The sequence below is a fragment of the Bacillus rossius genome, chromosome 8 (assembly GCF_032445375.1).
Source record: "Bacillus rossius redtenbacheri isolate Brsri chromosome 8, Brsri_v3, whole genome shotgun sequence".
NCBI classification, from domain to species: domain Eukaryota; kingdom Metazoa; phylum Arthropoda; class Insecta; order Phasmatodea; family Bacillidae; genus Bacillus; species Bacillus rossius.
In genome coordinates, this window is record NC_086336.1 from 38,773,909 (window position 1) to 39,275,235 (window position 501,327).

At 37.8% G+C, this 501,327-nt stretch overlaps 6 protein-coding genes across 15 annotated transcripts; 2 read left to right on the plus strand and 4 right to left on the minus strand.

Annotated features, from left to right (window-relative positions):
- Nucleotides 1–28,611: 28,611 nt before the first annotated feature.
- Nucleotides 28,612–85,888, plus strand: LOC134534764 (uncharacterized). 2 transcript variants are annotated; one of them, XM_063373303.1, is made up of 14 exons: nt 28,612–28,905; nt 38,213–38,445; nt 39,178–40,450; nt 45,338–45,516; nt 47,556–47,783; nt 48,740–48,981; nt 51,489–51,916; nt 56,394–56,653; nt 66,333–66,542; nt 72,469–72,699; nt 77,295–77,504; nt 80,620–80,900; nt 82,496–82,607; nt 85,216–85,888. In XM_063373303.1, exons 1-14 carry the CDS (start codon nt 28,890–28,892, stop codon nt 85,369–85,371), a joined length of 4,059 nt encoding a protein of 1,352 aa, XP_063229373.1. In that variant the 5' UTR covers nt 28,612–28,889; the 3' UTR covers nt 85,372–85,888. The 2 variants fall into 2 exon arrangements, with proteins under 2 accessions (XP_063229373.1, XP_063229374.1); XM_063373304.1 differs by having other exon boundaries at nt 28,630–28,905; nt 51,489–51,912; nt 56,423–56,653.
- Nucleotides 85,889–90,121: 4,233 nt separating this feature from the next.
- LOC134534765 (nonsense-mediated mRNA decay factor SMG7-like) lies at nt 90,122–153,538 on the minus strand. The gene is made up of 17 exons (XM_063373305.1): nt 153,329–153,538; nt 146,963–147,027; nt 140,847–140,934; nt 139,252–139,380; nt 136,284–136,405; nt 135,448–135,609; nt 131,694–131,876; nt 123,452–123,635; nt 121,893–122,109; nt 120,329–120,472; nt 117,859–117,934; nt 114,128–114,247; nt 110,616–110,839; nt 103,765–103,958; nt 99,564–100,073; nt 91,689–91,892; nt 90,122–91,593 (listed from the first exon to the last, which is right to left on the minus strand). Exons 2-17 carry the CDS (start codon nt 146,998–147,000, stop codon nt 91,498–91,500), a joined length of 2,691 nt encoding a protein of 896 aa, XP_063229375.1. The 5' UTR covers nt 147,001–147,027; nt 153,329–153,538; the 3' UTR covers nt 90,122–91,497.
- A 26,491-nt stretch (nt 153,539–180,029) lies between these two features.
- LOC134534766 (uncharacterized) lies at nt 180,030–193,431 on the minus strand. The gene has a single exon (XM_063373306.1). It carries the CDS (start codon nt 193,313–193,315, stop codon nt 188,705–188,707), a length of 4,611 nt encoding a protein of 1,536 aa, XP_063229376.1. The 5' UTR covers nt 193,316–193,431; the 3' UTR covers nt 180,030–188,704.
- A 2,943-nt stretch (nt 193,432–196,374) lies between these two features.
- Nucleotides 196,375–212,944, plus strand: LOC134534768 (iron-sulfur cluster transfer protein NUBPL). Of its 6 annotated transcripts, none has more exons than XM_063373311.1 (8): nt 196,375–196,465; nt 197,624–197,789; nt 200,172–200,297; nt 200,420–200,459; nt 204,771–204,955; nt 208,126–208,314; nt 211,035–211,132; nt 212,666–212,944. In XM_063373311.1, the coding sequence occupies exons 1-8, from the start codon at nt 196,421–196,423 to the stop codon at nt 212,738–212,740; spliced, it is 924 nt and encodes a 307-aa protein (XP_063229381.1). In that variant the 5' UTR covers nt 196,375–196,420; the 3' UTR covers nt 212,741–212,944. The 6 variants fall into 6 exon arrangements, with proteins under 6 accessions (XP_063229381.1, XP_063229382.1, XP_063229379.1 ...); XM_063373312.1 differs by having other exon boundaries at nt 196,380–196,465; nt 211,044–211,132; XM_063373309.1 differs by having other exon boundaries at nt 196,388–196,465; nt 204,747–204,955.
- A 2,431-nt stretch (nt 212,945–215,375) lies between these two features.
- Nucleotides 215,376–452,541, minus strand: LOC134534767 (pleckstrin homology-like domain family B member 1). The gene is made up of 20 exons (XM_063373308.1): nt 452,397–452,541; nt 352,380–352,524; nt 338,613–338,786; nt 336,504–336,626; nt 334,514–335,178; nt 332,262–332,395; nt 328,713–328,829; nt 326,571–326,789; nt 323,666–324,092; nt 323,033–323,152; nt 322,517–322,716; nt 319,108–319,207; nt 317,090–317,314; nt 313,582–313,680; nt 312,263–312,437; nt 308,921–309,086; nt 305,942–306,047; nt 224,008–224,127; nt 221,145–221,402; nt 215,376–216,327 (listed from the first exon to the last, which is right to left on the minus strand). Exons 2-20 carry the CDS (start codon nt 352,522–352,524, stop codon nt 216,139–216,141), a joined length of 3,762 nt encoding a protein of 1,253 aa, XP_063229378.1. The 5' UTR covers nt 452,397–452,541; the 3' UTR covers nt 215,376–216,138.
- A 21,880-nt stretch (nt 452,542–474,421) lies between these two features.
- LOC134534769 (MYG1 exonuclease) lies at nt 474,422–482,779 on the minus strand. 4 transcript variants are annotated; one of them, XM_063373315.1, is made up of 2 exons: nt 482,678–482,779; nt 474,422–475,515 (listed from the first exon to the last, which is right to left on the minus strand). In XM_063373315.1, exon 2 carries the CDS (start codon nt 475,497–475,499, stop codon nt 474,459–474,461), a length of 1,041 nt encoding a protein of 346 aa, XP_063229385.1. In that variant the 5' UTR covers nt 475,500–475,515; nt 482,678–482,779; the 3' UTR covers nt 474,422–474,458. The 4 variants fall into 4 exon arrangements, with proteins under 4 accessions (XP_063229385.1, XP_063229386.1, XP_063229389.1 ...); XM_063373316.1 differs by having other exon boundaries at nt 474,422–475,512; nt 482,678–482,757; XM_063373319.1 differs by lacking the exon at nt 482,678–482,779 and adding an exon at nt 482,280–482,615 and having other exon boundaries at nt 474,422–475,512.
- Between the last annotated feature and the right edge of the window lie 18,548 nt (nt 482,780–501,327).

The window sequence follows — 501,327 nt, forward strand, 5'->3', positions numbered from 1 at the left end:
ACCCCCCCCCCCTCCGCGCCTTAGCTACACTGCATCACACACGCATAACTGGCAGGAGGGCCATTGCCCCGTCTAAACGGCCTGTAGGGAGCTAGGTAGGCACTTGGTTCGACGTCAAATGCCCCCCTCCCACGAGGCTGTTATGCGCGGCAACGTCTCTCAGTTAGGCACCACTCGACGCACTTGGGGACAAGTCGAACACTGTGTGGTCAAGTCTGGGGGGCCAACCTCGTGCTGCGCCCAGGAGGGTAACAGGCTCATCATGCTGCACCTGGGTCTGGGCACGTCGCGGCGCACTGGCATGGTCAGGGTGGGGCACACGTAGTCGTTCAAATACTCAGGAGCTCTGTAGGTCCTGGAGGGGCGAATTGGGGTAGCGGGTCCGCTCACCACCAGTGCCGCATGGTCTGCCTGAGGGGGGGGCAGCTGTGGGTGGACTCGCCTTAGGTGTGGATGCCGCCTGTGGGAATATGTCAAACAGTGTGGGGGTTGGGTCGTCCGAACAGTACTCACTCCCGGTCAACCACCTCTGTTGGTGCGGGCAGCGCTCCTCCTCGTCCCCTGTGTCCGCCTCGACATCTGACCCATGACACTCAGAGATGTTGCAACCGACTCCAGAGATCTGGCAGGGAATGCCCTGCTCCTCACTGACCTCCCCTTTATCCTCCGAATCCGGTTCCGTGACGATTTCCCGTGACCCGTCCGCCCCCGGCCTGGGGCTCCCAGGTCGAAGAGGCGCTTGAGCTACCCGCTCTTCTGACCCTCCCACTTCCGGTCGTTGGGCACCGCCACTGACTGCTCCCGGTACACCTGCCGCCCCGTGTACAGGGCGGGCCACCCCTTCCATCCCCTCTCCAGATAGTCCAACGTTGTCTCCAAATACTGCCACAGCTCCCGGCTATAAGGCCACTGCTCTGCCTCCTCCCATTCGGCCCTGCCTGGTGTTCTGTCTCCCACAACCGCGGGAGTCATGTCTCGTGCCGCGTCACCTGGGGTCACGTCCTCTGTCACGTATGTCAGCCTCGTGTCTGTTATGTCCATGGACGTTGGTGCTGGAGTAACATCTGTGGGTGTAGCGTCTGACACATTGTCCCTTGCCTCCCCTAGGGCCTGTGGGCGTACTGGACCACGTGGCTCTGACATCCGGGATGCTCCTGGGGGCGTAATCGCCGGCAATGCTGGCGGCCCATCCCGACTCCTGTGCTGCCCTGTGTCCGTTTCAACGTCCGTTGCACATCTGAGGTCATCCCTGTGAATTTTGGCTCGTCCTCCATTGGGCGTCCGTACTATGTAATACGTTGGTCCAGCCTGATGCAGAATTAGCTGGGGCCCTGCCCATTTCGGTGCTAACCCCGCGCAGAACTTCTTGGCTGCGGATGACAGGTGATGTTGGCACACAAACACCTGCTCTCCGGGTGCCAGCGGCGGCGGCGGTCTGTCCGTCTGTGGCGTGTGCTTGCGGAGGTAGGTTTCTTGATGTTGCCTGGCCTGCTCCCGCTTCTCTGATAACTCTGCCCGCAGCGACTCGCCCCACTCACCCGCCGTAGCGGCCGCCACCACGCGACTCTCGCCCGGCAGCGCCAAGTTCTGCCCCTGGACTAGTTCTGCTGGTGTGTACCCCGTGACCGCGCTCGTCCTTCGTCTCAGACTGTACAGGAGGGCCGGAATATGCATGTCCCACTTGCTATGGTCCTCGCCCAACCGGAGACGGAGCTGCGCCTTGATTTCCTGGTTCCGTCTCTCGGTTGGGTTGGCCCTTTGGTGGTATGTGGGGGTACAATGATGGTCCTCATCCCACCTCCGACACGCCTGCTTCCACCTGGCCCCCGTGAACTGGCATCCATTATCACTTAAGACCACTGCCGGGTATCCAAATCAGGGAAAAACCTCCCCGTCCAACAGGGCAACTAGTGTACCCGAACGGACTTTGGAGACAGGGTAGGCCTCCACCCACCTGGTGAACAGGTCCGTAACTACCACGAGGAACCTTTTCCCCATGCTGCTCCGGGGATAATGGCCCATGATGTCCAGCACTATAATGTGGAAGGGGTACTGGGGCCGCCTGGGTCGCTGCTGCTCTTCGCCATCTGCCCTCCTCGCCTTGCAGTGTTGACAGTGGAGACAATTCCTCACATATTCCCGGACATCCCTGGTCACCCCTGGCCAGTGAAATGTGGTGCGCAGCGCCTCTGCCATCTGCTCTGCACTGGGGTGGCCTGCGAGCTGGTGGTCATGGAAGTAGGCGAGGATGGCGGCTCAAGCTCCCTCCAGGGCGTAGATTCGCCATGACGCCATATCCCCAGGTGCCCTACCCTGCAGGACTCAATCTACCACCCTCTGGTATGGTGTTACCTGAGTGCCAGAGGCCTCAACAACAGCCCTGGTGGCAGCACCTCCCAGCTGTACCTGCTTAACAGCACTGATGAGGTCGGCTAGAGTGTCTACGGACTCGGGACTGGGGCTCTGGGGCTGGTGGGTCACCATGTACAGGGCGGCACGCCTGGATGACTCCCCTATGGCAGAGGAGTGGCCTTGTGGAGGAACCAGGTCCTCCCAGGATCCTCCTTCCTCGTAGACGTTTGTCGGGTCAGGGTGCCGGGAAAGCTCGTCCGCGAGCTGGTTCACCTTCCCCGGCACATGCTCGACTTGGAAGGCATAGTTCTGGAGCGTCATGGCCCACCTGGTAAACTTAGACTTGCGGCCCTGCATCGTGTTTAGCCATTTGAGGCATTGACTATCTGTCCTCAGGGTGAACTCTTTGCCCTCAAGGTAGTGCCAGTAGCGACTAACCACCCACACTACCGGCAAGCACTCCTTTTCATTTACATTATAGTTCCTCGCGGCCGGCCCGAATTTGGAGCTAGCATACTCCAACACTCTCCGCTCGCCGTCAAGGCCGGCCTGGTATAGCACCGCCCCCATACCCACCTTGCTGGCATCTGTCTGGAGGTACATAGGCTCCCCTGGTGCCATGCAGGCGAGAACATGACTTCTCTGGAACAGATGCTTGACGGCAGCCAGGGCGCTGTCTGCCTCGGCTGTCCACCTATACTTCGTCTTGGGCGAGAGCAAGTCTGTGATAGGAGCAGTCACCGTCGCGAAATCCGGAATGAAGGAGCGTAACCAATTCAAGAGGCCCATTAGGCGCTGCAACTCCTTCCTCGTGCGTGGTGCTGGCTTTGTTTCAATCAGGTCTAAGTGCTTTGGCAGCGGTCGGCAGCCCTCGGCATCAACAATATGCCCCAGGTATTCGAGCTCCGCTGCCCCGATGTGACACGTGGCGCACATGTGAGGCAGAGTCTGGCCACCCGTTCGAGGACCAAGGCAAGGTGTTGTGCATGGTCCTCCCACGACCTGGACCAGACGATCACGTCGTCCAGATAGGCCATGACGAATTCGCACATGAACCCATCCAGGACGCGGACCATCATGGTTCGAAACGTCGTGGGGGCGTCCATCAGCCCGAACGGCATGGCGCAGAACTGGAATCGGCGGCCATCCGGGGCGGTGAAGGCTGTCTTGGGGCGATCCTCAGGTTTAACAGGGACCTGCCAGTACCTGCTCTTTAGGTCTAGATATTTGAATATAGTGGCGTCCCCCAGCCCCGCGAGGGAATATGCAATGTTTATGAGGGGTGGGGGTGCAGGGATTGTTACTGAGTTCACCGGCTTAAAGTTCACACAAAAACGAAGAGACCCATCCTTCTTGGTTGCCATAACCACTTGGCTGTTGTATGGGGACTCGCTTGGCTCGATCACCCCGTCCCTGAGCATCTCTGTGATCTGCTCCTGTATCGGCCCACCACTAGACTGGTCCAAAACCATGGGGCTTTACAAAAATGGGTATGTGGGGCCGGGTAGGTATAGAATGCTCCGCCATAGTCGTGCATCTTAGCATGTCTGTGGCTGCGAAGACTTGAGGGTGCTGTGACAACACATCCTCGAACAGGGTGACATACTCAGGGGGCACGTCATTGGTAATGTCCACCAGTCGGACTGGGTTGGCTGGAGGGGCGGGAACTGCTCGACCCACGCCGTACACCGTGCGATGGCCCCGTTGACCCACGTAAAGCTTACCTTGTCTGATGTCGATGGTGGCGTCCTCCTGGACCAACCAGGGTAGGCCCAGGATCAGGTCATCTCGGAGTCCTTGGACGACCAGGGCGCTCGTCTGATTAGACTGGTCACGTATGCCAATGGTTACCTGGGCACGCCCAGAGGTGGGCGCGCTGGTCCCCTCGGTGGCCAGTAGGACGGTCCCCTCGTACTGCTCCAGGTCCCCCTCCGGCACCAGGTGGGCAGCGATGTACGAGTGGCTCGCCGCTGTGTCCACTAGGGCATGTATGGGATGCCCGTTCAGGAGCACCGGGACTCGGAGAAGAGTAGCCTCTTCCTAGGCAGGCAGGTGCGGCCTAGCTCGCTGCAGGGCCTTGCGGGGCACCTGGCGGCCGGGTGGGTTCGGCTGCGCCGGCCGGTGACGCGATGCCGGCGGCTGCTGATACCGGCACGCCGCTGTCTTCCTCTGGTGGTGCCAGCTGTGCTGGTACACCCTGATGTGCTGCGGATGACGTCGCGACCTCTGATGACGTTTGCCCGTTCGTCCTGTTCCTCATGAAGCTGGCTGAAGATTCCTGTCGGCGACCCCTCTCTCTGTCCGCCGGCAGTGACTGATTCGTGATCGTCGGGCGGGTGCGTTGGGGACAGTGGCCGACTAGATCGCTGCCCCCTACTGGAAGTTTCCCGGCCGGCGTCCTTCGGCCTCCATCTTCCGCCACACTTGTTCCCGTGTCGGACAGTCCATGTGCCAGTGGTATTGCTCAGAGGTGTGATATTGACACCGCGGTGGCCTGCTGTCAATCGCCCTTCTGTCTGCGCACCGCCCGTCCCTCCTGCTGCTTGTTCCGGTCTGGCCTCGAGTTGCAGTCTTGAGTGACATGGGGGAGGCTAGGCCCTGTAGGTCACCAAGGCCATAGCGTCCCCTGGCGCCACCTATCCCTGAACACGAGTCTTGCACTTCGGGCGCAACGGTGTTCTCTCCTCCCGGTTGGCACGCAAGTCGGCTTCCACCTCCCTTGCCCGCTCGACAAACTCGGACAGATCCAAATCGGTCGCGCCCCACATGAATGGTCTCAAGTCCGGTGGCAGCTGCTCGCAGATGAGTGGGATGATCTCGCTCTTCGGCCTCCCAGCGTTCAAACGGCGATAGAGTCGCATTTTCATGTGCACAAATGCCTCGACGCTTTCACTGTCCGCCTGCGTCGTGCAGTAGAGCTGCCGATGACAGCTGGCCCGCGCCTGTGGCCTGTTGAAGCGCCTCTCGAATGTCCGCACAAACTCCTCCCATCCTGTGAGGTAATCGCCGGTGTCCGTCCACCAGGGTCGTGCACGGCCCCGTAGCTGCCCGCTGACCTTAGGCACCCAACTGTCCCTCGGCACACTCGCCAATCTGTCCCGGCATGCGGCTAGGAAGGCCCGTGGACATTCGTGTAATTCTCCCGAAAACTCCGGCAACACGACGGCGACCTCTGTCACTCGCATCACTATAGGTGAATGTCAATGATTCTGTCCGTCACTCTCCCGCGTCACTCCCGGATTCCCTTTCTTGTTCCACGGACAGGTGCACACTTCACTGTCCTCCGTTTTTACGCCGCCCAGTTTCGCGGTAAAAACTAGTCCGCACCACGCGCACCTATCTCCCGCTTCCATCTTTGTTGCGTCGGTGTCCATGCCGCCACTGCGTCCCTCCGACCCAGCTGAACCGGCAGGCCCGTCCATTATCGCTCGCGCGATAAACTTTGTACGCGTATACGCGCCAACACTCAACACTGCCATGCGACACTTCACTCACAGCTCGCTATCTCGCCGCGCGATCTGATCCCTGCGTGAGACGGGACGTGCTATCACCCGCAGCTCGCTATCTCGCCGCGCGATCTGATCATGGCGTGATACGCGACGTACTTTCGCCCGCTGTCGCGCCGCACTGGCGCGTCTGCTTCCGCTCCCTGTGTCTCTTGCTTACCTTCATACTTTCACGGCCCGTCCTACGTCTCTGCACGTCACTGAAATTACGCACTACTGTTCGTTGACCTGTGTTAAGTTTGTAGCCACACAAGTTGAGTGCCACTTGTCGTCGTCCAGGCTATTCCCCGGGAAAGGTGCAGCTGCCCTACTGCTCGAGGAAGAGGGGGGTTCCGGCCTCGTGGCCTCCGGGGGAAGCTAACCTGGTGTTCGTAATCACAACGTCCAAGTTCAATGGGCGACTGCTAGTTTATTGACACACCGACCCTGATACATGGGGCTGACCCCGTCCCCGCCTGTGCACATCTTAGGGGGAAGCCCGGCTCCGTGAGCTGTGCCACGCCGATTTGTGCCGCACTGTAAATCAATGCGCTACTGGCTCTGAAACGAAGTCTACTGGCTACACGATGTTAAGGATATGCTCCAAATCTCTGTGGGTTGCGAGGCGTGTCTCTCGCGTCTGACTTGTCACTGTCTGTTAGGACGCCCGCGACACGAGGGCCAATCGTGGTTCTCACAACCTATATTTGTATACAAAATGAATTATGACAGCCGAGATTTTACTGGTGATGCCACGTAGTTCCGCGCGTCTAGCAAAAGGCCTATCCTCGTCCTGACCAGCGACGCTGAATGACTATGCTTACCCGCGCTGGGAAATAAACCGCGACCTCTCCACTCCCGTGACCGACCGGGCCCGTGACTCGCTCGCGACTGCCGCGTGCCGCAGTCCGCGCGCGGCACTACCCCTCCTGATGTGTCTCCCCCTCCCCTCATCATCTCCCTCGGAGCTCGTGACGTGTCGCAGGCATAGCGGGACCTAAGTCGCCCAGTGCACAATCAGAACAAGACCCTTCAAATAAAAGTAAAATAATATATATAAATTCAGTCTCTCTTCTGAGATAAATAAATTGTCTGCTGAAAAAGAAAACACATCACCCTCGTCGCCGGGAAGTACTGTCGTACTTGTTGGTAACACTGCGCCTAACTGGCCCCTACATCCCCCCCCCCTCATACCTTAGCTACACTGCACCACACACGCATAACTGGCAGGAGGGCCATTGCCCCGTCATAACGGCCTGTAGGGAGCTAGGTAGGCACTTGGTTTGACATCAACGTTTGCGATAGAAAGGGCATATTGTCAACTCTAATTACTCTTGGAATGCCATGTGTGCAAAACATATCCCTCAGTTTATCACAAACATTTTCTGCTGTCTTATGATTTATTGGTATTATTTCGAGCCACTTTGAATATGTCAACAACAATCAAGTAGTTCTTGCCTGTACTATCCAGAATGTCCACCGAAACCTTCTCAAAAGGGAGTAGTGGAATCTCTTGTGCAATCATTGATGATTTCTTCTTCATTGATTGATATTTCTCACATATATGGCATCCACTCACCCATCTTGTAATGTCTGAATACATGTTTTTCCAGTAGTACACAGTTTTGGCTTTTGCAATAGTCTTGTCCCTTCCATTGTGACCTTCATGCAACAGGTTCAAAATAAGATTCTTCAGTGCTTGAGGTACAATGAGTTTGTTATTGTAAAAGAGCAACTGATTGTCCACATATATGTCATTTCTCATAGGCCATGCCCACCTAATGCACTCTGGCACTTGTTTTTTATGTTCAGGCCAACCCTTGTCATACATGTCCTTGAGAGCTGAAAGTTCATTATCTGTATATGTGGTCTTGATAAAGAGTTATTTCTTGGACTCAGACATGGGTAAGTGCCTAACTAGTTCATGAACTAGTTCTTTCATTTCTGGGTCCTCTTCAGTAGGACCTAAGAGATATGACCGGGACAGTAGATCTGCAATGTACATTTGAGGTCCAGGTAAGTATTTTACCTCTATGTTGTATTTTAGTATTTTTAGCCTCAATCTGCATAGAATTGATGAACATATTTTGTGTACAGGTACAGGCTTGTTCATTGTGGCGACAAGTGGTTGTGGTCCGTCATGATTGTGACCTTATACCCATACACATAATAGTGGAATTTTTTCAGGATAAACTCAATGGCTTTCATCTCTTTCTCTGACTGTGAATAGTTTTGTTCGGCTTGTGTCATGCTTGCCGATGCAAAGGCTACAGGTTGTTGGTCCTGCAGTAACACACACCCTAATCCATCCTTGCTGGCTTCACATTGAATCACTTTTTTTGCATGGTGTAAAGTTTGCCAATACTGGTGCATTTGATATCAAAGTTTTAATTTCATTAAAAGCATTATCATGTGTAGGTAGCCACTGATAGCATACATTGTCTGATAAAAGTTGCCGCAAGGGTGCTGTTATGGTAGACATGTGGAATGAATTGCCGAACATAGTTAAACATTCCCATACATTGTTGGAGCTCTTTCTTCGAAGCTGGAGCTTTGAGGTCGACTAATGCTCTTACTCGATCTTGGTCCATACTCATTCCTTTGCCGTCGTCCGGGGTCTCGGGCTCGAGTCCCAGTGCGGCTCCTAGCGGGAATGGCTGTTGTCGATGTAGTGTTTCCGGGTGGGCGCCAGACTAGCTCTGTTTCTAGCCGATAGGTTGGTCGTGGGGTCGGTTGCCTCTGCGTGGCTCACTAGGACCGTCGGTGGTGTTGCGTGGGATATGAGGGATTCCCTACTTGGTGGTGGTTGGGAGTTGTATGGTTAATTGATTAGGCGCTGAATTAATGCGGAAAATGACGTGCGTCGTTTATTCATGCGACTGTGGGCTTGGTGTAATACCGTGGATTACACACCACGTCGTACAGAGTGTGACGTCACACAATACATAAGTTACACAATTACTCAAAGTTATTCTGAAAAGTTACGTAATGAAGGCGTAGCACAAGTTTACAAAAATGTTACGTGATGGCGCGTTGCACAAGTTTACTCAAGAATGTTCCAGGTTCAAGGCATCGCAAAAAATTACTAAAATGTTACGTATTAGTGTGGCTCTAGGCGGTTCTGAGCATGGTTACACAAAAGGGGGGGTGAGGACGATTGGAGGCGGCCAATCCCATATATCTATGTCTCGAGGCTGTGTTCGCATCCACTGCAGTGGAGCGCGGACCGCAGCTAAATTCGTCCAAGTTCCCTTACGGGGTGTTGTCAGCGCCGGGGCGACTGGCTTTAATCCAAGTTCTGTGATTCGGGAGCGGCCTGTGCCGTATACTGAAAACTACCCCGCGGACCAAGTGTGGTGCAGGGGGTTTTAAAATTTACGCGGCCGGATTAAGTCCTGGACCGAAAATTTGGACCGGGTGCGCACGGAAAGATTAATAAAAAGAGGTTTCGAGGAAGTGACCATAATTACCAGAAGTGAGTTCAATGCAGACAATGGATGATGTCTCTCCGTGGGACGTGCATCCGCCCCAGTCCGCGAGTCGCGCTGTACTGCCGTTGTGTCATGGCATCCGGTCGAGGCTCGGTGTCCCTCGCGCCAGGGTTGACCTTATTACGTTATTTTCCAATTTAACAAGTTAACAAGAGATTTTAAGGGCGCTACATTCCTACATTAATTATTAAGGCTAAATTAACATTACTCATCCCTTCTACAATTTAGAGTTAGTATGTTTACGAATTATGTTTTTTAAAGTATATGTCACACCAGAGACTGTTCGTCTCTTGCCGGACTGCTCCGGTGGGGGTTAATAACGAAACACAGTGGGGTAATAATTATGTCACATGAAATACTTAACTAATCTAGGCAGAAGGCCGCCAGGGGAACACTCACACACGTATCGACACATTTTCACACGTGAGTGCCCGGGCACTCCTACGTCGCACTTTCATTAAGCGAACATTTAACTTATACGTAATCTTGTTTATATTCTGTGTGTGTTTTATCAAAGTGATCGACTGTAATGTCGGTCTGTTTATTATGGGGCCGGGTTCTACCTTGTCTGCTGGTGGCTCGCCTGACTCGGGTGGGCCTTGGCTAGGGGTGCGTTTCGTTAGCGGAAACGTATACTGGCGGTTGCAGGTCGGGCTTTGGGTTGGCCTTCGGTCGGCCGACGTCACCTTGCTTGCTAAATTTGAAGCCTATATATGTAACTTCATTTTTTCTATACTGCACTTTTCTTGCGTTAAACTTGATATTTCTCTCTTCAGCCCTAAGAAGTACTTGTTGCAAGGCTTTATCATACTCTTCTGCTGATTTGGCATACACAATGAGATCATCCTGATATGCCATCACATTGGGAATATCATTGAAGTTGTCTTCCATTTGTTTTTGAAAAGTTTCGCTAGCACAGATAAGGCCGAAAGGAAGTCTTTTGAACTTGTATACTCCATACGGAGTTGAGAAGCTACACAAATTACTAGATTTTTCATCCAACTTAATTTGATGATACCCATCTTTTAAGTCCAACATTGTAAAATACTCATTAAATGCCAATGTTTCAGCAACTTTTGACACTGTTGGAATTAGATGATGTTCTGTGGCAATGATTTTGTTTAGCTCTGGTGGATCTAGGCGGAACCTTAGTTCCCCATTTGGTTTCCCTACAGTTACTAACTGATTAATGCAATGTTCCAGTCTTGGATTTTCTACTCTTTCAATCACTTTTCTCTTTTCCATTGATTCAAGAGTTCTTTTGAAAGTTGGCTTCATTGAACTCGGAATCGTGTGGGGGTGCTCATTAATTAGTTTAGCCTCTTTTCTTATCTTAATTGTGTATGTGTCAGGAAACTTACCTTAGCCTTGAAATATTTTATAATTGTTTTTCACAAACTCTCTCGTATTGCTGTCTGTAGACTCTGCCACAATTGACTGTACCTTCTTCACTAGTTCAAGTTGTTCACATCCTTCTAAACCTAGTAGTGGTGTTTTCTGTAAATTTACCACAACAAATTTCAAATCTACCTTTCTTCCCTTCACTTCACATTTGAGTGTGACGGTTCCTTCTGGTTTAATTGTAGATCCACCAAATACTTCCAGCGTTATGTTTGTCTGCTTAATTTTCTCTTCTGGTCTTATTTGATCTAATATCTCGCTTGGTATAGAGTTAACAGCTGCTCCTGTGTCCAGTTTAAAATTGATTTTTTTGTTTTCTACCCATACATCCTGTCTCCATTCTTTTGTTGGTTTCGCTCTCAATGAGTCAATTTCTTTTTCTTGTTTAGCCACAATTCCATACATAAATGCAACATCTTCTTCACTGTCATTATTTGTCTCACTATAATGTTCATTTGTACTAATTTCATGGATTTGTTGTTCCTTTCGGCACATAGCCGCAAAATGGTTATATTTCTGGCATGCAGAGCATTTTTTGCCATACGCTGGACATTGTCTTGGAGGATGTTTTCTGCCACAATATGAGCAATTTGAGATGCTTTGAAGATGTTTTGGTTCATAGTATCTCTCACGTTCATGTACGTGTTGTTTTTGACTGTCTTGTTGCGTAGTTGTCCTAATTGTTCTTTTAGGGTTATATTTTCCTCGAGCAACAGTATCAACTGGAATTGAGGTTGCTTCTTCTCCACCAGTTTGTTTTGTCCTACCTTGGCCCTGTTGCATCTGTGTTGCTTGTTCCCGACTTCTCTCTGATGCCTGACAATGGTTGACTACTTGCTGAAGTGTTGAATCTTCTATTCTCAGGAGACTCTCCCTCAGCGTGGTACTACTTATTCCCACAATGATTCTGTCACGAATCAGGGATTCTTCGAGGTCCCAAAATGAACATGATTTAGCCAGTCTTTTCAGATCTTTGACAAAATGGTCAATAGTTTCGCCTTCAGCTTGGCACTGCTGATTAAAATTGTATCGTTCAAATGCTTCATTTTTTTTGGGTGGTTGTGTGTTGTTCAAATGCTTGTATCACCTTATCATACTTTTTCTCTTCATTGTTAAGACTGAATGTGTTGTACAGATCAACACCTTCTTGACCTATAATGTTTAGCAACAGAGCTATTTTGATACTATCGGGTTTGTTATCGTTTCCACTGGCAATAATATAAATCTCAAAGTTTTGTTTGAAGGTTTTCCAGTGTGCTGCCACGTTTCCTGAAAGTATCAATGCAGCTGGCAAATTAACTGTTCCCGCCATGTTGAGGTTATGTGATGTTTGCAGTAGCCTGGTGTTCACTTTTTATGGATTGTTTTTTTCTTGTTCTTGTCTTATCGACATATTAATCCGTGCTGTTACTTTAGCTTCACTAGTTCATTTATTTTGTTTCCTCCCGCACCTTCCGTTAATTCGGCACGTTGTTATTTATTCTTCTTGATATAATGGTCTTTTACTATTGATCCTACCGACTGCGCCATGTTTTAGTGCCCATTCAGGGTAAGGTCAGACACATAATAATATCAGATACACTGCTTCTATTCTATTTATTATCAGTTACCACTCCGTGTTTATCCCAGCTCCATGACACCATCACAACAACTGTCTTACAGTGGCACCAACTTCATGACTACACTACAACAATATAGGTGGGCTCCGTGTGCGTGAATGTATCCAGACCTGATGCTGGTGGATAGGCAGGCGACTGCCCGACTTCCAAATGGCGCTCAACTGTAGTCTCTCATTTCCACCCAAAAACAGAATATACAGTACATCTTGATTGAACCGTTTCTAAGATGTTCGTTTCACATTATTACATGAGTTTAAAAAAAATAATAGTGAATTCGGTAGTTATTTCCCTTTCAATTTCCGTTTTCAATACAAAATTGTTTTAAACACTGAAACTCTGATCGAATGCCGCACATGCGGTAATCAGAAATCAATATTACGAGTGCATTCTGTTGCACTTCTGTCACACGGCCTGTTTAGTGCGATGGACCATAATGGCAGGTGTGACCAGAGGGACCACTGGTGGTCGGCAGTGACTCGTCACCTCTTTGTTTATAAATGTTTCAGGTAATGAGTTTTGGTTCTGTCTGATGCCAGTCGATCAAATTAGCAACTCGACTGCGCATCGGCACACAGTCGGAGAGCACGAGACTTCTAAGAGTGAAGATTTCCGGCCTGATGTCTGAAAAGTGTACCTTACTATGCTCTGCAACAAATTAAACCCCGGCTGAGACGCCACTTACTAAATAACTCACAAATGTATTTAACACACAATTTATTAACGACTAAGCGAGATCTCCCCTGCACCTTGTACCTGCCTGTCACGATATTATGAACTCTAATAATTTGACGCCGCCCATCGGTGCTCCCTCTGAGAGCACAGGCCGTTATGTGTCATCAACACCTGATTAGGATGAATGTAACGAACATGCTCGCGTGGGCCAGGAAGAGTGAGTTAGAGCAGTGCACCGAACGGTGTGAAACTAGTCACGGCCGGCTGTGTTGTGCGATGCGTCCGGCCGGGAGTGGCAATGCGCCATCGAAACATAGTGAACATGTAATTGTAATTCAGAGCAAAAATTAAACTCTTTATGTATTTAAAATTCCTTAATAATTAATTCATGTTGATCCAGGTGCTTTAGTGTTACAACGCTGGACGTCACTATCTTCCCGCGCTCTGTAACTTTCCGCAGGAAATCGAGCCCTTCCTGGCCGGGTTGCCAGGGAGCAAAGTCAGTCGCCATCAAGCACTCATCAGGGCCGGCAGCCCCGCGCATGTGGAGCCTTCACTTTCGCGCCAAAACCAGCATGTAGTTTTCAATAGTTCAATCTTCTTTATCCGTTTTCATCCGCTCCATGGCCAGCTCTAAACCGACCGTGCGAAGTTTCGCGCAGTCCTTTACTTATTGTATGTGGCTCAGGAATTAGCAGTTTTTATTATAATATGTAAGTACTTTTGTTAAGAGTATAACGCCGATGTGCCCGCGCTTCACACTGTAATAACTCCGCCAGGAGTTTGGATTTTGCCCACGCGGGGCTGCTTAATAGCTAAATGCTTTCAGTGACATTTACTAACGACTCAGTTTCTGGGATGTGCCGCGGTCGCGTGTGAGTTCGCCGTACCCCGGTACTGCCCCGCCTGCACCCAGTTCGTGTCCACTACGCCACAGCGAGGACGGAACTCTGGTAACTATGTCAATCTAACCTGAACTGTACTTCTGTAACCAATTCACTTCGATCTGCAGAACAGTTCCCAGTCAGATTTTAGCCTACCGTAATAATCTTAGTATTAGTTTCAGCTGTCAGCCACATGTGTTATCTACCTATGCCAAGGGCGTGCCAAGTGTGGAGGTAGCCGCCCCGTGTAATTTCGCAACTACATAATCCTCGAGATAATGAAAAGTTATTTTAATTAGTTAGTCATGGACATTCACTTGCTTCGCCATCCAGCACATCCTTAATCGCAGCTTCCCGATGCGTCACGCAACACCATCTGTCCTATCGCTAGTCTCAGGATAGCCTGCAACCCCCGGTTGGTTATTTCCACGACGTTCCGCAAGCCGTGAATCAGTGCCGCCATTTGAGGGCAGCGTGTGCGGAGATTAAAAGGTAGACGATGATACGGCCAGTTACATGACGGCGCCATGTACCATGTGACGTATTGTACCATGTGATGTGTGAATAAAGTCAGTTATATTCACATGTACTCCCTTATTCATCACGGTGTCCTGGGTGGCCTAAGCAGCCCGGGGAGTTCTTTGTCGACGCGTCCCTACCTGCAGCCACGAGGCAAACTAACCCCGCCCTCGAGTTAAAGTTCTAGATTTCCACAGCGTAAATTCCTTCATTCATAATCAGGTAGCAGGATAGGCGTCAAATTATACAGGTAAGCCCGCACTTGAGAACATGGCGATAATATGGCTTATGCACTAAGTTACTGAGAGACAGTCTGCGATTTAATTTAAGTCATCACGGTGTCCCTTACGGCCTGGAGATCCACCCCGAAGAAGCTATCACGCAGCATCACCAACTCCTACCAACCTCGTGCGCACTAATCTCGCTTGGGCGCGTGTAACCTAAGATGCACATAAAGTTCTGCCATTCCCGATTACACCCGAACAATTCACCTTCGGCCAACCTCAGGTTTATTTTTATATATTTATATTTCTCTGTTTATTTTAATGTAGCTATACTAACCTAACTAACTGTCCATAGTTTTTTTAAAAGTGTTTTAATGTAACTAACCTAACCGACCACTTTTAATATTTGAATTCATTTTTCCTGCGCAAAAATAAAACAAATCCCGAATTTGGCCGAAGGTGAATTGTTCGGATGTAATCCGGAATGGCAGAACTTTATGAGCATCTTAGGTCTCCCCGTGGGCACAAACACAACATGAATACAAACATTTAAACAAAAAATAGGTGCTGAAGTGATGACATCCTTCGCCCTGCGGTCCTTAAGTCTCTGTTGCGAATTGTCCTGATACTCGCCCTGATTTGCCCGCGTAGCTCCAGTCGGAGAGAAAGTGGAGTTCAGGCCAACGTGGCCCGAACCGTGAAATATGGGACCGGGAGGGAAATTTGTATAGGTAAGAGGAAATGTAAAAGGTTGCAAGCAGGGGCGCAACAACTAAATTTCCAAAGGGGGGGGGCAATATATCTTTTTATAAAGAATCATCGATCCCCCTATTGAAGCGGGGGGTCCGGGGGTCCTCCCCCGGGAAAAATTAGTATTTCAAGGTGGAAAATGGTGCTATTTAAGCAGTTTTGTTATCTAAAAATTGATTACACAGCACTTTCTTTGCCCCCGTTTGCCCCCCCCCCCCCTCCCTGTTGCTGCGCCCCTGTTTGCAAGGAGAAGACGTTGCTGTCCGTTTTCACGAGCTCCTTTATTCCGTGTAAGTCCTATCGGAGCCTGGCCGACAAGTTGCGTGACGAGCGTCCTCCCTCGCCAAGACCCGGACTCTCGTAACAACTTGAACGCGACTCGATGTGACTGCGGAGGCCGTCCCGTGACGAAACGTACTCGTTACGAAAGTTCAGACGTGCACAGCGTGCGTCTCGAGCGGAGCGAATTGCGAAGTGAGGAAAACGCGATCTTGTTAACGAGATTTGCCACTGGAAATCCTGTCACACAGGAAAACCGACTGGAAAGATACTGCACTTTATTAAGACTGATACACTTGCTTGTCCAATGCCTGGCCGAGTCTGTTGTCAGACTGTCGCTTCACGATTGGTTCAACACATTGGCGTTGCTCGCGAACAGAATAGGTTGCAAACTCGTGTGTAATTCTGATGTATCCTGTGACCGTTACTAACATGAAGGCTGCGGCAGATTATCGCGGAGCTGATATACTGCAACTGTTTATATGGTGAATTATGTTAAACATATAATGACAGCAATATATAATCAAATGTTCTTAAAGGTGGTTGCAATCTAACCCACTACAATGCGAATGTTTCGAATTGTGCGTAAGCCCGGTTAGATGAAAATATACGAGAGTCACAGTCACTTCACTTCTTACAGGTTAACAAATTTATTACTTGGTTAGATAACACACACACACATATATATATGACACAGTTAAAATCAGCTAAATTGAATACACACATATTAAAGAGTTAGTACATGACACTCCAGGCTTGCTAAAAGCCCTTAACAAATAACGATTCACTGGCGTCGAAGCCTGGAAACTGCATATGAATCAAGTCCGCTGTCCGAATGCTTAGGACGTGAAAAATTACGTAGAATGTTGAAATATCCCTGTTGGGATTAAAATGAATTATGCGAAGAACCGCACCTAAGAACGTACAGCTGACTGGGGTCGGCACAGATCTAAATGAAAAGATTTGGTAAACTTACAACTATTGCGATGAACTGGACGTGGTGCGAAACTGTAGGCTCTGCGTTCGCGGAGCGACCGACCCCTGTGAGCTCCCGACGGCAACTGGCGCGAGAGCGCCGCGCGACCTCGCGCCAAGACGCGTGTAGCGCGGGAAAAGAGCTCCGACCAGTTTTGGACTTAAATGATATATTTGATATGACATGATTATTACCAATTGCACATAATTTTCATATTATTTCAGTATATTTTTATTGTTATTAATTTGGTAGTTTTAAAAAGAAGAATTACTGATTTAATTATACATTAGCGAATTGCCACACCCGGCCGGGCACTGTAGTCGAATTGGTGTTCGTCACGGCGCACTTTCGCTCACACGGCGGACATCACGCTCGGGCGTGTTCGTTGCACTTACGAGTAAGTGTTGTTGGGACGTAACGGCCTGTGCGATCCAGAGGGAGCACCGGCGATTTGCGTCAGCGTCAATGTCACAGTGTGCACTCGTACAATGGTGAACGATACTGGGACCCTCACTTTGAATACTGCTTATGGCAATACTATAGCTATGAAAAATGGTTATTTTCTTAAATAAATTATTTTTATAATATTATATTTTTAATCTATGTATTTCGTGCAGCTTCTAAATAAAAGGAAGGTTTTATCTCGTTATTGCCATATTTTTCTGCTCAATATATTGCAAATATGGTGCTTATCTTCTTCTAAGGGAAATTAGTATGAATGAATTAGAATAACAATCATTAAACAGATACATGTTAATTATATTTTACTATTTTCACAAGGCAAACACTACATTTCAGTTAATGTTTTAGCAATCTAACTAACACAGCATTTTCCAATATCTTAAAAAAATATAATAGACCTGTTCGAAATGTAATTTTTCTGACATTTTCTTAGTTGTCTAGTGATGTTTTCACTTGCTTTGAGAGCAATAATCCATTCAGAGTGTCTGTCATGAGTCTGTTGCGACTTTTAGTTTTAATAAGGTTCACCTTAGAAAAAACTTGTTCACATACAGCACTCGAATGTGGCATGGCTAATACATTTAATGCAAATTCCGATAGCTCTCGGTATTCGTTTTTCCCGCCTAAGTCTGTAAATGCACCAATTTGGGTCCAGAACTTATCAGATTCCATAGATATGAGTTCTGGCGAAAAATTGGAGAGTACCATCCCTCGCCATTGGTCATCTATAATTTGCAGTTTACAGGTGTCTTGCGGTGACAACACTCGAGGAACACATCCTGCTAGGGATTGCAGTGAAGATGGTCGAGAATAATCATGCGATAGGGCTACTGCTGGTTGTAAACATGACATTTTTGCAAAAGGTGACTGTGGTGAAAAATTAAACCTTTTCTTCATTTCTTGGCAAGCAACAACGAGAAAGTTCCTGCAGTGCAATAAAAATATGCGTATTTCATCTCTGGATAATACATTTTGACGCCGTCCCCGCTGCCTGTTCTGATATTATGCTAACTGAAATGATTTAGAGGAAATTTGGTCTCAAGGGCGGGGTTCCTGGCCTCGTGGCTGCAGGCAGAGACGCGTCGACAAAGGACCCCCCGGGCTGTATGGTCTCCCAGGACGCCGTATTAGTGAAATACACACGTAACTTTGACTGTTTTATTCCGGTAGCACACGTTACAGAACGTCACACAAAACACTGGCACGTGACTGGCCATATCGTCGTCAACCTTCACTCCGCCTACACGGCCCTCGAATGGCGGTACTGGTTACGTCTAACGGTGTTCCGTGGACTACCCCAACGAGAGGTGCAGGCTAACCTGAGTTGCGGTGACGGCGGTTCGGGACGCGGCAAGTTTGGTATCCCACACGTGGTGATTCGTGGTACGAATACTACATGAATCGGCTATGGTCTGTTACGGTTTCACAATTTAACACCGACTGGTACCTGGACACGATGATGATGACACACACTAATACTAACACGGCAATTAACACTAAACAATTATGAGAACGTCCCAGACTCGAGGTGGGTTCGACTCCTGGAGTTCTAAGGATCACGTGATGCGAGACTGATTGCCGCAGTGGCGTGGGCCACATTTAAACTGGGAACGGGCGCGACGGGACCCAGCATGGTCTCTCGTTCACGTTCATTGCACGTCCCAGGGGTTGATGCATTCGTACAATGGTGGTGCGCGTTTGGCGCAATGCCACCCTGCGCGGGCAAAGTTCAAACTCCTCTTGGGGAGGTCTTCAGGCGTGAAGCGCAGGCACCTCGGCGGGCTTCCTTGAAACACAAATTACGTATAACGCTAAAGACCCGTAGTCGGGTCACACACTTTATTTAAGGACCGCACGATAATTCGAACGGCCGGTTAGGGCCGACCGGGGAGCTGTAGAAAGATGATTCGGAGATAATTACCTATTGATGCTAAACGTGGTTATTGGCGCGAAAGATGGATGCTCCCCGTGCGCGGGGCTGCCGGCCCTGGCGAGTGTTGGATGGCTACTGACGACTCTCCTTGGCGACCGGGCCAGGGAGGGGAGGAAAACCCGCGGGAAAACGACGGAGCGCGCGGAGTCGATGCCGGCCAGTTTTGTGAGCGGAAATATTTGACATAATCATTAATTAGTTAAAAACAATTTTTATATTTATCAAAAGTTTAAGTTTTTTTTGGTAATTGATTTGCATGTGCCCCATATTATGTTTGATGCGCAACGCCACACCCGGCCGGGCGCTTTGAGCGTTTAGCTGGCCGTGACTGACGTCACGCCGTTCGAGGCGCTGCACTGAGCTACCCGCGCGGGCGTGTTTGGCGCACTGACATTGGCTCAGGTGTTGAGGTCACATAACAGCCTGTGCTCTCAGAGGGAGCACCGACGGCGGCGTCAATTTTCCTGGATTTTCTGGTGTATTTTAACCCCAAGATAAATTTGCTCAATGTGTTTATATTGTGTCTCGTTAGCAGGATCAACTGCACTCATGCATCGTTTAGTAATGTAATCTCTGTTCATGAATGTATCCAGCAACTCCTTAAATGTGCTGCTCATCTTACTATGTGCAGCTGCTACCAACGTTCGGTCACTTTGAAATAGTTCATTGAGTCGTACAAATTTAGGAAGTACCCATTCCAAAAAGTAAAAATACAACTCTATGGAAGGTTCATTCATTGTATCCAAAATAGCTTTGATAGTCCCTAACATGTCTTCAAATAACTGTGAACAGAAAAACAATTTAAGTGGCCGCCATTGTTCTACTATTCTCTGGACAACACTTAAAAGTGAAAGCCATCTTGTCTGTGATGGCCGCAAAATTTTGTGTGGTTCAACATTACAAAATTCTTGAAATTCTTTAAATTGTGCCTGTCGCTTACTGCTATGTTTGAAATAACCATAAATATTCCTAGCGAGATGTTCACATCTGTTTGGCAATTTTGTACAAGCTTGACTTGTACAAAGATGGAGTGAATGACAGATGCACTTCTGAATAATAATTCCCGGCAGCAGTTCTGACAGTCGCTGGGCTACTGAGTTTTCTGTCCCCATCATAGTATTACAAACATCACTTGCGAAACCCATGATATTGTTTACAGGAACCCCAGCATCACTGAAAGATTGAATCAAAATCCTTCGGCTGTTGCACCCTCATTCGCTGTATCTGCATCTTGGCCCGTAAAAATTTGTACCATTTTCCAAAATCTAGTAACTACCTACGCCTTCTTTCAGAGTAGCATAGCGCACACAAATAGCGAGAGTTTTGATTGTACCTATGTCAGTTGATTCGTCAATAATCACACTAAATTTGTTCTGGATAAGGTGTTCGTTCAGTTCTGTAAAATGACACTTCCCGATAACGTGTTTAGCTATAGCTGTTGCCTTCGTTCGCCCTAAAGAAACTTGTTGAGCTATTTTGGAATCTGGATAGCACTTCCTGTTCGCAGAAGCAAGATGCGATGCGATTTGCAGCGAAATGTTATGCTCAGCAATGAAACCTGTCAAGCGAATTTCTGCTTCTTTCACTTGTGTTTCGGAACTGTTCAACGCATCAAGTTTACAAAAGCTATTTTCGATAGTTTTTTGAGACGATCCAGAACCAACATTTCTGCTAATTTCAAGGTGTTTCTTGCTAATGCTATGATTTTTTATAACTGTTATTTCTGCTTTAAATACTGCTTTACAAAGTAAACAAGAAGCTTTTTGTGAATCGTCTTTAACTTTCTGTAACCATCCCCTGAATTCCGATTTTTCTTCCCATTCTCTTCTGTAATGTTGTACTCGTTTTGTTAGTGCACCAACAGTTTTTGAGGCCCTCTTACATTTTTTCCGAACAACTGATGAACCACAAGCACTTATTTTAACTGTTTCTGAATCCTCCATTGTAAAGCAGCAATGCAGGAAAAAAAGTAAGTAAAAGAAATTATAGTCACTCACCAAAAATATCCATAAAGTATATTCACCCCTCAACGAATTGTGTAGTAAAGCCGACAACAATTGCACTTGGGGTTTAATATAAACCGTGCCATTAACACAGAACAATCCCGTTGCGCAAGCCCGACTCTACTGCGTAGTGCGTACTCAGCTCACATCATCGCGGTACTAACTGCCGATGCCGAATCAAAGCTTACTGTGGTGTGATCGATGAACTCCTATCTAAGAGTGGCTTTTGTATTGGAACACGAACAGTAAACAAATGTATTAATTTCACCTTTATCTGCAGAGGACAGCAATACGTCCTTACTTGTAAAAAAATAACTTTGTAATCTTCAAATACTCTTAATAACTCAAAGATCTCCTCGTAATACTATATCCTTGTGACGATCAATGAGGAGTAACTTATACATAGTTATCGCTGTCAGTCACTCGGCAAATGATTACGTTGCGTAATTGAGCCAGGAAAAAAAATTAAAAAGGAGAGAAAAAAAAAGGACTTTCATGCTGTGAAAAATTATGATACAATTAGCCATTATCGGCAGGTATGTATCGTATATGGTACAAAGCATGCAAATAAGGTACAAAACGATAATTGTGGTACGATCTGACAACACTGCCGCCGCCCGCCCGCGCGGGGAGACACTTGGGTCGACGTCAAATCGATGAACGCATTCGTATGACATTCCCATTTAATCAACACGTAATTCGAAAAGTGCGACGCAGCACACGGGTGCAAACCCCCTCAGGGCACAGAAATTAACGAACGCCCTTAAGTTTCATCACGGCCCAAGGGCTTAAATTAAGTGTAAGGTAAAGTGCTGAAGCAACATCCAGAACAAACCACAAACATAAACAGAATCAGTGGTTTTTAACATTTAATTGCGAGTCTTGCCTTTGACTCATTTTTTCAAATATAATAAAGTTTCAATTTTAGCAATTAAAACTTTAGTCAATGTTTAGAAATGAAATTATCACCTGAATAATTAATCACACGAGGGTTATGTACATTTAGTGAGTAAGTTATCAAATATTAAACCGAATAACAGTAATCTCTCTCTTGACACGTGGCTTTGTGCGCGGCGGAACTGTTCCTCCCCCCCCCCCCCCAACAAACCCAACACCAGCCCCCTCGGGCACGGGGCCACAGGGCCGCCTTAAGGACAGCCATTATCTGGACCTGGCTGGCTCCAGGTGACAGAGCTTTAGTTAACGCAGCCGAGCAAACATCTGCCGGCCTCAACACATACCCTCGGGAATAATATAATGTGAATAATTCGCACAAGCTAATTAGGCTTACCCCCTGTTATCTTTAATATACAGACGTGGCCGAATCCAAGTGCCACTAAACTTCCCCTACGACGAACTGCCTTAGGGAGAGATATTAGTAACCCGATCAAGAGTATAGTGTCGTGTAATTCTCGTGTATTCATTACTGTCCAAAGAACTAATCAAGTCTAGTGCCGTGTACAATTCACGTTCGTCAATAAATTTGTGTAACCTACATTCAGGAGTGAAAATGAGTGTTTCTGTTGCGTAGTTAGGCACCAGCCAACTATGCTGAATAGGGAGTGCCATCATGTTTCATTAGCAGCTAGGTTACACCATTAAATCCAAGCCACCGAGTCTAGGGAAGCACACTGGGGCCGATCGACCCATTCAAATGGTTAGACGCACGAGCTAGCCTGGCGCCCTCCTGGAAAATCAAACCTTAATCCACAACCAACCCCTTAGACTCGCCGCGGGAATGGAGCGCGAGACCCCGGCTGACGGCGGGGTGGAGACCGGGCTTTACTATCATAGGGTATGACATAAATAATAATTAGATATGTATTGAAATGTTTGTGGTCAATACAGTTGTTCCACAACTTCAGGCTAACGTCGTCCCGACCATGGCCTCTAAGCCCGTGCTCCGCACCGCTATTACCAGATCCCGTTTTCGGAGCACACCCCTAGCCCAGCGGGAATGATTCAGGCGAGCGCCTCGGGCGTGACCCAATTAGACTCAAATAAACTTAAGGGCACGAAACCCCGGGGGCTCGACCCCATAAAACAATTAAGGAATAAGACACTAGGACACAATTATTAATTCACAGGCATTAAACATATGTCGTAGCTACTCCGGGCGAGCACCAGATGCACGGAGCAGACAACGAACCTCATTAACAGTCACCACAGCCACTGGCTTTAATTAAATTGCTCGTGACAATGTTTAAGTCAGAATAGGATAAACTCACTAATAAAGTTCACAGGGAAACAATATATTAATAAATTTACAGTCGCCAACTTGATGCCACAATTCAAATAATTAAATACTATAAAACAGTTGTTAAGCCTTAAGCACCCAATTACTTGGTGCTACCTTTTAATTGGGCAGTTGGAATGTGTTTTTAGCTTATAATAGAGCAAATTAAGTTAATGTAAGTTTTCGGCGTCGACTCACAAAGGAGGTGAATGTTTCCCTCCCTTGCGAGGCGGCCAAGTTCGGCAGTCTCCAACCACTCCGCGCCGGGTCAAGATGTGTGTCCGTGAGCAGCCTTCAATTTTGTTCCACCGATTGTTCACTCTGTACTTGATTTAATATCCAAACCCTTTTACTCGATTGCTGCTCACGTAGACTCGGCATGTATTTCGCGGACCCAGGCTTTTCTCGACTGTTTCCTTAGTGATTCCGCACCGCGTCGCGGACCATGCAATTTATGGCACTCTCCGACTCTAGCCAACTCGCTTTCGCTAAGATCGCCGTGCATACGCCTGCTGGCTGCAGCCTCATGTAAGTGTAAAGTGTAATTTAGGATCATGCTCACTGGGCCCCCTTAAGAAAGTTAATTTTCGGTGCTGGCCGTCTCCAGAGCACTATTAACCGCGCCCCCTTGAGATTGCAGTTGCAAATTCACAGTGTTATGTTAGTGTCATGTTTTGTTCCATAATCAGTGTGTATTAATGTAACTGTACAAAACGACTCAGATGCCACATAGTGCATTCGCATTGTTTTTGTTTTGGTTCTGCCACCGCATAGTGTATGTATAGGGTGTACAGCGTACCCATGCATACCAACGGAGAAGTCCATGGATTAAACGCCAATTTAACATAAACTGTGTCGCTTACGATTATTCCGCACCACTCTGTCCTCCACACGGCCGAGCACCCTCACAACCAAGTAGCGAAGTTCAGGATAGATTTCAAACCGCGTACCTGGCGGGGCACGTGGGGGCAGAGAACCCACGACCCATCACCAACGGCCTAGTGTCCCACTAGCCTGGCAAACAGCCCCGGACAACAGCAGCACAGCGACGCCCGTAGCACCCGTCAGGTACTTCCCGGGTTTTCTACAGAAGCCGGGCGATGGCAAGACAATACATTATTATAAACAAAATATATTTCTCTTTGGCAATTTATTTATATATCTCCACAGCATATGTTTTATTTAATCTTTTTTTGGGATCGGTAAGTACTACTTAAACACGTGGGGCCCAATTTCAGCTGTCTAAATTTAGAAATGGTTGTCGTCGCTCCGCTCGCCCTCCCTCGTTATTTGACACCTGGTTGCACAGTTGTACTAGGTAGAGTGGGGTTCGGACAGTGTGGCCAAGGAGGGACAAGCTAAGACGTATAATTATTCACCACCAGTCTGTGACGAACACCCGATTTATTGGTACAGGACCCTGTACATGGGGCCCCGCCTGTGACAGTCTAGTTTCGCGCGTGGCGACACGAGGGTTCTTCTCCTGACCTGATACTCGGCGTTACGTTCAGGCTAATTTGCACTGTACTATGTCCGATAGTTCAGAGACACCCGGAAATGTGGCGCGATACGGACACACTATGCTACAAGCTATTGTACTCAGACCTAAATGCCCCGCAAGATATTATGTACACCGTAAATGCTACTAATCCTCGCTACATAAATATGAACAAGTTGTAATTCGAATACTGACTCCTAGAGGCCGGTATGCTTCCGTCGCGACGCCGATGTCCACTTACTCCTGGTTGGCTCAAGGCTCAGCGACCATCTCGAGGCACGACTCCTCTTGCGATGCGACCACTCCTCGTGCCTGCCTGGCAACGACTAACAGTGACCGTCTCGAGGTATGACTCCTCAGTGAGTCTCACTGCACTACTCCTCAGTGACCATCTTGAGGCACGACTCCTCTCGTCACACGACCGCTTCCCGTGCCTGCCTGTTCTCAACTAACTCCCCTCCGTGCTGCGGCGCGGCGCGCGGCGATATCCCTTCCCCTTCCCCGCATCCCGCGCCGCCCCTGATTTGTCGCAGATGGGTGTGATGTAGTCGCCCAGTGAACAATGATAAAAAAAAACAAACACTTCAAACGATGAAATTAAATAATTACAATAAAATTATGATAATAAAATATTTACAAGATTTGTCCTGCTGTAAATACAGCGTCTATTCTTTCAAGGATGTTCGTCTTTTACCGTTGATTCTCCTTGCACGCGAATCTCTCGAATCCCCCCCCCCCCCCCCCTCATTCACCGGTACATCACTAGCCACCTTTATCTATGCACTGCACTATTCGGCGCAAACACGACACTGAGCAGGAGAAGGTGTTGGCGTCGCATAACGGATAGCGATGGGCAGAACGGTTCTTTTGACCGAACCGGTACTTTTGGATCAGTTCCGTGAAAGATTCGTTCAGAACGATTCGTTCATCTCGGTCATTTCGTTCTTTTCTGTGTATAGGATCTGGCTCTTTTATCAGGTGTCGTAACTCGTTCATCCTTTAGAGTATTGGCTACGTATTTGCTTCCAGCCTCCCCTCGTTACCGCGTGACCCGATAACGAGAGGAGGCTGGATCGCGTGGGTGGTTATCTTTATCTACTCAGCATGGGTAAATGAAATTTCAAACGTCTAGTTGTATACTGACTGTTATAAAATTATTGACTGTTGATCGCTGCAAATGCTCACATGCAGTGATTCTATATAATACGGGAGCATTAAATCTAAGAATGTTACGAAAGTGATCTTTCTTAACTTTAATTTGTAATCGCACTATTATAGCTAGTACTTGAACATTGCTTTTCGTAGCCAGTGAATCACAGTTGCGTATATGAAACAAGATTATTTATATTGTATTACTTTGTCGACGTTAGGGCCGTTCCCGTGGTTCGGAGTCGCTGCCCAGCTGCTCCGGTAAAGAGGGTACGTGCCACGTGGCAAGGGAACTACCCTAACTTGGGTGAAATGATAAGAGTTTATGACGTTAAGCTGGGTTTAATGCACACGTCACACACTGTACATGGGCTGTCACGGCTCCCCTCTGTGACAGTCCATCAGGGCGAGGCCCGGCTCCACGCACTTTGAGCGCGACACGACACTACCAGTGACCTGACTGGCGGTGACACGACAGTGACGCGACTGACGATGACACGAAAGACTGACGTAACTACCGACGCGAACGACGGTGACGTGACTGATGGTGACGTGAAAGACAGTAACGTTACTGACAGTGACGCGAATGACGATGACACGAACAACTGTGACGTGACTGACGGTGACGTGACTGACAGTGACGCGAATGACGATGACACGAAAGACTATGACGTAACTGCCGACGCGAACGACGGTGACGTGACTGATGGTGACGTTCGACTCTCACTCGCAACTTCGCGACCGCACTCTCTCATGCCACTCAGGCGACTGACTCTACCCATGCTCCTCGACGTCTCAGCGGCCTCCCCCCTTGCCGCGTGCACATGAATCTCCCCTCTTCCCTTCGTGTGCGAGTGCGTGGAGCCACATGGTCACAGGCGGGGAGACGCGACTCAGTCGCCCGGGAAACACATCTACAGGCACACAACAAGACAAATATATATTTACACCCTCACATAATTCCATAAACAGAACCTTTGTTACACTTTTGCGCACGGGCGCCGGCGCACACGCAAGCCTGAAGCAGCAACGGGCAATAATGGCCTCAATGAGCCGGAGGAGCACTTGGGAAGACGTCAACTTTTTAAGTTACAAATATTAACATACAGGCTATTTACACTCTAGAGAGAGTAAAGTGTTTACATGTAGACCAACACATTTAGAGAAAAAAAGACAAAAATTGAATACCACTACTGCGATTCATTATGAAGAGAGAGAAATGAAGTACAGTAAGTCCTCTATTTACGTCGTACCGATTTACGTCGTTTCGGATTAACGTCGCTAATGTTTGAGTACTCATGTTTCAATTTAAGTGTTCGCCGATTCACAATAACGTCGTTTACAATGACCGTGAATCTTTATTTTAACCAAAACACCGTATATAATTCGTTTATAATTCTTTGTTTCCTTCAGTAGTTAATTTATGCTATGTAGCGTAAGCTACACGTTCACCGCCTTATCTTATCATACATCATAAGGGACGCTTCCTGCTCTTACGTACAGTATGTACTATATATCTGTTTTTATATTTCAATCAATAAAGGTAATAAAGCAGCTGGTTAAATAACCATTCTATAAAGCTGAGAAATACTAGTTGGACTTGTTTCCCACCCTGTCGGTTGTCATTTGCTGATAAAATTGCCCGTTGTCACGTCTGTATGCCAGCGCTTCCGGCCGACCTTAGGCCGTGGCCGGCCGGTGGCATGAAACATGGCTCATTTTGCGTCGTTTCTATTTACGTCGCGGTTTTCAGGAACGTAACCCCGACGTAAACCGAGGATTTACTGTACATTAATTAACACCTAAATGGTAAGTGTGAACATTTGTAGTTACTTTCCCTGTTATTTTTAATTCATGTTTTTTTTTCATTTTTTTTTCTTCCAAATTTGTGTATGTAATGTGAAAACGCAATTTTAAACCACTACTTAACAGTTGACATTTTCAGGTATATATACTTTTCATGTTACCCTATTTTATTTGATCAGTTATCGTTCGCTCTTATGAACATGCGCACGCTGTGATTACTAATTCTTCAGACTCCTGACGTCATGAATCATTTCACGAACGAAACAGACCGGGCGCGTGGCCGGTTCTCTCATCTCGTTCTCTCGTTCTCTCGTTCTCTCCGCGTTTTCGTTCTTCCGAATCTTTCAAGGTACCGGCTCTCAAAGAGCCGGTTCTTTACATCGCGAACGAATCTCAAGATTTCGTTCTCTCAAAGATTCGTTCTTTTTGAACGAATCGTTCACGAACGACCCATCACTAATAACGGACTGTGAGAGGTGGGTTGACGTTATGGTTAAGTTTGCTAGGATTTCCTTAACTTTTGTTGAAACTATTGGAATTGCTGGTCAGCCCTTACACGAACTTTAAGTTGTTCGTAAAAGTTAGGCAAAGTTGGTGAAAATGACCATTAGATTTCCTTTTATAATTTTTGTATATTGTGAAAATGTTTATAAGAAGTTAGTATTAAATGCGTTTTTAAATAAACGGTTTCTATTTTTGTTTTTAAATATGTTGTAAAAAATTACAATTCACATTGTACTATAGTAAACGGATGATTTCATTTTTTTAAAACTAAATTGTATTTGAGTTATGTATTTCTTTTGATAGTATTTATAATAATAAATATATGCTTAAAGTGAACAGTACTATCCAATATTATCTATGATGTGTAGAAATTTTGAGCACGTGGTGTTGTTTATAAAATGTTTCCGTATGGAGTTGCGTTTCCTAAAGTTATATTTTCAAGTTCTTAATAATTTTTGTGTAGTTAGGGTAGGAATTAATAATTAGTTAACATGTTTATAAATAAAGGATAGTGTGTATAAAGTCTTGAAAAATATTTAGTTAACATTTTCTGTCCCAGGTTTAATCAATGCCGTAAAGTCGTCTAAATTTATAAATCGAAAGATGGTTAGTTTTTAATGTGGAGTTCAAAAGAAAATAATGGACTATGGAGTTTCTGTCAGGTAAATTTACTGTTAAATTGTTAATAGTTTTCTTTAAATCCAATATTTACTGTAAATAAGATTAGATTGCTGTTAAATGTATGAAATAAAACGTAGTATGTATAACCGAGCAGAAGTTAGCTCTATCCGCCGGCTCTATCTGGCCGCCCGGGACAGAGAGCTTGGGACAACAACAGTCTAAGGGCCGATATTATGACCTCCGGGTAAATCCTCAGGTTCGCTAGCCTTCAAGTTAGGCTAGCCTCCGGTTAACGAACGAGGGGTGTATTATGAATTATGACCCATACTTAGCCTGCGGTTGGCTAACCGGAACCTGCGTGTGGTGTAATAATGGGTGTGTTGATAATGAAATAAACCAGAATTTGGTAACATTTGTTGCAGGAAAGTTTTTTTTTCTGGTAGAATGTTAGTCAACTGTTTGTTTGTATTGTGATTCGTAATGTTTACAGCTGCAGTAAAGAAATATGCCGCGAACTTTATCTTGCAACAGATATAATTAAATTAACCAAAAAGTAAAAACTACTTAGACGTCAAACCTGCTTTGTATTAAACCATAAAATTACAATTTACGATTCAAAACAGTGTGTTTTAAACTTTACTCTTGTATTGAAACTCATGATTTTGTTAGGTTATATATTAAGCCAAAACTAACGAAGTAATTCTATGGATACAAACAAATAAATGGGGATGACATTTTTGCTAGAGAACCCTTATTTCTTTCATAAATTTATTTCATAATCAAATAATATAGACCCTGTTTCGGGAAAATACTTGTCGATTTTCATTTCACTGGTGTAGGTTTCATTTTTGTACTAATAGTTTCGTATCACGTATCCAAATTAATCCGATCCTGATGGAATTAGTTTGTGGTATAGGATGCTTGCTGTTTTAATTTAGTAGTAGGTCGAGAGATCCTAGACATATTCACTGGGGAAATAATTATGATTGTAAAATGTATACGAAAGAAAACATTTTTACAAGACCTGACATAATTTGTTTGCATCGTGATATGTTAGGTATTTTGTGTTATGTACAGGATTTTTCAACATTCTAAATTAAAACAGCAAGTATAATGTAAAATAAGACCAACATATAAAGGGTCATGCCGATAGGATCAAGGGATAAACTTGGATACGGGAAACAGAATAATTCCAGTGCTGTTTTCGTTTTGCACTTGCGTGCCAGGTAGATAATAAGTACCTAAAGGTTTGTAAGATAGGGAAGGGATAATTGGGTAACATTTATTTTCACATTCAATTGTATTCATTGAATTATAACCACGTCTGAAGTCGTATGAAGTGCATTTCATTCCCGGCATATGTCCACTGTATTATGAATAAAAATTCACAGATACAACTTCCACGTAAACACACATTTTATAGGTAATAATAACCCTTGTTTTGCAATTTTAAAATTCACTTATTTACACATATTTTTAAGCAGGAACATTTAAGTTTATAGGCCTATACATTGCATACGTTTATGTACTTCGTGATCAATTAAAGTCAAATAATAATACACGACTCGACGAAAATAGAAAAGCGTGACTACACTTTCATTTCATGTAATTTTTAATAAAACTTTGACGAATACGGCGAAGCATTTTATATTTAGTAATAAATTATTCCATCGCATCCTGCAAATATTCAATAGAATTCCTCAAATAGTCATCATCACTATCAACAACTAACCTCGCCTGATACATCGCCATTTTATTTTCTGTTGCTTAGCCTCCGGTTAAGCAGCTAGCGGCCGGTTCATCCACCCGCTAGGTTAGCCGGAACTTTAACTGGAAGGTAGACAGGGAGTCATAAAACCGAAATAAGAGCTAGCCTGCGGTTAAATTTTAGCCGGAACTTTAGCCGGAGGTCATTAAACCAGCCCTAAGTCATTCGGTAAATATGTAGTTTAGCGGTATTTGCGAAAATAAATGTTAAAAATCCGAAAATACTTTTATTATATGCTCTTTCTTTTTCTTTTAATTAAACATGGCGGAGATAAGACATTCCAAATACTTTAGGAGATATCGCCGTTCTTATTTTGCAATACAAGATCTGTGTTTATCATTCGACCGTCGCAATTTTTTTTATTTTGCCGTGTGTTCGTGAATGCCTAATTAATTAAAATGGTCGATTAGGTCAGGTCAGCTACATTATAAATACTTTCAAACTAAGTGGACATTAAAAATAATCTGAATTAATTTTAATGGTTGTTAAAGTATTTATAATGTAACTGACCTGACCAAACAAACCGGGACAAAGGATGAACAGTAGGAACTCAGTAATTTTTTTTATTATTACTTGTGCAACAATATCCAAATAACAAATAAAACATTAAAATTTGAAACGTTAAAAACTCACATAAGTTAGAGGCTGGTACAATTCCTTTGCCATTAGTAGAAAATGATGTAGTCGTTCACCTACGTCGCGAAAAAAAATTTCATACTCTTAAACAAGAAACAATTTTGAAAGCTGCATGAATGCACAGGTATTGTGATGAGAATTAAAAAATTTGATATCTCCTGAAGTATTTGGAATTTCTTATCTCCGCCGGGTTTAATGAAAAGAAGAAGTTAAGTAGCATAGAATAAAAGTATTTTCGGAATTTTTTAATTTTTTCTAACAAATATTGCCCAACTATGAAAATTAAAAAAATTTTATATCTCCTAAAGTATTTGGAATTTCTAATCTCCGCCAGGTTTAATGAAAAGAGGAGGATGTGAAAGAGCATTATAATAAAAGTATTTTCGGATTTTTAACATTTATTTTCGCCAATAGAGCAGTTGCATTGCGACCTTCATAAATATGTGTTCTATCAATAAAAATGAAATTTAGAGTGTGAACCACTGTACAGGTTGTCCCAGGAGCCCTGAAGGCCTCTAATGTGTTGTTTTCATGGAGTATTCCACAAAAAATTTTTTTCGCCCACTTTGGCCATTAGTACCGATAGAGAAGGCACGTAGGTACCAGATATAGACTGAAAATAAGATGTAACTTGGCTCCAAATGACTGGGGCACCATTATATTGCTCATCAATTTGAATGAGGAGCTGGAATCTCATCCACGATTTTTCCCACATGAGTGATATCTCAGCATCTCAGCCAATATAACTAATGTGAATGGTCAACTGTTTTCATATTCTGTTCCAAAATATTGGATCTTTTAAATCAAAATGGAAAAAAAATACTGGTTTGTTATAACCACTGAAAGTTAGTGTTAATGAAAATGTTTTAATATTCATATCTCTGCTATATATGGCAGGATACAAATACTTGTATGACTGTTTCAGAACTTCTGGGCCACCCATAATTTAAATACATAAATATACTCGCGATAAGAATTGTACTTAAGGCGATTGGTGCACGGTAAAAAACGGTCACAGGCCCGAAAACAATGAATTTTTTATCATATGATCATTAAAGAGTCTAGATGCCTATGTGGGTGACTTTTACTATGTAGGGAGGTCAGGAGCTTAGTTCCAGCTCGTCAGTGGCGAGATGGCCTTCAAACGGGAAGGGTGTCGCTGGCGGTCGCTCTGCGGCCTGCCATCTAGGAGGAATTAACAGAACCTCGAAGGTTTTATCTCCCTCTCCCTCTAACACACAGCCGATAAGGTTCTATCGTGCCCGGAGGAGGGGAAGGTTTAGCAGGTTTCTCTTTCACTCATCCTTCGCCATGGGGAGGCGGAATGGATTATTTATTTGTTCGCAACTGCGCACGTCATGTGGCTGAGAGCGCACATCTTCTCACTCAACTCGCTCGTTCTCTCACACTATTTCAATAAATCTTTTCAAATCTTCAACATCAATACTTTAAACCATTGCGCTTCCTACAGATTAATTATATTTCATGCACGTGCCCGAATTCAGCTGCAAAAAAATAAAACGGGTAGTCAATTTTTTTCTTCAAAACCCTTCCGAAACACTGTGTGTTAAAAAATATTCTGAAAGCCCATTTTTCTAGATAAATGGAAATTCTAAATCACCTATGCCACAAGGAAACATTGTGCTTTAATATTATGTAAAGAAAACACCTCTTAGTTTTATAGTTATGTAAAGGTGGTGTGATATGTTTTAGATGTCGCACCATCTTATCATCCATGTAGAAGAGTTACCCGAAAAGCTAACAAGACTATTGCCAAGGAAATGGAAATATGGTTAAGGAAATATTTTTTAAATGTTTGTAAACAGTAGACAACATATAAAAAATCTTATAACTGTAAAATTAAAATACAAACAACCCTATAGCAAATTTAATTTCAATATGAAAAAGTCTACAATAATGTTTACAAGAAACGAAATTGCAATAGCAATACAAAAATATCGCAATTTTGTTACATTGTTAACATATATATTATTTTTAATAAAGGCAATAAAAATGACATACTCAATATTTGGAATACAATAAATACCTTAAGCCCTACATAATTGCTGCGATATTCACAATAAATGCTTTTCTTAAATATAGTAATTAAAAAACATCGTAAATAAATTATGAACATACATATTATGGTGAAGGAAAGTGGAAACTATCACACTGAAAAATCTTAGAGGGTAGTTTTCCTCATCTTATTTCTTTCTTTGCGTTTTTGGTCTTGTTCGTTAAAATATTTCATGTTCAAATACTTGATACGCATATACGTTCTTGTCCTGACAAAACAGTATATAACTTCTTCTGGATATTTATTTTCAGTATTTCCGCAAATAATTTTAGTCAGTGATTCAAAAATCCTCTCTTTTTTGCACAAATTGTTGCCATGAATATTATCAAAACACATTTCAGCGATCTTTATTAATTCAAAAAATTCATTAGTGGGACATTTTAAGTTGCCCTTTGATTGTACATGAATCCAGCTATCGTCCTCCGAATTGAAATCCGTAGTGCCAAGGTCAGGATATTTATTTCTGAAACGGTGAGCTATATAGCCAGAAACATATTTCAGCCCTTCAAGAGAAATTTTGTCACTTGAAAGGGGCCTGGCCTCTAAATCTAAGTCTATTTCTTCCATGTCAGCAAGGTCTATTTCATTTAAAGGTGATTTCTCTTGAAATGTCTTTGTAAAATACATTTCCTTGCACAAAAGTAGTTCTGTAATTTCATTCTGATAAGCACTGTCCTGTTCCATTTCATTTGACGAAAAATCACTTACCAAACACATTTCGTCTGTCTTCTCATCCGTGTTTTTCCGTTCAGCAAAAACTGCTGCAGAATGTTTTCACAATATGTAGTTTATAATTCTGTATTTAAAGTAAATGGGTGACAGATGCGTATTTTGATGTCCCATACCTCTAATATACGGAGAGAGAAAAAACCACTCTAACACAGTTCAGTTTAACTGTTAACAAATATTTAGGTTAACAGGTCCTATACATATTTCCGAATTTTTTACTGACTGATAAATTGATCGCTGATATTTATACTTTTAAACGAAATTTTGGATTTATCATTTTATGTAAACTCTAATGCGTTAAAAAGTGTAACGCAACACTACACACAGGTAGTGATGTCTAGTGCACTGCCCTATGCACATTAGTTAACAAAAAAATAAAATGAAATAGTAATTACTGATAAATAATACCTTGATGTCGTGATACAAGTAACACATGTTTATCTGATATTTATCTCAATTAGAATACAAAATAGGAAGACAAAATAATTAACTGATTTTAAGACTGATTTATTATTTACACAGTACAGTGCATTTTGAAGACAAATGGGTCTTAAGAAGCGAAAATCGTACTCGATTAAAGGATGGTATGGTGTTCGGTATATTAAGGTTTCCCCCTCAAAGTAACGGTTTCACAATGCTTTTAAGATATTAGTTACATCCCAACATAAGTTTAAAACATTTCTCTTAAGAGTGTGCTTCGTAGCATTAAAAGATGTGCCTTAATTATTTTGCAAATTTATCATTGTTATGGTGACGATGACAGGGGTTTTCGTAATTTTTTTAGAAATATAGTACAGTATTAGCAACTACGTTAAGAACTGTTATCTTATTCACACAGAGAAAAGAAATTCAAAATGCTAAAATTTAGCGTTTGTCTTTTTATATACTATATATGTTTGTTATTATATTATATGTGTGTTGTAACATTTATAAACATGTTAAATATATTCAACAATATTTGGTAATTATATATATTAAAAAACTTTTATGTAATCGACTTGAAACTATGTGAAAGGTTTTCAGTCTATAAAGGCCTATTCTATGATTTTTTAAAAATTATTAATTCTTATGCAAACAATTAATAAAATTGAAAGTTTCTTACATTGTCAGTATATACATAGCATTACAGTTATTCCAAACAATTCTCTACCAGTGTTTACCTAAGGTTTGCATGTTACGTTGGTTCTTCTACTAATACACGTATATTACAAGAGGTTTGTAATAGATTAAATGAGGCAAGTAAGAATTCGTTTTTATAAACGTTGTGTATGAAATTATAAATTTTGAGACGTATAATAACAAAAAGAAGTGCGTTCCGAAGACATATGTCGGTAGTGTTACCCACTGAAAAATTATTCCCACTTCAACTCTCTGTAAAAATAAAAGTATGGGGTTGAATGCGTCAAAAGGGGTATATAAATAAACTTTGAGGCTTCTTCCTTATTTCATACACTTATAATTGCAAACAAAAATTTTTCCTCGATGTTGAAATTTACTCTGCGTGTTCACAAAATTTTTTGGCAGTAAATATGTATTTAATTTTAAAAAATGAAAGCATTCATGTTTCGAAAAAAATATTAAAGCGATGTGGGGAAAAATGTTTACAGATACTCCAGTAAAATTTTCAGTTTGATTGTTTTGATAGTTTCGGAGCTGTTGCGAGTTTAGTTTGGAGGATTTTTCGGCTGCGCGAGGCATGTTTGGCTCTTTTTCGTTTTCTTCCAGCGTAGGAAGCAGGGAACAAAACGCCGATACCCGGCTTCACCTCGCATCTTCTGCTGGCCTTCCCTTGTCCTCTCCAGATGTATTACTGTATATTAGCTCCATGAGCGTGACCTTGACAGACCCTTCGTTTCTTCGGCCTCCTCTCTCGTCATCCCTCTACACCCCATTCTTCCCCCTCCCCACCCGCAGGCTGCGGCCAGCCGGCCGGAGCTCCGCCGGACTACCTGGTTCCGACAAGCGTCACCCTCAGCGCCACGTCGCGGGGACATTCTTCCCGGCGGCGAGAGTTTTACACGCAGCACTAGAACTGTCACTCCAGAGGGCGTGTTTTGAGTCGGATTGTATCAAAAACAAAAGGATATGAAAATATATACATAACTCAAAAGTGTTCTGCCAATTATGTTTTCATTTTTCATTTAAATTTATTCTTTAAATCGCTCCTGAAGTAGTCCAGCAGTGATCAATGGAAATTGTCAATATTAAACTGTAATTTTGACGATGAAAATTTTTTTTTCTTACTTTTATAGGTGCAGTAACCTATTCGTACACTCGTTTCTTGAACTATACTTAAGTTTAACATAATTATGTGTTTTCTAAATAATTCTGGCTTGGAATAAAAATAAATGCATTTAAAATGACATAACTCAGTAAAAAAAAGTTTATTAAAAATATCCTACGTTTATTATGTCTGAAAAAGAAGCATCAAAAATAAATATATACAGTTAAATTAGTTTTGTCGTAATATTTTCCATGCACCAATCGCCTTAAGTGTATAAAGTTGGATGCAGAATGCTTTATATTTTAAGACAAATTGAAGGATCTTACCTACTCACTGCCTGTTATGTGTGGCATTGAATGACATATCAAGTAGTACTTATATTTAACTGCCATGGCTAAACCTGCCTAAATCTGCCGCTTGCAGTGAGCAACATCTCTGTAGGCAGCTTCTTGGTGTGCATATTAAATAACCGAGGTGAGTTTTAAATAAATTGTATTAAAGAAATTCCATTTTCTTGTGATCTGTACACAGGGTTGGTTGATTTAAACCACAATGGTTGAAATTGTGGTTTAAATCAAGTGGTTTTTATAAAAAAAAAAATTGTTTAAAATATGTATTTTTAAATTGAATATCTAAATAAATTTTAATGAAAGGTCTAATTCCACTCTAGGATCAACAATAGTTTGCTTATTAATGTTTCTTATGATGTACGGGAACAAATAATTATATAGTACTAATCAAGATCTTATCATTTAAACTATCTGAATAAGTTTTAAATTATACTGAGCTAAATACTCTAAAATTAAATTAATTATTGTGGACAAAAGTGTAAAAAAAAAGAGGAAATAAATTTATTTTATATATACTACTTTAAATCCCTTGTCTGTGGAAAACACCCATTCTATGGAGAATACTCTTCCTGTGGGGGAATACCCTTTCTGTGGTTAAGTCCCAGTCAGATGTGCAGTTTTGCTGGACTTTAGTTCTTTGATGTTATAACTTTTCTGGTTCAACATAAGTGGCAGAAAGTGGGATGTCGTATGGCTTTCATTTGGTCATGCTGAAAACCCAAATAACTAATGTAATAAAAAAAAAACCTGTTTTAAACAAAAAAAAAGGTTGTTTGGATTTTTCCCAACCCTGTTAGTACAGTGACCACAAGTTCAGCACCACAGCCGTGCCGGATTAAAGCTCCATCTGTCTTATATGCCATGTTGATTTTTAGTTTTTTACTCATTACTTTTTTTAATGGCTATTTGTAACATTTTAACTCAATACCTCCCTGCATTTGTTGTACTGCCACTAATATTTGCAACATATATTTACTTAAGTGTAATATCATGGGTGCAAAAATTCATGCAAGTGATGATAATTATGAAGACTTGCACACCTTTTCACATCCATGATTTGACACTAAGTGAACATCTGTTGAAAAAAATTTGCGGCAGAACCACAAATGCAATTGAGGTATTGAGTTATAATTTTAGAAATACCTTTTAAAAATGTGTAAAAAAAAAAGTCAGCATGAGGTGTGGGACAAAGCCTTAACATTGTAGTTTTAACAGATATACCAAGTTTGAAATTGTGAAATGTGGAATGTAACCTGCCTAGAAAACAGGAAACACTGTACGAAAATGAAAAGAGACAGTACGTAACGATAAACTGTGAGCGGAATCCCCCCCCAAAAAAAAAAATCAGAACGCGAGCGCTGGTTTGGTGCCCCATATTACAGTACGTGTCAAGCCATAGTAGCTAACAAGGCAAGGTTAAAATATATTTATTTTTTATTAATAATATTGTGTCAGTAATAGTTGTGTGGCAGAATTGTCTGTTGAAAATGGAATCCAATAGCTTGAATATTTTGCAGTAATTAATGTGCTTTGTAACGTTGGTCTCGGTCGGCTGGGCTTGCAGAGTTTTCGAAGCGGCTGGACAGTGATGGGGAGCCGCTCGCGAAGCGGCTGTGCCTGGCGCAGCGAGCCTTCCACTCTGCGGCGCTGGCCGTGCCCCTGAAGGAGGAGCTGATCCTCGGCTGGCTCAGCGGGGCCGACCGGTCCTCGGAGGACGTGTGGCTCGCGCTGCAGTCGTGCCTCTCCGCCGACCACCTGACCTGCCTGAGTCCCGCGGTCGCATCCTCCGTGGTGAAGGTGACGTTTCCAGTTCATTCAGCTAGCTCTGATACCTGGTCATTTACTTAGCCATAGTGTTTTTAGTTAAATTTTATTTTGAAGAAATGATTTGAAATAGAGTGATGTTGTTTCCAAATTTGTATTGTAAAATAATGTATGGAGGTACATTTAAAACTTCCAAATGTTTTACAGATTTTAAGCGTGCATGTATACAGTTAAATGTTTTTAATGCGGCATTCTATGTTTTGGCACTTTCTGTAATCCAACGCCCATCAAGCAGCTCACGTTCAGATTTTTCCCGGATGGATCCAGCTGTGGACCGTGGCTGTCAGGTTGCATTACTGTGCTGCCTGCGTTTTTAGTTCGCTCAGAGTTTATCTTACTGTCCTTTTTTTCATTTCAGTACAGTGTTTCCTGTTTTATAGCATGTTACAATTTGTATTCTTGTTTAAACTATATGGACATTCAATAATCAGGCAAAATTGCTAATCTGGCATGGCCGTACTGCCGATTGTACCGTATTAAAAACCTTTCATTGTAATATATTATGTGCAGTTCATCAGATGATTTACTGTATAACATAAATGTTATAGAGTAAACATTTAATTAAATATTTTTTAAATTTTATCCAGGATTATTTTGTGTGAAGATGCAATAATTTTTATGAACTACTAATATGACTCGTCAAAATTCTTAGTTGTGAAGTAACTACCATACATAGTAATGTTTGTTAATTTCCATGTTTTGCAGATGGTTTGTGAAGGACTGAACAGTGACATGGTCAAGAGTACTCGTCAAGTAGTTTACTCATGCGCACACAAAGTTCTGGACAGCAGTGTATTTCAGTGGAGTTTGAAGAAATGTGTCCAAGAATACTTGGACATAATAGTGGCCATTTTTGAGGAGGTTGAAGATCATAAGTCATTTCTAAAAATTGTAGCTTGTGTGAAGGGATACCACAACAGTTTGGTAGATAACAAGGATGAATTTGTGAAAGGGTTTGTAAAGCGCGCCCTGTTTCCTTTGCTGAAGTTGTTCGACGACATTTCCTCTACACTGCTCGTGACGGAGAAGGCCACAGATCTCAGGACCACATTGGTGACTCTTTTGCAGCAGATCTTGTTTCCAGAACAGGAGAGCAGTAGCCAAGTACAATTCATCAGCCACTTGTTTGGTAATGAAGGAGAAAACGTGCCTTGTGATAAAAACTCAGTACTGCCTCTGGTATTTTCAGAGTTGCATGCTGCACTGAACCAATATCCAAAGTCTTTAAGTGTTACCGGTTACTGCATTGTATTCCAGTCGTTCATCTGTATGCATAACACGAACCATGCAGTCATTGTAAAGTTTCTTAGAGTTCTTTTCTACCTTGTTGGTTTCAAGTCGAAATTCCTGAACAAAGTTGAAGAAAACACTCTTGAGCTGAACGAGCCTGTCATGAAAGAGATATCAAAGCCAGCTAAACGCAAGGCTGTGTCGTACGCTGTTGTCAGCGGCTTGGTGAAAACACTCACAGACGTCAGTTTTGTGCTGGAAGGCGAATGCGAGATGTCGTTGATGAACGTGCTGGTAGGTTTGTGCGTGTCGTCGACACAGAAGTCAAAGGAGCAAAGTGTGTGTGCAGAGTTTCTGAAAATGTGCTCATCCGTGATCTACTACAGCCCTGTGACCATGGCTCCGAAACTATTTGACTTCTTGGTGCCAGTAATGCTGATTAAAAAATGTGATGATGTTGAGGTTAGTTATGCATATCTTGAGTTCTTGCACTGTGTCTTGGAGGTGTTCTTCAAACTTTCGCGTGTGTACAAGCTGTTTACGAAGTTGCTTCCTTTACTCAGAGATGCTTTATCAGTTGAAAACAACGCTGATTTGGTCTTGGATGATGTCGTTCCGAGAGATTTCTGTAAACAGCTGTGCCTGAAAGTAATGGTACTTCCTAGTGCACAGATCTTCAGTACCATAAAATGTTTTTGTTACCATTTAAAAGAAGACTTCGACAACCCATTGGTTCAGAAAAAATCAGGTTAGTAAAAATTAAAGTTTACAGAATAGTGTGATAGTTCCATGCTTGCTGTTTGAAATTACCTGATTGTGTTCCTCGTATTTTGTGTAGAATAGCATGCAAGTCACTGAATAATTTTAATATATATTTGTACTATCAGTGAGCAACTCATTTTTGATTTATAATTTTTCAGTACATGTACAGTAGTGACCAAATATTTTCTAATATAAATAACTAGCAGAGAGGCTAGTGCCTGAATGCCAAAAATAATGAATTTATTTTTAGTTTTGATAAATTGGACAGCAGTTTCAAGCATATGTTCGGTTTACCTTTCTGTTCAGTCAGTCTGCTAGGTCAGGGTATGTTGAAATTATTGCAAATGTGTGCTATCCCATTCATAGTTCATTTAACTGGCGTACAAATAAATTACATTTACGGACTAGACTAATCATACATGTTACTGTGGATTCGTTGCTTCCAAGCCATACTTAACACACAAAGGAAAGTCCTCAGCATGCAATTTTTGTTGTGTGTTCTTCCCTTACTTAGGATGAGGTAGTGCTTAGTAAAACATTAAATTTTAAATTTTAACTCTGTTATCTAATATGTAATATCCTTAAGTTTTTTTTTTTTTCAAAACTTTCATGGGCCTAGTGATTGGTTGCGTGCAGCTACCGAGAAGAAGTAATTACAAGTTTTATTGTATTGTAAGTACGAGTCATGGGGCAGCCTGTTTTGTCCAGCGTGTGCCGATAGTTGGTTTCCCCCTGCCAAATGCTGGGGTGCATGTCGAGGAATGACGGGCAGCTTCAGACAGGATTAGGCACCACACGGCTTCCCCCACGGATGAGATTGTTATTGAAAGGATTAAGTCATTCTCGAGGTGTAATCAGTGTGAAGAAGAACGGCATGTGGCCCTTGAAAAGAGTGAGGTTAGACACCACTGGTTTAGAGCCTAAACATATAAAAGTGGCTTTTTTTTTTTATTAAAAAAATTAATAGGTTGGTTTTTTTTTCTTTCAAAATTTGATTTTCAGTGTTTTCCATGGGAGTCTTGGAGTATTAAAAGAAATTGTAATAATTTATGAATAATTTGATATTCATTTTGGCATTTCAAATCAAATTTTTTTTTTGACTATACGATACTAACAGATGCAGCTATTGGGATTCATTCACAAAACTTTTAAATGAAAAATGATAAATTGTACGAAGCTAAGAATATGTAGGGATAAATTTGGATTTATTGGTTTTCTGCAACATATTACATTTAATATTTATATATACATGGTTGCTACAGGACTAGAAAACAGGGAAAACCAGGAAATGTCAGGGAAATTAAAATGGTCAGGGAATTCCGGGAAATGTCAGGGAAAATTCTACGAAATCTGGAAATTTTAAAGTTGTGTATAATTCAAACAAAGCTTTGTTTTGATGCAATCGTACCGCTACCGAACGACTCCGCTAAAAGGGTGCTGCTTAAGGCACACGGCAACTGCAACTTTTTTTTACTTGGTCTACGATTGTCCGTTGAAATAGGCTGTTACAACCGCCCACCATAACTTCTGGCCAATCCAAGCACTCGTTTGTTCACTAACGAATCCAGGCCTTAATTTGTTCGTGTTTTGCTCCTTTTTAATTTTCCGTTGAGACTTTGTATTATGTTCCGTTCCATGCAGTGAACTACAGAATGGGCATGGCGTCGTTTATAGGGATGTGCGGGTACTCAATAATTTCAACTTCGATTCGATTCCTCAACTATTTGAACCCGGAACCGAAACTAAAATTTGGAATCGAAAAATTCTGGCAAATTTTTCAAAAGTGAAAAAACCAGAAGAAAGAAATTGACGGTTACCGTTTAACTCATTGCTAGAAATAAATTTATTCGTCAATTATCATTAATGTAACTCGTAAAATTGCCGCGCACTTTCACTCAAGCAAATTTCATAACGTTATGAAATATAGGTTAGGCCGAATATTAAATTTTTTTCAAAGATCGTGTATGATATAATTTACACGTTCAGAACCACTTACTGTTTAGGCTTGCAAAGATAAATACCTTACGGAAACTGCTTGTTTATGAAATAGTTTAACAATCTGCTCAAACATTTTTATTTCTGCCTACTTATGGCATATTACTCATGACCATTTCTCACGTTGCACGGGAAAAAAATATTGTTGGTTTATTTGTTTTGAAAATAAATAACACATATTAAAAATGAATATTACAACCATAAACGCACAATAGTCTGTTAACAGTTAAAATAGTTCCTTGTTCAACCATACATTTACAAAGATCGCCATTCTGTGACAGTCTTCTGTTAACAGAATAACCAACATTAAAATATTCATGACATAAAAATATTTTAGCGGTGCCGGACGTGTAGACCAGTTGACATGCCGGGAAGCCTACAACTCACGTAGTTTTGGTTCCCTGCAAGAATTTCCGATGTTTTGCGTTTTGGTATTAACGCCACTTCAGCCGCTAAATCAGAAGTTTCCAATGAAAACAAGCATGTTGTGACTAACCTAACCTAACCCTTCGATTTTTTTTAATTTCAATTTTTGAGAGATATCCGAAGTTGCACGAACATGGTAGGGAACCGAAACTATGTGAGTTGTAGGCTACCGAGACAGGCCACCATTTATCATAGATCGCGCGTGCCGACACAAAGGAATCGAATCACTGAATCGTAACATTCTGTCAGTATCGAAGTAGTGTTTACTGTTTATGCTTTTGCCTTTTACAAAACTTAATTAAAGATGATCATTGTTGTGTGGTTTAACTTTGTGAAGTTAATAATAATCATCATATTTACGTATTTTTTCCGTTTTTAGGGGAACAGATCTTGTTGAAAAAAAAACAAAGAAATATATGTTACTTATTGGTTTTAATTTAAATAAACCTACTGGCTAGGCCATGCTGCATACGTCATATGTGCAAATGTAGGTTAATTAATAAATTATACTACTTAGCGCAGCACGCATCGCACTATCTCGGTGACTCCAGTGAGGCAGCTGACTTTACCGTTGGTAACATTTGACATCTTTAAACAGTGGTGAAGTGATTAAATAAGTAATGAATGAAAATTGTGGCAAGTTTAAGGGCCGCAGTTATCTTCTAGAATTGTATTTCTTATTCATTTAAGTTAAATACATATGGTTCAAAATAAATGCAATTTTTTTTTAGTTAGTCCTACCAGACCAATGACTATGAATGTAGATAAAGTTACCCAAAGAATCGAAATCGGAATCGAATTTCAACTCTTTTGGTGAGAATCGAATCGGAATCGAATCGAACTGAAAATCATGGAATCGCACAACCCTAGTTGTTTATCTTTTGAAGGCTATTTTCACGTAGAATAAGATGAGTACAAAGCTTATTACGTGAATTTAAAGGCGTTGTTTCAGGTGAAGTTAGTTTTTGATGCGATCATAAGAAAATAAAGTTCATTTTGATTAAGAGGCAATACCAATTCTCATTTTGTAAACTACCAATCTGATACGAAAACACGTTGCTTTTGTGTGCGATTATGTTTTTGAATTTTTTTCTACCTATTTTTTAAATTACTTTTTTTTTTCAACCGTAATAATCCGTGAGTTCTGTTGCGTGGCACTTACATTGTGTATAAAAAAATATGCATAACTGAACATGTTTTTCCCCAGAATCGTTAGTTAACATTGTAAGATTGAAAGAGTATTGCATGTTGTAATGCTGCTATTGTAATTCACGAAGTAGGCCCGCTATATTGCTAGGTGTGAATTTGTAATAGTTTTTGTATTTGTTTAGTTATATTTTTTTAAGAATTCATAAACAATAATGTTTTTACCTAACCTGAAAATATTATGCACTTTTTTTTAGCTTAGAGATGTCAAAAAAACTACTTTTAAGGAGAATTGGCTCAAGGAGCCACAGTTTCAGCACATCAAACCCTCTGCTAAAAACATAAATTCTGCGTACTGCACTTTGTGCTACAAAAGTATTCAACTCAGCAATATGGGTTGAAGAGCTCTCACCAGCCATGTCGAAGGAAAAAAACACATTCGCAATTCTGCCGTCAAAATAACACAAAAAAAACTTATTTTACCTCATGTTGAAATTTTTATATTACATTTAATCATATGCACGTTAATATTTATAGTATGTACTTCAAAAGAAAGTCAGGGAATTATTCTCTTAAATTTCTGGGAAACAGGGAAAAGTCAGGGAATTCTAAGATTCTATTTTTGTAGCAACCATGATATAGCAGTCTGTGATTACAACTAAAATTGTTTCAAACATACTCTATTTTTATGTATATAATCAGTTGGAAAAAAAAAAAACATTTTTAAATTTTACTGGTTTAGGAAAATGCATTGCCAAATTTTTTTATTTTATTGCATTTTACACCATTCTATTATGGTTCTATTTTACTGTTTTTTTACTTCAAATTTTCTTAGGCTCCTGTGAATTGTGAAAAAAAGTTTCCTGTATGTTTAAATTTGATTTGAAAACTATTTAATATTCAAGGATAATTTGATGTTCAATTAAAAATTCCATTCAAGTAAAAAAGAACAGGATTTGCAGAAGCCTATGTTTGTGGTGATGAGTAGGGACCAGAAAAATTCGCGGGTTCAATGACCTGCAGGATGAACTCCATAGTTCTAAGTACACTGGGTCAAATGTCACCCACTCATTGGCTGCTGTCCTGTGAGACGTCCCAACGTAGCAGCCTGTGATTCGATAAAGCTTCGGTCGGGCGTTTCTCATTGGCCCAGAGTCACCCAGGTGAGTTGCGAGCCAATGGCAGAGGCAGCACCGAGGTATAACTATTTGCGTTTTAGCCTATCGCGAAATGAACTCGCATATTTTCCCGGTCTCTATCGAGATGCGAACGGGTGTTAACGCTGGGAGTGGGCGTGTCGCCGCAGGCAGCGCGTCCCGGCTGTACCTGCAGGTGCTGGAGAGCCTGGTCTGCACGTTCCTGCGGGGCGTGAAGGTGGCCTGCCACAGCGTGCCGGCCCTGGTCGCGTCCACCTTCGCCCGCCATCTCGCCGAGCTGGAGGGGACGCTCTCCGGCTACGCTGCAGCTCTGCTCGCCCGTCCGTGCGTGAGTCCTCTCGCTCCTGTCGAGTCCGGACCTCTCATCTGTGTCCTGATTCCGTCCAGACCCCGCACCGTAGACCGGAACAGACCTGCCAACTCTCACGATTTCACGCCATCATGCCAAAATAGTGTTTCCTCACGATTTTTTCGGGGCCCCGAGATTTTGTTTGAAAAAGTTACAAAACAAGTTTTACGAAAGCTTACAGTAACGAGTTTCCATCAATACTCGAGTCACGTAAAGGACGCAACTTTGCGTTTTGTAGCGTGTGCCGTGCTGATTTTTCTATCTCGCATAGTGGAAGAGGAGACATTGTGAAACATGTCGCTACAAAAAAACACAACTAACACGTGAAGTGTATTGCTTCAAATAAAAAAATTAATTTTGCTGTGAACAGTGATAATAGTGTTACACGAGCAGAATGTTATTTTACATCTTTTTTAGTTGCGGCCCTGCATGATCACTACACGACAGCGCTAAATTATGTTCAACTAAATTAAATCTGCAACCTATAATTTGTTGAAATAAGCAGAAACCATGTAACATATGTACAGGTATGTCACTTAAATTTAAAGATTCTCATTTGTTGTTTTTTATATCTAACCTGTATTTATGGGCCTGAAAATTTTTATAGAGGGACCTCATGATTTTTTAAATTTGAATGTTGGCAGGTCTGCTAGAAGATTTGTGACAACTGCGAGAGTAGCTACATTTTCTACCAAGTTTTATAAAAGGACGTTTGATACGTAGTGCGAGACAAACTCATCGGAGCTGAGCAGATATATTTGGTGAGCTGTTTCCAAGTACCGGAGTTTGCAGCGCCCGGAGGATCGTTGATATCCAGCTTCGGTTTTCTGAACTGTGGTCCTAGTAGTAGCATTTTCTCATCCAGCTATAGCCCTGTTGTGAGATTCTTCCAGGGGTCCGGAAGACCCATTTACAGAGTTACGTACATTACGTTTCAAAGTGTGTGTAAGCTGTGAGGCTAGGACAACATGATTTCACATACCAAAGCCATGCTATAGTTGCTATTTTAAATACAACTGGGATTTGCTCATTACGCTCATAAGTGATGTAGGTATTTTACCAGAATTTGCAAGTGTTATATTAATGCATATTTATTCAGCAATTACACAAAGTTATTAAAAAAATCATTAACATATTGAATATCAATATATTTATTATTTCAGTAATTTTATTTATACATATTTTTTAGTTGCAATTGCTCAGAAATTTTAGGCAATTGAAGTTATTTGAATGTGTTAATTTTGGTATTGTAATCATTATCATACTAACCTGCCAACACAACAATTAAAGGACATATCATTTTCATACATACTATGTGCTAACACTAAATATCTATTTAAGTTGTTGAAGAGTATACTATTTTATTTCTGTTGTCATCTTATTGAACGGGCAAAGCAATGATAACTACATATTGTTTGATCCACGAGACACTATTGTCTTGGCATCCCCTTGGTTGAATGCAAGTGGTTTGATTGTGCTGGTCAGAGCCTTAGACTAACGATGAGCTAGACTGCGTGTGCATGCTGTGTTCTTGGTCGGTAGAGTTAATGTTTAGCTTTTCAGAGCGACTTTCAGGCGTGTATGGGTGTTCAGTAGTGAGGTAACCCGATTTCCACCGTTCCGGTGAAAGGCGGGAAAAAACACCCCTCACTGAACGGTGGCCGATAAGAAAAAAAAAATGGCAAACTACACACCAGTTAAATTTTCCAGCCAAGTACAGGTGTGTTTGTTTTGTCATTAGGGTCCAGGTCTGCGAGTATTTGTTAATTTTGAATTCAAAATGAATTTTGATTCTGTGTTTCAAATCAAATAATTTTTTTGAAATATTCATCGTAGATACATCAAGTGAAGACTCATACATTGCAGTTTAAATGAAAATGTATTAAGCCATAGCTACGTATTTTGATTTTTAAACATTAACAACCTATCTGTTATTATGCTTTGTTATTTATTGAAGAGTTTTTGGCAGTATGTTGGTGTTACATGTGATTGAGAGGAAGTGCGGCCGGGGGTTGCAGGAGGACTGGGAGCTGGCGGCTCTGCTGGGGATGTGCCACAGCGTGGGAGAGGTGCACCTGCTCTTGGCCAACTACCGGCCCGGAGCCCGGAGCGCGGGCCTGGGGTGGGCGGACTCCGGCACCTACGACATGGCGGGGCTCCACCCCTACATCGCCGGCGACCTGTGGCAGGCCATCCACGGGAGAGTGAGCAGCTGCAAGGGGCAGAGTGCCGCCAAGGATAAACTGGTGAGCACGTGCCTGGTTCGTCATGTATCCATGGCTCAATGTCCAAAATATGGAATCTTCTCGTTTTTGCCGAGTTTCTGGGACATCAGTTTTTGCGCAAGTGTGTCGAAATGGAAAGTATGAGAATCTGGGTGTTATATTTTACAGGGTTGTCACTTGTCCGGAAAACTGGGAGATGTCAGGGAATTTTGTGAGAATCAGGAAAATTAAGGATATGTTAGGGAAATTTCATTTTGTATCTGGGATTTTTTTTAAAAATATGACAGGGTGGCTACAAACAGGGAAAATCGAGAAAACTTGAATTAGCCATGAATTGTTTTGGTTCCGTGAAAGACGTCAGAATTATCTGTTTGTCTAGCAAGTTGAAAACAGCTTAGTTGGTAAAATGCATGCTGTTCCTACAATCTGCATCTCATATCTTTTTTGAGCATTTTTTACAGCTTAGTTATATGTGACAGTTAATGCTAGTATCTCTTCTTTTTTTCTTTACCTTTTTTTATTTTCCTCCAGTTCTCACTGGCGGTAACAACACAATTCTAAAAATATGGCCTATGGTGTGAGGAATATTTTTCCTTAAGTCATGTGAATAATGTACGAGAATAAATGCATATTTAATTTTCAGTATTTATTCAAAATTTCTTCCTTGTATTTTTAGGTTTTATCTCTATGAACTTAAGTGAATTTTTTTATTCTTATCTATTTTTTGGATATTTGATTTTCAAGTTTTTAATATCAACCGATAATTAGTTAGGTTTGTAGTCATCAAAATATCAGTATTAAGTTTTTTTTTCCTTTTACTCCAAACCAGTTTAATAATCTTCATATAGACTGTACAAATGTTTCCTAGGAACTCGAATTATTATTATTATTTAACTTGAAAGTTTACATTGCATTTGAAAATCGTGAAACTGATCAAAATTGCTAAAGGATGTTCTGCGTGTTTGTCGTCGTTGCAGGATGAGCTGCTGCTTCAGAAGCTGGCGGCCCTGCAGCTGCTGGGCGGAGCCGAGGACACCCGCCCTCGGCAGGCTGGGATCACGGCCCACCTGGCGTCCCTGGCGTCGCCGCACTCCGCGTGGCTGGCGCCCGGCCTGCCGCTGCTGTCGCCGCTGCTGGACGGACGCCAGCTGCTGTCCCTGGCCCGGACGCTCCTGCTGGACCCACCCGCGCCCCTGCACAGGTTCCTGCGAGACGACGCGTGAGTGACTCGGGCATTTGGTGTTTTACCTCGGTTCCTAGTGTTATTGTTATCCACCATATACAGATATACATAGAGATGGTGATTTATAGCATTTAAAATAATTACATTTAGCATTTTGAATTTGAAATTTAGCATTTTGCAGCATTTTTAAAAACACAATTTAGCCAATTCTCTCATTTTACATTACTGAAGAAAAGTATATTTTAAAAAAAAAAACGTTGCTTGCCGTTTTACCGACTTTTTTTCTTCAACAGACTTCTCGGTGAAACTTTTTTTTTTGCAGTCTGATGTCCCTCAGATTTAATGTGCTTTTCAAGTGCATCTTTTTTTTTTCCCACTCCAGACGGCGATTACATAAATTGCGCATTAAAATATTCTTATCACTTTCGTAGAACTGTTCACTTTTGTATTCATTTATGCGATCGTGAATGGAAATGACGTTTCGTCCTATTTTTACCACGAGAAATAACAGTATACAACACATTCACGAGTATGCACGTATTTGTGAACACACCACCTTCCACAGACTACACAAGAACGCGGCTTTCACGTGAAACACAGCCAGAAAATGGAACAATTGTTAGCGCGACGAAGCAGAGATGTTGCAATATGGTGGCCCAATATCTTGTACTCTGCAAGATGACGGACAATCTTCCAGCTAGTTGTTCTTTGCTTTGTTTACAATCACGAGGCATGGATGGCCATTCTTCATTCAATATTTACGAACAATAGTTGTTGTGAATGATGTGACAATTAGATACTTGTGCTGAATACGCCATAAAATGATGGTTTCTTTTGTTACTGAACTGAAACGAAATACAATAGGTAAATAAATTGTGTAGAGTGAAGATGAATCTACGTTTTTTTTTACCTTTATTTAGCATTTATCTCGGAATAGTCTAGATTTCGCATTTTATAGCGGAAAAAATATAATTTAGCATATTTTCACATCTATTTCGCAAAAATGAAAAATCACCATCCCTAGATATACATAATCTTGCCTCTAGTTCCTAGTGGCCTTCAGAAGTGAAAACAATTCTGCTAAGTGTTCCCCAGGTGAATTTATCAACCCTAAGTTTCGGAGCTGAATATTTGTATCATTTCTGGAGACAAAACAAAAAATCTGGTAAATGCAGCAAAACCTTCTTAAGAAAATATCCCGCATAATAAGTTTCAAATATTTAGCACTGGACCTACAAATACGTAAGAAGTGGGACAAGATTTTATGGTTTTATTTTAAGATCAATTTGGTTTTTTTTAAAACGGGAGGTTTTTGGTGTTATTGATTTATTTTCAACATTGTCTTTATTCATTAAAATAATGTTCTATTTATTAACTATGAATCTAAAATATTTCTTAGTAGTTATTTATTTTTTACCATATAGTCTCGTTTTAATTAACAAGTCATGATGCTTTTTAACAAAAAAATCATTAGTAATAACAATAAGCATGCCTTGAACAGAACTGCTCAGATAAATAGGTACAACAGCAGATTTTTGTGTCCTTGAAAAATGTTCCAACGTCATTAATGTAAGATCATATTATTAATAAAAGAAATGCAAGATCAAACATCGTAATAGGCATATTAATTTTTCTGTACTGTTTAGTTCATACATTTTGGTGCAAAATTATAGCTGAATAGATAACATCCAATGAATTTTTTTTCAAACATAACTTGGCAGTTGCAGTATTTACACACTAGTGTAACTGCATTGGATGCATAAACACTGTTAAGTTTTAAACTCATCAGCCTTTTGCCTTGCACTTACCACATTTTTTGGCATTTTTTATGTGGAGCAATTAACATCAGAGACAGGAAATACTGATAACGGTGTTATTTACATGGCCTGTGTTAAAACTGCAAGCAGGCAGTTATAAAAAAAATTGTCCCTGCAGCATAAAAGATGTCATTCAGAAAACAAACATATGAGCATAAGTAAAGAGTGTGGTTGCCCTCACAGCAGTAAGAAAGCTGGCGATGAAGGGAGAAGGATCATGTGAAGCTCCATTAGCACCCCCTCCTTTCTCTTCCAGACATTCAGAAGTGTTAAAGTGTTACCCAATGTCATCTGTCACCCGAGACAATATTTCAAGGCAGTAAAAAAAACAGCATTCAAAACAGGCATAAGTAATGCAGTTTATGTGCAGAGCATGTAGTTTTTCAACTAAGCTATTTCAACCTTTGGCCTGGTATGTGATGATACTGTGATGGTGTTTTGGGGAAAAGAGAGGTACAAAACACTAGCACAATTGGGTACTTAACATTTGTTTATTTGTTTAGAAATTCGTCAAAAAAGCGGAAAACAAATTAGAAAAACATCATTATAATTTGCATTATTTTTTGAGTTTGTTGCGATCATGATTTTTTCAGATCCCTAGTTATTACATGATTTGCATAGCCGGTAAAGTGAAATTAAAATCTGAAATATTAACATTGAAGTAAAGTGCATTCAAGTTGTCCTCTGTGCATAATTTACCTAGAATGTTTTAATGCTTTGTTCCAGAAAAGTGATTGAAACATTGGTTTGGGTGTGCGTGGAACAAATAGGAAGCAAATTGGCTCAGTGTCTTTCTGACGAAACAGGATCATTTCCTTTCCGGTCTCAAGAAGAGCTCACCATGTATTTTCTGAAAAGATTTTCATGCGGCGAGAGAAGTGAAGATTCTCTCTCGCCGCTGCTGACAAGCCTAGGCAGAGTGGTCACTGCGGCCTGCGAAGGAGGCAGTGTTTTCCAGTCGGACAGCCTGAAGCTCGTCGAAGTGCAGATGCTGGAGCAGCACGTGGGTGTTCTGAAGGCCCTCCCAGTGAGGTTCCTGTCTGTGGACGTCCAGAGATTGGTGGCTCTCACTGCTGTTTTGTTGGCAGAGTGCCTGCGCAAGATTGACCCCGATAGTCCGCTCATAGGTGTTCTCTGCGGAGATGTACTTCTAGGTAAAAACCATTCCATCACTTATGTTTTGGGACTGTTCTGACATAAATTTAGTTTTTAGATCATTAATAACTTACAGTGTGAAATGAAAATTCAATGCCACTTTGCACACAAGCTGCAAATTTATTTTGCATTTTAATTACTGAAATTTTAACTTCTACTTAAATGCCAGAAAGTACGGTAATACATGTACCCTCTTTTATCGCATAATGGTCGCACACGCGTAATCATCGCACCCATATTTTAGGGCGTCAAAATTTGGTTTAAAAATAAACCTCTCGCGTAAACGTCGCATTATGTTTTTGGTCCCGCTATTATATTCCGAGCGCTTTGTGCGGGTATGTTTTCCATATAAAACGATGTATTTTAAAATAGAAATCTATTATATATTCGGACATTACCACTTACTTATTTAATTAACGGAAATACAAAGTTGTCTGACGTGTAAATTATCTTTTAAAGACATTTTAAACGTTATAACCTTCATCTGTTTGTCGCGTCGCCGTAGTGTACCGCTTATAAAAATGTAGCCAGCGCTAGTTGGCATCATCATGTTTGGTTATGTTGCTTTCCGTATAGAGCGCGTGCACGTAGCCGAATATCGATATCTCGCCGAGTGCATACAACGCGCGCTCTCTATCAGGTACTGAGTTAACTACATTTGATAGCCCGCATTCTTTCGTGTTGTGTACTACGGTAGTAGAGGTGTAAAAGTAACGAAAAAAAGTGTACCCGTATGTATTCGTTACTATAACAATTAGTACTCGTTACTCTCGTATCGTTACGTTACTCGTTATTTCTGATACCTCATAACATGCTATATTATGTTAGAGCAACGAATCGAGTTGCATTGCGTACGCGTACAGTATGACGTCACGGCGTCGCAACATTCATAATTTGGAGAAAACATACTTATACATTACATACCAAACTGTGTAAGGTGCAATTTTTTTTCAGTTTTCCGTATTTGAACCAGACTTGTGTTTAAGTCATTCTAAATTTAATTTGATTTAAATAGGTTAAGTGTAGAACTACAAGTGAACTGTTGACGGAATCTACTAAATTTGCAATGGATTTTACTATTTTGAAAATTTTAACCGTGAGCTTATGTTATATCACAATAACAATGCAATCCATTATGCGTCGATTATAATGCAAAAGCAACAAATAGGTGTTGAAAATTATTTATTGACAATAAAATCTAAACTACATTCTAACTATAAATCCCATACTATGAAAAATGCGAGTAACGAAATGCATCCGTGTGTAACGTTTCGTTACTAGAAGGCGCACCCGTTACTCAGTACGGAATACATACGGTTTGCTACAGCTCTATACGTTAGTTACGCGTTCGTTCGATTTGCATTTGGATCACAGATGTTTTTCTATTTAAAGTTGAATAAAGGTTTTTGTTGTATGACTTATTAATTTAAATTGTTTGGCGTGCTCTTTTATACTTCCCTTTTAAATAAATGTACTTTCCATGAATGGGTTTTGTTTTTATGAATATCTTTATCTAACAAAAAAATATAATTTTTTTTCAGCATAATCGTCGCACCCCTACTTTTCAAACTTGATTTTAAAATAAAATGTGCGACGATTATGCGAGAAAACACACTCATAATAATAAAAACAAAACGTAGTTAATAATTTATTTTGTGTAGGAGGATAGTATGGGAAGTCCAGATTATTATTGTTAGTTTAGATAATAAGAGTAATGATTAGTCCTGTCCTTTATGAATATTCACATTTTCGAATACAAATAGTTTTTTGGTCGTATTTGATTTGACTTTGAATATAATACTTTATTAAATGAATACCTATTCAATTGATTACAAATATTTGACATAGAATACCTTTGATTTGTATATACCAAAAAGTTACTGTTGAGGCTAAGTAATTTGTACCCAGGTTATATGGTTAAATGGGACAGCATAATCAGAGAACATTAAAAATACTCAGCATTTTAAACATACAAGTATTCAAAGATATTTAATTACTGTTTTGCAAAGCAGTAGTGCAAAAATTGTGTAGACTATTCAAACCACAGACTATTTGTGACATTTCAAACTTGAAAACAAACTCTAATTTGTACTCATTTTGACACATGTCAGCAATGGGGAAAAAATAAATAACCACCAAAAACAATGAACTACGACACAAAACACAGATTCTCTTTTGTGATGACCATTAAAATAAGTTAGCATGATACATAGTTGCAACAGCGTATAAATCAAATTTACGATCATTCTACCACCATGCAACACAGTAGCAGCTTACTTGCTGTGTGTAACTATGACAATGCAGACGTGATTAAAAAAAAAAAAAAAACATAAATTGTTCAGTATTCTATGTGAAATTTGCAGAAAGGTTTGTGATATTACTGAAATAAAATGCAGTTTTCCTGGCTGCTGTTAACAATGGGAACACGTTCGAATAACTAGGACTTCAAAATTTTATAAAGAGCTCATTTAATCACTCTTTTGTGAATACAGCATTTTTATAACAATAGCGTTTTTTGAGAAATGGATTGGATTTCACAGTATTTAGCAGTAATGAAAATTTTCTGGGTCAATATGTAGAGTAACTTAATGTGAAAGTAAAAACTTAAATGTAAAATGAAAGGATTGTTAGGTTAGATACATAAATACAATTTTTCTTCTTCTTTAAAACTTAAATGTTGTTTTAATGCAGTTTTTTTGGACATATGCTATTGCAGTTATGCATTGCTTGTCCGGGAAAAATTCCAAAAATACACACACACACACATATATATATGAAAATAAAAACTTCACAAAAAAAAAAGACTGAATCAGCTGATGTCGGACAAATGGAACCAACGCTGAAACTAATCAAGTATTATGGACAACACAACAACAGCACGGACAAAAAATCAAGCTCTAAATATCAGACAGCACAAGAATTCCATTGAAGGAACTTAGTCATGAAAAATAATACCGTATGATAACACAAACACATGCTTGTTTATTTTCATTGTTGGTTCCGTTTTTCCGACATCAGCTGATTGTCTTGTTTTCTGTGAATTTTTTTATCTTCATATTTTTTTTTAAATTTTTTCATAAACAGTGCAAAAACTGCATTAAAACAAAATTCCCCATTAATTATTGTATCAAAACATTTTATGTATAATAATTGTAGCCGACTTATCTTTCCTTTCACTTAAGTATTATTTATATAATTTCTTATAGGGCACTACATACACTTCATATTTTTATTTACTTTTTTATTTCTGTACATATTTATATTGCGATATAATTTTTTTTTTGCATTTTATTTGTTAAATACTACTCAGATTAGATATTCGTATGAGAGAATAATTTTCTATTTGTGTTCAAACTAAAAAAAAAACATATATGAACAGCCTTACAATGATCAATTAATATGGTAGAATACATTAGTAATTGAGAAGTTGTAGTATAAAACCTCCATTTAAGGAAGTTTCTTTATAACAAATATACATACCTGATTTTATATTCTCATACATATATTTTAAATGGAGAATTTGTAATTTACTTGAATCATTGTTTTTAAATGTTAGAGATCTGAATAATACAGGATTTCCACATCCTGGAAAGTTACGGAAAATCATGGAAATACCAGTGATGGTAATTTGAATGGAAAATGTAATGCTTCTATCTGCATTTACCAGAAACTGAAGAAAGAAGGAAAAAAAAAAAACATTTTTTCAGATGGTATTTTAATGCATGATCAAATGATCATGCACTCTATAAAATGGCATATGCAAGGTTCCCTTTTCTTTATTTCTTTCAGAAATTTGCAAAATTATTAAATTATTTTTTAAAAATTAGTCAGGGAAATTTTTAATTTGGGACATGAAAGGTCAGCACGAAAACATTAGAGAATTTTATTACTGATTTGTTTGAACATTCTGTAACCATGTGCATTATTTTGTGTTGAGAACTTTTGGCCTGAACATGAATTATCAGTGACTGTTCATATGTTCTATAGAAATGTTGTATGGAGTATGAGATGGGCCAATAAAATCCTCAAATACCATCAGATGCTTCGTATTCAACGGATTCTATATTCAAGCGAAAAGATTTTAAGAGAAATATCACAGGAAATAAAGTAAATTACAAAATTCTGCACTTGTAACCTCTGAAGTTTACTAGGTTATTTTCTTTCTTCATACCTTTTCTGTTACCATTACCCAAGATATTGTGTTTTTCACATGTAATTATATAAATAAAATTACAATTTGTATTGGTTCTGGAAACTCAGTTCATGAATAAACCATTTAAAAGGTTAAATTTTTCAAAATAATAGGATATATTTTTAATTTCTTGTGCTCGATTTTATTTTGGACCCTTGATACCTAGATTCGGATTCGAGAAGATGGGATTCGACCCATCAGTAATAGAGTATGAAGTTTGAATGTTGTCATATGAATAGGTGAGGAAACTGCATTCCTATTTATCAGCTGTTAATATGTGCCAGGTTTGGTGGAGGGTAGCAAGGCCTTGAACCTAGGTGCCAGCGTGGGGATTGGCTCGTTGGCTTGCCGGCTGCTCGACGCGGGTGCTCTTCTCAACAAGCTTAGGCAGAGGCTGTTGTTCCACCGGCTGTTTGCCATCCACTTCCTGCACGACGGAGCATTAGAGGACTTGCAGCCCTTCCTCCGCCGTCTGACTGCAGCCGACAGCCCTCTCGATGCTTCGCTCGGAGCTCTGTCCGCACTCCTCTTCTCGCTGCACAAGGTACGTGGGCGACCTGGATCAACACTCATGCCGATACAATCGCTGATACGTTTCTTGAACAGTTCCGACAACCAATACAAAACTGATTCAATACCTTTTTTTTTTGTAAATGATCACAGTACAAGTCTCCAGAAATTCAGTACATATTTGTAAGAATATGCCAGTACTTAATTCTTTATTGAAATGAATTTGTAGATGACAAAGTATTTTACAGCTAAAAATTTATGCTTTCCACAATACATACACATTATGCCTTTGACTAATTATTGAACACAAAATTCAAACATAGCTTTTAATTACAGAAAAATTTGAATAAAAGATGCCTACAGAACTATCAGCAGGTAAATAGCTAAGATGGGTGACATGAATGAATGAAATTGCACTGTTTTCGTTGGTATCAGTTTTTTTTTAAGTTTCTGTTGAAAATGATTTCAGTCGAAAATCCAGAAAATTGGGAATATCGGCCAATACCGCTACTAAAACATTTACATCGGTTCATCACTAGTTCAGTGGAATCTTCTTACAACGTTTCTACCTACTATAATGTTTTCCTGCTTATAATGTCATAGTTTTAAAATCTCAATATTTTCCCAAAAGGTCAATATATTATCATTGTGTGTATAATATTTCTTAAATTATGCATTTCCTGTTTATAACATTTGTTTTCTAAAATTCAAGAAATACAAAAAAAAAAATTATGGTTAGCGGGGGCGCAAATCTGTTGGATTCACAAGGGGGGTGCGGCCCAAGTGTTTTTTTGCACGTGGGGTTAACCGATATGTCATATCTGGATGCGGTGCCCGTGTGCTGTACACTGCCCATATTTTGGCCTACATGTATGCAATAAACAGAAAACTTTAAAATATAGAGAAAGTTTTCCATAAGACATAGATTTGACATCAAACTCTTTTTACAGTTAAGCTTTTTCAAGTGTTGGCAGACCCCCCCTCCCCCCCCCCCCCCCCACAGTGATGGGGTTCTTAATTCTTGGGGGGGGGGGAGTCCGACCCCTCACTATCTCCAGTTGTGTTCTCTTTTTAGAGTTCCAGAAAGCTCTGAACTTTCCTTAAAGTAATTTAAATGTCTAAGCTTGCTCATGAATCGAGAAAGTAGCTATTTGCTTTACCACTGCTTGAGTACTACTTACGCTCAAATTATTAGGGCTGTGCGAATGTGACTTTTTCAATGCGAATAAAATGTGAATCAAATAATTGCAAATATTTGTGAATAGCGAATAATTTGCGAATATTTTCTAATTAAGTTATAGGTATCAATCTGAATAATTACAGTCAAAATTTGGCATATTATAAATTGTTGTTTAAAAAAGTAATGTTCTTTAGCTTTATATACATTTTTATTACTCAAGTAACATGTAAATTTTTATGTCTCTTCTAATTTAGTAATAAAACACAATCAGTGATATAGAAATGTCTTCATAAAAAGCCAAGCCTACACCTCGCCATCAACATTACGTAAATTGCAGTGCAAAAAGACCAATTCCTTTACACATTCTGGATCCAGGCATTGCCTCTTGGAAGTGACAATGTTCCCAGAAGCAGAAAAACAACGTTCTGAACTTCACTTCTTCTTCTGAAAATTAAAAAAAAAAAGTTTATGAAAGTAAATATATCTTCGATGTATCAGTTTTATTCTCGGCAGTAAATAGTCAAGCGATTACCAATGGATATACAGTAGAACCCTGATTTAACGAAGTGCTATGGTTACCGAAAATGTTTACTCTAAATCGATGTTTCGTTAAATCCGATTTACCGATTTTCAATGACCCCCGCACTCATAATCGCGTCCCTACGTTTCCATATCGTAAACAGGGTCGACGCCGATATCTTGTGCTGCCGTGCTATCTCAGACTTTGTCAACTTTTCACCTTAAACGTTCTTTGATCTCGCTCGTACGGCCCCCGGTTCGTACGTACACCTCAGTCGTACGTACATATTTTCAGAAACCGTGGAAAATTAGGCAAAAAAAATATATGAAAAGTGTAAGAAATACGTTAAAGTTTATTAAAATACAGTCGCAACCTGCAGCGTTCATAACAAATACGAACTACATACACATTGCGTCACAATAAAAAATTTAAAAAAAAATGGCCGCAAATTTATGGAAATTTACCGTCCATAGCGCGCCGTACGCGGAGAAAGGTAATTAATTCTACTCAGTCAGCTGTTGTTACGGCGCGGCGTAGCCGCCGAATGGCTCTCTCTGTTCGCTGAGCTGCGCATGCTCAGTATAACTCGCTCAACGCTCCGCCCAGACTCGTGACCTTCCATCAGCAGCCAGCCAATAGACGCGAGCTTAGCGGAAAAAAAATAAAAGTTCCACCGCCTGTGTCCCATTTTTGTCCAGTTATAATACCAGTAACATAAACGAATCATCAAAAAAACTTAACAAAGCCGATATCCAAAAACAGTAAATAAAGCCATGTACAGTAGAATCCCGCCGATGCACGCGGCAGTGTCTAGCTGAGCTCGGCGCGTCCACTATCGCACGAAAAGCCGTCTCGGCTGTCAAGTTATCTTACCCACCCGCACGCACGAAAAGCCGCTGTGGTAGCTTCTGCGAGTGCGTAAGAAACTCGTCCGGCCAGGCTGGCGGTAGCGGTGGCTTGACGTCATGTGACGTGACGCTTACCTCTCCCATCCCCTGCTAATTCTTCAAGGCTCATCCCTCCCAAAGCTACAAACCATGTAAAAACACCCCTCCCCCCCATCCTTTTATCAACTAACATTTCAACACATTCCCTCCCTTATTACAACCTTCTGCGTGAGAAACTGTCACCATCCTCCTCCCCTCCCACACCGCGTGCGACAAAAGCCAGGTTGTATAGTCCATTCTCGGTAAAATAAATATTTTTATGGGCTTATACGACTGTCCTTCGCCGTTAATAAATACTTTATAAGTTTAAGTTATTATGATACAATTTGTTTATTAGTCACACAGCAGTTTCTGCTGAAAAATCACTAATACCACAAATTTTATTGAATAGAAAAATTTAGCAGGGCCGTAAATATATTTATTTTAATGCATAGTTACTTTTCCATCTGCATTCCAACGTTTTTTTTTTTTTTCCTTTTTTTTTACGCTGCGAAAGGACGTGGGAAAGATAATTGCTTGAGCTGTGAAAATAAAAATCGCTGACGGCAAGGGCGGGAGCGCATTCTGTCGGTCTGTAGCTGTGATTATCTACTCCAAAAACATCGGAGTCCGAACAGCACTTATAAAAAATGTATTCCTAATACTAAACACCGCGCACAAAGCTCTTACTGAAAATAATGATAGTGGTGTATTGGTGTGACGTGGTCACATGTTGAAAAAACCTGGAGGATGGGAAAAAGAATATTTGGAAACGTGTGATTATTGCCTAGCACTGTTACTATGCGGGCGTGAGTGGAAGATAACGTGGTGAGTCAAGCCAGGGATTAGAAAGGGGGAGGGGGATGCGGACAAAGAAACCCTTCATGACGTCATGTGTCGCGGACAGTCTATTTGTCCAGGCGCGCTCAATGGCACGCACCTACGCAATTCAGTTACAGCGCCCGGAGTTTATAAGCAATTTGAACAATTTTTTTTTATTTTTTCGTAATTGGACAGATGATGCAAAGGCACATATTAATATATAGTACCTCCATTCTATAACTGACACCACAGAGTGTATTTTTTAATAAGTTTCCGTTACAATTTACTTTCATTTTTTGGAAATCTATATTATTATTTTAATAAATTGGTGTTTTTTGATGGTTCCTGAAAACCTTTACGTTAAATCGCTGTTTTCGTTAAATCCGTGTTCGCAAAATCGGGGTTCTACTGTATCGAAGAATTGTTTATTACAACTGCTCGTAAGCATGGTCAATATTCTGTACTCAGAGTCTTTTGGAATCAAACGTGTCAAGGCAAAATAATTTTGAATGAATTTATTTATCTTGTCTTTTTAATTTTATCTAATTATTTACGTAACATTCTCAGTAGTTTAAAAAGTGATTGCGCTGGAGCAATTCTAGCAACACAATTCTCTGGCCATGGGCCGCTCTGCTGGCTATCGACACAAACGGACACGTTTTCTTTTTTGCTGTAGCCATGATGGCCGTTGTATTTACTTTTCTATCGTTAAAAAAAATTCTCTTGATTTGTATTAGTAAAATTAATAGAATGGTGATCAAAGAGTATGTGTGCATTAGTTTTTAAAGGTGAAAGCTGATGCGCTGGCATTGTTTTAAATAGTTTTACATTTTATATGGCACAAACATGGCTCGCCCGAAAAATGTGCTAAGGACAACTGGATATAATAAATTAATTATGCTACACATCACGTAAAGATTGCAGTAAAATCGTAAGCATTTATGATAATTTTCATGCTACATTGGCTTTAATTGTTCTCAGTATGCCCATTTACCTAACCTAAAATTTGATGTAAGTAAAGGTCCGCTTACAGTTTTTTTTCTTCCATTAACTCTCGGAAAATGATTTCTCAAGGTTCAACATATTATTGTATCACACGTTTTGTCAAAAAAAAAATGTAATATAGTAGAATCCCGCTGATGCGACCCCTCACTGTTTCCGGAAAAACTGACTTATAAACGGAATGGTCGCAATAGAGAATTGGGGCCAATTTCCCCCCTCTCCCCCCCCCACTCAAATATATCACAATACATAAAAAATCGCCTTTGTTCGCATAGATTTCATATTCAAATAGTCTATGGTGTAAAAAAGACAACTTTTTAAATTCATATTACACCTCGGACTCGCATACCCCGAACAATGGGTTCCGATAAATACTCGCGCTAAGTGAATTCGCGTCACGCGAGTTCAGCTATGCTAGCCGGCTGGTGGTTATTTTCGTTCAAAACGTGGCGAAGGAACTTGTGTGGATCAGGTAGAAAACATTCGGTTATAAACGAAAGATATAAGAACAATGCTATCCTGAAATGCTGTGACATCACATGTTTTTGGAGTAGATAATCACAGCGACAGACGGACAGGATGCGCTCCCGCCCTTGCCATCAGCGATGTTTATTTTGACAGCTCAAGCAATTATCTTTTCCACGTCCCTTCACACCGTAAAAAAAAGAAGAAGAAAAACACGGAATGCGGATGGAAAAGTAACTATGCAATAAAATAAATATATTTACGGCCCAGCTAAAATTTTCTATTCAATAAAATTTGAGGTATTAGTGATTTTTCAGCAGTGTGACTAATAAACAAATTGTATCATAATAACTTAAACTTATAAAGTATGTATTAACGGCGAAGGACAGTCGTATAAGCCCATAAAAATATTTATTTTACCGAGAATGGACTATACAACCTGGCCTTTATCGCACGCGGTGTGGGAGGGGAGGAGGCTGCTGACAGTTTCTCACGCAGAATGTTGATATAAGGGAGGGAATGTGTTGAAATGTTAGTTGGAAAGGGGGGGGGGAGGGGTGTTTTTACATGGTTTGTGGCTCTGGGAGGGATGAGCCTTGAAGAATTAGCAGGGGATGGGAGAGGTAAGCATCACGTCATGTATGATGTCAAGCCGCCGCTACCGCCAGCCTGGCCGGACGAGTTTCTTATGCTCTCGCAGAAGCTACCACAGCGGCTTTTCGTTCGGGCGGGTAAGATAACATGACAGCTGAGACGGCTTTTCGTGCGATAGTGGACGCGCCGAGCTCGGCTAGACACTGCCGTGTGGACAGTCTAGAGGGGTGGTATCTATTTTTAGCCATCTTTTGTATGCCTGCCTGCTTACAGTACAGCTCTGGCCAAGATAAACGTGAACACATAGCGCCCAACAAAGTGTAACAGACTTGTTTTTCAGCCGATTTTACTCAAATTTTCGACTTTCTCTGCTCAAATTGTTCACGGTTTCTCAAAAAACGGTCGTATAAATGGAATGGACGCATCAGAGGGGGGGTCGCATCGGCGAGATTCTACTGTATTAATACATTCAAAAAGTTTTGAATATTTGAAAATTTCAAATACCTAATTTGGTTTTGAATGTGAATTGAATCAAATATTTGATTCGCACAAATATTTGCAATTTCGAGTATTCGCACACCCCTACAAATTATGCGTACTAATCTACTAATATTAATACACTAATAGTTTTTGCGTAATGTGAATGATGAACCGTCAACATTTTTACTGTCTGGGTGTCCAGTTCAAGTGTAAAATAATATTTTCATTTACATTGAATAGAAAATGATAAAAATGTGCATAACAAGAGAAATTAGATGTTTGCTCTGTGAAATTTTGATAACTTATGTAATTACAGAAGTATAATATCTTGGACACAGTAGATGTATGTATAAATATTGCTTAATTGTTTTGGCCCAGTGGGGGGTTGATAAGCCCATTTTATGGTAAGCTTCACCCTAATCAACTTGCCAACAATGATGCTACCTTAGCTATTCAGGAAGGGCAAGTCTTAATCCCTTACCTGTCTTGAGCTCAGCGTCTAATCCAATCCAGATGTCAGGAGGAACACTGTAAAACTCTTTAGTGCAAACAAACTCAAAGGAAAGGGATTTATTTTATCAAAATGTTAAAGTTCTTCAATCCAAATCTATTGAATTTTTTGAAAATATTAGGGATGGGATTTTCGAATCTTGGATTCGTCGAATATACCGAATCATATGGATTCGAGGATTCGTAGGATCCGAGGTGGGATTCGAAGTGGGTTTTTAAGAGTTTTAGGTAGTAATTGAAAATTGTAGTGCTGGCCGAAGTTCGAAAATTTCGAACCGAACCGAACCGAACCCTTACGTTCGGTTCGGTTCGAAACCTCTTAAAATATTTTCGAAAAACCGAACGATCGTTTAAAAAAAAAAAAAAAAAAAGTTTTTATAATTTTCTAACCCCCATTTGAGACCATTCACAAAACAACACAACAAAATTCCATTACTTGTAATATTCCGACTTTTATCGCATAATCGTCGCCTCAACAGTTTCAAGCGCAGACAAAATTTAAAAAAATTTTTATTAATCGTCGCATAACTCGCATAGCATTTTTTCATATAGGCGCACTTTGTTTTTTGTTCACTTTAGAGAATTTTGTATGCATTTCTCGTACTACGTAATATAAACTATCGTACAAATGCCAAAGGTATTGTATATTATACCTTTAACTATAGTGCGTGTACGAGAAGTGTTGTAAAATCACCAAAGATTACGTACCCCATACGTTAAACTAAAGCGCATGTACGAGAACACTCGTATTTCGGCAAAACTAACGTGATCAAGTTAACACAAGACAAATGCGGTAGAAAATGATTACGTAAATTAGGTACGTATTTTAAATTACTGGGATGTATTTATTTTCTTTGGCCTTTTTGGTTATAACAGTCAGGTACTGAAAATATTAATTTAATCTTGTTTATTAAAAGTACTGGTCCAGTAAATTTTACAGTACGGTACTAAGTTGACTAGCATAGTCGCGGCAGCCATCATTATTTCTCGTGTTTTCTTTTTTCCGACGCAAATTTCTATAACCACACTTCTTACGTTACGTTTACAATATAATTGTTCTTGAGGTGATTTGCAATGAGCAGGCTTACGTCGTTTAAGTTTTCCAAATGGAGAAAAGATAATGACGACCCAGATGACCCAGAACCACCCCAAAAAATGTCTAAATTTCTTCTGACGAGCAGCATTCTTCCAAGAAAACAGCAACTGCAGTCAGCGGGTTTTGTAATGTAAGTAGATAGGTAACTTAATTCACATTCGACTTTTTTTTATGTCCTATTAAAAAGTTTTACTTATTAAAAATGTTAGGTTATGTCTACCACAAAAATATGTTATGTGGCCTTATGCTGAATGTTCGTCATCTTTATAATATTATATTTTTTTAAATGAAGGTTGGTGTACACTGAAAAAGGAAGATAGTCTTTTGTAAATTTAGATGGAACTTCTTCATGAATTAAAAGTATATGATTTTCTCTAAACTGTTTTCTTTCCTTCATTATTTATTGTATAAACTGTACTTATAAAATGTTTTGCAATGTTTTAATAAAGCTAAGCTATATAATGTTTTAATTTTACATATGGCTGGAGAACCTTTCTTTCTCACCATTCAGTTAAAGACCAAAATGCTGGTGGTCGGTTCATTTTAATTCAAAACAATTATTTCTGTATGAGGTTCGGTTCGGCACGGTTCAAAATTTTTTTGCTATGCTTTGGTTCGAAACCAGAGAACTGAGGTTCATCCAGCTCTAGAAAATTGTATACCTAAACTATATTGTAAAGGTAACGGAAATAGCACAAACATAGATAAACTACGCTGTATTTTGTCAATTAGCATAACTACTCGATCATTTCCAACCTTCAATGATATAACATTGCAGAAAAAAACGTAACTTTTTTTAAATAGTGTGTTATACAAACATATTTTATTGAAAACATAGGAAGGATTAATTTAACAGAGAATTAGACAGATGAAAACTTACATGTGTGGTTTTTGAGGTTATTTGTCTCTATTTTATATCAGGCGTATACACTATGCACTTATTTTATAATTTTTATAAATACACATGTGCTTTTTTTTAATACATAGGCCTATGTATTTTTTTAAAATAAATGTGTGATTTTTTTAATAACATGTGAAGTTTAGTGTGGGACTGGGATTCGAGATTCAATGACATACACTGAGGATTCGAACAAGGATTCGGATTCGACCAAAATGTGGATTCGTCCCATCCCTAGAAAATATTCTTATTTCCAACCATGACGTCATCTGTTTAACGGAAACCTGGTTCAATAATGACAGCATAAATTTACATTACTTCACTGACGAATATATTATTTTTTAAATCATAGAGATGCTACTCTTACAATGAAAGAATGAGGTGGCGGTGTTCTTATTTCAATCAACAAAAATTAAATTTTCTTCAGTTAAACAGTGAATACTTTTGAATACCCTGGAATTGAAGCCACATGGGTAAAAATGTAAATAAATCTTATCAGATCTGTTATTATGAATACTATTTATGTACCCCCACAAACAAATACATCATATTCCTCTTACTTTGAAAGCCTTGAAGAGACACTTTCCTGCTGTCAGGAAGTTATAATGATATTTGGTGACTTTAATTTACCCGATATGGATTGGTCCAGTAATATCCAGCACATGAATGTCAATAACAAGACACAGTGTCTAGTCAGTTTTTCATAAAGTCGTGGTTTATGCCAGTGCAGTAACACTCAAGCTCCTAAAATTTGTTAGACTTATCAATGATTTACTACTCTAGTTCAGTGATCTGTGGCTAAATGAGAAGAATCACTTGTCAAAGAAAATTTATACCATCCTGCTCTTTCTGTAAAAATGATTCTGAACATTTTTACCTGTAAGATCACTTCATCCACTATCTTGAGGAACTACAAAATCTGTTACTATCTCGGCCTTTATAACTCCATTAAAAATTGGATTGGTCGAACTTTTACTAATCATCTGATGTTATCTTATTTATCAATGAATCAACTGCATATGTAAGAATATTATGACTACATCCTCTCAGTAAGTTAAAATGTGTAAAGTTTGTGATTATATTTAAATATTATGTACAGTCAAACTCACAAAACATGTGGAGTAAACTTGATAATGTTACATGACTAATGGCCAGTTTTTTATATATTTGTTTATTACAAATGATAGACTTCCTCCTAATGAATGATTGTTATATTTCAGCTCAATAGAGAGCAGATTGTCAAGAATGAGACATTTCTGCAGGAGGCCGTACTTATGCCAGCTTGTGAGATCGTAGCAACAGTGAAAGCAGAGCATTGTGAGCAGGATAGTGCCAACCTGGAAGTCTTTGCCAACATCCTCAGCTTGGAACTGAAGATGACTAAGTTTGTTGTGATTAAACAACACCTCTCAAAATTCATCACTATTGCGGTATGTATCGAATATATTTTATTTTAATAAGTCTGCAAAAGCTGCAGGAATTTCGGAGTGTGAAACTATTCTAAGAAGTTTCTACTTAAAATTAATTCTGCTTGATGAATTTAAGCAAGTGTATCATTAAAACCTTTTAAGAAGTTTTCCCTGTAATATGTCAAGATTTTCTTTTTTTCTTTTATTTTTTCCTTCAGAAACTTCTAAATATTGTTGTTCTCAGTTTGAATTAAACACTTATGAAACTGAACTCTCTCCATTCTTTGATCATGTTTTTCCGCCTAGCTCAAGCAAAGTTTCAAATAGAAAATTGACTAATATCTCATTCTTCCTTCTACTCTCTCTCAATTTTATGATTTAAGTTTTTAGTGGTGTGAAGATATTTATGGTGCATTGGCAGCTAAAAGGATAACTATGTAGAGTTTTTATATGTGTGTGTGTATATATATTAGGGATGGGTCGGTACCGGTTCTCGGTTCCTACGGTTCTCAGCATTTTAACCGGCACAGAGAACCGCAGCTAAAATGTCGGTGCCGGTACCGGTACCGGCAGTATAGCAAAAACATTTACGAAAATAGTCCTTCACTACAACTTAACTGCAGCATGAAATGGCTCAAATCACGTTCAATTCACATATGAATTATTTTTTTGGACTTCTGTGGAATAATATTTATCTCTAACTATAAAATAAATTACACGTGAAAATATTTAATGTTCTCGTCACATCTGTAAATAAAGTACGTTATACAATCAAAATATAACAGTGGAAGGTGCCATAGATGTATGTAGTTCATAGATGTGTGAAACTCTATAACGTGCCTCAGCAGAGATGTGAGAACAGAAAGACGCCATGTATGTTTCAATTTGTTTTTAAAAATAGGTATTTAATTGAGTCGTTTGACACGTAAGTAAGGGTGACTGGTGTATAAAGAACAATTAAAAGAATATTTGTTTTAATAGAATTAATGATTACTTTAAAATTTTCCGTAATAATTTTTGGCATTCTAAAATTTTATGCATTTGGTGCAGTGCTTTGGACTGTAAGTTCACTGCATCTGCAGCCATCTAGCGTATTGGCTAGTAACTTTCTCTTTTAGGTAAACGGGATTGTTTTGAAGGGGGAAGTTTTTTTTTTAGTAAAGTGGTGTATGGATGTGTAGATGTATTTTACTATTGGCTGGTCAAACGAAATGCTTGTTGACACTTGTAAAGTATAATTATTCTGGCCAAATAGAACAAATTGTGTAACAAATGGCATCAGAAGTGTGGCAGTAATTTACTGTTGACTGTGCAAACAAACTGAATACAATGTAGGCAATAAGTAGAGACACGGAAATTTCGCGAATCGCGATATCGCGAAATAACACCGCAATTTACCTTAATTCGCGACAAAACACCGAAATCGCACAGCATCGAGAAATAAAACTGATAATAATGAATTAGACCACCCATGCAAGACATCGCGAAAAACAAGTAAACACGACGTTGACGGCACATCGCCATTTTTCTAAGTTTCAACATGGCCGCTTTGTAGTAATGAAAGTAAATAATGATTTACAGTATTCCCGTCACGTAATCATTACAATTTGAAACGAAAGCAGTAATTGCAATCATAAACTAATTAAAAAGAGAAAAAAGTACCTGAGCATCAACACAAAGTTAATAAAAAATACCGGCGATGTTTTCAACACAATATAGCTGCCATGATTTTCAACCCGCTGTATTTACACATTAATCTTGTAGAGAAATATAAAATTTTAATTCTTCCTTTCATGTTGAACAGTTAACAACCTCATGCTTTCAACTACGTTTGACTGGCTTGGCAACCTACTCGTTAGAGCTGTAGGTGTAGCAAACCGTATGTATTCGGTACTGACTGAGTAACGGGTGCGCCATCTAGTATCGAGTAACGAAACGTTACACACGGCTGGATTTCGTTACTCGCATTTTTCGTATGTTTTACGCATGCGCGCGCATATTCGATGAATTTACGTTACAAAGAACGATGTTTGTTTATTAAGTATAATATGGAAATTTGTCGTCCAAGTTTTTTACTGTTTATAAGAAAGTATTTTTTACAAATTAGAAATATGTATGTTTTTGTTATTTATTATCGCGTATTTTCACGTTTTTTGTTGTTTTTATCTTAAAAGAGATATTTATTTATTTATTTATTATGGCCTTCTATACAACCCAAGCAGATGGGAAGAAGTTGTCAATTTGCAGAACCACATTTCACATACATATATCATTAGAGAACCGCAATAAAATACTACATAAGTATTACATATGAAAACAAATACATATTTAAACAAATTCAAATAGATAGAAGTTGTCAGTTTAAAAGCACAATATATATAACAAACATCATTAAAAACAACAATGAAACATATATATATATATATATATATATATATATATATATATATATATATATATATATATATATATATATATGTTACACATATGATCATAGACAATAAAACAAAATAAACAAATAGACAAATAAACAATTTATAAAAACACATTACATATAGCAAACATCACTAAAATACAACAATACAGAAATACATATTTACATGATACAAAAATAAAATAAAATACTATTTATCAAAGAATTCTTCTAATGAGTAGTAAGCTTTTTGTAGTAAAAAGGTTTTAAGTTGAGATGCAAATGTATGGTTATTACTATTTTCCATAATACTTTTTGGGAGTTTGTTAATTAATTTCATGCCCATATAAAATGGATTTAGTGTATATTTTTTGGTTCTATGCTGTACATTATGTATTTTATCAGCGTTTCTTGTTAAATATTTATGTATATCACTATTTTTTACTAATTGTATATTATTGTTATAAAACAATATTGTTTTATATATATATATGCTTACCACAGTCATTATTTTATTTGTTTTAAAAATTTGTCTACAGTGACTTCTGTGTTCCTTACCACATATAATTCTCACAATTCTTTTTTGTAAAATAAATATTTTTTTCCAATTTGAGGAATTCCCCCAAAATATAATACCATAGCTAATAACAGATTGTATATTTGAATAATAATAAGATAAGACAGCACTACTGGAGCACAATTTTGTTAATGTATATATACCAAAGCATGTTGAACTTAATTTTTTGCAGATGTTATCAACATGTGCAGTCCAGGAGAGAGTGTTATCTATAGTAAGACCAAGGAATTTATTACTTTTTACATAGTAAAAAATATCATCACCTATCCTAATGTTATTTTGTATTAATGAATTGCTTCTCCGCAATGCGAATTGCATAATAACAGTTTTATTAGAGTTTAAGGTAAGATTATTTGTAGAGAACCATCGCAATGTATCAGTAAGTGTTTGCCTGGTTTTTGTTTCTAATGTATGTCTATTTGGGTCCATAATTAATATACTTGTATCGTCGGCAAACAATATTGGATAACCTAATTTTAAACTTGTTGGGAAATCATTTACATAAATGTTAAATAAAATGGGACCCAAAATAGAGCCTTGCGGCACACCTTGTGTAACATTTTTTGGCTCAGAAAAACATGCTGTCGTATAATTATTTTCAGTAAATATGATTGACGTAACTTGTTTTCTATTATTAAGATATGATTTAAATAAGTCATGAACCACACCTCTTATATCACAGTTTTCTAGCTTTATCAAAAGTAGATCATGGTTAACACAGTCAAATGCTTTTGAAAGATCGGCAAAGATGCAATTAGTAAAACATTTTTTGTCACAAGATGTTAGAGTATTATTAATAAAACAAAAAATTGCTTGCTCTGTTGATTTTCCTACCATGAAACCAAACTGATGGTTAGTTATTAGTCTTTGGTTATTTAGAAATTTAGTCAAAGAATTTGCTATAACCTTTTCTAGAATTTTTGAAAAGGAGGAAAGAAGAGCAATAGGCCTGTAATTATCCATCTGTTTTTTGTCACCTTTTTTATAGATTGGTACAATTTTTGCAAACTTAAGTCTATCAGGAAATATACCTTGTGATAGACATTCATTAAATATGTATGTTAATGGGGATTTAATCAAATTGGAGCATTTTTTTAAGATTGTGACTGGAATACCATCTAATCCAAAGGAATTTTTATTTTTTAGGCTATTTATAACATTGACAATATCATCTGTAGTAATAGGTTTTATGAATAACGACTTATGATGCATATGCATAGGTTTATGATGGTCAATATCTTGATTATAGTCCTTGTATTTAAGGTTTGTTTCCATTTGTATCTTTTGTGGGATTTCAATAAAAAAAATTATTAAATTTATTCACTATTATTGTACTGTCAGTCACTTCTACACCGGAGATATTATAATAAAACCGCTCTAATGAGATTTAATTGTTTCTTGGTTAACAAAAACTGTTAATTATCAAATATTGTTAATTGTTTATATTCTATTTATTATTATTTACGTGACGTCATACTGTACGCGTACGCAATACGACTCGATTCGTTGCTGCAACATAACATTGCATGTTATGCGGTATCAGAAGTAACGAGTAACGTAGCGACACGATAGTAACGAGTACTAATTGTTATAGTAACGAATACATACGGGTACACTTTTTTTCGTTACTTTTACACCTCTACTACTCGTAAACATGAACACATGGCACTACGCCGATTGATAAGCAAAATCAGTGACCTTTAACTGCCGTAACTACACTTCTCAGCAAATGCAATACGACCGCAGAGCAAGTGAATACGGCGTCAACGGGACAAAGAACAGCAGCAAGAAATATTAAAAGAATACTAAGTTGAGACATGCCGTGCCGAGGCAGCGCGCTAGGCGACACCGGGCCGTGCCGAGGCAGCGCGCTAGGCGACACCGGGCCGTGCCGAGGCAGCGCGCTAGGCGGCACAGGGCCGTGTCGAGCTGTTTCAAGCCTACAATTTTTATTTGCCAATAGTGTTGACTTTAGAGTGCAGTATACGAGTATACGCCGTGCCACTATTATTTAGCCAAGCAAAACTTGTAGGTCATAAAACCATTCTCAAAAGTTAAAGTAAACATGAAAAACCAAAACAGCGAAATAAAACCGAAATTTGATTTTTTCAAAACGAAATTTAAGGAAAAATAAAACCATTTTTACGGGACTCTAGCAATAAGTTTGATGGACAATTTAATATTTTAATTCTTTGAAAGTTCACCATCATTGTATTTATTTCCATTATTGTAACATTTTATTTTTATTCCTATGTTTTAAAGGAGGGTGTATGTAGATTTCTTGAGGTAATTACTAGATTGATATAGTAAATTTTAGTTTTAATAAGTGTTCTCTATATTATTTCGAATTAATTTTTTTATTAATACATATTACATTTTTAATAGGTTGGTGTGTTTACTGTAGCTTGAAACAGTGCTTTTTTTGTAGCCAAAACAATAAATAGTTTATTACTTAAAACACCTCGTAAATAATGTGTGAATAATATTTATTTTATTGTTTAAGTCAGAACCGAGAACCGAGAACCGAGAACCAATTTTTAAGAACAAGTACCAAACCGAGAACCGGGAAAAAACAGGAATTGACCCATCACTAATATATATATATATATATATATATATATATATATATATGTGTGTGTGTGTGTGTGTGTGTGTATGTGTGTGTGTATGTGTGTGTATATGTGTGTGTGTGTGTGTATATATATATATATATATATATATATATATATAGAGAGAGAGAGAGATATGTGTACACACACACATACATACATATATATATGAATCTGTGAATGCATACATGATACACATAATGCACCTGAAAGAATGAATAAATGAATCTACATATAAATCAATGAGGGTGTACATATATTATATTACACTTATACTTTGATTATTTATTTTTTGTGTTCCATGTCATTATTTGCATATATTGAAAGGATTATGTATACTTTTTTCAGTTAGCAGGACTTCACATTCGAAATGATGGGCAGGTGCATAATTGCACAGTATTCATAAAGTTGCTGTTGCAACACCGTGAGAAGCTTACTGAGTTTCTTCCTAAGGACTTTGTTGTCTCTGTTTGGACTGCATCAAGCACACACGTTAGTGAACAGTTGGGAAGATTGGTACTAGAGGCTGCGTCCGATGAAGAGTTTGACACGATCCTCACTAGTCTGCTTCAGAAGACTGTGAGTATATACCCATTTATGTTGCATTTCAAGCCTTTGTTATTTAAATAGTCTACTGCTTGCATTATGTTATGTATGATATACTAAATATCTTTTCACCAGGTAAAAGTACAGTGCTCAAGTGCTTTAAATTTCTGACACAAAATAGTTTTTTTTAGCCATGCAGTACAAACATGTTGGATGATATATATAAATAATAATTCTGTAATAAATTTTGTTTGTTGTTTAACAATGTTTATTTTCTAGGTCAATCAGGTTTTCTAACATTTGAATTGAATCTAGTATATTATTGTTATAAGTTCAGATTATGGGTTTGAAGGATAGTTCAATTGTTTTAGTCCATGTTTTTTTAATCCCCAATATATATAACATGTTATTTTATTACCTAGCTATAATTTACTATAAAAAACAGTTCAATGTCTGTTCATAAGAAAATACTATTCTAATTTCCTTATGAGTCACATTCGTCTTCTGTTGGTGTCCGAGTACCATTGTTCCCAAATTTTTTTCTCGCAACTAGGTACTCACTTGCACGCTGTGTCTTAACCACCCCCTTGGGTCTTGCTCTCTTCTGAGCTAAGACTCTCTTCCAGCCAAACAGTCCTTCGTCACCTCCAAGTCGTTACCCGCACTTGATCGCTGGTATTACTGAACCAAATGACTGAATACTGGTCAACCCATGTACTCGGGTACCTGACGGGAGATAGTAAGGAATGATCTCGCGTCTCGAAAGACAGAGGCAAGACACTGTGCACAACAGGTGGCACCTGCATAATAGCGGCGCCATGTAAGAAGTTATCGCTGAGGCTACAAAATATCAAATACTGATGGCACGAGGTGATGTGCACATGCAAGCGAGACAAAGAAACCCGATCGCTCTGCAAACACGTGAGGCCTCCCGTGCAAGCAGACCCGCTGCCTGTGGAAACAACAGTATTTTTACAAGTGGGAAACCAGGTCTGGAAACAATGGCCCAATTAACTAAATACAGTTTTATTTATTAGCTATTATTTACACTATTAATTTAATTACAATTATTTAAATGTCTACAAATTAATCACTCTTTCATTAAGTCCACCATTCACTCCCTCCACTGGAGTTCATTGGCTCTCGCAACTGTTCGTCTATTATCGCACCCAACACTATCCCGGATGTTTGGAACCCCCATGCACCAGTCTTCGCACACGGAGCCTTTCGCTCATTGTCCGTTATCGCTCGCCAAAGGGTCACTCACCCTCTTCACTTCACTGCTCTCACAGGTCACTCTCTCCATTTATGCACCTGCCAAGTCCTGCCCTCAGCGTATTCCCTACTTGGATATCTATGTAGAGCAGTTTTCAAATTTTGCAGTTCATGATTAGTGGTAGTTCATATTTATAGAAGTTTTAAAAGAGAATAAGTACACCCTGTGTTAGTTGTGCACATATCTCAAGGGATCATTCCTGTGGCCTAGTAGAAAATGTAAGAAATAAGGTTGGTGAGGGTGGCACAAATAATTTTTCTTTTTTTTTACTTTACTTGGAGCTTCCTACTGGATACATTGCAAACTTAAACACTTCCATCAAAGTTTGAATAAAGTTTTGACTTGATGGGTTAACTCCCCAACACACTCGGATAATCACAAACGTGGGGTTATGTCTCCCGAAAGTCAGGTTTTATCACGAGTATATTTATTTGGAAGGTGTTTATGTTTGTACTTGTATGTGTTTCTGTGCCACCAAATCAATAACCATTAAAATCTATACTAATAATAAAACTTGTTTGAATAAAAAGTCTGTACTTTGGATGAAATGAAGGGGAAAAAATTATTGGAAAAAGCTGTGTACATAGTTAAGGATTTAAAAATATAGTTTTTAAAATTTTTGTCTGTTTGTTCAAGCATCGATCGAGAACTACTTGATGGATTTTGATGAACTGTTTTCATGAGAAAGGTCTTTGACTAACTTAAAAACTAGGCTATGTATAATTACAGAATTTCACCCCTAAAGGGGTGAAAAATGGGTATGTTTTAAATATGAATAATATCTCCAAATTTAATTCAGCATAATAAATGATATTGGATACCATGATAAATATACAATTACAAACAACCACAATTTTTACATTTTGCGTAATTCAATTTATAAGGGGTAAAAAAGGGATAGTTTGTTTTTAAGATTAATAATTATATCTGCGAATTTAATTAAGCAAAATAAATGATACTGGTTACCAATAATAAACATATACATAAATACAAACAACCAAATTTTTTTATATTTTGCGAAATTTGGTGAAAAAACTGTATTTTTAAGAATAATAATAATCTCGTAATTTCATTAAACGTAATAAATGATTCTAGGTACCAATAATAAACATGTAAATTAGGTATCAATCCCAATTTTAATAGTTCACGAATTTCAACCCTTAAGGTGTGAAAAAAGTAAGAATATTTTTTAGATTGATAATTATTTCTCCAAATTTAATTAAGCATAATAAATGGTATTTGTTAACATTACTAAACATACTAAAACTAACTACCAAAATTTTTATATTTTGTGAAATAAAAACCCTTAAAGAAGTGAAAAAAAGGTTATTATATTTTTAAGAATAATAATTATATCTCAGAATTCAATTAAGCATATTAAAATAAATTGGATAACAATAATAAACTTATGATAACTGCCAACCATAATTTTTATATTTTTTGGAATTCTAACCCTGATTTGAAAAAGGGTAATGTATGATTTTAAGATAAATAATTTTATCTTTGAATTTAATAAAGGTAATAAATTATATAAGGTACTAATAACAAAGATACAAAAATTATCAGCCAAAATATTTATATATTTGAGGAATACAACACCTTAGAATGAATAAGATAAATATGGTTTTAAAGTGAATAGTTATATCTTTGAATAAAATTAGGCTTACAAAATAATTTTTGGTACCAATATTAAACATGAGAAAACTACCAACCATAATTTTACCATTTTGTGAAAACCAATCCCTAAGGTGTGAAAAACAGGTAAATATGAATTGAAGATAATTAATGATATCTCCTAAGCAAACCAAGCATAACAAAAGATACAAGGGACCAACAATAATAATACAAAATCTACCAACCACAATTTACTGTTTTAAGATTAATAATTCTATTTCTGAAATAAATATTATTTTGTCTTTAAATGATTTGTACAATGGGAGTGCATGACTTGATGTAGGCTTTCGGACATACGCCATTGCTAAGCACATGTATGTCTAGAAGAAAACTACAAAAAACACAAATGAAAAATGTTGTGTTTGTTTCGTCTTTTCGTTTTGTCGTGCTTTGTCTCGTTTTGACTGTTGTGCGGAATTTTTTTTTTGGGTTCAATATTTTTGTGCTGTCATCATTTGTGTTTTTTTTTTTTTCCTCGTTCTCTTCTGTTTTTTGGAAAACTATTGTTTGTTTTCGTCTTTTTGTTTAGCTGTGTTTTTGTCTCGTTTCAACTGTTGTGCTGAATTTTTTTGTGTTCGGTATTTTTGTGCTGTCATCATTTGTGGAGGTTTTTTCGTTCTGTTAGTCCAATTTTCTTTGTTTTTTCTTTGTTTGTTGACCATATTCCTGTTGTGGAGTATTGTGTGGAGTTTATATTCTGACAACAGCAATTTTTTGCTTAATTTGTGTTTTTGTCATTTGTGTTTCTTGTAGTTTTCTTCTATAGACATACCTGTGCTTAGCAATGGCATGTGTCCAAAAGCCTACATCAAGTCAAATATTATTTTGGTTATGAATAATAAACTTAAAAATTTTACCAATCACAATTTTACCAGTTTTAAAAATTCAAACCCTAAGGTTTGTAAAAGGGGTAGGTGCATTTTTAAAACACAAAACTTGGTCTTCATATTCAATTAGAATAAAAAGTTATAAACTAAAAAATAGTTACATCTGTAGTTACATATTTCTTATTTTTTTCATTTATAATTTTTTCTTTTAATGGGGCTGAAAATGGAGTAAGTTATTTATTTTAAAAACATCTTATCCGAAACTAATTAAGACGTAAATTAATGGTAAAAATAATAAATTCAAATTATTTAATGTATGTGCAAGATTCCACATCTAAGGGATGTAAAAAAGTTAAGTTTGGATTAAAGGAAAAAAAAAAATGGATATTTGAAAATCTACTAGATCTAAGGGTTAGAAATTAAGAATACGTATATGGAGTTACAAGTTGTTTTTTCTAAGTTTTCCTGATTTCTTTTTTTTAAGGGTGTGGCAAGGGATAAAGTTATGTTTTATCAAAAAAAAAATCATCTCCAAAGCATACAAAGCTGGATGTAAGAATCTTAGCATAAATAATGTAAATAATTAATTCTCTGTAGAACTTTGTGTCTATTTATTTAGAAAAAAAGTTTGGAATTATTCACATGCTTTTCTTAAAATGGTAAGATTTTAGCAATACCCTGAAATACGCGAACGCGAAGATGCGGGTTTTAAGCTAGTCAAATATAAATGCAGTAAACTTATAAATGATGTAGCTTGTTGAACATTAATTCATCTGCACCCTCAAAATTGATTGTATAATGTGCAGAACAAAAAAAAAAATCTCAGATCACTTTGTTTGTTTGTGTTTCAGCGTGATAGGCTGAATAGCCAGTCGGCCAACAGCATTCTCATGATGTGGTGGCAGAGTGTGGTCATCTCATCCCTAGCATCTGGCAAGTCTGCCATCAGACAGACAGCGGTAGAGAGGCTGTGTGAGTCGTTGTTGGCCAGTCTGGACCACTGTTATGAAGGCATAGTTGAGATCCTAAAAATGGAAGAAGCATTGATTTCTAACCCACAGGTAAGTTTGTGAGATGTTTAATATTACTATTCTTCCATCTGTATATTAAATCCTGTGACACTTGCAAATAAATTATTTATTTTGCTACTTACACATTACTGTATACATTGTTTTTATTAGAGGTGGGACGATACCACAATTTCGATACTCGATTCTGTATTGTTTTTTCAGTTCGATACTTTCGATACTCCAGGGGAAAATATTTTCCCATTAAGTAACAATTATTACAAATAACATAAATTAGTTTTAAACGATATAAATTCAATCTATCATACCAGCACAATGTCAGATCAAACTTAAATACATAAATTTTTTTTCCGAACCTAACTAATTTCTAAGTGTATTTAAGAGGGAAAAGTCACCAAGCCTAAATTAGAAATAAAAAAATTAGGCTATTGTAAAAAGAAAATCAGAAATTTTTGCTTGTTTGTTTCATTTTACAAACAACTTTATGCAACAGAACAATTTTCAATAAAATTTTAACTTGAGAAACGTAAAATACAAAACAATCCGATCGTAAGAAAACAATAACAAACTAGTGATGGGTCGTTCGTGAACGAATCGTTCAAAAAGAACGAATCTTTGAGAGAACGAAATCTTGCGATTCGTTCGCGATGCAAAGTTCCGGCTCTTTGAGAGCCGGTACCTTGAAAGATTCGGAAGAACGAAAACGCGGAGAGAACGAGATGAGAGAACCGGCCATGCGCCCGGTCTGATTCGTTCGTGAAATGATTCATGACGTCAGGAGTCTGAACAATTAGTAATCATAGCATGCGCATGTTCACAAGAACAAACAATAACTGATAAAATAAAATAGGGTAACATGAAAAGTATCTATACCTGAAAATGCCAACTGTTAAGTAGTGGTTTAAAATTGCAAATAAAAAACTTAAAAAAACCGTATGAATTAAACGTAACAGGGAAAGTAACTACAAATGTTCACACTTACCATTTTTGGGTTAATTAATGTACTTCATTTGTCTCTCTTCATACTGAAACGCAATAAGTTAGTAGTATTAAATTTTTGTATTTTTTTCTTTAAATGTGTTGGTCTACATGTAAACACTTTACTGTCACTAGAGTGTAAATAGCCTGTAACTTAAAAAGTAATAAAATATAAATAATCTTGTTTCATATACGCAACTGTGATTCACTGGCTACGAAAAGCAATGTTCAAATACTAGCTATAGTGTGATTACAAATAAAAGTTAAGAAAAATCACTTTCATAACATTCTTAGATTTAATGCTCCCGTATTATTGAGAATCACTGCAGGAAGCATTTGCAGCGATCAACAGTCAATAGTTTTTAACAGTCAGAATACAACTAGACGTTTGAAATTTCATTTACCCATGCAGAGTAGATAAAGATAACCACCCACGCGATCCAGCCTCCTCTCGTTATCGGGTCACGCGATAACGAGGGGAGGCTGGAAGCAAACACGTAGCTAATACTCTAAAGGATGAACGAGTTACGACACCTGATAAAGGAGCCAGATCCCATACACAGAAAAGAACGAAATGAACGAGATGAACGAATCGTTCTGAACGAATCTTTCACGGAACTGATCCAAAAGAACCGAATCGGTCAAAAGACCCGTTCTGCCCATCACTATAACAAACGGGTATATTCAGTTCAAAGATTAATGAATGCACAAAATATGAGATCCATGCCTTGGTAAAGCGCGTGCACCATTTTCATAATCATTGCTAGTTTGCGCCACTAGTCTCGCTTGGTGCTGGCCATAGATGCTACTAGCGAAGTGCACAGTCTTCCTGATACTATCCATATCTATGGTGCGATAAAGTTATTTTCTTACGTTTGCAAAGGTAAACAATGACCGTTTTTCAAAATAAAAGCATTAATTAAAACGTAATTTATCAGGAGGAATATATCCAACAAAAAAATTTGTGAATTTTAGGACTTTTCCGCTTCGTAAAAACGTATGAAACGGGAAATTAATGATTTTATGTGTATGTTCCGGGAAAGTAAACCATTGTAAATATAGTACTTTCGGCGGGACCAAAATTAATCTGCGTATGACACGGGAAAATGTATGAAATGGGAACGTACATATCATCGATGTTCTACTGTAGTTGTATTTTGTACGATGGCGACTCAAAACTTAATTCAATACAAATGAACAAGCATTCCGGTATCGAAAAAATGTATCGAACTTACAGTTTCGATACTCAATACTTTGAGATACCGTCAAGTATCGAAGGTATCGAGGTATCGAAGTATTGAAAATCCCATCACTAGTTTTATACATTTATAATATATATATATATATATATATATATATATATATATATATATATATATATATATATATATATACATATATACATATATACATATATACATATATACAAATATACACACACACACACACACACATACACATACACACACATTTTGGTTTCCTGTATGAGAATAAGAAATTGTTTAAATCTTTATGTCCCCAGGTTCTCAGAAAAATAAAAGATAATGCCAAAATGTATTATTGTTTGAGAGTCACATCAAATACACTAGTTAATTATATACTTAACAATGCAACAGGAGGCAACATGAATGCTACATGTAGCAGTGTCACAGTAATGTATGCTGAATTTTTCTGATGTTACATCTTCTTCATGTAGCTTGCTACATTTTCTCACCTCCTTTCCAGCCTTCATTAGAAATGATTGCAACAAAAAGAGTGTTTACAAATGTGTTTTTTTAAATATAAGTGTTGACCATCTAGAAAATGGCAAAAAAAATAATAATAATACTTCCTAATTCCTTGCTTTTTCTTGTGAAAAATAAATGCAGTAATTTTTCAGTGACATTGTGTACTATATCCAAGTTTATCCGTTGATAGCATGATCGTATATATGTACATTGATGTTGTGGTATGTGATTCTTGCTGTTTTAATGTAGTACATTGAAAGATCCTGGTCAGTCAAAAATTTGAATACCACAATAATAACAAATTATAACAGGTTTTGTGTACATTTTTTGTTTCATATTATATTATAAGTTTTTGAAATTACCAGGATCTTTTGAGGTACTAAATGAAAACAGCGAGCAGTGTGTACAGGATCAAGGTACAGCGCGCGGGTGTGTCCACGCAGGTTCGCATGGTGCCTCACGTGGCGGACCTGTGCCTGCTGAGCGTTTCGTCCGTCCCCTCGCCCGTCGTGGAGGAGCGCTTCCCCGAGGTGTGGCCCGCCATGCTGTCCGTGCTCCACCAGCTGCACACCCACCGCCCCGCCTGGCTGTGGGACCGGCTGCCCGGCACGCTGCAGTGCTACCGGCGGCTGTTCTCCGCCCTCGCGCAGCTGGCAGACGTCGGCCGGAGCCCCTCGCCCCTGGCGGCGGGGCAGGTGGCCACCGGCGCCCTGGGGCTCACCAAGTACGTCGTTCGCGCCTCCGCTCCTCCCACGTCCCCTCTGTGGTTACCATTTGGCTGTGTGCTGGAAACTCGTCGCCTGAGAATTGGAGTAGGAACTGAGCTATAAGCATTTGAAAGTTCAAATAACTATGAATAGCATGACATAGAACAAAATAATATTGGTCTTAAATAAAGAACAAACATTTTTATGTGCGTAGACGTGTGTGGATATAGTACAAATGAATACTAATATTAATTTCGTGTCCATATCATAAAAAACCTAAAATGTGGACATAGAACACTCCGATACTCAGGCGGCGAATTGCTACCATTTTTAATACCAATTCAGAGGTTGAGAGGGCATTAATAACCTTAAATTATTCAGATTCCAAGAAATAACAAAACAGACTTTGGGACTGTTTCTTTTACCGATGAAACATTGAAGACATACGTAAAAACAGTATAAACTATATAGAATAATTTAAAATCAATAAACTGGGTCCTTTGAATTTTGATTTAATTTTCATTGATATAATATTTTTTTAATGTGGTTTATTTTAAATATATTATTCAGATCATAGATGATTTCAGTGCTGAAGGCTAAAAGTAACATTTTATTTCCTTTGCTGTCATTGAATGCATAATGCCTGAGGAAACTGCGTATAAGGCATGGCGGCTTATCTCGGGGACCGGGTGAGGCGCCATCCGGAAAGTGAATGAACTGGGCCAGAGGACCCACGGCATCAAAAAAAATGCAGTGTTACTCGCAAATAAATAATTACAAAATAACGACAGTCATTACGTTATAGGGGAGAAGAATTTAAATTAAAAATATATTCCACTTAATTAATTATGTGGGCTGAGATTATGTTCTCAAAAAGACACAGAGATCAAGCAAAGGAAAAACCAAAGTTGCCATGTTGAATGCATAGCATCACATGTGAGGTGACGAAAATTTAGCTAGCCGACCAGCAAGTCACAGGTAGATTTAGATGAAGGATGTTTTTGGGAATGAAATCCCTTATTATTCAACTACATACCTAGTGTATGACTAAGGACCCCGAAAAATGTTGAAGTGCATAATTCACGAAAAACTATGAAATTCCGAGGTTTTTAAGTTTTTTTAGAAATTCAAACATTTTTGTAGAAATGTAAAGTTTGGAGCGATATACAGTTGTTTCCACAAGTTGATCAATGCCATTTCTGAAAAAGTAATGTGGTAGGTCATAGATGTGTAACACAGGAAACAAATTTCAGTAACAAGTATTTCAATACATCTACTACATTACCAATTAATATTACATATTTATGAACTTCTCAAACATGATACTTCATTATTTTTCTAGGTTTTTTGTGCTGTGGGTTGTATCTTCATTATATCTTTTGTTATTTAGTTTTCAAGTGGAATCACTTTTTTTAGGCCTAGAAAAAATTGTTAATGGTATGAGAGAACGTGTAACAATGTTATTTATGTATGTTTAGCCCCGTTTCATTGTTTATGTTTACTTAAGTTGTTACTACGACACATAGAAAAGTACACATTGTGGACCTACCTACTTATCAGTAAGACGTTAAACTCCAATATTTATTCATAGCATTTAATTTTTTTCCCCTAGGTTCACGGACTCTCTTGTTGGTTCAAAACAACATTTGAAGAGGGTATGTCCATATATCATAGCAGACATGCTACATGAAATGGACATTCATAACATCCATCCATCTGTTAAGGTAAGTGCGGTTAGTAATGCAGAGGAATTGAATATTCTCTATTTGGATCCCAAATATGTGTGTGAATGTTAAGGATATAGATCATGTCAAAGGTTGGTTGTAACAATGGTGGAAAATTGTCAAACTGTGTTTTGTAAACAAGTTTCTGCATGATACAGCTTATATAAATTAATGATTTGTGTAAAAATGTGGTGAATATTTTTAGCTTATGAAGATATTGACTTACTTGGACTCAAACTACTGTTATACATCATTATACATAATTAGTTATGTAAGTTTGGAATTTGCTTGTACATGATACATCATTAAGAAGAACCTAAAAAAAATTCATAAAAGAAGATAACATTGAAAGATGAATAGTATCAATGTATGCGGCTGAGTGTGTTAGAGGTTATGTATTCGAAGATTCAATTATATGTCTAAAATTATACATTATACATACCTAAAATTTATGGAATTCCAATTTTGATCCTGATATTTGAGATTTGAATCTTCAGTGCCCATGATCATATTCCATACATTTTAGATAATGCTTATCTAACTTGTCTTGATGGATATATTTAGATACATAACCTTCAGATTATTTTATAAATGATCTTACAAATTTTCATTTACTACTTCAAAGAATAACAAACAATTTAAAAAATAGGGTATTCTAATTTCAGGTACACCAAGAGCCTCAAAATAAATTACTAACTTATGAGTGTCAGCATTATTTTTTTTTTACAGAAAAACTAAAATTAATGTATTTAATTTTTAAATATATTTAACACAATAAATAAAAGTAACTTACATATTTCAGAATAAATCAATACCTATATCAAGAAGTTTACAATAAAATTTATGCTTCGCAAGAATCTACCTACATTGGCAACGGGTGCATTTCATCAATTTTAATTGAATATTTTCAACAATAGCTACCTGATTTCTTCAATATTATGGCTAAAGGATCTATCAATTATAATCAAGAAGTCAATCAATGTTTATCCAGCGTGAGAACTGTAGAAGAATACCTACTCATACAAAGATACAAAGAAGAGTGTCGTTAATATTTTGAAATAACTATTAATAATCACAAAGGGAATATCAGAAAGGCCAGCCGAAGAAGGTAAATCTACTGCAGTCTATAAGTCATCGTTCCGGTGTTCAAATCCAGGAAAGAAGGAAAGCAGCAACGATCGTGCCGACCAGTTCGTCCAAAGTAAACGACGTCAGTTTGCTGAGTTATTCCGACTTGATAGTAGACGTTGGAAGGGCATTTTCAGTGTTCCACAGCCGATACTACAAGGACATTGTATTGAACACGACATAGAAAACAAGTTGTATTCATTCTTTGAACAAATAAGACGTATTTTAACAGTGTAACTTTTAGTCATAAACAATTTAAAATCATTTTTTCAATTTAAAGATGAAATATCGGTTTGGTGTTCAGTACACTAGGTTGTTAAGACAAATTTGTCTATTTTGAGAATTACAGTTAAAGATAGTTATTTTTGTTGGTTTCGGTTTGGTTGAGTAATTGTTATTTGAATTATCAGAAACTCGGATTTTTTTATTTATTTTATAGTTTATTAACATATGATAGTTAACTTTGTCAAGTTGTTATATAATAAATTACAGTATTCAAATGCTTTCAAAGTTTGATGTTAACACAAGATATTGTATGTACTTGTTTGCAGATTGCTTAATTTTGAGAAAAGATTACATTTTGTCTTGAATTTAACTTGTGTGCTAAACCAGTTATCCAGCCTGCTGCTGACTACAGTTGAGTTTAAATATAAGAGTCACACACGGTAGAGTAATTTTTTTAAGTAAAGTAATTATTTCATTAATTTGTAACGTTAATTAATATTTGACTAAAGAACTGAAAACTGTTCAAATGGTGTAATTCAATTGTTTTATTGTCAATTACTGTTTTGGTCTTAAATTTGAATGAAGATGATAAATTTAACATTCTGTAACAATATCATGTTCATGATTTAAAATTTGTTCCAAATTATTTATTCAGTTAGTTATTCAGACATAACAATGGCGCCCGGGTATACTTGAATGTGTGAAGACTCTGATTATCTGTAAGAATAAAAGTTGTTAAAAAGTAAAGACATAAGTTTCTTTGTTATAGACACAGCCACTGGTATAGTTTAAATTTTGTTTACAACTTACAGTTTAATACTGAATATATTTCAGAATCTTAAAACGATAGAAAAACGTTAAAATTTGCATTAACTCAAAACTTTATTTAATTAACAATGGTGTGCAAAACAAAATTTGTAGTGTAAATAAGCCCTATGATTGATTTATTACTTGAATAGAACTAATCTATCACTTTGGCAACAGTGTGGGCCATTTATCCTGTACTGAAAACTAAGAGTGAGATGCTCTATGCACACACTTTCAGTTGTTTGCAGTGCTGAACTGTTACTGTGTTGATGCTAGAACAGTGTAGCTGTCAATGCCATACTGCGGTAAGGCACTTTGGAGTTTGAGTAGAGTAAATGCCAACAATTGTAACCATATAAATTTTTGGAAAGAAGGATAAAATATTTTTTTTGGCAGTGTGCTTGTTGAAAGTAATGGTAAAAAGTCGTCACTTGAATCATTTTTGCAGGTACATTTCCAAAACTGTATCAACTGCCTGCTGTCCATGAGTGATGAGAATGAAGTCATGTTCTTGCTGCGAACCCTGAAACCAGCCGACCGCGAGCTCTTCAAGTCCTTGTACCAGAAATACAAGAAGCATTTCCAGTTTACTGGCAAGATTTAACTCGGCATTTCTTTGTGTAACGGTCATATATCTTCCAGGCATCCTCTGTTGCCTAAAAAACAAAACCCTGATGCAAAATGGCATTTGCAAACAGCATAAAAACTGCAAATGTGTAGGTGGTAAGCACATTCTGTAAAGTTTTGATAATTTAAGAGTCACTACCAAAAACACCTGCCAGTCAACGCATACTCTTCTTAGAATTTAGCCTCAAACCTTGGTGTGTGTGATATCCATTGTTGGCACCCATGTTCTGCACTGTGTTTGTTAAAAGTTTAAATTCGTATTCACATTCACGTGACTAAACAAATTTCTTATAATATGTTACATGCAGAGAAATTATCTCTGATAAATATTACCTATTCTTTAAAAACTTATTTAGCAAGTTAGTTTTGAAAATCTGGAAATATAAAGTGTTTTATCAGGCACCATTTTTTTATAGTTTAGAATTAATTCGGATACACAAGAACATGTTTCGATTATAGTAGGCATTGAAATAAAATAATAAGAATTCAAAAAATAATTGTGTAATCTGTTGTGTTGCCAAGTTCCCATATATGCAAAGGAAAGTGGTACAATATACTAACCAATCTTCACGATCCACTTATTCCTTCAAACTGAACTTTAGATCATAGGATGATGAGTTCAATGTAATGTAGTATCCAAAATTCTAAGATGTACTTACAAAAGTTACAAAATGTCAAACAATTACATGTTAACCAAAACAAAATCAGTACACATAACTCATGCAATGAACCAGCTAATCTGAATCACAAAATTAATGAGACAATCTGTGCAATAACCTCCGGGTAAACCTAACCAGCAAATTATAGTGCATGAAATTGTGAAAAACAAAATGTGACAACAAAATGTAATATTAAATCATCATTAATGTGTGTTTGTGAGTATAGAGAGAAATTAATTTTTTTTTGGATTCTACAGAAACAGACTGTAATATGCTTTACCCTTAAAATTAGAATACAATAGGTACTGGTGGTTCTACACAATAAATAATACCTGTGCTATTCTCCCCCTGACGTGGGCAGCCGAGTACCAGGTGTGTTCACGGCAAGGGGAAGGCACGCCCTCGCTGCCCATGTTATACGATGCACATTCAAACACATTTATACACTTACCCAGAACGACTTCATTATTATAGTTGAAAAAAAATATTGTGGTCGAAATGACCATAGCTCAAGAAGTATTTTAACACCCCACTTAACAAAATGACTTCATGAAAAGGCTAGTTGAGTTGTTATCTATGGCTTTAATGCTCAGTTATGGCTAGCTATGGCAAAAACAAATAATTAAGGCCTGAAACAGCATCTTTTAATCAATCAATATACCTAAAAGAAAATTGGTTGTCTGTAAAGTCGGTTTACGGACGATAGTTTGTGACGTCATAACAAAACATTGATGAAATGATTGCATACTTTTATGAATAAAATTGAATCATTTTTATTGAATTATCACTATTTTGTATGGATACAAAGAAGGAGTGAAATTAAATCTACAATTTAATTGATAAATTTACTTTTATTTGCACTCATCAATTCAAATATGTTTTTTTATTACTTTAACGAAGAGATTATTTTAAGCTTTTTCGCAATTACACATTTAAAGGCAAAGTTCGTTCATTGTGAAATTAAACGTAGAATTTAATAAAAATGCCCTTGCAGTTAATAAAATAAGTATTAGTAAGTTTAAGAAAGAATTTCGGCTTTAATCTCCAACCCAGACGCTCATGGTGCGCTGGGGCCGAGATTAAAATTTGTCGAGAATATTTTACGTTTTTATGTCTTCCAGTGCTCAAAATGATTTGCAATTGTGGCCCCGGGCACAAAATTTTATTTATAATTAATTAATAATAACGCCCCTCGTGATAAACGGAAAATATGTGTTAACGAGAGCCTGGTTCCCGCGGCAGCTGATAGAGAGCACGATTCGTTAGGTTCGCGTCTGTCACGGTAGATAATAGCACCGTAGGGGAATAATATTATTTCGTTGTTATAATACGGTTTTTTAACAAATACGTATCCCAAATACACCAAACTTATTTATAATGTTTACATTATTTTTTAAAACATTGTGCAAAAGATCCCGGTGTAATTTGAATTATTATGTGTAACTGTAAAACACCATTGTTCGTACAAAAACGTATTTGAAAATTCAACATTACTTTTAAATAACTGTACAGATTGTGCTGAAAATCAGTGGACGATCGTTAAATAATATAATATTAATACTATTGGCAAGTTGCAGTAACAACTTATATAATTATAATTTATTCTGATATAAGCCTATTGGTTATCATAATTAAGGCTAATAAGCTGTTCTAGTACAGTAGAACCCCTGCCATATACTTTTCAACAGAGGGCACAAAAATGGTGTATGATGCGGGAAAGTGTATGAAAAGGGAATGGCGATAATAAATTTTTTTTCAGTCGAGCATATCAGCACAATATCAGATTAAACTTAAATACATAATGTGTAAATAATTGCATTATATTAATGAAAGATATGAATTCATCATTATATATACATATAATAAAACCACCAGAAATGTAAAATACAGTCCATAATCAAGTAAAGCTGACATAAGAAACAGTGGCCTTACAAAATGTTGTGAAGTCCTTTCTTGGAAGGGGGGAATAGTCACCAAACCTAAATTAGAAATTTTAAAAAAATAGGCTATTTGTAAAAAGAAAATCAGAAATTTTTGCTTGTTTGTTTCATTGTACAAACAACTTTATGCAACAGAACAATTTTCAATAAAATTTTAACTTGAGAAACGTAAAATACAAACCAATTCGATCGTAAGAAAACAATAATAAACGGGTATATTCAGTTCAAAGATTAATGAATGCACAAAATATGAGATCCGTGCCTTGGTAAAGCGCGTGCACCATTTTCATAATCATTGCTAGTTTGCGCCACTAGTCTCGCTTGGTGCTGGCCATAGATGCTACTAGCGAAGTGCAGTCTTCCTGATACACACTATATCTATGGTGCCATAAAGTTATTTTCTTACGTTTGAAAAGGTAAACAATGAACGTTTTTCAAAACAAAAGCATTAAAACGTAGTTTATCAGGAGGAATATAACAAAAAAAAAAATTTAAAATTTTAGGACTTTTCCGCTTCGTAAAAACGTATGAAACGGGAAATTAATGATTTTATAAGTGTATGTTCCGGGAAAGTAAACCATTGTAAACATAGTACTTTCGGCGGGACCAAAATTAATCTGCGTATGACACGGGAAAATGTATGAAACGGGAACATATCATCGAGGTTCTACTGTAGTTGTATTTTGTACGATGGCGACTCAAAAATTAATTCAATACAAATGAACAAGCATTCCGGTATCGAAAAAATGTATTGAACTTACATTTTCGATACTCGATACTTTGCGATACCGTCAAGTATCGAAGGTATCGAGGTATCGAAAATCCCATCACTACTTCCTTGCCATTACAGTGGTAGAGATTGACACTTTTTTTTTTGATGTATGCCTAATATGAATCACTACTTTCAAATTTGTTTTGTTTAGTGACTTTTCTTTCTTATAAGATTTTGAAATCGAAACATTTTTTTTTTCTTGTAAGTGTGAAGAATCCACAAGGCCTATTTTTTCCCCTATTTTTCTTTTAAAAAGGTTTTTAAATCAGGATTTATTTGTTGCTAATATCAGGATCAAAACTTCTTGGCTTTTTTTTTTTTTAATAATAGTCCTTTCAAGTTAACATTGTCTGTTTCATATTTGCAAACAGAAACAGTTTCATTTTCAGGAGTGCAGGATTGTACATGTCATCATCAGTTAGATCCTGAATTTCCTAATATTTTCATAAGTTTCTCTGCAACAATTTTAGTACAAGACATAACATTTCAGTCCTACTTTATGATATGAACACGTTTTTTTAATTGCAATTTGTTTTACATTTGTAGGAAATCATCTTGAGCAACTATTGCGGCATTGGTGGTTACCGGTTCTAACTTATCACGGTACCTTGAATATTGATCCTAAGAAGAAAATCTATTGTGTTAATACCAAAACTGTCAAGGATTTAATTCCCTACAAGTTTGTTTATGGCCATTTATGCCCTAAAGTTAACAATAAACGAGTTCAGGTAATAATTATACTTGGCTACTTATTTCAAGTTTCATTAGAAAAATATCAATTGTACAGCAAAAACTGTTGTGACAAAGTTGATAATGGTTGAGATATTCAACAACAATCCCTCTTGAATTCAACATTGTGGCCAGTGCAACAGTATACCTTCCTCAAGGTTTTTTGAAATTAAAAAAAAAAATTACCATTTTTGTGTTTACATAAAAAAAATCCCAATGGAGCTATATAGGTATTTGTTCAGACTACAAAGCATTCAACAATGCTAATCCAGTATAAAAATAAAAACTTCCTTTGAACTGTGTCAAATATGTGAATTTGTACCTATAAATGCTTTGCAATGCATTTGCCCATACTCTAATGCTAAGCCAGCAATATTAATTTAAACCAACATGCTTATTCACAATGGTATACACACCATTACAGGGTAAACCATCAAACTAAAAAATTGCTGGGTGGTTACCTGAGAAATTTAGAGCATACTGTTATATCTTGATTTGTCCTGTACATTGCACGAGGCAATGACCCTACTGTACATAGGTAAGATATGGAGAAGTACGTAACACAATTTTGAAAATTACTATAAGAAAACTTCAGGCCACACAAAAGTACAATAACTGTAAACTGAGTTACCAACAAATGACTTTTATTCTTATTGTATAAATACAAATTTCTGCAGTGGACAATGTAAAACTTAAAGGTGGAATTTTCAATTATTCATATTAGGTACACATCTTGAAATTTTGTAAAGTGGGAGTTAATTAAGCCTAACCTACAACCAGCATTATTGGTAACAGCCACCAATCATCAAGTGAACAGATTTTTTTGTAAGGAATGTAAATCCCACCAACTTTAATGTATAAAATTATAAACTTAATCTGTTATGAACTTATTGTTTTCATAGTTTATATTTCATTTTCAGATGTGTACCAACTTACACTGGAAGTTCCAGTGACTACACGTATTACAATAACTATTCCCCATGTAAATTATAACACCACAATACAAGCATTCTTATAGCCTGATTTTGTGCTCTCTGAAATAAACAATCAAATGCATATTAATTAATGTTATCAATGAAAAATACTCTATGGTGACAAGTATCATGTAGTTGTCGCCATACAGTAAGAATATACATAGTTGCAGCTAAATACACCGAGTGCACCGAAACACGTAACATAATTTTTTTCCATTCAACACAAACTGACAGGCTAGTCAGGCGACACACAATAAAACATAATCACAGAAATAAAATTTACATTCTTCATATGGCTTCAGCAACTCCATGCGATAAATTCTATCCATAGCAAGCCATTCTGCTTGCCCAATCTCTAACAGTCTAAAGGTAGATGTTTACCACTTACACGACACTCTACTTGCACTATAAGTAATAAACTATGCTCATATCCATTACAATGATCTGATCAGTACACAAAGGACCAATATCTGAAAATTCCCTTACCACAGGACAGTAAGACAGATGTAAATAGAACACATTCTCGCTACACATTATACAAGGAAAGTCTCAGTGGAGCGCTATCAAGGTTTATATCTTCCATCCCCTTTCATCACATCTCGCAACTAGTACTATTAGCATTGGTAAAATAAATGCTTCCTGGTGTCAGGTGGGTGATGGCCACTACCAAAGTTACTTTGGGCCACGTGTTAACCCCTAGCAGAAAATTTTAATAAAGTACAACAGTACAGATAAGACACCACACAAATGTCTCGAGATAAACATTATAATGGAGTACAGCAGAGCCCCATTCAGCACAAGCTTACAGTAATGAGTCGTAAACGTTAACTGCTGCAGTTACAGGCAGTGATCTCAAGAGCTGTTACACAAGTATGATTATGTTATTTTAGTTACCAAGACAAGAACATGGTAAATCTACATTGTAGCCCTCATGATTTGGATAGTGTTATTATTAGCCACAGGTTGTTCCCCTGAGGAGAGTGCTCTCTGCAGCAACTGAAGATCGCCTGACGCTGCGCGACGGTCACTTCAAGTCCCGCCTTTGGGGGCAGGCCCCTCCCTCAGCTGCTTCTGCTGCTCCAGGAGCCTCTCGAGGGGCGACGGGCCCGGCCCGGACCACAGCGACTGCAACACGGCAAGCGTCGTTCGTACCTCCCGCACCAGCTCTCCATTCTCTGGCCTGTTGGACAGCGGCACTAACAGGGAACTCAAGTGCGTACCTGCTGGCCGATGGCGAGTGCATTCTTGCTGGCGACTCCGATCATGCCTGTGGTCACGTCCGAGCCACCGTAGCTGTGGATGGTCCACGAAGGCGAACTGAACAGGGAGTAAGTGCTCGTGGTGTCTCCCGCAAGAGAAGAAAATGTGCCTTCTTGCGGCAACAATTTGCTGCTTCCCTGAAGAGATGGTTTACTGCTCTGGTGCTGCAACACAAGACACATCATTCATCCCATAAAATTAAAATATTTTTAGAAATTTTTGATTCTGACCAGAAGATACTGTAGTCTCATATCAACAACATAGTTCACACATTTCTAATAATTTTAACAGAAATACAAGCTTAAATATACTACTACGAATGTTAAAAAGGAGTGGAGACAATGTACCTCCTTGAGGAACACCAGAACAAGTCTTATAATAAAATGAACTACAGTTGTTGATCGAACCCAAAAAACTTAAATTTTTGAGGTAACTTGAAAACCAATTTACATAGTTAAGGCATAGACCAAAACTGGATACTATAACAAGTAATAATGAGTGATTCACAGTATCAAAAGGTTTGGCTAGATCGAAAAAACAGGCATTGGCCTGTCCCATGTTTATTACTTTATTCAAGATAGGATTAATAAAAGTAATTAGGTTAGTGGATGTTGACATACGTGATCTGAAGCCATGTTGATTACATGAAAGACTTATTGCTAATTTCCAATTTGAAATTTTTTTTTTGAGAACCCATTAAGTAAAGAAACTGGACGATAATAAGAGATGTTAAGTTTCGTTCCGCTTTTGTGAATAGGAATCACCTTGGCTATTTTCCATTTGCTGGGTTAAATTTGGGATTTCAAACTCGAGTTAAGGATATGTTGCAATAAAGGTGCTAATATATGGGAAGAAACTTCAAAATAAAATTTGGTATACCATCTGGTCCGGTTGATATTAAGGTTTTTAAGGCCTTGATGCCCCAGAGTACAAGGCTTTCAGAGATAGAGGTCATAGGAATAGAATCAAGTTATAAATCAGACTTAGAAAGTTGAGAATTAAAACATTTAGATATGTAGACATTAGAAATATACCATGCAAATTCATTAGGAAACACAGTTGGATCACTTGATATTGTACCATTAATTTTAAGATAATGATGTTCAAAATAGCCTTCTTTCATGATTTTTACATATCTCCAAATATATTTGGGATTATGTATTCGTTGTCTAGGTCCAATTAATTTGATCACATTTAATTAACATTATCACTTATTTGTGATGGTGGAGAATTGCATGTAGTAAAACATATTACTGGTTATTCTGTATAGTTTATGAAAGTGCTTCTTAGATTTCAGTGTGTGGATCAGCTACTTAGAAAACCAGCCTGGGTATTTTCTGGCCTTTCTTGATATAGTTGGAATAAAAATATTAACTTTTTCACATATACGATTATTTAATTGTTCAGCAAGGTCATTAACACCAGAAGATTATAAAAATCTGACTAATAGTCATAATTTTTATAATTTTTAAACTGTCTAAATTAATAACAATGTTTAATGCTGGATGATGTAAGTCTCCTTTAATGAGTACAACAAAGTGATTTACTAGACACTGAAAATTATACCAAGGTTAAAAGTAAAATTAAGAAGATATTGAGCCCAGGTTTTAATGTGTTTATGCAAGATGATATTCGAATGACGGATGTCCGTAAAGTAGGTACCGTTTCGTCATTAAAAAAAATAAACTCATGAGAAAAAGTGTATACTGTCAGTTTTAGTTTACTATCTATATATCTACTTCACATTTTCTCATAATCACCATTCAGTTTCAAGCACTTTACGTAATGCTGCACCAGTTTCGTGTGTTACAAATTAAAAATATAGTTTTTTTTTGTATTTAAAGTAAAGACATAAATGTTGTCACTAAGAACACCCTTTGTGCTTTAAATTAAAATTATCATTCAATTTGTAATTTATTATTTGTAATCATCATTCAATTTGAAATATGTAACTCAGTGGTCTGAGATTTCTTTTAGATCTCAAGCTTAAAGATTGAACTCACTATCGGACATTTATAATTTTTGTTAAAATCAATCGAGACAAAGCAATATATTTGAATAGTGTTGAAAGCTTGAAACGCTTGTTTTTCAACATAATGACGTATTCTTCACACACACACACACACACAAAATATTATTCAGTTACTTTGCTTAAGTATTTTGGAGTTCTAATGAATATTTGCTATTTTGAATTACAACTAATTGTCAGTTTATGTGTAAAGATAGTAGACACCACTTAAAACTGTGCCATTACATATGTTCAGATACAAGAAAGTAAATATTTATCCTTCAGTAAAATAAATTTAGATTTCAATATTTAAACCATCATGTCTATTTATTTTAAACCATTTGTTTTGTCTTTTACATGACACGTCTGAATAAGTTATATCAAGTACGTCGTATAGGTAGTTTCACAAGACACAAGATGTCCATATGATGACTACCCTATTTTATCACATATTCGTCGCATGTGCATAATCGTCACACCCATATTTTAGGACGTCAAAATTTGGATAAAAAATAACTTGTGTAAAAGTCGCATGATGTGTTTGGTCCCGCTATTAGTTTCCGAGCGCTTTGTGTGGGTATTTTTTCTGTATAAAACAATGTATTTTAAAGTAGAAATCTAATATTTATTCGGACTCACCACTTATTTAATTAACGGAAATACGAAGTTGTCTAATGTGTAAATTTTCTTTTAAAGATGTTTTTTAAAAATATAACCTTTATCTTTTTGTTTGCGTCGCCGCGGTGTACCACTTACAAAAATGTAGCCAGTGCTAGTTGGCATCATTCATGTTTTGTTATGTTGCTTCCTGTATAGAGCGCACAAACGTAGTCGAATATCGATATCTTCCGATTCATGCAATGTGAGCTCTGTCAAGTGCCGAGTTAACTACATTTGATAGCCTGCACACTTTCGTGGCAAGTGTGTACTACGACGATAGTTACGCGTTAGTTCACGTCACAGATTCATAGGCATGTGCGAATGATAAATTTTCGTTGTGAATCAAAGTGCGAAGCGAATAGTAACTATTTATGCGAAGTCGAATCGAATGTGAATAGTTGCATTTGACAGGCAAAAAAATTCTCTTAATTCTTTTTAACTCAACTTCCAAAATCCATTATTAAAGTGTCTCACCTTAAAAAACTGCAGTTTTAATCTGTTTTATTTAAAAACATGGTAAAAACACCAATTGCTCTACATGCTGAGGAAGCAAGTTTTCTCTTCGTGCTGAAACAACATTCCCAGCTGCTGAAAAGAGACGCTCTGAATTTACTTGTGTGGCAGGAACCTCCAGATACTTTAGCGCTACTTAGGATGAATATTGGTACTTTGTGCCTTCATTTTTCCACCAATACAATGGATTCTCATGTCTGCTGATGCGGGGTTCTTTTAAGTACAGTCGTACATCTTCTTCTCCATCATAATCTTTATTGTCTTCCGTTGGAATACTGTCCAAGACAGCCTATAAAAAAGACGTTGGTGCAGAGCTGGAAATGCTAGATTTAACTTCCTGTAACTGCATGTATGGAATCAGTTTTCATACTTTTAATTTCCGTCAAAAGAATGGCTTGTGATTCCATTGTTGATAGAAGAACACCTTTAAATCTAGGATCTACCAACATTGCAGCACGTTGTAGGGGCTCTTGCATATAGTTTGGAAACCTCGACTTACGGTTTTTATGCAATGCTCTGGCAGCGATGTGCGATTCGAGGTTACAAAGAAGACAGTGAAGTACTGGAATGATCATAGACAATGTTGGGTTAAGTGTTACCACTCATTTCTTCTGTGGCCTCTGCAAGTGGTTGTAAAACTTGAACAAAGTTCTCAGCAAGTTTCCATTCCACTGCGATCAGCATGTCTGTATTACCAGAGTTCACGGGTTCGGCAACAAGAGCAGGTTTCATTTCCAGCATTCTCTTGAGCATTTGGTACTCTATGAGCACCAACATGTATCAACATGCTGAATTACCTCTAGTTTAGGCATGTTCAACTGCTCCTGGAGTGTGTGTAGTCTTTTCCTAGCACGAGTGCTTCTTCGGTAATGACCAACTGTACTCCTGGCCTTACTAAGAAGTGTATTTGAACCTGGGCAATCATTCTTGCTGTTTTCAATTGAAATTTGAAGGGTATGAGCAAAACATGATCTTGAACCATCTCTAAATAATTATGCAGAAGCCTGTCTGGAATTATGACCATCGTCAGTGATACAAAATAATGGTATAGGTGACACTGCTGGGTCGATTCCCCAGTCAATGAGAACATTTTATAGGGTAGCAGCCACATGAACACTTGTATGGGATTCATTTACAACAGTGTTGCTCATTTTAAATGACACAGAAGTAAAGTTGGGTCGGCAGGGGTGCAATAACTAAATTTCCAAAAGGGGGGGGGGGGCAATATAACTTTTTATAAAGAATCATCGATCCCCCCTATTGAATTTGTATTTCAAGGTGGAAAATGGTGCTATTTAAGCAGTTTTATTATCTAAAAATTGATTACACAGCACTTTCTTTGCCCTGTTGGCCCCCACTTCAAGGTTTCAGAGGAGGGGGGGGGGGGGGGCAAAATACCCTTGCCCCCCCCCCCCCTCCCCCTTGTTGCGCCCCTGCGGGTCGGAGATAATTGCAGGTAAGTCTGATGTAACTGTCCGTTGAACATGAAGTCCAGCTATCAGATGTAAATCTTGTACAAGCATTTCCTTGAGGGTTTCCCCCCCCCCCCCCCCCCCTCATAAAGTGCTGATATGTAATGTTCAGAGAAAGTAGTTTTGCATGGTACTGTATATGTAGGTGCAACATGTTTGTGTCCCATTAACTCTTGAAACCCACGCCCTTCTACAAACTCATTAGGCAAAAGTTCTGTTGCCAACATTTTGGCAATTTGTTTTGTAATACTTTGTGCTTTAGGATCTGTTGGTGACATCTTCTGTGTACTTCTGAACATATTCAATAAAATAGACTGCAGAAGTTTCTTCAAGTTTGTGAATTTTTTCTTTATCTTTCAATAGCTCCTTGTACAACAGTATGTTTTGCCCCCAAATGGTTCTGGAGTGTCATTGTAGTGCCTGCAAGAAATATATTTTTTTTTATATGTCTTACTCATTTTCTTGAGAAAATGATTTCTTTTGCACAATCAATATAACATATAAAATGTACTAGATATGTTTTTAAATAAGAAAAATTGATATTTTAAATATTTTAACACAGGGCATTCAACTGTTCCCATGTTTTAAATGGAAATCATCTGTAATAACGAAACTGCCCTCAGATGGCAATTAAAAATAGTGCAATACTCTAGAATAGATATTCTTCTGAAAAACAACATTATAGAAATTTTATTTTTGAGACTCTCTCATTTTAGTTGATGACTCTGGTAAACTGCATTGCAGTATTTCAAATTGTTAATCGGTCGTTTGCAGTTTTAACGTTTTAATATTTGATTAGGTTAGGTTAGGCTAGCTTAGCTACATTTAAGTTATTCTAAATTATTTTAATGGGTGGTTAGGGTGTTAACATATAAAATAGGCCCCATTGTTTAAATGCTTGAACCATTGGTTAGGTAAGCTTAGCTACAAATTAAAATACTGTCAGTTGGCATTCATTGATTTAGATTAGGTTAGCAACATTAAAAATTCTTATTTGTGTTTTTAGGACAAATAGTAGCCTACTCAAAAATACCATTTTCTGTATTTTTTAATTTTTTGGATTAGCTCTAACCATATTAGAAAAACACCAAAATTAGAATAATTATTTATTCCACAGATCACTAAAGTCTAATAATATGTATTTGCTACTTTTTCATCCATATAAAAATACTACACAAAAAAACTAAAAACTAGCGATAATTGCTATATATGTGTCGGTATTGTAGAAAGATAGTAAAATTTCCAAATTCGCTATCTAAACAATATCAATCTACCACACACACATTAACACTGTTTTATAGCAAATTACTTCATCTACTTTATTATGAACGTTACGACGAAAATCTTGTCTAAAAGTAGTCAACATGAAACATTATTAGTTTGAAGGCATAAGAAAACCAATGAAAAAAATTCATTTCAAGAGTGGTCGCAACGTGACATAATTGCGTTTTTAATTTGTCTGTTTTACCGCTGGATATTGCATTACAATCGAAGAACAGTTATTACCACGCATATAATAAATTACATCGCTGTGTACGACCTACAAATTATCAAAACAATACAATTATCATTGTAACATAACCTACCACGCGGGCATTTGAACAATTGTACAATTGTTTGCATTTATCGCATTGTGCGGAACAATCACCAACATATGTGAAAAAAATTCCATATTGCATTACGTTTTTTCCTTTTGAAGGTATTTCTCTAGATAATGATGAACCCTCTGCGCCTTTATCCATTTATAATTTCGTTAGATGAAATTAATAAGCCCGGTAGGCGACACATGCTGCAATAGGTTAGGTAACTCTTTAGAGTAATCGATTGTGAAGTCACATTCGTGCGAGAGGTCAATCTTCCAAAGTTAACAGAGAATAAATTGTACGTGCGACGTAAAGACTTGAATGATATGTTTAATGCGAATAGTTCATATCGTTTCGAAGTGTTATCGAATATTAAAAAAACTTCAAATTTGTTTGTACTATCGAAGCTTCGCTCATGCCTACAGATTCAAGTGGCTTGCGTTCAGGTCACAGATTTTGTTTTTCTATTTAAAGTTGAAGAAAGGTTTTTGTGGCATGACTTATTAATATAAATTGTTTGGCGTGCTCTTGTATACTCCACTTTTTTTTAAATAAACGTACTTTCCATGAACAGGTTTTGTTTTTATGAATAACTTTACCCAACAAAAAAAAAGTTTTTTTCAGCATAAACGTTGCACCCCTACTTTTCAAACTTGATTTTAGTATAAAATGTGCGACAATTATGCGAGAAAACACTGTTAACTATAAAACCATTAGCTGATATTAAATTGTAATTAATTAATTAATTCTCGAAGTAAGGGACCAAGTTCAGTAAAGTCATGTTTACGAGGCGTTGTGATGCTGTTGACATGTGCCGATGAGTCACACGGTTATGTGTATGACTTGAGTTATTGTCGACTGACGTACTATTCCAATTGATGTCCTATGGTCAGGTGAAGTGAAATGCCACCCCGTAAGAATTTATATTATTATCGCAGTTCTACGAGTCTATGGACTTAAGGCATGAGAACATGCATCTGTAACATAAGAAATAGCAATATTGATACGTAGTTGTAACACAACATGCAATCCTGTGAATATATGCAACTACAAGGCAACATACAACAAAGGTTGACCTGATTGAGAAAAGGCAAAACACTGCATAGATGATTTTGTTGCCCTAATTATAAACACTCATTTCTTTATATGAATTATTCTTTACACTGCTTCTTTTATCTCAGTAGATAACCTATCGTTAGATTAGTACCCTCCTCTGGATACACACAATTAAGCATGGATTTACTTCGCAAGTATTAACCTGACTAGATTCCAAATATTTATAATTTATCCAAACAAAGGTCCTAACAGCATTTTGGATTTGGTATTTCACACAAGTGTACGATGTACATGACAAACACTGGAATAACAAATTTATGTAGATATAGCATAAACAAATAGCGCAAATTGCAGGGAGCAAATTAAACGCGAGTTGTGATCAACAGGAATATATTGAATTGCGTCAAATGAGGTTAAAACAGGAGTGAATAAAATGGTGCACATGACTGAAAATCAAAATTGTGGTTCTACTGTAACAGTGTGTGAAACTGTGAAACTTCCCGTCAGGAAATGGGACCTGACCATACAGCACACGACATGTACCTCAGATTCCTGACCGCTGAACACGGACAGGTGCGCGGTGTCGATGTGCGAGTGCGGTTGCTGGTAGAGCCTGGCGCTGTGCGGGGAGAACACCACCGCCTGGCCGCCGTACGGGTCCAGGCCCCCCAGCTGCCTGGCCGCCCAGCCGCTCGCGTCGCGCCCGAACGCGCTCTGGTCCTCGCACGGCATCCTCTGCTGCCCGGCCCACCACTGCTCGTCCCGCCAGGGCGTCGCGGGGGCGAAGGAGGGCTGGCGGACCGGCGGGAACAAAGAGCTGACGGGGGCGGGCGGCGGAGGCTGTCGGAACTGTATGGGCGGAGGAGGGACGGAGAAGTTTGAAGGGAATGACGGCAAGGGAACGTCGTGTCGCTGGCGGAGGTAACCGGCCGTGGTCGGCGCGAGGGACTGCCTCGAGGGATTCTGCTGAGACCACGCTATCGACACTTTGGTCTCGTCAGCCGGTGGACATGCTTGGGGGGAAATGCTGGGAGATGGAGTCTTGAAAGTAACCTGCAATAGAATAAAAAATGTTTTAAAGTTTCTGCTACTATTTATAACAAAATAATCTAGTATCAAAATTAAATCTATTTCACAAAATCATCATTTATTGTAAATGAGTCTAAATAATATCTGAACTTGAGCGATCCTTAAAAAACCATTCTTCCTAACCTATGGTACAGGAGATTGAGGTATGTTAAAACATTTTGCTCCAACTTGAGGTTTCATAAACTTCTCTCATTAACTGAATTCACTTACAGGGAGCTGAAATGGGTGAAGATTATTAAATAATTACCCTCTATTTCAGAGTAAAAATTATATAAAAAATTTAAATTGTGTTCAAGTTATATTATATAAAATTACGTGTGTAAGAAAATGGTAGATAAAGGAGTAAAAGTTGGTAGATTAAGAGTCAATAATAACTATTAGATAAATTAAAAATAAAAATTCTACATAAATTTTTGTAAAATGCAGTAGTTACAAGCCTATTATTGGTTACCTAACAAACAAGCACACACATGCACACACAAAGCATCCATTACCAACATTATTATAAAACTGACTTTTGGGTAATCATAACAGCATATTTTCTTAACTTTTTAAAATCATATGCATTTTTTATAATATCAAGAGTTGTTAATAACTGAAATATAATTGGTGTTCGAATAATTAAGAACATAAAATTTTGTGAAAACCAAACTCTTTGCAAAGGCCCCATATAACATTAAATAGGTTATAGATTTGACGAATGCTCATTGTCAAGGCAACACACTAGCAAAGGAAACATTTTATCTTTGCTATTATTCTCTATTCTTTTTTATCATTGTGACGTCACAAGACCAATGTCGTAGACACAGAAAAAATTTAAGCAGGTGAATAAATTTATATTTGACTCTAAATTAAAGGGAAAAAAAATAAATACAAAAGCAACTACTCACTATATAAAATTGGACAAAATGATGTTAAAAAATTGATTTCACCTTTCAAAGTACAGGAAAGCTTCACTATAAAGAACATGAAGGGACCAAAAAATAGTTGAGTTTGTTATACTGAAGTTCTTTATACTGAAACATAAGCATTGTTATAAATATGTATACCGATAAACACATGAAACACCTTAAGTGTTTTAAGGTTCAGTATCTCAGTCATTAGTCTATGGCCGCTTGAAGAACCTGTTCACATACTCTCTGCTGATGCTTTGTCTATGGTCAGGAGACACATTGTAGGCAGAGCTGCCAACCTCAAATCACACCCATCAGTAATGACAATTATATGAAAAAAGTACGCGTAAATCATGCACAATAAATTTTTCCTGAGGAATTATGACACACACAAGAGAAAACAAAGGACAATAATATGCAAAAAAAAATGAAAAATGTAGGCCTATGTATATGAATACAATGAAAATTAATGAATCGAAGAAAAAAAACTATTTGAACAATACAATCATCTGAATATGTAAGAAATGTCATTAATTTTACAGGAAATTTTCAACCTTCAATTCAAAGTATTCAAAGTTATACTTTTGAACAACAATTGTCTTTTTATTTGCTTCTTTTATCCTGGTTGGATAAGAACTGTCTTATAAACAAACAACAGAAGACAAACAAAAGAACTTGTAAACAATAACTCTGTGTTCGTTACTTTCGTTTTTTCAGATGTAGCGAAAAAACTACGATATTGATTTATTGCTCGTCATGACTATAAAATGTTCTGCCTGTTTCTTTAATTCAATGTGCCTTCTACAGTCATCCCTTCCACCATGTGTAATCGAAAAGTCAAACGTGCATACATTACAAAACGCGTGGTGTTCCAAAACATTTGAAGACGACAAGCATGGCCATTCTTTTGAATAGTTAGGTCTTAGGTCGAAAGTTTTGAAGAATTGCGTTCTTTTTTTTATCCCCCAGATACACGCTTCATTTCTACAACCGGCCGGTAGCCTACAACTCACGTAGTTTCGGTTTCCTACCACGTTCGTGCAACTTTGGATTTCTCTCAAAAATTGAAATTAAAAAAATCGAAGGGTTGGGTTAGGTTAGTCACAACATGCTTGTTTTCGTTGATTTAGCGGCTGAAGTGGCGTTAATACCGAAACGCAAAACTTCGGAAATCTTCGGAAATTCTTGCAGGGAACCGAAACTACGTGAGTTGTAGGCTTCCCACAACCGGCACTGAAGAACACAACACTATTGAAAAAAGGAAAAAAATTTCACGTCTGTAGACACGACAAAAACAATATGGTGAAAAAAATGAATTTCAAGAAATAAATTAAAACAACACAGGTTAGCCAAAGTACCGTACAAAAATTATCGTGATGTAAGTAGCCAACAAACGAAAAGTCCGAGAATATGTACTATTTGTATCGTACAACGGACGTAATACCATTCCATTACTATTTCAAAACACGAGAATTAATCTACTCATGTCAACAGTACATGCGCACACATACTAGTTCCGTTATTGTTTTTGTTTACGTACACGCTGTTACGTTTGAATAAGAAAATTTCAAATAAAGTACAAGTTTTTGGATGGTAATTTTTTTCAAAATTTGCCTCAAGGTTGTTCGTTCAAGTGAATATTTTTGTTTCAGGAAGAAACGGACAGTCGTAAAATTCGTTAAGATGAAATAAAATTCAAGGTTATTATATACGTTTTTGGCGGGACCAAACAATGAGTTCGGTTAAGTGAAGTGTTCGTTTAACTGAAGTTCGTTGTACTGGTGCTTTCCTGTAGTTCAAATTCACAATTCAAAATTTTTCATTGTTATAACTATTTTATACACCATTTAAAAAAGAATGTCACTGCAAGAAAGTTTATATTTTTCTGAGTAAATTAAAATAAATAATTTTATTAAATTTTCAGCCTGCTACGATTTTTTTAAGTTGCACACATCATTCCTCAACTTATAACCACCCTAACTCTTTTAATTTTAATAATATCAAAAAAAGTAAAAATATTTTTTATGTAAAATTTTATGTTTTGTAATTTTTTTTCTGAACTTTTTATTCTATCTTTTATCATTTTGGAATAATCTTAAAAAAGTACTTTAATTTTTTTTCCATTCCTTCTCAGGGGTTGAATTTTTTTTTTAATTTATCATTTTCTAATACTTAGTCACTTATATCAAAAATTCCTGTATTTCCTCCAAAAGTTTGATTTAAAGACCTATTTAATTGGACTAATAACTTGCCTGTGGGAAAAGCAGAAGTTGAACATACTTCTCTTGTACCACTGTATGTAGGACATGATGTAGACTTACAATGATAACGATAACACATTATACTCGATCACTGATCAACAATAAATCTTATTAAATGTAAATTGCCTCTTCATGCTTAGGACAATCTGAACTATGCAGTACACTAAAGGGATTTAGAATACAAAACCAGCCAGCTTCTGGAAAGAAGTCTGCGTGGAGTTATGCACTCTTCAATCCAGCACCACGGCCGTGCCGGATTAGCGATTTCGCCGGACTATAACAGGTCAACGTAGTTCTAGTACATAGTGATAAACAACGTTAGTACACTTGAAAATTATATTTAAAACAAGTATTAAATAAGGGTCTTATTGCAAGAAAACATACCCAATGTGTCCATGATTCACAAAAAATAATTACACATCATAAACAAACATTTGAGTGCCACAGAATAGGTTTTGAACGTGTCAAAGTGAAGCATGCCAGACCGTACAACCAACTCACCTTGTTGGGCTTGTCTGGCAGGGGGACATGCTCGGGTTCACCCTGCTGCAGAGACTTCCTCATGATGGCCTGCATGGCCACGTTCTGACGGCCCTTCCTCTGTCCGTTGCTCTGGCCCCACACCCCTTCCCCCTGCTCCTTCTCGCGAGCTTTCTCCAGCGACCCCTGGGGCTTCAATATCCCAGCACGCTTCTCTGCACAGTACAGTCACTCGTTTCGTTAGATCTAGTGGGACTGAAGCCCATCTGCTAACCAAAACACTAGTTAATATTACAATTTTTAAAAAATCAATATTAAAGAAAATAATTTTAAGAATTTACTATGCTAAATGTACCATAATTGTACAAATATAGATCAACTTGAAATATGAGTTGATCCCAAAGTTTTGGTACCATAAAAACGCAAAAACTATAACTCACCACCAAAATATTTTGTTATAAAAAACAAAGAAGTACTGTACCTAAATATAAAATTTGGTACAAATATTTTTTATTTTGATTGTGCATACATGACTAGCTATGAGAAATAAATAAATAGGATGCAAAACATGAGCAACTACAAATAATTCCAATGTTGTAATTTTATTCATTTTTCACATTACCACAAAACCACAATATTGCAATTGTATATAACAGGTCTGATAGGTAGGATGAGTTCTTATTGAAATTATAAGCAGATTGTATATTTGTTTGAAATGAATTAGAATGAAAGACCGAAAGATGGCAGATGCATTGTAAGTATGGTTCATAAATTTTATAAGATAATATGTAATGTCAAACTACGTCTTCAAAGATGACTCTAAGTAACACTAACAGAATTTCTACGAAGCATAGTATTAAATTGGTAAATTTATAGCCATTATTTAGTGTTCATCATGTTGAAGTTTAAAGATTGTACTAATACTTCAATTAATCGTCAACGAAATGGAGTACGAACTAATACATTCTTCTAAAAGCAATGAGTTGAATGTAATATAATATTTTATTAGTTAATAGTTTATCAGGAGGAATATAACAAAAAATTTTGTGCATTTTAGGACTTTTCCGCTTCGTAAAAACGGATGAAATGGGAAATTAATGATTTTATAAGTGTATGTTCCGGGAAAGTAAACCATTGTAAATATAGTACTTTCGGCGGGACCAAAATTAATCTGCGTATGACACGGGAAAATGTATGAAACAGGAACGTATCTTCGAGGTTCTACTGTAGTTGTATTTTGTACGATGGCGACTCAAAACTTAATTCAATACAAATGAACAAGCATTCCGGTATCGAAAAATGTATCGAACTTACAGTTTCGATACTCGATACTTTGCGATACCGTCAAGTATCGAAGGTATCGAGGTATCGAAGTATCGAAAATCCCATCACTAATTTTCAGGGATCATCTTATTTTCGGGTCCCTAAATAAGGCAACTTTATTAGTTTCATGAAATAGATTTTCCAAATCAGCACATGATAATGTAATGTATTTTTATTTCCTTTATACACATATATAAACTACAAAATTTTGAGAAATAATAATAGTATAAGTACAAAGATAAACATAAATAAGCCTAGTAAAATATTGTTGCGTGTTGAATTTTTGTATTTACTACATTCACGACAATATTTTTGTTCAAATTTTTTCCCTCGAATCTATAATCTTGCAATATTAAAGATTCAGTGAGATTCTAGGATTTGAGGATTTGATCAGTCTATCCTTAAAACCAAATTCAGAAGTAGTAATGTAAGTAAATCATGTAATAAAACAGTACAAAAATTATTACAAAAAGAAATTTATTAACTTATTTTGCCAATTTTAAGTGTTATTCTTAGGTTTACCTTCTGCTTGAAATCCAAAAATTTCATTCAGAAAGAAAGTAAAATTTGGAATCACAACAAAATAGAAATCTAACCTGGAATCGAAGGACACTGTGGGATCAGAATTGGATGGAAGAAATATGGAATCAACCCACCCCTATTTTAATCAATGATTAAATTAGTACTAACTAGTACTATGCGAATATAAGTTTTTTTACTTTAAATTAAATATGTACAATTACGAATATCAAATTTGTATAGTAAGAATGATAGAATCCCACTAACACTTTTTTTTTTCACATCACGTAACAACACGTGGAAAATTATACAAATAATATAAAGTGAAAGATTGGTTAAGTTTAGTCAGCTAATATAATTATATGGAAAATGTTTGTAATAAAATTTAAATTATGAAATAAAACATTGTGTTTTCAATGATACAGCTAACCAAAGCAACCAACCTTTTATTTCAGTTCCTATTTCCCTTTTATTCCAAAAACTGCTACTCTACATGTTGATTCAGAATATATTTTCGCAAACTGCAAAATACCGTGAATTCCAATGCAATAAATTACACAAAAAAAAATCACAAAAATTAATTTTCACATACGTATTTAAACCCTAGTTATTCACGAATTTTTGTTGTTTACACAATCAAGTTAGTTGTTTTTTGGTTCAGCAATATTATAAATACAATTTATGTATCTTAAACATATACGTGTGTGTGCATGCGTGAGTGCGTGTGCACGTGCGTGTATATACATATTTTGAGTCGCAATGACTGTTTCATCATAGATGCATACTGCAAGGAAGCTGCTATTGTGTCACATGGTGTTAGAGAGATTGTAACTATTGATTTATACGCTGTTGAAACTATGAAGTTTAATTCTTTTAATGATCAATGAGGTGTTTTAGTCCATGGTTGTTGATTTCCCCCCCCCCCCCCCCCCACTTCTGGTTAGTGTGACCATGGTATTTGGTGTGACAAAATGAAAAAAAAATAATAGTTTGTTTTCAAGTTTGAAATGACAAATATGTCTTTTTTCAATAGTTCACACGATTTTACCTTTTACTGTTTTGCAAGACAGAAGTGAAAAAAACTTTGAATACTTGTTGCATGTTTAAAATGTCCCTTATTGTTCATGTTTTTGATTATGAAGTCTCATTAAAACGTCAAAAAAGGGGTATTTATATTGCTCAAATGACAACCTCAACAGTGAACGTTGGTATGCAACCACCTCATGAGGTATGCTATGTGTAATATTCGTGAGGAAATGAATATTCGTTATTTTGAAGTGTTAGTATTTAAGGTCAAATCGAATACAAATAGTTTATTATTTGTACCTATATTTGAAAATTTGAATATTCGCTAAGGCCTATAACTATATGTGGTCTCCATCCTTAAAAAACCTACTAATGTGCTCGGAATCACCATTGTCTATATATTCTACTGCATGACTAATAGTTATGAAAATTTAGTGTATATAAGTAATTTCCCAAAGCAGCAATCATTTCAGGAAAATTTTTTTAAATGGTTATGTTTTACAATATTTAATTGACCAACTATTTAAATTATATTTGAGTATTTTCAATGTAGCAATGCTGCCCGTACTGAAATAGCACAGTAATATATTAGAGAGAAAAAAATTAAAAAATTAATTTTTCCTATTAAGTCTTGACTCAGACAATTACCAGTGTGAGTTTACAAAGTTTGCATTCTGCTTTGATTCGAGAGCACTAATTCAACTTCTTTTACAATCAAAACCTAAATCATTAAGTTGGGTATAGTTTTGACTAGTGGTGCACCGATATGACTTTACCGATTACCGATTCGATTACCGATTATGAGAGCAATAATCGGCAGATACCGATTCAGTTATCGATTATATAAACAAATTTTTTTAAGTGAAATAATGCACACAAAAATTTTTATCCCCATGTGAATTTAATAACAAGATTAGGTAAAATTGAGAATACAGTTATAACAACAGTATAAAAATATATAAAATACACTATTAAGTAGGGGTGTGCGGGATCCCGACGCTTCGGGAAAAAAGTCGGGAAAATAGGCTTCCCGAAATGCCGAGCGGGAATTTTATTACTCCCGAATTTTTCGGGAAATTGTTTAAAAATTTACAAATGTTTACTAATCATGTGAAAATGTTTTCTATCAATTCAAACTGTTTTTACAACAATATTTATTATGGATTCGTACATTTTTGAAGGGTTTCCGTACTATTTAAACGCAAAACATCTTTTAAACGTATGCCGATCGTAGCGACAGCTGTGGTGTGCAGTGAATTATGATAATCGTTTACACATATCTAATTGGAATATAAAAAACGTACATGGAGTACCTTAAATATTGTATGCGTTCATTAATATATTTCTTCAAGGGCACAAATTTTCAAGATACGTGAATAGTCAGTTATATAACGTTATTGCCGTCACCATCGAATACTTAACCTAAAACCACTGTGTGTCCATAGACACAAACAAAACACACGCGCAATCCAACCTTTTCGCCAAAGATATAAGAAATACTAGACTTTCGTTACATAACGAAGCGTAACCGTTCTCATTACTTGATATCAGTGGCGATGTAGAGAACTGTATTGGCACTTTGAAAAATATGAAATCACGTAGTTTTACACGACTGCTCACGAGTATTTAACATCTATGATTTTGCTTTGGGAGAAAAAAATTGTTGTTTACTGTTTAGTTTGGCGGGCATTTTCGGCTGACGTTACGTTATTAAGGCTTGTGCAAAGTATCTGTTCCTATTTTCGATGCCGTTGTATATTAAAACAAACTAGCAGCCTAAAAATAATGGATGTCGCAACCGATCAGCTTGTTACTTGTAAACCTAAAAGTGTTTGGAAGTATTTTGAACGTCTGACAGACAGTAAATCCCTGGCAAAGTGTGTCGTGTGAAAATATTTTTGAGATGTGAGCATGGTAGCACGTCTGGCTATAAAAAAATAATTTGAGGATGCTAAAAAATATGAAGTCGCCGCTGAAAAAAGGGCAAGTGAAGCAGACAAAAGAAATAGCAGCAAAAAAAAAACAACTAACTTTGCAAGAAATGTTTAAATGGCCATCTTCTCATATTATAATTAAAAATTTGCCTTTTTATTTTATTTTCCCGATCCCGTCCCGTTTCCCGCGGGAATAATTTATTTTTCCCGAAAATTTCCCGCAGTACAAAAACCCATTCCGGCACACCCCTACTATTAAGTCATTGCAAAGTGTAAATTAAATTAACTTCTATTTATATTTGTTATTGTAAACAACTTGAACTACAGTCTAATAATTGTTATTTACAGTGGGTAAGTTTTTGTTGCGGAAAACTAGCATTATTATCGACTATCACATAAGGTTGCATCGAGAAATTACCGGTTAACAATGTAAACATGTTGCTATATTTTGTTCACTTGAGTTTATAGAAAAATGTTTCCACTCTTCACTTTTTTTCTCCCTAGTCACCATCTCACTATAATTATATAAACATGACTCAAAACCAATTCTAGCACATGTGATTTTATTAATTTTGACTGAATATATAAAATTATAAATACTTTTTCACTTTTCACGTTACATACAAATAACACAACGGACAATGTTACCAAAGACGCCCATAACGAGTTTGTAAAACGCAGTGATAAACTCTGAAAGGTATCGGGACCACGATTTTGAACGCTACTACGACTCGAAAAGATCGATTCTCATAGAATCTACTGCAACTGCTTGTGGTATTTTGATTGCGTGCCATTTATTTTACGTCTCTGGCTATAGGTAATGTACAAGGCCACTAAACAAAAGACAGAACAAAAGACGAAACGTAAATAAACGTGTAGGAAAAATGTATTTTTTGTTAGGGGCAATGAAATTTATTAAACTTAACGAAATATCTGTAATCTTGATATGACGGAGTTAGATGAATTTTGTAATATATACAAATATTACCGTATTTCGTCCTAAAATGTGTAACAAGTAACAACATATTACACGGTAAAAACCTACTTAATTACGCCGGGACGTAGATAATCGGCAAAGTAATCGTTAAGATAATCGCCGATTACGATTAATCGGTAAGTACCCATAATCGCCGATTACGATTCATCGGTATCCGCATCGGTGCACCACTAGTTTTGACCTTTGCTTTAAACATCATGTAAAAGCACAAATTTACATAAAAAATTCAGCTGGATGTGAACTGATGAACATTTTAGTATGCCAAAGTTAAAAAATTAATATTAAATATTAAAACCTTGAAGAAGAAGTAATCTTAACCTGAATCTACATACACTATTGTAGCAATGTAAATATCATAGACAAACACATGTTAGATATGTAAAACGTGGAATATGCTACACAAAATGTATAGCTGAAACCAATGATGACACTATGTTTTTCAAACTCATCTTTCTGCAGTAATCAACATATCAATCACAAAATAGTGCATCATTTTTACTGTGCTCATGTGTTATTGACTTATTAAAGTCTATGGCCGCAGCTTTCAAATAAACAAACACTGGACGGATAGTGAAAAACAAGTGACAATAATGGTGCTGCAGAAACAAACAACAAATAAACATATTTATCGCAATTATTTGCAGCTATATCGTTTAAACTATTTTTCATCATCTCTAACAATTGTGTTTCTGAAAATTGCTATCCTGATTTAACCTTCCTTAAAGTTACATTCTTTAGAATCTGTAACTTAGAAGTAGTTTGAGTGGTGAAAATAAATTTTATAAACACAAACAATGATGCAGAAAACAATTTTAAAACATTTTCATCAAATCCCTTTGAAAACACATGATTTTAAATTTTTTTTCTCAGTTAAATATTTTGTACACAAATGTTAAGGTTCAATAGTGAGTCATGAGCAAAAACAACTTAAAATTAAATTTTAAATGGAATTTTAAAAAATGTGATAGCTTTTTTCCCCTCATAATTTATGTCGTGACTTTCACTGTCCACCACAAGCATGCTAATGTTCAAACACAGCAACACACAGCGCAGAGACCAGAACTCTAGCGTACCTGCAGGTGTTTCCACGAGAGGTGGGCTGTGGGGCCCAAACAAGGCAGGCCCCAAGTTGTCCGGGGTGGACGCCCCAGTGGCTGCACTACCCCAACTACCGGCGTCCGACGGTGCAGGAGAGGGAAGCTTGATGAGACTGAGTTCTTCCAGCTCACGAATCAGGTCGGTGGGTGGCACCTGGTGGCCTCCAAGCGGTTCAAACACATCCCTCCCATCAATTATCCTGCAACACAACGAACGTCATTCTCGCACTACGGACTGGCATTGGGAACAACATATCAACAAACTCATAATTATTTTTTTTTTTTCGAATGAGCTTTCAAAATTGTGTATGATGTAGTTACAGACTGAAAACCAAACCAAAATCATGACACTTCATTGTGGTGACCATTAAAAGATGTAAACTTCGTAATTTCAACAGAATATAAACTGATAGTTACAATCAATCTTACACCATGTGACACAGTAGTAGCCTCCTTGATGTATATATCTATGACAAAACAGACGTTTTGACTCAAATGTAAATAATGGTTTACAATACCAGATGAAATTTAGCAGAAATTGTGTTTATAATATTGCTGAGCAAAAAAACATTTACTCGACTGTGTTAACATAAAACTCATAAATACCTAAATAGGGTTTAAATATGTAAATACGAGCTCATTTTATTTGGAAATACAGAATTTAAAAAAAATATTCACTTTTTTGAGAAATGGATTGCATTTGATTTCACAGTATTTTGCCATTCATGAAAACATGTGGAGTATCAGGTTCTGGAAAATAAGGCAAATAGGAATTGATATGAAAGGTTGGTTAGGTTAGGTTATGTTAAGATAAGTTAACTACACAATTTAAAAAAAAAAACTATGTTTTATTTCATAATTCAAATATTTTAACCAACTTTTAACTTTATATTAGTCTAATTTTCCATGTAATTTTCCATAAGTTATATGTACATAAAAAAAAAAGTGGGATTCTAAGAAACTAACTATCATTCTTACTATTTGAATTTGATATTTGTATTGAGAAATAATTTTGTATTCGTATTCAATTTGAACTAAAAAATCTGATATTCACACAGGCCTAGTTATGCCTATTTCCCAGAACCTGCTACTCTTTAAGTGTTGATCTAGAAAATTTTTGCAAACCACAATTACCACAAAATCCAATAAATTTGACGAAAAACGTGAATGTAAAATATAAAAAAAAGAGCTGGTTTCGTAAAATAGTAATGAAATGAGCTTACATTTTAATATTTAAATCCTAGTTAGTCCTCTTTTTCGTCGTTGACAGCAGCCAGATAAACTGTATTTCAGTTCAGCAATAATTCAAACATATTTTCTTTCAGCTAATTTCCTCTTAAATTGAGAACCTTCATTTACATATTATTTACGTTTATTTTGTTTTTGAAGTACAATGTCCATTTTTCATAGATATATACAATTATTAAGCTGCTACTGTGTCACATGGTGATAGATTGCAACTATCGCATTCTCTTTTTTCAATGGTTATCGCAAATAAGTGTCAGTGTTTTGAGTAGTATTAAATATTTGTTATTTTAAAAGTATAAGTATTTAAAGTAAAATAAATGAATAATAAACTACTTGTATTTGTATCTAAAAATTTGAATATTCACATAGGCCTAATTTTAGACAAAGTAAATTTTTTCACTAGTTTTACAAACCAATTGTTTTTATAAAAAAATAATTAACTTATATATAAGCAAATGTGGTATTATTCCAAAAAATAAAGTTAACTTGGTAAATCAAAACTTAAATAAATTTCTTTATTATACTAATTTTGTCCCTCTGCTTGTAACACGTCAAAATCATGCCCAGCTAAGATGAAGACTGCTCCTTGAACATACATAAACACTTGAAAAATTATTTCTTCTGACATTACAGATAGTAGAGTGTACAGTTTTGTTTATGATTATGATATGGTTTGAAAAACTGGGGAAAAAAAAAAACTTTTATTTTCCTCACAAACAAAAATACAATTGCGAGCCGCTAACACCTTTCGTTCGGCCTAGCGCATGAAAGTCAGACGAAATAAAGCATAGTACAAAAAACATACAAAACAGTAAAAACTGGGGACTATCCTAGAAAAGCTGCCTTCCTATGGCCTACAATTATTATTCTTACAACAGCTATTCTGTGATTCTCGGGCCAGAGAGTTCTCCCACGGTCCTGACGGTTTTTCTCTCTCTCTCTCTAACACAGAATACAATAAAGTATGTACCCTGTTTTATCTCAAAATCGTCGAACACGCTTAATCGTCGCATCTATATTTTAGGGCGTCAAAATTTGGATAAAAAAAACCTCTCACGTAAACGTAGCATGATGTTTTTGGTCCCGCTATTAGATTCCGAGCGCTTTGTGTATGTATCTTTTCCGTATAAAACTATGTATTTTGAAGTAGAAATCTAATATTTATTCAGACATTACCACTTACTTATTTAATTAACGGAAATACGAAGTTGTCTGATGTGTAAATTTTCTTTTCAAGACTTTTTAAACGTTATAAACTTTATCTTTTCGCCTGTGTCGCCGCAGTGTACCGCTTATAAAAATGTAGCCAGCGCTAGTTGGCATCATTCATGTTTGGTTATGTTGCTTCCCATATAGAGCACACGCACGTAGTCGAATATCGATAGTGATATCTCGCCGATTACAAGCAATGCGCGCTCTCTGTCGAGAGCTGTGTTAACTACATTTGTTGGCCCGCACTCTTTTGTAGTGTGTACTACAACGATAGATATGCGTTTCATCAGGCTCGCATTCACATTTTGATCTTGTTTTTAAAGTTGAAGAAAGGTTTTCGCTGCATGACTTATTAATTTAAATTGTTAGGCGTGCTTTTACATACTCCACTTTTTAAATAAACGTACTTTCCATAAACGGGTTTTGTTTTTATGAATAACTTTACCTAACAAAATTTTTTTTTTCCGCATATTCGTCCACACCCATACTTGTCAAACTTGATTTTAGTATAAAATGTGCAACAATTATGCGATAAAACACGGTATCATCTATAATTTCGGCCCTCGCCGTCGAGCCTCCATCTTTCTTTCACTTAAACCACTAACCTACGTTACAGAAACGTTCTAAATGTACCACAAAACACATACGTAAAAACTATAGTCATAAAATTTTTTTAAATTAAATCAAATCCTGAAAATCACACATCAATAGTAACCTAGTCAAAATTGTGATATTCAATAACATAGTTAAAAAGATTTTCTAAATAAAATACATAAATAATATTAGTACATAACCTTAAAAAAATATTACCAATGATAGAAGATAAATACAAAACTACATCACTGTGACCTTGAACTTACATAACCAGCCTATCCCTCTGAATGAAAAAAAACCATAATATTATGTCTTAAAAATACAATGCACAGTTGGGGATGGCAGAGTCCTGCCAAGCTAAATGCTTTATTACTGCCTTACATTAAATGTGATTGCCACATGACAACCACTGAGTAACAGATGAATGAACCCACCTCTTGCTGAGTAGGCGGTAGTTCTCCTGTGCAACCAGCCACGAACCAAACTCCAACAACCTGCTGGCACGGATATTATTCAGCGTCACCTGGCTTATCTCCCAGTCGCGGCTGTTGAACCTAGGACAAGCATGACCAAAATGTTTGCGATCACAACGTATACTTTAATACAGTGTGTCCGTAAAGTTATGGTGCACTTTCCAACAGCTTTGTGATGTTCGTGGTGTTGCGTCATCACCTGCATGTGGACACCGTTGCACATCATACAATAGAAACTCTTTGCTATACTGTCTAATGTAGCGCAAGTTTCAAGCTTTCATTTTGTTCCTGTTAGCCACAAGTGTTCGTAACTGCACCTTGACTTCACAGACATACTGTATTTCTCTTGCTTCTTCAACTGCAAACCTTTTGAGTCACTAATATTCTAAATATAGTGTTTTATATGAAAAATTTTGTTTTTATACAGTAGACATTTAAAAACCAAGACTTTAGATTTAATTATTTATAAGTGATGTGTTTCTTACAACATACGTATAAGATTTTTTTTTTAATTTTAATTAAATATGGATTACATGAACATTTTCAGTAAATCATAAATTTTTAACAATCAAAATAAAATCACACCAACAATAAAATAGAACATTATCCACTTAACTCGTGCCTAGTGAAGTGAGCAACCAAAGCCGTGAAATTATAAATCCTTAATTACACAAGTAATTAGGCCTGTGCGAATATTCAAATTTTCGAATACAAAAAATAAACTATTCGTATTCGAGTCGACCTAGAACACAAACACTTGGAAATAATGAATATTCGTTTCCTTACGAATATTGAACATATTATACCTCATGAGTTTGTCTTATACCAACGTTCATTGTTGAGGTTAAGTCACTTCTGCAATATAAATACATACCCATTTCTTTATGTTTTAATGGGAATTCATAATCAAAAACATGAACAATAAACAACATATTAAACATACAACAAGTATTCAAAGTTTTTGTTATTACTGACTCACTAAAAAGTAACGGAAAAATCGCATGAACAATTAAAACATGGCACATTTGTAATTTCAAACTTGAAAACAAAATATTATTTGTATTCATTTTGTCACACGTACCAGAAGTGGGAAAAAGAGGGGGGGGGGGGGGGGGGGGGGGGGGGGGGGGGAGAACGTCAACAACCATGGACTACACCACTACAAAACACGGACACTCCATTGAGACGAGCATTAAAAGAAGCAACCATCATAGTTTCAACGGCGTATCGATAGTCACAATCAAACACCATGTGATACAGTAGCAGCTTACTTGCTGTATACATCTATCATCATAGATGAAGTTGCAACTAAAAATATTTAAATAAACTTAAATAATGGTTTAAGATTCCAGATGAAAATATCAAAAATTGTTTTTATAATATTGCTGAACTAATAACAAGTTACCTGCCTGGTGTCCGTTAACAAAAACTCTTGAATAACTAGGATTTAAATATGTAAATATGAGCTCATTCAATCATTAATTTGGAAATACAGAATTTAAAAAATTAAATTGTTTTTCGTAAAATAGATTGCAATGGATTTCATGGAATGAAAGGTTGGTATTTTGGTTAAGTTAAGTTAGGTTAAGCTAGTTAAGCTGCATGATTAAAAAAAATTATTTCAAATTTAAATATTTCAACAAACATTTTCCTTATAACCAAGTTTTCAATTTAGTATTATTTGTCTAATTTTCCAAAAGTTGTTTTTAATGGGATTCTAATTCTCATTTTACTATTTGTATTCAATATTCGTATTCGTACTCGATTGTCCTAGTGATGTGTCGGTTCTACCTTTTACCCGGTTCTCGGTTCGGTTCCAGTTCTTAAAAATCGGTTCCCGGTTCTCAGTATCAGGTTAACCTCCACACAATGTCAAGTCACACCAAAGCTACAGTATACCCTAATAAAAGGTGTATTTGTTTAACAGGACTCATCAGCAACCTACTGTACCATAATCAGACCACAAACAAGTCACCTAGCCCAAAGTAGCATAGTTGTTTCTCGTGTCACTAGATGCTGGAGGATGCACATACATACTGTGGCGCAGTAATACCAAGTAATACACTAACTTTCGCCGGGTCAGTTTTTAATTTAAGCACCCAATTTAAAAATTGCTTGAGAAACATGTAAGTATTTGTTCACAAGAGATTAAGTAATTTATAAAAAATAAATAATAAAAACTAATACTGGAGTAGTAAATAATGTATATACAGTAGAAACCCTGTCATACACTTTTCAACGGAGGGCACAAAAATGGTGTATGATGCAGGAAAGTGTAGGAAAAGGGAATGGCAATAATAAAAAAATTTTCCAATCTAGCATACCAGCACAATGTCAGATTAAACATAAATACATATGTGTAAATAATTGCATTATATTAATGAAAGATATGAATTCATCATTATATATACATATAATAAAACCACCAGAAATGTAAAATACAGTCCATAATCAAGTAAAGCTGACATGAGAAACAGAGGCCTTACAAAATGTAATGAAGTCCTTTCTTGGAAAGGGGGGGGGGGGGGGGGGGGGGGGAAGTCACAAAGCCTAAATTAGAAATTAAAAAAATTAGGCTATTGTAAAAAAAATCACAAATTTTTTCTAGTTTGTTTCATTTTACAAACAACTTTATGCAACAGAACAATTTTGAATAAAATTTTAACTTGAGAAACGTAAAATACAAAACAATCCGATCGTAAGAAAACAATAACAAACGTGTATATTCAGTTCAAAGATAAATGAATGCACAAAATATGAGATCCGTTCCTTGGTCAAGCACTTGCACACTTTTCATCATTGCTAGTTTGCGCCACTAGTCTCGCTTAATGCTGGCCATAGATGCTACTAGCGAAGTGCACAGTATTCCTGATACTATCCATTTCTATGGTGCGATAAAGTTATTTTCTTACGTTTGCAAGGGTAAACAATGAACGTTTTTTTTTTTAAAAGAAAGCATTAAAACGGAGTTTATAAGGCGGAATATAAAAAAAAAATTGTGAATTTTAGGACTTTTCCGCTTCGTAAAAACGTATGAAACGGGAAATTAATGATTTTATAAGTTTATGTTCCGGGAAAGTAAACCATTGTAAATATAGTACTTTCGGCGGGACCAAAATTAATCGGCGTATGACACGGGAAAATGTATGAAACGGGAACGTATCATCGAGGTTTATAATGGGTAAGAGATGGGGCACCCAAGTTAACAGAGGTCTGTTTAAAGAGTATATTAATACATAAATGTTGGTTATATTTTAATATAAGAAGAGACCCAGAAATTTCTAGAGTAGCAAGTTTTAAAATTTTTGGGTGACAAGACATTAAATCTTGAGTGAAATTGGAGGAATTCTTGAGTAAAAAATACATTTTAGTTGAAGGACACACACAACAAACCAAATGACATGTTAATTTATATAAATATAACATTAAAAATTATACAAAAAATAATTCCACTTACAAAAAAATATTTTCAGGGAAGCTATTTTTAATACTTATTGAATAAAAATTAATAGATAAGTTATATACATGAAATAATGAAAGGACCCTTTGTCTTGCAAAACCCAACTCTTCAGAATAATGGATTTATTATTGTCATTGAGAACCGGGAGAACTGGGACCAAACCATCCCTAATTCACACTTAAAAAAAGCTGATATTCGCAGAGGCCTACAACTAATGAAGCAAGGGTGTTACCTAAGGTGAGAGAATGCCTTCTCCAGTGGTATGAAGGCCTGCAGATCCCTATCTTCTGGCAGGGGAACAGATGTATCTGGAAATAACACAACAAATCAAGTACTACGTACTTCAAATGCAAACAATTCAAAAAATGAATCAATAAAATTTTTACCTCACACAAAATGTAACTAGAAGACAGTCATTTTAAAGTGCCAGCAAAATTTGATTTCTTTTTAAAGATCACATTTCATTTTTTCAAAAATTACAACAAAAAATTTCTGAATACACACACAGATACACAAACTAATAAACTTTTACTCTTACACCAACAGGAAACAAAATTCATCTACAAAGAATGATATTCAATTGCTTTGATAAATTCCCACAAACACAATGACTATGGTGTGTATACACAATTGTTTATTTTATTTTACATAACTGATTAAGTGCACAAGTGCATGATAAAAAAAAAACAGATAAAAAAATTAATAACAGCAATAGGAACACTGAGCCACATCAATATTGAGCCTACCCCATCATAGCTCGAGAGATTCGCATGCACTAAAATCACAAAGTTATGAATCAATATGAAAGATCCCTCTAGTTCAAATCAAAACATTATCAGCATGACACTTCTGAAAAGGTTGTAGCAGTTTATGTAATTTTAATGTAAACTATTTCCTATCAATAGTAGGCCTGTGCGATTGTTCAAATTTACTAATATCAAAACTAGTAGGTAGTTTACTATTCGTATTCAATTTTATTCCAAATACTAACACTTCGAAAAAATGAATATTTAGTCGTTTACGAATAGGGCTGTGCAGGATCCCGAAAATCGAGAAAAATTTCTCCATCACTGAGGTTTTTCCTGTCAGGCGGGTACAACATTTCCACAGGATTTTCTGATTTTACTAATATTTTAGTGTCATTTATGTGGAGATTTTCACACTACATCCAGCCACGTAAAGTTTAAGAAGACTAACACAGTAATTTGGAACCATTACTAACACTCACGTTATCAGGTAACATATTTTAGGGAGAAGAGAATTCTTCAGGTTGTTAAAAATAGATAAAAACTAGCAACATACTGACAAGGATAAATATGTGTCCCTAAAAATCAGACGTGGGTAAAGTTAATAGTTTTCAGGAGATCAGACAGCAGAAACACAGCATGCTGGCTCTGTGATTAGTTTTGTTCAGAACATGGTGGGGATGAGAAAGAAACTTGTATAGATCTCGTGGAAAACATCTGATCACATACTCTCAGCAAAAACTCCTAAAACCTAACAACCTATGATGTTTTTCTGGTGGCTAATACAAAGTGAACAAGACCACACTCACAATCCTAGAATAGTGACAGCTCAGGCAATTATCTTGTCCACCCTTCCCCCATCACACAAAAAAAAAGTTATGGGTGGCATTAAAATACTTTTCTATACCTGTCAGCTGCCACACAAGTGTGCAATGAGATACCTACTTCTCTCACCAGCTGGCAACATTGTGACAAAGAGTCTCTACTTCCCAAAAATGTAGAGGGGCTTGTGTTCCTCCACAAAAATTTTAATTAGCTTATATGTAGTGATATGACAGACATTTTTAATTTAAATATAAATAATCAAAAAATTGAGACAACATTTTAATTTTGAATGTTAAAAATTTTATGATTCTACATAGATTGTATCACTAAGTAAATATGTGTATGTTACGTTGTAATGTAGTGTGATGAAAAAATATTTTTATGCAATCCCAATTATATATCATTCTTATTATTCAAATTCAATACATATTCGTATTAGAGAATAATTTGGTATTCATATTTGAATTCGATTCAAACTAAAAAACTTATATTCACACAGGCCTAATCAATAGTAAAGGTCTACAGTAACCCCACCATTCCTCTCTCAGTATACTTTGCTAGCTAGATTCTAAAAAAAAAAAAACAGAATAATTCCAATGCTTAAGTGCGAAGCAATGTCACATCTGTCACTGATTGATAGCTTCATTACTGCATCGACCAAAGAAGCATCAAAAACTGTCATTGCATATTCAGGGTATCTACAAATACCTGGTGAACCAATTTCAGGACTTTACAGAACCTTAACAAATCATTTTCTTACAATAAATTCTTTTGTATGACAAGGTCATTTTTGTGTATAATATGCTAAATTAAACATACTCTCAGATATATTTGCAGGAATGTGTTGATTTTTATGTTAAAAAGATAAAAACTTTTCAGGGATAATTTTGACATGAGATTAAGTGGACAAGTCTCACACTGATTACATTTAATGTGCAACATTAAACTGAAGTGAGGTGTCCAAAAACAAATTGCAAGTAAGCAAAATATTTTGTGACTTTCAGCACCATTACCGTTTACTTCGTAACTTTTACCTGACTTTCATTACCAGTACTTCAGTTTCATGACAGTTTTGTGACTGAGAACGTAGCCATTCCTTCACACACGCACCACAACGAAGGCACAACTCACACTTGTCCGGGTCGAAGTCGGTGACCACAGCCTGCAGGCCGTTGAGCAGCTTGCAGAGGCTGGGCCAGATCTGCAGGCGGGAGGTGAATGCTGCCTCGCCCAACACCTGGGGCTCTTGCATGATCCAGTCCAGGGTCAGCTTGACTGAGCAACCAACACCCGTCACTACACACGCTGCTCCTCTCCTACACTCACAGCTCAAGCCAAAATATAACACTCTTATTATATCAAAGTCTGTAGAACATTCCCCTGTTGACTTATCCCAAAAATTATTTGAACATACTACCTATTCCATTTCTCAACATTATGTTTAACTGCAATCTTCAAGTATACAATTACAGGCATTCACATCCCCCCACCCCACCCCAAAACCAATGGCTAAACTTATAATTAATCACCATGTCTGTAAATTACGGTAGAAGCTGCAGCATTCTGGCTTACTGGCTCTATTACATTGGCAAATAATTAGGCCCGTCCGAACATCAGCTTTTACTTCAAATCTGAATACTTAATTATTCGCAACTACAAATATGGAATTTTAATAGTAAAAGAAATAAATCACAAAAAAAAATTTTTTCACACATGGAAGATACGTAGAGAAAGAATTAAGTAAATCTGAAGTGTAGTGCCTTCTGAGAAATTAGACAATAAATACTGAAGTTAAAGGTTTAAATTAAGTCAGTTACAAAAATTATATGTAATATTATTGTTAAAATATTTAACTTTTTGAAAAAAAAAAATGTGTTTTTATACAAGAAACATAACCTAACCACCTTTAACATCAGTTTATATTTTCCTTATTTCCCACAACCAGCTATGCTAAATATTGATATAAAAAGTTTTTGCAAACTGAAAAATCCAATTAACTTCTCGAAAAAGGAAATTTTTTTTAAATTTTCTATTTGCAAAATAGTGATTAAATGAGCTCATGATTATTTATTTAAACGCTATGTGTTAACGTGTTTTCATGTTATCGGCAGTCGGATAAACTGTATATTATTTCAGCAATATAACAACATATATTCTGCTATTTTTCTTTGAAATTTAGAAACATTATTTACGTTTGCTTTTTTAGTTCTTGTTTAGTCATAGATATATACAGAAAGTAAGCTGCCAGTGTGGTGCATGGTGGTTGACTGATAGTGACTATTGATCACTGTCTTATAGATAGATTTGGACACTTCCCATCCTTTGCCTTGGCGTGTCTCATCGCCATCGGCTTAGTGAAGGTTGCGGCGGCCTGCGAACTAAAGGCGCTAGTAGTAGTTGTCCCCTTCATTAACATTGTGTTAAATGGGAGATTCAGATAAAATATATTATTCCTAATTCCGTCACTTCACTCACTCACTCATCACCAGACACCGTCACCACAGTCTTGACTTTCTAAATAGCTTTAAATGAAACGAATAGCCAATTAACTGTCAAAGTCAAATTATTAATTTTATTTCATAAAATATTAGTTTTTAATGTGTATAAAATCAACTAAAGTCATTTGCACGCAACTAACTAACAACAAATGGCGAAGAACCAAAAAAATAGATCGTGAAGAATGACCGCTACGCACCCGCTGGCAAGGCGAAGTACTCTACGAGAGCGTCGTCATCTTTCAGGGTGTACACGGGAAGCAGGTAGGTGCTGAGAGAGCCAGCCAAGAGGTCCAGCACCAAAGACCTGGCCTGTCGCTCGTCGGCAGAGAGCTGCTCCGCGCTGAACACCGTTACCCTGTCCGACGGCACACTCCCACTTGCGTTCTGCAGAGCGTACAGGTTGATTGCCAGCATCTGCAACGGAGCACGTTTCATTACACAAACACATACCTAGTACCGCTTTATAAAGTAATAATTCAAAAATGTTACTGTGAAATAAAACTCAACAACAGCACATGGCACACCGTTAAAAAAAATTTCATTCTACAGAACTTCTTGAATAGCTTAAATTTGTTGTACATGCAGCAAATCCAGTCTAAGAAAATCCAGCATTATAAACTTTCCAGCAAAATAAATTTATATTTCGGACTACTTTGTCCTGCTTCTGACAGTGTTCCAGTGTTAATCTGGCGGACTGTGGGCCAATAGAAACCCTCAGTATTGAATCACAAGTACGTGTACATTCACTTTGCTTATAAGGTTTACAATCACCAACATTTTCGTGTAAAAAATTTGAAATGCAGCACCATTATTTACAAAACTATGATAAGTTAAAACCATTTAGCACAAGTTTACTGTCAAAATGTCCGAGTCATAGATATGGCGATGCGTGATGATCAGGGACCCTGAAAAATTGTGTATCTGGAAATTTTAGAAAAACTAAGAAATTATGCTATTCAAAGAAAATTCCCCCCCCCCCCCCCCCCAGCCCTCCTTTTTTCAGGGTTATTAAGGATTATATAAAAAAATTGTAATAATATAGAAATTTATTGCTTTTTACATTCCTCTGTAGAATGTGAGTCAACCTTATTTTTGTTCAATAAGCAAAAAAATTAGGTATTGTCTGAGCTGTCAAAAGGTACATCACACATGTTGAATCCAGCTTTTAACTTATTCTGCTTTAAGAAAAAAATCTTTAGAATAACCAGGTATTTTAATTTTCTCAAAGACTAAGAATTTTAGTCACCAATTCGACTTTCCGAAGCTTCACACACTATTATCTACCAAGATCTTTCAACATTTTTGTATTGATAGCATTGCTTGTAAATCATGTTTAACTTCCATGATGTACCACACAGTCCGGGCATTCTTCATTGAAACATTCTGAAATCCAAAACCTGATCAAGCTGCTCACAGTTTGATTTTTTTCAGATGGATTTGGGCATTTGTTCACCTTGACTGCTAACTGACTCTGCAAACTCGTAAACTTACGGTTAATCCACAATGATTAATTGAAAAAGTGATTCAAATCATGATATCAGAGACATATTTAAACATTTTTTTTTCTGCCAAGGAAAAATCATTGTATGTAGTGTATATATCTTTCTTTGGTAATACCAGTAAAAACTATATTGACGTTTGATTATCCGACAAAATCTCTAATCTGGAAAGGCATTGGTCCCCAATGTGTCAAATAAAAAAAGTTTTACTCTTAATTACTATTAGTTAGGTAAAATTGTAAAAAAATAAAAATCACCTGTACAAGTTTCCAAGACGACAAGCTCTCAGTAGCTACGTGAGCTGTCAACATTGTGGTCAAAATCCTGACGTACTTTTCCACCTGCTGCAGTTCCGTGCCTGTGTGCAGCAGTCCGTGAAGTTTCAGAAACAAGGAAATATACTCGGAGACAGATAGCTTGGAGCGCGAGTCCACATTCAGCCTGTAACACATGTCACACAAACAATGCATTCTGACAGTACAGAAACACTTTATTATTACAAATTATACTTCCCAAAAATAAACAAACAGTAATGAATAGAAACAACAGTTTAATGTTTTAATTTTGACGCTAATATGGTTAAAAAGGGTTATTTATTTATGTTTTTTTTTTAAAAAGACAGTATAATTTTGTCTGTGAGACATGACACTTTCTTTTCAGTAAAATCATTTGTAATGTCTAGAACAGAATGACTAATTACCTTGTTTTTGTGTGTCGGGACAATGTAACTGTACCATGTCCATATAAATCAAATGAGTTAATAAGAGATGCAAGATCAAACTAAATAAATTTTTTTCTAGAGCTACATGGGATACAGAATTTTGGTTTGGAAAAACTTCAATCTGAAAAAAGTTACCACACGAAAAGGTTAAAAATTCCAAAAATTTCTACATATTTATGCAGGATAAATTGTGTAGTTTTTAGTAAGTACAACCAAATAATCTTATAAAGGGATAGATGCTTGTAATTTTCATGAAACCGCAAAACACCATGAACTAATGAAATTTCATTTAATTCTATGATGAAAAAAATAATAAAAAAAAAGATCACACAGAACATAATGAAAAATTAGCTCATAATTACACTTTTAACTAGGAATGGGCATGTCGATTATTCGGTGCTTCAATTCCAGAATTCTACCTGGAATCGGAACAGTCACTCGATTCTCATATCATATAAGATATAAGGAATCACACCTAATTAAGAATGGAAGGTCGTATGAACCGTTGATAATTTGGATGTAAAATAGATTCACATAAATTGACTCTTGCCACAATTGCATATTTTCCTGCCAGTAAGCTGACAATGTTTCCGCAAATCGCCTGGCACTAATATGCTAACAACATGGTAAATTATTTTAAGATTATATTACAACCACAATCATGTATAATCTGTAACACTGTAATAACCAAAGTTAGATTTCTGTACTTGTGACAAAAACATTGTGAACTTAATTCAATATAACAGCTTTATTCCAGTGGCGGTCACTATTTCAGTAGCAGCCGCGATTTTGTGGAAGACAGATGTGCCTGTGCACGCTCCTCGTAACTAATGTGTTGTGACCGCATTTATTTTTGTTCTTTCCTGATAACTGTAAGTACTGAACATCAATGATTGACGTGTCACTAATTGACCAACCTGAATTCCTGGGATTTTGTAAGCCCTTCAAACATAAGTGTGAAATCATCTTAGAACTTGCTCAAGACCCTCAAAAGAATGTGTTTCAGCCTCCAAAAAAAAAAACTGGTTCATTGGAGTCTGAAAATACAAAGGAACTTAACATGGAAACATGCAAACTGGATAATTTAATTAATCTGGTGAAATATTTAGAAATGAAAATTGATGAAGTTAAGTCTGAAAATTTTTTCTTAAAGACTCTGCTATTAGACTCTAGATCTGAAATTTCTGAGCTAAAAGAGGAAATCATGCAACTATAACAAGAACTACATGAGAATAACGGCTCAAAAATCATTCAGTCAAGACATCAAACAAGTTTCTGGTACATCAAGATCTGACCGTGCATCAACATCAAGCAACAGTGGTCCGCGGGAACATGTAGCAACATCTGGTGACAGTGGTTCGCCCGCTGACCAACTTACTACTCAGCGGTGTTCACGCGATGTCAACAATTCTCAAAGTAAACACAGTGTAGACAATCAAGACTTTATTACTGTTCAATACAGATGCAAACCCAAATCCAACAGCAATCAAGAGACAAACACGCAACCAAATGAACGTTAAAAAAAAACACCAATGAATGCAGGAATCAGGAACTCTATGTCACTCAAAAATGTATTTGAACCAAAATAAAAAAAAGGCTCTTTTTGTAACTTGCTTTGAACCTTCTGTGTAATAAAACGAGATTTGATTACATTTACATTGCAAATGAACTAAATCTTTCACAAGTGAAAGTGTTTAAACTTCGTACCAAGTATGACACTTATGCTTCCTTCCATATCTCTGTTTTGGAAGAGGATATTTCTAGAATAAAATCTCAGTATTTTGGCCTAATGAATGTCTCATACGCCAGTTTTACAGGAAATTGCATCTTGAACAACTTGCTAATGACAGTGCCACGGTTTGTGATCCTGTAAACATTAAGGGTGCTTCATATGTCATCTCTAACACAGCGCACGGACGTAATCCATGCCTTGTCCCCGAGAGTGGGTAATAATTTATCAAAACGTCAGAGGCCCAAGAACTAAATCTACTGAATTTTTTGATAATGTTGCATGTACTAAACATGATATAATCTGCATTACCAAAACATGGTTTAATGATTCAAGTATCTATTCTCATTACTTTACTGATAAATATTTCATTTTCCGAACCGACAGAAATGCAGATATAACAATGATAGAAAGAGATGGTGATTGAATAGGAGTCAACAAACACATTTTTCTTTCTGTTCATCAATCTTATTATAATTATTAGCCTGGAATCGAAGAAGTATGGATAAAAATTCAAACCTCTCCTAATAAATATCTTACACTTGGCAAATCTATATATGTACCACCTCAAACAACCCAAAAATATATGCTACATATTTTTAAGCACTATCAAGACACATTTACTAATTATCAAGATGATATTTTAATAGTAGTTGGTGACTTTAATATGCCGGGTGTGGATTGACTCAATAACCATACTCTGAACATATATCATAGCTAAATCAAGTCCAAGGTTCAATCCCTACTTAATTTTGCCATCAGTATGAACCTAAATCAGTGTAATGAAACACAAACTCTCTACTTGACTTATGTTTCACTAATCTATGTGAATGTGTGGTCTCAAAAGCAGATGATGCATTAGCTAAAGATGATCTGCCACATCCTACTCTTGATATTAAAATAACAGAAATTAATTCAACCACAAATAAGGACCCTTCCATGTACACAAATTATAAAAAATGTGTATACTATTTAAGTTTATATAATGCCATAAAAAATCATGAATGGTCTAATAATGATATAAGTCAACAGATGTAAACCTCTTGTCTGATAATTAACAAATTTTTTATGTGACAATTTAAATATTTTTATCCGAATGTCAACTACCCATGCTTCCAAATTCCCCCACTGGTTCTCCAATGACCTTATTCAAGCTTTGAAATAAAATAAAGACTTTCATAAATTATTTAAAAGAAATAATGATATGCTGTATCCTACTAATATTATAAACGCGAAAGTTTGTAAGTATGGATGGTTTTTTGTTACTCTTTCACATAAAAACTACTGAATGGATTTGAATGAAATTTGGCCTACAGTTAGCTTATAACCTGGATTAACACATATACCCCATTTTAATATGAAATTTCATCCCTAAGGTAATGAAAAAGTGATAATTTCATTTTATAACAGAAAAAATCATGGTCATATACATACAAATAGTGAGTGAGTGTCATTTCTCTATGTCTGACACACAATCATACACATAGTAAGGTCTGGCAAATTAATATTTTTCTCCTTGGTGAGACCAGTCCGCTTAGTGGAGCTCGCAGCGGCTAGCAAAATAAAGGCGCTAAAAACAGTTTTGTTCTTAACTTCGTCAATAGATAGAGTTGCCTTGAATTTTAAATGCACCATCGTTTGATGAGTTTGTCATGTCTTTAATTTCCGTTTGTTTGTGCCGTATGCGTTACTATACCATTCATATCATTGCGATGAAATTTTGGTGATTTGTTATGCGCATGCCCATGAAGGTTACTGAGACGGTATAACTATTTTTCAATAGTTGGAGCACGAATAGTGTCAAAAAATGTGTTTATTTCATTTTATATAGCGGCACTTCGTCTGTTTTTGTTGTGCAAGTGCGCACGCATGACACAATTTATTTGAATATAAAAGAGAGACAGAGATAGAGACGGAGAGATAAGTTGAGATAGAGTGAGGTATAGAGAATGAAATGGGTTAGATAGAGATATACCTATAGATGTATAGCGCTATATAGAGACTTATATATATAGAAGATATAGAGATAGTGGGAAGTATATATGTAGATATAAAGAGATAAATAGAGATAGAGAGATACATAGATGTATATAGATGTAGATAGAGATAAATGTGTATTGAGATGGATAGATGATTTGTATATGTGGAACTACTTCAAACATATTACAAAACAAAACTGAATGAGGCATTGCAATGCAGGCCGAGCATTAGCTAGATAATGGAATCTTTTCAATATTAGTAATCTCTTTTTTTTTTCTATATTGATTTATAAAATCTTAATTACATACAGACCAGGTAAATAACTATAATCTGGCAGAACAACATCTGTCTGAATCTGAAAGTGATATAAATTAATTTTCACACTTGACATTCAAATTAAGAAGACAATTACTAACTACACCCTGTGTTCAGCCCGGGCAACGCCGGGTATTGCAGCTAGTTACACATATTTTTCTTATTACTGCCAAAAAGTTTAAAAACTTATCAAAAGAGAGAAAATAAATTGGACACTTAAGGTGAACCATAATATCAAGAAAACTCAAAAAAAAATGTTTGGCAATATGTCAAAATAATGAATATCATTATCAACAAAATTCATCTTTAAGTGTCAATGGGGTGGTCTAGAAGATCCCATTTTAATTTCAAACTGTTTTGCTAAGTATTTTTCAAGTGTATATGTAATGCGGAATGTCATGCCTCCAAGTGTTACTATGAATACCACCCCAGTTTCAACTCCAATGCCTTTCATTTGAACGCCTAGTACTATGGGGCAATAAATCCCTGAAACCTACCAAATCTACAGGATCTGATGGTATAACCAATTTTATACTAAAAGCATGTGCTCTGCTATTCATGCCTCGGTTACAGCATATATTTTAATACTATCTTGAATACAGAAGTCTTCCCCCATAAATATAAAATAACTAAAGTTATAGGTTTTTGAAAAAATCATGTTTAGACATCTGTAGTTCAACAATGAAAATAGATTATCTGAACATCAACATGGTTTTAGATTTGGGATGTCAACTACCACAAATTTACTTACTTTTATAAACCCTATACAGTGAAACCCTGATTATCCGTTTTCCAATGGACCATGAGTAAAAAACGGATAATCCAGGAAATCCTACAATGTGGGAACACACTCTAAAGTTACCAAATGCACAATGTATGTACTATTGCAAAAACTTTCAGTGAATCAGTTAGGTATTTCCATAAACTGACACCAGCAGCACACTGTATATACACTTTTCATGGGGACAAAGTAAAAAGTGTAAAAAGCGGGAAAGTGTAAATAAAGGGAAAAGTAAGAAATACGTTAAAGTTAATTAAAATACAGTCGCATCCTGCAGCGTTCATAACAAATGCGGGCTACATTACACATATGCATTGCACCACAGTAAAAAATTTTAAATAAAAGGGCCGCAAATTGGACATTTACCGTCAATAGCGCGCCGTGCGCGGAGAAAGGTCATCGTACTCAATCAGCTGTTATGGCGCGACGTACCCGCCGGCTGGCTCTCTCTGTTGTCTGAGCTGCGCATGCGCAGTATAACTCACTCAACGCTCCACCCAGAATCGTGACGTTCCATCAGCAGCCAGCCAATAGTTGCGAGCTTAGCGGAAAAAAATATAAGCTCCACATCCCGTGTACCAGTTTTCTCCAGTTTATTGGTATACGCACCAGTTTTCTCGCTGCCGTGACACGTTCATGTTTACGTCCATCTTGATGTCTTGATACCAATAATTAATTAATTATGATCCCCAGATATAAATGGTTAGTTTAAAAAATATGCGTCAACTGTACAATACTTCCGAAATTATAAAATACGTTTAAAACAGTTACCAAGACTCCGCTCATTTTATCTAGTGAGGTTTATGTCTCGTACCAGTATTTCGGCTAAGTTGTGACATAAATATAGTAACAGAACGTTTATACATTCTTGAGTTTACGTTTTTCCCGAGTACATTTTAGATTGCCTCCTGCTATAATTACTCGGACTTTTACACGCCTAGGCTTAAATTATTATATGTTTAGAAATAAAAGCAACTTTTCATGTTATAAAATATGTTTATTTTGCGATTTAAAATGTTCACTGCCGACTATAAAAGTTACGTTTTTCACAATGTTTTTAGGCCTACTATCGTTGTTACGTGATGTAAATAGCGGGATGGATTAGATTTTTGAGACGTAATTCGCGTGAAAGTATTGTATTGGATTAAATGGGAACCAAACGGGACCTGAAGAATATAGTGCAAATAACGGGAAAGCGTAAATAACTGTAAGGGGTTTCACTACTTCCTTAATTTTTTTAAATGAACAAAATGTGCCATCCACTGGGATGTTTGATGCCCGAACTTGCTGGAACCAAGAAAACAAAACTTTCTCAAGCTCACTGTATTTCAACTGTCTTGCCATTTTCGGTTTTTTTGAAGACTGGCCGAACTGACTTGCTTGTTTCCGAATCTCATTTCTTCTAGCGAAGATAGAATTAAGAGTCGATGGAGGAATACCATAGCGCTTTGCCAAATCAACCCGTTTTTCGCCTGGATTTTTTTCAACGGCATTTATAATTTCTAAACGCTCTTTAATGGTTTTAACCTCTTTTGTAGGCCGATACATTACAATGAACCTTTACAAATTTCACACGTGCATTAGAGTTAAATGCGTAAAGCTAATTTACCATAAACAAAGAAAATCTCGCGCATATACGGCCGGCCACGGAAACGCTAGGATGAACAATTTCGTCTATGTTTCTCGCAGGATTTCACTGCCGCTAAATAGAAACGTGTTTACGTTGGGCTAGTATGTACAGTATATCGACCACGGTTATATTGTTGTGTCGATTATCGCACAAAGCAAGAACTATCGTGCGAGCGTTAGCTTTCGTCTGTTGTTTTATCGAAGTTGGTGAACCTTTTAGCAACAGCGTCATGCTCACTTTATTCGTTTTCTTTTAGTAATGGCCGCCATATGTAAATATCGGTATTGCGTGTCGTGTAGACACGCGTAAACTGGAATATTTCTCGGGAATTTGAATGTGAAATCGGTAAAAAGCCTGTAAAGTTCAACCCGTTAAACCGGGTTAAAAAATATTCGTAAACGATGGAAACGGGATTTTTTTAACATTGTTCTTGTGGGATTTTTTCGGGACCACGGACATTGAACAATAAAACCGGGAAATTCTACAATGCGGGAACGAATAAACGAGGTTTCACTGTATATGCTGAAGTAAATAGGGGTCAAATTGATACTTGCTACTTCGATCTTGCCAAGGCATTTGAACCACTCAAAATTACTTCAAAAGCTTACAAGATTTGGTGTGTGTAATAAATAATTAGGGTGGCTCTCTAATTATCTTAAAGACCAACTTTTTGTTTCAATTAATAACTCTTCATAACACCAAACTCACTCTGGTATCCCTCAAGGAGGTACTCTATCACCTTTATTGTTTAACATCTTTATTGATGACATTACTCAGGTTAAAACTTACTCCTCTGGTCTGTTATTTGTTGATGATCTTAAAATCTTTAGAAAGAAAATTACTGAAAATGATTGTTAGCTACTTCAGCATGACATTTCTGAAATCTCTAATTAATGTGTATCACTAATTTGGTTACTCTTAATAAAGATAAAATGTTAGTTATATCCCATACAAGAAAATTTATTCCTATAAGGTATGACTATAAGCTTGATAATAGAATTATAGAAAAAAAACTTGACTCTAAATTATATTTCCATTAACATATTAACACTTTGGTATCTAGCTCACACAGAACACTAGCTTTGATCAAATACATTACTTACCTTGCATCAGAAAATGACTCATTACTTACACTTTGCTTTTCATTAATCAGAATCAAACTATATCATGGTTCCGTGATTTGGATCGGGCCACGCTCTAATTTTTCATATCCATTTCGTTCATACATTTATGAAGTAACCCCATGCTAAATAAATTACATTCATTGAACTGAGCATGTATACTAAAAGATTACAAAACTGCGTTTCCAGTAAAAAATGTAACTGAGGAGAGAGACGACTCACTGCTCCTCGGCACTCTTGTTGAAGGTGCGAGACAGGTTGGTGGCTGCCGCAGGGAACAAGTGTCTGACAGTCACACTGCGCACGTAGTGGAACACAGTGCTCAGGCGATCCCCCCGGCTGGCCTCCAGCAGCGCCAGCTGGTTGTAGGGTTGGCCACTCTGGGGCGACAACTGAACTGCGTGCCTGCCGTGACACACATTCACTCTTACTCCTGTCCTCACCACACTAAACTCACACTATATGATTATGCAATATTTACCCCATACACTTATACTAAGTAAACTACTACAGTATTATTACTAAAAAAAATTACATCTATTAAGGATTAGCAGTTAAAAAACCAATGATAATTACACATTTAGTACATAACTGCTTCATTAACACACGCACACACACAATCACACAGTAAAACAGTTTCAGACCGCACTGTTCCAAGATGTTTTCCTGCCTAAAACAGTTAAATAATACAGCACCGAAAGTTTCCTAAACCATCGATCTTAAAAATCCTTCTTTAATACATTTCGAGGTACTGGCAAGTTTAATAAACTCCAAATAAGCACCAAAATACACAAATAAATTCATTTTCTATCATAAATCCTTGTTTAATAGGTACTTTCCAGAAATATCATACAACTTGTGTGTTAGTCAAATAACCGTAACATAAAAGCGCTATATTTTATTTCCTGAACAGCCTTCTTTTAAGGTAACATTATTTTCAGTAGCAGCTATCTGAAAATTTATGCACACAACAAAAAAGGCACAATTTACAGCACTTTAAACTTAACACACATAATGATAGTGTAAAAACATTCCAAAACACTATGAAAAACATGAACTATACTCAGCATTTGAACACATGAGTAACCAAAGCTATCTCTCAAAGCAGTGGCTGAAAGATGTTTTTTTTAAAACTTGAAGAGAAATGATCATTCAGCGTGTTTGTATTTTTTTAAAGCATTCTTAACAGAAAAAAAAAAATCAACAATCTGGGTCTGAGAGTAAATTTGCAGTGAAAATTACTAATATTGATGAACTAAAATACTGTTTTGTTTAGGAAGCTCCTGTTAACAAACAAAACAAAAAAGAAAAAATTGTTTTAAACGTTAACGTGAACTTAATTTTTAATATCCCACACACAAAAAGTTATTAAAAAATATCAAAATTTTCCACAGATTAAATTGGATTTCATATGAACTATTTTGCTTTTTGCTAAAATTTTAGACACCTGCGAATACTCAAAATTGGATTTTCGGGAGATTTTTTTATAATACTTGTCTCAAGCTATTTGCTGTTCAAAAACACAAAATTAAAGCGAGCTTTTTTTCTTGTTTAGTACCTTAAGTTTCATTATTTCGGAATATAAGTCTTACTACCCTAGTATCCTTTACCTTATAACGTAACATCAGTAGAACCTCATTTTACGTACCCGGGATTTACAGTCATTTCCCTTATAGAACTAATGCATTACTTTCCCGCTTTTAAGCATTTCCTGCAGTTTATGTTGCAACAACACAGCATTTAATAGCAAACTATCAGAAAAATTAGACTAAAAAAATAAAAGTTGAAAGCGAATAGTGTGAAGTTTATTTATTATACGTTACAATATGGGGTCACTGCAGCATCAATTGCCATTTTATAAAACCTACTTTTTTGTTCCACGTGCCATCAAAACTTTGGTGATATGAATGCCAAAATTAAGTTCAGTTTTATATCCCTCCCTTTAAACATTAAATATATGCATTATATAAAATGTAAAAGTGTTTTTTTTTACATAATTAAAAAGAAGATTACTGGACTCTAATAAAAATTAGTTTTAAAGCAACGTATCCATGTGCATGTTCCGCGACACTCATTTTACTACATTAGAAATATTTTGGAAAAGCAGTTGATAGCACTTAATTTCCAAACATTGCAACTTGCACCGGTTTGCTACTTTTTTCAATTCTTTATCATAAAAAAATCTTACTGAAGGAAATTGAATAAATTTTTTAAAGAATTTTGGGAAATTTTGACAGAATATCTCTACAATTGACATATTGTATTTTTTTTAACCAACAGTTGGATACTTATCTTTACCGGGATTTGTGCATTCTATGGTGCATTTAATCATTAATTTTTTTGTGTTTAGAATTTGGTAGGTCGTAACGAAGTTTGCAGAATTCGGTTTTACGTTGTGAAAGAAATACATTTTCAATGTTGAGATGAATGCCACATCATCTCAGTCTTTGTAGTTTTCAGGAAATTTCGTAATTTGGAACTTTTACAACAATGATGGCAGTTATGATGCATTGAGTTTTTTTGGTATACTAAATATTAATGAATACCGTGTTTTATCGTATAATGGTCACACGCGCATAATCGTCGCAACCATATTTTAGGCTGTCAAAATTGGGATAAAAAAACTTCTCGCATAAACGTCTCATGATGTTTTTGGTCCTGCTAGTAGATGCCGAGCGCTTTGTGTAGGTATCTTTTCCATATAAAACAATGTATTTTAAAGTAGAAATCTAATATTTATTAGGTCATTACCACTTGCTTAGTAAATTAATGGAAAAATACGAAGTTGTTTGACGTGTAAATTTTCTTATAAAGACGTTTTTAAACGTTATTTCCTTTATCTGATCGTCTGCGTCGCCGCAGTGTAGGTATAATCTAAAATTTAATTTCGGTCATTACCACTTATTTATTTAATTGACGAAAATACAAAGTTGTCTAACGTGTAAATTTTCTTTTAAAGACGTTTTTAAAAGGTATTTCCTTTATCTGATTGTCTGAGTTACCGCGGCGTACCGCTTATAAAAATGTAGCCAGCGCATCATTCATGTTTGGTTATGTTGCTTCCCGTATAGAGCACGCGCACGTAGTCGAATATCAATATCTCGCCGAGTGCATACAATGCGCGCTCTCTGTCAGGTGCCGAGTTAACTACATTTGATAGTCCGCATTCTTTCGTGGCAAGTGTGTTCTACGACACGTTAGTTCACGTCAGATTCAAGTGGCTTGTGTTCGCGTTAGAGTTTTGGTTATTTTATTTAAAGTTGAAGAAAGGTTTTTGTTTAAGGAATTATAGATGTTTGGCGTGCTATTGTATACTCCACCTTTTTTTTTAAACAAACGTACTTTCCATGAACGGGTTTTGTTTTTATGAATAACTTTACCTAACAAATTTTTTTTTCCCCTCATAATCGTCGCACCCCTACTTTTCAAACTTGATTTTAGAATAAAATGTGCAACGATTATACGAGAAAACACAGTATATGAAAAATGCAACTCGCTCGACTCAATTCGAACTGGCGAGTTTTTGCATAAAACTTGACTCGACTTGAAAAACCTCTGTTCACAGATGTCTATAAAATTTTCTGTCCCAATTAATTTTCTGAGTAAAATGTAATTCCTTGTAGAATTTACTGTTGTAATATTTTACGAACATAACAATTTAACCCACAAAATTCATACTTTTTATACTTTATTTAACCTAGATAAGCACTAATTACGTATCGATAAACAAAACTGCATTATTTCGGTGCAATTGAAGGTAATAAATGAAAAAAATTACTTTGGATCACTATAATATTGTAGTATGCTGAGACCAATATTTTTAATATGTGTTTCATGTCTCCCCCTGCTTTCTTAACACTCTTGAATCCCAGCATTCAAAACACAGAAAATTGTTATTTTCTCATTTACTTATATGTAAAAAACTTTGCTTCAGAACTTGGCATCAGTCTTGTGACTGTGGGTTAGGTATGCTTGCCTGTAGAAAGCCTCCGCTTCCCTGCTCTGGTTGCGGTAGCGGGCTATGTCCCCCAGGTGAACAAGGCAGTGTTGACAGATGTAGTAGCAGGAACTCTTATTGGGCTGGCTGAAGTGGTCCGAGCCCCGCCAAACCTTCCCGTTCCCATACACAGAGCCCTTCCTGCAAACAATACAATCACATAAACACCACTCACGTAAAGTTAACAAAACAAATTACACAGTGGACGGTAAGAGTTCAAAAATGACAATCTATTTAATACATATAACATAAATTATGGCACACCCCCAATGAATCATGTTGATTGGGAGCATAAACTGTCCAAGTACAATAAACCCTGTTTAACAAGTTTCTCAAGGTACTTGGAAATGTAGACTTATTAACAGGAAAACTTACTACAAGTTTAAATTATATTTAGTATTTATAGGTCAAGTGAAACTTATGCAGGAAATTTTCTTAGGTGTGATTTTATTAACCATGTTTTACTGCAAAATTTCATTAACACTTTTAGGACGATTCTCGTACTGTCAGTCGGCACTCATATACTAAAAAGGCAGTACATAACTTTCCTTTATCTTATTTGCTTTTGCTCCCATTGCATATAATTTCTGACAATTCCAAGATAAATAAATGAAAATCTTATTATTTTTTTTTTTAAATTTTAGTCAGATACATTAAAAAGTGTATATCATTTGATAGTCTTGAAAGTTTTTTACACCAAGTAAGACATTTAAAAACACTTGCCGGGATGATTATAGCGCAATGCGAATGGTGTAAATTATCTATCGTACGCGGGTGAAAACGTAACACACCCGTGTCGGATGAAGTTGGCCTACCTGCGAAATGGCAGGTCGAGATCAAATGCAGTGCATATCTCCTGCAGGAGAGTTAAGTAGAAACCACTGGCTGCCTCCAGGCACAAAGACAACATTGCCTGGGATTCTGCTCGTTTCTGGTTCTGAAAGGAAGAGCCCACTCCTATACACACATACATACATACATACATACATACAATGCTACTAAGCACATGTAGAGCTTAACAAACATAACATTAACTGCAAACTTACATTCTACTCTTTATGGGACAGGTATACTGTAAAGTGACTGCCATCTGTTTTGAAGACTTCGAGCCCGCGTGCCGTTCTTGCTCCCTTCCTCTTTCCTTTCCCCTCTGTTTTATTGTCAATGCCGCCAACCCCCCCACCCCCTCTATGGGGTTTTTTCTTGCTTAATTTTGTCTTTCGTGCCATTGCACAGGTACACAGACGCACTCGCGCCTCCGCAAGGCATTTATGCTTATATGCTTGCGTAAGCTTGGTCGAGGCCGCCTTCTTTCTCGGGATATATCGTCCGTCACTAACTCTCATCGGTCATTGGATGTAGTCTTCCTAGACTACTGTTTGTGCTGTGCGATTGGCATTCTGTGGCAATTCCGGTAATATTAACTTCTCTTTACATAGTTGTATTCTAGATTCTGTTTTGGCTTGCCACTTCAAAATTCAAGTTCAGCATTTTTTTTTTGTGTACTTAGTTTCATATGCCCTTGCGTTTTGTCATTGCATGTGACACGTTGTGCGCCCGTGTAAATTATTCATTTCTTTTTCACTGTAATGTTCGGTGTTTTTGAGCATATACAATGCTTATTGTAAACGTAACTTCGGAATGTTGGCTGAAAGCTAATCGTTGATATTTTGTCCATTTTCCCAAAATCAGGTGAATTAAGAAGCCTGGTATCACCACTTGTTTGTCTTGGCTGATTTGATTGCTTTGATATGCTGGTGCCAATATGTATCTTAACGTAAATTTAAAACAACATCTGGACTGCAGTTGTGGTAATTGTATTTATTCATTGAAATGTATGTTAATATTCAGTGTAAATTTATTATTTATTACCCTTGTGTATGCTTAATTGATCTTTTCACCCTGAATTAGCATTTTGAAATGCCAAAAATGGCTTTGTGTTTTCTTAATAAAATATTTCTAAAGTAACCTTTTGTGAGAATTGTATTCAATTTTTCTTGTAGCAAAATTATTTAATCTTGTTAAGAGTTTAACAATCAAATTAGTTTAGTATGGCTGGAGCATTAAAGGGAAATCCTCCTTGAAGCATTACTGTATGCAAAGTTAACCTTTTGCAAATTTAATGATTTGACCGTATTAACACATTCAATTTTGCTTATTCAATCAAACTGTATTATTGTCCTGAAAATATAATTGTAAATAGTCTTGTCCATCCAAGCAATCAGGTTAGTGTATGATGTTCAGATTATTTGACTAATAAAAAATTTGATTGCAATATTTTGATGACGTCTCTGTTGCAAGTTATATAAATAAATGTTAAAGAGTATGATAATTTTTTGAAATCTTGACTATGATAAACTTATAAAGAACATTTAATGTTTTTTTAGTTTTGTTTCACATTTGTCTTTCCACCTCTGCTGCTAATATCAGGACTGTCATAAACTGTCGTATGTTAATCCTGCATGAATTGGAGGCTGCTGGGAGTACTAGTTGTTACTCCTAAGAGACTACAACTGTTTGACTACTTTAAAAACTAACACCAAAAAATCAGCAGCAATGTGTAAAATTTAATTACTTTGCAAAGAATCGAAAGTAATAAAAAAAAGTGGCACGCATTCACTATCCCCTAACTAAATTTTTTTCTCAGACTTATAATCTAATATGCATTACGTATACTACAGTATAATACCGGTACAATGTACCTCACCATAACGTATTTTTCACTTTAATTTTTTTTTTAATCCTGCCGAAAATAATATATTTTCAATGCAAAATTGTTTCAGATTAAAGTATCACAATTTTCACTATAACATATAAATTCCACTACTAGCGTGGCATTGCTACTCCAAAATTTACTTAAACTGGTAAATAAATTTTCAACTAAATGATTAATTGTATAGAAAAAACAAACAGAAATCAAACATACCACCGAAATGTAATTTCTAACCTCTAAAACCTCAAAACAAACAAACGTTTGCGTGCACTACCATAAATTAACATACTTAATGTGCGATGTGAACAACACAACACAATTTGATACATCGAAACACTGAAGTTCGAGAGAAAAGTTTATTAATTCAGAGGAATGTGTCATGCTAATTTATTGTTTGAAGTCCGTTCCGTGATTGTTATGGTTTTGAATTTATTTTTAAGTTACATTTTTTTAGACACTTGGAATTTTTAATAGTTGCAACATTTGAAGTAGTTTGCTTCAGTTTTAAATAAGAGTACAAAACAAATGATATTTTACATTATCTCTATTACTTTAGCTACTTTGTACACATGCACACTGGATAAAAGTAAACTTGTAATGTTGTAATATTTGTTTCCCACAATCAAATAAAATAGCACATACTGAAAGAAAGTTTTTTTAATGATATTTTTGAGTGGAATTTTTCCTTAAATATTTAATTTTACAAGAGTCTAAATATATATTTAGATTAATGCAGATCCACAAATCTTTAACTCATATTATTTTATATTGTATTAATTTAAGGTTTTTTTAGTATGCCAGCTATAATTCTGCAGTTTTTAACATATATTACTAATAGTGTTACATTAAATGGCCCAGCTACAACATAATGAATCTTAAAGTGTCACACAATCCACGAAAATCTCCCACCTCCTGATTGCCAACTAACTAACTCTTCTGCACCATAAACCTAAAGAAATGCAGAAAACTATAGCTACGAAAATCAATATAATTAATTATATGTACAATATATGGGGGAAATTTTTAGCTTCTTAAAAACAGTAAGAACATACACAAATATTATAAATTACCTTCTTATCTTTGCTCAAATTTTGTAGTGCTCCAATATAGTTCTTAAAACCATAGTTCCATAGTTCTTGCTCTACTTTCCTGTCTAATGCGTACTCCAAATCAAGGATTAGCACTTGCTGATAAATACCCTGCACATAACAAAAAAACAAATACAATCATTAAAATAATTATAATAATAATTTAAAATAATCGAGAGCTCAATACTCTGCAAACATTTCTGCCTAAAAATAATCACTTGACAAGTATTAGATTTTGTGTACATTTTGACAAAGTGACTTATTGCTATCTTTAATATATCCACAAAGTCTATGATTTTATAAGATCTTTTTTTAATTGAATACAAATATATAAATAGCAGAAGAGACTCAAGCCATATGTGTACATTAACTATGTAAAAAAACTGCCCAAGATTAATTATAACTGTGTGAGAGAGACAACAAAGAATGATTGATGGCTTACCAAATTTTGAAAATAAAATGCATTCAAGTCATAAACCCAATTTGGAAAAATTAAAATACTATCAAATCATTGTATTTTGAAAACCACTGAGCAAATTTTTTATCTCACAACTTACTGATCTCAAAAATAGAAGTAATTAGACCCTGAACTATGCTAGAAAGAAATGGTAAATCAGGGTGTCTACAAATACCTGGTTAAATGATTATTAGGACTCTGAACCTCTATCAAATATATTTTATTTTCTAGATATTTTTTAATGCTGTGTTTTTTTAATACTATCAGATACAACTCAAAATTAAACATAACACAACTACTATTTGCAAAAAAATGCTGATTTTTAATTACCACAGTACTGTAAAATCTTTTCAGAGATAATTTACACATGATTTAAGTGGATACTCCACTAATATTTATCTTTAATGTACAACTATAAGCCAAAGTAAGGTTTAAAAAAAAATACAAGTTTCACAAGAAGCTGCTGTAAATTAAAGTTGCATGACCTTCATCACCTTACTTTTTTTTTTGAGACTTTTCGTGACTTAAGTGACCCGACCAAATTAGTTACTTTTCTGTGACTCTTGTAACCTCTAGACACCCTGTTCACATTTAAGACTTATCAATTATCTACTGCAAAGAACTGAGCAAGTGGTATAGAAACAATTTTTTTTTAAATAACCGTTCGAAATAAAAATAAACTTTCTGTTAAGGATTACAACCAACATCTGCAACAACTATTCCAATGATATAATATAAAAGTAATACCAAATACAAAAGATTTACATTACAAAACCTCCATCAAAGCCATTCCAAAACTATTTGGACATAAATAACAAAAAAAATATGCATAACGCAACAGATCTTTAAAAAAAATTTAGCACCATCATTATATGTGTAGTGCGACCCAACATTTAACTAATAACACTAAAGTTGGCTAGTTTTTAACGAATTACCATTGCAAAATTATTCACTTATTAAAATCACTAAAAAAACCACTGAAAGTAAAAATGTACAAATTTAATTCATAATTTATAGAAAATGAATTGCCTTGATGAAGTTCTCTGAATGTTGAATCCTGTACCACAAAAAATCATTAAACTAATCCCTCACAACACAGCAGTAAATAACGATACAGTACCTGAAGTTGTTTCTGGCACAGCCATGCCTCAGCATCATTCAGGAGGTCCTTCGAACCCTGCACTCTCTCTTTCAGTCTTTCAGCTTTCCTGCACACAACATAAATAAATAAATAAGTAAATATTGAAGATCGAAAATGTCAGTACCTAATAATTGTAATGTACAATTACGTTCACTGAGAAACACATATATGATTACAAAATACTTATTTGATGGTTGATAACACACTTTTTTATGTTCAAAAAATGTAAAAATTATAATCAAGCATTATGACCAATGAAACTTAACAATTTATTTCCTTTATATCAATATATGTATGTACCTAATAGATTATTCAAATACAAATTTGCAAAAAAATTTAACAAGTCATGGCATTGTCACACTGTGTCAGCTAAATTATTTTAAACACTTATGAAATATCAAAAAAATGCTATAAATAATTTTAGCATCAGCATGGTCCTTCAAAAACATTTGGCATACTACACATAGATAAACGAATAACCACCATATGAATTACAAAATTCTGGGAGTTATATCTATTAAGTATCTATCAAAATAAATTCTGTTATCAAATATTTAATGTAATGAGATGTCCTTGACAGCAGTAGCTGTTTCGTGCCGGAATTCTTGGTGCTATAAGCAGTGCCAAATTTTGCCTTTAGGTGGCAGAAGGTGTCTGCCAAGTGCTGGCCTCTTTCAAAGCCCACTGTCGAAACAGTGCCTGAATTATTGGTTGCAGATTCGACATTAACATCTAGTGGGAGCTGTAAGTCAAGTGAGTGAGTGTACTAGTGTGAGTGAGGGAGCAAGTGAGCAAGTGAATGAATTAACTAATGAATTACAGCTTGATGTCTTGTCAACATCTGGGCTAGACCACGTGAGGTGATGAAATTATAAAGGAGCATTGAGGAAATCAATGTTGGGGAAAACAGGGGTATCCAGAGAAAATACCATCAGCTTACAACAGTGTCCGCTGTAAGGCAACTTCTTTATATTTCTTGTTTACAAATATGTGGCCCCATTTTGGTTGCCACAAATCTCTGTGCGGGTATTTGTTTTGGTGTACACTTAATTGTTTTGGTGTATGTCTAGGCCCCACTTCTATGGAGACTAATTAATTCACGTTGGGCTGTATTACTCTGTGTAAATTAATCTTGCTTGTGTGACTCTCAGTTGGCAAGTGCTTGTGGTATCTAAACCACAGTTAGGTATTGACTTAAAAAATATATATATACATAAATATACACTAGGACAAATGATAGAATAAATAACATAAAACAACACTCACAATTAAAATATATACTTATTTATTATAAACGAAAATAATTCAAAATTTATCCTTATTATTATTATTTAATTACTTATTATATTCAAATTCCCTAACTGTTCTTTGTCATTGCATCCCACATATTATTTCCAACCATCAGGAGTGACGATGCGCACATTTAATTTACAAGCAATAGTCTTTGATTTGGGTTTGACGATATTACACAGTTTGTTTTCGTAGATTTAGGGATCTTAATTGTTTTTACCTTGGCTAGTTAGGTTCAAAATATGTCGGAAGAGCTCAGAGTCTCTCGCTCATCAGACCTCTGAGTTACGTTAGAAGTGTGTAAAATAAAATAAATTTGTATCAAAATAGTCAGTTTTCTCGTAGACAATGTAGATTAACTTCAAAATTCAATGTTTATTATTATTTTAGGCCGAGATGTGACGATCTGTATATAATTGAGACAGATTTTTGCACTTTTTGTTACTCACGTATTTTCACTCCTAGGACCTTTATCTTTGTAGATAAAGCCTACTTAAGTATCTGTACACCCTAAAGATACATAATTTTCATCCTTAATTCAGGATGCCTACTGCTATACAGCTATTTTGTAGGATTTAAAATTGCAGACGTCACGAAGCTCTGCTATCTTAAGCTGGCCATTAGATTCTCTCTAACCTTCTCAAATTAAGCCAGTTAACACTCAACTTAATTTCAAATGGCGGGCCGTGATTGGCCGAAAACCAAAAACTGTTACATTAATTACTTAATAACTTGCGAAATCCGCGTGCAACAATAGCGCGGAACACAAATTTCACTTAAAATTTAAATACATAAATATTGAAATAATAATTTATATTACAAAATAACGGCGTTAACTTTACCGTTTACCGTCTTAATGTCAATTCCTCCTTAGAGGGGTCTCAATAATGTTCAATTTCAAATGTCTTATTCAGTCCATAGAGTAACATACTCATAGATATACATTTAAAAATAATTACTGTTTTGAAAATAAATTACATATCAGACATAGAACAAATATTAAATAAATCATAAATAATAACACTTAATCTGTCAAACATAAAATGTTGCAATACACCGCCATGTTTACAACTTGTAAAAAATCCACAACTACCCTGCTGAGAATCAATCCAATATAGTTTCTGTGGGAGGGGAGTGAAATGACCACTCAACCTTGAGTCATGTAAGTACTACTGAATAGTATGCGACACAGTGCTGATTATTTTATTTGGAATTTACATCTTGTCGACAGCGAGGTCATTAGAGATCGTAAACACACAAACCACAACCCAGGCATACTGAGAAAGTAATCAGCCAAAGCCAATAGTAAGAAACCACCCCAGCACTTGTTTGGAGTGATGCAGAGAAACCAGTGATAGCTGAAATCAAAATTACCAGGCCAGGATCCAAACCCAGATCCTCTAGAACACAAGTCCAGTACCTTACCATTACACCACCTCTCTCTATGCTAATTAATAAAGTTGGCAATGTTAACTTAACCTAGCCTAGTCTAATAATGAGCATTAAAATGTTCCCTTGTACCAAGGGTAAACAAGATGCAATTAAGAAGACAGTAGTATAGTTAATTTAATGTCAGGTTACTATAACAGTTACTGCATTAAGCAGCACATCAGCAATGCATTTCTACATAAAAAATAAAAATAAAGGTTTAAGGCAATGGGAGCCCCTAATTGAATTGGTCCATGCAAAAAGGGCTTCAGTCCATTTTTTCCGCAATTCCAGTTTGAATATGCAACATTACCTAAGAAGGTAGATACACATTTCTACGCCAAAAAGACTTCAGTCCAATGCACTGTTACCGTAGTAACAGACTGTTAATTTCACTGTTCCATGCAGCAAGGGCTTCAGTCCTGGACTGAAGCCCCTTTTGCATGGAATAAAGTTTGGGAATTTTTGTTGTAGCGGCGCACTATTGAAATATTCTGTGACATTATGTTTCCTAACCTGTTATTCAAAATGTTTATAACAAAAGAATGTTGAATATGCAGTTTGTTTGTTAAATGATGGTAAATTAGTAAGTTTTATACAAAGATATTGTTAAATAATGTCATCAGAAAGTGAAGGCACAGACAATGTAGAAGAAAGAGGTATAAAGAGGAAAAGTACACCATCTTCTTGGAAAAGAAATATAAGAAAAACTGCAAGATGTAAAGGGGAGGAATACCTAACCTCCAAAGGCAATTTGATTCCAGCCAGAACAACAGGACCTCCATGCAGGTAGGTCTATAACTACCAATGTTATCTAAAGCTTGTATTTGTTATATACATTACAATATTAGGCACTTACTTATGTATTTCTGATATCAAGAGAATTAGTTTTAGTAGGCCTAAATCTCTCAATGCACTATATATATCACAAAAATATTTATCGTTTTGTTTTCAGATGTCAGAGAATGAAGTGTTTTGAGATCTCAGATGATGAAGCTATTGATGTGCTAAGACGTTTGCATGATTTGCCTACAAAAAATCAAAAAGACACATTTATTCAATCTCTGATTGATATACATGATGTTGATCGCCGTCGACCTCGGAAGAAAGAGGGGGCAAGAATTGTTGACAAAGTTTACAAATACTATGTTATTATAGGCCATGTAAAGAGAGAGGTATGTTACAAAGCTTTCTTATCATTGTTTGCTATTACTGATAAACGAGTGAAGAGGATTAGAAAACTTGCTTTATTGGGCAAAAGTCCCGTTGATGAAAGAGGGAAAACATCAAGTGCTAACACACTTCCACCTGAAGTTCGGGAAAAAATCAGAAACCACATTCTTAGCTTTCCAGTTAAATGCACAAAATACACTGGTAAAACAAAATCATATCTCGATGCCAGACTGTCTGTAAAGTCCATGTATAATCTATTCAAAGATAAAAATCCTGACATTAACTGCAGTTATCAGTTTTTCATTAAGTTTTTCAATGAAAACTTTTCTCTATCATTTGGCAGACCCCAGGTTGATAGCTGCTGTACTTGTGAGGAGTTAAAACTTAAAATTAAAAGCCCTCACATAAATGAAGCAGCCAAGAGGTGTGCGGCAGCGGAACTAATGATTCACAGAAGGAGGGCAAAGAAGTTTTATAATGAACTTAAAAAAGAACGAGACTGCAAAACTGAACCACACGTTCTGTCCATCTGTATGGATTATATGCAAAATATTAAATTGCCACGAATCCCAGTTCAAGAGACTTTCTATGTGAGGCAGTTAACAGTCAATGTTTGCTGCATACATAACATAAAGGAACATAGTGCTATGTTATACCTTTATCATGAGGGTACTGCCAACAAAGGCCCAAATGAAGTGTGCTCACTTTTAACGGATTATTTGAACACGGTTCCTCCAGAAATTAAGGAGATAAGGATTTTCTCTGACAACTGTTCTGGCCAAAACAAAAACCACTCACTGGCACGTTTGTTATTGGCTTTAACACAAACTGGTCGATTTAATAAAATAGAACAGTTCTTCCCCATCAGGGGTCATTCGTTTCTCCCCTGTGACCGAGATTTTTCAATGATTAAAAGACAGCTGAGGAAACATGACCGTTTATATTCCTTAAGAGAAATCACTGAATTAGTAATCAAGAGCAGTAATAATAATAAGTTTATGGTGACACATGTGAAATCGGAACACATATTCGATTACAAAAATTGGTGGCCTCAATATTACAAAAAGTCTGTCGTTTCAGAAGAAACGCGCCCGAGATCAGTTCCGAAAGATGATAAGCAACAGTTTGGCATAAGTTCCTTCATGCATTTTTCTTTTAGTCAAGAAATGCCTGGAACAATTGTTGCACGAAAATTTATCAATGGTATGGTACTACATACTTTTTGTTTGCGGCAAGCAATGACGAACCCCGAATTTCCACCATGCATTGCTTATCCAGAAGGGAAGGTCCCCATTAAAAAAAAGAAACTAGATGACATACGAAAACTTCTGCCCTATATTCCCGAGGAGCATAAACAATTTTACATTGATATTTCTAACTGGCCAACAGCTGAAAACATTGATTTGGAAGTACAAGATGATTAACTGGAGAACATTGATTTGTAGGTACAAGATGATTAACTGGAGAACATTGATTTGTAGGTACAAGATGATTAACTAACTGTATATAATTTAATTTTTGACACACTGTACATGAGTAAATAAACTAATATGTAGTAAAATATAACATATTGTATCTTCTTTTCTACCATTGTTGGATAAGAAACAATTAAAATAATATATATACTAAAATAACAATAAAATATAAAAGAGTGTTTAATAAAATACTTTTCCATGCAAAAATGGCTTCAGTCCAACATATTTTATAATTTTTTTTCGACAAACTATATACAAGAACAGTAATATAGATAATTCATATGAGTGGTGAAATTGTTAGGTACCATATTAAAAAAAGGTGTTATTATATTATTAAAATATTCTGGCGCAGACAGTTTTTTGTGTTTTTCTCAAAAACACTTATTTAGGACTAAAGACCTTTTTGCATGGATCGATTCAATTACTCTAGAGCTCTTATCTGCAACAACTAGTATGTCTTCAAAACTAGATTGGAAAAATGGCTCGTTCTGGCCACCGTTATTTACTTTTCCTTTCCATACACAATAACATGAACAGACATATTTAGTTTTATCTTACGAGTATGAGACACTATTACTCCAAATAAATTTGAATCACTTTCCCTGGCAGATATAAAAAAAATTTCTAACTAGCCAGGAAAATATTTTATTGAGAAAGAATAATTTTCTCAATTCCTGATGTTTATTCAAACTCTGCATAAATCCTAGTAAAATACTAGTAAGGAATTACTTCAGAGCTTGTACAGCAGCTTTCAATCCCATTATCATCCGATGCAATCACTTATCACACCACACCTAGAGAACACACACAAAAAAATATATATTACATGATGAATAGTACAGGTATATGACACAATCCAAATACAGTATTTAATGCATCACACTGGTACTAAGAAACTTAAGGGGCTTTACAATGAGTATTTGCAAACATTAAAGGGTGTTGAATTAATAAAAAAATTTCTCCCCAAATCACAGAATAAAACCATATTTCACTTTCTTATCAAAAACCACTCAAATTTTGAACTACAAAATTTCAACAACAATGACTGGAATACCATCAGGAAGTATGTTTCTATTGAATTGACTCACGTTAAAAATTTAATTTTGTCTACATTCTTAAAAAAACTAATTCCAAATTACCTTATCAGACATTTTTAATTGATTGGATATTGTTCTTGGTGCCTGTGTATTCTGGAATAATTCTTTAAATGAGTGAACAGTATGGTCAACATTTTTCAATATTCATTACATGGGCTTATCACTTAAACAGTGGCAAATATTCAAAAGACAAACACTACCTTGAATTGAAAATATAGCCTTTTTTTTTTTAAGATGATGCAATTAATTACTTTAAATATTTCACAGAGAAACATATTTTGTGCATTTTCTTAGCTTCAGAATGTAGTTACAGCATAACTCATTTATAGAAAAAATATTTTATGGTTTTATTTTTAGACAAAATTTGTTACTAAAACAAGAGATTTTTGTATTATTGTTTTTATTTTCTACTTACTCACTTGTTCATAAAGAAAGCATAAGTTTAAACAAATATGACACTTATTTGTTCAATGATACTTGATTTTCCAAAACAGTGTCATTTGACTGATACATGATGCACTTTTACAATATAAAGATTTGTACTACGCATGTCTAATTACTGGAAACAATAAAACTCAGCAAGTATATGTGCATTTGTAAAATGTTCTAATGCCGTACTGTAAAAATGATTTACTAATAACAGTTGCAGTATAAATAAAAAGCAATTTTTTTTCCATTCTATTTATACATACATTTTTGTACTAACTCCATGTTTAATAATTTACATTCACCAAATTTAATTATAACAAAAGATTATGTTTTCATAACCTGATTTGAGTTTTGATTAAATGTGCTAATTAAATTCATGATATTTTGATGCATTTCAGTGCTTTATAGTGTATTAATGTTCATTTTGATTTCTTTTCATGCTTTTCTGTGTTATTTAGGCTTTATCGTAATTCACCATATAATCTTTTACCTACTCATTTAGCACCACATACAAGATACTTTATACCATGTACCATAATGTCACAGAAAACAAAAACTCATAAAGAAAATATTGAAACAAAACAAGCAGAAACTAACTATGCTAAAAAAAAAAACTTTTCCTGTGAATGCATCACGCTAGCTCTCGTGCATTTTTTGTTAAATTTTGAATGTTATCAACAGATGCTCACTAAATATTATCTAATAGCGGTAAAAATTTACAATAGGCCTAAGTGTTCATAATATCAACACTTGCGTGACCTTTATGAACTCAAAGAAAGCTATTAATAAATATCTGATGACAAATTTTTACCCCAACATTAATGAGAAGTATCTCAATTACAAGTAATGACATTGAGCTTGACCCAGCCTTAACCTCCTTTCACAAACCTATGCATACTGCATGTAAGCATACTTAAAAGTAAAATCCGCTGGTAGTCCGTAACAGGGGCATAGGTACACAAAATTTAATTTAGAAAGGAGGAAGGATGGGAGGGGGGGGGAGAACAACTTTTCCCAATGTTTGATTTCAAATTCTTTCCAGTTGTTGGTGGTAATAATAGATTTTTTTTTTTGGATTTCAAGAGAAGGGAGGGTTATATATCTCTCCATCCCCCCACATATGCTGCTGTCCCATAATGCAATACATATCCTCTTGGTCAGTAGTTTCCCTACGCACTAAAATCTCAAAGGAAATATTCATAAAAATGTTTGACATTTTTGCCCTTTTGAGTACAAAAACTTCAAGAGTAACCAAATGAAATCAAACTTTCAACTTCAAAATATTATTTTCATTTCATTATTTATGAAAAGTTTATTATTTATTGTTTCTAAATAGGCTTAGGTACATACATTTATAATTGTGACAGTTACTATTTGAATTAAATGAGTTTTTTATATCTAGCAGAAAAGTAACAAAATAAAGCAGTTTTCATTTATTAAATATGCAAGTTGCAAGTCACCAATCCTTTACTTGATGTAAAACTATATAAATATTTTTTATCCTAGAGCATATTTTAAGAGGAATACTTTACATTCATCATACGGAAATTTTTAATTTTTTTATTGGATTTAAAAATATTTCTAAGCCTACAGGTAAACCTGTAAAAGTAAACCTAACAAATGCTCTAATGTTATTACCTAAATTATTTAATACCAGATATATTAAACTAAGGATACTAACTGCATTTATCTACATAATATTATATGTTCTGTACTTATAGCCTACATTTATTACTCTCATGAAACATTTTTATTTTAAGTAATTTTTAGAAGCTAAGCACTCATATGGATATTTGTATGTTATGTTGTCTTGTCTTTGTTTTTGTCCTACTATTTGTTGTTCTTATAATTTATTGTTTTGTTCTTATTTTTGTTCTGTTACTGTATTTGTTTTTTTACTTGTCTTACATGTTGTGCCCACCGTTGGAACCTTGTGCTGTTGGTGTGGCATGTAACAAATCAAATAAATAAATAAAATAAATAAATAAAAGAAAACTGTAGCCTTCCATAAACCTATTAATAAAAATTAAGCATTTTAAATGTTTAAGGAATGCTCCCATTCATATAATTTTTTTGTATGTATTTTTACCTTCACTAGACTTGCCCCGACTTCACACGGATGTGATCTACTAATGTGGCTTCAGATTTAATAAATTCTTAGATGTATTAAGTTCTCTTTAAGTGTCTGGTGTTTTCAAAAATTATATATAATTACATGTACTGCTAATAACTAAAGAATATCTTTGTAAACTTTGTTGATAGCTTTTTTTTCTCATTTTTTTTAATAAATTTTTAAAGATAAAAATGGTTAAGTTACTATGAATTATCTTTAGAAGATAAGACATATGGTATTGCAAACCTTTCAGTACACCTTTTTAATTCTTAAGTACATTAATTTTATATACTTAAGTCATGTGTAAGTTGGCATAAGCCATGTAAGTGCCCTATAAGCATCCTTTTTCTACAACCTGATTATAAAACATCAAGATTTCTCTACTATCTTTAAATTTGATATGAATGTTTTATGCACATAAACCTTCAGGACTAAATATTCTAAATCTGCATCAAAAACCATTCTGTAGTTTAGAAGAACTAAACGAACGAACAAACAAACACTGATAACGACTTTGTTTTATACTATTTAAAGAGTACACAAAACTTTTCACTTCCACAAATTTACTATACACTACATAAATATAAAGTTATAATTGATTCAGTACAAAAAAAAACACACACAGACACATGCTAATTGTGCATATCCACAACTACAATCAAAATGGCACTGTAAAAGAATGACAGATTTTTAAACCCTAAACATTTTTGAGAATGAAAGTGAATGAAGTTTGGTAAATGCCTTAGTTTTGCAACAAAAAAAAATTCTAATTTTAGTTTTTGCTTTGTCATTGTTACTCTATCAACAAAGAAGACTTTTTTTTTACATTTAACTACCATTATTAATTATTTGCATTATATATTGTGACTGATACTTTTTTCCCCATAATTAATGCTTACTCAAATATGCTAATATAATATATTCACAAAATTCTACTACATAAAGCTGTTATTTCCAAAAAGGAATTAATAATTATATTCAACTTGGGTCAAATCATTTCCTCAGTTTATATTAACATTTTGATTCTCATGTGTATGAGTATATGGCTATGTGTATGAGTATATGGCTGCAGCATGAGACCCATACCTGGTGAAAGAGGTATACGTGAAGGAAGTGCAAAGGGGGGCAGCAAGATGGATGAAGGTATGGGAGGAAGGAGAGGAAGATAATGCAGATGTTTGATGACCTTGAGTGGGGCATACTGTAGGGTAGGAGTTTGGACTTGTTCTAGAAAATGCAGGGAAGTTTAGAGAACACAAACAGTGTAACAATCTTTCTTGTTGGGGTCTTTAAGGGAATGGATCGAGATATAGGATAAGATGACACAGGCAAAAAAGATGTGGGAGTTTAGGATGAGATTAGAATAAGTTTATCCAAGATGAAACCTCCTTCCCACCTGGCTAATACCCAAATACAACAAAAATCCATTTCATTTTCATTGGTTATGCATGGTGAACTGTGCACACTACACAGAAATTAAATCATATTGCCAAACTTTCTATGGCCCAATTTTGTGCTATTTATTTTTTGTGAGCGATTAAATCAATTGCCGATGAAAATCATGTATTTCCATCTTCTGTGTGTGTATGCTATTTAATGTTATTAATCAATTTTGGGTAAATCTGTATTGTACGGATTAGCGCCAAAAAAAATCGTAAAAATATGAAATAACTTTCATTATATGCTATCTTACGTCCTCTTTTCAGAACCGCCTGCGGAGATTAAAAATTCCAATTACTTTTGGAGATATCGAATTTTTTAATATTCATTTTTTGGCGATTTTTTTAAAAATTTTTTTAAAAAATCCGAAAATACCTTTATTCTGTGCTCTTTAACTTCCTCTTTTCATTAAACCCGGCGGAGATCAGAAATTCCAAATACTTTAGGAGATATGGAATTTTTTAATTTTCGTGATGTGCACTGATGCGGAGTTCAGCGGGAAGCCTACGATTCACACATCCTTCTGGACATACCCGAATACTCACGTTGGCAAGACTTCTTTTCTTAAAATTAGCAAGAAGTAATTAAAAATACTTTAAAACACTGTGGATGGTTGGTTATATTAGGTAAGTATAGCTACATTAAAAAAACTGTAAAATCATTTTATGGTTGCTTAGCAAATAACTTTTTAATATGTAGCTATCCAGTGCTAGGAAACCGTTAACATGATTTCACAGTATTTTGAATGTAGCTATCCTAACCAAATCAACCATCCACAATGTTTTCAAGTATTTATAATATAGCTAACAATACCTAATTGACCATTAGTTTTCATGAGTTGCATATTTATTTACAATAAACAAAAAAAAAAAAAACCGAAGATGCACGATCGGGCGTTCGCCTCTCGTCTGTTGAAAGAAGGCTTGCCAACGTGAGTATTCGGGTATGTCCAGAAGGATGAGTGAATCGTAGGCTTCCCGCGTTCCCATTGTTGCTTGTTTACAAGTATGATTTTTTTTTTTTCGCGACGTAGTTGAACGACTACATCACGTAAAAAGAAAATTACGTGAGTTCCTACTGTTCATCCTTTTTCCCGGTTTGTTAGGTCAGGTCAGCTACATTATAAATACTTTAAAACTAAACAACCATTAAAATTAATTTTTATTATTTTTAATGTCCGTTCAGTTTCAAAGTATTTATACTGTAGCTGACCTGACCTAATCTACCTTTGTCCCGTTTAGTTAGGTCAGGTCAGTTACATTATAAATACTTAAAACTATACAAGTAAAATTAATTGATATTATTTTTAATTTCCGTTTTTTTTGAAGTATTTATCATGTAACTAACCTTACCTAATGGAAAATTTCTGTTATTTATGCATTCACGCACACACGGCAAAATATAAAATGGCGCCTGTTGAATGATTACATAGGGCTTGTATTGCAAAATAAGAACGGCGATATCTCCAAAAGTAATTGGAATTTTTAATCTCCGCAGGCGGTTTTGAAAAGAGGACATAAAAGAGCATATAATGAAATTTATTTCATATTTGTACGATTTTTTTTGGCGCTAATCCGTACAATACAGATTTACCCAATTTTGACATGGACTAAGATTTTCACATATATTTTAAAGAAACAGACCCATGATTGTTTATAACCACTCATAAATGAAAGTGGATAAAAGTTTTTTGGCCATTTTAGAACACACAGGTGCTGTTACTTAAAACTAGTTTCAGGGTTACCCACCTAGTTTAAAAAAAAAAAAGTATATAAAGACACTACCCGAAAACTATAAAGGTTCACACTCAATTAAAAATAAAGTTACAAAGCGATTTTTAAATCGCATCCTAAACAAATGGGTTCCTTCAAATGTTACGGCAAAATTTAGTCAGAACATACGGTGTTGGTATCATTTTATACTTAACGAAGACACTTATCGAAACAGAAATTATAGAACGTAAGCATTTCGTAAATTTACGCATAAACAAGTACTAATTAATAATGCTTTACCCACCATTCATTTAAGACGTTTTCAACATTGTCACAAAATTCTAGTTACTGCATCAATTCCCATATTTTAAATCCTCCACCTAGCATAACAAACAAGGTAACTTTCTGTCACATTTTAAAAACAAAATACAATATTAACTATTTTTAATACTATTTCTTTCTAATAAACTTGGTTAAACCAAATACAAAAACATTTGCAGGTGAACAAACAACTAGAATAAAATAGAAGTCAAAACTAATATTTTAGCTTGAGTTATAAATGTCTTAAAGGGTATAACCACTGATTTCGGATACTAATGACAGTACCCTCTAATTTAGTTCAAATAAACCAATGAAAAAATTTCGCTAGTTAAATAAAAATATATATTCTTATTTATATACTAACTAATCAAATTCCACCTAAAAACACAAAAATAAATTTAAGGATGATAAAATAAAAACACTCAAATTTTTCTGCTCTTAGACTTCATACTAAAACATGATTTTGGTTCAAACTGTACACATCATGAGAATAAACTTGAGATCAGACGTGTTTGACAACCTGAGCATTCAACAAATATAGATTGTGATACCGCGCGCAGTACCATGAGCAAAAAAAAAGGAGAGAGAGAAAGTAATTTAAGACATAAAACCACATACTTACTCTCCTAAAATTTTACTGCTCTCTGACTTCATACTCTTATGTACAGTGTGATGTTTTTCACAAGCTTGTTTGTTCAAGTTATGCACATCATGAGAATAAACTTGGCACCTGACTCGTGTGACACAAAATCCAGACTGTGATGCCCCACATAGTACCGTGAATAACAAAAAAAAAATGCTTTCCCATGCCACATGACAGCACCAGCACTGCATGTCATGGGCAAAATACATGCATTTTTTGACAAGGAAATAACACTAGTGAATCGTAATGTGAGTGGCTACTTTGACGCATTGTAATGTAAACAAAAAGTAAGATGACCAACATGTGTAGGAGTAAAAATTTGACGAGCCACAAAAAGACAAAAAGTGGCATTCGCAGGAGTGTTGAAGTGCTACAGGCGATGAATGTCGGACAAAATTACTAGGCAAGAGCAGCCACCTCATATAGACACTGCTCAGGCAAACACATTAAGATGCCTTCACTAGAACAGCAACTGACTTCATGAACTAACTTCAATGTCATGTACTGCCACAGCCTGCCGCACTATACTTGAAGCTTTCGATTTGGGTCACTGTGGTAGCTAGCCAACTAGCACACCTACAATATAATGCCCTATCGCAAAGAAGATGCAGACGAGTTTTTGTAGTTGTACAAGAGGCAATTGGAGAGTTATCGCATAGGTACATCCACATAAGAAAAGAATAACTGCAACAAAGAGCATCTGCACAGAAAAGCGAAGGACTGTCAAAACATATAGGGAGCTTCGACATTCAATGGCAAAAGTTAACCAAAAACCCGAACAAGTACCTATATCGTCAAAAGCCAGTTCATCATTAGAAATGCAAAATATGCTTATATGATGCGACAATGTAAGATGTGGAAGTAGTGGATAAAATTTAGGTTTATCTTGATAGAACTACAGCTGAACAACTGTATTAGGCCAACGGAGGTGCCCGAGATAACATTAATGGATGTAATGGTGCTGGTGCAGGAAAAGTTTTAGCCCTTCCTCTATCTATACTATACCAGGCTCTTGTAAAAATATATAAAGGAAGTTTAATGCACTTACTCACGCTAGCATTCACAAACGTTTACACTCAGTGTGAATATTTTGTCTTTGAACTGCCTCAAATTGGGTACAGCATTGGAACCATGCCAATAAGCACTTAGTAACATTTGCTACCTAACAGACAACATCACTAGCTAAATAACAAAGAAACAATAGTGATAGAGAAAAACCTGCAGTATCTCTTAGAATTACAAGCCCTGGCTCTACTCACAGGTACCAGCTCATAAACCAAGGTCGACACACAGTAACACCAGATGTGAGCACTGCTCGATTGAAGGACTGCTTATCAGAAGACATCAGGATGTAGTTTTAGTGTGTAGAAAGACTGTCAACCAGCACTACCACTTTCATGTGGACTGAGTTGGACAATAGCAACCAATCGTAAATGGCAAGTCGAATGTACACACACACACTGACATACTTTATTACCCTCTTTTCCTGCGACACCATTATGGAACATCGCAAATCACCATGGGTGTAATATAGTGTAGATCTGGGTGCAGCAAATGTTTCCTGCTGAGAGTGTTTGTGTTGTATTTTAATATTAGGTATTAGTTAAGTAATGTTTTATTACATTCATCCTAGTTTTAGCATTGGTTATAATTATCACATTAGTTTTTGTTTAAATGTACACTCTGTCCAGGAACAGTGGTTATGATAATGCATGCTTCGAGTGTATGGGGATAGGCAGGAAGCTGGTGCATCTGGAGCCAGTGGCCTCATGGCAAGCATGCAAGGAGAATGGGATGATTTTGTTGCAGGGGCGAATATTCTACGTAAGCATTGTAAGCAGTGCTTACAGTTTTAAAATGTCCTACATATGTGGTAATGCATTCTGAAGTGGCATCTATCAATGATAAACGCTTGAATAGCTAACACACAGTCTTTTATCATACCGCCGCATTGACGACTCGCTATTTGCAATTGTTAGACAGTGGACAACCCTCCCTAACAACACATTATCCCTACAGGTTGGCTGAAGCCGGCCGAGTTGCCTACTCGCCCTCTCCCCTCTGCGGCAGCGCGAACAATGGCTAGTTTCCCCGTCGTGGACACTCCTCTGTAAGCACTTCTCCTCTTGAATACAGGCAGCTGTGAGCTCTTATTGGCCAGACCATCACCCCCTCCCACGAATGTGCGTGCCAGAGGGAGGGCGGAGGTCCGCTCAGCTGGGCATCCCGTTACCATCCGCCTGTAAGTTGACAACCCAGCCGTGCACGCTGTAAGCAGAGAGCTTCCTGCTTGCAGCCACTATCAGCCGACTGGAAATTCAGACACCGCTTATCGAAGCGGGGAAAGGGGAAACTCTCCTCTATGACGATCTTAGCACCATGATTGGCCTGTCAACAGTTTTCTTGTTTTAATTGTGTAACGTACAGCGATTATCAATAATTGAAACGTGGTTAAAATGCGAGATATTATAAACGCATCAGGAACAAGGTTTAGAAAATTCTTTATTTTATGTGGTGTTAAAAATGCATTGAAAGGGTAGAACAATTTCAGCAATATCTTGAGAAACTACGTGACAGTTTCGATGATTTCTGGTGCAAAATTGAGGATAATTTGGTAGCTTGACAGAAGATAGTCAGCCCAAAAAAAGAAGGGATAGATAAAATTTCGGATGACCAAGAATACTTGTTACAGACGATTATATTTTGAAATCATAGACACAATTAAAGAAAAAATAAGTCAAAGATTTGGTGATATTGGCAGTCTCTTCTTTATTGGTTTGCTCAATTTCATTGAGTTTTCTGTTTATTCACGATCATTTCCCGAAAAACTATTCCAGTCCTTAAAATTTTCTTATGGACAATTCTTCAATTTTGCCAGACTGAGAAGCGAACTTTCCGTGGTTTATTCTTCAAACGAATTTCACAAGAACAGCGTGGCCGAGTAACATAAATATTTTTACTTGAATGATTTGCACGAAACTCATCCCGAAGCATAGACTCTTATTTGTTTGGTGTTGACGATTCCGAACACTAGTTCATCTGCAGAAAGATCCTTCTGTTCTGAATAGAATAAAATATACAGGTATTTCCGTAACTCTCAAGGGCAATCGCGGGTCTCAGCATTGTCTTTGTTATCAATTGGGAAAAAAAGGCATTGCAAGACCTAACAAAAAATAATACGTTTTACGACGATGTGATCAACATGTTTGCGAAGCAGGGCCGTCGAAATCAGCTTATGTATAAGTAGTGACTGAACACTTGGGTTACGTTTGGTATTTTTAGAACTAAAAACATTAGTGCATAGCTTTCCTTTCATGACACAGAGAATTAAGTTCATGAGCGTCGTCCATCTTGGCGGAGCGAGTCACCACCAGTACCAGGCTCATCGAATCTGAGGGTGAGTTTACATCTACTAAGGCAGGTATTTACATCCACTCGTGATAAATTAGTAAATAAACATTATAAACATTTTACTAAAACAAAATTCTCTATTCCTTAGACATGTTAGTTTTCTGAACTGTCTCCTAGTAGTAAGTTCGTAATGATTTAGTAATTTAAGTTAAAATGGTTTAATGCATTGCTTACACATGCAATCAACCCACGCCTCGCCACTGTTTTGTTGTACAGTCACTCCACAATATATGTCTTTCCAGGCATCGTGTGCTGCATGGTGTCTGCTGTGAAGTTTCTCTGTGATTAGTTATGGACGAGTATCGGACTACCATACTAGAGGTGGGTTGTTACAGCAATTTTTGGTATCTGTTCTAACCTGATACTGATACAGTAATGTACCTAGTTACAAGTATCTGATAATTTTGTATCAGGAAGCGACAAGGTATCAGCATTCTCATTACAGGGTACACATCCTCCGTGCCGTCATCACCAGCGTAAAAAGGTATCGGTGTTTCTGATACATTATTCATCACGCCCGGTAATTCTCTACCTTTGTTACTCTCATGCCCGCCTGATACAGCCAGTATCAATCAGTTCAACATTCACTGCAGTTCGTCCTGGCCGTGTATTAATTACCACCATGTACATTGTTGCGGGCTGTCATGCTTTGTAGTTAGTATCTTTATAGTGAAATAAGGAATGGATAAGTGCAGGAAAAAGACTTCATTTGTGTGGAATTTTTTTACGGAAAATAATGAGTTTGCTAATTGTAATTTGTGTAAACAAAAACTGAGTTATAAATCATCATCGACTAATCTGAAGAAACATTTGAAACGTAAACATTGATATAGTATGCTCACTAATGTACGTATCTGTTTTTTTTTATTTTTAATTTTTGATAAGATCGTAATCTTTTAATGTATGAAAACACTAGTTACTAATTGTTTTCGAAAAAAAAAGTCCATATGTTGATTACATCTGTTATTAGTGTCAACTGAGAATTTATTTGCATTTTCATAGCTGTTAGGTGCACAAATATAAATATTATATCTTGTATTAATGTACTTTTTAATATTAAAATTTCATTAGTTTTATTATTAAACGAGACTGTGCACGCACTGCGCTCTGAGTGTACTTTGATGTGGGACAATAACCAAACGACTCGTAACAATTTCGCTTTGCGCCTCTCCTTCAATGCCTTCCCCTGCACTTCCTCCCCTACATTATTTCCCTTCTTTATCCCTTATTCGTCGTTCCTGCTCCCTCCCCTTTCACAAGCTCCGCCCAAGTGACCGTCATCTGCGATCGGGTTCTGTGCACATTGGCCGTGGTGTTGTTCCAGGCGAATTCTGAACTGATACTAAAGTACTTGATACTTTTCAAGTGTACTCGTTTGCCGTTCCTGATTCAGGCGCGTATCAGTAACAAAGTAACAGGTTGATACTTTCCGACCCACCTCTATACCATACACATACCGTTGCTACTATGACCATAGGCCTAGAAAAACTTGCATCAACACTCCATGTTTTTATATAGAACTGTGTAAATATTCCGTGTATACTTTGTAAACCTGCCACCTTATGTCAGTCGATGAGATAGTTGATGAGGGTGCCAACTAGATTTTAATTGCATATCTTGAAAGCTAGTCCACAGGTAGAGTTGAGAATCTGCTTGAGGCATGATGTTGTCATATGGCCAGCAGACAACATTCGCTAACTTGGCAGAGACTTTCCTAGTCAATGAGCCAGGGTTCGTCATGGCACATATAGATTTCATGTGTCTGTGACGATAGTGGCGGATTGTTTGTGTCTAAATCATAGAAAAGAGAGGTCTAAATGGTTCCAGACCCTCTGGTCTTAGGTGCATTGATGATGGGGCAGCCATCGGCGACACGCTCTATTTAACATAAAGTTGCACTGGATACACATACACTGACATAAAGGCGACCACTAAGTAGCACTACACAGTTATATATACATGGAAAAAAAACCTAAAATCTGGAAGCCATCACAATAGCACCACTACATTGAGATTGATAAATATTTAAATGCATGTTAGCAAAACACTAAAACCACTGGAGATGTGGATAAAATAATTATGTAGAATGCATATATGAATTTATGATGGTTAAGATATTTAAATAAAGTGTCATATGGCTAAAAAGAAGGGCCCTGAAAGTCCTCGGGCCCTATTAAATATTGAAGTCATTGGCACACTGTTCCCTTAACACGTTGCTCTGTACGAGCCAAGAAGAAAATGTCTCTAGATTAATATTCATTATGTGAGGCCTAGACCGAACCTTCGAAGAGGCAAATATTATAATAAATTATATATTACAAAGAAAAGATCCTTATGTGGGCACAAATGATTAGGCTAAGCAAATGGTGAGTTCAAGCCAGCAGTGAGAGGTTACACTAAAGTAGTTATTGAGGCTATACAAACATTCACGACTGCTGAAAATGTGGTGATGAACAAAAGTTGAAACGAACCAAGCCCCAATGATGGTTTATGACCAACTGACCAAACTCAAATTCACAGCGCAACACTAGGAGTCATCTTCCCACGAAAACATGTAGTGAACTGCAGATTATGCCAAGCCATGTTACAAACTTAATCGTGTTAATTCAGGAAGTAGTAATTTAATCTATGTCCCATGCTGGAAAAACAATATATTGTTACGGATGCAGACATGACCGCAACACATTTCAGGTTCCGAGCTGCCTGGCAACCCTGAACGGCCAATGGCATCACGCGCCGTATCACATGCCATCCACTAATGAAAGGCAAGCCATGCGCGCAGGGCCGGATTAAAAGGGTCGTCGCTACCCCCCTCCTACTATCCACAACCCAAGCATTGTCCTTACACGGTGCTGTAATAAATCACTGTGCGGTCTTGGGAATTCCGCGGGCCGTCGCGTGGAGTGTCATGAATAAACACCACCTTTCTGGACTTTTTGGGCGTCGGGTCGGCCCAGGGTGACACGACTCGATACAGCTGCTCTCGTCAGTTCGAGAAGGTCTGTGACATCGGCGAAAAGGGTGGGAAAAAAAACCTAGAGAGTGGCGCGACACGGAGCGAAGGGATCGAGAGAGTGCGACTGAGTGGTGCAAGACTGTATGCGTGGACAGGCGTGAAGTAAGAGGCGAATCACTGTTGAGTTTAACTCCAGAGAGGTGTGCGAACTGTGGAACTTGACATTGAGTTACGTGCGAATTAACATTTTTAAGTGTCAGTGATTGGTGATCAGGCACTTTTAAGTACAATTATTTGCTAGTAATGTAAATATTAGTAATTAATAAAACTGTAATAAACTTAACTGTACTATCCCATATATGATCAAACATTTTAAGGGGAAGGCCAGATAAAATAAAAACTTATCTAGGCAGACTGGGAAAAAAATTGAACCAAATATATTTTTATAAGTGATAAAATTTGTGTTTGATGTTTACATCACACACAACTTGTATGCTACAATGTTAAAAAAAAAACTTCGAAAAAAATTACAAAACTTGATTATTTTTTAAAAAGAGTATGAAGGCTTATGTGACTGATGAAACTGTGATTGAGCTTCTAAAAGTTGTTCATAATCTGGTAGAAACTTGGATGAGCTGATTCGTAGTAGTGAAGATAAATGGTGGTCAGTCAATCGATTTATAATGCAGTTTTTGCGAAGCTTCATAGTAGAAAATACCTGTTCAGATATGTAGGAAGATGCAAATATCGCAATTATCTTCTGAGCAAGAGTATTCAGGTTTGGGAAACTTGAATTTGACAGGACCTTGTAGAACTCGATTTTATAAATGTTGAGAAATTGTTGCTTCAATTCAGTGTTACATTGCAACTCAATCAGTTCGAGCTGAAATTTTGGTTTGACTAATTCACAATCCATATTAAATGGCATGCTACAAATGTCCAGGTCCTGCTAGATAACTTTGAAGTCTTGGAATCTTCATTCATATTCTCCATGAAGACATTTCTCGCTTTTCTCATAGCTCTTAAGTTTGTCTTCCCTAATTGCAATAGTTTTTAGTCTTGGAAAATGAGTAAAATCTTTCTTGACTAGTTGCTTGGAAAATAGATTCAATTGGAATGTGAACTTACTGATATGACCCCAAATATCATGGATTAATTGATGCCTTCCCTGGTATTTAAGGTTCAATTTATTGATGTGACAGAAGATCTGTAAAAAAATGCAAAGTCTAAAAGCCATACAATATCTTTCAAATGTTCACTATCGTCCATTCTTTTTTCTTCCATGAAACAGATTATTTCGTCTTTTAGATCCTAAACTCGTTCGAAAACCCATCCTGCGCTGAGCCACCTCACTTTAACCTGGGCTGGCGACTTCTATACAGTATATATATATTCAAAGGTGTAGTCAAGTAGCTAGGTAGGTACATCAGAATATTCAGACTGCAATGAGTCAAGAAACTCTCGAAATTCTCTATGATTGAGTACTCGTGAACGAATGCTATTAACAAGCATAACAACATCAAGCACATGTTTAATGTCTCTAGCAGATTTACCTAGAGCTTTTGGATGTATGACACAATGAAGAAACACAACTTCGTTCCCAGAAAATAATTAGTTAAATATGCTTTCAAAACCAGATTCCGTCCCTGTCATATTCGGTACTCCATCATTAGTAATGTTACAAATATTCGTCAAAGGTAGGTACTTTCAAAAACGTGATCGTTTCTTGTAATTCTTGAAAAATGTCTGATCCTTTTGTCGTTAACTTTAATGAACGCAAACAAGTTAATTCTTCAGTACGCAACACAAAAGTTGTCATCAATACCTCTTATAAAAATCAGTAACTGAGCTGTGTCAATTATGTCCGTTCTTATATATAACACAAATAAAAGAACATAATTTAAACTCGCTTATCTCTAGTTTTGAGACAAACTACTTATCAATTACTTCAATTCTAGTAGTAATTGTTTTTCGAGAAAAATTTACTGTATCAAAATCCTTTGTTTTATCAGGAAACAAAATGACACTTAATTGGAGCATACAAATTTTCACAAATTCGCCTTCAGAAAAAGCTTTTTATTTTTTTTTATTTTTTTTAACAATATATTGAATAATACAACGTAACTGGCATGAGCAGCTAGTTTTTTAGAAAAGATATATATATATATATATATATATATATATATATATATATATATATATATATATTGACGACAGTCGTCGTGCCTCCCGGGTTCAGAGGCCGTACCTGGCCACCGACGTGGGCCTGAGGTAGCGTGTTTTCCCCTGTGAAGTGCGACGGCCAGGGACGCACCCGCGTGCGCCCTAGCATGCCAGTGAGGGTTTTTTCTATGTGACTTTATCATTTGGACGGCTTTTATATAAATGGAACCAAGCGCCATTCAGTCACAACTGAGAAAAGACTGTTCAAAGTATTGATATGTCAAAAAAATAATGAAACATCTACATAAAAAAATCACTGTAAAATATTTTAACATGTATAATAAGCTGCTTTATTATTATGCATAACATTGTGAATTATCTTCCTATCATAGTTTAATCAGTAAAAATGTCTGTTGGTTCTCTTTGAATAAAATAAAGTAGAGTTTCTTTAAAAAGAACCAAGTATAATGGAACATGAATGCCATGGTCACGTTGTCAAACAAACAAATAATACACCATTTTAATTACCTCAATATCCATTGTTCAGTAATTGTCCATTGTAAATCTACATAATCGGTTTTAAAACAATCTGGCAAGTGTTCTTCATCTGTCGGATATAAGCTTTGTGTTAAAAATGCCAGATACATTGAAAGCATAACTTATACCATATGAGATGACAAATAAATTACAAAAATGTTCTTAAAAGTCAGTTGGTTACGAGAAACTATTACTTACACATTTCAGCATAAAACACATAAGCAATTTATTATTCATCTTCCATTGTGAATTCTGCGTTATTCCCAAAGCCATCTATGTCATCTTCAACCTCTGTACTCGACTGAAATTTCTGATAAAAATGCCAGACTCCTTAAGGTATAAGATGACGAATAGATTTAATATCCTTAAGCTTTTCCTTACTTATAGGCTTTCCTTCAGGCCACAGCGAAATTAATTTAGATGATTGAAATCCATATGAGTCTCCCTCGTCGCTTGTTTTTGTTAATGTTAACATCAATGAAAGTTTCTTGAGAATGGCTGGTCTTCATCTGAAGAACTTGTGGTTTACATCTCTCCAATTTAATTTGACGAACTGTGAGCCAGTTAATTTTATTTCCTTCTGTGTAAATCTTCCTGTTGGTGATCTCTTTCTCTATTTCACTGGTCCCTTTAAAGTCATAATTCTGCATTTATGTCACAACAAATTTTCTCTTTTTACGGCATCCTTCCATTACATTTATGTAGTCCTCCAAAGTATATAGTCGCTGTTGTTTTAGGGCAGATTCCACATCGCCAAAATCAGAATCATTCGGGAGGTAAGTGTGACAGAATTCAGTGGGTTTAGATCACCAAACAATGTGTTCATCATTAGTTCCATTTTGATATTCCTATCCTGGCCCCCACACGAGTCAGACCACAAAATGATGTCTGTGAAATTTTTTTCCGACATGAGTAACAACATGCTTTCGCAAGCTGGAACCCACTTCTTGGGCACCTCTTCCGGCAGTGCCTTCTACCCAAACATAAAATTAACTATTGGATTCTTTCCCAGAGTCTATCCCAGTATTATAAACCCATATTTGCCTCTTGTAATAAATTATATTTTTTGGGATTCTAGGCAGAGGCAATGTTTTCTCCATGCCATAACTTAACGTTTCCACATTTTCACATTCCTTTGCAGTCTTAAGTTCACGATTCATTGCATCTCTTGCTTCTTCAGCTACTGACTGATGCACATTTAACTCATTCATAATTGTTTCCTTTTCAATGATGTTGCAGTTTTGCATTGCTGCATAAAATCTGTCACATGCATTGCATGTATCTTTTTTGAGCTTTTTTTCGTTTGATATTAAAATATCTGTGAAGTATAATTCTGTAGCAACTAAAACTTACTGCTCCATTTCCTTCATTTTCCTCTTTGTATAATTCATACATTTTTAAATCTGTAAGTTCTGTAGATAGGTATTCTGTATCACCACTCACCCGCCGACAGTAGTGTGATTTATACCTAGGAAACTTGTTGATGTGGTCCTTAATTTTTTTAATTTCAACTGGAGAAATTCGAGGTACACCTTTTCTTGAGTTCCTCTCTAGTCAGTTACACAATCGGAGCGAATTTTGTTCAGTGATGTGTTGACTCGTTTTGTTGATACTCCAAAGGTATGAGTACCTACTAAACATTTCTCTGCAGACATTCACTTTATCCAGTTCGTATTTTCTAGTGTATTGTCGTTTGTTAGATGATGACCTCTTTCTTTTAACATATACCTCTTGAATATGTGCAGCAATGAAAGCAGTCTGGCAATCATAAGATCCTAAATCCCAAAATTTCTCAAACATTTTTTTCCTGAAATCAATATTAACATTGTCTTTGCATCGTTTGGAGCAGTTGCAATTAAAATCATTGAATTCCTTGGGACTACAGTAAGTACCTTTAACTACGAAATGAGGTTTGTTGCTGTCTTAGTTTTTTCCATGACTGACATGTTTGACTGACATGCTTTCGTTTTCTCCCCTTTTTAGGTCTACCTCCTTTCTTATTTTGAGTCGTTTGTCCATCTTACTTTTCAGGTACATTACTATTATATTCATTCTCTTCCTTTATGTCTTTGGTCTCTCTATATTCACCTTGATTGCCTGAATCTAAATGTGGAGTGTAGTCTGGATCTTGAACACTATCATCCCAGTCTTCATCATAATTTGTATGATCCTTTTGTCAATAGGCCTATACATCATGATCATGTTAAAAAAAACACAATAACAAATCTAATATTAACTTATAGAATTTTGTACCCTCAGTATTTCAAAATCTACATTGAATTAAAAACAAATTGAATCCAACAGTGTTTGATTTAACAATATTATTACTGTACAATCAACATAATATCACTTGGTTCTTTTTAAATCAAGAAAGAAAATACACATTAAATTTTATTTAAACAGAACCAACCGCCAAATGTCACTTGGTTCGGTTTAAATAAAAGTAGAAAACCTCTATGTAAAATGGTTGTTGGTTCAAGTGCTCACAGATAGGAGCACAGCCTATATATCACTTAGGTCTATTTTTTTAAAGAATTTAGTGTGTTTCATGCATTCAGTTATGGGTATATCTCAAAAATATAAAAAATGGCGCTTGGTTCTTTTTATATAAAAGCCGTCCATTTTATCTCTGTGTATATATTTGTAAACGATCAAGGGTCTTAAAAGTATGTAAATAACTTATTTTATTTATTAATTCTTGTGTAAATTCGCTGTTTAATTAATGTCTCGTTTAAGTCTTTATAAATAATTCTGTAACTTTTCTGAAGGGTTTCGCTGTGTAGTATGTAATTGCAGCCTGGCGCGCCGCGGGACGGAGCTATCTCCCACGCCGGCCGATTTCCCCTCCCCTCCCCGCAACCCGCGGGCGCCGGCCCGCGGGCTAGCGGGGAGAGTCAGTCGTGTCCTGGTCTCGAGCGGAGACAGACGTGTTCGTCGCTCCGCGAGCCGCGTACTTTGCGCTCGTGGCTAGTCGTTCGTTCAGTTCACAGGTTGTCGCGGCAGCTGAGCTGCCACCGCGAACCAGCAACGTGCTTAATTTACGAGTTTTCGGGAGACGTGTCCAGCTGAGAGTTTCTACAACGCGAACGTGTTGTTACGGGTTTCTGAACTTTCGCCGCCTTAAGGGACATTACGTAACGGGCCGCGTACGCACAGCGCTTCGTCGCCGAGTCCTCTCTAACGGGGTCAGCTTTGCATTGAGAACTTTACGATTCGTGTTGAAACGTATTCGCGAACAGTACGGTCATCAGGGAGTCCGGGTCGCCGCGGTAGGGCACTTGTTCCGCGACGGTTCCGCCAGGCTGCGGCAGGTCTTTGTACGTTAATAAAAATAGGCTCGTGAATTCGTTAATGCCGTGTTCTACTTGGGACAGTCTACCAACATTCCTCACCACCTCACTCTCCCTCCAGGTCCCGCATTCCCCGGTCCCGGCCACGTTGGCCTGGACCCACACCTCTCCGACGAGAGCAGTACGGGCATAACAGGACATTTACTTCAACGGGAAAACGGGGACTTGAAGCCGAGGGACGTCAATATATATTGCTGACCTGGCAGCTTTTTTTACATAGAGATCCTGCTTTTTTTTTTTTTTTTTGCTTTTGTTCTTCTTTGGTCATAGTTTCATAAGTGGCGTTATGTTTTTCATGAAGTGTCGTCAGAGGTTGAATTCCTTGAATATGGCTACAGTTTCATTGCAAATGAGGCACACAGGTTTATCCTTAATAGGCATTAAAAAGTAATTCCAAGTCCACTTGTCTTTAAAAACACGACATTCTGAATCAACTTTACATTTTTTACTGGCCACTGTAACAATAAAAAATGTAAAGAAACACCACTAACAAATCAAAACTTGCCGTCGTCCGGGGTCTCGGGCTCGAGTCCCGGTGCGGTTCCTAGCGGGAGTGGCTGTTGCAAATGTAATGAGTCCGGGTGGGCGCCAGACTAGCTCTGGTGCTAGTCGGTAGTTCGGTCGTGGGGTCGATTGCCCTGCGTGGCCCACTAGGACCGTCGACGATGTTGCGTGGGTTTAAGGAATTCCCTACTCGGCGGTGGTTGGGGATAGCAGGTTTAAAGAAGCATACGCTGAAATGAGGTAATAAATGACGGGCGTCATTTATTCAGGCGACGGTGGCTCTGGTGTTATGTTGTTGGTTACACGCCACGTCGTACAACAGGTGACGTCACAAGATACAAAAAACTACACAATTACACGCAACTAAGTCTGAAAGTTACTTAATTAACGTGGCACAAGTTTACAAAAGGAATGTTACACGAGGTTGCGTTACACAAGTTTACGAATGTTACGTGGAGAGATGTGTCGCACAAGTTTACAAAAGAAATGTTACACGAGGTTGCGTTACACAAGTTTATGAATATTACGTAGAGAGGTGCGTTGCACAAGTTTACAAAAGAAATGTTACACGAGGTTGCGTTGCACAAGTTTACAAAAGAAATGTTACAAAGTCACTAATTATTCCGTATTCTCGTGTCCCTAGGCGTTTCTGAGCCTGGCTGCTCAAACGAGGGGTGAGGGTGATTGGAGGCGGCCAATCCCGTAAATCTGCGTATCGAGGCGGTGCTCGCGTCCACGGCAGTGGAGCGCGGACTGCAGCTAAATTCGCTCAAAAGTTCCCTTACGGGGAGTGTCAGTGCCGGAGCGACCGAGTTTAACCAAAGTTCTGTCCTCGGGAGACGGCCCGTACCGGATACTGAACCTACCCCGCGGACCAAGTGTGGTGCAGGGTTTTTTTTTAGATTTATACGGCCGGATTAGGTCCTGGACCGAAAAACTGGACCGGGTACACACGGAGAGATTATTAAAAGGGGTTTTAAGAATGACTATATTTACCAGAAATGAACTCGGTGTGGACAAAGGATGATGTCTCTCCGTGGGACGTGCGTCCGCCCCGGTCCACGAGTCGCGTTGTACTGGCGTCATGTCATGGCGTCCGGCCGAGGCTCGGTGGCCCTCGCGCCAGGGTTGACCTCATTACGTTAGTTTCTGATATGATATGTTAATAATAGAATTTAAGGGCGTTAAATTCTTACGTTAATTATTAAAGCTGAAATAAGGTCATTCGTCCCTTCTACAAATGAAAGTTATTATATTTAAGAATTATTATGTTTGAATTTTTACGTCACACCAGCGACTGTTCGTCTCTTGTCGGATTGCTCTGGTGGGGTTAATGACGCAACACAAGGTTTGAATAATTATGTCATAAGGTCTGATTGACTGATTCAGGCAGAAGGCTGCCAGGGGAACACTCACACGCGTATTGCTGTAGTTACACACGTGAGTGCCTGGGCACTCCTACGTCGCACTTTCGTTGACCAACTTCAAATAATTACGTAACACTGTTTAATAATCTATGTTTGTTTTTTAACGTGGTTGGTTTTAATGGCGGTCTGTTTATTTTGGGGGGGCCGGGTTCTACCTTGGTTGCTGGTGGCTCGCCTGACTCGGGTGGGCCATGGCTAGGGGCGCGTTCCGTTAGCGGGGTTTAATACTGGCGGTTGCAGGTCGGGCTTTAGGGTGGCCTTCGGTCGGACGACGTCAAACTATAGAAACACAAGTCAGACACACAGCCGTAGAGGTGACTTGACACTGACTATGTGACTGTACGAACCACACTGAGCCCTTGAGAGCAAATTAAAAGGAAAAAAATATGCAGCCAACCCGTTAAAAAATTCAAATAATAAAAAAAAATTGATTTCACCTAAAAATAAAAATAATAAATATAAATATTTTAAGACCCAAGTAACTTCTTGAAACAGTGCGAGATGCATTTAGCCAGGGCAGGCGTACCAACAGACAAGTGGACGGAGCACAAGAGTGAGCAGATGCAGGACATGGCCCGACGTTGGTGGGGTCTGTGGGTACAGTTTGGTATGCCATGGCCTGAGTTCGTGGACACTTTTGGACAACATTTTGACACCGGACAATCCTTGGTGCAGTGTATGTCAAAAATTTAAGGGGAGACAGTGAGATGGCGAGCTCGTGGGACAGTTTATTGCACAAAAGTTCCGGCTGTTCCGCGCATCTCACATGACATCGGACCGACAGCTGGTATCCGAGCGGTGACCCTGCTGCTTCTTGATGAGCTACAGGCATTTATACCATAGGCGTGCGCAGGTCTTCAGTATTGGTGGTGCCAGATTACACAACAGCCCTGTCAATCACGTAACCTGAGCCTAAAGCGGGGAGTCCGGGGGTCCTCCCCCGGAAAAATTTGGATTTGAAAGCGCAAAATGGCGCTATTTAAGGTGTTTCCGAACAAAAACATTAAATACACAGATGTAAAAATTTTAACATTTTTTATGACAAATTATGGCTTTGAACGTTATAATCACCAAGAAAACTACTAAACTATTTACAGTTTTAAGCTTTGTTGAGCCATAAAGTAAATTGCAGAAATTGTTTGCATGGAATTCATGCTGGTGGCTTTGAAAAACCGTACTTATATGTTTTCTGAAGACGCCAAATAAATGCTAGAAAAAACATTCTCAAATGTTAAGTTTTAAAATCAACAAATGAAGGGAGTTTTTGTAACATACCTAAAATATGTAAAATATCAAAAATAATAAAAATACACAAATAAGAGTGGGCAAAAGTTTTAACTTTTGGAATAGGTACAACAAAAATGTTTTTTCGGCGACTGCATATAAGTCATCGAGGAAGCCTATCCTTTTAACTAACTAAACTTTCTCTTTTTTTTTATAATTAAACCCTGGTGGACGGCGGCTATTATTCCATGCGCCTGCCGAGTGGAGTGAACCAACGACGTATATATATATACGTCGTTGGAGTGAACAGTGGACACCGAGCGTGCATTCTATGTAATTCGAGGAGAACTAGGAGAAGTACCTATTTACTTTTCAGAAGTTTCGTAGCCGCGGCCTGCGTGTACAACACAAGTAATTGCAACTGGCTTGTTTCCGTGTGTATAGTTGGTTCGATTGATAATTGATATGCTGATAGTATTATGAGCACATATCTGTAACTCGACACGATTGGAAAACATATTTTTTTGGAAATAATACGGATTTTTGTAAGTATGTATTATTTCTGCTTGTAAAAAACAAAATAACGTTAACCGTAATGGTAGTGCCAAGGCACCTGTGGCACCTACCGTGCACACGCCTATGATTTATACGCTGTTGCCGACCCGCCTCGGTGGAGGATTTCGTGCAAGCCATGCCCACCGAGAGAATCTTGCAGAAAGTATGGTGATAAGGATCTATGAGCACGAAGAGACCTGACAGTCTTTCCTCAGCTAGGAACCACCTGGTCGCGAACCAACTGGAAGGGGCATGCGAGCTACCCTCTCCACCCAGGCGTCAACACACCATTGAGAATGTGCCTAATGTACTGACCAACAGCAGCTACAGGAGCGACACAATGACCTGGAACAATGGAGTTATGACTGAAAACCACAGTGTCAGTGAGGGAGTCTTGCTGGAACTTATCACTGGCATCGTGACTGACCACAGCAACAACCACATCGCCAACAACTGTCAACATTGCCATCAGGAAATGGAATGCAGGGGGCGCGGATTTAGGAAACCTCCCCCTGCACCAACTGATTCAGCAATGGGAGCTATGGATGGATCAACACCAACACTGGACCAGCTGTCCCGACCTCACGATCAGTTGCTTTTCGTTCTTGTGGTGGTCAATGGCAGACCCACTGCAGCACTGGACGACACTGGTGCCAGCCACGTGTTTGTGAACCCGGACATCATACCACCTGGTATGCTGCAAAAACACCAAGCGAAGCTGTGCCTTGCCACCAGCACTCAACCAGGCCTGATGCTGGGCTCGCGGATCTGAAGGTAAACCTGCAGAACTAGATCACTTCAGTAACAGCTCTTGTTGTAAAGGAGATGGTTAGCAGAACACATGGTGGTAGAAATGAAACCACACCGCATCCATGTGGAAACACATAAGTGCCGCACTGTCTATGCCACGGGTCTTGCACCCGAGCCACCTGGCGAGATATTGCTGTTGCAGCAATTCCATCATGATGTTCCTCCCCAGTACCAGGCAGTGGTCAAACTTGTGCTGCACGAGCAGCAGGATATTTGTTTGCTATTGCCACAATGTCAGAACACATGATTCCAACTACCAATGACAGGCCCGTTTGTGAGCCCCCTCGTGGCTATGGCTTTAAGGAGCAACATGACATACAGGAGAAGTTCTTGGAAATGTTGCGAGATGGCATCATTGAGCTTTCTAACCCTTGCAACTCGTGTGTGGTGCTAGCAGCAAAAAAGGACAAATAATTGCATTTCTGCATTGACTTACAGCCACTGAACACCATTACAGTCAGCTCTCCACTTCCATAGATTAGTGTCGATGCCACCATAGCTGGTTTAGGTCAGGTCAGAGTTTAGTACACTCTACCTCAAAGCAGGCTATTGGCAGGTGCCCAGATGCTGCGAGGACTGAGAGAAGACAGTATTCACCAGGCCGGATAGGCGGGAATTTTAGTTTCGAAATGCACCCCAACCACCTTTCAGGACGTGATGACTCGAGTACTGGAGGACTATGTGGGACAGTTTGCTATAGCCTATCTGGATGACCTCATTATCTTCTCTGAGACATGGGAAGACCACATCACCCAATTATCGCACATGTTAGAGTGATTAGCTAAACACCATCTCATTGCTGCAATATCAAAAAGTCATCTAGGAACACTGGAGGTGGAATTCCTGGGACATGTAGTGAGTGCTGAAGGCAACCACCCCCAGCTTGGCTGCCTGCACAAGATCGCTGAGGCACCAAAGACCCGCAAAAAACTGCAGATTCGTGGTGCTTATCAACTGGCTGCGATGTTATGTCCCTGAAATATCAGAAATGATTGCACCACTGACTGACTTGGTTTCCCTACAGTACCGCCCAGTGTCCTACAGCCCAGAGCACATCAGATCAGGTTAATATCGTGTTCATCCTGTGCCACATGCTGGCCAGAGACATCCCCGAGAGATGCCTATATTTACAGACAGATGCGAGCACTTTAGGGTGAGAGCAGTATTGTTTCATGAAGATTCCCAGGGGGATCGACAGGTCATTGATTATGGTATTGCGAAGTTTGCCAGGCATTGTGTCGTTATCACAATAACAAGCAAGCAAGAGTGAATGACAGTCGTATGGGCGATAAAGAAGTACCACCTACACCTGGAAATGGAAATGCTTCATGCTATGCACCAACAGGTGTCAGACATGACTGCACACTATGTAAGGGCGAAAGGGCAAACTGATCCGGTTGGCATTGTTCCTACAATCCTTTGTTTTAGAGATCGAACACGTCACTGGAACCGAAAACCAGTTGCCCGACTTGTCTCATGAACCTGACGAACACAGCGAGCTATTCGACAGCAAGGACTAGGAGGAAGTCCTACCCCTTGACCACCCGGACAGACGAAATCAACAAGTCCTGACCTGCGCACGAATTACCACGGAGCACAAGGGGATAGGTAACCCACCTGGCACCTCGACGGAGATGTACCGACTTGTACTCTTTGCCCAGAGGTCCTCGCCAGAAGCCAACCAGTGGAGCCAGCAGGCGGCTGCTTAAACGTCAACAGACCTGATGCATACGAGATGGCGCAGTGTTGAACCATACACCCACGACTTAATTAGGTATTTAAATTTATACAATTGCAATCCAAAATAAAAATTAAAAAACAGAGAAAAGCAAATGAAGTAAAACTACATTACTTTGCTGCAGCCATCATAAAACACACACACAAACGATGGCCCATAAAAAATTTAGCATTTATGAACTTAATACAGAAACATGGCCACTCAAAGCCCGAGGTTCCCGTCGCACAGGTCATGACTGCAATAGTGACCTTAAAGCCCTTTTCACAATACCGCGACGCGACGCGATGTGGCGTGACGTCATGACAAACCAGCCAATCACAACTACATCGCCCGCGATGCGCGACAGCTCACTTGGCGACGAGGCTGTTTCGTTGCTTCGGCGATGTCGCTAATGACTTCAGAAATAACAGCCAATCAGAAACACGATTGTGGTAAAGAAGAAGAAGAAGAAGAACTGAAAACAAGAGTTAAGAAACGATGTATTGATGTATCTAAGTAATGTTAGTAAACAACACGTGGATTTTGTTCAATTGAAATGAGTTTTGAAGAGCGTCTGATTGATGAAGTTCAGAAAAAGCCGTGTTTGTACGATGTTTCTAGTAACAAATATTGTAATCAGACAGAGAAAAATAATGCTTGGTTAGAAATATATTGTGGGCTTCGCGATTCCTATCCATAATTAAATGCTTCTACCAGTCAGTCAGTGTGCAAATATAATAACAACAATCTGAATATTACCGCCAAAAACTTTTGCTTACAACCATGTTGTAAAATATCCCCATCCCCAGCAGAGTGCAGGCTGCAGGGTCTCCAGATTGAGTTTTCAAAATTTCCCCAAAACAGACAAAAAATTTCCCCAAAATGATACAGATTTCCCCAAAAATCTTTAACCTACCTTATCTACCTATTTCTTTAAAATATTATTTATTATCAGTGTTGGCAGCTTAAATGTGTGGTATTATATGTTCAGAGCTGTAAAACTATAGTACGTATCAAGAATCAAAGTATATAAATTATTTTTTTTATATATAAATAAAAAAATCTGTCTAACCAGAAAAATAAAAAAATAATAAAACCTGCTGCACGGGCGTCACTTTTGATTTTTTTATGATTTTGTTTTTTTCGTTCTATTGATTTACCGATCACGATGTTTTTTTTTATTGTATACAAGAGAGCTAATTTGTGGTTTAATGACTGACTAAAGTAAAATTACAGCAGCATAATTTTATTTATTAATTTTTGATAATATTGAGTACCTATATACCAACACAAAATATACATTTTCTCTGTCATAAATATTACAGTAGATTGACCTATTATAGTAAAAAGATTGTGTTACATAGTACAATTAACGAATGAAATTAAGTGAAATCAACTATACATAACTATTTTACTAATGTAAACACTATATATCATTTATACTGGAATAAAACAACAATAATGTCAGTACAACCATACTTATGCCAAAAGCAACATGACACCGACATCGTTATGATTATTATATACATACATCCTCTGACTTAAACTTGGCAAGCCTTTTAGTGCTTAGCTAAAATTTATTACAGCCTTCGTTTCTCAAACTGTACCGCACTCTAATTATGTGATCTGCTGTTTTTCACCAAATTCATTATGGAGAATGCTCTCTCCACACTAGCATTCGACAACACCAATACCTATCAACTTATTCAAATCAAGGCCATCTGTAGTTAGCTGCTTTTTAAATGCATTCAATAAAGTGAGTGTTTAAAAAACTAAACATTTTTTTGAAAAAAGTATTAGAGAAATGCATTAGAAGTAATACTAGGCAGGCAGATTAAATACTTCCCCATTTTTCCCCGTTACCAAAATATTTTTCCCCAAAAATTTCCCCAAGGATCTAGTTTCCCAAAAATTTCCCCCCAAAAAATAATTTTCCCCAATATGGGGGAAAAAAACCCCAATCTGGAGACACTGGCAGGCTGGTTCGGTTTTTTCCATGGCGGGCTATCTCTTATGGGAAAACCGCTTACAGTGTAATTAGTTCGAGGTACACCCACGTGAGTGCATTTGAGCGCTAGTAGTCTGTTTTGTTTACGTTGACTGACATTTTTTCCCGCTTAAATTCTTATGAAATGTGCATAGTTTAGGTTAGCTTATTCCTGTTGAACTTGTAATTTATATATTAAGTGTTTTTGTCGTACTTGCGTTATGTCAATATGTACTACACTAAAAACTGTTGTGTGCCGGGTTGTCAAAACAGGACTGAAACCCGTCACAGATTTCCTCGTGTTTGTGACGTGGAAAGATTTCAGCACTGGAAACGTTTGATTGCTTCGCCGAAATTAGCTCTCATTAGTAATGAGCATATTTACAAAGTACCTATAGGATATGCAATAGTCACTTCAGTGCAGATTGTTAATTCTGTACTAACCCTCCTATTGCCAGGTTCGTAATATCAAATTATGCCCTATTATTATCTGTTTTTGTTACTACAAATGTATTCGTTCATGTCGGCATGTTTTTTCAACCCCTTTCAGCAATTATTCGTATTATCAAAAATTGTTTCATGTAACAGTTTTAGATACAAATTATAAGATTTATAAACAATTCGAACGGTTTTGATAGTGTGCCTAATGAGGGAGTTATGAATTTTTTTGTTCTTGAACCCCTGTTTTTTTTCTCCCTTTGCAATACATTTGGTCGTATAAAAAAACTGTTTCAGACGAAAGTTGTACACAATAATTCAATGTTTAACAATAAATAAGATTGTATTTAAAATCTTACATAGTTCTGAACTTACGAATTTTTATTTATTTTCAAACCCAGTTTTTTAAACCCCTTTCTGCAATGTTTCGAATTATCAAAAATTGTTTTTGATAAAAGTTTCAGATAAAAATTATAAGAATAATCAAAAAATTGAATCGTTTTGACAGGTTGCCTAATGAGGGAGTTATGAATTTTTTGGTCCAGGAAACCCTGTTTTTCTACCCTTATCAATCATGGTTGGTTATATAAAAAATTAGTTTGGACAAAAAAGAATTTTGTTTTCACAACAATTTATTATATGTTCCATCGGATGTGATATTCATCATATTATGGGAGTTATTGCAATTTTTCTGTTTTTCGAAAACCTTCCCAGTAAATATGTAGTTAAGCGGCATTTGTGAAAAAAAATTTAAAAATCTGAAAATGATGTTATTATATGCTCTTTTAACTTCCTCTTTTCATTTAACCCGGCGGAGATAAGACATTCCAAATACTTAAGGAGATATTGCCATTCTTATTTTGTAATACAAGACCTGTCCAATCATTCGACCGTCGCAATTTTTTATTTTGCCAAGTGTTTGTGAATGCCTAATTAATTAAAATGGTTGATTAGGTCAGGTCAGTTACATTATAAATACTTTCAAACTAAGCGGACATTAAAAATAATGTGAATTAATTTTAATGGTGGTTTAGTTTTAAAGTATTTATAATGTAACTGACCTGTCATAACAAACCGGGACAAAGGATGATCATTAAGAACTCTCATATATTTTTTTACTAATTATTTGCGCAACAATATCCAAATAACAAAATAAACATTAAAATTCAGTACAATCACTGTTTCTTGATATAATTTGTGCTTTTATGGCACAGTAGGTACATCATATCATTTATAGTGTAGGTACTAACTGTTTTACTATTCTGCAATGTCAATAAATGGTGAATAAATTTTGCCAGTTATATGTACATTCCAATAAATAAATTAAATTTGTATACAGTTGTCTAGTTGCTGCTTTATACATTTGGCAATATGTTTGCTCTATGCTGTTGCAAATGTGCAATCTTAATGCTTTAATAAAGTTATTACAATATTTTATTTCAACTAACAATTTACATGCACACATGTGGTGGGCAGTTCAAAATGCACTGTTAAGGCTTGAATTTCAACTCATAATATATATATTTTTTTTTTTTTAATTTTGCTTTCCTTCTAACAATTTATGTCAATGTTTATTAAATTTTGCAAACAGGACATTCATTTATGGTGTATAGTCGGTAAATGGAATTTATTGTTTGTAAAATTTAATTAATCATTGGCTCTTACAGTTAAACAAATTCATTGGTGGAGTTGGAATGCAAGTTTCAATAGTGCATTTTGAACTGCCCGCCACTAGTTTTTTTTGGTTTAGTTCGAGGTCCAGCCACCAGGAGCGCTGTAAGCACTGTCAATGTTTGCTCTATGGAAGATATCCATCTATCCCCTCCCTTATCTATGGTTTTTTCACCAGCTGCATGGCGATCGTGTCGCGCTATTATGAAATACACTTGCTGGCGACATATATTTACGTCGCTGCCTTCGCTACATCGCGTCGCCAGATCGCGTCGCATCGCGGTATTGTGAAAAGGCCTTAACTATATAACGCACAGTACAAAATTCTGACCTAAAAGAAGATGGACGCCTCGCCGACACTCATACTTATTCATAACGCTTGTGCTAGTGCCAGGCAGAACAGGGACGGCACAAAAAAAAAGTGACAGCACTGCAGTGGGCGAGTAGGAAAGGAGAGGGAAATGAGAGGAGGCGGTGCGTGAGAACATAACTTCATGGTTATGTTCCCTTCATTGTCTCTGTATCATTCTCAATGCCTTTTTATATCTTGCTATTTTTCTATCCCTCTATCACTCTCTCTTTTATATTTAATTCAATTTTATTCTGTCATGCGCGTGCACTCATACACCTAAAATACACTAACTGTCACTAGACCATATGAAATAAACACATTTGTTGAAACAATTCACATGCCAAGTATTGTAAAATGGTTGTACTAATTCAAAAATCTTCGCGGGCATGCGCATAACAACTCACCAAGTTTCATCGCAATCGGATAAATGGTATAGGAATGCATAAGGGACAAACAAACATTCATTTTTATATGTACTGATTAGCCTTTATATAGCTACGATTTGCTTTGCTATCCAATTTGACGTCAGCCGGGGCTTCGCCTCATGAGCCTGGTCATCCTCCGTTTCCCTCCCCATCCCTATCCTGCCTGGCATTTGTACCGATATGTACGTCGTCGTGTGTTTGAATTGCGCGCCACGAACTGACGCAAGAGGGCGCTTAGCTTCAGTGGTCCGTACCACTAAAACACCTAAATTAATATTGTAAGCCTTTTTCTTTTAACCCCTAAGTAATGTTACGGCAGGTCAGCCGAGTGAGTGTTCTTTTGATTTCTTAATTAGATAATTTTAGTAAAGTAAGTGCAAACACGGTCAATGACACTCCCTAGCGGGCAACGACGGAACTAATATTATTTAAACTGTTTTCCATGTACAAGTAGTTATTACAGAAAGTCTGGTCGTGGGTAAGTATGTATTAATTTTGTAAGAGGTTCATGTTATTCTTTCTAATAACCCGGGGCACGCAGTCTTACGAATGATAACGGTACTTGTGTTCGGCGCGAAGGACGCCATGTTTCCTGCAGCGAGCCTTAGCTCACCCCAATCTCCTTCTTCAGCCGGCCGAGGGCAGACATCTCTGCAGACACCCCGGGGACCTCAACGTTGATTCACTGATAGGTAGTTCTGTATATTTAATTAATCTAAACTGCTTTATTAGTATCCTCGGGGCCTCTCTCGGTCGGTGGGGCTGTGTATTAAATAGTTTTTATACTCCCAGGAGTTTTTAGCATTCACTCTACGTAAAAGCTTGGGGCGGCCACGTGTGGGGTCCGCATCCCCAATCATTACCAATTCGTGCCTCGGGCGTTTCAACCGTGTAAAGAGAGGATTGTTAAGAGGGTGTGTAAAGTCTAAATAAACCAGCTTAAACGAGTTACGTGTTTTTGTGTTTGGCGGCCACGTGGGTCCTTCCTCCGGTCAGCGACGTGTGGGACGCCCTTAGAGCCCACTGCGATTAGGTAGGAGCGTGCCCGATGCTAAGAGCGGGCTAGGTACAGGTACAGGTGTCAATGCCGGAGTCAGGAGGGCCAGTATCTCGCCGCACACGGGCCACGTACCGCCCTGATTAAGAGTTACCAGTCGAGTCCACGTGCCCACTCACGTGGTGGCGCCCACTAATTCCGCAATCAGATAAAACGCAACACCGGTAGGCCCTCGAATTGCTAGCCAGTTGACTTCAACTTCAGAACAGACACCCACTCCACAGACTACATGGACACAACTCGCACGCCACAATTATTATTCAGACCATAAAAAAGTGGAACTGTCATAAAATATATACTGGCAATTATGAGATACTACAAATCTACATTATTAACAAATTCTATACTAGCTAACATTTATTATTTAAACCTATATTGCTTGTAATTATGCATACTTGCTTGTGAAACCTGTTCAATTTTTACTTTATTAATTTTTAAAATCCAAGGCATTTATTTTCTTACATACCTTTATCTAGAATCATTTTACTTAAAAAAAAAAAAGAAGAAGCACATTAGCATGACATCTAGTCCAATAAAAATTTATATGCACAATATTAAACTTTTTTTTATTTTGCTTGTTGTTCCCGTGCAAATAAGTGTACAGTGATTTGTTTTAATTTAATTATTACATCATGTAATTAAAAAGTTATCATCAAATGTGAAAATGTTATTGGTTGTGATAGAAAAAATAAATTAAATTATGTATGAGATTCATAGTAGAATTGGTAGAAGTGGGTGTTAGTAGAAATTGGAGCTAACCTTATATTCGTTGCACTTGGTTGTGAAAAAATGTGGTTTTATTGTTATATCTCTTGCTCCCGTCATCGTAGCAAGATAAAATATACACCAGTTTTTATTCTAATCATAAGCTTTTACACAAAACGTTTCATCAAAATCGGTCCAGTAGTTTTTGCACGATGCTCAAACAACACACACACACACACACACACACTTCTGTGGTTTAATTTTTATATCTCCGGCACCAGTCATCATAGTGAGATAAAATATATACCAGTTTTTAAATCTATCATTAGCTATTAAACACACAAGGTTGCGCGATACTCGAACAAACAAACAGGCTAATATTTTATAATAATATAGAAATTGAATAAAAAATAATTTAATAATGAACCATTTTAATTCAACCTGTTTTTAACTCAATAATAGAAAAAAATCTGTAAAATGTTACCAAATCTATATGGATGAACGCCATGTTTTTTTCTTAAAAGGGTTAAATACATATGAATTCTTATCATATTAATATAGATTATTCATTAACCTGTTATTTATTTAACTGATATTTTAGATTTCATAATTTAACGATTTTGAAGGCTAGTAGTGCATTATTTCCTAATGTGAACAGTAAATGTATCCATAAATTTGTTTTCAATCTGCTTTATCAAACATGTAATGCATAAAAGACAACATTACACTTTTATAAACTTAATATCAAAACATTAATTAAAAAACTTTTTATTTAATATATTTCATACACAGGTCTTTTCATGATATTTGTTCAAATGTACACCCTTATGTATCACAAATTTTAACAATAATTGACTGACAAGGTACCAAATACTGTCTTGAAGTGGGTACTCTTTTTATGGTCACAGTCATTATTAAAGAGAAATGTTCTCAATACCTGAAATTATTCGACAAACAGTTAATCTTTTAAGCACACATTATTTCCATTATTTAAAATACCAAGCCTTAATTAAACCAATCCCTAACTTAGCATGTAATCAAATACAGTGAATTCATTCAGTGCAATTTTAATTTTACTGCCCCAGTTTCGAATAACACATCTGTAAATTTCAGTTAGCATGAAATTCCCACAGGCAAAAAAAAAAGGGCCGGGCATGACGCCACAAAGTCTGTTTCAACTTCTGTAAACAACAGATGTGCTGTGGCATACAGTTGGCCTAACCAGGGGGGAAGAGATGCGCGCACAGGTCTGACTATGCTATCGGCTATTAAACAAACATCAGCTATGGCGAGTTCAGTTGCAGCTATGGAGTGTAAATGATTCTACGTCCGCGCGTATGCCGCTGGGCCGTACCTTGTCGCCCGGCTACAGACCAAGCCGTGATTAACTTCAGTCTAGCCACTGGCACTGCACTTGCACGCACAAACACAACTGTACATGCACAAGCACCTGCTGTTGGAACCACAGTGGAATCATGGCTTCCAAGTATGAGTGTAATGCATTGTGTGTAAGTATAGAAAAATTACGGCATGCAGAATGTCATGAAGGCAGTGGCATAGCCAGGATTTGTGTGTGTGGGGAGGGGGGGGGGGGGGGTTAAGAAGAATGGTCCCGTCCCCCTCCCTAATAAAGCGGGGGGGTTTGGATTTTAAGGTGTAAAATAGTGATATTTTAGCAGTTTTCGGTACTTAACTTTAAATATTGTAATAGTACAAATATTATTAACTTTTTAATAAAAAAATTGTAAGTAAGAAATTAATTAAAGCTTTTTTTATCAATCCAAGTGCCTTGTTTACGTCCACTCAAAATCATAAATCCTGCTCGAAGCTCAACAATACAAAAAAAAAAAAAAAAAAAAGGAATAAAAAGGGTTGGGTTTCGGCAGAACTGATCTATTCCTGGAAACAATTAGCTTTAGCTTGAAGAGTTACATGACACAATGTCGTTGTCTCAATTCTATACACACAGCGATCCTTACACTTTTGGAAGCCCAGTCAACACCTGCTTATAATTACCGCGCTGGTTAAATACAATAGGTTAAGATATTTGAAAGCTTGGGACCCGTCACTGCGTCACAACCTTATAGCTTCTGCTCGCGACAGGGGTAGGGGAAGGGAAGGAGAATCGGTAGGGCTCGCTTACTCTTCCCCTCCAGTGCAGTGGCCGGTGATAGCAGTAAGACACCCAGGCTTTTAGCTAAACTGCTTTCAGTTAAGAAAAATTATTTGGGGGTGGGGTTAGAACCCCTAACCCCCCCCCCCCCCTTCCCCACCCCTGGCTACGCCCCTGCATGAAGGCCACACTTCTGTTGGTCGCATTTTAGTTTTAAGCAAGTAAACTGTGCGCACGATCATACAAAATAAGGACTCTATCAAATATTTATATAAGTTTGTTGCTGTTGGTCGTACTAATGGAAATATATTTGACTTTAGACACCAGAATAGAAATGCATAGATGATTCACATGGAAAAGATTGTTATATGAATGGTGCAATAAAAAAATAATCACAGGTTTGACAGAATTGGTATGAACCAAGCAATGATACGCAAACAAAAACTGTAATTTTTTAAAAATTAAAATGTAAATACCCGGACAGTACGTAATATTGGTTTCACAGCCAGTAAAGGATCGTTTGGAAAGTTCGTGAAAAGGTAGGCTACCAGAGCTGAAGGTCACGCCCTAGCGGGCAAGCCAACCAGCCTATTGATGATAAGTATATAACCACCTATATCTCGTTACATGCTGTTGTATTTGTCATACGCAGTATTTAATGGTAGGCTTATGAAGATATATGGTGTGTAATATTTATATCTTTGAGTGTTATTCTACGCGTTTATATTACATAAAGACTATTTCCCTACACATTTTGAAACACATTACATAAATTAGCCTTGATATTTATGGAGACTAATGCTTCAGAATACGCGACTTAGAATAACACTAACATATTTAGGACACATTAGACATGCTAAGTGAGAGATTGGTGTACCATTTAAAGTGTTTCATACAATGTGGCCTGGCAATCAATTAAGAAAAACAAATACTATAATGCTATCTTTTTTTTTAACAAGAAAATAATTTCAATGAAATTTTTACATTACTTGTCATAACTCACTGAAAAAATTTTTATAAGCAAGTATGGTGAAATGAGATAAAATTACGAAATGTTTGTTTCTTAGGAAGTTCCCTATCATGGTGGTTATCCAAATGCAACCGTACAAAGTGATACCATGGCTTAGTTGAAATTTTTAACACAATAAAGTAAAAATATTTTCCTTCTAGTGATGAAAATTAATTTTTTTTGTGTGCTTAAAGGTAGTTAATAAAGTATTACAAGACATGCAATATCTACTGCAAAAATTCTGAACAGTAGTTTGAAGCCTTGCCTTAGAGTTGCTACAGCTTTAGACACAACAGGCTAAGTCTCAAGCACCACCCCTGATTTGTTTTTCTTAAATCAAAATTTATTATAAAAAATATTTTTATAAATGGGACTGCAGAAGTTTATATCCATCCATGGAATCGGAGGGTATAAACTTATATTAAGTTACCACAACACAGTTACTAAAACAAAATGTTTTACTAATAATAACATGCAGGACATATTTCACGATGAATCTGCAACAAACCAGTGTGCAGTGCTTATAGTGAAACATTTGAAAAAATTACCAAAAAAGAAGCAATATGAAAATGGAGTAACTCCACAGGGCAGGTGAAACAGAACCTTAAAACTTTCTAATAAACCACACATCTATACACACCTATTAGTAAAAAATTCATATTTTTTGGTTTCTTTATGTTGCACAACAAATTACCTCTGAGATAGTAAATTACATAAAATATATTTTTTTCCTTATTTTTATAGTCAAGAACCTCACATTTAGTAAATATCAGATTTTAAAAAAATCTAAATTTAATTTAATTTAATACCTTTGTTGATTTGGTATTAAATTAGAGATTTTTACATAATATTATTTAAAAATACACTTCAGTGGTAAGGATTATTAATACACATTTATCAAAATTCTTTTGTTCAAGTAATGATAAACATTCCCAGAAAATATACTAGGATTTCCAAGGGTCAGAATGAGATGATTATATTTTGAGGGTCCACCGACAGAACAACAGAACCAACGAAACAGCGTGGTCAGTTCATTTCACTAGTCACGTGTTGTCTGCATGGGCTGTACCTTCTACGAATCCTGCAACCAAATGGTAACTAGGCGTTCTTGTTGCCGGAGTAGCACTCAAGCTACTGAAACCTACTTGTTCTACTGATAAATGATATTACAACCTCTGCACCTGGATGCTAAACCTTGTAAACCTTCTCGGGAGATGGAGTGTAAGGTGCGTAGCAGGTGAGTGAATGGTAATTGTAAATTTGAATACAGGGTTTCGTAATGAATAATATTGACTTAGGTTACACATAACAAAATAATGTGGGTAACAAATAATAAATTATAGTTATAATCAGGGGGTAATGGGATGTAGCTTATAAAAAATGTCAGATCAAAAAAGAAAGTGAAGAAAAAATTATTTACCTAGTCAAGCCATTTTCAGTTATATTTCTAAGCATAACAAATTTTAAAATAAAGATTGAACATATTTCATATCTAATATTTGTCATTTATCACATAACATTAACTGACAGTTTAAAAGTTACTTTCTACATCCTCTACTTATTTTCTTTCTACACCAATACATCTTTGGGTGCAGATATTGCAAAAGATAAGAGCCAATACGAACAAAGCCGTAATTCTTTGCAAACAGCTCTATTGACATGACACCTCTCTTAATATAACTGGCTTTTACAAACACAACATATTTAATTTCCCTAAATTTTTTATCAAGTGGCAATACTGAAACCATTACTTCACTACTACTATTATTATTATTATTATTATTATTATTATTATGGATGATGATTGACGAGGATGACGATACAAAGAAGAAATAACTAAATATTCCCTTTTATATCATTGATCTAATTATTTTTGTGGTTAATGATATCACAACTAACATAACCATTTTAGGTTTCAATTTATTGTTTCTTTAATAGGATAAAAATATATATATATAAAGAAAAATAAATACCCTTTTTTCTTAATAAAGTATGGCACCTTAAAAACAAATCTATACAAACAACACAAAACTTTAAAACTTAAACATCAGATTCCAGTTCACCTACCGCCGCACATAGGTAAAACTGCTGTAATATTATATCAGCACACACACACAAGCGTAAATAATCCAGTCGTGAACTGGCGTGCGGAGCACTCTAACACAATCATCCACAAGCGTTACAAAAATTTTGGTTGACGATTCATTAGACAGTAATTAAAATTATCTTTTCCCTGATAATTAACCTCCCTTCTTGAAATGCTTATTAATGGCACGAAAATTATCAAACATAACAAGACACAACTACACAGCTACTGTATTAATTATGCATTCACTGTGTCTGTTTTGTATACCAGTCACAAAACAGCTTCAACAAGGTGCTCTTATTATATTATTAACATTTGAAAGAAAAAAAATTGTGGGTGTGAATAAATAGCCAATCTTACAAAAAATTATTATACACATTACAATAAAATTACAAATTTTTGTCAGAAGACAATTGGTTAACAACGTTATGAGTGTGTATTATTTTCAGTGTTGAGAAGCAACTGATTACAAGTAATCCAATTACCTGTAATGATTACTTTACAATTAAATGAAAGTTAATCATTACATTCCCATTTTTGATACATTTTAATTATTATTCATATTATAATATTCTGCACTAATGTGAAATATTCTGTTCTGCCAAACTGTAGCCAACTGTTAAAATGACTAAAAAAAATATTTTTTTTTTGCTTCATATTTGAGTGGATATTTCAAGTTTTATGAAGAGACTGATACATCATGTCAATAAAATACCTGATATTGGCAGAAACAAATTTTTTGTAATTTTATTAAAAACAAAACTATATTTCTTATTTTCAATTAATCATATATTTATACACAACATAGTGTCTTTAACATACAATTCAAACCTTCAGGTACATATGAAAGACATGTAGATAAGGCAGAAAAGTCAATGAACATTGGGCCAGAAATGATTTCTTTTATTGGTCACCATTCTAACTGTGTACAATGAGATGCACTGGATCCATGTTATGTGGAATGCCATACAAATGTAGTAGGAGTGCATGCGAGTGTTGGCTGTAGTTTGGGGTGCATATGTACTGTGATGTTGCACAGTAACTCAATGTAGTTCACTAGAGCGTGGAAAAGGCTGCTAAGCAATATGCATGTTTACTGTGTTAGTACACAAATCCCTCACTTTGCAAGTCTTCAGATTGTACAAATTCATTTAGCGCGATGTTGATTTTACTGCCCCAGTCTTGAATAGCACATATGTAAATTTCAGTTAGCACTAAATCTACACAGGCAAAAAAAAAGTCGGGCATGACACCACGAAATCTGTTTCAACTCGGTAAACAACAGATGTATCGTTGCATACAGTTGGCCATACGAAAGGGTAAGAGATGCGTGCACAGGTCTCATTACATTATTGGCTGTTGTACAAACATCAGCTATGACAAGATAATTTGTGGCCATGGAGTGTAAAGGACCAATGTTTTTACGTCTGTGCATATGCCGCCGTGCCGTACGGTTGTCGCATGGCCACAGACCGGGCCGTGATGAACTTCAGTCTAGCCAGTGGCAGGGAACTTGAACAAACACAATCAACGTCTGCCCATTCGTCTGCCGGTAACTGTACGTGTGCAAGCACCTGCAGTTGGAATCATAGTGGAATCATGGCTTCCAAGTGAGAGCATAATGCATCGTGTTCAAGTATTTCAGACAAACATAGAAGTATTATGGCGAGCAGAATGTCATAAAGGACACACTTATGTAAGTCACATTTTAATTTTAACAAGTCAACTGTGCACACAAGAAATAAGGACTCTTATCAAACATTTATATAAGTCTGATGATGGTGTACTAGCGGGAATATATATGACATTAGATACTGGAACCGAAACAAACAGATGATCCACATGGAAAAGGTTGTTAAATGAATGGTGCAATGAAAAAAAAAAAATCACGAGCCTGGCAGGATTGATGTGAACCAAGTGGTGATACACGAATAAGCACTTAATTTTTGAAAAATTAAAATGTAAATATCTGGACAGAAGTATCGGTTTCACTGCTAGTAAAGAATGGTTTGGTAAATTCGCAGAAAGGTACGCGACCGTGAGTTTAAGGTTATGCCCAGGCGGGCAAGTCAACCAGCCGACTGACATAACTATCTCCTGTTACGCTGTGTCGTATTTGTCATACAAAGTATCCAATGGTAGGGATTATAAAGATAAATGATGGTGTAACAGATTTATTGTCGAGTGCTATTATACGCATTTATAATATGCAGGCCTAAAGAAGATTTCCGTACACATTTTGGAACACATTAATAATTTAGCTTTGCTATTTATGGAGACCAATGCTTCAGAAAACGCGATTTTGGATAACCCTAACATTATTAGGAACGCATTAGTCATGCTAAGTAAGGGATTGGTGTATGCATTTTCCCAGGCATGTTCTGGTATGGTTTAGTTTTGTAGCTTGCCACATAACATTCCACAAAACAGGATTACAGAGTATTTAATTGTACACAGTAACAGCTCTAGCAATAAACAGAAGCAGTCCCTAAATCTATGTTATTGAAATTTCTGCCAGTTTTTACATGTTTTTTAGTTACAGCCTTTATGAAGTAGCATATTTATAATGTATTCAGAATTCCAGGGAAATTTTTATTTGTAATTAACTAAATTCAAAAATAAATAATTAGTACGTGTAATTAGTGCCATCAAAGTCAATTTTTGAGATTCTTTAAATGTTGACTGAATCAAGAATCAAGGGGTTGGGGGGGGGGGGGGGCCTTGATCCCTGTTTTATATTCATCTATGGCACTTTTGACAGCTTTCGTATACTACCACTTCTTCATTCATGCTACTAATGACCCCTGTTGTTTCTATCTCAACCTTAGCATTGGATGGGCTTACCACAGGATGTCCTTTTTTGTATCTTTTTCTTTCATCAGTTTTTACCCACGATAAATAATAGCAAATGCAACACAATTTTAAAACTACAGACATACTCTGATATGTGATCAAACACGTAAAAAATTAGAGGAAAACCAAAAATAGCCATCCACATAACAGCTACATTCTTGATTAAAGCAGGACCATTTTTCTTCTATATACCCTATAATTGCTAAAGTATGTGGCCAACCCAAAGTTAGTTGCACCTTTTACAGACAAGGGTGCACTCTATTATCAGATATTAGAAAACATTCCTCCCTGCCACTCATCAGAATGCTTATATTTTAATTTGATAAAAAGAAGGGAAATAAAAACTTTTTTTCATGGTGGTATTTGAACCAGTGACAACAGGATTAGAAGACAGAGGAAATGTGACACACATGCACTTGAGTCAGCGGAAATTTTAATTCAAATTATATGCTTTGTTAAAAGCTTGAAATATGTTTGATTTTTGTTAAAATTATTCTTTTTATTGATAATTTCATGTTTAAGGTACTTTATCAATCCTACCAAATTATTTTCAAGATTATTACAGTTTGACTATAAATATACAATATTGAAATTAATCAAAGTAAAAGTTTAAGAATTAAGTTTTATTATTATTATTATTATGTCTGAATATTCAATGTGATAACTATGGAAAACTTTGAAATAATCTGGAATTCGAAATTCCAATAATTATGGAAATTCCTATAATTATTTTTCAATTTAGGAAAATTTTGTTTTTAGTAGCTATATACTATTTAATTTACCATGGTCTTTTTATTATTTACTTTATTTTAAAGCCAAATTAGATAATAACGCGACTTCCTCAGCTATGAAACACAAAACATTGTGTAACTAATCAATTTTGCAAACCAAAGATCCAGTATCGGAAAGGAGCTGGAAATTGATGAAGGATCAATATCAAATCGGAATTGATGAAAAGTCTATTTTTTGACATCTCTACTTGTAATCAGTTGAATTTTTTCTAAGTTCAATTACAATAATTTTCAGTACTTTTTCCAACACCGATTATTTTAAAAGCCTCTCTTATTTGTTGTACTTAATCATTCATTTTCCTTTAAATTTTTGGGTTACTGAAAAATTTTAAGATAGTATATCAAATTGGTTACAATATGCATTGCTGAAAGTATGAACTATATAATATTAGATGGTTTTCCCTCCACAAAATTACAATTGGTAGGCTATATATGAGTTGTACATGTTATTATACATAAATTTCACCTGTATGGGGCTGAATGTGAAATTAATCAGGGATATATTGGGCAAACAACAAGTATAAAAATCATTCAAAAAATATTTGCTAGTTACATACTACTACAGTATTATATCACTATCTAAACATTAAATTCATCTCAAAATCTTGACTTAGTTCTTCTTCTGCAAGTGTCGTTATTTTTCTCTTAACTTCACTGCACACTCTTTTAGAGCTATTTGTATTCTTTGTACATGTACGCTGAGAGCTGCCAGCACTAGAGACAGTAACTGACAAAGTTGGTTTAGCTATCACAGGTTGTGTCATCTCATGACCGAGAGAACTACTATCCGTAAGCAAGGTAGCTGGCCTATCCACTAATGTTTCAGAACTTTCGCTACCCGAAAACATTTTTGTGTTTCTGTATGCTGAAGGGTGTAAACGAGTTAGCATTACGCAGTAATTTGGTAACTTTGATGCGATATTGTGATCATACTTTGCAAAGTGATCGTCATTCCTTCGTGTGTTGTCCTTGCTCTCGATGGCTGGTGAACTGCAAGCTGCGAGCTTCCTCAGTTTGCCGTCACACCTCTCCACCACCACTCGCACGTCCTTGGTTCCCGCGGCACGCGGCCCCGACCTACCCCCGCCGCTATCATCCCTGTCACCCACTCGCGGCCCAGGCTTGGTCGTTGAAGGAGAGCCATCACCCTCACAGTCTCGCCCTACCAAACACTTTTCATCATTCCTATTTCGCTCACTGCTACACCTTACGTTCAAACTTACTGTTCCTGGAGCTTTGCCAAAATCAGTGCAATTTGATAACGATCTTGCACATTTGATTATTCGCTCTTTCAAGCCAAATTGGCAAATTGCAGCATTGCCAACCTCCGTGTTAGCCACTTTCCGTTTTCTAACGTGGCAATTTTCAACTTGATAGTGCAACTTTGAAGAGATACAGTTTTGATCTTCATTTATGCACTGGTCATCTTTTGGATCGTCTGTACACTCTGTTTCATTATTTTTTTTCTGCTTGAACACAGAAGGTACATTACAGCACGGAGACTTCTGTGCATTTACAAAACACTTATGTTTTTTCTGATGCAGAAAGGTTACATGCAGCATATTTCGTCTGCTCTTTGGATATAGTTCTTGAGGTTGAATGTTGTTGGTAGTTAGCATGCCACCACTAGCAATTTCTTTACCTTTAGAAGATGCACAAAGCCTATCATTTCTATCAGATTCATCATCAGTACTGTCTATCAATCCTTCTGGTTGACAGTCAGCTTTGCCAAGCTTAACTTTTATCTTCCGGGGGGGTGGGCTGCCGCAAGAGTTGCGTTTTATTTTATGCAAAACAATTCTTGGCTGGAGCATTAACTTCCCCTTTGTGTTTTCTCCATTCTTATCTCCACTTTTATCATCCACAATAAGGTTTTTGTAGCTGCCTGCCCGACATATTTTTAAATCTTGTAACTCTGAAGTTGATACACAAGAAATATTCTGTGTGGCATTTGGGTTTATAAAGTTTTGGCTTGACATCTCAGTTGACTGATTTCCCACAAAACTGCTCAGTTGTCCTTGAGACGTACTGCCAAGTTCAGTGCTGTTCCAGTCATCTTGATCACAATGAAGAGGTACTAGCTTGCCTTCATTTCTTCTCTCTGTCACAAGGCCCTCTGAAAGTGCACTATCATGACTTTCCTCTGCACACACCTGCTCATCTTTCTCCTCAGAACCAGATAAATGACCAATGATTCCTGCACTATTAGCTTCCAAGGAATATTTACCACCTAAAAGATCAGGAAATGTTGCCTTGGATTCTAGCAAAGGCTTCACCAGAGTTTTTGTGAAACATTTACCTTTATCTAACCAACTATGACTATCTTTTCCAGATATGTCTAACATCAAATCATTTGCTGATGGTTTTGTCTCTTCCAGAAGAAAGTGTTCACTATCAGAATCTTTGTTACAGAAATCTTGTAACATAGGCCTTTGTTTAAAAATGGAATCATCTTGTTTCATTGTAAAACTTGGAAATGAGTATGTCATTTTATTTAACTTTATACAATCTTTATTTTCTACCATGTTTTTATTACTATTACTGCATAATATAAAACCATCTTCATTTTTCTTACCAAATGGAATCAACTTTTTATCAACTTTTCTAATAATTTCAAGGTCTGGTAGACCAGAATATGCTACTTTGCAGTCTATGAGTGCCAAATTATATGTATCTTCTCTTCTCCTTAAAACTGCATTAACAACTTCCTGAACAGGTTTGTTATCATAATCTTTGTTTTCATTAAACAAATTCTTGGTTTCTTTAGTGGAAATTAACCCTGACACTTCACAATTGGTAGTTGGCAAAACATTTGTATCATTTTTACAGCCATATATATCTAATGCATTATCATCTAAACCTATACAAACACTATCTGCATTTCTCTGGAAAAATTTTTTATGACTGGTGTTTTCTCTGCAGAATGAGAGTGCATCTTTTCTACATTCCAAACCTAATGTTTGAGAAGTAACTTTAGCTTCGGATGACATATTTGAATTGTGCAAATCTAAATTGCACTCTGCATTAGCGCTGCAACAGTTGTTCGATTCTGGCACAACACATCGGGTCATGGAGTCCCAGCTTTCTTGCTTTGCCAACATTTCCTCCACAACCTGCTTAACCACCAAGTCCACATTTGCTGCCACCAGGTCTGTGGCTGCCTGGCTGGTTTCTGTCGTCCACTTTTCAGGCACGTCACTCGAAATCACAGGTACTGTAGAATGTATACAAGCAATGTCATCACAATTTGGTACAGACAACATTTGCTTGATTTCTTTGCTCTTGGTAACCAATTCTTCTGCATCATTTCCTTCAATCAACACATTTTTCACTGTATTACTCTCTTCAGGACTGGCAACATGTGGTAACAGTTCACTTTGGGCATCCTCAGGATTTGTAAGAACACCTTCAACTGGCTTTACTTCTGCTTCGGCAAAAACTCTGCCTACCGTCCCAGAATCGCTGTACTCCTTGTTGGCACCATCAGTATCAGAGTTCAGTCTCTCCCCTGTGTCGATACAAGATGCTGGTAACATACATTTAATACTTTCATTGTACTGCTGATTTCTGCCTTCATTACCAGAGTTCACAGCCTCACCGTTGTCAGTGTTTATTCTGTCTCTAGTGTTGTCAAAACAATATGCTGACAATAAGTGTTTTTTACTGCTGGACTGTGAAGGTACATCATTTGCTTCATCTACCAGCAGTAAATTATTTACGCTTTCACTGCTGAATTCAGCGGTGATATTGCTATGCAATTCATCTTGTTCATCCGTGATATCAGTTTTATCATGCTCTTTCAACACATTTGTAGGAAGTGAATTCCTACTCTTATCAGTACAACTAGAATTCATTCCATCTTCACATCTAACTGCTGAAGTGTTTATGATGATAGCACTACTACATGTTGACGTACTACATGGAATGTGTGTGTAATCTTGATGGTTTTCAAAAGTCACTTGAGTTCCTGAAACATCTGATGTATTTACATTATGATTGCACTTTTCATTGAGAAAGTTCTTACGAACTATCTTTATGCAGCGCTCACAACTATTTTCAGCACTTCTCTTGATTTTTTGTTTCTGCTTGTCTGCCCCAGTGATATTTACACCAATATTTACCATTGTAGAGGAACTTTCATCATTTTCTTTCCTAGACTCAGGCTGAATCTCTTCACTCTGCTTCTCTTTAAGGTCAACATGCAGCATCATTTTGCAAATGTCAGTAACTTCTACTGATGCCAGCGATGAGAAAGATCCAACATCATATTTATTCTTCATGCTATTAGTGCTACATTTCAAGGAATTATTTTTGAATATCACATATTCTTCTATGCAGTTATTCGTTGCTTTGGTAACAGTAACAGGCATAGAACTTTTACAATCTTGTAAATCATTCTGAACTTGACTGCTACTTGGCTCACATGGCACATCACTATACGATAAAGAAGGCTCAACTGCCCAAATTCTGTTTTGATGACTTTTGACACATTTAAGTTCATCTGATGCTCCAAAGTTTGAGGATGAAACATAGCCAGGAAGGCACTTAAGTAACTTAAAGTGTAAATTCAGGGGCATTATTTGATTCCATGCACAGATATAAGCAATATCTAAGAGAGTTGTACTATCTGTAAAGGTCAAATTATTACATGAAATAACAACAGGATGGTAATGACAAAGTCCATATTTCTTACGAATAAAAGCTTTCAGATGACGAACGGTGAACACAGTTGGGCATTCTAGATATCTACAGTAACTTTCTTCAGCACAACAGCTATTACCATCAAAAAAGGTAAGCATGATTGTTATCAGATCTTGTGAAGAATACACAAACTCATCTATGGGTTCGACCACAGACATAACCCTTTTTATTTCCTTTGAGGATTGAATATTTTTGACGAATTCAATTCTTCGCATCACTTCGTTGTCATATAGTCCTGGAATAAGTTTATAGACCAATGTCTGATATGTTTTATCTCTCTTTAAACGATTAACAATTAAGCCACATAACGGACACGTCGTCCATCTTTTAAGATGTGCCAAAATACAACTCCGACAAAATAAATGCATACATTTGTCTGTAGTCGTTGCATCAATGAGGTAACCTCTACACAGATGACATATTAATACACTATTTATATCTCTCACCAAAGGTTTTTTTGCACACTTTTCAGTTGATACATGCATGTTTAAAGAAAATTAAAATATTGCGTAGTACTGTTTAAAATGTTACAAAGGCCATATAATTCATTCTAAAGCACAGCTTACCTCATTTTTGTTTGTACACTAAACAAACTCTCCTCTCGCAACGTCGTCCCGAATGGCTAACACGAAAAAGTAACACAGCCATAATGTGTATAAACTATTTCATAATCCTTTTGTAAAACATTTCTAGGGGACAAGTTAAACTGGAAATAACAACATACAAAGCGAAGTTTAATAACGAAATGCATTTCACCCAATATTTACACCAATTTAAGATGGATACTCATCGCTCAACACAAAAAAGCCCAAATTCGTGTGTTCAACTTCAAATTCTTAGTTAAGCTGACAGCACAATCACGTCATCTGAAATTTGAAGAGGAAAACGAGACACATATGATGATATTCCAAGAAAATTGTGTAAGGTAGTGAATAAGCAATACCTTGTTGGGATCACAGTCAAATAGATGACCGATGTTGGAATACAACTGATAACTAAAACCCGGGCTGTATTTCAGAACGTGTTTAAAACTAATTCAATAAGGAAACAAATCGGCAACCGTTTAAATAACGGTGACCCGCGCGAGGTTAAAAACGGGTTTCGACGTATTCTAGCCGGCGTTTAACAACCATCGATTGATTTATTATGTCAAAAATACTATAGATAGCAGCATGATAGCAGAAAAATTCAGCTGCCTTTCCAATTTTCTCAAATAATTTTTTTTAAGGTGAGATTACTTCTTGTTAGGACCATTAAAGTATTCAAATAGTATTCCAGGATAGCTTCGCTATCATAGAGTTTCATTTGGCAAACCAAAACACTTGGTGCTTCCCCTTATGATCACAAAAGTTACTAAAGAGGAGTTAATGGTATCATATATAGGTCTGTCATTTTGACAAATTCAACTAAAAAGTGAGTTCAGCGCATGCGCGGAATTTGGGCAACAGACCAGAAAACAATACGACACCAACATTTGTTCACTAAAAATAAGGGACTAGCCGTGACTTGTTGTGCACTATGAATATGTCAACTGTTATAAATTAAAATTTTCTTTAATAAATGAACTTATTGAAAATAATAATATTAAAAGAGCGTGATTACACTAAACCTATACAAACATCCATGTGAAACTAACAATTATTTAACCTTTTACACATTAAGGGCCAATTTCACCAAACTTTCGTTAACGGTCGTTTAACTAACGAATTCTTATAGTTATCTGAAGTTTAAAAACTTTGGTTAAGCATTTACATTTCACCACGCATTTCTGGTGTTTTACTAACTTTGTGTAGTTACTCCTAGTTTACCTAATTTTTAAAGTCATTCTTTGCAACTGGAGTAGTATATGATGAAAAAGAGAATATCATGCTTAACAACAGATAATGATAACCATTTAAAAAACCATGTATTCAATCGGAAACGTAACTTCCATAACAGGTATTAGAAAGTAACCATTTTCTAATTCCTAATCAAGCTTCATGTATGTTTGTGGCCTTTTTTGGACCTTAGTGCCCGAATTAGGGGTGGTAAAATTTTTCAACACATCGATACATCGCTCGAGATTTATCGAAACTTTTACAATATCAGCCTGAAAATATCGATATTTTCGATATATTGTCGTCCCCAGGCCGTGGCTCCTTCCCGATCCCCGAAGTGCGGCTGTGAATTTAGGTTGTAATTATTTTGGCCGACTAACTCAGTGAGAGGTGGGGGTTCGTGCCTACTGTGGCCGGGACCGGGAGCTCGGGAAAGGAGGCGTTGATGAACATGGCAGGAGTATGGGAGTGGAGATCGAAAAAGGAAACGTCCGCTGTTAGTCCACGAGATGTTTTATTTAGTCCTTTTCCCTGAGTGCACCTGGCCCACAACGATGTTACGGGACAAATCCCCCGCCGCACCGTGAACGAACGTAAATTGCAGGTCATCCACGAAGACGCACTAATCCGCGACTGAAGATGTCAAACGTAGGGGATAGCCGAAACGACGATAGCGACGCTAGCAACGCGCGTGGCAGAGGGCCTGCGGACTCGCGGAGCGCAGCGACAGAACCTCCCTCGACGGCAGGCAAACGGTGACTCCCGACTCCCCGCCCTGCGCGGGCCGCAGCGCAGAGCGTGTGGAGGGGGAAAGGGGGGAAAGCGGCAAGGAGGGTCGCGTGTCCACTGCGCGCCAGGCGCGGCCCATGTACAAAGCTACACGATTCAAACAAAACACATAACTACGTACCTTATTTGAATACACAATTACAAGTCAAGTTATTTACAAATAATTATACAAAGATGTCTGTCTTTGAGCTGTCCAGAAGCGAAGTTAGGGCGCACGCGGGTGCGTCCCTAGCACGGAGCACTCACTGCACTGCACCGGGGGGTTAGGGGTGTATAGCCCCCCTCAGGTACCCGGCGGTGGGCAGAAACGGCCTCTAAGCCTATGAGGGCACGATGACTGTCGTCATAATCGGTCTCTTATACAATTCTAACTTTTACTCATGCTTTACTTATTATAAAAGTATTATTTAATTTTATGTTATATTTAGTTCTGGACATTTCTAAGCTATTTTAAATGAATTATTTACATAACACATGTCATATTACAGTACTGAAAACATTAAATACGAATATAAAACCCGTTACTAGACACATATCCACATATGTATCTACTTCCACATCACCAGTCACTGCTCTTGTTTACAGTCGTCCTCAAGGTCATTAGATATCTAATGACCTTGAGTCGTCCTCAAGGTCATTGAGTCGTCCTATCACTTTAATTTATTTCTTCACATTACCAACCTATGTAATTCCCTACAGTGAACTTCAATGTTTTCTTTTTTATATAATCCTTTCTTTCCAAAGCATTCAGTCCACCATTTTCTAATTTTTTCTGCCAAATTTATTTACATATAATTTGAATCTTTTAGTTTACTTGAAAAATATATTTTCAATTTCGATATAATAGTAAATAAATTTCTCGTAATCCGAAAAATTGACGAAATAATTTTTCATTTCCCGAAATAATAAACTTATATATCGATATATTTGTGCTATCGATATATCGTTACTATTCCTTGTGCGAATTTCTTTTATTATTGTAAGATGCTTCGTTTAAATTTTAAAATATTTACAGCTACCATACATTTTGTAAGTATTATAAATAGCTTTTAATTATGATTATATAAATGTGTACATAAAAGTATTTACGTTTGAGATTTAGAGCATGATTTTAACTTGCACAGTTTTAAGTAAACAATAATAATACCTTTTCACATTTAAAGGTCCCCTTCCACAATGAAACAGAACTGTAAAAACAGAAATTGATCTGGACCCGCAAGATATTTACAATTCATTATCCGTATGTCGCGTGCACAAATCACTAAAATTTAATAAAGGGCAACCAATGAGATTTTACTTGGCGGTTTCGAAAAATTAATTTAATTAAAAAAAATGTAATAACACAACACGGGCATGATTTACATTTGCAATAAAAACAAACCAAGTTATGATATATCACTATATGTGCTTGCACTTGGAACAATAATTTCTTAATGTAGTTAAAACGTAATCAAAATTGGTTACCACCACACAAACAAGCGGTCACACAGACTAACGTAAACGGAAGAGCTGGGAATGGTCAAGCTAAGCCGTACGGGTCCGTCTCCGCTTCCGTGTCATTGGTTTTTAGTTACACTTGCATTTTAGAACGGACTTAAGCCATTTAAAAGTCATTATACCTCTTTTAACTTACTAAAGATTTAAAATTTTAACAGTTTAAAATGTTTAGTTATTTTATACTTTTATTTTACTAAAATTTCTCGACAAAAACAACATATCTGGTGTTCTTGTTGACATATCGCTTACATGTCACTCTCAAAGCGAAGGTTGTTTCAATCCTACCACTGAAATTATTTATTTACTTACAAGCAAATTTTGTACAGCACAGTAAAATTTAGCAGGAACTCTAGTCATAGACTTTGTTAATACTGTGGGGAATAAAACAATTTGCTTTACCTATAAAATAAAAAGATATAATGTAACATCAAGTACATAACAGGGTAAGGAATAGAGGTGAGAATGATTATTTGTCTATCTCGCATCTGGATCATCTCAACCCTTGACACAATTTTGTACCATCTTCCAGCTACTTTTACTATGTTTTTATCTCCAAGTCATTTCCTGATATATTGGTTTAACTATAACAGTGTATAGTCACCCAAAATTGTATAGAGAACTATTTTGTCTAATTCTTTGCAATAAAAAGTGTTATGCACTAAGTAATGGACTTTTATATCTATTTTTAAGCATTCAGCAAGAGCAGTCCACAGTAAGATCAGTAGCTCACGTATTGAGGAGCATCAGGCAGAAATCATGCGAAAAGGTCTTCCTCGTAAGAAACCCATTCCTGGCGTGAAACATATAGTTGTGGTCGCCTCAGGAAAAGGAGGTGTTGGAAAGTCCACGACAGCAGGTAAGAAATTTCATAATTTTAGTTATGATTTGGAATGTGAAAAGAGACAGCAATTGGTCTAAACATGTGCGTACTCAAAGTTATGTAGGTACTCTTTATGTTTATGGCTTGTAGCATTGCTAGAACCCACTCTTTCAAGTTTTATTAGCATGTTTTGGCCTATGGATAGGACACTTATAATATTAAAATAATTCATGAAATATCAGTTGATTGTATGTTTAGAAGGCATTAACTTACATGTCATGATTATTACACAATGTATTAATATTGTATGACATGTATTAGTTCTTGAGTAGGTACATAGTTACTAAAAATATTTTATTTGCATAAAGGCACTTTTAAGTCATTAATACTGATTATTTGTTTGTTGAGTAATTTTATATTTGCAGAAAAGTATTTTTTAGTTTTTCATTTTATTAGACATTGCTTCAATTCAGTATTTGTACGTTTGGATTCATTTATAAACTAATTGTATATGTTTACAACATAGCAGATAGCTGTATGTAAGGATTAGAAAGGACAGCAGAAGCGCAACATAGTGTTGCTAGATGAATTTGATAATTTATCGGTAACAGAAGATTTCTGGCAGAGATGCAAGTTATGCCCTGAGTGTTTGATTGTAATAACTCAGAACTGTGGACTGTGCTCTGGGGAATCCCCAACTTTGTTTTTTAAAGATAATTAGTAAAGCCAATCGGGAAATTCTTAGAGTGGGAAAGATCCGAGCTGTGTGCATGTAGAAGTTTTGTAACAGAGCTTATATTTGGCTGATTTTTTAAAGATTTATTTTTATTGTGGGTTCATGTGAATGCCTCCCCTGTGCATGGATGGATGCAGCCATATTTGTCTGATGGTCATTTTTCGGATGTTACTAAAGTTGGTTGCATTCGGTTGGTTGCTAGTGATTAATTTTTTTTATGACCTAGGTATCAAGGAGCAATTTAATGTATATGGCCCAAATAACCTTCCTTTCGACTGGTATTGAATTCTTTCGATCATAGATGTCATCCCTAGAATCAATTTTCCAGTCATTACAATGTGTTGTGAATCAAAAGCGGGACATTTTTCATAGATATACAGTGTTCCAGCGAAATATCTCTGTTTTTAACTATGCTGAGCAGTAAGTTTTTGGTGCTGTAAGGTGAGCTGTCTTGTTGGTTTTGTGAATATCATGTGGAACTTTAGGTACCTCAATCATGTCAATGTGGACTTTGTGATAATTTTCAGTGAAGAACTATTAATATAAAAAAAATTATTTTAACCTCGTTCATTAAAAAAATTGTCATCTTAAGTCTGAGTAATTTTAGCAACATTAATATTTGTGAACCTTCTGCATCCACTACCTGCAGCACCCAATGTAAAGTTTTGTGTGAATATAGGTATATTTTTCATTTATTTAATTCTTGGAACATTGCTATTCGGCTGGTCTGACTCATAAGAAACAAGTGTTTGTGGTCAGAACATTTTTTTTACAATTGTAGTTAGCTTGAAACCTTCTGACATTCATAGCATAGTTACCCAATACGTCTGATGAAGTACTTTTTGAACATTTTGAGGTGATCTGTGTGACTAGTGCTAATCTATAATCCTCAGTTTGCTTGTCAGTATGTATTAAGAGTGTATGGAGTATATCTTGACAAAGGCTGCTACAGACCTGTTTTGCTAGAAAACTGTGGGTTCATTTTTAAAAGTGTTCTATGAAGACAAAAAAATTCTAGTTGAACCATGCACCATTGGTTTGCCTTTGTAGGTACCAAGTTTATTTGTCATTAAATTAACATTTTATTGTAGACAATCTTAGAATTCACTTAAACCTAATGGTGCATCCTTCAACCATTTGTATAAATTGACATTACGTATATGGTGGACTGGTGGAGAAATGAAGATAAAGGTATCATGCAAGTCCCTTCACTGTTTTCAAGAATCTCTACCAGGAAATTCATGCCTAAAAATTATTTTCGAAACACAGAGTTTAGCTATTTTTTCGGTCCTGAAAACAGTTTAAGTACAAAATACGGTAAGAAAACTATTTATCTGCTTCAATGTATCCTTAAATGCTTTTTGTAAACAGATACTATTCTGATATGTGAGCAGTTTTCAAATCGTGTGGATTTTTCTGAAACTCTGCATACTGTATGTCTGCCCGGATAGGTGGGGCCCTTAAGAATATGAATATGGATGTATTAATAATTGGCAGCCAACTTTACGATGTGCATATCAAGAAAATTTAGTCATTTTTTTAAATTTCATTACAGTTGCAAGCAGAAATTTTTAAAGGTGGTTTAAAAATGTAGAGATTTAAGTGAAATTACAGTAGTCAAATGTTTGTAGATGATCGTGGGTATTTCTTTATGTTTTGGATTCTCAAACTTGTTATTGCAGTGAACCTTGCTGTAGCCTTAAAGGAAGTGAATCCTGATAAAGAAGTTGGTCTTCTAGATACAGATGTTTTTGGGCCTTCTGTTCCGCTGATGATGAATCTGAATGAGACACCACTCCTAACTGAAGGTGTGTTAAGAGTATAAGTACGGTATGTTTAGTTGTACATACATCACTGCCATTAGACATCTCTTTATCAGCATTCAGCCAAACAGCATGGCAAAATGAGTGTTTTTATTTTTATTTTGCAGATAACTTGATGGTACCACTAGTCAATTATAATATCAAATGGTGAGTTTGTTTCTAAGAGAAATCTAACCAGTTTATTTGGGTTATCAGCAGATCTTCATGTGTTTAATATAAGATGATTTATTTTTCTCATTTGTAAGCTTGGTGTCTTCATTTGGCATTTATTTAGCAACAGGAAAAAATAAATTTAATTGCTATGTTTAGGATTATATTTCAATGATTTTGGTAATTTGCTTTACATATTTACTAAGTTAAAGATTTATGATTAGGCCTAGTCTTTATTGAAATGTGGTACCAAGCATTTGCCAGTTCAGAACATAAGTCAAGCTATAAAAATTTGGTTAGATTTTTAGAATCCACATTCCAAAAAATTTTTTCAAAGAAGATTAAAAAAAACAGCGAGTTAAAAAATTAAAATTACCTATAAGATAACAATTATATGGTATCCACATTTGTCCTCATATGTATGGAATATAAGAATAAAAGCAAGAATTTCTTGTAGTTAAAACAAACCCCAGTTTTTTATATAATTTGTTGAAAATTATAAAGGACTAGCAATGTGCAATCATATGTTTAAGATATTCAGTATGACATAGTATGTAATGTAACCAATTCATGCTCCCCCCCACCACAATAAGGTTTTAGGTTGTGTAAGGTTGTATTGACTACTTTAACTAATAGTAGTACCTAATAGGGTACCTACCAGATTTTTTAAAATGTTTGAAGCTATTCATTGCTGTCACCTATATGTAAATAATAATAATAATAATAATAATAATAATAATAATAATAATAATACCTGAACACACACCTACACGGAACCAACCGAAAATTAACACTAGAACCTGAAAAACAACCAGTAGGGGCATTAGCATCGGTAGAGCAAAGTTCTCGGGATTGTCTCCAACCTGTAGAGGTGTCATAGGTTTTTTCTTGCTGTTATTCCATTTAACATTTCCCTTTTTATTACAATAAAAAAATAAAATACAAAAAAAATTATTGAAAACACGTGTTAAATATAACAAACTTATTTTAGTACTAAGAGTTAATTTCATCTATAGATCTGAAACAACAAAATAATCCATATGAATGGCCACAGACCCAAGCACACCATCTACATTCAATTTTATTTTACTTACTTGCAAACCAGAAAGCCAACCGTCAAATGAGCCTATCTTTTGTAAGCTCCTTTAGAATAGCTAATTTAGACACAACCCACAAAAAACTAAAATCACCTACTTAATGATAGAGGCACACTCGTACTCTCACCAAACATCGGGCTGTGAACCATAGTAAATTTTAGAAAACATGCCAGCAAAATGCGCACACAGAAAATGGTTACGACACAAATCTATCCGCACTCTGCGCCCTGCCAGTTTAGCATTCCTGATGGTAGGTTGCGACACTATCGACGCTCTACCATGCTCGTGTGCATGCGCAGAACTACCAACTTAAATCACAAACCAGGGCAGCCAATGTACTCCAGACTGTCAGGAAAGAAGTGGCGTAATAGCTGCTGATGGTCATCCATGCCGCAAACAGGCACCACGGCATCCGTCCCAGAAAATCTTATCAACATGGGAAATTTCTACAAGTGCAGCAGAAACTTAATTAGTGAACCCAATTGTCACAATCAGCATGGCAGCACTGCAAGAGGGAACAAAATAACTCAACACCAAAGGGCAATGAACTTTCAAAATTTCTTCTCCATGACAATATACCCAACTAGTCTATCACATTTTTTATTCATACATCGCTACATACTTTTGCCCTTGCCATTACATTGTTGGTGCTCCTTAATCTGGCATCCTTTGATTCAATCAATTCAATCCTGATTCTGCAATCAGGTGCGATCATGTTGCTTGCGTTCTGAATTTTGTGGGGGGATTCAGGCATTTGAAGTTCCATCAAAAATGGAAGAGATACAATACATCTCTGTTAAGAAGTTTCTCAAGGTACTTAGAAAATTAGCCTTACACGGAAATTTTATTAAAATTAATTGTATGTATTCATAGGTCCCGTGCCAAATTTTTTGAACTTCTTATGTGGGAAATTTTATTTAGAGGGCTATTATTTGAACATATTTTCAGTAGTTCAAAATGATAACTGTAGAAATTGTATGGTTGCTACATAATTAATATTTATGACTGAGTAATATGTTAAAATTATATTCAAAATTTAATCAATTTAAACCTAGTCGCTGTGGTTCCGAAAGACTAGTAAAAATAATCATGCCACCACTTGTATGAGGCAGGTCCACCTGCGACATTGTGACACATTGACTTCTTTGTTTTATACTCTCTGCTCTTTTCCCAATGCTAGGAGATATAACTTGGCTGTCAGTCTCTTACTGGCTCACCTCATTTCCTTAAATTCCCATACGTAAGGTTACGTTAGATGCACAAGGCCGGACAAGGCACATTCAAAATTCATTGCAACACACAGAACGTTCTTTGGGTACAGATAGGTTTTATTTTTTACATCTCAGGAGCTTTTTGTTTAGTTTATGCTGTGTGATTTTATTCCTAAGGTATTTATGTGCCGAAACTAACTAAATATCACTAATGCATTTATAAAATTTAATATATTTCTCTGTAATGAAATTAAGATTTTTTTCATGATAACAAGACATAAATGTTGTCATGATCCTAACAAAATTATTTGGTTTTAATAGTTCAACTTCTCATTTTCTAGCAATTGTCTGCAGAAAATGGACTTTGTGCCTAGCCACTTGCTAAAAGCTTGGCGTAATTCACAGTTTTTTTTGTCACAATCAAAGGTCGTGTTTGTCCTTTTACGTATGGTATTATTTTATTCTGGAGATGTCTAGCTAGTAAAATAAAATAAAAATTCTGTATAAGTTTCCATTAGAATCATTTGAAAATGATTTTGTACATGAATTTGGCTAAAAATTGGTGCTTATGCTTAGTTTTTTTTGTAACAATACTGTACGTTAAATATTCCCTTCTGTGATGTCGTATGTTTAGAAGACACGTGGATACAAAAATATTTTACATCGAAAACAATTAAACCCCTTAATTTTTGTAACATGCTTTTTAAAAAGGACTTTGCGCTGGCCACTTGTTAAAAGTTCTGCACAACTCAATATTTATGCTTCCTTTGGCGATGAGTGATGTTATAAATGCCCTTATAAATTAATTTGTAAATCAGAAGAAGTGCTGTATTTAAATAAATAGTTGTTTCTCTAACAAATGTCAGATGAAGAAACTCTGGCAGAATTGCTAATCTGACATGATCGTAATACCAACGTGCTGTATTAAAGAGCTTTTGCTGTAAGTATTGTTGCTGTGTATGCTGTTCAGAGATTAAAATTATATTTTATGAACATTCTACGTTAGAGCTCCACTCCACAAAAAAATTCCAAATTAAATATTCTAATATATAGATGCTAGGTGTTGAAATATTTTTTTCTTTATAGAAAAGATGTTTTTCAGCTAGCTGCTCAGACCCCCCACATCATTCTGTGGGCCCCGTTGCTAGAAGTCATGATGCCCCTCCCCCCTTTTTTTTTTAACAGAGATAAAAAAAATTTTTTTTTTCCTTTATGTTTATTGTTTTAGTTATATATTTTTTAACCTTTTCACAATTAAACACATTAAAACTAGTTTTAAGTCAGTGTTTCGAATGTCAACGTAAATTGATTTTGAAAAATGGCAAATAAATGAGTGTAAGTGTTCTGCACTGTCAACATGGTGTCACGTCAATTGGTGGTGGTTTTGTTACTCACAGTTGTAGATTCAGACACATTCTGTACGCACAGCATATTCCGAATAATTTTACTCTGGTGTAATATTTCATCGATAAATAAATCTAGACCTTACTGTTTCATTGTTTTCTATGATTTATTTAAAATTGTCTACTTTTTGTTTTAAGTTTTTTTTCTTTCCTTCGCAGGCCCCCTAGACCCATGGACCCCGTTGCCATAGCAACGGTAGCACCGGCCATGTGGGGGCCCTGTAGCTGTAATCACATATAATTCACTCTAAATGTTATTCGGATGTTTAGTGCTGCTTTTGTTTCATTTGAGCTCCAAGAAACTGTTTAAAAATGATTGGAATTTTATCTTATTCCTCCAAAAAAGATAACCTTACAGCCATCATGTTCACTCATGATCATGTTTTCGCCAATGATAAGAATAAGGATAATTCGTAAGAAAAATTACTACGATAAGAAAAGAGATAATAGATGTATACACAACAATCTGTTACAATTCATATAACTGTACGTGATGTTTGGTTTTAAAATAAATAAATACCTTTTATTTAAAAATTCCTTGAAGTGCTAGTGATAGTTCAGATAGCTTTTCAGCCATGTTGGCAACCCCGTGTGCAGCATGTCCATGGGTTTCCTGATCGACGAGGCCTCTCCGGTGGTGTGGCGGGGGCTCATGGTGATGTCCGCCCTCAGCAAGCTGCTCTACCAAGTGTCGTGGGGGGCCGTCGACTACTTGGTGGTGGACACCCCTCCGGGGACTGGCGACACCCAGCTGTCCCTCGTGCAGAACCTGCCCCTGTCAGGTGCGTCCTGCCGACACGAATGCGATGAGTGGGGATTCCCACTGGTGACGATGATTTCAATAAGGAAAATAATTTTCAAAGCCATCTCCATACCTTTAAATTGAAGTTTATTTGTTGAACGTTATAGCTGAAATGACAGATATTGATCAAGGATTTATGGTATCAAATATAAAGCACAGTTCTGCATTTCCATATAACACATGTATTCACAGTGTTTTTTGTTAGTAATCGTTATGTCTTATTGTGAATCTTTATTTAGCATGTAAATACATTCTGCATAACTGAAGAAATTATTAATGTTAGTTATAATTACGGTCCTGTAAATTACTTAAAAATTGTATTATACAAAGCTCAGAAGTATGAAAACAATAGGTAAGGTAAAGTGAAGTGTTTATTAAAGGTAATTAATTTGTTTTTAAAATGCTTATGCTCAGTATGTTAAGTAGTTAAACTTAAGAGTGATTTAATATGTTGATGCTTTAGGCGTCCGCCCATTCGATCTATTGGCTAGCATGTCTGGTTGGTGGGCTAAGGGGCCGAGATTCGATTCCCCGCCGGGGAGGGGATTTTTCAAAACTTCTACCTAGGTTCAGAACTGGGTGTTTGTGATGTCCCTTTCACCTTCATCCCGCGGAAGGCAGTGGAAAACCAGCACAAAATCATTCTGCCTTGGCAAGCATAGGTGATGTCACGGCAAGTTAGGGGCTAAAAGACTCATCATCAATGCTTTAGGCATATACTTTTAATGGCTAAAATTTGATAAGTACTTTTTTATGCTTAAAGGTGTAAACTATATAATTTATTCAAACAGATTTTAGATCTATATTGGCTTCATCTTTAAATATCTTACATTAAGTAAGAATCCGACAGATTAACGTCGAAATTATCGTGTTGTATCGCATAAGCTTCGCACTTGCATAATCGTCGCTCTGTTATTTTAAAGCGTCAAAATTTGGGGGAAAACAAATTCTCTCATAAAAGTAGCATTGTTCCTGCTGTTACATTTCGAGCGCTTTGTGTAGGTAGTAAACATGACCTTGCCGAAGATCACAGGACAAAGTACCGTGAAACAGCAATCGGTTTTCAAGTTGCTGTAAGGCAGTTTGGTAGTTATAATGGGAAAATACAGTAATTACAATTACAGTAAAACTCTTAAGATGTACCTGCACAATATGGTTTTCCATCCAATTTAGCGTAATTTTCGGTCCCGCCATTTTCTCATAAGATACATGTTAATTTTTCCCATGTAAGATGTTGCCCATAAACTTCTTTTTCCGTACTTAAAATGATGTATTTTAAAGTTCAAATCCATTATTAATTGGGGTTTTGCCGCATACTTATTTTATTAACATAAATGCAAAGTTGTCCGATGTGTAAATTTTCTTTTAAAGATATTTTCGAACAATATAACTTTTATCTGTTCATCGTTGCTGTGTAGCGCGTATAAAAATGTAGCCAGTGCTAGTAGGCATGATTCATGTTTGGTTATGTTGATGACTGTATAGACTGCACTGTATAGCTCACCAATTGCATGCAACACGTGTGTTCTGTCTCGTACCGTGTAAACTACATATGATAGCCCACACTGTTTTGTGGTTAGTTTTTACTACAATGATAGTTATAAGTACACTGTTAGTTCAGGTTACGGTTTTCATTTTTTGCATGACTCATTATCTAATATGTTTTGTTTTTATGAAAAACTTTAACTCAACAAAAATGCTTTTCGCACATACAAATCGCTCTGTTACTGTTCAAACTTGTTTTAGCATAAAATGTGCAATGATTATGCGATAAAACAATGTATAAATTTTTTTGTATAAGTATTTTTGCTAGTTGAGTATCTATAAATATTTATGGTTTTTATGGTTATTTTATTGACATGACAATGTATCCAAGTTCATTAACACCAGCCAATCAGAGCTCTGCAACCTTGGAGTACTGCCTATTGGCATCTCTACCAGTGATTCTTGACATCAGTTCACTACAAAAAAACACATAATTTCCAATTACGTAAACCAAAATGCATGCCAATCTTTCATTAGTTAATACATGATGTGTATATTTTTAAGAAAAGTATTTATCGTTCAAGCATAGGGTGGATGCTAACTTGAGAGTGTCTCTGTAAGCTGCGTTATTGGCTTCTCATCCCCTGGGCCTGTGAAATTGTTGCTTCGTGTCAACTTATCAGGGACGAAGGGTGGTTAAACAACTAGTGTGCATCCAGCTTTGTCAGTTAAAAGGGGTAGTTATTCTTAATTCCCATTGTATATGTAGTTTCACAGGTAATTAAGTCTGTGGTTTCATTGATACTTACAGCCCACAATGCATTAGTTGGTTAGTTGTTGTCTATATTCTTGGAGTGTTTATGTGCTATAGAGGCTGAATCTCTGGTGAGTTGTGACATATCTCGACCCTAAAGCACAATCAAACCTGCAATGTTGAGTTTTTAGTTTTTTGCTAATTTCTAATTTTTATAAAGAAATTTTTCGAAAACGTGACTATTAGAACAGGAGTGGTAAAACTTTTGGGTATTGAAGGCCACACTGAGATGATTTATCATTGCTGGGTGAGTTACTGGCTGTGAGATAATCTTGCTTGTAGAAGACCGTTTAGTTTACGGCATGAGCTTACGCCTTTACCGTTTCCACACTCTAACATGCACCTGCTCTTATTCTTTTGGTTGAAGTAAGTAGTATATACTAGTACATTTCAGTGGAGCATTGTTATCTAAGTGTTTTTTTTTAATTAATTTTTTTTAAAGGCAGTTTGCATAAAAAAATGTTCAAAATGATTTGGGGGCCTCTGTGAACTAATTATGTTTTGTGCTCAGGACATTTCCAATGTTCTTTGTTGAAGGTTGCGGTAGGCCACTCAAGTTAAGCTTGCGGGCCACAACAGGCATGCAAGCTGCAGTTTCTCCATAGCTGCTTTAGAAGTTAAAGTTTATGCATTTATAGGCTGATGAAAATTTAAAAATGATTCTAGCGAGTAAACATGACAGAGAATTACAGCAGATAACATGAAGCCTATATTTTTGCGACAGAACTTGCCAAGACTATCAGAGAGTGCTTATGTGGAAACAACGTGAAAATGCAACAAGACGACAAAGCGAGTGAGACGAATCCCGACCAGGTGTGTGGGAAGCTAGGACGTGTCCTTCGTGTGACCAGGTGCCGTGCTGGTGACGACACCGCAGGCAGCAGCCCTGCAAGTGACGCGCAGAGGCGCGGCCTTGTTCCGCAAGCTGGGGGTTCCTGTCCTGGGCGTGGTGGGGAACATGAGCTGTGTGGCGTGCCCCAAATGCAGTCACACTTCTCAGCTGTTCGGGTCTGGGACGCAGCAGCTAGCGACACAGCTCGGTCAGTCTCTAGTTGTGCATTCATTCCAGTTTTGTCAAAATTCCAATCTGGATATTTCTAAGGTTGGATACTTCCTCGGGATGAGCGGGGAAAATCTTCTGATTTTAGCAACCCCATCTTTGCATCCAACACACTCACATAGTCTTCAAAATGCTGCCATTTTTTGTTTCAAAATATAATGTCAAAACTTTTGATCCTTTTGATCCCTCTGATCCTATTCACCCCATTTTACAGTACAAAATTTAATCACAATTTTTTTTTTTTTGTAATTTCTAAATTAAGTTCAAACAAGTTTTAAATTTGCACAAAATTTTATTTTGCATCAAATGTACTGTTTTTTAGAGTTGTAAAATACAATTTTAGTATAGCTACACCCGTGGATCAAAAAAATATTTTCTTCCATTTCACACTTAAAAGAAGATTAAAGCATAATTTTAGCTATTGCCTACAAAAAGACATACTACCAACATTTTGGATGAATAAAATTTTTCAGATTTTCCCCACAACCTACAACGAACTAAATTAATGAATGGTATCAGTATTATTTTAGTTGAAACTTCATAATTTTTGTATACATTAATCTGAGATATATTTTTATTTTTACTAACCATCCTTTACTACATGAACTAAAACAACTTTGTATTACTCAGTAACTATACTTTTGTATTAAACAAATTACTAAGCATTATAACTCCAATGTAATTTCTAGGGACTGTGAAAACACTTTGTATAAATGAGAGTTTTGTATTAACAGGGTTATTATTAATGAGTTTTCACTGTACATCTGCGGCAGTACTTGACTACATGCTTTCCTGGATCTTGGGACATTTGTTGCTGGTGATGTGTTGAAATATTATTAATTTTCATTGTGCATTTTTGTAGACCAAAACCATCCACCTCCATGGCCAAAAATTAGTGATGGGATTTTCGATACTTCGATACCTCGATACCTTCGATACTTGACGGTATCGCAAAGGATCGAGTGTCGAAACTGTAAGTTTGATACATTTTTTCGATACCGGAATGCTTGTTCATTTGTATTGAATTAAGTTTTGAGTCGCCATCGTACAAAATACAACTACAGTAGAACCTCGATGATACGTTCGCGTTTCATACATTTTCCCGTGTCATACACCGATTAATTTTGGTCCCGCCGAAAGTACTATATTTACAATGGTTTACTTTCCCGGAACATACACTTATAAAATCATTAATTTCCTGTTTCATACGTTTTTACGAAGCGGAAAAGTCCTAAAATTCACAAATTTTTTTGTTAGATATATTCCTCCTGATAAATTACGTTTTAATTAATGCTTTAATTTTGAAATACGTTCATTGTTTACCTTTGCAAACGTAAGAAAATAACTTTATTGCACCATAGATATGGATAGTATCAGGAAGACTGTGCATTTCGCTAGTAGCATCTATGGCCAGCACCAAGCGAGACTTGTGGCGCAAAGTAGCAATGATTATGAAAATGGTGCACGTGCTTTACCAAGGCACGGATCTCATATTTTGTGCATTCATTAATCTTTGAACTGAATATACCCGTTTGTTATTGTTTTCTTACGATCAGATTGTTTTGTATTTTACGTTTCTCAAGTTAAAATTTTATTGAAAATTGTTCTGTTACATAAAGTTGTTTGTAAAATGAAACAAACAAGCAAAAATTTCTGATTTTCTATTTACAATAACCTAATTTTTTATATCTAATTTAGGCTTGGTGACTTTTCCCCCCCTCCAAGAAAGGACTTCAAACATGTTGTAAGGCCACTGTTTCTCATGTCAGCTTTACTTGATTATGGACTGTATTTTAAATTTATGGTGGTTTTATTATATGTATATAAGTTTAATCTGACATAATGCTGGTATGATGGATAGAATTTATATAGTTTAAAACTAATTGATGTTATTTGTAATAATTGTTACTTAATGGGAAAATATTTTTCCCTGGAGTATCGAAAGTATCGAAGTATCGAAAGTGTGGTATCGTCCCACCTCTACCAAAAATGTTTGAGAGCCACTTTCCTGATATTCTTGCATGTTTCTTATTGGTTATTGTACTCTAAACTAGGGTGTTTATCTTCATAAAGATTAAAAAACTTTATTTCGGTCATCATTCCGTCAAGCCAATATTTAGTTACGTCCGGAAAGCCTATGCTCCCGATACTTCATAACATGTTTAGGAGCACAAAATATGAAGTACTGTTGGATTGTGGATTCCAGTGCAAGAAGCTGGGTCCACAGCGAACACCATGTGTGTAACGTGCTGATGAGAATACATACATACTTGGACTGTGTACACATAATACCCCTTAACGCTCAGTCTCACACATTATGTTGGTATTTTTTTCATTTTCTTGCCATTACTATTATTAAAGGCCTATTTCTAAAATTTAACACAATGCCTCCATTGCTTTTGTTTGTCTATAACGGGTGTAAATTGTTGTGCAAGTTTTCATAATTATTATCACTTGTGTAATTTTTCACATTATATTTTTATATTACACTAAGTGAATATCTGTTGAAATTATTTGTCACAGAATAACAAATGTAAGAGAGGTATCATGTTTAGATTTCAGTTTTAGTCCTGAAATAATACTACTGACGAGTAAATGTTAAAATTCAATATGGCATGAGAGACCAACCCTTAATTATTTAAAGGACTATTAAGATATGTTTATTTTTTTTTTCTTCATGTTGTGTGTAATACTCGGTAGGTGTGCCAGTGTTGGCAGAGGTTCCACTGCACCCCAGCATCTCGGCAGGTGGAGACAGCGGGAAACCCGTAGTTACTTCTGCTCCAAACAGCCCTCAGGTAATGCATGTTTCATGGCAGATCAAATGTAACCATGAGGGGCAACCAGTGTCGGCTAGAATATGTGGTGGTGGGGGGTAGGATGGCTGAGGGGGAGACAAAAAAAAGAGAAAATCATACTTAAGTTTTAAATAGTAAAATTTTGAATTGTTCGTATGGAGAGCTACATTTTTTTTGCTCGTGTTTCTAGGCAGTTGTAGTAAGTGAATTAATTTTGGCAGTGAGGAATCAAAAATGTTTGATATCAGTGAGAACTTGCATCATAGTCAGTTTAACCCTTTTATCCTGCTCTATTTTGTACCAAGAACATAGCAGACTGAATAATAAAATCACAGCTTCATTATTGAATTTTTTGCCAACCTCACACCCAGGGGCGCAACAACAGGGGGGGGGGGAAAGGTATTTTGCCCCCCCCCCCCCCCTGAAACCTTGAAGTGGGGGCAACGGGGGCAAAGAAATTGCTGTGTAATCATTTTTTAGATACTAAAACTGCTTAAATAACACCATTTTCCACTTTGAAATACAAATTTTCCCGGGGGAGGACCCCCGGACCCCCCCACTTCAATAGGGGGATCGATGATTCTTTATAAAAAGGTATATTGCCCCCTCCTTTGGAAATTTAGTTGTTGCACCCCTGCCACACCAAATTTGTGCACAACTACAGGATGTTAGGAGCAGGGTAGACTGTTCGCATTCAAATTGTTACTCAAAATTTTCCTGAGTGGGGGACGAAGTGTCAAGGTTTTGTATTTTATAAAAACTGTATATTAGCTTATTAAAAAAATTGGTTGTCTGTAAAGTCGGTTTACGGACCATAGTTTAACATGACGTCATAACAAAACATTGATGAAACGATTGCATAATTTATAAATAAAATTTAATCATTTTAATTTTAATAATAAAAAAATAAATACTTGAAATTATACTAGTAATCAGATTCATTTTCTTATGTACATTTGAGGTAGAAATTATTTCATATTACACATTTATAAACAAAGATTTAAGTTTTCACTTGCGTACAATGAGCATAACGGAACAATGAGTGAAACGGGACACAGCATAACGGAACAATGTGCGTAAAGGGATACTTTTTCGTGTGTGCAGCCGGCGTTCATCAATTTATTAGACGTCACGTCAAAAAAAATTTTTTTAACAATTCTTTTTGTGGCGCCATTTCGCGAAAATGCTTTTTAATGCAGCTTTAGGTCAGTAACTAATAAATATTTTTGCAGTTTTTAACTTTGCAGATTTAATTAAGGTTTAACCACGTGCAATAGCTGTGGTGTGATTTTCTGATTGTATCACAATGTTAATGGACCTTTACATAGATTTTTTATTTGGAGACTTTCCTTCCCATCACTTTGTGGCCTAATTTCTGGAGAGAGCTGGTCGACAAAGGTATTTGCATCCTACATTCCTCGCTGCAGTCTGAAAACAGCATCGTAAATTGCTCTGCTAAGCGATGCTGGTCCTACTATCCCAAAACTCCTGTCCTTTTACACTAGTTGAGAACCATGGTGAATGTTGTTACAGGCGCTAGCGTATAAGAGTTTGGGAAAGAAGATTTCAACTGCCCTTATTTCACTGAGTAACGGTGCAGACACCTAGCAAAGAAACATTTTGAAGAAATGTACATCTGGTCAAAAAGGAATATGTTATTCCTCCTCTAATAACCTGTGAATATGTGTTAGTTATGGTACAATAATTTTGTTGATTATTGAAAAACTTGAGATGAGTGTGTGCTGTGTATTACAAAATATAATTATGTAAACTTTTTACTTAATTACTATTTTATTAAACTAATTTTATAAATTCCCTAGTTAATTTTTTCTAGTTTTAAAAATAGTAACTGATTTAAAGGCATTTTACATTGTTTTAAAATAATTTGAAATATGTACATTATAAATTTTATCAAAAAATGTGCAGAACAAATAGTTACTTAAACTATAAGGGGCAACAATTATTAATACATTTTTTATTTCTTAAGATATATCTTATAAATAGATTTAGAGATATTTCTTGACAACTAGTTTGGATATAGTTTGTAAAAACACTAGTTGAAATCTGTTTACAATTATTTTCTTTCTTTTCTTATCCATGTCGGGAAACATTTAAAGCAAAATCTAAATTTCAGTTTGTAAAACATTCCGCATAATGTAGAGATAGTAGCAAAAAAAATCACACTGTTATATCACATAATCGTCGCACCCATAATTTAAGGGCGTCAAGATTTGGATAAAAAAAAAAGTCTCGCGTAAACGTTGCATGATGTTTTTGGTCCCGCTATTACGCTCCGAGCGCTTTGTGTAGTTATTTTTTCCATATAAAACGATGTATTTAAAAGTATAAATCTAATATTTATTCTGACATTACCACTTATTTAATTAACGGAAATACAAAGTTGTCTGATGTGTCCTTTTAAAGACGTTTTTAAACGTTATAACCTTTATCTTTTCGTCTGCGTCCTGCGGTGTACCACTTATAGAAATGTAGCCAGCGCTAGTTGGCATCAATCATGTTTGGTTATGTTGCTTCCCATATAGAGCATGCACACGTAGTCGAATATCGACATCTCGCCAATTGCATGCAACACGCGCTCTGGTTATTTTGCTTCTCGTATAGAGTGCGCACACGTAGTAGAATACCGTATTTACCCATGTACCACCCGCCCCCATGTATGACCCGCACCCCAAATTTTCAACATACTCTCTGGAAAAAAAATTTTTTCACTGTAATGTCTATTTACATGTGCCTGCATAAATAGGTAAAAAGAAAAAGAGTGTCATTGTAACAACAAAGAAAACTCTTTATAACTGCAGCACAGAATTTTACTAACACAAATGCATGAAATATTAAGGAAAAAAACCCAGTAATATTCATTGTCAAAATAGTAGATCAATTTTGCTAAACAACAGACGTAAATTTGGTGAAATAAATTTTAAAATTGTTTGTATGCAATAACCACAATCGTCAACTGTTCAGTCCGTTGCAACATCCTGCAAATAAAAATAAAGCTCGTAGTGCCAAATAATTAAAAATAATGAGTGATGCCATAAAACCATTTTATTCAACGTAAAAAAACCCGTAGCAAAAACGTGAGTTGTATTGATACGCATAAAATGGCGCGGGTTGCCAGTTATAGTTAACTCGGTTGTAAACAGAGCGCGCGCGTAGCAAGAAGTTTGCGAGCTATCGATCTTCGACTACGCGCGCGCGCTCTATACCGAATGAGGCCAACTGGCGCTGTTTACGTTTTATAGGTGGATTACAGCGACTCCCGACACGTTACGGATAAAGTTTAATACTTTTAAAAACGTCTTGAAAACACATCAGAATACGTCGTATTACGATTATTTAAATTAGAAAGCGTTAATCTCAGAATAAACCGCGTAAATTGCGGGAAGCAGTTTATACGCGCGTTGTAAACAACGGCAATTTATTGCATTGCATCATATGAGGTTAAAACGGGACCAAAATAAAATGGTGCAAATATCGGGAAAAAGTAAATAACGGTAACGTAAATAAGGGGTTTCGCTGTATTTTCATTGTAATAAATGCGTCCAGAATTCGGTAATGTACTATAAATCCAATTTTTTCAGTCTTCATTGTTGTCCAAAACCTCAAATTTCGTGTATGACCCGCACCCCGACTTTTGAATGTTGTTTTTCAGAAAAAATGTGCGGGTGGTACATGGGTAAATACAGTATTGTTATTAATTTCTTGCAGATTGCATGCAATGTGCACTCTTTGTCAAGTACTGAGTTAACTACATTTGATGGCCCGCACTCTTTCATGGTGTGTACTACGATGATAGTTGTGTGTTAGTTCAGGCTCGCATTCACATTTTGTTTTTCTATTTTAAGTTGAAGAAAGGTTTTTGTTGCATGACTTATTAATTTAAATTGTTCGGCGTGCTCTTGCATACTTCATTTTTTTTTTTTAATTAATGTACTTTCCATGAATGGGTTTTGTTTTTATGAATAACTTTACTTGACAAAAAAAAATTTTTTTTCGCATAAAAATCGCAAACCCTATTTTTCAAACTTGATTTTAGTATAAAATGTGCGACAATTATGCGATAAAACACGGTACATTTGTGCAGTGTATCCCAGCATATAACAGTTCTGCCTACCCGTACATCTACAGGACCAGTAAACTACTGTTGTTGGTTTATTGCAGTGAGGCTGTGTACAATTCTGGAGAAAAAACTGTTGGTCTGCTCAAACCACTTATTAATATATGATTTCAAGAGTTTCATTATTTATTGCAACAAATATGTATACAATTCCAGACAGGCAATTTGTGTGCGGTACATAACATGTTCATTACATGTAAAAATACTGTACATAGGTTTAAATTAATAGTAGTATTGCACACAATTATAGATATGGCTGTATTTTTTTGGTAACTTATACAACACTAAATCATAACAAGCTACAACTCAAGCTGCCATAAATGTTACATTTACAGTATTATTTTTTTGTATTGTCATTTTATATCATACTCAATTATTCAATATTCCTATTTTATAAAGGCAAAGTTGTTTGTGTATATGATATGAAAAAGTTAATATGTATACAAATAAAAAAATTGTTTTACATGACTTCATACTGGCACATGTTCATTCATATCTTCAAAAATTAAATCACATATACTAGTCTTCAGCTCTGTAGGCTTGTACATAACTAAACTGTTCTAAAATCCATAAATATGTATACATTATGGCTACCTTAAAAAGTATCATAGCAAAATATATTTCAGTTCATTTACAGTAAACAGGTAGTTAAAAGTTTATAAACAAATATTACAAAATGTACAAATCTGGTATCACAAGTGGATGGACACAAAAAAAAATAGCTTCGCAACAGATCAAAGTGATTATCCCAGAAGCGAATTCCCATCGCAGCTGCTCGTGACAGACTGTTACAACGTGGTTATCTTTTGCCGGAGCAAAAGAAAACGGTGTATTGCTCGCAGGGCATACCAACGGTCGCAGGGACCACGTCCTAAGAGCCGTGCTCGAACTCTTGGTAGCCTTCTGCTCCGGTGAATATCACGTCCACCCAGATCCTCATGGCTTCAGCGCTAGGGGCCATCAGGTGGTACGACCGCTCGTTGGTCTTCACCACGAACGTCAGCTGTGGATTGGGCGACTTCACCGAGTTCAGGTGGTCCACGTACACCTCCTCTATGGCCTACAACAATCAGGTACGAGCAAGCTCAATGATCGGTGGGACCTTATTACACGGATACCAACAATAGACACTGAACGTGAATTGGACTCTTGTCGAGCCGGGTGCCCTTCGTAACGTCCTGCAGTTTCAATAACATTCTTGTTTTTGCTAGTCACATTGTGCCTCAGAGAACTTTAGCCATTATCAAGTATAATTCCAATGTTATGTTATTGTTTTTGCCTCAAATCATTAATATTATTAAAATTTCTTGGAAAATCATATATTGTTTATTTGTATTACAGGTTAGTCTCCTTGATAATATTTTAAAGTTATGGCAAACAGGGCTAAGTAATGTTAGGCACTCGTGTATTGACAAATATCATCTACCATTCAGGCAGTCCTGTGTTTGTAAACAAACGAGGTGTTTGTTTACGTTTGGGTCACTCCAGTCCAGCATAACGGTTGTCTGTCGTCATATTATTAGTGTGTACACCGTACAACACTGTAAATAGTTACCCAAAATTAATAAGCCCACTTCATTTTAATACTTTATTCAAACATTATACTAAGTTTAAGATAAAAATAATTTCCCAAAAGTGTAACTGTACCACAAAAGCTCGAGCTCGGCTCGAAGTAAAATTCTTAGGCTCGCAGACCTCTAGTTATTTATAGAAAATATCCTAACCGCTAATCTGTACTAAAACTGAAATTTCTCAAGAAAAATTTTTTGTCTTTCTGTACACTTATACCAGAAATGTACCAAACTACATGTGATAAAGTCAAGGGACTTTTAGTGCAAGCAGAATACATCTCACTTACATTAGATATGTGGACATCATCTGTTAAAAGATTCGGGTTTGGGTTCGAGATTCGGCAATTCCAGTCTAGGATTTGAGGGATTCGGATTCGAGGAAATCAGGATTCGCCCCATCCCTAATATGTATGTATCTTTAAATCCCTCCAAGATGTTTTACACCGAATAACAGTTCAATATAAAAGTACTTCATTATTAAATACCAAAACTGAAGGTTTTCCCAGATAAATTGTAATGAGATTTTACTATATAAGAAGACATGCACAAGCTATGACCATTAAAAGAAGCAACATCTAATAAAAAATAATAAAATGAAAAATGTAAGGTTTAAGTAAGTACAAGATTCAAAGAATTTGGGGGACAGGCAGCAAAGTGGGGTGTGTTGCACAGCACAACATTCCTGCACGTCACAATGCAAATTCTGGTACTGCTATTGGTTAAATTAGTTTGTTTTATCTGCTAATCAATAACATAAAAACACATCATACTTAGCAAAAAAAATGTGTTTAGTACATTTACATTTAATAAGTATGTAGCATGATTGGTTATTGATTAGTTTATTAATTAAAACAAAAATAACAAATTATGATACCCGGACTTGAATCAGTGTCTGCAGCACAGCAGTCATGGAACATCACCCACTTACGAGAGTTCGATCGATGCAGCTTGAATTTATAAATTTCTTTACCAAGATATTTGTAAAAAAAAAAAAAAAAATGTTGGCTTTGCAAGGCATAAATAGTATATATATTGCCATGCTAACAAGCAAGCAACCATCAGAAAGATTATACTATATAAATAAACTGAAATGATGTTGCAAGTGGGTGACTCCAGATACATAACTCAGTAGAACCCTGTTATAATGTTTCTGCTCATAACATTTCATAAATGGTGTATTTCTTCATTATAATGTTTGCTTTTTTAATTCAATAAATGCAAAAAAAGAAATTTAAAAACCTAACTATTCCATTGCTTACTATCCCATCTGTGAAGTTTGACATGTTAAATCATTTACTTTACAATTTACGTGAATTTTTGTTTACAATTATTGGTATACCATATATGTATATTGTTCAAATAGGATTGTATACAAAAACAAAATGTCAGCACGGCAGAACACTAGCTCTACATATTAGTGCTGGCTAACGCTGTGTAATCGATGTATCAGATGTACGTAACATTGGCAGTTACGTGTCTTTTGGCATCCTTGTCTTGGAAAAAAAAAACCACCTTTCCTTGACATTCTGGTGTGTTTTCAGTTTGCCAACTATTCCGCAATGAGATGTTCATGTGACAAAAGGTATTGGACATAAGGCACTTGTACACTAAACGTCATCGTTAGAGACCCTGAAAAATGGTGAAGCGCGAAATTCACGAAATAACGCGAAAATTTGATACTTTAAACGACTTTTCTTTGATTTTGACATAGTCACGAAATTCACGAATTTTCGCGCGAAGTTCACACTTTTTCACACAAAATAATGTCCTTATGTCGTAAGTTCTATTTATTTACGCCATCATAAACATAGGCGTGAAATAAACATAGACTGAAAGACTAGTGCCGTGATATTATCTTCGTTTTGACACGTTACTGAAATCCACGTATTTTTATTACTCTCTTTACAAGCAGTAAATATTGCCATCGCAAATGAAAACAAATGTCAACAATCGATATGTGCGCACTACCAACATAACAAAATTGACTCCACAGTTTTCGTGTTTTGAATAATGGTCGTTTCTGCCGCAAGGCGCACTGGTGTCGACTTTTCTAACCTAATTTAACCGCATCGAGCTAAGATGGCAGTCATTTTTGCGTGCACATATCTGAGTGTTTACAACTACCGTCCACATTTAGTAAGTTTTGTGATACAATTGAATTTGTGGCTAAGATGCCGAAAACTTCGACAGTTTGATCGCGAAAGAGAGATAAAATCGGATGATTTTATATTTTTGATCAGCGGGACAAAATTATGATGTGCAAGTTCTGCAACGTGCGAGTTGATTGTACACGCAAAGACACGTGCAAAAAGCATGTGGCAAATGACACACACAAAACAAAACAAAACAAAAAAGACAATTAATTTGTCAAGCATTCTACCGTGTCTAAACAAATCTCGATAGGCGACAGCGTGAATAAAGCAAACAAGCTTGAAAGTGCAGAAAACAAGAATTTTTTTCTGATTTTGTTAATATGATGCTGTAAGTTAACATTCCTTTGGAAAAAGCTGATCATCCAGCTATGAGGGAATGGTGTAACACCCATGTTGAAGGTTAGCCTTATTTTTTTAGAAATGTTTTCCCCCTCTAATAAAAGTTCATAAGCATATGTAGGCCTACAATATTATCGATTAACTTACCTTTACTTCAAATAAATATGCAAGTACCTCAGATTAACAAACACTTAAATAGGATGGATTGCATTGTGAAATGGTGAGCACACCACAATATATTTTTGACTGATTGATTGATGGTTTGACTCTGTAATCCAGCAGTACCTAATCTAGAAAAGGTTAGGTTAGGTTTGGCTAAGAATTGTTTTGAATAAATTAGCCCATTAATATTTTCAGTGATAACCTTATAAATGCTACCTATTTATAAGTATATTGTAAGTTATGTATACATTTTAGGTGCAGGGGATTTGCCATCATCAGCCAACACTCTTAGAGAAACTTATGTCCCAAAAATTGGCCAGGCAAATAAGGAAGCAGTAAGGCTATGAGGTTTTTTTTACACCGCCAATGGCATAATTTTTTCACAATTTTTTGGGGTCTCTACTGATTGCTTATTTTTCCACCAATTTTTTGCACAGCTTGCTAATTTTTACACCTATTTTTTTGCACCGCTTTTGTCATTTTTTTACACCGAAATGAGCCAGTTTTATTTACCATTTTCTGGGGTCCCTAGTCATCGTCACTAATCGAGAGACAATTTTACAGAAAGGTGGAAGTATGTCTTTAAAGACCAATGAAATAAAAGCTGGAAGCATGAAGAATTTGATGAAACAGTGTTAGCTTGGTTAGCAAATTTTAGAATCAGTATACCCATCAGTGGTTTTAACATGTTATTTTTGTTTACATAGCTTGATGAGTCCATTGGTAAAAAGTTCAAACACTGTAGTTACATTATACACCATGAATGTTGACTTCAAGAAGTGCTTAAAGTTAATTTTATCAATTCATACCCATAAAACATAAACGTAAAATCTGTATTACAAGCTGTAGTCATTAATTTAAGATTAAAGATGGTGAAGATTAATCCCCCTAAAGACACTCTACTTAACTGACTGGGGTACACTTTATATAACAACACAATACTAAATTTGAGCACTTTGATTCATTTAGTTAGACTATTGTGGACACGATTACCACTCAACTAGTTCTTTCAGCTATATGTTGATATGGTACAATAATTTTGCAAAGACTATAAGAATGAAATGGTAAAATTTGCAAAAATCAAGAACTAAAGCAGTTTATCCCAGTAATAAATTTTTTTTAGTCATTTTTCACACAATATTTTTAATATTTAAAGTCGCCGACTTCTAACATGCAAATTTCCGTAATCATAACCAACATATTTTCTTTTAAAAAAAAATTGGGATGTTGAAAAATTAGTTGGAAGTAAAATAGTTCCATGAGGGTTACAAATGGTCAAAAATACATATGTATTTAGATAATACAAGAGTAAAGTTTTTAATTGAAATGGATTACACGTGATAGTGTTTATGAATGTTTAACATTAAAAAGGTTTAAGGTAATGCTTCAGCCTACAGATAATGAGGCAGTCAAAATTAGAGTGGGCTCTGTGTCACTTGATTATCGACTCAGTGTTCATAAAAAAAAAGTCATGCTGGGCAAGGAGCATATGCAGAATTTCATTTCGGAGATGGGGGGAATAGAACCACTTTGTCTACTGTTTGCTTTCAAATTCTTTTCATTCGTTGGTGAAAATTAAAGATATTTTGAGATTTGTGTACAGGGCAAAACAACACAAATGCAATAGTCTTAGTGCTTTTGAGTCAGCTCACCTGAAAGTACGTGCCACCCCGGACCTTCTTTTCTGTGCGATCACCGTAGTACACAAGTGTTCTTTTGGAGCGGTCGAACACGAACCAGCGCTTGTTCCAGTGGTGGAACTTGGAGCCCATCTTGTGCAGGTAACCCCGGCAAGAAGTCGAGTCTATGATCACGTGGGGGCACAGCTCCACCTGGTGTCCCGCTGTCTCGATGTGGGCCCGCAAGTTCAGGCTCTCACTCCTGATGGGCAGGTATCGGGTCAGTGGTCGCTGTAAACAAACCAAACATGACACGTTGTTGCGTAGTCTGGCCATCTGATGAGTTACAAAATGAACAATGATTTTTTTTTGCCTGAACTGCTAATAATAATTACAGCATCCAAAGAGTAGCTGCTGTCCTCAAATTATAACAGGAAAACTTAAAAGAACGAAGAAGAAGAAAAAGCAATCAGTCAATGTGCAGCCCATACCCAGTACACACATCTCTGGCCATTGAGTTCCGATATTTTTTGAATGCTTGGGTTCACCCTGATAAGACAAAAGTTACACACGTACTGCTAATAGAGTTCACAGGGAGCCTTACAAGTAATACGATACGCACAAATTACATTAACAGTTATGGCCACAGTAACGTTTATAGTTATTAGATTCTTTTTAAAACCGTAGTGTTTTGTTTGTAAAGTTGTACATGAAGTAATATGTAGGGGGCCAGACACAATTATTTGCCCCAGGGCCCTTGGTAAGTGTACGTACAGCAGATGTGGTGTCGATGCTTGCACATAGCGCCCATGCAGCACTCATTTACGAAAAGGCCTGCAGTAACAAAACATGTTGCTACCAGTCGCAGATAGCTTTAGCAACCTTGTGCGCATGTTACACATGTGAACACATGCTGTGTCACATACCTACTTCAGGTCACAAATACAGCCATGCACATGGGGGTTCGATTCTAAACTTCCTCTGTGATATATATTCAGGTAGCACACACGTGTTGGAAGTACTATATGCTGACACCGGAGTAGGCTCTTGGTAAAAAAGTACGTCATTCAATTGTTAGTTTCAATTGAGATGAAAATATTTAGCAACATCATCAATTTCAAATACTTTGCTTATTCTCAAATGTCTTAAGTAATTCCCTTTTAACCTACAATTTTCATGTCCTGAAGTGCCATCTACAAGTGGCATGGCAATATAACAAGTTAGAAACATTTTTGAGAATTACACAATTTTTACATTAATAAACTGGCAACTGTACTTATATGTTGACACAGTTTTTTTATGATAAGCTGGAAAGTAAAGGCTACATTACAAATTTTAAACAAATATGGTATATGGTTTGAATGTAATACAAAACACAAAACTTTCATCATATTTAGGAAAACTACAAGTTTCCTGAGGAAGTAAAAAAATACTGAAACATGTTAATAATTACTTTCATAAAGCAATGTGTAAATATTCTAGATTCATTAGATTTGTTTAAAAAAAAATTGTATTCCAATAATATAGATATTTACATATGAGACATCACAATGATGGATGTATCAATAAATAAATAAATTTAAAATAATTAAAATATTTGCTCCACATATTCGAAAACTGCTTTTAATAGTTTGAATGCATATTATGAACTAATAAGTTTGCATAATACATGTAATATTTTAATTATAATTAAAAAATAAAATTGAAATATTATAAATAGCAATTATTTCTTATACTGTTTGTAGTGAACACACAAATTACCTGCAAACTTTTTCTGTAACAAAAAAAAATGTTTGTATAAGAAAGTAAATATGAAATACAGTAAATTTTGTGCAAGTGTTAATTACGGAATGCAACATGTATGGATTCAAGAGTATTTGTAAACTTTGGTTGATATTGTCCCATGAAAACCAATTCTTGGCTATTATTTTAATTAGGAAATGTTAAAGACAATACATGCAAATACTGCTATAAAATCACATGTTGCAAATTATGCACAACCCAAATGTCACCAACTCAACGTCTTGAAATTGAAGTATATCTAAGTGTTTTCGATACCAGGTAAACTTGTTCAGGGTAAAAGATACTCTACCTGTTCAGAAATATAACTCCAGTATTTTACTTAAGTTCAATATTTGTATCAGGTTATCCTTTCTTCCTATGAGTTAGTAGGTAAAATTGGGTGAAGCAGATGACAAGAAAGCAAAGAGCAGGAAAAAAACAAAAAAAAACAAAAACAAATGGGCCGATTATAATACCTAAAGTAGAAGCAATATTTGGTTTGATGAGATCGTGGGAAATATTGACCACGTAATATTTTAATAAAGCAAAATAATGCAGTTGATAGTTATGTGATAGGTAGTTTTGCATTTATAATGAAAACAAGTTAATATTAATTTTGTGTTCAATAAATAATTAAATTGCTGAAACACTTTTACAAGTGCAACATATAAACTTATACTTGTTTTTGAAGTAATACTTCATCAAACATTGCAAGAAAGTATACTCATTTGGAAACTAAAGGGTTATCCACTATGACTGAGTAAAAGCTGCCATGTGACAGATGAAACTGAGTGACCCAGCAAGTTAACTTTCGTAAGTGGGTATTAATAAATGCAAAAACCTCAATTATTTGAATAAGAACTCTATTTTACAAAGAATTTTAAATTATTTTCTTTAAATGAGAAAGGCAGAAATGTTAGCTGAAACGTAAGGTGAAAGATGGCAAAATTTGCATTGTGTTCTTAAGTCCTGTAGTTTATAAATCGGTAATTTAAATTTTTTTTTTTTTTTGTATCTGCATTTCTTTCTATTGTTTATTTGTTTACAAATTATGCCGAGTTTGTATTTCATTAACGAGACACACACACAATTTAAAAATCAAGCTAATGCCTACCTGTTTCTTGTCCATTTTAGTCCGCATCTTTGTAGCTAAATGGTGCTCGTAATTTGAACCGTCGGACAAGGGTCGAGTTTCTTCTTCATCTCGTTCTCTGGCCAGCTCCCTTTCTCTCATCTGCAATCAAAGAGCATGTATGCATGAAAATAAAGTGTGCCAGTCAAATGAAATAATGTACATGTACATATCAAATGCTAAGTACCTAAATAACAATATTAACAGCTGTATTTAAATTTAAAGTTCCTGCCTATAAATATCAACTAGTCACAAGAAAATAACGAACTTCAAATTCACCAACCTGTTGTTTTAAAAAAAGTACCCGCGGATCGCCAAACATTACGCGCCAGAATTTATTACTAGTCACATATCTGTGTAAATGCTCGATGCTAGTCACAGTGCGGCAAATTTTTACTGTACAAGACAATCTCAGTTGTGTGCTGTTTAAAGCTAAAAGCACTAGCTTACGTATTTAGCATTTGGAACTGAACCAAAACGCCGAAAGCGCATTATAAATTTAGTGGCAGGAAGCGACGTACTCCACCGCACGAACAGCTGCGCATGCGCGGGTCGACTCTCGGTCCGTATCGATTATTTTCAGGAAGCTCGGGCACAGATAGCGCATGCGCAGTTCACAGCTGAGCAGGACAGCGCTCGGCCAGAAAACGGGAATCGGCACGGATCTTATTATCTTAAGTCGCAGACAAACAAGCGGATTAATGCGTGCGAAGCCCTCCGGACTCTCTGACTGCGGGCGCGAAGCACGACTGCCTGCCACCGCGGCACTGAGCCTGCGCCGCGATAGCCAAGCCCGAGCGCTGAAACACAAACCTTGGAGACAGTCCGCACCAAAAGTTTCGCGACTCGATGCGACACGGCCTTGGCGCGCGCAGCATCACTGAACCGCAAATATAAGATTTTTTTTTAAAGGTTTGACGTTGTACTAATAAAAACTTTGTATGGACGTACGTCATTGCTGTTTTTTTTTCTATACATAATAAAGAAATCACAAGAACTGTCAAGAAAAATGAATCCACAACAAACACTCATAAAAATAAGCCATAATTAGCTGATGTCAATTTTTAAATAAATAGACCACAGAGAACTCCGTACAAGGAATGAAAAATAAAATATCACGGCACAGACGAACAGAGTGGGCCAACAACGATAAGCCAGTTGTCAAAAAAAGAAACTTGGACAACACAACGACGACGGCACAAACGAACACAGTCGTCTTTTCAAGACATAACAGTTGCGACGTTTCGGGAACACACATACACAAAACAAGACACAAACCTTTTACATCGGCTGATTTTGGTTTGTTTTTCTGCTTGTACATTCATATTTCTGGTCCATTCTTGAGGTTTCTCAATAACATACACTGAATACCAGAAATGGCGTGTGTCCATAAAAATCTTTTAAATCAATCTTCCCCATTGCAAGGCATTCAAAGAATGTATTGAACGTTATTATTAAATTTTAAATATTACTTTATTTTCATGGTATATTAAATTAATTATACTAGGAATAAACAACTATTAAAATATGGTAAATTGAGGGTTTGTCGACACGACGTGTTGGAACCACGTGCCTACAAAAACAATGCTCGTAAAAGTGAGGTTACCCGAGGCAAGAGCAGGGCAATAAGCGTGACTCGCTAGCGATGACGGCTACTGAGGACTACAGACTACAAATCACGTCAGTATTAATCTAATGAATGCCCTTTTCCGTGAACGTAAATATGTGGCTTAGTGTTGATTAATCCTAGGCTACATTCGCGATAGCAAACAAACAGCATATAAATAACGCAGCTGCACGCTACATCAGCATACAACACAGCAGTTCGTACAATCGCAATTGTTTTTTTTTTTTCCTTATCTTCTTTTGTCAGACATTTGCCTTTCAAATAAATACCATATTCAAATTAGTTCCAACGTTTTATCTTTGAAATACAAGTTCGATAATTTACTGTGCGCCGTGCGCGTGTTATTTTCCAGTGTAATAGTTACTATCTGTTGATGTACATTCAACTTCCGTGCTTAGCTTGCTGTGAATCTGCTGTTGCGAATGTAGCTCGGACTTTTGTCGTTGTTCGATGGCGCTTATATAAAACACTCCGCAGAACCGAATAGGTGTTGAAGCTGCGTAATGTACCACACAGCCCACACACAACCTCGGAAGGTAAAATAAGGCAGTAATGTACGAAACCAGAAGCCAGGGAAAACGGCACCTCGCTGTGGGGCTGCTGTGTTTGCGGATAAACAGTCGGTTTGGACTGCATACATTTCGCAAGCGCGTAAGGCAGGGTTTATAAACTACGCAAGGAACGCAACGAAACAACAATGCAAAACGCAACCAACGCAAGAAAATCACGGTCGTTTATAAAGCACGAAATTCGCAAAACGAATCGGGTAAGCTGGGAGTACAGAGTGAGAAGAGACCATTGGTTGAAGATACAGGGGAAGTCGAGGCGAACAGAAAGAGGGAAATACTCATTTCTGGCGAGGACAGGACGGGAGTGGAATGGGGTTGAGGGAAAAGTATAGTCACCGGGCGAAACCCAATTCTAGGTGTATTAAGTCAATCAACGAACCTCACAACTTGAAATTGTAAAACATTAAAAAACAAATTTCTTCTTCGGAATTTTTTGTGATGATTAATGTTTATCAAGCAAACACACTAAATTGGCAATAATTTTATTTAACTATTTATTTCACTGTGCTATAGTTAAGCAAGAGAAAACGCGTCGTATAAAATAAAATAACATCGTGGCCTTCTATGTACACAATGTCTGCGTCTTTAAAAGTTTTCGGAACACTTCACTTAGAATATGGAAGGAATAAACGTAAACCAACACGCACGCAGTATTTTTTAAATTTCATAAACTATAAATAATTCGTATTATAGCCAAGACGTAAATTTCAAAAAGGCATATTTATTAGAAGAATGTTTAAGTTTCATTAAACTTAATCGTTTTCTCGGGCCAATAAGTTGTGGACAAGTTTTCAGCAGGCTACGACTTTTACAGCAGTAACAACGAAACAGCAAGGCAAAACAGGAGTATTACAAGTTCTGTATGGTTTGCTTAAATTGTCTAAAATACACCAAAATCCTGTATACACGTATGCCATATCTTTTACGCTTTTAAAGAATAATGGCATGTTGGTCTTGATCAAATGTTGGCAAACTCTTAGTAACAAGTATTTTGTTCCTAACGTTTCTAATATATGAAAACAGGTTGAATGTGCTCTTTTTTTAAATAGTTATGATCAGCACAGTTCATGATTACGTAAAAATTGGCGTAACTACGCTTATTTTTACACGCCAGTGTTCAGCTTTGAGTCCATCTATAGAGCATCCCACTCTTAGATTGCAGTATGGAAGTAAATGGGCGCATTCTCTCTCTCTCTAACACACGCCGATTGCCGTTAGCACTGTCCTTGTTTCTTCGTGCGTTGTTGCCAAATATCAAACGAAATTAAAATTAAAATTTTAATTTTTGGACCAAGCTTTTTTTCATATTGTATAGAATCAAAATACGCATCAGGCAATGCTTATTTTGAATACTTAACAATATTTTAAGTGTCCGAAAAAATTAAAAAACATAACTTATTCGCTGCGAACTGTTTTGAAGTATTCCGATATGTTTCACATCAAAAAAAGAAAACCTACATGTGTATTTCATTCAGATTTTTTTTATTAGTAAATTAATGCCGTAGGACGCCACCGAACAAATGTTAAGACAAAAACTGTACAGGTTTCACTTAAATAATTTTTTTAATATATTGAAATGCATTTTCTCACAAACTGACACATCAAAAAGTTGACCCGCGGAAAAATTTTTTTCTATTAAAGATAGATGGGGGACGAAAGCGAGAAAAATGTTCACAATGAATTGAATTAGTTTTTAAAAGCAGCTCCATCTCAATTGCTTCTACAGTTTCCGTGGAAATAGCTGTTAAAGATGTGTCTTATCAGTACAAGAGCGCGCGCTGCCGTCGTAAGAGGAAACAGGGTCGTGTGTTTAGATAAGTGGGGTTCTGTCCTACAAGCAATTTCAAATACATGGCTTCCTTAGTCAACAAAAAATATTATAATCGATTCTTGAACATAATATTTAAAATGTATGAAATAAATACGAAGGAATTTAATAGCGATCATAGTACAAAATTTTGAATTATTTTTCTATCCTTCTCAACACCAAACATCTTATCAAACATTGTTTTAGACAAAGTTTTGGAAAATAATTATGATATTTACAAACAATTTAAACAGATTTGATAAGGTGTCTACTAAGGCAGTTACGATTTTTTTTTGTCCGGTGAAAATTTTTTTCGAACCCATGCAGTTATGGTTGGTCGTATCAAAAATTTATTTAGAAAACATTTTTCGGCATTAGGTACTCCGAGTTATCATACGTTAAAACGGATTCGATATTATTCATATTATGGGAGTTGTTGCGATTTTTCTGTTTTTCAAAAAATTTCCCCATTTCGAATCAATTGTTCGGATTTTTCCCATAACTTACTCAACCAAGAATTTCCATTACCGTATTTTATTTATCATTTTGGACATGACTTGTCCAAAAATACGGCATTTATCGGGACCATGAAAATGTGATATATATATATAATTATATAGGTATATGTATGGGATTTTTAGAACAGAAAAGAAAACTATAAGAAATTTTCGTCTACAATAGGTAGTTTTTATTTGAAATTTACATAAAAAATGGCATTATTACAAATTTATATGTGTAATAGTATAAAATATTATAAATTACGATATGATTTCTTAAAATGCTTCTTGTTCGATCCAAATTCCAAAGACACGCATCTCCTGAAATTCGTAATGTGTTAGAGATTTGGCAACAGCGAGCGCCATAAGCCGTGTGCTGCAATCTAAGAGTGGGACGGGCTATAGGTAATGGAATTTTATGCCGGAATATTAACTTGTCCAGATGTGAGCGCTGAACAGAGAACACTGATAACAAACACGATATGAGTGTTATGTACTGCTATAATGATTATCGCAGCTAAACGCCCTATAGCGAGTGTTCCGGTGAACGTGCTGTGCACAAACTGGCGACCCGAACGACCGCTACAGATGGACGTTGTTCGGAACTGGCGTGGTGGATAGCCCACTCAGGTCCAGTATTTCTATAGTGTTAGCTAGAGCTGCTACCAGGTTAATGTGTCAAATGATTCATAATAGTTGAAATTTAATATTGTAATAGCGATACATTTCTGAAGTACTAACATAAATTTAGTATGTTTCTAATTTAGAAACACTTGTAATATTTTGACATGTTTTTACTAATATAATGATGTATCGCTACTTAAATACATATATATTGTTACGAAACGTAAGGAGGGCCGCGGCGCGCAGGTGCAGGGCAACTGACGTCAAGCTGCCACCGCAACGTGAGACGTGCCGCGCGTGCATGGTGGATTACAAGAGTCGCCGCTTCCCCTCCCTCCAGCCCTCCACTCCCCGCGCGGCACTCTGCCTTTAACACGTTATCTGACACCTGACAGCTGGGGAGTTCCGCGCGCCACCTGGCAGCTGCCGACGCGTGTCTAGAGATTTCTCGGGTCGGGTCGGCGCGGAATGACGCGACTGGCCCCAGCTGCGCTCGTGAATTCTAGAAGGGTGCCTGGGCCTTAATAAGCCCAGGACGCCGGCCTCCGAGTCAGTCAGTGAGGAGTCGGGAGTTTCCCCGCGGCGGAGTTTCCGGGCGATAGTGCCGCGCGCGTGCGGCGGAGCGGCGAAGTCCCTAGACGAAGGTTCCAGGGCGGAGAGTTCAGTTTCGGGCGATAGTGTCGCGGGTGCGGCGGAGTTCCGGGGCGAGAGAGTCTGCGCGAGTGCCGCGAGTGCAGCGAGAGTCCCGAGCGAAGTTCCGAGCGAAGCGTGGAGCGGATCCGAGCGAAGCGTGGAGCGGATCCGAGCGCAGCGTGGAGCGGATCCTAGCGCAGTGTGGAGCAGAGCCTCGGCGAAGGGAAGTGCGACGGCGGTGGCGGAGTGCGGTGACGGAGCTCCACGAGGGGTTTTACGACGAGAGTTACGCCAGAGGTGCGGCCCAGCGAGGTGTGCGGTGTGTAAAAAGGAGTGACTGGGGAAGCAAAATTTTTAAGTGCAATTGATTATTTGGTTTTTTAGATTATTTGTTAGAGATGTAAATATCTATCTATAATATAAAAATGAATTGCAAAATGTGTTGGTAAGCGCATAACTCAACAACGCCTGGACCAATTTGGCCAATTTTTTTTAAAATGTTCGTTGAAGTTCAAAGATGGTTTTTACGGCGAGAAAAATTCGAATAATTGCCGGAAAAACCCTAAAACCAGCCCTTTTCTTTTTCCCATACAAACGTTTTCTAACTAAAACGAGCAATCATTGTTGTTTAAACAATGTAGGTATGTTCCTAACGTCAAAGAGTCAATTTGCACTTTATTACCTCTGTACAAAGTTCAATCATATCTATCAAAACAGTGTGCGTTGGAGCACAGATAAACAAAAAAAAATATTAACCGAAATCGAATAGTTCAATTTGGTCGGCTTCGCGATATTATTTCATTTGTTTTATTTTAAAATGCATCAGTTTTCAAGTCATTACATCAGTCGAACAAAACCAGCGTTACCAAAAGTATTTCATAAGTTTAAGTTTTTATTATTTGATTTGCCTATTTTAAATACGGCTTGAAGGATTTGACTCCAATTCATATCAAATTTAAAAAAAGTTGAAACAACAACAAACTGTCAATGTCAGTGTTTTTTTTCCTTGGATTTTAGGTTACCTACCCTAATGAGTTTGCTTTTGTCAACTTATACACGAAACAAATTCTTACCTATATAGTGTTTTGTGCAGTGTTTATTTACCTATGATCGTTAATTATTGCATGTGACAAAATAATCTATAATATAGATATGCCTCCTATTAGACGAATCAATTTAGGTAGAAGAGCCCGAAATGCTACAAACCAAGCTAATTACCGATCTAATCATGCACTACAATGAAAATAAAAATTATTATGTTTCACATGATTAACAATAAAGGGATTACTTATTTTTTATTTATCTTTTTATTTATATGTTTTATTTAATTATATTTCTTATTCACAACACTCTATCACCAGGGTGACGGTTCTGTTCAGGAGAATTTTTTGCCCCGACAATAAAATATGTATGAACAAAAAATGTCATATTACAAATCATTTTGACAGGACTTTATTGCAATTTAATTAGGCAGTACGAAGTCTGCCGGGTCAGCTAGTTGGCAATAAATATAACTGTGTAGGGATAAAATCTTTAAAAGGGCTATCCTTTACAAACCCGGTAGTTTCCCACACGACGATTTATTATTTTTTTGTATTTTTAATAAATCGTAACTAATATAAGTATATATAATAACTGATGACAATTGACTAATAACGTGTACCAAATTATCACCGTCGTTATTAATATACACGAGAAGGTATGAGGGTATGAGGCGCCCCCCCCCCCCCTCCAGAAAACTTAAAGAATTGACTCTTTCAAACCTTTTCAATACACCCTAAACTTAAATTTCGACGGTGGTTTTGCTAATTTATGTTAGGATATTTTGATATTCTTTTCTGAATTATTATACTCGGATCAGTTTTATACATGCCTAAGATCAAATTTCTGGTACAAAATCACATCACTATATGTGTGAATCAATTTTTTGAAAGTTTTTTTTCTAATACGAAATCATGAATTGAAATAGGTATTGACAAATGACATTAAGTTAAAATATAATAAAAATTAATTTTCCTTATCCCATTAACGTCCATGTATCTCGACGCTCCACCCAAAACACGCAGTGGCGAATTTAGAAAAGGCAGGGAGGGGGGGAGACGGAACGTGCTCCCTCCCTCCAAAAGGGTTAAACATGCACAGGATAATACTACTTCTGAAGTAATAAACAGATATTATACTAGGTTCAGACTACCGGTGCTCCATCCAGAAGTCAATCCTGGGTCCGCCCTTGGAAACACGTACCGTATTTGGTGATTACGATCCAACATGTGGTGTGTTTCTTAATAATCCGCGGAACTTGTGAGCCACGGTAAAATTCAGTGACTTTAAATTCAAGTAACCACTGAATATTTAATGTTTTCATTAAAAAAAATTTTGTTTCAGTGATATATAAAAAAAATGGTTGTCTGTAAAGTCAGTTTACGGACGATAGTTTAACGTGACGTCATAACAAAACATTGATGAAATGATTGCATACATTTATGAATAAAATTGAATCATTTTTATTGAATGATCACTATTTTGTATGGATACAAAGAAGGAGTGATATGAAACCAACAATTTAATTGATAAATTTACTTTTATTTGCACTCATTAATTCAAATATGTTTATTACTTTAACGAACAGATTATTTTAACTATAACTTTATACATGTTTGCTATTTAACTTCTTCCAATCTGTGTTATTCTGTTAAGGATAGGACGATGATAGGAAAAGTAGGAAATGGATGGGAGTGTTTCAAGTTTAATGTGCCTCGAAAAAGTCAAATCGATGGTTATTCCAATCGAGTGGAAGAGAGATAGATGCGGCACAAGCGTACAATGAGCGTAACGGGACAACGAGTCATCCTTTTTCGTGCGTGCAGCCCGCTTTCATCGATTTATTATAAGTTGTAACGTCAAAATTTATTTTTTGATTAAATTTTTGTTTAAAGAATTTAAAGCTATCTGTTTTTGGTTCAATAATAATTATTTCTTTTAAACATAAGAGTAAAATAAATTTGTGTCGTCAATGTTGTCATACTTGTGTTTTGCTAAAGAAAACATAAAACCATATTGTCGCGGGTTGAAATTTTGCAGGGTTGTTGAAATCAAATTTAGGGACTTTACTGACGGGACTCTGGGCTGGCTGCTCTGTTCACTCGTCAGCGCAAGTGGCGTGACCATGTAATTGGGGCACGGGGCCGGCGCGGCGCGCTGCGGGCTTGCAGAATTTTGTTTGTTTGTTTGGCCGCACGCTGGCGCAGCCACGGGCCGCAGTTACTGGGGCGCGCTGTCGTAACAAGCCGCGCGGTGTGGCCTGCACATTGGGGTAGAGGGGGGGTAGTCTTCCCAGATGTTCTAGTTAGTTGTTTAGTAAATTTGACTTCAATAACGAGCTTTTGTTATGGTAGGCGCGGCAGGGCGCGCGAATTTAAGCGCAAGTGAGTGGTGACTCAGGCTCACTCAGGCGGAGGCTATGCGTCTCACCTGTGGTCACGAGTTGTTAGTTCGTTCGTGATGTAGGAATTCAGGCTCACTCAGGCGGAGGCTATGCGTCTCACCTGTGGTCACGAGTTGTTAGTTCGTTCGTGATGTAGGAATTCAAGCTTTCGGGCGGAAGCTATGGCCGACGCCAGAGGCCACGAGTCGTTTAATTTAAGTTAGGTCATAATGTAGTCGTCAAGCTTTCGGGCGGAGGCTATGGCCCTCGTCAGGGGTCACGCGTCATAGTTTTTAAAATGTAATGTTCGTTCGGGATTTCAAGGGCAGGAGAGGCCCCTACGTTATTTTTTTAAAGTAATCGATCAAGAAAGGCTTTTCGGAAAATGTGAGTATGGACTTATCTTTGTTTTAATTTTAAGTATTAATTATGATTTGAGGTATTCGGAAGGACTAGGGAAGTGTTTAGTGAAGTTCTCTCATTCTCTCTCTTGTAAGGTCGTTCAATCGTTAAGGAAGTAAAGAGATTATTGTTTTAAATTGTAATCCCGCTATTTAAATGTTCTTTAAAATGATGTTGAGTATTTGACTTTAAGAATAAAATAATTTTAATTAAGTATTATGTTATTTTGCAAAATCTCCTTAGTTCAGCTCTCACCAGACATCCTGTACGGGATGACGAACCTATGATCCTAGGTACAGTAAAGTATTTTATGAAGTTAAGACTAGTTGATGCCAAGCGAGTTGTTTCTATGTAAAGAGCTACGATTCTCTCCCCCCTCCGAAAGTGGATCGAGACAGAAATGGTGGTGGCACCGGCTAGGTGCCACGTGACAGAAATGGTGGAGGCGCCGGGTAGGTTCTATTTCTGGAGAGAGAGAGAGGTAGATTTTTATGTTTATTATTAAGTTAGTTTCAGCTTCTGATAGCAGGTTATTAAGAGTTTACTTGAGGAGAGGATTACGGAATTTAATCTAAGTGGAGGAAGTCTTTGAGATTTTTTTTTTGACGTAACAGATGTTTATTTGAGTATACTTGTAAGGATAAAGTTTATAGTGATAAGTTGTTTTAAGTCGTTGAGTTTATCAGGGATTTTTACGTGAGGAGAATACGTTATAATTTAAATACTTAATAAAGATAATGCAAGTGGTTTAGTTTTATTAAAGTTAATTTAAGATTGTAGGTTAAGAGAATTATAATTTAAAATAAAAATTTTTTGTCGTAAATAGGAATTATTTTCAAGTGAAGTTTGTTTTGTTGTCGTGCGCGTAGGAGACGAGACGTACGAATTAAATCAGTCGAGGGAAGGATAAACGTTAGAAAGGAATTAAAGAGAAAACGAGAGTTTATGTAAAAGAGAGTTATAGAATTTATAGTGATGTTTTGTTTTAATTAGAAAAATGTTGAGAGTTGTTTCAGAACGACACGTCAGTGGACGTGGCAGAATGAACACGTGACGGGGAGGTGCTGAGACCTAGCGGAGAACGGAGGAACCGCAAGCGAGGGTTGGCGCACCTGATGGAATTCGGTGACGTCACGGGCTCATACGGAGACGTGGACAGGCCGTGACCTTGTTTTGATCAGCTGTACGGTAACTTAGCGATAAGAAAATAGACTATTGGTTAAATAAATTTAAATTTAAGTGTGTTTTAGAAGAAGAGGAACTTTCAGTATGTAAGTAATTTATTTTAAGAAGTGTATGATGTATAGGCTAGAAGTGTTTCGTTGTAAGTTGTTTATGTTTTTGTTAGTTAAATTCTACCTCGGTTTTAAAAATATTTTTTTGGGATTTGTAAACATTATTAAGGAGGTACACTATAAAATCGATAAGCATTGAGAAAACTGGGAAGGCTAGATTTTGTGTGTAGAGGGAATTTACTCCAAAAGAACAGAGAGACAAAATTAATGTTTTCATTAGGGCGAGGGACCCTAAGGTGAGGCGTTGTGTCCCTGGGAAGAAAGGGAATTGTAGCGCAGACCATAGGAGATGGGCTGACTACGGAATTAAGGGTTAGGAGAATCCTGAGAGTTGTGAGTAGTTTGGGGCAGGAGTTCCCCATGTAGTACCGAAGTGGCTATCCTGTATGGGATAGGGTACCATTTCAATGAAGTTTGTTGGTGGGGTTAGAGCCCCCTGTGTAGTGGGCCTATAGCAGATAGGCACTACAGTGAATTTGGTTATTTTGTGAGGTAAATTCCCTGGAGGTTAAGTAAGATTGGATTCAGTTAGGAAGGAGGGAAATGAGAAACATTGCTGTAGAGAGTTAGTGTACTTGCCTAATGTGAAATTGAATTTTAATAAATTAATTAATGAGAAAGTTTTTTCTGGTCAAATAATAATGGAAGGGAATTAATTAATTTTTTTGAGTAAGGTGTTTTAAGTAATGAAATAAAATAAGGTGAAGTAATTTGAATAATTGGGGAGGAGTTTCTTTAAGAGTTTAGATAATTGTTTTTGAATTTATTGAGATATTCAGCCAGTGAAGTTTGAGTGTGAGAGATACAGTGAGATTTTAAGGAAATCGGTTGTTTATTAATTAGGACAAATGAGATTTTATGATTAAGAGTCAGTAAGCATAGTTAAAATTTACGACATGATATTTGTTGACAGTTTACAGTTATTAAGGAGAAAACAGAGTAATCTATTTATTTTTATTTTAATGGTTTGAAGATAAGATTATGAATTTTTTTTGGAAGTTTCTTTGGCATGTTGGAATAATTTTTTTTGATTTTTAGAATTTACAGAGAAAATTTAATTGATTTACATTAGTTTGGAAGTATGGAGGTTTAGTGTTCGATTAGCCCTAACTTGATGGTCGGATCCCAAAAGAATGCCGTAAAACCGATAGCCAATTGAGAGGAATGCGGTAGGCGCTTGTGTAGAGAGGGGTTGTGGGAAAACTCCTTGGGACTGATGGCAGATCAGGGGCCCTAAATAGTGTGTGATGCTGTAAAACCAGTGCAGGGAAAGCCTGGTATGCTTAAATTTTTGGGCACAGGTTAGGTAAACCTGGGGTTCCATGGGATTTAGTCATGTTAGCTGCTGTGAGACATTAAGATTTCCAGGCTCCATAGTAAATTCAATGTAAATTTTTGTTTTCTTAAAATAATAAATTTGTTTTTAATTTTTTTTGAGATATTTGATTTGTAACAGTGAATACAGACCCCGAGGAATAAGAGTTGTCATGCTGTGAGAGGAGAAGGTGGTAGGCCTAAAAGGGTACAGGCACCACAGAGGTTATGTGCATTGCATAATTTAAATATAAGGAAACTTGAGAATTTGAAATTTTGTTGTTGGTTTGTACACCCATAAGAAGAGTATAGGCAGAATTTTTATTGTTATGAGATGTCTAATTTAATTGAAAAGAAGAAAGTTTAAAGATGCAAGGTAACATTATTATTGTAATAATTGAAAGAGATTAAGAGGTAGAGAGAAATAGGCAGTTTTTGTTTGTAAGTACTAAAGTTTACATATAGAAATTTAGTAACTAAGAATGAATAATAAGTTAAGTCTAGTGTAAAAGTTTTTTTTAAGTTTGTTAAGTTAAGAGTCACAAGTAAATTTTTTTTAGAGAGAATGTCTTTGATAGGAAGTATTAGAAACTTATGGGAAGTTTAGGGTAACATAAATAATGTAGGTAATGAATAATAAATAGATGGTAGGTCTTAAGTTAGGATTAACATTTGAAGCAGAATTTAATTAAGAAGAAGGAAAATAAATAGGCCTAATGAAAAGAACAAAAAAGGATTTTATGGTAAAGCATTTTTTTTTTAAGTAATAAACAATGAATAATAATGTTGTTTCAGGGTAATGTGTACTAATAATACAATTTTTTTTTAGGACCAAAGAACAGGAATTATGTAATTTAAATTAACATGTATTTTTGAAACTGTTACAGATTCCTTAAGATGAGCTGAGCAGCAGTCCAGTTTACAAGATGACAAGAGTTCGAGAGACAAGATACAAGATCACTGAAACAAGAGCCAAGACTGAAGATTCAAGAGAAGAGAAAGCTGGCAGCCATGGACTTACAAGTGGAGATTAATAAGGTTATGTAAAGTTTTATTTTTTTTTATGGAAGACAGTAACTGGAGTTTTTTTTTGTTATAAACATTATTTACAGAACTTTTTAGGTTATAGTAATGTAATGGAACTAGTGAGTTGTGGTAGCTGTCAAAAAGAACTAATACCTTAAGTTTAATTTTTAAAGTTAATTTTCTTAATTTACAGAGGGATTAGTAGTTTTTTTTAAACCTTATTTAGGTTGGAATTTAAATACAATAGCTTATTATAAATGTGTACGAACAGTTCAAGTTCACCGTACTGATAGGTAGGTCAGATGATCTTATTGATTTTGATGATTTGTTGTTTTGAGTTGATTTTTAAGTGTTGTGAATTAGACAATGAAATAGTTCTGAAAACTTAAATTATTTCAAGCTAAGAAATAGTAAAGTTAATTGTAACTCAAAGGACACCAGAATTTAATTTTTTTTTGAATTAGTAATGTTTGAAAATTTTATACTTTACAAGAAAGGTTATAAACAAACAGATCGGATGGAACAAGGATGCAGTAAATCACAATTTCATTTAGAATTATTGATTAGCTTTTGAGGTTATGAAGTAAAAGTAATTATAGTTTAAAAGTTTGAATAAAAAAAAATGTTTTTTTTTTATTTGTTTGAAATAGAAAATTTAAAAGTTAATTAGTCATGATCTAGGTGGGTGATGGGGTGGGAATTGGCCACTCTTTTTCCCTATAACCTCCCTAACATGGCCTTCTATTACATCTAACAGAAAAAAAAAAGAAGAAAAAGAAGACTTATTATTAGTTAGAATGTTTTTTTATGAAGATACCTGATGAACTTTTTTTTTATTGTTGGGAAGAATAGTAGCAAGGTTAGTCAGATATTTTTACTCAGAAGAAGAAGAAGATAAAGCAGTTTTATGACTCGACAAGCCAGAGATTGGTGTTTCCCCTCTGCGCTTCTATTGACTACGTTGTTTACTCTCATGGGATAGCTGGTTCGGCACCATGGAGAGAGATTGGTGGGCATTGTGGTTGCCCCCAGAAGAAAAGAAGAGTAGAAGAGGTTATGGGTGGGTCATGTGAACTGACCTTCAACCCAGTTACTTCGTGGGGACTATTTGCTGTATAGAGAAGATCAAGACTCAAGAGTTAGGGAAAATCATTGGAGGTCATGTTTCCCTTCCTTAAGTTTTTCCTATCAAATTATTTGCCTGATTAGATTATGCTAAGGGTGGGATACTTTATGTTAGCAGTTGAATTAATTAATTTTATTTTTTTGTGTGTTTGCATCCTTGCCCATCGATTGCAGTTTAGTAGTTAGTTTTGTATTTGTCAGGCGTGATGGTAATGCCTGTTGATGATGTTTCAGAATTGTAATCTGTTCGTGATGAGGATGGCACAACTCCGAAGCAGATGTGGGGAGAAGTTGTGAGCTGCCCTGGAAGCCAGTCCAGTAGCTGTTGGAGTTGAGTGGTGTTTGCTGATGGCCAGCCCAGGGAGCTACTCTTCTCGACAACACTGACTTCGAGGAGTTGCACCAACCTTCACGAGATAAGAGTTTAATTAATTGAAACACTGTAAGGACACTTAATTTTTTTTGAAGAACGAAAGAAGTATGGTAATAAACGGAAACTGAAAAAAAAAATAATAATAATTATCAAGAATTTGCACATTGTTTAACGAATACTGAGAAACTAAGAACAGTAATTTAATTTGTAAAGAGATTTCACTAACAGAACAATTTTTTTAGAATTGAGAACTCGAGCCTCTGAAGGTTCCTGTGAGAACAAACCAGATAAAAGTTTTACATTTAATTTTATGAATACTTGTTGTTTTAAAATAAATCTTATGCAGAATCTAGATGTATGTTCAGACAGCAAGGAACTAAGAAAATTATTATTTTTGTGAAATGAGGAATTTATAGTTATGGTTTAATGGAAAAAGACAATTTGTAATTTTGAGGTAGCTCGATGGGGCTCGAGCTCTGTGAGGGGAGGGTTATGTCGCGGGTTGAAATTTTGCAGGGTTGTTGAAATCAAATTTAGGGACTTTACTGACGGGACTCTGGGCTGGCTGCTCTGTTCACTCGTCAGCGCAAGTGGCGTGACCATGTAATTGGGGCACGGGGCCGGCGCGGCGCGCTGCGGGCTTGCAGAATTTTGTTTGTTTGTTTGGCCGCACGCTGGCGCAGCCACGGGCCGCAGTTACTGGGGCGCGCTGTCGTAACAAGCCGCGCGGTGTGGCCTGCACATTGGGGTAGAGGGGGGGTAGTCTTCCCAGATGTTCTAGTTAGTTGTTTAGTAAATTTGACTTCAATAACGAGCTTTTGTTATGGTAGGCGCGGCAGGGCGCGCGAATTTAAGCGCAAGTGAGTGGTGACTCAGGCTCACTCAGGCGGAGGCTATGCGTCTCACCTGTGGTCACGAGTTGTTAGTTCGTTCGTGATGTAGGAATTCAGGCTCACTCAGGCGGAGGCTATGCGTCTCACCTGTGGTCACGAGTTGTTAGTTCGTTCGTGATGTAGGAATTCAAGCTTTCGGGCGGAAGCTATGGCCGACGCCAGAGGCCACGAGTCGTTTAATTTAAGTTAGGTCATAATGTAGTCGTCAAGCTTTCGGGCGGAGGCTATGGCCCTCGTCAGGGGTCACGCGTCATAGTTTTTAAAATGTAATGTTCGTTCGGGATTTCAAGGGCAGGAGAGGCCCCTACGTTATTTTTTTAAAGTAATCGATCAAGAAAGGCTTTTCGGAAAATGTGAGTATGGACTTATCTTTGTTTTAATTTTAAGTATTAATTATGATTTGAGGTATTCGGAAGGACTAGGGAAGTGTTTAGTGAAGTTCTCTCATTCTCTCTCTTGTAAGGTCGTTCAATCGTTAAGGAAGTAAAGAGATTATTGTTTTAAATTGTAATCCCGCTATTTAAATGTTCTTTAAAATGATGTTGAGTATTTGACTTTAAGAATAAAATAATTTTAATTAAGTATTATGTTATTTTGCAAAATCTCCTTAGTTCAGCTCTCACCAGACATCCTGTACGGGATGACGAACCTATGATCCTAGGTACAGTAAAGTATTTTATGAAGTTAAGACTAGTTGATGCCAAGCGAGTTGTTTCTATGTAAAGAGCTACGATTCTCTCCCCCTTCCGAAAGTGGATCGAGACAGAAATGGTGGTGGCACCGGCTAGGTGCCACGTGACAATATATATAAATACTGCGGTAAAAGCTCCTAACCTCAAAAAATATTGTTTACGTTAAACTTCATTGTAAATAGGTTTGGCTCCTAACACACCCAGCTATTTTAAAAGAAAGTTGTGCCAATAAAATGTCACAGTATTTAATAGTTATTATAGTTGAATTACATCGCTAACCTCCTATTCGTTTCACACCACCAACTGATACACTCGTGGTATATAACGTAGCACCGGTGCGAAAAAATACCGTCCGAAATGTGTGTTCAAACTCAAAGATTACGGTACATACAGACACATATTCATCAACAGTCGGGAGTTTAACAAAACATGTTGTGTTCGTGATCACGCAGCTTCTTCCTGCGGTAATCTTCACGATCTCCGTTGCTTACCGTGTCTTACATCGCAAAATGTGTGTTCATAATCACCCTGCTGAAGCTCGATCTGTGCTTAGAACTCACAGCACCAGAACTACCAGGTTGGTTAATTCTAGTCATCACAATCAACCAAGGGATTTCCCTGTGCACTTATTCCGAGAGCTCTCTTGCATTTGTAGCTGGGTCGCAAATATCACCAGATAATTAATAAACGTTATTTTCAAAATGGAAAGGTCACGAAAGTGATCATCATTAGGAACACTTGAGTAACTTTTGACGCTATCAGATAATATTTACTAAATATATCTTGAGTAAATATGAGACGAAACTTTATGTACAAGATAGCTATCTGAATAAATTTACAGGAAAATACCTGAATTAATTAGTAGTGATAACAAAATCGGGGAAAAAACCAATACGGCTTGATCTCGGGAAGTTGGTAGTTTAAGATTTTAATGGCATTTCTATGTTCGTTCTGAGGGATATTTCTAAAAAATTTGACACGATATCTCTCTCGCCAAGAGCGTACGCAGTATTTTTTTTTTTTTGGGGGGGGGGGGGGGAGACCACTTTTCCCACTTCCTATTGTTTGCTTTCAAATTCTTTTACTTTTTGAAGGAAATTGCCATTTTTTTTTTTAGGAATTTTCGGGTGGGGATTATTAATCCCCAAATCCCTCCCCTCCCCCTCCCCTTCCTTGAGTACGTCCCTGTCTCTAGCATATGATATTGTGTCATAAAACTTCAAACAGAAAGAGCAATCAATATAGGCTATGGGTAGGGACCGCAAAAAATTCGCTGTTTCGAAGACCTTCAGTACACCCGGGCAAACAACACCAGTTCATTGGCTGCTGACTCGCGAGTCGTCCCTACTGGTTTGCCTGAGATTCGACACTCCTTCGGGTGAGGGTCTCTCATTGGCCCGGAGTCGTCCAGATGAACAGTGAGCCAACAGCGAAAGCAGCCTATAGGTGTGCGTATTTGAATTGTGTACTATCACGAAATGAAACCGGCGAAGTTGTCTGGTCCCTACTGTTATATTATAAGATATAAGCGAGAGAGCAGCCAAGGCATAAATAGTCGTGGAGCGTGAGAGCGAGGCAACCGGCGCGCGCCCAGTGGAGCGACCTAGCGGGCTGCCGCAGGAAGTGAGTCAGCCGGGGGAGCCGGCCAAGAGCGCCCCGGGCCTTTCGACCAGGCAGCTCTGCCGTGTTCGCTGCGGGCAAGCACACACACACACGGGAACATTGTCAGCCTTGTGTTTGATCCAACAATCCAACAACGTCTGCTTTTACACTTCCTCACTTCCCAGCGCGAAACTATTTTGTTCTCGTTAGTCGGCGCTTGCTTCCCTCCTAGCCGGGTTTCGCTGGCTCACGGCCGTGTTCAGATAACTGCGGTACAATCATGAACACAAGAGTATAATCCGCTTAATTTCCGTATCCCTACGAATAAGTGCATATGAAAATGCACATGTATATGCATATACAAACACACACACACATGCAAAATACTACGTTTTGTAGTGCTCTGACTTCACCCCCTCACTCTTCTCCTTTTTTTTTTTTTTTTTTTTTTTTTTTTTGTATTTTATTGTGACCTGAATAATTTGCAATGTGGCTAGTGCTGTGCGTAATCCCTGGGAGGTAGGCAACTGGCTACGACTCAACAAAAAATGCTACAGAAAGAGAAAAAAAAAAGCCTCCTTACCGAAAAAAAAAGTGTTGCATGTGTCTGGAAATGGATTACTTGCCACTCGGTTATGTAATGTTTGAGAAGGTCATTTCCTTATGCTTCTGGACGACTTGACCGAGTGTTGCAGAGGCCCCTTCTAATTTAGTATAGGCTGGCTGGCAGCCTGGCGGGAAACGACACAAAGTCGCCCCAGAAAAAACCAGCACCCCCAAACCCAATGCGGACATAAAGTTCAAGCGCCCAACCCCCCGCATGGTAGACTCTTTCTACTCTGTCCAACTCTTCTTCCTGAACCATCCCTCTGTTTCCAGTAACCAACCTGCTTGTAATCAATGCATGAATTTTTGCATCCCGCAAGTAAATTCCCAGGGTTTTCCCTGCGCATATGCAGGTTTTACCTGGGCCCAGCTTATCTAGTTTCTAGTCTAGAGTTAAGAAGTGATGGGAGTTATAGTCACTGCGCCAATCGCAGCCATGGCTGGCCAATCCCCTCCTAGCACATGATGCATGCCACCCTTCCTGCATGACTTAAACCCAGCATAATTAGAGCGTATAGGCTTCGGCCTGAGACGCACAAAGAGTCTTTCCCTAACCAAGACCCCTCCCAAACACATTTAGTTATTAGTTAGGTTAGGGAAAAAAACCATTGGAGAGGGGAGAGTTCCAACAGAAGCCCCCGAAGAGACTCGCCGATTGAAGACCGCTACACTCGTCCTCGCTCTGTCCGTCGCCGTGCTGCCGCTTACGTCTTTAACGAACAGGACTCTTGGTATGTTTTCATCACTATTGTAAGTGTGGAGATATAATTCTATGGTAACCAGTAGTGTGAGACTTAAAAATTCTCGTCGAACACTGGTGATAGAATTTATTTAGGAGTAAAGTGTCTTGTGATGATAGACAGTTTTGATTTGATCTCCCAGTTTAGTGATTGATAACCAACGAGTTACGTAAGGACTTAGCAGTGCTGGTTTTCGATTCTGTTGAGATGGAGATGCTGGAGTGGAAGCAACTGAACGAATTTCACTTTAACTCGACTTAAAACTGGGACGCTTGGCAATAACGAGAGACACGTAAGATACGTAACAGCGTTACGTTACGTTTACGTAAGAAAAGGTTCTTTGTATATTTGAGATCCTCTTGTCCTGCTGTATAACATTCATCATTTTCAGGACTCTATCTTAAAATTTACTTTGGCTTTAACAATTACTGACTTTGGATACGTAGAGGGACTTAGTCCATGGAGATGGTGAAACTGACTTAGTTTTTGGAGGTGGTGAAACATAAGGTTGCAGATGTTAACTTGAAAATATTTGACTACTGTGGAACTTTGTGCTCGTGAAGTTCAAGAGACTGTCCAATGATTAATCAGTTACTATGAGCGTAAAGAAGGCAGACTTGTGCTGAGCCGCCGAACCAGAAGTTTGCCTTGGGGTGAGTCTCCGCGGAAGACAACACCTCTTCGTCGAAACTGCTGTGAGTTGCGATTCCGGGGTCACAGTCTCGTGTTATCGACACCCAGCCAAACAGAGCTTCGTGGTTACTCCTTGCATGTACAATGGAGTCGAATTGTGAGGCGAGGTGGCTGATTTGAATAATTGCACCAGTACTCTGGTGCTGTGATACACATTTATTTTATTATCCCTCTCTTTCTTGTGTATTGATATTATTAGCCAACATATATTTTAAATATGACGTTTATATTATAACATTTGAGTTTGTTTGTGGCACTTCATATTGTAATTGGTTCTAGAGACAGTACCTTGATACATATTTTACCTGAGTCATATTTGAGCATCCGTTTTAATAATTTTTATTGTCAGTTTGCTAGCTGCTTTTTGCTGTTTTCGTACAATTATGAGTACAAAGTGCATACAAGTAAAGCTATTAATGTTAATGAAAGTTCTTAGTAGTTCGAGATTCAATATCTAGTATCGCCTTTAATTTTATAGTGGTAGAATTTTTGTGATATATTATTTTTGTAATACCCACTATTTATACCCTCTTTTATATTTTTCAGTATTTTTAGTCATCACTATCCGAGGCACAAGCTTGTGATTCATCTTAAATACTTTCTATGTTATTGGCAATAGATTCAGCTCCAACTCCGAAGGCGTATGTCAGCCGTGAGAAGAACTTTAGAACATAAGTTCTGTTAAATGTTTTCATTAATTTTTATCTGTATTATTGATGGTTGTCAGGTGATTTCAATATTATATGCATTATGACCTGGTGCGTATAATATTAAAAAACTCATTTTAGGGTCATGCAGGTTTCGCGAAAATATTTCCAGACCGGCTATGGGTTAAAACTTGGTAGCATTGTCTGTGTTTCGTAGTTGGCTGGGTTTATTACCGGTACATGTCTACTGTCAGAATAACAATCTTAGCCATCCTTCGTCCTGAATGTCGTGGCCAAATTGTGCAGTGTCTTCTCTTGTGGACGACCGCCAATTACAAGGGAAAAGCCGCTATCGGAGATGCTGGAATGCCTTACTCAGATTTTTTATTTTTCACGAAAAATACGTCCTTACTCATATGCTTTACTCTGGCGTGTCGTATACTGCTGTGGCGAAGCGTACTGGGCAAATAAAATAGAGCGGGGCGAATAGACAATAAGTACATTAATTATGGCATAAATGTAATTTAATGAACATAGGAAACATGGAAAAAAACCAGAGGCTCTATTCCTCGCACTTTAAACCAGGGGGTGACAATTACAATTACCTGACAATTACCAAGCTTTACACACATATTGAGCAAAAACTCAGAGATCCACACCACCAGGTTCGCTGACATAACTTGTCTATCGTTTTTCATTGCCGGTTTCATATATAGTTCCTAATAACATATTTGGTACAAGAACGCCAGGTACCACGACTGCACTTGTGCAAGAAACATGGACGGACAGAGACCGGAAAAATTCGTGCAGTCATTTCGCGATAGTCTACAATTCAATTTTATATAGCTACCTTTAAGCTGTTTTTGCTATTGGTTCACTGATCGTGTGGACAATTCTGGGCCATAACAAGGGGCATGCAGATTTCGCGACTAGCTGAAAGTTAAAACACTGTAGCATCTTCTGTGTTTCGTGATTGGGTGAGTTTCTCCCATATACATATCGATTGTAACAACACCAATCACAGTAATTCAGTGCGAAAGCAAACGCGTCCTGAGTGGCTCGGTCAAATAAGGCTACGACTTCTCTTTTATACGGACGCCAATCACAAGGAATAAACCACTTGTTCGGGTAGGGTATACCTTGTTGCAGTCTATTAAACGTTCAGATCTTTTCCCGAAAAATGCCTGCCCCTGGCCATAACCAAAGAAGAATCGAATCACAGGCAAACCAGCAGAGACGACTCGCAAGTCAGCAGCCAATGAACTGGCGTTGTTTGCCCGAGTACACAGAGGACTTGTGTAGGTCCCTAGTTACTGGCTGAAGCTCTTCGACACGGCTCTGCGCAGCACGGAGGGTGGCGCTCCCGACTCGCACAAGTCTGCGCATGACGTAGCCCTCGCGCGCAAAGCTGCGAGGCCAAGGCAACAAATGGCTAGAGACCTGAAAAATTCGCGGTTTCGATGATCTTCAGGATAGACTGCACTCGGGCAAATAACGCAAGTTCTTTGGCTGCCGACTTGTAAGTCGTCTCAGCTGGTTTGTCTGTGATTCGATCCTTCTTTGGTTGAGGGTTTATAACTGGTTGAGATTCGTCCAGATGAACAGTAAGCCAATAGCAAAATTATCTAAGAGGTATAAGTGTTTGAATTCTAGCCTATCACCGAATGAATCCGCGAATTTTGCAGGTCTCTACAAATGGCTTACCTGCCAATAGAACTGCTGAAACATGTGTCATGGCGAACGGAAATGGAACGTTTTCAAAGTTCGTCATAAAACTTACGCGACACTTCGTACTTTTCAGATTCTGTGCAGTAAGATTTTGGTGTTTCGTTTAAAGTACGTACATTAAGATATGCGCTGCGTACGAATACAACTTTGCATGGGAATTTTTTTTGAGTATATATTGCAGTGCTTACCATCAGGAGCGTACGCAGAATTTCATTTCGGGGGAAGGGGGAGAATAGAACCACTTTACCCACTTTTTGCTTTCAAATTCTTTCCTTTTGTTGGTGGCAATGATATATTTTGTTTGACAGTTTTTGTTATGTAGGATAAGTTTCCTTCCTCCCCCACCGCCTTCTCCAACGATAAGCCCATCCCTACCATCTGTAAACAAATGAATGCATCAAGCTGATTTAACAGACCTATTAGGAAATTTAGAGGCCACAGCACATTATCAGCCCGAACTGACAGTTCGGACCTACAGTCGGAACTGTCGTCTCGCCAGTCCAAACTGCCAGTCCAAAAAATCAACCCATCAGCTAAGTGTCGTGGCAGACATATTTGTTTATACTCTTTGGTTGCTTTGCTTTTTTTTCCTAGCTAAAAGTGCAACTGTAATTGAAATATCCAAAGTTTCTTTCATATTCTTCGATGAAGCGATAGACCCAACAGCAGGGTCTCCAGATTGAGTTTTCAAAATTTCCCCAAAACAGACAAAAAATTTCCCCAAAATGATAGAGATTTCCCCAAAAATCTTTAACCTACCTTATCTACCTATTCCTTTAAAATATTATTTATTATCAGTGTTGGCCGCTTAAAGGTGTGGTATTATATGTTCAGAGCTGTAAAACTATCGTATGTATCAAGAATCAAAGTATATAAATTAATTTTTTTATATATAAATAAAAAAATTCGTCTAACCAGAAAAATAAAAAAAATAAAACCTGCTGCACGGGCGTTACTTGATTTTTTTATGATTTTGTTTTTTTCGTTCTATTGATTTACCGATCACGATGTTTTTTTTATTGTATACAAAAGAGCTAATTTGTGGTTTAATTGACTGACTAAAGTAAAATTACAGCAGCATAATTTTATTTATTAATTTTTGATAATATTGAGTACCTATATACCAACACAAAATATACATTTTCTCTGTCATAAATATTAGATACAGTAGATTGACCTATTATAGTAAAAAGATTGTGTTACATAGTACAATTAACGAATTAAATTAAGTGAAATCTACTATACATAACTATTTTACTAATGTAAACACTATATATCATTTATACTGGAATAAAACAATAATGTCAGTACAACCATACTTATGCCAAAAGCAACATGACACCGACATCGTTATGATTATTATATACATCCTCTGACTTAAACTTGGCAAGCCTTTTAGTGCTTAGCTCAAATTTTTTACAGCCTTCGTTTCTCAAACTGTACCGCACTCTAATTATGTGATCTGCTGTGCTTGTATGCATTCTATTTCTCAATTTGTTTTTCACCACATTCATTATGTAGAATGCTCTCTCCACACTATCATTCAAGAACACCAATACCTATCAACTTATTCAAATCAAGGCCATCTGTAGCTAGCTGCTTTTTAAATGCATTCAATAAAGTGAGTGTTTAAAAAACTAAACATGTTTTGTTTGAATAAAGGATTAGAGATGGCATTAGAAGTAATACTAGGCAGGCAGATTAAATACTTCCCCATTTTTCCCCGTTACCGAAATATTTTTCCCCAAAAACTTCCCCAAGGATCTAGTTTCCCCAAAATTTCCCCCCAAAAAATAATTTTCCCCAATATGGGGGAAAAAACCCCCAATCTGGAGACACTGCCCAACAGCAGCAGCAGTGTGTGGGGAAGGCTTCAGCCCGATCCAGACTGCTGTGGGGGCCGTGAAGCCAAGGATAGCGCCGTGCGCACGAGACAAGAATCGCCCTACATCACATGCAGTCCTATCACTGGTCGTGATCGCGCGCTCGGCAGGACAAACGCGGACCCGCGGTCTAAGTTTGCCGTCGGGGCGGGGGAAGTGTTTCAGGTCTTGGGAACTGTACAGGGGGGGTGAGGAGGATCTGTCTGTCTGTCGTCGCGCCGTGTCGCCGTGTCACCGGCTGTCATAGAGTCCGAGTGGCTTTTTATAGGCGCGCCGCCGCCCTCCACGTTCTCGCAGGCAGGCCCGTCGAGTCCGTACCTCCGCAGGGTTGCCAACCACACTGGCGTCAAAAACCAAGATTCCTGATTTCTGGCGCGAGAAAACAGCTCTGTAACCACGTCAGTCTGGTAGATGCAGAGTCGGCGATGCCTGCATTACTGCGTGGATACCGCGTGAGATATTCTTTGCAGAATTTCATTTCCAAGGGGGGTGGGTGGAGTTATATAACCACTTTGCCCGCGGTTTTATTTCGAATAATTATTTCCTTTAAATTGTGGGAATTTTATATTTCTATAATTTTTGAGGACCCATCCACCCCCTTGCGTACGCCCCCCGAGCTGATGGTCTTCGCATTGTTTACGGGACGTACAAAATGGTTTTAAAGGACCGTATTTTATGGCCATGACTGTGTTTAACGACGAAAAATTATAATTAATTCTTATTAACCATCATCAGCCCCGGTCAAACACCATCTCCGCACTGTTTTGGTTGTTGCGATATGGCGATAGTAAGGTATAAAACGACTTCAACTTCGTCACAGCATGCCGTTTCCTGACGATTCCACGGATGCGTGGCAGAAGTTATGCCCTGTATCAATTTTTTTTATTCATAAAACAAACATACAGTACTTCAAATATCCTAAATGAAAAATTTTGTTACAAGAAAATAAAATACCTAATTTAAGTATTTATTTATAAGTGAGTTTGCGTGTTTGTGGAACGAGAGTGGTTAAGGGTGACAGTGGCACGCGCATCAAGTGGCTCGTCGCCTCTACGTGCGAGGCACGGTTTACTCACCGTGTTTTGATTATTGATATTTATATTAATATCGCTATTTATTAAGAAATTCTCCGTAAATGGGATTAAAGCAGTAAAGTCGTATGCATTTAACAAATGCGTAAGCAGAGAAAATGAACTACAAGTGAGTACACAAGAATTGTAATTGACAAATAACGAATTACTAGGAGAACATATCTTTGACACAAAAATTATCAACAATAAAAATAACCAAACGCAAAAAAAGCTTGTGTTTACAGAGCAGCTTCCCCCCCCCCCTCCTTTTATTTTTCATGGGAAACTTTAGCAAAGTCAATCCCGCTGACTGAGCTGCCTACTGGCCCGCGGGTCGTCATGCAGACCACGTGTTTGGTTAATAAATTAATACTAACAACTGCGATATGAAAACAAAACAAAAAAAGATTCTAGGGAAGGCATCAGGGGCGCAAATCTGTAGCAAGTGGGCACAAGTCATCTCTGGACAGGGTGCTTGCATGCTGTATATCGCCCATATTTTGTACCTAGATGCATGCAATAAGCAGAAAAATTTATAATACATGTACAGAAAGTTTCCCACCAAACATTGTTTTGACTTTTAAACAGTGACTACTTTGCAAGCGCAAGCGGGGGACCTCAATGAGGGGCTTCCTTGATTCCTGAGGCAGGGAGGGGGCGCTACACCCCCCACCCTCACCCGATTTACGCCCATGGAATGCACTACATCACCCTTCATGCTGTGTAGTATCTGCGCCACGTGATGGGAGCTAGGGGGGTCGCAGAACCAGCGCGCTGCCTGCGAGTGTACCAGCTCGCTGTGTTTGTCGTCCCGCGCGAAGGACGAGGTCTTGCCGACGCGACGCCAAGGCAGGGAGGGGTCTCTTGCGGGGTCAAGGCGAAGGCCGGCGGTGCCTCCTATAGCGTGTCTCGCCCTCAGTGGGCGGTGGACATCTCCTCTTTCTCCGCTGTATGCCACACAACTTTACAATGTAATGAATACATTTTCAAAATTAAAAAAAAAATATATTTTTTTTTAAATAAAAAATTTAGAATGAAATTTTTTTTATGGTATATGACTGTTCGACCTTAGTAAATAGTATAAGTTTCACCTGTGAAATAATAATAGTAATTTGTGTTTAGAATAGATATATTTTTCTTTTTCTTTCAGAATGTCTACAACTGTAACGATACTGTCAAAAAGCACTATCAACAATTTATGAAATTAAAATTAATATTCTAACATAATGATGAATCATGCACAAAATAATAATTTCAGTATCGACAAGCCGGGCAGTGTCAATCTGGCAACAGTGGGCGGCATTCGCTCTGCGCGTGAGACGGGCGATACGCGCCACGTGTCCTTTTGGGGGGGGGGGGGGGAGGGATCTGAGCGAGGGGAGGCCACCCGCGCGCCAATCAGATTACACCCTTGTCCTGCATGCCGCGCTGCGCCCCGCGTGCTCCCACCTTAGCTAGCAGCAAGTGCACAACCAATCACGGCGAACATGCTGCCACGGCCAGCCAATCCCCAAACAAAGCACGATCGCATGCGTGGTTGATACTTCGGACCCCTGCTAAACATATTACAATTCAGCTTTAAGTTGGCTTAGGGAATATAATTGATTTGCTGTAGTCATAGCTCTATCTATCTTTCTCTCTCTCTATACACACACACAAACAGATTCAAGTTTTCCTTTTGTAATAAAATTGTACCTTCTAACGATAAAAACTTATAAAATAAATGTTTCCCTTGCTTTTTGAGCTCAATCCAAACCATGGCCGCGATCCGAACTGTAAAAATGAGCGTTAGATAAAAGGTCCATTAAAAACAGGATAAAAATAACGAATTTTTCTTTCATCGCCAAAATTTATCCAAGAATTAATTTGTTCATCAAACAACACATTTTTATTTTAGCAAAAGTGACAGCCAACAAAACTGAGACAAATTAAAATTTTAAATCTGATCTAACAGAATTATTCAAATGTGCAAACGGTGTTTTAAAGTTAAATTATTAGATACATTCATCAGACAAAAACATAGATCTTGTGAAATGAAAGGACTAAGCAATTTTTTTTTTGTCATTCGGAATAAACTGTGTGTCAAGTAATGCCCGCACGAAGTCTGCAAGACTCAGTTGTTGAAATATTAAAAAAATGTGAGCTAGTCTTATCAGTACTCGCAAGTGATGCGTAAACATCTAGCCTCGGTAACGAGAAAATTCACGTGGTCTCATGTTGTTCATGTTGCAAATAAACTTATAATACGAAACTCGGACACGGAATTTAACGTAGAATTCTTAGAAACAGAGCCGAGCGAGATAAATATACTGATAAATAAAATATTCTCTTTTAAAAAACCAAAATAGACACATACGTTCTGCGTTCGCCACTAGAATTCACTGTCTGAATCTTAAACGCGCAAATAGCGGTAAGCAACAGACGGAAATTTTAAATCTATTAGGAACGGCTCCGATTAAAATGTGAAAAAGAAAAAAAAAATAACTCCCTGATTTTCTACAAATAACTTTATTGAAATACTGCCCATATTGTTAAAATTCACTAAACAGTGAATGCTATAAAGTTTTCGTACACGTTAAAAGTTACACTTCTATAGCATTATTAAAAAATTAACCTGAAACATCTTAAAACACATATTATAACAGTAATATATGATTGTATATTTGTTTTTACCTAACGACTAAAATCAGTCTGTAAATAATTCCTAAAAACAAACTTAACCTTCTTGAGCTGATTAAACATAATTATTACAAAATATTATATTGTTATTATGTTTAAAATAAAAGTATCCCCCTTCCAATGATAACGTAAAACCACGTCCAAAATTCACCCTTGAACTTTTCAAGCGCGTGTTCTACCTCTGTGCTACCAAGCCTTTTCGGATATTGAAAAAAAAAAAAATGTATCTTAATAAATGTAATGGCAGTTTTCTTACGTACTTTAAAACTTGTAATTACTTTTTACTTTAACTGTTTTAGTTTACCAACTAAATCCAGGGTAGTATAAATATCATAAAGTTTCATTTGGCGCACCAATACGTTTGGTATGTCCCCTATTGTTTACGAAAGTGACTATGTACGTGGGTCCACCATCTTCACTACTTCAGCACCGTGGTTACACATTTCCGTTCATTCAATTTCCGTTCCATTCCCGAAATAACTCCTACCAAATGCCGTATACCGAGAGCTAACATCTTTACACGCCAACAAGGAATGGGAAAAAATGGGAGAAAATTAAGGAGACAATGCACGAATACTTTTGAGATAAAAGCATAGTATTTACTAGAACAAACTGAGTGTTTTCTAAAAACTATTTAAATTTTAAAATATTAAAGATCATAATGTTTAAAACATAAACCAGAAACAAGATTATGTTTAATATAGTCTGTCCATGCAGGATCATAAAGATGATTATCATAATAACCTACACTAAACCAACACGACCACTTCTACTATCACGATAATATGTGGCAATATCTGGGTAATGGAAAATAATACAGAATGTATTTAAGATAGAACACTAAGTGGCTATATCTTGTTTAACTGAACAAATTATTAAACCGCCACAAAACTTGTCGCTGTCGTAAATGATTTCATGGAAATAATTGGGGGTAACAACATATCACAAAACAAAAAGATGGGAAATATGGATGTTACCCCTCAATTATTTAAAATAAGCAATTTTACGAGAGCGACAAGTTTTGCGGTGGTTGTAGAACTTGTTCCATTAAAAATTACCTATTAGTTGTATATGGTTTCATTTTTTTTGACGTGAAATATCCATTCGCTCGTTACAGTGACAATCATTCGAACTTTCTTGTGTGACAAAAAAAAAAGTCAAATTTGAATCGCTAATAACTGCGAGATTAATAATGCGTCAACAAGGGTTAAGCCCACAACAGATAGATCATATCTGTACGTGTTTGACGCGCAGTATTTGTTTGCCTGGGACATCATCGTACCAGTGTTACGAATTATCTTTGTGCAAAGTCATGAACTGGTGTAGCGTGGAATCGCGTTTAGGTGGAATATTGATTCGGGTGTTATTGTGAACAGTTTTTGAAGCACTGCTAGGACCCGAAGTGAGACAATGAAAATATTCACAGGAATATATTTGTAAAAATCTGTTTTTAATTGAAATTTACAAAACAGTATAAGATGTCTCATATGACTCGCAAATATGCTCGGAATTATAGAAACGCAAGTAAGAGGAAAGTTCACGTCGAAAAGCATCCAAAAAAGGCTGTAAAGTCTAGAGCCGAGCGAATGCGAGAGCTACTGCAGCGTCGAAAAGGAAATGAAAACACTTGTTATGATTTCATCATGACTTTTTTTTTTTAAATTATTATTAACATTCAGCCGTAGTCTGTCGCTATTCAGACTCGCCCTGTAGGCTGTTCTCGAAACTGCACCGCGCAAACCAACCACCAACCAACACATGATGGGCAGAACTCATCCTTCTTGGTTGCCCATACACCAGGGATGAAGTCCAACAATACAAGTTGATTACCAGGCGAGTTCACTAGCTACACAACGGCGAATCCACACGCTGCGCACAAACTTTCTCCGTGTAACCACGAGAACTAGCGAGTTCAATTACACACTGATAATTTCCTCGCTACTCGCTTTCCGTTGCTGGTTTTTATTTGAAGTTTTGATGAACAGTATGTACGAAATTATTAATATATATTTTTATTTCAGTTTCAAACCTAAAATAATAATAATAACACAAATCAACACCCCCAGAAAACCACGTTATTATTAAAGAATAAAAACGGGGACGCACCACAACGCCGAAATACCACAGCGCCGAACGTACAATAACGCCGAATACCATAACGCCGAATTCCAAATTGACCACAACGCCGACGACCCGAAAACTGCCGTGTACCACAACGCCGAATGACCACAACGCCGAAATACATTAACGCCGAAAAATGTCATTGCAGTACTGCCACAAAAACAAACTCAGAAGAAAGTCACTAAATATACTGAAAGAGAATTCAAATGTACAACAACGCCGAAATACCATAACGCCGAATGCCACAACAACGAATCTACAATATGACCATAACGCCGAAACCATTATATGACCATAAGGCCGAAACCATTATATGACCATAACGCCGAAATTCTAATATGACCATAACGCCGAAACCATAACTTGTTGCCTACCTGCCAGGCAATGAAATGCTGTATTCGTAAGATAAGCGCACTCTCTTGCAACTGTGAAGCTAAACATACAGCCAACATGTTTATCTTTTTGCACATTCAATATCAGTACTGATTTTTCCCCTAGTTAAAACATAACACTTTATTATTTTTTATAGGGCAAATGGAACATTGATCGAAATGAAATATAGTTTTGAAAGAATAATTTTTTTTTTTTACAATTGGACCCGGATCGCCTAGGTGGGAGGCTAATGCTGCAGCTAACCTCCACTCTTGCAGTTACTAATATATTATTCGATTCAGACTTACGTAGTTATAGCAAAAATGATAAGGTTACCGCTTAAAGTCCCGTAGGTACACGCTGCACAATGAAAACGCTGCATGCTCGTTCAATTGCTTGTGCGTGAAGGGCGACTCAGAGTTGGAGGCACCGAGGATAAGGGCGGTATATCGATTTAGTGTCTCATTCACACAAGTCACCTGTGAGTGGACGAGCGTCTTAAAACATTTGTCTCAATAAGTGTAGTAGTTTGTTGTTCGTAATTTACACATAAAGTATTTGATGTTTATTATAAATATCGTTAATTCTGTATACATTAGTTGTAAGCAAAGTTTGCATATTTTTCTCAAAACAGCTTGTTAAAGACAAAATATGCATGTTACACGAGCATACAATAAGTAAAAACCAATATTAAATTATTCAGAATGAAATTACATGCGATAGGCAATATGCTGAAATATACCCATAACGAAATAATTTCTTCTTTTTTTATAATTGCTGAGTTTTCGAATTTTTTTGTAAAATACGAGGTTCTTCTGGTATTCATGTGATATCTTTGGGTTATTATATCCAGTTACGTGAAATTATTTAAGGAGGTTGTTTAGACCGGCCACTATAAATACTGTGCAGAGCTTCAGCAGTTCACGTATCACACAAGTGTACCGCGTGTGAGCTCGGCACTTGCTACCAATACCACTTAACATATGTTACACGTGTTCCTAGACCATTGCCAGCTTATACAATCCTCTATATAAATAACCTCTTTTGGAAGCTGAAAATGGCTAAAATGGTTATTTTCACCGTCAATTTTAGGTTTGAAAATAAAGTTTCACTGACTTTAAAATGGTCTAGGAACGTGCAAAAAACCTTCACATTTAATATTTCGTCATAAAATGATAGGATCCCCACTGAAATTGCCTTAGAGGGGAGTCTTCGACAATGTTGCTGCATGTCAGAAGACCGCCTGGCGGATATAGGCGTTAGGACCTTGATGCGCGTGTCTGTATCGCTCTTAGCTCTCCCGCCCTTCCCACGCCTCGAACATTAAAAACATACCCGCTATCAGATGGCCACCTTAAATCGTTGCGCAATATTTAGGATTCCTGCGTAGAACTGTTTCACAGCGGAAAGTTTTAACATATTTATGTTGAAATCATCTAATAAGATTATATCTTCATATTTTTCTAACATGTTAAATAATTCATTTTCAAGGTAGGCCGTTCACGGTAAAGTGGACACTTTGAAAATCACTACTATTTGAATAACCTAACAACCAATATTATATTTCGTAGAGGTTTCGGACATATAATTTTTGTTGGGTTGAAAAAACAGACTATCCTGAATAGAAAAATATAAATATTTAGCATAAATAAGTAGTGAAAGGATACAAATTTATCGAGAGAAAAAAGTAACCAGGTGCTCAGAAGTGTTAAATTTACCATGAACAGTCTTCAGTTTAATTAGTATATGGAATATACCTACATATTATTTTTTTTTTGCTTGTACAGGACCCTTACGGCAATATCCCTGTGCTTATGACGTACTTCTGCTGATAAGTATTCATGCCTACCTGGCATGAGAAAGTCTAAGGCAGTCACTTTTATGCTTTTGTGTATATATATCGCTATTCCTACACCTGATATTCCAGTGATTCATTCTCATTTATGAACGTCTTTAAAAGCGCAGAGGGCATGCTAACGTTCCTTACACTGGACACATTTAAAATACACTTTCTTTTTATTGATATGTTATTTAAAAATCAATGCTCAAACGATACAATTACATAAATGTTACAAATACACAAAAACACTCCTAAGTGGCAGACTAAGTACTAATATAAAAAATTACAATTCTATTACGTTCATGAACACTCACACCCACAATTATACAGATCTGAATAAACATTTTGCGTGATGTCAGTGTCATCCCCTCAGCCATGGGATGACTAATCTGATGTCGGTAAACTGTTCCAAGCTTATGACAAGGCATTGGTGGATGACTTTGAATATAAATTAGTCTTGCATAGTGGTGTTAACCATCTATTGTCACTTTAAGAGCGGTGTTTACAAGGTGAAAATAATTCAAATATGAAAATATTTTTTTTTTTAAGTTATCAAGCGTGGAAGAATTTAGTATTTTAGCGCCAGTGGTATGGCAGATCACAACCAGCATTCAGTATTTGCGTAAATCTGTAAGTATTATCATCATCTTTAGTCTATTATATCCCTCACATTGTTGACACACTACTAAATGAACGTTTATAATAGTAGTTATAGTACTTAGTAGTTGATGGTAGACGTTGTTTGTTTACAATGTTGGATATGTACCACCCCGCCCCTTCCCCCCACTTAAGTCCCTAAACAGGTTTATGGTAGTGTGAGGATGGTTCAACCAAATATTTTAGGACAATATAGGAAAGTCGTCGAAAAAACGGGCGACACTTTCATTAGCGCATTCTGGCGGCCTAGCCTGGACATACGTTGTAAGCGCATTTGAGACAATGTTATTTTGATAATTTTGAATGGACGTTTTTTCTTTGTTTTCTCCTGTTTAAGTTATTTATAATGACTGGAAAAGTTTGTGCAATGTTTGGTTGCAATAATTACGATGTATCTAGCTTTTAGAAGTCGTTTTTTAGTTTTCCGAAGGCTGAAACTATAGCCAAATATCTTAATAGGAACTACAATATTTGCTATAGCCATGTTTACTTGTGTATAGTTTAAATCAAATATTCCTTTTCCACTGTTTAAAAATGATAGTGTCTTATTGGAAACAATGATGCATATTTCAAAATTCAATGTTTTAAAATATTTTTTAATCTATTTTTAATATAATTTTGTTTTTAAATTTTTATTGTATATTTTTAAACCAGAGCATTACCTAAAAAATAATTTAAATATCCTCAAATTTGTATTTTTGCGCTCCACTCATTATGCTGAATGACTTAGTTGTCACTGTAGTATTTCAAGCAGTTTACCTAAATTATTGATTTCAAAGGTTTTATGTTTGGTTTTCAACATAAAAATAATGTAAATTAGTTTTAAGTGTTTGGTTATGTTAAATAAATTAAATTAATCTCAATTTTATAAGTGTTTGGTTGGTTGACTTCAAATTAGCAACATTAAAAATACTTAATTTTGGTTCGGGACAATTCATATTCAATTTTTAAGTTGTTTTTTTCACTGTAAGCAGTTCCTCGAGGAAATTTTTTTCAACTTTCACGGAATATTTATAAAATATGTGATTTATAAAATTTCAGGTTTAGAGTTAAGTATGTTTCATTATTAAAAACTGTCTGATTTGCGTCATTTGGTTGTCTGTTATGTTTACAGTAACACTATATTTAATGGTCTTAAAAATCAATATAGCTCTGTAAATTGGGTAACTGTTTTGAGATATGAATACTCTGTTTCAGTAAAAATATATTGACCGTAAATTTATTTCACGATAACAACAATATTTCAAGAGACGAGAGTAAATCTGTGCTGGTATCTCCCATTGTAATGCATGGGAATTTTAATTTCGCGGGCGTTCCTTTAGGCAAAGCCACCAGGGTCGCTGCTGTCGGGTGTCGCCAGCTTTCACCATGTTAAAAGGCTCGAATTTCCTATATTGTCATTCTAAAATATTTGGTTTAACCCTCCACCACCACCCCCACACTCCTACTACAAAACGCTCATTCCGCACAGTGACCTTGACTATCCAGGGTGGACGGCATAACCTCCCGCAATTTGTTTTGATTTATTTTTGTAAAATTTTTATTTTTTTATTTTTATTTTACAGAAACAAAATGTAAACAAGTTTTGTGATTTAATTGTTCGTGTGTTTTTCGTCGTGATGAATTTTAACGAACTGCTGATTTTCATGGTAAAATATTTACTATATATATGACAAGTTGGAGAAAAACTTTAAAATGAAATGTTTAAACGTAAGACGAGGAGATTTATGCCTTCCATTATTTCTGAATTCCTTTCCAAATGTCTATTTAATATATTTCCAGATATACTACCGTACATATACAAAGATTTAAAAAGTAATTAATTTGATACTCTTAGTTTTATGTGACGCCACGCTTGCTATTTACCGGCTGTTTTTCTTACGGGTCTGTGTAGTTGTAGAAAGAGAAAAATACGGACGGAACGGAACAACGATCCGTTTTCGTTTTCGGTTCCGTCTGTTCCGTTACCGTTGTATTTTAGAACAGGCCTTACTAGAAAAACGTAACGATTTTTCACTATACGCACAGTACCTACTGCATCACGGCAACGTAAATTTATGGCAAACCCAATAAAATATCTGACCTACGCTTTCGAACTGAACATACATATATTTAGTTTACATAAATATTCACACTGTCGACTACGAAGTTGTCACGTTTTGTGTTCTGGACTTTCCGGCGCACTTCGTTCACTTGGAAAAGAACAGACGAGTAAGTGACAACAGCGCGCCTTCCTTAGCACAATGGCCGCGCCAAGCACCTCTAGCAGAGCACTCCACGCATTCTAGCGGGCTCTTCGGAAGCAACGTTTACCCTCGCGGTATAGAGAATAGTTAGTTCTTGCGCTCCTGCACAAACCAATTACCTTTCTTGAACGCAGTAAACTTACGAACGGGACCTAACTCTAGCTCTATCAGTTTACATACATGCTATTTTACTAATTCGTCGCTACGCTTTAATAAGATAAATTTATAATTAGGTGCATACAATTTACAGTATCCAAGTAAATAATATTTAATTTATTATTTATTGCATCACACTAATTTCTATCTATGCTAGGCTCAAGATAAAGCCCCTGGGAATAAAAAAAAACAGCAAATATGTTCGCTAATTATACTTTCATAAAATCTGTAACATAAATACGAATGGTTCAAGAAAAAATTATTAGGTGTACTATGCTTATTTTTTTTTGTTAAACACATTTATATCGCATTTAAGAACGCATTTGCGGCTAGAACAAGATTTATTCTTAACATGAAAAAATTCACAAACCCCTACGATATGTAAGGAATTTATGAAATGTAATTTTCAAGACCCTAAAAACGCCCGAATATCTCAACCGCGCCATTTCAGCATTATCCTTTCGGGAAACCATTGAAAACCGGAATCAATGGTTAAAAGTTGGACATTGTTTGGTACAAATATAAAACTACAACTATTATTGCGTCCAAACCACCTTAATATAATGCATAATTATGTTATGTAGTCATCTTGCAAGACTTAAATGTTTTCCAAGCATTTGAATAGCTACTTCAGCTATATGTACCTCCACAGTGCACAATGAAACTTAGGCATGCGGGTTAATAATGATACATGGAAGTGAGTTTAAATGCTATCATGAAATGATAACGAAGCATTAACTGAGGAGACAGCTCGAGAGGAATGATTTTATAAATAACTATTCCGTTCACCAAGTATCCGGGGCTACTAATCATCGCTAACAATTCATATAATAACTGACAATTATAACTTACTTTAATTAATTGTGCCACTTTACAACTACAGATAAGATTCTAAACTTTGCTGCTTTCGTTATAAAGAAAATAAGTTTCCAAATACTGCGTTTAGGTTCCTGGCTGGTAGGCAACACGCTAGGGATTCGGCGCTGTGGTCAAATACGGATTCGGCGTTATGGTCAAGTATGGATTCGGCGTTATGGTCAATTTGTATTTCGGCGTTATCGTCAACATTTAATTCTGCGTTATTGTCAATTACCGATTCGGCGTTATGGCATTCGGCGTTGTGGTATTTCGGCGTTAAGGTACTTTTGAGAAACACACATAAATTCATTTAGTAGTTTTCAGTTTGCTCATTTGGCACTCCCGCAGCAACATTTTTCGGCGTTATGGTCATTCGGCGTTGTGGTCATTCTGCGTTGTGGTACACAGCAGTTTTCGGGTCGTCGGCGTTGTGGTCAATTTGGAATTCGGCGTTATGGTATTCGGCGTTATTGTACGTTCGGCGTTGTGGTAATTCGGCGTTGTGGTAACGACCCAATAAAAACCAAACCTCATGGCAAATCTATTATGATTGAGTAAACGAGTCTCACTAGAGCTAGTGACGTCATACCCTCATATGCATTAGTTGTTTCGAAGAATAGCCCAGAAACACGCCAAACGTAATCAACGTTTTACTTATCACTTAAAATGAAGCGTTTGAAGGGGATCAGATTGTTCATAACTAACATAACAGGCCATTACGAAATGAGTAATGCCTTTTACGAATGGTCGGGCATAACACCGACGATTTACGGAGTGGATCGGAGTCAGTTGCAGAATTTCTTCCCGTGGCCAGAATCAAACAACACTGAACATTTTGGAGAACATTATTAAAAAAACATAACATTGGAGATGTATTATTTCTCAAAATACTGATTAAGTTACTCTGGATTATTTTTTTAATACGCAATAAACCACACGTATGAGTTCATTTCAAATAAAATAATATATATATTTTTTAAAGGAAAATCTTGCGAGTACGTCCAAGCAGACAAACGTGTCGTTTAAAAAATATTTAAATATTTTTTTTTATCGAAACATAAGAAACTAAACTGCAATATTTCGCGAACCAACTCCTACATACATCACTTACTTCAAATCCCAACAACCAACACAAAAAATAATAAATAAGTAGTTAGCGAAAACTCTTACAGGGATTCAGACGAATTGTTACACAGGTAATCCTGAAGTTACGACTGAAGTTGAAACCAACACCCAGCGTATAGACGATATAAAACTGCAGAAGAGTTCAAGTTATGATTGTTTTAGTTCTGTTCGAAAACTGTTTACGACGTGCCGCGCTCCAACATCCAAACACCGCGAACTATAATCGACAGCGGGCTACATATAGCTATGATCGTTGTCAAAGAACATGTAACGACGCTATATTTAACGCGGGCTGGCACGAAGGAGACGAATGATGAGAAATGGCATCGGCTCTTGTCTTCGGCTGCTCAGGAGGATTAATAGTTGTTATGGAATATGAAAGGTTTAACACCCAGACCACTTGTTGCCGTACAGATGTTTATGGAGCTTCTTGGCGCGAACACAAAAGCCGGTTGTTTAGTGATCCATCTAGTCGAGAACACATACACAGGTTTTATGATAATATTTATAGTCATATCCCGACTCACGCGTCGACAGCTGTAAACCGCTCACAACAACCACGCGTGTGTCGACAAGTATTGTATATTGTTGTATCATAACAATACAAAAGCTTAATTGCTATCATCTGGTAAATTTGCCATAGCTGTAGGCGTAATTTTACTCCATGGTATTTAGATTTAAATATGCAATGCATGTGTAACTTTGCCACTATTTACAGTTAATTTTATGTACGATATTTAGTAAATTTACACAAAATTAATGTCAAAAATTGTACTTGTTTCATAAATAAGCCAGCTGATACACGGCATGTACTGTAAAGCTACACTTATTTTTTTTCCATTAATTATTAAACATTTGCGTTGCAGTGGGTTAAATAGTGGTGAATCGAACCGACTATCTCTGGATAGCCAAACTGACGCAATCATGAACACTGATAACATAAAGTAATGCGGATAACACAAGCATAAAAATCTGTTCGACTAGTTCTATATATAAATATACACACATACAAACAGTACGCACAGGTAAATTTAATGAGATGTTATACATATGCATGAGTATGTTTTGCAGATATTTGTTCGTTTTAAACTTGCTCTGACGAATTTAGTACAATTTTACAATTACGTGTGTTCGAAAACTGGACATTAAATATTTGTGTGTGTATGTGTGTGTATTTTATATATATATATATATATATATATATATATATAGTGTGTGTGTGTGTGTATTTTCACATAGGCCTATAACTAGGGCCATGCATTTTTCACGAAACAATTTTCAGATCAGCTGTGTGTTAAAACTTTGCAGCCTTGTTCTTGTGTTTCGTGGTTGACTGGGTTTATTGCAGGTACATGTCTACTGTCAGTATATCAATCATAGCCATTTAGCGCGGAAGCAAACGCGTTCAGAATGGACCGGCCAAGTGGAGTACAATGGCTTCTCTCGCAGACGGCCACCAATCACAAGGGAACAATTGCTAGCGCCGGCTTGCCTCATTCCAGTCCAATGAGCGATCAGATTATTTCGCGAAAAAAATATATGTCCCTACTTATAACTAGGGGCAGGCATTTTTCGCGAAAATATCTGCACACCTATTAGACTGCCACAAGGTATACCCGCACCTGTGGTTTCTTCCTTGTGATTGGCGGCCGTCTGCGAGAGAAGTCGTTGCCTTATTTGGCCGAGCCATTCAAGACGCGTTTGCTTCCGCACTGAATTACTCTGATTGGTGTTGTTACAATCGATATGTATCTGGGAGAAACCCATCCAATCACGAAACACAGACGATGCTAGAGTGTTTTAACTTTCAGTTAGTCTCAAAATCTTTTCGCGAAATCTGCATAGCCCTACTTATAACCTACTTCCAAATGTGCAGTGTAAGATGTAGGCCTACCTATATTCTTGTAATGTAATCGAGAACTGTAGTAAAAATTTGGTTTCATACAAAAATGTCCGTAAACGTACACAACTGTTACTTTTTTTTAAAACAGATTAAATAACGAAAAACGTAAAATTACTTAACATTTGTATTAATTTTTACAGTATTTTTTTGACAGTGTACTATTCCCGCAACACCTGGAAAGGGGGGGGGGGGGGAGAGAAACTGCTCTTCCAACGTCTGAGACAACGCTCCATATTTACTAATCGGGACACAAACACCAGGAGCGTACACAGAATTTCATTTTGGGGTTGTGGATAAGGGAATAGAACCATTTCCCCCGCTAATTGTTAATGGGAATGACAGATTTTTTTTCGATTTCAGCTACCGGGAAGGGGGGGGGGCGGGGGGGGGGATATCACAATTCCCCTTCCCCTTTTTTTGCATACGACCCTGACAATAAAATGAAAAAGATATCTTTAAAAAAGCAGTACCAAAATAAAAACATAATTTTAAGTGAAAGTTCTTGGAGAAAGTAAGCGAGTGTACCTCACCAAATGTTCACTTTGGCTACTAGAGCAGGACTTGTTCGGCCGAAGAGTAAGTCCTATTCACGAAGCGCAGTTGAGTAGTAATGAGCCATCCACAGTTAGAGATGGTTTGACTTCATCTCCGACTGCTCGAATGCCGACCGAACCAGTTTTGAGGTTTAGATGATTTTGTAGCTGATGAAATTGTATTAAAGTCTTCCAAAAAAAAAAAAAAAAAAGCAAGCATAATCACATAAATTACCTGTTACAAAAATATATATTTTTTAACTCACTCGTAATTATTTTTGAACACAATAGGTTCATAACGTATGCAAAAAAAATATATATGCGTGTTTTTTTAGATGGAAACTCGAGGTTATTAAAAAAAAAACATAGCGGCAAAGAAACTCCACATTGTGAATTTACAGGGACACGGAAACGTTTTGGGTTCAATGACGTTCATGCTAGATCTAAACATGGTTCACATTCTCATCATTTCTATTTTTAAGGTCTATTTTTAAAAATTGTAACACGATATCTCCCTTGCATTTGTTCATCTGTCACAAATATTTGAACAGACATTCACTTAGTGGCTGTACAATGTCGCGCAAATAAAAATAGTAGCAAAAACTTGCGTGACGTTTCACAGCCATTATGTTACTAGGGTCTCGATTACCTTCAGGATAGTCGGCAAAGTCCTCTGTACGCTCGGGCAAATAACGCCAGTTCATTGGCTGCTGACTTGTGGGTCGTCCCAACTGGTTTGCCTGTGATTCGATGCTTCTTTGGTTGAGGGTTTCTCATAGGCCCAGAGTCGTCCAGATTAACGGCGAGCAAACAGCAAAAGCAGCTTGAAGATTTGAAGGAATTTTAATTTTAGACTATCGCGAAATGAATCCACGAATTTTTCCGGTCTCTATGCAATACACTTAGTGAATATCTGTTGTAAATATTTTGCGAGAGGAATACAAATGCCAGAGAGGCATCGTGTTAATATCTCAGCTTTAGCCCTGGAATAATAACACTGACGAGAAAATAAAAAATTCGAGATGACATGTGGGACCAGCCTTACAGGCTTTTCGACAGAAGACACGCTAGTCTGAATGAACTGGACGAGATCCGACAGGTCAGTTGCTGTTGGCTTGTTGTTTGTTTCAGACCGCCTTGGGGGCGTGTCGAATCAAAACTGTGGTTCCAAAGATGTTGCCGAAGCATAAAAGTGTCGTTAAATAAGCCCGCGTAATATCCGGGACTAATGAACCAACGAAAAAAAAAAAAAAAAAAAAAACAATTTAAAGAACTATCTATGCAAACAGAACGTCCCCGTTAGCAAGATCGCACACGTCAGCAGCTAGTGGGCAGGTTACGTTTGTCCGAGTGTGTAGAGAATTGTAGAGTCCATCATAAATACCACTGAATTATTTCTAGTCAAGTTATCTAACAAAAAAAAAAACCGCTAAAGTCGGCTATACGTGTGCATAAGACAATAAACATCTGCCACAAAAACAAAATAAGTGTGACAGAACGATCATCCTTTCGAATAAAGGCTATAAACTCGATGCAATAACAATTATATATTTAAAGATGCAGAAAAAGATACTTAAGAAGGTTAAACGAAAAAAAAAACATTAATTATTATCGATCGAATTCAAAGCATACCTTTAAATGATACTGGTTGGTGCTTTATTTGGAGGTTGGCAGTAGCATAGGGACTAAAGGTGGGTTTACGATTAAAAAACAAGAATTATAAACTTAACCTGTACACAGATGAGCACATAGTTAAGTAATATCCAGTTTATGATTGAATTAGTTAATTCCAGCCAATAAAAACAGAAGATAAAGCAGCCATATAAAAGTTGAATTGATTTATTCTTAGGTACAGTCTGCATTTTGAAGTGCATTATGGTTTGGAATAGTTGCCAGTTTATAATCTAGTATGCTAGTAATTCCGCGTTTCCTACTCTTTCATACTACATAATAACCTGCTTTCCCAACGAAACAATATTTCGCGCCAACAACACATTATACTGTGCTCTGATTGGCGCTTCCCGTAATTCTTAAGGGGAAAAAAAAATATTAAATACAACTAATTTTGTTAAGTCTTAAGTTAACATAGGATTCGCACACAACCATCATAAATCCTACACGACAATCATAAACAATTGCCCTGGTATACATAGTCATATGTTAAGTACACGACTAATTCTTGATTCTTGTCAATCGTAAACCCACCTTAACTGGAAATAAGAGCTTCATAGTCCCTAGGGGAGGGGAGGGGAGGGAACTAAAAGCCCGTCTACAGTTGCACTGTCCTAAACTGTGTCCGACGGACACTCATCACTGATTGGCCCACGTGACCTTCTGACACCATGCGTGGTGTGGGCGATGGTCCGAATGCATTGATCAACTTGAAATTTTTGTCCCACTCTGTGTCCTCGTGATATTTGCCGTTTCCTGTTCCCGTTTCAAGAGGTAAACAGAAAATGACGGGCATTACAGAAAACGACACACATTTATTAGAACTTAAGAGTTAAATAAACATCATTTTCCTCCCCACAATTTTCATAAGTCAACTAAAAATTCAAAACTTGGATGCGTACACACATTTTGGCACTCTGGTGACTACTTGATAAATCAGTATATTCGGACACTGGGCAGTGGGCATAGCAATTGTAGACAGGGACAGGTCGACTCACGTCCACGTTGCAGGTGCTGGCCCGCCGGCGCCGGTGGCGCTCGTGGCGGCGATACCCGGTCTTCAGGTAGTTCATCCACAGCGACATGCCTGCGCGCGCGGAGAGCCAGCGACTGACTGCCTGGCGCGCGGGGAGGTAGGGAGGGCGTGTCACGCCGCGGGGTCGCTAGGGAGCGTGGGCGGGGGAGCGGGGCGGTCCACACGCACCATGCGGGAAGGGGGGCAGTGAAGGCCAACTTCAAACATTTCGTGCGCCATATATATGAACTAATCCGCCGGCCACAAACATTATATAATTCACAATTATTACAATTACAACAACAATTTTTTAATGTAGTAATTTGCTTTACGAGAGCAATTAAAATACAACGTGTGGCACGTGATGAAGAAACAACAAATAATTGTCTTAAAAATATTGATTAAAAAAAATTGAACGAGCCATACAGCTCTTTAACGAGCAAATTCATGTATTCTCATGTTGAAAATACGCTTATAATACCAAACATGGACACGAAATTTAACTTAGAAATCTTAAAAATAATGCCGCGCGTGATTGATATACATAAACTGTATTTTCAACACTCCTTGACGCGAATCACACGTAGTTTCCGCACTCGCCGCTAGAATTCGTTGCCGGAGCAGCTACGTCGACTGAAATTTTAAACAATATTATATGAAACGGCTCAGATCAAAGCGAAAAAGACTTGAAAAAAATACTAAATCTCGGCTATGGACCTGATTTACGACAATGAATATTTTATTAAAATACTGCCAATCTTGTTAAAATTCATTCAACAGTTAATAATGTAAAGTTTTCCTTTGGCTTTGTGAACTTTGGTTCACGCTATCCACCATAGATTTCAGCAGAGTTGTTACACATTTCCGTTCCATGCGACTTCCGTTTTCTTCACGAAATTACTCCTACCAAAGGCCGTATACCGAAAGCTAAGATGTTTCACATAAAAAAAAAACATAACTAATTAGCGAATTTTTTTAGCGAATTTAGGGTCACTTTTGATCAATTTTGGCAAACCTCGAAGGTCAAGGTCATCCAAGATGGCTGTCATGACGTCACTATACAAGATGGCGTCGACAATCCACAGCCTCGGACGTACATTCCTATACTACTTTTACGTGGAAATAACTTTTTTTTGCATTGATCAAAGATCTAACCAAGCAATTTCCCAAATAAAGAGCTAAGAAAATTACACAATTTCGAGATGGCGTTCCAAGTGGTCCACAAGATGTCGGATGCCACGGCAATAAATACGATAGCACTAGCAGGTAAAAATGAAACTAATATGACTGCAGCGCAATCTAGCAAATGGCGAATGTACGACGTGACACAAAATATTTTAAACTTATTTAAACATTTTAAGGAACCACCATAATAATTAATATAAAACAATTTTTACAGTAGACGTAGCCAATACCAAGAAAACTATAAAAATATGACATTTCAAGACTGTAGTGCGCCTCGCAGGCAACACTAGCACAACTAGCAAACCATTGTGCAGGATTGCGGATGAAAAAAGACGAAAGTGCCCAAAGAGGCATCCGGCGACGGAAACGTCCGAACATGGCACACAAAGTCTGTGTATTTCAAAGTTGTCATTGCACATTTTTTTGTTGTTGTTTCTTGCGTTCTTACGTAGTTTATACAAGTACCCGGCCTAGCATCGAACGGCCAAAATGCCAACGGAGATATAAAACAAACACGTGACATGGCGTGGGTAATTGGACGTCGAATTTCAACGCTAAAAGTAGTGGAAAAGTTCTTACTTAAGCCATATATTAAAATATGTACTGCAGTTGATTGCTAGTTAATTTGAAATAATTTTAATAAAAGTTCTCGTCTTTTAAAATACCAAAATGCTAACAAACACCAGATATTTTTATTTAAATCAGCTGAATTTGACATCTACGTTGGGGAATAGTGAGGAAATGAGGGAGTCATGCACACAAGACGAAGATCAGTTTACACCACAATTATATGATCCAAACAGAATCTTCACAAGCGGAGGGGAAAAAAAATGGCAAACGCTGCCACGGCCAGTGCACATTCTACGAGTACCTCTCGTAGTTAGTGACAGTTCAACGATACGAACCCGACGCAGGCATTATCCGCGCAACATCGGACGTCTCCAGCAGATCTCGCAGATGCTTAAGTCTTCCAGCCATTCGCATGCTCAGCTTTTGATCGTCACACGCCTGTTACTTCCAGCGAAAGAAAAACCAAACCACGGAACTCACCTCGGTTCGTACGAGGAAAAGGAGGGGAGCACAGCCGTTACTACCACATGCTTAGAGTGGGCGTCAACAGGGAATGAATGCTGTTCAGACTGTACATTAGTGTGTAATTTTGTGTTAGTAACATTGATTAGACCTCAACGTAATCAGTGCTTCTGAGAAGTCTCTGAATACTTCAAGTTGTATTTCCCGCGCTGCTGTGTAGTGGCAACCATTATCCAGCATCCTCTGCCAATAGTTGGCAGCCCTGATGAACTTCCAGCCGGAAGTCAGTCGTATTTTTCATCATGGCGGTGAGTAGTACTATGGTGTAGCCTCACTGTTAAATTGTTGTATTATAATGGCATCTATAATCATTATCGTATACAGTCCACTCAGTCATCGCGCTATAACAAATGCCCTGGGGCTAGTGTCGCGACGAGTTGAATTATCCCAAACGAAATTAAACTCTCAAGTTGTCACTTCTACCGCAATGCGATATGAGTTTGTCTGACACGCCAAGAAGAGAAAAAAGACAAAATCATGCATAGCCTAGAATACGCGTGTAGGGGCTTTTAAAAATTCGAGGTTCATAATGATAGAACACAACTGGACCAGTTTGGAACCCAACCAACGAAGAGCTAGAGGGCGGTAGGCATGTGTTGTGTTAAGGAAAAAAATGAGGAACAAGACAAATAAATGGAATGACAGGAGACACTCCTTGCAAGCCCTTGCAATTCGCAAACGAGACTTTATATGTATCGATGTAATTACAATATAAATTAAATATTCAATCAAATGGCAGGCACAAAGAAAATACAACTAAAATTCAGCTGTAAAAATTAAAGCACAAACCAACTTAAACAATAATACAAAAATTACAATTTCAAACTTATGAGATGGGAAACATTAAAAAAAAAGAATTTGTACCTTATTTATGAAGAATCAAGTCGGTACCATGAGACCATCTCGTGTTCAAAATCCGCCACCATAAACACTGCCAATTAACAAGTGCTTCAACCATGCTCTTGAATGCAGCATTCTGTATTTATATATACTATATTATTTTCGCTCCTCAAAATGTTTTGGTTAAAAAAACCGACCATAATTCGCACAGTGTCCAGTCTAACAGGTTCTCCGCAGTTACCCGGAACACTTCTGTCAGGTAGACAACCGCTGGCGGCAGGCTGGCAGGAGGAAGTCAAGACAGGCCCCTTCCACGCACTACTTGGAGGTGCTCGCAACAACTTAGGCAGCCGCATCTAGTTTCGCTCGCATACGCCAAGCGGTTGTACAACACTCTGCTCTGTGTTGTAGGCCAGAGACTGCTAGGCGTGACGGCCCATAGCTCACGCTTGGCGGGTCGACACACCTCGACTCACAAGTCGGAAGATCGCCAACTGGTATTTGAGAGCGCCGTCCCTCACAACTCATGCGAGGAACAAAGTTAAAAGTTTCCGTGTGTCTCAACAATATCTGTCCACCTCCCTATCAAATTACTATGTAAATACGTGAACGGCACCTTAAAATCTGGTCAAACATAACCCTTAACGTCACGTGTTAAAACAAAGGAATGCTAATATGAATAAGTGGAATTACAATCATTGTAATTAACTAGTGCTGCTGTACCATGATTTAATATTCTTGAACGTATTAAGTTTTAGATACCTATATAGCCTACACTGCTTAACACAATAATTTTTAATACGGACAGTATTTCCAACAATGTAAACATTCATAATATTGATGATGCATTAAAATACGAGTTTCATTTCCGATATTGACGTACTGGAGTGGCTGTAAGTTATTCGTAAAAAAATAAATCACGGGTTTCTTGTATGTAGGCCTATGGATATTACCAGTGTCTGTTTGCTGTTATAAGTATGTGGATTTTTAAACAATTGCGATATGAAGTCTTAAGATGTCACTGTTTTGAACATCTGCGATATATCGCGTTCTATTGCCAGTATTTTACAGGTGCACACTGTAGTATTAGAACAGTGGACATCTACTACTGACATGCGAATCAGCAGGATGTAATAGAAACTACCCACTGGCGTATGCAGAAGTTCGGGCAGAGAAGGAGGGGGAGAGGCTGAAAGTTAGAAACTAACTTTTTTTCAGAGTAAGGGTCAACCCCCCCCCCCCCCCGGCTCCCCAAATATTTTTTTCAGCCACTGGATTCGCCTATGGCAACGTGAGCCTGTGGTCGTGCACGTAGTGATGATAACGCTTTTCCCTTCATTCATTGAGCAACACGAAGTTACGCTAATTATAACAGTTTTTGTAAAATACCCTTTTATACCACTGAAACTTCTCCTAAGGTCCTGTGGACAAAAGAAAGGCCCGTTCAAAAGTTCTGATTTCATTCATTTATTTAATCGGGAAATGGACATGTTTTGCGTATTTCTTAACTAACTTACTTCGTAAATTTTCTTTGTAAATTTCTGCGATGTTAAAAACGACGTATATCAATAGGCATAGAGAAAGATTTATTACAAATTATTCCAATTCCAGCGACATGAGTTTGTACACACACAAAAAATTTGTTTTGACCGTTACAAAAGATTTCTCTGAAAAGCAGCTGACAAGAAATAGTTTATAAAATATAAGAAAAATATTGTAAAATTTCACAACACATTGCTATGGTTATTTTTGCATATAAAACTTTTGGAAACAATACGGGATATTTATTATTGCGCTAATGAAATTGGCACATAATTTTAAAATCTGATTTTTTTATAGAAACATATTTTTTAAACCATGGAAAACATAATCAAATATTCAACATTTGGACTTTATTTAATTTTATTATGCTTAACTATGTGCGCAGTTAATACGGGAAAGTTATTCAGGGAACGGTGTACAAAAACTTTAAATAACGTACGCACTGAGCCAGCACAAAGCCAGTACTACTGCGAACACTACTTTGTAGTGATACAGTTGCTTCCATGAGCATGTACAAATTTACAAATATCTGTAATTTGACATATTTCAGTTCCATTTACAAAACAATTTTACAGGGCAGTTGGATCATCCTCTCACTGACGTCATACGGGATATACACAGAAAAAAACATTTTCTATACTTTTACAAAATATTCCTTTGGAAACAAATTGCTAAAAAAATAGTTTGTAATACTACAATAAATATACTGTAACTTTGTACAACACATAGGTATGTTTTTTTGCGTATATTAAAAAATACATTTTCGAGATAATACTGAGTACCTATATCTTACGAAAATTAGCGCATAGTTTTATATTTTAATTGGTGTTTCATTCGAATAATTTTATTTTGAACCACGGAAAAGATAATCAAATATTCAATAATTTAACTTTGTTTTGTTTTACTACGCTTATTAATGTGCGCAGTTTATACAGGAAAATTTATTCAAGGAACTTTTAACAAATAACTTTTAACTATAAGGGGTACTGCAACAACACGACGAATAAATGCCCGGGTAAGAATCCGAACCCAGTATTACTGAGAACGCTATTTTGCAGTGGTTCAGCTGTTTTCGTGTGAATTTACAAATTTACAAATATCTATAATTTCAAATGCGTGTTTATGGTCCATCTACAAAAATAAACGTGTAGGGCAGAAACCCGACAGCCTCTAGCAACGGGACACGGGAGTACCCAACCAGCCAAGAGCGCGGTACCCACAGCCGCACTACCAACACAAGCGCAGCCACGGGCAGTTCGTAGTGTCGGGTGCTAAATCACGAGCGCATTACGCCGGTGAAATATTTACTACTACACGAGGAAGCTTAATTGCCGAGATGTGTATTCCAATCTAAAAATCTAAAAATACCCGATGGATTGATTTAACTTTTATAATTAATCTCGCGAGCCGTGTGGCGAACCTGAATTTAATAAGTATGATGAAGGGAGTGATAATTTAAAAAGGAAGGCGTTATGGCGAAAGCGCCATACCAATTACCAAACAGAGATTTTACTGTCCAGCATCTACGTATAGTTTAATGTAAAAATGCTGCCGATTTAAAGTTTATATCATATATATTAAGGCTCTATCTTACACGCCGAGTGATTATTTCATTTTCTTGTTTACGATTATTGTGAGATTTTCCTGTAAATTTATTCTGAATGCGGGATGTCACGCATGTAATCATCATAAGTATGAAAATGTGCCTGTCTTTATACCGCTATTAGAGATTTAAGACGGAAGATAAAAGCCAAACGTCCTAAAGTAAAAAAATTTCAGGGAAAGACCTCAAACAATAGTAATGACAATAAATTTGAAATAATAGAATTAAAGCGTAAGACCGATCCCAGAGAAATGTTGAAAGAACTACAAAGTAGGGGAAATGGGTGACATGTTTCTGAAAATCAATCCTATAGATAAAAACATTCTCAAAAATTGAAAAGTTGGCACTTGTTTTTGTCTTCACTTTGCTTTTTTTAATGGTACATTAAATTTTCCCTCTTGGTTTTTTGGGGGGGAAAAATACAGCAAACCATCCAATTTTCCCCGGCGATGAAATTTGTTGGAGCCTCTGTAACACGGTGTTTAAAAACCTTTCAAAAGGGTTTGCCGGCAAAAGTTTTAAGTGAAAAGAAACTTCAAATATTTCCCCCTCCCCTTTTTAGTTTAAAATTCAATACATTCGTTACAGCTTTAAAGTGCTTATCAGACTAATGAAAAATTTCCTTAAAGTTTTTTGACCAAGCAATTATGGAAGTAAAAATAAACTTTCTAAATTGAAGAAAAAATGTGCACTCTACATGGAATTCATAACATTTAATATGACATTATGTCGATTTCCAAGTAATACAGAATTTTTTTTGCATCTTTAAATATTTAATGGTTTTAAGATATTTTATTGTATAGAAATCATCACATTTACTGTGGACATATATACAATTATTCGAAATGGTGGTCACGGTGTTACACTTTATTTGAATTTGTGGCAGATGTTCATAGTCACACGCACGTGTGTAGGCCTACTTAGTGGTTACTGTGGTTACTGATAATTCTGATTGAATTAGTATCAGAGATCGAAAATTTGACGGAAAATATGTCGGGTGCGAGTTATAAACAAAAACCTACCCTAAATGAAAGACTATTGAGAAAAAAAAACTAACTGATGTAGGAAAAAAATTAACATAATTGCCGCCCTGCATGGCCGTAAAAATAAGCATTTTTGAGCACGTAGATATAAAACTTATTTTGACGCATGTAAGACATTAAACATTAAACACGAATATTTTAGTTATTGACATTATTGTGTAAGCTATAGACACTTGAAATTAAAAATGCTTTTTTTTTACATACTATTTAATGGTTTTGCTTCCCATCTTTACTGACTGTGGTTGGTATGTATACAAGAGGCCACCCCCAAAGAGACTGCCCGATAGGGAACTCTTGTCAACATGGTAGTAAGTAACGTCTCTATCTCTACTTTGTGAGACAAGCTCTCAGATGCACTGCGCCCACTGTACAGCTGTCCGTCGCAGGAGGAGACGTGGATTCGTGCAAAGCAGCTGAATGAGCTGTAATTAGGTTTATAGGCACGAGAGGTCACTGGCCACCGCGACCTTGTGACATGACATTCTCCTCGCACAGATGAACGAGGTAGGTACGAGAAACGAGTGATGATAATAACACACACACACACACCACAGATGGAAGTCATCTCCCGTTATTTTTACATTTTTTTGCTCGCCCCTGCCAAAAGCTTTCCAGCGGAAGTACGTAAAAATAGTAGCTATTTCCGCTATCGCATTGTCCGCCGTGCCAACTCAGTGGCGCCACCAAGTAGCGCTTTTGGACGCGCGCCGGTTTCGGGCGAGGAATTATGGGTTCAAGTCCCAGGGGGAAATCTCAAATTTCCTGAAGCTCTTGAAACAGTCGGTACAATTTTTCAAAATAAAATTAACGAAGAGGCCCGCCTAGCCAGGGTTGTTTCTGTCTGGAGAGGCGGGGTGATAAGTGCGACGTTCGTTGGTGCCTCTAGTGAAATATCTCCTCTAAGCGCCAAGGCGTGGACTGACGCACAGTCTTCTCGACGTTCATAGTACAGCTATGAGATTAGAGCGGTAACAATAACATTACATTGAGGAGAAATGACGATAAGGGTGACTAATGCAAGTCCTTTCAGTGGTTTCAAGAATCTTCACCGGATGTTTCATGCCTTTAATTATTCTGAATGCAGGCGTTTTAGCTCTTTTCACTATCTTAAAATTCTTTTTAAAAACGAAATATGGAAACAGAACAATTCGTCCGAACTCTTAAATTCGTTTCGCAAACAGACTCCATCCATATATCATGAGAAATTTTTAAAACAGTATAGGTTCTTCTGAAGCTCTACATGCCGCATGTTCCCAGGTATAGGCGGGCCCTAAAACTCGGTCTTAAAAGTCGTTATGATTAATTTTCTCGTCATAACTATTATTTACGGGCTATTTCTGAAATTTTACCACGATAATACCCCCCTACCCTTGCAATTACTGTTATGTCGCAAATATTTTCAATATATATTCACTAAGTGTAATATTTTGGGTGTAAAACGTCTCGCAAGTTTTCGTGATTATTATCACTTGCACAATTTTTTTTTTCACACCAATCATATGCATCCCCGTTCAATGCCTGCAGCTTTATCGAAAGGGCACAGATGTAATATCTGCAGTAATGAATTTGTCCTGAGAAAGAACGTCCGACATTTTATAGAACCATTATGTTACACTTAATGAATTTATTTTGAAAACATTAGAGGCAAAACAACAGACGTAAGGGCATGCCGATTCACTCCAGCAGCCTGTGGGCCGATCGACCAGCCGCCACCATCACCATCACCACCATCATCACCACCATCATCATCATCATCAACAACAACCAAACTGGTGTCTGTGGACACAGCCATTACTAAGTGCCCCGCCTACCTGGATACGCATACGGTGTGCAGAGCTTCAGAGAAAAAAAATGCGTTTTAAAAACTGCTCAACGAAAATCGTTTAAGAATAGGCTGAGGGCTCATGAGTAGTCTTTTTTCGTTTTCAAACTGTGTTTTTATAAGAGTGAAAATGGCTAAAAACGCGTGTTTTCAGGATAACTTTTAGATATGAAACATCCGGCACAGATTCTTGAAAGTACCCAAAGGGACTTGCATTACACCTTGGTCGTTCATATATCATGCTTTTCCTACACACGAAGAGAAAACTGCGCGCCAGTTGAGGCGACACCGCGCTATAAGCACCAGCTAGCGTCGCCCTTATAGTCCCTGACTAAGCGGCCCCAGAGGGGTCTTCTGTAGCCGTGATCGCCGAGGCGTCGCCCTCGTGTGGCGGCTTCTGGCTTCTTTCCCAGCCACAAATTTATGAACACTAGGTCGGCACCCAAGTGCTACGAACTTGGAGGTCCCGTCGATTTACACTTTCCTATAGAAACTAACAGGAACAAAATTACTTTATATTGTATTAGGCGAACGCTAGTTTCTTCACACAGAAGTATAATTTTTTAAAGTTTATTAGAGGTCTAATCAATCCTCTGAAGATTGTGCCACCTATACTTGTTGCGAGTTCCTGTACACTGCATAGACATGCCTAGCCACCCACTGGATGTGACTGATCATCGACTGGGCATACCTTGTCAACCTGCTGGATGTGTATGTCCAACCGATTGGACGTACGTGCCTGGCCAACCGACTGACTTGCACAGCTTACACCAAGACGTGGCTGGTCACCGATTACGTGCCCGGCTGAACAGACATGCCTGACCACCAACTGGATTTGCCTTGCCTCCTGCTGGACGTGCGTTCCTGGCCACTGAATATATGTGTGACTGGTTAATCGACTGTCATTTGTAGATGCCTTGAAAACACATGTCAAGGCATGCAAAGGACTCGCTTCGCCTTCTAAGAAGACTATATACATCGAGTAACGTTTTAATTTCCTTGTTTTTTTTTTTTACTTGGAGAATTTTTTTATTTGTAATTTTGTTGTTTTTTCTCGAACCTGTTCTGTTTTGGTAATTTTAATTAAATTATATTTTATTGCATCAAGCAAGGATTGAACCAAGGGCGGTTATCGATCGAATCAATCATATTTTAACAAGTATTTTTTTAATGATTTTTGGAGATTTTCACAAATTTCTAGCTTAAAAATTATAGAATTTCAACATGGCGGTCAAGATGGCGTACGCCACTGTAATAAACACTACTGCACTCCATCGGACAAAAATCAAACTAATATGGCAAAAGCATCCTTTAGCAGACGTAAATGAGATGGCGCCCTCCATCAGATGTCAAAAAGATGCCGGACCCAAGATGGCTGTTATGATATACTGGCTGTCATAAAATCTGCATTGGCATTAGTGGCGGGAGGTTAGTCTGCCGGTGGCTTCCGTGGAGGAAGGATCCGTCGCCATTTTTAATCGAATGACCTTGCCGGAATAGAACCGAGGACTCCATGACACAGGTACTTTTTTATTAAAATTTAACCAAATTATTATTTTTTATTAATATTGAATTTTTTCCGTAAAAATCGGATAATAATCACGGATTTTCAAATGGCGGCCGTGACGAAAAGTGCAACATTAGAGAGTGGGGAGGTCGATTTCAAGGTGGCAATTATTATATTAAACAATTATTATTAAAAATTTTATTAATTAAAAAAAATCCCAGTTTCCTAGCTTAAAGATTACGGATTTTCCAGATGGTGGCCGTAATGAAAATTGCAACTTAAGGGAGTGGGGAGTTCGATGCCAAGATGGCAGCTGTATCGTAAGAATCTAAAAAAAAGTGGTTGTGACATCATATCCAAGATGGCGGAGATGTTATAAGAATTCAAGATGGTTACAGTAATGAAAACTGCAACGTTAGGGATTGGGGCGCTCGATGTAAATATGGATGAATCCAAAATGGCGTCTGAGGTCAAAGGTCAAAGTTCAAGGTCAATGGAAAAGGTCACGGGACTTTCGTGGAAAATTTAGCCTTCGATGGAAAATTGACACGTCTCGATTGAATTTTTGCCTATGGATTTTTTGCGGGGAAAAATGGGAAATTTTCCCTCGTAATAGGGGAATTTCTAGGAATTATGAGGCATTTAAAAGATCAAGGTCACCCAAGATGGCCGCCGTGACGTCAGAGCGGTCGGTCATTGACCTGCTCCACGCTCTTCGCACCTGCATCAGCGCCAGTATCCCCCAAACTATACTACTCTTAAGTCAATATAGATTAAATATGCATGTGTAAGCATTTGAGTAATAAATCTTACAGAACACATTTTCTTAACATTTCTCAACGACGTTAGCATTTTTTTATTGTGTAAACGCTTAACTTCAGGTATACGGCATTTGGTAGGAGTAATTTCGTGAATGGAACGGAAGTAGATTGGAACGGAAATGTGCAAACACGTCGTTGCCATCTGTGGAAGTCTCAGATATCTCGAAAAGATGGCGGGCCGGCGTGATTCATCCGTTTTAAATGCTTTCTTGATCATCGCAGAATTTACACCACGATAGGTATCAAAAAAATAAAACTTTATAAGATTACACCCATCTCTTAAATACTTTATGTTATAATTTAGTCATAAAAATAAACAGACAACTTAAAAAATGCGCATTCCAATTTTGGAAATCCTTAGTTAACACTGAAACGTAGAGATGGAGCAGCGTTAGTCATACCTACTATAGACACAAATAATCGACGTCATGTTTAATCAGTTCAGTTACATTAGAGTTTGTTTGTAGGAAGTATTTACAGGCAGATTTAAGTTGTTTAAGCAAAAACAAATATTCATTCATACGCTTAGTGGTATAAAATGTATTTAAAAAGTTTCATGTTAATTTTGTTTTAATGCATCTATTGGACTGAAACTCTTAGTTTGAAAAATTCTTTTAAAAAAGCACCGCGATCGTAATGCTATAGAGAACAAAAAAAAAAGTTAAATATCTTTGACGCCATTTTGTTCCACACAATTTTTTTGCTAATAAATTATAAGTATTTTTAGAGTTGCAATTACATATTGTTATGACTATTCAGTAAGTGCATCTCGACGACTTCGGCTCGCGGCTATAGCAGTTTCTGCACGTATGCGCATTGTACTTTAAACCTGTTCAATTTTCCTTGCATAATGCGCGTTTATTTCATTGCATTTCTGGTACATACTAAAACTTTTCGTACTTTTATCCCGCTCGGAATGATTTTTTTTTTAAATAATTCTACGTTAAATATCGTGTCCGAGTTTCGTATTATAAATAAGTTTATTTGCAACGTAGAGCACGTTAATTTGCTCGTTACCGTACTGACGAGTACTCAAAGACTCGCCTCTGCTTTCCAGATCAGAAAGCTTAGAGATTGTTCTGACCTACGGCCGGCATTCTCACGGTCCCTCCCACATGTGCGCCCTATCAGGGTAGAGTCGGAAAAATTACAGTTCTTTCTTTGACGTGACAACGCCTAATAAATCGATGAACGCCGGCTGCATGCACGAAAAAGTGTACCGTTACTCTGTGTCTCGTTACGCTCATTGTACGCTTGCACCGCATCTATCTCTCTTCCACTCGATTGGAACAACCATCGATTTGACTTTTTCGAGGCACATTAAAATTGAAACACTCCCATTCGTTTGCTACTTTTCCTATCACCGTCCTATCCTTAACAGAATAACACAGATTGGAAGAAGTTAAATAGCAAACATGTATAAAAGTTGTGGTTAAAATAATCTCTACGTTAAAGTAATAAACATATTTGAATTAATGAGTGCAAATAAAAGTCAATTTATCAATTAAATTGTAGATTTCATCTCACTCCTTCTTTGTATCCATACAAAATAGTGATAATTCAATAAAAATGATTCAATATTATTCATAAAAGTATGCAATCATTTCATCAATGTTTTGTTATGACGCTGTCACGTTAAACTATCGCTGTAAACCGACTTTACAGACAACCAATTTTTTTTTTACATTCCAGATCTATATAAATTAAACAGAACTGCTAGGGATTAGGAAAGGTATCAGAGCTTCGGCAATGACCAACGGCTAGGGCCCAGAAAGCTTGCAGCAACGGCGTGTAAGCGAGGGAAGCGAGCGCCAAGTGAGCGCAGGCATGTGAATCTCCCGCGAGCGGAGGAGCGAAGGAGACGAAGTGCGCGGGATCTCTCAGTGTCAGCTCCGCGAGACGCGCAGGGTCACACGTCCCCGCGCCTTTCGACGTCGAAAAGGGGGGAAACGGGTAAGAAACTTGTTACATTATTCCTCGACGTCGTGTCGCCTCGGTCTCCGGCCGGCGGACTTGGCCGAGGATTTGTCTCGCCCAGGAATGTCGCGGTGTAACGCCTCTCGGGTGACACCCACTCTCCCCCTGCACGAGGGGGAGGGGCGGGGGAGTTGGCAGGCGTCGCCGCGGCCGTTGCGTCACGGCACGCCCGCGCCGAAGGCCCGCGGGGTTATCTTTAGTCGCGCGACCAGGCAGGACATCCCCACTGTCCTCTGGGGCCTCTGGGGGAAGGCGCGCGCATACGAGCGCACAACTGCGGCGCATTTGCAACTTCCTCTTTCTGCCATTAGCGTCGTCCTTGCCTCGGCGTGCTCTGTTGCCAAATATACACCATAAATAGCAGTATGCAGAATTCGCGAAAAGATATCGAGACTAGATGAAAGTTAAAAAAAAAAAACTGTAGCACCGTCTGTGTTTCGTGATCGTGGTAGAGCTTCTCCCAGGTACATATCGATTGTAACACCACCAATCACAGTGATTCAGTGCGGAAGTAAACGCTTCCTGAGTGGCTCGTGTAAATAAGGCAACGACTTCTCTCGCAGACGGCTGCCAATCACAAGGAAGAAACCACAGGTGCGGGTGTGCCTTTTTGCAGCCTATTATGTGTTTAGATCTTTTCGCGAAAAATGCCTGCCCCTAACCATAGAGCACAAAGGTTTTAGACAACACAATTTTTCATGTAATAGTAAATTTCTTAAAATGTACCAGAAACACTGCATTTTGTAATGTAAAATTTGGAATGAGAATTTTGTAAATACATTCACCTGTTGCGTTTCATCAAGAGCATTATCTGATAATTATTAAAACGCTTTTATTAGCTTCACTGGTAACTATGTAATAAAATCTGAAAAATCGATTTTAACATACTTCTGATTGTCGTATCGATTTGAAACTTTGCCAGTATATGTATTCAGAATAAAAATACAATAATTCCATGAGTATGAGCTGAAGTGAGGGAGGGGGCAATCAGAGGGGCAAAAAACCACTACTTACGAGTTACGGGAAAAACTATGCTTTTTGAGTATTCATGAGGCAGGGGCATGGTGGGATATTTTCCCAAAGTCGACTGCCCCCTCAAGGGCTCTTTTGAATTTGTAGTGTTTCCGAGCCATTTGGGGACCTGAACCTCCTTCCCCTTCCGGGAAGGTCATTTGCCCCCCATTTTTTTAAAGTCCGGAAAATTGAAGTAGGTACCTTAATTTTGAAGTACTTCCGAGGCCTTAGGGCCCCATCGGAGTCCCTCGGGGGGTGGGAGTCAGTTCCCCCCCCCCCCCCCAATTTCCGGGACTTTGAAAATTGATTTTTCGGTACATTTCGAGGAATTTATAAAAAAATATAATTCAATATGAACTAAAAAGTAACAAAAAACCTTTATTTTTAAGCGATTTATTCAACTATGTAGAACTTAATTTTTTAATAAGTTAAAAATAATAACCAAGTAATAAATAAAAAAAATAATTTTAATTAAATAAAAGTGTAAGGTGCTCTCTTCTTTCATTTCCATAACGAATTTATCCTAACGAATAGACATTAGTGACAGAAAATGTAAGACAACTGATATCAACCAACCCACACTTTTTTTTCATTAAAATTAATAATTTTGTTTATTACTTGATTCTTATTTTGGACTTATTAAAAAATTTCATTATACAGAGTTGAACAAATGATTTAAATTTAAAGGTTACTTTTTACTTTATTTCAGAAAAACTATTACAGAAAACACTGAAAGCGTGTTTTTTTAAATTTTTAAAATATAATTTTATATATATATTTTTTGTTCTAATGACTCCTAGTTGAAATACGCCATCTTGGATTCAATTGTATTTGTCAACAAGTTGTTATAACATTTCATATTAAATTTATTGCTCTTTTGAGTATAGCACATACTTTTATGGAATGCTTTGTTATTAAGTGTCCGACTGCTACAAATAGTTTCGCCCGTGAAATAAAAAAATTGGGGTTAAACTTTTTTCCCCAGAATGACTACACTGTTAATAGACACAAATTTATGACCTTAAAATATAAACAAATAGTAGAATTTAAAAAAATTAAAACAAATTGTAATTAAATATAATATACAAATAAGATCATCAATGTCAACAGCTGGGAAGCTACAATCTGGCAACGGTGGTCGCCATGTACACTTCACTGCAGTCTAAGCTGAGGCAGACTGCATGTGAAGCTGCATTGGAACGATTGCGCCGAGGCTATGTTACACTTACATCGTCTCTAGTTGGACACACAATGGGGCGAGAGAGGAACAGAACACCGTCATACTGGTTTCAACTGTTTAAATGCACGGCAATTTTTTATCCTTCAAGATATTTTCAAAGACAAGAACACGGTGTCTGTTGAGACTATTCCTACAGCTGTAGTCATTCCAAAAAAAAATAAAAAAATTCAATACTAAATGCAGCAGGCATTCCATCACATCACAATATATGTTTTTAGGAAACTATGAAAGTAGAAAATTGTTACGGCCTTAACTCTGCTGAAACGAAGATGGGTTTATTTCGGTTACTAACTCTCTACTTCTCTTTATTATCAATCTGGGCATTATGTAAATGTCTATAGAGTGTCTCACTCTTAGTTTTCAGTACAGAGTAAATGGCACCCACTCTTGCCAGATTGATTCCACCCGGTTTGTTAGTTTTAAAAATATATATTATATAATAGTTTATAATTAAAAAAATAGACCTGTGTGTACTTTTGTACGCGCGTTAAAAGTTATATCTACTTTGCGTGATATAAAAAAACTAACTATAATTTTGCATGCAAATAATTAATAGAAATAAAATAATAAAATAACTGGAGTAATATTATAAATATGGGTAGTAAAATATAAATTTACACTAATTAGAAAATTTAAATAAAAATATTCTCAGTATATTAATAAATAACCTTACTGATATAAATAAGCTTGAAAAAGTTTATAAACACATTTGATATCCTTTAAATCATTCATGCACTGGGGAATTTGATTTGATGCAATTTCTTGGACACTCGTCATTGCAGCCTGTTTTTCATGGAAAAATTCAAGAATGCAAATGATATATATATATATATATATATATATATATATATATATATATATATATATGAAAACTAAACCCATTCAGGTGGAAAGTCTTGAGATACAACTGTGTTAAAATGCTCTCTCTGGATATGTTGAAGAGCTTCGACCTGATAAACTGTATTGTTTACTTCCGAGGTTGTGCCGCACGGCAGCTGTAGGCTGTACCAACGTGTAGCTCTGCGTTGCAGCAACCACCTTCAGGTTCAGAGTTCAGGAATCAACTATATGTACACTACCAAGGGTCTTCTTCAGGGTGGCCAATCAAAGTTGATTTCCCAATCCTGAAGATGCCTGCTGCAATGCAGAGCAAAACGTCGGTACAGTCTATGGCACTCACGACGTGGGTAGACCTCTCAAACCGAGCTAGTTTATTGGGCAATGGTCACGAAGCCTGCAATTTCTTCTCAAACTAATGTTAATTGGTTGAAAAACAAGATAAGGGCCCCGCCTACCTGGTCACACAGACGGTGCGCAGAGCTTCAGGAAAAACAACGCGTTTTCAAAACTACTCGAGATATCCGAGTGAGGTCTACTTATGAAAAGGATTTAAGAGTTCGCTGAGGGCCGAAAAGTACTTTTGATTTCGGATTAAGTTTTTAAACTGTAATTTAGGAAGAGTGAAAATGGCTAAAACGCGTGTTTTCAGAGTACTTTTTAGACGTAAAACAACCGGTACAGATTCTTGAAAGCACTTAAGGGACTTGCATTACACCTTTACCTTCATTTCTTAACCATATAATTTAACGGTCATTGCTCAAATTTCACAGTTTTCCTGTGACGACGAGAAGACTGCGCACCAGTTCAGAACCTTGCGCTTAGAGGCTATACCGCGCTGGAAGCACCAGCGAGCGTCGCGCTTATCATCCCGCCTCACTAACACACATACACCCCTGACAAAGCGAAGACGACGATTGACACTAGTATACTCTACCAGACAAAATGAAAAATAATCTGGCAACAAATACGGTTACTATGGCGTCATGTTAGTGGAAGGTTACTTTGTGAATTTTTAAAGTAGATCCACCAGAAATATAATCCAGAAATTCTGAAATCCGTGACGATATTTCGTTTTTTTTATTAAAAATGTATGTATAAATTATTTGGGAAATTTCTGGTTATAAATTTAATTCCAGGGAGAAATGCCAGAACAAGTTTTTTTATATGTAATTTAGCTCTCGGTATACGGTATTTGGTAGGAGTAATTTCGCGAATAGAACGGAAGTCTAATTAACGGAAATGTGTTACCACGGTGCCGAAGTCATTTTGGCGGACTGGCGTGTACAAACAAACACCCGTATATAGTCACTTTCGTAAACATTAGGGGGACGTACAAAACATATTAGTGTGAGCAAATGAAACTTTATGGCAGTAGAATATATTTGGTAAATAAAAATAGTTATAGTAAAAACAAATATAAAGTTTTAAAGTATGTAAGAAAACTGGCAATACAATTATTATAAAACATATTCCCCTTGCAAAATCCTAACAGTTCGGTAACTCACCGGTAGAACACACGCTTGTAAAGCTCATGTGCGAATTGTTTACGTGGTACAAACTTCGTCAATTAAAAAACCTTTTTACTTGTTATGCTTAATAATATAATATTTTGTAATAATCATGTTTAATCAGCTCAATCAGGTTAAGGTTTGTTTGTAGGAAGTATTTAGAGACTTATTTTAGTCGTTTGAACAAAAACAAATATACAAACATATATTTAGTGTTATGATATGTTTTAAAATGTTTCAGTTTAATGTTTTAGTAATGCCATAAAAGTATAACTTATAACGTGTGCAGAAACTTTATAGTATTAATTGTGCGGTGAATTTCAACAAGATGGGCAGTTTTTTTTAATATAATTCCTTGTCGAAAATCAGGTCTAAACCACGGTTTAAAATTTTTCAAGGGGAGGGGGGTCGCTTTTATTGGAATCGTTTCTAATAGTTTAAAATTCCCTTGTGTTTCGTACTGCTATTTACGATTCAGGCTGCGAATTCTAGCGGCGGGTGTAGAAGTACGTGTGTATTAGCACCAGAAAATTTGGTAATTGAAAAGGGAATATTTTATTTTATTTTCAGTATATTTATCATACTCGGAATTATTTTAAATAATGCTCCGTTAAATTTCGTGATCCGAGTTACGCATTATTAAATTATTATCAACATGAACAACATGATAACACATAAATTTGCTCGTTCCCGGGGTTATATGTTTAGACATCACTGACGAGTGCAATATATTTTTTATTAAAGAACATATATTTTCGGAAACATGCTTGTTTTGGCATTCCTCTTACGAATTAAATGTACGCTAGCCGATTTCCTAGTATTCTGTATTATGTTACAGAATTATTTTTTTAAAATTATTAAATAGCTCTTGTCGGATTCAGACTAGTTCTCCTAAATGTGTTTTAATTATAATTATTTATCTATTTATAATTACATATTTATAATTTTTTTTATGAAATGTTAAGATTTCAATATTTATATTACAGTTTGAAACAACAGAAGACAACGGCCGGGGTCTAGGTCAAAGGTTATCCAATAGGAAAGTCACGACATCACTAGAGACCTGAAAAATTCGCGGATTCATTTCGTGATAGTCTAGAATAAAAAAAAAAAAACGTTTGCCTTTATACTGCATCAGTGATTGGGCCACAGTTTATCTGAATGACACTCGGCCAATGAAAAACTTTCAACAAAAGAAGTATCGAATCACGAGCGTCCCAGTTAACATGTGTCGCGAGTCAGTAGCCAATGAGCAAAAGTAATTTTCCCGCGTGCGTAGAGGATCATGGAGTCTATCCTACAGGTCATTGAAATCGCGAATTTTTCCGGTCTCTAGACATCACAATAATCCAATATGGCGGTCGCGACGTCGGCCAGGGTCTCGGAGCCGTCGGTCATCGACCCCCACCCCCGCCCCAGCAACTCGCCGTCTGTTCTCCCGCCGCCGGCACGCGAGGCCCTGCGGCGAGCCAAGCGCGCTGACAGCGGAGTGGGAGGTTGTCGTCGCGGGGCGCCAACATCGCGACGACAAGATGTCGTGAGATGGGCGCCGGCCAATGACAACTGTGCCTCGTGCCATGCGCTTCGGGAAGGTCGCGCGAACGTCGTGCGTTCCGATCGTCGCAGAGGCTCGAAGCGAACGACTGCAATTTCGCTCGGTTGACCGCCACTGAGAGAAAGGTTTGTTTGCCTCAACAAAATATTTGTTTATAAATGGCGAAATAAATATATTTTGTTAATTCAAACAAATATTTTGCAGTAGGAAAGATTCTGTTGACCCAACAAAATGATTTTGTCGACTCAGATGTATATTTGGTTAGGTGTAACAAATTATTTTTGTTACTTACCGAGTTTGGTTAAACTAACAAAATATTTTGTTCCACCAAGTAAATATTTGTTTCGTCATATATAAACAAATATTTGTTTGATTCAAACAAACCTTTTTCTCTGTGGCGTTATAAAAAATGCAACGTTCCTTCCGAAAGGGCCGAGGAGCAGTGTTGGTGCGCAGTCCGCTCTTTCCAGACCTGTTGCAGCTCGTGCGAGTGATATTGCCTTACGTTGTGAGCACGGAAGACGTTCATACGTTAATTTTTAGGAATAACACATGTTTCATTGTGATTTTTTTAAATCCATACAATGATGATTTAGTAATTGACGAATAATAACAATAAAGTACATAAATTTCAAGTAGTGCTATAAAAAAATGTCCGCAATATTCCCTCACGAAATTTCTGCAGCAAAGAGCTCAACGTTTATATTAAATGATTTCGCTTTCAGATTTCGCGATATATGGTTTTTAATTTTTTTTTTCCAGAGGTGCTGTGTATATCACGTGAAGAGCTCTTTAACATTTGGTCGCGCAGTGAGAATACATTAAACGCACGAAGAATTTTGTACGTACATTGCTTTGGAAGAAGTGTCAGAAAATATTAAGACAATCTTTAAAAAAAAAATACAGTAAGGTTGTTTTTAATTAAACTGAATAAATGCTGGCGCAAAGTGACAGGCATTATGACAGATTTGTGCAGAGAAACTCACAGCGGCTTCGGGAGGGGGGGGGGGAGGGGGGGGGGGAGGGGGGGGGGGTGATTCAAGCTAGGAAATTAAAGTGTTTGGCAATGGCTTCATCTGGAGCTAAACGACACTGTAATGCACATGGACAAAGCACACCACCTCAAACTGGTGCTAGACGCCCTAAGAAGCATTTAAAATATTGTAGCAGGAACTGTAAAAGGAGAAAAGTTCAAAACTTCTGCAGTCCCAAACTCCTGAAGAGATTTTGTTTGCCACTGAAGTAAGTTTACGAGCTGCTGGAAAAAGTGATGTAGAAGGTATTGTCAAAGAATTATCTACAGCACTATATAAAGAAGGCGAGAATGTCTGCAAAAAAAAAAAATATATTGTACTGGCTACTAATGAGGAGGCATTGGCTTTTTTTTTCTCTCGACGCACAACTAACAACTTACCAATACAATCTACTCAAGCCTCAAGTCAAACAGAGAAACTGTCGTATATATCAACCATATTACATGTTAAGGGGCCCGCCTCGTCAGGGGTGTATATGTGTTAGTGAGGCGGAATGATAAGCGCGACGCTCGCTGGTATTTCTAGCGCGATATAGCCTCTAAGCGCAAGGCTCTGAACCGGCGCGCAGTCTTCTCGTCGTCACAGGATAACTGTGAAATTTGAGCGGTGACCGTAACATTATATAGCGGAGAAATGAAGATAAAGGTGTAATGCAAGACCCTTAAGTGTTTTCAAGAATCTGTATTGGTTGTTTTGCGCCTAAAAATTACTCTGAAAACACGCGTTTTAGCTATTTTAACTCTTCTAAAAATACAGTTTAAAAACTTAATCCGAAATCAAAAGTACATTTCGGCCCTCAGCGAACTCTTAAATGCTTTGCGTAAGCAGACCCCACTCGGATATCTTCAGTAGTTTTCAAATCGCTTTGTTTTTCCTGAAGCTCTGCGCACCGTGTGTGTGCCCGCGTAGGCAATGTGTTACCCGCATAAAAAAGCTATTTTGGTCAATGATCTAAGTACAAAAATCAATCTACAAGCCCTTCTTAACCACTCCATTGAACACATTTTACTATTGCAAGATGAAGTCGTTAGCCAGATGTCTGACATAATGACATTTCGTTAATATGCAAGTGGGGTTGTGATGGAAGTTCAGACCAACGTATGTATAAACAGAGGCTTGAGAAAAAAAAAACAGGTGAGGTTCCCTACGACGAATAAATTTTCATTATATCGTTTGTTCCTCTGCAGCTCTACAAAAATTAAGATTCTAGACGAATTTTTCAGCAGAATCCAATACCTGCTTTAAATCTGCTTTAAAAAAATAAACTAATTCGCTAATCCCAAATGAATCTAAGAGAACACCAAGAAACAAATAAACGATCAGTCACCAATCAGAGTAACTATTTTTGGCAAAGAAATAGTTGTCCGTCACACAAAGGTAATGACTATGGTTGATGGAAAAGTTTGGAATGCTTTGAAAAACACACCTACTCTATAATCAAGGATCAGTATCACTTAAAACGTATTCAAATAACTATAGCTTGATATTTGCATACTTCAGTGTTAAGTAAAAACTCCGTTAACTTCAAAGGCTGTATATATGTGCTTCTATAGTAATAAATAAAATTTTATAAGAAACTGTAAAATTATTGCAAGTAATATCTATACATTTATTTCTCTGTTATTTGTATAAACTCATCAGCTATATTATTTTCACTAAAAGGTCAAGTCAGTCCGGAAAAAAAAACCATTAAACATACTGTTTTGCAAATAAAATGAGTAGAGTAAACCTGTATGGTAATCTGTAAACACTATAAATTCCATTGCTGTAATTGTCAGAAATCATTTTGTTCAATAATAAATTATTAAAAGAGAAAATTAAAGCAAAAAAAAATCACAGGCTTGAGTTTTGAATTTAGTCCCTCTAGATTGCTCATATTTCACACCGTGGGAAGGTAAGAAATAAATGTGAGAAGTCTGTCACTACTCGCCAGAGATGTGTCACATCGAATCTCAGAAACACGCAGATTCATGCATTCTCATGTTGCAAATACAATTATAATACTAAACTTGGACACGAAATGTAACGTAGAATTCTTCGAAAATAATACCGAAAGTGATAAATATACGCGAATTGAATTTTCAATTGCATTTCTTGACGCGAATCACACGTCATGCCGTCTGCCGGAGCAGCTACGATAATTGAATCATTTGATTAGCAGATAACAATTTTCAACAATTTATGAAACGGCTCCAATAAAAGCGAAAAAGACTTGGAAAAAAAATATACTAAACCCACGGTTTTAGACATGATATTTTCGACAAGTAATTTCATTAAAATACTGCTCATCTGGTTAAAATTAATTAAAAAGTTAATACTGTAAAGTTTCCCTTTGGCTTTGTGAACGTTGGTTCGTACCATCGGCCACAGGTGGCAGCACCTGTGCGACACCAGTTTCATTCACGAGATGACTTGTACCAAATGCCGTGCACCGAGAGGTAAGATATTACACATGAGTAGCGACCTCCAAAATTCGCGGATTCATTTCGTGATATGCTACAATTCAAATAATTATACCTTATCGCTGCTTCTGCAATTGGTTCACTGTTAATCTGGAGTAATGAGGGCCAATTAGAGACCCTCGCTCAAAGAAGTGTCGAATCACAGACACTCGGTCGAGACGACTCACAAGTCAGCAGCCAATGAACAGGTGGCATTTGTCCGAGTGTGTAGAGTGTAGTAGAGTCTATCCTATCACCGAATGAATCCGCGAATTTTGCAGGTCTCTACACATGAGAAACTGCGCCTGTGCGTGGTTTCTGAAGCCGGTTCGGGAGCGTGGAGTCGCACGTGGCCCGCGCCGCGGGGCGCCTGGAGCGCTTCCCGGTTTACCGCCGCGCCGGGGTTGTTTTGACGGCCCGTGCGCCCCGCGGCGCGGACGCTGGGCTGGGCGGATGCCACGAGTTTACACGAGCCGGGCCAGGCCGTCAGCGCCGCGGTGCCGGCTCCTGCTACACCGCCCGGTTTACACGTCAGCGCTCTACAACGGCGCGGAGACAGATCTCACGGAACAGTGCGACGGACCCGCACGGATTACCTCGGGAACGCTGTGCTCTTCCGTTTACGTCGCTCCGTGAGAACAGAAGCCGAGTATTTGGCTGCGGTGGTAGCCATGTTTGTTTGCGTTCTAAATACGTCAAAACTTTGAAATTCAATAATATGTGTTATATTATTTGTGTGTGGTTTAATTTTATTATGTATGCAAATTCTGCCCAAATATATACATATTTTTAAAATTAAATTAATGTTTCGTAACCTTGACATGCGATATTATTGGTTGCTATTTGTTACGTTTCCGTGAACTGTGCAAGCAGCAGACGCGACAGTGGAATGTTCCGGGAGATCCGTCTTCGTTTCCGTGCCGTTGTAGAACAGGCGGTATCGATCACGATACCATGTTTTAAAATATAGGCCCTATCCTAATTCGCCTCAAGTATATACTTATACGTAAAAACCAAAAAAAAATCCACGGATCCATATTCTGCTAGGCTATAATTTAAATACTTATACCATTGTGCTGGGTCTACTATTGGCTCACAGTATATACGAAATACTGTGGCCAATAAAAGAACTGTAGATTCAGACACTAACCGGTAGAGACGTTTGTCATGTCAGTAGCCAATAAACAAGTGGTATCTGCCCGAATATGCAGAGGGCTATGGAGTCTACCCTGGCGGTCAGTGAACTCGCGAATTTTCCAGTACTTACTTTACTTCCTTGTGTGGAAGTAAACGAACCTGTGTACTTCACGCGTACTTTGAGTTGAAACGTCTCCATTTAAAAAAAAAAACTTTTTGTTTTTGTTATATTTGATATAACATTTAAGGCTGTGTCCGAATTCAAGTATGCGATTGTGAACTTACGACCTCGCGTACTTTACTTATCCTTAATGAAGCCGGACGGGTTCAATGTATGGGCTCTTCACTTGGTTATTAGCCAACCGAACAGGTTGTTTACATTTGGTTTTAAAAAATTAAATTTTATTTTTAAATGTTACCTGAAATTAGTCACTTTTAATACTTCATTTCTGCCAAATGAATTTATGGCAATTTACTTTATTATTATATCTTTTTTTTAAGTTAAGAACGGTATATATGTCCATATATTTGTTGAAAATTCCAGATATTTACGAAATACTGCATATCACAACATCTTAAATATTTGCAGTCTTAACATTTAATTGTGATACCAATAATTTACTAATGCAGTTTGAAATCATACGTGTGTATAGCTTTTTTTAAAATAATCTATAGATTTCAAAATATTTCCGATATCCATATTATCACAATGTTTTGTTGTACGCATATTTTTCAATGCTATTTATAGCTAAATTAATATGTGTAATGTCAAGATTTTAAGCTGTTAATATTTGAGAAGCTGAGTTTGCAATGAAAATATTTAGAATTCCAAAATAAAGTATACCGATATGTACGATGCTAATATTAGTGTTACTGATATTTATACATATATACTTCTCAATCAAATTTCTGAATTTTTAATCAGCATTATATCACATAAATAATTATCTGGCTTTCATGTACCGTAATATAGAAAAGGGGATATCGCACTGTTCTATTCAACAATTTACGACTAGCAGACATGACAAAGAGTTGAACAGCAATCAAAATGTGACCTCGAATCGTTCTCTAGCCAAAGGTTTTTCTTTTGTGTAGAAAGAGCGAACTAGTTAAACTTTCCCGAACTCCCACAGTTTCAGATGTACGTATGGAAACCAATGCTCGTGCAAAACATCTATAATGTACATAAAATAAGGTTCAACAAGTGCCTTGAAATATCAGTTTCGATTACCATAGTTAAATTATTCATACAAATGGTATTTTGATGTGAAACTTAACTAAAATAAAAGTAATTTAAGTAGACGTAATCCCTTTTTAGAGAGAGAAAATTGTCTCATATAACAGTTTTTTTATACCTGAGAATTATTTTATCCTATCTTATATATAAAATTCTCGTGTCACAGTTTTCGTTGCCATACTCCTCCGAAACGGCTTGACCGATTTTGATGAAATTTTTTGTGCTTATCCGGTATCTATGAGAATCGGCCAACATCTATTTTTCATCCCCCTAAATGTTAGGGGTAGTCCACCCCTAAATTTTTTTTTTAATTTCCAGTTTTTGGTAGGAAATCACCATGGCAACGGCTGTTGCTTTGTTGATGCTTCATTCGTCTCTATGGCAACGGCTATTTCATTGTTAGTGCAGTCCTCATCACCGTTGAAATTTTGCAAGTACTTTAAATATCAAAAATTGCCCTTTTTTTTCAAGTATATATATTTTACAGACTTGAAACTTCACAGTAATGTTCCTTATGTTACGCAGGATGACATTTTCCGAAAATTAGATCCCATAGCATAGGTGGTTAAAACCAGGCAACAGTGGGTACTTTGTCTGCATGAGAACAGTATTTTGCATTGTTCATGCCTTCTGCGTCTCCATGGCAACAGGCATCGCGCGGCAGTGGCGTACCCACAACGAGGGGCATGTATTATGAGCGGCGCAAGAGTGATCTGCCTGTAGACTGCCGTAGCGAAGTACGGGTACATCAGTTTTATGTTGCGTGCACGAGTCGGGAAACCATCGGTACATTATACAGCATTGTAATAAATTTTCACGGAATTTTTTATTATTTACCATTACTGTAAATGGGAGATGTGGCATAATTCTTTTTCCATTAGTATAGCCGTGCGAAGCCGGGTCGGGCAGCTAGTAATGTTATAATAATTGAGTATTTTTACAATTGTCAAATGTTCTAAAACTAATATATTGCAAAGAGTATTCCCCCCACCCAATGGCTTATTTTCACCTCAACCAATATGCATAACACGTATAGGTGAAATACTCCACATTGCACAACAGATGAAATAAATAACCTGGCATGATCCCAGGCTGTGGCACAGTGAGAAGGCAGGCCAAGAAGGCTAAAGTACCGAACAAAAATAATGAGAGTTAAGATCCCACATAACAAAAAAAGAGCTGTCACGATTGTAAGTGCAGGTCCAATAGAGCAGGAGGATGGATGAAAAGCTATAATATTGTTACGAGGCTGCTCGAGACATAGCAGGCCAGTGTCGCGAGGCTTCTGGGGACGGGGGTCATGGGGAGGCCCCGCCTTCTTCCGGACACAGATAACCACCGTTCCCCCTCCCTCTCTTCACCCAAGGACTCCTCACAATCACACCTCACTGTCTGGAACATTATGCTCGACCATTCTAAGAGCAACGTCGAGTGAGGTGGCGTAACTAGGACGCCATTGTTCTCGTAGCTTCGAGTGCTAAGTCGGGTGACTTTGAGGATGAGGCTCTTCGGAGGACTACGAGGGGAGGCGAGTATACAAGATGGAGGCCGACCTGCAGCAAGAGAGTGAGAGAGACTGGTGGCGACACCGGCGGATCCTCGGAAGTGAAGAGGGTGAGTGAGTGAGTGAGTGATCACTTGGCGAGCGATAGCGGGCGACGAGTGCGACTATCGGGGCATCGCGGATGGTGTCGCGACGCGGCGGACGAGCAAGTAGTGCGAGGCAGTGTGTTGAGGCCGAAGTACGCGGTAAGAGACAAGCAGTAGGGAGAGAGCCACTGTCGAGCCGAGCTCCAGTGGGGAGCGTAAATAGTGGACTTATGAAAATGTGATTCATTTGTAGAAAGTTATTTAAATTGAATAAAAAGTGTACCTAATACAGGATGAGGTATAGACACCACGTGTTTTTTGATTGGGTAGTACTCAGCCATTAGAAAATGGAGGGGCGCGTGGTTAGTAACCATCTATTTCTTGACTCGAAGCATTTCTTTTTCAGTTATCATGGAGCCGTGGTCGTTATAGGAACCAATTATTTACATATAATTGTTGTTAGGAGTGGAGAGTCGGTGACTGTGGTACCGCGTGAATTCCGCCGGAGATTGAATATAAATTGAAATGACTCGGTTCTCGCCCGAGACTCAATTTTACGTCGGACTAATAATTTTTGAACAGGACGCTCAATAATGGGGGGGAAAAATTCCACCCGGCCGTCAACGTACTGTGCGCACTCCAGAGAACGTTGGAAAGGTTGGACAAGCGATACCGCTCTGCCCGTAGTCATTCAGCTGAACTTCAAATCAGCAGTCGTACTGTGAGACGGATTTTGCAAGTTTAAATACGTTTTCACCCATATAAAATAGCAGTTGTGCAGGATTTGAATGTAAGAGATTACCCCCAACGCTGGAATTTTGCTTAACACATGCTTGAACTTTATGAGCAGAATTAAAACATGTTGATAATGAATGATGAAGCCACCTTAATGGGTCCGTCAACAGGCAAAATTGTCGGAATGGGGCTGACGACATTCCGCGAGACTTATATGAAAAACAGATTCTTAGCCCAAAGGTAACAGTTGGTACGCGTTGGGAAAATTAGGCGTCATTTGTCCCTATTTAAAAAAAAAAAAAAAAAAAAGAGGTTAACGTTACTGTTACATTAAGATAGTGAACATCTTTTTAATACCTGATTTACAAAAAAAATTGGATCTTCAAGGTTTGTGGTTTCAAGATGGATCACGGCACCCACCGCCAGAAGATCTATGGCTTTCTTCGTCGCCTGTTTCCAAACTCTCATTTCGAGATTTGGTGACTTGTGTGTCCTCTTTGGCCCAATGACTTGTCCATATGAGATTTTTTTTCTATAGGGATACCTCAAGTCACGTGTTTACGAGGCCAAACCTCGTACGTTAGATGAATTGAAGGAAGCGATCCGTCAAGAAATCACTCGAATTAACAAGAGACCTGCTGGGAAGAGCGGAGACTAATTATTTTCGTGAACGACTTCAACAATGCATCAACGAAAACGGACAACACGTGCAAGATGGCTTAATATATATATATATTAAATAAACGGAACTAATATTTTCATTGTGGCTAACACTATTTCAGCATTACCTAAAATATTTCACAAAAAAAATAATAATTTTCTATATAAAAGTCTTTATTCAAGAATACTGGGATCAATTATAAATGCGCTAAAAAGTAAACATTATGACACTGGTAAAGTTCTGACCTTTGCAGTGCTTCAAGCCCCGCCCGAACTTGAACTCTTGGCTAGCTACGGCTCCCTGGGCCGCCGGTGTGCGGATACGAGAGCTGGTTTGTTTTGTTTTCAATAATTCTTTTATTCATGAAAAAGATTACAAATGGCGGTGAAGCCAAAAAAATACAACTATATATATATACGTATATATACATATATATGTGTGTATATATATATATATATATATATATATATATATATATATATATATAACTATTTATACAGACATGCTGAATGCCAGAGGGTCATTGTCTCTTCCTGCAGTCCATGACACGAAGAAAATACAAATTGATAATGTAGCATACACGACAAAATACTTATACGCAGTAGCATGGGGAAAAGTACTGGTACTGAGCCATGACTTGGCGAAGGTCGCGGAAAAGCACACTTGTCTGCAGCGGACGGAACAGAGCTGCCCTTGTTGGCAGCGTGACGGGCCGCGAGATGTGTATCGCGTGCGTCGACGTTCACTGCAAGTCGCAGTAGCTCCGACACACGTCATCTTGACCGTCCGCTGTGCAGATCCCAGATTGTCTCGCCAACTTCTGAATTGGTTTCATTTTTTTTTTTTTTTTTGGACTCTGCTGGAAAGGCAACACGAAAACCTATTTTCTACACATTTATCTGAAGCAGAATACATATTTCCATTGAAGTTTTATCAGCAGTTTATGCATTATAATAAAGTTTTTTGGGTGACTTAAAAAAAAATCTTCTAAACAGAAAACATTAGAAGACATTAAAACGTCCAAACTGGTTCCAATTGTGTAATTAAATACTTTCATGACAGAAAGACGATAAAATATAGGAAAAAACCTTGCCACTCACATATACATCTGATTAGAATTTTTCATGAAACTTTTATGGATTTAAGTAATCTATTATGTAAGTTATGAATAAATAAATAAATATTTTCTGTTGCCAAAAGTACATGATACTTTAAGTATGTGAAGTGTATTTACTGATACATTAAACATAATAATTGATTATTATCATTATTATTATAACAAATCACTATTAATAATAGTAATAATTTGCACGAGTTAAAAGAACTAAGAATATATTTTTTAAAAAGTTATTTTTTTATCTCTCAAACCATTTAAATGTATTTAGCGAGCTTCTATGTATAGAGATTTGAATCGTCAAAGGGAATTAATAAAAAAAAAGGATTAAAACCTTCAGGCAAACAGCAACGTTCATCAAAAGATTTTCTTGGCTCTGCACACGAGAATCTCCAGAAACCACGCAGCGCGCCAACATTATTAGTTGGCATTAAGTTTGGTTTCTCGTGGCTAAATTAAAATTTAGTGCCTGCACGAATTCCGCTGAATCTGTTCGCGCCATGATGTACAGGGCCGACTGATTCGGATCGCAATCGGCCGCCAGAGGGCGCAGACGAGTAACGTGGAGTGCATACATGTGTTAACAGTGTCTCCAGTGTAGTTTGTAGCAATACCGACTCAGGCATAGTGCCTGTCCCTCGGCACGTGCGAACGTAACCACGCCCGCCGAAACGTTTTTTCCGTTCAGTGGTTCGCCGCCCAACCTACTCGGGGATCAACCACCCACGCGGAGAAGGGAGCGCTGTAGTTAGCAGGGCCTTCACCAACAGGTGCAGCCACCGAGCCAAGTGAGCCACACCGGCCCCTGGGGTCACACGTCACGGCTAGCCTGGCGCCCTCCTGGACCAAGCTCATATTTCAATTGTTGTAAATTACTTCAGATTTACTGCGGTAAAAATACGTACTTTATAATACTTCATTACGTCCCAAGTTTTTGGTGAAGAGTTTCGTCAAATTCAAAAGTGGCCACATAGCTACAGCATTGCGGTAGGCTTGGTCAAGGGAACCAACAGTCTATTCTGCGGGCCCTGGCCATGGAGGGGATTTTAAGGGGAGTGCGAAGGAACGAAGCTGTCGCAGGAGGGGAGGGAGCGGCAGGAAACGCGCGCTTGTGACTGCGTGGTAGAAAATTTACTTGTTTCATCTTTTTGTGCTAAAAGTTTTGAACAAAAACGAGTTTTAATTTTGCAAGGTAGACCCACGCCAGATATGTCGTGTATGGTAATAAATGCTAAATCAAGCGGTGTGCAGTGCAAAAGACACTTCAAATCTAATTTTTACAGTTCGCACAAATGCTGGCTTACTGCTTGTAAACAAACTTTAAAACTGTACTGTTGGCCTTGTTTAATGTTTACTAATGAGAAAGGAGTTGGGAATAAGAACGGTTTTAGTGACATGAACAATTTTCATAAAGCAGCTCACAGACATGAACTCTCGCAGACACATTTATCAGCCGTCTATAAGCTAAAGATGTTTGGATTCAGTCGTGTTGATCTGGCTCTAAAAGAACAACTCCGCGCTGATGTCAAAAAACACAATGAGGTTGTGGACCGAAACAGAGAAGTTTTGAAACGTTTGATTGATGTCACTATGTTTCTCGGGCGACAAGAGCTTGCGTTCAGAGGTCACGATGAAAAAGAATGTTCCTCAAACCGCGGTAATTGCATAGAATTAGTGTAATTGTTAAGCAGTTACGATTCAGTATTAGCCTCACATTTGGAAACTTCTAAGGTTTTCACAGGTTTGTCTAGTAACATACAAAATGATATAATAGAAAGTATTGCCGAAGCGATTGTTACGGAAATTAAAACACAAGTTAGTCAGACTCCTTTTGTAGCACTAATCCTTGACGAAACGTCTGATGTTGCCAACTTGTCGCAGCTTGCATCTGTACTGCGGTATGTAACGAACGAGGGTAACATCGAAGAGAGATTTCTCGGTTTTACAAACGTTAGTTCTAACAGATCAGCAAAAGCACTGAGCACGTTTTTAAGTTAGTAGATGAGTATAAATGTGGCGAAATATTGGTATCTCAAACATACGATGGAGCTGCTGTTATGGCTGGTCATCTGAATGGGCTACAAAAATTAGTGAGATAAAAATATGATAATGCTATATTCATACATTGTTGTGCGCATAGACTCAATCTTGTGCTTTCGCAATCACTCAACAACATTACTGATTGTAAGATATTTTTCAAAACATTAAGTGGGTTTGCCTCATTCTTCTCTCATTCTACCAAACGAAAACAGGCATTAGACAAATTTGTGAGCAAACGATTTCCCAAAGTATGTCCTACAAGGTGGAATTATAATTCACGCTTAGTTCATACGATTTTTGAAAACAAATCAGATCTGATAAGCCTTTTCGAAAACATAACCGAAACCTACATTGCTGCGTGTGGCTTCCTAGCTGCATTAAAATAATTCAATTTTAATTTTATGTTACATGTGTTTTCTGATTTATTTTCCATCATAGATGCATTGTTTCAGATTATTCAAGCAAAAACTTTCGACATTAGCTATTGCCTTCAAAAACTGAAAGAAACAGAAAAATTAATTTCTGAGAAAAGAAACAGATTCAGTTCAACAATTTGGTCCGCCTTCAAAGATGACCCTCCCTCTAAGAAACGGCGTACATCTGAGGAAAATGATCCAGAAGCTAGCTACAGAAAACTGTATTTTGAAATTATTGATCATATTCTAGTACAGCTTGTTACACGATTCAGCTCACTCGAAAATTTGAAGTCCTGGTTCTAATGGATCCAAATAAAAACGAGGAAAATGCAAAAATATTTCCCGAGGAAGCATTCGCCTCTTTAAAATCTTCTTATGGCAACTACTTCGATTTACCTCGTTTAAGGAGTGAATTAATTGCAAAATTCAGTTTAGCAGAGTTTAAATCAAAACCAATTTATGAGATACTGCAGGTATTGAGACAGTCGGGTTTAAGTGTTGACGGTTTTCCTGAGCTGTATAAATTGTGTTCGTTAGTAGCTACAATTCCAGCAACAAGTGCATCTGTCGAGCGCTCGTTTTCCTCACTGAAACGAATTAAGACCTACATCAGAAACGTCCAGAAACAAGAAATACTGTCAAATCTAGGACTCATTTCAATTGAACATAAATTATTGCTTTCCCTGAAACAAATTAAAACTTTCTACAGTGATGTAATTGACAATTTTGTTCGCAAGACACGACGACTAGACTTGGTTTACAAATAAATAAGTAGCAGCCCACCTCAGCAATTCCCCGGATGTGGATATTACCGGACAATGTTGCTGGTCAGCAAGTTTACTCAAGATCTCCTGTATTCCTCGCTCTTGCATTCCAGTGCTACTCCACCCCACCTCATTCACCTGCATCAGTTCTCAAGACCACAAATGTTAAGCGCTGCCCAAATCTCTCCACTCCACCAATAATTTCAATAAGCTGACAGGATGGTGAGTAGGAAATTTCCTAAATTACAGAGCTTTCTTCAATATTTTAGATTAAAAAATGTTATGTATGCACAGATTTGTTAACATTTTGGCAGTATATATATATTGAGATTTTTTAAGACTGACTTGTATGTATTTATTACTTAAGCGAAATAGCCTAACAAAACGACCACACATGCTCATGCTTGAAAGTGAGAGTTAAGATTATTAAATTCTGTGTGACTTTAACATGTATTGCATTTACTACCAAAATCATAATTTCGTGAATTTTGATATATGCTGGTGATATGTTTCCGAGCGTATCTTTCACTGTTTCACTGATTAAAAAATCTTGCTTCGTGTAACGACGGATTGCTCAAGTTTTAGTCATACCAGCTTTTTAATTTTCTTATAATATAGGAAATTTTGACTTAACATTTTGTAGAGAAACTCTTAGGCCTGGATTTCATCGACACTTAAAATTGTTTTGCTGCGGAAGCCGCCTTATTAGTCGAGACAACAAAAGAAAAATAGATGAAAAACATACTAATAGACCCATTGGTGGTGAATGGGAGGTGGGAGGGCTGTTTAAAGGTACAATTCATCGCTTTTGCTTAAGTATTTTCCAAACTATGAGTTTTAGTAAAAAAAAAATTTTTTTTTGATACAAAATTAAAGAACATAAAATTTCCTACAAAAGAGATACGTCAAACCGCTTAAATAGCACCAATTTGCACCTTAAAATCAAATTTTTCCGGGGGAGGACTCACGGACCACCCACCTTAATAGGGGGTGACAGTGAACATACTTGGTTCCCCCACTTTGAAATTCACCCTTCGCCACTGCCTCCAAGAAAATTTATAAGTATGATGATGGAATTAAAAAATAGCATGTAACATAAAAAGTAACTCTTAAGACCGGAGCGATAATATTATAATGAAGAAACTATAAGATGCCAAGGATATCAGTTATTATTCATAATGGGAAAAGCAAAGTATAAATACTAAACACTGGATTCTAGATAACCTAGTGCTTTATAACAATGTACTACAAGTTAAAAATATAACCCATCATTGATGAGTACGACAGCTAGAAAATTATATTATTAATAATTGAAAAATAAGGATTTTGAAATAAACTTCAACAAGTTATCCGGACGTCTACTGGGTTCAGAAAATAAGCAAAAACAATTATTTTAGTAATACATTAATAAAAGTAAGATTACTAATCATTATATACTCAAACTGATATGTGCTGCATAACTTCAACGATAATTTTTACATGGAAAGAAGAAAACATATACACTTTCAACAAATAAGATTGTTATAAAGTTTTGTTGGTTTTTAGATAAGTTGGGAGACAACTAGAAATTGATTTTGTAAGTGAAGAATTTAACGTTATCATAAAAAAATTTTGTACGTAGGCTATTAGAGTCAACTGCACAAAACACGAGTGTCAATTACAACCATATAATTAAACCTAAAGGCACTTCATTCAAATATTGTTAATAAATGAGGAGTTAGGGCCTTACCTTTCATTGCTATGCCCAGAAAAGCTCTGGGAAATGTTATAGTCGGCTTGTAACAACTTGGGTACCTACCAATTAGGATTTCTTAAATTGATATGATTCATGCTGGCAATTGGTGTGAAATTATGACTTTCCGCACATGAGCTGAAAGACTTTGTGTACTTAGTCACAGAATACCCTATTTGTTTTCAATCTTTAGTCATTGGATAAATAGTTCCAAAATGTATGCAGTCATAGCCATAAAAATAACCTTCTCTATGTATGTCCAAGAAATGTAAGAAGCTACAATGCAAAAAAGGACATTGCACACAAACATGTAAGAAAGACATATAGTTAGTTTTCTTAGTTTGTGTCAAGAGTACCTATATTTTGTACAGTCTCAGTATCTTATTTAAATGGTGCTACTAAATAAAGTGATTCTGTCTCAAAAATTCCTTCTATCCAATAATGGTGCAAGGTGTTAAAATACTTTACACATTACTTGATAACCTTCCCTTTGTAAGTTGTTAGAACAAGAAATTTAAGGAATCAAATCTATCCGAAATTGAAAGTACTTTTTAAATATTAAGTGAAGTTCAACACAAAAATGTTATTCAAGGAGTATCATGCAAGAATGTGAAATAAAACATAGTTTCTCATCTAAAATTTTTTCAAAACAGCAACATTAAAAATGATAAAAAAATGCAAATAATTTTCTACAAACTAATTCACAATTCATTAAGCAGAGTGTACACAGCTTCCATGCGGGCCAAAAGTTCCACAAATATTTATATCTTCATGCGTCATTCTTAGATTGCGTAGGCTACACCTGCCACCCAGGAAATATGTGATATTACACTAGATACGATGCCAAATCTAATTATGTAAGCAGAGTAGTTTATTTCTATATTTATATTTTTAGAACGGTTCACAGCTGAGAACATAAAATTAAACTGCATTCCAAAAGCAACAAACACTTAAAGAAAAACCTCAGTAAGTACTTGAAATCCAAACAAACTGTTTTAGAGTTTATCAACCAACCGTAAGCTAAAAAATTCTTTAGCTAATTAAGTTGTGGAATTATTACAAAAAATAGATAATATAGATTAAAAAATGATTAAAAGAAATTAAAATTTTACTCATACTAAGTAAAATTTTCTTATGTTTTATTAAACAACACAATATAATCACATTCAATACCAGCGCCACATTTACGGTAAGGATTTCTAGGCTGTAGCCTATGGGCTCACACAAAAAAGAAACTGTTTGAAAATTTTAATTTTGAATAGATTAAAAAAATTATTTTAATTTAAATGCATAAGCATAATTATTTTCTGTGGGCTAACAACTCGACTGAACTCTTCAGTGGACAGTTGATATGAGTTGAGTCAGCATTCAGAATGGTTGAACATGAGGCTTCTTAAAAAATCTGATTTCTGCTGGTTAATTTTCAAAAAATTTCCATAACCCCTTTGGTAGTATCTGCAACACAGGTTCTGCCTAGGGGTGTACAGATCCTAAGTAGAGTTCAGTACAATACATAACAAATTCATTAGTACTTATTCTATTAGCTGTACATTTCATTTCATTTCACATAGTATGTATGTGCCAAATTGTTTTGTAGTTTGTGGCCCATGGTTATTTCACGCCTCTGATTTACTTAGATAAAATTCTGATGTGAAATGTCTGCAAATATTTTCATCTCACCTGTAACAATGTTACTTTAGTAGAAATACGTAGCTGAAATAGCTGAGCCAAAATCGCGTACACGCGGAGTGAGCAGCAAGTATTCACAAAGCCTGCAGGGTAGGTGATGCACGAAGCATTGAAGGGGGGGGGGGGGGGGGGGGAAATACCTAGCCAGAACAGTCTGGTTAAACTGTACGCCAAGTGGATGGAAGTTCCGTTCATGGGGACAGCCAGCTCAGTTTAGATTGTTCTGGACCTACACGACGGTTGCTGCCCTGTCTTGAGGCCCAGTCAGCCAGTCTGGTTCCGCCGTCGCGAGGACCGCCAAAGAAGTCGCCAACCAATCCCGACTCCGCTGCTGCCCAATGCAGCTGTCACTACTCTGCCCACGCCCAACATGGACAAGGACATACATATGATCCATCACTTGTTAAAGTCGTAGCGAAGATAAAGTTGGGATAGTAAGTCATGTAAGGGAGACGCTGGAATTATGTAAGCAATACAATATACAATTCATTGCACTGGCGGAAGTGGGTTGTGACTCGTTCAGTGTGTAAGTGAAGTGGTCACTTTCATAGCGAGTAGGCGATTGGGCAAGGCCTCTACGATGGCTGAGAGCGCCGAAGGCAGTGGCGAGGTTGTCGAGTCATCTGCAGTACGTATTAATCACAGACTTACACAACCAGTAACACTCTGAGCACGCCACTCACTCTTGGGGAGACCTCGGCAAATGGGAGAAAGTGAGTGGGTATCATGATCGTTTCCTTCTTAAGGAACGAGTTACGGAGTTGTGAGTTCTGCTAGTACTAGCTGGGTTCAAGGGAACCAGCAACAGCGCAGCGAGAGGGACGTAGCGTTTGGTGAGTCCCAGCTCGCTTTGGAGTGGGAGCAGGTGAGCGAGAGGGTCACTCGTTCTGTAAGGGTGAGTGGATGATCCACCTCCAGCGAGTCATTTCTCCGATGTGGAAGGCAAGCAAGTTACAAACTCGTTCCGCAGAGAAGCAGGCGGCGACAGGTGACAAAATTTTGTTTGCCAAAACCATATGATTTTGCAAATTAAGAAGGAATGACATAAAAATAAAATCATTGTGTTGTTGATAAAAATATAATTATCATCAGTAGTTTACAAAAGCGAGTTGCTAGCCTCCTGCAGCAACAATATCAAGAGGTAGTGGGGCATGGTAGCTTGTTCAACAGAGGATGACTACAAGGTAACCTACACTCTTTCACCGAGCACTATAAGTACTATTTTTTAGGGTGCTGTACCATGAACCAAGTAAATATTGTGCTGAAATGCAAAATATACCAAGTTTCTGACATCGACCATGAATTAAATTTTTCTAATATTGTACTTCCTCAAGAATAAAATTTCAGTAACTAGTAACTATAATTAACAATTAAAACATCTGAATAAATTTTCATAATAATTTATGTAAAATCATCTATTATAAATAAAATGAACTTAGCTTGACTTCATTCAAATTGTAAACTTGAAAGAACATAAAACTGTCTTACCTAGTGTATCTATGAAAATCATATCTCAAAAGCAATGGTTTTAGTTGCATGAGCTGATTTAGTCTTAAAGCTTGTCATTTGACTTGGCTACCAAACACTGTGCAGAGCTTCAAAAGATCACAGGCCGTTTAAAAACTGCTTATGATATTTTTTTAAAAACATTTTCTGACTAGTACGTATAACATTTAAAAAACTGTTGGTCTCGTGTTATTAGCTTTGCATTCATTTTTGAAAATACATATACTTCTTTCGGCAAATTATGAAAAAATGATGAGAGTGAATTTTTACGATGCGGGCGCAGCATGCAACAAACAATGACAGGATGAAAAAAACTGCTACATACAAATAAAAATATTGTGTTTTTAAATCATGTACTTTAGTGCCTGATAGTGAATCTGTTCCATATAAATACATATAAACATTTTTTTATTGTGATCTGTTCCATATAAATACATATAAACATTTTTTTATTGTGAATATTAGAGAGAGAAATTGTTTTTATAAACTTTTTCAAGTGTATGTATATAAGAGAGGTATAGATTTTGTAAACAATTATAATTAATAAATTAGAATACACATTCAGCATATATATATTTACTATTAATTAAAATTTATTTCAATTATTTGACTAAATTAAACAATAATATAATGCACATGTTTATATTAATACTGAATATGGACTATTTATTTAAATTTTTTAATTTGATTGAATTTATATTTTACCAACTGTATATTTAATATCACTCAAGTCCTTTTATTATTTGATTTATATTAGTTACTTGCATCCAAAGTTAAAGTAATTTTTTTATTACACCAAGTAAGTATAACTTTTAATACGTGTACATGAGTACACGCACCCATTTTTGTGCCTCTCAACTGTTTTGTTTTAGAATGTTAAATGCAGTTTAAATAGGTGTTTTCACAATCACCTATTGTTATTAGGTATGAAAACTCACGTACAGAATCTTTAAGGTAGCAGAGGGTAAGGCAGCACAATTTTAGCTTTGTAACCATGCCTTAAAGTACACGTCCCCACTTGAAGCCACACAGAGGCAAGTCGACACCAAAAAGACTAGTATGTCACAGTTCTAACGAGCATAGGGGCATGAATAGCGCCTCAATTATTTCTCCCATTCATTGGGTAGCAAAGTAGACTTGAAGTGCACATACATCTGCTTTATGTTGATGACTGGACTAACATAGATCTTGAAACAGTTTTAAACAAGGAGAAGTGGCTGCCCAATCATGTGTAACCCGTCAATGTAGATGTGACCTTGATATCGACCAATGAGCACTCTAAATAAGGTTTGATTATGTATAGGTGAGTTGAGTCTAGCCTGGAGTGAAATGAATCAGCAAAATAATTGTGACTCAAGCGATGAAGCATCTGATGGTAGAAAAATACTTTAAACATGACCAGACGAGACATCAGAATGCTTTCAACTTTAAATTGCCTACCTGGATACCCTGTCGTGTAAAAAAATCACTGTATATACTCAGGAATATATACTTCAAGAACATTTTTGTACCTTTTTTCTTTTAAAGCCATGCAGATTTCTTTGCAATGTGCAGCGTGGTTTTTGTTTAAAAGTGATGAGAAAAATGGATGAAAATACAGCAAATGGTATTGGATTTTTTTTTTAAGTAAATCCCAATCCCGGTGCACGGCACCTTAATAGCTGACAGCAGAAACTGAATACCGATCACTTTCTTGGTCCAAGTCCCAAGGAAAACACTGTACACTTGCAGCGAGCCATTCCACTCAAACACAACCACTGAACAAAAATATATGCTTCCACTCACCAGTCCAAGTTTCTGGCCGGCGGACAGTTCGGCTTCGTTCCTGTCTGCGCTGTCGGAGCTCCCCGGGGCGGCAGCTTGCTTCTCCAAGGCGTCGTCGCTGGAAGTGCTGTAACAACACCACTCCCGGTAAGTGTCACTCTCTCACTGCACACAGAACGTGAATAGAATATCTGTGAACACTGTTAAGGAGTTTCCGAAGGGGCTTACAAATCTAGACTTGCTAACCATGATTTCAAATTTGAATATTAATGGAACATTAACAAATCCAAACACACAACAGAAATTTTTAACGTTACTAATACATCATGTAATTACAAAAGCTACTGTTCTTAAGATAAAAAAAAATGCTAAATGTAACAAAAATGAACTTTTTAATCTTTAAAAATGTTATTATATGTTCATAATACTGGAATGAATATTAAAACAATCAGTTTAATATATTTTTTATTAAGTACATGTAGTTTAGACCACAAGTTAGGTGTTTAAGTGTTTGAAAGAAACATTCTCAAAAATAATGATTTACACCGATATTATTTTATAGTTTTATTAATTTAAGTAAAAGTGTTTGAATGCAAGAATGGTGTGTGTACTTAATTAACATTTTAGATTACTCTTTAAGTGATCCAAATTTCAAACTTCTTTTATGGTAAATATTTGTTTTTGGAATAAATAATTTTGAATATATTTCTGATAGTGCAATTTATGGCTTTGGCAAAGTGCTAATTATTGTCAACAAACATTTGGCAAATAACTTTATATTTGAGAAATATTAGAAATTCATTAAATCATTCTTTATTAAAATATATAAAAATGTTAGAAATCCATGATAAATATGATTAATTACAGGTATCTCTCTGTGAAAATACTGAAAAATAAAATACTAAGTACATGTACGTAAAAGCATAAAGTAGTATTAGTAAGATGATGTAGTTTTAAACTGATCAAATTAGGAATTCACAACTATGATAATGTTGAATGCAGTGCTCGGACAAAAGCTACAGACACAAAGAAGCAACATATGGGTGTGTTACCGGCATAAAGTGTAGCGCCTGAGCGAGATCTCGCGATACCCCCATGACCAGCAGGACGCAGATACATCGCGAATGTAGCAACACACTGCACGCACATACGATACCACACACTGCACAGGATTCATTCTTGGTACCATGCATCCACTTCACTTCAACTTTATTGCTCTACCAAGACATCTGATGGGTTTTGAACACACGCTGTATCTTCTCCCATCACACACATAGCTTGTGATAAACCTTTCACGAGCTTCGAAACACACTAAAATGTTATTGCATCCTTCCATGTGAACTACTTCAGTTTTACTTCAAACAAATTTGTTGAAAACACTAATATCCATCCTTATAAATCATGTTCTGCAGTAATAAAACTTTCCCTCCATCCATCCATCCATCCATCCATACTTCACACTAGAGGACAGCCAGCTTTTTGGAACAGACACCAAGGCTTATAATCCAACTCTTATCATAAAGTCCCCACTGATAAGGTAGATAACGATTCCGTGATGTTTTCATAGCAGATAAAACATTTAAACCCAAACATGCATTTGTACGCGCAAAAGGCTGAAGCATTTTGTGATGATAACTTACTTGGTTGGTCATCTTCTGTGAGGACAGTGAGGAATGAAGCATTGAAAAAAGAAACAGTCAACAAACATTGACTTTCAAAGTGTAGATCCAAAATGCTACTAACTATGTGTGTTTCAACAGAGTTACTGTAGTTATACAGATCCATCGCTTACGACTACAGGTACTCCACATGTCTGATAAAAATATTTTTTGCCATACATTTTAAAACATTATTTAAAATTACTTTTTATAGCTGAGCCAAAAATTATTATTGGATTACATTGTAAAAGACTAAAGTAGACCAAGAATAAAAACAGCAATGTAACAATTTGTTTAACCAGACTTGGCAAACATTTTGGGTGAATACCGTGGACTACAACTAAAACTAGAACTCCTGAAGCATTAATATACAATGACAAACAACCCAAAACTGAGTGTGTCAAAATTAATTATTTTAAGTGTATTAATTCTACTGAAATTTCAGTTTATTATTGAAATAAATTCATATACAGCATGCCAAAATTATTAGTATAGTCAGTATATGTCACTTTACGACTGTAGCATCAATCTGCAATTGATGTCACTTTACGACTATGTAGCATCAATCTGCAACTGGTTGAAGTACAAGACATATAAAAATACAGTAAAGCCTCATTAAGTAGGATAATTTGAGACAAGAGTCAATCTGGTACAGCAAAAATACACGAGAATTTGTAAAAAAAAAAAGTATAACACAATGATTCAACTGAAAATTATTTTATACTCAACAAAAGACGTTTGAAACATGTCACCTTTCGACTCTTGCCTTACCGAGCATTGTGACTCATTGAGTCTTTTCGTACAGTCCCAGTAACCATTCACTCACTGTCCAGTGTAGGTTGTTATATCATGCGTAGTGTATTCTGACTGCATTTCTCATACATAATTCAATTTTTGTATTCCAAAATGTTATTTTTACATTTTAGCTCTTTCTCCCCATCCTTTCTCTCTCTCTCCCCCTCTAACTCTTGTTTAATCCACTAATATAATAGACAAGACGAGGGAGCTGAATTGTTGCCCCTTGGATGGGCAGCCTTCAGGATTTTTCTGGCAATGGTTTGTTTGTACAGCGACTGGAAGGGCTGCCCATCCAAGGGGCAACAATTCAGACAACCTTTCAAAAACAATACTGTTAGAAAAATCCTGATGGGCTGCCCATCCAAGGGGCAAGTTTTCAGGATTTTTTTAAACTCTTAAAGGAGCGTGTTTTCAGGAATTGGATGGGCTGCCCTTTCCAGTCTCTGTACAAATGAACCACTGTCAGAAAACTCCCGAAGGGCTGCCCTTCCAACGGGCAACAGTTCGGTCGCCCCGACGAGGGAGTGCAGGTTGTGACGGGCACCTCTCGGTCGGCACGTCGCCGGACGTGAGGCTGGACTCCTCGCTGTTGAAGCTGTCGCAGTTGGGCTCGCGGCCGCGCCGCTGCTCCCACTCGGCTCGCACCTCGTCCTGCACGCGCTGCTTCAGCTCCTGCACGCGCTTCCTCTCCTGCTCGATCACCTGGCTCCCTGCGTGCACACGCACACTCACGCCGTGCCGTCTCTCCTGCGCTCCTCTCCCTGGGGGCATCACATTCGTGGGGACACCCGCGTTTCGCGATTTCACTTCGTGTCGAGGTATTTCACAAAACACTGCAGCTTTTCCTGAGCGTCGTGGCGAATTGTGAGGGTGCGGCAGCACGGTGACCACACTCTCATTGGCCCCGTCAACCTCTCACCGATCTCAGCCAATAACCACGGGAGAAAAGCTACAGTACATATTTTGTGAAATACCTTGACACGAAATGTACTCGCGAAATACAGGTGCCTCTACACATTCGTTTCACAACAGTTCATCCTGATCTGCATGGCAGGTTTAGTAACCTTAAATACAAGGACTATAATCAAGATATTGACCATCATAAACCTATGCATATGCATCATAAGTCGTTATTCATAAAACCTATTACTACAGATGATATTGTCAATGTTATAAATAGCCTAAAAAATAAAAATTCCTTTGGATTAGATGGTATCCCAGTCACAATCTTAAAAAAATGCTCCAATTGGATTAAATCCCCATTAACATACATATTTAATGAATGTCTATCACAAGGTATATTTCCTGATAGACTTAAGTTTGCAAAAATTGTACCAATCTATAAAAAAGGTGACAAAAAACAGATGGATAATTACAGGCCTATTGCTCTTCTTTCCTCCTTTTCAAAAATTCTAGAAAAGGTTATAGCAAATTCTTTGACTAAATTTCTAAATAACCAAAGACTAATAACTAACCATCAGTTTGGTTTCATGGTAGGAAAATCAACAGAGCAAGCAATTTTTCGTTTTATTAATAATACTCTAACATCTTGTGACAAAAAATGTTTTACTAATTGCATCTTTGCCGATCTTTCAAAAGCATTTGACTGTGTTAACCATGATCTACTTTTGATTAAGCTAGAAAACTGTGGTATAAGAGGTGTGGTTCATGACTTATTTAAATCATATCTTAATAATAGAAAACAAGTAACGTCAATCATATTTACTGAAAATAATTATACGACAGCATGTTTTTCTGAGCCAAAAAATGTTACACAATATTAATTATGGACCCAAATAGACATACATTAGAAACAAAAACCAGGCAAACACTTACTGAAACATTGCGATGGTTCTCTACAAATAATCTTACCTTAAACTCTAATAAAACTGTTATTATGCAATTCGCATTGCGGAGAAGCAATTCATTAATACAAAATAACATTAGGATAGGTGATGATATTTTTTACTATGTAAAAAGTAATAAATTATTTGGTCTTACTATAGATAACACTCTCTCCTGGACTGCACATGTTGATAACATCTGCAAAAAATTAAGTTCAACATGCTTTGGTATATATACATTAACAAAATTGTGCTCCAGTAGTGCTGTCTTATCTTATTATTATTCAAATATACAATCTGTTATTAGCTATGGTATTATATTTTGGGGGAATTCCTCAAATTGGAAAAAAATATTTATTTTACAAAAAAGAATTGTGAGAATTATATGTGGTAAGGAACACAGAAGTCACTGTAGACAAATTTTTAAAACAAATAAAATAATGACTGTGGTAAGCATATATACATATATATATAACAATATTGTTTTATAACAATAATATACAATTAGTAAAAAATAGTGATATACATAAATATTTAACAAGAAACGCTGATAAAATACATAATGTACAGCATAGAACCAAAAAATATACACTAAATCCATTTTATATGGGCATGAAATTAATTAACAAACTCCCAAAAAGTATTATGGAAAATAGTAATAACCATACATTTGCATCTCAACTTAAAACCTTTTTACTACAAAAAGCTTACTACTCATTAGAAGAATTCTTTGATAAATAGTATTTTATTTTATTTTTGTATCATGTAAATATGTATTTCTGTATTGTTGTATTTTAGTGATGTTTGCTATATGTAATGTGTTTTTATAAATTGTTTATTTGTCTATGATCATATGTGTAACATATATATATATGTTTCATTGTTGTTTTTTAATGATGTTTGTTATATATATTGTGCTTTTAAACTGACAACTTCTATCTGTTTGAATTTGTTTAAATATGTATTTGTTTTCATATGTAATACTTATGTAGTATTTTATTGCGGTTCTCTAATGATATATGTATGTGAAATGTGGTTCTGCAAATTGACAACTTCTTCCCATTTGCTTGGGTTGTATAGAAGGCCATAATAAATAAATAAATAAATAAATAAATAATGGCGAAGCCTAAACCTACAAACTATAAAGCAAGTTCAAACTGCTTGACTGTGTTATTTTTATCAACTCTTCAGATAGTACAAAGAAATGAAATTACAGGAAATGCAATCTAATCAAATAGCACAAAAAACTAATATTTTTAAGCAGTAAAATTTAAATGATAAATAAAAATTTAAACCACGTTCATTAAAATAGAGAAATTCAACAAAAATAAAACAATTTTTTTTTGGTAACTTAGTTTGGTATAGTTACGAAAAAAGTGTTTCATTTTATAATTTTATTCTATGTATATTTTGATAGAAAAGGGGCAGGCCACATGGGGCCCACGACCTGTCATACGAGATCTAGGTACACGTGCAACAGCTTTAAAATAAGGTAAGATGATCATGGAATAACAAGTCGGAGACAAAATAAAAATATTAAGAGAAAACCTGCCCTATCCTTATTTCACGCAAAACTAAACAAGTGCAAGCCATCTATCTTCGCAGTTCAAGACAGGAACAATTAGAATGTAATCATTACTTATATTAAAGCATCACCACAAGAATAATGTTCTGCTGTGTATGCTGCAAAACCTTTCTGATCTAAAATTACAATTTACAGTTTCCATGACACCGAGCTAATTTGTATGCATCAATTTGTATTCAGCACATAAAATTTAAATTTTAAGATACCAATAATTATACGATATCTGTATGATACCTATAATTATATAACAAGTCAAAACTTTCTGAATGAAAACCATTCTCACATTTGGAATGAAGAATTTAGATATTCATTAAAAGAAAATACGTAGTGTTATAAATTGACACTAAGTACCTGTAAAAATAAAAAGTAATAATTTCTTGACACACACCCAATTATTCCAAAAAGTCTCTTAAGAAGCTCTATAAACAATATTTGACAGTTTAAACCGTGCACTGACCTTGCTGGGCAAGATGTCGCTGCCTGTTGCGCTCGATCTCCTTGAGCGACTCAAGCGTCTTGCGCCCAAGCGAACCCGAGCACACTTCCATCGGCGCACCGGAGGTGACCCGCGATATGCGGTCGAGGTCATCCTGAGACTGCTTCGGGCCCCTGGTGACCTGCTGGGAGCCCACCTGCCAAAGCACAGCACACACACACATGCACACACACACCTCTCTGTTATCCTTACACACCCAACTGCAGACTACAACTATCAACTAGCAGCAACACACAATTACAGAATATTCACTTTTGATTTTATTTTACATTACTGTTTCGGGAAGAGTTTAAGCAAAAAACAATACGGCATACAGAATTCCTTCAAGTATAATTTACACTAGAAAAAGTCTTTTAAAACATATAGGTTTCACTCAAATATCGGTTATTACATTTAGTTATTACTATTCCTGGTGCCTAACATTGTTTAAGAAATATTCTTTAAAATTTAACATAATAGCTCTCTTGCATTAGTTGTAAGGTAACAAAGTAAAGTTTGCTACCTGATATTTAGGTATTTACTAAGCTTTGTTTGCTGGTTGTTAAATGTCATCACACAAGTGATTGTAATTATGAACACTTGAGTAACATTAATGGTACACATTTGCTAGCAAAATTTGTGACGAAACACAGATAGTAAGAGGGCTATTGAGATAAATTTACAGGAATAGCACTTCAAAATATTTATGACATAAAAATTAAGTCTTAGCTGTTTGCTGAGTTTGGCAAACTCAAAACTAAGTGCCAAGTAGGAAAAAGTGTCAACATCACACATTTAACACAGCATATTCACTTTTAATTTTAATTTACTGTACTGTTTGGGAAGAGTTGAAGCAAACCACGATAATATCCTAAAAAAAAATTAATAATATTGTGATTAATATACAGACACCATTTCAATTTACGATGATGAGACTAAATAATATCAATGAAATAAATATCAAAAGACCATTTTTATGATATATCAAAGTGTTTTCTGTGTACTACATTATTTATTATATTTTATTTGCAAAAAAGAAATTTTAAATTGTCACAGCCAGAAATGTTCTCAAACTACTATTTGAATAATATAAATATTATAATAAAGTGTTATGTACTGTTACACCTTGGGTGGAAACATAAATTCTTGTTTTGAGGTGGTGAGCAGATATGAGGTAGGATTATTCTTGAACCAATATGGTATTTATAGTACAGTAATTTTTACTCCTAAGAGGGACTCCAAAGACAATGCATCATGATTTAACGTGAGAGAACCAACTCTGGCAAGCAGGCGTGACGTACCTCATCTCCGTCGTCCGGGCTGGAGTCCTGGCTGCTGATGACGGACTGCCCCGCCAACTCCTCCATCCGCCTCTCGATCGCTCGCAGCCTGTTGCGGACCTGCGCCAGCCAGAGCACTGCTCACGATCGCTCCCGGCTCGACGCTCAATTGCGTTCGAGGGGAGGAGGTATTACGAGATAAATGAGGATATGAGGGCAGCCCCCTAACCATGATGCTCACATGGAGTCAAACCAATTTGTGTAGCGCTGGTAAATACTGTATTTACCTGAATATAATGCTATGATTTTTACCAAAACTGTGAAAAATAAAAAATGGGGGTTGCATTATAATCACAAACTTGTATCTTGCCGTTGAGAACAGCTTAGTTGAAAAACTACACGCTCTGCCTGTGAACTGCATCAATTATGCCACTTTAGTCCAGAGCTTCCTGAACCTCTGCACAGGCGTGACAGATGAGAGATGCAGGATGAAGGAGAGGGTGTAAGTGGAGTTTGGCACTGGGTTCCTTCTGCTTCTCTTCACTGTGGCTGCTGTGGAAGGCACCCTTCCCCCTCCCAACCAGCTGACCGACCACCAGACCACCACTTTGCTTTCTGAATAGCAACGGCTTTTGAAGTACAGTCATAAAACACAATTTTTTGAAGTGAAACTTCTTTGCTGAGCGGGTAACAATTTTTGAGCGTTACGAAAATTCTGATTGCATGAGGGGAAATAGCTAGGTATGTGGTGGGGGAATCGGGAGAGGAGGGGAATAGTAAGGTACGTGGTGGGGGAACCGATAGAGGACACGGCAGGGAAAGGTAGAAATGACGCAGCATATTTGCTCTATTGCTCTCTTATTCTCTTCTTCTCTTGTGCTCTTGCGCTCATGTGCACTTTCATGTGCGCAGTTGTTTCTTGGGAGTGGACGTTGCGCTATCCCCACTCCGGGGCTGTTGGCGCGGTCGGTGATCGCTGGAGCAGCCTTGAGCGGGCTCCACGTGGCGGCGTGCGGCTCAGGTTGAACCCTGCCATGTTGCAGGGATAGGGACCCGCCTGCGCCTGATGCCACCCTGACTTTAGGGAGTATTTGGGCAGAGGGCAACCCATCTGGGTTTGAGCTTATTGTTGTGCACCGTGCCACGGGTCATATTCAAAATAAAATATTGTTCTTTCAGGTATATATTTTAATTTAATTACATATATTAATCAGTATCGTTAAACAGTGTTATGTGAATTGTTTTAGCTGTGTAACTAAATATTTCTGCTGGTATTCTCAATTATTATCTCTTGTTAAATTAAAAAATATTGGTAATTTATCTCTATCTATAATTAATAAGCAAGTACGTTTCCCTTCTTTCGCACATGGACACCACGCACACATATTTTTCCACACATACCATGTAAATCATGCTGCTGATGAAAGTGACACCAAAAATGGTCTTGTAAATATGGAATTATTTTATTATTTGGAATTATTTTCAAGCATCATGTACTTGAACTGTGATTTACAATCCATAAAGTAGTTTCATAAACTCATTATTAAAAGTTTGGGGTTGCATTACATTCAGTATCACATTATTTTCAGGTAAATATGGTATGTACACTTATCTAATTAAACAGAAATTATGATACTGTGAAAGGTCTTTAATCTGGCTCATTCTGGACCACAGCCATGCAGGATTAGCGATTTTTTGCAGGAATATCAAACGTCAGTATAGTTTTAACGAGAATAACAAATGTGAAATGTGAAATGCAACCTGCTATAAAACATGAAACACTGAACTAAAATGAAAATCGACAGTAACGATAATCTCTAAGCGAAACAAAAAAAAACGGCAGTGCAGTATTGCTACCTGGCTGCAAGGTCAACTGCCCCAAAATGCAAAAAAATCTGAGCCCAAGCGGCTTGATTTATGCTTAATTATAAAATGAGCCGAGCCACAGAAGAAATTTCACTGTATAAAACTAAATCACTTTGTTTGCTCATTGTATCACTAAATTTACTGTTCAACAAAATAAAAAGTAGTTACATGCTCTCTGGTAAATCTTAGTTTATATCCCCTTAAAATTTCAGAATAAATCATTCTTGCATAAACACTTTCAATAAAAAATTTCTGAAATAATTTTTTGAGATTTAAATTGCAAAATGATTCTTAAATTATCTAGTACATGTAAAGAAAAACTGTTTAAAATATAAATTCATCTTCGACACTTAACATCTGAAAACATCATACATTCTGAATTGCCATTGTCATGCTGCTTAAACCAACAAATAATACTATTAAGAAATTTTAACATTTTTTTTTAATTATAATGTTTTTTACGACCTGAATATATGACGACTTACTGAAAAGTTAAAAGACTTTTCAGTATCTAGCAATTTGTGTAGTGTTGATTACAGTCAAACTGAAAAATTCGAACCACAAAATTTTTGTGTGTGAAAATCATTAGTATACACGTATACACAATAGTGTCATGGGTGCAACATTGCAACATTTAAACAATACTACACATTAAAAACCTCCTTTACACATCTGTTAATACTGTCAAGATTTTTTTTTCTAATAATAACTACACTAAATTAGTGAGAAGAGCTGACACACTATTAATTTTATGAAAAAAAATTTTTTTTTAATAAGACAACAGGAGTATTAAAAAAACTCATTTGCAAAAATTATTAAGTTTTAATGCAGCAACTAAATGACCTATTATTTTCTGAGTGGCAATCGGAAGCTTTGTACCAAAATCTTCTTTCATTAAGCTTCACTTAAATCACTTTTTTTGCTGTAAATTTCCATACCACTATCAGTTGTTCCAACATTTACATGTTTAGTTCATTTCTTTCACAAGCTGTTTATTAAGGTGAAATCTCATTACAACATACATAAAAAAACACAGATTTGGTAATTAATAATGAAAGAGCGTAGTTTTTACGTTCTAAACTGTTCATAAATACTAAATATTTTATACGGTTTAGAAGATATATACTTAAAAGTAAGGTACTTTGTAATCATATTTTACTGTAATTATATTTATAAACTTTCTAATTAGAATGTATTTTCAAATGTTTAAGACATGAAACTGATTCATTTAACAGCTCTATGCCTGGAACCAGACCTTGATGAGGCACCCTATGCTAGCAATCACCAACGAGCAGGTGTGAGAGTTGGATCCCTTGCAAGACCAGGAAGTCTCTAGACCTGCTTCTGGACTCGTTCGAGTTTAGCGAGTAATACTGATAGCGCGCCATCCAAGCTATCCTTCACTAAGCAAGCAGTCATAAAGTTATTTCCAGATACATCAGTTCAGTTGACGAAGAGTCTAGACAAAATTCTAACTTTTAAATATCTGTGGACATGTCCTCTGTGTCTTTCTGTAAAGGATGATCTTGTATTTATTTTCTGAGGGAAAAAAAAGTATTTTCTCCAGACCAAAATTCTTACTCTGTGCCTAGTTTCATTGATTTGGGGCCATGCACTGCACCTCGGAGAGAGGACAGAGGAACCGAGGTGGGGCGAAGCTGACCTCCTCCAGGCGGCGCAGGTGGGCGATGAGGACCTTCTCCATGTCGTGACTCTCCTGCCGCACGGCCTCCGCCGCCTCCGCCCTCTGGTCGTCCAGCTCCTGCAGCCTCAGCTGCCGGCACTGCACCCTGGTGGTCAGCTCCGATATCTCCCGCTGCACCTCCTCGCGACCCGCCAGGAAGTTGGCCTCCTCCTCCAGCTGGCGGAACTCCAGGTCCTCGAACACCTTCGCAGGCGACGCCGTCGCGGTCAGGCACACGGACCGAAACTGGCCTACCGCGAAGAACCACCCCCAAAACACTAGCCCGACGAGAAACTGATTGTCTGACCCGTGCCACACCTCCATCCAGCAAATTAACCTGTATCACAGAGGAAAAACTTCATCAAAGATATCTTACATTGCGGTAAAATTTCAAATGTTATTCCCATACACTGTAACACTACAGACCTCTCTGGCTAGCTATGGTTTGAAATGCACATATATAGAGCACTTGAAAAAATTATGATGTTCTGCTGGTAGTAAACGCAAGACTGTTCATGAAGATATAAACTGTGAATATTATTAAGTGAATTTAGAGGGAAGTTGTTTGAAATGAAAGAGTTTACAGTGAATGTCATCAGTGAAGAGAAGATACAAGGGAAAAGGTCCTTTGGGAGGAAGAGGAATTCGTGGCCGAAGGACATTCGGAGATGGTACAACTGCACTTCAGATGAAGATTTTCATGCTGTAACATCAGGTCCAGAGCTTGCTACGTGGACCGCCAACCTATGTTAAAAGAAGGAATCTTAAGAAGAAGCTAAATGTTGTAGATTATTTCACTTTCCCGAAAAATTTGCTACATTATCCACAATTGCACACAATTAACACAGTCCATTGTGACTCATTTCTCAGCACAGAAAAATTAACAGTTTTAAGTCAACAAAATGAAGATGATTCAAAATACTATTTCTTTCTCGACAAAACTGTTCCAAGATCACATTTGAACAGACAGTATGAACAAGGAAACATGATGTCTTTGGGACGATGCAAAATTTCACTGCTTCCCCGTCCTGGGCTTTTGCCAACAGCTGTGGTCAATGAAAATTCTAAATAAGGATTCCAAAAAGAGATGTTTCTCGGTGCAGCATGGACCACAGCCGTTAAATTTGTCTCGCTCATATTGAAATGTTCAATTTGTGAGCCATTTATCAGCGCAACCTCACAGGGCAATGTCCGAGCAATTACTAGCCATATTCAGTACAGTACCAAAACACACACAAGAGTATAAAATCGAAACTTCCCTGAAAAAGCTACCTTCCTATTCACTACGAAGATTTTTCTTGCAATAACTACTACTACGATATTCCCCTTGATATCTCTCACTATTCTGTCAAACGTGTGTGTGTGTGTCTGTGGTGTGTGTTTCTCCCCCTCCTCTCTCTCTCTCTCTCTCTCTCTCTCTCTCTCTCTCTCTCTCTCTCTCTCTCTCTCACTCTCTCAATCTCTCAATCTCTCACACTCTCACTCTCTCACTCTCTCTCAGGATGCAATAAATATCACCTATCATTTAGGTCCCAAAGCATTGTGCATCTGCCTTTCTTTCTTTAGCTGAAAACTGTTTCCTGTTCTAGAAATGTTACCAACTTATACTAAATGTAAAAATGTTCATATTAACCCAAGATTCTATAAAATTAGAAGCAGAAAACTACCTTCTATATTCACCAACATTTAGTCAATAAATTTAAAACACATATTAAAGGAACTTAACTGCTTTTCATATATAAAATGCTCTAATATCTTAAAAACAAAGAAACAATCTGCAAATAATATAACCATATACTAATAAACACGAGTTTGAACTTCATATTCAGCTAATTTATTGCATTAATGAAAAACATTACCTCTTAAATGATTTATTTAGCAGTAGTGCTTCACAAGTTTAACCAAACTACCTATTTCCCTCCTCAGTAAAAAAATTTAAAAGCAATTTTATCCTCTAAAGCTGCACAGCCAGTAAGCTGAGTCTTACTGCAGCCTACCTTCCGCTCGGCTTCCAACAGCTCCAGCTTGTGTTTCAAGTTGTCCGTCAGCTCCTGCTGCCAGTCCACGTCGCAGCAGCTCTCCAGCTCCTTCTCCAACCTGCACACACGGTCCTCCGTTACCGGCTCCTCACGACCCCTCTCTCACAAACATCAGCTCTTCCAGCATGGAAAGGGAATATTGGTTGTGGGAGTATGGTTCAAACGATATAACACAAACCATCAAAAAAAAAAAAAACACAAACACAACAACAATTTGGTGAAAAAGTCCAATCTGATTATAAAATGTGTTTACAAAAATAGTATGACAATGTTAAATAATAATATATTATATATATATATAAACAGGTAGGCATGTTCCTGTTAAAAAGACATGTATAACTTGCAGCTATAAACATGTACTATATTATATTTGCCTCACACTAAGCAAATTAAAAAAAAAATGGTGTGTGTACTTATGTACGGGAAGTTATCCTTTTTTTTTTTTATTTAAGACACTGAACCATTGAAATCTACTGTAACAAAAATTAATTTAATAAATACTCTGGTGTATAAAAATAATTAATAATATATTAAAATAGTCAAGATGAATTTTAACTATCAATGAAAGTCAATAAATATGCTGAAAGTTTATTCAAATTATTTTATTTTATAATTTATTAAATAATAATGTAATGATTTATAATTTATAAAGCAAATAAAATATATGTATGGGAACATAACCTTCTTATATTAATACACTTAAAAAGGTTTATTAATAGAATTTCTACCATTAATATTGTCAATAATTAATAATATTGTCAGTAATAATTTTTCAGTACCATCGTATTCAAATTTTTGTGTGCCTTGGTTCGGACTGTGAGTGTGTGTCGCCACCACGGTGATGCACTTGGTAGCGGCAGAGCGGCTGCACACGCTGGCCCGTTTTTGTGTAGCACACAACATTCTCTTGAGCGCGCCCGCCGGCATAGCTATGCTGACGTTTTCGGGTCGTGTCGCGGCGTGAGTAGCGCGGGTTACGCTCATGATCGCTTGTGACAGGAGCCCCAACTCAGCTGGCCTGTGCCCAGGTTCAAAATTTGGGTGGGGCGGGGCTGAAACGTTCTGAATCGGGGCAGAGAAGGTTTTTAAGCGGCCAGGAAAGGTTGTTTGGGGCTCACTGGTCAGGGTGCTGCCCCACAAGTCGGCAGAGTTCAGGAGTAGCAATGTAACGAGTTAAGCTCACTGGACGGACTCATGCCCGCCCTGGTAATTAGTTTGTTAGTTCGGGATCGACAATTTTAAGTCCGTTTTGGTTCCAAGGGCAGGAGAGGCAAATCGTGAAATGTTCGGTTTCCATAGAAACATGAGTACAAAACTATCTTATCTCAATAGTAATGATAAATCAGGATTTTAGGTGTTCTTCAAATAAAGCATCGGAAGGGATTAGGGTAGAGTTTGTGAAGCTCTCTATATTTGATTGTCTAACTTAATTATAATTACTTAATTTGTTACATAAAGATAATTTCTGTAATTCAGATTCAGAAATGTATTATAATCTGTAAAGAATACCTGTTTCTAAAGACTGATTTCAAACATTAGTATTGTGATAATAAATGTACTGACGCCGACCAGGGCTATGCCCTCCCTAAGCCCGATGTGCCTCACGCCACTGCCGAACCCCTCTCCTCCCACCGACACCCTCTATTTAAAACCTCCCGCCAACAAGTGCGTGTGTGCGTGTGTTTGGTCGCCCTGAGCGAACCCTTTCGGCACCCACCCTAACTGGAGCAGTGGAGACTGCGTGTTTTTTAAATAACGTAATTCTTAAAAAACTGTATTCTGCAATCCTTACATCTCAATTAACTTGCCATTTTTAAAAGGTTTTAATAGTTATTTTTAACTGTCTTTAATATTAATGTACTAACGGTAAGTTCAGCACTTCCTGCGGCCATGACACCCGGGGCCCGGGGCAGTCTCTTCCGTTCGCCGTGCGGGGTAGGACGCATCTCAGCACCTCGTCAACTTCAACTTTGGTTTTGCTTGTAACCAATCCGTTAACATCCGCCATCGTAACTGTTTTTTAAACCTTTTTTAATCAACCTTCGAGGCCTACCCCGGCGGCAGACTGTTTAACTTAATTAATTAAAGCTCCCCGGAGCGTTTTAGATTAATCGTGGACTTATACTTTCGGGGCCGGGCCACGCAATGTCCTGGTCAGCAAGAAACCTGGACTATGTGCTGTTTTCTGTGTGTGTCGTCAGTGTACGTGTCGGCGCCAATAAAGCTCAATATTCACCAGACTCGTTGCACTTAATTCTCGACCACGAGTTTCCCAGCACAGAGACGGAGGTGTGTGGGGCGCCTCAAGACACCACGAGCAGTAACATAGCGTGCCCGCCTCTGAGAGCGGACCGGTGAGTGCTAGCGGGGGGAAGTCGAGCCTAGCTCCACATGGGTCACGTCACGGCCCTGGGACAGAGTCGGTAGCCGGGTCCACGTGCCCATCCACGTGGTGCCACCCAAGTTATAAACGTACGCCGATTCGAAACCCCCCCACACGACAGTACATTGGCTCTGAATTAGTGTTATGTTATTTTTAAGTAACGACATTGGTCTAAATCAGTAATTCACAAGAGGTGTTCCGTGGAACCCTGGGGTTCCATTCCGTAGCAGGGTCACAGGAGTTCTGTAAGTCAGGACGAATGTCACATAAAGCAGGCACAATTATTGGCAAATAACTTTCTTTGAAGGTGTTGGGGTTCCGCCAAAAGAAATTTCTATCATAGGGTTGCCCGGTGGAAAAAAATTGGGAACCACTCAACATCCCATAGGGGATGCAGATGCTAACCCAGGATAAACTCTTTATAGATTACAATTGATTGTTAAATTTTTTTTTCCATTTATTTTGAATTATTTTTATTAATTACTAATTTAAAAAAAAAACAGTTACAATATTTACAAGAAATAATGGTTTTTAGTTGTATAGACCAGTATTCAATATCAGTCACTAAATTTTTGAACACGAATCACATTTAGTTCTGCACTCGCCACTAGAATTCGCTACGGAGCAGCGATTTGCAAAGTGATAGGAAAAACTATATAATAAAACGTCTCTGATAAAAATGAAAAAGACTTAGAAAAATAAACTAAATCCTGGCTTGAACCAAATTTCTGACAAGGAATTTTATTAAAATATTTCCAACCTAGTTAAAATTCATTAGTAAGTTAATACTATATATTCAAAGCCTATAGGTAAATATAAAACTGGTAACAAGGTAAAAAAATTAGAGTTGAAAATAATGTTTGCAAACAATTATAAATATGGAAACAGTTGACCGTGTTCACATTAAAAACAAATTATGGCATTGGTTATCTTTTCATGAACAATGCAGCCACTCCCCACTTGGGTGAGGGGGACGCGACCCACCTGGCGATCTGCCCCTCAACGGCCTGCAGCCTCTTCTTGCAGTCGGCCTGCCGCTGCAGGTCCTCTGCTCGGCACTGCTCCGCGTCGCGGTCCAGACCCGCCACCCGCCCCCTCAGCACGCCCAGCCTCTCCTGCTCCTGGGACAGCTTCTCCCGCTGGGCGGCTCGTTCCCCGTCCACCAGCGCCCGCTCCATCTCCAGCTGCCGACAGCAGCACTCGGGGTGTGAGCTCTCTACTCTCCCCGGTGCTCCAATAGCTATCCTATCCGTTATCCTATCCCGTTTATGTTAACCATCCTCGAGCAATAACTTACAATATCCTCTCCCTGCTAGGAAATATTATTTTCAAATCGCTTTTGGATGCCTTGCCAAAAGAAGAAAAAACTTCATTAATTAAGTTACGGGAGGCCATCTGGGATAATGAAAATAAAATTAGCCAATTAACTACTCTCATATCAAATAGAATTTATTAATGACCAATTGATTCACTTGGAACCCTGCAGTGTTGGAGCTTTACCTCCGTGAGCAGTTCCTCTTCCTGTTGTTCAATGTCTGCCACTTTGCGTTTCAGTCCGGACATCGCAGCCAGCAGTTTGGCCCGCTCCTTCCGCAAGCCGTCCACCTCATCTCCCGGTAACTGCACAGTTACCACGTAACAAACAATTGCAAATTACAAAATAAATAACCACCAGAGAAATACACGGCTCTTCTATTTTCGATACAACATTTGAGCCTATCAGAACCGTTTTCATAAAAAAAAAACATGGCTTCAATGCATGATGGCAAAATCAGGAAATCTTGAAAATATCTGCAAAATTCAAAATTTTTTTTGTCGAACATCCACGGTGAGGCTACACGGAATGGTTTGTTATTTTCTGAGCAAGACCAAGTTGTAATACAAAGTGATCTTTAAGTCATACAATGCTGACCCAAGCACCAATCGTTTACCAAAGGCTGGTTTAAAATGCACTAGCAAAAACTCGTAACACAACGTTCTGAATAGACCATTTGGATTACAACTTGTTGCTTGTTAATTGTAGGTTACGTCCATGGCTGATTTCAAACCATCACAAAATGGAAATAAAAATTACACCCTTAATTTCGCTTACCAAAAAAAATGCTAACACCACTTAGCCAAACTCACACTAACCTTTCTTTGGTTTTGATGGTTGACTTCATGTATGGAATCAGTCTGGTCCAATGGAACATGTGAATTTTGGTCTTTGTTGCTGAAGTTTATCTCAATGTCTTTAGACATTCCACGCCGTTTAGAAATAACTGAAATCACTTCTGCATTATTATTATTATTATTAGTCGTGGACTGCACTGAACTTGAGTCAGTAAGATCTGTGCCAGGTACTCTTTTATCCAGTTTTTCTTCCAGAGGCCGGATGAATTTGTCTCTCTCGAATGACCTTCTCTTAGGACTCGAATCAATGTTTTTAATAGAGTTCACAGGCTGTGACACACTGTTTTGAGATTCGCTGGACGAGTTATTGCAGCCTCCTCGAAGCACTATGTACTCGTAGTCGTTGGATGATGACAACCTGCTGTGCTCTAGCACATCCAGATTATCTCTGAAACATTCGTTCATTTCAAATTAACTTAATTTAAATTTAAAATTACAATGCTTTCACTCAGGGGCGCAACAACTAAATTTCCAAAGGGGGGGGCAATATACCTTTTTATAAAGAATCATCGATCCCCCCTAGGGATCCAAGGGTCCTCCCCCGGGAAAATTTGTATTTCAAGGTGGAAAATGGTGCTATTTAAGCAGTTTTATTATCTAAAAATTGATTACACAGCACTTTATTTGCCCCCGTTTGCCCCCACTTCAAGGTTTCAGAGGGGGGGCAAAATACCCTTGCCCCCCCACCCCCCTGTTGTTGCGCCCCTGCTTTCACTAACAAACACTATTGCAGCGTACAGTAAGCTAATACTACACACTTTAAAAAATTCTTGCCTGCCTACAGTTGTTTTCATACTCTAAATTTTCCAGTCTTTTTTTATGACTTTTGATACCAAATGAATAACCAAATTTATAAGAAATATAATAACATAAGGAAATGTAAGAATAGCACTACACTAGAAACATTTCTAATGTGTATTAATTCACAATTCCATTACCCCATCTTTTACACTTCCATCTGACGAACCCACCCAGGTAAGAGTGTGAGATCAGTGTTAGAGACACTTCATTCAGCATTCCAGTAACCAGCTTGCCTTATGGCAGCCTAAGTGTTCATGAAGGTGCCTGTTGGTGCATATTTGAAATAAAACAGTGAAGTGAATAGCAGCTAAGTGTTCACAAAAAAATGCATTGTGTGTGTGTGTGTTTGTGTATGTTTGCAAGTTAAATACGAAGGTTGAAATGTAGTATGGACAACTCAGTTGCGAGTCCTACATGCACTTCACTGTGTATGTATACACACACACACAGTCACACCTGTGTTTTCGTACCATGTGCATCTCTGCCTGAGGACGGTAGCAGATAGCAGTTCCCGAAACGTCGCTTGTTTCTGTTTTGGAAAACTATTGTGTTTGCTTCGTCTTTTCGTTTTGTTGTTTTTTTTGTCTCGTTTCAACTGTTGTGCTGAATTTTTTTGGGGTTCAATTCATCATTTGTGGTTTTTTTTTTGTTCTCTTAGTCCATTTTTCTTTGTTTTTCTTTGTTTGTTGACCATATTTCTGTTATGGAATATTATGTGGTGTATATATCCTGTTGACAACAGCAATTTTTACTTAATGTGTTTTTTGTCTTTTGGTTTTATGTAGTTTTCTTCTACAGACATACATGTGCTTAGCAATGGCGTATGTCCAAAAGCTTACATCAAGTCATCCTAAACATCACAATACACTGAACACTGAAGTAGATGATCATGACAAAACAACCAGCAGACGACTTGCCCTCACAACTAAACTGCAAGTATAACAAACCTCATGTCAATTTCTGATGTTTTCTTCCTCACATATTTTAATTAAAACCATTTTTTCTCAAATAAAACATATTTTAAATACTAATTATTTGACAGTACAATATAGTCTCGCCAATCCGGACTAGATGGGACCAGACACTGTCCGGATCACCGAAAGTCAGGATTAAATGTAGTGCTTATAATGCAATAAATACAAGTTTTACATGGGTAAAACTATAAAAAAAACCATTTTTTTCCACAAATACCACTTTTCCAATAGCTTAATTTTAGTAGATTAAATACTTCTGTATACATAGCCCTAAGTTATTAACCTACAAAAAGTAGTAAATCCCATTTTTTTTAATCCGGTCCGGATTAACATCATGTCTGGGCGAGTGGGACGAGTGGAGTGTGAATCAGGACTTCAATGTACAGTATTTTCAAAAAAATAGTTAGACAGTTATAATTCTAATAGTGTCAACTGTAAGCATTGTATAGTTTTGGTTCACGGTCACAATAAAAGAGTAACTTAAACAGTTGTTTTCTCATTTGCAGCACCACCTACGCAAAATGGTGACTCCTGAGAGTAAAGCATTTTGTGTTCTGCAATTTTCTGTAATTTCACAGCCCTCCCCATTGGAATCTCTTTGTACGAGAGTGGTTGAACGTAAGTCCCTGACCATTGGATTGATTGTAATGGTTGAGACGATAGAGCTCTTTTTTCCTGGCCTCTACGTTCACCGTTCACATGTCATTACACCCAGTGATTTTTTCTTTTGGGACTTTATAAAAGATTGAGTCTACGTTCCGCCGCTACCTAATGATTTGCGAGAGTTGAAACACAGAATTGAAGATGTTATTGCTTCCATTACTCCGGACTTGTTAACCAAAGTGCGGGAAGAATTGGACTTTAGGTAGGATGTGTGCCGTATATCTAAAGGTGCACATACTGAACATTTGTACGAAAATCTAAGTTAGTTTACCTTCAATTTGATGTATGACTTGTTGTAAATAGTCTAAATTTAACTGTTATAATATACCATTGAAACTGCAAAATTTTTTTCTTTTATCGACACCCTGCAGTTGAGGATTTAAGGATTCAATTGGCCCATCCCTAATTACAACTAGTGCCAAGCAAACCTTGATGACTGCTCCTTTGCCGAAGATGACGCAATAGTCTTGATGCGAGTCCTGGGGCTTTGTGGGTGCACCAACACAACATTCTCATAGGGACTCCTTCCCACTGCGGGACCAGAGGCTGTCCGACTGCTCACAGGAGTTGAGGTGTTGCTTGGGCCCGGACCCGAGCTCAAACTGACACTCTGAGCTGACGAATCCAGCATGGGCATTCTCGGGAATCTGTGGACCACGATTTATATTCTTTCACATGAAAAACCTCTGAAAAAAAAAACAGTTCTAATTATTAGTGAAGGGTCAAATTCACTTTTTCACACACCTCGAAACAGTGGCGGATCCAAGGGGGAGCACCAGGGGCAAGTGCCCCCCCCCCCCCCCCCCCCGAAAAACCAGTTGTCTGCTACATTAATATTGCTGACAAAAAAAGTTGTTTCTGAAGCCAATAAAATATTTTAATATAATTAATGAATTTCTTGTAGAATCATAAAATCTGGTGGTTGGATGTTGTGAGTAGTGTGAGTAGATTAAATACAAATTTAGTAATTTTAAGACTTTTTTCTCTGGTTATTCTGAAATCCTAGAGTGCCCCCCTCCGAGGTGAACCTCTGGATCTGCCACTGCCTCAAATTCAAATCTTAAGAGTAACTTCAATACAAATCTTGATCTCAAGAGTCAAGAATTAAAATAATGTATGAGCAAAAACACATAAAATTAAAATTTGAAGAAATATTCAACCTATTAAATTTTAAATATTAAAGTAAAGTATATTTACATTTTTAGGATTTAAAAATTCCTCTTTATGACAAAAATGTTTCCAGAAGTGTTCCTAGAGTATTGTAGCTAGGGGCAGATATAAAAATTTCTTTGCTAGCTTCTGTAGAGATAAATAATGTAGTCCTGGTCAACTACACAGGTGGATTCCTGAATTTACCTTCCTCAAATCTTTTTCTTCAATTATAAAATATTCAATTACTAAAGATTTGATGGTATTTGAGGATTTAATTGGCCCATCCTTAGTTATAACTCTAACACATCAAATATGCAAAGAAAATTGTTTCGTATAGCTTCAATACCATATTTTTTCTACTTAGGTACTTAATTATATATATATTTTTTGTAACAAGGTGGTTCTAAATTATTTATTTATTTTAAGTAAAGTAGATTGTGTATCTATATATCATAAGTTTTTACAATCTAAATTTTGAGTTTTAAAAACATTTTGACTCCATACAGGGATCCTAGGCATTATTTCAGCTGAGCTTTTAAGATGTAAACAATGTGTAGTCTCTTAAGTTCAAGTCAAAAAGATTTACTTGGTGATATTTCATTTTAAGAGGCTCACATCCAAATGATCAGTTTTTGCTGGAGTCGCTTAGCTTGAATGAACATGAATACAAAATTTTTTAATCCACTCATGTTCAAAAAATTAATTATACATGTAACAGCTTCGATTTTTAAGACTAAACTGTTTTTATACTACAGAAAATGATCAAAACTTAAGTTTTTTCTTATAAAAATCTAGGTCTCTTCAGTCATCTTGAGATAGTGACGAAGCGGAGTTCCTTGCTTTACAGAGACCGCCTGGTCTACACAAAATGAGCATTTGCAGACACAGATACTAGTCACAGTCAAGGAGCACGTCACAACACTGTCTGTGGTTTAAGTACTGGTATCGGCTGATATTCTCAATTTTTTTGATGATCGATACAATAGTTTATAACCAGATCATAAAATAAATTACCATTGGAAAAATACAATAATTTCATCCATTCAGGTGTTATGTCACCCATAATTTATATTTATCTGTTTCTAGTTAAATAGGTGCTATTACTACAATTTTTCTGTAACTAAGGCTATACTTAAATTATGATGTTCTTTAATTAATCAAAAGCCTAATTATGTGGTAAAAAACTTTTTTGTGATCTAAAAAACAAAAATTAAGTATTAAGTAAGTATTAAGATAATACGTACTTACTTAAAAATATTGAATTTCTTGAGAATTGCACCGTGATTATTGGCAAAAAGGATTGAATAATTTTTATATCTGTTACTTGATCTATTAAAGAACTGTACTGGCAACTGGATCCGAATATGTTTCCATACACATCGCCCATCACTAGTGGAAACGACGGGTAAACCACTCACATGGCCGCTGAACTGGTGTCGAAGGTGAACACCTCAGGTGACTCGTCCCCGTCAGCCGCCGTCACGCCGGGGGACGGCAGCCTCTTGTCCCGAGGAAGCGATCCATTAGTCTTTATTCTGCAGGGGGAAAAAAGATGACTGAGACTTAGAAACTAAGTTATTCCCTCTTCTTGAATTTCACATACATACTGATAGCACAATGCAAGGCCATGAAATGAACAAAACGTATAAAAGTCAATTGAAGGCCTTAAGGCTATGCCCTGCCGTTTTCAAAATTTGCATTGAATACAATCAAATTATTTTTTGAAAGAAAAAAAAAAAACCCTACCAAAAAAAATTCCTAAAATTACCACTCCCACCCCTACGCCATTCGCAAAAAAAATAGAACTTTGTGAAAGGAGAAAAATTATATTAAATAAAATATATCTGTTCTGAACAGTGAAATATAACATTTTAGCTTTAGGTTAGTACGTTTTGTAACTTAATATTATACAAATAAAACCAGGCAAGCACGAATAAAACTTAAACACTACGGGTTCTGTACTGTACATAATTGTTCTCTCTTATTCAGCTAAATGCTTATAGAGGGAAACTTCAGTATTTGGGGTTCAGATATTGAAAATATGTCCTAAAATGGTCATAAATTTAAGATTTATTAATATTGTAATTTTTTAGTTAGAGATAAAACAAATTCCAATAATTGTAAAACCTAGACAGACTGACATTATTATAATTTTTATTGAATAAAAATGTTTTGAAAATGAAGAAATACCTACATTATCTTAAATAATCTATATTCATGATTGCCCACATGACTTTGTAAAAACCTTGTTTGTACTTACTTTCACTGTAAATAGAATATATCTACACAAACCTATGATGTTTAAAACTACCTCAGTGGTAGGTCAAAGCATTACATATTCTGAGAAGTTTCTGACATACCAGTATATGAGCTAAAAGTCTGTGACATTGTGACAAGATGATTGACAAACATTCCAGCAGACCTAATCACACGAAAACTGGATTATGGATCGCTGGACACAAAAACTAAAAAATTCTAATGTGTCACACTTCTCCGGTTATCTTGTTACAATGCACAAAATCAATGTGCACAAGAAACAATTACCTTACCTTTCAAATCATCTATAAGAGTTTTTTTAAGTATTCGCAAGAATAATTAAATGACAACTAAGATAAAAATACAGTGGACACATTTATTTTGCTACACATGTGGCTAAACCCTTTAAATAAAGAATATTTTGCAGAATTCCATTGAAAACATTCTTGCAATAAGTTTCTTTAAAGATTTATTTCTATTTGAGGTGAAGATAACGAATAAGATCAGGAAAATGTTCGGTAATATATGACAATACGTACTGCTGATAAAGCACACATGGAGTGTGAACTCAGTGAAGGACACAAGCTGCTGTCTGTTTACCAGCAGGCGGCATCAGCACCACTGACTACTAGTGGAAGGAGTGCACTATCTGACCTGGGGAGGTGTGGGTCTATCACTGTGACAACACACAGCCACTCTTATCTCGACCAACTGCTATCGCATGTGGCTCCAGCGAGCGGCAGGTAAACTACACCACCCACTCCTTCGTACCGGCACACGGCACACCCCACTCACCAGTTGCTCAATATTTGACGTGAACAACTCTGAAAAATGACCCGCCTGCCTACCACCTTGCCGAGACAAAATACTGCGAATAAATTAATAAATATAGAAAGTCAAAACACTAAGTATGCAACCAAAATGACTTTGAATTGCACATGTGCTTATGTGATGTGCTGAGATAAATTATTCAACATGGCAAGTTGACACATACCATCTGTAAAACAGATGTATAAGAGGCATGCACACTTTTTTTTTTAAATCGAACTTAACATTTAGACGCCATTCACGACTGGAAAAACATGGCACAACTAAAAAAGAAATACTGCAGAAGAAATCATCCACAGCTGTAAGTAACCAATCCTCTATTTGCTTAGCTTAATTGAAAACCATGTTAAACTGAATGACTGAAATGGAATTCAGACGTGATTTTAATAACAGAGTCTTCTGTCCAAGAGAGAGCTGATATTTATATTTCACCAGCAAATATTTCGCTTTTCTTTTCTGTTCACCCATCAGCAAATATAATTTTGCGTTGCAAATAAATATTTTACTAACACTGCTTTAAATAACTATATATAAATAATTTAAATTACTAATACTCTATTGAAAAAATAGCTTTTACTAGTTAAATAAATACAAATTTAAAACACTCAGTATACATAAAGCAATTCTTACAAAATACCTAAATACATTAAATTTACTTGTCTGTTCATCTCAATATGTATTTTTCCTTCTGAGATGTATTTTTACCTGTCATGGATGAACTGGTAAAGTGCCAAAATTGAAACTCGCAAATATGTACGTATATAAAAAGTCACATCTTGTTCCTGAAATCTAATCAACATTTTTTCTAGTTCCCAGGACAAAAAATTCTAGATTAAAAGAATGCTAATGATTCATCATTTCCTTTAAAATTGTACTTGAAAATAAAAGTGAAAACTACCAACGTTACGTCACATTGACACTGATAACTGTTGTGTTGATAAAACAAAGACTGGTGTTGAAACCTGCCCATATCAAATTATTTTTAGCCTTTGAGCAACAAATCAATATGATAATTCTGTGTAATTTTTCACAATATTTATGAAAACTTTACATAAAGATGATTACTTGGAACCTTGAAAAATTTAATTTTACCATGATAAGAGCTAACACAGATAACACAGTTTTACAAGCCATATTTTTGCCATGCTTTTGCTTCAGAAAATATTCAGTCCTAATAATGTGAAGTTACATACATTGTTCCAAAATACACATCATCTACTGTCTTTCCGACTGTTCCAGGGTTGTCACTCGATGCTCATGAGATAAAAAAGGATTGACTTTGGATAGTTATCTATCTAACTAGGGATGGGTCCTGTACTGAAGTGTTATACAAACTTTCCAACAATAAAATTGTATGGTTGCCACATAAAGTGCCATTGTTATTTCCAACACAACTACAAGAATGCAAGCTCGCTCACTGCTCTGAAAGTGGAAGCAACAGCGACATGTGTGACAGTGTCTATGAGTGCATCCTTGCTTCTGTCCAAAAAATATTATTAACAACCCTAGTTCACAATTTTGTTGCTGCCTTTATGACTGAGAATACACTGAATAATTAAGAGGGTAGTTAAGAAAAGGTTTTGTAAGAACTTAATAAATCAATTTTTCTGATCATAGCACATAAATAAATATCTACCACTGAGGTCTGCCAACAGAGCAAACTTAAAAAAAAAAAGTCAATTTGCATGCAAAATATCTGAAAACATTGCAAACGATGAATGCCCTTGCACAAATAACAATTTTTTTATTTTTTGGAATGCTGGGAGTTTCATAGCCACTGAATGATAACTGACGGCCTTGTAAAAAAAATTTTTGAAACGTCGCCAAGTTTTCGGACATCCATTGCGCGCAGCGTAAGGGAAATAAAGTTGCACTGCCCTTACCTGTTCTGATGAACGTTGGGCGTGACGGGAGGTTTGTTCTGGCGCTCGTACTCCGCGCACATGGCAAGTATCTCCTCCAGACGGGCTCGCTCCTGCTTCTGCACCTCCTGCTCCTGCAGCCTCTCCTGCTGTGCCTGCCGGGCACACCCACAGGTTCACAACATGCTCTCAATAAACACATGCTCGAATGCCATCTCGCCGGCCCGCCGCACAGAACACACGACTCCAGTAAGACATGCAACACTTCAGATCCGATCAAAACTTCTGACTCGAGCTCCACCGCAACATTGACGCACAGAGGCAACTCAAGCAAGGGCATGAACCCAAGCGCCACGTCATCCCACTTATGTCCAAACTCTCATGTGTTGAAGCACAATAATTTGTGCACCGACATCAATGGATCAAGTCAAATGTAAACTTAATAAGTGCAAGTGAGTTGCTAGTTGTCACAGGAAAGCAAGTATATTTTCAGGTTACTTCCGAGATGATGGAAGAAAAACTACAGATTAACATATTTATGAAATAATATGAAGAATGTATGTGCATCTTCCATTTTCACAGTAAATAATCAAATGATCATCCATTAGTCATTTAATTACACTTTCAAAAACAAACGCATGGAGTAAGAAAACAACTTGCGCGGCTATGCATGTAAGGGACATAACACAGCCTTCAACTAGCTTCTGTTTCTTAATAACATTTAAACAAAACTGTTGATGAAAAACTTGTACTTTTTTTCAAGTTTCACTTATAAATTTATTGTTAGTAAATTTGTCCGCTTTTCTCTAAATTCTTTTACGTTTTTAACTAGCCAATCTAATGATTATTTCCTTCCATTATTATTTTTTTATAGTGGTCACGTAAATTATTCTAATGGATGAACAGACCCACCTGGACACACAGAGAATTTTGTGTGCCACCCTTTAATGGGAACAGCACCCTCCCAAGAGAATGAAAAGATGACTCTCGCACCCCCTGTATGAGAACTGATTCAGCAAAAATCAACATGAAGTTAAATAAATTTAAAATGTCATTACAATTCAAAGCAAACTCAATATAAAAAAACTACCTACAGTTTTTTTTCGCATGTCTTAAGAAAACTGTCTGTCAAAGGATGAACAAAGTTCTGATAGAAAATGGTTGTATTTAAAAATGATCACACTATAAGATTATTGTCTCATTATGAATACCATTTACAAAACTTTCTGCGTATGTTTCGGGTTTATATATTTGTACTACTTTCAAAATTGTTGAAAATGCTTTAAATGGGAAGGAACTCATACCAACATTTTGTTATAAAATTTTTTGAAGATAATTTTTTAAGTTTTTATACAGACCATGACAAAATCACTTCACGACATGATATATACAAGTATGATGATGAAGGTTGATTAATATTCTCAGTTAATGCCACATATCTGAAATTCAAATGGAGAAAAGGAACTAGCTTCATTTGACGATAAAGTCTTGGATAAGTAAGTTTAGTCAGTGTTGCATCAGTTCTCACAACTGTTGAGTTGGACAAGTGACACTGAATTGTCACAGTCGTAAGTCTTTAAAAGAGGCTTGACTGAGCAAGTAATGCTGCAGGTACACACACATGCTACACTCAAGCACGGTTCCAGAAGGGGAGGGGGGCATAGGAGGAATAGCCCCTCCCAAGCCCAAATTTTATTTTACTTTTGCTGTCCAACATCTTAGCTCTTAGTACACAGCTGGGAGTAATTTCGTGAACGCAACGGAAATGAGTAACAGAAAGAAGGGAGAAGCATTTGCCATTCAATTATTCGATGCGGCACTTGTGCTGCAGCGTGTCAGCGAACACAAACATTTCCATGGCATATGCAAAGAGAGAGAGAGAGAGAAAGGGAGAAATAGAAAGAAGACACAGCTGTTTACAGTTTGTTCCACTAACATTAGTTTTGAGCAGCAGGACGCATTGCCACGTGGCTTTTCTATTACCTTATAAATATGTCGTGAAATAATATAATATAATACAAATTCAATAAATATATAAGTGCTGCATTAAAATACGTGTTGTGTTAATACACAGTTTGTGATACGATAGGGTAGATGTTGCACATCACTGGCGAGTTCTTCTGAAAGACAAACATGGTTATTTTTAGGTATCTTTATGTTTGTTTAAATATTTAAATTTATGTTTTATAGTTTTCTTTCATCAAGAGTCACATGGAAGTATTCAAGTGTGGTATTTAAGGGCTGTTGCGGAGCGAGGGAGAAGCTAGGCCCACCTGCTGCCTCTTGTGCTCCAGCTCCTCGCTGCGGGCGGTCATCTCGTCGAGGCTGCAGCTGGAGTCGTAGCTGGCGAGGTCGTGGCCGGCGGACAGCGTGCGCCGGTGGCCCGACGGGGTCGCGCTCCGCCTGCCCGCCCCGCCAGAGGGCCCCGGGCTGCGGTTGAAGGCCGGGCTGGGGACCGAGTGCAGCCTGCCGCGCTCCGCCGCCGCCTCGGACAGCCGGCCGTTCTGGACGGAGGGCGACGGGGAGGACCGCTCCCTGCCGTCGAAGGCCGGGCTGGAGGTGACGCTGCGAGAGTCCCCGGGGGCCGGCCTGGGCGGCACGGGGGTGCCGCCCTGGGACCCCGACGACCCCGAGTCGCCGTTCAGCGGGGAGGGCACGTTCTGGTAGGTGGGGGAGCCGTTCCTGAGCGCGGCGGGCAGGCGCGCCGAGCCCAGCACGGCGCTGGCGGGGGAGTTGACGGTGGCGCTGCCCGGCGGGAACACCTTGGGGGACAGGAGGCGCGCCCTCGCCGCCTTGCCCGGCGCGCAGCACTCGTCGTTGCTGCCGCTGTTGCAGCTGCTGCTGTTGCTCACGTCGCCCCAGCTGTCGCGCGGCGACCTGCGCGGCGCCATGGGCGGCTTCTTGTCCAGGGCTTGGCCGTTGCCGTCCGTGCTGTCTCCTGCGAGAGACACTCCGCGTGCACCTTCGACAACTGCCGCGGCGCCGGTTGCAACCAGGGGCGTAGCCAGGGGAAGGGGGGGGGGGTTTAGGGGTTCAACCCCCCCTCCCCCCCCAGCACCAAAACCTTAAATAATTTCTTATTCATCACTCAAACAAATTTCATATTAAAATTAATAAAAAATTTTACCATTACAATATTTAAATTCAAGTTCCAAAAACTGCTAAAATAGCACTATTTTACACCTTAAAATCCAAATTTTCCCGGGAGACGACCCCCGGACCCACCCGCTTTAATACGGGGGGGGGGGCATGCTTCTTAACACCCCCCATACACAAATTCTGGCTACGCCACTGGTTGCAACACAGCATGTTTCACCAACTGGCATGTGCCTCCCATTTCAGGTCATGATTTTATATTTATATTAATCACTGATCGACTTTTAGACTTTATCAATTGTTTAACTTTCACGAAATTAAAAAATATATATATACAGCGCATACTTATTGCATAATTAGCTGCCAAAGTTACATTTTTTAACGTTTTGGGTTGTACAAATAAGGAGTATTTAATTTATTGCAGAGCTGAAACTTTTTAGGTTTAACTGAAATGCCACTGGTTACTTCATGATATGGTTTGCATTTCTATCACAAAAACTCATTTCAGGTTTCTTGGCTGTCAAAATAGTAACAAATTTCAGAATTTTGAAATGCCAGGTAAAATTAATTAAGATTTTCTGAAAGAATTTCAAACCATATTTTGAAGTAGCCAGTGACATTGCAGTTAAACCTAAAAAGTTTCAAATCTGCAATAAATTAAATTATCCTTAACTGTACAACCCAAAAACGTTAAAAATGTAACTTTGGCAGTTAATTATGCAAAAAGTATGCGCTGTATATATATGTTTCATTTCGTGAAAGTTAAACAATTGATAAAGTCTACAAGTCTATCTGTAATTACTGTAAATATAAAATCTTGACCTGAAATGAGAGGCACCCCTTTAAAGGTGTGAAAATTAAAATAAATAAGTACCGCCGAATGTTTTTGCTACAATTTAGGCAACTTTAAAATATATGTCAGGGTAAACAATTTTAAAGTACCTATAAATTTTCTTTATAAGTGATTCAATTATCGACACCGATCCAAAAAAAACTCTAAACAATGGCCTTCTTTCTGCTACATAAGACTTTGTTAGTATGCGAAACCATTATTAATTGTATAAATAATGTGTACATAAGTACAAGGGTTTACTTTGAAACAATAAACTCATGATATTGTTTTCAAACAGAATGTCTCTAGTTGCTAACGCCGACGGACAGTCTCACCGCTGTAGAGGCTCAGAGGCATCATGGATATGCGGCTGTTGGGCAGGATGCTCCTCATGAGCCGCGCCTCCGCTGGGTGGTTGAAGCGCAGGTAGTTGGAGCGGCCGATGCAGATCATGCAGCCTGTCGACACAGAAGCCTGACCGATCACCATCACCTGTCGTCCCAAAGAACACGTCACAATAGGCGCTCTTTGACAAGACATTCCTTGGGTCGGCACATATTCTTATCCGGAACCGGATTTTTTCGCGAGAATTCCAGCCCTATTTTTAAGAAGAAGGAGAAGAGACATCCGCAAACTATTAACAGATACGTTTTGATGTGCAAAATATTAGGTCTCGATATAAGGCATTTGGTGGGTAAATTTTACGTGAACTCGACGGACGTCAAGGAACGGAAATGTGTAACAACCACGGCGCTGCCATGAGGCGGATGACGTGAACCAAAGTTCACAAATTCAAAGGGAAACTTTATTGTACTAACCGTTTAGTGATTTTTAACATGATGGGCAGGATTTTAATAAAATTCCAGCTCCGTAGCCGGGGTTTAGTATTTTTTTCCCCCAAGTCTTTTTCGCGTTTATCGGAGCAGTTCCATTATATAGTTTAAAATTTCGATCTGCTAATCAAATGATTCAACAGTCGATGTAACTGCTCCGGCAGCGGATTCTAGCTAGAGACGGGTGCTGACAATACTTGTGATTAGCGTCCGGGAATGTAGTTACAAAAAACATTTGGTGTATATTAATCACGTTAGGCATTGTTTTAAAGAATTCTACGTTAAATTTCGTGTCCGACTGATGTATTTAAAGTGTATTTGCAACACGAGAACACAATTTGCTCGTTATCGAGGTTAGATGTTACACATCACTGGCAAGTACAGAAAGACCGCTCACATTTTTTTTTTTTTAACAGTAATACTCATTTGTAATTTTTTGTTGCCATAGAGCATCCTATTTGTTTTAAGGAGCATTTACTGTACAGGCTAATTTAACTGAGACATTAACTAAAACAGACACCAATCACTTCTCAATTACATCAATGACACGGGAAACTACGTGGGCTAAATGTTAGTAAGCAGTAGCATTGTAAAAATGGAGCCCATGAAATTTTCAGTGACAAACACAGTCACGCACGTCCGGCAACCGCGTAAAGCAAAACACAAAAATACAGCTCAAAGTAACAGCTCTGCAGCTCTGGAAACTTGGGTCTGCTTGAGAGGACGAAAGCTATCAGGGCTACACTGACTGATAATCGATATAAAGTTTATATTATTCATAAAATAGTAACAATAATTAATAACATTCTGATAATGAACGTTAACCAGTTGTACCCGGAAAGCTGTCCAAGGCACCTGCCATACCTATCAAACTCTGATTACAACCGTTTGGTAATGATTAATATAGATTAACACCAAAGATAAAAAAAAATTATTTTTAAATTAAAAATACCCAAGAACCTTTTTACGTTGTCTTTGATGAAATAAGTAAATATGCATACCAATAACTGACTTTCTTGTACGAGCACAGTATTGTATGTCCCGTACCAGGTCATTATTTAATATTTACGTTTTACACGGTTAAACCTGCCGACGTTTTTAGTGGCTGAACTTTCACAAAATGAATATATATATATATATATATATATATATATATATATATATATATATATATATATATATATATATATATATAAATCGCATACTTCTCGTATAATTATCTTGTAAAGTTGCTTTTTTTTTCTTGCAGTACGGATAAGGAGAATGAAATGGAATGTAAATCAACTTTTTAGGTTTAAAGTCAATTTTACTGGTTTTAATTTCCTCCAGAAAAAAAAAATATTAATTTCAACTCGCCCTTTAAAATCATCAGAATTTTTTTAAAGATTTTAGAAAGGCCAAATAAAATAAAATAACTTTTTTTTTGGTAGGAATTTTAAACCATTCCACGCAGTAGCCACCAGCATTGATTTTAACATAAAAAAAAATTTCAGTGGTTCTCCATATCTATACCGCACAAAAAAAGAGACAAATTCAAATAAAAGTACGCACTGTATATTTTGTTGATGTTGTTTGGAGTAGGGCCACACGGGAAGTGTGCTGGATGCTCACCTTGCATGAGGCGGGTCGGGGCGGTGACCTTGAGGCCGTCAACGGCGGTCATGTCGGCGAGCGGGTGCAGGGTCACCACGCCGTGGCTGTTCTCGATGTGGCAGTGCGCCGGCTGCACCCCGGTGCCCAGCACCATCACGTCGCAGGCCGGGCTCGAGCCGAGCGTCACGCGGCCTGCGGCACACGTGGCACGAGCGTGCTTCAGCCAGTGAGTGTTGTTTTCCTCAAGTGGAACTTCTTCGGGCGCGACGGGAGTAACATTTCAAGGCCGAATTTTAATGCAACGTTTTCGTGAAACATTTTTTTCCTAACCTAAGCTTGAAACAAGATGGGTTTAGGTAGGGAAGACAATAAGTACATCTCAGGCCGAAGCCTATACGCTCTAATCATATTGGGTTTAAGCAGGGGCGCAACAACTAAATTTCCAAAAGGGGGGGGGGGGGGCTATATAACTTATTATAAAGAATCATCGATCCCCCCCCCCCCCCTATTGAAGCGGGGAGTCCGGGGGGGTACTCCCCCGAGAAAATTTGTATTTCAAGGTGGAAAATGGTGCTATTTAAGCAGTTTTATTATCTAAAAATTGATTACACAGCACTTTCTATGCCCCCGTTTGCCACCACTTCAAGGTTTCAGAAGGGGAGGGGAGGGGGCAAAATACCCTTGCCCTCCCCCCCCCCCTGTCGTTGCGCCCCTGGTGGTAGGTACTTATAACTGTTGTTTTTCTCAAGTAGAACTTCTTCGAGCGCGACGGGAGTAAAAATTTCAAGGCCGAATTTTCATGCAACGTTTTCGTGAAACATGTTTTTCCTAACCTAAGCTTGAAACTAAGTGTGTTTGGGAGGGGTCTTGGTTAGGGAGATTCTCTAAGTGCGTCTTAGACCAAAGCCTATACGCTCTAATCATGCATGGTTAAGCCACGCAGGAGGGGTAACATGCATCATGTGCTAGGAGGGAATTGGCCAGCCATGGCTTCGATTGGCGCCATGACTATAACTCCCCTCACTTCTTAACTCTAGACTAAAAATAGGTAAGTTGGGTCCAGGTAGAACGCATAGACACAGAAAAAAAAAACACTGGGCTCTTTCATACTGGGTGCAAAATCATGCCTTATGCAAGCAGGTTGGTTACTGGAAACAGAGAGATGGTTCAGGAAGAAGAGTTGGACAGTGTAGAAAAGAGTCTACCATGCGGGGGGTTGGGCGCTTGAACTTTATGTCCGCATTGGGTTTGGGGGTGCTGGTTTTTTCTGGGGCGACTTTGTGTCGTTTCCCGCCAGGCTGCCAGACAGCCTATACTAAAATTAAGAAGAGGAAAGTGTATTTAGTGTCTAAAAAATAATACATTTAATTGTGAACTGCCATTGTGTGCTTATTTGTGTTTTGGTAGTTTAATTTATTTGGTATGTTTGTGCTGTGTGCGTGTTTTAGACACTATTGCGTAATTATAGCTTGCATTCAAAATATCTGTAAAAATATTTTTTCCTCGCCTAAGTTAAATCTAAAATGTGCGGGGAATGTCCAGGTTAGGTGAGGACATAGGCGTGTCCCAGGCTTAAAGCCTACATGCTCTACTCATACTGGGTTTAAATCACACGAGAAAAGGTCACGTGAATCGTGTGCTACTGGAGTTTATTGGCCAGTCATGGCAGCGATTGATGCCGTGGCTGACGCCCCATCGGCCGCCCTAGCTCAAAGCTAGCTAATGTGACCCAGGTAAAAACCCTGGGCCGGGTCATGCGGAGATCAATTAATCGTGCATTAAAGCAAGCAGGTAGCTACTGGACAAGGGGGAAGAAGGTGAAGGTAAGAAAAGTTGGGTGGATCAGAAGAATCAACCATGCGGGTGTTGGAAAATTGGTTCTTTCGTTGCGCAATCCTGGGTTGCAGTACCGGAGGCGGGCGACTACACTCGTCAGCCCACCCAGCTGCCAGTCAGCTGCTTGTAAATAAAGATGGGTGCTATTGTAAATATTCTCTTCCCCTAACGCCGGAGCCGCGGCTAGGCCAGCGGGGCAGCTTCGGTTCTGGCAACATTCACAGCGTCAGAAGGCGGCAGAGCGAGCTCCGCAAGCGGGTAGACCCACTGATTCGCCGGCGGCTAAGGCCTGGCGCGATGGCTGAGAGCACAAGTGCTCTCAGCGGTGGGCAGACGAGCCAGTAAACAAGCTCGAACTGCGGGCGCACGGGGTTTCAGGTAGCCTGGCGATGCTCCATACAGGGATGTTAGACAGTGGCTCAACGAACCTGGTACAGAGGTCATTAAAAGCTGGTATCTGAAAAAAAAAAACTGGTACGCTCCAAGATCTTACACTGACAAAGATCCTGTAGATTTTGTTTCATAGATTTCTTATCAGGCTCAAATTTTGTGCAGCAGTTTTTATTTGACTTGACACATTGTGACGCCAACATCGATCCTTCAATATTTTTGATAGTAAGTCTATTTCTGGTTTTAGTTTTTACCAGATTGTATTTGCTGAAAGCTCTTTCACAATCTGCATTTGAATTTCTAGAGAACTAGCTTCTGATATTATAAGATGGCCATAAAAACGTTTACACCTAGTATGAATACTTTCAATTAAATTAGCACTTAAAAATTTCTCTTAAAAGGCTGTTTTATTAATACTATACAGATGGAATTATTAAAACGCAACTATTCGAATTATTCGTCCACGCCTAATGTTAATTGTTAATGCATGGCGCATCGCGCATGGTCGATGTTCAAAGTTGGTATTTTTGCATACCAGCACAATTTCTACTTGGTACATGGTACAAGACCCTGAAAAATGGTATATGTACCAACAAGTTGGTACGTCTAACATCCCTGGCTCCATATTCTTCCTTCTTCCAGGAAACCTTTCAAGCCAGGGTGGAGGTAAGACTTCCAGTCCGGTGAGGGGGGGGGGGGGGGGGGCGAACTTCAGACCCTCTTGTTCACCAAAATCCCCGAGTCGGTTGCAAGTCGCGCCGTCCAGGGCTACCACAGGCCTCATAGTGGCCCCAGACGAAGTCGGGTCGTTACCACAACGCCGAACGTACAATAACGCCGAATGCCAAAGTGACCGCAACGCCTACAGCTAGAAAACTGCCGTGTACCACAACGCCGAAATACAGTAACGCCGAAAAAAATTGCTGCGGGGAGGGGAGCCCACAGGAGCAAAATGAAAAACAACTGAATGAATTTGTGTGCTAACCTTACCTAACCTAACCTTTGTGGCAGTCCTGCAATGATATTTTTCGGCGTTAATGTATTTCGGCGTTGTGGTAATTCGGCGTTGTGGTACACAGCAGTTTTCTAGCTGTCGGCGTTGTAGTCAGTTTGGCATTCGGCGTTATGGTTTTCGGCGTTATTGTACTTTCGGCGTTGTGGTGCGTCCCCGACGAAGTCCATCGCTGTCTTCCTTCAAAGTACCGATGCTGTTCAGTTCCGTTGAGCGCGCAGCATTCCGCAGCTCCGCCAGTTCCAGCCCGCAGTTCGTCTACACCTCGCTACCAGGGCACATCGAGCCCCCCTGCGGTGCCTTCGCCGACAAAACTGCTTACAGCAGCGCGCCGATCAGCATCCAGGCTACCTTTCACCACCGATAATCATAACGACTCCACCATGCCAGCCAGTGGTCCGCGGACTGCTATTGATTATACACAGTCACCCCGGCGAGGTTGCTAATCTCACTGGGATCCCGTATCTGCCACGCACGGGACGCGGTAGCATATGGCACTGTCAAGTCGCCTCCAGACGGCCCGCAAATCACCCGCGCACTGCCAGGCTTCGGTAACCCAGCAGGTCGCTGGGCACAGCCCGCGGGAGAGTGTATTTGAGCTTATTTTGAAGTGAGTACTAATTTTGTTATTTCATGCTTATTTAGATAACAGTTTTTTCTCTCCCCTCTCCCTCCCCCTCCCCCTCTCCCCCCCTCCCTAACACTCTTCCTCCCCCCTCTCCCTCCTCTCCCCCCTGACTCTTTTCTCTGTATTGGTGCTGCTTCTAAAAGTCTTTGTATTTACATTCCCCCGCAGAGAACTGTTTTGTTCATTGCTGAGAAAATTTTGTATTCTGGAAGTTCACAAACTGTCGAGCCAAAGTGCCGACGAACTCAAGAAGATGGAAAACATTGGTTGCATTGTTTTTTTCTTATCCAATTTTCCAATTTAAAACACTTCTGCAGTTTCTAGGCTGGCAGCATAGACTGAACACCAGTGCAGCAACACAGACGCCTAAAGGAATTCTGAATTGCATACAAGGCTATTAGAGGGGAGTAACAATCATACAGTGTTTAATGCTACATCATACCTCCCAGACCTTCTATGACTTTTTTGCAACAGCATATTTACCAACAGGCTCTAGTCTGTAAGCGCCGCGAGGAAATAACTTATCATTTCGCGCGGGCTAATACAACCATCACAAATGTTGACTTCAACATGCAGTCAAAGCTAAGTCCTATGCCATGTCAAAAAAAAAAAAAAACTAGCACGAAAGACTTATTGCAAGCGGTATCAAAATATTTGAAATTGCAAGATGGCGAGGCATAACCTAACACGCCCGCTGTTATTGTAGTTATTTAAGGGTTTTTACTGTAAATTAAAGACAGTTTCTTGCATCTTACATTTCGTGGCTCAATCTTTATCAATAGATTTTCACTAACATTATCTAATAGCGGCAAAAATCCACGCAAGTTTTCATAATTATGGTTTATTTAATATCTGGTGAGAAAACCTGTAACACACAGCAGCAGCACAGAGATTCCTAAAAAAAAAATATAGAAAAAATGAAATAACCAACTATAGGTTGTGAATCTTAGCGTTAAGTGATTGCTGGAAACCATAAAGACCCGTATACAATAGCAATGTCCCAAACTGTGTCCGACGGACAATGATCGCCGGGTGGTCCACATGTCCCTCTGACGTCACGGATGGTGTGGACAGTGTGGTCCGAATACTTTAGAAAACTTGAACTTTTGGTTCCAGTATGTGTCCTTTGGTAGCATAGAAGAAGACGATCACTCATGACATGTCCCGGTTACAAAAAAAAATGTGCTCTTAAACAGAAAGGAAAGACTAAATATTGTTCAACTCCCACAACTTTCGCAAGCAAAATGAATATTCAAAACGTACAAATTTACTCACAATACATGAAAGCAATGAACAAAAACAATGGCGTTATATATTTACTGCGCTCTGGTGACTACTTCAGAAATCTAATAGCGTCGGACACCGCAGCTGTAGACGGAGCAGTTTTCCGATCGACGATGTGACGTCACTGACATCAGGATAATGACACGGACCGCCCACAGGTTCGGACTGTTGTAGCCGGGCCTTCAACCTTTGAATCTAATTGTCCACCGAAGTAAACAATTTATATCTGAATGATACGTGGAGTTTATCAGACCTTGAATGAGTGGGTCATGGTGTACATTCTAGTAGACATCGTCATTTATGGCTATGACATAAATATTGTCAAGTGGCACCTAGCCGGTGCCACCACCATTTCTGTCACGATCCACCTTCAGAGGGGGGAGAGAATCGTAGCTCTTTACATAGAAACAACTCGCTTGGCATCAACTAGTCTTAACTTCATAAAATACTTTACTGTACCTAGGATCATAGGTTCGTCATCCCGTACAGGATGTCTGGTGAGAGCTGAACTAAGGAGATTTTGCAAAATAACATAATACTTAATTAAAATTATTTTATTCTTAAAGTCAAATACTCAACATCATTTTAAAGAACATTTAAATAGCGGGATTACAATTTAAAACAATAATCTCTTTACTTCCTTAACGATTGAACGACCTTACAAGAGAGAGAATGAGAGAACTTCACTAAACACTTCCCTAGTCCTTCCGAATACCTCAAATCATAATTAATACTTAAAATTAAAACAAAGATAAGTCCATACTCACATTTTCCGAAAAGCCTTTCTTGATCGATTACTTAAAACTAACGTAGGGGCCTCTCCTGCCCTTAAAATCCGAACGAACATTACATTTTAAAAAATTATAACTAAACGACTAGTGACAAGGGCCATTGCCTCCGCCCGAAAGCTTGAAGATGACTACATTATGACCTAACTTAAATTAAACGACTCGTGGCCTCTGGCGTCGGCCATAGCTTCCGCCCGAAAGCTTGAATTCCTACATCACGAACGAACTAACAACTCGTGACCACAGGTGAGACGCATAGCCTCCGCCTGAGTGAGCCCCGAGTCACCACTCACTTGCGCTTAAATTCGCGCGCCCTGCCGCGCCTACCATAACAAAAGCTCGTTATTGAAGTCAAATTTACTAAACAACTAACTAGAACATCTGGGAAGACTACCCCCCCTCTACCCCAATGTGCAGGCCACACCGCGCGGCTTGTTACGACAGCGCGCCCCAGTAACTGCGGCCCGTGGCTGCGCCAGCGCGCGGCCAAACAAACAAACAAAATTCTGCAAGCCCGCAGCGCGCCGCGCCGGCCCCGTGCCCCAATTACATGGTCACGCCACTTGCGCTGACGAGTGAACAGAGCAGCCAGCCCAGAGTCCCGTCAGTAAAGTCCCTAAATTTGATTTCAACAACCCTGCAAAATTTCAACCCGCGACATAACCCTCCCCTCACAGAGCTCGAGCCCCATCGAGCTACCTCAAAATTACAAATTGTCTTTTTCCATTAAACCATAACTATAAATTCCTCATTTCACAAAAATAATAATTTTCTTAGTTCCTTGCTGTCTGAACATACATCTAGATTCTGCATAAGATTTATTTTAAAACAACAAGTATTCATAAAATTAAATGTAAAACTTTTATCTGGTTTGTTCTCACAGGAACCTTCAGAGGCTCGAGTTCTCAATTCTAAAAAAATTGTTCTGTTAGTGAAGCTCTCTTTACAAATTAAATTACTGTTCTTAGTTTCTCAGTATTCGTTAAACAATGTGCAAATTCTTGATAATTATTATTATTTTTTTTTTCGGTTTCCGTTTATTACCATACTTCTTTCGTTCTTCAAAAAAAATTAAGTGTCCTTACAGTGTTTCAATTAATTAAACTCTTATCTCGTGAAGGTTGGTGCAACTCCTCGAAGTCAGTGTTGTCGAGAAGAGTAGCTCCCTGGGCTGGCCATCAGCAAACACCACTCAACTCCAACAGCTACTGGACTGGCTTCCAGGGCAGCTCACAACTTCTCCCCACATCTGCTTCGGAGTTGTGCCATCCTCATCACGAACAGATTACAATTCTGAAACATCATCAACAGGCATTACCATCACGCCTGACAAATACAAAACTAACTACTAAACTGCAATCGATGGGCAAGGATGCAAACACACAAAAAAATAAAATTAATTAATTCAACTGCTAACATAAAGTATCCCACCCTTAGCATAATCTAATCAGGCAAATAATTTGATAGGAAAAACTTAAGGAAGGGAAACATGACCTCCAATGATTTTCCCTAACTCTTGAGTCTTGATCTTCTCTATACAGCAAATAGTCCCCACGAAGTAACTGGGTTGAAGGTCAGTTCACATGACCCACCCATAACCTCTTCTACTCTTCTTTTCTTCTGGGGGCAACCACAATGCCCACCAATCTCTCTCCATGGTGCCGAACCAGCTATCCCATGAGAGTAAACAACGTAGTCAATAGAAGCGCAGAGGGGAAACACCAATCTCTGGCTTGTCGAGTCATAAAACTGCTTTATCTTCTTCTTCTTCTGAGTAAAAATATCTGATTAACCTTGCTTCTATTCTTCCAAACAATAAAAGTTCATCAGGTATCTTCATGAAAAAACATTCTAACTAATAATAAGTATTTTTCTTCTTCTATTCTGTTAGATGTAATAGAAGGCCATGTTAGGGAGGTTATAGGGAAAAAGAGTGGCCAATTCCCACCCCATCACCCACCTAGATCATGACTAATTAACTTTTAAACTTTCTATTTCAAACAAATTTAAAAAAAAAAAAAAAAAAAAACATTTTATTTAAACTTTTAAATTATAGCAACTTTTCCTTCATAACCTCAAAAGCAAATCAATAATTCTAACTGAAATTGTGATTTACTGCATCCTTGTTCCATCCGATCTGTTTGTTTATAACCTTTCTTGTAAAGTATAAAATTTTCAAACATTACTAATTCAAAAAAAAGTAAATTCTGGTGTCCTTCGAGTTACAATTAAATTTACTATTTCTTAGCTTGAAATAATTTAAGTTTTCAGAACTATTTCATTGTCTAATTCACAACACTTAAAAATCAACTCAAAACAACAAATCATCAAAATCAATAAGATCATCTGACCTACCTATCAGTACTGTGAACTTGAACTGTTCGTACACATTTATAATAAGCTATTGTATTTAAATTCCAACCTAAATAAGGTTTTAAAAAAAACTACTAATCCCTCTGTAAATTAAGAAAATTAACTTTAAAAATTAAACTTAAGGTATTAGTTCTTTTTGACAGCTACCACAACTCACTAGTTCCATTACATTACTATAACCTAAAAAGTTCTGTAAATAATGTTTATAACAAAAAAAAACTCCAGTTACTGTCTTCCATAAAAAAAAATAAAACTTTACATGACCTTATTAATCTCCACTTGTAAGTCCATGGCTGCCAGCTTTCTCTTCTCTTGAATCTTCAGTCTTGGCTCTTGTTTCAGTGATCTTGTATCTTGTCTCTCGAACTCTTGTCATCTTGTAAACTGGACTGCTGCTCAGCTCATCTTAAGGAATCTGTAACAGTTTCAAAAATACATGTTAATTTAAATTACATAATTCCTGTTCTTTGGTCCTAAAAAAAAATTGTATTATTAGTACACATTACCCTGAAACAACATTATTATTCATTGTTTATTACTTAAAAAAAATGCTTTACCATAAAATCCTTTTTTGTTCTTTTCATTAGGCCTATTTATTTTCCTTCTTCTTAATTAAATTCTGCTTCAAATGTTAATCCTAACTTAAGACCTACCATCTATTTATTATTCATTACCTACATTATTTATGTTACCCTAAAATTCCCATAAGTTTCTAATACTTCCTATCAAAGACATTCTCTCTAAAAAAAAATTTACTTGTGACTCTTAACTTAACAAACTTAAAAAAAACTTTTACACTAGACTTAACTTATTATTCATTCTTAGTTACTAAATTTCTATATGTAAACTTTAGTACTTACAAACAAAAACTGCCTATTTCTCTCTACCTCTTAATCTCTTTCAATTATTACAATAATAATGTTACCTTGCATCTTTAAACTTTCTTCTTTTCAATTAAATTAGACATCTCATAACAATAAAAATTCTGCCTATACTCTTCTTATGGGTGTACAAACCAACAACAAAATTTCAAATTCTCAAGTTTCCTTATATTTAAATTATGCAATGCACATAACCTCTGTGGTGCCTGTACCCTTTTAGGCCTACCACCTTCTCCTCTCACAGCATGACAACTCTTATTCCTCGGGGTCTGTATTCACTGTTACAAATCAAATATCTCAAAAAAAATTAAAAACAAATTTATTATTTTAAGAAAACAAAAATTTACATTGACTTTACTATGGAGCCTGGAACTCTTAATGTCTCACAGCAGCTAACATGACTAAATCCCATGGAACCCCAGGTTTACATAACCTGTGCCCAAAAATTTAAGCATACCAGGCTTTCCCTGCACTGGTTTTACAGCATCACACACTATTTAGGGCCCCTGATCTGCCATCAGTCCCAAGGAGTTTTCCCACAACCCCTCTCTACACAAGCGCCTACCGCATTCCTCTCAATTGGCTATCGGTTTTACGGCATTCTTTTGGGATCCGACCATCAAGTTAGGGCTAATCGAACACTAAACCTCCATACTTCCAAACTAATGTAAATCAATTAAATTTTCTCTGTAAATTCTAAAAATCAAAAAAAATTATTCCAACATGCCAAAGAAACTTCCAAAAAAAATTCATAATCTTATCTTCAAACCATTAAAATAAAAATAAATAGATTACTCTGTTTTCTCCTTAATAACTGTAAACTGTCAACAAATATCATGTCGTAAATTTTAACTATGCTTACTGACTCTTAATCATAAAATCTCATTTGTCCTAATTAATAAACAACCGATTTCCTTAAAATCTCACTGTATCTCTCACACTCAAACTTCACTGGCTGAATATCTCAATAAATTCAAAAACAATTATCTAAACTCTTAAAGAAACTCCTCCCCAATTATTCAAATTACTTCACCTTATTTTATTTCATTACTTAAAACACCTTACTCAAAAAAAATTAATTAATTATCTAGCTATCTTCCATTATTATTTATTTACCGAACAAAACTTTCTCCTAAATTAATTTAGTAAAATTCAATTTCACATTAGGCAAGTACACTAACTCTCTACAGCAATGTTTCTCATTTCCCTCCTTCCTAACTGAATCCAATCTTACTTAACCTCCAGGGAATTTACCTCACAAAATAACCAAAAATTTCACTGTAGTGCCTATCTGCTATAGGCCCACTACACAGGGGGCTCTAACCCCACCAACAAACTTCATTGAAATGGTACCCTATCCCATACAGGATAGCCACTTCGGTACTACCATGGGGAACTCCTGCCCCAAACTACTCACAACTCTCAGGATTCTCCTGACCCTTAATTCCGTAGTCAGCCCATCTCCTATGGTCTGCGCTACAATTCCCTTTCTTCCCAGGGACACAACGCCTCACCTTAGGGTCCCTCGCCCTAATGAAAACATTAATTTTGTCTCTCTGTTCCCTTGGAGTAAATTCCCTCTACACACAAAAACTATCCTTCCCACTTTTCTCAATGCTTATCGATTTTATAGTGTACCTCCTTAATAATGTTTACAAATCCCAAAAAAATATTTTTAAAACCGAGGTAGAATTTAACTAACAAAAACATAAACAACTTACAACGAAACACTTCTAGCCTATACATCATACACTTCTTAAATTAAATTACTTACATACTGAAAGTTCCTCTTCTTCTAAAACACACTTAAATTTAAATTTATTTAACCAATAGTCTATTTTCTTATCGCTAAGTTACCGTACAGCTGATCAAAACAAGGTCACGGCCGTCCACGTCTCCGTATGAGCCCGTGACGTCACCGAATTCCATCAGGTGCGCCAACCCTCGCTTGCGGTTCCTCCGTTCTCCGCTAGGTCTCAGCACCTCCCCGTCACGTGTTCATTCTGCCACGTCCACTGACGTGTCGTTCTGAAACAACTCTCAACATTTTTCTAATTAAAACAAAACATCACTATAAATTCTATAACTCTCTTTTACATAAACTCTCGTTTTCTCTTTAATTCCTTTCTAACGTTTATCCTTCCCTCGACTGATTTAATTCGTACGTCTCGTCTCCTACGCGCACGACAACAAAACAAACTTCACTTGAAAATAATTCCTATTTACGACAAAAAATTTTTATTTTAAATTATAATTCTCTTAACCTACAATCTTAAATTAACTTTAATAAAACTAAACCACTTGCATTATCTTTATTAAGTATTTAAATTATAACGTATTCTCCTCACGTAAAAATCCCCGATAAACTCAACGACTTAAAACAACTTATCACTATAAACTTTATCCTTACAAGTATACTCAAATAATCATCTGTTACGTCAAAAAAAAAATCTCAAAGACTTCCTCCACTATAGACTAAAATTCCGTAATCCTCTCCTCAAGTAAACTCTTAATAACCTGCTATCAGAAGCTGAAACTAACTTAATAATAAACATAAAAATCTACCTCTCTCTCTCTCCAGAAATAGAACCTATCCGGCGAACTCTACCATTTCTGTCACGTGGCACCTAGCCGGTGCCACCACCATTTCTGTCACGATCCACCTTCAGAGGGGGGAGAGAATCGTAGCTCTTTACATAGAAACAACTCGCTTGGCATCAACTAGTCTTAACTTCATAAAATACTTTACTGTACCTAGGATCATAGGTTCGTCATCCCGTACAGGATGTCTGGTGAGAGCTGAACTAAGGAGATTTTGCAAAATAACATAATACTTAATTAAAATTATTTTATTCTTAAAGTCAAATACTCAACATCATTTTAAAGAACATTTAAATAGCGGGATTACAATTTAAAACAATAATCTCTTTACTTCCTTAACGATTGAACGACCTTACAAGAGAGAGAATGAGAGAACTTCACTAAACACTTCCCTAGTCCTTCCGAATACCTCAAATCATAATTAATACTTAAAATTAAAACAAAGATAAGTCCATACTCACATTTTCCGAAAAGCCTTTCTTGATCGATTACTTAAAACTAACGTAGGGGCCTCTCCTGCCCTTAAAATCCGAACGAACATTACATTTTAAAAAATTATAACTAAACGACTAGTGACAAGGGCCATTGCCTCCGCCCGAAAGCTTGAAGATGACTACATTATGACCTAACTTAAATTAAACGACTCGTGGCCTCTGGCGTCGGCCATAGCTTCCGCCCGAAAGCTTGAATTCCTACATCACGAACGAACTAACAACTCGTGACCACAGGTGAGACGCATAGCCTCCGCCTGAGTGAGCCCCGAGTCACCACTCACTTGCGCTTAAATTCGCGCGCCCTGCCGCGCCTACCATAACAAAAGCTCGTTATTGAAGTCAAATTTACTAAACAACTAACTAGAACATCTGGGAAGACTACCCCCCCTCTACCCCAATGTGCAGGCCACACCGCGCGGCTTGTTACGACAGCGCGCCCCAGTAACTGCGGCCCGTGGCTGCGCCAGCGCGCGGCCAAACAAACAAACAAAATTCTGCAAGCCCGCAGCGCGCCGCGCCGGCCCCGTGCCCCAATTACATGGTCACGCCACTTGCGCTGACGAGTGAACAGAGCAGCCAGCCCAGAGTCCCGTCAGTAAAGTCCCTAAATTTGATTTCAACAACCCTGCAAAATTTCAACCCGCGACAATATATCTTATTACAATTATTGTATATATTATAAAATAATAATTATACATTTTATCATACTTATAGCTTAAGATTATTAATACATTAAATTGCTAAAATATATTTTAGTTAAAAAAATAAATAAAATTATATTTTATAAATTGACTGTAAGTCCCGTAGCTGGTCATTATTTTACTTTTACGTTTTACACGGTTACACTTGTAGACATTTTTAGTGGCCGAAATTCAACAAAATGTGTGTGTGTGTGTGTGTGTGTGTGTGTGTATGTATATATATATATACATATATATATATATAGACACACACACATTTTGTTGAATAAAATAAAATAAAGTGTATATAAATAGCTGGCAAAGTTGATTTTTTTATAATTTTTTTTACAATGCTAATAAGGCGAACTGAATGGAATAAATAGACTGGTTTTTTTTTTTGTTTTTTTTTTTAAGTCAATGCTGGTGTATACTGCGTGGTATGGTTCAAATTTCTTTCAGAATAGTTTATTTAATTATATTTAACCTTTTAAATTAACAAAAAATCTAAGGTTTTTAAAAGGCTAGCTGAAATTAAAAAAAAAAATCCGAAATAAATTAAACCGTATCACTTAGAAGACAGTAAAAAACAGACTTCGAAACCTTAAAAGTTCATATTTTATATTCCATGTCACTCTTATCCGTATTGCACAAGAACCTAAAATGCAACTCTGCCAGCTAATTATGCAAAACGTATTCGACATATACACACACACACACACACACACACACACATTTTGCTACAGTTGAGGCGCTCATATAGTCGGCAAGTGGAAGGTAAACATAAGAAGAACTGGAGGCGGGAGGACGGGAGAGCTCACCTGGAGGCAGAGGGTGCAAGGTGACGGCGGTGCTGAGGCGCCCGCCCCCCATGCTGACGAGGTGAGGGGAGTCCGCCTGCACCTTGAGCGCCCGGCCCGCCTCCAGCACTTCCACCCCGTCCTTCTGCAGCGTCGCCATCGTCATCTGCAGCACACAGCGAGTCCCTGCCTCACGCTTCCCGCGTTCACTTCACCAACAACTCTGCTTGCGCATCATCCATTACAGAGCGAACAAGATGAGACATGGCGAGACAAATATTTACTTGATATAACAAAACATTTGGTTGGCAAAACCAAAACTTTTGTGTACAGATAATTTGATTTTGTTCCCACACCCCCCATGGTGAACACAGAGGTGGAAGGCGTCTCGAGTTCAGGGTTGGGTCGGAGGGGGGGGGGGGGGGGTCGGATTAGAGCGAGCGCATGATGGGCCGACCATTTTTTTTTTTAAGGCCACAAGAAGTGTGAAATAAATGCAAATGGAAAAATAATCATACAATATCTACTGAATAGTAAATAAAATCAAAGTCCAATTATTGAATATTCAATTACATTTTCCATTGCTAAATAAAAATATGCTTGAACGAAACAGCAGTTAAAATATAAAATTATGCGTCGATATACACTCAGTATCATATCGTACACGCAAAGATAACCACAGCCACGGAATGTTCAGTAGCAGCACGCGGACGCAAGGGAAGGACGAGACTGCGCCGGGTCGCGTGCCGACGGCCCGTCAGCCCCGCAGGGGTGAAGGGCGTCGCGGGCGGTATTTATAGCCCCCCGGCAGACGAGGCGCGGGAAACACTCCCCGGGGCTGGCGGGCAGACACGTGCGAGCCCCCCCCCCCCCCCCTTTCCCAACGAGGACCCAGCCCGGCGCGGTCACGGAGAACTCCTTCCGAACCAGCTGCCAATACTACAGCTACTTTGGAATACTACAACACTTGCCTATGGTTATTTATGTATATGTGAGATAATACTCGGTATTACGAAAATTAACGCACAATATTTTATTGAAAAAAAAAATGTTTTTAACCATAGAAAATATATTTTAATATTCAATAATTTGACTTCATTTTCCTTCATTATGCTTATTAATATGCGCAATTAATGCTGGAAAGCTATATAGGGAACGGTTGGAGGCAGGGGCGCAACAACTAAATTTCCAAAGGGGGAGCAATATACCTTTTTATAAAGAATCATCGATCCCCTCTATTGAAGACCCCCGGGAAAATTTGTTTTTCAAGGTGGAAAATGGTGCTATTTAAGCAGTTTTATTATCTAAAAATTGATTACACAGCACTTTCTTTGCCCCCGTTTGCCCCCACTTCAAGGTTTCAGAGGGGGGGCAAAATACCCTTGCCCCCCCCCCCTTGTTTTTGCGCCCCTGGTTGGAGGTACTGGTACAACACAAAGCATAAATGCCCGGACAGTGGCCGACACCGAGTGCGTCCCAGCTGGCCCGGCCTTTCTTTCGCGCCGGGGACACCCAGCGGGACAACTTCCCCGTGTGAAAGGTAAACAAGGTACGGTCGGCGACATTTCATCAGGCTTTCTTCCGGCGACGACACACATTATATAATCAGGCGATTGCTGACCTCGATCGATTAGAAATGCACAGGAGCGTAGCCGGGGGGGGGGGGGGGGGGGAGGGCAGGATGTTCTACCCCCCCCCCCCTTAACCACAATTATTTTTTTCTTATCTGAAAGCAGGTTAGCTAAAAGCCTGGGTGCCTTACTGCTATCACCGGCCACTGCACTGGAGGGGAAGAGTATGCGAGCCCTACCGATTCTCCTTCCCTTCCCCTACCCCTGCCGCGAGCAGAAGCTATAAGGTTGTGACGCCGTGGCGGATCCCAAGCTTTCAAATATCTTACACATATTGTATTTAACCAGCGCGGTAATTATAACCAGGTGTTGACTAGGCTTCCAAAAGTGTAAGGATCGCTGTGTGTGTATATAATTGAGACAACGACATGGTGTCATGTAACTCTTCAAGCTAAAGCTAATTGTTTCCAGGAATAGATCAGTTCTGCCGAAACCCAACCTTTTTTATTCCTCTTTTTTTTTGTATTGTCGAGCATAATTTATGATTTTGAGTGGACGTAAACAAGGCACTTGTATTGATAAAAATATCTTTAATTAAGTTCTTACTTCATCACTTAAACAAATTTTTTATTAAAAAATTAATAATATTTTTACCATTACAATATTTGAAGTTAAGTACCGAAAACTGCTAAAATAGCACTATTTTACACCTTAAAAACCAAATTTTTTCCGGGAGCGGACGCCCGGGCTCCACCGTTTTAATAGAGGGGGGGGGGGGGGGGACCACGCTTCCTAACACAAATCCTGGCTACGCCACTGGAAATGCAACTTCGGCAGCAAATTACGTGAACAGTATGGGTACGAAATATATATTTATTTTATTTTGTGAAACATCATACACACGAAAAGCCTACAAGTTTAACCACGTTCAACGTAAATATAAAAATTAACGACCTGGAACGGGACATATTCCTTAACGAATTGCATCTGCCATGACGATGCATAATCGTTATGGCATGAAAAAATTTTCACACGAATACGACACCTTTCGGTTCGTACATTTGCCGGTTAGCTTCACTAAACGTTGGGCAAGGGCAGCTAAGCAATGTGCCCTTCCAGTCCACGGGGACTGTACTCCTCGGTCGCACGGCCATGAATAGAGACCTGCAAATTTCGCGGTTTCGATGGCCTTCAGGATAGACTGCACATACCCCTGTACACTCGGGCAAATAACGCAAGTTCATTGGCTGCCGACTTGTAAGTCGTCTCGGCTGGTTTGTCTGTAATTCGAGCCTTCTTTGGTTGAGGGTTTGTAACTGGTTGAGATTCGTCCAGACGAACAGTAAGCCAATAGCAAAATTATCTAAGAGGTATATGTATTTGAATTCTATCCTATCACCGAATTAATCCGCGAATTTTGCAGGTCTCTAGCCATGAAGCATCCAGGCGCTGCGCACGCCCGCACGAACAAGCTGGAGTCCACCTGCTCCCCACTCGCAGCTTTTTTTTTTTTTTTTTATCTTGTAGCTTTATAGAAAATAATCATATTATAGATTATGTATGTTTACTTAAAGACTACTCTGGATATAATCCTTTTTATAAGGTTTGCAAGAGTAGTTTATTTATATTTATTGCACACATGATTATATTTTTAACACACATATATATATATATTATATAATATAATACAGTTTATATTATATAATAATTCATATCCTTTTAGCTTGCTTATACAGGTTTCCAGGGCGTTATTCTGTCATAATTCTTATTCTTATTTTCAAAGAGAGATCTGGTGTATATTTTTAATTCTCTTATTCTTAATTAATTCTTTTCAGTTCATTTATCTAATTTGATATAATATTCCGGCTGTTCGATTACACTATACACAAGAAGAACAGCCAAAGAAACTTGTGTAGGAGATTCAAAGAGTTATTTTATTTTTCTGTAGTAAGTTATTCCGTATCGGAAAGCAGATCTTCCATCAGAGATTGTTCGTGCATCCAACTATCGAAACGCTCCAGTCTCTTGGATACTTCAAAGGTGTAATTTCTCCATATGTCATAAGTCTTCTTATCTCTCACAATTTGATTAATATCCTTAATATCAACATCCTCCATAGCCATCTTCCTTGTGTACTTGTTTCGTATGTCTTCTATTTTAACGCAATCATTTAGAACATGCTCTACTGTGTCTTCTTCCATGCACACAGGGCACATAGGGCTTTCCACTAAGTTAAAAGAGTTTAATTTGTGTTTAAAATTCCCGTGACCTGTTAGGAATTGTGAAGTGTAGTGGTCAGTACTTATCCATGAAAATTTCATCCGTTCTTCTATTGAAGGGAATATATTGTGTGTATGCCTTCCCTTGTCAGAGTTTCGCCACCTTTCTTGCCAGATTTCAATATTTTCTATGTGGATTCTGCGATATTTTGAAGCAGTGTATTCCTTGTTCATCTTTAATATCACAACTTTTGCTCTTTCTTGTATTAGTAGGTCTATAGGTAAGGCTCCAGCGATAACCTGCAGTGCTTCTAAAGACGTAGTTCTGTAGCTTTTTGTTACAGCAATTAGAGCTGTTCGTTGGGATGAGTTTAACCTTCTTCTTACATGTGAATTGCGTAGTAGTTCATACCAGACTGAGCAAGCATAGGTAAGTATGCCCAGGTATACTCCATTGTACAGTGTTGTCATAGTATTAGTGCTCAATCCTACATTTGTAGGTTTATGACTCCTTATTTTTTGCATTAACAGTAGGGCCTTTTGTGATGCTTCTTGTATGTGTTCTTGGTATCCTGTTCCCGTTGTGATTTGTACCCCTAGATACTTAACTTTTTGTTTTATCTTCACTATTCGTTCTTGAAATCTTATTAAAGGTGGTCTGTCTTTATGTAATTTTCCCTTTAGTAATACGCCTTCAGTTTTTTCAGATGATATAAGAAGTCGGACACTGCTTGCCCAGGTGTTGATAGAGCGTAGAATAATTTCTGCTGTCTGCTCTAATTCGTAGCGTGAAGTAGCGGGTATAATGAGCAAGCCATCATCTGCATAGCCATATATAATGTTATTTACTGGTAACTCAATTTTTAGAAGCTCATCAAATATTATATTCCATAGTAGCGGACCAAGGACTGAACCCTGAGGACAGCCCATGGAGAGCTTCTTTTCCACAACTATGTGGCCCAATCGACATTCACACTTTCTATCTTGCAGAAAGCCCCTTATGGCGGCATACAGGTTCTTAGGTGTGTTAAGATTCTTTAAGCGCCATAATACTTGAGGCCACCAAGCGTGGTCGAATGCTCCTGCTATATCTATCGTCACTCCAAGCACATATTTTTCTTGTAGGTTTTTAATATATTGATTTACATCGTATAGCGCTTTTTCTGTACTATACCCTCTTCTGAAGCCATACTGCTGTTTATCTATTCCCTGTATTACTTCCAAATAAGCTGTTAGTCTTGCATTAATGAGCCGCTCATAAATTTTTCCCATGTTAGGCAGCATAGTTAAAGGCCGGTATGACTTAGTTAATTTCGGGTCCTTAGCATTTCCCTTGTATATGATTTTGAGAACTCCTTCCTTCCATATTTTTGGAAATGTTCCTGAAGATAAGCATAAATTATACAGATGTAACAGTACTTCCTTGATTCGAGGGTAAGCTCGCCAAATTAACTCAGTTGTTATATTATCTTTACCTGGTGCTTTTCGTGGTTTTAACTCTTTAATGATCTTGTCAAGCTCTTGGATGGTGAAAGAAACTGTGTCTTCTGTATCAGGCAGTTCTTTCATCGCTTCTCTCTTCATCTTTTGAATATTCGTATCTTCATCTGGGTTGTCATTAGGTAGTAAATCATGTAGAATAGTTTCCAAATTTTCTGTAATGTCAGTAATTTGTCTATTTGCCATCATCATCCCAGGGATTTCAAAAGAACTTCGTACTTTGCCAGCCATCACCTTGTACACATATCCCCAAGGGTCCATATTCCCCTTGTTAAGGACAAGTTTTTCCCAGTATACCTTCTTCTTTAATAAAATATCTTTCTTATATTTCTTTCTCCTTATTCTGTACTGTTGTAAAATTAAAAGTTTATAAAATCCATTTGCCGCTCTCTTCATGATTCTTCTTAGTCTTTCCAGATCTCTTCTAGTTTCTTCTAATTCAACATCCCACCAGGGATTTCCAGGAATAATTTTCGTTTGTTTCCTAAAGCATTTCTCACAGATATTCTGTAATATAATTGTTAATCTCATGGCGAGTGCTTCTGCGGAGTTATATACATCTTCTTCATGTGATAATTCATTTATTTTGCTTGTTATTAATTCATCAAACTTCTTCCAATCCGCGTTCTTATGCAGCTGTCGCAACGTGTGTGCCGACATTTGCTCGAGCATTATAGAGTTATCCATGTTCCTTCCAGCATCGACCAGGTAGACTGCTGCTTCGCCGCGTCCGAATTGCGAAACCCCGCGTATTTCCCTTGCCTTGCGGTGTACGTGCTTCGTTTCGTTCAGTCACGCTCAGTAAAAAAAAAAAAAAAAAAAAAAGTTAAAATATGACTGACGTGTAATCATCAGTCGGTATAAATTTCGGGGAATTTAGACGGAAGTCAAACGAACGGAAATATATAACCACGGTGCCGAAAGTCGACAAGATGGCGGACTCATGTGTAGCAACATAAACCGGTACACCGTAACTTTCGTAAACATTGGGGGACATACCAAAGGTATTGGTGTGCCAAATGAAACATTGTGGTAGTGAAAATACCGCGGGATATATTTAGTAAATTAAAATAGTTATAGCTTTGAATATATATACTGTATAGAAGTCGCCAGCCCAGGTTAAGATTTCTAATACGGTATTGAGGTAGTTGGTTAATTCACCGCCGCAATCGCCACCATCTCTAGGGCATCGACTTGTGGTGGTCCCTAGCGGACAAGTGACCAACTCTTCAAAAACCCCTTCCCCCTCCTGTTGAACGACGTTGAGCTGCAGTGAATGATGGTTGAGGGGTGCGGGGAATGACAGCGGGCGACAGCGCTGCGCTCTAACGTGTAAATAACAACTATGACGATACAGGGCTTTACGGCAGCGCACTGCAGCGGTGAAGTTCCCAAGCTGCTCATCATATGCTTCTGAAAAACGTAGAGTAAATCCTATCCACACGCGACTTCTATACAGTATATATATTCAAAGGTTATAGCGATAAAAAAGTTACAAGTTTTGAAATACGTAAGAAAATGGCATCACAAAATCTCAATAGGCTCGGTAGCACAGTGGTGAAGCGTGCGCTTTTGAAACTGAAAGGCAAATTTTTGACGTGGTTGAAACACCATCACTGGAAATTTTGTTTTTGCTTTTTGAATAACATAAAAATATTATAATATGTAATAATAACATTGAATCAGCTCGATAAGGTTATGATTTGTTTGTAGAAAGTATTTACAGGCTGATTTCAGTCATTTAGGCAAAAACAAATACACAAGCATACACTTAGTGTTCTAATGTGTTTTAAAATGTTTCAGGTTATAATTATAGTAATTCCACAGTATTAAAACTTATAACGTGTGCGGAAACTTTATAGTATTAACTTTTTAATGAACTTTAACAAGATTGGCAGTATTTTAATAAAATTACTTGTCAAAAATCAGATACAAATCTGGGGTTTAGGTTTTTTTTCCAAATCTTTTCTCTTTTATTGGAGCTGTTTCTAATAGTTTAAAATTTCCATCTGTTTCGTGCTGATATCTGCGCATGACGTTTACGATTCAGGCAGCGCATTCTAGCGGGGGGCGCATAAAGTGTGTGTGTGTGTGTGATTCGAATCCAGAAAGGTTGGCATTTGAATAGATAATAATTTATTTGTCAGTATATTTATCATGCTCGGAATCATTTTTAAGAATAATTATACTTTAAATTTCGTGTCCGAGTTTCGTATTGAAAGTTTATTTACAACATGAACAACATGAGAACACGATCACTAGCTAGTAATGAAAGACTCGCTCACTTTTATTACATATTTTAATCTTTGTCAAATATAGAAAGGGAATTTTAATCATTTAAATGTTCAATCAATTACAACCTACGAAAGTTTTTTTTTTTTTCAATGACTAGCTTTCTTTACCTGGAAGTACGCGAGGAAATAACAGGTTCGTTAACTTGCATAGCCGCATACTTCACCTCAGAATGGACAGCCTTCGTGATGTCACTTCTGAGGACAGTTACGTATAAAGTGGTAAAGCTACTTCCTGCGAATTCGGACAGGCATTAACGCTCGGTCTCACACGCCATTTTGATCCTATTTTTGTTTTGTTTTTAGTCGATACTTTTATTTTAACTTATTTTGTTGTTCCGCGACAAATATTTTCCAAGGATATTCACTTAGTGTAATATCATGGGTGTAAAAAAAGGCGCTCAAGATTTCGTAATTAACATCACTTGGACGACGTTTTACAACCTTTATATTACACCGAGTGAATATCTGTTGAAAATATTTGCGGCAGAACAACATATTCCAAGGAGGTATCGAGTTATAATTTTAGAAGCAGCTCTTTACAAAAAAAAAATGAAAGACTTAAAGAACGAAGAAGTGAACCAGTCGCGTGGGACAGCAGGGCCTTGAGTGCTGCGCGGAACGGGTTCTCTCGCCGCTCTCTCCCGGTGTAAACCGTTGCAAGAATGTTTCCAGTAAACTCCCGCCCCACAGCCGTATGTGCTACGAGAACTGCAGCTGTGCTCCGCGCGTCTGTCCAACGGTCATCTGCAAGCATCAGCAAAACATCTGCTAATCGGTCAAACACATGGGGGACAAGGATTAAGACGCCGAACAGTTCCGAACAATTTCGAACTATGCCGCAAGCTCGCCCAAAATCTGTGGTCGAAATAGTAATAATTAAATTAAAAGATTTCGTGAGAATTTGCACACTGTTACGCTTCTGGAGTGTTCTAGATGTCGCTGATATGATCCAGCCAATATTTCATCTTTGTTGCGATCACCTAGATGTGCTAAAACCCATCCTACCAGGAAAAGGAACATATATAATTTGTGTAAATAAAGTAAACTAAACAACATTTTACTATTACAACAACAAACAAAAATTCAAATATGCTGCTCGCACGTGGATTATTCGGACATTTGACTGCAGCTCGGTGTGTACTAGGTTCCTGAGGAGGGCAATCACGAGGCAAAGAGGATATCTATATTTATAAAACAGTACCGTGACTGACTGACACATAAAGACAGCCAGACAGACAACGCACAGCCTAAACTGGTAGACCTAGAGATTTGAAATTTGGAGGAGATATTCTTTGAGTACCCTAGGGATCCACTAAGGAGGGATGAAGGGGTGAAAATAGGTGGTAAAGTTTGTTTGAAGATTATATATTTTTTAAGTTAACATGATAACTTTTGTAAATATACTCATCAAAAGAAATAAAATAACACTACGTTATTCATTATTTTTGAAAATTAATCTCTTAAGGAGGGGTTTCGGGAGCATTAAAGATCAATATTCCCGTTTTTTTTTGTCTAAAATCCTCATGGCAACAAATGTTACATTTTTGATGCTTCCTTCGTCTCAACGGCAAGGCTATTGCATCGTTAATGCATCCTTCATCTCAGTTAAAATCCTGCGGGGGGTAGGGGGTGTTCAAGATGAACATTTCCCGTTTTTCATAAGTAAATGTCCCACAGATTTTTAACTCGGCGGGGATGTTCCTTGCGTTACATAGCCATCGACTGAGAACGAGGTTTCCTGGAGATCAGCTCCCAAGGGTGGTTTAGCCCGGGCAACGCCGGGTACTTCAGCTAGTATATATAGATATATATAGTTATAATTTGCAGTAACTATTGTCTGGAGACGCTGAAGGCGTCGCGGGTCCGCAGCTGCAGTGGTCGCCGACGCGACTCCCGGCATCAGATTCACGAGCATAGAGTCGGAGTCCGCTACGATACCGGAGGTGCTGTCGCCCTAAGCCGCTATCCCTATGCATTACCTGCGACGTCAAACCCTATCAAACAAACAAACGAAACACGCGCTTTAGAATTGAAACTTCACAGATAAGAGTAATAAGAATGTATTATATCGAGTGCAGTTATGCGAGTGCACAATTATGCGCAAGTACGCACGTGCGCTTAAGTGCAGAAACTTTCCATCGAGCGCCCCACTCCTGAGCCCCCTTCCCTCTTCCCCCTCGGCTCCATCGAGCTGATCATTGCATTTCACGCCGCTCCCATGACGTCACCTCCTTACCGACTGTAAAAGAGTTTCGCTAGAGAAAATGAAACCCGCGTGTGCGTTACGACCCAGAGGAAAAGTGACAGCCGCCAGCTCTGAGAGTCAAGAGCACAGCCGCTGCGCTGTGAGCACAGCGTCTTCCTCTCCTGCGAGGGACGCGGATATTGTTCACGGTCTATAAATAAAACTTTATTGCTATGTCCTTGGCCGCGCTTCCTCTGATGCATAAAGTCAAGTTGAGGAAACGAATGTGACGGAGTGTGCATAAATAGTTTTAACGTTCACCAATACCAATATCTGCCACACAAATTCATCACATAAACTTAAAATGCACTTCCTTACCAACTACGCATGAATTTTCTTCCGCTGATATATATATACATATATATATATATATATATATATATATATATATATATATATATATATATATATGTGTGTGTGTGTGTGTGTGTGTGTTGTATATATATATATACACATACACACATAGCGCAATTCGTATCACGCTGATAGTATAATTTAATTAGTCATACTTTTAACAGCCGCTTTTCGATTTCTAAAAGCTAAAGCTATCGAACTAAAAAAATTAAGAAAAGGAAAGTAATGAAATCATATTGGTCAGCTGTTTATCTTTTATATTATATAAAATCAAAAATAAATCATTGTCAACGCATTTTTAGATATTTTGAATGTTTATTTTATTTTATAAATTTCAGATATGCATTATTTAATTTATCATTTTATTGTTTGAATTAGTTCATTGCATCCATTAGATTTAGTGTATGTGTGAGTTTGCACTAAAATACTGGAAACGTCATGTTTAGGTGCATGTATTTGAGGCGAAAAGACAGAGACTACAGCTGTGTATAAAAACACTGTCAGCATCGTCCATCGTTTAGTGATTGGTTGAATTTTTCTCGGGTATTCATGTCTACTGTCGGCACACGAATCGCAGTAGTTTTGTGCGGAAACAAACTCGTCCTGTTTGACCTAGTCAAATGTGGTAATGGCTTCTCTAGCACACGGCTACCAACTTTACAGAGAAGGCACTGTTGGCGCGGGCATACTTTATTGTAGTCGAACGAGCGCTCAGACTCTTTCGCAAAAAAATGTATGTCCCTATTCATGTTATGAAAAATTACAATAATATACTGACAACATATCGGAAAAAATGGGGTGTGGCTGTGTCATGGACACGGCCGTGTGTTGTACGTGAATACGTATACGTAACAGGTAATATTTTCTATACAAAATATAAAATACGCTATTTTTTATTTTAACAACATATATATTCACTGTAACTATTTTACACTAATGTCTTATACATGCAAACGATAGATTTTTACGAGAGCTGACGATTGAAACTCAAACGAACGTCGTAGTTTCTCCGAGTCAAAAGTTATACTAAAAGGAAATCTCGAAACGCAGCAAAATGACCTCAAAATGGCGGTGCTTCCCCCTCCACCGCGCGCGATGCGTCACAGTCCTCACTAAGCGTAACGAATTCTTTGATCCTTTAGCTATCCAGTGGTGTAATTAAATTTTGGATGGAGATGATAGATGTGTAGCTGCAACATCAAACTGTATCCCCCGATTTTGTTATCATTCGTTTTTTTTTTTATTTCCTCCCACTGTGGAAGCAATTTTTAAGACGTATTCACGTCAAAAACAAATAATAAATATTTCTTCTAATCTTCCATTTTCTAGAACTTTCATTTTGAGTCATGAAAGACGCGCGCGCCACTGTCTACGAGTGAACGTAGGAGTCATAACCGACTGTTGCGCCTCACAGTTGACCGGCGCGTGGTACGGCCACTGAGATGGAGCAGAGCCAGGAATGCTCCGAGAAAACTGAAACGACACTTACAACACAACAAGAACGTAGCCCGTCCACCTTGCCGGGATTTGATCCCGGGACGCCTTGGTGGAATGCGAGATCTGACCTATTTTTTAAATTTTTTTTATCAAGATTAGTGGCACACTGGCAAGTTTGAATGACAAGTCACCCGTGTGCCAATCATCTACCCCCCCCCCCCCCCCCCCACCCCTTAATGTTGTATTTATTTATGCAATCCCGAATCATGTAATTATAATTGTTGTGGTTGTAGTTGGTGTATGGTAAAGCGCCAAAGAGACGATTAGGACAACACAAATTGCATTCATGTCTTACCCGGAATTCGAACCCAGAGCCCCCGAACCGAAAGCCGGTGCCTTGCCGACTACGCTACGGAGGCCGACACCACTTTTTCCAACACGGGTCTTCAACATTTAGAAAAGATTGTCCGATACGTTGCTGGCGCGATCACAGACGCGTTTGAAGACGTTCTTCAGTAGATATACTGTAGGCTATGCAATACTAAAAACGGTACAGAGACGTGTATGCGACAAGAGAGGCTTCAAAAAGGGAAGGGGTAGGGGCGACAGCCCTTCCCGAACCCGAACCCGAACCCGAATTTAATTTTTTATTTCGGATGATATAATTGTGTTTCTTCCGTCAAAAGTCGTATGAAAGTACCAGAGTTTAGTCCTTGTGACCAAGACCAATCTCTGACTTATTTGTTGTACGAAAGCCCCTCCCGAGAAGAGAAGTCTTCATGGACCCCCCCCCCCCCCCCCCCCTCTGGTTAGATGTCAAGAGTACGTGCAAGTCTCGCTGACCTTCAAGCCTAGTCGAACAGGATCGCGTATGCCGTCCGCTTCCGTTGCTATGACGACGTGACGTGGAGGAGTGCTACGACACTCACGATACACTCTATTACATAAGTAGGAGCAAAAATGTTTCCCGAAAAAAAAAAAAACTGCTCGCTTATTAGACTGCCAAAAACAGAAGTATGGCCGCACCAGCAATTCCTTCCTTGTAATTGGCGGCCGTCTGCAAGAGAAGCCTTTGCCTTATTTGGCCGGTCCATTTAGGACGCGTTTTGCTTCCGCATAAAATTGCTGTGATTGGTGTTCCGCAGTAGACATGTACCAGAAAGAAATACGACCAATCACGTAACACAGTACAGTGTTTTCATAAGTATGAACTAAGGCGTGGTTGAAATGACAGATCTTGTTGATCAAATAGTAATTAGTGCGTAATTCGCAACTTATATTTTACCGTGTTTGGGATATAAGAGATACTAGTTTAATATTGGCGAAATTTATCATATTGCGAATTCATTAAATTTGTTTCACGTTTGAAATATAATTTTGAAAATGTGTAGAGTGACTGCCTTGTTTGAAGTTAAATTAGGGTTCAGGTTATCGAAAAAAATAGTTTTTTTTTAAAGATAAATTACAGCGGTATTTGGTTAATACATTTAGTATATTTTTATTGGATACTGTTGTGTCAAATAATCTTTCTTCTTGGAAACAATTACAAAAAAAATTGCCCACATGCTGTTATTAGTTTTACCTATTTGCCTATTTAAACGGTTTAGTTTAGCTAGAAATGTAGGAAAAAAGACTGAAATTTAATAAAAATAAATTAGATACAATTTCAATAAAATTTGAATTAGAAAACGCACTTATGTCATGAAGCTTGGAGTCCCAGTTCGAACCTGGTGAAGACAAGAAATTGCGATGGATCCTTTCTCTATGGAAGCCACCGACAGATTGACCTCCCACCACTAATACCAAGGTATATATATTGCCAGCTAATATGACGTCACGCCCGCCATCTTGTTTTCTTCTGCTGAAGGCCTCCATATTGGATCCGAAATATAGTCTACGTCTGCAAGAGTGCGCCAATGACATAGTAGTTAAATTTTTTTACCTGCTAGGGTGCAGTAATCATTTATTTTCAGGGCGCCCACCATCTTTGATACCGCCATCTTGAAAATCTGTAATTTTTTAGCTAGAAATTAGGAAAACTTTCCAAAAATCATCAAAAAATGTACTTATTAACATAATGATCGACCCGATCGATTACAGTGCTTGGTTCGATCCTTGCTCAAAACAAAAATTATTATTGTATGTAAAAACATAGTTATTCAATATAAAAAAGTGAAAAATCATTAAAAAAATATATATGCTTAAATTCCTCATTTACCAGCCTCCAGTAAGTAGTTGATAACAAATTAGCCACCATCCTAGAAATTCGTAGTAATTACCTACCCTAGAAATTCGGGGAAAATTACAAAATTCATAAAAAAAACACATGTAAAAATAACGATTTATTCGAATGATTATAGTCCTTGGTTCGATCCATTATCAATACAAAAAAGATAATTTATTTTAAATTACGAAGATAAAATTTAAAAAAAAAAACAAGATTGTTACAAATAAAAATTTATTACATAATTTATACTCTACTACAGGAACACATGTGAAAGTTATCAGTCTAATAAACGTTTAGTTCTGCATTGGCTTGAACTAACTGATTCTCAGCTCTAAACCGTTACTGAAGACAGAGACCAGCCAGATCATTTACCTACATAGTCTTTATCTTTGCGACATAGTTTCTCGATACTATGTTTAACAGACTGCTTCACATCGTCGGAATTGTAAATGGAAGTATTCACTGTCTTGAAAGAGCACTTCTTCACTTTGTCCTCGAACGAAAATGGTTTGCTACATACACAGTCCAGCCACAAATTATACCTTAAATATCCGTGCTTTTATCTTCGTATCTAAGCTGATTGATTATGTTCAGCTTTATACTGTCAAGAAAAGTAGGCCTAAAAATGTATTTGGACTCACTAAATGTATTTAGATAATAGTAGTCTTTCAACATTCCACGAAATACAGATTTATCCAAGTGGAACAGATTTAGCCAAGTGGAATCCGTTATCATTTACCTGTAATGCACTAAGCACAATCTTAGGGTTAGATTTATATCCAAGCGTCATCGCTATCGGTTGCTGAACATCTGTTTTTGTGCTGTACGCATATGTCTCCAACCTAAAACGAGGAGTCGAACTGTCTACAGGTAGTTCCACAGCAGGTGAACGGAGTTCACCTATACAGTTTTTCGCATGTCGTCTCAAACTGTCAATACTCTTAAACCAAACAAAGCACTTATCGCTGCTGAACTTCATACGAGGATTTTTCATGCATTTGCTTCCCTCGTGTCTTCGTGCATCATGGGAAAATGCGAACGACATATCACAGTAGCTGCAAGGATGACTATTTGATGAAGACGAACCTTTCAGGCTCAAATCAAATGCTGATGTAACTGCTGTAGTACCAGTTCCCGATGTACTCTTAAGCGAACCAATCAATCGCTGTTGTAGCGAAACCTTTACTTTCTGCCACGCAGCAGGACCTTTACATATCTTCTACGACGAGATAGAGATAGTATTCCTACGATGAGGTAATATACTACCAATTTGAAATTTCGTACAAATGCGTGTTCATTTCGTTAAATGTTCTTCCTTTTTAAATGTTTCCTACAATTGAAACAATAATAGTTATTCATATAGCACTTACATTTTATACGTACTCACCAATTATTAATCAAAATCAATAGTAATTCATAGCTGCAGTACACGGCGTGGCCCGGGCTGAACACACGGTGATATCGCCACATCCAGCCCACCATGCCTCATACAAAGAAACGGCAGGAATTGTTTGTAAAAAGTCTATATTTAATGTCGGTTTGCACACTTGTTATTTGTAGGCATGTCTTTCACACAAAATTGACATATGTGTTTAATGTATTAACTAATATATATCTTTATATATATATTTCTTGTGTGCGTGTGTATGTCACTGAACTCCTCCTAGACGGCTGGACCGATTTTGATGAAATTTTTTGTGTGAGTTCACGGGGATTCGAGGATGGTTTAGATTCACAATTGGATATTTTATCTCGATTCTGAGTTAAGAAAAAACTAAAAAATGTAATGTGTGTCATAGATATACAAACTGTTAGTGTCATTCCTCTATGTCTGCCAAGCAATAGCTTTCAAGCCATTACGTTACGTTTTGCTATTGTAAGGAACTAAGTAGAGAGTAAGAAAAAAAAAGCTCTTGACAGTTTGTAGTGTCGCCATATTTGTTTCAATTTTCAATACCGTTTTTGTATATTACAATTTAAATTGCAGAAAAAAAATCATGTTTCATAGACACATAAATAGTGAGTGTGTCATTTCTCTATGTCCACGAGGTCTCGCCGCGTTATTTTCTCCTTGGGGCGAACCCGTCCGCTTAATTAAATAAACAGGTTTTATCGTTGAATGATTTCATATATTTCATGAAAATCTGCTCTCATAAAAAGTTAGTTTTATAGACATTCAATAGGTGTCTCTCTCTCTCTCTCTCTCTCTCTCTGAAGATCAATCTATGAATCGTTAAAAATTAATTTCCTTTATTTTTTTAGTTTGATTTGATACAATATGATTTCACTAAAAATCAATTTCTACCCCTTCCTATTTTCATTTCCACATTACGAAGTTTCACTTCTTCCACGCGGAGGGACTCCACGCAATATTTTTTCATGCAATTAAAAACTATTTTTTAATGATGCCAAAGAAGTATAACTTCACATGCGCGTACCTAAGTACACGCACCCATTTTTTAAATTTAATTTCTTCTATATATATTTTTCCTCCCTACCTAGGGCACTCATAATTCTTTTATGTGTATGTTTCAATGTCATTCGAGTTGTACAATTTTTTTTTGTCAAATTGGTCATTATTTATACTTCGTTTCATTTTGGAAACATACGTATTTTAGGTATTATGACAAATAAAACAAATTAGTTTCACTAACATTCTTAGGTTTTTATTGTGTGGATAGATTCAAGTTTAATATTATGTAGGTACATAAATTCTTAAACTTATAAATTTCTTCGAAATTTATTCATAGGTCGGTAGGGCCTACTAATATTTTCTATTTGTCAATATTGTTATTTTTTTTTTACATTACCTACTTATTTGGAAGGAGTTTGGTTTAGTGTTTATAATTTATCTGCTGAGCGTCAAGAGTCTTAGGGCTGCTGAGACCGAAGACCAGAAATATTTATCAATTATGTAATATATTGTTGAAAAATTTGAATTTAACTATTTCAGGAAAGTTGATTTTTTTATTAATTAGAATAGTTACGTGTAATTGCCATCTTCCTTTATTTCATATTAAACATTATGTCTGGTTGAGTGTGAGATAATTTTATTTATGTATGTTTTAATTTCATTTAATTTCTTATATATATATTCTTACCTACCTACTTCTATTAAATTTCAGGCGGATGTTAACATTGTCATTCCAGTTGTATAATTTTTTTGTCAAATTAGTTGTTATTTATACTTTTTGTTTCATTTTGGACTATGTTTTTTTTATACTTAATTCAAAGATTTGTGGTGTGTATAGGGAGTGATGTCTCTATTAATTTCTATACTTCTTTGGATAAGCGGAATATTGCCACCACAGTTTTACATAATTATAAAGAAATCCTACAAATGTTTTAAACATTATGACAAATAAATATAGTTTCACAAACATCCTTAGTTTTTTTTGTGTGTATAGTTTGAAGATTAATATTATGTATGTACGTAAATTCTTAAACATAGAGTTATTTATTAATTTATTTAGATAATTATTAATAGGTAGGTAATAAGCTTTCTATTTGTCAATATTGTTATTATGGTAGATAGGAGTACAGTAAATGCCTACATTCTTATATTCCTTTATATCTCTTTCGATTTGGAGTGTTTCCGAGCCATTCGGGGTCCTCAACGTCAACCCCCCCCCCCCCCTCCCCTGGTGGTTAAAGCCCCAAAATTTCGAAAGTTTAAAAAATTTGAAAAATCTATCTCTTTCGATTTTAAGTGTTTTCGAGCCATTCAGGGTCCTCGAACCCCCCGCCCCCCTCTGGGAACAAAGCCCCAAAATTTCGACAATTTCAGGAATTTCAAATATCTATTCTTTCGAGATGGAGTGTTTAAACCATTCGAGGTCCTGAACATCCACTTTCCGCAAAAGTGAAAGCCCCAAAATTTCGAAATATAAGAATATATATAAATTGGATGTTGGCATGTATGTCGTCGATAAACACTTACACCGTTTGACCGATCGCCATGAAAGTTGGCACATCGAAGTGTTTTTATCATGGAGAAGGTTTTTATGCTAACAATTTTTTTTTGTAACTCGCCGCTAGATGGCGCTGTAGCGCATCAACTTCTAAACCTTTCAACCGATCGCCATGGGTAAACAGAAAACCATAGGTCACAGATACACAAACAGTAATTATGTGTCATTTCTTAATGTCCACCACACTGGACATATCGCTATCCATTTTGCTGTAACTCGCGGACAATATATCACCCGGTGTTCAGCCCGGGAAAAGCCGGGTACTGCAGCTAGTATATATATATATATATATATATATGTATATATATATGTATATATATGTATGTATGTGTGTGTGTATGTGTGTGTATTTATGACTTCAAACAATTGACTTGGGGGAAAAAATTATTAAAAAAATCAAGTAAAAACTAAAATATAATATGTTCAGTTTTCTTTTTTCAAACAATATAATTACTTAAATGTCTACGTATAGACAGGGGTGCCCACAAGGGGGGGTAGCGACGCAGACTGCGTCATTAAAATTTCAGGGGGGGGGGGGGTGGTTAAAAGACGAGAAAAATTTATATATTATGTACATAATTATAGCTTCTAATGTGAAAATACGTTTCTGGTGCTTTGATAATTGAAAGGGATCTTGTAAATCAAATTGGCAACCCCACACTTTCCTCAACAAAAGCACTTTGACATCTGTCAGTTCAGGATGGAAATATTACCTGATATGACCAAAATTATTATTAGAAAATCAGTTTTAATTAATACAAAATGTGATAAAATGTAATACTAAAAAAGTATAATTTTATAAAATTATTGAGTAAATCATTGAGAAAATGGCATAAAAAATTTCGGGGGGGGGGGGCATCATTAGGTTAGGGGGGGGGGGGGGTGAGTCATAGTGTTTAGGGGGGGTGGGCACCTCTGGTATAGATGTTGGACTACTGAAAATCTACTGTACCCTGAGATTTTGGTGTGACAATTTTTTTAAGCTTGATTGAAAAGAGAGATTACTCATAAAGAAGAGATGAATGGTTACACTGGACCCGCTCCTTCGCCAGATCCTGGCCGCGACCCTGCCTGAACGAGAGTGCAGGCTGTTACCAAATACACTAGAGTAGAGACTAATACTGGACAGCTCCAAGAAATTTGTGTGAAAACCTTGCGTTGTCGTAACGTCAGTCCGACAGATGGCAAACGGTATGCCCAGTATTAACAATGTATCTGTTAAATACATATGGTACCAGCATTATGGCAACAAAAATAACTTTCTATTCTCTTGGTGAAACCTTTTTTTTTTTAATCATAGTACAGATTTAAGAGAGATATAAACCTCCAGTTCTTAAATTTTTAAACATAAAATTAATAATGTTTGACACCAGATAATATTATATATAATTTGACACTATTTATATATAAAATATGTTTGCAGTTACACCTCTTGCCGCTAGGTTATTTGTCACACTCTCGCCTGTGTTGTTAGTACAGAGCTGTCCGGTGTTAGTCTCTAGTGTATTTGCTGTTACGAGGCCGGGAGACACGGCCGAGGCGTGGCCTTCGCAGGCGGCCCGCAGCCTTCTTTTCACAGACGAGAGAGCCAAAACCCGAAGTTCCCCGAAGTTCATGTTTTTTTTTTCCGTATCTTTAATGTAGCTATCCTAAACCAAATCAACCGTCCACAATGTTTTTTTAAGTATTTATAATGTAGCTAACTTAACCTAATTGACCATTAGTATCTTTTTATCAACACCGCCATATTTATTAACAATGAACAAAAAAAAATGCACGATCGGGCGTTTGGCTCTCTCGTCTGTGAAAAGAAGACTGCCCGCTCAGTGGAGCCGAGTCGGGAGACGCCAGGAGACCACCGGAGACCACCGACCAGCTACGAGCAGCGCAACCTTGTTCTCCGCGGCTCTGCACTGCACTTACTTTTTTTTTTTAATGGAACAGAAATATTTACGTAAGATTACAGACATTTATAAATCTGAACATTTCCATGAAAACAACAGCATCACTACAAAATTGTGTTCGCATTCTTAACCGGGCATTTATTTTGTGTTGTCCCAGTACCGCCAATAGTTAAAGTTATTTGTAAACCGTTCCCTGAATAGCTTTCCAATATTAACTGCGCACATTAATAAGCATAATAAAACAAAATTAAGTCCAATTATTGTATGATCGATTATGATTTAAATGGTTTAATTTTTTTTTCTTACTTGAATGGCCCATCAATTAAAATATAAAATTATGCGCCAATACTCAGTATTATTTCCAAAAAAAAAAACCTATTTCATAAATGCAAAAATAACCATAGCCATCAGTTGTACAAATATGCCATATCTTTCTTGAAGTATTTAAAACTATTTATTGGTATCTAGTATTTTGTATATTGGAATATTTTGTATGAGCGTGGTTGCAAATTGTTTGTTATCACTACGACTGCTTGCTCCGTAATTTCTTTTAAATGTAAAATGTCACTAAATAATCTCGTAAGTCCTACCTATAACGGGCATAAGTAAAATAATAGTTTCCTTACTGCTAATTGTGAGTACATTATTTGCGCCGCTCCTAACTACTATTTCTGTGAGTAGCAAGCTAGAAAGTAAAGAGAGGTAATGAAAGGTCGTTTCTTAACTAATTTTAACATATTTGTTGAACAGTCGTGCCAAGCAGCGAGTGTTTACTCGGCTGCTCTGGTTGAAGCACCGAGTTGCAACTAACGAAGAGAAAGCCCACCCGGAAAGCCCGCCAAATTCAAATTTGTGCGCAGTGTTCGCGCCTGTAACTTTTGGAGGGTTTCTTTTTCGGACACATTTTCGCTAACAAAAAATTTGCTAGTTTTGGAATTTTCTGCCACCCACTAAATTTACTCCCCACAATTTCTGAAAATCCTGTATTATTAACATTTAATGGAACAAAAAGTTAAGTCAAGAGTCCCATTCACCCTGTGTAACCTACACTCGCCAAGCTAGTGAAAACACAAACATCACGTGTGAGTTTTTGATGTGTAACATCTTAGCCTTGGTACGGCATTTTGTAGGAGTAAATTCGTGAATGGAACGGAAGTCGCATGGAACGGAAATGTGTAACAACCACGATGCTACCGTCTGTGGCGGATGGCGCAAATAAAAAGTTCACAAAGACAAAGGGAAGCTTTATAGTATTAACTGTATAATTAATTTTAACAAGATAAAATTCCTTGTCACAAATAAGGTCCAAAGCCGGGGTTTAGTATTTTTTTTCAAGTCATTTTCACTTTCATCAGAGCAGTTTCATTATACAGTTTAAAATTTCGGTCTGTTAATCAAATGATTCTATAGTCGACGCAGTTGTTCTGGAAGCGAATTGTAGCTGCGGGTACGGAAACTGCGTGTGATTCGCGTAAAGAATAAAAGTTGAAAACAAAATTTGCGTATATTTATCACGCCCGGCATTATTTTTAAAGAATTCTACATTAAATGTCGTGTCCGAGTTTCCTATTGTAAGTGTATTTGCAGCATGAGAACACGTGAATTTTCTCGTTACCGAGAGGTTAGATGTCACACATCACTGGCATGTAGCCTACTGAAGGACTCGCTCACTTTTTTTTTCCCTTTTCTTTTATCCGCCAACGAGAAGCTAATAAAACTCTCCCGGCGTGGGTCCGGGGCCATCACGCGGCTATGCGCGCGAGTGGGCTCGGCCGCTCATTGGCCGCTTCCCGTCGCCGGGCGGTTGAAGGGCGGGGGAGAGATTACCCCCCCCCCCCCCTTGAACACTCCGCGGGGGCCTGAATCGCAATGGGAACCAGCAGGCGGTCCCATCTGCTCGCTGCCCCGCTAGTCGACCCTGATGACGCGCCTCGCTCTTATCTTATCTGCCGCCCGCGGACGAGAGAGGAAAGTGGTTCTCAGAGTCCGCCGCCAGCCGGCAGCATCCAGGTTACACGGCGCTGGCGGGCTCGCGGGAACAGCGGTCCAAACGCTCCAGGAAATTATTTATTTAAAAAAAAAACGTTAAAAAAATGAGACAGAAGGGTGTCCACACAAATCTGTAGAAAAACTTCCCTGATTTTTCCATGACATTCCATGACCAAAATTACAAATTTCCCTGAAATTAAAAAAAAATAATTTGCATATTATGCTAGTTTTCTGAAATAAATAAAGACAACCCAGCCTCCACCATCCCTACAGCTGTACTAGTTCCAACAGAACCTTGCGTACGCCCTTTTACAACGTATGGATATGTATATCTACTAGAAACATTCGCGGTTTCGATTACCTCTAGGATAGTCAGTCTCCTTCTCATTGGCTACTGACTCGCGACGCCTTTAACAGGAATTATTTTTGATACAATATTTTTTTTCCCCATTGGCTCGAGTCCTTCAGATAAACTGTGACCTGATTACAGAAGCTGCAAAAAAGGTAAACGTATTTGGATTCCAGCCTGTCGCGAACTGAATCCGCGAATTTTTCTGGTCTATAACTAGGCACTGAAACACCATATAGAAAAAACAATGTGTTCAAACAAAGTCTGGGTGATGTCATACCCGAGCATGACATTTCCCCTTAAAAATACTTATCACTTAACAATTTTTCATTACTTTTCCAGGTTTTGAACTCAATTCCATGAATTTCCCTGACAAAATTAAACTTCCCTGACTTTTCACAGACTTTCCCCTCACCTTCCAGAATGTGGACATACAGTACATCGACTTTCCTTTAGAAAAAAAATATCCTAAACGTTGACAGTTTCATGAACCTGCGAAATGTGCGTTACTCTCTGGCGATAGTCTACAATGCAAATGTCTGCACACATGAACGTCCCTGGCCATTGGGTCTTGGGTTGTTTGACGAACCTTGCAGGACAAGGAGCCAACGAAGAAGGAAAACATCCGAGCGGCCCGAGAGAGAAAGTGAAATGTGTGGTACAAGACAATTAACACACGGCGTCGACTTGATTACGCGCACACGTCTGTGTACATGGATTCATCTCCCGTATCCCGATAGGAAAATAAAACACTTACCACGCCAGGGATGTATTGTCAATAAGAGGGGGGAGTAGAATAATCTAGTGATACAGACATGGTGTACGGCTAAAACAAAATCCAATGGTTAATACAATAATACAAGTGCAATTATTAAGTTGTTTATTTTGGTTGTATGGGGTCAACCGGCTGATTCCAAGACAAGGTTTAATTTATTTCAATCAAACTGGCCGTCAATTTAGGTCACGACTTGTTGGGATTCCCAAAGAGCATAAAGGTCGGCAGACGTAACGTGGCCAAGGATATAAAAAAAAATAGACGAGAATCTGGTCAACAAAAGCGAAGTATCGTCCAACTGACTTTAACCGGGAGACTTAAGATATGATACAGACCTTATCTTGTCGTTTACGCATGAGGCTACAGTGGCTTACGATGTTGTATACATTGACACACGTGTTTGTTTACACAATACACTTCAACCGTTAGTTTAAAATATTTAACATAAAGTAGAAACTAGACGCAGAACATATTAAAATTTCTCAGTACTCTAGTCCCGGAAATATCGCGGATTATTTTGGTCATCATTTAAAATACACATATCTGTACCTTAGCATTGCTTTGATGACTGAATAACAATTCTCTCGCCACTCCCTTATACGAATGCGGGCCAGCCAGCTACCAGCTAGCAGTAGAGACATTGAATCACATTGAACCACTCAAATGAAGGAGAGGTTCAACATACAAAATCAGCTAATAGGGAAGCACATGAGGGTACAGTACTTATACATTGGACTGTGAATTTTAGGCTGATGCCAAATAAATTCGCGAAATTTCCGGACCTCATAACAACAGACCTGAAAAATCGTTATTGATTTCGCAATAGTCAAAAATTCAAATACCTTTAAGCTGATTTTTGCTATTGGCTCACTGTTCGTCTCCGACAATGAGAAACCCTCAGCCAAAGAAGTGTGGAATCACGGGTAAACCAGTAGCAACGACTCACAAGTCAGAAGCCAATGAACTGGCGTTTTTTTTTTTTGCCCAAGTGTAGTCTACCCCGAAAGTAATCGAAACCACGGATTTTTCCAGTTCCCTACTAATGAACTATCAATAGGGCCAAGCATTTTTTTTTGCAAAGAGATTTCCAGACCAACTGTGTATTAAAACTTTGTAGCACTGTTGTTGTTTATTGGTTGGCTGGGTTTATTACAGGTACATGTCTACTACTGTAGTCTCACCAATCATAGCCATCCAGTGCGGAAGCAAAAGCAATTTTTAGGGGAATGCAGATTTCGCGAAAAGATTTCGAGACTAGCTGAAAGTTAAAGCACTGTAGCATCGTCTGTGTTTCGTGATTGGGTGAGTTTCTCCCAGATACATATCGATTGTAACAACACAGTAATTCAGTGCGAAAGCAAACGCGTTCTGAATGGCTCGGTCAAATAAGGCAACGACTTCTCTCGCATACGGACGCCAATCACAAGGAATAAACCACAGGTTCGGGTATACCTTGTTGCAGTCTATTAAGCGTTCAGATCTTTTCGCGAAAAATGCCTGCCCCTAGGTATACCTTATTGGTAGAGACCTGCAAAATTCGCGATTTCGATGGCCTTCAGGATAGACTGCACATACCCCTGTACACTCGGGCAAATAACGCAAGTTCATTGGCTGCCGACTTGTAAGTCGTCTCAGCTGGTTTGTCTGTGATTCGATCCTTCTTTGGTTGAGGGTTAATAACTGGTTGAGATTCGTCCAGATGAACAGTAAGCCAATAGCAAAATTATCTAAGAGGTATATGTGTTTGAATTCTAGCCTATCACCGAATGAATCCGCGAATTTTGCATGTCTCTACTTATTGGTAGAGACCTGCAAAATTCGCGGATTCATTGACCTCTAGGATAGACTCCACAGTCCTTTAAATACTCGCGGAAATGACACCTGTTCATTGGCTACTGACGCGTGAGACGTCTCAACTAGGCTGTCCGTAATTCGGCACTTTCTTGGTTTAGTGTTTCCCATTGGCTCACAGTTCCCCGGATAAAATGTGGGCCAATCGCAGAAGCGGTACGAAGGTATAGTTGTTTTGATGCTAGCCTATCGCGAAATGAATCCGCGAATTTTGTATGTCTCTACTTATTGGAGTTTTATGATCGATCTCATTATTTTGCGAAAAATACATGTCCATATTCATTAGTAGGGGAATGTACTTTTCGTTAAATAATCTTATCGCTCATTAGACTACAATAAGGTATGCCTGCGCTAGCTATTGTTTACTTGTAATTGGCGGCCATCTGCGAGAGAGAACACTGCCCTATTTGACCGTGCCATTCAAAATTGCTTTTGCTTCCCCGCTGGATGGCTGTGTTTGGTGTGCTGGCAGTAGACACGCAGCTGCCATAGACGCAGGAGAACCACGAAACACAGACAATGCTACAAATTTTGAACACACAGCTGGTCTGTAAATCTATTCGCGAGAGAAACGCATGGCCCCAGGTCCACCTCTTCCGGAGTTGCCAGTCGCACTCTCCTGGGACGCGGGGGACCCGGTGTCGCGCCCCACGGGGAAATCGCTCGCAGGACTGTGATCTATCAACGCTGAGGCAATAAGACGTCGCTCGCACAGGAAGGAATGCGGATCATTGCGGGATGTGCAGCGAATGGAAGGATTAGCGACGCCGTTCGCCCGCCCCCTCTCTCTCTCTCTCTCTCTCTCTCTCTCTCTCTCTCTTTCTCTCTCTCTCTCTCTGAAACCAATCAATAATTACTTGCTTCGAACGAAGCACAAAGCGCTAGCCAGATGGTTGGAATTGCAAGTTAAATATGGTAGTTTCAACACTGCAAAAAGTAAACCATCTCATTTTTCTTATGCAAAATTTTGAACTAAATAACTAACCTTACCCATTAATTTAATACAATTCTTTGGACATATGTCATTGCAGTTTTGCACTGTTTTTCAAGGGAAAATATCCAGAATGCAAAAATAACTAACCCTGAACAACACAGCGAACAGATGGGCCCAACGATGAAACTAAATAACAAATAACAAATTGGCGGATGTTATTTTTATTAAAATTTTATTAATTAGATTTTTATTAATTTTAATTTTTTTTAGATTTTCTAGCTTAAAAAACGGATTTTCAAGATGGCGGTCGTAACGAAAAGTGCAATGTTCAAGAATCAAAGATTACAGCCGTAAAGAAATGTGTAACGATGACATCATACCCATCGAAGATGGCGGGCGTAACGAAAAGTGTAAAGTTATATACAAGATGGCAGGCGCAACGAAACGTGTAACATTTGAAGTGAACAATTTCTATATACTTATTTTAAATTTAATTTTCGGAATATTTGTTAAAAAATAAATATTTCGAGTTTACGGTCAAGGTCAAGGTCGTGACCTCAACGGCTAGGGCGACTTGCTTTTAGGAGATTAAGTCGATTTTAGGAATTTGGGTTCTTTCAAAGGCAAAAGTCTTTTGAGGCATTCCGAATTTCGAACTTTTGAATTTTTGAGGGGGGAAATGGGAAATTTCCCCTAAAAACGGGACTTTTTTCCCTCGAAATAGGTTTTTTTTTATTTTGAGTTATTTTTGAGGAATTTTTAAAGTCAAGGTCATCGAAGGTGGCGGCCATGACGTCAGAGCGGTCGGTAACTGACCCCACCTCACACCTCAACCTTGAACCCGTGCCCGGACCGGCCAATACATACTACTTATAAGTATTCCAAATGTTTCGCTGCCAATTTAGATCTAGAAGTTCCCATAAATTTGAGCTTTGAGTTTGAACCTGAGATAAACATTTAGGTATACATCCAATCCCCTCCTCCCATCAGCTAATACTGAAGTAATCTATATATTGGGAGTCAAAGCTTCGATTCAAATATCTGGCTTAAATAGTTAACGTATTACAAATGACATCTGATTGGACGAGAAGCTATAAAATCTGGTATGAAAGAGCTTTTATCGTGTTTCTACGTCCCGTTATTGTCAAGGTCATTACGATTGCATCAGCACGGCCTGTACAAGACGCAAATCAGTTCGCGGTAAGGCGATTACATGGGCAAATACCAGTCACTCAATGTTCGAATAGATTATTTCGTAATCTGGTAATCTGTGATTTGGTAATTCGGACGCATTCGTCATTCACTTATTTCCCACTCGCGACAACAGTGAGGTTAAAATTAAACATTAGAAAATAAACATCTAGATATTTTCAGAGATAAAACCTTGTGTGATTTTATTAAATAAATAGATCTCTTTCAATGTCTAAACCACAACTAACATGATATTCCCACTTATGTTTATTTCAATGAAACAAACGTTAAAATTATTGAAGCTAATTGTAATCATTTAAACTATTCATTTTTGTCATCACACAAGTTTTTATGATCAAAAAGTTTTGTAACAAACAATTGTTTTTACTTTAATGAGTTAGTTAGATACAAAATGCGAAGAACGTAATTACGAAATACGTGATCATTTGAAAACACAAAATTGGGTCATGTAATCATTTTGTCCGCACGGTCTCAGATGTATTTTGGGCGGAAATTGTCCAAGACCCGCATTATGAAAGTGACGCAGGCAACTGGCGTGAAGGTAACGCGACGTGGCAACACTGTGCGCGAATACATGCGCTAGAATCGTTCCAGATGCCGATGAATTATGTTTCCTGTGAGATCAGCTGAACGTTAGACATTATTATCACGTCATCCTTGGAACAGATTTTTTTTCCTGAATTGCTAGAGAAACTTCGCTGCCCTTCTCAGCTGCGACAGAGCACATGGCATCAGTACTCTGTTAAATATTTTGAATGCAAATTTTTAAAGGGTTACTTATTAGTTAAAAATTAACCGGAGATATTCATATTTAAAGGTGTCTTTGCAAATTTACTGAGATTAAGTACCGTCTCCTGTATTCCCCTACACTATTAATACATGCTCATTGCAACCCTCATGTGTGAGCACAGGGTTTTCCCTGTGTCTACGAAGGTTTTGCCTGGGCACATCTTAACAAATTTTTGACGTGACAACGTCTAATAAATCGATGAACGCCAGCTGCACGCACGAAAAAGTGTCCCGTTACGACGTGTCCCGTTACGCTCATTCTACGCTTGCACCGCATCTATCTCTCTTCCACTCGTTTGGAACAACCATCGATTTGACTTTTTCGAGGCACATTAAACTTCAAACACTCCCATTCGTTTGCTATTTTTCCTATCATCGTCCTATCCTTAACAGAATAGCACAGATTGGAAGAAGTTAAATAGCAAAAGTTATAGTTAAAATAATCTCTTCGTTAAAGTAATAAACATATTTTAAATAATGAGTGCACATAAAAGTAAATTTATCAATTAAATTGTAGATTTCATTTCACTCCTTTGTATCCATACAAAATAGTGATAATTCAATAAAAATGATTCAATTTTATTCATAAAAGTTGCAATCATTTCATCAATGTTTTGTTATGACGTCACGTTAAACTATCGTCCGTAAACCGACTTTACAGACAACCAATTTTTTATCTAAGTTTTAAGATAGGGGAGTTAGTCAAGGCTAATCGCTGCCACAAAGCACCCGATACATGAAACCCTATTCCTGCACGATTAATCACCATAATGGGCCTGAGACGCACCTAGATTCCTCTTTGACCCGGACTGCTCCTATAAAATACACTTAGTTTTAGTTAGGTTAGAAAAATCATTGCTTCCACCACGAAGTCGCAAGGACCGTCTTGGTATATCAAAAAAAAAAAAAAGCTCAATAACTGGTGCAGTCCAGAGGTTCCTTTCACATCCCTGATTGCACTGTTTAAAATGGAATTTAAGAACTCTAATAATCAGAATCCAGCGTAACTTATACGAACATACATATCCATGGGACTACGAAGAAACCTTATTTTATTTGGGGCACATTCTTCGTTGAAAAGTAGGTATTTTTATTGTAATTTTCAACTGTGTGACACATCAGTGCAAAGTCCGTCATACTATCACAAGCTATGTGACAAACTTGCTAATATTAAATTATTATTTTTTGTGAGTTTGTATTAACGTCATGCCAATCTGATTAATTATTAAATCAGCCTTACAAAACTACACTAAAAACACATTTTCATTTGGTTGCCAATGAGCTACTTAGGGCCGCTTGCAGAGTCAGGTACGTAAAATCCAAGCGAAAACTTTGCTGGTTAACCAAACGGAGAAATACTTTGTCTCAAGTCTCGACTGTGCAAGCTGGCCTTAAAAATGTGACATGCCTCTAAACCTTTTTAAAAGTGTAAAGTTTTACTTACTGGCCCCGAAAATTCGTTGAGATTTTTTTTTCTCACACCAACTACGACAAGGGCTGGGGATACGACCGACAACGCTACTGTTTCACGAGATAGGCGCGCGGATGCGTCACGCTAAACGTCTATCCTAGTGTGAGATGGAAACTGGAACAATTTGGGTAGCTACCAAGATCTGCTGAAAAACTTTCTGAAAGTTAACATGGTCATGTAAGGGAAATTAATGTTGACTTTACTATGGGGTAGTATGGGCGTGCGAGCGTGTGCATTCGCATCGTCGGCTCTGAGTTCGTCGCCTTTCTGGCAGCCACCGAGTAATGCGTATTTGCCATTCAGCAGTTCCAAAGAATCGCCCTGACTTACTGCGTATGCGTGCCTCAAGTGGAGGTGATGAGGGGACTTGCGTAAAAGTAGTAGGAACGTTATGAACTACAGAAAAGAGCAAAGTTATGTTTTAGCGAGAGTACAGAAATGATATGTGCATCGATACGTGTTTAAGACTTACGTTAACAATAGAGTGGTAGATACCAACGAGTAGAGCAGGTTACAAATCCGATATTCCTGATGTAATGCACTCGACTGGCGTATGTTGGGAGTCTCGGATTCAAAGTTAGAGATAGTAGGAGCATCCAGCGACTGCATCTGTAAAGTTCAGGTCAGTGCAAAGACAATAAATAGAGTATTTAATGAACGGCACTAGCATTTAGTACTGTTTGAGTGCATCTTATGACTACCCAGACTACGGCAATAACTAACTGATAAGTGCGAATATCCAGAAACCATAATTCTACACAATACAATCCTGACTTTCCCCTACCTTCCCCCCTCCTTCCCCGGCCCCTGCATTCCAGAGTTTACTTTGGAGGTGTCATAAATAACAATCAAACCCACAGTGAAAATAGGACCCTTACAATTGGTGTCAGAATTCGACCCATTATACTTGAAATTATATATATTTATTTATATATTTAGCAATACAAGGCATGAATAAAAATTTTCTCAAACTTTTCAAGGTCGTTTAACACTGATGTTAACTAGCTATAATTGCATGGAGAAAAGAATTATAAGCCTAATGCAAGATGGTAGAAGCAAGATAAAGTAAGATGGTACTTAATCCCATGAACACTGACTTCAAAACGTGCACTGTACGGTCCTGTGGTCTATCGAGTGGTGAAATGTGATTTTACACTCAGCACTATGCGGCTTAATATTTGAAAAAGTAAAAAAAAGACGGAGGCAAAGCATTCTTAAAAATACGATAGCTATGGGAAAATTGTTCGTATTCGCACTAGTTTTAAGTGGTTTATTCAAATCCAGACGATTCTGTAACTGAAAGTTTACTTTTCCAGTTAATTTTTTCTGTCATTTTGATACACAATATGATAGCATATTTCGACGTTTAATAGGCTTTATCTAACCACCTCCCAATATACGACATTACCGCTTATCCGACATTCTGCCGGCACGTTTATATCGGATAAGCTCTACTGCATTTAAAATGAATTCAAAATTGCACCAAAAACATATGTTTCACAGACGCTGGTATTAAGCTCGAAGTGATGACAGATTTAATCGTAGCACTACTGTGCACACACAAAATCTCTGATATATTAGCTGCTTGGAACTTTGCATTTTGTAAGGCAACTTTAACTTCAAAATTTCACTGTAGGCGAATACGTAATGTGACTCACCCGAAAATAGGCGTACGTTTGGGAATGGAGGGGAGAGGGGAAGGTAGACTCCCCTTCTTCTCCAAACCCTGTTTTCGCCCATAGTAGATTAAATATTTCAACATACTACCAAATTTTATCTACTAACCTGCCAGATTATGACGTATCATAACATATCTAAATAATAACAATAAGGTTATTAAAATATACAATTTTCTTCAATGACATTTTGTATTATATATATATATATATTTATTTATTTAAGATGACACGTCTCATCGACAACGAGGTCATACGCGACGGTACCACTCAGCGACACCATCCAGGGATACCGGGAAAGATCATCGATAGCGACCTGAAAAAATTCGGGGTTACGATGACCTCCTCTGTAAACTCGGGCAAATAACGCCCGGTCTATTGGCTCGTCCAGGTTAACAGTGAGCCAATAGCAAAAGCAGGTTAAAACTGTTTGAATTTTGGACTTTCACGAAATGAATCCGCGAGATTTTTTTCCCTGTCTCTAACCACGACCTGCACCAAGGAACCAAGGAACCAGTCAGCCTGGAGCGGGAGTCCGGCACGGGTCCCGCGCGGGTCGTTACCACAACGCCGAACGTACAACAACGCCGAATGTCAAAACTGACCACAACGCCGACAGCTAGAAAACTGCTGTGTACCACAACGCCGAATTACCACAACGCCGAAATAACAACTGAATGAATTTGTGTGTGTTTCTTAAATGTACCTTAACAATGAAATACCACAATCAAACCTAACCTTACCTAACCTAACCTAATATAACCTAACCTAACTTAACCTAGCATATCCTAGCCTAGCCTAACCTAACCTAGTATAACCTAACCTAGTCTAACCTAACCTAACCTTTGTGGCAGTCCTGCAATGACATTTTTCGGCGATAGTGTATTTCGGCGTTGTGGTACACAGCAGTTTTCTAGCGTGTCGGCGTTGCGGTCAATTTGGCATTCGGCGTTATTGTACGTTCGGCGTTGTGGTGCGTCCCCGCCCCGCGCGCCGCTGGCCGGTCAGCGAGCACGGAGCGCACGAGAGGCCCGGCGGCTAAGCCGTGACGTCCTCGCGTCGCGGCCCGCCGAGTCCCGAGACGCGATGCAGGCTGTGCGGCGCGGGGTCGCAGCTGCCCGGCAGGTCCGAGCCACTGCCGCTGATGCTAGGCCTCCACCGGACCACAGGTCCACTGGGTGGGTGTTTTCAGGGGTCCCAGTTTTGATGTGGGCAGTCTAACGGCTAAAGACACAGCCAACTGTCTGGTTAGCTGATTATTATATACTTTACAGTAGCAGTCGGTCACTAACAATAACAAGGCATTACATTGTAGTATTTATTATGCTCAAAATGAGCCAAAATTTAATATTTAAAATTATAAAAACATTGTTGAAAAACCTGCTGAAACCAAGATAGCATATTTCAGATACGTCACATTAGAAAAGTAAAAATGAGTGTTATTCGATAATGCACTTGATGAAATACAACAGGATTATTTTCATTCAAAGTTTTAATACACAAAACACAATGTTTCAGATAAATTTAAAAAAAAAAAATTTTCATTACATTATACAGTGGTGTGTAAAAACATTTGCGTTCAATAGCGTATATCTGGCGACAGAGCACACCGAAACAAGGAGAGCGTTAATGGCATAAACTGTGTATTGGTAAGAGAGAGAAAATACCCATTAAAATATTAAAATGCACGTTGTCAGCTACGGATGATACACTGAGCCCTCAGATCTGCCGGTAGCCAATGAAATGAGTTTTTTTTTTACTATCTGCATTACTGTAAGAGTTGGCGCAAAAGTGCGTAGCCTATGTGACCGTTTCACACTCAAGAGTTCAAGAAATGAGTCAGTGCGTCCGAAACAGCGTTGATTTTTACCATCTGTAAGATGACACAAAGCGTTTTTAAATGAGACACTGCAGTGTTCATTTAAGCTGCAAACTTGCAGATTCGAAGCAACATTCAACTGCTTCCTCCGAGGCTTCAGGATGTCACGATACCCTCAACCGCAAGCGAGGTAGGCATAATAAATAATGTATGTAAATGTTGATGCAGTGTTTCGAGACCACGGTAATGATGCAGCAAGAAACCAAGGCCGTCTTCAGTCACCATGTCGCCGCGCTCCGTGCGGTAAGTTGGCCAAGACCTCGGCAGGGCCTGCTCGGCCTGTTTGGCTTCCACCGCACGTGATCTGGAGATAGTGTCATGCGGTGCTACATTTGTGTGTGTTTTGTTGGGGGGAAGTATGTTTTATAATCTTTACAAGTTAATAGTTCATATGTTTGCAGGTATGTGCAATACCTACATCTGATTGAAATATATAATTTTTATAGAAAAAATAATTGGTTACCGTTGTCATAATTACCGAAGCGGAGAAGGTGCCCTGTAGTTAGGGGTCAGGGGTAAAGGATTAACAATTTTTTAAATATATTTTACAAACCTCTTAATTAAAAATTAACATTAAAAACATTTTCAGAAAACCACACTACTATTGTGTTATAAATTAAAGATTACTTAAAACTGGTGTAATCTACTATGTCACTTCGTAGGTGACAGATCACGTAATGAGGACCAACGTTTGAGAAAGAACGTAAAGTCCGATGGAGCTTCGTTCAGACGCCAGGTGTGGTTGAGAGTAGTTCCCCGCGCCAGAGAAGTAGGCATTCCGCGGCGCGCACATCCCGTGCCTGTTGCCTATCCCGCAGTCCAACCCTAGCGCGTGAACTACAGAGCCAATACTAGGTGGGAACTAAGAACCACTTATCTGAAGTTATTCCGTGTACTATTACCAGCCTCGAAATAATGCGCCAATTATTTACAGGTATGCTTTGTATTCGAACGAAAATAATTGTTTTGCGATAATATAACATTTATTTTAACCCTTTGAATATTTCATGTTTATAAAGCTTTTTAATTTATGTGTATCGAAATTATCACCTTTATTTTGGAAGGGTGCGGGTTATCAACAGAACCCTTTCCGAGAACATAAGACTAAACAGAAAAAACTAACATATACAAGGGGAAAAAAACGAAAATGTATCCCTGCGTGGTCATAATTTTTTTTGAGCATGTAGACTTAAAATGAATTTCGACAAAAGGAAGACACTAAACATTTAACACGAATGTATTAGTTACTGGCATTAGTATGCAGGATATATGCACTAGTACATATTAAAAATGCTTGTTTTTACATATTATAGGACTGTTTTGTTTACCGTCTATATTTACTGAGATTAGTACGTATGCAGAGACCATCTACCCACCCGCCACCCCATTACACCACACAGGCCCGCTGCCAGAGTCCAAACAGCTGTTGTTGTTCACCGTCACTGCTTCCTACACAAGACTATTTGTGGACGCTTGTTTGCTGATGTGTAAGTCTTATATCTCTGTATACGGTATTTGGTGGGAGTCAATTTGTGAATGGAACGGAAGTCACATGAAAAGGGAAATGTGTGTAATCAAAGTGCTGTCATCTGTGGCGGATAGAGAGAACCAAAGTTCACAAAGATAAAGGGAAACATTGTAGTATTAACAGTTTAATGAATGTTAACAAGACAGGCAGTTTTTTTAATAAAATTACTTGTCGAAAATCAGATCAAAAACCAGCGTTTGATATTTTTTCAAGTCTTTTTAGCTATTATCGGAGGTGTTTTCATTATATAGTTTAACATTTCGCTTTGCCAATCGAATGATTTGATATTGAACGTAGCTGCTCCGGCAGCGAATTCTAGCGGCGGGTGCGGAAACTACGTGTGATTCGCGTCAAGAAATGTAGTTGAAAACACCATTTGCGTATATTTATCACGCTCGGATAATTTTAAGAATTCTACGTTAAATCTCATGTCCGAGTTTCATGTTATATGTTTATTTGCAACATGGGACACCTGAATGTGCTCGTTACCGAGGTTAGATGTTACACATCTCTGACAAGTACTAAAAGACTCGCTTTCAATTTTTTTTTGTCGTCAGAACCGGCGGCTGTACGGTGTATCTTAACGCTGTGGGCGCGTAGAAGCACGTTTGCTATAATTTAATGCTGTCTTACCAGTGTTAAAATTCTTTAAAAACTCTGGATTATATTTCTTTAAGCACAGCTACATATTTTACTGCCATATTCTTCCTATAAAATGCTAGTGTAGAATGACAGGAATTTGGATCTTATAAACAAAAGCCAATACATGCCGTCGATTGAGGGCGCAGCGAAAGTGTTCTGTCGCTCTCTCCTTCAAGTCGGGACGGCGAGACAGTCCACTCGGTGACGTCAAGAGTGGACGAGACAGTGATTGACACCTCGACTTGTCAGTTTGTGACACTGCCAGAAAACTTTAATCACCAATTACGAAAGTAGTTCCCCGTGTGAGAATTTAAAAATTTAAAAATTAGAACCAAAGCCGATTATTGAGTCAGTAGTAGTGTAATTCGGTCCGAGCGCAGCGGTTCAGGGTGCCGAGCCGACCGCAATCATGTATGACGTCGCAACCGCCATATTGCGTGACGTCATTGCCACCACGGACCTATCTTACGGCTCTGTCTCACACGCCGAATTGTTTATTTCATTTTCTTGTCATTAATATATTTTTTTCAGTGGATTTTTCTGTAAATTTGTTGCGATGGATCTATTAGATGTGATCATGGGTAAATTCGGAAATTTTAGAGCAGTAAAAGGTTACGAACGAACATTTGGGTGCATTTTATAGTTATTATTAGGGGCATGCAGATTTCGCGAAAAGATTTCGAGACTAGCTGAAAGTTAAAACACTGTAGCATCGTCTGTGTTTCGTGATTGGGTGAGTTTCTCCCAGATACATATCGATTGTAACAACACCAATCATAGTAATTCTGTGCGAAAGCAAACGTGTCCTGAGTGGCTCGGTCAAATAAGGCAACGACTTCTCTCGCATACGGACGCCAATCGCAAGGAATAAACCACAGGTTCGTAGTCTATTAAGCGTTCAGATGTTTTCGCGAAAAATGCCTGCCCCTAGTTATTATATGATTTTTAGTAAATTAAGTGCTGACAGAACTTGAGAAATGAGGACGCTAGCGTGACAGACTGACCGGGAAAGTCCTACGGGAGCGACCCGGGCTGCCAGCTAACGGCGGAAGACGGGGCGGGCGACGAGAGAACGTTCACGCTCTCGGGACACGCGCCGCTAGGAACCGCAGGGCGTAACTGCGGAAAGCCTGCGTGCTAATCACCTCGCTGCTCGCGCCCCACGCTCGCCAACCCCTCGACGACCAAGACGTGCGTCAAGCCAAACTAGCTCAGTTCGTCCAACAAGAAACTACAGTATATTAAGAGACCGGATTCATTTCGTCGACAGTTTAAAATTCAACCACGTACACCTTTGCGATCCTTCTGCAAATTGATCGCGGTTTATCTGGAGGACTCTGGACCAATGAGAGACCCTAGGCCAAAGAAATGTCGAATCAGGGACAACCCTGCGAGTCAGCAGTCAATGTGTAGAGGACTGTGGAGTCTATCCTAGAGATCACTGAAACCGCGAAATTTTTTCAGTCCCTAACGATAGTTTTTTTTTCTAAAAATAGTTTCCCCATCGCCATATTAGATTTTTTCTTTATTTTCCTTGGTATAATTTTATTTTTTTGGATTAGGCTATTCATCTCAATTTTTGACAGGGCATAAAGAATCACTTTCCAAGAGTGTTGATATGTTAATAGTCTGATATCTATTAGCAGGATAGAGCCTAAACCACTTGTAAGAAACAGTGTCATAATAGTGAAATAGTGCATGAACATAACAAGACGTGATTTTTTTTATCTACTAGGCCGCATTTTATTCTTTTTGTTTCAATACAATTCCTACCAATGTTTCGCTACAAGAAACATTGTTTATTTTACTCAGTCAGGCATATATTTTTAAATGACACTTTTCTTGCTAACTGCTTCAAGGTCAATTATTTTGCTATTTGTTAGACGTTCACTCGTGAGTATCCGCAGCTGGCAAATGCACACTAAGAACTTCAGCAAAACGTTTTGCCTTTAATATTTCTTTTAAAAACTCTAGAATAAACAAAAAAATCGAACATGGTAGATAGGAAGGTTGAAATTTCACAGCACTTGCACGAACTGTGAGCGTGGAAGAATGGACCAGTTGTGGCTGGCGTGAAGCATTAAAGTACAGTCAAGGTCGTGTAACTTGACTAGATTTTAAAGTTCTTAAAAGTATTACCAACCAATGCGCAAAATGTTATAAGTACTTGGTAAACCAAATTTCAGGAATTTTTCAGAACTTCTAATAACATTATGTTAAAACATTTTGATTTCACATAATAATTATATATTTATACTAATAATAAAACTTTTATAATTAAAAAGTCTGCACATTAGATAAAATTATGGGGGGGAAACTATTGTAAATGCCTATTAACATTTCTTAGGACTAAAAAATTTCGTTATTAAAATTTTTGTCTTTTTTTTCGGAATCATTCGAAAACTACTGGGCCTATTTCGATGTATTTTTTAATAAATCATATCAAAGGCTAACTTAAACCTTAGTTTCTATATAATTATAGAATTCCACACCTAAAGGAGCGAAAAAGACGAAAATACGGTTTTAAGATAGTTAAATATATATCCGAAGCTAATCAAGCATACTAATAACCAAAAATAAACATAACAAAACTACCATATACAATATTACCAAAGTTCCCAAAGCCAAACGGAAACTTTATAGTATTAACTGTTTAATAAATGTTAACAATTGGCAGGATTTTAAAAAAATGCCTCGTCGAGATTAGGTCCAAAGCCGTGGGTTTAGTATTATTTCAAGTCTTTTTCGCTTTTATCGGAGCCGTTTCATTATATAGTTTAAAATATCGGTCTGCTTATCAAAAGATTCTATAGACAATGTAGCTGCTCCGGCAGCGAATTCTAGCGGCGGGTAGGAAACTACGTGTGATTCGCGTCCAGAAATTTACTAGAAAACACCATTTCCGTATATTTATCACGCTCGGCATTATTTTAAAGAATTATGCGTTAAATGTTAAATGTCGTGTCCGAGTTTCCGTATTATAAGTTGTATCTGAAATATGAGAACACGTGAATTGGCTCGTTACCGAGGTTAGATGAGTAATGAAAGACTCGTTTTCTTTTTCCTTCTTTTTTTTTTTTTTTTTAATGGTGGGGGTTTGAAAGGTTGTTCATTGAGAAACGGAGAGAAAGGGAGAGAGGGACTTCAGTTACTCTCGACAGCGCCGAAGGGTGAAGGAGGAGGGGAGACGCAGCCTCCGCGCCGCCTGCGGTCTTCACCGGACACCCGCGCGGCGGTCGACGCGGCGTGAACGAATGAGGGGGGGGGGGGGGGGGTGGGGGGGGGGGGGGGAGAGCAACCCGACACCGACCACGACGCAACCCCAGCCAGCCCCCTTCACCCCGCCGCGCGGTCACGGGCGGACAGCTCAGGGCTGGCGTCCGCGTGGCACTCTTTCAACACTTGCTGAGTAATTATTGATTACAGTGCCTAACCAGACACCAGCGCCATCGAGAGAAACCAGGATGTCGGGGGGGGGGGGGGATTTATATATATATATATATATATATATATATATACATATATACACACACATACATACACACTGTAAACGTAATACGTGATACGTGCGTATTGAAATATTTCAAATGAATTCTATTAACCGCATACTTACAATTATTTTCGTTCAGTCATGGTAAACCCTTGCATTAAAAAAAATATATATCTCGAAACTTAAACTGGGCTACCTGATGCCCGGGCCCCTGGGATTTTGCTCTCTTCCCCCCCCCCCCCCCCAACCCTAACTGATCCAACCACTCAACGGCCTTACGAACACTTCTTGTCCCTATTCAGATACAATTTGTGAAGAAAAAAAATAGGCCTATATATAACAGGTTGTTTTTAATTCCTTTTTGTTATTGTACATTAAAACATGGCTAAGAAGTGAAATTTTATTTTAAATAGATGTAAAATCGAGTCAGGTCTAAATATGGTTAGCAAAATCAAACCACCACTTTTGTTGGTCTTAATTTTTTTATTCGAGCTATTATGAAAACAACAATCATACAATTTTTGATAATATTTTTAGTACCGTATAGTTGCAAATATTTCCAAAATTAAATTCCTCAATTTATAAGTTTTCGTCAAACTCAGTGGTCGTGGATTCATCGTGGTTAGTTGGTGAGCCGTCCCCAACTCAGCCACCTGTCTTAAGGTGGGGACTTTAATAAGATCTCAAATATGAAATGAATACACGCATGTTTATTTTTATTTTATAAACCTGCAGCAAACAATTTTTTCTACGACTGGTGATTGGGAACAGGGAGATCAAACGCTTAGACTAGACCGGCACAGAAAAAATATTTAGATAAACTAATACTATGTACGTAAATACTGATCAATCACCCAAGTGTAAACTATAGACTTCTACTTAACAACTCATTTTCAAAATCAGGGTTCCCACACACTTGCGCTGGATAATTTCCCTGAATTTTTCATGTTTTCGCTGTCCAACGAATTTTTTTCCATGTCTCTCTAATCAACCTTGCAAGCTAACACACATACCTATATGAAATTACAAATAAGTTTTTTTTATCAAAACAAATTACAATCTAACAAAAAAAAATTGACCATAAAATATTTTCTGGTACGATATACGACTGCTTTGTTACTATTTATCACTTCTATGCAACAAACATCGCCAGTCTGTAATATAAAACCACTATATTTGATCAAACTTTGAAACAACATTGCGACCATTTGAATTACTATCGACATCTGATCGTGATTCAAATCATCAAATCAATACACAGTTGATGGATTGCTTGTTTCTCTTACGTATGATTAATGACGAAAGCAGATGGAGTTCTGATGCACATGAATTTTTGATTAAAATACAGAATAGTTTAAAAACCTTAAAGGAACGCACTTGAATAAATTAAAAATTATTTATACAGCTTGGTAACAAAAATTTTGTTAATTTCCCTATGTTTTCCAAGTTTTGAAGACTACATTTCAATTTCCTGATATTTCCCTGTTTTCCATATTTCCCATTGTTCGCGGGAACCATGCAGATGTACAAACCAATCCTCTGCTCTGAAGTCAGTTCTCAAACACTCCCAGACACGTCAACGTGCTGACAGTTTGACGGCTGTCGGGTTTTGGAATCACTGACTCGGGAGTCAATTGATCAGGCGGTAGTCTTCATCGCACCTGTCCCAGGTTCACTTTGGTCGTGAACGTCTCTCGGCCGGTGAAGAAGCGTATCTTCACCGCGGGCCCGCGACTTACCACGGGGAGTGATTCCCAAGCACAGCCCGCCTGTTATTGCCCGGTAATATCGCAGCGATAGCGCCGTTTACTGCACGCGGTGGAGCTCGAACAAAGCCCTCAGTATGCTGAACAATGCTCTATTCATTCTCGTTGTGTGCATATGCCGCCTCTCTCCTTAACCAACAAGAACAGTGACTAGTCGAGCAGGTTTTCCTCCGGCCACGAATAAAAATCAACAATGAAAAAATAAATGTATTGGATAAAACTAAAATAAAAATATTAGGTTTTGTAAAATGAATTTCCGCCAAAAATAAAGTTTTGCCCAAAAATGCATAAAAACGTGTTACCCCCCCCCCCCCCCCCCCCCCCCAATAAAACTTCTTTCCTGGGCCTGTTTACAACAGAACAGCCAATTTCCAATCAGTATATCTGGTAATATAACACATAAACTACAATAAAAAATTACGAACTAACAAAAAAAAAATGCAAAATTGGCTAAGAAAAGTTTCCTGCCCAGTATGCAGTTTGCAGTGTTACCATTTTAATCGACACTACGTAACCAACATAGCCAGTCTGAAAAATTTAAAAAAAAAAAAAAGTAAATTTGTTGATCAAACTTTGAAACCATACATTCATTGTCATCCGTGAAACACTATATAAATATTTTTATGGTGCTTAAAATTATTAAATAATTTTATTTTGTATTCATCAAGTTTAATTTCGTGTATGAAATAAAAATACTATAAAGTATGAAAAATTACATCAGATACTGATTTGTACTCAGATAATGTCAATTTTAATGTGTTTTCCAGGTTTTAAAAACACCTTATCACTTCCCTGTGTTTTCCCTGTTTTTAAAATTTTCCCTGTCTGCGGGAACCTGCTTCAGAGTAGTTTGCACGAAGATCCAATTGATCTGTAAGTACGAAGAACTCTTAGTTTATTTGAGGTGTACTCTTAGTAGAAAGTCCGTAATTTTACTATAATTTCCAACAGCGTGGGACGTGCGTCTAATTCTGTGTATCTTGTTATTAACATGCCCCTCCAGCGGTATAAAATAAAATAAAAATACTATACACATAGGACGAAGATAAAACTAACGTGTTTTTGTAAGTTTTTGCTTGTATTCTGTAATGAATTTATAAATGTTTACAAACCAAATAGCCCACAAACCTTTTTCCAAAATTATAAAACTAACACAATATTGATCGGTGCAGGAAAACTGCACAATAACGACAAAAAATAGACAGAGTAAGGTATTTAAACACAGAATTATTAATTATCTAACAAACATAAACAATTGCCTTCTTTTTTGAACAGTAAAGAAACTCGAAAAACGTAAATTAATATTACAAAAAAAAAAACTTTTCTTAAGATAGAGAAAAGAGTATGAAACCAAACACCTGATTACAGAACTCTTAATCGGATGACCTGGATTAGGGTTTCGATTGTAAAAATGACTACAAAAATTTAGTTACAATATTACATTTTAAATGACAGAACTCCATTATATCACTAATGACGCTTTCTTGTATTTCTTATATCAATAACTTTTTTCTTGACCTTTTCAACAATTTGTGCGTGCTTAAAGCTTAAGTCCTTCTTAGTTCGCCCTTTTAACTGTCGACATACATGAGTCTGAAATGACACTCACAAAAAAATAACATTTCTGATTAATTTTATTCGGCGTCAAATTTTATAAAAAAAAAATCTGAACTCACTTTAAGTTTTCTACCACCTAGAAGTTTCCAAAGCACACAAACAGAGATCCGTATGTCAGTCAGTAGACCGATGCATCTACAGTTATGACAACGGGGTCCATTCACTGGTCATTAGCACACTCCAATTAAGGAATAAGCGTCAAGGACTTCAGTCGGGTAATCAGAGCAGCACAGTATCTGAACGCCGGAGACAATACTCTGTCCCCAGCAGGTAATGCACGCCCACTCAGTCGAACTAGATGAACACAGGAACATAAAACAGAAAACCAGTGTTTCGAATACCAACCCTGGCTTACGGACAGATATAGGAAAAGAACGACGCCATATTAGTTTCAACAATGTTATGCCATAACAAGTTGTTTAACGTTTAACATTGAAAATTGACCTTAGTAATCACAAAGACTATATGCCAATGTGTATATAGACAGCAGTATTACAGTTGTAGTTATTTCCAGAAATTAATTAAATACTAAACGCCAATTACTTCACATTTTTTTGTATTAGCTATTATCTTCAGGCATTGCATTAAATTGCATAACATGAATTAACCAAGAAAAATTTTGAATATCAAGTGAGGGAAGATTGTTGTAAAATTTAATGAAAACAAGACGGCATCTTTTGGTTACAATCTCTCCTCCTTAAACAGTCCAGCGGATGCATTTGGTTCTTTCTGATGGCTAATAAGGGCTTTGGCGATTCCTCAATAATATACAAAATTATACGAGATAGTAAACTAAACAGAAAAAAAGTTAATAAAAAACTCTAAATACAGTAGTACAGTTGGAGGAGAGATGTTTACACACAGTATCTTAAAGAAATAACCATTCCTCGATTATGAGAGGTTCTAACAATGTTATTTCTCCATAACATCTCCATACAAATTAAATTTAACACCATAAAACTTATCAGTTCAACTACTTTTTTTGTTCTAATACTTGTTGTTAGTATAGTATTCTACAATTTATGTCATATCTATATTACCATTACGTCTGTGTATATAAGTATTTTCTTTATTTTCTGCGTATAGGTTATTTTTATAACTGTATTAATGTTTAAATCTAACCTTTAAATATGTACACTTGCAGAAATAATATTTAGAAGTGCCTAATAACATTGTGTGATAACAATCGCCAAATGGGCTAAAATAAAATTAATAAAAATAGTACACTTTTGCACAAGGAATGAAGGGGTGTTGGACAGAGAAGGGGGATTGTAAGTAGATAACAAGGGGGGGGGGGGGCTCCTTTGGAATTAAAAAGCTCCTTACTGCGGGGTAGTTGTAACTGTGAGACGGAGATAATAAACGTAGCTAATAATAACACCAAAATTATTCTTTAAGGAAAACCTTTTGAATATTATAAAGTTTACGGCTTATTGCGTGCCGTAGGCTTGGACCACCTACACTGGTTACAAATCGTCCAGGGATATTCGTGAATTTGCGGACATTGAGTATACTTACTTAGAACATGAATCCAAACGAATATTTCTAATAAGTCAACAAAAAAAAACTGTGGTAGTCTACAGTAAGAACACTCTTATTTTGTCTACGCGTGTGCTTACCTTTGTTTAAAATGAAAAAAATACAGCTCGGAAGTCGAAGTACTGTGTAGCTTTCTACGAAGATTCAGTTCATTGAAATTACGAAGAACTTTTCGTGTATTCGAGTTAAATTCTTAGATGAAACTGTAATTTGAACTTTCATTTCTAACGGTGTAGTGTAAACCCAAGGTTTTAGCTTTATCCTCTTTATCATATTCCTCAAATAAGTTTCTTCATCTTCTGCACTCACCCACTCCCCCCCCCCCCCTCCCCCCTCCACGACAAAGTATACCCAGTCTTATGCTGGAACGTCGAAATAACTGACAGTTAGGATTCTGGTACTGCAGACCTATTGTCGGATCACAATTATTATTTATGCAATTTATATTTATATATTTTTTTATCCAGTGCTTGGTAAGGCAGGTGTGTGTTGCTAGTTCCGTCAGGTACGGGGATCCCGTGTCTCGTGTGTGACTGTAGGCTTGCAGTAATTGTTCCTCGGCAGCCTACTAGAGCTGTAGCAAACCGTATGTGTTCGGTACTGAGTAACGGGTGCGCCGTCTAGTAACGAGTAACGAAACGTTACACACGGCTGCATCTCGTTACTCTTCATTTTTCGTATGCTTTACGCATGCGCGCGCATATTCGATGAATTTACGTTACAAAGAACGATGTTTGTTTATTAAGTAAAGTATAATTTGGAAATTCGTCGTCAAAGTTTTTTACTGTTTATTAAAGGTATTGTGTGTGTAGACAAAGTTTGAGATTGGAACAAAAATAACGCAAGAAAGTAATTTTTACAAATTAGAAATATGTATGTTTTTGTTTTTTTATTATCATGTATTTTCACGTTTTTTTTGTTCTTAGCTTAAAAGAGATAATATAATAAAGGCAATCTAATGAGATTTAATTGTTTCTTGGTTAACAAAAACAGTTAATTATCAAATATTGTTAACTGTTTATATTATATTTGTTTTTATTTACGCGACGTCATACTGTACGCGTACGCAATACGACTGGATTCGTTGCTGCAACATAACATAGCATGTTATGCGGTATTAGAAGTAACGAGTAACGTAACGATACGATAGTAACGAGTACTAATTCTTATAGTAACGAATCGCTTTTTTTCGTTACTTTTACACCTCTAGAACGCACCGCGCCGAGCTAGAAGCCTGCGCGCGCAGCCGGCCCGCGATGCACGCGCGCGACCGTGTGAAAAGGGCCTGGCTTCATCCGGTTCCTGGCTGGTGGGGTTGTAGTGGTGGGGAGGGCGCATGTGTACATACCCACAGACACGAGGGCCCCCGCGGAGCACGCACGCCGCCTTCCCCGGCCATCTTGGGAGCGGCCCGGCATGCTCTGCGGTCCAGCCATGAGGAACACGAGGGGTGGGGGGGGGGGGGGGGGGTCACACACCACACGTCATCTCTTTCGCCCGGACACGTCCTACTTTCACAGCCGGCTTCCATCACCCACCAGCTCGAGTTACCCGGCAGTTGCCCGGGCTGAGACAAGCATACGAGCCACTGATTTATTTCACTCTGATTTTTTGGTCCAAGGTCAATCGCGCAAAAATTTTACTGAGCTCGAATATAACTTTACATTTTAAATACAGAGACAGTGACCTTACTCTTGTTCTGAAGGTCAAGTATGCAAAAAATTTCAACCAGCTCTGTGTGGATTTGTATGGTAAACGGTGGCACAGCAGTAGACCGACGATTCATTTCAGTCAAATGACTTTCGGAAAATCGAGTACTATTTTGTCTTCACTGTGTATGTATTTTAACTCTTTGCCGAAATAATGCTCTTTATTACAAGCTATTTTTTTGTTAGTATAATACAAGTAAAAAAAATGCAAACATATATTTAGTGTTATAATATGAGTTTTAAAATTGTTCAGGTTAACATTTTAATAATGCCATAAAATAATGTCATAGAAACATAATTGTTATATAGCCTAAGTAAAACTTATGTACACGCTCTTTTTTGCATGCGAAATAGTTCAATTATAACACATAGTTTCAGTATTTATTTTAAGATTAGTAACGTACAAAATGTTTAACTACGTGACACGGACATGCCAACTATTTTGAATTTATGTGGAGGGGAGAGGGGGAGAACTATTTGAGATATCTTTGAATAACGTTTCTAGTGTGATTAAGTTTAGACTTACCGTTGGAGGGGGGAATCTCCAACCCACCCCCTTTTTTTCCGCTATTGGTCCAGCCCTGTTGACATTTACTTGTATAATTTTTATGTGTAACATATTTGCTCTCGGTACACGGCGTTTTGTGAGAGTAATTTCGTGAATGCGACGGAAGTCAAGGAACGGAAATGTGCAACAACCACGGTGCTGCCATCTGTGGCGGATGGGCGCGAACCAAAGTTCACAAAGCCAAAGGAAAACTTTATAGTATTATTGTTTAGTGAATTTTAACACGATGGACAGTATTTTAATTAAAATTCCTTGTCAAAAAATATGTCCAAAGCCTGGGTTTAGTATTTTTTTTTTTTCAAATCTTTTTCGCTTTTATCGTAACCCTTTCGTTACATGGTTTGAAATTTCGGTCTGCAAATCTAATGATTCCATAGTCGACGTAGCTGCTCCGGCAGCGAATTCTAGCGGCGGGTGCGGAGAACACGGGTGTTCCGCGTCCCATTCACCGAAGTTTGGTCTAATGACTGCGTGATGTGATAGTGCAGGCAGGCCTATCGTCGAGTCGTGCGTTATATTTGTCTTTGGACAGGTCCAGGGGCGTAGCCAGGGGGGGTGGGGGGAGTTTAGGGGTTCAAACCGCCCCCTCCCCCTCCCTTAGCACCAAATCTTTAATTAATTTCTTATTCATCACTCAAACAAATTTCATATTAAAATTAATAAAAATTTTCCATTACATTATTTAAATTTAAGAACCGAAAACTGCTATAATAGCACTATTTTACACCTTACAATCCAAATTTTCCCGGGGGAGGACCCCCGGACCCTAGCTTTAATACGGGGGGGGGGGGGGGGCATGCTTCTTAACACCCCCCCCCCCCCCATACACAAATCCTGGATACGCCACTGGACAGGTCACAGAGCTTGTCCGTGAGAGGCGGGTCGCCGGCGAGGAACGCGCGCTGATTCGGCGCGCGGGCAGACGCCGCCGTCTGGGGCGTGACCTTGAACTCGGAGGAGCACTTCCGGCCGAGCGCGGGGAACGGGCCCGCCCCCGCGACCAGCGGCTGGCTCCAGCCCGGCGGAGTCTGGAGTCTCCAGGGAGATAACAATGATGGTATCAATGAATGGATGCGCGAATGAACCCGCCTGCCCGGGAACACACATACGGCTTGGCGGATCTTCACACAAAAACCACGAGATTTGAAAACTGCTCTGAGATATCCGAGTGGTGTCTGTTCACAATAAGCATTTAAGAATACTCTGAGGGAGGGGGGGATGGGTAGTTCTATTCCCGTACTACTTCCTTAAACTGTATTGTTTTAGGATAGTGAAAAAATGCTAAAAACGCGTGTTTTCAATAATAATTTTTTAGACATGAAACGCCCGGTACAGATTCTTGAAAGCACTGAAGGGACTTGCGTTACAACTTTATCTTCGTTTCTCCGCCATCAGATTTCATAGTTGCCCTACGCAAGACGAGAAGACTGCGCGCCAGCTCAGAGGCGACACCGCGCTAGAAGCACCAGCGAGCGTCGCGCTTATTATCCCTCCTCACTAACACAGATATTGCCCTAACTTTATGAGGGATGGGAGGGGCTCTTCTTAACAGTGTTCTGTATGAAGTTGTTAGGCTTGTGGGTTATAGCCGCGTCGAAGGCGAAAATTTCACGGACGTTTCCGGTTGACATTGCAGTCGCCATCTTCAGGGTAGCAGCTACCGCCCTGAAGATGGTGACTGCAATGTTGGACCGAAACGTCGGGGTGATCGCCTTCGACGCGGCGCTATGACCCACAAGCCTGGAAACTTCAGACAATGGCCGCGACAGCCTGCGATGCTTGTAATTAAGTGTTCTCGCGGTTCGAGCGCGAAACGTGCAAAACTACGCCTAGGCTGTGGCTGAGCGAAACTTAACTAATGTTTCGTGTATACTGAACAAAACTCCACGATGTGAGCAAACGGGTTTTTACATGTGTCTGATCTGTAAACTATTCCCTTAGTGTGATATTGTTTTATTTTTTTTTATTTTTTTTTCAGTTAACTGAAAATCACGCACCAAATTGCATTGTTATTTTGTTTCCCCAAAAAAATTTACGATCAGGGCCGTCAAGAGAAAACAAGAGTCCGGGGGAAAAATTTTTGTCTTGTCCCCTCCTTATTACCAAATCAATAACTTTTAAACCTCCATGATCAAAAAATATAATTATATATTTATTTAACTATAAAACATATTCTGGAAAACTATTACATAACTTTTACCTATAGTTTCCAATTAATTTTATTAGAAATAGAGTGTGATTGTTTCCCTACTAAAAGGGTAAACACAAGCATTAAAAAAAATATTTCAAACATCAACTGTCCGGGGCGCCTGTTATTTTTGTTTCGTTTCCCCCTCACGGTAGTTCTCCCTGTTTACGAACACTGGTTGCAAATTATTCAGGAATCTTAAATTTACGGTAATATTCGTGTATTTGCGGTTACCGAGGTTTCTTACTTTAAACACGTACTCACAAAAATCATGTCTCAGTTTTAACCACAAAATTCTTCAAAACCTTTTTAAGTTTGCAGCAGAAACGCTTTTCATCCTTCCGCCTGCGTGTTTACATTGTTTACAACATCCAGAACTCGAAAAATCGGAATATGACCTAGTCTACACAAATATCAGGATGAATAAAAAAAACTTCGTTTACTTGGGGTGCATTCTTCATTGAAAAGTCCATATGTAATTAATACAGTATGGATGTTTGGGTCATTTTAAAAATTAATATTCATCATCAGTGAACTAAAAAATAATAATATATAGTTTAAAGAACACCATATTTCTGCCTGTGAGAAAAAGAAAACTAATTAGTTTATATCAGCCTGCTCACTGCGATATGTAGTCGTAGAATACAGCATTCACAAACAAAAATATTTTGAGGAAACGAGCCATTATTTATTTGGATTTTACTACACAATCTGGGGTCACGATAATCTTGACAGTGATTTATCGCACTCGATCACCTTCCAATCTCGTTTACAAGCTGCTCCACTGTCAACAAATGATAAACTAAAATGTTAAAATTCCTTCGTCCAAAAACATTGCAAAATCCACCATATTGCAATCGGCGATACGGCGCTTTCCTGCCACGTATTTTACTGTCAAGAATGTTTTTTTATAGAATATGCATTCGAGTAAGTAATCGAACCCTGAGAAAACTGGTGTAATATTTTCAACAAACCGACTCCGCCAATATATTAAATAAAATCCAAACCTATATCTGTGCTGCGGAGCCAAAAGACACGATGCCCACTTTTGGGCAAAATTTACTTTCAACCATAAATTTGACAGTTTGACTTTTTTTCCTAGCGGCAATCAACACTAAGATTTACGATTTATCAAAAAATTCATATATATTGGATAGAAAATAGTTAAATAAATTCCTCAAAGAACTCTCGTGAAATAATGGGTTTTGTAGCATAGAGTCTTTTACCTCCGAGGTACAACATTATAAAGATTTTTTTGAAAGTATTTTTTAAGTCATATTTCTACCTGCAAATTCGTCGTTCGGCCGTAGAACGTAGAAGCCGACAAAGTCCAGCAAGAAATTGGTCCGGTGATTGACAATTAACAGGAAGAAGACGGACGGACGAAGGAGCAATGACCGAATGATGGGCGTAGGAAATGAAGCCTCGTCATTACATAATCTCATCAGAAGAAACTCTTATTTGTCCGTACACCGCCATAGACATGACGAAATATTCAAAACTTCTAGTTCAAATCCATTTCATTTATGGATTTCCGATAGCCGGAAAAACATATTGCATGAAATCAGGCTTTAGTTTATCCTCCCCAACGTATGAAAACCAGAGAAGAAAAATAATAAAAATAAGAAGTGGGGTCAAAGTAATGAATGTTACTTTATTTTACAAAAACTTCAAGAAAATTTGACGTGTTTCGCATTCAGCTGAGTTGATTGTGGCTGTAATACTATTCTGCCCGAGTAACGAGCCACGATACAATTATTAACGTGACTCCACATTAACGATGTATATGATAACATGTAACATCGTCTGTGTTTTCGTGACTTGTTGAGTTTCTTTCCTGTTCACGTGTCTACTTGTGGTACAAGAATTACAGCGTCGTGAAAGCCGCGTACAAATAAGGCAATGGCTTCTCTTGCAGGCAGCCGCCAATTACAAGGAAGACACCGCTGTCACGGGCATATATTATAGCAGTCTAGTAAACTGTCAGCTGTCAGGTTTTTTAAGATTTAAAAAAAAAAAAAAATTGTACGGCCATGCACCACTGATGGAGTGCCCGTAAAATTTGTTTAATCAATCTTCCAACTGCACGAATCATTCAGAGAACGTACTTATATAAAGAAAAAAATTCCGTTCGTTTGTTACAAATTTATTCCAATATCGATGATGCAGAGGCAGGCCACTGCCCACGCGAGATTAAGCAGATTTTTGATTCTTCTTGATGAAATTTCGCTGTTGCACATTATATATGCTTGCTTCGTTATCATGACGACAGCTATTGCACTTTTGATTCTTTACTCATCTCCTACCAAGACTATTGCAATTTTTTTATTTTATTTTTTTATTCTAAGCGCGGGTAGTGGCATACTCGCGATGAGGGTCATGTGCACTGGGCACTTCAAAAAGTTCATCGTGTTCGTAATTTGTGAATACTTGTAGCTCGGACGGGCTGCAGCGCGCTTCGTGCAGTTCCGTCCAGTGACGACAGAGAGAGAGAGAGAGAGAGAGAGAGAGAGAAGCTCTCCAGCGAGAGGGGGCGAAGGCAAATGACCCTCATCCTCCCGCCCACCAACACAGGCGCGCCGCGCGGGGACATTCAGCACAGCAGCGGTCGCCTGGTGATGACAGGCGGGACACTGCGCTTGTTCACCCATCCAGCACACGACCAACCCCTCCCTGGGCCGAGACGTGTAGCCAGTGGGATTCATTTCAGAAAAGATTCATATATACTGTCGAAGTGCTTTCGCGAAAAATACACAACCCTACAGTTTTATCTTTGAAAGATTTGTGCAATGGGAGTGCATGACTTGATGTAAGTTTTCGGACATACGCTTTTTTTTTCAACAGAAAAAGTTCTTAGCAATGGCGTATGTCCAAAAACTTACATCAAGTAACCCTACAGTAAAAATTAATATATTTCAGTGCTACAAACTGTGTTAGTGTTTCTTCCAGGAATATATTTGGGAAGGTTAAACAACCCCGGGCTCTATCCACACACCCTCGCCTCCAGGAAGATGTCTATTTGTTTGCGGTCAGATAGTTTTAGTTTATTAAAAAAAAATGTCAGAAATAAATCTGAAAGAAAGGGACATTTATACCCTATAAAAACATACAGCCATGATTAACATTGTACTAATTTTTTAAGGTATTCTTGAAATAAATTTTCCCTCTGCTAGAGATATTTTTTACTTGGGTAAAAATGTGTTTTTGGCAAACCCCGAAAAACTCATTATTCTATGATTTTGGGATAGCAATTTTTTTATTTATTAATGATATCCTAAAAATATAGAGGTTTAAGACAAAGTATTTAACAAGAACTATATATATATTAATATATATGTGTGTGTGTGTGTATGTATGTGTGTGTATGTGCGTGTTTGTGTGTATGTGCGTGTGTGTGTGTATGTGCGTGTGTGTGTATGTATATTTGTATTCAAAAAACTTAAGTCAACAACACGGGGTAGGGACAGTCTCAACATGCATCACTGCCTTGTGATTTGTGATTCCACCAGGTTCCAAGAAATGGTTTGTAACACAACGAGAAAGATATTGTAACTTCGTACAACACATGACTATGATTGTTTTTTTATACATTACATACATTTTCCAGATAACAATGAGTATCTCTTACGAAAAATACCGCATAATTTTATATTTTAATTCCTGTTTCATTCAAGCATAATTATTTGAAGCATGAAAAAAATTAACGAATATTCAATCATTGTACTTTATTTTGTTTTGTATGCTTATTAATATGCATATTTGATACTGGATAGCTATTCAGGGAACGATTTACAAATAACTAACTATTGACGGTGCTTAGACAACACAGAGCACGAATGCCCGAGTAATAATTCGAACACTATTTTATTTTTTTACAGTTATTTTTATGTTAGTGCACAAATTTACGAATATCTGTACTTTTGTAAGAAATTTTAATCGGGAAACACTCCCCTCTCAGACGAGAGTATTAAAAGGCAGGAGAACTTGTAATAACCTCAGTAGGTAACTGCACCCTGATGATGGCGACTGCAACGTCGACCGAAACGTAAGTGTTAGCTTCGCCTTCGACGCGGCTACAACCCAGAAGCCAAGTAACTCCAAAATAAAGTCCCATATTATTATACTTGAATGAAACATTAATTAATTAAAATATAAAATTATGCGAAAATAACCATAGTCATGTGAAGTGCAAAGTTACAATATCGTTCTTGTAGTACATATTGCAAACAATTTCTTGGCAAGTTGTTTCCAAAGCAACCTCTTGCAAAGAAGAAAAATATTTTTTGAGAACAAGCTGTTTCCACGGCGTACGAGATAACGAACTATAATATTTAGCAGTAGTGCGAAACGAATGAACTATTGAAATAGTTGTATGCCACTATTTGCACTTGCTGCCGTCAGCAAACGTAGGATCACACTAAAATCACATCTTTCTAGGCATGAAACATCCGGCCCAGATTCTCCGTCATATAATGTTACGGTTAACGCGCAAATTTCAAACAAAGTTTCCCTGTACACGACGAGGAGACTGCGCGCCAGTTCAGAGCCTTGCGCTTAGAGGCGACCCCGCGCTAGAAGTACTCGAGAGCATTGCACTTATCGCCCCGGCTCACAGACACAGACATCCCCCTGGCTGGGCGGGCCCCGTGGGTTGAGAGCTGCTCCAACCACACTGTAAGTGCGGTTATCGTGCGCCTTGAGTAGGGAGTGTATATCCACGGATGGTCATGCACGCATTAATGGGTGCATGACTACTGCTTGAAGCCAGAGCGTTTAAGCCGCTCTCTGTCCAGATACCATGCTTACCGGACACCCGAAACAATGGTTGAAGTGCAGTGTTTGCATTGTGGGGAAATATTTATGATCGTGGCTGTGTTTAACGACGGGAATTATAATTCATACTCTTCAACCATCATCAGGGGTGGTCAAGGTCCATTTCCACAATGTTTTGGGTGTTTCGATATGGTGACGGTGGGGTAAAAAGTGACTCCAACTACTACATAAAAGCATCGACGTAATTTGGCAAGAGGATCCTATCTCAATGGAAGACTAAACAACATGCTACACGAGTTTTTGCCAAAGGCCCCGCCAGGATATTTATTTATACATAGACAAAATTCAGCACCAGACCAGTTTTCAATTTTTTCGTGCGTATAACATAAATTATGACAAAAAGTAAAATATGAGGCTAACACTAAATATTAAACCACTCCCTAAAAAACCATTAAAGAAACTTATTAACTAACATAGCCCTTCCATAAATAAAATAAATATTTTCATGTGCGTAAAAAACCTATTTAAAAGTTTATATACATTATACCGTATTTTATGAATTTTCTTTAGTAATATTGACTGGATAGGGTCACACTTTTAGTGCGCTGATTCTGTTAATATAGCAGGGTTCCAGCTGACTGTGTCCTGTGAAGTAGTGTTTGTAAGTGTCGCGAAGTATTATTTACGTTCCAGTCGTCGCGTCATGTAGAGCGCACACGAAGTCGTCGTCAGAATATTTCTACCAGCGAGGACACTTGGCGAATTTCAGAATCAAAAAAAATAACGTTACGTCTTGCGTTTGAAGCGATGGCCATATTAAGTTTGTGGGACCAGACAGTTATAAAAGACTTCGCGTTGGCCTGCAGAATATCAATTCTCCACCAGACGTCGGTGCATAAACACCTGACAATGCAAACTTCCTTCTCAGTGCAAGACAAGCGATAAATAAATATGGAAGACGAAATTCTCTCAGAACGGACGACCCGGTAATTTCTGATGACAGCGTTGCGAAGATGGAACCGCACGAGTACCAGCCTTACACGCAAGCTGCACGTTAACGGTCTTTAACAGTTAGTCGGCAAGAGGGGATACTTCAACGAAATCGTTAAACGTGCCGTGCGCGCTCCGCCTGCGCCGCGGCGGGCACGTGAGCGTGGGCGTGCACGCGTGAGCACGTGAGCACGTGTCGAATCGCCAGTTCGCCAGCGGAAGGGCGTGGTCCCGGTTCCGAACAGGCATTTGTCTCTCATCTGGGCTCTGCCGACGCCGCTCTGTTTCACACAACCACGCGTCCAACGTTAACCTACAAAAAACTTGTACTTTTTTCTTCAGAGGTGACATCATGGCATTAAACAGTCTTCATCCTTTCCAATTTGATCTTTGAACCAATTGTCACAAGGCCATTTTTTTCTGGCAAGTTCGCGCCGTGAGCAGTTTTTGTTTGTATAGTGCAGCGCAACACCATACCTTATTAAGGGGATCGCCAACTTACCAGAAGAAACCTACGCGATTTGAAAACTACTCCAAGTATCCGAGTGGCGACTGTTTACGAAAAGCATTTAAGAATGCGCTGAAAGCAGATGGGTGTTTCTTTTTTCCGTATATCGTTTATAAACTGTATTAGTTTTAGACACGAAACGCCTGGTGAAGAATCTTTAAAGCACCCACAAGAGCCTACCTTGCATTAAACCTTTATCTTCATTTCTCCGCTATTTAATGTTATTGTCACTTCTAAAATTGCATAGCTGTCCAATGCACTAAGAGATGACTGCGCACCAATTCAGAGCCTTGCGCTTAGAGGCGATACCGCACCAGAAACACCAGCGAGCGTCGCACCTATCATAACGCCTCATTTGCAGAGATACAACCCTGACTAGGCGGGCCCCGTATAACACTGAGCTGTAATTATGCCACTTTGATTTTTTTTTTATTCTGGGATTTTTCTGTTGTCTCATTTTCTGGAAAAGTTTATTCTCGCACCCAGCGTTTAATCTTGGGAATTGGAATTCTGCACTCCGGAACTACTGCAAACTGCATGTCCGGGTAAGTACCTACTCTGTCGCGGACGATATTAACACGCATTTCAACCGCAGGAAACTTAAACATTAAAGACGGACAGTGAGTGTGAAACCAAACACTAACAACTCGACGCCTGAGTCTAATCGTTTACATGAATTCATTAATTGTTTCCCGGGCTCTGCGCCTAGCGATAACCCACGGCTAACACGCTTCGAGGGGAACACATCGTTTTCTTTTTTTTTGTAAATGGTTCAGAAACATTGAAATACAAATTACATACATTTGTCTTTTACACAAAATAAGAACTGTTTCACTACAAAACAATATGTTCTCGGTTACGCTGGGTTCTGATTCTTACCCGGGAATTTATGCTCTGTGTTGTCCCAGTGCCTCCGATACTTAAAGTTATTACTGAACCGTTGCCTGAATAGCTTTCCAATATTAACTGTTCAAGTTAATACGCATAAAAAAAACAAAAATAAAGACTAATTATTGAATATTCAATTATATTTTTCATGGTATAAAAAATTGTGCTAGAATTAAACATCAATCTATACAAATAAAAATGTAAATGTTCGATCGTTCAAAATATTAAATCTCCGAAAGCTCTTCACCGATTGCTTTGAAATTTTGACACAACGTTGCATTCGAATACGCACGTGCTTTTATACAACTATGTCACACCTGTGACAGGTAGAAAGCTAAATATATAGATAAGTTTGTGTGTTTATATTATGTTTTGTAAAGATAAAGATATAGATAGGAAGATATAGACATAGAGAGATAGAGATATAAAGAGAGGTATAGAGCGATAGAGGAATGAATATATACAGAGATAGAGAGAAGAGCGAGGGATGTACATAGATAAATATAGAGATGTAGAAATATATATAGGAATATAGACTGAGATATAAATAGAAACATAGATACACAGAGATATATAGAGAGATAAAATTGGATAGATGAGAGTTAATGGATAGATGGATAGAGTCTTTATATATAGAAAAATATAGTGAGATTTATAAAGGAACATAAATAAAGCGAGAGATGCTTTGTATATGAGTACCTACTTCAAACAAATTGCAACAAAACTTAAAGAGGCGTAGCAACGCTTGCCGGGCATTAGCTAGTAAAAATATAAAAATTTTCGCCAATTTTCGAACGAAATACTCAGTATATTCAGAGAAACGTATTTCATATATGCAAAAATAACCATAGCCATGTGTTGTACAAAATTACAATATCTTTATTGTAGTATTGACAACTGGTTTCCAAAGAAATCTTTTGTCAAAGAAAAGAAAAGCTTTTTTTCCCCTGTGAACGAGGAGGGCCGAACAAAGGGGCGAGTCCAGGGGCTTGCCAGTAAACATTCACGAGCCGAACCCTGACTGAACTCACAGCAGCCCACTGCAGGCTGCATCAGCCCAACTAATGGACCTGGACGCCTGAACACACACAGCAGACGTCGGGATCACAAAACATTGTTTCATCCGCAACATATTTACTCTTCCTTCCTGAACAAAGGATCCACTGATTCTAGCTGGGAATAGCTTGTGATGCTCAAGTGCCTGTTCGAAGAACTGCACTTAGTTTAAACGGGTCAGTGTATATGTTACGGGTAATGCTACAAGAAGAAGTAAACCTAGGTTCACCCGGGTAATTTAATACTATCCAATTTTGCTGGGTAAAGTTCGAATAATAACTGAAATAAATTTTAATTCGACGTACACCCGTGTACACCTAGGTCCACCCCACGCTGACTGGGTAATGTTAGAAAAGCCAAATGATTGATAACTTTATTTCACTGATACCTTAACTAACAAACCTAACCTAACGTGCTCAAAAATGACGCAACACCTAACATAATCCTGCCAGGGTTGAGTAGACCTAGGTGTACACGGGGTAATCGCCAGGTTCGAATTCATTTCAGTGATTATTCAGACTTTACCGAACAAACTAGGATAAAACTAGGTTTACTTCTTGTTCCAGCATTACCCATTAACACATACATCGAAAAGGTTTCCAGTTTACTTTCACCTCGCCACGAATGCTGTAGGAAAATCATTAAAATTATTTCCTTGTCTTAGTTTATATCGACTCAAATAAAAGCACGACGAGCAGTGGCGTAGCCAGGATTTGTGTATGGGGGGTGTTAAGAAGCATGCCCCCCCCCCCCCCCCCCGTATTAAAGCGAGGGGGCCGGGGGTCCTCCCCCGGGAAAATGTGAATTTTAAGGTGTAAAATAGTGCTATTTTAGCAGTTTTCGGTACTTAAATTTAAATATTGTAATGGTAAAAAATTTTATTAATTTTAATATGAAATTTGTTTGAGTGATGAATAAGAAATTAATTAAAGATTTGTGCTAAGGGGGGGGAGGGGGTTAACCCCTAGGACCACCCCCCCCCCCCCTGGCTACGCCCCTGACGCCGAGTATTCGGGAGGAATCGTAGAACGGCGACTGTTCGTAACAGGGATCCCTTGCATGGTAGACTCTTTACTACTCTGTCCAACACTTCATCCAGACCATCCTCTGTCTCCTGTAAATTCCTACATGTAATGCATGCCAATTTGAATCCCGCATGAATGTGCCCAGGGTTTTCCCTGTGTCTATGCAGGTTTTACCTGGGCCCAACCTATCTCTAGTTATAGTCTAGATTTAAGAGTGAGGGGAGTTAGTCATGGCGCCAATCGCTGCCATGGCTGGCCAATCCCCCTCCTAGCACATGATGCATGCGACCCTCTCCTTGCATGGCTAATCCCAGCATGACTAGGCGTATAGGCTTCGGCCTGAGACGCACCTAGGTCCCTCCCTAACCCGGACCCCTCCAAAATACACTTAGTTTTAGTTAGGTTAGGAAAAAAATCGTAAGAGGGACGCTCCGAAGAGTCGGATGGAGAGCCGCGCCGCGGTGCCGACGCAGACAGAAGCGAATAAGCATGGCGCACCCTGCGGAGAAACACTCGAGGACCCGAGCAGCATCCACTCAGCAGCAAGCGATGTGCCGTGACGAGCGATCAGCAGTTCCTTCAACTCACACGATCGATTATTGGCGGTAGGCTGAAATGACAACCGGCAGGAAAAAAACGTTACTGGCGATTCCGTTTCCAATTCCGCGCGACGAATGTCTCACACACAACCGCTCTACACAGTGGTGGCCGCAAGGGAGAGAGGGAGAGAGAGAGAGAGAGAGAGATTGGATGGATACACCTCCACTTCCCCCCCCCCCCCAACCCTAAAGAAATTTTGAAAACAATTTGCAATATTTCTGCGAAGGCGGTTTGTTGTTTTTGATAATCCAAGTTTAACTGTCACAACGCTTTTAAGAGGCCGTGTCACAAATTTGCGCTCCTATCTATATCAATGTTATTTTAAAAGGCAGTTTTTCTCAAAGTCTATAAGAGGTAGGGGCCGGAAATTTTGCCTACTGAAAGTATACAATACATTTAACATAACCGCTTTTTTCAAATTTAGTTATCATATCATATATTATTTCTGTGATGAAAATAATATTATCAATATTTTGATTTGTCCAGATACATTGAAATTTTGCTTATATTTATAATTATTTAGCAAAAACTGAAAACGCCATTGAAATGTATTGCACATTACCTTCCGATCAGTGTCTTCATGATCATGATGGGTTTATAAACCTGGGTGTAATCAAGTCTTTAACAATTACATGACAACATTTATACTTAATAATTTGGAGATATGCCTTTTCTATCCTCAGCCCCTGAGCTTTTACTATCTGGTCTGGCGACGGACCTGACACTCTTCAACCACCCCAGGGGTCTCCGATTGCACATCTTATCAAAAAAAAAAAAAAAAGCTGTTCGTTCATTTGTTTTTGTGTTCGAGCGAAGGTTTACTTCTCCATAAGTGCCACAGACTTCACACATTTATACCAAGGGAATATTCCGCTGATGTGACGCTATACGAATGTATTATTCGCGACCATACAACTTTTTTGTTTGTCATCGGGAAAATGACGCCGCAGTTTGATTTTTTGTGGTGATATAAAATAAATTTTCTTGCTAGGGAATGTTCATTTTGAATTGAGCATTTTTAAATGTCAGCGTAGAATATGCTTATCTGCCCATTTTGTTTCTTTCCATAATAATGATTAAAGTTAACATTGTCATAGACATTTTATTATATTCGTTTGCCGTCCAAGTACAAATGTCACACTATATCGCACGTAATTCTATTTTTTACTAATTTGTTAGTTGTCATTTTATTTAAGTTATAAATAACAGTAATAAAAATTATTACTTAATAGTCCAGAATAGAGATTGAGTTATTATTCATTTAATAGGAGTTTAAAATATGGTACTACATACATATTTATATTATCTTGTTGTCTTCTTTGTAACTTTACTGGAAGAATGGCATTTGGTATGTATGTTAACTCACAATGAAAATACTTCAGAAGTACTCAATTAACAGTGAACAACCTAGGGCCTATACTAATTTCATTATGTTCATGAAATATAATTGATATTACTAATAATGAACTGTATGTGTTTTGCGTGGAGATATCGTACGAACTGTATGTGGTACAGACCAACATTAGCTAAGACTCTGTAAATAAGTAATTTCAGTTAATGTGTAGAGAATATTAAAAGTTAGAAATAATGATATATATATATAAAACAATGCAGAGTAATCAGCATAAAAATAGAAGTTGTTTTTACGTAGCGCCTACTGGAATGTATATTTTGTGTTGAATTATGTGGTATGATTAGTATTCTCTTATTGTAAGATGTGTTTTGTTAAAATCTTATAAAACATCACTTACTGTTGAAGGATTTTCATTTTTTTTGTGATGATCTTACTTAAACAAGTTTTAATTATATTACACATGTATATTTTAAAAGCATTTTAATGTATACTTATAGAATTGTAATAGGCTTTATACGGACTCTCACGATGCATGTGAGCATCTATAATTAATAGAGACCGGAAAAATTCGCGGATTCATTCGGCGATAGGCTAGAAGTCAAATACATATACCTTTTAGATGATTTTGCTATTGGCTTACTGTTCATCTGGACGAATCTCAACCAATTATAAAACACCAACCAAAGAAGGATCGAATCACAGACAAACAAGCTGAGACGACTAACAAGTCAGCAGCAAATGAACTGCCGTTATTTGCCCGAGTGTACAGGGGAATGTGCAGTCTATCCTGAAGGCCGTCGAAACCGCGAATTTTTCCGGTCCCTAATCTACATCAATATTATGGCCGTTTCACAAGATCAAATATTTATTGAATTCAATCTGTTGCATTCATTGTACATGATTTTCGATATGTACATTGAATTCAATACAAATTGAAGATGTTACTCAACTAAGCTTATTCTTATTAACTTATAAGTATTTTGTTTGTTCAGTACATAAAAGTAAAAGATTCGTTATTATTTAAATAATGAGCATCTTTAAGCAATAACGTTTTCAAAATATTTACATAAACATAATGGAATATATTTTTTAAATACTTTATATCTACGATCACATCAACGGCAGTATTATGTAATCAATGAGGTAATGAAATATCCTGAAAGGATATTTTCTTCTCTGTAAAGTAAATTTGTAATGCAGCCCTCTTAATGTTAGTCTTGTGAGTTATTTCGTCTTCTAATATGCTACAGCAATGTATAAAATTAAGTTTTGTTAGTGTTTTAGTCTTGTGTAATGTGATAAATTCAATATTTTTTTTGTATGTTCGTATTCATAAAGGTAGGCTACATATCGTATTAAGATAAATAGTAATATTTGTAAATTTAAATTCTTTGAAACAACGTCGATAAGAGGTTCACCTACCTCTGTTAAACTGTATGATGGTGCATTGTAAAAAATTAGGTAGTCTGACTTAAGTGAGATTGTATTTAGATTGTGTGTGATGCATATGCAATATCTAAGCATATGCATTTATGTTATTATCCTTTTAAAACGTTACATGATGAATTTCGTATACTTTTTAATGTCAACTAACATTATTTTTCACGGACTATTACATCCAGATAAAGAATAATTACCACATGTTTGAAGATTAATTGTATTCCGATACGTTTAAAGTATTAAAATTTTTAGTTTTAGTTTTAGATACGACTCATACTACATTTGTTAAAGTGAGGTTTCTTGATTCTGAATCCCTGCATCTGCAATTTCCTAGTGAGCCGCCGGTCAGATTGTCATCCTCTCAGATTGTCGAGGAACCAGATACATTTTTCGTCGAGTAAACTCGAGCTGTCAACCTTCCCACTAATCCTGTGATAAGGGTATAGTAGCTTTATCACGCGCTGCGGCTACAGTTCCTTCGGTTGAAAAAGCCACTAAATCTCACTGTTAAAAGAGAGAACTTCTAGAGCAGAATATTGGAAATAAACATTTACTGACACGGCCTCTTAACAAGAAGCTAAACAGGGAGTGACTCATTTTGAGATTGATAACGTAACGGTCCAAACCCCTTGTAGCTGACGTAAATTTTTTCAATAACATATTCTAATTTAATTTTTTTATGTGTAACTTCTTAGCTCTCAATATACGGTATTTTGGTGGGAGTAGTTTAGTGAATAGAAAGCATGCAATGTCGAAAATCAGGTCAAAACCCGTGGTTAAGTATTTTTTTCAAGTCTTTTTCGCTTTTATCGGAGCCGTTTCATCATATAGTTTAGTTTAACCTTTAGCTCTGCAAATCGAATGTTTCTATAGTCGACGTAGCTGTTCCAGCAACGAATTCTAGCGGCGGGTACGGAAACTACGTGTGATTCGCGTCAAGAAATGTAGTTTAAAACACAATTTACCATATGTATCACTAGTCCATTGAAATGTTACAATTTAAGGACCGAATATTGCATTTTTTAGAGGACGCAATTTTATTTTTGGGACATGTTTGGGGGGTCAATAGAAGCTTAACCTCAAGTTTGCGGGGTCGCCACCTTTGTCCCCCGGCCGCCATCTTGGAAAAAGGGGTGCAAACAACTTTTTCGCGATATCTCGGAAACTATGCGTCCTACAAAAAATGTGTAAAGATATAATTTGGAGAAAATTGCTTTGCCTACAAATATGTTTATATAACTTTTGCCCTAAATTTAAAATTAGAGAATTAATAAGCAAAATAGTAAGAAAATTTTTATAAAAATTTTTTTTGCTCTATAACTTTTTTTTCATACATTTTACAAAAAAATTACCACAGACCAATCTTGTAGATCGTCTTTTGAGAAAAAATTTTATCTATATTTTTTTTTTATTTCATTCATTTAAAACGCTGTTACAGTACTCCAAAGTTGATCGGGTTCGCCAATGCTCATGAGAATCCGGTCAAAACGAAATGTTTATCTTAGTTTGATGATCTTTTTTTTATTGTAAATTAATTTTTTTAAATTTTTTGTTAAATCTGTACAACTTTCCGAAAAAAGCAATTCCGAAAAAACACTTTTTTTATTTTCTTCCGACAACGATATCTCTCGAACGAATCAACCAATTTCGACCGGATTAGCGGCGATTGACGTTTTTTAAAGTTAAGAGTTGATTAGTTTTTTGAGTCGATCGGTACAGCTGTTTAAAAGTTATTCCAAAAAATCAGTTTTTTCGAATTCTTTTAACGAAGATAACTCACAAATGAATAAACCAATTTTGACCCGGTTTGCAGCGATCGACATAGTTTTTTAAGCTTTAGAGCTGATTAGTCAAGTAGTTAAAGTTATTCCAAAAAAACAGTATCTCCACATTTTTATATTTGAGATTTCTCAAAATCTACTGGTCCGAATCGGTTCAAATTTTTATGAAATCTAAATTTAGTAGAATTCTTTGGAACCCCACTTAGTTCATTCCAATTGGTCAAGCTGTTCAAAAGTTATAAGAGGGTTACATACATGGAAACGAGGGAAAACATTCAGGGAAGCTTCCTAGGGCCTCAAAACGTCGAGAGCTGATAACAACTCGATTTTCGAAAAACGGTAAAACCAATAACTTCCCGATTTTTGAAAATTTTCAATTTTCTTAGCGGAAAGTTAAAAAACGCGTCTACAGACTCTGTCTCATAGGTGGCGGGGAAAAGAGTAAGCAATGAATAAGTAAAGTTGTAGGACGGGATTTAACAAAAATTTATTAAGAATATATTTATAATAAAAAAAAGATCATCAAACTAAGTTAAACATTTCGTTTTGACCGGATTCTCATGAGCATTGACGAACCCGATCAACTTTGGAGCGCTGTAACAGCGTTTAAAATTAATGAAATTAAAAAAAATTATAGAGAAAATTTTTCCTCAAAAGACGATCTACAAGATTGGTCTGAAGTTTTTTTTTTTTTGTAAAATGTATGAAAAAAAGTTATACAGCAAAAAAGAAAATTTTTATAGAAATTTTCTTACTTCTTTGCTTATAACTTCTTTAATTTTAAATTTAAATCAAAAAGTTATATAAACATATTTGTAGGCAAAGCAATTTTCTACAAATTATGTCTTTACAAAGTTTTTGTAGGACGCATAGTTTCCCAGATATCGCGAAAAAGGTGTTTGCAACCCTTTTTCCAAGATGGCGGCCGGGGGACAAGGGTGGCGACCCCACAAACTTGAGGTTAAGCTTCTATTGACCCCCCAAACATGTCCCAAAAATAAAATTGCGTCCTCTAAAAAATGCAAAGCTCATGTAACATTTCAATGGACTACACACTCAGCATTATTTTTCGTGTCCGAGTTTCTTATTATAAGTGTATTTGCCACATGAGAACACATGGATTTGCTTCTTACAGAGGTTAGATGTTACACATCACTGGCGAGTACAGAAAGACTAGATCACAGTTTTTTTTTTCAAATTTCCCTGGAAAAAAAAATGGTTCCTGTGTTCGCCGCTGGTTCTGCAAGTTGGTTTCCTCGACCGCGACATTGGCATTTCCGAGTCCTCCCGTGACTCAACATGCGTCTATAAATAAACATTACGAAATCTGTGCTCTGGAATTCCGAGGGCAGTGAACACGACCGTTGGTATTACATCGAACTAGCAAAAAAAAACTAGTCAGACAACTATCTTGCATAAAGGTAAACAATGCCATTTCACTTTCGCGCACGCACAGTTTTTATTACGTCACGATCACGAACAGATGGATATAATGAGTAGGGACCGGAAAAATTCGCGGGTTCAATGACCTGTAGGATGAACTCCATAGTTCTACGTACACTCGGTCAAATGCCACCCACTCATTGGCTGCTGTCTTGTGAGACGTTCCAGCGAAGCAGTCTGTATTTCGATAAAGCTTTGGTTGGGTGTTTCTCATTGGTCCAGAGTCATCCAGGTGAGTTTTGAGCCAATAGCAGAGGCAGCACTAAGGTATAACTATTTGTATTTTAGCCTATCGCGAAATGAACTCGCGAATTTTTCCGGTCTCTAATAATGAGAGAACTTTAAAATTATTATAAAACCATAAGCAATTTTTTTCAGGACAGCAAATTTTGAAACAAAAAAGCTAAAACATGCCAGATGTTATTGTTTAATAAATTACAACTCTACATAGGAAACAAGAAAACATATATATGTGTGTGTGTGTGTGTGAGTGTGAGTGTGAGTATATAAACATACGAGAGTTGTCTGAAATGTTTCAGGCCTCAACATATTTTGGAATGCACTCTCTGAAATTTCAGTCATTTTGGACGTGCATTTTTTTTTTAAACAATTGTTTGCGTGAGAGTCTGCAAAAATAGTTGTTTACAAAGGTGACGGCCTCCTCATTCAACAAAAATCTCTGACCTCCGAGAGCAACTTTTAACCTAAGGAACAAAAAAAAACTCAAGGCTCTGAACTGGCGCGCAGTCTTCTCGACGTGAATAGTACAACTATATAATCTGAGCGGTAACCATAAAATTATATGGCGGAAAAATTAAGATTAAGTGTAATGCAAAGCCTTTGGGTGATTTCGAGAATCTTTACCGGGCGTTTCATGTCTAAAGACTATTCTGAAAACACGTTTTTTAGCCATTTTCACGCTCATAAAAATACAGTTTAAAAACGAAATACGGGAACAGAACCACCCATCCGCCCTCAGCGCATTCTTGAATTCTTTTCGTAAACAGACCCCACTCGAATATGTTGAGCAGTTTTCAAAAGGGGGAGGGGGGCTGAATTGTATCCCCTTGGAAAGGGAACCTTTCATACTTTTGGTGGCGATAATGTGGCTGGGTAGAAACTGGAAAGGAACCCTTTCCGATTTCTTAAAATGTTTCGGTTTTAATGCAAATATGCACTGGAAAGGTATCCCCTCGGAAAGGGTACCTTTCAGGATTTTCTGTACAATGACTCAGCAGAAAATAAACTGGAAAGGTACCCTTTCCGATTTCTTAAAATGCATATTATTTTCTGCTTTAAAATCCTGAAAGTTATCCCCTTGGAAACGTAACCTGTCCAGTTTGCGAAATGGTTGTGCTCGCTCACAAAATCCTGAAAGATATCCCCTCTAGAAACATATCCCAAAATGGCACCAGATAAGTTATGTATTGATACAGGCCAGGTGAATGAATGGCATGAAGTAAACACATCAGTAAAAAGACCTTAGCGACAATTTTACATTTGACAAATGTTAATTTATTAACTCCCTATAACGTTTGATAGAAGTTAGGTTAGGTTAGGTTAGGTATTCTGTGGACACTCCCTACCAGCGCTACCTAGTATGAAACTGAGGAACTAGGTGTTTGTATCGATACATTACTTGTCTGGCAGCTATTTTGGGATATGTTTCCAGAGGGGATAACTTTCAGGATTTTAAAGCAGACAATAATATGCATTTTAAGAAATAGGAAAGAGTACCATTCCAGTTTATTTTCTGCTGTGTCATTGTATAGAAAATCCTGAAAGGTACCCTTTCCGAGGGGATACCTTTCCAGTGCATATTTGCATTAAAACCGAAACATTTTAAGAAATCGGAAAGGGTACCTTTCCAGTTTCTACCCAGCTACACTACAGCCACCATAAGTCTGAAAAGTATCCTTTCCAAGGGGATGCGATTCTGTCGTCCCTTTCAAAGCGCGTGGTTTCTTCTGAAGGTCTGCAAACCGCGTGTGTGCCCGGGTAGGCGGGCGCCTTAATTACAATACTACGAGGGGTGCGATATCATCTACACGTGTGCCGGCACATCGGCGACGTTCGCCTCGGAAAAGAAAGCGACCGAAAACACGCCACGTGACACATGGCCAGTAAGGCAAATGTGAACCATTAGCAGTTACGTCACGCGCCGCACATCGCACATGCCCCGTGTGTTGCTAGATCGAGCTGCCATCTGGTGCGCAAACACCGAGTTAACGCACGACGGGTGCCGCGGGGCAGAGGTCGCAGTGGCGAGCGCAGATTCTCCACCGTGATAAAAATTATTTCCTACCAACTTTGGTGGGTAAAAAGGTACTAGATTTGTGAAGAGAAAGCACTACATTGTTATTTTCTATTGTTTTACACTAGTTGGACAGTTTTTCGATATTGATACACTGTTACAAATAAACTCAAGATTACACGACAAATATTTTTAAAAAGGGCCAAACTCTACTTAGATGTTGTAAACGTATATGAATTTTAGGCCTCCACTTGCAGTCTTGAATATAACAAATACGTCGAATTGAAGTTGTTACACTTGACAAGTGAGGAGCGCTACGTGATTTGGTTAGTATTAAAAATAACAATTTTTTGTAATAGAAATAATTATACATTAAACCATCATTTATACAATATTATATAAACATCTTCATTGGGTTCTCACTTAAGAATTATATTTTAGTCACAGCATACTAAATGAATGTGTTCTTCTGAAGCAAATTATAATCTGTAGCTGATGAATATTTCAATTCTTTGTTGAAAATAGTAAGGAATTTGGAATTTTTTTCTTAATTTACTTTTCTTTAACATCACTGCTGAAATTATCTTCTGCTATCCAACAACATTTTGAATTTAAAATAAAAAAACACGTGAGCGAGTCTTTCAGTGCCCGTTAGAGATGTGTAACATCTAACCTCGGTAACGAGCAAAGACATGAGTTCTAAGTTTGCAAATACACTTACAATAGGAAACTTAGACACGAAATTTAACCTAGTATTCTTGAAAATAATGCCGAACGCGATAAATATATGCAAATATTGTTTTCAACTACATTTCTAGACGCGAATCACACATTGCCGGAGTACCTAAGACAGGTAGGTATCAAATATTTCACAATGAAACTACACAATGAAACGGCTCCTATAAAAGCAAAGACACTTGAAAAAATACTAAACCCCAACTTTTGACCTGATTTACGACACAGAATTTCATTAAAATACTGCTCATGTTGTTAACATTCATTAAACATTTAATACTATAAAGTTTCCCTTTGCGCTTTGTGAACTTTGGATCTCGCCATCCGCCAGAGATGGCAGCACCGTGGTTACACACTCCCGTTTAATGCGACTTCCGTTCCATTCACGGATTCCATCCCACCGGATGCTGTATACCAGTGGCGGATCCAGGATTTTGGTTTTGGGAGGGGCTTGACCCAGCTGAGGCTATAGGCTTTATCAAGGCAAACACTAAAACAATAGTGGACCCAGATGCTTTTGGAGGGGGCTTGAGCCCCTTAGCCCCCCCCCCCCCCCACCCCCCTTCTGATTCCGCTACTGCTGTATACCGAGAGATGAGATGTTAAACATTAAAAAAAAGGTACTATATCTGTGGGTAAACGTACTAAAACACCGAGAATCTATATAAAAAACAACGTATCAGAGCTAGCGGTGCTGCCACGAGAGTCCGGAGGGCTCTACACTCTTCCCGCTCGCGGCTGCGTGTGTGCGCGCGTGTGTGTGGTTAGCAGCTGCCGCCTCGCGTGACGTCACGCCAGCCGGTCCAGTGTCAACTGCACGGCGACCTCGCGCCATGGGGCCGCGTGGTCGGTCGGCTCTCGGCCGGCTTTCTATCCAGCTTCCTTCCTGCTCTCTCTCTCTCTCTCTCTCTCTCTATCTCTCGCTCTCTCGCTCTCTCTCTCTCTCTCCCTCTCGCCCTGTCACACTGTCCGATTTCTGCCTCCACCTATTTTTGACAATACACTCGGAAAGGAAATATTGGAGAGCAGGAAGGGATGGCTTCCAATTTTCTCAAATCGGACATATAACATACAGGGACGTAGCCTAAGAGGATGTCCATAGGATTTTAAAAGAATTAAAAAAAAAACAAGCGAAGACAGACAGAACTAAATAAGTTCACAGAGGGATTATTGTTAATCCTCAGTGGGCTGCAATGATGCATTCATTATCTTTCCCTTACAGCCCGACACGTCTCATGCACAGAAGCGTGTTTCCAAGTAGTCGCTATCTGATGTCGGTCTGTATACGTGTTTACTTGTAGGCAAGTCTTGCATACAAACTTGACATGTGTGTTTCATGTATTTACGACCTGTGTTAACATATTAATCAAACAATTTGCTTGTGAACAAAGTATTATAAAATATTAAATGAAACATTCAAGCAAAACCACTACTTAAATTTTTATGTGTAAACGTCGGAGTTCTGAGAAAGTCTAAAATTTCCTGATATCTTAAAGTAATCATCAATTTTTTTAAACATTCATTTTTAAAATTCATTTCTCATAGAAATTATATCATGGTTATACTGGACCCCTTCCTTCACAAAATCCTGGTTACGGTCTTGTAACCTATTATATGTTTTGAATCATGTCACACTATCAAAGATTATTTTTGGATTGAGCCATCTCAAACTTTTCAATTCAAATCTCATTTTGAAATTTAAAAATGCCTCACGAGGCTGGAGGGTAATTTTGTACAAAGTGGTATGATATTGATGCATTTATTAACATTTTAAACTCCTATAAATTTAACTCACATCAATACTCGTTACATATTAAAAATATTTTTTTGTGATTTTTCACAATTATAGACACGTCAATTGCTTACTGCAGACACAATTAGTTTGCAAATGACTCTCATATTAAAATTGTCAGATATTTCACCCTTATAACCTTTTTAATCGCCCATGCTTGCGACGGAAACGGACGCCATTTCCATTTTGGCTGGACACGATTCTGATTTGCTGATTCTTTCTCAACATCCAACATATTTTAGAATCCATCCTTTATGCAAAATATTTTATGGAAACTGGTGTCATTCAACTTTTCAAACAAATATGGCAGCGCTAATGACGTTTTCAGTAACGCCATAACCGTCCAACATTATTTGACAGTGTGACAAGACCTTTAGGCCAGTTAATAAACTACGCGAGGAACACAATACGCACAAATTTAAATAACGTTTTCAAATTCCCGTTCATAAACCACGTAAGACGCAAAAACGTAACGCAAGCATCATTAAACTTAGACTATTCGCGTTTCGGCCATCCTTAAAAAAAAGAAGTGACATGTTCCGAAAACTTTTAAAGAGGCGGATGTTATGTTTATAGAAAACCACAATTGTTGTTGTTTTAAGTACATCACGTTTTCGCTTGTTAAAATATAACACTTTTAAAATTTCATCATTAACAATATAATATGAAGTAGCTTGGCTTCTGGGTTGTAGCCGTGTCCTTGGCGAATAATTCACCAAGGACACGGCTACAACCCAGAAGCCAAGCTACTTCAGACAATGGCCGTGAAAGCCTGCGAACATTATTAACAATATAATATGTTTTTCGTATGTTTGTTTGTTTTGTTTTGTTTTGTTTTGTTTTGACGTGACGTCTAATAAATCGATGAACGCCGGCTGCACGCACGAAAAAGTGTCCCGTAACACACATTGTCCCGTTACGCTCATTGTACGCTTGCGCCGCATCTATCTCTCTTCCACTCGATTGGAACAACCATCGATTTGATTTTTTCGAGGCACATTAAACTTGAAACACTCCCATTCGTTTCCTACTTTTCCTATCATCGTCCTATCCTTAACAGAATAACACAGATTGGAAGAAGTTAAATAGTAAACATGTATAAAAGTTATAGTTAAAATAGTTAAAGTAATAAACATATTTGAATTAATGAATGCAAATAAAAGTAAATTTATCAATTAAATTGTAGATTTCATTTCACTCCTTCTTTGTATCCATACAAAATAGTGATGATTCAATAAAAATTATTCAATTTTATTCATAAAAGTATGCAATCATTTCATCAATGTTTTGTTATGACGTTGTCACGTTAAACCGACTTTACAGACAACCATTTTTTTTTTTTTTACTGCTTTACAATTTCAAGGTTGGTAACACCTCGCGACTTTTGATGTTTACGAACGCGCGTGAACGGGCGTGGTCTCGTCGCGGTGACTGCGTGTCGCGTGGTGTTGCGTGGATCGTGACCCCGGCCTCGCTGGGCCTCGCTATAAATAAGCCCAGACTCAGGGCGGGGACGGGGAGCCCGCGCGTGCAAGCCCGCCGCCGAGTCACCAGCCTCCAGCAGCCACGAACAGCCAGAACAGCCACTAAACCGCCGCGGCACTCCTCCACACCGCGGCGAGCACGCGGCGTCCACTTCCCCTGGCGTGACGCACACACAAACAAAAACATCCTGTACTTCCTTCGGAAACCGGTTACCAGGAAATAGTTTGTAATACTACAAGAAAGTCATGGCTACGGTTATTTTTGCGTATATGAAATATGTTTTCCGAGAAAATACTGAGTATTTACGAAAATTGGCGCAAAATTACATATCTTAATTTATGTTTCATTGGAACAATATTTTTTTAAACCACGGAGAAAAAAATAATCGAATCCTTCAACAATTGGACTTTATTTTGTTTTCATTACGCTTATATTAATGTGCGCAGTTAATTCAAGTATTGGTTTACAAATAAGTTTAACTATTGGAGGTACTGGGACAACACAAAGAATATATGCCCGGATAAAAATTCGAACCCAGTATTACTGCGAACACTACTTTGTAGTGATGCAGGTGTTTTTATGTAAATGCACCAATTTACAAACATCTGTAATTTTACAAGAGTATTTCTGCTTCATTTACCCACAAAAAAAAAAATACAGTGCATTCGCCTCCAGCCTTGTGCGTCGACGACGCGGACCGTTAAGGAATACTTTTTTGTTTCTTTCTTCGAATTTAAAACCGGTTACCGGACCGAGGTTAACAACGGTTACTTTCTCAAATCTTCTCTTCCGCAATGATTATACGTCAATTAATATCACGTCTAGATTGCGTCGAGATTCTCTAGTAACCGAATGTATTTGGACGTCACATTTGATTCAAAATGATGTCATTAAGAAGAGTCACTTAAAACGGACATAGTACAGAGAAATTGGGAAATACCATACAGCATTTTCCTATGCAGTGAGTTGATTTCGGAAAACCATGGAAAACCAATATTAGTATTCTAACCTGAGGTCTCCTGAGTGCAAGTCCAATTTTGTACCATTGTTATACATCGCTCGATTAATTTTATGTACTAGAAAACATCTAATTTTGAATGAAATACGCTGTTATGAAAATAGGACGGTCTTATGCTGCTTTTAATTTGGAGACCTTGGATGGAAACGAGTTTTTTTCTGGAACTTACATAAGGGAAGGTTGTGTGTGCCATGAGAAAAATCCGGGACAGCAAGCGTAAATAAAAGCCCATTAAAAAAAAACATAAACATTAACTTTTCCTGCCTGGTTAACTCACTACCGCGATATCAGACCTGCGAATCTGTTTCTTGGCAATCTAAGTATTTTGTGAAATTGTACACAGATTTTTTTTTTAATTTTATCACGGAAATTCTCTGGAAAATAGTTGTAATAATATGTTATTATAGTGCTACAAAATAAATATTGCACATTTCGTAATGGACAGCAAAGACGAACACATAAAAACACTGATAACAAGCTAGTACCAGCTGATGTCAAGACAGCAGATAGAATTCCGCGGAAGGAATTAAGTCACAAAACAAATTACAGCTCAGACAAACACAGTTGCAAAAAGGACTGAAAAACAACAATAACCTTGGACAACAAACACAGCGACTCACAGGCGAACCCAACAATGAAACTAAACAGATAATGTGGACATCATTACGACAGCACGGATGAACACAGTAGACTTTCTATAACAAAACAGTTCGGACGTTTCGGTAACTGACATCTGTCAGAGTCAGTCTGTTTGTGCCTGCATTGTGTTTTTTTTTGTTTGTTTTTTTTGTAAACGGAATTGAAATATTTATGTAAAATTACAGATAGTTGTGAATTTGTACATTTACATGAAAATCGCTGAATCACTACAAAATATTTTAATACTGGGTTCAAATTCTTACCCGGGAATTTATGTTTTGTGTTGCCCCAGTACCTCAATAGTTATAGTTATTTGCAAACCGTTCCCTGACTAGCTTTCCAGTATTAACTGCGCGCACCTTAATAAGGGTATTAAAACGAAATAAAGTCAAATGGTTGAATATTCGAACATTTTTTCTGTAGTTTAAAAAATAAATATGATGAATGAAACACCAATTATAATATCAAATAACGCGCCAATTTTCGTATTATCTTCAAAAAAGTATTTCATACATGCAAAAACAACCATAGCAATGTGTTGTATAAATTTACAATATATTTCTTGTGGTATTACAAACTACTTCTTGTAAAAGTACAGAAACGTTATTTTCATTGTGAAAGCCTCGCGTGAAAATGCAACGACCGACATGGCGCGCGAGACACGGCCTAGCCGCAAGGCAATGCTGCAGTCCGCCGGCAAGACGGGAGACGCACATCGTGTGAACGGGGCTTCCCGGCCGCGCGCGAGGGTTGCAGCCGGGCGCTGGCGTCATCAAGGGGGAGTGTTGATACAATATAAGGGCTGGCGGAAGACGGCGAAAGTCCAGGGAGGGTGGGGAGGGCGTTCGCGGAGAAACGAGCAAGGGGTGTATTTCTTTTATTCAGTTTTCGGTACAAGTGACAATTAAAACCATTATTGATGCGTAACATCTTAGCTCTCGGTATACGGCATTTGGTGGGAGTAATTTCGTGAATGGAATGGAACGGAAATGTGTAACCACGGTGCTGCCAACTGTGGCAGACCAAACGTTCACAAAGCAAAAGGATTTTTTTTTTATAATATTAACTGTTTAATAAATTTTAACACGATGGGCAGTATTTTAATAGAATTCCTGGTCGAAAATCAGCCGGGGCTTTGTATATTTACAAGTCTTTATCGTTTTTATAAGTGTATTTTTAACATGAGAACACAAGAATTTACTCGCTACCAATGTTAGATGTTACACATCTCTGGCGAATACTGAACGACTCGCTCACATGTTTTTTTTTTTTTTTTATTGAGCCTAATTATTTTACTGTCAATTGTTTTTCGTGTTTGGTACCTCGTAGAGTCTAAGTGATCAGTTATACCTCCTGATAACAGCTGATTCGGCACAGCATCTTTTTGTGTTTTGGATGAATACACACACGCGCGCGCACCTACACATACAGGATGAGTCAGAATTCGACCGACAATCTTAGACTGCAGGTTCATCACGAAAAAAAGTTTGAAAACATATAATACGAATTATAGTCGTTAATTACTAAACACTTTTATTGCAAATATGAAATAAAGTATTTAAGATGAAACAATAAGCGTCTGATCAATGTTTATAAAATAATATTCTAGAACCATAGGAAATAATTGTCGCTGCTGTAAAATAATTTCGTTGAAATATTTGGAGTAAAGACTTAATTTACTATACATATATTTCTGCGTGGTGAACTATCAGTCCAAGTTTGTCGGTTGAATTCTGACTCATTCTATAGCCTATACATTTCTTGGTGGCAAATAAATTTTCAGCAATGCAATATAGCCAAAGTTTCTCGCTAACTAACCTAACTTCATAAACTAATACTTCAAAATTCATAAACACGCTTTCGACTTATTTTGACAAGAGTAATCGCCCCGTCAAGCATGGCGTATTGACTTTCACATATGTATTTATCTACACATGGATACGTGTCAACATACGGCCCTCAGTTTTGATAATTTTTGTCATCTGATGGATGATTTTGCAATGCTAATAAATAATCAATTCAGCAGGCTCTTTGATTTTCTTATGCAACCAAAACATTTCTTCTACTGTGTTAGAAAAAAATGTGCAAGAGGCATACCGCGTGAAACTCAGCTGTATCTTACAGAGTACATACTTGTCACAGCATTCGTAATACAAATCCCTAATTTTCCATACACATGCAAATATTTAAATAAAGTAAAACCACGTATATGAAGCTGAAAGCAATCGTTATTGTTTTGATTACTGTTGGTTTTTGGCTTATCAAGATTGTCGTCCGTAAAGAGCTACGATTACATTCGTAGATTATTAATGTAAACAAACATCTGAAAAATAATATACATAACAAGAACTGCCAAAATAAAATACACTTTAATCCGATATTTTGCAGATAATCTATATAATTCAGTGCATACAGCCCTAATTGCGGAAAATTATTTCAGAAGTCCTTGGCAAGCTATGCATTTTCTTGGAGTTTTTAAGTGACCCTGAACAAAACAAAAGTCACATTATCCGAATCATAAATCACTTCAAAACATCATCTGTTCTTTCATTCCGTCAACTTTCTACAATCTGCTCGGAGCTGTCATTTTTATGCTGGCAACGATTGCTATTAAAACATTTTTTTTGCCCTCCAAAATGACTGAATTTCGTCATCAATATGGCTGCCGGCGACGGTTCAATTGGAATCATTGGAATGGTTGGCAATCATGAATTGTTCATTGCCTCCTTGGCAAAAAATATATTTGATAGTCGGTTGATTATCGGTGTTCCGAGACGCCGCACGCTGTTCGCCAGGACGCGAAGTCGACGACTCAGCAATCGATTGCGATCGATACTGCCAGACAAACTCCATTAGCCGCGGGTCGCTCGTTCCCGCTGCTTGACTTCGGCGAAGACCGAGTCACACGATCACACAAGTTCACACCGAGCTTCATCGCGAGAAATTTCGCGCGCGTGTGCACTGATGATGGTAATGTTCTAAACATCAAGTATGTGAGGGATATATATATATATATATATATATATATTAATTTTAATGGAAATAATGCGAATCGGTTACAATAAGCATGGTCTATAATTTTATAAGGATCAGGCTTTCTGCGGTCATAGTCTGAGGTTGCTTGGCTTGTGGGGTCTAGACGCGTCGAAGCCGAACGGTTCGCCAACGTTTCTGTCGATATTGCAATCGCCATTGTCAGGGTATCAATCTCCTACTAGTCTGCAATGTCGACCAAAAACAGTCTGTGAGCCCTTCGCCTTCGATGCAGATACCACCCACAAGCCAAGCAAACGTATGGATTAAAATTTATTTATGATTGCTTTGCTTTAAATTAAGTGCTTATCAGCATTATGTTAGTTTCTTTTACGTCTTGCGTTGATGGGCTATGTTCTGTCACAACGCTCATGTGATTATGTTGCAGCCTAAAGGTTAGGTGTCCAACTTCTGTCCCAGCACGATTCGCACAATGGGTTATTTTATATAAAACTGTTAAGATGGTATTAACGTCCTTGCGGGAGGCCTTAGTGGGGGCTGAATTATAAACGAACTGATTAAGAAAACGCCCACCCCCGAGATATAGTTCTAACCCACGAAACCAAGACTACACAAGACTAGCACGAGACAAAAGTTTTTCCCCCCCCAGCTTATACAAAAAGCACACTTACTCCATTAGCCAAAACTAATAAACTAGGGGTAATAAGATTTTGTTGAAATAAAAAAATCTCTTGTTGGCAATCCAATTTTCAGAGAAGCCTTGTTGCGAAGCAATAAAATCTTTCTTGGCTGGTAGGTAATTTACGACGCTTGCAACAGACGCCTAATGGCTGCAACTCTCAAAAACTAAATACAGGTCTGTATACCTTTTAATGAATTTCCTCTGGAAACATGAAAAATTCAAGCCCATGAGATACAGGTATAAATAATTAAATGCTTGTCAAAAAAAAACTGAAATTTAGCTACGTGAAAACTTTGAAAACTCCAAGTAAAAAAAAAAGTTTGCTTCCAGCGTGAAGGCTTCGATATACCAAAACTCTAATAGTATCATCAGTTAAATAGGTCTATTTTCAACTTGAACAAATGTAATGCTTTACATGTGGGTCAATATGAAGTTCTGCGACTACATAAATTTTAGTGTTCAGACGAATCTAGTTTTTTTATACAACAGAATTGATAAAAAAAATTTTACTCGTATGACTTTTTATTGGATCGCGGGATATTTGTCGCCCCCTGAAGACCAGAAACCAATGACAAGCACCTATGCAACATCTGACCGTATCACGTGCAACCCGGCGAGAAGGTGGAATGAAGCAGCAGCCAATGAACACATGACAATGACTTGACTATATGTATACGTTTGTGTAGTCTAGCCTGGCACCAGAAAATGACTGGAATCTTGAATGCCTCTAAGTCGTGGCCAGAGGAGAGGGAAGAAGCTCATCACGTGCACACCATTCAAGATTTCTCACGTCGGCAGCCAATAAGGAAGCGGCATCGGCTCGTGTTGTTGAAGGAAACAATTACAAGATACAGTAAGTTTACAGGTTACTGAACTCGCGATTTTTTTTCCCCTCTGACCCTGGTTATTCTTTAAATATTTTCCTTCTACAACCGAATCAAGCAGTAAACATGTAAAATAAAAATGTTACCCGAAAACTAAACAGGGCAATGTTATTCGGCATTTTATAACGTCCGAGGATATACGTAAACCTTGTTTACAATAACTAAATTATGCGTTAGGAAACTTTGCAACTATAGAGAATCTGCTGAACTCGTCCTCTAATAGAAGCTGTTCGGAAAACCACCACGTATCCTGACGCAAACAGTAGACTATCGTCGTGAAGAAAGGTAGAATGAGATTGTGCACGGTAAATATTTAACTCTGATTACCACGCCAGGCTGTTGTGTAAAGAGTTCGCGAGGCATCACGGGGCAGATATGACGCAAATGTCGCGGAGCCTAATAGACCTGCATGTAGCAGCATATAGGGCTAGTTAGGACATAAATAAAAATGAGTAAACCACAACAAACTGCCACTATTATTTCATGCATGCTATCCACAGTGACATATATTTTTTCGCGAAAACGTCTGACCGCATACTAGACTGCAATAAGGTATGCCAGCCCTAGTGATTTTTCCCTAGTAATTGACAGCCATCTGCAATAGATAGGGACCGGAAAAATTCGCGGGTTCAATGACCTCTAAATGAACTCCACAGTTCTACGTACACTCGGTCAAATGTCACCCACTCATTGGCTGCTGTATTGTGAGACGTCCCAACGTAGCAGCCTGTGATTCGATAAACCTTTGGTCGGGTGTTTCTTAATGGCCCAGAGTCACCCAGGTGAGTTGTGAGCCAATAGCAGAGGCAGCACTGAGGTATAACTATTTGTATTTTAGCCTATCGCGAAATGAACCCGCGAATTTTTCCGGTCTCTAGCAATAGAAGCAATTGCCCTATTTGGCCAGGCCATTCAGGACGCGTTTGCTTCCACAATGGATGGCTATGATTGGCGTGGAGACAGTAGACATGTACCTGTAATAAATCCAGCCAACCACGATACACAGACAATGGTACAAAATTGTAACACAACTGGTCAGAAAATATTTTCGCGAAAAAATATATGGCCCTAGCAATCCATTTATTATTTTACGATTCGTAGCCTGCATGACGCATTGGTTTATATTGCTAGAATACCGATATATGACAATATAATATGGGCGGTTATTTGAATCCGGAGAGAAAAAAAAATTAACATTCATTGGACTGCAGCAAGGCATGCCCATCCAGTTTCTTCCTTGCCACCGTTCGCGCCGCACAAAAGTTCTGTGATTTAAAACAATTTTATTGCTGATTCACACTGGATATCATAGAAAAACCTCAATCTCAAGACTGGACGACAAAGGTGAATCCGTGCACGCCGAGAACAAGAAAATTATCAGCTGATGTCAAATGTTAAATGCCTAGACAGCACAGAGAATTGTGTAGAAGGTATTTAGTCAGAAAAAAAAATAACTTACAGCACAGGCTAACACATTAGGCTGACGACGACGAGACAGTTGCCACAAGAACAGTAAATATAGACAAACAACAACCTTGGACAACGTGCAGAAAAGCAGACCAACCCAAAGATAATATTTTACTGAAAATTTTAACCAACGAAAACACAACGCTTAACAAAAGTACCCAGTGATTAAACTAAAAATATGTATACTCCGGAAAAAAAACAACGATGACAGCACAAACGAACACAGTATAGGCTTCCTACGACAAAACAGTTTCGGGAGCTGACATCTTCTCCCGTCATCAGGCATAAACATGATTTCTTAAGGGTAATGGTGACAAGTCATCCTTAATTTGTATATATTTTGTCATGAGTTTGAATTAAAATTATTTATCCCAATGTTTGCCACGGAAATGCACGAATAAATCATTTAATATCTTATTTGCGGTTTACAAACTGCGGTAATAATGAACACTATCCAGTCTGCAACCGCCGATAGGAAGTTACTAGACGCCCGGAAATTGCGCGGATTCTTTTGGTGCCAGGCTAAAAATCACAGTAATATGCATAAATTAGCTATATTTAATCAAATATTAGCGGATTATTTATCGCGTAACCTCTCTATCTTTTGACTTGAGTCGACTGCCAACTGTCAGTTGACTGGCCCATAGTTGAAGAGGGGAGTGATGAAATAAAAACGGGCCAATCACCAAAGCAGTGCAAAGGTATGCACGTTAGCAGTCTACCTTGCAACAAAATAAATTCGTGAAATATCCGGATCTCTAGAAATAATTTACTATTTCACGCGGGCGGTCGCATGTGACATAACATATACACTAGTCCGCAAATGTTTTCTACGACAAGGATCCAAAGTTAAGACCTGTGATTTTTTAAGCCAAAATTTTTAAATAATAAATCTGCACTAAAAGCTGAGGTAAAGTTTTTTTTTTTTAAGTCAAGATGACAGTGTGTGATCCCCATTAAAGAATTTTTCTGAAATCTATTTTTACGTCTCGTCGAATGAGGAAATAGGAAAGTAACTGTGGAAACTGTTGAGGCGATGCACTTTAACAGTTATAACTGTCACTCTTGAGTTCGTAAGAAAAAATTTGAAACGAAATTATATTTATATACACATACATACATACATACGTGAAGTCCCCGATAATCCGAACTTCGGCAGTCAGAAAGTCCGCTTTGTACGAAACCGAAAGTCAAAAATAACTAAAATTAGAATAAAACCACAGTGATAGTAAAAACACGTATAAAGTTTATTTCTGAAACTTCCAACTGTCGAGCACTGTGGCTTATCGTGAGAATAACTTAACTACTGTAGGCAGTACATTTAGTCACAAGATTTGCTTACGTTTAATCAGACATTACAAAATAAACTGTGTAATCACACTTAATAATAAATATTCATGTAATCACAAGTTATTATGTAATTTAAGTTTATTTTAAGAATGATTTCGCTTAATCCGAAAAATTCGTTCATCTGAAAAGGGTTTGGTCCCAATCATTTTGGAAAATTGGGACTACTCTGTATAAGGGGACAATTGGGGAGGGGGGTTTATACCCTTTTTTACTACCCCTTATATACCTACAGCCTTGCTCCAGGCAATAACTAAGGGCCATAACTAAGGACAGGCATTTTTCGCGAAACATTCCGAACGCTCACTAGACTGCAATAAGGTATGCCTACATCAGCATTCTCTTCCTTATGTCGTTGGTGGCAGTCTGCAAGAGACGCCATTGCCTTATTTGACTAGGCCGTTCAGGACGCGTTTGCTTCCGCACAGAGGATCCAGAATATGCTAGTGTTTCAACACACAGCTGGTGTCGAAATCTTTTAGCGAAAAATACACACACCTATAGCCCATGGCCGATTTCTTACCAAATCTGCACGTGTATATACGACCTCGCTGTCATGTCAAAGAGCCTTTTAGTGCCGTAAATAAAAAAAGAGGTTGCACATCACCGCTCGCTTGTTTAGGTACCTACTCGCTGAGCTCGCTATCGCTTGGAAGGCATTAAAAAAAAAATTCGTTCCGCTATCACACTTGTCAAGATAGCGGCCTCTTGTGCTGTGCGAGCTCATGCGGACCTAGCAGTCGCGTTGGTTCGGCAACGAAACTACACCTGTCCCGTCGCTGTGACGTGAACATGCAAGCCTGTGACGTAAAACAGACCCGGCTAGATTATACTGACACTATGTTACAAACAAGCAATAATAATAAGTAGGGGCAGGCATTTTTCGCGAATGATATCTGAACGCTTAATAGACTGCAACAATGTACACCCGGACCTGTGGTTTATTCCTTGTGATTGGCGTCCGTGCGCGAGAGAAGTCGTTGCCTTATTTGACCGAGCCATTCAGGACGCGTTTCCTTTCGCACTGAATTACTGTGATTGGCGTTGTTACACTCGATATGTATCTGGGAGAAACTCACCCAATCACGAAACACAGACGATGCTACAGTGTTTTAACTTTCAGCTAGTCTCTAAATCTTTTCGCGAAATCCGCATGCCCCTAATAATTAATGATAATAGGCTTTAGCGACCATTTTCCAATGTTTTTCGGCCTGTGGGTTCGCGAGCTCTTTACTTTTAACGCGGCCAAAAACCCACAAGTCTCGAGCAAGCAATCTTCTACTGCACATGTCTACAAGCAGCGGCGCATGTCTCACGATTGACCGTAACGATGGTTTTCCTGCTGTTCCTGAATACAGAGACTCGGAAATTTCGCAGATTCCACAGACGTCAGGGTGGAATTCAAAGTCCTACGTGTGCTGAACCCATGTTTGCTTTTCCAGTGGCTTATTTCTAGGGGCATGCAGATTTAGCAAAACGATTTCGAGACTAGCTGAAAGTTAAAACATTGTAGCATCGTCTGTGTTTCGTGATTGGGTGAGTTTCTCTCAGATACATATCGATTGCAACAACACCAATCACAGTAATTCGGTGCGAAAGCAAACGCGTCCTGAATGGCTCGGTCAAATAAGGCAACGACTTCTCTCGCATACGGACGCCAATCACAAGGAATAAACCACAGGTTCGGGTATACCGTGTTGCAGTCTATTAAGCGTTCAGATATTTTCGCGAAAAATGCCTGTCCCTACTTATTTCTTAGCGAGAGCATTTCTCTCTCTCTCTCTCCTCTCTCTCTCTCTCTCTCTCTCTCTCTCTCTCGGCACTGTCATTCGCTTGCTTCCGTCCTAGCTGGACATCGTTGGCTCAGGGTCGTAGAAGGGCGTGTTCAAATAACTGTGGTCCAATCAAGAACACACTGCAAGCATGTGAAGGTTTGCATTCTAACATGCAACCAAATCAATCAGCGAAATTTCCGTACCCTATGCCCATATATTTTTTTCGAAAATGCAAGTTTCCTCAAAGTTATGGTCTATATACGGTTTTTATAAAATAAATGTTGAGAATACAAGGCATCGGGGTCAGTCACGACATACTTGCCATCTGTTAGTAGAGAATAGGAGCAAAACAATTATGTCGGGGCTCCTCCCAATTACTTAATGTATACTTTGCCAACTCCACAAAATAAAATAAAAAATAATTTAAGACTGTAATCGTTTCAGTGGTTATAACTATAACTGTGACCAGTACGTATTGAATTAACTTGTAAGTTTTCCAATACATTATATTAGCATATACTTGTATTTTCTTCCTGTTCTCAGGATAAACTCATGCTTTAAAAAAAATCTCTTAACTCAACCAGGCCCCTGGAATTTTTCGCAAACACCCCCCTCCCCCCCCCCCCCCCAAATCCTTTCCCATCCCCCTTGAAAACTCTCTATAGACAGCCCTGTCTGTAAGTTGCGTTGATTAATTTAATAGGATTAAGTGCTTACAAATTTGAAATACTCAGGATACCAGTTTCGGCAACTGAACATTTGTATAATATAACGAGAGCACATCAGCATCATGCTATAAAAAAACAATGGGCTAGAACAGTTCTTAATCCTCATTATATAGCCTGTGCTCCAAAACACACAAAAAAAAATCCCTTCTCCACTTAAAACACCGCACTGGACTGAGATGTGTCCGATTTTTTTGTCATCAATTTTAATAGTGCACAAAAAAATCAAAAATTAATCACAACAAAATTTTAAGAATTCGACAGAAAGAGTGAGAAAAAAACTATATGGAGTTTATAAAGGACTATCAACTGCTATGTTATTTACTTCAGAAAGGCTTAAAGCACCTAATACCTCCTGGCTGTTCGGTAGGTAAATCAACTCAATATTTACATCCTCAATAATGTCTCCTCGCAAACTGATACAGAGACGGACCGTTACCCCCATTAGACCCAAAGAGCTTAAGAAAAAGTATAGATACAACAAATATTCTACACCTTAGCTTTGATGATGTATTTTCAAGACGTCAGAAATGCTTGGGAATAGCATTACATATTACCCAACACCCTACTGTCATTATCCCTCCGCCTCCACAATTATGAACTGTATTTACCCCTGAGCTGCCATCTTTGCCATCTCGCCACTTAAGAGAACTTGTTTGCGCGTATTTCTCTCGGGGAGGCACTCCGGCTCGAGTGTGCTCGCAGTAAACGAGACACGACCGCGCACGCTCGTGCAAACGTCACCTGCTCATTGGCTGGACTTGTGAGACGTCTCAACTGGGTAGCCTGTGGTCCAACCGTTCTTCTGTCGAGTGTTTCTCAATGACCCAGATCCTCCAAATGAACCATGAGACAATAGCAGAAGCAGCACGAAGTTGTAGATACTTGTATTTTAATCTATCTCTAGGGGCATTGAGATTTCGCGACTAGCTGAAAGTTAAAACACTGTAGCATCGTCTGTGTTTCGTGATTGGGTGAGTTTCTCCCAGGTACATATCGATTGTAACAACACCAATCACAGAAATTCAGTGCGAAAGCAAACGCGTCCTGAGTGGCTCGGTCAATTAAGGCTGCGACTTCTCTCGCATACGGACGCCAATCACAAGTAAAAAACCACATGTTCGGGTTGCAGTCTATTAAACGTTCCGATCTTTTCACGAAAAATGCCTGCCCCTATCTATCACGAAAGAATTCACGAATTTTTCCGGTCTCTAGTTATATGGTAGTTCGACACGCTCTCAAGGACAAGGAAACCAACACAGCACTAAAAGGTTTATACATTATCGGCCTAAAGTCACTTTGAACAACTTTTTTTTATTACATTACATCATTAGTTTCCTTTGATTTTTCAGACTTAGAAACCAAGGATGGGAGATCATTTACCCTTCTTATGTGTGGAATAAAATTCGTGATAATCAATGGGAACTAATGATAAATAGAATTTTTAGTCACAGTTATGACTTTTTGGGCACCCTACATTACCCAGACGGATGGAAGCAGCGGAATACCGCCAACTTTGCAGTCATTTCTATTATGTATTTAAGCGCCACCTAGCAGCAATAAATGGAATCAAAATGGCGGTCATGACGTCATAAGACATATTCGTCGAAAGCTGACGATCGCTGCAGGCGAAACTGCAGAAGGGGAGGGGAGGGGAGGTGTGTGTGCACCTCGCCGAGTTCACGTGCCTCTGACGGCCTGAGACGGAAGAAAGTTTCCCAGAGCAGCGCGCGGGAAGGCGAGCGAGCGACCAGCAGGATCATAGAGCAATGAAGATGAAGACAGGTTATTATTTTCTGCGCAGAGTTGTGGTGCATTATTTGGCTGTTGGACAAAAAAACTTTATTTTAAATTTTATTTTATAATTCTTTATTTCATTCGACGATAAAAGTTTTTTAGTTGCTGTTTTTTTTAACTATTTTTACTTATCATCTTGTGGTATGAAAAATGAGCACATCGATATTCCGCAATATGTTTACAAGGAAGCAATAGCCAAACTTGTGTATCAGGGTTCCCACAACTTAGTCTATGCGATTTCCTTGCAGTTTTTTTTTTCCCCCCTTTTCCAACCATACATTTTCCCTGTGTCATCAATTTATTGATCTTGCAAAACAACGTAACATTTCATAGCTTCCTTCACAATACACAGTTTACACTGTTATCAATTCCATTGATCCAATACGGACAAAGTTGCCAGACTATGAAACCTCCATATATGATCAAACTTTGAATAAAAAAAATGTTTTTTTGAATGTCACCATGCGATTCAATATCGATCGTGCTTTAACTCATTATTTTATTACACAGTTATTAATTACTTGTTTCTCTTACATATAATTAATGCTGAAAACAGATGTTATGTAATTAAAAACAACAGACCGGTTTATAAGACTTTAAAGGAACGTACTTGTATAAAAAAAATTACTAATCCAATTTTCGTAACCAACGTTTTTTCTATATTCTCCTTTATTTCCAGGTTTTGAAAACACCTACTCAATTCCCTGAGATCTCCCTGTCTACTGCCAGCGTAATCAACTGCTTGCTCAATGTCGTGTGTGTGTGTGTGTGTGTTTCTTGCTCATGGTTCCGCGTGGCGCGGTCTAGCACAGACGCGCATTATTCCCGAAAATATTTGGAGAGATAGATGAGAGTTGAAACACGATTTACTGATAAAAAGCTTTTTGGATGTTCAGTCTGCACTAAAATCTTTGAATATATATACTGTATAGAAGTCGCCAGCCCAGGTTAAAATTTCTAATACGGTTTTGAGGTAGTTGGTTAATTCACCGCCGCAATCGCCACCATCTCTAGGGCATCGACTTGTGGTGGTCCCTGCCGGACAAGTGTCGAACTCTTCAAACACCCCTTCCCCCTCCCGTTGAACGAACTTGAGCTGCAGTGAATGATGGGTGGGGGGTGCGGGAATGACAGCGGGCGACAGAGCTGCGCTCTAACGTGTAAATAACAACTAAGACGATACAGGGCGTTACGGCAGCGCACTGCAGCGGTGAAGTTCCCAAGCTGCTCATCATACGCTTTTGAAAAACGTAGAGTAAATCCTATCCACTCGCGACTTCTATACAGTATATATATTCAAAGCTAAAATCAAGATTTGATATTAAATAACACAGGGCTGTTTCGTGATTGGTCGAGTTTCTTTCAGGTTCGCGTCTGCTGTCAGCCACACCACTCACAGAGATCCGGTGCGGAAGCCCACACGTCCTGAGTGGCTCGGCTGAAGGAAGAGATGCAATAGCTTCTCCAGCAGACGGCCGCCAATTACAAGGAAGGAAACAGCTGGTGCAGACACGCCGTATTGCAGTCTAGCGAGCGATCAGATTGTTTCGCGAAAAATGCCTACCCCAAGCTATATCGGATACATCGAGTATTCAACCCCCGTTTTGTAGGCTATGGTACCGCCAAGAACAAGAACAAAGCTAATTGAATTACTCATTTTTAAAAAAGTTTTGCTACAAACGTTTACTTCTTTTTTTTTTTCAGAAGGGGAAAATAAAATAGTGTCCATGTATATAGAAACACACACACGAATTTTGTAAACATCACAAGTCAAGTGTTTTTCAAATAGTAGCAGCTCGCTTCCCCCTCCCCCTCGGAACAGAACACTTTTAAAAGTAAAAAGTAAATAAACCCGCTAAACACGTATAAAGAGAAGTTAAAAAAAACATTTATCCATGAAAGAAGTAGAATTCAGCTATATATACCCCTCCCCCCAATTTTTTGAGCTAGATACGCCTTTATCACACGGGTTTGTAGGTCTTACGTACGGTGTCACTAGAAATCCAACAAGAATTTCTAATGCCGAGGAGTTTGTTTTACCTGCTGATTTAGGAGCAAAGCCCTTTTTAAAACGATCAATATTGTTCGTGGGTAGCCTGCAGGCTGTTGGGTATTCGTCCCAGTGCGCGCGCATCGCGTGCAGGGCGGTACTTCCTCGGCATCTGGACCGCATACGCGGCCGCCGCCCCCACGCGGGTTGCAGCGTGTTGGAGGAGGGAGGTAGGGAGGGGGAGTCCTCGGCCGACAGCCCGTGCCGCTCCCGCGATAGCCACGCCTTGAGGCGCACCCGCCCACAGCAGTTCCGTCCCGTCCAGCCACAGTACAAGGAGCGACTCTTACAGTGGACACCGAGACCACGTTTGCGCGACGTGTAACGCTATCTGTTGGGTGGGCCCATAACTACCAGCCTAAAAATAAAATAAAAACTCGGGCGGTAGTTAGCTTTATAATGATAATTTAACTACTTGGCGACTAATTGCTCAGTAGAAGAGATTTAAACTGCGCGAGAAAAATAAAACACTTGGTACTGTTTTGTAATTAAAAGTAATTTTCTATATAAATAAGTGGGAGATGCCATATTTCTGGTATGTCATACCACAGAATATGTGACTAACAAAATTAAAATGAATTAATTTTCACTGGTTTGTTTGCCTGATAATAGCTGATCCATGGGGGGTGGACGTTTTACGCAAAATATATCTGAACGCCTATTAGACTGCAACAAGGTATACCCACACCAGATGTTTCTTCTTTGTGCCGTCTGCGAGAGAATTCGTTGCCTTGTCTGACACCAGCCACTCAGGACGCGTTTGCTTCCGCCCTGAATTACTGTGATTGGTGTTAGTAACACTCGACACGCACCTGAACGAAACTCATCCAATCACGTAACACAGGCGATGTTCCAGTGTTTTAACTTTCAGTTAGTCTATCGGAGTCTTTATGCGAAATATGCGTGCCCCTACTGATGCATTACTTCTCACAATCAATGTAGTTGTGTTAGTATTATATTATGAGATATTCTATCTGGCAGGTGGGCCCAAAGCTACTTCAAAAACTATAGGTATCAAGTCTCGGCAATTAGAATTCCTACCCCATACCCTGCAAAATTTGCGGATTCATTGACCTCTAAGATAGACTCCACAGTCCTTTAAATACTCGCGGAAATGACACCTGTTCATTGGCTACTGACGCGTGAGACGTCTCAACTAGGCTGTCCGTAATTCGGCACTTTCTTGGTTTAGTGTTTCCCATTGGCTCACAGTTCCCCGGATAAAATGTGGGCCAATCGCAGAAGCGGTACGAAGGTATAGTTGTTTTGATGCTAGCCTATCGCGAAATGAATCCACGAATTTTGCATGTCTACAGCGGCTGGAGCAGTCAACCCGAACGCAAACCGGTCGGTAACGTGCACTAAGTATTAATACAGACCGCGCGCATAAGCCCCGCAAGTACAACAGTTTTTAGCGTCCAACATGGAACGAATCGAATGTTAGGACAGGTATGCTTTGCGAAAACTTCCGAAAGCCCATTAGACTGCAACAAAGTATGCCCGCGTAAGCGGTTTCTTTCTTGTAATTGGCGGCCGTCTGCAAGAGAAGCCAATGCCTTATTTGGCCGGGACATTCGGGACGCCGTTTTCTTCCGTAATGAATTATTGTGATTGGTGAGCTGACAGGCATGTACCTGAAAGAAACTCGACCATTCACGAAACACGGACGATGCTACAGTGTCTTAACTTTCGGCTAGTCTCAAAATCTTTTCGCGAAAAAAACATGACCCTGCTCACATGCCAACAGCAATTGTCAAAATCATGTGTCATGGCGGATTGCAGTTGGTGCGTCGTTGACGTTATACAATTTCGTAACTCATTGTCAAAGTTTCAACGGGAAAAAAAGTTTATTTTTAAATTACTAATGCATTTTATTATGTTCCATGTCAAATAACTACTTTTCAATAAACGATTTTAACGAGTTGTCGAAGAATCATTTGTAAATAAACGCAGGTGTCAATGTTTTCAACATCTTATTTTGATAGTAGTTCTGATGGATAATCGTAAGCCAATGGTAGTGTGATGCACAGAAGACAAGAATCTGTCTGAATCCTATATTCAGTTTATGGAACGGTCTCTATCATTCGCTGAAACTGAAGGGAAAAGAAGGTTCCATTTTAGGAGAAATAAATTTGAATAAAACAAAAAAAATAAAGTTTCAAATGATACTCTGAAGCTGCATTAAGCTGCCCAAATAAGTTTTTTTAATTTTTTTTTTTATTTTAGGTCGAAGGTTTGTAGTGACAAGAAAAAAGTATCATTCAGAGTCTTATGCAAAACTCATTAAATGAAGGAAAACAGGAATTTATTTAGCTATATTTACACCTATGTATTTACAGCACTGTTAGTTGACAGCTTTCGAATATTCTTAATCTCCACACAAAATGCCACCTTTTATTTTTGCCGATTAAGCTTAAGTATGAGTAACTTTCTGAGATACGTTCGTTACTAAAACTGAATAACGGAGCGAGATGGCTGGTTTCGAATCCCGTCATAAAGAATGTTAAGTGTTTAATTTCTTTGAAGGCCATCACATTCATCACGTCTATGCAACCTATAAGGGGAAGGAAGGGAAGGGAAGGGAAGGGGTGACACTAGTGCCAGTATATCCCCCATCCTCCCAAGCCAACAATGATGCTTGGAAAAAAAAAGTATTAAAAATGTTAGTCTTTGAATAGCTTACTTTATTAATGTTTTATTCGTGATATCCGGAGTAAGGTGTTAAGATTAAATTAAATGAATAAAATGACGTTTACCGAGTGCAGCGACTCCAAGAGCTACATAAGCTGTAGTTCTTGTAGTGGAGCTGTGTTACAAGACCTATAGCAGCTGGCATGTTGATGTCCGTGTCTGCTCTCAGCCATCCTGCTTGTTAGCTTTTCTCGTGCAGTTTGCTTTTGCACGCACATGCCATTGTCAGTGTATTTACCATAAACATGGCACGAACATGCAAACAGAAAGTCGAAGTGAAGATCTCCAGCGGCCGGAGGTTAGAACATTTTTAAAGTCTGCTCTCAGTGAGTCATCGTTGTTTCATAATTTTGGTTTTATCCATGAGTGTATATGCTTTGATCACGTGCGATTGTTCTTTTTTTTAAAAGAAAACTCATTTCTGTTAAAATTTTACGGTAATTTTTTTAAATGGGGAAACACTCACAAACACACAAGGGACATATTGCACTGTGTTCCGCAGTCCGAATATTCGCCTCTTTTGATGCCAATAAAGTGGTTGATCTGCGACAGCAGGGAACATGGGGAGTATGACATGTGCGTACACTAAGTGTCTACTGTAGCGCTTACAGCGATAGTGCGGAATCACGTCTGTTTACACCTTCCCATTGTATGTGTCGTCCTTGTACGCATTACTTAGGTATTACGTAACACATAAGTTGTGTGAAATCGCATGATACTATTACCAGTAATGAGGTTTTAACTATGCAGCATAACTGCTCCGCGCTATTAGTGTATGTGTATGTATACATAGGAAAAAAATTGCGTACTTAAATAGTAGTATTAAGTTTAAAGGACTCGTAACACAAAAAAAAAGTTCAGCTCGGCACTTAAGCGAGTTAAAGATTTTTTTTTTACTTGACTTACAAAATATCCCAATGGAGTGAAGTGACGCAATGGCAAGAACCAGCATTCGCAGTCCATAAGACCTTGTTTCAGGCATCCTCATTTCCGTTTGCCATGTCTTCCTGAAACCACTGGCTGGCTCCTTCCTCAACAACGTCGTGTCTTGTGATTACCATTTTTTCAACGCGACGTTCAGACAAAAAAAAACCTATTTAACAAATGCTAACTAATACTGTAGCAAATTTTGCAAATATTCAGATATATACTTGCAAACACCCCTTATTAAATGGTGAATACAAGAATTTAATTTGGGAGGCTCTGTATTCAAAAGATTTACGTAACAACAAGGGGTTTGGAATGTCACACTATTATCCTCAACGAGCATACTGCCTTTATGAATTGTGATTTCAGGTCACCGAGATCTCGCATGATTTTTTCATAACTTCATACTTTCATAACTTACCCCTATCCACTACACACACTACTCTCGCGAAGGCTACCGTAAGTCAGGAACTGATGTTTAAAGTGTTCTCAACGCATAAAAAGGGATTAAGGATCACTGCTGCCACGGTTCTGACATACACCTACAACTTACAAAGAAAAAAAATTGTTATAAAAAATACATTTTTGTGAACCGAAAACTTTTTTTTAAACTGAAGTGTGTTATTTTTAATATGTGAAGTGTTTATTCTACGTTTTAAATAGTCCAAATTCCAAAATGTTTTCTATAATAAAAAATTGTGTAGTAAAATGTTGCACCATCATGCGCTAAAAAAAAATACTATATATATTTTATTAAAAACTAAAATAAGGCAAGTTCATTATTGCAATATTTCTGAATATTCAGCTGCGTACTGCATTGAATAGCATTTAATAAACACTAAGTACGCGCAGCTTCATTAGTGATGTTGTATTAATACTTGATAAAGAATATTCTGTAAGTATTTACACATCTAAAAATGATATTTTTAGTTAGGTTTTATCAATAATAACCCATATTACAGAATAGCAAAATTGTATAGGTACTTGGGACAAAATTATAGGATCGCGGCTTAAGAGTTTTAGGTTGCACGCAGCACGAAGGGAAGACCGCACGCAAGTCCAGTGACTTGCCTGTGTACTGTTAAAAGAAATGTAAGAGATTCTTTAGTACTCGCTTGAGACGCGTAACATCTAACATCGGTCACGAGCTAATTCATGTGGTCTCATGTTGCAAATACACTTATAATATGAAACTCGGACACAAAATTTAACCTAGAATTCTTTAAAATAATGCCGAGCGTGATATACACGCAAATTGTATTTTGAACTACATTTCTCGACACGAAACACACGTAGTTTGCGCACCCGCCGCTAGAATTCTTTATCGGAGCAGCTACGTCGACTATCGAATCATTCTACTCGCAGAGCGAAAATTGAAACTATATAATGAAATGGCTCCGATAACAGCGAAACCCTTGAAAAAAAATACTACACCCCGGCTTTGAACCTGATTTTCGACAAGTAATTTTACTAAAATACTGTCCATATTGTTAAATGTCATTAAACTGTTAATAATATGATTTCCTTTGGCTTTGTGAGCTTTGGTTCGTGCCATCCGCCACAGATGGCAGCACAGTGGTTACACATTTCCGTTCCTTGCGACTTCCGTTCCATTCACGTAATTACTCCTACCAAATGCCGTATACAGCGAGCTAAGATGTTACACATCAAAAAGTCGAAACAGTGGTTACAAAAAACCAGGCATATTCGTAAATTTATGAATAGTGTCTTAATTTTACAAGAATTGAGGTTACTACTTACTCTGAACAAAAGCTCACTAGAATCATAACTAAGCATAAACAACCAAAAAACTCTCCAAGGCAAAAACAGCAAAAACACTTCCTTCATTGTGCTTGTTTACCCTGCTTACAACGGAACACGTAATTCGGTAGTCGGAGTATGCCGAATACGAAGTCGTACTCGTTTGAAACTACGAGGAACGCGCTTCTTTTACCTGAGGTGGCATTCTTCGTTGAAAAGTCCGTACAATTGCTGTCATTTCTAGCAGAGAAGGGATGATGGGGCTGAAGGGAATTATTAATTTACTATACGCTAAAAAATAATAATAAAGCAAGGGTTCAGCAACCCTAGAGCAAGCACAAAATAGAGAGGAAAACTTACTCGTAGGGGCATGTAAAGAGAGACCGAAAAAAATTCGTGAAATCATTTCTCTCGTGATAGTCTAAAGTACAAATGCATATAGCTAACTTTACGCTGATTTGGCTATTGGCTCACTGTTCTTCTGGACGACTCTGGGCCAGTGAGAAACCCTCAACTAAAGAAGTAACGAAGCACATGCAAACCATTTGAGACGACTCACAAGTCAGCAGGCAATGTACTGGCGTTATTTTCCCCGTGTATACAGAGGAATGTGTAGACTATCCTGAAGATCATCTAAACAGCCAATTGTTCCAGTTCCTAGGCATATATTTATCGCGAAAATATTTCGACCCTAGCTGACAGTTGAAATACCGTATCATCGTCTGTGTTTCATGATTGGTCGAGCTTCTTTCAGGTACATGTCCACTGTGCTGAGGGCACTGGCGGACCAAAAAAGCAAAGCGTTCTCCACACCATCAAACTCACCATCATCACCAGCCACCACCATTCAACCATCATTAGGGCCATGCAGATTTCGCGAAAAGATTTTGAGACTAGCTGAAAGTTAAAACACTGTAGCATCGTCTGTGTTTCGTGATTGGGTGAGTTTCTCCCAGATACATATCGATTGTAACAACACCAAGCACAGTAATTCAGTGCGGAAGCAAACGCGTCTTGAATGGCTCGGCCAAATAAGGCAACGTCTTCTCTCGCAGACGGCCGCCAATCACAAGGAAGAAACCACAGGTGGGGGTATACCTTATTGCAGTCTAATAGGTGTGCAGATCTTTTCGCGAAAAATGCCTGCCCCTAACCATCATCCACAAACAGCAAGGCAAAGTAGCCACGCCCTCTCTCGGGGACAAAAAAAACATTCATTCAAAACGTAACATCCAACCACAAACCAAGAGGTAATGGACAGCATTCCGCGGCCTGAGAATCTTCGCGAGACCCCCTGGTTCGATACCACGGACAGGCATGCGGACCGGGTGGCTCGCTACGGCAATTATGACAGTGTCAGTTCCACGAAGCACTGGTCGAGTCGAGCAAACCTATCACAGTGATTCATTGCGGAAACAGACACGTCCTGAATGGCCAGGTCAAATAAGGCGCCAATTACAAGTAAGAAACAGCTGGTGCAGTCTAACGAGGGGTCTGTTTATTGTTATTATTTTTGCTAAAAATGCTTGCTCCTTCTTATATAACGAGTAAATGTTTAACCGCGAAGTTTACAACCGTCCCTCCGGGGCACCTTTAACATTTCGAGCAACTGCACTCGGTTGCTTGCACTCAACTTTCTTCCCGCGACACGTCGACCACTGCGCGACCGCTCACTGCTCCCGCGCGATGGGAAATTACAAGGATATTGATCCAATTAGTTCCCCCCTCCTTTTTGGGCTTAACGCCTCGTTGACAAAAAAAAAACGTCATCACAGAAGATAAATCAACTACACAGACCAGGGTTTTTGGTAGGGACACCTGTATTTCGCGATTTCATTTCATGTCAAGGTATTTCACAAAACACTGTAGCTTTTTCTAAGAGTCGTGGCAAATTGTGAGGGTGCAGCAGTACGGTGACCACATTCTCATTGGCCCCGTCAAGAGCGGGACGACACCTCTCACCAACCTCAGCCAATAACCACAGGAGAAAAGCTACAGTATTTTGTGAAATACCTTGACACGAAATGTATTCGCGAAATACAGGTGTCCCTAGTTATTGGCTATGGCTATGGCCTATTGTTAAAAGCCACAACATTATCACGGATTCGTTTCACTCCTGGCTAAACTCAACTTGCCTACACAGAAAAAAAGGTTTTCCGTGCTTCTACAAAAGATTCCTTTAGAAACCAGTTGCCAATAAATATTTTGTAATACTACAAGAAACTTGTAATTTTGTACAACACATGACTATGGTTATTTTTGCATATATGAAATACTTTTTTTTTTCGAGATGCCTTTAAGCTGCTTTTGCTATTGGCTCACCGTTCATCTGGACGACTCTGGGCCAATCAGTAACACCTCAGCCAAAGAAGTATCGAATTACAGGTAAACCAGCTGAGACGAATGAACTGGCGTTATTACACCGAGTACACAGACGACTTTACAGACTATCCTGAAGGTCATCGAACCGGCGAATTTTCCAGGTCCCTAATGAATGGCCTGCCTAAAGTGCTTTTGTCACGCCCTTGATGACCACGAGCCAGTTATAAAAAAGGATAAGAAGTGGTTGTCCAATCACGTGCAACTTGCCAAATAATCGATCAAAAGGCTTGACAATGTGATGTGCCTGGTGTCCAAGCCGTGGCCAGGATTTTGGAAGTCGCGGGGCCAGTATAGTATAACTATTATATAAAATTTTACGATTAAGTTTTCTTTATAATTGAATTTTAAAATAAAATTGATTGTCACACTAAAATCTCCGGGATTATTAGACATTTAAACTCCAAAGGTTACTCGTACAAATTTAAGAAACGATTTTGCTTGAGACAAGAAAATTGAACACTTCAAACAGAGGCTTTTATTTGTTTTAATAATTTACTACAGTATCACCTGTGTAAACCGTCATTTTCAACAGGCTACTTAGAAAAAACAATTCCTGCCGATTCTGCGTATGAGGCATGTCGGACTGTAATGAGAAGGAAATACATTATTGCAGCCCACTATAAGGATTACAATAATCCTTCCACAATAATACGTCTGTAATCTTATGTATCTAGGGAGCTGTAATTTTGTATTCGCTTTATTTTTTTTTTAGTCTGGAAGGGTGGTGTCATCGTCTCCTGGCTTCGTCACTGCCTGGAGTGAAAGAATCGCCGCTCTAGCTCTTGGTTCAGAAGGACTGGTACGAAGTGCAGCCAGGGTCTCCACAAGGAAAAAATATTTCGTACCAACTTAGGCGAGAAAAAAGTACTAGATTAGAAAAAGAGTACTAAATTATAATTTGTTATGGTTTTTAACAATTTAGGAAGTTATTATGACATTGCAATGCTCAAACTTAAATATCACACCACACACACATACATTCCATAGTTTTTTTTAAAAATAATTACGCTTAATAATAAAACATATTGGAGTTACAATAATATCATTATATTAAAGAAAAATGTACTAGATCTGTACTAAACCACTAATAAAGTTATAAAAGTACTAGATCTAGTACGAAAGTACTAACTGTGGAGACCCTGAGTGCAGCAGGTGGCAGGAGCGGCGCAGGTCTCGGAGGGGGGGGGGGGGGAGGGGGGTCACGTGACACGCCTCGACACGCGTCGCGCGATGCGCAGGCGCGCGGTGACGCGGGCCACGGCCATCTGCATGCGACCTAGCGCGGCCGCCGCGAGCGCTGAGATCAACCGCGGATATATCTGCCACGCGGCTTTCCCCGTGCGACCAACGCTGCGCTGCCGAGAGTGGTTTGTTGTCATTATAATTTACCGCGCCTTTGCAGTAGGACGTCTCTTGAATACAACAAAAGGTTTAACAGTTATATATATATATATATATATATATATATATATATATATATATATATATACATATATATATAAGTGAAACTTATTTGCGGCCTGTAGGTAATTCGAGACGATGACTCATAAAGAGTGTAACGAAAATGCAGCGCTCAGGAGTGGGACGCTCGATGGCGGAGGAAGGGGGGAGTGGAAGAAGAATAACTAATAAAGAAGAGAGAGAGAGACGGGCCACTGTAAGACTGGTCATATTTGTTAAAACTTTATTGTGAACCTCCACGGTGAACTTTGATTAGTTTTATCTTGAAGTGTTAGTTTTAAAGAACTTGGCAGCAACGCAGTCACTTTTTTTTTTGGGTGTGGTGAAACAAATATTTGTAAAAGAAATTCCGCGACAAAACCATCATTATAATCTCACAAGAAAGATTATAAACCTATTTTACTGTTTATATTTGCATGAATTAATAGGGTAAATTTGTTAAAAAAAATAAAAGTAAATACATGTATGCCTCAAGCTTGTTGTGCCCTGCTGGGTCTATAATATAAGTAGTATGTAAATGTTCCTCCTCCTACTGGAGTCAAGAGTGAGGTGTCTGGTAGCAATGGCCGCCATCTTAGATTGTGACGTCACGGCGGCCATCTTGTATGATCTTGACATTAACTTTGACCTTGATATTTGATCTTGATCCCAACGACCATTTCAAATGATGTCATGTCCGCCACAATGAATTCCTCCATCTTGAAATCGAGTACCCCACACAAGATCGTTGCACTTTTCGTTACGGCAGAACCTTCCGCCATTTTTGATTCTGATATCACGTCCACCATATTGGAAATTTACGTCACAGCCACTTTTAAAATTGAGTAGGATAGCAGTCAGGGGCGGATCCAGTGCATATTTTACTCTTCTGGGAAGGGGACGCGTGCACCCGTGCTCCCCTCCCCCTTTTCTAAATCCGCTACTGCTAGCAGTCCACCATGCAGTGATATTTCTGAATTATGCTTGAAATACTTCCTGCACCAAGGAATATTGCCTGTTATTAGTTGCAGCTTACAGAAATATTTATCCCCATATTGAATTTCTAGATAAACAAATTTTAACTTACTCTGAGCTGGGGTAAATTATGAGGAAGAAATTAATTACTTAGGTATTAACGTAGCTACAAGAAAATTATACCTGTTATATGACTTGTATATAAATACTGTATCAAATTATTAAAAAATATATAAATAATTTTACATAAATATTCAATTCTAGTACCATAAGCTTCACTTTCAGTATTTGAGCTAAATCCTAACGCTGTGTAACTCCGCCTATCATCCTGAGTTACTGACATCCAAAATGAAGTCGTTTCCCTGCCCTGCGAGGTCATGGTGGTCAGCGGTCAGAAAACTCGACCTCTCACCAAGCCGTGGCCTATGGGTTTTCTCGGAGGACTCCCGTTTTCCCCACACATTCACTCCAGCACTGCTTCACACCCCATCTCATCTCATCCCACCTTCTCCGGGCTCGCCGGAACGACAGGTCTGTCCCTCGGGCAGGACAGCCGGCTCCTGGGAGCGTCAGCCCTGTTCCATCCATGCGGACCCTGCCTCAGGCGGGGAACTGCATGTCGATTAATATTTACTTTTTCACTCCCGTTTTCCCAACCAAGCATTCCGTCCACCCCACACCCGATGCACCCGATGTCTATAAGACGTTCATTCATTATTTCATTTATTATTTCATTGCTTTCCTGCTCCTTGCAACTTGCTGACTCCGGCGCAGAATAACTTAAAAAAACAAAACAAAAAACTGCAGAAGTGAACTTTTTTTTTTCCGCGAGAAATGCAACGTGGGAGAAAAAGTTAATGTAGACTACCTACCACAAAAGGAAGGTTAAATTGCAAAATGTATTGTAATGATATAAATCAACACTTTTTTTTTACTGAAATGATAGTTATACAGGACATTGTATCATCATGGGACCTATCATTGAAGTAGCATTCAGAAATGTCACCGCATAGTGGACTGCTATCCTCAAATTATTAAAAATATATATCCAATGTATATCAATGCTATTTGTGACCTAGAACCTCATTTAATAATTAAGTGATATACAGGGGCAGGCATTTTTCGCGAATAGATCTGAACGCTTATTAGACTGCAAAAAGGTATACCCGCACCAGCGGTTCCTTCTTTGTGATTGGAGGCAGTCTGTGAGAGAAGTCGTTGCCTTATTTGTTTGGGCCACTCAGGACGTATTCACTTCCGCACCTAATAACTCTGATTGGTGATGTAAAAATCGACATTGACCTGAAAGAAACTCACCCAATCACGAACACAGATGATGCTACAGTGTTTTAACTTTCAGCTGGTCTCGAAATCTTTTCGCGAAATATGCATGCCCCTAGTGATATATTATTCTACTTGGATAAGTACTTCACACAAAATTATATTCACGAAATTAAAAATTTATATCAATCGCATTATTTTCGTATGATTAGCTATCAAACCACCATTTTTAAGTTGTGACTAATTAACTAAATGAAGAACATTATGGATTGCAGTACTAAAACTTCCAAGTAGAAAAGTCAATAATACTGGCTAATTCAAGAAATTATTATTATGTATCGGAAGTACTTAGATGTATTAAATTTTATAGAAGTGTCATACTACAAATATAATCAAGAATGATGACACCAAAATAAACTTAAATAATTTTTTCTCAGAAAAATTCTGATCAGTTATGCCATGTAACCTGTAATGATTCAATCATGCCATCCACTTACTTCTCATTTATGATACGTAGCCATAATAATAAAAATGGGATTTTTAAAGCTAAATGTGCTATTATATATAAAATAAACAGCGTGGGACACCAGCACGGACGAACGCTGTGAGAAAAAGTGTGTGTGTGGGGGGGGGGGGGGGGGGGGGGGTACCCCCACTAAAATCTAGCATTATCGTTAACAAAAGGAAAGAATTTGTAAGCAAACAGCAGTCAAAAGATTCTAACACCCCCCCCCCTTTTTTTTTTCCCCAACAAATGAAATTCAGCGTACGCTCCTCTGCGTACGCGCTACGTACGCGTCTCACACGACTACTAATTTTTTATTTCACTGTATACTATTTACTACCTCTGTGTAGTAGGTGTTATCAAGATAATTATTAGGAGTGTTTTGTTTTGGGGTTTGATGGTTTGAAGTGTTTGAATAAACAGGCTTTTGTTTGCATGATTCATCATTTCGCGGGAATGGAAGCTCAGATACCGACAAGCATTTGTTTGACTCATTATTTAATTGTAAATTTATAACTTATTCCTCACTTTTGATTATGATATATACGCTTTTGCCAGCTCCTAAATTAAAATAGTTCTTGCCTTAAATCACGCAGCTAGAATTTTTATCAGAGGGCTTACCTAGTCAGGGGTGTATTTGTGTTAGTGAGGCGGGATAAGTGGTAATTCTAGCGCAATGCCTATCGCCTCTAAACCCAAGGCTCTGAACCGGCACGCTTAGGACAAAAACATAACTCGGGCAGTAACCAAAACATATGGCGGAGACATGAAGATAAAGGTGTAATGCAAGTCCCTTGAATAATTTCAATAATCTGTACCGGGAGTTTCATGCCTATAAATTGTTTTAAAAACACGCGTTTTTAGCAATGTTCACTTTTCTAAATATACACTTTTAAAAATGAAACACGGAAGCAGAACTACTTATCCGCCGTCAGTGTACTATCATGTGTTTTTTTCATAGACACCAATCGGATATCACGCAGTTTTCAAATCGCGTTTTCTTTTTTTATGAAAAACCGTATGTGATGTGTGCTCAGGTAGGCAGGGCCCTTATGTCACTTTCTTATAAAACGTCTTAATACGGATTTATTTTTTAGTTTTATTGAATTGACATTTCTTACAAAATCTACATATAGAACAATGTTTTTTTTTGTTGTAAATATTCAATAATGAGTAGCTAGGTGCCAACACTCTTAACATACATCGCACATACCGTAAACATTTTTTGTAAAATAACTGCATTAAGGTTATTCAAATTACAAATCAATGTTACTAGAGTTCCTATAAACACCAATATAAGATACCCCAATCAAAAAATGTACTACGGTTTTTTAATAATTCATCGTAGATGCAATTAATACACTGCAACTTTGACAGCAGTTGCGCAAATCTAAAATCATACGATAGGATACTAACTTAAATAATGAAATATTTTAATATGGTCTGAAAAAAAATAATTACGTGTGTAACGCTCTTTCGAGATATACTACAGTCAAGGTTTTAAACATATCTAAAAATATATATCCAAGTTCTTACCTATAAAAATAACTATCTAAAAGCATAAATCTTATTTATTTATTTTTGTTCAGTAAATCCCACATGGAGTCCAGACTCCGGATACAGAAGATGTCAAGTCATACAATTACAACAAAATAATGTTCATGCAATGCAATTTGCATGAATATAAAAAAAATTAGAATATATAATTTAAAAACATCGAGATATAGGTATAACTACATAAATTAAAAAATATAAAATATATACCTACCTATACAATATTACTTTAGAAATGTGTAGTATACTTTTCACGCTCGTTCAGGGCGTACAATATATATATATATATATATATATATATATATATATATATATATATATATATATATATATATATATATATATAATTTTTTACCTTTAGAAATAAAATATACAATCAATCGTCACTTTGAGCCATTGCATACTCTATTATTCAATAAATAGCGTAAATAGACTTAATAACTTAGGCAATAGCTACTCACATAAAATTTAATGCTAGTCTAATGTAATTTTATGATACAATTTTATATTGAGAAATTCTTCAGGGCATATTTATATTCACGTTTTTTCCGAGAGTACTTGCGGATTTCGTACTGAATAAAATAAGCATATTAAAAAGTTTATCAAGGTGCCGATCGAAAAAAAAAAAATCTCTGCAATTGACACTAACTTAAAAATTACTTTCTGGTATTGCCAAAACGATAAAACGTTAAAGCCATTAAGAAAATTAATAGTAGAAAACATATATAATGCAAATCTTATAAAATGCTTAATAGTCAGGCCGAAAGAGAGGCATGGGCACAAGAGGGAGGCCCTGTTGAGTTTCTATTTTTTTTATTATTATTGAATAAGTCTGCGTTTATAGCAGGTCGAAATTACAAGTATTTTGCTAATTGAATTCATTGCGAACCGCGTAGGTCAATACGCACAGGATAATTTACAGCTACATGGCCACTGTAACGTTGTCAGTTTTTATTTAACTATTTTATTTTTAAATTGTGGGGTTTGGAAAATTGTACATTAAGTAATGGAAAGGTTGCCCGACAAAAATTGGTTGTCCCCCTGGCACTTTGTTTCTCTCAAAGGCCCTGTGTTGTAGAGCAATGCAGTATTATAACAACTCTCGAAAGATAACAAGTCTCATAATTATTTCATAATAAAATAATTACTACACAACTACAAATAAAATAATTACGGCGCCATTATTTTAAAATGCAAACAATTTTACTTTAAAACTAACCTCACGGTAAGCAATAATTTTCTTAAGTTGTATTAAACTAATTTTATAATTTATCCCGAAATTCGCTTTTACCTCTATAAAAACACAAACTAAAAAAAAGGCCTTACCCAGCGCTTGAAGCAGTTACAAACGAGTGGTTAAGATCCAAATTTCTTTCAATCTTCGCGACATGAACAACATTGCATGAACACAACTAACTATCTACCGCTGTCCGCACTGAAATACCGAATGTTATGTCATCAAAACAACCGACGGACGCGAAACTGGATGCGCTTAACTCCCGAATGCACCAACCACGATCATATAAAAAGCTCCATGGAGCATTATCATCCGCTTAGTGAAGCTCACGGCTGTTTGTGAACTAACGGCGCTAGTAGTAGCCACACAACAGTATGAGCTATATTTTTGTTTGAAAGGTGTTTCGGATATAATTGTAGGTATACTTTTCGTCATTGTGTTCATCTTCTAAAATTAATTTTTATTTTGAAAATTTTTTATTGATATGGTTTGCCTGAGTTAATACATGTTTTGTAGTTTGACAGCATTTCAAGCTGAGTTGGTGGTAATTCAGAACCAAAGCTAAAACATTTCTTTAATACAGAAGCACATATTATTTTAATAACATATATGAATCGTGTGTCATATATCTTAAGCACCGTTCAATATTTCGGGTTAAGGCTTAAATCAAAATAACATCACAGGTGCGACACGATGAACCAACAGCTTTGATGTCAGCATAACAAATTTCTCGGACGCAACAGATTTCTACATTATAAAATGATTATTTTGGAATACGTCATAGCTGGTTTTATTGTATATCATAAGAAACCTTAATAATGGACAAAAAAAGGGATAAATATTGAAAAAAGAACATGCAAACACGCAAAGGACATGCTAAAATCAAACGATGAAAAAAAAAAAATTAAAAATATTCAAATCACTGAAAATTTCGTGCAAAAGTAGCAAATGGTACTCACCTTACATTTTTAAAAACCTGTTATAACTTGGTGAAATACAATTTGTTATTAAATTTAGTTTAAGTTGCCATCATATCTTCTGTGGTAGTAAAGTCCGGTCCCCAACCCGCTAGTAGCAGTCTCCGCTGGCGGAACGCACCCATCGCCCATACCATCTGATTTAACAATACCAATGGAGTAGCTAACACAAGGAACGAACAGTCTCCATCTTGGACCGTAATTTCAAAATCCTGACTTAATATTATAAATATGAAAGTAACTCTGTCTGTCACGCTTTCACGCCAAAACTACTGAACCGATTTAAATGAAATTTGGTATACAGATAGTATAGAGCGTGAGAAAGGACATAGGCTACTTATTAATGCGAAAAAATGGTTGTAAGAGGTTGAAAGGGGGGGATGAAAAGTTGTATGGATGTATCGTCGTTTTTTAGAGCTAGAAGCTTTAAACTTATTTTTTAGGCAGTTGATTCGATATAAATAAATATGACATTCAAAGTTTGTAAAAGTTTTACCCTCAAGGGTGTAAAATAACAATAGAAATAGGGGATGAAAGTTTGTATGGAAATATGTAAGGTTTATGTAAATGTTTTATAAGTTTGCGACAAGAGACAAAATATTAGAGCTATTCTGATGTAAAATTTACGGAGTCATTACAAAATGTGAAACTGAAGTTAACGCGAGTAAGAAACTTGCCAAGCACCGCGCCGTACACAATGAGCACTGGTCTGACGCGCCTGGGTTGGGGGGGGGGGGGGGGGGGGCAGAGCGATGTGCGGTACGGCATGGTGTAGGTGGAGAAATATGCCTAAGTGTGCTTATCCGAACGGGCAGACGACTGTGCCACACACATGCGAATACTGATAATTTTCCGCTGCAAATTCATTATTACTCACTGCAAATAGATTACAATTCGATTTGCTTACACAATTTTTTGTTTATTTAATTAATGTTCTTCGTGAAATACAAATAAATTTAAGTTTTTGGGTTAGGTTATTATTTATTTTTTTTAGTTGGGTCATTTTTTTGTTTATTTCATTCGTCAAAAGTAGATTACTTTCGAATTTAGTTAGATGTTATTACATCATTATTATTTGTTGTAGGTACATTTAGATATTAGTTAGCAACGAACATACAAGCATTCTTTAGCTAGGTACTGAGAACGGTAACTTTTTTTGTTTATTTTGTAATAACGAACAATCTCAGTATAATTTTTTTTTCATAAGATTTTTGTTTGTTTTTGTGAATCATACATAAAATACCATTGTTGTCATTAATTTTGCAAATAGCTCATTAAAGTATTTACACGTGTGTGTCTTATTTGTAAAATGATTAGCCTAAATAATTAAAAATGCTACCCAAAGACACTATTCCATGCAGACGAAGTTGCGGGCACAGATAGTGAGTACATATATATATATATATATATTTAAGACAACCAAAGAATTTGAAGCCCTTTGAAATGAAAGGCACAGCCAAATTCCTTATTCCATATAAGTGTTTTATGTCTAGTTCATAAGTTTTCATGTAAAAGTATTATTTTTTTTTGGCATGGAGTGAGTGAGAGGACTCTTTCCTCCATGCCATCGCTATCGTCCGAATCTCTCATGGACAGAGGTTTTAGAAAAGACACATTGTGCCTTAGGAAAGCTACAACTTTTCATTAAACTGAGTTTCGTCTTGCTGGTAAATATAATCACTCGCCTGAAACTTTTGCTTTACGTCCCCATGCATCCCTGGGTCGTCTTTGTGGAACCGTGCCTCACCTTCAACTAAGTACCTCTATGAAACACGTTTTAGGGTGTACGGTATATGGCACTGGCCGACTCTAACCACAGAATTTGTACTAATGTGGCCCCTACACATGCCTGCCGGCCACAACGAGACAATCTTAGATTAAACCTAATGTCGATCCATGAGCAGTGCAAACCCCATCGGGCCACATGATAATAAGTAAACTACAGTAACAACAGCCAAGCATTCACCTCGAGATTGCCGCTAGAACATACTGTCGACGTTAGGGCCGTTCCCGTGGTTCGGAGTCGCTGCCCAGCTGCTCCGGTAGAGAGGGTACGTGCCACGTGGCAAGGGAACTACCCTAACTCGGGTGAAATAAAAGAGTTTATGACGTTAAGCTGTGTTTAATGCACAGGTCACACACTGTACATGGGCTGTCACGGCTCCCATCTGTGACAGTCCATCAGGGCGAGGCCAGGCTCCACGAACTTTGAGCGCGACACGACACTACCAGTGACATGACTGGCGGTGACACGACAGTGACGCGACTGACAGTGGCGTGAATGACGGTGATGTGACTGGCAGTGACGCGAATGACGATGACACGAAAGACTGTGATGTAACTGCCCATTCGAACGACGATGACACGAAAGACTGTGACATAACTGCCGACGAGAACGACGGTGACGTGACTGACAACGCGAATGACGGTGACGTGACAACGGTGACACGACTGACAGTGTCTGTTCGACTCTCACTCACAACTTCGTGACTGCACTCTCTCATCCCACTCAGGCGACTGACTCGACCCACGCTCCGCGACGTTTCAGCGGCCTCCCCCCCTTGCCGCGCACACATGAATCCCCCCTCTTCCCTTTGTGTGCGAGTGCGTGGAGCCCAAATGGTCACAGGCGGGGAGACGCGACTCAGTCGCCCGGGAAACACATCTACAGGTACACAACACAAATAGATATTTACACACTTACATAATTACATAAATAAAACCCTTATGAAAGGCACATTACTGTTTATGGTGGTGCCTCTGCAGGGCATTCCCCTCTCGGCCAAGGCCATTTGTTACACTATTGCGCACGGGCGCCGGCACACACACAAGCCTGAAGCAGTAACGGGCAATAATGGCCTCAGCGAGCCGGAGGAGCACTTGGGTAGACGTCAATACCCTAATGAATAAAGCGCCACATACTTTTGTTTTATCATTGCTTAGTGCAAGTTAAGTGTTAAGTGCTTTTCGTATTTTTTCTAATAACAAAACATGCCAAGCAACATATGTTTGTAAAACGCTGAACATTCTATGTAAGTGCTGTGTTTAATGTGTTATGCAGTATTGTAACACAAAACACAGTGTGTTACTGACATATGTCCTAATCAGAATCTTGTAAGTGTGAACCAGGCCAACGAGCACACACCAAGTGTGATTAAAACTGGCTCTACCAAATGCTGGATTTTATTTCATAGTTAAAACCTAATCCAATCAATTAGTTCCAATGGCTTAGAACCTAGTGAAACATGTTTGGACTGACTACCCACACAACAATGTTGAGTTGCAAGCTAGCCTGCAATCCCCCGCCCCCCGGCCCGGAGAAATACAAAATTCCAACACCAGTAATTTCACTAGGTTCACCCCGAGTTTCAAGCACAAGACCATGGACCACGGTAAAGTGCTTCTATGGGAGCTTAAAACCTTAATCTTACAAATTGGCAAAATTGGCAAAATGTTAAAAGTAGGCGCATAATTTTTTTTAAAATGTCACTTAATATTAATTTTCAAAACCTATTTAGTGGCAAGAAACGTTTCATCCCCAGTTGTTTGTTTGGTAATATTTTGCTATCACTTCGCATCATTCACAAGGCGTTAGTCGAGATTCATATTGTTTCTAACATAATTAATCAAAATACATTTAAGTAAAACATTTTTTGCACCCAATTTCTTCTCATTTCAGTAATTATTTTTAAATCACTGCTGATATTAGTGATCCAACTTTAATAATAAACAAATAATTACACGGCTGTAACCAAGACGATTTTTTTTTCCCCGTGGCAGCATAAGCAACACATTTTACTCAGGTCTACACTTTCTGCCCTTAAGACAATTGAAAGAAATACATTGTATATCCTCATTTTTTAATGTTTACTTCCTACTGAGTAGGTTATGTTTGAATATTGATACCTCAGATACTTTGAAAATTGTAGAGTGAATAGTGTGTTTGTGTTTGATGTATATCAAATATGAGTTCTCAAGGAGGTGGCACGAGGCGCACAAGACCTCAGAAGCACCAGAACGTAAAAGCTTTCGTTAATGACTTACATGACAAAACTCCACAGCAGAAAATTATTAATAGCATTGAGGTGGCAGGTGTCTGTGGAAAATGTAAGAACGTAATCGAATGGAAAATAAAATATAAAAAATTTAAACCATTGAAAGCTCCTCGTAAATGTACAAAGTGCGATGAGAAAACCGTCAAACATGCATATCATAAGATTTGTTCTAATTGTGCATCAAAGTTAAAGATTTGTCCAAAATGTTTAGAAGGAAAGGAAGTTGTGAAAGCTACCAAATTTAGTCCTCAAGAACAACAGAAATTTGATGCAGATATGGGAAAGCTGATCAAAAGTCTGCCTGAAAGAAAAAGGCGAACATTTCTTCGATACTTAGCGCACCTTAAGTCCAGGGGATCAAAACAAGGTAGGCAATGAATGTGTTGTATTTCAAAAAATTATAGAAAAATGAAGAATTTCTGGGTGATTTTCTAGTTGAGAGTCTTTTAAAAAACAAATATCACAAGACACTCCATTTTCCCTACTGACCCTTGGCAGTAGAGGCAGGAGAGCAAGTGTTCATTTTAATTATTTGCATAATGTTTATAAGTGAAGTGGTGTATTCATGTCAGTTTTTCATTAACATAATGTTAGTTAACACTGTGTTTGTTTTGGTACTACTTGTGTCAAGGTGTGGTATTTTTTTAATAATGAAAATAGTTTCATACATAATCTAATCAATGGGTGTTAATGATATAATGATGTGAATACACCACCACATCTATAAATGTTTTGAAAATAATTGAAATGTAACAAACTTGATCTCCTGTCTTAGAACAACCACCACAATTATCAGTAGAAATAAAATAAAAATGATTTGGAAATTCTTTGTTTTGTCATTTTTCCAAAAAGCCTCAACTATAAAATTAAAGAGGACTGCTTGCCACTGGGCTTGTTAGCAGCATCGATATGAAGAATATCGTTTTATAGACGAATCATACTAGCTTGTAACTTTTATTCTGTAGATACCTTGCATTGCGTAAAATCTCATTTAGTGGTATTGTTCTGGCCAGAGCTGTGGACAAATTTTAAGGGTCCAGGGGCAAATCAGTTTTAGGGCCACCATCCATTACGTACCTGATTTGCAACTGTTCAAACCCCACAATTTTAAAAATAAATTAAAACTTTATATTTTACCATGGGCATAATTTGAACATCTTGCATATGGCATGTTTTTAAATGGTTTCAAATAGATCTATTAGTAATAGACTTGTAATTTTTGTCTTATCTGGTACTCACATCCATTAAAAAAATCTCAATCAGGTGTCCAGGCCTCTGGGGTTGTGCCTGCCCCTGCCCCTCCCTCTTAACAGCTGAGGTTCTGCCAGTTAGCAGCTTAGTTCATGTCACATGTTGCGAGTGAAAAATTCCGACCAAACTTTTAGTTAATATGTCAATACAATTATTTTCCATGATGTATAGAGTACCTCTTAAGATAAAGTATTTTTACTTGTAGCCTGTACAATTTAGTGTGAGGCTGTAGCAACAGTAGTATTTTTAACATGCCAAACAAGAGGATTCCTAATATAAAATGTGTTAACCAGTCAAATAGTGATCTCAATACTGGTAATCAGCGAGTGTTTTTTTTTGTTGGAAAGAATTGTAGGGGAAAGATATTATGTCATTGACGTTCGCAGTAAATATCTATCGTCACTGCTTTCCCGCAAAGTAAAAATAAAATTACGAAAATACCATCTTCCAACACTATAAATGTTCCTGTATTTACCCTGAAAACAGTAATAATAAATAAGTAATAGTTTATGAGAAATCACACTTTCAACTTGGATTACAATACCTGTGCATGGACGATGTTGCCGCAATTTATTGTTTATCCATTGGTATGGGTTTCTGTGTTTATTTTGGAGATCTTTAGTCAACATAGGTCTTGTTTTATAATAAAAGTAGTTAATATGGTGGGGCATTGCAATTGTAGGGAAATATTAATGTTTATATTTTCTGTTTGATGGTTGCTGTTTGTCTAAATGTCTTTCAATTAAGTTTTTTAAAAGTTTTACTTTTAACATTTCATTTGAAGTAGTATTTTGAATCACATACCATAGTAACTAATGATTCATAGGTTAAGATTACGTTAGTGACGTAAAAATACTTTTAAGTATTGTGGACGGTTGGTTGGGTTGGTATAGTTATGTTATAAATATTGTGAAGTCATGTGAATGGTTGGTTAGGTCAGGATAGTGACATCTTAAATTGGTAATTCCTTAGCAGCCCTAAGAAATATTTTATAGTATTGTTACGATTTTCCACGGGTTAGTAAAGGATAGCCCAATTAAAGATTTTTATCACACACAGTTTTATGTATTGCAACTACTTATGTCACAAAAATCTTCTAAAATGGCAAATAATTAATTACACTTAAAGAAAGGTCTATTCCTCAGTCACTCGTTCCACACACCTCGCTGGGCCGCACCTCTGGCGCAACTCTCGCCGCAGCACCCCTCGTGGGTCTCCACCACGGGACTCCGTCGCCACACTCCGCCACCGCCGACGCACTTCCCCTTCGCCGAGGATCCGCTCAACTCCTCGCTCACAACTTCGCACGGGACTCCGCCGCGCCCGCGACTCTGCCGCGCCCGCGACTCTATCGCCTGGAAACTCTGCCGCGGGAAAACTCCCGACTCCACTGAACTCACTCACTCCCCGCCCTGGAACCTTCGTCCAAGGACTTCGCCACTCTGCCGCACCCGCGGCACTATCGCCCAGAAACTCCGCCGCGGGAGAACTCCCGACTGAACACTCCGAACTGACTCCACTCAACTCCACTGACGTTCTCGGGCATATATATAGGCCCCGGCGCAATTCCAGAACTCACGAGAGTGGCCGGGGCCAATCGCGTCATCGCGAGCCGTCCCGACGGCAGAAATCTCTCGAAAACACGTGTCGGCGGCTCACGTAACTCCCAGCTGTCCGGTGTCAGTTACGTGTCAAAGGCAGGGCGCCGCGCGGGGAGTGGTGGGAAGGAGGGAGGAAAGTGACAATCCTTTTAATCTTACAGGCGCGTGCGGCACATATCATATTGCGGCAGTTGCCAGCCAGCTCTGCACCTGCACGTGTCCCAGCCAATGTCACGTTCGTAACAATATCTTTAATGTAGTTATATCAACCCAACCAACCAACCATCCAAAATGTTTGAAAGTATTTTTAATGTAGCGAACCTTTCCTAATCGACCATTCACAATATTTTAATAAAGTTCATCGAAACAAACATACAATCCGACACGGGTAAACAAGTAAGGTAATGTGTGGTGGCAACGGAAATGCACAGGCATTGAAATGTGTGAGTAGCTATAAACTGTGATTTCTCAGAAACTAGTAGGAATTTTTTTACATTGTTTTAGGTTAAAAACAGGGATGTCTCTAGTATTGAAAAATGGTATTTTCTTAATTTTATTTTTACTTTGTAGAAAAGCAGCGACGTAAGATATTTATCACATTTGCCAATAATAAATAAAGTGAAGAAAGTTGAGATTGTAATATTTGTATCAACGAAAGGCTGATTATTGTCATGCATTTTTTACGAATGACTTTTGGAGCGAAAGATAGGGTTTTTAAGAGTTGCAGTCAACTAATAAAATTATAATTTTTATTAGATATTAGTGTAAGTCAAATGGAATAGGCCTAAATGATAACAGGTAAGTGTTAAAATAAAGAGGCCAATATAAACTAATTAAACAATTTTATAAAATTAGATTGGACAGATGACAAGTTGTCAATGAAAGATGTTGTAATTTAGTGTGTATCACATTTTGTGTAGCTTTAAATATTTGAAAAGAACAAACATAAGTAAATCGTATTTGTGTTGAAGGGAGTGTGTGTAAATGTGAAGAATAGAAATCTAGTGATAAAGGATAGTAGTGGGGGAAAAAAAAGTAAATGTATAGATGTTGTGGTGAAATAATGATGAATAAAACAAAAAAACATATTTGAATATAAATTAAATAAAAATATTTTTTAATAAATTACATGTAGTTTGTTAAAAAAAATTAAATATTTCACATATTTATTCAATTATTGTGAATGTACTTTTATCACTTATAATTGCCAAGTCACACAAACTTTAATATTTGGTGCTACATAAAACTAAAATTTTATTAATGGAACAGTGAATTTACATCAGTATAAACTGTATTGTCCCCTAAGTATTTTTCACTTTGTTCTTTGACAGCATCAGCATCGAACCTAGTTGTGGATGGTTCACAAATATTTTAATGTTTTTATTAATTATTTTGGTTCTTCGTTGCCAACATCATCACTTATCAGTGCTGACAGTAGGAGTAGAATGAACCTGATAAAAAATTTCAATCCAGTATACATTCTCTTCATCACCTTTGGTCCATTAACTGTAACTGTAGCTCGAGAACAAGATTCAATTGTACTGTGTGTAAAATGCTAGCATCCATACTGTTCCTCCTGATTTTAAATGGTAGAAAAGTTTGAGTGCAGGTTGTGGAAATTAAAACACCATCTGACTTGAACTTGAGTTGCATATCACTAAATTTTAAGTTTACATGTCCATAGCCTGGTGGTAAAATAAAAAATGGTTCTAGAATTTTGTTCCAATCTTTTAGTCTTATATCACAATAAAAGTAATGTGAGTTTAGCATAGAACAATAGCCTGCAGGTATGGTTTAGCAGTAATGGCTACTGGTTATCTTTTCAGAAGAGTTTTGTACAGGCCAAAGTTACGATCACATTGTGAAAACGAACTGGGAACAAATGTGTGATATTCGCACCAAATGTCTTAGCAAATCATGATGAGATGCCATCATTGTCCTGTTCTTGTTTTATCCTCTTCTGCATTTGAAAGGAATACAATCTAACCTAGGATAATATGTAATCTTTTTCTGCAGACAGTCATACACAAATGATGCAAGAGAATTTCCATCCTTTTTGGATTCAGTTACAATAAAGCTGTATAGAAAGGTTGATTTTTCATTGTGAATATGGACATTAAATGTATATAGCCACAGTGATCTCTTATGAAATTGGCAGGATACATTCAATTCGGGCACTTGCAAATTTTGGGGATAATTCAACTCAATTACTAAAAGTGTGTTGTCAGTTTTTGATTGTTAAAGTAACTGTTGTTTTATGTCACTGTAGGGGAGCAGGGGGGAATGGCGATCACTTAAGCAGAAATCCGTTTTTCAACATAAAAAAACATTATTAACGAAGTGAAAAAAATCATACACTTTTGTCACACATTAGACTATATTATTTTATAGTCACCCACTGATTTTTAACAAATCATTAACATTAAAATAAATATTAAGTACATGTACTACATTGATCGCCATTACCCACAGTTTGGGGTAATAGCGATCATGATATGGGGCAATCGTGATCAAAACATCAAATGTTAACTTGTTTTAAAACTGGAATGAAATAAGCGATTTACAGCCATTTGGATAACTATGGCTACATTAACGGATATTAATAATATATGAACAGGGCGCTAGAATTTACATGGTACAATTGGCCCTAATAAAAAAATGCAGCTAATTAGTCTACATCCAAATTAGACTAGGTATGCATTAAAAAAAGAAGTAGGTAAGTAGTACCTATACATCGTTAACTGAAACATCGTTAGAATCATTTTGCATTTTTACGTACACATAAGTCGCAAGTGTAGCCTTCAGGACTATCCCATCCAGTACAGAGAGAATGAGCCCAAAGCCCACTAACTGTGCACCTATACCACATTTCATTTTCCATATCAAATTCACCAAACACTAAGCATTTATCCCCATTGCACTCAGAAATGTCATCACTTGTAGCGTCGTCATTAAGATCTCTGTTATCAACATTGTCGCACTCTGAAGATGTACAACTTGAAGCAAACTCCATTTTTAAGTTCCTTCTGGATCTTCTGGCTGGAGTTTTTCTTGATGTAGTGTCCACTTTTGTTTTCTTTCGTTGTGCAGATTTGTTAGGTTTTTTTTCCTTTTTTTTTGATTTTCTTTTGGCCCTTCATTTCCAAATTCTTCTTTTGTGGTGTGGCAGTCAATATCTCTTAATGTTGTTTTCTTCTACCTTTCAAAACAGTGTTCACTGATTGTGCTTTTGCGTGTAGAGGCGAAACACTTTCAAAAGAAACTGTAAGACGGTTCCATGTAGAAGTGGGTGCGGCAATTGGTTCTGTTGTAGTCATTTCATTTGATGGCGTGGACTCCTGTTGTGAAGAGGGAGCCTGGGGCACTGTAGTTTGGTTTCCACATTCTATTTCAAAATTGAAGTCTTCATTTGTAAATATATTAACATCCAGAAGCATAATCCCTGTGGCTCTAAATCCTGATACACCTTTGGCAATTGTGGCTACATTTGAATAGGCACGATTAAACATAGCTGCAAAGTCATCAGGCATAATTATCCTCTCTGTGCATTCAACTTCATAAAAATATCACATTCCCTATGGTACACCTTATTCAGTGGCCCAAAAAATGCGACATCTAGTGGTTGTAAGCGGTGCGAGGAATGGGGTGGAATTGAAACCATGACAATTCCATGGAGTTTCGAAAAGTCATATGCTTAAAGCTTTACATGACTGTGATGGTTGTCGAGGATCAACAGAATAGGTTGCTCTGGAGATGACTGTGGCTCTAAATCCTGATACACCTTTGGCAATTGTGGCTACATTTGAATAGGCACGATTAAACATAGCTGCAAAGTCATCAGGCATAATTATCCTCTCTGTGCATTCAACTTCATAAAAATATCACATTCCCTATGGTACACCTTATTCAGTGGCCCAAAAAATGCGACATCTAGTGGTTGTAAGCGGTGCGAGGAATGGGGTGGAATTGAAACCATGACAATTCCATGGAGTTTCGAAAAGTCATATGCTTAAAGCTTTACATGACTGTGATGGTTGTCGAGGATCAACAGAACAGGTTTCTCTGGAGATGATTTCACATGGTCGTGAAAGTGTCGAAACCAGTCCATAAATATGGTTTCATTTGACCAACCATTATTTGAGCTTGTGTACATTGCTCCAGGAGGTCCATTTTTTTCCAGAGTAGGGCTCATTCTTTTTCGTGGAAACACAAACAACGGCGGAAGAAAACTACCAGCAGCATCCACTGAACATATGACAGTAATATTTTTCCCCTTTCCCAGCTCGTAACTGAACCAATTCTTTTTTGTCCCTTTGGCGAAATTACATTGCCAGGTTCTTGAACAGTCCCCATCCATGTTTCATCCATGTTAAATACTTGAGAAGGGGAAAACTTATGCTTGGACATTACATCTTCAATGTTATTAAAAAACTTTGACACTTCTTCTCTGTTGAAACCCTTTATTCGCCCCATGCTTGTTGCTTCAGGCTTTCGAACTGAAAGCGATGAGTTTCTTCGCAGGAATCCGTCAAGCCAGTCCCGCCCTGCCATTCTGCTAGCTTTATTGAAATTGTGAGGGAGTCCTTTATTCTCTGCAAACTCGAACGCCGCTCTTCTCAAATCTTAATATTATATTGATATTGATATAATCAAATAACGATACATAGCAAAAATGTTTTCAATATGCATAATTTGTTAGGGGGCTTACTACACTATCGTTGTTATTTCGCACACACTGCCTCGACTAGCCGCGATTTATTAAGTGCACTCAAAAAAATAGGAAGCGTCAGACCAATTGTTTCAAGATAATGCTACAAAAAATGTAAACGCTGGCCATTTTTTTTACAATCATGATTACCAACAGAAGAAAATACATTGTTTGACAGTGTTTCAGAATAATTTCTTTCTTATTATATATTCAATATTTTGTATTTTGTAGTCATGACTTGACCAACGTCTTTGTCCAAAAATGTACTCAAAATAGATCTAATTGACGCAATAAACTAAATTAAACCATCATGACAACTTGCGGGGAATGGCGATCATAAGCGGGGAATGGCGATCACACTGATCTCCATTGCCCCAACATGCCCGCCATCTTATTGGTCGCTACAGAAACGTTAATATTAACTTTTTTAAAATAACTTTGGCATTAAAATAAAGTCAATATAACTAGCAATACGTAAATAATACTATTCAGTGACGATATTTCCATTGTTATTACTTACATTTAAAGCAATAAGTGCAGAAAATTACAAGAAAACAGCAAAAAAACTTCCACTTTACTTTACACACTGGAGAACAACACGACTCTGATGTAGGAAGAGCACGTAGTTCCATTGCGTCAATAGAGATGGCAGTACACGTCAGGATGCGCCAATCATGCTTAGGAACAGAGAAAAGAGGGTGATCGCCATTCCCCACTGATCCTCATTACCCCCCGCTCCCCTACCAGTTAAACTTCTTGATGTGCAACATGTACTGATCATCTGGGTGTGCTTGCAATTTTGTTTTACATTCAGTACAAAAATCCATTTTTGGTTTACTGAAAATTAAGACGAAAAAACTTGAAATACATTTTGGAATTATGGTAAACTGCTTTATGGTCTTTTCTTAGAAGTAATATGAGATAATCTCATACAAAATCATGATGTTCAGGTGGGATCAGCAAAGTATAATAATTATGATTGTCCTTAACAGTAATGGCTTTTCTTGTGTGGTATATTTTTTCAAATGTTATCCCACTGTGCACGCACGACTGGTGAAACTGCCCGTGCTACAAGCAAACACACTTAATAATGTGCCTTTTCCAGCCCACAGAATATATACAGTTGTAATGAAATAATGAAAGTGGTGTTGTGTGTCAAATATTGTGTATGCATTGTGAATTACAATATCACATAATGAACATACAAACCCAGTAAACCAAAAGAACATTTTAATTGCTATGCATATAATAAATAAATGAAATAACTAAGATTTCAGTAGAAACAAAATTTTGACTATAAAAGTTTAAAGAGGTCACAAGCATGTAATTGATTACAATATTGAAATTGCTCAGTTTAAATGATATACCCATGAATTCTTGGTAATACTGCAATATTTAAGTGTAAATTGATAGAGTTGTATGCATACCTGCCAACTTTTACGGATTGTCCGTAAGTTTTACGGATTTTAATACTATTTTACGGTTTTACGGACGTCTTTGATATCTTACGGATTTATTTTTGCGTGGTGGTTTATTACCGTTCACTGTACGGGCCACGTATACCTGCCAACTCACCGACGGAAGGCGGAATGAAAACAAAACAAGAGATAGTTATTTGTATATGGTTTGGACTGGACGGTCTACGGTCGTTTTCCACTTACTGCAACGAAAAAGTGCTTCCTTAAACGGAGGAACGGACTACAATTGTGACGTCAGCTCTACCGGCTTGGTCTGTTCCTTGTTCCAATGTAGTGCTGCGCAACCGTTTTTTTTTTCATGTGTATTTAAGTTATGGGAACCATGAGTAAGCTAGCCAACAAGAAATATATTCAGACTTACCGTGCTGCGTATAATAACGAATTCCCATGTATCCTGAAATCACAAAAAGGAGAAACTTTTGTGTTTTGCACAGTGTGCCGGTGTGATTTTAGTATTGCTCATGGAGGTAGGTCCGACATAACTACACACGTTAAGTGTACTAAGCATAGGAAAAATGTGCTTTCCACAGTAATTCAGAATGTGAGCACATTTTTAGTATGGCGGAAAAAAAAAAACAGAACCCAATTTAGGTCCTCCATGTCATCTGAAACTTTGCAGTCTATTTCTGTGTTGTAATCGAGGAATTGTTTGAACAAAGGTTTACCCCAGATTTATTAGGTAAAGCAAAGAAGGCAACTGCTGCACATTAAAAGTCTTTAAATTGCATCAAGGATGATAATCAGGAGATGACTGAAATATATAACAACCATTTGATATAGCAAGGTATGTCTTTAAGTAATCTTGTTTAGTGAAAACTATTGCTTTTGTTTTGTACTTGATCATTTTGCTTTTCATATGCATGCTGTGTAAATTGGCACATTCTGGATAGGTTTAGTTTCCCAGTACATTTACAATATTGACTGTATGAGGTTTTTTATTCTAGGCTATCGATACACTCTTCATGTAATTAGTAAATTAGCAGAAACCAAATGGAATAGAAGAATAGAAAATAATTGCACATAAAGCATGTAAAAAATTGCCGCATTTTATTTACGATACATTTTCTCAATTTAAAAGTTTTCTTGATGACCAAACTAAAAAGTTGGCAGGTATGTGTATGTTTCGACACTAGAAAACACTTTCACAATACTAAATTGCTGCAAAATACTCAATGTTCGAAAGAGCGATGAAATCTTTGACAGGACCACCAGGTGGACAGCTTAGACTCCAGGAAATATCAGCTACAGTAATACAGGATGAACTAGAGCTGTAACAGTAGATTTCAGGAATTCTGCTAAAGTAGCTCCTCCGGAATGCTGAAAACTTTTAGTATTTTGGTACAATCTCACCAAAGACAATCTCTAGGATCATTGGCGACACAGCTGAAACTTCCAGACTGGGATAACGAAAATGCCAGAAGCAGAAGTTCATACAACAGCTTCGGCGTTACACCCTAAGTCTGACGTAACAAATGTCAGACGGCCTGAAATTTAACTGATATGGAAGACCACTAAGTAATCTGCGGTCATAGCGAGGTTTTCTTTTATCCTGTGTGGGGTTCCGTGGGAATTGGGACCACCCCACATACAAGACATCTTGCCCGATGTAAGACTAGGAAGCGACTCTTTCCTTCGCTTGCTCAAACTACATTATTACCAGAAACACAACAACAGAGTAAGGCACAATTCAAACAGAGTAAGGCACCAAAGAGAAAAATTACTATGAAAAATATTGGATGACAATTTACACCTGGCGAACTGTGTTTAGATGTAAATACACAAAGAATGTGTGCCTAGTGCAGACAGTACAAAAAGGAATGATCCAAATATAAAAATAAATATAAAGAACAAACTAGGAGAAATTGAACTGCAAATAAAGGTTAACCAACTCTCCTAATGAAGGGTAGCTCGCTATAACACTCGGACAACTTTAGTATGAAACATTAAATAAAAATAAAACTAATTAAAATTAATATTTACCTATAAACAAATATGTGCCAAATATCCATAACAAACAACATTTAAAAATTCTGAATCGTTACACCACACTGAGCCATCAAATTTAGCAGGTCTGTCTGTTTACATACTTTCTTCTCTTTTCTTAAAATTAACTTTTTTTTAAACTTTGTCTAGAACAACACTTTTCTTCTTGTGTTAATTTGAGATAAGTCCATTAGTAGTTTCCGACATACCTTTTGTTTTATTCTGTCTATCCAATTTCAATTTATTTTGTCTTGAACAACACTTACCTTTACCTTTCTGTGTTAATTTGAGACAATTCCATTAGCAGTTTCCGACATACCTACTGTTTTATTCTGTCCATCCAATTTCAATTTAAAAGTCAAAATTTGCTGACACACCATCTTTGGGCTGATATATAGTTATAAAAGCTGTATCACACATCCTGACAAAAACACATCCTGAATTTCTTTGCTGTAGCTATGGCAATAGTTATAAAAAGAAATTTTCTGGTTTTTTACGCATATATTGTTTTGCCACATTTTTGTGAGCAACATTTGTTAACAATCACAAATTACAGTAAAAACTTTTTGTTGTGACCCCATTTATTGCGACCACCTCTCTATTACAACCCAATTTCGAGGAACCGTGAAAAAATTGCCGAAAATCCGAAGAAAATCAGACAGAAAATAAGTTTCTTGTGGTGAGTAGCGTGTTACTGAGTTTCTCTTTGCCCAGTGCTTTACTGCCGTAGCAGCGCATATCTAAAAATAGATACCACTTCCTGTCGACAGCTGTCAGCGCTTGACAACCCCCATTCCACGTCCCTTTGCCGGCAGGGTGCAGATAAAGGTTTTTGTGGCAACGTGTTTACGTTTAGCTTTTTGCGAGTGTCTAGTGTGGTACGCAGTTAAGGCAAAGCTACCTGCTGGATTTCTCTTGATTTTATTGGTTGACAATGTTTGCTTAGTTTTTGAAGTCCGATTTGGACTTATTTTCTGGCTTGAATTTGTGAACTATTGTTGATGAGTTATGCAGCTTTTTTCTTCTCCCCCCCCCCCCCCCCCCCCCGATTTTGTGTATTATGACTTAATAAATAAAATACCATTAAATATTAATTACTATTAATGCAACGCAGGAAAAACCCTCCGGCCGCAACGAGTGAACATAGTAGTCGGCCGCTCGCTCGCCCTTTCTCACCCTCTCCACGTACCTTGCGCTGCGGCCAATCTCGGATGCTGCTTGTACTTGTTAACAATCACGTTATCTGCTTCATTTTAACGAGGAGAGTAAAAATATATTAAAACTGTCAGCAAATTGATAAAATCTTTATGTGTCCCCAAAACAGGGCACAACACTAGCCCGCGAGTTGTTTTCATTAACAGCGACCGACTGGATGCACGCCCGCCTCGACTTGTTTTTACTGCCGCAGCGATGTTTATTTTGACAGCTCAAGCAATTATCTTTTCCCGTGGGTTGACAGAAAAAGGTCGCTTCACCCAGCATTGGACCATTTTATGCTTTGTTTGGTGACAGCAGCTTGATTTTATTCGGTATATTCCTTTTCATAGGACCCTTGCTATTAAAATACATTTATATTTAAGTTTGAAAGCTTGTAAATTTCTTGCCAGAGATGACTGAACTCGAACTTGGTGTGAAAAGTGACATATTTTGACATACTTTTTTTTTGGGCGTGTTTGTTGGGGAGGGAGGGGTCCGAAAATATTTACAACGCTCTTACCCCTCCCTCACCGCTTTAGTACCCCATTCATAAATGCCAAATTTTACGGGAGAAGGGAGGGTGAAAAGAGCATTTTCTCACTGAAGGTTTTTCAAAGGGGAGCGAAGTTGGGGTGTTATAAGGGAGGACACTATATGGTTTGTGTGAGCTAGCCTTGAAGAATGTTACAGAGGGGAGGGCGTCATGAAGCCGCTGCCACCAGCCAGCCGGGCGAGCTTAGTGTGCGCCCACTCGCGTTGCAGAACCTACTGCTGCCATATTTTTAAAGGAAATGTCCCATCATTTTTTTTGTTATTCTTACATGAACATTATTGGAAGTATTAAAGCAGACACAAAAATACGCCGTGTGTTAAAATTAACAGATTTTAATGATGTTTCATTTCATTTTTGTTTTTTTAATTTTTTTCTGATTTTCACATTTTGGTCAAAATGTGCAATTTTCTGACGGTTCCAGAGAATGTATTCGTAAAATCACTGCTTCGTTTAATCTGGGGTTCGTGACATCGGGGTTATAGTGTATTTAACTACAACAAGCAAGAAATCGTACATGTAAACTAACCAGTAAAAATAAACTGTCTTTTGACATATTTTCTTTAGAGGTGGCCTGTAGGGCGACAGACTTGTCATGAAGGTTGAAGTGGGTTTAAAGCAAAGCCATCTAGCATTGTGAGTGACAGCATCCTGCCATTGTATGGCTGGTTTCTTAGCGAGTAGCGGTTTGGGAGGGAGGGGGGTTGAAATCAACTGAAAATTTCGGAAAACATCTATTACGACCCTATTTATGGGAACCGTGAGGGGTCGTTTCAGAGAGGTTTGACTGTACTTAGCATCAGTTAATACACCTAATGTAGATACATAATTTCCATCTGAATTTCTTACACATTAGTTTGATTCCTCCTTACACTCACTTTTTTTTTCTCTCCTCCAGCCAGTATGGCTTTTACATTAGGTAATATTGTTGAAGAGGATTTACTCAATGTCTTTTTTTGTAAAGCTAACACATACCCAAATTTATTAAACATCCATTAAACTCTAAGAAACACACAAACATTAATACACATAAGAATTATTCTGCCAATTCAGGTATTGAAATATTCACTTAAAAATTTGAGTGTGTGTTCAAAAAATATGGTGAATCATTTAAACCATCTCTGCAATAAGGGCATGTGCCCTTATTATATAGCCCGTCCCACTCTTAGATTGCAGTACACGGCTTATGGCGCGCGCTGTTGCCAAATCTCTAACACATTACGAATTTCAGGAGATGCGTGTCTTTGTAATTTGGATAGAACAAGAAGCATTTTAAGAAATCATATCGTAATTTATAATATTTTATACTATTACACATATAAATTTGTAATAATGCCACTTTTATGTAAATTTCAAATAAAAACTACCTATTGTAGACAAAATTTTCTTATAGTTTTCTTTTCTGTTCTAAAAATCCCATATATACCTATATAATTATATATATATATATATATATATATATATATATATATATATATATATATATATATATATATATCACATTTTCATGGGCCCGATAAATGCCGTATTTTTGGACAAGTCATGTCCAAAATGATAAATAAAATACGGTAATGGAAATTCTCGGTCGAGTAAGTAATGGGAAAAATCCGAACAATTGGTTCGAAATGGGGAAGATTTTTTGAAAAACAGAAAAATCGCAACAACTCCCATAATATGAATAATATCGAATCCGTTTTAACGTATGATAACTCGGATTACCTAATGCCGAAAAATGTTTTCTAAATACATTTTTGATACGACCAGCCATAACTGCATGGGTTCGAAAAAAATTTTCACCGGACAAAAAAACGTAACTGCCTTAGTAGACACATTATCAAATCTGTTTAAATTGTTTGTAATAATATCATAATTATTTTCCAAAACTTTATCTAAAACAATGTTTGATAAGATGCTTGGTGAGAAGGATAGAAAAATAATTCCAAATTTTGTACCATGATCGCTATTAAATTCCTTCGTATTTATTTCATACATTTTAAATATTATGTTCAAGAATCGATTATAATATTTTTTGTTGACTAAGGAAGCCATGTATTTGAAATTGCTTGTAGGACAGAACCCCACTTATCTAAACACACGGCCCTGTTTCCTCTTACGACGGCAGCGCGCGCTCTTGTACTGATAAGACACATCTTTAACAGCTATTTCCACGGAAACTGTAGAAGCAATTGAGATGGCGCTGCTTTTAAAAACTAATTCAATTCATTGTGAACATTTTTCTCGCTTTCGTCTCCCATCTATCTTTAATAGAAAAAAAATTTTCCGCGGGTCAACTTTTTGATGTGTCAGTTTGTGAGAAAATGCATTTCAATATATTAAAAAAATTATTTAAGTGAAACCTGTACAGTTTTTGTCTTAACATTTGTTCGGTGGCGTCCTAAGGCATTAATTTACTAATAAAAAAAATCTGAATGAAATACACATGTAGGTTTTTTTTTTGATGTGAAACATATCGGAATACTTCAAAACAGTTCGCAGCGAATAAGTTATGTTTTTTAATTTTTTCGGACACTTAAAATATTGTTAAGTATTCAAAATAAGCATTGCCTGATGCGTATTTTGATTCTATACAATAAGAAAAAAAGCTTGGTCCAAAAATTAAAATTTTAAATTTCGTTTGATATTTGGCAACAACCCACGAAGAAACAAGGACAGTGCTAACGGCAATCGGTGTGTGTTAGAGAGAGAGAGAATGCGCCCATTTACTTCCATACTGCAATCTAAGAGTGGGATGCTCTATAGCTATGGCTTCCATTATATTATAGCAGATAGATGTAAAAAATTTATTACATGTGGTTGTTCTGCATGGTAATGATGCTGTTCGTTTTCAGATGCCAAAGAAGATAAGATGTCTAATGATGAGATAATGGATAAGTTGCAAGCACTGAAGTTAAGCTGCAAGAAAAAAGGCAAAAATAAGGATGATGATGATGATGACAGTGACGAAGATGATAGTGATTTTGACTTTGACTCAGATTTTGATGAAGACGCCAGTGTTTAATATACTTGCCGATGTCTTTTTTTTTTTTTTTTTTTTTTAATTTTTGTGAAAGGATGCAGTTAAAGCTGAATACATATTAAATTTGTAAATGTTATTATTTACAATGCTTTCAAATAAGATAATGGAAAATTAATTTTTTTCTTTCTAAGATATTACCCACTTTTCTCTCTCAAGTATATGTAACTTATTCATAAATGAGTAATTTTTTTTTAATGAATTTGTTGTGCTTTCATTTAGATTTTTGGAAGTGTGATTTTTTAATAGTTAAATTTTTTAATCATGTCTCTCATTTGATGCTACATCCTGCTACTAAAAAGAGCTTGTTTTTCAAAAAGATTTTTCTCTTAAATAAGTGACTTGGTTTGCTACGTGCGATGGGTACGAAGACATTTCTTTCATTATAAAAAGTTGGTTTATGATATTTTGGTAAGCATTCCTAAAAAAAAAGAAAGTATTTTTTATTCTTTTGAAAGTCTTCCCTTCATATTATATGTACATGGTGTATGATTGTTTAGTCCTTTAGCAGTAAATTACCTAAAAAGATTTAAGTTCACAATAAGTAGTCTCCAATTTTAAGGAGGAAAAACATTCAGTGAAAATGTAGGCTATACTCTTAGTTGGTACTTAATGTTTTTGAGTCAACATATTAATTAATATACCTAAATTTGGTCGCAATGGATATATTGTAAATATAACAGCCAAAATTTTAGTATTAAATTAACACTAATCAAGAATAGAATAAATTACCACTATATTTTTAAGGCTAACAAGTTTGCTACTTTCATACAAAATAAAAATGTCTGAGCAAATGAATGGATTCCAGCATACACATGATTCACAAGCAAGATTCTTCAGTGATTGTGATCTTTAGCAGAAAACCTACTACAAAAAGAAATTGTTAGCCTACAGCATTTGGCATCATAATATATCTTCCCCTTTAACATAATCACTGTGCAAATAGTCAATTAACTGTAAGTCATCTTCACAATGGTATTTCAAACAAGTCTTATAATGAAGACCACAGCATTCAGAAGGTTTTTATCTTAGGCCAGGAACAATGGAGATTTTAAAGTGGTGAATAAACAAACTAATATGTATTGCAGATAGAAAGTTTAAGTATCTGAAAAATCCTTGAACGGGGCTACACTCCAATTCTTATGAGCCAAGTCTCCTTTAAATGCCAAATTGTCGAAGATGCAAGTATAATTGTAAAAATAATCATGCAAGGACGAAGATCAGTATTGCAACAAACTTAAATTTAATTACTCTGGGCTTATGAATGACTACCACATTAGTTACTCTAAGTAAGGAATGAGGTTATATTTAGAACTCTCATGAACTTACACTTTTAGCTTTGTCTCTCACTTCCAAACATTTGAGCGCCATCTTGAAAACACCATCACGAGTCCGGTTTCCACCGATGAATCCAGTGGCATGCACGAACACACACCCATCTATGCCAGCCACTGATGACAACTCTTCATCGCGTAGCCCCTGCCACTGTTCCAGCAGAGCAACCCGGCAGATGTAACTGCCAACCTCCACCGGAACACACTGTACCCGCCAGCTGTTGTTAATATCCTTGAACAAGACAAACTTTATCGTCGGCTCTATGTTAAGCTGCTTCTCCAGCTCAAACAAGTGTTCTTTCCATGGGCACGCCTTGCCGCCTGGAAACTGTATCACCTCCCCCGACGGATGCACCTGGTGGCGACCCTGTATCGCCTCTAGCACCAAGCTCCGGGCTGGCCACCACACTCGTGCTGCCGAGACAACCCTTTCCACAAACTCGTCCCCCACCATGGCGTACGCCTTCTCAAAGTTCTTTTCTTGATCTTCATTCTCGGCATTCCATGCAGCATTGAGCCTGCCAACTCTCGCGCTGAGGTTCGTTGTTATCCTGTACCTGGGCTCACCATCAAACATCTGAACACCGTTATCTATCCCATCAATTTCTTGGATGAAGTACTCATAGATCTGGTTATAAATGTTGTCCAACATATCTTTGTCATCAGGATTGTCAAGTACCGCTCTCAATATATCCAAACCAAAATGGTGGTAAACTAGGCCAGCACTGCTCAGCTTTGTCTTCCATGGTTTACCTGGTCTAAGGGTGCTCATGGACTCGTTGAACGTACGTTGGTGGTGGTCGTAGCGATGACGGGCCGGGTTATACTCCCCGCCCACATCAACAACTATGTCGCATATGTCTAGAACTGCCTGGTCTCTGGACCTCACAATGGTTGCATCCTTGTACTGGGGGAGTAACTTCAACATGAAGCAGGCCAGCACTTCATCGCAGTGGAAAACACCATTGTGGGTTCCCAATGTCAGATCCATTTTGCAACTTTTCACATTAGGCTCGCCGACCATTCTGGATGATAACCTGCTAAAAATAAGAAAAGAAAACAAATTATGACTAAAATTAAAATTCCCAAAGCAGTGATTTTGAGAGTAACAAATTTTCTGTGATTTTTTTTCCTTCAAAAATGTTATTTTTGTGTACTGCTAATATTTGAGTGTCTCACAAAACTGTATTAACTTCTATTAAATTACAAAATTCTTTAATAGTGACAAGGGTAATTATGATTACCCTAGGGCAATTGTGCAGTAAAAAACTTTAAAATAGAGTAAATATTGAAATGCACAGCATTAGATTTGCTATAAGGATAACATTATATTCATGTCAGTAATTTTAAACCAATGTTTACTTTATTATAACTTGCCAAACCACGCATTTCCCCCGACTTAATGGCCCTACACAAATTCCATGTTTTCTACTATACAGTTGGAAACAAAGTCATTTTGCAAGAATTCGTACCATTGAATTATTTTACAGAATTTTAAATGTCATTAACCTAACCACACATTGATGTTGCATGTGGCTCATGACCACCACAGAAATATTGATTTGGTTTTTAAGGTAAACTGTTTTCCCATTAGGTGACCAATAACAATGCTCCTGCGACATCTTTAATCTCTTGCGTGTTGCAGAGTACAAAGAATTACATTTTATTTACTACTAACTTCATATACTAACAATGCGACAGTACTCAATAATATAATTAATGCCGCAACTCAAATAACCATGAATCAACCTATAAATGAGACAAAATTCATTAAACATATATTTCAGTTTCATCCTTTGCATGTTATTTCAGGTATGTTAAATAATGTGGTGAGTGTGTTATTGATGTATATTATGAAAATTACTTTACTTAAGTATTTGCATAATTTTGCAAATAGGAATTAACTTTAATTAACAGCTACACTAAAGGCCTTGCTACAATGAGAAGGTGCTGGCAGATGCTACTTGGACACCGCCGAAGCGGTGCTGGTCCCAAATTTTTGCTTGCATGTTGAGCTTAGTTCCACATCCTAGTGAAGGTGGCAGGGTGATCAAATTTATAATATTTATGTTCTAAGCTTCATCGCTCGCTCTGCAAAACATTTTAAATTACACACAGTACAGAAATAAATGGCATAAAAAACTTCAGAAAACTATGTAAACATTGGCCACGCTATTTCGTATTGCAAAACCTTTAATCTTCTGTTTACTATTCACAGGACATTTTATTCATTAGTAAAATTGTGTCCAATGTATTCGTATAAATCTCACCAATATTAAACATAATATAATAAAAGAACAAGATAGCAAACATGTACATTACAACCGTTTATTTTAACAAGACATTTCTTTTGTTTGAATTTTTTTTAATTTCACAGAATATGTATTCAGAGTGTCTATTGTGTTTCTTGCATGTAGCCATTTAATTTAAGGTACGTCATTTGTGACATCACAGAACAATATTCAATCCTGCATGCCTTGCCAGTCATTTGACTGCTCCAAATATAAAAGTTCATCATCCCCACCATGGCATTTTAGTGCATAGCGTCACACAAGGCCGGAATTACATCAAATCCAATCAGCTTCCAGAATAGGGAGGACGTCTTATTGTAGCAGAGCCTCGAAGAGAATGGGGAAAGGTTATATTGTGAATGAATAATGAGAATATAAAAACAATACCTAGAATCTAAACAACTAACATAATTTAATGGGATTAGTTTTGTTGGCTAGCTATGTTCACTACATTGACATAAATGCACAGAAATAATCAATGCAATGTATGGTTTTAAAAAAAAATAATTGCAAAAGGTTTTTTTTCATGATAGAATGTCATGAAACCAAAAAGATAAACAAACATGAAAAAAAATTGGCTGCAAAAGTATTAAAATTACTTAAAAAAATCTATAGTAACCAAATCTCAGAACAAAATATATAGGTATCAATGATTTTCTTTTTACACCTGCATAACCCTTATTTTATGAAAAACAGTTTAAACTATTTTTTCTGTACATTTAGGTCTACATAATGACAATATCTAGCCAACTAAACACCCCATCAAATTCAGTCAACTTGTTCAGATTCTATTATTGTTTTTATATCCCCATCATTCATGCACAATGCATCCTCTTAAAGGCCCATCTACAAATGCAAAGTTCTAAATTGTTTCCGACGGACACTGATTGCTGATTGGCCCACGAGACTCCTCTGACGTTCGTGGGTGATGTCATGGTCCGAATCTCCCTGATCTAAATACATTGTCCCAATCTGTGTCTTTTGGTAGCATAGAAGAATACTCATGGTAATTGCAGTTTTCAGTTCCAGTTTCAAAAAGGTGAACAGAAAATAATCAACGATGTAGTAAGGAAGAGCAAGCCAAATTAAATTTTGATACATATGTGCTTTTTGTTTGCGACGGGTGCTTTTCAAAGACTGAACACACAATTTTATTTTTGGCAGTGTGATTAGAATTTATTTATTAGCATTTACTTTTGCCTTACAGAATATCTACATATTATTGAACTCTTACAATTTTCACATTATTTCAGTTCTGTATTTACTGCGCTCTAATGACTTATAGACAGGGCAGTCTTACGTGCGACAATGTGATGACATTCACAGTCTGATATGGACACAGACAGCCCACAGGTTTGGACTGTTGTAGATGGATGGGCCTTAGCAGTCAAGCAACGTTTATTTTGCCAAAATACTGAAATAATATTTATCTTCTTTAATAATAAAGCAATAAACAAGAAGTTCACTGCATGACATTTCATAGGCAGTGGCTCAGCATTTATATCCATACATGACCTAAACTGACCATTGTAACCTACAATATAAACAAAATTTAACAAATTCCTCCCTACAAGTAAAAAATTATAGATACATTAAATAGTATACTAATAAAATAACTGCAATGCCACTTTCAAGAATAAGGTAAACAGAATAATAAGCAATACTTAAGAACAGGTCTGAAGAGGGGAAGTGCTGTCAGGAGTTACGCAAGGGAGTGTGTTGAGGCCCCTGTTGTTCACGATGATGATGAATGATATTAGAGAGGGGATGGAGGCCGATATGAGAGTATTTGCGGATAATTGCATGGTGTATGAGGTGGTGAGGGAAGGGGTTCATCTGCAAGGTAACTTGAGCAGACTGGAACAATGGACGGAGAAGAATGGGATGTCACTGAATTTTGAAAAGATGAAAGTGGTTAGGTTCACGAAGAAGAGTAAGGTAACGAGGGACATGTATATGTGGAAGGGCCAGGAGATAAAGGAGGCCGAAGAGTATAAGTACCTGGGGGTGACCCTATAAAATAACCTGGGATGGGCAAAACAGGTTCACAAGGTGGGGAGTATGGCGAGGGCACTGGGGCTGCTTGGCAGGGAGGAGGGTAAGGGAGAAGGCAAACTCCACATTGGTCAGGTCAGTGATGGGAGTATGGGGCTGTGATCTGGGACCCCTACCTAGTGACTGAGCTGGAGAAGGTGCAGCGTACAGCAGCGAGGTGGGTGATGGGTATGTGGAAGAAATGGGGAGGGCAAGAGGGGGAAATGCATAGTCTGACTGAGATGATTAAGGAGCTAGGGTGGGAAGCATTACAAGGAATGAGAAGGGTGGAAAGGTTAGTCAGACTGTATAAAATGATAAATGGAGAGGGCAGGCTGGGAGCAGCTTGGGGCTAGACTACACAGAGATGGGTATAAAAAGCGGAAAGATCATGGATGGAAGCTCCAGAAGGACTGGAGGTGAACGGAAAGGGGTAGGAATGATTTTCTTGGCAGGACAGGAAGGGAATGGAATGGGTTGAATGAAGAGATGGTAGGGGTGAAATATGCAAATAATCTAAAGAGAATGCTAAGAGAGGGGGAGGGGGAAGTGAAAAGGGAGATCTCATTGCCACGGGCGAAAGCCCAATTGCAAACATAACAGTCGATTCAATTCAACCCTTCTCAGAATTTTATCACTTATTTTACTCAAAAGCCGCTATTCTAAAAAAAAAATTGGAATAGGTCTACAAGTTATAATTTAATCAAAATGAATGTAGAAATATGAATTTATATCTCGTTTATAGATAAAAATAATTATGATATCCAGCTCGAGATGATACCACGTTATTTCCAACTCATATACAACTAAAAAATTAAACACATGTCTCCCTACGCACACAAATATCCTCCAACTAATATTTAACCCTTAATTGGTCGCGCTATGGTCAAAATGACCGGGTATGATCAATTTTCACTGCTACGAGACTGTACACGCTGTCTTATCATCCGCTCTTCTGAGTAGCTGTGTCATAGGGTTCTAGAATTACAAATCTGGCATTGTCTGCCAGTTGCGTTCTCTCTTTCATTCAAAGTGGATGCATGAAATGTTTCAGCTGGTCATTATGACCGTGCGCGACCTTTAAAGTTTCATTTTATTTGTGTATCCCGGAAAATAACACCGTGCGCGACCTTCGATGGAACATTTTTATGCCGCCATAGATTGCAGTTCTCAGCACGTTTAGTGAACTTTTCATAATGTTTAGTAATTGGAGTGATGACACTGTAAGTAATAGAGAACAAGAAAGAATTAGACAACTTTTAACACATGTTTTCAACGAAAGTGACTATGACGATGTCGGTGGAAATGCCTCTGAAGATGAAGACTGTCTAACCTACAGTGATTACAATACAGACATCGAAACTTCAGGCAGTGAAAGTGATAATGGACAAGAAATCCAACAGGATACCATTTACCTAGGTAAAGACAATACTACAAAGTGGAATATACATCAACCAAGACAAAAAGTTTGGGTGAGGAAACAAAATATCATTACACATTTGCCAGGTGTGAAAGGATTAGCACGGAATACACAAACTGTTCTTGACTGCTGGAGTCTGTTTTTTCCAGATTCTGTAATTGATGAAATAGTGAACTTTACTAACACTTGCATAGCAAAGTTTCGCCAAAACTATGAACGTGAAAGAGATGCATTGGATACAAACATAAATGAAATGAAGGCTCTTTTCGGACTGCTTTATTTGGCAGGTGTACTAAGAGCAGCTCACTTGAATTTGTCTGACTTATGGGCAAGTGATGGTACAGGTGTAGATAAGTTTGGCGCAACATTATCTAATAAGATAGTGTATTTTTTATTGCGTGCTATGCGTTTTGATGATCTGAATGACAGGGCAGAACGAAAATTATGAGACAAATTGGTTCCTGTTAGAAAGCTATTTGATGAATTTGTAAGTCGATGTGCGCAACACTACACAATTGGCGAGTATGCTACAGTGGATGAAATGTTGGAATCATTCCGAGGTCGTTGTAGTTTCCGGCGATATATAAAAAACAAGCCTGCAAAGTATGGGATTAAAATTTTTGCCCTTACAGATTTAGAGTGCACTACACTCTCAACATGGAGATTTGTGAGGGTACTCAGCCGGATGGTCCATTCAAGGTAGAAAACAGTGCGCACAAGGTTGTGGAAAGGATGGTAGCCCCAATTTCCGGAAGTGGGCTGAATATTACTACAGACAATTGGTTCACTTCCGTTCCACTTGATCTTGATCTCATCAAGAATCACAACTTTGGTTGGTACCATTCGTAAAAATAAAATGGAGATACCACCCATATTCTTGCAAACTAAATTGCGATTGGCTCCTAGCAACATGTTTGCTTTTGGGAAAGACTGCACTTTACTTTCTCATATGCCGAAGAAGAACAAAGTTGTGCTTCTTCTGTCTACAATGCACCATTCCGACACAATTGACGAAGAAACGGGTAACGATGCAAGCCTGAGATTCTCACCTTCTACAATGCCACGAAAGGAGGCGTGGACACTGTTGACGAGCTGAAAGCCACCTACTTTGTTGCAAGGAGAAGTTGCCGTTGGCCGCTAACTATTTTTTTTCACTCTGTTGAACATTGCTGGCATCAACAGCTTCATCATATTCCAAGCCAACACCCAAAACATGAGCCGCCGAGAATATTTGAAAAAACTGTGAAATGAGCTCTGTGTTGACCACTTCAGAGTACGTGCTGCAATAAAAAGTATTCCTCGACAGCTACAGATGAAGGTAAGGCAACTGGCAGGAATCCCTGAACCAACTGTGGCTGCTGCAAAAAATGCTCCCAGACGATGTGCTTTGTGTTCATGGAAGAAGAATCGAAAAACCAGCACATGTTGTGTGGAATGCAACAGCTAAATCTGTAGAGAACACACTGTTACAACCTGCACCAGCTGCTCAACAAAAGAGGTTCTGAGTGATGAGGACATGGACTTGTAGGCAGGCAAGTGTTATGTTACACTGTATATTTTGCTTATGTTTTTTGTAATTATATGTGGAAAAAAATGAGAATTTCTTATGTGTCAGATAAAATATAAAATAATGTGACAATAATATTATATTATCAGCCAATTGTGTGTTATGCACACTGCATGGAGGTTAATAGATACTAAAGAAAACTAACATTTTGAATATGATATTATCCAGTGTGAGATGAATGAGATGAAAAACATGTTGACACTATTTTAATGTATTTACAATCATGTCATATTTTTTACATTAAAATTATATAAGAAATAATCACTATTATTACATTAAAAGAATGTTAAAACTATTGTTTCTTGTATTAAAAGTCTCAGAACAAGCTAAGTAAAATTTTATAATTTTTTTCAGAATTTTTTTTAATACCTGATCATAATGACATTGTGCGACTATACGTGTCACAAAACATAGCGCGCCCTATATTAAGGGTTCAAAAAAAAAAAAAAAAAAAAAAAAAAAAAAAAAAAAAAAAAAAAAAAAAGCAATTACCTTTGTAACTGTCTCCTTCGATTAAAATGACCAAACGGCAGCAAACAAAAAGTAGCAAAATATTTGACTATCATCAAACTTATAGTTACTAGTTATTACAGTAGTGTACGCCACATTGATTTGTAATTATTATTATTTTTTTTTTGCGGTTATATTGTCATCAACTTTCGCCCACAAACAGCACTACAATATAGAATATACACACACCAAAGACTACACACGAAGTCAATGTCGCCGGAGTAAACTGCGGTTGGATCATAGATATGGGTTGGATATCAACAAAGGATACGATGCATACTAATCTTCATGGAGATAGGAATTGCCAAGAGACGAAATGCTGTAAGTATATTAAGGGCGGTATTCCAAAACATTCAGGTAAGTTAGCTAGTAAGCATTACCTTGTTGGGATACAACTGTAACCTATCTCGCAGACTGTATTCCAGAACGCGTCCCAATCCAATTCCTGTTAGGAAACGAAAAAGCAACTGTTTTAATAAACTGTGCCCTGTACGAGTCTAGAAACTGATTTCAATGCATTCTAGCGGATGTTTAACAACCATCAATGGATTTGCTACGCCAAAATCCTACAGATAGCAGCACTATCGTGCGAATTAATTGGCGTAATTTAAATTTTCTCAGGTAATTTTAAAGTTGTTGATTATTTGTTTTTATGACCATTTAACTATTCAAATATATTCAAGAATAGGTTTTGCTATTATAAAGTTTTATTTGACACACTAGGGGCGGTATTCCAAATCATTCAGGTAAGGTAGCTGGATTTATATATAAGCAGAAAGAATGGTGTGGTGGTGTTGGAGAGAAATAGTTGTCGTTTTCACTATTACTATTTTTAATAATAATATTTACTATATTTCATACACTCTCCTACACTCTGTTGAAAGGCTCTCAGTGTAATAGGGTTTAAATAATAAATAGTTCTCTTTCGCTATTTATTGCCCTGTCAAATATATATATATATATATATATATATATATATATATATATATATATATTCTTTAATTATTTTTAAAATTGATATATGGGCGCCACCCTTATGCACAACTTAAATTCCTTACTATATCAAGGCTAATGTAGTGTGGTACATAAGAGAAAGATTAAATATTCTCACACTTTAAATCTTCAAAGGGCATGAGACAAAACAACAGACAAATTGAAATCATGGAGAAAACATACAGATACACTGCAAAATAACAACAGGATAACATATGATTAGCACAAATATTCTTTAATCAAATAAAATATAATTAATTTATGGTTGGTCCAGTGGTATACCATTCATATTTTTATAAAATTACTGGAGTTATGCTGTGCCGTCAACCGCGGTCTCGTGTTCGAGTCCGGGCGCGAGTTCTAGTGGGGTGGCTGGTCTGGTTAACGTTTTATGTTCCGGGAGGGCGCCAGGCTAGCTCGGTTCTAACCAATGAGGGTTCGTGGTTCGTTGCCCCAGCGTGGTCCGCTAGAACCATCGGCGGTCTTGTCTGGGAATTTACGTTAAAGAAGAATGCGTGGGATTGCCGTAGTAGCGACGTGCCTTTATTCAAGGGATTGACGTCACACCATACAATTACTGAGCACAGACATGCCCCTGAGGGCTACTTGTCCGTTGCGAGGTGCAGGCCGGTACATGTTCAATGTTTCGTGGCACTGGTTTCTCGGGTAACAGTATGCAGGCCAAGTACACTTGGTGCAAGAGAGGCGCGCACAGATGACGTGGCGCAAAGTTACATTAACAAAGTACACTTAATGAAAATTAGGCGCGCACAAATGACGTGGCGAAAAGTTACGTTAATAAAGTACACTTAATGAAAATTAGGCGCGCACAAATGACGTGGCGCAAAGTTACGTTAACAAAGTACACTTAATGAAAATTAGGTGCGCACAAATGACGTGGCGCAAAGTTACGTTAACAAAGTACACTTAATGAAAATTAGGCGCGCACAAATGACGTGGTGCAAAGTTACGTTAACAAAGTACACTTAATGAAAATTAGGCGCGCACAATTGACGTGGCACACAGAGTTTGTGGGTGATTGGAGTCGGCCAGTCCCGTAAGCGATTGTTTCTACGCTGGTGCCGTGCCCACTGGGGTGGTACACGCACCGCCACTAAACTTGGCGAAGTTTTCCTTGCGGGTTGTGGTCAGCGCGAAGGCGCGTGGCCTTAAGAAAAGTTCTGTGGTTTGCGGAAGACGGCCCGTGCCGTATGCTGAAGAGCGACCCTGCGCACCAGGTGTGGTGCGGGACGTCTTTACGTTTACGCGGTCGGATTAGGTCCTGAACCGTAAAAAACGGACCGGGCACGCACGGAGAGGTGAATAGAAAAAGGTTTGGTTTATGCTAAATGACTATATTTACCGGACGTTACTTGCGATGAAGACAATGGTTGTGGTCTCTCCGTGGGATGTAGGTCCGTCCCGGTCCGCGAGTCGAGTTGAACTGCGGAACTGGCATGGCGTCCGGTGGCGCGTCGGCCCCTGCCGCGCCAAGCTTGACCTCATTACGTTAAAAACTAAATGACTGCGTCTGGAAGAGACTTTAAGGTCGCAAAATTCGTAATTAATTGTTTGAGGGGGAATGGGTGTGGTTCGTCTCTAGTCCACTCGGATTTAGTGTGCTTTATAATAATAATGTCTGGTTTGGCCGTTCGGCTCGGTGGCTCGCTCGACTCGGGTGGGCCACGGCCAGGGGTGCGTTCCGTTAGCGGGAGAGTATACTGGCGGGTGCAGGTCGGGCTTAGGGATGGTCGTCGGTCGGACGACGTCAGTTGCACACATGATGAAATAAAACAAAAGTTCTTATAGTTCAAATTAATTATGCCTGTTGAAATCTCAATTTATAATCAGAAATTAGTGTGAGAAAAATAATGTTTATTTGTTGTGTTCGTGATTAAAGTTAATTTTGATGTACCGCGGCTGAACTCAAAAGATAATTGCAGTAAAGCATAGTGAGAGCTCTGTCTCAGTTCACCTCTGGGTGAAAGAAAAAAATCAAGTGTAGAACAAGATACGTAATTGTTTTTAATAAGATGTTTGTCTCAATAGGTTCTTTAACGTGCTCGGCAATAAAATGCAATGTTTATAAGTCCGTTGGCAATATTACGACGCTTGTAAGTAGAAAGACAGTTCAATTAGGATAGCATCATGAGTCGGTATTTTACTCATGGTAAATCACTCCTAAATACACGTCATTTATGACGTGCCCTAATTAAACAACATGTAATATGGTTTTATACACGTTTTTAAACATCCTAGTAGTAGGATGATCTACCCAGCTGATAAATTCTGTTGATTTTTGAGGGGATATCAACCCGGGCTATGTAGCCATCATCGTCGTTGTTCCAAGACTCTTACCGTTAATTCAGTAGTGACGCTTATCTTAAGTAACGTGGCCTCTGATTGGCCGAGACACTAAGATTGTTGACGTAATTATCACGTCAAAATCAAACACAGACAATTAACAATACAAATTAATACACCAAAATGCCTTAAATTTAAAATATGATTTTTCAACAATGAAAGTTTTGTTATGCAAATTATGTATAAAAAGTTCAATTTGCCGTTTAAAGTCAATTGCTCCCTAGAGGGGTCTTGCTAATTGAGCTCCGACGTCACTCGGATTACACCATAGAGTATGGTAGTTGCAGATACGTCCAAACACACAACAATATAACAAAACATAAAAATGTCAACAAATAATAATAATAATAATAATTAATAAATTTTATTTAAATAATCAAAACACTTTCTGTTCGTAGGACAGTCATGTTTCAGCACATAGCGAATAAGCACTACCTTGTTGGGATGCAACTGTAACCTATCTCGCAGACTGTATTCCAGAACGCGTCCCAATCCAATTCCTGTTAGGAAACGAAAAAGCAACTGTTTTAATAAACTGTGCCCTGTACGAGGCTAGAAACTGATTTCAATGCATTCTAGCGGATGTTTGGCAACCATCGATGGATTTGCTACGCCAAAATCCTACAGATAGCAGCACTATTGTGTGAATTAATTGGCGTAATTTTAATTTTCTCAGGTAATTTTAAAGTTGTTGATTATTTGTTTTTATGACCATTTGACGCCGACCGCCAATGCTCCTCTATGTCGCATAGACCGCTATGCCTCATCAACGTCTCGTAAGAGTGTGTGCACCGAACGCGCCTGTGCGCGCAGCAAAGTGTAGTGCGTGCGACGAGGCGAACGCCATGCAACGAGTGCTGCGCCGGCGGAAGTATCCGGCCGGGTGTGGCATATCCCTCCGCCGCACTACAACAAATTATTTTAATTATATTTTTCCACAGGTTTTTATTAAACATTATGTTCATTAATTAATAATTCAGTCCTGTCAAAATCATGTCTCACTGTGCGATTTGTCCCGAACCTGGCCGGTTCAGTTTTCCGCGAAATTCACACGTTTCCGCGGGAGGGTTGGCGGGGGAGGGGGGTCGCGCGCGGCGACACAGTCAGTGTCCTTCCGGGAGCTCGAGAGGCCGGCAACCTGCGCGCAACGCGGAACCATCAACCCTTGCTTTCACCGACATGTAGTTTTCAATAGTGTAATATTTTCTTAAACTTTTGCATACAGTTCCGTGGTCGGCCTCAATCTACCATGAGGTATTTAACTTAATTAAATCAGTGCTCCAAGATGATTGTTCTACGTCATACGTAAGTACTGTGGGAAGTTTACGAGAATTTACGTCGGCGCTTCACGCCCCAACTTAGCCTACAGGCTACTTAGTTTTGGCCCGCATGGGGCAGCCAGCAGGCGACGCGTGCCGTCGAACTTAATAACGATTCAGTCCCTGGGACACATCTAGTTATCACGTAGAGTCGCCGGAGACACGGGCCTACGTGCCACTAGCCCAGTTTATTAAGTGTTATGTATTAGTGAAATAGTTGCTCGTCAAAGTGTTATCTGTCACGTTAGGGTTTATGTATCACCGTTATACGGCATTGTGCCGCCAAACATAATAACGATTCAGTCCCTGGGACACATCTAGATATCATGTAGAGTCGCCGGAGACACGGGCCTATGTGCCACTAGCCCAGTTTATTAAGTGTTAGGTAATAGTGAAGTGTATTGTTCGTCGAGATATCGTGGGCCATGTCAGAGTGTATTTTTGTAACTATCGCATCACGTGTACAAGTCCGCCCCTCACGCGCATTAAAATCGTGAGCCGCCACTGAGGAAGTGAGCTGCGCGTGTGACTAGTCGCGTCGGGCAAACCGTTACGGCCAGAACGGGCAGCACCATGTATTGGGCTGTGCTGTATTAAATTCACCAACTATCTTCCAGAAACTTTGTGTTATTCTTCAGGTGTCCCGAGTGGCCATAACAGCTCGGGGGGCCCCACTGCGTTAACCCCTTCCTCTAGCCACAAGGCCGAATCCTCCCTGAGATCACGAACCCAAGCCAAAATCACGTCTAAATAATCAGAGGTAGCGGGGACGGCGTCACATTAAACTATTCAAATATATTCCAGAATAGTTTTTGCTATTATAAAGTTTTATTTGACACACTAGGTAATTTTAAAGTTGTTGATTATTTGTTTTTATGACCATTAAAGTAATTAAATATATTTCAGAATAGTTTTTGCTATTATAAAGTTTTATTTGACACACTAAAACACATTATACATACCCCGATTATAATTAAAATGACTATATATGAGTTAATGGCGCCAGATACGATTCAGCCATCTGGGAGAAATCGACGAAAAAGTGAGCTCTGCGCATGCGCGTGATTTTGGCAACGAAACGGCAACAGATAGGACACCAAAAATCAGTGCCCTAAAAATAAGGTACTGGCCGTGTCCTATCGTGCACTTGGAATATGGTTAGGGTACAGGTATCGCATATTCAACACCTAAACCCTTATTTTTGTGTCTTGGAATACGGCCCTAGGTAATTTTAAAGTTGTTGATTATTTGTTTTTATGACCATTAAAGTAATCAAATATATTTCAGAATAGTTTTTGCTATTATAAAGTTTTATTTGACACACTAAAACACATTATACATCCCCCGATTATAATTAAAATTACTATGTATGAGTTAATGGCGCCAGATGCGATTCAGCCATCTGGGAGAAATCAACGAAACAGTGAGCTCTGCGCATGCGCGTGATTTTGGCAACGAAACGGCAACAGATAGGACACCAAAAATCAGTGCCCTAAAAATAAGGTACTCGCCGTGTCCTATCGTGCACTTGGAATATGGTTAGGGTACAGGTATCGCATATTCAACACCTAAACCCTTATTTTTGTGTCTTGGAATACGGCCCTAAGTAACTATTTAACCTCGTCATTGCCATATTGTATACGTCCAAAACATGGCGGAAATGGTGCTTGACCACATCTGATGATGGTTAGTAAGTATGAATTAGAATCTCCATTATTAAAAACAGCCACTTTCATAAATAATAAAAGCTATTTAAAACCGTTTCCACACTTCAAACACCACTTCAGTAAATGTTTTGAGTGTTTAACCAATTTGGCTTAACAGCGTGAGACAAAAAAATGGCTTCATGCAGTTAGATTGTAATCATACAGACATGACTACCCACTGCTACCTTATCTGCATGGCTCAACCTCACCATTATTAAACCGAGACCACACAGAAAGCTACACTATATTCGCGATGGTGGTCGGACTGGATAATCTAGTTCTCAAAGTCCGAGAAAGACATGCAATGGGATTCAAGTGATGATTCCGACGATGGTAATATTTTGATGGCTCTCACAGTATGTAAATGTAAACAGAAATGGATTCATAAAGATTATCTAAACAAAAGATAAATTTGAAGAATTTCATCATTTGATGTAGCAGTTGATTGTTTTGACAATAATTACAAAGAAGGATGGCATTGTTAATGTTTATTCTAGGCTATAGGTTTTCTTAAGCTGAGCAGAGACAGCTATATAGGAAGCATCTTTTAATTCGGTTTTAATAATATTTTGTGATGCCATCGGGTTTAGCAATGGAAGTGGCATCCCAGTAGCACATTATAGCGAATACTACAATATTGTTGGTGTCAACTATGTTACCAGCGGATGCGGTCTAACATGCCAGCACACTGAGGGCTGGCCTGAGTCCCAGGCTTCTAATACTGCAGTGGGCAGTTAGACCAATTAAAACAAGGTCTCTGCCCTGTCTGTACTGTCCACCACTCTACTGCGGTAGCGGAATAAATCCTAGCCAATACCATCAGCATCAGTACCTTAAGTGTTAGTGTGTTAATGTATTGAGGTTTATTTGTTAAGGAAGAGAGTAACTTAAGTATTTTAAATATTTGTAAACGACAGCAAGATAGACTGGAAAATAAATGTATTTGAATGAGGTTGTGTGTGATGTCAATTACCCCTTTGTGCACACGGAAGTGGTATTATTAGAGTATTTCTTTTCAGTTCCCTCTGGGTCCCTGGCGAGGACAGAAATGGCCACAAGGTGCTCTGCCATCTATTGTGTGATTGAATTTTTTGGTTGATTCCTTATCTGCTGCCAGTGGCGTAGCGTGCCATCTCGGCGCCTGGGGCGGGAGACCCATTTTGCCGCCCCCATTTTATAGGTGCTTAGTTAAAATTAAATTTCACATGCAATGAGGTACCTTTTATTGAAGTTAAAATAGGATGAGTGGTTTTACAAGCGGATTCTACGGGCCTTATGAGCAGCGAAGTCAGAAATAACTTTGTCAAAATCAATATTAGCAGCCAATTCTTGTTCAATCGACAATATAGCCAAGTTTATAGTCTAGCGGAGCTCATAGTAGATCTGAGGTAATTGTGCCACTGCCCCGTTGACCCTTTAGACCCTTGGTGCGAAACTATAATTTGTGGATTTTTGGGATTTAAATTAACGGACTAATAAAACTGAAACTGGGATTTTACGTTCAGCGTGTTTCACCCAATCCCTGCCAGACCTAGAAGAAAAAAGGCGTCGACCGTTAGAAAATGATTTAACTGAGAAGGGCTTGTAAACCCATAATTTGTAATTTGCTAAATTTTTGGTATATTTATTTGCATGTTAAGGTGTGTCAATTTTTTGCTAGATTTCGCCTATGTTAATTAGTATTTACAGCGGTGATACGCCCGGTGCGTATCTATATTTGTATTTGTATTAATATGTTCTTATATATTTTTAATGCCTTTTTGGTAATTATATTTAATTTTTGGAGCTCCGAAGTATATGATCAAATTATAATTTTTTCGGGAAATTGTTAAAGTATTTTTTTAGTATTATTATATAGCTATTTTTTATAAGTAGTAATAGGGTAGGTATTTTATGATGGATGCGCCGATTTTTGATGAAACGATTTTATGATATATATATATATATATATTTATTTATTTATTAAATGTCATATAAATTTTGCGTCTTTTTAACTTGCTGCCTCCTCTCACTGTTCGCAACCTTATTAGTATTTTTTAAGCCTGCTATTAGTTTGGGTTTTAATATTTTTTTGGGTTTACCTGCGTTCGCGGTACGGGGCAATATAGGAGTTTTACTGTGTCCCGGTTCGCGGAAGTTGTTTGGTTTGCCCTGGGTTAAGGTCAAACTTTACAGTACAATGCGTAGTACTAAATTCAATGAGTGCGAAAGAGAGGCATCGACACGGGCCGACGCGTGAAACAAAAGATTTTGTATGAGTAATTAACATAATAAGGAGTGCCGCTCAACTCGGCTCGCGCGCGCCGGGCGGCGCGGCGTGATGCGATGTTGCCGTTCGTATGTAAACAAACAAACGTTATAAAGAGCTCTGTCAGTGATTTCGCAGTTTTTCTTTTAAATAAATATTAAAAAATAGTTGGTGCGCAAAATGTTATATAAAAATGGAACATTATAGTGTGTCTGACACATGTAATAAATGAATCATAGATCAGATCTCAACCCGCTTCACCGGCGACCCGCCCCCGCGGGCTGCTGCCCGGGGCGGGCCGCCCCCTCCGCCCCACCCACGCTACGCCACTGTCTGCTGCAGTAGTAGTTTTTATACATTTTTAGTTTAGTCATGGAACTAGTGTGAGAATTTGATGGTATATGTGTCTGTATGTGTTTGTAGTGGCACTTTGAAGTGCCCTCGCCTTCAATATAATGCTCGCCAGTTAGACACAAAACTGTGAGAAATACGTTATTACCGATTCATTGTCTTATCTTTGTAATTGCTTGTGTACTAAAATAACTATGCTGATCGTTATAGGGTCGTATCCATGGGCCTACATCACTAAGACTAATTAGTAGTCTGGTAAGTTGCTTAATTAGAGCTCTCTGATACGGATGTGTCCTCGTTCAGCCACATTGGGCCAGATGGTCCACTCCCAGCGTCAGAGAATGAGGCTACTTTCACACAGAACTGGCATCGGGCAAACAGCAATCCATCCTCAGCAAAGTGGCTTAGCTACATACATCAGGTCTCCGCCACTCTGTCAGAAATGGCTCGCGTCACGATATTCAAAATCTTTGACCATAAATAATTTGTATAGTTAAAATTATCTTTAGTACCTATTTACTTATTTATATATTTCAAAGCAAATAAATATTGTGATGTATCAAAATAATGTGTGTTTCTATTATATTGTGGCATACCTGCATGAATTCCTGTCCCACACACCAGGTAGGTTATTTATTTCTTGTCATTTTCACTATTTAAGGGATATTCCTGTAAAGTACAAAAGAAAACTTTTTTTGAGTTAGTTTTTTGACACAAATTTTCCTCAGGTACCTATTTGATAATTATTAATTGCGAGCTATAAAAGTTCACGAGAGTGTTAATCATTTTGAACACTCGCGTGGCATTTTACCATTGTTAGATAACACATGGTAAAATAACCTAGCTGTAAAATTTGTGATGTGATTCAAAAATCAAGAGATATAATGATAAATGCATAGGAATAAACCTTGAAAATAGTAATGAAATTAAAATAAATAACCATCATAAAGCGTGCAGGGTGGTTAGCAGCTGAAAAAACCAGAGCATGTAGGGATTCTTTAAGTAATTAAGGAATTATTTTGATGATGTAACTAATTTTTATTTGTACTGATTTCACATGCAAATTTTTTCTTCCTCCTTGCAACTCGTATTTCTGCATTACGAATGGTTTTTCTCCCATTTTTTTCTTATTAATACACACATTGGACTAGTAGTAATTGTTGGACTAGATGCTCCCTGCATTGGACCTTTGACCACATGCATGACTTCAGTGCAATTAATGGTAGTGCCATAAAAAATTAAATAATGACTTTTGCAATAGTAGTGTTTGTTATGCTGACGCCGACCGCCGGTGCTCCCTCTGGTTCGTACTGGCCGTTGTGTCACAACAACACCTCTTAAGTGCATCGAACACGGCCGTGCGTGATGTCCGCCGAGTGTGTAAAAGTGCGCCGCGACGAACACCAAAGCGACGACAGCGCCCGGCCGGGTGTTGCTATGCGCCTAATTAAATATGTCATTAATCTGTTCAAATAAAAAAAAACCAATTTAATAACAATTTAAAAGATAATTAAGGGAAATCATGTCTAATTGTTTATAATCATATATTGTGTGACATGTCTTTTAAGCCCAAAACTGGCCGGATCTGTTTTCCAGCGCTTCACGTGTTTAGGCGTGAGGCCGCCGGGCGGTCTCGCGCTCAGTTACCGTCGGGAGCTCGCAGGGGTCGGACGCTCCGCGAACGCAGAGCCATCAACTTTCGTGCTACATCCACATATCAGCAATAGTGTAAGTTTTAAAATCCTTTAACTAATTAATTTCATCCCAACAGGGAACTTTGCATTTTCTACATAATGTCATGTCCAGAGATTAAGGACAGCCTTATTGAGTTACGCAGTTTCGGCTTCACAGCTACTTAATTGTTATCATCGAAGACTCTTAGCAACGTGTGTCGAGTTCTTACTCGCTAACTTTCGCTTCTTAATTTTTATTGTCTATAAATGTGTAACTTGTAATGAGCAATCTAACCAAGTTTCCAATTAGAAAGTGACTGTAACGTGTATGTCTCCAGCTTACCGGGTGTACGTACTTTTCGGGACTTTAATATTTCGACACAGGTTAGAGTGCAAATAACTTTGGAACATATGTGTCATTCTCCATGTTAACGTAAATGTCTGCATAAGTTGTTGCAGCACAGTAGCTCCGCGACTATCAGCCGCATCTTTCACGTTGACAGTCGGCCACTGTATCAGTCCGTATAAACCACTTTGCAACCTATCCTGGTCGCGCACGCCGTTCATGCTTAGGGATACGCGTGTCGCAGCGGTCAGACAACATACACGACCAGTACCTGGACCAATAAGTGTATCGGCTCTGAATAAAGTGCAGTGTCGTGTCAATTCGTTTACCAGTTATTCGTAAGGTGTCCTGGGTGGCCTGAACAACCCGGGTAGGTTTCGAACCGCGACGCGCTCCTGCCTGCAGCCACGAGGCCGAACCCCTGTTAAAACCCCTTAAATCTTTTCCAACCTTAATAATTCCTTAAAAAACTTAGACAGGCAGCGGGAGTGGCCTCAATGCCTACGAGTCACAATTTTGATTTTGAATCTTTTCTGTAGTAATTGTGAATAACTAATATTAGTGATCATAAAAATATTTTTCTTAACCCTGGAAAATAAAAACTATTTTTTTTAAATAAGTAAAGTGAAATCTTTTTTGGGCATAATCATATTAAATTTAAATGCCACATTGTTGTGAAACTTTTCTGACACGAAAAGGAAAGAGAATAGATACTTGGCCTGCCATCACCCAGCCTCTGTGGAAGGCCCAGGAAATACCTGACGGGCGCTATGGGTGTCGCGGTGCTGCTGTTTTCCGGGGGGATGCCAGGCTAGCGAGACACTAGGCCATTGATGGTGGGTCGTGAGTACTCTGCCCCCGCGTGCCCCGCCAAGTACGCGGCTTGAAGTCTACCCTGAAATCCCCTGAGGCCGCTCGGCTGTGTGAAGGACGGGGTGGTGTGAAATGATTGTATGCTGCCATCACCCGGCCTCTGTGGAGGGCCCGGGAAGTACCTGACGTGTGCTACAGGCGTCGCATTGCTGCTGTTGGCCGGGGGGTGCCGGGCTAGTAAGACACTAGGCCGTTGATGGTGGGTCCTGAGTACTCTGCCCCCGCGTGCCCCGCCAGGTACATGGCTTGAATTCTACCCTGAAATCCCCTGAGGCCGCTCGACTGTGTGAAGGACGGGGTGGTGTGAAATGGTTGTATGCGACACCGGTTACGTTGATTTACGTTTATACTAATGCGCTATGCGGCGGAGCTATTGTACAGTTACATGAACATACGCTACTTACAGAACAACACACGACACTAATCTCACACAATAAACTTGCCGCGGCAGTCTCGCAGAACGCAGTTCCGATTGTTCTCGAGACGGCCAGTACCGAAAGTCTTAGGGTGGCTCAGTGAGCGTGACCTTAAATTACACTTACTTGTAGTTGTAGCCGGTAGGCTTATGCATGGCGGTTTATGAAAAGCGTGTTGGCTGGAGTTGGCTAATGCCGTATGTAGTATGGTCCACGACGCGGTGCGGAACCACTAACGAAGGCAGTCGTGATAAGCCCGGGCCAGCAAAATACACGTCGATTCGACGTGAGCAGCGATGAAATAAAAGAAAAGGTTTAGGTTTTAAAAATGACTGCAGGATGACCGGTCGGTGAAACAATATAAAAGGCTGCTCACGGACATACGTCTTGACTTGGAGTGGAGTGGTTGGAGACTGCCGTAAATGGCCGCCTCACAAGGGAGAGAAGCTTTCTCTTCTTTGTGAGTAGGCGCCAAAAAATTTATATTAATTTAATTTACTCTATTATAAGTTAAAACACGTTCCAGGTGCCCAATTAAAAGGTGGCACCTGGTAATTGGGTGCTTAAGGCTTAACAATGGTTTTAATGTATTTAATTATTGAAATTGTGACATAAAGTTGGCGACTGTAAATTTACTAACATATTATCCCAATGCGAATTATTTTAGAGGGATTTCTCCTAGTCTGACTTGATCATAATCACAGGCACTTTAATTAAGGCCAGTGGCAGCAGTGAATGTTAATAAGGTTTGTTGTCTGCTCCGTGTGTACGGTACTCGCACGGAGTGGCTGCATATAGGGGCGTAGCCAGGGTTTTTTTAGGGGTTCAACCCCCCCCCCACCCCTTTTCTAAACAACAAATCTTTAATTAATTTCTTATTCATCACTCAAACAAATTTCATATTAAAATTAATAAAATTTTTACCATTACAATATTTAAATTTAAGTACTCAAAACTGCTAAAATAGCTCTATTTTACACCTTAAAATCCAAATTTTTCCGGGGGAGGACCCCCGGACCACCCGTTTGAATACATTGGCGGGCGGGGGGGGGGGGGGGGGGGAACATGCTTCTTAACATCCCCCGTACACAAATCCTGGCTACGCCACTGGCTGCGACGCACTTGTTACATGTAATTTTGTACTAATGGCTTTCCCTTAATTGAATTATGGGTTCGAGCCCCTGGAGTTCCGTGCCCTTAAGTTTCCTTACGTTGCCATCACCCGAGGTCTTGAACTCGATAACCAGGGGTGAGCTTAGTAGTTGCTGGTGTTTCTGTTGAAGTGTTAATTCTCCGGGAGGGTGCCAGGCTAGTCTTAAAAGTGTCTAGCCATTGGTGTGGTGGATCGTCGGCCCCAGCGTGCACTACTAAGCTCCTAGGCTATTGGTTAGGGTATGGGGGCTGAACAGAAACGGTTTTTACTTGAACGGATGGGAAACACGAGGAATGGCACTTCCGTCCTAGTTGATGACCCGTTGTCGACTGCCTTTGATCGCGGCCGGCCTAGGAGGGGGGGGGGGGCAGCAACAGCCTGCATAGGCTACTAGGGGTGTGGTCTCCCAGCGGGACCCGGTACTGGCGGGGTGAAGACCAGGCTTCACTGTCACAAGTGGTAAGACGTCAAATACTCCCCCCTGGAGAAGCCCGGTCTTTCCCTGTGATCGGTACCCCGCAGCATTATGCACCCCTAACATTGGCAGCAGGTCCAAGCTGGAGGCGCTTGGAATGGCAGCAGCTGGTAGGGCCCGTGCTCTGCTCATAGGTCATCCCACTGTGTATACCCGAGGGCTTCATCAGCAGACCGGGCACCCCGTATTGTTCCCAGGTGGTAGTCTGCGAGGTATCCCGGTGGCCGTCTGACCCGTTGGGGCCGTCCGGTCAGGTTGTAATGTTGGTGGAGGTCAGTTTGGGTGGCTGACGTGATCTCTTCACTTTCTGGAATCCCGGGTGATGCCAGACCACACGAGTTCTGATTGGTTCGGTTCTTCTCTGGTTCCGTTGCGGGTGGTGTCAGCGTGTGGTCGCTGCTTCTATCAGGTGTGGTGTCTGCACCTGTGAACAGCCTTGTTCGCATTTGTCGATCCTTTTGTCGCTGTGGGGTCATTGGCTCATCGAGGCCATTATCATCCAGGTGACACGGGTACTGGGTCGGCCGGCGGGGCTGATCGTTAGACTCGTTGTTCGGCTAGATCACATGGACAGTGAATTGGGCGTCCTCCAGGGATGCCAGGTGGCCCCAGGTGGCCTGGGTCAGTGACACAGGTGCATCTGGGTCAGTCTCGTACTATTCGGTCACGACAGTTCTTGTACTTGGTGCCTCGTCTGCATCGAATGTCGTTTCATCCGCCGAGACATCAGTGATTATTACTCGCGGTAATAGTTTGCGTCTGAGCCTTCGGCGTGAGTCTTGCACACCATTCTGGTCCTCATCCCCCTCATCCTCAGGGGATCGTCCAGTTCTCTCCTGAGTGCTGGGTGTTCTGGTGGATTCAGTGTTACAAGCGATTCTGGGAGGCTGTCTCCCGGGAGTGTGGCAAGGTGCAGGTTATCATGATGAATCTTCTTCACCTGCCATCCCCTTAGGCACACGAGGTGTGTGGTCTGGCCCAGGCGTCTCTGTACCGTGTAGGGGCCTCCCTGGCGGGGGGCCAATCCAGTGCAGTAATTATGTGGTGTGGCCGACAGGGGATGGAAATGCACAAACTCTTGGTGTCCTGCTTGTACGGTGGGTGGTGTGTGGTTCGTCATTGGTGTTATTTCCGTCGCAGATACTTTTTGCCGTCGGCGTGCTTCTTTGTGTGTGGCTGTGCGGCGGAGGTCTCGCTCTTCTGGTCCTTCTGTCGGGTGTGGTACTCCATGCATGGCCCATTCTCCGGGCAGGGGTAGATTGTGTCACTGAACCATCTCGGCGGGTGTTCTACCAGTTGCCGCATTCACCCGACGGCGCGTGCAGAACAGGGCATCTGAAATGTGCCTGTCCCACTGCACATGGTCTGAGCTGAGGCGTATGCGCATCTGCGCCTTTAGCTACTGGTTGCGGCGTTCGGTGTGGTTCGCCCGCTGGTGGTATGCCAGTGTGGTGTGGTGCTGTACTTGGTAGTCGTCGCAGCAGGTCCTCCACTGTCGGCCCAAGAACTGGTTGCCATTGTCGGAGAGGGCTGACTGTGCCTGTTGGCGCCGTCGATCGGCGTCTGGTGACGTCCCTTGGGCTTCCAAAACTCGGTGGTGGACGTCGACTGATGTACTCGGTGGTACATTGTCTTCCTGGACATCGGCTGTAATCCATGTGCATGTTGCATCTGGTTGGGCTTGCCTGTTTTGGTGGCTGGGTGGCAGCATATCCTCCCAGTCTTCATGTTCGGCTAGCTCGCTGATCTAGTCTGGCTCGCGAGACAGAAGGTCGGGCAGCTGGTTGTCTGTTCCAGGGACGTGTTTGACTTCAAAGTCAAAAGATTGCAGGAACAACGCCCTCCGGATCAGCTTGCCCTTCCTCCCCTGCATGGTGTGCAGCCAGGTCAGGCACCTGTTGTCGGTGCGGAGCGTGAATGGTTTTCCTTCTAGGTGTGGGCGGTACTTCTTCACGGCCCACACGACAGTCAGGCACTCCTGCTCGTTACTGTGGTAACGATACTCTGCCGAGCCGAACTGTGCACTCGCATAGTCGATGACTTGTCGGTCTCCGTTCTGGTCCAGATGGAACAGCACAGCTCCCACCCCTAGGGCACTGGCATCGGTTTGCAGTTACAGGCGGTGCTCTGGGTCCACCCGTGCCATTGTGTGGCAGCTCGTGAATGCGGCCTTGATGTGTTCAAAGGCATTTCGTGCGATCGCATCCCACCTGTAGCGCAACTGTGGTGATAAAGGGTCTGTGAGTGGAACAATGATATTTGAAAAGTTCAGTATATAGCTCCTTAACAAGTTAACGAGTCCCACGATATATTGTAGCTGTTTGCGGGTCCTTGGCACCTCAGCCTCCGCGATTTTCCGCAGGTGGACTGGTTGTGGGCTGCTGCCTGCCACATCCACCAAGTGCCCTAAGAACTCGACTTCAAGCATCCCGACATGACACTTGGATGGGGCTACTGTTAGGTGAGCTGATGGTGATGGCGTTCAGGGGCCGAAAGTCCACACAAAAACGCAGCGAGCCGTCCTTTTTAGGGGCCAACACCACACATGAATTATAATGGCTATCGGAGGGCTCGATGACCCCATCCCGTAACATTTTCGATACCTGCTCTCTAATGGTGCTCTGCTCTCGGAAGCCATAGCCCCTGGGTGATTCGTGAATAGGTTGATCATGCATGGTTGGGATCCGATGCTCTGCCACTTTGGTGCATTGCAGGGGGTTGGCGAGTGCAAACACATCCTGCCTCTCTTGCAGCACATTTTCCACAGCTGCCTGATGCTGCAGGTTTACATCATGACGCAGTTGCGCCAGTGTAAGCGGTTCGCCAGGTGGTTCGGGTGCGAGGCTCGTGGCATACACTGTGTATTGCTCCCAGGTTCTCACGTGGACTCGTGCAGCCTTCAGCTCCACCACAGCATCATGCTCTGCTAGCCAGGGCTGTCCTAATACAAGGTCCTCATGCAGGTCCTCCACAACAAGGGCAAGAAATGTGGTAGCCATTGCTGTTGGTAAGGATGGTGCCAGTGGCACTGCTGGTGGTGTGGCTGGTGGTGCCAAGAGTGAGGTTGTAGCAGGTGGTGCCCTGGCTGAGGTCATCGCAGGTGGTGACTTAAAGGAAGTTGCAGCAGGTGGTGCCGAGAAGGGAGTTGCGGCAGGTGGTGCCGAGAAGGGAGTGGTGGCAGGTGGTGCCGTGAAGGGAGTGGCGGCAGGTGGTGCCGAGAAGGGAGTTGCGGCAGGTGGTGCCGAGAATGGGGTTCCGGCAGGTGGTGCCGAGAATGGGGTTCCGGCAGGTGGTGCCGAGAAGGGTGTTGCGGCAGGTGGTGTCGAGAAGGTTGTGGCAGATGGCACCATTCTCGTGATGGCTCCTCAGTCCCGCACCCCCGGTGGTCCATTTCCCGACTGCGGCACTGTTTGCTGCTTGCGTAGTGGTGGGAGAAGTGGGCATTCACTGTGCCAGTGATATGATCCAGTGGCACAACCCTGTTGGCACTGAGGTGGCCGCTCATGGTTGCATTGCGACTGGTTGTCCTGGCGGCCTGGCTGTGTGGTGCTCTGGTGTGATGCCAGTGCATCCTTGATGGCCCGCTGCCACCTGAATGATGGTTGCTGCTCACTCGGCCTGGCTTGGTGGTTGGTCACTGGGGGCCCAGTAATGCTAGGCTGTGGTTCCCCCTGGTATGTCGTTGGTGGGTTTCGGCGCCACACAATCTGGAGGTTTCTTTCAGCGGCCACTGCATGTTGCACATAGTCTTCTACTGAGGTGTGTCGGTAGCAGCAGAGGAAGGGCTGAAGCTCATCATGCAGCAGGGTGGTGATGGTCGGCAATGCTGCCACTGGTTCTGTGTTCGGCATGATCTGCCGAAACAGCTGCAGTTTGTAGGCGACAAACTGCTAGACTGGTTCCCCGTCTTGCTGCTGTATACCGTAGAATTGGGAGGTACAATGTAACACCTCCTTTCCGGTGTCAAAACGCTGCATGAACTTGGTGGTGAATTCCGGCCACAGCATTGTGAACTGGCCCCAGATGCTCTACCAGTGATGTGCCATGCTCCGCAGCTGTTCACTTGCATGTCTTGCCCATTAGTCAGGTAGTATTGCTGCACTCGCTAGGCGTACCTCGCATTGCCGTAGAAACTCTCCCAGGTTCTCCCGCGGCAGTCCACTGAACTCTGGTAGTGTTGCTATTCGCGGTGCCCCTCATGTGGCGCTCAGGTCGGTCAGCGATGTGTGTTCCCGTGCCTACCTTGGCTTCTGCTCGTGCTGTGCACAGTTTGCACACTCTGTTGTTTCTATTTTATCTGATCGGTTTCCCATGGTGGTGTGTGTGATTGGTGCTGTGGTCACTAGGGCAGGCGGTACAGTTGGTGGTAGCCCTGCTTCGTCCTTCCTTGGCCACACAGAATTCCATTGCATTTCTCATGTGGACTTTACTGTTTCCTGCTTGAGCAGGAATTTTAAGGTGTCGGGTGCGCATCGGCATGTGTTATGCCATGGTAGTGTCCCTGTTAATAGGTCCATGCCCTTAGGTAGGTAGCAGTTTGCACAGACTGTTGTTGAAATGTGTGGTAACATTTTACCGGTGAGAAATTGTGTTGTTGACGTCACTGGTAGGTGTCAGTTGATTTGGTGTAGCTAATATAATTTAGAAGGATTAGATCATGTAACAATTTTTACCAATATAAAAGAAATTCACACATAATGTCCGGTGATGTTTGGTGTAGTCAGGGTGAGGAATCGTGCGCGCGCACAGGAGGGAGGGGTGACGTAGTAAGCCGCTGCCCGGACGACCGCACAAAGAGTAGAGCGATAAATTAGGCTGGTGGGAGAAGCAGGTTGGCCGTAAAGGAGTTCTCGGGGTATGGAAAGGGGGGGGGGGGGTGGGGTATGGGTCGCTGCCCGGATGGTCGCACAAAGAGAAGACAGTTAGCTCCGGCTGGTGGAAGGGGGAGGTCGGTCTCGCTCCGTTGGAATGTCCAGAAGTGAAAGGGTGTCTGCTGTCCTGGTCGCGCCTGCTCGTCTAACCCCAATTCCTACACGCGCACAGATAGCCGTTTCACGTGCACTGGTTTCCTTGGTGTTGGTGGATCGCGGAAAAACACTGGAATTATTAATTT

Coding starts and splice junctions, on each gene's coding strand:
- LOC134534767 (XM_063373308.1), bottom strand. CDS start 352,524: ATGACGATGGCGACGCTGCAGAAGGACGGGGTGGAAGTGCTGGAGGCG. Junction 309,087..312,262: donor GCGACATCTTGCCCAGCAAG/GTCAGTGCACGG, acceptor GTGTGCACGCAG/GGAGCCAGGTGATCGAGCAG. Junction 216,328..221,144: donor GGGGTGGCACGTACTTTCAG/GTGAGCTGACTC, acceptor TGATTGTTGTAG/GCCATAGAGGAGGTGTACGT.
- LOC134534766 (XM_063373306.1), bottom strand. CDS start 193,315: ATGCATGTATCAACTGAAAAGTGTGCAAAAAAACCTTTGGTGAGAGAT.
- LOC134534764 (XM_063373303.1), top strand. Junction 47,784..48,739: donor GTGCCGCCAAGGATAAACTG/GTGAGCACGTGC, acceptor TCGTCGTTGCAG/GATGAGCTGCTGCTTCAGAA. Junction 80,901..82,495: donor GGCGCCCTGGGGCTCACCAA/GTACGTCGTTCG, acceptor TTTTTCCCCTAG/GTTCACGGACTCTCTTGTTG.
- LOC134534765 (XM_063373305.1), bottom strand. CDS start 147,000: ATGATAATGGGATTGAAAGCTGCTGTACAAGCTCTGAA. Junction 123,636..131,693: donor AACAAGAGTGCCGAGGAGCA/GTGAGTCGTCTC, acceptor CATGTGTTACAG/GCTGAATGTGGACTCGCGCT. Junction 117,935..120,328: donor CGACTTCGACCCGGACAAGT/GTGAGTTGTGCC, acceptor TGTTATTTCCAG/ATACATCTGTTCCCCTGCCA.
- LOC134534769 (XM_063373318.1), bottom strand. CDS start 482,353: ATGATAGTCAAATATTTTGCTACTTTTTGTTTGCTGCCGTTTGGTCAT. Junction 475,516..482,279: donor CGAAGGAGACAGTTACAAAG/GTAATTGCTTTT, acceptor TCTTATTTTTAG/CAGGTTATCATCCAGAATGG.
- LOC134534768 (XM_063373309.1), top strand. CDS start 196,421: ATGCTTCGTTTAAATTTTAAAATATTTACAGCTACCATACATTTT. Junction 200,298..200,419: donor GACACCACTCCTAACTGAAG/GTGTGTTAAGAG, acceptor TTTATTTTGCAG/ATAACTTGATGGTACCACTA. Junction 211,133..212,665: donor CTGCTCCAAACAGCCCTCAG/GTAATGCATGTT, acceptor ATGTTGTTACAG/GCGCTAGCGTATAAGAGTTT.